Raw genomic sequence first — 541,469 nt, forward strand, 5'->3', positions numbered from 1 at the left:
CAGGAAAATAGTCCTCTTTACTTTTCATAATTTGGCTAAACACATAAACTAGTTAGTGTCATTAGTCTATTGATGCTATAACCTAAAAACTCAGAAGAAATTAAGGAGGGCACGGAAATCTTCCCCTCTACTCCCTTACCCTACACCTTGCCCTATGCATCACTTCCATTTGGCTGTCTCAGAGTTTTGTCCTTTATAATAAACTGGTAATATGGAGTCATACTTCTCCAGCAAAAACATGTTTCTTTTAAGGAAAAAAAAGATTTGAAGTTACACAACAAAAAGCTTGCTGCTTTCTGGTGAATGAAAGCCAAAGACTATCTGGCATAAACAGGGGAGATAAGCAGATAGACACAGCAGCAGCTCAGTGGCTTACAGGTTTCAGTGACAAAAATTGAGAATTTTACAGAGAAGAAAGCACATGAAATATCTCAAATATAGACTTTCCCTGAATTAGAAAGATAATGCAATATCCATAAAAAAGGAAAATTAGTCAAAAATAAGCTGAACAAAACACACTGGTCATCTATAACTTCAACTCAATACGCTAGAATAGAATCACATATAGCTCTTCATATTCTGGAGGCTGGTTACTTTCAGAAATGGACAGCTGTAGAGTAGAATAAATAGAAATCAAGCAAAACAGTTAAATAAAGTGAAAGTCCTTCTATGAAAGAAGAATAAATTTAAACTAAACATTTTCTTGGCATTTTTTTAATAAAACATTCTGGATTTTCAAAAGAAGTTCAGACTCAAATACAGTTTGAGCCATGTGCGGAGATTTTGGAAAGAAAGTGAATCTTGACTTTTTAACTAATATTTAAGCAGCTATATGAGAAAATTCTTAGGGCTAGTGAGCACTAAACAATCAGGGTTTTTAAAAATCTAATTTCAGTTGTCTGTTAAAAAACTAACACACTCTCACAAAAAATCATCTTTGTATATTTGAAAACTGAAACATAAATTACAAACACTGTTGCAAAGGAAATACTACTGCAGCTGGGGGAAAAATTCCTCTGTCATTTCCAAATACTATTTACATTACATCATCTCCTTTTACTTCTTTTTTTAAATGGGATGGTTTACATATTTTTTAGCAATATATCTAATTGAAAACAAAACATACTAAACTATCATAAATATTTCATCCTAATCCTACTTTAAGCTATGAATATATAATGCTATCTAGACACACTGATTAGTACCTGCTTTAAATTCTATTGATTCTCAGTAAAGGCATTAAATTTAGAAACTAAAATGATGATTACAGATTTAGCATGTAAATTTTTTATGGTTTTGCTACTATTTTGAATGTTTTTCCCTTTCAATAAAATGCAATATAAATTTTTAAGTATGTAATCACCAACAAAATAAATGACCGACAGTCTGGAAAATAAAAATGACCTTGAGCAACAGAAGTAGTCAACAAACTAAATAATTTCTAATACAAGGAAGCAAAGTATTGCATAATTTAATAATTTCTTTTAGGGTGTGTTTTTCAATATGCAAAAAGAGTCATAATGTTAAAATAAATAAAGATGGCACCCTCATCCTCTGAAATCCTGACTAGGGAGTAGTTAGAAAGCTGGCCAGTTTTCTCATTGAGTCCTACGGCTCAGCAATCCCCTGAAACAAACTTCTCTTAACCCTGCCCTAAAACAGACATGTAGGGAAGAGCTGGCCAATTATTTAGATTTTAAAGGGATTCTCTCTAGGAAAAGTCGAAATTCATTAAAAGAAGAATTACATTTAATATAAGGCATTTCTCATTATTAAAAAGTCAAAAACAAAAGATGTTGGTGAGAATCTAGTGAAAAGGGCACACTTATACACTGCTAGTGGGAATGTAAATACAACCTCTATGAAAAACTGTATGGTGATTTTTTTAAAGAACTAAAAGTATATCTACCATTCGATCCCGCAATCCCACTACTGGGTATCTACCCAAAGGAAAGTAAGTCATTATATCAAAAATACACCGGTACGCATGTGTTTATTGCAACATAATTCACAATTGTAAAGATACAGAACCAACCTAAGTGCTCATCAACCAATGCGTGGATAATGCGGTATAATACACACACACACACACACCATGGAATACTACTCAGCCATAAAAAACCAACAAAATAATGTCTTTTGCAGCAACTTGGATGGAGCTGGAGGCCATTATTCTAAGTGAAGTAACTCAGGAATGGAAAACCAAATACCATATATTCTCACTTATAAGTGGGAGCTAAGCTATGGGCACACGAAGGCAGACAGAGTAGTGTAATGGTCTTGGAGAATCAGAAGGGAGAGGGAGGAAAGGAGGGTGAGGAGTAAAAAATAATACAAGGTAAAATGTGAACTACTCAGGTGATAAGTGTACTAAAATCTTGGACTTCACCACTATACATTTCATCCATGTAACCAAAAACCTCTTGTACCCCAAAAGCTCTTGCAATTTTTAAAAGATATATATAACATATACACATATATATACAGACAAATATACATATACATGTAGCATTCCTTTGCATTTACAAGGATCAACCTGGACTTCAGAAGAGCAGGTAACAGCTGCTAAACCAAAGCTACCTTTGCAGTTATATAGTTGACATGTATTCTGATGCCTCCACATAGCACCTGGCAGATCCTTAAAGAAATAATAATCATATCCATCATTTGCATCATTTACATCATTTGTGCAATTAATTTTGTCTTCACTGCTTTGTTACCGTTCTCTTGCTGTGTGTTCAATTTCATAAACATTTAGTAATATGGGTGTGTCTTGTGTAACTTTAGAAGTATCTGTGTATCATTAATGAATTTAACCTATATAGGTTTTTCAGGAATCAACTAGCCTCCTAAGACAGATAAAGACTATTTATAAACTGCCATCTATAAGAACAGAGAAATAACTAAAGAAAAAGACTCATTTGCTCAAAAATATACTCATGAATTCTAACACAAATTTCCCATTTGCTGTATTCAGTTTTGAGCTCCTCGATTACAGGACTTAGAAATACCTCAAAAAGAAAAACACAAGTTTGAAAATAAGATCGATGAAGTAGGATTAAAGGATTTAGACATTTTTTTTCTTTTTTGAGATGGAGTCTTGCTCTGTCCCAGGCTGGAGTGCAGTGGTACGATCTCTGCTCACTGCAACCTCCACCTCCAGGGTTCAAGTGATTCTCCTGCCTCAGCCTCCCAAGTAGCGGGGACTACAGACGTGTGTCACCACACCCAGCTAATTTTTGTATTTTTAGTAGAGATGGGGTTTCACCATGTTGGACAGGATGGTCTCGATCTCTCGACCTCACGATCTGCCTACCTTGGCCTCACAAAGTGCTGGGATTACAGGCGTGAGCCACTGTGCCCAGCCAGATTTAGACTTTTTTTTGACATGGTTTGGACTTGCGCCCTCACCCAAATCTCATGGCGAATTGTAATTCCAGTGTTGGAAGAGGGACCTGGTTGGGGGGTGACTGAATCACAGGGGCAGATTTCCCCTCCAGGTTCTCATGATAGTGAATGAGTTCTCAAAGATCTGGTTGTTTAAAAGCATGTAGCACCTCCCCCTTCCCTCTCTTCCTCCCTCTCCAGCCACACAGGATGGGGTCTGCTTCTCCTCCACCTTCAACTATGATTGTAAGTTTCCTGAGGCCTCCCAGGCATGCTTCCTGTATAGCCTGCAGAACTGTGAGCCAATTAAACCTTTTTTCTTTATAAATTACTTAGTCTCAGGTAGTTCTTTATAGCAATTCGAGAACAGACTAATACAAACCTGTCTCTAAAACAATAAATAAAAAGGGTGATGTTCCTAAAAACAAAAAAATTACTAATGAATATCAAGTATTTCAAAGACTTTAGGGGTTGACAGCACTCGTTCATTATATCTAAGTTCACTCTACTTTATAGGGCATTTTTCCTAGATGCAATTTTATCAACAGCATCACTCTTAAGCTATTCCATCATTAATGCCAGTAACCATTATCATCTGGCAACTACCTCGAAGTGTAATTTCTCTTCAAAAGAGAGAGACAAATAGGATTGTTATAATAATAGCTATTACTTATTAAACATGCTTCTACCATGTGCCAGCATTGTACTGGATAAAATAATTGTACTTACTCATTATCACTCCTAGAATAGAATATTAGGTAGCTAGTATAAAGGAAATAAGTGTCCAACCCATACTGCTGATTATCCTAGTTGAGGACTTAAATAAATGTAATCATCTGTATTAAATGAACATTTTGATACTTCAGACTGATTAATAAACTCTACTCAGGAAAAGCTAACAATGAGGAGTAGCAGACATGAAGAACAAAAGTATCCTAGAAAAGATTCAGATCCATCAACACCTCACTTAATTAATCCTTGTGTAAAAACAACAACAACAAAAAAAAGTGAACAGCTTTAAAACTATTCTAATAAAAAGAAATGCTTAAAGCATAGTATCTGCTGATATGCTCCAGGTACAAATTTATTAAACAGACTATTCTCTTGGTATATATAAAATCTGAATAAGCTATAAAATTACTGTGATTTAGTGATAATTTCTGTATGTTATAGTCTAAAATTCAAAAAGCATCAAAATACAGTTATCCACATACAGCCTTGCATATTTCTTTCATATTAAGTAATACTATCTTACATTTATTAAGTAAATTGGTAAGTAATTCCCTAAAATTCCAATTTCCCATTTCAAAGTAGGGTGTGGTTGATTTAATGAATGTACTAATTCAATCATTACTAGCAAATTCGTTTACAATGTGAAAGTTATTTTTACTTCTACAACTCTAATTTTTTCTAGAGTTATGCTGACATACAGACTATTATTGTATAAACAAACATACAAACCATAATTGTTTCAACAACTTAAAACAACTAAGGAGGCAAAAAACAGTCTTTCAAATCTTACTTACTACAAATGAAAAATAATACATCTTTTTAAATTTAAATGTGATCTATAGTCTTAAGGCACTTTTATCTCCTTGCTCTAGTGCTCATTGGTTTAATCCTCTCTTTCTCGTTCCCATTCCACTTATTTCCTCCCTCAAGCCATTAGCACCAAAAGAAATACTGTCAAAGAAAAACAAAATACCTGACTTTGAATTGTCAGTTTTCTTATTGTCATACTGCTATGAACAAAACATTAACTGTACCATTATAAAAATGAAATAGACCAAAACTTGAAATAAAATGAAATTGATGGAAATGAAGTAAAAATCTTGGCTGACTCCATTGTAAGAGTAATCTATCATCAGCATAAAAATAAGTAACATCTAGTTGACACTTCATTAATATAAATAACAAACACAAATATATAATAAATTGTATTATTTATACTGTGTTCCTGTTGCAAAGTCTTTTAAAGATTTAAATAAAAGGCCCAATATTTTTTGAATTATTAAAAGTCAAACTTAAAATTACACCATATAAGGTAAATCTCAATTACCAAATTTAACCCCAACAACAATCCCAGTATATTTCCATCAGAGTCCCAAATAATAATGTTTAAAACACTGAACTGAGGTCAATTCACAATCTGGAAACAGATCTTAGTTTTAATTGATTTTCACACATTGTCAGGTGGTACAAATAAAACAGGACAGTCCCCAAAATGTAGTAATCAATTCATATGAAGAACATCTGATCTATTTCAAGACTTAAAGAGATTGGCATTCTTAATCTAAATTCTCAAATAACTTAAAAATAGTAAATACTACTACTCACCACACAACTCCTGACAGCCTTTTCCATTCTTAACTTTCTTTTCTTACTCTGTATCCAAACTTCTGTGGTTGATAACCCACACTTTCAAGAACTCATACTCTGACTTAAAAATGCCTGAGACTTAACAGACACTGCCTAGCCCCAGAATGTACAAAATAATTCCTTAAAAATGATATTATCTTGTTCTCTATTATTGAAAAATAACATTTTACTTAAAGAGACTGTACATTTTTGTTAGGCCATATATCGGATTTCCAAAAAGACAAAATGTGAAATAAAGTATTACTAAAACATATTTTAAATTGTGAAAAGAACCTGATTTGAAATTATGTAAAATATATTAATAAAAATATTATTTATTCAGCCAAATACTTATTTGATATTTGGCTTGACTTACATAAAAATATGCATAAATGAGGTGTTTTTATACATATACAAGAAACAACATCCAATAAAACATATTTAATGGAAAATATATACAAATTATTCTGATAATACAGCAAAATATCTCATAGCATAAAACTACTTACATAAACTCTAATAATCAGAAGGCAATGGAGGCTATGGTTTTCCCTTTATCATAAATCATTTAAAATTATATTTACTACTGGTACATACAGAGTTCTCCCATAGCTTCGCAGATAAGAAAGAATATTAAATGACAAAAATCACAGGCTAGAGTGTCACTATGGAAACATAACTTAAGAACTCAAATTCCAACTCTAAAAGTACCAAAACCCTTTAAGTCTTAAAAATAAAATTAAAGAACACTACAGAATGTCTCAATTTGTGAAACATGGGATGTAAAACTCATATGCTTTACAAAATATTTTATTCAACATATAAAAGACACAAAACCAGTACCGAAGCCAAAACTGACTCACTCCTAAGTGAGAAGTTAACTTGAAAGATGGTTTAGATTTCTTATTCCCAGGATGAGTCTGGCAGCCTGTTTTTAAAAGTCATTCTATTCACATTTACATATTTTTTTAAACCTTGTGACATCACATTGCTAGAAATCTCCTGATACTGGCAAATTGAATAACTAAAGTTATTACGTGTAGGCATTCTTGGATCAGTGGTTTACCTGAGAAACTAACTTTGAATAAATTTCAAATCAAAAAAATATATATACATGACACAATCAGCACTTGAATTTTACTTCAGGAAAACAAAGCTTTACTTGGGACCAAAGATATTTTAGCATAAGAACTTTCCAACAATCTAAAATGGTTAGTATTCCAAAGGTACAAAATACTATTTGGCCAAAATCCTTCAAAAGCCAACATACCCCTTCTATAAACAGATCTACGTGATGATACATGCTTATTCCAACAGTGAACTTCTGGACGTTAGAGTGCGCCCTGTATACCACAGGAGACGCTGAAGAACTTAAGCCAAGCAAGCCTTCAAGCTTGAAGGTCATGGCGCGTTTGCTCACATCACTGATCTATTCCACTACAGGTCTTCTAAATCACATCTATATTTAGAAGAATGAAGCCAAAAATCAGATTTAAATTAAGAGTAAAATCTAATTTTCAAGTGGAAGCTGCCACCAAACATTCTTCATCAACTACTATCACATTTATGTCATTTAATCTTACAAATATAATTTTCGGAAAGTCCATGTTTAGCAGTTTCCTTTGCTTGCACTATATAGAGGTGAAATAAAACCCACTGATCACCACCTTCAACTTCCTGTTGACCTAAGATAAACACAGATATTTTAATATCTCCTCCCATTTTGAGAATAGTTTCCATAGTCTGAATGTTTCCACCAATAAATACCTTTCAAATGAAAGGCTATTATACTGCCGTGTATTAGGCAACTTGTAACCATTAATCCACTTTTGCCCATCACAGAATTTATGTAAAATCTCTTACTGTTGACCTAAAAACGTAAGTTATTCATCGCCAAATTCCACATTAGCTAGGCCTTATATCAAGGCAACAATCGAGCAGCACAGTTTTACTCCTGGGAAAATATTTACCAAAAACTAACGGAAAACATTGAATAACTAGTGTCTATTCTTTTATTGAATTTTTCTTTCATTACTGAATATACTCATAACTCTCTATACCAATTAAATCATAAAGACCAGCTAAAGATTAAGAGTTTCTTGAAAAAATACAAACTTACCCCATTCTAGGTATTCGAGAATGTTCTTCTCTCTTCTCAATGGAGAATTATTGCATTCATCATAAAGGCAGATGAGTATATCCAGTAACGTCTCCACACTGAAGCACTGCCCATTGGTCTGAGCGGGCCCGTCCAAAATAAACTGCTCCAACTGCCTTAAACGCACTTCTCCAGACATGTTTGCTTCGGTTTCTGCTGTTTTTCCTTTAAATTATTATGATGATTTGTACTTTTATTATCCGAACCTAAATTTTAAAAGATGTGGTTTTAAAAACAAACCACTTGTTATTCAAACAACTGTCATGCAATGCTGGTGCTGAATTAAACATCCAACACACCAGTAACCTCACTTAACTGAAGCGTCTTCAATTTCACCCATATATTTTGAGGGTAAATTACCATAAAATATATACTTAATGCATTTTAAAAGAATAATACAATTAAATCGTATATTTAAATAAAATAATAATTAAAAGTACAATGAACTAAAGAGTCAACGCTTCTTTAAAAAAAAAAACTCTTCATTCAAAATTCAACTCGTGCAACGTAATCCTGAAACGAATCCGGTTGCATCATTAATGAATAAAGTCCTATTTGCATCAGCAATTCACTTCCCGGGAAGAAGAAAAACAGAAAAGGGAGGAAAAAAACAGAATGCATAGAAAGGGGAGGGAAAACCAAAATGTTGCTGCAAATCCTCCCAACCACCACTTGGATAATGCATCAGCGGCAATTTCTCCAGCGGGAAAGGGAGGGGGCAAGGTCCCTGAAACAGCCCCTCGGCTTGGAGCACGCCAAGTCTTGCCCGGAGGCTTCTTTTCGTTTCTCCTCCCGAGGTCCTTCTTTTTTAAGGCTTTGCAGTTAGTCCTATTTTCAACAGATTCCGGTGAAAACTCTTCATTTTCCTCCCAGCTTCTCCCAGGGGCCTGACCGGCTGCGTGGCCGGGGGTGGAAGGCGGGCTGCGGGCGGCACTGGCACCGGCCCCGGAGCAGCGGCTACTTGGCCGCCCGAGCCCGCTCCATGTCGGTGGTCGCTTGTGGGCCGCGCCGCGCGGGGCAGAGAGCCCGGTCTCCCCCACACCCGCACCGCGGCCGCCGCTCCGGAGGCTCCCGACGCCCCAGGCGAGGGGGGGGGTGCTCTTCTGAATTCAAAGGACACCGGCGGCCGCAGCTGCGGTGGCGGCGCGGGCGGCTCCGGCAGCTACTTCTCCCCCTTCTTCACACCCCTGGGCTAAGGGCATCTTTCCTCAACGAGGAAGCAGGCGGCCAAGGCGCTGGAGGAGGGGTCGCCGCCGCGGCTGAGGAGACCAGAAGCTGCCGCAGCCCGGCTCCCAACCACTCCCTTCCTCTCCCTCCTAACCCTCCCCCGCCTTCCCTCTCCTCTCGCGCTCGCGCCCTGGGCTCCGCGAGGCTCCTCCAGTCCCGCCGCACGCAGGCGGAGGCTCGCGGACGAGTCCGGATCCAATATGGCGGCCTGGCCCCCCGGCCCCGGCACACGCGCGCGCACACGCCCTCCCCTCCCCTCCCCCGCCCCCGCTCTGCCCGAGCCCTAGTCCCAGCCGGCGGCCAAGCCGGGCGGGGTCCGGACGGCGCGCCCAGTGGAGGCCCCCGAGGAGGCGCAGGCCCGGGGCGCGAGCGGCTGCGCCAGCCCGAGGGGAAGGGTGGGGACCGCCTCCGCGGCAGGGCTGCGGCTGTCGCAGCGTGGAATGCGAAGCTGCGGGAGGACTGGAGGAGGCCCGGGCGGCGGTGGCGGAGCATATGGAGGCAGGATGACCGGGCCGCGCCGGGAGCTGCCGCAGGACGGGGAGCAGGCTGGGAACTGAGCCACCGCCGCGCCGTGGCCGCGGCTCCCCGACGCTTCTCGTGCAGATCGCAAAGGGGGCTCCTGCCTCGTCCTCGGAGACATCACCTGTCTGGCGCGTTTGCTAAGGGCGCCCAGAGCAGCGGGCTTTAGGCTTCCGAGAGAGCTGGAGGAGAAGGGCCCGTCTTTCCGCTCCTTACCTGCTCCCCACCCGCCCTCCAGATTCGTTTCGCGCACACTCCAGAGTAATCATTTCTTAGGTGTCTAATAAGAGCACTTCGTGTATCATTTCCCGGGGCGAAAACCGCGCTACCGTCACGAAGTCTTGTGTCTGCATGCAAAGGTTGGAATCCCCCATCTCCATTCCCAAAAGTTTCCCTTCGGGAGCCGGGTGTTTTCTCCTCTGGAACTGTTCTACGGACTGCCTGTTTTTCCCTAGCCATGGTTACCGCCTGCGGGGGATTCAGCCCTTGAAGGCAGTCAAGGCAGTTCACCACTATCATCAAACCTACACCCCGTGTGCACGCGCACACACACTTGTAACCCAGTGGCACAATGCAGGAATTAGGGCAGCAAAGGCAAATCACTGAATAGCTAGGGCACCTGATGCCTGTAGAGCCCTACTGGGTTTTTGTGAATCTCGGTTTTAGGAGAGCTCTCTTTCTAAAATTCTCATGGAAGATGCCACATTTAAATTAATACCACCAAACTGGGTCATTGCAGTTCGGTTACTTCCTCTCAAAATTGCCATCTCCTTTATAGTCCTTCTCCAAAATACAATTTTTTTATATTCTTTTCCCACACCTGTGAGAGTTAGGTTTCTATGTTAATGCCCTCAATTGCATCTTACATCTTGATAATATGGAAGCTCAGGAAGAATAGAAATGAGGGCCTAGATGTAAAGTCTAAAAATGAAGGCTAACAGAAATCGATTCAAGTTGGGATTCACAAAATATTGTGAATCTTTTATGAAATCTACACTTGCAAAGTCTACACTTGCCTGGCTTAAGAACAGCATTTTCAATGCGGTCTTGACATGAGTGATACATAGATTCAAACAAAAGGTCAATCATTTCCAGCCATGACATCTTTATAGGGGGGTGTGCTGTCTAATTCTAAAAGCAGTAGAAAAACAAAAAGAAAAGTTTAATCCTAAAACAGATAATAAGCAATATTTTGGTGTTTATTATTCAAGTCTTTTTCCTACGCACTTTAACAAAAATGATACATAATAAAAGACAGTTTTATAGCCTCTTGCTTGCAGTTAGCAATATATTATGGACTTTTTTTTAACTCAACTAATATTCTTCAACAATATGGATTTTAATGGTGAAGCCAATGTTAACAGTTTCATTTGACCCTAAGATGCAGTGGCAAAGAAGGAAGAAATTTCTGCTTTTTCAAGTATGGTAAACTAAAGAACTGGCTCCAAGATACCTACTTTTCCAACTTACAAATAACTAGAAAGAAGTTTAAAAGAGAATGTCAGGTCCCAATAAATGCTAATTAACAATGGAAGAATATGAGATTTTTAACAAAAGAGTCAAGCTGCCAGTTCTCTACCTATTCTATTAGCACTTGGGTACCACCCACAGTCCAGTGTATTGATAGTTGCTAAATAACCCTTTCCACATTATTTAGAAAGTAGAGAGGAGAATTTATTTTTATTAAAACACACACACACACACACACAAAGAGAAGGAGGTTGAACTCAATCAATTTTGCTTGAATAATTCAAGCCCAGAGACTTAATAATTAACTAGACACTAAACACATTGTGCGGGTGTTATTTTAAATGTTCCGGTTGAAGTGTGAACATGCTTGTTAATGAAACCAGTCTTAAGCCAAAGAAAGGTGCAGCCCAGCAGCTGTACAGTGCTTGAAGTTTTCCTGCAAAACAAGAGTGTCACAGGCTGCCTAGCAGGGTATTCTTTGGGGAAAAATAGCCTGGAGGTCTTCTTTGTGAAATTCTGTTTGGGGGCCTGGAGGTTAGATGTATATCACTGCAAACATCCAATTTGTTTGAAATAATCAGAGAAAGTTTTATGAAGATGCTGGGAATTAATCTGACCATTCAGGAAAGAAAGAGGACAGGAGAAGACAGGAAGATAGGAAGGTGGAAAGAAGGCAGGATAGAAGTCATTAAGCCTAGTCCCCAATACAAGCTCTCTTCAACTAATCCTCCAATTCAGGGCTAAAAGCAGGAGAATTAATCCACCAATTAATATTTATAACAGCCTCACTCTCACCTTGGTATATCTAACTTCGGAATAACTATAGGTTCATTGTTGGAGAATGGAGCCAAAAACAAGGTGAGTGCCACAGTAGGGCTTAATGTATAGCAACACTGAGGATGTTTACCACATCTCCTTTTAGCCCAGACATATCCTGATTGCAAACAAATGACTTGGCTTAGTACCCTCCCTGGATAAAATGCCAGCAATGCCTGTCCTCTCTTCATGTCAGGCTGCTGATATGAATGAGATCAACTGCAAGGGCTTACATATAAAAAAGAAACTTTCTGATTAATAATTGCTTCATTTACAGAACACTTAATCTGTAAACACTGTCCTGGGTAGTTTGAACTCATGTTTTATTCAATCATCATAACCATAAGAAGTAGGGAAATTACCTCTATATCACAGATGATGGAAGAAGCTGAGGCTTAGAGACCTTAACTCGTGAAAGAACACACAGCTAATAATTGACACAAGAGCTACAAGTCACCAGGCCTGTCTCATGCCAGTGCCCATGGCTTTAACCACAAAGCAAGTGAGATCTGAAAGATCTGCAGGTTCTATAAACTCAACTCTTCCTTTCTACTGTAACAAGGACGAAGTGGGATATGTTGTTAAGTCACATATTTGGGCATTAGAAATTTATATCAGGGCAAAAGAAAGAATTATGCACATGATATGTCAGGGTTCAACCAGAAAAGCAGAAATTACCTATTTATTTAAACCAGAGAAACTTTTTTTTTTTTTTGAGACAGAGTCTTGCTCTGTCTCCCAGGCTGCAGTATAGTGGCATGATCACATACTCACTGCAACCTCCACCTCCCGGGTTAAAGTGATTCTCCTGCCTCAGCCTCCCAAATAGCTGGGACTACAGGCACATGACACCACACCCAGATAATTTTCTTGTATTTTTGGTAGAGAAGGGATTTCACTATGTTGCCCAGGCTGGTCTTGAACTCCTGACCTCAAATGATCCACCTGCTTCGGCCTCCCAAAGTGCTGGGATTACAGGCATGAGCCACTGTGACAGGCTGAAACCAGAGAAACCTTAATTCTGACACATGGTTCCATGGATGGTGGAAGAGCTGAGGAAATACAGGGCAAGTTGAGTGACCCAGTTTGGCAGCATCAGGAAGCTGCTCCCACCCCTAGCCTGTTGGAAGCTAAAACCAGGGCTGGTGGGAGATGGCGCCACAGAAGAGATGCAAGGGCTACTGGGGAGGCTGTCATAGACAGAGAGAGGGAAGGAGAATCCTCTTACCACACGTCTCCTGCCATTTGCAGCTAACACGGAACCTCTGAAAGGGAGGCTGCAGGAGTGGTCCCCACAGATACAGAGCAGAATAGGCAATGGGTAAGAAATGAATGTAAGAACAAACAGGCAGAATCTGCACACATATAATCAACACGGTTTCAGTTTAACCCAAACTATAACAAAATCAATAAAACAAATGTTTTATCTCTGAACAACCATTAAGTGAATTTTGAAGTGGCATTATTTTAACATAGCAGCAGTTTTTGCCTTTTCCTTTTCATATTTATTTTGTCTTTTTGTGTGTGTGTGTCCCTCAAGAAGTTAAAAAAAACAAACCCTCCTCATTAGGGCAGGTTTACTTAGGTATACAGACTAATAGTTGTATACTTGCTTGTCAATGGATCTTGTCCATCTTGCCCTATCTTTAAATTTATCATTTAAAATCTCTCATTAAAGCTCTACATAAGCTCTACTATAAATGGAACTTTCCAAAATATGTTTAGAGTCAAACATTATAATGCAGATATTGTTGGCTATTAGAGCTACTTAGCAACTTTGAACATTGCAAAGATAAGTGGCATTCTTTCATAAATTCCATCAGCAGAAAACATTCGGTAAAAGACTGTATTGCAATGTGTGGTGACAAAACTAAACCAATTAAGCCAGTGTGAACCTGCGGTCCTGAGGTGGGAGTGGAGGTGACACAACCAGGACCTGTAGGGGCTGGCTGCCAAGAAAGGGAAAGTTGAAGAATTCAGTTACCACATTCTGGAAATTGCTCTGGCCAAGATGTCAGTGACTTCCACATTACCAAAATTAATAGGCAATCCTCAGTCTGCATCTCATTTGCCCCTTTAACAGTATTTCACAGTGCTGATCATCTCTCTTCACTGAAACACTTTTCTTCACTTGATTTCTGCACTCCCCTGATTTTCTCCTACCTCACTGGCCACTCCGAAGTCTCCTTTTCTGGATCCTCCTCATCTTCTTGATCTTCAAATATTGGAGTGGCCCAGGGCTCAGTCTTTGAACTTCATCTCTTTTCTAGCTACACCCATTACCTAGGTGATCTCAATTAGTCTTAAGGCTATAAATACTTTCTATGATTGTTTGAAAAACTTGTCACAAATTCTTCAACACTCCTTCTATTGAAAGGTTGGGTCTATATCCTCGTACCTTGAATTTAGACCAATCTTGGTGACTTGCTTGTCCTAAATAGAATGTCCTTACCTTCCTAGATTGAGCCATAAAAAACAATGCAGTGTCAGCTTGTCCACCGGAATACTGTGCCTAGAACCCTAGATTGCCATATAAGACATTCAACTAAATTCAATTGTCCTAAGGCTGCCATGCTAATAGGGAGCCCAAGCTGCATGCAATTACCCATTCAGCAGCTCCAGGCAGCATCAGCTGCTAGATAGTAATTACAGATGCCTCCAGCTGATTCAAGCCTGCAGCTGTCAGTCACCCTAGTCAAGACTCCAAGTCTTCTCATCTAATGGCCCAGTCATTGCAGAGCAGAGTTAACCTCTCATCACTGTGCCTTTTCTGTATTTCTGATGCATAACATCCATGAACCTAATGATATAATTGCATTAAGCTGCTACATTCTGAGATAATTTGTTATGTAACAGTAGTAACTAGAACAATTTTTCTTTTTTGGCAGGGTCTCACTCTTTATCTCTTCATCCATTCTGGAGTGCAGTGATACAACCATAGCATATCTCCTAGTTTCAATTGATCCACTCACCTCAGCTTCCTGAGCAGCTGGGACTACAGGTGCACACCACCACACCCAGCTAATTGTTTTTGGTCGGGGTGGGGGTAGAGACAGTTTCGCCATGGTGCCCAGGCTGGTCTGAGACTCCTGGGTTCATATATTCCTCCTGCCTCAGCCTCCCAAAGCACTAAGATTACAGGCGTGAGCTACCACGCTTGGCCCAAATGGTCTTTACACTCATTAAATTCTCTTTATAATCCTTTAGAGTAGAAGTTATTTTTATTTCCACAGAGAAAAACTGAGGTCTAGAGAGATTAGGTAACTTTCCCAAGTTTACAAAGCTGATAGGTAGTATCAGGATTCCAACACAGGTGAGATTCATTCTAAAGCTTGCGTGCTGAAATGCTTTCCTCAACTACCTCATAACAAGGTAAAAGAAACTAATACCAGCAACCTGATTAATATTTAGACTGTGCCCTATTGTCTAAAAATAGAAAACTGAAATGATTTAGCTATAACTGGAAAGCATAGGAGACATTTTTGCAGAGATTTTTGTCCATTGTTTTCTTTATTAGAAAACAGCAAACAAGAAAGAACAGTTTTATTAAAATAGGACTTATTTCATGAAGACAAAAAAAATGAAACTCTTATCAGGAGAGTAATGGATGGTAACTCTAAATTCAAATACAAAGAGTGATTGTCAAATGGTAATCTGTGAAGATTTTTTAAATGATTATTTCAATTCAGTTCCAACAGCCACCTCTCTTGAATGGTTTGGAACTCACCTGCCAGAAGATGAAGGGACCAGAACAGATGCGCCCTCCAGGCCTCATTCAGCAATAAGATTCAGTGCTTCACACCAGTATGGGGGAATAATTAAACTCACAGTCATATGGTGGAACCAGCGATTATGCTTTAGAACAGACTGTGACCTCTCTCTGACCCAGAGGATAGCAGGCATCAGCATTTACAAGCCAAATGAAATAAGGCACTGTCAGCAATGTTCCTTACAGTAAGAAATATAACAATAATAATAATAAAAAGCACCCAGACATAAACCCACAAATAAGATGGTATCTGGAGACACCAGGCATCCATGAGAATAAGGGAAGTGAAAATTCAAGAAAATTCTGAGATCTTAACAGGGGCTTTCCTCAAATAAGAAAGGCCCCCAAGCTGGCACAGTGGCTCACGCCTGTAATCCCAGCACTTTGGGAGGCCGAGGCAGGCAGATCACCTGAGGTCAGGAGTTTGAGACCAGCCTGGCCAACATGGTGAAACCCCATCTCTACTAAAAATGCAAAAAAAAGTAGCTGGGTGTGGCGGCACGGGCCTGTAATCGCAGCTACTCAGGAGGCTGAGGCAGGAGGATCCCTTAAACCTGGAAGGCAGAGGTTGCAGTGAGCCAAGATAGCACCAGTGCACTCCAACCTGGGAACAGAGGGAGATTCTGTCAAAGAAAAAATGGAAGGAAGGAAGGAAGGAAAGGAAGGAAGGAGGGAGGGAGGGAAGAAAGGAAGGAAGGAAAGAAGGAAGAAGGAAAGAAGGAAGGAAGGAGCGATAAAGGCCCCCAATATGATAAAGGAAAACTTCATGCAGAGGACAATAAACAGTATAAAAGACTTCATAAGTATTAAAATATGGGACCTTGTTCCAACCTCTTCTTCAGATACTAGCATGACATTGACATAGGTCAGAATAAAAAGCTAGAGAACAATATAAAGAACAATGTTAGAAAAAAATTTATTACTGTAACATTAAGTTTTCATGTTCTTTGAAACTTTGTTTCTCATGATAACATGTTATCCTATATAAAAACAATTAATTGATTGTTAGTGGATTATTTTTTTGCAATGGAACTGAGTTTTCTTTAAACTATCTATATCCATACTCTTTTGTTCATCCTGCCTTGAGGGAAGGACATGATTTAGTGACTACCTTAGTGCAAGGTATCATGTATGACTGTGAAGCAAATACTTTTACTGTCCAAAAATAAATTATCTAGGCCGTGATAAAACTACCACCTTGTCCTCATTAGTACCTCATACTAAAAATGGAATTAGTCAGCTGGACACAGTGGCTCACACCTGTAATCCCAGCACTTTGGGAGGCCAAGGTAGGTGGATCACCTGAGATCGCACCACTGCACTCCAGCCTGGGAGACAGAGCAAGAGTCTGTCTTGGAAAAAAAAAATGGAATTAACCACCCCACAAAACTACTAGATAATCATTAACAAGTACTAGAGCAACCATTTCCAAATTCCTTTTTTAAAACCACTATTAAGATGTTTTAGTTCATTCATTCAGTCATCAATGAAGTATTTACCAAGCCCCCAATCTGCACCAGGTACAGAGTACAAGGTATAAGTGAATGATGTCCAACTTTCATTGTAGAAATCCCTAAGATATACTTACAAAGTGTAAACAAAGGTATCATAATATTGTTAATGTCCTTTTAGTTGGAAGGGGAAGGTTGGTTGGTGGAAGGTAACGAAGCAGAGAAATAAAAAGCTCAATTGTAGTATACCTCTTGGTACACTCAGAACAGAGCAGACAATAGAGAGGATTTTTCCGAGAGAGAAAAGAATAAGGCACAACTATTATTAAAAAAAAAAAAAATGAAACCATGTCCTCTGCAGCAACATGGATAGAGCTGGAGGCCATTATTCTAAGTGAAATGACTTAGAAACAGAAAATCAAATACTGTCTATTTTCGCTGCAGTATTTGGGAACTAAACCATGAGTATACACGGATATAAAGACGTAAATAATAGATACTGGAGACTCTAAAAAGGGGGAGATTGTCGGGATGAGGATTGAAAACTTGCCTATTGAATACAACGTTCACTATTTGGGTAATGGGTATACTAGAAGCCCAATCCCTGCCAATATGCAATATACCCACATAACAAACCTGCCCGTGTACCCTTTGAATCTAAAATAAATTTTTTTTTTAAAAAAAAGAGTAAACTGGCCGGGCGCGGTGGCTCAAGCCTGTAATCCCAGCACTTTGGGAGGCCGAGGCGGGTGGATCACGAGGTCAAGAGATCGAGACCATCCTGGTCAACATGGTGAAACCCCGTCTCTACTAATACAAAAAATTAGCTGGGCATGGTGGCACGTGCCTGTAATCCCAGCTACTCAGGAGGCTGAGGCAGGAGAATTGCCTGAACCCAGGAGGCAGAGGTTGCGGTGAGCCGAGATCGCGCCATTGCACTCCAGCCTGGGTAACGAGCAAAACTCCATCTCAAAAAAAAAAAAAAAAAAGAGTAAACTAACATCAGGGCTGTGGAAGCACGCTGGGACAGAAGAATCAGGTCCCTCCAGGAAAAGACAGAGGTACAAATAACCAAATCCAAGCATGGCTAAGAGAAATCTAATAAGGGCGATTAAATTTTCAGGTGGCTCAGGTCCATGAAGACAGGATCAGGTGGAACCACTTCTGAGAAGAGATGGTTACAGTTGTCAGGTGGGGGCTAGGATGATCGATGGACGATGATGGTCCTTCTGGGTTAGAGGGGCATTGGTTACTGAGGGGTGAGAAGATGACATATGGCAGAAAACTGTGAGCGCTTCCAGGTCTTAGCTAAGAAGGGGTAGCCTCCAGTTTCAGCAAGGAATTGGAAAAGACATCAAAAACCAAGATGCAAAGCCACATATACAAGCTAACCAGGTAAACTTGGGGTCAGCTGAAAGCTCTCTGAGGTATCTGAGGGCTAAATGATACTTTGGGCTCACTAGACCAGTGGTGTGGAAGCAAGGACCCACTTTATGATCTCAGCAGCTATTGGTCAGAGCTCTCAGTGTCCACTGTAAGGCCAGGCTAGCCCCAACCAAGGGTCTATGTTGAGTAGAACCTGAAGGTTGTGAAAGGAAAATAAAAACCCAGGACCCCAATTCACTCTGCCAAATGGAAAAAAATTAAGCTGAAGGCTCAGTTGTGCAACAGCTGCCTTTCCTTTTGTTCCTAAGCAGATAGCTACAGATAAAAGATTAAATCTCCACAGGTGAACTCTGTGTTCACCTTATCTTATGTAAAGCTCCAATTTACTGAGCACAAGAGGAATACATAATTGATCATTCCCCTACCTGCTCCTTTCTCTTGCAACATGTGGATTCAGGAATGTAACCTCCTCTCTCCCTTCCAGCCCTCTATTCCCTCTTTAAATATTGAAGTCCTCAGACTATAGACTGTTTCTGTGGTTCTGTGGGGTTTTTTTTCTCCTGTGCATGTCCTTAACTTTGGCAAAATAAACTTCTAAATTGATTGAGGCCTGTCTCAGATACTTTTTGGTTTACAAGGTCATCACTGTTGGCATCTGGTTAAGACTGGAATAGTCATGAACTTATGCCACCAACCTAAAACTGCTCCCTCACCATGATGCCTAACACCTCTGACAACGTGGCCATTGCTTTAGGTTAACGTCGAATCAGGGAATGTCTTTCACAGGTTGCGTACAATCTAAAGCTTGCATTGACCTGCCCACTAACATATTGATACTTATTACTCTGAGCACTGGAGCTAAAATGCAAATAATGATTTCTCCCTAAATTGACTGCTGTGGCGATCCCATTTGGGGTGGAACTGCTGAAGGTTACATAATAAAAAGCTATTGTGGAGCTATAAACCATGGTTTAAAAACAAATTACCCCTTTAAAGGAAAGGGATTAGAAGAGATAGCTCAGGTATAATACCCTCTGCCCAGTGAACAATAAGACAGACTAGAATGCCTAGCTAACACGTTAGAACAAGCTATTGACTATCTCTTCCATACACATTCTCTCATTCAGCAAATACATATTGAGCACTGACTGTATGCCGGACAGTATGCCAGGTGTTTCTCAGGCTTGGAGAATACAAGCAATTCTCCTCTCTCTCTCTTTCTCCTCCTCTCTCTTTTTTTTTTTTTTCCTGAGACAGGGTCTCACTCTGTCCCCCAGGCTAGAGCACAATGGTGCAATCTCAACTCACTACAGCCTCTGCCTCCTGGGTTCAAGTGATTCTCCTGCCTAAGTCTCCTGAGTCGCTAGGATTATAGGCATGCACCACCATGCCTGGCTAATTTTTGTATTTTTAGTAGAGATGGGGCTTCACCATGTTGGCCAGGCTGATCCCAACTCTTGACCTCAGGTGATCCACCCACCTTAGTCTCCCAAAGTGCTGGAATTACAGGCGTGAGCCACAGTGCCTGGCTAATTTTATTTAGTTTTCGTAGAGACAGGGTCTCACTATGTTGCCCAGGTTTGTCTCAAATTCATGGACGCCAGCAATCTTCCTGTCTCAGCTGCCGTAAGTGTTGAGATTACAGGCATGAGCCACTATGCCAGGCCCCCACATTCTCTCTCTGTCTCTCTTTTTTTTTTCCTTTTGAGATGGAGTCTCACTCTGTCACCCAGGCTGGAGTGCAATGGCGCAGTCTCGGCTCATTGTAACCTCTGCCTCCAGGGTTCAAGCGACTCTCCCACCTCAGCCTCCCAAGTAGCTGGGACTACAAGTGCGTGCCACCGCATCTGGCTAATTTTTGTATTTTTAGTAGAGACAGAGTTTCACTATGTTGGCCAGGCTGGTCTTTGAGCTCCTCACCTCATGATCCGCCCTCCTCAGCCTCCCAAAGTGTTGGGATTACAAGCATAAACCACCACGCCCACTCTCTGCAGCTTTCTCTCACTCTCTCCTGTTTCTGCCTTTTCTTCACTTCAATCTCTGTGAACGTATCTTTCAGCAGCAATTTATCTGTTTCTTCCCCCTTTTCCTTTGCCTACCTTTCTTTCTCCCTCTATTTGTCCTTGCTCTTCTCTAATCTTTTCTCATCTGTCTATTTCCTTAACCTTTCTACTACCCTCTCTTCCCTTAAGTTCTCATAATGCTGAATGAAAACCAATTTAAAAATATTTATTAACTATAACCAATCTCAATGGGGGAAAAACTATCATCTGAAGGGAGCTCCTGTTAAATGCATTACTCTTGGGACAAATAACATGAAGTTGGCACTTATTCACACATTTACATAGACATAGATGAATATCCTACCTAGAAGCGCGCACTGAAGGAAGAGAATCCCAGGTGTGTGATATTTTCTGGCCATTCGTGATGGTAGAGGGAGGAAGGAAGGGTTTATGCTTGGGACACTCCCTGAGGACAGTGAGGAAATGTGTCATCAGGGCAAGTGGTTTAGTGGGGAGACTGTCCTGAGCCTTTTTCTCACAGCGTTTTTCTGATTCTCACAACATTTCTAAGCGGTAGACAGCATTATTATCTGCATTTGAGGAAGCAGGTGTAAAAAGTCAGTGATGGAGCTAGAACAAGGGCCCAGTCTGTCTGATAGTGACAGAACAAAGCCGGCTGAACAGTTCTGCCTGCCAGAACAAAGCCAAGTCCTAAAAAGAACTGCAGTAAGATGTTCTGAGGGCTCATGGTCCCACAGTACTACTGTCATTCAGCTGTGCACGCGTGGTCCCTAGCAGCGTGCTGGCCCAGGCTTGGAGCTCAATAAAAGATTAGTGAATGCATGAACAAGATTCAAAGCAGCAAGCACTGGAAATTTCTGAACTGGAAAAATCATTATCTTACCCAATTCAGGAATCATGCGGCCCCTGCATAAACATTCCCAGGACAATCCTACAAAATAAGAGTCGTAATTTAGCCACATTTTTTATACAGCAGTTCAAGGCCTTAAGCTTCTGTGTAAATAAAGGACTTAAAATACTTTTCTTATACTATCACTTTTGTAAAATTTTATCTATCATAAAATCTTGAAAATCATCAGAATGTGGCTGGGCACAGTGGCTCACACTGCAATCCCAGCACTTTGGCTGGCTGATGTGGGAGGATTTCGTGAGACCAGAAGTTCAAGACTAGCCCGAGCAGCATAGTAAGACCCCATCTCTGAAAAAAAAAAAAAAAAAAAATTTTTTTAATTAGCTGGTTGTGGTGGTATAAGCCTGTCGTCCCAGTTACTTGGGAGGCTGGGGCAGGAAAATCACTTGAGCCCAGGAGTTCAAGGTTACAGTGAGCCGTGATAATGCCACTGCACTCTAGCCTCAGAGACAGAGAGAAAGATCCTGTCTTGAAAATTAAAAAAAGTTTTTTTTGAGACGGAGTCTGCTCTGTTGCCCAGGCTGAAGTGCAATGGTGCATTCTCAGCTCATTGCAACATTGCCTCCTGGGTTCAAGCAATTCTCCTGCCTCAGCCTCCCGAGTAGCTGGGATTACAGGTGCTGGCCACCACACCCAGCTAATTTTTGTATTTTTAGTAGAGATGGAGGTTTGCCATGTTGGCTAGGCTGGTCTTGAACTCCTGACCTCAGGTGATCCAGCTGCCTTGGCCTCCCAAAATGCTGGGATTACAGGCATGGGCCACTGTGCTTCAGCAGTAAAAAAAATTTTTTAATCATCAGAATGTAAATTTATGTGTATTCATGACATTTGGCCATGCTGGTCTCGAACTCCTGACCTCAGGTGATCCACCCTCCTTAGCCTTTCGAAGTGCTAGGATTATAGGCATATGCCACTGCTCCGGCAACATCTCTTCTTTCAGAAGTTTTAATAACTCATATTTCTCAGCCAGGTATGGTGACACTGATCTATATTCCCAGTTACTCCGGAGGCTGAGGCAGGAGTATCACTGGAGCCCACGAGTTCAAAGTTGCAGTGAGCTGTGATCACATCACTGCACTCCAGCCTAGGAGACAGCAAGATGCTGTCTCTAAAAAACAACAACAACAACAATAAAACTCATATTTCTCTTCAGGCTTCTGTGTAAACATAAATTTAACTTCTACAGTATAAACATAAATTTAACTTTTCTACAGTAGGATATATATATATATGGCTGGACATGATGGTGCAGACCTGTAGCATATATATATATATATATATATATATATATATATATATATATATTTTTTTTTTTTTTTTTTGAGATAGGGTCTCACTCTGTTGCCTAGGCTGAAGTGAGTGTAATCATGGCTCACTGCAACTTTTTCCTCCTGGGTTCAAACAATCCTCTCACCTCAGCCTCTTGAGTAGTTAGGACTACAGGCATGCACCATCATGCCCAGCTCTCTATTTATTGATAGAGACAAGGTCTCACCATGTTGCCCAGGCTGTTCTCAAACTCCTCAACTCAAACAGTCTTCCTGCCTTGACCTCCCAAAATGTTGGGATTACAGGTGTGTATCACCACGCCCAGCCATACGTACCTTACAATTTAGTCAGTAACTTTATTATTTCTTCAATGATACTTTTACTTGGGGATATTCATGTCTTAGGTGATATATTTACTAAGATACTCTCCTTAAGAGATTTATTCTCATTGTGTGATAGTATGTTGTATATATCTAATCTATTTTGAGTTCTTAGCTCTTTAGAAGGAATACGTGATTAGTGTATACCAAGTCTCAAGATAGAGAAGGTTACTGTGCCTATTTTACTAATCATGAAACTAAAACTCAAAAGTGTGAGAAATTTGCCCGAGGTCTCACACAACAGTGGGAAGATATTAAAGACATGACCATGACTTAGAAGTTGATGCTTGTGTTTCAGAATACATTACTTGTGTTATACTCTCATTATACTACCAGCTGGCTTCTGGAGTCTAAGAAGCTCAACAGATTTTTTATTTACTTGGGAATGTTTTAATGCTAATGTGTAGAAGTTTTATTTATGGGAAGAAGAGAACAACACATTTAGTGTGTTTTTCTGCATTTAGAGTGATAGATGAATAAAACTGTCACACAGTAGAATTTTAGAACTGTGAAACTGAAAATTCTCCTCACAATCATTTCACACGTTCAGTAAAGGAATCACAGAACCTCTGCCTGTGATCCCAGTGACAAGGATCTTATTGCTTTTCAATATTGTCTTTATTGCTGAATAAGTCTATTTTTATTATGTAAAATAATATAACAGCTATTGCTACTATCACATAACAAGTCACTTCAAAATTTAGTGGCATAACATACCATTTTCAGGATTATAGTCAGTAATTTAGGCTCTGCTCAGCTGGGCAGTTCTTCTGCTAGATTCCTTCATGCATCTGTGGTCAGCTACAGACAGGTTTTGCCAATCTTGGCTGGGCTGTCACACGTCTGGAGCCTCAGCTGGGACAACTGAACTGACTCAGCTCTGGTCCAGATAGTCTGTCATTCTCCAGTGGGCTAGTTTGGACTTGCTCACATGGCAAAGGCAGGGATCCCACTAGAGCAAGTAGAAATGTATAAGGCCTGGGCCAGGTGTAGTGGCTCATGCCTGTAATCCAAGCACTTTGGAAGCCAAGACAGGTGGATCACCTGAGGTCAGGAGTTCAAGAACAGCCTGACCAACATGGTGAAACCCCGTCTTTATAAAAAAAAAAAAAAAAAAGAAAGAAATGTATAAGGCCTCTAAAGTCTAGGATTAAAATTAGCACACCATCACTTCTGCCACATGGTATTGATCAAAGCAAAAATCACAAGTCCAACCTAGAATCAAGGGGTGGGGAAATGGACTTCACCTCTGAATGGAAGAAGACATTATCAAGTGTTTAGAGGGCTAGGTAGAATGGCTCATGTCTACAGTCCCAGCTACTCAGGAGGCTAAGGCTGAAGAATCAATTGAGCCCAGGAGTTTGAGGCTGCATTGAGCCAAGGTCATACCACTATAGTCCAGCCTGGGTGAAAGAGTAAGACCCTATTTCTTAAAAAAAGTGGGTGGGAAGTGTTGGATACAGGAAGGTCTAAACAATTATGAACATTTTTACAACCTACCACATATATGAAAAATTGCATTTAGGGCCAGGCGTGGTAGCTCACACCTGTAATCCCAGCACTTTGGGAGGCTGAGGAGGTGGACCACCTGATGTCAGCAGTTTGAGACCAGGCTGGCTAACATAGTAAAACCCTGTCTCTCCTAATAACACAAAAATTAGCCGAGTGTGGTGGTGCACACCTGTAATCCCAGCTACTTGGGAGGCTGAGGCATGAGAATCACTTGAACCCTGGAGACAAAGGTTGCAGTGAGCCGAGATCACATCATTGCAATCCAGCCTGGGTGACAAAAGTGAAAACTCCATCTAAAAAAAAATGCATTTAGGAAGGAGATGTTGAGTATATTAACAAAATAAGATATAATATTCAAAAGGACAACAGTAGGGCATGGACATTAATCAATCAGAATGGATGACAGCTGCAAACAATAGACGTGACCGAATTAATGTGTACTGACTGACCTTAAAGATGTGATATTTAGGGTGACATTTCACTAGGAAGCCAGGAACACCCAAATTCTATCCTTGTTCATGAGTTTCTTCCAAGAGAAACATACACCCAAGAGACACAGCAAGGCACTTTATCATTGACTGGAGCTTTGGCCCCAACTCCCAGCAAAGAACTCAAGTTCAGTCTCAATAACCTCAAGCCAAACTATGCCCAAAGGCTTGCTTTGGGTTTTTTCCCACTGGAAGCCCGAACTTGAGTCTTAGATCATTTCACTCCACTGCACAGACAGGTTACATCCACCAGATGAGAGGCAGAAGACCCAAAGGAACAGAGAGCAGAAAAGATGGTTTGCCCCAAAGCCTACACCTGTCTACCTCAGGCCTTCTCAGATCAGAGCAGAAGCACTTCTCAAGTAAGTTGCAAAATGGGAGGGGTCAGGAGTAGGAGCATCTGAAGAGAGGAAGACAGTCAGGGTTTATCATATTAGCTGCTTCACCCTTTCGTGAAGCATGAGAGAGCCTTCAGTGAGTCTCCACTCTTATGACAAAGACTGAAGCCTTATCTCACAGCTTTAGCTTTGAGAAGAGGCCAGAGAGAAACCTATCCCTGTATACCAAACATTTCAGCACAGCACACAGTTTCCATTCACTGGTACAGTGGTGAACTAATTGTCCTTAAACTTGTATGTCTGTACCATTTTGGTATAAAGAGTGGGTCGAGGGTGAGGAGCAAAGACTAGAGACCAATACTATATAGCGCTGACGTTTTGCAAAGTACTTTGACAAATAATTCATGCACAAACTCTCTTACTACCGTCTTGAACTTTCAGGACTCCATGTGAATTTTACTTTAATGGCCAAGTTTACATAAAGTGTTTCTAGTCACTGAATTCATGACTATCTGTTGGGGTCCTATTGTTGCAAGGATAAAAACCAATTATAACTTAAAGACTTTACCGGAAGCTTATGAGATAGCTCATGAAAACAAAGGAAAGGCAGAAGTACCAGGACAGCTGTAGGATCTAAGCAATGAGAACTAATTGTTATTTCTTCCAGGTGCCAATGACAAGATAAATCAGCTCCAACATTTCTAGCTCTGACCCAGCAATTTCATTATTGGGTATATACCCAAAGGAATATAAATCGTCCTATCATAAAGTCATATGCGGCTGGGCACAGTGGCTCACACCTGTAATCTGAGCACTTTGGGAGGCCAAAGCAGGTGGATCACTTCAGCCAAGGAGTTCAAGACCAGTCTGGGCAACATGACAAAACCCCATCTCTATTAAAAATACAAAAATTAGTTGGGCATGGTGGCGCATGCCTATAGTCCCAGCTACTTGGGAGGCTGAGGCATGAGAATCACTTGAACCTGGAAGACGGGGGCTACAGTGAGCCAAGATTACACCACTGTATTCCAGCCTGGGTGACAGAGCAAGACTTGGTCTCAAAAAAAATAAAAAGACATATGCATGCGTATGTTCATGACAGAACTATTCACAATGGCAAAGACATGGACTCAACCCAAATGCCCATCAATAGTGAAATGGAAAAATAAAATGTGGTACATATACATCATGAAATACTACACAGCCATAAAAAAGAACAAGATCATGGATTTTGTAGGAAAATGGATGGAACTGGAGGCTATTACCCTTAGCAAACTAATGCAGGAATGGAAAACCAAATACTGCATGTTCTCACTTATAAGTGAGAGCTAAATGATGAGACTACATGAACACAACTTAGAGAAGAATAACACACACTGGGCCTACTAGTGGGTGGAGTGTAGGAGGAGGCAGAGGATCAGGAAAAATAATGAATGGGTACTAGACTTAATACCTGGGTGAAGAAATAATCTGTACAACAAATGCCCGTGACACAAGTTTACCTATGTAGCAAACCTGCACATGTACCCCAAACTTAAAAGTTTCAAAACAAAAATTTCAGGGAAACACTATCTGGATAATCTAGCTTGGTTGTATGTTCATCTAATGGACAGAAAAAGCCATGGCCTCTAATAAACGACCATTTTGGTGGTTCACGGGGAGAGACTAATTTCTCATTTTCCAAAAGAATAGATGAAGTTGCTGGGCCATCCAAAACAATCCACAATGTCATAGCCACTGCATCATTAAACTACTGAATACACATGCAGCAAGGGTAGGGTGGTTTGGGGACTGCAGTGTGCAATAAGCTAGGGAGCAACCTCAAAAAATGTACTCAGTTGGTGCAGTCTAAAGGGGTAGCTGGGAATTTGCTTATGGCCATTGTTCTAAAAAAGTATCCAGGGCTTGTGTTGCGCTGGTATAGTAATACACACAGACATAAAAATGATTACCATGATGGAAGAAGCTTTTTGTTATAGTCACAGTCCATCCCTAGAAAGAGGACCACACAGGGAAGCATGAAACCTAGATGAGCAGGCAGAGAGAGACAGGATCTGTGCGTGGGAGATTCAATTGTGGTTTATGCAGGAAGGAATGGGCCAATCAAAGTAGGCAAGCAGTACAAGCTTATGGTGAGAGAGTCTAAATAATTTCAGTGGGCTCTGCGCTATGTTGGTGGTCCCCAGTTGTCTGGGACTTGGCCCTGCAGCGATTAGGGCAGGGGATAGAGTCCCAAACAGTAGAAGTCTGATAAAAGGTGACACGTGGGCAATATAGTCTTGGAATTGGTTGCCTTGCATATTAAAGGCATACTGGCAGGGAAGTTCCTTATCTTTAGGAATTAGTTAATCCTGGGAGGGGTGGTTCCCAGGGTCCAGAAGACCCCAAATGCCAGAGCATCAAGAATACAGAAAATTAGCTTGGTGCCATAGTACAAGTCTGTAGTCCCAGCTGCTCAGGAGACTAAGGCAGGAGGATCGCTTGACCCCAGGAGTTCCAGGCATAGGCTATAGTGCTTTATGACCACACCTATGAACAACCACTGCCCTCCAGCCGGGCAACATGGTGAGACCCTGTCTCTTAAAAAAAAGAAAAAAAAGAGGCTGGGTGCGGTGGCTCACACCTGTAATCCTACCACTTTGGGAGGCTGAGGCGTGAGGATGGTTTGAGCCCACCCTGGGCAACATAGTGAGACATCATCTTTACAAATAATAAAAAAGAAATAGCCAGATATGGTGGCATGTGCCTCCTGTGGTCCCAGAGGTGGGAGGATCACTTGAGCCTGGGAGGTCAAGGCTGCAGTGAGCTGTGATCACACCACTGCACTCCAGCCTGGAAAACAGAGTAAGACCCTGTCTAAAAAAAGAAAGATACAGAACATAAGAAAATACAGCTAATAAAAAATATAGCATTTTTTTTGTTTGGGTATGTGTTGTTGTTTTTTTTTTTTTAATAATAGAGATAGGGTCTCACTATGTTGCCCAGGCTGACCTTGGACTCCTGGGCTCAAGCAATCCTCCTGCTTCAGTCTCCCAAAGTACTGAGATTACAGGCATCAGCCATCATGCCTGGTCTAAAACATAATGAATGTAACTATAGGCATAACTTGAGATACTGTAGGTTCAGTTCCAGATCACCACAATAAAGTGAATATCACAATAAAGCAAATCACACACATTTTTTGGTTTCTCAGTGCCTATAGAAGTTTGTGTTCACACTATACTGTAGTCTATTAAGTGTGCAATAGCATTATGTCTACCAAAATCTACATACCTTAATTTAAAAATACTTTATTGCTAAAAAATGCTAACATTAATTTGAGCCTTCAGTGAGTTGTAGTATTTTTGCTGGTGGAGTGTCTTGCCTTGATGGCTACTGAGTGACCAGGGTGAGGGATGCTGAAGGCTGGGGTGCCTGTGGCAATTTTCTAAAACAAGACAATGAAGTTTGCTGCTTCAATTGACTCTTCCCTTCACAAAAGATTTATCTGCAGTTTGTGATGCTATTTGATAGCATTTTACCCACAATACAACTTCTTTCAAAATTGGAGTCAATCCTCTCAAATCCAGACACTGCTTTAACAACTAAGTTTATATAATATTCTAAATCTTTTGTTGTCATTTCAACAATGTTTACAGCATCTTCACTGGGAGTAGTTTCCATCTCAAGAAACCCCTATCTGCTGATCCGTAAGAAGCAACTCCTCATCCATTCAAGTTTTATTGGGAGATTGCAGCAATACAGTCACATCTTCAGGCTCCACTGCTAATTCTCATTCTCTTGCTATTTCCACCACATCAGCAGTGACTTCCTCCACTGAAGTATTGAGTCACTCAAAGTCATCCATAATGGAATCAATTTCTTCCAAACTCCTATTAAACTCTTCCCATGATGAGAATCATGAATGTTCTCATTGGTATCTACAATGCTGAATCCTTTCCAGAAGATTTTTAATTTACTTTGCCCAGATCCATCAGCGGAATTGCTATCTATGGCAGCAAAAGCCTTGCAAAATGTATTTTCTTTTTTCTTTTCTTTTCTTTTTTTGAGATGCAGTTTCGCTCTTGTTGCCCAGGCTGGAGTACAATGGTGTGATCTTGGCTCACCGCAACCTCCATCTCCTGGGTTCAAGCAATTTTCCTGCCTCAGCTTCCCAAGTAGCTGTGATTACAGGCATGCACCACCACACCCAGCTAATTTTGTATTTTTAGTAGAGACAGGGTTTCTCCATATTGGTCAGGCTGGTCTTGAACTCCCGACCTCAGGTGATCTGCCCACCTCGACCTCCCAAAGTGCTGGGATTACAGGTGTGAGCCACTGTGCCCGGCCCAAAAAATTTTTAATTAGTTGAGTGTGGTGGCATGTGCCTGTCCCAGCCACTCAGGAGGCTGATGTGAGAGGACTGCTTGAGTCCAGGAGTTTGAGGTTGCAGTGAGCTATGATTCTGCCACTGCACTTCAGCCTGGGTGACAGATTGAGACTCCATTAAAAAAAGAAGAAAGCTCTTGTTTTTGACCTAGCTTGCCTTTCACCCTACTTTCCCCTCTAAATGTAATCATTTCTAGCTTTCAATTTAAAGTGAGAGACATGTGACTCTTACTTTCACTTGAACACTTAGAGGCCATTGTAGGGTTATTAATAGGCTTAATTTCAATATTGTTTCATGGGGAATTGGAGACCCAAGGAGAAGCAGAGAGATGAGGAAAGGGCCTATCCGTGGAGCAGTCAGAACACACACAGCATTTATCTAAGTTAGCTGTCTTATATGGGTTCAGTTCATAGCTCCCCAAAACAATTGCCATAGTAACATGAAACATCACTGATTACATATAATCATAATAGATATAATAATGATCATTTTAAAGTTTGATACATTGTGAGGAATACCAAATTATGGTATAAAGACATGAAGTGAGCATGTGCTGTTGGAAAAATGGCACCAATAGACTTGGTCTATACAGGTGCATCAGTCAAGGTTCTCTAAAGGGACAGAACTAATAGGACAGACGTGGAGTTTATTAAGGGTTATTGACTCACACGGTCACAAGGTAAAGTCCCACAATAGGCTGTCTGCAAACTGAGGAGCAAGAAAGTTAGTCCGAGTCCCAAAACCTCAAAAGTAGGGAGGCCGACGGCGCAGGCTTCAGTCGGTGGCTGAAGACCCGAGAACCCCTGGCAAACCACTGATGTAGGTTCAAGAGTCTGACGTTTGCGGGCAGGAAGCATCCAGCACGGGAGAAAGATGAAGGCCGGAAGACTCAGCAAGTATGCTCTTTCCACCTTCTTCGGCCTGCCTTATTCTAGCTGCACCAACAGCTGATTAGATGGTGCCCACCCAGATTGGGGGTGGGTCTGCCTCTCCCAGTCCACTGACTCAAGTGTTTATCTTCTTTGGCAACACCCTCACAGACACACCCAGGAACCATAGTTTGCATCCTTCAATCCATTCAAGTTGACACTCAATATTAACCATCATAACAGGTTGCCACAAACCTTCAATTTGCAAAAAAATGCATTGTGAAGCACAAGAAAGTGCAATGAAATGAGGTATGTCTGGGTATTCTTTGGGCAGACATACAGCCATATGAAGATACTAGATAAATGATACAGAGTATAGAATGAAGCCTGCAGAGCTCCTGTCTAGGTTCCATTTTACTGACCATGCAACATGCTGCAGGCACAGTCTACCGAATCTCCTTCTGCCTCCCAGACTTTAGCTTTGTTCATCGTGCCCAAACTCTTGGGTTTATTGAAGCAGTTGCTATAGCCATAATAAATTATTGCATAAATCTATTTTTCAGCATGACAGTATGGTATTTGCAACTGTACTTTAAGATATTAAAAAACTCAGCTATATTATAGATTAATTGACGTATGATCTTCCAAATTGACACCAACCTGTAAATTCCCAGTCACTGAAACTGTTTGGTATGTGAAATTAGTTCCAAAAAATTGGTATGTGAAACCAATTTTTTTATTTTTCAGAAGGAGTCTGGCTCTGTCTCCCAGGCTGGAGTGCAATGGCGTGATCTCAGCTCACTGTAACTTCTGCCTCCAGGGTTCAAGTGATTCTCCCACCTCAGCCTCCCGAGTAGCTGGGATTACAGGCACCCACCATAATGCCTGGCTAATTTTTGTATTTTTGTAGACATGGGGTTTCACCATGTTGGCCAGGCTGGTCTTGAAAGAACTCCTGACCTCAGATGATCTACCCGCCTCAGCCTCCCAAAGTGCTGGGATTACAGGCATGAGTCAACACGCCTGGCCCAATTTTTTTTGTTTTACTTTGATATTCCTCCATCTTCGCATTTATTTCAATTCCTTTACTAGAATCATATTCTTATTTATTTTCTCTGTGTGCATTCTTGAAATTTTTCTGCTCGGTAGAGAAGCAATATGAAGCTTCAGGGTTTTATTAAATATATCAAACAGCAGACTCTCTTAATGGTGAGCCAAAGGTTGCTGAAGGGTGTATTTTTTTTTTTTTTTGTCTGCTGTGAATTATACCATCAGGCTTAACAAATTGGTAAGACTGTTTTAAATTGTTAGCTGAATATGTGAGAACTGGCCCTTGCAAAATCAGATTGTTATGTAGCATTATGCCATCATCAAGAGAAATTTTAGCATGTTCTGCTTTCTCCACAAGTAACGTGCTTGTTTTCTTTAGCTTTTCTATTGAGATTGGTTAATCCTTTTTAAACCAGGAAACTCAGACTTAATATATGTAGCCTTTCCTTTGCACAAAATCTTCTATATCTTGCATTTAGCGGCACACAGTCCATCTGTCATTTTAACTGTGCTCACACAAATTGTGCTGGTTTATACGTAACCATAGCTAATTTCATTTGTGTCTCTGAGTTTGTTTTTTGATTGTCAAAAGCAGCTGAAAGTTAGTTGACATTTTAGTACTTTGGTCTCTTTATAAAGATTGATGATATAATATTTCTCCACAATTGTTACCTTTATTTAATGTCATGTTGATACAAAAGGAAACTCCTGACACTAACTTTCTACATTTTAAATCAAATCTTTAGTATCTTCACATAAGTCTCCCCCTAAATTTCTAGTTTTTAGAAGTGATTTTCATACTTACTCATTACATAAATTTGTACAGATTCTTTTCTTCATTTATTTCCATTTCTCCATATATAAAAGAGTTAATGATGTAGCTACCGCAGAGAGGATTGTGAAATTCACTGAGAAATCACAGAGATATGCTGCTTTGGGAAGAGCAGGAAGATCTCCGTGAATAATGGGTTGTACCAGTCTTCCTCCAAACACTTCTCTGACAAGTACACAATTCTGACACATATTTTTGCAGAGCTCTAGGGTTTCAAGTTTTCTCCTTTTATGATGTAATCATTCCCCATGAAGTTTAGTCATATGCTGCTCATTTTCAGTGTCTCTATTTTCTAAATAAAGGCATGAATAGAATCAACTCTTGGATTCTAGAAACTACAATAAACAGAAATGTGTTTAAAGAAAACTTAACGAATCATTGTGCTAACCCTCCCCCATTAGACTGTAGAATGTTAGCTTTAAAAGGAATACCGGGAACATCCAGTCCAATTTTTGCATTTTATAGACAAGAAAACTGAGCTTTTGGGAGCTTGGGGAATCTTGTGATTTTCTCAAAGTAACAAGATGAGTGAAGTGGCAGGTGTGTGTGTGTGTGTGTGTGTGTGTGTGTGTAATTTTTAAAGCATGCAATACTATTATATTTTTCATTTCATTGGTTTCTTTTTAAGGAACTTCAAACTAACATACGTGGTTAAACTTTTAAAGTCCCAAAATACAACTAAAATTACCTGTGGTGTTTCATTTTTTAACCAAAAAACTACTACTGAGTCTTGTGCCTTTAAGAATGATTTCTGGGGCCAGGTGTGGTGGCTCATGCCTACACTATAGCCACAATAAATTATTGCATAAATCTATTTTTCAGCATGACAGTAGGGTATTTGCAACTGTACTTTAAGATATTAAAAAAGTCTAGCATTTTGGGAGCCGAGTGTGAGAATCATTTGAGGCCTGGAGTTTGAGACCAACCTGGGCAACACAGCAAAATTCTGTTTCTGCAAAAAATTATAAATGCTAACCGGATGTGGTGGCATACACCTGTAGTCCCAGCTACTCGGGAGATTGAGGCGGGAGGATATCTTGAGCCCAGGAGTTTGAGGCTGAAGTAAGCTATGATGGCACCACTGTACCCCATCCCAGGGGCTGGAGTGAGACCCTGTCTCAAAAAAAAAAAAAAAAAAAAAAAAGATTTCTGAAAGATTTTATTCAGAGGCATTTCAATATATTTAATAACAGTATATCATGGGCATTGCCCAACAACTAGTGTGTCTGTTCTGGTTCTACCAGCTGCCTATGAGCCTGGGTATATTACTCAAAATAGGCAGTGCCATATGCTGGAAATAAAGAAGTAATCCTTGGACACTGCTGCATCACAATGAAAACCTAAAAATACCTAGTAAAGCTATAATATTTCATTACTAAATTTGTTCAACACAATTTGTTTTTTCTCAAATAATTGAAAAGGAAACACAGGAATTTTTTTTCCTAGATGATATTTCTAGTGGACTAACCACTAGATTTAGATAATAGTAAGAGCCGAACTTCTGGACCTGGGAATATTGCCTCTTCAAGGTAGCATTTTCAATATATTATAAAATAAATTCTGGCAATAGTCATCTACATACGTAATTGGTAGAGCTGTTGTATTGGGCTTGGTGAGTAAGGACAACATATGTGCTTTATTAGCAATGTTCAATAGGGGTTCAATTAATGTTTGCTGATTTACTACAGAATTTCATAAATAATGGCAACAAACTTTTCCCAAAATCAATATGGAAATGAGTTATGGGATTTGCTTTACTGAGCAAGTCTGCATTTGTGGCAGGAACGCATTTTGGTTTTTGTGTTTCCCTGCTATTTGAAAGAACAGATTGAGTGTTCCTTTGTTTTCTTGCTCCTACCTAGAAGAAATTTAAAATAATCATAAACAATCAGTACTAGAAGGAAACCTAAAAATCTAATATAACTTTCCACGCACTGCAAATCCCTTCTACGGCATCCCTGATAAATCTTCACCCAGCTTCTTCTGATACATCCAATGATAGGGAGCTCATAACTTAGTGAGGCATCCTGTTCCTTACTCAAGAGTTCTAGTTGCTATACAAGTCTGTGTTAACCCTTTACATGAGTGTTTCTGAAAGTGCGGTTCCTGGACTAACAGCATCAGCATCACATAGAAACTTGTTAGAAGACAGGCGCAGTGGCTCAGCTTGTAATCCCAGCACTTTGGGAGGCCAAAGTGGGCGAATCAACTGAGGAGTTTGACACCAGCCTGGCCAATATGGTGAAACCCCGTCTCTACTAAAAATACAAAAATTAGCAGGGCATGGTGGTGTGCGCTTGTAGTCCCAGCAACTTGGGAGGCTGAGGGAGGAGAATTTCTTGAACCCGGGAGGTGGAGGTTACAACCTCCGAGCCGAATTGGCACCACTGCACTCCAGCCTGGGTGACAGAGAGAGACTCCATCTCAAAAAAATAAAAACTTTTTTTTTTTTTAAATAAAGACGGGGTTTCACCATGTTGGTCACGCTGGTCTTGAACTCCCGACCTCAGGTGATCTGCCCGCCTTGGCCTCCAAAGTGCTTGGATTACAGGCATGAGCCACCACGCCCAGTCAAAAACTTTTTTTTTTAATTGCATTTTAGGTTTTGGGGTACATGTGAAGAACATGCAAGATTGTTGCATAGGTACACACATGGCAGTGTGATATGCTGCCTTCCTCCCCATCACCTATATCTGGTATTTCTCCCCATGTTGTCTCTCCCCAACTCCCCACTCGCTGCTGTCCCTCCCCTATTTCCCCCCGACAGACCCCAGTGTGTAGTGCTCCCCTCCCTGTGTCCATGTGTTCTCATTGTTCAACACCCACCTATGAGTGAGAACACGCAGGGTTTGATTTTCTGTTCTTGTGTCAGTTTGCTGAGAATGATGGTTTCCAGGTTCATCCATGTCCCTACAAAGGACACGAACTCATCGTTTTTGATGGCTGCATAGTATTCCATGGTGTATATGTGCCACATTTTCCCTGTCCAGTCTATCATTGATGGGCATTTGGGTTGGTTCTAGGTCTTTGCTATTGTAAACAGTGCTGCAATGAACATTCGTGTGCATGTGTCCTTATAGTAGAATGATTTATAATCCTTTGGATATATACCCAGTAATGGGATTGCTAGGTCAAATGGAATTTCTATGTCTAGGTCCTTGAGGAATCGCCACACTGTCTTCCACAATGGTTGAACTAATTTACACTCCCACCAACAGTGTAAAAGTGTTCCTATTTCTCCACATCCTCTCCAGCATCTGTTGTCTCCAGATTTTTTAATGATTGCCATTCTAACTGGCGTGAGGTGGTATCTCAATGTAGTTTTGATTTGCACTTCTCTAATGACCAGTGATGATGAGCATTTTTTCATGTTTGTTGGCCTCATGTATGTCCTCTTTTGTAAAGTGTCTGTTCATGTCCTTTGCCCACTTTGGGATGGGCTTGTTTGTTTTTTTCTTGTAAATCTGTTTTAGTTCTTTGTAGATTCTGGATATCAGCCCTTTGTCAGATGGGTAGATTGCAAAATTTTTTTCCCATTCTGTTGGTTGCCGATTCACTCTCTAATGACTGTTTCTTTTGCTGTGCAGAAGCTGTGGAGTTTGATTAGGTCCCATTTGTCTATTTTGGCTTTTGTTGCCAATGCTTTTGGTGTTTTCGTCATGAAGTCCTTGCCTATGCCTATGTTCTGAATGGTTTTGCCTAGGTTTTCTTCTCTGGTTTTTATGGTGTTAGGTCTTATGTTTAAGTCTTTAATCCATCTGGAGTTAATTTTAGTGTAAGGTGTCAGGAAGGGATCCAGTTTCTGCTTTCTGCACATGGCTAGCCAGTTTTCCCAACCCCATTTATTAAACAGGGACTACTTTCCCCATTGCTTGTTTTTGTCAGGTTTGTCAAAGATCGGATGGTTATAGATGTGTGGTGTTGCCTCTGAGGCCTCTGTTCTGTTCCATTGGTCTATATCTCTGTTTTGGTACCAGTACCATGCTGTTTTGATTACTGTAGGCTTGTAGTATAGTTTGAAGTCCAGTAGTGTGATGCCTCATGCTTTGTTTTTTTTTTTTTTTTTTTTTTTTTTTTGCTTAGAATTGACTTGGCTATGCGGGCTCTCTTTTGGTTCCATATGAAGTTTAAGGTGTTTTTTTCCAGTTCTGTGAAGAAGGTCATTGGTAGCTTGATGAGGATAGCATTGAATCTGTAAATTACTTTGGGCAGTATGGCCATTTTCACGATATTGATTCTTCCTAACCATGAACATGGAATGTTTCTCCAGCTGTTTGTGTCCTCTCTTATTTTGTTGAGCAGTGGTTTGTAGTTCTCCTTGAAGAGGTCCTTTACATCCTTTGTTAGTTTTATTCCCAGGTATTTTATTCTCTTTGTAGCAATTGTGAATGGGCAGTTTGTTCTTGATGTGGCTCTCTTTAAGTCTGTTATTGGTGTATAGGAATGCTTGTGATTTTTGCACATTGATTTTGTATCCTGAGACTTTGCTGAAGTTGCTTATCAGTTTCAGGAGATTTTGGGATGAGACGTTGGGGTCTTCTAGATATACAATCATGTCGTTTGCAAATAGAGACAATTTGACTTCCTCCTTTCCTATTTGAATACCCTTTATTTCTTTTTCTTGCCTGATTGCTCTGCCTCAAAAACTTTTCTTAAAAAGAAACTTGTTAGAAGTGCAAATTCTCAGCGCCAGGTGAGGGTGGCTCACAGCTATAATCCCGACCATTTGGGAGGCTGAGGCTGAGGCTGAGGCAGGAGGATGACTTGAGCCCAGGAGTTTGAGACCAACCTAGGCAACATAGCAAAACTTCATACCTACAAAAAATTTTAAAAATTAACCAGTCATGATGGCACACTCCTATAGTCGCAACTAATCAGGAAGCTGAGGTGGGAGGATTGCTTGAGCCCAGCATTTCAAGTTGCAGGGAGCTAGGATCCTGCCACTGCACTTAAGCCTGGGTGACAGAGCAAGAAGACATTGTCTCTTAAAAATTTTTTTTAAAAAGCCAGTTCTTAGGTTTCCATGCCAGATTTACTGAATCAGAAATTCTAAGAATGGGGCCCAGCAGTGTTTTAATGAGCCCTCAGGTGATTCTGATGCATGCTAAAGTTTGAGAAACAATGCCCTATATAACACTCCACATAGCCGAGCATGGTGGCTCACGCCTGTGATCCCAGCACTTTGGGAGGCTCAAGGCAGGCGGATCACCTGAGGTTGGGAGTTTGAGTGAAACAACATGGTGAAACTCTGCCTCTACTAAAACATACAAAAATAGCCAGGCATGGTGGCAGACACCTGTAATACCAGCTACTTGGGAGGCTGAAGCAGGAGAATCACTTGAACATGGGAGGCGGAAGTTGCAGTGAGCAGAGATCGCACCACTGCACTCCAGCCCAGGCGACAGAGCAAGACTCTCAGATTTAAAAAAAAAAAAAAAAAAAGACTCCACACAACAGAATTGGGTTACAGATATCAGAAATTTAACTGTAAAATTAGATTTAGTACAAAAGGGAATATCCTAGTTCATGAGGCTCAAGATAGTGGAGTACCTCCTGGGATCAGGACCTACAGGACCTGGGCTTCTGGGACTGGAAAGAAGAAATGTCTCACTTCATGTTTGCTCATGAGTGCTCAGAATGGCTCCATCTCCCACCCACCCTCAGCCCATGTGCTGCTCATTTCTCTGTCTCTGCTTGTTTTTATCCTCTTTTACTGCAGACAGACTTCTGCACATGGTGAACATGGCCACCTCCTCTACCCTGCAACCTGCACACATACATACCTTCATATCCCTCTAGGACTTGACCTCAGAGGCAAGGCTATTCCATTCTAGGCTTCAAATCAAGAAATCCCAGGGAAGAACTCCAAGGGCTAGAAATGTTAATGGAAGAAAGGTGTCGGGAAGTCTTGCAGAGGAGATAAATAACGGTAGCTACTGCAGCCTATTACGTAAACTATAGTCAATTTTACTTTGAGCAAAGGAAGTTTAGAAAGATCATTTGCCTTGCCCAAATCACTAAGTCAGTGAAAATCGAAACCAAAAAAACTTAAAAATAGTAATATTTAAGACCATACCATAGTCATTCACTTACTAAGGAATTTCCTAGAAAAAATTAGTTTAGGCTTTAAGTCTACATATTTGCACTGAACTTTCTCCCTCATGGAAAAAAAAAGTTTTATAAAAATAACTGCATGAGTCTAGTAAAACAATTGGTGAAAGAAATATAATTTTTCCTATTGCAGACAGACGGTTGAGATTTTTTTGCATTTATGTCATTCAAAACTGATTGTTACAAACTTTAAACTTGGCAGCAATGTACTCCCAATGGAGGAAGGGAAAAAATCAAGCCAATCTAAAGCCATGAAGATTTAAATAATGTATTTAAGAAAAAGCACAAAATAGGACATTGTGTTTTTTTGCAAGAACTTAGACTTAAGGCTTCCTGATGAAAAAAAAAAAAAAAAATTTCATTTAAGGATTCTACTTTAGCAAACGATTACTTTTTGAAAATGTGCCTTCTACCTAACCCCAGAAAAATGTATACTAATGAAGTATAGAATTTAAGAACATACATAAACAAGGCATCAGTTTCCAAAGGTTTTCTTTCTTTTTTTTTTTTTCAGATGAAGTCTTGCTCTGTAGCCTAGGCTGGAGTGCAGCAATACTATCTCAGCTCACTTCAATCTCTGCCTCCTGGGTTCAAGCGAGTCTCCTGTCCCAGCCTCCTGAGTAGCTGGAATCACAGGCATGCACCACCATGCCTAGCTAATTTTTGTATTTTTAATAGAGATGGGGTTTTGCCATGTTGGCCAGGCTGGTCCCAGCTCCTGAGCTCAAGTGATCCACCCACCTCGGCCTCCCAAAGTGCTGGGATTACAGGTGAGAGCCACTGTACTCAGCCTCCAAATGTTTTCATAGCAATATTTATTTGATCTCTCCAGCCATAAGCTGGTCTTCCCATTTTCCCTTTGAACAAAATAATAGCCCATTATGGCTTTTATTTTTAGGCCATATTATAAACCCTATTAAATGTGCTATATAGCTGAATCAATATAAGAATAAAATATAAAGTTGGGCCTGGCACGGTGGCTTACACCTGTAATCCCAGCACTTTGGGAGGCCAAGGTAGGTGGATCACCTTAGGTCGGGAGTTCAAGATCATCCTGACCAACATGGAGAAACCCTGTCTCTACTAAAAATACAAAATTAGCTGGGCGTGGTGGGGCATGCCTATAATCTCAGCTACTCAGGAGGCTGAGGCAGGAGAATTGCTTGAACCCAGGAGGCAGGGCTTGCGGTGAGCCAAGATCGCACCATTGCACTCCAGCCTGGGCAACAAGAGTGAAACTGTGTCTCAGGAAAAAAAAAAAAAAAGAACCTTAATTCTGGAATTTCCTGATCTTTGAATGTCTACATTCACAACATTGTTGTGTTACACCATTTGTGGATAGTTTCATGAAAATAAGTATCATTCTAGGTTTTGTCTTTCCTCCCCTCCCCTCCCCTCCCCTCCTCTCCCCTCTCCTCTTTTCTCCTCTCCTCTCTTTTCCTTTTCTTTCCTTTCTTCTGGATGGAGTCTCACTCTGTCCCCCAGGCTGCAGTGCAGTGGCACAATCCTGGCTCACTTCAACCTCTGCCTCCCGGGTTCAAGAGATACTCCTGCCTCAGCCTCCTGAATAGGCACCTACCTCCATACCTGGCTAATTTTTGTTTTTGTTGTTGTTGTTGTTGTTTTAGTAGAGATGGGGTTTCACCACATTGGCCAGGCTGGTCTTGAACTCCTGACCTTGTGATCTGCCCACCTTGGCCTCCCAAAGTGGTAGAATTATAGGCATGAGCCACCAAGCCTGACCTATACGAAGTAACTGTTTTTCAATTCTTTTTTTCTCTTTATTTTTTCTTACTGGCCTCTACATTAAGGACTGTTTTTCAATTATTTATTTATTTATTTTTTTGAGACAGGGTCTCACTTGTTGCCCAGGCTGGAGTACAGTGGCACCATCTTGGCTCAATGCAACTTCTGTCTCCCAGGCTCAAGAAATCCTACCACCTCAGCCTCCCAAGGAGCTGGGTCTACAGGCACATGCCACCATGCCCAGCTAACTTTGTCTGAGTGTGGTGTGTGTGTGTGTGTGTGTGTGTGTGTGTGTATTTTTAGTAGAGACAGAGTTTGCTATGTTGTGTGTGTGTGTGTATTTTTAGTAGAGATAGGGTTTGCCATGTTGTGTGTGTGTGTGTGTGTGTGTATTTTTAGTAGAGACAGGGTTTGCCATGTTGTCCAGTCTGGTCTCCAACTCCTGAGCTCAAGTGCTCTGCCCACCTTGCAGTTTTTCAATTTAAAATCATCATTGCCTCTTTCCACAACTTTCTGTCAAACAATCAAGCAGGACAAAAGGCTGCTGCAAAAATAAGAAAACATTAGTAGCTCATATGTAAAGGTCAGATCTTGGTAAAACATGAGCTATTTTTCCATATCCTTTTGCAATAACTGTTAAATCTGGAACTGTGTAAAATAGAGAGATTAAGCCTGGTTTCCCTTCACTTATAATTCCATTTTAGCAGATAACTGGTAAAAATAAAATCAGAGAAACCCAATCCTGTTCTCCATTTTGTACACTAAATAAGTCCACCTACACCATTTTGCCACAAGTAGATTTCTTACAAAATGCTAAATTCCAAATCTTGATGTGGAGATTTCCCCAGATCATTTGAGTCTACTTTCACCAGTCACTTTCTACTGGGACTCAAAACCTGTAACATCCTACAACGAGTTCTTGTTTTAGCAGGAACATATATAACGCCTCTAGCTAGCAGAATCTTGCTTTAGAATGGGTTTTCCTTATGTCTCATTGTGTGCTGGTTCTATGTGGTAACTTTCTTCTCTATTCTGAATTCCTGACTAGTGGAGATTAACATATGATGATAATTTTGATGATGAGTATGATGATAATAATAATGAAGACAGGCTGGGTGTGATGGCTCATGCCTTTAACACTAGCACTTTGGGAAGCCACGACAGGAAGACTGCTGGAGCCCAGGAGTTTGAGGCTACAATGAGCCATGATTGTGCCACTGCACTCCAGCTTAGATGACAAAGTGAGATCCTGTCTCAAAAAAAAGAAAAAAAGAGAATAATGAAGATGACTTCACAATCATTTAAGGAGCACTTACTATGAACCAACCACTGTACTAGAGACAGTCTATTCGTCTATATCTTGGAAATTAGTCCACACATACATGGTAAATCCAGAGATATCACTATAATGAAGATTGCTTTCAAATGTGATTTTCCCCAGCACGTTAATATTTTGTAGCTCTGCTTCTTTGCCACGTCTACTGCGAGAATGAAGACCATTCTCAACAATTAGACAGTCGACGTTCCAGAAAATGTCGACATTACTCTGAAGGGACACAGTTATTGGGAAGGGCCCCAGAGGAACCCTGAGAAGGGACTTCAATCACATCAATGTAAAACTCAGTCTTCTTAGAAAGAAAAAAATGAGGCTCCAGGTTGGCAAATGGCGGGGTAACAGAAAGGAACTGGCTACCGTTCGGACTATTTGTCGTCAAGTACAGAACATGATCAAGGGTGTTATACTGGACTTCCGTTACAAGATGAGGTCTGTGCGTGCTCACTTCCCCATCAACGCTGTTATCCAGGAGAATGGGTCACTTGTTGAAATCCGAAATTTCTTGCGTGAAAAATACATTTGTAGGGTTCGAATGAGACCAGGTCTTGCTCGTTCAGTATCTCAAGCCCAGAAAGATGAATTAATCCTTGAAGGAAATGACATTGAGCTTGTTTCAAATTCAGCGGCTTTGATTCAGCAAGCCGTAACAGTTAAAAACAAGGATATCTGGAAATTTTGGGATGGTATTTATGTCCCTGAAAAAGGAACTGTTCAGCAGGCTGATGAATAAGATGTAAGAGTTGTCCAGCTACAGAAACAAGACGCCAGACGATGCCTAAGACCTACTTGTGATATTTTGAATAATGCAATAAAAGACCTATTGATTTGGGGGGGAAATATATATATATATATATATATATATATATATATATATATATATGTTTTGTAGCTCTAAGTTGTGTGCAGTGGTCCATGCCTGTAATCCCAGCACTTTGGCAAGCCAAGGCCACAGTATTACTTGATCCCAGGAGTTTGAGATCAGCCTGAGCAACATGGCAAACCCCCATCTCTACAAAAATATACAAAAATTAGCTGTGTGTGGTGGCACATATCTGTAATCCCAGCTACTTGGTAGGCTGAGGCAGGAGGATTGCTTGAGCCCAGGAGGCCAAGACTGCAGTGAGCTGTGATGGCACCATTCCACTCCACTCTGGGTGACAGAGTGAGACCGTATCTCAAGAAATATATATATATTTGCAGCCCTTTGCACACGTTACTATTTTGCAGCTAATGTACCCTAATAAGCTTTAAAAAAAAGAAGCCATGAAGTAATCCAGTACTGAACATGGTGCCCATTCACCCCATGATCTTGGCTCTATCTTGGAGGTACTCACTGGATCTCAGTGCATTTGGCCCTCATCTCTGTAACTTGGCAGCATCAACCGTCACTCATACCCTCCTCCATCAAGTAACCATCTCTTTTTCTTAAAGGCAAAGGCAAGTCTTATAAATTTACTTAGTAATATTTCTTTTTTTTTAGAAGCTTAACTATGGTGCATTTTATGAGGATGGGTATTGTTACCTGTTTTTTTTCCATAAACCCTCTTACTTTTAGTGCACAAGTTTGAAGAATGGGTGGTTTGTTGTTTCTGCGCATACTGCAGAAACATTATCTAATATCCATACAGTTTCACTCAGTTCTTGCCACTGTTTTATGGCATAGGTTCCCATTAGCTGATACAGCTTCCCATTAGTTGATGGAAGGAAACCAAGGCTCAGAGAACTTAAGTAACTTGCCCAAAATGAGGAGGCACGATGCCTTTGAGTCATTATATACACCTCATTTATTACCTGGCCTCATCAACCTCTATTCAATTAGTCCTTGTAGCTTTAAAGAGGACCAAAGTGAAAACACAGGCAGTTGAGTCATGGGGAGGTCAGGGCAGTGATCTGCACTGCTGTTCTCCAAGATTGACGACACTTCCTTTCCATTTATCATGGAAGATATCCCAGAATATTTTTTTTATGGTTCCAGAAAAAGGCCCCTAAAAATAAATTAAATATGTGGGTCAGCTGTAGCAAGCTACTGATAATGTCACGTGAGGGAGGCTGTGGAGTTCTGCACAGGGAAAAAAGGGCCAGACCAGGCCTGATCTGGTCCTGGCTTTATGGTACAGTGATATATAGCATATTCCAGAAGAAAAAAATTGGCTGTTGAAAACTGAAATAAAAGGCAACCCCAGAAAAGATTTTCTATCATCTATTCAATTCCTTTTAGAAATGGAATGTCATTAAGGGAAACACTATTGTTCTTATCATAGATGAAAATAGTGCATTTTTAAAAAGAAATTGTGTTACACAACAGGATCCTATTTTTATCAAAATAGAATACACACACACACAATCTTTAGATGGTAAACATCAAGATATTAATGGTTGTTATTAATCTCTAAATGATAGAATTATGGTGTTTTTTTCTTTTTGCTAATTTTATGAACTGTCTAAAATAGATCAGCATAATTTTTCTAACAAGAAGTTATAAACATTACTTTTGAAAACAAATTTTTAGGAGAATTTGTGATTTTCTTTTCTGGAAACAATTGATTTTGTAACTGCAACAAGTATTCATAATTGTTTTCAGGTCAATCTTTTAAAGATTGATGTCTCTCATGCTGTCATCCCTATAAAATGTCACAGACTTATATTGATCTTTTTTCTATTCTCTCATTTCAGCTTTTCATGACTCTGCTTCTCCAACTTTCCCACACCTTTTTTTTTTTTTTTTTTTTGAGATGAAGCTTTGCTCTTGTTACCCAGGCTGGAGTGCAGGGGTATGATCTCGGCTCACTGCAATCTCTGCCTCCTGGGTTCAAGCAATTCTCCTGCCTCAGCCTCACAAGTAGCTGGTATTACAGGCAACCCCCATCATGCCAGGCTAATTTTTGTGTTTTTGTAGAGACGGGGGTTTCACCATGTTGGCCAGGCTTGTCTTGAACTCCTGATCTCAGGTGACCTATCCACCTGGGCCTCCCAAAGTCCTGGGATTACATGTGTGAGCCACTGTGCCAGGCCTTTATGTATTTTTTTAAAAAATAGAGACAGGGTTTTGTCATATTGGCCAGGGTGGTCTCGCACTCTTGACCTTAGGTGATCCACCCACCTCGGCCTCCTAAAGTGCTGAAATAACAGGCATGAGCCACTGTGCCTGGCCTCCATGCCTTTTATCTCATCCACAGTCACTGGTTCTCAGTCCATTCTGCACTGCTTTACTTCGGGCTGCTTCTCACTTCTCACCCTTCCTCATGCATCACTGCTTGCCTGGGACCCGCCACCACTGTGCTGACTCTCGCATTCACTTCCAGCTATTAAGCTGGCCATTATCGTGTGCAACTGGGGCTCCATCCCTCTGGGAATGCTCTGGGAGGTCATGTAAATTGTGAACAACCCCCGATGGTCAAGCGTTGCTCCAGGAAATGAAACTCCCTGCCAGGTTTGCACAGCCACTGTGTCAAAGTTGCTGAAGAGTTCCCATAGCCAGCCCATAGGGCAGGACGTGAGATCAATGGAGAAAAATGTGATATAGCTGAGGTAAGGTGCTGCTGGGTTCATTGCTGGAGAAATTCTTAGTGATTAGGATACTTGTGAAAGCTAGCCCTACCTGCCCCCACTGACACCAGCCACATCAATGGCTAGAGTAAAAAGGTGGGCTGAGATGATGGAAGATACTATACAATGTGTCTGATATGTTGCCTCTCACAGAACATTGCCTGATATTATTCTCTTTGTCCAAGCCTTCTATTTCATTTATCTGTCATCCTGATTCGCCTCTGGACACAATCTCAACAGGGAATCTTTCTCCATCTGTAAAGATTAACCCAACAACAGTCTTATTATCTAATAGCACTATTCATCCAATTCCTCTGCAATTTCCTTTGTGAATTATCAGATAATGACTCTGGTGTTGTGTCTTATATTATTTAACTCATAAATTACAATAAATTGATAACATTTTCTTAGGTCAGGTCCCCTGAGATACAAATTCTGAGACAGATTTGCCTGCTGGTTTATTGGGATGTGTCTTCTGGGTCAGCACCAATGGGTATGGAAGGAGACAGGATTGAACCGGGGTGCAGCTGGAACAAAGCCAGGCTGCAGCCAGAGGGTAGCTCTGGATAGCCTATCTTGTTCCACGTTGGTGCAAAGGGGGATGGGCCTTTGTACGCTGCCTCCATCAGTCAGTGGTTGGGGACCGACACCAGGCAGGGAATGTCATCAGGTGAGGGACTGAGAACATTGCCTGGAGAGTGACTCAGCTGAAAGCCCTTTGGCCAACATTCCCAACAGCTGGGGAAATGGTATCTCAGTCCTGCAGGGAAGTTCTGGTATTAACTATGGTCCACCCTTTCAGCTGCTTGGATTATTTTTTTGTAAATTAGGTTTTGCAAATAGTTCCTCCAAGATTCTGACTGGCTCTTTTTCTGGGAAATTTAAGGAGAGGTTGGCAGGAAAAACCACAGCCCTGTCACTACAGCAATGGATTCTGAGAGGCCAGCTGATTATCTCACCCTTCTACCCATCCTAGAGTCCCCTCACCCTTGGCTATCATTTGTTTTTTTCTTTTTTCTTTTTCTTTTTTTTTTTTTTTTTGAGATGGAATCTCACTCTTATTGCCCAGGCTGGAGTGCAATGGCGCAATCTCAGCTCATCGCAACCTCTGCCTCCTGGATTCAAGTGATTCTCCTGCCTCAGCCTCCCGAGTAGCTGGGATTACAGGCACCTGCTACCACACCCGGCTAATTTTTTAAAAAATATTTTTAGTAGAGACAGGATTTCACTATGTTGGTCAGGCTATTCATGAACTCCCGACCTCAGGTGATCCACCCGCCTCTGCCTCCCAAAGTGCTGGGATTACAGGCGTGGGCCACTGCGCCCGGCCAGCTATCATTTCTGTTGGCCTCAGTGGCTTACCTGGTGGGGTGACCTAGACACTCATCTTTGATGGGTCTGAAACCCTTCAAAGTTTGCATGTCCTTCTCAGGCTGCAACCATGGCACTTGTCTATTTACCATCAAAATTGGGAAAGGGGGTGTGAGGAGATTCTCTTGGAGATGTCGTAGGTGCTAAATACATATACTTTTTCCTGGCACCATTGTATATCAGCAGTTTCACTTTCTCCTAATGATCAGAGTCAATGAATCCCCAATATGACACATCCCCAGAATGGTGACTTCTTTTTTCTTGTCTCTTTTAATAAGAAGCCTAAAGTAATTGGGCAGCAGCTATAAAAATTAATGGGACTGGCCGGGTGCAGTGGCTCACGCCTGTCATCCCAGCACTTTGCGGGGCCGAGGCGGGCAGATCACTTGAGGTCAGGAATTTGGGACCAGCCTGGTCAACTTGGTGAAACCCCATCTCTACTAAAAACACAAAAAATTAGCTGGGCGTGGTGGCACGCGACTGTAATCCCAGCTACTCAGGAGGCTGAGGCAAGAGAATTGCTTGAACTTGGGAGGCTGAGGTTGCAATGAGCCCAGATTGCACCACTACACTCCAGCCTGGGTGGCAGAGGGAGACTCTGCCTTAAAAAAAAAAATTAATGGGACTACTGCTGCTGTGTCCCCTAGCGTGTTTCCCTTTAGAATATAAGACCTGTAAACACACAGAGTACAGAGCTGCAAGGACAGAAAGCACACATTCCTGATGTGACAGTGATGATAAGCACAGCCACTTCTACTTTCACCATGTTTCCTAGACCCAAGTATTCTTCCCAATGGGGACCGAACACCATATAGTGGTAGCTGATTTAGGATGTGTCCTGCAATCTGGAAAATGATGCCCCATCCTCTCAGGTTGTCATCTGTAAGTCTAAGCTTCGGTGGCCCCCTTCAATGGCAATTTTATTCCTTCAGCCGGCTGGCAGGGTCTGGGTGGTATATTTGATAGGACCAGTTGGTCTCACCACCATGTGTCTACTTTTACTCTCCTTTGCTGTAAAGTGGGCTCCTTGAACTGATAGAAAGTCACACAGCATTCCATATTTCTGGATACAAACTGTCATTATTCAGAAGGTGGTCCTGGCTGACACACTGTGGGTAGGAATAGCAAACCTACATCCAAATGTATCCATTTTTATCAAGACTCATTACTGCCCCTTCCAGTGTAGAAAGGATCCAATGTGGTTAGTTTGCCATCAAATGGTTAACCGGTCAGCTGGAGAGATAGCACCATAGTGAGTACACAGGGTTGGTTTGTGTTGCTGGCAGGTTGGACATTGGGCAGTTGCAGTAGCAGGATCAGCCTTGCTGAGTGGGAGTCCATGCTGTGAACCCAGGTACAGCCTCCATCCTTGCCATCAGGGCTGCTTGGTTCATGTGCCAGCACTATAGTGTGACAGGGGCTGGCTGGTCATCCTTTAGTTGATGACCAGTTAAGTCATTCTGTCTACTTGGTTTTTCAGTGCTTCTTCCATAGTGGATGCTCACTTACGGGCATTAACAATGAGATTCAAAATCTTCACACTTGGGTCATGGCCATAGGTCCATTGACATGCCTCTTCTTCAAATGCCTTTGCCTCCAATCTTCCGATCTTTCTGCCCCTGCTCTTAACAAACCAGCCAAGCTAATCCCCAAAAATATTTGACCAGGCCAGGCACAATGGCTCACACCTATAATCTCAGCACTTTTGGAGGCCAACGCAGAAGGATTGCTTGAGGTCAGGAGTTCAAGACCAGCCTGGTAAAAATAGTGAAACCCCCATCTCTACCAAAAAAAAGTATTTGACTAGGAGCACTGCAGTTGGTAGGATTTCCTTTGTCATTGCCTTCTAGGCTCTCCCACTGCAGGGCTACCATGGAGCAGTGGTACAGCCGAAGACCATTTTCATGTTGCATCCACACACAAAGCTGTGGTCCTAGCATGGCCTTTTCCCTCTTCTGTCAGCCTGCATGGTTCATAGGCATGAGCTGACAGAGAGGAATCAGTACCATAGAGGTGGATAACCTGAGTTCAATCTCTTCCGGGGCTCTCCTTGTTTTATAGTTAAGACTTGGGCCAGATCCTCAGTTTTTTTTCTGTGTTCCAACTGCAGGATAAGAGTCTCTTTATATGAAGCCAAGTAGAATTTCTGACTTTCTTAGTGTTGATTAATCACTCTCAGGCTTTCATTGTTCTTCTTCAATACATCAAATGTCCACAGTAACAGCCAGCCATTACCATAGTTCTTACAGTTTTGACTTTCCTTGAACTTTTCGAATGCCTGAGGTACCACCCCTGCACTGCCTTCCACCAACATCTCATCCCAGTTTACTACCATGAAAGCTTTAGTCTCGCTCTGTCACCCAGGTTGGAGTGCAGTGGTGCGATCTCAGCTCACTGCAACCTCCGTCTCCTGGGTTCAAGTGATTGTCCTGCCTCAGCCTCCCAAGTAGCTGGGATTACAGGCATGGCCACCGTGCCTGGCCTACTACCATGAAAGTTTTAACAAGCACATGGCTACAGCATGCTAAGCATTGTCCATGCTTCACCTACCCACAGTGATGATGCCCTCATTGCTGGTGACCCACTTTACACTTGGCTTCTTCAGACCATTCCTGGAACTGACTATCTCAGGTCAGATTCCCTAAGAAGCAGCCTTTGAGATGGGGGTTCGTATACAGTAAATTTATGGCGGGGAGTGGGAGGTGTCATCAGATTGATATCAATAGGAGATGAAAAAAGAAGGATTTAACAGAGGGAGAAGGTGAACTGCAGTGAAGTCACAAAGGCTTCAGATGGTGCCACGGAGAGCTCTGGGGATTAAGATGTGGGCTACCCCAGGGACAGAGTATGACTTGGGCAAAGTGGCTTTCTTTGGTTAATGGCAAGTCACAGAAAATAATTCAAACTAGAGCAATCAGGCATTACAACTCCCAAAGGCTGGGTGAATGAGGGCCTCAGTCTTGAAGGGGCCTTTGGGTCCCACAACATAGCATCGACCATATAAAGCAAATTCCTCTTTCTCAGATGAAAGTAACTAATAAGCATATATGTTTCCCTATTATAAGGCAGGAGACTTATCTCAGAAAAATTAGGCCTACAAATTAATAACATGGTAATTGTGAATGACTTCACATAATCCCAAGTCAAAAGGAAAAATACATCTTCTCTCACCCTGAGAATGTTCTTTTTAAATTTGGAATGTCCTTTTCTATATGAATGGCATGGTGGAGAAGCAAAATCCTGTCTTAAACTTCCTGTAAACTTTTACTATCACCCATCTACAAAGAAAGACAGGACTTAAAATCTGTCCAAGTTTTGACACAGACCTTTTAAATTTTTTTTTATTTTTTTATTTTTGAGACATAATCTTGCTCTATCACCCAGACTGGAGTGCAGTGGCAGGATCACGGCTCCTTGTAGCCTTCCCAGGCTCAAGTGATCCTCCTGCCTCAGCCTCCCAAGAAGAGGGGAATACAGGCATGTGCCACCATACTTGGCTAATTTAAAAATATATATATTTTGTGGAGGCGAGCTCTCACTGTGTTGCCAGGGCTGTTCTCAAACTCCTGGGCTCAAGCGATCCTCCCTCTGCCTCCCAGTGGAGGTGGTGCAGAAACAAGATCAGTCATGAAGCCAACAAAGTAATCTGGGAAAGAGACGATGATTAGTTTGGACCACAGTTGTAGCAAGAGAGATGGCTAGTGGTCAAATCCTGAACAGACTGTGAAAGTACAGCTGATAGGATTTGCAGATGAATAGGATTATAGGCATGAGCCACTGCTCCCAGCCTACAGACCCTCTTTAGATGTACTATCCAGCAAAGTAATTTTGGAAAAGTTGAGGGTAGGCTACCCCTTGTAAATCACTTCTCTTAATGAACAATACTGCTTTCACACCTGTGTACCCTGTCAAATTTAGTCTTTCTGCCAAAATGTCCTTTCCAAACCTTTGTCCAGAGTTCTATTCATTCTTCAGGAACCTCATTAAATATTCATTCATTCATAAGGTTACCATATTTAGTAAATAAAAATACAGGATACCCAGTTAAATGTGAATTTCAAATAAAAAAACAAAAATTTTAGCATGAGATGTCCAAATATTCCATGGGACATACTTATATAAAATAGTTAATTGTTTTTTATTTGAAATTCAAATTTAACTGGGTGTCCTGTATTCTATCTAGCAACTTATTCATTCTCCAAATACTTGTTGAATATCCAGCACGTGCCAGAAACTACTGAATGTTGAGATTACAGCAGTGAATAAAATAACTCCAAATTCCTCCTCTTGTGGAGTCTGCATTCTAGTGGGAGTCATTTATACACAAGTATTTATACAAGAAAATATACAATGATATTGTGAGAGCATAAATCTGTGTCATGAAGAAAAATAAAGTGAGGACGAGAGGATAGGGAGTGACAGGGCTGGAGGCTGGCAGTGCTGTTTCATGAAGGTCTTACTGATGGGGCGAAATTTGAGCTGAGATCTGGAAGAAGTGAGAAAGCAAGCCACAAGATTTAGGGGAGGCATATTCTAGGCAGGGTGAGCCCCAAACACAAAGTCCCTAACGTGAACGTACATTTGAGGGAGAGCAAGGAGGCCACTATGGCTGGAGAATAGTGAATAGGAGGGGCTAGCAAGGAAATGAACCCAAAGGGGCGGTGGGGGCCAGAGCATTTTCAGGCTTTGGGCCATTGTGCAGGTGTCAGCATTTACTCTAGGGTGCAGACACCTGACTAGATGTCACATTTCAGACACAGCAAATATTTATGTAATAAATATTAAATAAATGGCTTCTATGTAGAAAATTTCCTCTTCTTGTTGGGAAGAGAGGTGGTGTAGAAGCAAGAAGGCCAATCATGAGGTCAAAAAAAATAATCCAGTGAAGAGGTGATGATCACTTGTAGCAAGAGAGATGGCAACTGGTTTAATCCTCAATTGTGAAGGTACAGCTGATAGGATGGTCAGATGAATTTTGATGTGGTGTGTAAGTAAGAGTCATGATAGAGGCTTGAGGCCAGGCTCATGCCTGTAATCCCTGTACTTTGGGAGGCTGAGGCAGAAGGATCGCTTGAGCCCAGGAGTTTGAGATTACAATGAGCTATGGATCGCACCACAGCACTCCAGGCTGGGTGACAGGAATTAGGAGTTCAGCTTCAGACTTGTTAATTTTGATATGCCTGTTAGAAATCCAAGTGGAAATATTCAGGCAGCAACAAGATGTTAAAGTCTGGAGTTCGAAATAGAGATGTGGCCTGGCTAGAGATAGAAATTTGGGAGCCATCAGCATGTGGACATAGCCAGTACACTTAAAGCTGGAGGTCTCAATGAGATCCCCTGGGGAGTGGGTATAGACAGAGAGGAGTGGGCCAAGAATTGACCCCTGGGATCTCTAAGTATTTGAAGGTTGGGGAGATAAGTGGAAAAGGAATGAGGCTGGGTGTGGTGGCTCACGCCTGTAATCCCAGCACTTTGGGAGGCCGAAGTGGGTGGATCACCTGAGGTCAGGCGTTCCAGACCAGCCTGACCAACATGGTGAAACCTTGTCTCTGCTAAATACAAAAAATTAGCCGGGCGTGGTGGTGCATGCCTGTAATCCCAGCTACTTGGGAGGCTGAGGCAGGGGAATCGCTTGAACCCAAGAGGTGGAAGTTGCAGTGGGCCGAGATTGCCACTACATGCCAGCCTGGGCAACAAAAGCGAAAAACTCCGTGTCAAAAAAGAAAAGAAAAAGTCATTAACTGGACAGAAGGAGAACCAAGAAAGTGTCCCAGAGGCCAAGTGCAGAGGCTCACACCTATATTCCCAGCACTTTGGGAGGCTGAGGAGGGAGGATCACTTGAGCTCAGGAGTTCAAGTCCAGCCTGGGCAACATGGCGAAACCCTGTCTCTACAAAAAATTAGCCAGGCGTGGTGGCATGCACCTGTAATCCCAGACATTCAGGAGGCTGAGGTGGGAAAATCACCTAAGCCCTGGAGATCCAGGCTGCAGTGAGCCATGATCGCACCACTGCACTGTAGCCCGGGTGACAGAGTAAGATCCTGTCTCAAAAAAAAAAAAAGAAAGAAAGAAAGAAAGAAAATAAAAGACAAAGCAAGAAGAGAAAAAAGAAGAAAGTGTTCCAGACAGTGTTTCAGGAAAGAAGGCATGATTATCTGTGCCAAATGCTTCTGAGAAGTGAGGGTAGAAGGGGCCTGAGCATTGTGTTTAGCAACCTGGTATTACGGATGTCTTGATAACAACTATTTCAGTAAGACGGTGGGGAAGAAAGCTGGATTAGAGTAAGTTCAAGAGAGAATGAGACAGGAAACAGAGACAGCAAAGACAGACAATGCTTTCAAGGAGTTTTGCTATAATCTGGGAATGATCCGAAAAAAGTGAGAAGGAAAATAATGACATTGGAGATGAGGGGAATGATACTAGGAGCAAAGTCCTTGAACAGGAGAGAGAGAATGAAAAGAGAATAAGTGGAGACATTGGCCTGAGACTGGAGCACAGACAGAGCCATGGGAGGGAGTGAAATATCATATGTGGGCAGAGATGCAGGCAGGTGGCAGAAGTGGCGGGAGGAGCAATCACGTGGGAGTTCTTAGGATTCGTCCTGTTTTCTCTGTGGAATCAGAAGCAAGGTGGGAGTGAAGAAGAGGGAGGATGTGCTGCTAGTTTGGGAGAGAGGGGAAGGTGTGAAGAGGTCAGCTAGGAGAGCAGAAGAGCGGACTGGAAGCATAGTAGAATGGCCAGGTAGTACTCGCCTACTTGAGATTAGTGGTTGTGAATTTAAATTGTGACAAACAGAATGGCTGTATGTTTTCCTTCAACCACATTCAGCTGTGCAAATGCAGGCAGGGAGTAGTCTGAAAATTGGATATAGGCGGTGGTGGAAAGTTTGACAGGAAATATGTCAAAGTGAGCAAGGAGCCAGGAGCCCAGCGTGTAGGCAAGGGAACGTTCACAATGACTGCCCAGGAGACCTAAATCCAGTTACGAGGGAAATGAAGACATCAGAGTGTGAGAGACAGTGAACAGGTGGGAGGATCAGTAGACTGGAGGGTCCAGCAGGATTGAAGGATTACTGGAATCAGGGTACCAGAGAGACAGAGAGCTGAAAATATAGGAAGTGGTAGTCAGAGTGGAATTCCTGAGAGCGAGTTTATGGAGGGTTTGCTATTACTGGTAACATTAAGTCTAGGTTATGACCAAAGGAGTGAGTAACTGAAGTTGAGAGGTCTGAAGAAAGAAAATTGAGGAACTGAGAAGCCTGAAAACTGGGTGGATCCTTTATATGTATATTGAAATCATCAGGTGTTTTTAGCAAGTGCTCTAGAAAAAAAAAAAATAGAAAGGAAGAAAGAGAAGAAAGGAAAGAAGAGAAGGAAGGAAGGGAGGAAAGGGAAGGAAGGGAAGAAAGAGAAGGAAGAGAAGGAAAGAAAAAAAGAATTGCCAGGAATTACACATTGGAGAGACTGACAATGAACCAGCGTGTTAGTTTTCTATTGCAGCTCTAACAAAGCACCACAAACTTAGTGGCATAAAGCAATACAAATTTATTATCTTACAGCGATAGAGGTCAGAAGTCCAAAATCAGTCTCACTAGTCCATAGTTGAGGTATCAGCCGGGCTGGTTCCTTTCTAGAGGCTCAAGGGCAAGACCTGACCCATTGCCTTTTCCAGCCTAGAGGCTGACTGCATCCCTTGGCTTGTGGCCCCTTCCTCACAATGGCATCACTCCAGCTTCACTTCTGTCTCCCATCATCTCCTTCTGCTCAACCTACTTCTCTCTTATATGGGCCTTTGTGATTACACTGGGCCCACCTGGATAACCCCCCATCTCAGGATCCCTAACTTCATCACATCTGGAAAGTCTCTTTTGTCACTTATATATATTCACAGATTCCAGGGATTAGGACATGGGGATCATTGTGAGGAGGTAGGAGGGGGTAATACTTAGCCTATGAGGACCAGCAATATATATTTTCATCTGTGGAGATTTTCCAGATTCTGGTCTTCCTGCTCCATCCATTCCGGGTTGGGTTGATGAACAATCCTTTTGGGTCACCTTCTAGGATTCCCATATTAGAGGATACGCTTTCTTTATTTGAAAACATATTTACTGTGCTAGGTTCTGGGTTAATTGTTGTTAATGCAAATAGGATACAATGTCTTAAAAGTTCATCCCCCTAATGCAAATGTTTGTTGATGTGTCTGTCTCCCCAGGTAGAGGGCAGATCATACCAGGACAGGAACTACTCACATTCCTATCCACGCCCTAAATGCCTACCATGGTACCTCACCTATAATACCTTGGGGACCTTTTAGAATGAATTAATGAACTCTGGTTGCATTTGGTAACATAACACTTTGAGTGATTTCATGCACACCAAAATAAACTTTTCATAATTAGAATCCAGTTTCATGAAGACACTAAATTAGTATGTCTTAACATTGGCCTGCATCATTTTACAAATTCGTATGCCCATCACTCTGACTTCTGGAACCAACTGCTTGTCTTCTACATATTATGTAACACTTAGCTACCAGCTAATGTATTCATTTAAGAGCACTTGAACATCAAAATCTGCAATAGTTCTGCCAAGGTATATTTAGAAACTTTAGATTGGGTCATATCTTTCGGGACTTTTCCTGAATTAAAAAGACAGTATCATCCATCTCTTGTTCAATCACAACAATTAGAGACTGATAAAAACACACAGGCAATCATACAAAAACCCAAATCCCTCAAAAGCAGCCGGCAAAGTAATAAATAACAGCATATACAAAAATCAACTATAGTCACTTATTAAATTCATATCCTTTTATAATTATTACCTCAAAGAGTTACATGACAACAGATTTTGAAGGAGATTATGATATCTACAGTTATAGATCATGATGAAATTAGATTCTGGGACACTGAATCCATTATGACTCTTTTGTAAACTGGTTTTTCAGGGCATAAATCATGTTTTAATGAAACAAGTTTCTTCCTTTGGCCATGCAATCCTACAGCTGGATACATCTTTTTTGGATTGTAAAGACCTACATCATAACTTCGTCCTAATAGCTGACCAGCTACCCAACTGAAAAGGGGCCAGATTTCTGTCATCAAAATTATTTAGACTCTATCCTGCTTTATAAATCCCAATCCTTGCCAAATTATGACACCTAATTAATACTAGGGGCATTTTCCCATAGAATGTAGACAAATGTTTGTCCACCTTATTTTTAGAAAATACTCATGAAGTTACAAGCTAGTATACTGAGTATTCCTTCAAAACTCCAGGTTTATTTCTTTTCAACAAATCCTAGGGTCAAGGCTGGGTGCAGTGGCTCACGCCTGTAATCCTAGCACTTGGAGGCCAAGGTGGGCAGATCACCTGAGGTCAGGAGTTCAAGACCAGCCTGGCCAAGATGGCAAAACCCTGTCTCTACTAAAAAGTAAAAATTTTAGCTGGGCATGGTGGCACATGCTTATAATCCCAGCTACTCGGGAGGCTGAGGCAGGGAGAATAGCTTGAACTCAGGAGGCGGAGGTTGCAGTGAGACGAAATTGTGCCACTGCACTCAAGCCTGGGTGACAGAGATTCTGTCTCAAAAAAAAAAAAAAAAAAAAAATCCTACCGTCATAGGTTCTAAATTCAGACTTTGTGTAAAGAACAAACACATTTCAGGCATCAGAGGGGCACTGTTTACAGTTATTCTGTTTTAGCTCCTTAAGCAAACAATGTAGCCAGGTGTGGTGGCTTTAGCCTGTGGTCCTAGCTGCTTGGGAGGCTGAGATGGGAGGATTGCTTGAGCCCAGTTCGAGGTTACAGTGAGCTTTGATCCCACCACTGCATTCCAGCCTGGACAACAGAGCAAGACCTTGTTTCAAAAACAAAAACAGGGCCGGGCGCGGTGGCTCACGCCTGTAATCCCAGCACTTTGGGAGGCCGAGGCAGGTGGATCACTAGGTCAAGAGATCGAGACCATCCCGGTCAACATGGTGAAACCCCGTCTCTACCAAAAATACAAAAAAATTAACCGGGCACAGTGGCGTGTGCCTGTAATCCCAGATACACAGGAGGCTGAGGCAGAATTGCCTGAACCCAGGAGACGGAGGTTGCAGTGAGCTGAGATCGTGCCGTTGCACTCCAGCCTGGGTAACAAGAGCAAAAACTCCATCTCAAAAAAAAAAAAAAAAAAAAAAAAATACAAAAAATTGCTGGGCATGATGGCACGTGCCTGTAATCCCAGCTACTCAGGAGGCTGAGGCAGGAGAATTGCCTGAACCCAGGAGACGGAGGTTGCAGTGAGTCGAGATCGTGCCATTGCACTCCAGCCTGGGTAACAAGAGCGAAACTCCGTCTCAAAAAAAAAAAAAAAAAAAAAAAAAACAAAATGCAAAATAAGGAGGCTATTATTAGCATTTACCAATCATTCATCAGTCTTTGATACCATAGACAAAAGCCATCCAAAGACCAAGTTGTACTGTCCTAATATAAATACAAGGTACTAATATTTTCGTGGATTATCATCTTGCCATTAAAATCAGAATGGGTCTAGGTATCTACCCGAGAAATGCATGCACATGTGAATGAAGGGACATGCACAAGTGTGTTCATTGGAGTATTGCTGGTAATAGCAAAGGTGAGGGAGATCAGATTCCATTTACCTTTGGGGAAAAGTAGTGACTGGATGAGGCATAAGGAGGGCTCTGGGTGCTGGTAATATTCTAGGTTTTTTTTTTTTTTTTTTTTGGTGACAGATTCTCACTCTTCCACCCAGGCTGGAGTGCTGTGGTACGGCTCACTGCAACCTCCACCTCCTGGGTTCAGGTGATTCTCATGCCTCAGTCTCTGAGTAGCTGGAATTACAGGTGCATGCCACCATGCCCAGCTAATTTTTGTATTTTTAGAGCCATGTGGGCCAGGCTGGTCTCAAACTCCTGGCCTCAAGTGATCCACCCGCCTCGGCCTCCCAAAGTGCTGGGATTACAGGCATGATCTCATGCCTGGCCAATATTCTAATTTATGATACAAGTGCTGGTTACACAGATGTGTTTACTTTGTGAAAATACATTGAGCTTTGATAATTTATGCACATTTCTGCATATATGTTTTATTTCAATAGTAAGTTTAAAAAAAAAATAAAAAAAGAGCAATGGACTTTCCCTCCCGCTTTCAAGGAGTTAGCCTTACTACTTAGTCAAGTGCAGGTCACCAGACTCACAGCCTCGACTTCTCCCAAGTGCACACCAGAAACTTTGACTCTCAGGCCCCACCTCGAACCTACTGACTCAGGAACTGCATTTTAACAAGGGTCCGAGGTGACTTGAATGCACAGTGATGTTTGAGAAGCACTGATCTGGAACATAATCTTGTAAGCAGAAGAGTACAATAAGAAAGTGTCCGGAACGGCACAGGGCAGGGGAGCAAAAGGCACTGGAGAAGCCAGAAAAGGCATCTCTCACCCAGGCCAGCTCAGTTCCCCTGAGTTTGTTCCTAAGTCCAGCAATCCTGGGAGTATCTAATTGCCAGATATATTAGTGGAGAACCTGAGGTTTACTACTTTCCTTATTTATGGCTTAGCATTTGAGTCAAGAGCAGTAATTGTTTAGAATCAATACCAAAGAAGCCTGAATTTCAGGACAGAAAGTGCTGCTGTGACTCTGAAGTTGTTTAAAAAGATAAATAGTCTCTACTTTTTTTTTTTTTTTGTCTTCAGCTAGGGACAAAGAAAAGTAGGACAAGCATGAGGAGAACCTGATAGAGGAGTTCTTTGCAAATAATTAGTGGCTAATTTTAGCTATTCAGCCTATTTTTTCATTATTCAATAAAACTCAGTTCCAAAGTTGTAAAATTTGATCCTGTCAAAAGCCCCCAAAATAACATTTAAGATCCAATGATGCTATCTCAGGTAACAGGCACTGAAAGCAGGGCCTCAGCAACATCTCAAATGTGAAGTCATTACTTTTGTCTTTCTTCTATTTGTCATCCTTATCATCATTGTGATTGTATTTCTCTAGAATATTTGCTTTTTAAGAAATGAAATCATAAAAAATAAACTCCAACTGCTCATAATTCTAAACACCATGAAGAGATGCTTTCTTGTCTTTGCATGGCATACTTTCTTTAATTTATCCTTGAGCCACAAGGAATTGTTTTAATTATGTGACTATATTGCTAACTCATTCCGTTTGTGGTCCACTCTGACTGGAAGCACTTTCTTCTGCATTTATGGCTCTTCAGCCTAATGCCATCTTGAGTCTATATTTCTAATTTCTAAAGCTTTTAATGTGCATTTGTCTCTGTTGAGATTAAAAGCAAATTTTTTTATTAATGGATACATTTTCTGATGTTTCAAAGTTATGTTGAAATAAACAATCGAATTGATATCATACACTCCCTACAAATGAGTGCTCTCTCCAAATTCAGTGAGCACTTTTAATATTTTCATCTAAGTTGCTGATAAAGAACAATCCTTAAAGGTATCCTTGGGTTGAGAGGGAACCGCTAACAACCACTGTTGAGGAATTTGCAATAGGCTAATAGTATTACCAGTATATCAGCTCCTTGCTTAGACTATGGTGTAACACAGAATCAACTGCTTTATTTATATTCACATGGGCTGGTTCACTTGCCCCACCCTCCACCCTCCACCACCTACCACCATATATCCTGCCCCTTTAGCACAAAAGGAAATAACATTGGTCTGGCATAATCCTCTTTTTACCAAGCCATGCCTTGGCATCAAACATGTAAGGAAATAAGACCATTTTCTCTGAGTCATAGCTGAGGCCCTCTGAGCAAATCCAGCGTGGTTTCTGAGCAGCATTCAATAAGTGGAACAGGGGACAGGCTGCGTCGCCTGGTGCCCGGAAACATGCACAAGGTCAGTATGTTTTTATTAGTATTTATTAGGAAAAGTGGCAAGAATGATTTGAGATCTGAGGTCAGCAGAGTCTGAGAACAGCAGATCAGAGGACAGACAGTCACCCTGGGTAGAATCTCACCTCCTTCTGCAATCCTGCTGAGCAGTCTGCTGGCTCAGAAGCAGCCAAGGGAAGCTCTCAATTTTTAAATTTAAAACAGAAATACAATCAGCAAGCAAAGACACCTACATACTCTGTAACAAGAAAACATACATTGCTCTGTGTTAGGCCTGGTAGAAGATCTGATAATTCTTCCAATCTGCTTTAACTTGTCCTGATAATTGACTTTTTGGATGAAATCCCTGCCATTTTCACAGAACTCCCTGAGGAATTATTTTCACCCACAAGAAACACCTCCTTTCAAGAAATAAGCCTCATTCTTCCTTCTCCAGTTTTGACTTGACTGTAACATACACACTATTTGTTTAGGGTCAAATGTCTGCTAGTTGCATACTGAATTCCTTTTCAGTGTCAGAATCATTGTTTTAATGGTCGTAGTCTCTCTCTTTCTCTGTGTGTGTAGATTATTCTCTGAATACAAGTATTCCTCATCCTGTAGCAAGGGAAAAATGTCTGCCAAATTTAGGCATTAGAAAATAAAGAAAGCAGCCTGGGCAACATGATGAAATCCTGTCTCTACTAAAAATACAAAAACTAGCAGGGCATGGTGGCACACGCCTGTAGTCCCAGCTACTCGGGAAGCTGAGGTGGGAGGATCACTTGAGCCTGGGAGATTGAGGCTGCAGTGAGCTATGATCATGCCACCGCATTCCAGCCTGGGCAACAGAGTGAGACTATTTCAAAACAAAAATTTTTTAAATGAGGAAAAAGTGGTGATAATGAAATGCAAAGGGTATTTTGAAATGCAAAGGCTCAAAGAAGAATATCTTATCCATCTTGGAGGGGTTAGGGAAGACCTTTGGACAATGCTGGCATAAGATTCAACTTATTACTTGGTATGAAGCACATCTAGAATTCAGACAGCAAATGAAACCAAATTACATCTCAGGAAACTAAGTGATAGGCCTATAAATGCTGAGCCAACATATGGAAGAGATGTATATTATACCCTTGACCAAATATACCCAATCTTCAGTAGGCAGCTTCTTGCTGTGAGCACATTGGTATAAAAGGTGGTATGAAAATGTTGGTTTGTGGAAGTTGTTATGTCCTTGGGAAATGTTTTGAGGATTACAGGTCCACTTTCTCTGCCCTGGCTTAATAACTATTTTCATAACAGATCTTCAGAGGAACCAATACACTAGCGACTCAGCTATTGCTAAGAGATGATCTCTAAAGTCAGAAAAGTTGAACATGGACTCAGGGACTCTCCTGATAGAATTGTATCCAGAATCTTTCATTTCTAAAAATGCCTGAAAGAGTGACATTAGCCATCTGTATCCACATGTATACAAGCCACAGTGCTGATCTACTTAGGCTGGCTGCTTCCTACCAATAGAGAGCTTCCAGTCAAAATGAGATGAACTCATCTGACCCACAAAAAAGAATTCAGTTAATTTAAAACAAGACAATTAAGGCAATTCTCATGGAATAAACTAACTTGGGCTTTTAACTAATCTTGGGTAAAACTTGGAGGCCAAGTTGATTTAGATGGCAGGCTACACATTTACATGCTTATTTAGAGTTTGGGTCTCTTACATTCATAGGAAGGGTCCCTAATACTTTCTCAATGAAAAGTTCTTCTTGCATTTTTCCAATTTTTGTCATTGCCAAGTCCCCAGAAGACAGAAATGTGTCTTATTTTTTGTATCCCTGGTATGTAACGCTTAGAAAATAGAAGAAATTTAATAAATGTTTATTGAATGAATTTTTAAAACCCCAAATTTGGAGACAAGATGAAAGGAGAGAGAGGAAATAATCCAATCTCTGTTTGGGTAGTGAATCATGTACCCCTGGCCTGGCTCCAACCATCTTAAAACCCAGAACATAGGAACAAGTAATAATCCCTGTTCAGAATGTCAATATTTAACATTGTATTTATTTGCTAGGTAGGGTCTCCATTTGTTTATGTTTCTCTCAGTGTTGTGTAGCTCTGTTTGTCTGCCCTTCAACATGTTTGTCCACCCTGATGGAAAGCTTAGATGGAGTGGAAATGATGCCTATTTTAAAGGCTTCATGGCACTCAAGTGGGTACTTAAAGACGCTGTTTTGAATGGAGCCTTTGGGAGACCCTAATGAGTGACACCATTCTAAATGAACTGAAATACCAAAAGAACAGCCTCTCTCTTTGGAAGAAGAATACTGAATGACATCACTGTTTCTTCAAAGCACAACACCATCATTTAGAAAACATTCCTCGTTACTTTGGAAGTCTTTCCTGTATGCTCCAGTGCCCATTTCTCCGAAGGGGGATGTTCGGGGTTAGCAGAGAGAGGCGAGGAAGAAATGGAGGAGCCATTGCTTTGTTGCTGCTTCTTGGAGTCATGACACTGTCACACATTTTCAGTATATAAATCGCCATCCTTATACATACTTTCACCCTCTACTTCCAACAAACAGCCTGCAGTGGCACTCCAGCTGCGGCATCTAGGGAATCTTCAGTTCAGTCAGGCTTCTGGACTGCTGTAAGCCAGCATCACTGAAAGATGGAATCAGAGCTGTGAGGAACTTTTTTTTTTACATTTTTTTATTTTTAGAGACAGGGTCTTACTCCGTCGCCCAGGCTGGAGTGCAGTAGTGTGATCATAGATTACGGCGGCCTCAAATTCCTGGGCTCAAGTGATTCCTGAGTAGTTGGAACTATAGGTGCACACCACCACTGTCAGCTAACTTTATTTTTAAAATTTTTTTATAGAGACAGGGTCTCACTATGTTGCCCCCGTTGGTCTTGAACTCCTGGCCTCAAGCAATCCTCCCATCTTAGCCTCCCAAAATGCTGGGATTACAGCACCTGGAAGAAACCTTAGAAAGCACTTGTTAAACATATAATTCCCAAGGGCCCTCTCCCAGAAATACTGATCCAGTGGGTCTGGAGTAGGGACAAGAACTCCAGGAGATGCTTGTCATTAGGTAAATTCCAGAATCACTGATTTCATTTCCATCCATTTAATTTTATAGATGATGAGATTGAAGCTAGAAAGATGCAATGACTTTGCCAAGGTCACACAGCAAAATCTATGTTCAAGTTTAAGCTAGACCACCAGGGGCCACTTTTTTCACTTCATCCCTCAAAGATGCTACCTTAGCATCTCAATTAATTAATCTCCTGTAAATGAAGTTTTTTTTTTTTTTTTAAGAAGATAAGCAATTTGGTCACGCTGATCTTTAGGAAGCACGTGCAGCTGTACTGACATGTCATCTTGTGTGGTTATTCCCACAGGAGTGACTGAATTAGAAAAAATATCTGCATGGGTATCATCTGTTTCCAGAATGTATAAAACTAAAAGTAATAAAGGCCAGTGCCACATGAGTGGAGGGATTTGCAGAAAGAAAAAGACAGTAGAAAAAGTAGTAGGCCAGGCTCATGGCTCACAACTGTAATCCCAGCACTTTGGGAGACTGAGGTGGGCAGATCACTTGAGGCCAGCAGTTCAAGACCAGCCTGGCTGACATGGCAAAACCCTATCTCTACTAAAAATACAGTAAGTAGCCAACTGTGGTGGCTCATGCCTGTAAACTCAGCTACTCGGGAAGCTGAGGCAAGAGAATCGATTGAACCTAGGAGGTGAAGGTTGCAGTGAGCCAAGATTGTGCCACTGCACTCCAGCCTGGGCGAAATAGCAAAAAAAGAAAAAGAAAAAGCCTTCCTCCCCTTCACCTATATCTGGCATTTCTCCCCAAAGCTCGGATTTCTTAACAGGGCATGCAAGGTCCTTCAGGGAGGTTTGCCTACCATTTTGCCTAATCCCTCACCACTCCCCCAGCCAACCCACCCTCTTGCCAAATCCATTTACTATTGTCTGAACACTCCAGGCTTTCCTCTGGTTTTGTGCCTTCACAAGCACTGTTCCCTGAACCTGAAATTCCCCCACCTTCTTTTTCTTCTTCTTTTGTTTTCTCTCTCTTTTTTCTTTTCTCTCTTCTCTTCTCTTCTCTCTTCTTCTCTTCTCTTCTTTCTTTGAGCTGGGTCTTATTCTGTCGCCCAGGCTGGAGTGCACACCCAGGCAGTGGTGTGATCTCGACTCAGCTGCAGCCCCAACCTCCTAAGCTCAAGTAATCCTCCTGCCTCAGCCTTCTGAGTAGCTGGGACTACAGGTGTGCACCACCATGCCAGGGTAATTTTTGTATTTTTTGTAGAGACGGTGTTTTGCCATGTTGCCCAGGTGGGATTTCTCTTTCATTGTGTAGCAAACTTCTACTTGTCCATCGTATTTTAGTTTAAATACCCCCTCCTCTAAAGAGTCCTCTCTAACACCTGGGGCATTTTTCTCAGCTCCTGGAGTGCTGTGTTTGAGTTTCAGTTGATCTGTTTGTGTGTGTGGCTTCTTCACTTCACTGTGAGTTAAGGTGTGTAAGGGCAGCATTTTGTTTTCTCTAGCTTGGCATCTACTTGTGTAGCACAAAGAAACAAAAGCAAATGGTGGAGGAACACGATACTAAAGTGATACTAAAACCAGTATTTCAAATTATGTATCTTTTTTATCAGTCTTAATTGGGATATAATTCATATACTACACAATTCACCCATTTAAGGTATACAATTCAGGCTGGGGATGGTGGCTTATGCATGTAATATCAGCACTTTGGGAGACAGATGGATCACTTGAGCTCAGGAGTTCGAGACCAGCCTGGCCAACATGGTGAAACCCCATCTCTACTAAAAATACAAAAATTAGCCAGGTGTGGTGGCATGTGTGTATAATCTCAGCTACTCAGGAGGCTGTGGCATGAGAATTGCTTGAACCTGGAAAGGGGAGGTTGGAAGGGGAGGTTGCAGTGAGCCGAGATTGCACCTCTGTATTCCAGCCTAGGTGATGGAGCAAGATTCTGTCTCCAAAAATAAATAAATAATAAACAAATAAACAATGCAATGGTCTTTAGTAAGTTCACAGAGTTATCATCCACTGTCACAATCTAAGTTTAGAACTTTTTGTACGTGGCAGAAAGAAACTTCATACCCTTTAGCTATCACATCCTCAAGACCCCATTATTCCCCGCTCAGCCCTAGGCAACCAGTAATCTACTTTCTCTCTAGATTGCCTGTCTTGAAGATTTCATATAAATGGAATCATAAATATATGGCCTTTTGTGACTGGCTTCTTTCACTTCATGTAATGTTTTCAAGACTCATCCACACTGTAGCATTTGTCAACACTGCATTCATTTTTTTGCCCAAAAATATTTCATTGTATAGGTATCCCATATTTTCTTTATTCACTCATCAGCTGATGACCCTTTGAGTTGTTTCTAATTTTTGGTTATTAAGAATAATGCTGCTTTGAACATTCATGTACAAGTTTTTGTGTGGACATGTGTTTTTATTTCTCTTGGGTAGAACTGCTAGCCATGAAATTGCTGGGTTAACCTTTTCCAAAGCAGCTGCTTCATTTTACATTCCCGCCAGCAACATTTGAGGGTTCCAATTTCTTCACATCCTCACTGACACGTGTTAGAATCCATCTATTTGATTACAGCCATTCTGGTGAGTATCTCATTTTTATTTTCATCTCCCTAATGACTCATAGTTTTTAGCATCTTTTCATGTGCTTATCTTTTCATGTGTTTATCAGCTATTTGTATATTTTATTTAGAGAAATGTCTGTTTGAATCCTTAGCCCATTTTCAAATTGAGTTATAGGTTTTTTTATTGTTGAGTTGTAAGAGTTCTTTCTTATATTTGGGGATTTTTCTTCTCTTTTCTTTTCTTTTTTTTTTTCCCCAAGATGGAGTCTCCTCTGTCATCTAGGCTGGAGTGCAGTGGTGTGATCTCTGACTTCTGGGTTCAAGCAATTCTCCTGCCTCAGCCTCCCTAGTAGCTGGGTCTGCAGGCATATGTCACCACACCCAACTAATTGTTGTAGTTTTAGTAGAGACAGGGTTTGCCATGTTGGCCAGGCTGGTCTAGAACTCCTGACCTCAGGTGCTCCGCCCACCTTGGCCCCCCAAAGTTCTGGGATTACAGGTGTGAGCCACGTCTGTTATTTTGAATATAAATTTCTTATTGGATATGTGATTTGCAAAATTTTTCTCCCATTCTGTGGGTTTTCACTCTTGATTTGTCCTTTGAAGCACAAAACTTTTTAATTTTAATGAAGTTCAAATTTTCCTTTTTTTTTTTTTTTTTTTTTGAGACGGAGTTTCTTTCACTCTTGTTACCCAGTGCAATGGCGTGATCTCGGCTCACCGCAACCTCCGCCTCCTGGGTTCAGGCAATTCTCCTGCCTCAGCATCCTGAGTAGCTGGGATTACAGGCACGCGCCACCATGCCCAGCTAATTTTTTGTATTTTTAGTAGAGGCGGGGTTTCACCATGTTGACCAGGATGGTCTCGATCTCTTGACCTCGTGATCCACCGGCTTCGGCCTCCCAAAGTGCTGAGATTACAGGTGTGAGCCACCACGCCCGGCTGAATTTCAATTTTTCTATTTTTTTTTTTCTGACATTTGTGCTTTGGTATCATACATAAGAAAGCACTGCCTAACCCAAGGTCATAAAGATTTACCACTATGCATTCTTCCAAGAGTTATAAACTGTTAGCTCTTACATTTAGGTCTATGATTGATTTTGAGTTAATTTTTGCGAATGGTTTGACATAGGGATCCAATTTTATTCCCATGCCCATGAATATTCAGTTATCTCAGCACTATTTGTTGAAAAGAATATTATTTCCCCATTAAATTGTTTCATCCCCTCACAAAATCAACTGACCATAAACATGAGGTATGTGGACCCACCATTTTTTAAATTAAGCTATATCCTATTCTTCTGCCACTACTAATTAAAAGCTTTTTGTCTTTAATTATGGATTCAAAGACTTGTGCCAATAATTAAGTTGGAGGCAATGAAATTTGAAGCACAAAGTGTCCCTAAAATTAAAGTAACCTCAAGGACCTGAGAGAAGCTCTCAGAGGGTACAAGGCAATGGGCTTCCACTGCTGCAGGCCTGTGCTTGGACACTCCTGAGGTTAGGGAATCGCAGGTCACCCATTCTTCGGAGCTGGCTGCCTCTGCTCAGCAGGTTTTCTCTCTCCAGGGAGTCCCACTGAAACCTTTCTTTCTTCTTCTGCTTCAAAACAAACCCCACCCCATCCAAATCTTACTCTCTCCCTTATCCCAAAATTCATATTTTGAGTTTCTTAGCATATGAGGTGGTTTTCAGTAGGGTGTAATTCATTTTTTCAACACATATTTATTGCACATCTGCTCTGTTCTTGATTTTGTTCTTGGCTCGGGAATACAGAAACAAAACAGAAAATACTTTGCTCTCAAAGAATGTATATTTTAGTAGCACAAATTAGCAAAAAAACTAAAACAAACAAACAAAAAATCTCAAGTAATGTAATAAGTAAATAAATTCCAGATAGTGATTAATGCCCTAATAAAAATAAAAAGGGATAGCAGAATTGCAAGTGAAAGAGGGGTCCTATTTTAGGTAGGCTTATTAAGGGAGCTTTGCCAAGAGGGTGGTTGGTATTTGAAAACTGAGAAGTGAGCCATGTGAAGATCTGAGAGGAGAGTAATCCAGGCAGAGGTAGCAGCAAGTACAAAGGCTCCAAGGAGGGTATGCGGAGCGGCAAGAAAACGAATGTGGCTGGAGCAGAGTGAATGAGGGAGAAAGGGGCAAGGGGTGACGGTAAAAGAAGAAGCCGAAGGCGAGATCATGCAAACTTTGTAGACATGGATTAGGAGTTTAGATTTTGTTCTAAATGTGAGAAAAAGCCCTTGAAGAATTCTAAGCAAGGGAGTGATATGATCTGATTTCCACTTTAAAAAGAGTACTCTGAGAGAAGAAAACAGATTAAAATCTTTGTGACCTTGAATTAGGCAAAAATGTCTTAGATACAATACATAAAAGCTTGATCCATAGAAGAAAAAAATATAAAAATTGGATTTCATAAAAATCAAGAATTTCTCTTTTCTTTCTGAGAAACATTATTTAGAGGATTAAAAGACCAGGCACCATCGGTTAGGCATGTAAGGAGCTTGGAAGTCGTCACTCCATCCAAACAAGTAAAAAGCTGAACAAACTGAAAAATGAATGAAATAAAAAAACCAATGAGAAGGAACCAGTATGAGGAAGGACAACTTAAAATGTAATTGACAAATTGCTGGAGGCTTAGTGTGGACAAGTCTCTGAGTCAAAAACTCCAGGGGATACCGTCAATGGGGTGTAGGACACTTTTGTGAGTTTTACCTCCAGGAGCTTGACGAGATTCTCACAGTGAATATTGGACAAAAATTCCCTCATTCTTCTGGCAGGGGTGGGAAAAAATGAATCATTTTGAAAATACACCAAAGCATGCTGTACTTCTTAGCAAGGTCTGCCTTCAGGACCTTGTTAAGGACCCCTAACCTGCTGGGGTTTAATCAGAATTGTCCTGGGGGGAGGGAAATACTCAGCTTCAGCCCGCTCTAACCATTCTGTCCAACTAAAGCAGGGAAGAACACACTAACAAACACTTGTAAAGTTCACAGTCAGTCCAAGGGCACAGGCTCACCTAAACACCTAATCTTAGGACTACAGATAAGTAAGCAGTCCCCTACTATTTATGGGGAACTTCCTTTCCCCTCACACCTTAGGACTACATCACTAAAGGTCTATTTATCACAGTTCCTTTTACATGGCACATCATGTCTAGCTATCAAGATAAAATTATAAGGCCATGCCTGTAATCTCAGCACCTCAGGAGGCCAAGGTGGGCAGATCACTTGAGCTCAGGAGTTCGAGACCAGCCTGGCCAACATGGTGAAATCCTATCTATACTAAAAACACAAAAATTTAGCCAGATGTAGTGGCTCATGCCTGTAGTCCCAGCTATTTGGGAGGCTGAGGCAGGAGAGTAGCTTGAACTTGGGAGGTGGAAATTGCAGTGAGCCTAGATCATGCCACTGTATTCCTGCCTGGGAAACAGAGCAAGACTCCATCTCCAAAAAAAAAAAAAAAAAAAAGATAAAATTACAAGGCATACTAAAAAAGCACAGTCTGAAGAAACAGAGCAAGCATCAGAACCAGACAGATATAAAAGAGATGTTGGAATTATCACAGTGAGAATTTAACACAAATATGATACATAGGCTAAGAACTCTAATGGATAAAGTAGATAGCATGCAAGGACAGACAGGAAATGTAAGCAGAGAGAGGGCAATATTAACAAAGAATTAAAAATAAATGCTGGAGATAAAAAAAACCACTGTAACAGAAATGAAAAATGTCTTTCATAGACTTATTAGTAGACTGCATATGGCTGAGGAAAATCTCTGAGCTTGAGGTCATTTCAATGCAGTTTTGAGTGGGGCAACTACAAAAGGGTTAATGTATGCATAATAAGAATACTAGAAGGATTAACAAAAAGATATATTTGAAGCAATATTGACTGAAAATTTTTTCCAAATTAATGTCAGACACCACAGATCCAGGAAACTCAGAGAACACCAATCAGGATAAGTGCCAAAAAACCAACACCTAGGCATACCATATTGAAACCTTAGAAAATCTAATATGAATTTTTAAATTTCAAACAAAGCCAGAAGAAATAAACACCCAACCTATATAGAAGCAAAGATAATAATTATATCTGACTTTTCCTCAGAAACCATAAAAGAAAAAAGAGAGTAAAGTGAAATATTTAAACTATTGAGAGGAAAAAATCAAACTAGAATTCTGTCCCCTGTGAAATGATCCTTCAAAAGTGAAGAAAAAAAATAAAGATTTTTCATACAAATGAAAATTAAGGGAATTTGTTGCCAGTTGACCTGTTCTGCAAGAAATATTAAAAGAAGTTATTCAGTGTGAAGGAAAATGGTATAAGTCAGAAGTTCAGGTCTGCAAAAAGAAAGAAAGCGCATCAAAGAAGAAATACATGAAGGTTAAATTAAAACTTTTATTTTTCTTATTTTTAATTGATCTAACAACCATTTGTCCAAAGAACAACATCAATAATGTATTCAAGTATAGATGCATGCGCGCGCGCGTGTGTGTGTGTGTGTGTGTGTGTGTGTTGATGCTTATATATAAATGAAATGAATGATAGTAATGATACAAAAAACAGGAAGAAGGAATTCGGATTATTTTGTTATAAACTACTCACACCATCCATGAAGCAGTATACTTTTATTTGCAGGTGGATTTAGAGTAGTGATAAATTAATATTGCAAACTCTAGGGCAAACACTAAACAAGTAAAAAGAAGTATAACTGACATGCTAAGAAAGGAGAGAAAGTGAAATCATTTTATAAAATGCTTGATTGTAAACACAAAAGACAAAAGTAGGAACAGGGAAAAGGGCAACAAGTAAAAAACAGTAACTAATACGGCAAATCTTAATCCAACTACACCAATGATCACTTTGAAGATCAGTGATATAAATATACCAATTAAACGACAGAGATGTCTGTGTGGGTCAAAAAACAAGATCCAACTATAGGATGTCTACAAGAAATCCACTTTAAATATAAAGACACATACAGATTAAAAGTAAACGGGTGACCAAATATTTAAGGAAGAAATTATACTAATTCTTTACAATCTTTTTCAGAAGACAGAAGCAGACGGAAGACTGTGAAGCTAGTATCACCCTAAACCAAAATCAGAAAAGACGTTACAAGAAAACTGCAAACCAGTATCTCTCATGAACACAGATACAAAAATTCTTAACAAAATATTAGCAAATCAAATGTAGAAAAAGAATTATACACTATGACCAGGTGGAATTTAACTCAGGTGTGCAAAGATGATTCAACATTAAAAAAATCAACTAATATAATCTATCATCTCAACAAGATAAAGAATAAAACTAACATTATCATATCAATAGATATAGAAAAAGCATTAGATCAAATCCAACACCCATTCACCCTTGACAGGGACTATTTAAAAAAAAAAACAACCCTACAGCTAACATCATACTTAATGGTGAGAAAATAAAGCTTTCCCACTAAGATCAGGATCAATACAAAGATGTCCCCTCATCTACCATTGGTTCCCTTCCTTCCTTCCTTCCCTCCTTCCTTCTTTCCTTCCTTCCTTCTTTTTACTTTCTTCTTTCTCTTTCTTTCTTTCTCTCTCTTTTTCTTTCCCTCCCTCCCTCCCTCCCTTCCTTCCTTTCTTCTTTCTTTTTTTTTCACAGGGTCTTGTTCTGTAATCCAGGCAAAAGTGCAGTGGTGTGAACATGGTTCACTGGAGCTTTGACCTCCTGGACTCAAGTGATCCTTCCATCTCAGCCTCGTGAATAGCTAGGACCACAGGTACACAACACCATACCCAGCTAATTTTAAAAAGGTTTTTTTTTTTGGAAAGATAGGTCTCCTATGCCCAGGACAGTCTTGAACTCCTGGGCTCAAGTGATCCTCCTGTCTCAGCCTCCCAAAATGCTGGAATTACAGGCATGAACTACTGCACCTAGCCATACTACTCCTTTTCAACATCATACTGGAAGTCCTAGCTAATGGAATAAGACAAGGAAAGCAAATTAAAAGTGGAGTGATAGGAAGGAAGAAATAAAACTGTCTTTGTTGTAAATGACATGATTGTCTATGTAGAAAATCTGAAATAATTGCCCCCAAACTCTTGGAATTAGCCAGGTGTGGTGCCTCATGCCTGTAGTCCCAGCTACTTGGGAGGCTGAGGTGGGAGGATTACTTGAGCCCAGGAGTTTGAGGCCAGCCTGGGCAACACAATTAGACTTTACCTCTTAAAACAAACAAAAACTCCCGGAACTTTTTCTGCAATTATAACAAGGTTGCAGGGTATAAGTTTAATACACAAAAGGCAATCTTTCCCTCTATACTGGCAAATAAGTGGAATTTGAAAATAAAAACACAGTACCATTTACATCAGCACCCAAAAAATGCAACAATCAGGTATAAATCTAATGAAACATATACAAACTTTATATGAGGAAAACTGCAAAACCTTGTTGAAAGAAATCAAAGAACTAAATAAATAGTCCATGTTAAGGGATAAGAAGACTCAATATCGTCAAGATGTCAGTTTTTGCTAACTTGATCTATAAATTCATTGCAATCCTAATTTGTCATGGACAAAGTAGCAAAGGAAATGTAATGGAAAAAAATGATAATCTTATCAACAAATGGTGTTGGAATAACTGGACATCAACATGCAAAATGATGTATCTAGACAAAGACCTTATACCCTACACAAAAATTAACTCAAAATGGATCACAGATCTAAACATAAAACACAAAACTATAAATTTCTAGAAGATAACATATGAGAAAATCTGATGACTTTGGGTTTGGAAATAACTTTTTAGATAAAACATCAAAGTCATAATCCAAGAAAGAACCAATAAGCTGGACTTCACTCATATTAAAATTTTTTACTCTGTGAAAAATGCTGTCAAGGAAAGGAAAAGCCAAGCCACAGATGGGGAGAAAATATTTGCAAAATATGTGTCTGATAAAGGGCTGTAATCCAAAATACAAAAATAACTCTTAAAAAGCAACGATAAGAAAACAACCCAATTTAAAACTAGGCCAAAGATCTTAAAAACAACCCACAAAAGAAGATACACAGGAGGCAAATAAGCATGTGAAAATCTCAGCATCATACCTCATCAGGAAATGCAAATTAAAAAGAGACACCACTACACAACTATTAGAATGGCCAAAACCCAGAACACTGATAACACCAAATGCTGAGGAGGATGTGGAGCAACAGAAACGCTCATTCTTTGCTGGCTGGAATGCAAAATGTTTCAGCCACTTTGGAAGACAGTTTGGCAGTTTCTTACAAAACTCAACATACTCTTAACATACAATCCAGCACTCACACTCCTTGGTATTTACCCAAGTGATTTAAAAAAAAAAAAAAATCCTGTCCACACAAAACCTGCACACAGGTGTTGATTTATTCATAGTTGCCAAAATTCAGAAGCAACCAAGATGTCCTTGGGTAGATGAATGGATGAATAAACATCCAGACAATGGGATATTATTCAGCACTAGAAGGAAATGAGATAACAAACCATGAAAAGACATGGAGGAAAGTTAAGTGCATGTTACTGCGTGAAAGAAGCCATCTGGAAGGCTATCTGCTGTATAATTCCAACTATGTGACATTTTGGAAAAGGCAAAATTATGGAGACAGTAAAAGGACTACTGGTGGCTAGGGGTTGGTGGGGAAGGAGGGGCCGAGAGGATTTTTAGGGCAGTGGAATACTTTATATGACACTATAATGGCAGATACATGCCATTGGATCTTCGTCCAATTCCATAGAATGTAAGACACCAAGAGTGAGCCCTAATGTAAACTCAAGATGTGTTGAGAGGGAGAATGATGTGTCAGTGTAGACTGATCAGTTGTAGCAAATGCACCATTACAGTGGAAGGTGCGGAAATGCACTGGGAGAGGCTATGCATGTAAGGGGGAGGTTTATATGGGAAATCTCTATACCTTCCACTCATTTCGCTGTGCTAAAACTGTTCTAAAATATATTTTTTGAATACAAGGCATACACTGAGAGACTGAGAGAAAATATTTTCAAATCACATATCAAACAAAGGACATATATCCATTTCCTAAAAGAAACAAAAACAAAAACATAAAAACAACCTTTCTAAACTCAACAATTAGAAAATAATCAAATTAGAAAATAGTGGTCAGGCACAGTGGCTCTTGCCCATAATCTCAGCACTTTGGGAGGCCAAGGTGGGAGGGTCATTTGAGCCCAGGAGTTTGAGACTAGCCTGGATAATATAGTGAGACCTCATCTCTACAAAAAATTAAAAGACCAGCTGAGCATGATGACACATGCCTGTGGTCCCAGCTACTCAGGAGACTGAGGTAGGAGGATCACTTGAGCCTGGGAAGCACAGTGTGTCACTGTGTCACTGCACTCGAGCCTGGGTGACAGAGTGAGACCCCATCTCAAAAAATATAAATAAAAATATATTTTGCCATATATATATATATATATATATATATATATAGCAAAAGACTTGGATATTTCACTAAAGAAGGTATATGGATAGCAAAAAAATAATATGAGAAGGTGTTTGACATCATTAGTCATTAGTGAATTGCAAATTAAAAGCACAAACTCCTACACATCTTGTAGAACAGCTAAAATACAAAACAATGATAATATGAATGCTGGTGAGATTATGGAGAAACTGGATCTCTCATACAGTGTTGATGGGAATATAAAGTGGTACATCTACTTTGGAAAAAAGTTTGGCAATTTTTATAAAGTTAAACCTATACCTTAAAACCTTGATACCAGGCCAGGTATGATGGCTCATGCCTATAATCCCAGCACTTTGGGAGGCTGAGGCAGGCAGATCACCTGAGGCCAGGAGTTTGAGACCAGCCTGACCAAAATGGCAAAACCCCATCTCTACTAAAAACACAAAACTTAGCTGGGTGTGACGGCGCATGTCTGTAATCTCTGCTACTCGGGAGGCCAAAATACAAGAATCACCTGCACCCAGGAGGTGGAAGGTTGCAGTGAGCAAGGTCGTGCCACTGTACTCCAGCCTGGGCGACAGAGCGAGACCCTGTCTTAAAAAAACAAAAACAAAAAACCTTCTAGAGAAGCTGAACTCTTTTTCTTTAAAAAAAAAAAAAATACTTTTATGCCACTCTTGAGTATTTACCCTAAGAGAAATGAAAACGTATGTTCACTCAAAAACCTGTATATGAATGTTTACAGCAGTTCTATTTGTAATTATCAAACACTGGATAGTCCATTCTCACACTGCTATAAAGAACCACCCGATATTGGGTAATTTACCAAAAAAAGAAGTTTAAATGGCTCACAGTTCTGCAGACTGTGCAGGTGGCGTGGCTGCGGAGGCTTCAAGAAACTTTTAATCATGACGACGGCGGAGGGGAAGCAAGCACATCCCGAGTGGCTGGAGCAGGAGGAAGCGAGGGAAGGGGGAGGTGCCACACACTTTTAAACAACCAGATCTCGTGAGAACTCACTCACTATCACGAGAACAGCAAGGGGGAAATCTGCACCCATGATCCAATCAACACCTACTAGGCCCCTTCTCCAACACTGGGAATTACATTCTACATGAAATTTGGGCAGGGACACAAATCCAAACCACATCACAACCTAAACGTCCTTCACTGGTGAAGGGATATACAGACTGTGGTCTATCTATACCATAGAATACTGCTCAGTAAGAAAAAGGAAGGACAATTGAAAGGCATTCCAGCAGGAATGCATCTCAAATACATCATGATAAGTGAAAGAACCACAAAGACTCGTATTGTTAGATTCTGTTTATATAACATTCTGGAAAAGGCAGAACTCTAGTGATAGAAAATGAATCAGTGGGCCAGGCGCGGTGGCTCACGTCTGCACTTTGGGAGGCCAAGGCAGGCAGATCACCTGAGGCCAGGAGTTTGAGACCAGCCTGGCCAACATGGGAAAACCCTGTCTCTAGTAAAAATACAAAAATTAGCTGGGTGTGGTGCCACACACCTGTAATCCCAGCTGCTGGGGAGGCTGAGGCAGGAGAATCACTCGAACCCAGAAGGCAGAGTTTGCAGTGAGCCAGATCACACCACTGCACTCTAGCCCGGGTGACAGAGCAAGACACTGTCTCAAAAAAAAAAAAAAAAAAAACCACCACATTCATGTCACCTATGTTATTTCTACACTGGGCAGCATTGGCACCGACTACTAAGTGCATTTTCTTCATTAGTCCTCATATAAATGCAGATGAGACAAAAGTTATTTCCTCCATTTTACTCAGGACTTAATCTAGATGTATCCAGTCAAAGGCAAGTGCCTGTAAGCAGAACCTTTAACTTTGAACACCTATTTTGTGAGTGTTAAGTTGCAGTTCAAAACAGGGTGAAAAGCCTTGAAACTGTGAATCACTGTGAGCTACAATGAATGCCAGATTTGACTGGTCCTATGAAAGTGATGTATTGTACATATGCATATGTGCATGTGATTTGTAAGTATTTTCAGCCTACTGAAAACATTTTAAACATATGAAAATTAGCAGAAATAAAAATGAATAGATAGTAAGGGAAATAACATACTAGATTTGTGGCTTCGTGGAAATAAAGAGAAATTACTTAAACAAATCCAACATTCTGTGTAAATAAAAAGTTAAAGAGAAAAGTCAGCTCTAATTTATCCTGTGTTTGCATTTCTAGAGTCAAAAGCACTTTGTTTTTTGTTTTGTCTTGGAATTGGCTCCCTTATATAATGCATGTTAAAATGGTTGGAAAATTATGATTACCTAGTGCTAGCTGAAATTCTTGTCCCACAAAGACAACTCCCTCCTGGCTTCCTTTTTTTTTTTCCTCCATATTTTGGGCACTGTGAGCTAATGGTTGGAGCACAGGCAGGCAGGCAGTGTGGCTCTTCAAGAGAGAGAATTCCAGGGTTGGGCCTTTTAAGTTTGCAGCGATCATTAATTTACCAGGTCCTGCTGCCAGAGCCCCTTAAATACTCACTGTGGTCTCACACAGGGTGTGGGCAGCAGGAATTTTGCCACAGGCTAGGTTTTCACAGAAGCTCAATCTTGTTAAAGTGTAATTTGGGTGCTCAAGGAAGAAGAAAAAGTAAATCAAAACACTTTCAGAGACCTAGGCACAACACTAACACCTTTGCTTTGATTGCCTCATCCACAAAGGCAGAATGGCATTTATGTACATTCAGGAGCCTACCTTCTAGAGAAGGTTTTAAAGAAACATGCAGACACATTCTTATCCTACTTCCAGCAAATGTGCTGTTTTAGGTACCTAACAACTCCTCAATTTCCCAGTAAGTTATCTACGATGAAGTTCATAAACATGATTAGAAAGTTTCTTTGATAGGCCAGGTGTGGAGGTGCATACCTGTAATCCCAGAAATTTGGGAGGCTGAGGTGGGAGGATTGCTTGAGCCCAGGAGTTCAAGATCAGCCTGGGAAACATAGGGAGACCCTGTCTCTATTTTAAAAATATATACAAAGAAAAGTTTCTAGAGGAACCTCTTAGGAAGGAATGCATTCAAAAACGTAGTTTTTGCCACCTGGGTACTCTGAAAAATTGTTTAAATTGAGTTCCTTAGATGACTAATACTAAATAATATGAAGGGCATTTATAAAACAATTAGGGGAATATGTGAAATAATGCTAAAAGTCTGTTAGTCTTTAGGGTGCTAAGTAAACCTTGAGATTTTGACAACACCCCTCCCTATTTCTCAAATACTGTCCTTTCTTGCTGGTACTAGATTCCTTTTTTTTTTTTTTTGAGACAGAGTCTCACTCTGTAACCCAGGCTGGATGCAGTAGAGCTATCACAGCTCACTGCAGCCTCCACCTCCCAGGCTCAATCTCAGCCTCTCAGCCTCCCAAGCAGCAGGGATTACAGGCACACACCATCACGCCCAGCTAATTTTTTAAAAAAGTTCTGTAGAGACTGGGTCTCGTTATGCTGCCTAGGCTGATCTAGAAATCCTGGCCTCAAGCAACCCTCTCACCTCTGCCTTCCAAAGTGCTGGGATTATAGATGTGAGCCACTGCTCCCAGCCCATTTTTCCACCTTTAATCAATCAATTGATTAATATTTATAGAACATTTACAATATAACTGGCAGTGGAATAAGCAACAGGGAGGATCCAGAAGATATGGAATGCATGGTCCTTACGCTCAAGATGTTTATAATCTATTTAGGAAAACCTAAGATTCAAAACAGCAGCAAACACCATACACCTAGGCATTATATATTTTTACCCCTGTGCTTTACCAACGTAGTCATATTCTGAGGAAGGAAGTGGGTGGAGATCAGAGTGCTTAGGCAAATCTTTAGAAATCTCATCTTTTTCCTCAGGAGAAAAATGGGGCAAGAAAAATATAAAGAATGGAATCTTGAAGTCTGGAGCCTGGAGGACAACAATGTCGTCTCTCACTAAGCAGGCAATCTAGAATTATGTAACCAAGTTGAATGGGACAAGGCAAGTGAATTTATTAAGATGAGGTGCCTAAAACTGTGCTGTACAATATGGCAGCTGTTAGTCACATGTGGCTATTTAAATATAAATTAATTAAAGTTAGATAAAATTAAAATTTTAATTCTTCAGTCTCACTAGCCGCATGTAAGTGGTCAATTGCCATACGTGGCTAGTGGTACCATATTGGATAGTACAGATATAAAATGTTTCCATCATTACAGAAAGTTCTCTTGAACAATGGAGTTCTAGAACCACAGAAGTGTGGAGCAAAAGGCAGAAAGTCGTGGCTCAAAAAAATCCCCCAAGCCAACTGGCATGCTGGGGTTTCTGGCGTATACATGATTTCCATGACCACAAGTTGCGCAAAATCCAAAAGTGGTCTAATGAATTTAACAAGTATACACTGAGCACCTAGTAATACAAGGCTAGGTGATATGAGAGACACAAAAGTAAAGCAGGTTCGAGCCTCAAAGAACTTAACATGAAGAGAGGAAATAAAGGCCTGTACATGAATAACAATAGTGCAAAATAAAAAGTGAGAAGCATCCGAAGGGGTGCAATTAAAGCATGCAGGTGTTGAAAGAAAGGTCAGATTACTTCTGCTTGAAGGCTTCAAGAAGACTTCTTAGATAGGTATTATTTGAGCTAAACCTTGAAGCAAGCATCGGGGCGCGGTGGAAAAATCCCTGGGGACCAGTAGTCCAGAGATGATCTCTAGGCTCAGTTATGTCCTAATTAACTGTGTGACCTCAGGTAAGCCAGGCTCCAGGCCTCAGTCTCTTTATCAATTGGGTAACAGAAACAAAGAACTAAATTTCTAGGCAGAGAGATCAATAAAAGCAAAGCAATAAAAACAGGGATAGATTGGTATGTGTAGAGGAAATCATATAGTCGCATTAATAATGAAGCATAGCCATGGTACAACTATCTTATAACTTGTACCTGGGTGTTATATGATTCTTGCACAACCCAAAGCGTGTACACAAAAATGAAAAGTCAGCATCACACACACACACAAAAGCTAGGTTTTGGTCATGTTCTGATAGTTTAGATCAGATTTGAGAAGCAAAGCAGATAGAATGGAAGTGATTGTATTTGCATTTAAATATGGTTGTTAAGTGGAGCTGGAGAATAACTACTATTTTGGTTCCCTTTGGGAAAAGGCTGTCATTCATGAAATTATGAGCAAGTGCCACACTTCAGGAAACAATAAATAAAATTACAGGACATTTCTGAGGAGGAAGAAAAGCAAGTTAGAGCTTGAAGCTGAGAAATCACTATGGAACAGGTGGTTAAAGGATAAAGCTGACATGAAGAGTAAAGCCAAGAACATGGGAGTTAAAATAAAATGTAGATCGTATGTGGAATGTGGAGTCCCTTGTTAAGAAGCAAACAGAAAATAGTACATAAGTAAACTACCAACTCAGCAGGTTTGTTGCTCTCTGTCTCTGAAGCGAACATGAATATACATAGAGAAATATTTGCGTTTTGCAGCTGTACCAAAGCATCTGTCAGTAGATCCATTATCATTTTCTTGTGTATATATTTTTATATCCACATATAAACATTTGAGTAGGTAAAAACATATGCTCTATGTGTTCAAATATACTAAAATATTTACTTAATGGTTAGAATTTAAAGTTCCTAGTAATTGTTTTTTCTAACCCCACAGCCTCCTACTGGCTAAGGGCACATTTCTCAGTTCCTCCTTTATTTCTCTAAAATCCCGAAAATAAGATCCAGTATAGGTAGGTGCAGTGGCTCATGCCTGTAATCCCAGCACTTTGGGAGGCCAAGGCGGATGGATCACCTAAGGTCAGGAGTTTGAGACAAGCCTGGCCAACATGGTGAAACCCTATTTCTACTAAAACTACAAAAATTAGCCAGGCATGGTGGCGGGCTCCTGTAATCCCTGCTACTTGAGAGCCTGAGGCAGGAGAATCGCTTGAATCCAGGAGGCAGAGGTTGCCATGAGCAGAGATCACACCACTGCACTCGTACACTCCAGGCAACAGAGTAAGACTTTGTCTCAAAAAAACAAAACAAAACAAAAAAGATCCACTATAGCTAAGGGAAGACACATAGCTATTATAAATAGAGATATGTGATCACCTACCCATCCAAGTTTTAAAAATAGGCTTAAGTGCTATTCCCTCCAAGATACGTAGAATTTGCTTTAAAAATAAATATGGGTTGGGCATGATGGCTCACGCCCATAATCCCAGCACTTTGAGAGGCTGAGGTGGAAGGATGGCTTGAGGCCAGGAGTTCAAGACCAGTTAGGGCAACAAATAAGACCCATCCTCATCTCTCCAAAACCAATTTTTAAAAATTGGGTAGGCATGCTGGTACATGTCTGTAGTTCCAGCTTCTTGGAAGACTGAGGTAGGCAGATTGCATGAGCATGGGGGTTTGAGGCTTCAGTGAGTTATGATCGTACCACTGTACCCAGCCTGGGCAACAGAGTAAGACTCCATCTCAAACAACAAATAATAAATAAATAAATAAGTATTCTTTTTTATAGTGCAATGATCTGTGATTTTGTAAATGTGCAATGATTTTGTAAATGAGTGGGTGCGATTGTATCTTTTTATGATTCCTAATCTCATTTATTGGTGCTCTTTTGTTTCTTCATCAGTCTTATTAAATATTGGGTATTCACACTGGATATTTTTCTTAAAACTAACTTTCATTTGTATTTATTTACTCTATTTTATGACTTTGATTTCTATTGCAGCCTTTTCTGTCTTTATTTTTGCTGATGCCTTCTGTTATGGGTCAAATTGTGCCCCCTGCCCAAAGAGAGGTTGAGGTTCCAATCCGGTATTTCAGAATGTGACTTTATTTGTCAACAGGGTCATTGCAGATGCAATTAGCTAGTTGAGATAAGGTCATAATGGAGTAGGGTGAGCCTCTAATCCAACAAGTCTGGTGTCCTTAAAATAAGAGAGAAATACGGACACAGACATAGACCCAGAGGAAGACGATGTGAAGACAAACAGGGAAAACATCATGTAAAGACAGGCTTGGTGCACCTACCAGCCAAGGAACATCTGAAGCTGCCAGCAGTGGTGAGAGAGGCATGGAGTAATTCCTTTCCTAGCACTTTCAGAGGGAGCATGGCTCTGCCTATACAGATAATGATGGTTCAACTTATTTTTCAACTACACAATACTTTAAAAGCAATTCAGTAGAAACTATACTTCAAGTAACCATGTAACAATTCCACTTTTCACTTTCAGTACAGTATTCAACAAATTACAGGAGATATTGAAAAATAGGTTTTGTGTTAGATGGTTTTGTCCAATGGTAGGCTAACGTATGAGTTCTGAGCACATTTAAGGTAGGATAGACTAAGCTGTGATGTTTGGTAAGTTAGGTGTATTAAATACATTTTTTTTTTTTGAGGTGGGGTTTCACTCTTGTCGCCCAGGCTAGAGTGCAATGGCACAATCTTAGCTCACTATAACCTCTGCCTCCTGGGTTCATGCAATTCTCCTGCCTCAGCCTCCCGAGTAGCTGAGACCACAGGCGTGCACCACCACACCTGGCTGATTTTTGTATTTTTAGTAGAGACGTGTTTCACTATGTTGGCCAGGCTGGTCTCTGGTCTTGAACTCCTGACCTCAGGTGATCCACCTACCTCGGCCTCCCAAAGTGCTGGGATTATGGACATGAGCCACCTCGCCTGGCCTGATTTGGGATTTAAAAAAAAATCATTCTTACTTTCGGAGGCCCAGGTGGGCAGATCACTTGAGGTCAGGAGTTCGAGACCAACCTGACCAACAGAATGAAACTCCATCTCTACTAAAAATACAAAAATTAGCCAGGCGTGGTTGTGGGTGCCTGTAATCCCAGCTGCGTGGTTGTGGGTGCCTGTATTCCCAGCTACTTAAGAGGCTGAGGCAGGAGAATCGCTTGAATTTAGGAGGCATAGGTTGCAGTGAGCAGAGATCACACCGACTCACTCCAGCCTGGGCGACAGAGTGAGACAGTTTGAAAAAAAAATCCATTCTTATAACCTCTGTTTTATAGTCAATTTTTAACAGGTTTATGGTTGCTGAGGCTAATGATAATGTTTCAACTTATTTTTAACTTTCTTTTTTTCATTTTATGTTTATCATTCTTTGCTTATTTTTTCCCTTTTCCTTCCTTCTCTTGTGTTGAAAACATTTTTTATATTCCCTTTTTCTTCTGCTGTTACTTTAGGAGCCAGATATGGTATCTTCTTTAGCAGTTGTCCTTACGTGTTAACTTGCATACATAACTATTCCATATTCTAAGAACATCTAAACTATTAAATATTCCTTTTTTCCCTGATTTGATACTGATATTAGCCTATCAATTGATCTTCCCTCTCTCTTAACTGCTGTCTCACATTTTTTATCTCTTTGTCTCTCTGTCCTGTTTCTTAGGGAAAAGTCCTCAGCATCGTCTTCAAACCAGTAATTTTCTCTTTATTGCCAGCCTACAGCTTATCTCATCTATTATATTTTTATTTTAATGACTATATTATTTTTCATTTCCAATATTTCTAATTGTTCTTTTTACTATACATCCATTCTGATTTCATTTATGTTGGCTTTTTTTTTTAATAATGTCTTGCCTTTTAAAAAAATATATAAGTTGGCTGGGTGCGGTGGCTCATGCCTATAATTCCAACACTTTGGGAGGCTGAGGTGGGTTGATCACAAGATCAAGAGACAGAGACCATCCTGGCCAACATGATGAAACCCCTTCTCTACTAAAAATACAAAACAAACAAACAAACAAAAAATTAGCTGGGTGTGGTGGTGTGTGCCTGTAGTGCCAGCTACTCAGGAGGCTGAGGCAGGAGAATCACTTGAACCCAGGAGGTGGAGGTTGCAGTGAGCCGAGATGGTGCCACTGCACTCCAGCCTGGTGACAGAGACTATTTCAAAAAAAAAGAAAAAAAAAGCTTTTCCTGCATATGTCTTTCTGCACATTGTAAGCATATTTAAACCTTTTTTCAGATTGTTCTAGAAAATTAATTTCAAAAGGAGTAAATTTATGTTCTTATTTTTTTTGTTTGTTTGTTTTGGCTTCAAAGCATTGGATTTTGGTTGATGAGGTCATTTGGAGACTAGGCTTACATTCTCTGTCTCTCTCTTTCTCTTCTTTTCTCCACTCCCACTGTGCTTTCTCCACCCTGTCTAGTGGCTTTGCGATTCCCTTCATTTTGTACTTGCTCCCTGGGGTTCCAGTTCAGACCCGACTTACTAATGGTGATTCCAAGATCCAGCCCACAGTCATATTGAGGACAGCACAGATTTAGGCACCAAATGGACTGCCTTCTTTCCTAGTCACAAGGTTGTATCTGTGTCCTCCCTCTTGCCTAAATCCGCAGTTTGCTAAAAGCTGTAGCTTCCGGCAGAAATAGCTTCCATTTCTGCTTCCTTTCTGGAGTAGGAGAAGCCTGCCTTGCCTCCGGCTTCAAGCAGTGAGTCTGGCTTTCAGCCTCCCATCTCGGCATGGAACTCTCTTATTTTAATTTACTCGAGAAGAGCCAAAGTATAGCTAATATTGCCTGATTCAGATCCAGAGCCCCATAAGCAAGTGGCTTCTGCTCATCTCACAGCTTTGTATTTCTGTTTCAAATCTGAGCCACAGATGTGTTTACTTAATTTTTAAGCTTGATAAACTTTATCATTGCTAAGTGTTTGTAGTAAAGATATGTCAAAGAACAAACTTTTGGAGCCATATAGACTAGGTTTGCATGCCGACTTCTTCATAAATTGAAGACTTTGTAAGAAATTCAGTTCAATCTGTAGTTCACCTTTGGATGAGAACAGGATTTAGACCGTGACTATATGCCACAACTAAAATAATGTCAAAAGCACAATTATTTTAATATTTTATCTTAACACCTGATTGCCTAGTAATGAATTCGCTTGACTATTAAATGATCTAATTCCGTTGTCATAGTATTGAAAATATAAAACTTTCCACCTTTCAATTAATTTTTTTTTTTTTTTTGAGACGGAGTTTCGCTCTCGTTACCCAGGCTGGAGTGCAATGGCGCGATCTCGGCTCACTGCAACCTCCGCCTCCTGGGTTCAGGCAATTCTCCTGCCTCAGCCTCCTGAGTAGCTGAGATTACAGGCATGTACCACCACATCCAGCTAATTTTTGTATTTTCAGTAAAGACAGGGTTGTGCCATGATGGCAAGGCTGGTCTCGAACTCCTGGGCTCAAGTAATCTGCCTGCCTCGGCCTCCCAACGTGCTGGGATTATAGGTATGAGCCACCGTGCCCAGCCTCAGTTAATTTTCTTATCTACATTTTTATAGAATAGTAAACATTTTTCAAAAATAAAAAAGAGGAGGAAAATGTCATTTCTTAGTCCTTGGATTCTGGAATTTTCTAATGATTATTTTTACCAAGTAAATAAGCCTAGGAGTAAATGAAATGTGGTTTACTGCTGTGCTTCCTGAAATTCCTTGCAGCCAACACAGAATTATAGCATCTCAGAGTTGGAAGAAATTCTTCATATGACCACATTTTTTTTTCCTGTTGATCTGCATCAAATTTGTGAAGGTTAGTGACTAAAAGTCTAAGACTTTAGAGAGTCCTGTGGCAAAGGTAGAAGCCCACTTCAAAGGAAGTTCAGACACCCAGTTGGTTCTTCTGAAGAGAATTTATTTTCATAAAAACTTTCTGATGAGACCAGAGAGCAGAGAAGGTCATTTCCCCCTTCACTTTATTACAAATGGGAGTCATATTGCCAGTGGTATGTTGGTACATGTTTACAACCAGCTCTCCCAAAAAAACAAACCATAGAAGTGGTTGCTAACTTCCATAGTGTAAATACTCCCACCATGGCTACCAATGTGTCATCACTAAACACAGAATTGGGAAAAGATAACCACATAGATTCTCTGCACTGATGGGAATCGGTTTCAGCACACTACTACAACAATACCAAATACAGTAGAAACGTTCCCAACCTCAACTTAACCTCTCAGAAGCATTAGGCATAGTTGCTTGCACCATTAATGAAACACTCTGCCCTTGGTCTTTTTGTGACCACGCTGTCCTCTCTGTTCTCGTATGTCCAGGCTAATCTAAGTCTCACAGCTAACTCCTCTCCTCTGCCTCTACGTATTAGAGACACTCAGCACTCCTTCTGGAGCCTGTTTCTTTCTTCTCTCTACACTTTCCCTCAAGTAATCTCATCCAGTCCTGTAGCTTTATTTTTATTTTATTTCATTTCATTTTATGTTATTTTATTTTTTGAGACAGCGTCTCGCTGTGTTGCCCAGGCTGGAGTTGCAGTGGTGTGATCTCGGCTCACTGTAACCTCTACCTCCTGAGTTCAAACAATTCTCCTGTCTCAGCCTCCCGAATAGCTGGGATTACAGGCACGAGCCACCATGCCCAGCTTGTATTTTTAGTAGAGACAGAGTTTTTCTATGTTGGCCAGGCTGGTCTTGAACTTCTGACCTCAAATAATCTACCCACCTCGGCCTCCCAAAGTGTTGGGATTACAGGAGTGAGTCACTGCACCCGGCCCAGTCCTGTGGCTTTAAATAGCACCAAAATGCTGTTAACGCCCACGTTTTAATCTTCATTCCAGGCCCTTTTTTCTGAGCTCCAGACTTGTGTAGCCAACTGCCTACTCACATATCTGAGGCAACTCAATTTTAACTTATCTGAACTCTTGATCTTACTCCTCCCATCTTCTTTATCTAAATATATGTTACTACCATCTGTTCATTTGCTAAAGCCACAAATCTAGGAGTGATCTTTTCAAATGCCTTCTCCTTTGCTTATAACAGCCAGCCCACTACCAAATACTACTGATTCCACTTTCAAAATATTTCTCAAGTCTGTTCCTATTTCTCCATCTCCAAGTCCATAGTCTCTCTCAAACGGACTACTGCAACTGAATTGCTACTTGTCATCCCTTCCTCTTTTCCTGCCCCTCCCTCTTTGAAACATAGTTTAAGCCTTGTTAAGGATGTTATAAAACATCCTTATATGGTTAGTGACTAAAAGGCTAAGACTTTTGACAGTCCTGTGGCAAAGGCAAAAGCCTACTTCAAAGGAAGTTTAGATACCCACCTGGTTCTTCTGAAGAGAATTTATTTCTGTGAAAAATGTTCTGAAAACTTTCTGGTGGGATCAGAGAATAGAGAAGCCCATTTCCCTCCTCCCATATAAGGAGAAGTCCTTATATGAACTGCAAGCACCTTCATGATCAGATTTAAATTTAAATCTCCAACCTCATCTCCTACCATGCTCCTTACTTACTACCCAATAGCCACATAAGTTGTTTTTGGTTCTTAACCATGTAAACGCCTTCTTGTCTTGGATCTTTCGCATATGCAATTCATTTTCCTAAAATGCTGCCTGTGCCCTACCCTACAACCTTCCACCTAAACCTCACCTTTCTGACACTTACTCATCCTGATTGTCTCGGCTCATCACTTTTTCAAAGAGGCCTTTCTTGGTCCCCTAATCAAAATCCAGTCCTTTCTTGTAGTCTCCCATGGTTTTCCATTTATTTTCCTCATAGAGCTTAATATGGCTTATAATGCTAAGCATCGATTGTGCTCATTTAAGGTCTATCTTCCTCCCTTATACCATCTGATCCATGGCTGCAAGGATCATGTCTGTTACACTCATTGTACGTCCAAAGCCTATCTAATAGTCAGTGCACAATACTATTGAATTGTTGTTGAATGAAGTAGTAAATAAACAAAAGAATGAAACATCAGATTTTCACATAAGTCCTTTTAGGTTATACATTTGGGACATGTATAAAAGGGAGATTGGAGTGGCTGTTGGCATTGAAGCTTTAGCATGCTGTGATAGAAAAGAAAATTACAGTTCCTCTAATGAGAGGACTGTTACAGCACTGTAAAGTGGAATGATTTGTTCTGAAAAGGAAGCCTAGAAAACAAACAAAGAAAACAATGAACTTTTCTGAGCAGGGGTAAAATTCAAAACAAATGATCAAGTAATAATGCAATCACCAAGTATATCCATTTTATGAAAAGAAGTGCTGAAGGAGAACTCTAGCATAGGGTATAGACCATATGCTCTAAAGCTAGAGTTGATTCTGTCACTTAAATAGCTGTAGGAACTTGAACAAATTTCTTAGCCTCTCATTTCCTTCCTCTCTAAATCAGGGACATTAATATCACCAACTTCTTTTTGTGAGATAATGCATCAAAAAAAATTCTACTACCGAAGTTACTCAATCTTTAGTTAATTTTTCTGAGCTCCAGTATTTTCATTTATAAAACAATGGATTTGTACCTGACTTCTCTTAAAAACCTCCAGTGCAAAGACCCTTTTTTACTCTATGTAGTTGGATGCTCTCAAAGCCATCCCTACTCTCAGTTAACCAGATGAAGGGTGCTGCACTGTAAGGGCCCCTTGTGGTGCATCTGGGCAGGAACAGGGGGTATTGGGCACTGTTTTGTAAGGAGACTGCTTGTCTGGTTTGCCCTCAGCCAGTACAATGGGTTTTAGGATCAACTTTTAAAAATGTTTTAAAAGTACTGATGGATTTTTTTCTTTTCAAGAGTAATACATACTAGTAAGTATATTCCATTAGGGCAGGGGCTATATCCATCTCCCTTTTCTCTTTTATTTAGTTAATTTTCTTAAATAGACTATTTTTTAGAGCACTTTAGATTCATAGCAAAAATGAGTGGAGGCCAGGCACAGCGGCTCATGCCTGTAATCTCAGCATTTTGGGAGGCTGGGGCAGGTGTATCGCTGGAGCCTAGGAATATGAGACTAGCCTAGGCAGCATAGCAAGACCCCGTCTCTACTAAAAATAAAAAAAAATCATCCAGGCATGGTGGCATGTGCCTGTAATCCCAGCTACTTGGGAGGCTGAGGTGGGAGGATCGCTTGAATTGGGAAGTCAAGGCTGCAGTGAGCTGTGATTGAGCCACCACACTTCAGCTTGAGTGACAGAGTGAGATTCTATCTAAAAAAAAAAAAAGAGACTGGAATGGATACAGAGTTCCCACATATCTTCTAGCCCTGCACACATATAGCCTTTTCCTACTGTCAACATCTTCCACCAGAGTGGTACATTTCTTACAATTGATGAACCTATATTGATGACACATCACTATGACACAAAGTCCAGAGTTTACATTAGGGTTCACTTCTGGTATCCTACATTCTATGGGTTTGAAGAAATGTATGATGACATCCACCATTATAGTGTCATACAGAGCAGTTTCACTGCTCTAAAAAATCCTCCATGTTCTGTTTTATCCCTCCCTCCCCGACAATCATCAATTATCTTTTTACTGTTTCCATAGTTTTGCCTTTTCCAAAATGTCATGTAGTTGGAATTATGCAGCCTATAGCCATTCAGATTAGCTTCTTTCATGTAGTAACATGCACTTAACTTTCCTCCATGTCTTTTCATGGTTTGTTAACTCATTTTCTTCTAGTGCTGAAAAATATTCCATTGTTTCTATGTACCTATTTATTTATCCTTTCACCTACCAAAGGACATTTGGTTGTTTCTGAATTTTGGCAACTATAAATAAATCAACATCTGTGTGCAGGTTTTGTGTGGACATAGTTTTTTTTTAACTCACTTGGGTAAATACCAAGGAGTGTGAGTGCTGGATTAAAAGTTAAGAGTATGTTGAGTTTTGTAAGAAATTGCCAAACTCTCTTCCAAAGTGGCTGAACCATTTTACATTCCCATCAACAAAGAGGGAGCGTTTCTGTTGCTCCACATCTGCATCAGCATTTGGTGTTGCCAATGTTCTGGGTTTTGGCCATTCTAATAGGTGTACAGTGGTGTCTTGTTTTAATTTGCATTTCCCTGATGAGGTATAATGTTGAGCATCTTTTCATATGCTTATTTGTCATCTGTGTGTCTTCTATGGTGAGGTGCCTGTTAAGATCTTTGGCTCATTATTTTTTTTTGAGACAGAGTTTTGCCCTTGTGGCTCAGGCTGGAGTGCAACGGCATGATCTCGGCTCACTTCAACCTCTACCTCCCGAGTTCAAGCGATTCTCCTTCCTCAGCCGCCCACATGGCTGGGATTACAGGCAGGCGCCACCATGCCCAGCTCATATTTTTGTATTTTTTTTTTTTAGTAGAGGCAGGATTTCACCATATTGATCAGGCAGGTCTTAAACTCCTGACCTCCACCCGCCTCAGCCTCCCAAAGTGCTGGCATTACAGGTGTGAGCCACTGTACCTAGCCCCTTGGCTCATTTTTGATGAAGTTTATTATTTTCTTATTTTTAAAAAAATGATCACGAGATTGCGCCATTGCACTCCAGTCTGGGTGACAAGAGCAAAACTCCATCTCAAAAAAAAAAAAAAAAAAAAAAGAAGATCAATGGTTTAGTTTAATGGTTTTTAGTATAGTCATAGAGTTTTGCACCCATAACCACAATCAATTTTAGAATTTTTAAATTTTGTCTCCAAAAGGAAACTCATACTCATTAGAAGAAACTCATCATTCTCCCCTCTCCCAGCCCCAGGCAACCATTAATCTACAGTTGACCCTGGAACAACATGGGGCTTAAGGGCACTGACTCCCTGTGAAGCTGCAAATCTATATATAACTTAGGACAGCCCCAAAATTTAACTACTAATAATCTTCTGTTGACTGGAAGCCTTACTGATAACAATTAACATGTATGTATTATATACTATATGCTTACAATCACAGTAAGTAAAGAAAATTTTATTAAGAAAATCATAAGGAAGAGAGAATATATTTACTATTCATTAAGTGGAAGCGAATCAAAATAGAAGGAATCATCATGGCAAATGGGAGGCAGAACTAGATTGCAGCTCTGACTCGAATGGACAGAGCAGTGTGTAGAGGCTCACATTGTGAATTTTAGCTCCAGAATACCAGCAGAAATAAACCAGGAATCTTGAGAGGACCCACAGACCCTCTAAAGGAAGCAGACTGCTCCTTCAGGACCCAGGAGACACCCCAAATACCATGAGTGCCCAAAGTGTGGAAGTGGGAAAAGGAGATCCTCCACCCCTGAGCACATACCCCCACTGGGGAAACTTGAAGGTCTAGTTTACAGGAAAAGTTTCTGACCTTACCTGAAGCTGAGTCAATTTAGAGAGTCAAGTGAAATACAGAGGTAAAGGAAGTAGCAGGAAAGGCTCTGGGAGCTCACTGTCCCCAAGCAGCCCATTCCTGCCTAGTACCACAGGGATCCTTTGGGAGGGTGTCCAGAGACATAAGGAAAACATTACAGGGAGAAGAAAGTCTCCAGCTGAACTTTGTAACAATTTGAACCTGTTGAGAAGCCTTCTGGCCAGAACTTGGGGCGGCGGGCGGGGGGAGATGCAAATCCAGGGTGCAGACTCCACAGATCAGGGAAGAACTAAAGTCCTTTTCTTTCACAGCCAGGAGGCGGGTAGCCTGGGGCAAGTTCTCAACCCTGCTTGCCCACTGTCTGGAAACAGTCTTGGTGCTGTTAGCAGGGACACAGTGGGAGTGAGACTGGCCCTTTGGATTGTGTGGGAGCTGGGTGAGACCTGTGACTGCCAGCTTTCCCCCACTTCCCTGAAAATCTGCATGACTTGGAAGAGGCAGCCATAATCCTCCTAGGTACACAATTTCAGTGACCTGGGAACCTCACCCTGATCCCCCACAGCAGCCACAGCAAGACCTGCCCAAGTAGAGTCTGAGCTCAGACACCCCTAGCCCTGCCCCCACTTGATGGTTCTTCCCTACCCACCCTGGTAGCTAAAGACAAAGGGCATATACTCTTGGGAGTTCTATGGCCCTACCCATCACCAATTCCTCTCCATACTACCACAGCTGATGGTGTCTGGAAAGTATCACTTCCTGGTAGGAGGCCAACCAGCACAAAAATAGAGCATTAAACCACCAAAGCTAAGAACCCTCACAGAGTCCATTTCACCCCCCTGCCCCCTCCACCTCCACCGGGACAGGTGCTGGTATCCACAGCGGAGAGATCCATAGATGGCTCATATCACAGGACTCTGTGCATACAACTCTCAGTACCAAAGCCTGGTAGACTTGCTGGGTGGCTAGACCCAGAAGAGAGATGATCACTGCAGCTCAGCTTTCAGGAAGCCACATCCACAGGAAAAGGGGGAGAGTACTGTATCAAGGGATTACCCGTGGGACAAAATCTGAACAAGAGCCTTCAGCCCTAGACCTTCCCTCTGACAGAGCCTACCCAAATGAGAAAGAACCAGAAAACTAACTCTGGTAATATGACAAGATATTACCTAAATGCTCCACTTAAACAATACAGAACTGTAGAATGGGTAAGAATTCACTAACCATCTGCTGCCTTCAAGAGACTCACCTAACACATAAGGACTCACATAAAGTAAAGGAGTGAAAAAAGGCATTTCATGTAAATGGACACCAAAAACAAGAAGGAGTAGCTATTATTATATAAAACAAAACAAACTTTAAAGCAATAGCAGTTAAAAAAGACAAAGAGGGACATTATATAATGGTAAAAGGCCTTTTCCAACAGGAAAATAACACAATCCTAAACATATATGCACCTAACACTGGAGCTCCCGAATTTATAAAACAATTGCTACCAGACCTAAGAAATGAGATAGACAGCAACACAATAATAGTGGGGGACTCCAACACGCCACTGACAGCACTAGACAGGTCATCAAAACAGAAAATCAACAAAGAAACAATGGCTTTAAACTATACCTTGGAACAAATGGACTTAACAGATATATGCAGAACATTTCATCCAACAACTACAGAATACACATTCTATTCAACACAACATGAACTTTCTCCAAGACAGACTACATGATACGTCACAAAAAGAGCCTCAATAAATTTAAGAAAATTGAAATTATATCAAGTACTCTCTCTCTCAGCCCACAGTGGAATAAAACTGGAAATCAGCTTCAAAGGAACCTTCAAAACCATACAAATACATGGAAATGAAATAACCTGCTCCTGAATGAGCACTGGGTCAAAAATGAAATTAAGATGGAAATTTTAAAAAGTCTTTGAACTGAACGACAGTAATGAAACAACCTATCAAAACCCCTGGGTTGGCTAGGTGTGGTGGCTCTTGCCTGTAATCTCAGTACTTTTGGAGGCCGAGGTGGGTGGATCATGAGGTCAGGAGTTTGAGACCAGCCTGACCAAATGGTGAAACACTGTCTCTACTAAAAATACAAAATTTAGTCTGGCGTGGTGGCGTGCGCCTGTAATCCCAGGTGCTGGGGAGGCTGAGGCATGAGAATTGCTTGAACCTGGGAGGCAAAGGTTGAAGTGAGCCGAGATTGAGCCACTGCACTCCAGCCTGGGTTACAGAGACTCTGTCTCAAAAACAACAACAACCACCACAAAACCAAACCAAACCCTGGGATTCAGCAAAGGTGGTGCTAAGAGAAAAGTTCATAGCCCTAAATACCTACATCAAAAAGACTGAAAGTGCACACACTGACATTCTAAGGTCACACCTCAAGGAACAAGAGAAACAAGAACAAGCCAAACCCAAACTCAGCAGAAGAAAGGAAATAACCAAGAACAGAGCAGAACTTAATGAAATTGAAACAAAAAATACAAAAGATAAATGAAACAAAAAGCTGGTTCTTTGAAAAGATAAATAACATTTATAGACCATTAGCAAGATTAACCAAGAAAACAAGACAGAAAATCCAAATAACCTCAATAAGAAATGAAATGAGAGATATTACAATTGACACCACTGAAATACAAAAGATCACTCAAGGCTACTATGAACACCTTTATGCACATAAACCAAATACTTTACAGCCAACTGATCTTTGACAAAGCAAACAATAACATAAAGTGGGGAAATGACACTCCTTTTCAACAAATGGTGCTGGGATAATTGGCTAACCACATGTAGGAAAATGAAACTGGATCCTCATCTCTCACCTTAAAAAAAAAACAACTCAAGATGGATTAAGGACTTAAATCTAAGACCTGAAACTATAAAAATTCTAGAAAATAACATTGGAAAAATCCTTCTAGACATGGGTTTAGGTAAGGACTTGATGACCAAGAACCCAAAAGCAAATGCAATAAAAACAAAGATAAATAGCTGGGACCTAATAAAACTAAAGAGCTTTTGTACGGCAAAAGGAACAGTCAGCAGAGTAAACAGACAACCCACAGAGCGGGAGAGAATCTTCACAATCTATACATCTGACAAAGGACTAATATCCAGAATCTACAATGGACTCAAACAAATCAGCAAGAAAAAAACCCAAAAAATCCCATCAAAAAGTGGGCTAAGGACATGAATAGAAAATTCTCAAAAGAAGATATACAAATAGCCAACAAACATGAAAAAATGCTCAACATCACTAACGATCAGGGAAATGTAAATCAAAACCACAGTGCAATATCACCTTACTCCTGCAAGAATGGCTATAATAAAAAAAATCAAACAGTAGATGTTGATGTGGGTGCAGTAATCAGGAAACACATCTACACTGCTGGTGGGAATGTAAACTAGTACAGCCACTATGAAAAACAGTGTGGAGATTCCTTAAAAAACTAAAAGTATGACTACCATTTGATCCAGCAATCTCACTACTGGATATCTACCCAGAGGAAAAGAAGTCATTACATAAAAAAGAAACTAACACATGCATGTTTATAGCAGCACAATTTGCAATTGCAAAATTGTGGAACAAACCCAAATGCCCATCAATTGAATGGATAAAGAAACTGTGGTATATATATACACAATGGAATACTACTCAGCCATAAAAAGGAATGAATTAATGGCACTTGCAGTGACCTGCATGAGCTTGGAGACTATTATTCTAAGTGAAGTAGCTCAGGAATGGAAAACCAAACACCATATGTTCTCACTAATATGTGGGAACTAAGCTATGAGGACGCAAAGGCATAGAAATAATACAATGGACTTTGGGGACTTGGGGGGAAGGGTGGGAGGGGGATGAGGGATAAAAGACTACAAAAACGGTGCAGTGTATACTGCTCAGGTGATGGGTGCACCAAAATCTTACAAATCACCACTAAATAACTTACTCATGTAACCAAACACCACCCATACCCCAATAACCTAGAGAAAAATAAAAAATAAAATGGAAGTGAATAATCATAAAGGTATTCATCTTCATTTTCTTCTCATTGAGAAGGCTGAGGAGGAAAAGAAAGAGGAGGGGTTTGTTTTATTGTCCAAGGGGTGGTAGAGGCAGAAGAAAATCCACATATAGGTGGACTCATGTAGTTCACATCTATGTTGTTCAAGAGTTAACTGTCCTTTCCGTTTCTTTCTTTCTTTTTTTTTTTTTAAAAGATGGGGTTTCACCATGTTGGCCAGGCTGGTCTGGAACTCCTGACCTCAGATAATCCACCCACCTCAGCCTCCCAAAGTGCTAGGATTACAGGTGTGAGCCACCGTGCCCAGCTTGTCCTTTCTGTTTCTATGAATCTGTCTATTCTGGACATTTCATATAAATGGAATAATACCATATGTGGTCTTTTGTGACTGGCTTCTTTCACTTAGCATAATGTTTTCAAGGTTCATACATATTGTAACATGAATGAGAAATTTTTTATTGCTGAATAGTATTCCACTGTATAGATATACCATTTTCATTCATTCATTCATTCATTAATCTAACAGCTTTTAAGCTAGACTTTCCTCTAATCTGCTAATTTTCATTCATTTTCAACCTCACTTTAAGAACCTCATTACCAATTCCTAAGACTGTGGGAGTTCTTCAGTGTAAATTGGGCTGTTCTTAGCTTCCCAACCACTGTTATAAAATTTGGCACTCTCAGGTCTTCTAATTCAGTTATCATTTGTCCCAGTGCTTTCAGGCATCCAAAATTTTGTTTTTGCTTTCTCCTTTCGTCTTTGTCCCTGTGGTTTATGTCTTTTTTGTGTTTCAAAATCCCTTTAATTACTCTTTAAAATAACTTGAGAATAAGGGTTAATGCATGCATTTTACCTGCATCTTTAAAATTTCTAATATTAACCTCTAATAATAACAGACGGTTTTAATCTGATTTATAAAATCAATACAAATAGTATAAAATTACTATTTTTATGATGTGCCAACATCATAAGAAAACTATAAACAGTGAACTTAGACAAATACATGCAAACATGAAGCTGTAAACGACACACAATGTGGCTCTGGTTTTCATTTTAGACGAGCGTGATGGACAGAAATCTCTCTCTCCTGTTCCTTTTTGATCCTTCCACTGCCACTGGTCATCTACTGATCTTTTTCTGTCACACACATTGCCCCATATCCCACACTGTCCTTTATCAATAAGTCCTACTCCTGGTATTAAGAATTTCATATATGCATACCTTGGAGATATTGCAGGTTTGGTTCCAGACCACTGCAATGAAGCTAATATTGCAATAAAGTCAGTCATATGGATGTTTTTGTCTCCTGGTGCATATAAGTTATGTTTATACTATACTGTAGTCAAAAGTGTACAATAGCATTATGTCTAAAAATGTACATACTTTAAAAATACTTTAATGCTAAAAATGCTAATGATAATCAAGTCTTCAGCAAGTCATAATATTGCTGGTAAAGGGTCTTGACATTGATGGCTACTGACTGGTCAGGGTGGTTGTTGCTGAAGTTTAGCATGTATATTCGTTGGGGTTCTTCAGAGAGATAGAACTAATAGGGTAGATAAATGAGAGGGGATTTATTAGTAAGATTGGTTTACATGATTATGGATGCTAAGAAGTCCCACAATAGGCTGACTTCAACCTGGAGACTCTGAGATGCTGGTAGCATGGCTCAGTCCAAGTCTACAGACCTCAGAACCAGGGAAGTGGATGATGTAACTCTCCAGATGAAGTCAGAGGCCTGAGAACAGGGTAGGCCACTAGTTTTAGTCCTTGAGTCCAAAGACTGGAGAGCCTGAAGTTGTTGTCCAAGGATAGGAGAGGAAGAGTGTATTTCAGCTCCAGCAGACAGCATAACATCTGCCTTTTCTGTTTTGATTTCTCCAGGCCCCTGGACGATTGGATGGTGCCTGCCTATATGAAGGGTGGATCTTCCCCATCTCTTCCACTCTCCTCTAGAAAAACCCTTACAGACACACCCCAAAATAACGCTTTTAGAGGTTTCCATATTTCCTTAATCCAGTTAAGTTGACACCTGAAATTAACCATCATGGCAGGGTGGCTGTGGCCATTTCTTTTTTCTTTTTTAACAGTTCAGAATTCATCTTTATCTTCTACCTGCCTCATCAATGGAAGTTTAAAGTCATGAATTTTTTAGACATTGATACCTGTGTACATAGACAAATAAACTTATAATAGATGACAACTAATTTTTTTTAAAGTCCAGGTAGAGAAAGAAACAATCATTTTGAACTAAAATCTTTCTATGTTTTTTGATTACTATTCAACTTATTGTTTAGCAAAAAGCAGTTTCCATAGTGTTCATCTCAAATCTTATTGCTGTTACAGTGATTTGTGATCAGTGGTCTTCAATGTTACTATTGTAATTGTTTTGGGGAGCCATGGGCAGCACCCATATAAGAAGATGAAATTGATCAACAAATGTGTGTGTTCTGATTGCTCCACCAGCCGGCTCCTTCCACTGACTGGCTGTTCCCCCATTTCTCTCCCTCTCCCCAAGGTCTTCCCTATTCCCTGCGATACAACAATATTAAAATCAGGTCAATTAATAACCCTACAGTGGCCACGAAGTGTTCAAGTAAAGAAAGAGTTGCACATCTCTCACTTTATTTATTTATGTAATTCTTTTTGACACGGAGCCTTGCTCTGTCGCCCAGGCTGGAGTGCAGTGGCACAATCTCACCTCACTGCAACCTCCACCTCCCTGGTTCAAGTGATTCTCCTGCCTCAGCCTCCCAAGTAGCTGGGATTAAAGGCGTGAGCCACCACACCCAGCTAATTTTTGTATTTTTAGTAGTGATGGGGTTTCACCATGTTGGTCAGGCCGATATCAAACTCCTGACCTCAGATGATCCACAGGCTGGGCATGGTGGCTCATACCTGTAATCCCAGCACTTTGGGAGGTCACGGTAAGAGGATCCCTTGAGCCCAGGAATTCAAGACCAGTCTGGGCAACACAGTGAGAGCCTCAACTCTAAAAAAAGAAGTTAAACAAGGTATGCCTTTAATTGCAGAGCATTTCCAATCTATCAGCCCATCTCTGCTCATTTAAGTAGGCTCTTTGTCACAGTCTATGGTTCTAGCTATGCACATTCACAGTTTCCTCTTGAATGATTCTACCTTCCAATGAAACATAGTGAGATCTGCTTAACTCTAAGATCCCATAAAAATGACTGGCATGTGCCTTTTGCCTGGGAACAGCTTTTTCAGTTGTTGTTGCTGCTGCTGTGTAATACGGTAGGTTACACAGACTACCTGCTTTTCGTTAAAGAGAATGACTTCCAAATTCAGTAGGTGCTTCTTGAAAAGAGTTCTCCATGATGGAATAATAATTGATTCTGATATTTTTAATTCTTCTTATGTATGTGACCTATGACATGCAACATGAGACACAGTTCCTGTACTTTATATTTGTTGTTTGTTCTGCAATCTTTTCATAGATGGGATTAGGTTGCACATTACCCTGTTCTATCTGAATTATATGTAATATGTTATAAATTAGAATAATCCACTGTAAGATGATTTTAAGCTTGACTCTGCCCTGGCAGGTAATAATTATTTTATTACAGCATTCTGTCTCTAGTCACTCTGCATAGTGTTGACTCTCGGTTTGAATTCACACCTTATGCCTGTGGTTCAGTATGCATCTTTGGGCCTCGATGTCTTATAAAAACTTAGCTTAGTGGACTGGATTTACAGACCTGGGGAGGACATGGAAATTTCAAGTTTCTCATCCAGAATCTTCTTCCAACTTGCTGTGTGGCCTTCCAGGCGTCATTTCATACTTGCTCAGTCATTTCTTCATTTCAGTGTGGAAACGGAGCCCATTAGCTTCTCAGTGACATTGTAAGAAAGGGGAGAACAGTGGTCAATAAGCAAACAAACTGAAAAATATCAAGATCCCCTCAGTAGTTCTGACCTCTGGTGAAAAAAGAAACAAGGCAGTACCGGAAACCCAGCGTGTATATAGCCAAGACCAAAGGCTTGTTGTTGTCATAAAGAAAAAGGGACAATATCTGAGTTTAACATTCACACACTCCAAACCACAGTATTCCAAGCCTCTGTCCTGCAGCCAAGCCTGATGGTAGCAGCCAGGTCTAGAGGGAAGTTTCCAGAAAGCAGATTTTGGCAAAGGTTGCCTTTAAACCTGAAGAGAATTCCAGTTTTATTTTTTCTTAAGGACATTTTCATTTCTTTTGCCACAGAATTTCATGGACTATGTTTATCTTTCCTTTTCAGGTCACAGTAGACTTTTCACAGTCAAATGTGAGTAGTAGACATATTTCTTGAATGTTTTTTTCATTCTCTCCTTACAAAATTCTTTCAACTTGGAGGTGGAGCCAAATTCTAAGATTATATTTTCAGAGAATCATTTTTCTTATGTGATCATTAAATTACCTCAGAGAAGGAACGAAATATTAAAGTTCATTCTCTGACTGTTTTGAGAAGAGGCTCACACGTGCCAAGTGAAAGCAATAATTATTTATTTTAATTAAATTCCCTGGACAAACAGCCCCCATGGCCCAGAGTGCTGGCACCCGGAGATGGCAGAGAGCCCCGGGTCTGTTTAGGATAGTTTTGTAAACCAAAAAAAAAAAAAGAAAAGGAAAAAGAAAAAACCACTGCAAGTGCACTGGTTTTAGAGGAATGTTCAAGAAAATTGCCCTTCTTCTCCTCACAACATGTGATTATAGAAAAATAGAAGTCCCTGCATTCCAATCTGATTTTCATTTAACTCTGCAAGCCTGTAAATTTTGCCATGAGGTAAGGGACTTATTCAGAGCTCCAGGATCCTTTCGGTGCCACAGACACTATTTCAAAATGGATATGCCTTTGGGTTTCTCAGTGTTATTCTGCCAGGGTCATGGAATAAATGGGACTCTGTCTGATGAGAACTTCCAGTCCTGGTAAACAAGAACCGGGACGCCTGGTGGTCAAAGTAGCTGCCTTGTGTTTTAAAGGTTAGGAGTTCAAATCTTGTGGGTTTGTGCTTGGGTTAAAGTATGCTCATATCTAGGTTGAAGCAGCAGTAACGTTGCACAACAGAATCTGGCTTACCCACAACTAAGTTCTGGTTACAATTAATTAAATACATACTTTCTATGGAATTCTTTACCTTGTAGATCGTGGACAAAGTGTCCACATTCCAGAGGGCAGAGGAAAGCTTTACTTTCCAAACTTCCTGCACTGTGCAGTGTCTTCAGACTTGAATTCCACCACATAGGCATGGAGTTCATATTTGTCACATTCCTTAAATTCTGATAGACCTATAGCCCCAGGCCTCCTTTCTCCTCTGAATTTTCTTTTCTCCTGATTTTCCAGGGAGATAATAATTTACAGTTTTTTTTAAAACAGAGTCTTGTTCTGTCACCCAGGCTGGAGTGCAGGGGCGCCATCTTGGCCCACTGCAACCTCCGCCTCCCCGGCTCAAGCGATTTTCCTGCCGCAGCCTCCCAAGTAGTGGGGATTACAGGCACGCCCACCATGTCCAGCTAATTTTTGTATTTTTAGTAGAGACGGGGTTTCACCATGTTGGCCAGGCTGGTCTTCAACTCCTCACCTCAGGTGATATACCCACCTTGGCCTCCCAAAGTACTGGGATTACAGGCATAAGCCACTGTGCCTGGCCTAATTTACAGTTTTGAAGACATGTTCTTTGCATAGATGACCCATTGGAAATAGGCCCCATTGATAGAAAATATAACTTGTATTAGGGCCTGTAATTGTAGTGGTCCAATCTCTGTAATGCCTTGTTTCTATAGCATTTCAATGTTTATGAAACATATATACGATCTCTTTTTATACTTAGTGTCTTCGAATAAGGTAAATATTGTTCCCATTTTGTGGACAAGAAAAATGAGAACCAAAGAGGTTAAGAGCTTGTTTAAAAGTATTCAACCAAGCTAATGTCAGAGCTGGTACTTGAACTCAGGCCTATACAAGTCTAAATGTTTTCAATGACAGTAGAATTGCCTCTAATGGCAAAACATTGTTGTAGAATCATATTGATGCTCCAGATTTTGTTGCCAGTCCTACTTCATTGAGCTACGCTTGGTAATGCCACTGCCATCTTGGACAGAAAATACTTGCTGAAGTTCCCCATAGATGCTGAACACTCAGAAAGTGCCAATAGTTGCATCGATTTTATTAAACACCCACGAATAAAGGAAAATAACTAACCTGTTGTGCCCCCCTCTAAGAATCCCTGAAATTAGAAATATCCCAGTATTGTGACCTGAAGTTGCCTCAGCAGGAAGTCTGTTTTTTAAATTAGGACTCCAGCCATTTTCTTTCCAGTAGTTCTCATTGCCAATGGGGCTTTCAGCAAATAGTTCCCAGGAAAGCTATCTTTATCTACTTGAGATGAAGACAATAATGATACCTGCTTCCTGTCTACCTGGCAAATGTGTTGGGAAAAGCAACAAGATCATGTCTGTCATGTGCTTTGAATGCCTAGAGAGAAAGATAGGGTTTATGAGCAACGGTGTAATTATATTGAGTCAGCCGTGATATCATCGTCTATATTATACATATGTGGTTGTTGCCTAAGACACTGCTGAACATAATTTGGCTGTCATGTTTGATGTTTTAAGGACATGATGATATTACAATAAGTTAGCAGAAGACCGTAAGTTGGGAAAGGAAGGTATCCTTTTCTTTTTAAAATTCCTGTATGACTGAAATTTATTTTAGGGTATCTTCTCCAGCTGGTCCTGCAATTAGGCCTCCTTCTCATGTCCACAAAGTACTCCTTCCATATCTTCATCAGTCAAGTAATTTCTCCTCTAGCCAGACCAGGATGGTATGGCAGAAGGGTGACCTGGAGAAGAGAGAAAATGTGTCCAACTTTAATGAGGGACCACTACAATTTCAAAGCCCAAATAGAGGATTTCTATGACTACACTTCTAGAAAACCTATGCCTGTCAGACCAGTTCCCATAAAGCAATGTCCTGTCCCACACCTAACAGGGCCACACCAGATGACTTGCCCCCAACCACCATTTGAAATTGTTTAAAAGAATAATTCTAGACAGGGCACGGTGGCTCACGCCTAATTCCAGCACCTTGGGAGGCCGAGGCTGGTGGATCACCTGAAGTCAGGAGTTTGAGACCAGCCTGGCCAACACACTATCTCTACTAAAAATACAAAATTAGCTGGGTGTGGTGGCACATGCCTGTAGTCCCAGCTACTCAGGAGGCTGAGACAGAAGAATCACTTGAACCCTAGGGGTGGAGGTTGCAGTAAGCCAAGATGGCATCACTGCACTCCAGCCTGGGCGACAGAGAGACTCCATCTCAAAACAAAAACAAAGAAACAAAATCAGAAACAAACAAAAAAAGAATAATTCTAAAACCACTCATAGCAATTCAAGCACCTTTTGGAATGTCAGGCACTGCCTGGGGCACTTGAGATACAGATGTTAAAACATTATTCCTGGACCAGGCACTGTGGCTCATGCTTGTAATCCAGGCACTTTGGGAGGCCAAGATGGGAGGATCTCTTGAGCCCAGTTCGATATAGGGAGACCCTGTCACTACAAAAAATTTAAAAATTAGCCAGGCATGGTGGTGTGTGCCTATAGTTCTAGCTACTTGGGTAGTAGGGCTGAGGTGGGAGGATTGCTTGAGCCCAGGAGGTCAAGGCTGGAGTGAGTCATGTTCATGCCACTACACTCCAGCCTTGGGTAGTAGGGCTGTGGGAGGATTGCTTGAGCCCAGGAGGTCAAGGCTGGAGTGAGTCATGTTCATGCCACTACACTCCAGCCTGGGTGACAGAACGAGACCCCATCTCAAACAAACAAACAAACAAACAACACAACACAACAACAATAAGAACCTATTCCTTAGGGAAATCACTGCCCAAGGAGGAGATACTTGGAAAGGACCAGCACCCAGTAAAGTGTCTGAGACACAGTAGGACCAGAACACTTGCGGAATAAATGGGCAATAATGTATTGCAGGGTGATAACGACCATAATAATGAAAGCACAAGATGCCATGGGAGAATGTTAGCACCCACCTAACTAAGAGTGGTAAGAGGAGAAAGGAGAGTGCATGGAAGACCATGTGCAACAGCTTCACATAGGAGAGTGGGCAAGCACTTGGTTTACAATAACAGCATAGAGTGTCAGGCTTTTTATTCTATTTTAGTTCACTTTTCAAACAAACAAACAAACCTCCAGTACGGCCCACTAAAGGTTTCAAGCACGTGAAAATTCTATATTATTAGAAAGGATTTTCTCTTCTATGCACCTGTCGGCCTTGGAGCCAAGGACTAGACAACAGAATCAAAATGTTTGCTCAGGAGTTCTTAAATTTCTGCCAGTGAGCACAATCATTTCCACCCTATCTCATTATTTTGTTTGCATTCATGAGCAACTGTCTGTATTAGTTTCCTATGGCTGCTGTAAGACATTGCCACAAATGTGAAAACCTAAAACAAATATATTCTCCCACGGTTCTGGGGGCCAGAAGCCTGAAGTCAGTTTCACAGAGCTGAAACCAAGGTGCGGGCAAGGCAGAGCTCCCTCCCAAGGCTCTAGGGGAGAATTTGCTCTTTGCCTTTTCTCCCAGCTTCTGGTGGCTGCTCCCTTCCTCGGCTTGTGGCCACATCACTCCAGTCTCTGAGTCCCTGGCCACATTGCCTTCTACTCTTCTGTCTGTGTCCAATCTTCCCCTTCCTCCCTCCTATTTAAGGTTCACCTGGCTAATCCAGCATAATCTCTCCGTCGCAAGATCTGCAATTTAATCACACCTGCAACATCCTTTTTTCTTGCCATATAACATTCGCAGGTTCCAGTGATTAGGACGTGACTATATTTAGGAGTTGAGGGGCATTATTCAGTCTACCACGCCATCTCTGTCTGAATCACTGAGTCTCCAGTATAAACCTGTTGAATATCTCAGTTGAGTTTCTCTTTGCTTTCATTAAAGAAGGCAGAATAACTCCTCTCCTCTTTCTTTAGGGGAGAAGAGAATGGGCAAGAGGATGGGAGGGAACTTTTGCTGAGCACCTACATTTACATACACTCCTCATAGCAAGATTGTGCTATTATCACCATTTTCCAGATGACAAAGGCGAGGCTCAGTGGGGCTGAGTGACTCGCCCAGGTTCTCCCAGGGAGTACATAGGAGAGGCAGAATTTGAACATGGATCTGTCGGATTTCAAAGCCCATGTCCCTTCTGTTATATCAACATTCCTCAAATTTCAGGAACACACCAACACCTCATAAAGGAAAAAAAGATCTACAAGCCCCAGTTTGAGAAAAAACTGATTTAAGAAACGAAGTTTTATTCTATAAAAACATAAATTTTACTTATTCCTTTATTTATTTTTTATGAGACAGGGTCTTGCTCTGTCACCCAGGCTGAAGTGCAGTGGCACTATCATAGCTCACTGCAGCCTTCAACTCCTGGGCTCAAGCAATCCTCCAGCCTTAGCCTCCTGAGTAGCTGGGACTGCAGGAGCACACCAGCATGCCCAGCTAATTAATTAATTAATTAATTAATTATTTTTATTATACTTTAAGTTCTGGGGTACACGTGCAGGTCATGCAGGATTGTTATATAGGTATACACATGCCATGATGGTTTGCTACCTCCAACCCCCGACACCTATATTAGATATTTATCCTAACGCTCTGCCTCCCCAATCCCCCCACATTCCCTGCAATCCTTTCCCTAACCCCACCCCAACCCCCAACAGGCCCCAGTGTGTGATGTTCCCCTCCCTGCATCCATGTGTTCTCATTGCTCAACACCTACCTATGAGTGAGAACATGAGGTGTTTAGTTTTCTGTTCTTGTGTCAGTTTGCTGAGAATGATGGTTTCCAGATTCATCCATGTCCTGGCAAAGAACAGGAACTCATCCTTTTTATGGCTGCATAGTATTCTATGGTGTGTATGTGCCACATTTTCTTTAGTCAGTCTATCATTGATGGGCATTTGGGTTGGTTCCAAGTCTTTGCTATTGTAAACAGTGCCGAAATGAATGAACATGTGCATATATCTTTATAATAGGACGATTTATAATCCTTTGGGTATATAGCCAGTAATGGGATTGCTGGGTCAAATGGTATTTCTATTACTAGATTGATCCTTGAGGAATTGCCACACTGTTTTCCACAATGGTTGAATTAATTTACACTCCCACCAACAGTGTAAAAGCTTTCCTATTTCTCGACATCCTCTCCAGCATCTGTTGTCTCCAGATTTTTTAATAATTGCCGTTCTAACTGGAGTGAGATGGTATCTCAGTGTGGTTTTGATTTGCATTTCTCTAATGGCCAGTGATGATAAGCATATTTCATATGTTTGTTGGCCGCATAAATGTCTTCTTTGTACATCTACTAGACATACAAAGCTCCTCTTTGTACGTCCAGTAGAATTCGGCTGTGAACCCGTCTGGTCCTGTACTTTTTTGGGTTGGTAGGCTACCTGAACTTCAAACTTTGTTATTGGTCTATTCAGGGATTCAACTTCTTTCTGGTTTAGACTTGGGAGGGTGTAAGTGCCCAGGAATTTATCCATTTTTTCTAGATTTACTGGTTTATGTGCATAGAGGTGTTTGTAGTAATCTCTGATGATAGTTTGTATTTCTGTGGAATTGGTGGTGATATCCCCTTTATCATTTTTTATTGCATCTATTTGATTCTTCTCTCTTTTCTTTTTTATTAGTATGGCTAGTAGTCTGTCTATTTTGTTGATCTTTTCAAAAAACCAGCTCCTGGATTCATTGATTTTTTTTGAAGGGTTTTCTGTGTCTCTATCTCCTTCAGTTCTGCTCTGATCTTAGTTATTTCTTGTCTTCTGCTAGCTTTTGAATTTGTTTGGTCTTGCTCCTCTAGTTGTTTTAATTGTATGATAGGGTGTCGATTTTAGATCTTTCCTCACTTCTCTTGTGGGCATTTGGTGCTATAAATTTCCCTCTAGACACTGATGTAAATGTGTCCCAGAGATTCTGATATGTTGTGTCTTCATTCTCATTGGTTCCAAAGAATATCTTTATTTCTATCTTCATTTGATTATCTATCCAATAGTCATTCAGGAGCAGGTTGTTCAGTTTCCATGTAGTTGTGTGGTTTTTAGTGAGTTTCTTAATCCTGAATTCTAATTTGATTGCACTGTTGTCTGAGAGACTGTTTGTTATGATTTCCATTCTGTTGCATTTGCTGAGGAGTGATTTACTTCCAATTATGTGATCAATTTTAGAATAAGTGTGATGTGGTGCTGAGAAGAATGTATATTCTGTGGTTTTGGGGTGGAGAGTTCTGTAGATGTCTATTAGGTCTGCTTGGTCCAGATCTGAGTTCAAGTCCTGGATATCCTTGTTAATTTTCTGTCTCATTGATCTGTCTAATATTGACAGTAGAGTGTTAAAGTGTCCCACTATCACTGTGTGGGAGTCTAAGTCTCTTCATAGGTCGTTAAGAACTTGCTTTATGTATTTGGGTGCTCCTGTATTGGGTGCATATATATTTAGGATAGTTAGCTCTTCTTGTTGCATTGATCCCTTCACCATTATGTAATGTCCTTCATCTCTTTTGATCTTTGTTGGTTTAAAGTCCATTTTATCAGAGACTAGTTTTGCATCCCCTGATTTTTTTGCTCTCCATTTGCTTGGCAAATCGTCTTCCATCCCTTCATTTTGAGTCTATGTGTGTCTTTGCACGTGAGATAGGTTTCCTGAATACAGTACACCAATGGGTCTTGACTCTTTATCCAATTTGTCAGTCTATGTCTTTCGATTGGGGCATTTAGCTCATTTACATTTAAGGTTAATATTGTTACGTGTGAATTTGATCCTGCCGTTTTGATGCTAGCTGGTTGTTTTGCCCATTAGTTGATACAGTTTATTTATTGTGTCAATGGTCTTTACCATTTGGTATGTTTTTACAGTGGCTGGTACTGGTTGTTCCTTTCTGTGTTTAGTGCTTCCTTCAGGAGCTCTTGTAAGGCAGGCCTGGTGGTGACAAAATCTCTCAGCAATTGCTTGTTCATAAAGGATTTTATTTCTCCTTCACTTATGAAGCTTAGTTTGGCTGGATATGAAATTCTGGGTTGAAAATTATTTTCTTAAAGATGTTGAATACTGGACCCCACTCTCTTCTGGCTTGTAGGATTTCTGTGAGAGATCCGCTGTGAGTCTGACAGGCTTCCCTTTGTGGGTAATCTGACCTTTCTCTCTGGCTGCCTTTAGCATTTTTTCTTTCATTTCAACCCTGGTGAATCTGATGATTATGTGCCTTGGGGTTGCTCTTCTTGAAGAATATCTTTGTGGTGTTCTCTGTATTTCCTGAACTTGAATGTTGGCCTGCCTTGCTAGGTTGGGAAGGTTCTCCCGGATAATATCCTGAAGAGTGTTTTCCACCCTGGATTCATTCTCCCTGTCACATTCAGGTACACCGATCAAATGTAGATTAGGTCTTTTCACATAATCCCATATTTCTTGGAAGTATTGTTCATTTCTTTTCACTCTTTTTTCTCTTATCTTGCCTTCTCATTTTATTTCATTGAGTTGATCATCAGTCTCTGATATCCTTTCTTCTGCTTGATTGATTTGGCTATTGAAACTTGTGTCTACTTCATGAAGTTCTCATGCTGTGTTTTTCAGCTCCATCAAGTCATTTATGTTCTTCTCTAAGCTAGTGATTCTAGTTAGCATTTCATCTAACCTTTTTTTCAAGGTCCTTAGTTTCTTTGCATTGGGTTAGAACATGTTCCTTTAGCTCAGAGAAGTTTGTTATTACCCACCTTCTGAAGCCTGCTTCTGTCAATTCGTCAAACTTATCTTCCATCCAGTTTTGTTCCCTTGCTGGTGAGGAGTTGTGTTCACTTGGAGGAGGAGAGCATTCCAGTTTTTGGTGATTTCAATCTTTTTGCACTGGTTTCTTCCCATCTTCATGGATTTATCTACCTGTGATCTTTGAATGTGGTGGCTTTCAGATGGGGTCTCTGAGTAGATGTCCTTTCTGTTGATGTTGAAGCTACTTCTTTCTGTTTTTTAATTTTCCTTCTAACAGTCAGGCCCCTCTGCTGCAGGACTGCTGGAGGTCCACTCTAGACCCTGCTTTCCCAGGAATCACCCGAAGGGGCTGCAGAACAGTAAGGATTGCTGCCTGTGCCTTCCTCTGGTATTTTCATCCCAGAAGAGTACCTGCCAGATGTTAGCCAGAGCTCTCCTTTATGAGGTGCCTCTTTGGATATATGGGGTTCAGGGAGCCACTTGAGGAGGCAGTATGTCCTTTATCAGAGCTCATGTGCTGTGCTGGGAGCTCTGCTTCTCCCTTCAGAGCTGCTGGGCAGGGACATTTAAGTATGCTGTACTGTAACTCACAAGCACCCCTTTTCCCAGGTGCTCTGTCCTGGGAAGGTGGGGCTTTATTTATAAGTCCCTGATGGGCTGCTGCCTTTTTTCACAGATGCCCTGCCCAGTAAGGAGGGAGTCTAGTCACAGTCTGCCTGCAGAGGTGTTGTTGAGCTGCCACGGGCTCTGCCCTGCTGCTGCGTAAACTTCCTTGCAATTTTATTTACACAGGCAAGGTTAGAACTGCCTTGGGAATGGCAGACGCACCTCCCCCCACTGAGTTCAATCATCCCAGGTTGAGCTCAAACTGCTGTGCTGGCTGTGCAAATCTCATACCAGTGGGTTTCAGTTTGCTGGTCTTTGTGGGGTGGCACCTGCTGAGCCAGATCACTGGGCTCGATGCTTTCAGCCCCCTTTTTTTCAGCATAATGAGCGGTTCTGGCTTGCAGGCATTCCAGGCACATGCTAAAACGGCCGCCCAGTTTTGTGCTGGAACCCTGCAGTGCTGGAGTTTGTTGGCACCAGTGGGAATCTCCTGGTCTGTGGGCTGTAAAGACCATGGGAAAAGTGCCATATCTGAGCCAGAGTGCCAGAGTGTCCGGAAGAGTCCCAGATGGTCTCCCTTGGGTAGAAGGTGGGGGTGGTCCTCCGGCCCTTTACCCTTCTTGGGTGAGGCAGTGCCCCACCCTGCCTTGGTTTGCCCTCCTTGGGCTACACTCGCTGTCCAACCAGTGCCATTGAGGGGAACCTGGTACCTCGATTGGAAATGTGGGGATTACTCGCCTTCTGCGTTGCTCTTGCTGGAAACTACACTCCAGAGCTGTTCCTATTCAGCCATCTTACTGGTTTTTTGACCAGCTAATTTTTTTTTTTTTTTTTTTGAGACAGAGTCTTGCTCTGTCGCCAGGCGCCAGGCTGGAGTGCAGTGGCGCAATCTCGGCTCACTGCAACCTCTGCTTCTTGGGTTCAAGCAATTCTCCTGCCTTAGCCTCCAGAGTAGCTAGGACTACAGGCGTGCACCACCACACCCAGCTAATTTTTGTATTTTAGTAGAGATGGGGTTTCACCATGTTGGCCAGGATAGTCTGGATCTCTTGACATTGTGATCCGCCCGCCTCCGCCTCCCAAAGTGCTGGGATTGCAGGCACAAGCCACCGCGCCCGGCTGGCCCAGCTAATTTAAAAAACAAAATTCTTGTAGAGACAAGGTCTCACTGTGTTGCCCAGACTGGTCTCAAACTCCCGGGATCAAGGAATCCTCCCACCTCAGCCTCCCAAAGTGCTGGGATTATAGGCATGAGCCACCACACCTGGCCTGAAAACATACATTTTAAAATGCTCAAGTTGCCCCCAAATCCCAGTGACTGACACACCTGTATGAGAAATGCTGCAAGACACCACAGTACCACTCATTTCTGAGGACTCAATTTTCAATTTTTTTTTTTTGACAGGGTCTCGCTTTGTCACCCAGGCTGGAGCACAGTGGCATGGTCATGCCTCCATGTAGCCTCAAACTTCTGGTCTCAAGCAATCCTCTCTCCTCAGCCTCCAAAAGCACTGGGATTACAGGCATGAGCCACTGTACCCAGCCTCAAGGCTCTTAAGACTAAGTCCCAGGATCGCCACATTTCAACCATGCTGCGCCACTAAAACAAAGCATTTGCCACTAATAAGATTTTAACATCAGCAATCTGTTAATATTGTAGATGTAAGTTAAATATTTCCACCGCAGAGATGCTTCATGCACTTCGGTCAGATTAAAGTAATGGCTGTGACATTTTCTGAGCTTAATCTGAATGAAAGTTTACCTGGATGTCCCACGCAAGCCTTGTAGGTGAAAAATGTTACCCTTATTCTGGCATATTCTAACCACCTATAATAACACTGAAGCCTAATGCTTATTGAGCAATTACTTGGTTACACTTATTATGTGCTAAGCACATTATGAATTAATGTGTTGAACATTCATGAAAACCTTATGAGGCAGGTCATATCCTTATTGCCCTTTTACAAATGATAAACAGATAAACAGAGGCACAGAAAGGTTAGGTAATTTCTCCAAAGTCCTGTTGCTGGTAAGAGGTCTAGAGCTAGGATTAAAGACAGTCGTCTGGTTACAAATACCGTCTTTTTTATTTTTGAAGGCAGAGTCTCACTTTGTTGCCTAGGCTAGATTTGAACTCCCAGGCTCAAGCAATCTTCCCACCTCAGCCTTGCAAGTAGCTGGGACTACAGGCATGCAGCACTGTGCCCAGCCAGATACCATGTTTTAATATAACTGACAACAAAGATGTTCGTTCGGTGTCCAAACTCATCTCTTGGGCCCAGGCCTGAGACTTGAAGTGTCACACAGAGCTCCAGTCCTGTCTCTGCCTCCACCCTCCCTGTTCTATAGCGGTTTTGCTATATCAGGCTCTTTCGTGAGATCTTATGCTTCCCTTTCACTGTCTATTCACCCTGGGACACGGCCAAAGGTGAAATGATGCTATTCCTATATTGGTTATTAGAAATTCCAATCCACTTCCTACCACCTGTTCCCAATCAACAGCCTCTACGGTGAAGAGAAAAATCGAGCATCCCTTCCACCATCCCTCTCTGTCTTCACTCTATTCTCTCAGTCTATCGTTTTCCTTCAAAAATTTCCCTGGAAAAATGCTGGGGTTACAGGAGAGACACCATGTGGTTTGTCTCAAATTTCCTAGGAATGGATAGGCTTCCAATTTCAAGAGATCCTTTAAGTCCTTAATCATTTCTTCCATTTTCTTGACTCAGATGTTCTTGTACACTGATCATTAAACTTTGTTTATGTCAGTGAAATTTGGTTCTAGATAAGATTCAGTTCCGGTGACTGAGTACTTGCATGTAGCTGCACTCTTCTAAAGTGTAGTACTTTCTCACTCTCCTAAAGATTTGCTCTTCTCTTTCTAGCAAGTGTTCCCAGGAAGAATAAGATCCACTGCATAAGAATGCATTCTATCCAAAGACTTGTACTTGGTTTGTTGTCTTGGTTGCATTTCTGGGAGGCATATTCCTGATCCTCATCCAACTGAAGAATCTAAGTACCCAAGCTTGGAAACGCCTTCTCAAAGAATATACAGTAGTCCCCTCTTATCTGAAAGGGATACATTCCAAGATTGCCAGTGGGTGCCTGAAGCTACAGATAGAACCAACCCTCACAAATACTATTTTTTTTTAATCTGATAACCAAGATGGATAAATGATTTTGTATAGATACAAAGGTAGGATTTGCATCCTGGGCAGAAATGGAGTAGGACAGCCTGAGATTTCATCATGCTACTCAGAATAGCACAAAGTTTAAAACTTATGAACTGTTCATTTCTAGAATTTTCCATTTAATCTTTTTGGGTTTTCGTTTGTTTGTTGAGACAGGGTCTTGCTCTGTTACCCAGGCTGGAGTGCAGTGGTGTGATTATGGGTCACTGCATCCTTGAACTCCTGGGCTCAAGTGTTTCTCCTGCCTCAGCCTCCTGAGTAGCTGGGACTATAGGCATGCACCACCACACCTGGCTATTTTTCATTTTTATTTGTAGAGACAGGGTCTCACTATATTGCCCAGGCTGGTCTTGAACTCCTGAGCTCAAGCAATCCTCCTGCCTCTGCCTCTCAAAGTGCTGGGATTGTAGGTGTGAGGCACCATGCCCTGCCACTTAACACTTTTAGACTGCAGTTGACCAGAGGTAACTGTAACTCTGGAAAGTGAAACCGTCAATAAGGAGGGACTACTGTATAGACAATCCTCAAAAGGCCCCAGTCAATGATAAAGCTATGCAGATATCCTGACAACCAAGAAGAAACTCACTGCAGAAAACTATAATGATATAAAGATTACATAAGGTCAACATTGTGGGGTTCTCAAATTATACCTCACTTACTCTGAGGTAAGCAGATCCATATTAGTTCTATTGTCTGTTTTTGTTTTTGTGTTTGTTTTTCCTTTATGGAATCTTGCTCTGTTGCCCAGCCTGGAATGCAGTGGTGTGATCTCAGCTCATTGCAAACTCTACCTCCCAGGTTCAAGTGATTCTCCTGTCTCAGCCTCCCAAGTAGCTGGGATTACAGGGACTTGCCACCATGCCTGTTTATTTATTTATTTATTTTTTATTTTTAGTAGAGATGGGGTTTTACCATGTTGGCCAGGCTGGTCTTGAACTCCTAACCTCAAGTTATCCACTTGCCTTGGCCTCCCAAAGTGCTAGGATTACAGGTGTGAGCCACTGCACCCCGCCTCTCATTTCTTAGTCATTGATTTCCAGTTCTACTTGAAAGACTTCAAACTCTGTCGTAGTTAACCCCACCAGTTTTCCCCCCACACAGTCCAGTTTTGGGTATGTGCCTGGTGTCTAACAATCAGACAGCAGTCATAGCCACACTGACTCTCTCCTTGGATTTCATCTTTTAGTCTCTGGACTCAGCCCCAACATTTGGACATTTGCAAGCAGAAAGATATGTTCCCGAATAAGGAAGTCAATAAAAAATCCATGTTTACATTTTTCACTCCTTTCTCATTCCCTGCACTTATAGGGCCCTTCTCTAAGATAGTATCAGTCTATTTAATCTGCTTCCCTAAACTGTAAGTTCTTCAGAGAAAAAAACAATCCACCAAGTGCTCTGTTTTCCCTTCATTTTCCCTGGTCAAGGTCCAACAGACAATCCATGTAGCTGACAGAGCGACTGAGAAACCCCAGCCCTTATGGTCGGGTGGGCATCCTTTGTCTGTCCCCAGGTTTCTTAAAAAATGGTCATTCTTATTTTGTTATTTAGTATGGATTTTATGCAGAGAGTTCAGTTCTTCTGAGGGGCAGACTTTTAACCAACTGATCAAGAAATCTGGGAGAACCTTTCCCATCTCAGGATTCCTAGCAGAAAGAAAATCACACTGCATGTGGCCCTGGGCAAAGGCGATCACTTCTGAGCATGGCTGGCCACTTTTTCCCCACCTCTCCAAGATCCTAGCAGCCCCTTTACTAAATCCCTAAATGTTATCCTTATTGGTCATTCTGGCTACCCAGCCTTTAAACATCTTTTCCCTTTGGAAGGAAGCACCCAAAAAAGGGAGGCAGGACTCCAATTCCTACTTCAGAAGCCAAAGAGGGTAGAGGGTTTCTCTCTTTGCCCCAGCAAAGAGAGAAAACCAGCGTATTACCTGGGTTCAGCTGATCAGTCGCCCTAGGAGGACAGGAAGCCTGTGGGGAGGCAGAAGTTTTTGGCAGTGTCTGTGCTGGAGTTGAGTGTCCAGCAGCTCAGCAATGAGTGTTCAGGGGTGCCAGAGCCCAGCAGGGTGATGCCAAGTGCTCGGCAGTGACAGCACCAGTGGCAGCATCCCAAGTAGACTATCCCTGTGCCTTGCTGCCCTTGACTTTTTTTTTTTTTTTTCAAATAGTCGCACACTGTCACCCAGGATGGAATGCAGTGGTGTGATCATAGAATAGCCTTACTCTGTCACCCAGGCTGGAGTGCAGTGGTGTGATCATAGCTCACTATAGCCTCGACCTGGGGCTTAAACAATCATCCTGCCTCAGCCACCCAAGTAGTTGGGACTACAGACATGTGCCATCATGCCTGGTCAATTTTTTAATTTTTTTTGAATTGATGAGGTCTCTCTGTGTTGCCCAGGCTGGTCTTCAACTCCTGAGCTCCAGTGATCCTTCTGCCTTGGCCTCTCACGGTGCTAGTTCATGAGCCCTCCCTTGATTTTTATCCAGTTTCATCACCTGGTTCTCCTGCCTTGCACTGATTCCTTGAACCATATGATACTTTTCCAATAAATCCACTTTCCAACTGAGATTTCTTTTGGTGGCGACCAAGAATTCTGGTTGGTAGACCAACTGTTTCTTCTTGAACACACAGTCCAGGAACAACTGAGTTTGGCGGACTTGATGAGGCCATTTCCTGGTCTCTTACTGATCCTCCCACTATGTGGTAATTGCTTTACTTTCTCTTAATACTGAAAAAGCTGTGTGTGCTCCAGAAATAGTCATATAGGACTTTTGTAGGTGGGGGCCATAGAACCCCAAGCAAACTCAGATCAATGACTAGTAAGTGGGAGAATGCATCTGATGGCTTCTCCTTATGAAGACCAAATGAAAAGAACCTTGTACACGGACTCTTTTCAAAAATGAAAATTTACTTGTTTCTGCATCTAACAGAAATAATTCATGTTCATTATGGAAGATCTGTGGGAAACAAAAATAGAAGAAAAAAAGAACCACCTGTCATCTATCAAACACCAATAGCCACAATTGAAATGATGTATTTCTAATATTTTTTCTATAAAAATCTTTTCATAGCTATGTTTATCCTAGTCTATTGCCAATTAAAATTCTGAAAAGAGCAGCAACATTTCCAGTATATAATTGATATGCACACACATACAGTATATATACATTGTGTTAGGCTGTTCTGGCATTGCTATAAATACCTGAGACTGAGTGATTGATAAAGAAAAGGAGGTTTAATTAGCTCACAGTTCTGCAGGCTGTACAGGAAGCATGATGCTGACATCTGCTCGATTTCTGGAGAGGCTTCAGGAAACTTACAATCAAGGCGGAAGGTGAAGAGGAAGCAGGCACTTCACATAGCCACAGCAGGAGCAAGAGAGAGAGTAGGGAGGTGCTTCACACCTTTAATGACCAGATCCTGCAAAAAAGTCACTCATTATTGCAAGGACAGTACCAAGCGGATGGTACTAAATCATTCATAAGAAATTCGCTCCCATGATTTAAACACCTTCCACCAGGCCCACCTCCAACATGGCGGATTCCAATTGAACATGGGATTTGGGTGGGGACACAGACCCAAACCATATCACATGCACAGTGTGTATATGTGAAAATGGAATGGAAATGTTTACCATGTCATATATACTCCTCCACTTTATTTATATATAATGTAAATATTAATACACAAATAATAGGAATATAAATTATAACTATAGGCTGGGCACGGTTGCTCATGCCTGTAATCCCAGCACTTTGGGAGGCTGAGGCAGGAGATCACTTAAGGTCAAGAGTTTGAGACCAGCCTGGGCAACCTGGTGAAACCCGTCTCTACTAAAAATACAAAAAAATTAACTGGGCATTGTGGTGGGAATCTGTAGTTTCAGCTACTCGGGAGGCTGAGGCAGGAGGATTGCATGAACCCCGGAGATGGAGGTTGCAGTGAGCAGAGATCCTGCCAGTGCACTCCAGCCTGGGTGACAAAGCAAGAGTGTGTCTCAAAAAAATAAATAAGTAAACAAAATTATAATTATATATTATATTTATATTATATAAAATACACAATTATATATGATGTAATATAGAATATTATATATTTAATATTATGTTATAATATAAATATATATTTGAAACATTTATATATATTTATATCACTATAAATACAATATTTATATTTTATTTTTTATTTTTTTGCAGCCCCAGCTGTTGCAAGAATATATTTATATTTTATATAAACATTACATGCAATAGAATATTTATGTTTGTTATATAACATTATATACTATACTATAAAGATTTATACCTTATAATATATAACATATATTATAAATATTCATATTATATAATATAAATACATGTATTTATCCCTAGTACTAAATATAAGATAGTAAACTCTGTTTTTCAGCAGGAAGCATTTCTCAAAGTGTCACATAGAACACTTATTCCCCCGTTTGTTAATATCTGCTATACACATAAAAATACATTTTGTTAATCAGATAAGTTTGGAAAATGCTGAGGTAAAGTCAAACATGTTTCTTTTTTCTTTCCTTTTTTTTTTTTTGAGATGGGGTCTTGCTCTGTCACCCAGGCTGGATCCCAGCTCACTGAGACTTCCGCCTCCTGGGTTCAAGCAATTCTCCAGCCTCGGCCTCCCAAGTAGCTGGGATTACAGGCACATGCTACCACACTCAGCTAACATGTTTCTTTATTGCATGAATTTTTAGAGCTTTTAACACAGCAGAGTACAAACATGCATTTCCCAACCCCTATATGACCACAGAACTCCCTTTTTTTTGTTTTGTTTTTAAAATAATCTTTACTTTTAAAAAGATAAGTACATTAGAGGAAACTGAAAAACACAAGAAGCAAAGAACAGTGACAATCACAAGCAGTTTATAGTTTGACACATTCTTCTAGGTCCTGTGCATCTGTAGGCACAACATCCAATTTTATGGGACTGAGATTGTATAGTATGTACCATGATTTTTCACACATTATGAATATTTATCGATTAAAAATCCCAAAGCTATATGAGCATTTTGATAACCAACAATACACTACAGCAACTCAGTCTGTCAAAAAAAAAAATGTAACCCTGTCTTTCTTGGGACAAAAGTTTCATAGAAGACAAAAATGGCAACACGCCTCTAGATAAAAGCATTGGCAGAGTTCTGATTTAAATACTGCATTCTCTTAACGCTCAATTTAAAATGAAGCATACGGCAACAGAATACACTAAGTATAATGCTTCTAAGAGAGCTCATTAGCAGATCTATATCATTAAAATATTAGCAAGGTATATTTCCATTGAATTATTTAATATATTTCTATAGTACAGCCACAAGAGATGCATACATTAATGGCTATCTTCAAAATGTAAATATGGACACATCTGCATACATCTCTCCCTTTATAGTTCCTTCTGCCCCTCTGCTGCCAACTAATGAACAAGTCCTGACATACACTGCTCAGAGGTGGTTTAACAATTCCCTGTCCAAGATGCATCTTTTCTGTCAATTACAACAAAGGTATTTACAAATTGGCTAATTCAGTAGCTCTATGTTGTCACCCCAGACATTCATAAAGCTTAGATGTTGCAAAATAATGAACTTTGTCCATAATAAACACAGGCACTTTGCTAAAAACACTTATACAGACCTGTGGTTATCATCTAAAACCATCTTCTAAATATGGAGATACTAGCAAAGAGCCCTTCCCACCCTGTCTTCTCCCTCTTCCACCATCCCCAGTGACTTAAGTATAGGATGTCTGGCTCCAAGAGGTTGACTGATAATAAAGGTCACTCCCAGAAGACAGGCCTTCTTAAAAACTAACAAAAGGACATTCATAAAGGGACTGCTTTACTATATCTATTTTTAACATACTCTGAGCATTGACTTGTTTATCCTTTAATACATAATATCAACTAAAATGCACATATAGAACAATGGTTAGACCAGCTGAACTAATCTCAGGGGCACAGAACCCTTCTCCCTGCATACCTCCTCCTCCCCAACCCATCACCACCCAATAAATAGTCAGCATAGGCTCCTAAGCATCAAATTTTAACAATTCCATTCCCAAATGCAACCAACCACTCCTAAGGAAGTAATGAAAACAAATGCTTAGAGGGGTGTTACTTTAGCCCTATTCTTTTAACCTATGTTGTGCACTTTTAAACACCTAGAAAGACTAGATATTACCAACTGGACTTAAGTTTTCCATTATATACACAGTAGCATTGAATAAATGGTGTATATACATAACACAGACTGTAATTTGAGTGTCTTCTAAAAAGGAACATTCTGGCCTAGAACCTACTTCCCCTTCCTGACCTCTGCCAACCCCATGGACAACTTACTGGAAATTTTAACAATTTCAATTCTGTTTTTAAGAAGTCTTCCCTATGATTTTTAACACAAGGTATACTCAACTTATTGAATTTACTAACTCTACTTCTGTCATACTTCTTTAACATCGACTAGATGTAAATTAGGACTCTTAGTCCACTTACATACACAATATACACAGCACAGGTAATGAAAATGCAGACATAAGGGACAACGATCAATGTGCCTCATCATAAACACACTGGTGGAAAGCCTTTACACTCCTCCTTCTCCCTGAACCTGCACAAATATCATAATGTACTGCTCAGAGAATTGATCCAATTTCCAAAAGATGATATATCAAAAGGATAGCTACCAAATGTGTTTGTTATTTACTACCTCTACTTTTAACATACTTTGCAAACACATTTTGTAGCTATCCTTTTGATTGCACTTCTAAACATCTAAACATGTTTCAAATTAGGACTTAAGTTTGTCCGCTATATACACAGTAGTGTTGAATAAACTACACACATGCAACAATGGTTATATCTGAAAGTGTCTTCTAAATAGGAACATTCTGGTCTAGAACTCTTCATTCCTTCCAACTCTTCACCACCAACAACCTGGTGGATACAGGCACATGTGTCAGTTAGAGCTGTTACTTCACTTCCGGAAGTCTTTCTCAGAAGACAGCCTTTCTATGAATTTTAACAAAGTGTACAGGATGTGTTAGTTTACTAACTCTACTTCTGTCATACAATGGCAACCTTAATATCTAGAGACTAGATATTATAAAATTGGGATTCATTTGTCCAGTATATACATAATATATACAGTATAGCAAAGTTAAATTAAATGCATGTAACACATAGGCAATGGATTAAGCCGAAATTTTCTATAAACAATGGCAAAACACCTTTTGTAATTTCTTCCCTCCCACCTCCCAGGTGGTTCCACAATTCCACTTACCTACAACATTTCCCAACACTTTTTAAAAGCTACTTACAAAAAATGTTATTCTACTACTACTTTTAAATATACCAAGCACTTCCAAATATCTAGAAAGACTAGATGTTTCTTGTAAGTTGTCCACACGTACACAGCACTGTTAACTAAAATTGCACACACATAACAATGGTTAACATCTGAGGTATCTTCTAAATGTGACCATTTTGGCCTTGAATCATTCCCTTCTCTCTTTCTTCTCTGCCTTCAATCCAGTGGACAAGTAACAGGCACGTGTAATGCTTAGAGATGATTGAACAAATTCCAGTGCAAAAGTCATTTACAGAAGACAAGTTTTCCTATGAATTTTATCACAAAGAGTACAAAATATGCTGATTTTACTAAATAGTTTGTCAAACCTGCCAACCTCTTTAACATCTAGAGACTAAATGTTAAAAAATTAGGACTCATTGTTCATTATATACACCATATACAGAGCAAAAGAAAATGCATAAAACCTACAGAAAAATAGTGTCTGAAATGTCCAAGTGTGAACATACTAGAATATTACCTTTTTCAATTTCTTCCCTCCCACCTCCTCTAAACCATTGAACAAGTATAGACAGTACTATACTGCTTACAAAGGTAGCTTCGCAATTCAATTTCCAAAGGTATTTCCTATGAATTTTAGCAAAAAGATATTTACAAAGTGGTATTTTACTACCTCTACATTTAATATACATCGGGCACTTCTAAACACCTAGATAGACTAGATGTTTCAAGAAAGGAATTAATTTGTCCACTACATACACAGCAGTCTTGAATAAACTGCAAACATGTAACAACAGTTATAATTTGAAAGAGCCTTCCAAATGTGAACATTCTGGCCTAGAACCCTTCCCATCTCCATCAACCCAGTGGGCAAGAATGCTCAAATTTTCAGAAGACAATCTTTCCTAGACTTGTAAAACAAAATGTACAAAACATTAGGTTACTAACTCCACTTCTGTCATACACTGGCAACCTCTTTAACATCTAGAAAGACTAGATGTTGTTAAAGTTAGGATTCGTTTGTCCTTTATGTACACTATATGCACAGGTAAGTAAAACAAAATGCACAGAGATAATAATTCATCTTGCCTTGCTGTAAGCAGGGTGGCATAGAACTGTCTGCACCTCCCCTTCCTCCCTCCTCCCCGGAACCACTGCACACACATTGAGTATTACTCAACAGGTGATTTGGCCATTCCCAAAAAACATTTCCTACAAATTGTAACAAAAAGATATTTACAAAATGTAATTTTACTACCTCTAATTTTAACATCAGGCACTTCAGAACATCTAAAAAGAACAGACGTTTCAAAAAAGTTTAGCATTGTCCACTATATATAGAGTAGTGAGGAATAAAATGCGAACAAAACAATGGCTAGAATATGAAAATGGCTTCTAAATATGACCAGTCTAGCATAGAACCTTCTCCTTCTCAGGTCTTCCAGCTCCACGTCATCTAACCCACTGAACAAATGTGGACGTATCGCTTCCAGAGGCCATCTAACAACTCCATTTCCAAAAGTCATTTACAGAAGACATGTATTTTCTATGATTTCTTTTAAACAAAAGAGAATTTACAAGATGTGTGGTTTCCTAACTCTACTTTATCACACGTCGGCAACCTCTTTACATCTACAAGGGCTAGATGTGACAAATGTTTTCTATTAAAAGGTTGGGGTGGAGTTGAGAGCAGCTTTTTCATATTATATACACAGGCCTTCCATAAACGGCCAGTAAATCTTCCCAGAGGGTGGCGGGCATTTCCAACGGGCCAAACGTGGCCCGTCACTCTACCATTTCTCTCTTCCATGAGCAAGGTCTGGTAGAATGAAGACTAACCCCCCGATGGCCGCTAAACGTTCCACCCGTTGTCGTTCGGAACTTCGCTCACCTCCCAGGCCTGTTAAGGCCTTTGTCCGTTGTCGTCAGGACTAGGTAGGTCTCGCCCAATGGGAACAGAGTGGTCACTGGGGACCCGGATCTGCACCGCTCCGTGGCCTAAACAGGCGGCTGAGCCTGCCTGCGTCCTTAGGCCGCCTTCCCAGGCCCTCCATGACCTAACGGCCTCCGCTGCGCAGCATTCGAGTGGCTGCCATGTTTCCTGGCCCGCCACTCCCGCCGCTACCCAAAGGCGTTGCAGCCGGGCAGCTCAGCTGGGGCTTCATCGAGGCCTGGCACACTTGGGCTGGGAGACCCAGTGGCCACCGGGGTCCAGGCTGGGGTACGGTCTGGGAGAAGCCGCCGCCGCCATCAGTCACTGAAGTGGGGGCGGGTAGAGAGGTTCGCCACGGCTTCAAGGCCTGGGCCTGGCTAGTGGGCAGCCACAGCGGAGGCCCCCGGTGTCTGAAGGGCAGAGGGCACGGCCTGTCCTGGGGCCCCCCCACAGCTCACCCACCGGCCACGGGCAGGAGGGCTTGGAGGGCCCAGAGGGAGCTCGCCGCGCTCTGCGTCTCCCCGCGCTCTCTGCCGGACCGGAACTCAGAACTCCCTTTTAAAGCATATTTCTCAGAATGAGTGTTCTGAGGAGCACTGACCCAGAAAGCTTAGAACTTCCTATCACACTCCTTCTTCCACCCACTTCATTATTGAAGAAACAGTTCAGAGTTGATGGGAGGAAAAGAACAGTTATATATTTCAGACACATAAAAGCAAAAATTGGAAAAGAAATAACAGAATGGGACCTTGGAAGTGATTCTCCTTTGTGGATGTATTTATCTGTAAGGACATTTTGAGAGCACAAGGTCCGTAGACAAACACCACAATTCACACCGGAGAGAACTGAGGGTAGAGCCGTGCTGAATTCTAAGGGGGCGGTCTTGTCTTGAGAAATGTTGCTGCATGAGTGGGTTTACCCCGGCTTAAGTAAAAAATCCAATTAATTTACTAAAACACCGCATTGTTGGACTACAGGGAATTAATTTAATATTACTCAATATCATTTCATTGTTTTCCTTCCAAAACAGTTCTATATAACACATTTTTTAAATGATGCAAATAAGGATAAATGAGAAAATGAGGTAACACAAGAGGCATCGTTGAAGACGATGAGCATGTTCTTATTGGAACAAAACTTGGGTTGACACAAGAAACTTCCGTAAGAAATTCCGTTTTTGCCCCATGACTTTCCCAACTGACCTAAAGTCTGGCCAATCTCCAAGTGGAGTCTGTGCAGAATTTGAATTCAGCCACAGGTTAAGAATGAAAACATGGCCTCTTCCATTAAACCAACAAGTGTGAATACCAAACTGCAATTTGACATATGCAGAAATTGAGGGAAACAGGAAGTAAAAAAGAAACCTGAAATGGGTGATGTCTCCTAACAAACACCTTATTCACTGCCGACTCTCTCAACTTGCTTTGTGCCAAAACCCACCCATGAGACTCCACAATACTCCTGACCCTGGTAGCTGTCATTTTTGGAATATGCTAAGCATCTAGGAAAGTCTGGGAAATACCAGAGTTCAAAATCACCTTCTTTCTGTGAAGGAGCCTAAAGGATATTCTAGGGCAACTTTCTAATTTTTCAGTTGAAATTTTCTTCATGCTTCTGTTCGGTGAGCTGCTCTGGCATGGCTCACCATGCCTGAGCTGCACAGTGCCAGCTCCCAATGACCCTTGAGAGGGAAATGGAACCTGAGATTGTCAAAGCTAGAGGGGACCTGAATAATCATTCCCTCTAGCCCAACCCCCTCTGTTTACAGATCTGAAGTCAGGGAGCCTGAAACCCACTCAGCATCCTGAGAGTAAATGTGCTTTCCTCCCTTCTTCTATTTCTGTGCGATTTTCCCATGGCATCTGGCCAGAGCATCTACACTAGTAATGTCTAGAGGATTTATGAGGCCAAGTGATCCTTTGGGTTTCTACGCAGACCTAAACAGGAAACCCACACAAGGAAATGCCCTTTCTGTTTGCAGGCCAAATTCCCAGGATGCCTTCACCAGAGTGCCCTGGCTGGAACAAAACAAAGGCCTGGCACAATAAATGCCCTTAGATCTGAAGGCAGAGGTGCCCTCCCCACCTCTCCCTTTCCCCTCCCTAGTCCAAAGGCCCTCTATTAGTTTAATGAAAACAAGACTTTCTTCTGTCAGAACTCAACTTCGCTTACTCCACTGGTTGAGATTCTGGAAGGGGGGCTCCCCGTGGATCTCCAGGTAGGTTTCAGGCAATTACTTCTCCTTACTTGTGCAAAGTCAACCTGGGCAAGTCCTCCAGGTTAATTAACCAGGCACTCTACTCACACCCCTTTTATTTTTCTCCATGTTTAGCCCCTAGAAGATGCCTTAGAGATGGAAAAAAAAAAAAGGAATGCATTTCCCAATCAAGAGGCAGCCAGATGCAGCCAGAGTCCCTCTGAGCCCCGACTCACGGTGTGACAATTATTCAACACAACACAGCTCTCTTGCCTTTGCTGAACCTCAACACCCTGCATCCTGCCAAATCTCCTCTTCCTGTTTAACCAGTCCATCTATGCTGGTGTCCAGCCATTCCAGTCCACCATGACATTTGAAAATCTTCCCAGCTCTCTGTGGAAGATCAGAGACTTAAGAAAGAAAGAGACTGTTGCCCAGGGCTGGACAGGAAGGAAGTCTGCATTCCTGGTTCCCAGAACAGAATAGCAATGTGGGTGACCCTTTCCCCCTCCTCAAGGCGTCCCCTTAGGCCAATACAAAAATAGATTCTATCTTCTTGGTTTGTCTCCACCACCCTCTGGAAAGAAGACACAGGCTTCTAGTGAGTCAACAGTATTATCGGGACTTGACTATGTTTCAGGAATTACCAGATGTTGGGAAGAGGATAATGTGTCATTTCCTTTAACAAATAGTCCGGGCATCTGTGCATTTCCTTTTGAGCCAGCTCTTCAGGAGACTGCCGCAGTGACAGAGAAGGACACATCAGCCTGGCTTCTACTCTCACAGGTACTGGGGGCCTCCTCGAAGCCTTTGGATTCCAGCCCTCCATTAAGAAAACATTTCTGTCCTTTGTATGCATGAGTGACACCATGAGAAGACAGCATAGGGAGTGGTTACAAGCAAAGAATTTGGAGACAAAATAAATGCTCTAAGGGAAAAAGACAAGTAGCCAAGGAACACTGGGAGAGGCTTGGAGGAAGCTAATTGTTCATCCATTCCCCCAGATCAGCGGTTCTCAGTAGTGAACCAACATGAACAACATTCGCCTGGGAACTTGTTCACCACCCCGGCCCTACTGAAACTCCAGGGGTGAAGCCCAGCAATTTCCTTTGACAAGCCTTCCAGGAGGTTCTGATGTGAGCTCAAGATTGAGAACCACTGGTCCAGATAGATCTTATCTGGTCCTAGGGCTTCCCAGAAAGCATTAAAAAAAAAAAAAAGCAGAGATTCTCCTCCACAGGAGACCTACACACTGCCGCTTGTGCTGCCACCACGTCTCTAGTGACCTCTGAAAAGTTCCAGCATATTTTGCGAGTACTCAGCACCAACGTCGGCTGTGGGTTGAGGATACGCTAATGTGGTGTTGAGGAAAGCAGACTTTGACCTCACCAAGAGGGCAGGAGAACTCAACTAGGATAAGGTGGAAGATGTGATCATCACTATGCAGGATCCGTGCCAGTACAAGGTCCCAGACCGGTTCTTGAACAGACAGAAGGATGTAAAGGATGGAAAATATCATCTCTGGGTGGTGGAATATGAATAACCTTTGCTTCATCCTTTTAATGTTTTGGTTTTTCTGCAATGTTTTCGTAATAAATAGATATTTTTAATAACGAAAAAACCTGTAATAAAGTGAGAAGCTTGTTGGGTCAAAGTAGTCATTTAAAGAAACCTGTATAGCCCTCTCCAGAGACTACCTCTCCAAGAATTTATGTCACACCGATAATTAGCACCACCTGTTAAACTTGTGCTAAAACGGTCACGAAGAACGTTGGATTCAGAATGTATAAAGAGATTTTTAAACTCATCAGCTCCAGTTGAAACCAGCACAGCAGGGAAAGCTGCAGAAAAATGTGAGACAGAGCCCACCCTGAGGCCCCAGGGCCTTGGTGTGCCTCCAGCATGTGAATCTGGGTTGCTGGGTGTCCTCAGCAGCCTGCAGGGACCCATTGTCCTTCTGCACAGCTTTGTTCGGGAGCCCCAGCAGCCTCTCAGTTTTTACACCCTGATTTCCTACCAGGGAGAGGCCCCAGGCAAAAACAAAACAAAATAATAACACTGAAAGGGCTCTCAAAGCCTAGAAAGGAAGAAAGGACAATGGAACGTGATGTAAGGGTCGCTAAACAGCCAGTGACTCAGCGCTTCTGCACCATCAACACCAGCTGCAGCCTGTGGCCATGGCAGCTCACAGAACACACACACACACACACACACACACACACACACACAAAGTGCAAACATTACACTGCCTGGAGAATGACAAAAAAATCCTGACTCTTAGACTGCGCTGCAGCCAAAAAGACACAGAATCAAAGACTTCTGGAGCTTCAAGGAACCTGGCAGAATATATAAGTATGTTGGACCTTAATTCAGTTTTCCATTAACATCTTTTATCAAGATCCCTAAGGAGGGCTGGGCATGGTGGCTCATGCCTGTAATCCCACTACTTTGGGAGGCCAAGTTGGGAGGATCATTTGATGCCAGGAGTTTGAGATCAACCTAGGCAACATAGTGAGACCCCATCTCTACAAAAAACTAAAAATTAAAAATAAAAAAAAAAACCCTAGGGAGCTGGACTTGTCACTGGGGTCAGATTCTCCAAACTGGACCCACTGTCTGCCCGCAAGCATGGCTATCACTCATTCTAATTCCTTCTGAAACATCACAGGATGAAATGTGGCTAGTGTGGTAGATTCTAGTGTGGGCTTCTCGAGGAGACTCTGGGAGAAAATTCTCATCCTTCACGAGTCGTATGACCAGCTGGGAGAAAATTCTTCACAAATCACAAATGAGAGTGGGGGCCAGGCATGGCGGCTCACGCCTGTAATCCCAGCACTTTGGGAAGCTGAGATGAGTGGATCGCTTGAGTCCAGCAGTTCAAGACCAGCTTGGGCAACATGGCAAATCCTGTCCCTACAAAAAATACAAAAATTAGCTGAGTGTGGTGGTGCAAGCCTGTAGTCCCAGCTACTCAGTAGGCTGAGGCAGGAGGATCACCTGAACCTGGGGAGGTCAAGGCTGCAGTGAGCAGTGATCATGCCACTGCACTCCAGCCTGGGCAACAGAGTGAGACCCTATTTCAAAACCAAACCAAACCACAATAATGACAACAAAAAACCAAATGAGAGTAGGAATCTGTCCCATACATTTTCAACATGGGTAATACTTCTGTCTGCAAATGTATCATCTTATTAAAAGATATATTTTTAAATTCAGCCGTTACCTCAATCCAAAGTCTGTCAAAGCAACCCCTCCCACAGAATGAGTTGGGCTCCCCCCGCTCCTCCCAGATGGCTCTGCTCCCACTGGGCCCACAGTAAGGAACTCTGCAAATTAGGTTAGGCTTAGGAGGCCTGACACTCACCATTAACTGCCAAATCTATTTGTTGGACCAGCACTGCTCATGGGATGTGACCAAAAAGCAACTTTATTTTTGTTACCTGCTGCTCCTTCAAAATTTATTCCATGAGGAAATCTCTTTCCTGCCGTTAGATAAAAATTACGATGACTCAAAGATTTTTTCTGCTCACTCTAAGATATTAGATCATTCTATGGGCATTTTAAATCACAAAATACAGACTCATTTGAGGAATTAAGTGTCTGAGCTTAGCCTGGGGAGCACACCTATAATCTCACAATTTGGGAGGCTGAGGAGAGAGGATCACTAGAAGCCAGGAGTTCAAGACCAGCCTGGGTAACAAAATGAGACCACTTCTCTAAAAAAAAAAAAAAAAAAAAAATTATAAACAGCTGGGCATCGTGGTGCATGCCTGCAGTCCCAGCTGAGGTGGGAGGATTGCTTGAGCCCGAGAATTCGAGGTTGCAGTAAGCCATGATCATGCCAATGTACTCCAGCCTGGGTAACAGAATGAGAGACCAATGAAAGAAAGAAAGAAAGGAAAGAGAGAAAGAGAGAGAGCTGGAGGGAGAAAGGGAGGGAGGGAGGGAAAGAAAAAGGAAAGAGAGAGAGAAAGAAAGACAGAAAGAAAAAGAAAGGAAGTAAGGCTAGATTAGGGGCTAGGTGTAGTAGCTGACCCCTCTAATCCCATCACTTTGGGAGGCTGAAGTGGGAGGATCACTTGAGCCCAGGAATTCGAGACCAGCCTAGGCAACATGGGGAAAACCCATCTCTACTAAAAATACAAAATATTAGCTGGTGTGGTGGTAAGCACCTGTAGTCCCAGCTACTTGGAAGGCTGAGATGGGAGAATCACTTGAGACCAGGAGGTCGAGTCTTCAGTGACCCATGATTCCACTACTGCATGCCAGTCAGGATGACAGAGCAAGACACGGTCTGTCAAGAAAGAAAGAAAGAGAAAGAAAGAAAGAAAGAAAGAAAGAAAGAAAGAAAGAAAGAAAAAGAAATTGGACATCTGAGCCAAGAATCTAGAATATTAACACTTTAATATGCATTTAAAGAAGAGGCTTTCCGGCACTTCCCATGCCCATCCTATAGGAAGGAGCAGAGCTAAGGAGACACAGTTCTTACTAGGCTCTCCCTGTTACAGTTGTCCAGTCCATCTCAGCTCCCAAGGCTTGGATTGAATCTAGAATGTCTCCCAGCCTGCTCTCTCTGCCATGAGGCCTCCATCTGTCGGTCCCAGCTCTTGTGAAGTGTAATTCTTTCCTAAATGCAGCGCTGTTTTCTCCTTCTCCACCTACCTCCTCTGCCAAGGCTACTTTCACAGGAGTTCCCCAAATGCAGATCCCAGAGTATTTACACCATGGAAATAAGCAACTGCTGCAAGTTAGAGATTTTTCCTCTCTTACCCAGTCAACTCTGGTTACTGACATTCACCAGCATAGCACTCATGGAGTTATAAATGCTGTAAATCATGCTGCTATATATTTCTACATCCAGATCCGTCATATGACATGGCTGGAAGATAAGCGTCTCAGTCAGAGCCATGATAAAAAGAGGGTGGATGGATGGAGGCTTCATTTCACCTAGGAATTTCCCCAGGGGTAGTCAGCAAAAGTATGCTGAAGAAAAAGACAACAGACTTCTCAGGGCCTGGAGGAAGCAGCTATTTTCTAGGAAAAGTAATTTTCTTTTTAAAAATATACTTTTGGTAGAGTTGGGGTTTCACTATATTGGCCAGACTGGTCTCGAACTCCTGACCTCAGGTGATTGACCTGCTTCGGCCTCCCGAACTGCTGGGATTATAGGCATGAAACACTGCACCCGGCCTCAGGAAAGGTAATTTCTCTCTTTCTTTCTCTCTTTTCTTTTCTTTCTTTCTTTCTTTTTTCTTTCTTTCCTTCCTTCCTTCTTTCCTTCTTTCTTTCCCTCCCTCCCTGCCTCCCTCCCTCCCTCCTTTCTTTCTTTCTTCTTTCTTTTTCTCTTTCTTTTTTCCTTCTTTATTTCTTTCTTCGGAGTTTTGCTCTTGTTGCCCAGGCTGGAGTGCAATGGTGCAGTCCTGGCTCACTGCACCCTCCACCTCCCAGGTTCAAACGATTTTCCTGATTCGGCCTCCCAACTAGCTGGAATTATAAGCACCTGCCACCACGGCCGGCTAATTTTTGTAATTTTAGTAGAGACGGGGTTTCACTATGTTGACCAGGCTGGTCATGAACTCCTGACCTCAGGTGATCTACCCACCTTGACCTTCCAAGGTGCTGGGATTACAGGTGTGAGCCACCGTACTTGGCCAGGAAAAGTAATTTTCTAACAGGTGAGGGAGATAAGTGGGTCTGTGTTCCTCAGAATAGGGACACAGGTTGAGTGGCTAGAGAGTGGCCCACTGAGGCAAAGCTGCCCTCAATGGGCAGTCTAGGTTCTTTGCTCATCTGGCCTGGCAACTCTCCCTGTAGTAGTGGGGATGTACCCAGACTAGGAGGATTGGTGAGAGCCCCAGACTTGGATGTGGAGGGCCGGTTACTGACTATAACAGTTATGATGGTCCATGGAGAGGGTAGGGGAAGAGAGAGAAGCCTGTGAGTTAACAGTGAAATACCCTGTGGCAATGGCCCAGTGAATGAGGGATTGGCATTGCCAAGCTCCTAAAGGAGCACTAACTGTGCCAGGGGCAAGGATGCAGGGCCCCATGGAGGTGGAATGAATTGCTCAAGCAAGTCTAGGAGCCGTGGAGCCTCACTGATAATCTATCACCTTAATTTCTAAAACAGGAAAACGTTTGTAAATCAAATCCGCTGTTTTCTTCTTGGACTCATTATCTTTATGGAAACTAGGTGAAACTGGATTCTTGTCTATTTCTACCAGCCATGTATAGCCCCATTAGCTTTCTAATACTGTTATAGCATCTTTCAATTATGTTAAAAATTAAGCCAAACTTGCCATTCTTAAAAACGTTTACCTTTCCATGCAAGTTCCCTTGATCTGGTTTTCTTTTGTCCTCTTGGAATACAGAATACCTTATGACACTGCAGAAGACAGGAAGACATTGATGTCAAAGGGCAGCTGACCCTTGAAACCGACAGACTGGAGAAGAGCCATTTTTCCCTCTCCCAGGTCACAAATTATGTGGGAGAGAAGTGCCAAACACTGGCCTTGCTTGTTTTTTAAATATCAATTTACGAAAGTATACACACAAGGAAGAGAAAATTAAATACTAATTCAAAGAAATGAATTTAATTTGAATGTTGGATAAACAGCAGCTATGTCATGAGGTAATAATAAATTATATATTTTTACATCCAAATTTAGAGAACTTAGCCAGGTGTGAGGATGTGTGCCTATTGTCCTAGCTACTCCAAGGCTGAGGTGGGAGGATTGCTTGAGCCCAGGAGTTTGAGGCTGCAGTGAGCTGTGATTCCACCACTGCACTCCAGCCTGGGTGATCGACTGAGACCCTGTCAAAAGAAAGAAAGAAACAGAGAGAGAGGAGGAGGAGAAGAAAGAAAGAAAAAAAAGAAAGAGAAAGAGAAAGAGGGAGAGGGAGAGGGAGGAAGGGAGGGACGGGGGAGGGGAGGAGAGGGGAAAGGAGAGGAGACAAAGAGAAGCCAAAATTGGTGCTAAGGAGTCTCAAAACAACACCCCCAACCCCATCCAAGCATTCTTAGGCTTAAATGATAACGATCCCAGATCTGGAGGTAACTGGGCATCCTGAAAGCAAAGCTTCTGTTTATAACATTCACCCTCAATCTGACTTGCCACAGAGTCTTAGGACCAAGGTCTCCGGCCCAAATCTACAGTGTTGGGGTTGACAAAGACCGTCTGATGGTTCTACTAAACCAACTTAGACTTTCATGATCTTGTTTAAAATGGGGGACGAGACTGTGCCGCCACCCCTAAATTGTTATGTCTGTTACTGTGCTGCCATCTAATGGTGAAATGCGTTAAGACACAAATGTAACCTAGAACAGGGAACACTGACTACCGTTAATTTTTTTTTTTTCCTATGGCCAGTAGTTACATCTCTCTATCTCTCCAGATAAGGCAACAAATTTTCTTCATCATTCATAAAAAATGTCCCCAGATCTAAGATTTCTGGGAGGGAAAAAGTAATGAAGTCTCTAATTTAACCATGTGGAAAAAAATTATGTAACGTTAGGGAGGACAGAAGGGTTTTTCTAAAACACTCTCAAAGTATACAACATAAGAAAAAACAATATTTTAAGATATATATTGTTTAACTTTCTCATATATGAGAAGTTAATAACAGCAGAAATGTTAATGCAGTGCAGTATGTGCATAATGCATTATCATCTCACAAAGAGGACAAAAATTAAGCCATAACCCTCTACAGAGACTATTCACCACCCTAAAAATAAAGTCTTATAGCAAAAATAAAGTTTTACTGTTACATAATAAAAAAGATAGCAGATTACCAATATTTTTCCCTCTGCTCCTGCTGGCTAAGATTTCAGATTATTACAACTTATTTGGGAATTTTCCTCCCAGGGCTAAATGTTAGAAGCGGGGATCATTTTGGGAAATGCACTAAGCAATAAAAACAAAGAATGCTTCTCCCCACCCCTAAGCTCTTCCTTTTCTTTAAACACACAGGACATATATATTGGGGATTTTCTACTTCCTGAGCAATTCTATTAATGTCACCAATAACACAAACTTTAAATCACTTCAGGAGACAGACAGGGCCCCAAGAACTCCTGGGACACAGCCAGCTGGTCCACAGTGCATGGAGGCTTGCTGTGAGCTCCCAGAGAGCGGTCCTGATGAGCAGGGAGGGTGGCATGGACAGATGACAAGCGGATAAGCACTCAGTTTGTAGAGCACAGCTGCCATGAGAACAGCAAGTGAGATGGGTAGGTAGAATTAGGACACCCCAAAACATGGCTTTAAACACCAGTTTTGCTGTATATTGTTGAGACACATATTAGTAAACTTAAAAAAAAAATCTAGAGATGCACATTTCAAGTTGATTTCCAACCAGGGGCATGGACAGGGTCACTATAAGACCAGAGAATATAGCTTCTGGGTTGGGATACACACTGATGAGCCCCTTCCCAAACAGTGCCTTTCTCTCCCATAACTATTGGAGCATGGAGTAATGGATATCGTGTACTGTTAAGTTGTAAGCATATGTAAAAACACAAAACTGGGTCAGGCGCAGCGGGCATAGTGGCTTATGGCTGTAATTCCAGCACTTTGGGAGGCAGAGATGGGAGGATTGCTTGAGCCCAAGAGTTTGAGACCAGTTGTTACTCAGGAGGCTGAGGCAGGAGGATCCCTTGAGTCCAGGAATTCTAGGCTGCAGTGAGTTATGATCAAGCCACTACACTCCTGCCCGGGTGACAGACAGCCACCTTGTCTTTGAAAACAAAAAACAAAAGACCCACAGAACTGTACAAAACCACCACATCTCTTCCCTTCTTGACCTTTATTTTCACCCCAGCCCACAGTTAAGATACAACCACCAGTACTATCTCCTAAATCAGTGGTTCTTGAAGTGTTGACCCCAATCAGCAGCATCAGCGTCCCCCGGAAACTTGTTAGAAATGCAAAGCCTGGGCCAGGCGCAGTGGCTCACACTTGAATTCCGGCACTTTGGGAGGCTGAGGTAGGTGGATCACTAAGGTCAGGAGCTCGAGACCAGCCTGGCCAATATGGTGAAACCCCATCTCTACTAAAAATACAAAAACTAGCCAAGCATGGTGGCAGGTTCCTGTAATCCCAGCTACTCGGGAGGTTGAGGCAGGAGAATTGCTTGAACCCGGGAGGCGGAGGTTGTGGTGAACCGAGATCCTGCCACTGCACTCCAGCCTGGGCAGCAAGAGTGAAACACCGTCTCAAACAAACAAACAAAAAAAAGAGAAAAAAAGAAAGCCTCAGGCCTCATCCCATTATTATTGAATCAGCAACTCTAGGGGTGGGGTCCACAAATCTGCATTTTAACAAGTTCTCTGGGTGATTCTGATATACACAGAAGTTTGAGAACTGCTGCTGCAAATGCAGACCCTGAAAGTGCATACAGGGATGCAGTTTCTTGGTTAAAAGATGGCAAACAAGGGTGTATCCAAGTCTAGCTAAACACTGAAGCTCTGGAATCAACACCTTCATCCTGTACCTTCAACTCCCTCAAATGTCAAATGATGTGGCATTTTGGTCCAGACCACCCCAGCAGCTTTAGTGGGGTCAGCCCACCTCAAGAGCCCAGTTACATTCTCTCTGGGAACTGGAGCAACGCCATTGGAACAAAGCTAGTAATTTGAGGTAGAGTTGAATAGAGAGGTCCTTGGGGACCTCGTATCTCCTTACTTTGTTTTCTAATCTGTAGAATCATTTCCCAGTCCAGCAAGAATGGTTGGCAAGTCCCGGCTGTTAGGTGGGAGAAACACAGCCCTGGAACACTGAGATCTCGTGCACAAAGGAAACAGCGCGGACCTGCTAACAGCTTGGGAACTGAGATAGTGACAGAACCACCAACAGAACCTCGTGAAAGAGGACAAAAAGCCATTTATTGTAGGGTTGTTCTTTTCTGATAAATATAAAAATTACAGAAAAGTCTAAATAATCCCATAACTAAAACCTATATTCCCACCACCTAGAATTAATGACTGTTAATACTGTGTCAAATTAAACAGCAGTTTTGCAAAGCTGTGAAAAGACTGCATCTGGCAGTGACCTGGGGAACAAAGAGGAAAGCAGCTAGAATAGGGAGAAACGAGCTAAGTAATTTTTAACAAAGAATGTGCCCATTCTTTTATCGGAAAACATTTCAAATATGAAGTTTCCACATAGCTACTAATAATAGCTCGTAAATTGAGTAGCTGGAGAGTTAAAATTTACAAATAATGAAGAGCAGAAAAATAGCTGGAGAGGAAGCCAGCTTGTTTCCTTGGGAATAAACAGAACATGCTGTCGGACAACCCCCCACCCCCTGAAGCGAGCAGGAAAGAAATCAGGCTGGTTCAACAGAAATCAGGCTTCAGATGATGAAAGTGTGAGGCTTTCCCATTGCTGTTTATGGAGTTGAGGCCAAATGCTGTAAGACCTAGAAGAAAGAACCATTACCCAGGGCATTCTCTCACTGGCTGACCTTGGACTATGTGCTTGGCGTTAGCCATCAAAGCAGAGGGACAGTAAGAACATATGCCAAAATAAGAATCATGAGCTATTAGTGCTCCTACCCAGGGTGGGGAAAACATGGAAGTGTGGAGGCTGGAAGGCTGCTTCCCAGAGGACAAGGCCACATGGAGCTGAGCTGGCCAAGGAGCAGGCAGGGAGGGCTGTCATCTTTGCTGTGATCCAACCAGTTTTACAGTCACCACGGTAGCCCCTGTGGCAACATCTAGAACCTCTGAAATGACATCCCCTGCAGCTCTGAGGATGTGTCTTCTGTTTTTCGACAAGCACATTCCATTGCTAAAGGTGAACAAAATTTAAAATACTTATTCTTCCCTCTTAACTCTGCTGGAAAACCTCATCCTTGCTTAAACAAACCGATTTCCCCTGCAGGCAGGACAAACATGGAAAGGAAAGGGGCAGAGGAGGTCTTTTTTTCTTTTTTTTTCTTTTTTTTTCTTTTTTTTTGCTGTGTTAAGAGGGCTAGAGGAGGGGAAATCTAGACTAGACATTTCCTGTGTACCTCCTGTTTATGTACATATTGGTAAATTTAATATACTCATTGGGGAACTTAGTGAAGTCAAGCAGAGTTCAGCTGGGCAGCCTCAGCTCAACTTCCCACACTCTCACCTTCCAGGTGCAATGCTGTTCTGTGTATCAACAAGCACCTACCCTTTCAAAGAAATGCTATGTGCCATCATAGTCACAAGCTTTACGAGGACCAAGTGCACCAACCCACCGGGTAATGTGTTTCCTCCTGGATCCTTCAGAACCTCTATTGACGCAATGAGAGTCTGTTTGCCACAGCCAGAGCAAACTGCGGAGGATGCCTGCAAAAACGTTCAGGCCCATTAAAAACCAAGAACAATAAATGGATTTTTCACCTGGTTTCCTATGCAAAAGAAAAGAAAAAAACAACAACAAAAAATCAGGGGGAAAAGAGAATGTAAAATACATGTATGTGTGGCTGTGTGTGCATTGCTCTTACCTTATCAGTAACCCATTCTTTTAGCCAGTAAACATTTTTGACACTTACTATGTACAAAGCTCTGTGCTAGATTCTGTTAACAAACATGAGTGAGGCATAGTTCCTGGCTTCCAAGAGCTCATGATGTGGAGGAGAAAATCACATATAAAAACTAAAAAATCGTATTATAAGTTTTATAATAAAGGCTCATTCATCTGTTCAACAAAGATTTATTGTGCACGATGTGCCAGCCTCAAGTGTGAACAAATAATTTTGAAAGCGCAGAGGCCAAATATAACTACCATTCCCCGTTCAACCATGAAAGGTGGGATAAAAGAGCTCCCATGTATACACTCTTCAAGGAGAGGGTCCCTATCTTTTTGTACACCAGTCATACCTGATGTGTGCCTGGCAAATGTTCAATAAATACTGCTCGTCAAAGAATGGATCTTTTGTCCTTTTATTCATTAGGACTTTTCAACCTCATCTTTCTTTGCCATCTATTCACTAATTCCATAAGCAGTTACTGAACATCTACACATATGCTAGGAGCAAGGGCTACAGAAAGAAGAAGCTGTTCAGTGAGGGAAGCCGGAGCAAAACTATGAGCCTCAAAGAATGTGTAAGAATAAAACAAGTTGTGGCCGGGTGTAGTGGCTCATGCCTGTAAGCCCAGTACTTTGGGAGGCCAAGGCAGGAGGATCACTTGAGCCCAAGAGTTCAAGACCAGCCTGGACAACATAGGAAGACTCCGTCTCTACCAAAAAAAATAATAATAAATAAAAAATAAAATAGGTTGTGTGTGTCTGAGGGATGGCATTTCAGGGAGGGAGGACAGTTTAAGAAAGACATAGGAGAGAGATGCAGTGTGGATATGTGGGGATCTCCAAACAGTTCAATGTCTTAAGCTTTGCATTTTCAAAAGCTTGATCTTGTCAGATCTAACCTTGAGCTAACCAAATTTTTGAGAGAATGTGTATCAACTAGAATGCTAATTCCTCAAGTCATTACTCTGTCTGGTGGCTAGATGTCCATGTGGGCATTGGAATCTGGATATATCCAAAAGGATGATTGAGTGAGCATGACACTGGGGCAAGTTGCAAAGCTACTGATCTTGTCAACAACTTAGGATAGCCGGCTATATCTGTCTTTATCACCATCTTCCCTCTCCCTCCGTCACAGCCACGCTTCCAGGATGCTGCACTCTTTTCTACTTCCTCAGCCCACATACTCTTCATGCCACTGCAATCTGGATTCTACCCCACCTCATTCCTGAAGCTGCCCCCACCTAGGTCATAAATGCTCTCTCTGTTGCTAAATACAGGATTCCTCTTAGTCCTTCTCATTCTGGATGTGTCTGTAGTAGCTTCTGGCCCTAAGATGAGCTCTCCTTCATCCACTCCTGACCGTTTTCCTTCTGATGTCTCAGGACACTTTCCGTCTTCCTTTTACTCTGTGAACCCTACAATGAATAGTTTTCCACTGTTCTCTCTCTGGGTGAGATCATGACTTCAGTTGTCACCTTTATAGTCTAAAGATTCCCAAATCACAACCTGAGGCTCTAATGGCTTTTTTAAGAAATTGTGGTAAAATACACAGAATATGAAGTTTACCATCTGCTATGGTTTGAATGTTTGTCCCCTCCAAAATTCATGTGAGAGTTTAATCCCCAGTATGGCAGGATTGAGAGGTGGGCCTCTAAGAGGTCAAGGGGACTCTGCTCTCACGAATGGATTTATGCGTTCATGGATTAATGGGTTATCACAGGAATGGAACTGTGGCTTTAATATTATGATGATTTTGAACCATTGTGGAAACTATATGCCAGACTACAACACTGCGAGGCCACCTTCAGTGTTACTCGGCCTCCTGTTACAACCACCAGGACCAGCGTTCAGATCCAATGGGAACAGGAACCAGAGGGTCAGAGATGAGTGACTTAAAGAGGAGGAAGAGGGATCTGAACTAGCACACCTGGCCCCCTTGCCATGTGATGCCTTGAAGCACCTGAGGACTCCGCAGAGTCCCCACCCGCAGAAAAGCTCTCACTAGATTTGTCCCCTCAACCTTGGACTTCCCAGCCTCCAAAACCGTAAGAAATAAATTTCATTTTATAATTTACCCAGTTTGGGGTATTTTGTTATAAGCAATGGAAAATGGACTAAGGTACCATCATAACCATTTTTTGGTTTTTAAAAATCACAACCATGTTTAAATGTAGCATTCAGTGGCATTAAGTACACTCATGTTGTACAACCAGTGCTGCCATCCAGCTCCAGAACTTTTCATATCGCAACACTGAAACTCTATACCCATTGTATTAATTGGTTCTCATGCTGCCAGTAAAGACATACCCAAGGCTTTGGGTTTTATCCTGAAGACGTTAGGAAGCCCCCAAAAGGACTGTAAATGGGGGAAGATGGGATCACATCTATTTTAAATGATAATTTGCATTGATCAGAATAAATGAGAGAGGCAAGGACTCCTGTGGAAGGTCATTTGTGAAATGACCTTTATTGAGGGCATTTATCTCTTATCACTTCCTCCTTTTCTGCTTAGCTCATGTTGAACCACTTGCAGCTGCCGAGATGTGTTACAATTGCTCTCAGCAGGAATTCTTAGTCTGGAACATTTTCCCCTCTTCCCCCGTTCCCTCCCTTGCCTAATTCAACTGATGTATCACCTCCTCTGGGTCCCTTCTCCACTCCATCTGGGCTGGGAGCCCTTCCTCAGTGTTCCCATGCACCCATGCATACTCCATCATAGCACTTACCACACCGCCCTCTCCTCTAGACTGGGGGCTTTCCTAGGCTCTGGACTGTGACTTATTTAACTTTGGATCCCCCAGTGGCTAGCATAGAGTATGGCACATACTAAGTGCCTATCTGGGTAGTCAGGGAAGGCTTCCTGGTGGTGATGACAACTAACTTGAGTCCTAACAAATGACTAGGAATTGGGGCTGGTTGAAAACAGGTCAAGCACACTGAACATGGCGGCTCATGTCTATAATCCCAGCACTTTGGGAGGCCGAGGCAGGTAGATCACTTGAGGCCAGGAGTTCGAGAACAGCCTGGCCAACATGGCAAAACTCTATCCTGACCAAGTATACAAAAAATTAGCTGGGCACGGTGGCACATGCCTGTGGTCCTGGCTACTTGGGAGGCTGAAGTGAGAGGATCGCTTGAACCCAGGATGCAGAGGTTGCAGTGAGCCATAATCACACCACTTTACTCCAGCCTGAGTGATGGAATGAAACCCATTTCAAAAAAAAAAAAAAAGAAAGAAAGAAAGAAGAAAACAGGTCAGTCAGCTACCTAGTGACAAATTGATTACCACTGGATCACTTCTACTATGGAAGGGGCAGTGTTTTGTCCTCACTAGAAGAGACACTTACTTTGGATATGGATTTGTTTTCTTTGCATGCAATGTGTTGCCAAAACTACCATCTGTGGACTTACAGAATGCCTTATACATCATCATGGTATTCTATACAGCATTGTTTCTGATCAAGAAACTCAATTCACAGCAAAAGAAGTGTGGCAATGAACCCGCGCTCATAGAATTCACTGGTCTTATCACATTCCCCACCATCCTGAAGCATCTGGAATGGTCTTTTGAAGTCTCAGTTATCACTCCAGCTAGGTGGCAATGCCTTGTGATGCCAGGGCAAGGCTATTCAGGAGGCTGTATCTGCTCTGAAGCAGCATTCAATATACGGTGCTGTTTCTCTGAGGGCCAACATTCAAGGGTCCAGGAATCAAGGGGTGGATGTAGAATGGCACCAGTCATCGTTACCCCTAGTGACCCACTAGCAAAATTTTTGCTTCCTGTTCCTGCAATTTTATGCTCTGCTGGCCCAGAGGTCTTAGTTCTGGAGGGAGGAATGCTTCCATTAAGAGACACAACAATGACTCCATTCAACTGGAAGCTAAGACTGCCACCCAGCCTCTTTGGGCTCTTTATGTCTCTGAGTCAATAGGCTAAGAAGGGAGTTACTGTGTTGGTTGGGGTGACTGACTGAGACTTCCAGAGGGGAAATTGGACCTCCACTCCACAATGGAGGTAAGGAAGAGTATGTCTGGAGTACAGGAGATGTCTTAGGGCATCTCTTGGTATTACCACACCCTGTGATTAAGGGCGATGGAAAACTACAACAGTACAATCCAGGCAGGACTAGGAATGACCCAGATCCTTCAGAAATGACGATTTGTGTCACCCCACCAGGTAACAAACCTTGACTGGCTGAGGTGCTTGCTGAAGGCAAATAGAATACAGAACGGGTAGTGGAAGAAGGTAGTGATCCATACCAACTATGACCACGTGACCAGTCACGGAAATGAGAACTGTAACTGACATGAGTATAACCTCCTCAATTTGTTATATATACACATATTTTAAGCAAATATCTTCATTTTCTTTCTTCCTTAATCCTTTATTATGTAATATAAGATGTATTGACTTTATATCTGTATTTAAGTTCATTTTTCATCATAGTGTTTATCTGGAGAACAGTAAACATCACTCAAGAGGTTTATCTCCTCTTCTGGGGAAGGAATTGGTATGAGATAGATATGTCATGTTAGTCAGAATTATGATCTTGTTATTGTCTTTATTTGGGGATTAAGTATGGTTTAAGGAGATGCAATGCATATGGGTGACAAATTGACAAGGAGTGAATTTGTGATGGTAGTTTTATATGTCTGTTGGATGTGCAGATAACTAACAAAACAGTATCAGTTTCCGGATGTGTCTGCAAGGGTGTTTCCAGAAGAGATGAGCTCATCAGTAGACTGAGTAAAGAAAGTCTGCCCTCATCCATGTAGGTGACCATCATCCCTTGATGTCCTCAATAGAACAGAAGGGTGGGAAGAGGGCGAATTTGCTTTTTCTATTTGAGCTCAGACAGCCATATTCTCCTGCCCTTGGACATTGGCCTTCCTGGTTCTCAGACCTTTGGACTCAGATTGAACTACACCACCAGCTTTCCTGGTTCCCCAGCTTGCAAACAGCATGAGGCAATTCCTATAATAATAATAATAAAAAAAATACAGTGCTGGGGACAGTGGCTTACACCTATAATACTGCACTTTGGGAGGCCAAGGTGGGTAGATTGCATGAGCCCCGGAGTTCAAGACCAATCTGGGCAAATGGCAAAACTTCATCTCCACCCACAAAAACAAAACAAAACAAAAAGTAGCCAGGCATGGTGGCACATGCCTGTAGACCCAGCTACTCAGGAGGCTTAGGTGGGGGATCGCTTGAGCCCAGGAGACAGAGGTTGCAGTGAGTCGAGATCACACCACTGTGCCACTGCACTCCAGCCTGAGTGACAGAGCAAGACCTTGTCTCAATAAATACAAACACACACACACACATACACACACACACACACACACACACACACACATTCTATACATTCTGCTTCTTTGGGGAATCCTGACTAGTACAACAGGTCAAGAAATATCTCAAGCAATGGAGGCAACAAGCAAAGATGAAGGTGTGTGATACAGAATGATGCATCAGACAACTGCAGGCTATGCAAGGCGGCTGGAGCACTTGAAGTACAAGGTAAGGAGTGGTCCAGGACAAGGCCAGGTAATGTCTGCCAATAGACTTAGAGAACTGATACTATCAGGCAATCCTGACCAGGGGACTAATGTATGGATCTATTACGGAAGACCAGTTAGAGGTGACCCATGGAAACCAGGGATCAAAATTAAGGAGGAAATGACTGATAACAGGTAAATGTATTATCCTCCCAAGAGTATGCGTGATGGAATTAAATGATAGATGGGCATTCACCAAGTAGATCCTCATCACATGTTTGTTGAAAAATAAAATAATAATATTAATCAAATATGTAATTTACACTAAAATATGATCATAAACCTAGGTACAACTATGAAATTAAATTATGGCACTTCTGGTATGAGTCAGAGGTTGAGGGAGATACACGTGAGGTCAGTGTACTGAAGTTCCTGAAACTGGGAACCACTAATTCTTCCTACTGTCTAATGAGCAAGAGACCAGAAAGTAGGAGTAGAAGCAGGAGTGGAGGGGTGAGGAAGAAAAGAGACTGGGCGATTTACCAAAGAAAGAGGATTAATCTTTCTCACAGTTCCATGTGGCTGGGGAGGCTTCACAATCATGGGGGATGATGAAAGGTAGGTCTCACATGGTGGCAGACAAGAGAAGAGAGCTTCTGCAGGGAAATCCCCCTTATAAAACCATCAGATCTTGTGAGACTTAGTCACTATCATGAGAATAGCATGGGAAAGACCCACCCCCATGATTCACTTATGTCCCACTGGTCCCTCCCACAATATGTGGGAATTATGGGAGCTACTATTCAAGATGAGATTTGGGTGGGGACACAGCCAAACCATATCACTGACATTAGGTGAGAAAGCTCTGGATTCTGATTTCCACTTCTTATGGCAATGTGTCCCCTTAAGTGCCCTTCAGCTTTCTGTGTTCCTCACTAGGTCCTTGTTCTATTCATTTGTCCCCAGTCTTTGTTTTGTTCTTTCCTCACTTTCCTCATGCAGAGAGCTGTATTTCCTTGGTAAATCCCAGTCTTTTTTTTTTTTTTTTTTTTTTTTTTTGAGAGCATCTCACTCTGTCACCCAGGCTGGAGTGCAGTGGTGCAATCTCGGCTCACTGCAACCTGTGCCTCCCAGGTTGAAGCGATTCTCCTACCTCAGCCTCCCAAGTAGCTGGTGTAATAGGTGCTCGGCCACCACACCTGCCTAGTTTTTGTATTTTTAGTAGAAAGGAGATTTCACCATGTTGGCCAGGCTGGACTCGAACTCCTGATTTCAAGTGATCCTCCCACCTCAGCCTCCCAAAATGCTAGGATTACAGGCATGAGCCACCGTGCCCAGCCTGTAAATCTGTCTTTTACCTACATCCTGCAGGGGTATTTTGAGCCTGTTGCCTCTGACCTTTTAGAACCCGTCTCTCGCTCCCTGGCCATGCCCATCTCTTTCTCATGTTCTAACCCAGGTTTCTCAGGTCTAAACCCATGTTTTTGACTCTGGGTGAGGCGTTCTCTGGGCTCTCCCCAACCTCCCAGGGACATAACTGGGAACGGCTCCCTTAGGCTCTCTCGGTCTTTGGTGCTCGGGCTGCAGCCACTGAGCTGGGAGGGAGGCCCTGCTGGCCCTGTCGGCCCCAAAGTGCGCCCTGCGAAAGGCCGGCCACACGACACGGAAGCTCCTGCAGAACTGTCGCAGCCGAAAAGAGAGGCCCTCGCTGCAAAATGACCGAATCAGTTCAGGCCGCAGCCCTCAAGAAGTTCCCTGGTCCTGTCACACCTTCCACCGAAGCAGTTCCGAAAGGCTGTGGAAAGAACTGTTTCCGGGGAATTTGAAACGTGGGAAAAATTCCCCCAGGAAGTCAAAGTTGCCTGCGGCAGGAGGCGCGGTTCAGGCCACGGGAAAAGTGCACAGCTGGTTTTCCTGCTCTGCCACCTCGCGGGCGACCTGGGACCTGCAGGCCTTCCCCGGGGCGGAGGAGAGCAGCCGTTCAGACAGGGAGGTTGGATTCAATGACTGTGCACCTAGAACGGAGAGGACAAGACAACGTCCCCGACCATAATGAGGCTACACTGGGGACGGTGTTGTACCCAAGGGAGTCAAGGAACGCGCCACACTCTAGATTGAATTATGAGTCCTTCATTATGCCGGCGACTGAGAGGTGGCTAACGCCCAAAATTCTCTCGGCCCCTAAGAAAAAGTTAGGTGGTCTTTTATACCCTAGTTTTAAAAGGGAGGGGTAACCTAGCTGAAGCAAAATTTTCACAAAAGCAGAGTAAGAAAAATGTTAAAAGATGAACTAGTACATGAGAAATAAAACAGTGCCAGGTGCGAGGGGTAAAGCTGTCATGAAAGACATACAACTTGTAGATAATGGGGGCTCTGGGCACTCGACAGCACTTGCATTCCCAGGCTCTGCTGGTACCACTTAACTTGGCCTCTTATCAACAAACGCATTCCTGGAGGGGCCCAGTGTCAATCTGCCCCAGCTACATATTATAGTTACATACTTAATGGTGGGAAAATAACTCAAATGAAGAAGCTAAGATGGAGCCTGTCCAGCTCAAGAAGCTAACATAAAGCCTGAACAGCTTTTAGTCTGAGAAAGAGAGAGTTAGTTTTAGCTGGCAAAAAGCAGGTTATCACAACAGGACATGACTGTAACGGGTCATTTGTTGTAAATGAGAAAGAGAGGTGTGCAAGCCAGAATCCTGGGAGTCCTCCGCCTCCAATCCTTTATGAAGTCTTTTCAATTCCAAATCCAGTATGCCCCTTAGATCCATCCACTTCCCTTTCTCCAAGTCCAAACCACTCCTCTGCCTCCTTTCTGAATGCTTCCCCTCCCTCAATCCATTCTCCATTTAGCAGCCTGTTTAAATTCGTTTAGTTTAAATCCCTACCACAGTCCCGCCCCACCAAGTCCAGCAACCCCTTCGTCCAGAGCCCTTCCTCCCCACCATCTCTCACATCAGCACCCAGGTCTTTCCGCACTCCAAACACCACGAGCTCTCCTCGCCTTCAGGACTTTGCTTCTTCACAGCTCCTTCTACCAAGTATGCTCTTCCTTATCTCCCCCTCTATTCATTTCATTCTATTGACCCTTGGATGGGCAGCTCAGCATCACCTCCTCAGGGAAGCTTCCCTGACCTGTAGATAACAGATCCTCCAGCCATCTATTCTAAAAATTCTCATGCTCTTCCCTCATAGCAAACATTCAGTTTAATTACATCTATGTGCATGCACTTAATTAATGTCTCCTACCCCCGAAGCTGTAGATACAATATCACTAATACCTAGCATGGTATCTGGTATATGGTAAATGCTGAATAAGTATTTGTAGAATAAATTTGAACAGACCTGTGGAATTCTTACAAGCAAGAGAGGAACTATCTGATTTGCTCAGTGAATGTAGGAGTAAACTTTCCACCATAGAAGTAGAACAGGACCAGGATTTCTCAGCCACTTTCATGGGATGCTTTAACCACATGGCATCTCCTCTTGAGCCTTCCTGGACTGTATCACTGGAAGTACAATATCTGTTCCATCCTTGGACCCTGGGGGCAAGGGGCTATCACTGCTAGAGGGAGGGGGAGCTAATGGCTCAGAGAGCTGAATGGAGCAGAGAATGGGGAAAGACAGTGGAGGGATACCATTCAAATCAGAAGGCCACTGGATTGATGACTTCTGAAATCTTGAAGCCCCCAGGTACTTTCTCCAGCTTCCAGAGCGGATCATGCTGTCTATACAATGGGGAAGATTAGACACCTACTTGAGTGTCATATTCTGAGAGTTTGGTTGGATTCATTCATTCAGTAACCTTTACCAAGTTCCTGTCCTCTAAGAGGTTATACCTGCTCTTGACCCCTAGAGGGCACCCTAGAGACACTTCTAGGCAGCCTATTAAGCACCATTACAGGTCAGGTTCCAGGGTGAGTGGAACTTGATGTAAAAGCAGCTGGGGTTGTTACCAGTGAATTTGCAGCCGGTAACTCAGATGCCCACCACCTCAACCTTCTGGGCTCAAGCAATCCTCCCTCCTCAGCCTCTAGAGTAGCTGGGACTATAGGAATGGGTCACTACACACAATCCTCCCTCCTCAGTCTCTGGAGTAGCTGGGGCTTCAGGCATGGGCCCCTACACCCAACTAATTCTTAGATTTTTTTGTAGAGAAAAGTCTCACTATATTGCCTAGACTGTTCTGTAACTCCTGGACTCAGGCGATCCTCCATCTCAGACTCCTAAAGTGCTGGGATTACAGGCATGAACCACCACACCCAGACTACCATGTGTATTTTTAAAAGAAGAACCCTTTGCTGGGCACGGTGGCTCATGCCTGCAATCCAAGTACTTTTGGAGGTCCAGGTGGGAGGACTGAGTGAGCCCAGGAGTTCAAGACCAGCCTGGTGAACATGGCGAAACCTTGTCTCAACAACAACAAAAAAACCTAAAAATTAGCTGGGTGTGGTAGTATGCACCTATAGTCCCAGCTACTTGAGAGGCTGAGGTTAGAGGATTGTCTGAGTGTGAGAGGCAGAGGCTACAGTGAGCCATGATGGCGCCACTGCACAACAGCCTGGGTGACAGAGCAAGACTCTGTCTCAAAAATAATAGGCCAGTATGGTGGCCCACACTTGTAATCCCAGCACTTTGGGAGGCCAAGGTGGGTGGATCACTTGAGATCCAGAGTTAGAGACCAGCCTGGCCAACAAGATGAAATCCTGCCTCTGCTTAAAATACAAAATTTAGCTGGACATGGTGACATGCACCTGTAATCCCAGCTACTCAGGAGGATGAGGCAGGAGAATCACTTGATCTTGGGAGGTGGAAAGTGAGTTGAGATTGGGCCATTGCACACAAGCCTGGGCAACAAAGTGAGACTGTCTCAAAAAAAACATACACATATATGTGTGTGTGTGTATATACATACACACACACACACACACACATATATTCACCTACAGAGCTCCTTATTCTTTTCTTTTTGATTTTCAGATAAGGTCTTGCTATGTCACCCAGGATGGAGTGCAGTGGCTATTCACAGGCGTGATCATAGCTCACTATAGCTGCAACCTCCTTGGCCCAAGCGATCCTACCACCTCAGCCTCCTGAGTAGCTGGGACCACAAGAGTGTGCTAACTCCTTATTATTAATTTTTTTTTTTTTCTGAGATGGAGTCTCACTCTATTGCCCAGCTGGAGTACAGTGGTGCAATCTCACTGCAACTTCCACCTTCCTGATTCGAGCGATTCTCCTGCCTCAGGCTCCCGAGCTGGGATTACAGGTGTGCACTACTCCTGGCTAATTTTTTTTTTTTTTTGAGACAGAATTTCGCTCTTGTTGCCCAGGCTGGAGTGCAATGGTGTGATGTTGGCTCACTGTAATCTCCACCTTCAGGGTTCAAGCAATTCTCCTGCCTCAAACTCTCAAGTAGCTGGGATTACGGGTGCCTGCCACCATGCTCAGCTAATTTTTGTATTTTTAGTAGAGACAAGGTTTCATCATGTTGGCCAGACTGGTTTTGAACTCTTGACCTCGTGATCCACCTGCCTGGGCCTCCCAAAGTGCTGGGATTACAGGTATGAGCCACCATGCCCGGCCAGTTCCTTATTACTCGAAAGTGATTTCTTTCTTTCCTCAATTTCTAATTGTCTCTCTTACCTGGAGCAACAGCTAAGAACTTGGTTTTAATTTTAAGTGATTTTTGCAAGTGACTAAGTGGGGTGGGGTGAAGATTTGACTGGGGCTTCAGCAGGAGATAGTGACAGTGACTTTGATGGTCTCGTACCATCAACTTTTTTGAAAATGTTGTCAAAGGAAAATCAAACCCCGTATCTTCTCTTGATGAAGGGATCTGTAATAAGCTGTATTCTTATCAATAGTTCCAAAGACTTGGTATATTTGTCAATGCATTCATTTTATTTTAATTCTCAGTTTATAATTAACATGTAATCTTCATTTCCTCCATAATTTTTAGACAAAAATCTTTGAAGATATTTCGTACAATTTATTTCATTGTCCAGCATTTTGTACAATTTATTTCATTATTTTTTTCTTTTGGAACTAAACATATAATAAGTTCGCTTACAGCCAATAAGCATTTGTTTGAGGACAAAGCTTAGCCATTTCCAGCATGTGTAATCATTTCTGTGCACTTTGGGAGGCTGAGGCTGAAGGATCCTTTGAGTCAAGGAGTTCAAGACTAGCCTGGGCAACAGAGCAAGACTTTATCTTTAGCAATTTTTGTTTTTTTTAGTCAGTCAGATGTGATGGTATGCCTGTAGTCCCAGCTTCTTAGGATGCTGAGGCAGGAGGATTGCTTGAGCCCAGGAGTTTGAGGCTGCAGTGAGTTGTGAGCATGCCAGTTGAATAGCCACCACACTCCAGGCTGGGTGAAATAACAAGACCCTGTCTCTTAAAAAAAGAAGAATTTATTGAGCGCCAACTATGTGCCAGAAAATATACTAAGTGTAAATAAGAAGCTTAAAAGCATAGAAGTTACAGTTTGGTGGGAAGACAGAAAACCAACAAGGAAACAAAAACAATTAAAAAGAAGACAATTACCTATCTTGTTAAGTGCTATAAAGAAAGGGATGGTGGGCTGGGCACAGTGGTTCATGCCTGTAATCCCAGCACTTTGGGAGGCTGAGGCAGGAGGATCACCTGAGGTTCAGAGTTCGAGACCAGCCTGACCAATATGGTGAAACCTTGTCTCTTAAAAAAAAAAAAAAAAACGGAATGGTGAGGTGGGGAAGGTGAGCAGGAGTGCTTTAGAAAGAGCCATTAGGGTCCAGGTGTAGTGGCTCATACTTGTAATCCCAGCACTTTGGGAGGCCAAGGCAGGTGGATCACTTGAGCCAGAAGTTCGGGACCAACCTGGACAATGTGGCAAAGCTGTGTCTCTACAAAAAAAAAAAAAAAAAAAAAAATGCTGGGTGGGGTAGCACACACTGGTGGTCCCAGCTACTTGGGAGGCTGAAGTGGGAGGATTGCTTGAGCTCAGAAGGTCTAGGCTACAGAGAGCCATGATCATGCCACTATATTCCAGCCTGAATGGTGGAGTGAGACCTTACCTCTGTCTCTGAGTAGGTGGCATGTGAGTGCTACCTAATGAGAAAGATGAGATCATAGGTGAGAAAGGTCAGGCCTCATTAAACTCCAGGAGGAGAGCATTTCAGGCAGAGGGAAAACAGATTTAATACCCAGGAGACAGGAAAAAATTTTTTAATAACAAAAGTTAGAGTGGTATAGCTGAAGAAGAGTGGTGAGGAGGGGAGTTGCATAGATAAGATTGACAAATTAGGTGAAGGCCTTTATATTGGTCATGTTTAGCTGAAAGGGAGAAATACTTCCAGTTATTTTATTTTATGTTTATTTTTTTGAGACAGGGGCTTACTCTGTTGCCCAGGCTGGAGTGCAGTGTTATGATCAGGGGCTCACTGCAGCTCGACCTCCTAGGCTCAAGAAATCCTCCCACCTCAGCCTCCTGAGTAGCTGGGACTACAGGTGTGTGCCACCACACCTGGCTAATTTTTTTTGTATTTTTTTGTGGAGGTGGGGTTTCACCGTGTTACCCAGCCTGGCCTGGGAATTCTGGGCTCAAGTGATCTGCCTGCCTCAGCCTCCCAAAGTGCTAGGATTTGAGTCACCATGCCCAGCCCTTACTGTAGTTTTTAAATGTATTTTTAGAGACAGAGTCTCACTCTGTTGCCCAGGCTGGAGTGCAGTGGTATAACCATAGTTCACTGCAGCCTCAAATTCTTGAGCTCTAGTGATCTTTCCCACCTCAGCCTCCCAAGTAGTTGGGACCAGAGACATGTGCCACCATGCCCAGATAACTTTTATCTTGTAATTTTTGTAGAGATGGGGGTCTCTTCTTGTTGCCCAGTCTGGTCTTGAACTCCTGGCCTCAAATGATCCTCCCACATTGGCCTCCCAAAATGTTGGGATTACAGGCATGAGCCACTGCACCTGACCACTAGTTAATTTTAAGAAAGAGCTTCATATGATTCGATTTATCTTTTGAAAATATCACTCTGGCTACTATGTATAATAGAAAGTAGACAAGGGCAGGGGCAGAATTGAGAGGACCCATCAGGAGGCTCTAGCAGTTACTCAAATGAAACATGATGAGAGCCTGAACTAGAGGGTTGGAGATGCAGGGGAGTGGCAAGTCTGGAAGTGTAGAACTGACAGGACTTACCTCTAGATTAGCTGTGGAGCCTGCAGGAAAGGGAGGAATAAATGACACACCTGGGTTTCTGGACAAATTGGATGCTAATATCATCTATGGAGGTAGGAAATCTTGAAAGAGAAATTAAGTGAAGGGAATAAAGAATTCCATTTTGGACCACAATACATTTCAATATGCCCATCAGATAACCCTGGGGAGCTATCCCCAGGTAGTTTGATATGAGTTGGATTTGACAGCTAAGGAAATGGCTGGGCCCCAGCACTGGAATTATTAAGATTACTAGGAAGATAAAGTGTTGAAGAGATCCTGGAATCCAGAGCTGATGACAATATCTAATCCAGCCAGAATACTAAGGGAACACCCCGGACTTGCTTTGTGGAATATTTTTGTTGTAAAACTACAGATGTTACACACACTGTGTGAACATCAGATAATAGATGTTCATTCAGATTGACTCCAATAATCAGTGCTTTCTTTTTATCATCATGCTCATGAAAATAAAGATGAGAAATTTAGCCCACTGCCTAACTTCATGAGAACCCAGGGGCAGCCAAAGTGCTGTATTAGCCTAATGTAGTTTTGAAGAAATTTAGGTTGGTCTATATTCCATGAAACCCAATGATGCTAGTTAAGCTACAATTGCTTCTTATAACACTGCTCATCTTAGGCCATAGAACGTCGTACTAGAGCATGGTTAACTGTGAAGAGACATAACTGTGAGGTCCAGGTATGTATCAATCTGAGAGTCTGCCTTAATCAGAAGAACAAAGCTGGGTGCAGTGGTGAGTACCTGTAGTCCCAGCTACTTAGGAAGCTGAGGTGGGAGAATTCCTCGAGCCTAGAAGTTCAAGGCCAGCCTGGGCAACATACTGAGAACCCGTTTGAAAGAAAATGAAAAACAATTCTAGATTAAGTAGGAAAATAATTTGACTACATGTATTTCAGGCTATTCTGGTAAATATTATTCTTGCAATCAAACTTTTGATATGTAGTCTTAGCAGTTATACTTTCCAAGTAATATCTGAATTGCCTGGCATATAGTAGTTGTTCAATAAATATTTTTTGAGTGAATGATAGTTATTTTATGTTATTGATTAGGAACATACCTTTGTGCTTTAATTAGAGGCAGGCCACTTGACTAAATTCAAGTCCAATACACAAAGAAGAGCCAAGGGAGTGTTCATAGGCAAAGCACACAATATTCAGAAAATAGTTCTAATCCTGTTCAGCATGGAACAAATGGAAGATCAAACTCAAAATTTTTATGCCATGAGACATAGTAATGTTGAATTTTGCTTAGATTTTAAAAATATGAGCACTAACAAATGCTTAAGTAACCACTATAAAGTCTCAGTAAAGTAGCCATAGAACATCTAAACAAAATCACTTGGCTATATATGTCCAGGTGAATGTCTAGACTCTATTCTGTTCCATTGATCTCTATATCTTATAGAGGTCTGTATATCTTTTATGACTTAATCTAGATTTATAGCAAATAATAAAATCTTGTAGTGTGAGTCCTCTAACTTCTTTTTCAAGTTTTTATTATTTTAAAACTTTGTATTTCCTCATAAATTTTAATGTCAGCCTATTTGTTGACGTTGTTGCTGTTTTTAGATAGTCTCACTCTGTCACACAGACTGGAGTGTAATGGAGCAATCTTGGCTCACTGCAACCTCCACCTCCTGGTTCAAGTGACTCTCTTGCCTCAGCCTCCTGAGTAGCTGGGATTACAGGTGCCTGCCATCACACAGCTAATTTTTTTTTCTTTTGAGCAGAGACAGGGTTTCACTATGTTGGCCAGGCTGGTCTTGAACTCCTGACCTCAAGTGATCCACCTGCCTCAGCCTCCCAAAATGCTGGGATTACAGGTATCAGCCATTGTGCCTGATCCTGTTAGTTGGGATTTTAATTAGGATTCCCCTGAATCTGTGGAGTAATTTGAGAGGAAACTGACATTTTTAACAGTATTGAATCTTCTAATTCATAAACAAACTATATCTCACTGATTATTTAGATCCCCTTTAATTTCTCTCAGCAATGTTTTATTGTAGAGGTCAGCTCATATTTTGTTAAATTTATCCAATGGTGTGCTGGTGAACCTACTCTTTGGGGTGAGGGTGGTTAGAAAGCCCTAATTTGTGCTATTTGCCAATTTCTGTGATGTAGATACACCATAATCAATTTCAGGCTATCAATGCAATGTCATTAATGAGTTTAGAAGAGATGACAATAAATTGTGTGAGCCAGTTCCAGTACACATTGGATATATTCCTAAATATTTCATGGTTCTGGGTGCTATTTTAAATACTTGGTATCGTAAGTGTTGTATTGTTGAGTGATTGGCTTTTACTGTCTTGTCTTTTTTTTTTTTTTTGAGACAGGGTTTTGCTCTGTTGCACAGGTTGGAGTACAGTGACACAATCACACCTCACTGCAGCCTCAACTTCCTGGATTGATCCTCCTACCTCAGCCTCCTGAGTAGCTGATACTATAGGCTTGTGTCTGGCTAATTTTTGATTTTTTTTTTTTTTTTTTTTTGTAGAGACCAGTTATCACTGTGTTGCCCAGGCTGGTACCATCTTCCTTTGAAGAGTATAAAAGTTCGTTTTGTTAGGCAGGGTTGGAGCCCTTGTGGAGAACCTCTACTAGGGCAGTGCCGAGGGCACATGTGGTGTTGAAGTCCCTGTATGAAGTCCCCACTGGGGCACTGCCTGGTGGAGCTGTGAGAAGGGGGCCGCCATCCTCCAGACCCCAGAATAGTAGATTCACTGAGAGCTTGCACTGTGTATCTGGAAAAGCTGCAGGCACTGAATGCCAGACTGTGAAAGGAGCTGTGGGGGCTGTACCATGCAGAGCCATAGGGTCAGAGCTTCCCAAGGCCATGAGAGCCTACCCCTTGAATCAGTATGGCCTGGATGTGAGATATGGAGTCAAAGGAGATTATTTCAGAGCTCTGAGACTTAATGGCTGCCCTGCTGCATTTTGGACTTGCATGGGGCCTGTAGTCCCTTCATTCTAGCCAATGTCTCCCATTTAGAATGGGTTTATTTATCCAATGACTGTACCCCCATTATATCTTGTGAGTAACCAACTTGTTTTTATTTGCAGGCTCATAGGTAAAAGGGATTTGCCTTGTCTTACATGAGGCATTGGAGCTCGACTTTTGAGTTAATGCTGAAATGAGTTAAAACTTTGGGGGGCCGCTGGGATGGCATGACTGTGCTTTGCAATGTTAGAAAGACATGAGGTTTGGGAGGGTCCAGGGGTGGGATGACATGGTTTGGCTCTGCATCACCACCCAAATTTCATGTCAAATTGTAATTCCCAGTGTTGGGGCAGGGACCTGGTAGGAGGTGATTGGATCCTGGGGGCATTTCTTCCATGCTGTTCTCATGATAGTGAGTGAGTATCATGAAACCTGGTGGTTTAAAAGTGTATAGCACTTCCCCCTTTACTCTCTCTCTCCTGCTTCACCATAGTGAGACGTGCTTGCCTCGCCTTCACCTTCTGCCATGATCATAAGTTTCCTGAGGCCCCCAGCCATGATTCCTGTACAGCATGCAGAACTGTCAGTCAATTAAACTTCTTTTCTTCCTAAATTACCCAGTCTCAGGTGGTTCTTTATAGCAGTGTAAGAACAGACTAATACAGTTGGGTTTTATTCCTTTCAACAGCAAGCCTATAGAGGAAGATCAACTGCTTAGGCTGCAGGAAAAGAACACTTAGGTCAATACATAATTTGTTAGCAACCAGCTAGAGTTCTACTCCCATCAACTGAGATCTCCAGCTACAAATTGCCATTGATTATGTACAACCTACCCCACTACTAACACAGGAGTCAGGGTAAGAATTCAAGAAACAGTGTTTTAAGTAATACACTCCAAATGGGTAACAATAACATGTGTTTTAGTTCTCTTTTCTTTTAACTTTAATTCATCTAATTGTGATATGTCACTGTCATTAACCAGGTGCATATTTCCTATCACCTTCTGCCACTATAAAGATAATCCTGAGCAGCCTAAATACAGACATGACTTTGTTTTAGTTTACCATGGAATAAAAAGCTAAAGATTAAGTGTTCCAAAATACAAACCCAAATTCCTATTTAGAATATGCCTTGCTTAATATTTAACCAGTTATTTGATAACAGCCATTTGCAAAATTGTCTTCTTATTTGTTGCCCAGTGGTTACCTTTCATCAACAGCTCATTTCGGTGGATTCATCAGGAAATAACATTGCTTAATATTTGATATTTTATTAGGCTTTATGGTAATTACTTTCTGTCTGACTAAAATTCTTGACAATATTTACTTTACCTAATTTCCATATTGAAATTATTTGAGGAATACAAAGTATTAAAAAAGGTAATCGATCTTATTTTTGGATTAAGCTAGTTCTTCATAAAAGCTCCAAGCTTTTGCCACACTGATGTGGCACCGTTTAGAACTGTTTTCACTGAACTGGCAGCACGATGTCTCAGCTTGTACTGAAGGGGGTTGCTAAGGAAATTATTTTCGATATCAAATCGTGTGTACCTTATGAAGACATGTAAGCAAAATATATTTCAGTTCTTAGGAACAAGAATTCTTTTATTTAAAAAAATGCATTCACTGATTGAATGATTTTTTTTTTTTTTTGAGTCGGAGTCTCGCTCTGTCGCCCAGGCTGGAGTGCAGCAGCCCTCTTGGCTCATTGAAACCTCTGCCTCCTGGGTTTAAGCGATTCTCCTGCCTCACTGAGTAGCTGGGATCACAGGCACGCGCACCCACACTTGGTTAATTTGTGTGTGTGTGTGTGTGTGTGTGTGTATATATATATATTTTTTTTTAGTTGGAGTTTTGCTCTTGTTGCCCAGGCTGGAGTGCAATGGCGCGATCTCTGCTCACAGAAACCTCTGCCTCTCTGGTTCAAGTGATTCTCCTGCCTCAGTCTCCTGAGTAGCTGTAATTTCTGTATTTTTAGTAGAGATGGGGTTTCACCATGTTGGTAAGGCTGGTCTGAACTCCTGACCTTGTGATCCCGCTGTCTCGGCCTCCTAAAGTGTTGGGATTACAGGCGTGAGCCACCGCTCCCGGCCTGATTGAATGATTTATGGTATATGTTTTGATTGCGGAACTGGTTGAATTTCTTTCTTCACACATGCTAATATGGCACTCAAAATAACATTTTCAATTCATTGTCATAATACTAGTAACCTTTTTGTGCCTTTACCTTACCCATAGCCTCATCTTATTTTTCATATCCTGGTTACTTTATTTTCCTCCAATGGTTATTATTTTATCTGTGTTATAAATATTTTGCAAGATGCATAAATGAATAGAAAAATATCCTAAAAACACAAATGTGAAACTGCACAAAGAAACATATTACTACAAACAAAACGTATTGCTGGTATTTTTCCTCTGACAGATTGTACAGTTCATAACATATACTTCACTGAGAAGAAAATTTCAAGGTCACTTATTTGAAATATTGACCTTGAATGTTTCAAGGTCAAGTCTTTGAAATACTAAATGCTAGTAAATTTCATCAAAACCCCTTTAAAAAAAATATGCTGAGATATATCTAACAAACCTCACTGCTAACATATTGCAAGACTCAATTTGTGACAAAAACAATACTAAACAAGCACGAATAAGAAAGTGGGGACAGATAAAAAGTGTGAAGGGTCACTAATCTATTTTTTAGTTATCAAAGTATAAATGCTAGCATCTCACATTTCCTAATATAAAATCACTGTGCTTGATCACATATGCTTTATAAATTATTTATTAAAAGGAGAAAAAATAAACGTAATAATATTTTACTCCAAGAAAACAGAAATATCTGGTATTAAAAAATTTATAATCCTATGTTTGAAACATAATGTGTATTAGTTATTTCACAAAAAAATATTTTCCAGAAAAGTAATTTATTAACTCAAGAAAATATAATTTAAAAAATCCTTTAAATCTAAAACCTTTTAAATCTAAAACCTTAGCTTTTATATTAGAATTTAAAACAATAAAATTAGATAATGCCAAGATCATGGTAAATTATTTTAATTTTTAATTCTATTTTTAAATTTCTTTTTCCTCTCAAGGCTATCTCCTTTTGGGAACTCACTTTGAATTCAAATACCATTCTTTCATTGAAATTGTTTTTCTACCTTTCATAAAAATAATATCCACTTACTGCACATGGACTGAGGCCCAGCGCCCCTGAGAAAGGCGTCGCGGGCGCCCTGCGAGCCAAGTTGGGGCGGGGGAGGCAGCCTCGGGCGCTCCCGGCTTCTAGGGTTGGGAGCGGCGCGCAGGTGGCCGCTCAGGTGGAGCCGCTGCTGCCTGGGGGCGCCTGGTTCCTGCAGGTGTAAGAGCACCGGGGCTGGTGAGGAAGAAGCCGCTGCTGGCGCCTGAGGGCGAGGGCAGCCCGGGGCGAGCGACGGGGCGGGGGGGGTGGGGTGGGGGGAGCCGGACGGCGGCGCTCCGAGACCCCCAGGGCCGCACATGGAGGGCACCGGGCAGTAGGAGGGCGAGAGCCTCCTGGGCGGAGTGCGCTCGGTCAGATACGGGGTGGAAGGAGGGCGGCGGTGAGCCAGTCGCTGGTGGAGGAGCTGCGGGAGCCGCAGGCGCCCCCGGACTTCATGGAAGCTCCCCCTACCCACCACCCCGCCCAAGGTGAGCCCTTGGACGAAGAACGCACTGCCGGGGTCCTGACAACCATGGACGGACAGTCCTCCCAGAACACTCTGCTCCAGCCAAGCTGGTGAGGGCAGCTGCTCCTAAATGGCGCACGGGCAGCAAGGCTGGGGACTCTGGAGATGCGATCACCTGGCCCACACCCGGAGAGAGCCCACCAGAGTGTGCGGCCGCAGCTCCACAGGCCTCAGCCTGCCCGCAAACTGCCACCAGAGAAAGACAGGAAGGAACAGGAGAAAGAAAGAGAGTGATAGGAGAGTCCAAAACCAAATCGGGCGAATCAGGGGAGGAAAAGAATGGAGCTGAGGATTCCTAGCGAGGCGGGCAGAAGAAAGGAACAAACATAAGTGGGTTCCCTTACAAACAGGCATGAAGTCTGAAGTGCCCAGAAACTGGCTTCATGCCCCACTCACCCGCTGGAGCCGAGACACCTGCCTGCCAACCGTGGAGAGATCAAAGGGTCTGAGCCTGCCACCTACGTGCCTACGCCTCCCACTCCCACCTTAGCCTGGCAACCAGAGATCAAACTGGAGCCTCCCTGGCACGACCAGGATGAGACACCAAGTGTGAAGAGTGATGGAGCTGCCCATTTTGACTACAGAGAACAGAGGGCAAAACGCAATCTTACTCTTTTTTTTTTTTAGAGACAGGGTCTTTGTCATCCAGGCTGGAGTGCAATGTCACGATCATAGCTCATTATAGTTTTGAACTCCTGGTCTCAAGCAATCCTTCTGCCTGGGCTCCTGAATAGCTAGGTCTACACTGTGTTCCACCATGCCTGGCTAATTCTGCATTTTTTTTTTTTTTTTTTTTTTTTTTTTTTTTTTTTTTAGAGATGGGGTCTTGCTATGTTTGTCCAGGCTGGTTTGTAACTCCTGGACTCAATGATCCTCCCATGTCCGCCTCCCAAAGCATTGGGGTTATAGACATGAGTCACTGTGCTCCACCACAAAACATTTTGTTTTTTTGAGTTGGAGTTTCGCTCTTGTTGCCTAGGTTGGAGTGCAATGGTGCAATCTCGGCTCACCACAAACTCCGTCTCCTGGGTTCAAGCGATTCTTCTGCCTCAGCCTCCCTTGACTGCTTGAGCCTGGGAGTTTCAGGCTGCAGTGACCTATGATCTTCCCACTGAACTCTGGCCTAGGTGAGAGAATAAGACCCTGTCTCCAAAAAAAAAAAAAAAAAAATTGACCTCCCGTCATGTTGGGGTCCTAGCCCCTTCTACCCACCTACAGGAGAACATGTAGAAACCCTGTGCCACTGTACTCCAGCCTGTGTGAGCAAGACTGTCTCAAAAAAAATTTTTTTTTGGCCGAGTGTGGTAACTCACACCTGTAATCCCAGCACTTTGGGAAGCTGAGGCTTATGATCACGAACTCAAGAGATCAAGACTGTACTGGCCAACGTGGTGAAACCCCATCTCTACTAAAAATACAAAAATTAGCTGGGCCTGGTGGCAGGCAACCTGTAGTCCCAGCTACTCGAGAGGCTGAGGCAGATAATGGCTTGAACCCGGAAGTCAGAGGTTGCAGTGAGCCACGGTCATGCCACTGCACTCCAGCTCAAAAAAAAAAAAAAAATTTGTTTTTTTTTTTTAAAAAGTTCTAGTATCTAAAATGAGCAAAATGACCAGGTGCAGTGGATTACACCTGTAATCCCAGCCTTTCCGGATGCCGAGGTGGGTGGATCATTTGAGGTCGGCAGTTCGAGACCAGCCTGCTGTGAGCCAAGACTGCACCACTGCACTCCACTGTGGGAAACGCTGAGACTCCATCTCAAAAAAAAAAAAGTAAAAATGCACTTGAAAAGAACAGCCAGGAGCAGGGGCTCACGCCTGTAATCCCAGCACTTTGGGAGACCCAGGGTGGATTCTAGCTGAGCCCAGAAGTTTAAGAACAGCCTGGGCAAAATAACAAAATCAGCCAAGCGTGCTAGCAGACACCTGTAGTCACGGCTATGTGGGACGCAGAAGGGAAAGGATTGCTTGAGCCCGGGAGGTTGAGGCTGCACTGAGCCAGGATTGAAGAACCGCATTACAGCCTGGGCAACAGAGCAAAACTTTGCATCAAAATAATAATAATAATAATAAATTTAAAAAATACCTATAAAACAGAACAGCATCATTTCCTTATCATTGCTCATTGCAGCCTCCTCATGTCAGGATGAATCAATTCACAAACCTAAACCCCCGGAGTAGTTGAGATTACAGGCGCCTGCTACCACACGGGGATAATTTGTGCTCGCTGTCTCTTCTCTCTCTCTCTCTCTCTCTCTCTCTCTCTCTCTCTCTCTCTCTCCCTCTCCCCCCGGCCTCTCACTCACTCTCTCCATCCTCTGTCTCTCTCTCTGTCTGTCTGCCTCTCTCTGTCTGTCTGTCCCTCTCCGTTTCTTTCTGTCTCACCATCCGTCTCTCCTCTGCTCTCCTTCTGCGAGTGCGTCAGCCCCTCTCTTCCCGGGATCAGGCTGCCGGCTCTAGCGCCAGCGCGGGACACAGCAAGGGCTCCGCCCCCCAGCCCCCGAGCAGGCCAAGGGACGGTGGTGGGTGCGTCGTGAGAAAAAGAACCCGCGGGACTGGGACGGCTCTTCGTTCCTGGGCAGCCGTGGCGGCTCTGAGTGGAAGGGGCAAGAGGGGGCCTTGCCGGAGGGGCGGCGACGGATCCGGAACTATCCCTCGGCGGCGGCGGCGGCGGCGGAGGGCCGGAGGAAGTCCCAGGACCCTGACCGCTCGGAGCATACCTTGTCGTCCCCGCAAGCGACGACGAGAGGCTCTGAGAGGCCGACGGAAGGCGCAGCGCGGCGGCCGGGGGTGCTAGGGCATAGAGTGGAAGAGCGGCCGAAGCTGGCCGCGGACGCGCTGGCGGGCTCGCGACTGGCGGCTCGCGGGGCCCGGGGTGGCGGTGACGGTTGGAGATGGGCAGGCGTGGCTGTGGGCCGCCTTTTGGGGCGGCCAAAGGCCGACACCAGCGTCTACCGCCATACCACCCTGAACGCGCCCGATCTTGTCTGATCTCGGAAGCTAAGCAGGGTCGGGCCTGGTAAGTACTTGGATGGGAGACCTCCTGGGAATACCCGGTGCTGTAGGCTTTTGGCTCTTCCGCTCCCTGCCTTCTTTTGTCCGTCTTTTGTCGCTGTGCTTCCCCAGCGGCCCCCGACTCTGCTCCCCCTTTTCCGCCCGTCCGCGACCCCGCCGCAGCCTGGGACCTCCGCGGGGGTCAGGGGGGAGTGGGTGGATCCGCCATCGCAGCACCCACAGGCAGCAGCATACCGCCTCTTTCGCCGGGGCCGGGAGGGACGGGACCCGACCCCCACTTCGGAATCCGCAGGCAGGCGCCGCTTCCCTGCCCTGTCGGGTGCTTTCTGTCTGCCGGGACGCCCAGGCAGTTCAATTCACTCATGCGCCGCCGCCCCAAGCGTCCAAGCCCGGCGAAGGGGCGGGCACGGGCCAGTGGGTTCCACAGACGCCAGCCGAGACCTCCGCTCCAGAACGCCTGGGTTTCTTCTTCCGCGAGAAGGACGTCGCTTTGGCCAGCCGCCAGGAATCTCGTCCCTGTGCGCTTGCATTCCCGTGGCCACCCACTTCGTGTAAACTCCAGGCCCGAGCACACCAGAGAGATCCAGGCCGCGGGCCCCGTGGGCACGCTGGGCACCACGCCTCCCGCTAGACGGACGGGTGCGCTCTACACATCTGGAGGGGCCCACCGCACCGAGAGGACAGGGAGAAGCCATCAAAGGAAGGACCCTACGAAAGGCACCCCCAAAGCAACCAAGCCAGCCACGGAGAAACTCATCTCAGGGCTCCATCGGTCCTCCCGCACCGGCGGCCCTGCCACTCTGTTCGGGGCCAGCCGAAGCTCCCTGCACCGTACCCGGCCTGCTCCAGGGAGCCGGCTCTACCACGGCAGAGTGCTCCCTCTCCAAGGCTCCAGCGCTCCGGCTCTCTGACTCCCTCACCTTCTCTCTTTCCTGTCTTCCACCTCCACCTTGCACTCTTTCTGTCCCATGTCTGTGTCTGTCTGTCTGTCTGTCTGTCTGTGTCTCCATCCTCCTTGTCCTTTCTGTCTCTCTCTGTGTTGCTGTCGCTCTGCGGGACTCCGTTTCTACCGTTCCATCCCTCGCTCGCTTGCTCTCCTTCGAGCTGTCTGTGTGTATGTGTCTGTGCCTGTGTGGGTGCTCGTGCGAGTGGGCGCGTGTGTGTTTGTGTGTGGGAGGGGTGGGGTTGCTCGTGGTGGTTGTGTTGGTGGTGGTGGCGGTGGTGGAGGTGGGTGGGGAGCGGGGCCGTCTGGGTGTCCCTCAACACCTCTGTTGGGATAAGGAGCCCGGCCGTCGTGAAGACGAAGACAAGCGAAATCGGGAGGCACTGTGTGAGGCCCAAGGAAGGCGTAGCCCGGCGGCGGGCGGAGCTGGGGCGTAGACCCGGAGAGCAGCTGAGCCCGGCAGCGGGCGAGCGTCTCGGGGGTCCCCGACCCGAGCCCCGCGGCCACGGGGTGGCAGTGGTGCCGGGCATCGGGCGGGCGTGGCTGGGCCGGCCTCTTGGGGCAGCCAAAGGCCGCTGCTGGTGTCTACGGCCATACCACCCTGAACGCGCCCGATTCTCGTCAGATCTCGGAAGCAAAGCAGGGTCGGGCCTGGTTAGTACTTGGGTGGGAGACCGCCTGGGAATACCGGGTGCCGTAGGCTTTTGGCTTTTCGCTCCCGGCCTCTTTCCATTTCTGGTCGCCGTGCTTCTCAAGAGCCCCCTGACCCTCTCCCCTTTTCCCTCCCGCCTGCGACCCCGCCGCAGCCCAGCACCTCCTCGTGGGGCTCTGCCGCTGCAGCACCGGCCAGGCAGCAGCATACCACCTCTTTGGCCTGGCCGCCGCCCGCCAGGAGCTCGGCTCCAGCCTGGGCACCGAGGGCCGGGACACGACCCTCGAGGCGCAGGCCCGGGGTCCCTGCCTTCCAGGGTGTCTTCCCGCTCCCGGGACGCCCAGTTCACGCAATTCACTCATGCGGCGCCGCCGCAAACCTCCAAGGCGGAAGCCCGGGGAAGGGGCGGGCAGGGGTGGGCAGGGCCAGCGGGTTCCACAGACGCAAGCCAAGGCCTCTGCTCCAGACCCCATGGGCTGCTGTCCCCGGGAGAAGGACATTGCCTTCACGGGCCACCAGGAAAGCCGTTTCTGTGCGCCCGCATTCCCATCGCCGCCAACTTCGCCGAAACGCCAGTCTTGAGGGCACGAGAGAGACGCAGGCCTCGGGCCCCGTCTCCCTACAGATCGCGCGGCCCACCGCAGCAAGTGGACAGGGAGGAGCCAACAAAGGAAGGACCCTAGCAAACGCACGCAACCAAGCCAAGAGAAAACACGCGTCATGGCGCGCCGTCGGTCCTCCCGCGTGGGCGGCCCTGCCATCCCGTCCTGACACAGCCCAAGCAGCCGCCACCCCACCCCGGCCTGCTCCAGGAGGCCCTGTCTATTAGAGCAGAGCGCTGGCTCGCCAAGGCTCTATCGCTGTGGCTCTCCAGCTGCCTCACCCCCCACCCTTTCTGTTCTCCCCCTCTAGCTGGCGCTCGTTCTGTCGCTCTCTCTGTCTCTCTGTCTCTCTCTGTCTCTCTGTCCCTCTGTCCCTCTCTCTCTGTCTGTCTGTCTCCCTCCGTTTCTTTCTGTCTCTCCTCTGCTCTCCTTCTGTGAGTGCGTCAGCCCCTCTCTTCCCGGGATCAGGCTGCCGGCTCTAGCGCCAGCGCGGGACACAGCAAGGGCTCCGCCCCCCGGCCCCCGAGCGGGCCAAGTGACGGTGGTGGGTGCGTCGTGAGAAAAAGAACCCGCGGGGCTGGGCCGGCTCTTCGTTCCTGGGCAGCCGTGGCGGCTCTGAGTGGAAGGGGCAAGAGGGGGCCTTGCCGGAGGGGCGGCGACGGATCCAAAACTATCCCTCGGCGGCGGCGGCGGCGGCGGCGGCGGCGGAGGGCCGGAGGAAGTCCCAGGACCCTGACCGCTCGGAGCATACCTTGTCGTCCCCGCCAGCGACGACGAGAGGCTCTGAGAGGCCGACGGAAGGCGCAGCGCGGCGGCCGGGGGTGCTAGGGCGGGCTGGCGGGCTCGCGGCTGGCGGCTCGTGGGGCCCGGGGTGGCGGTGACGCTTGGAGTCGGGCGGGCGTGGCTGTGGGCCGCCTTTTGGGGCGGCCAAAGGCCGACGCCAGCGTCTACGGCCATACCACCCTGAACGCGCCCGATCTCGTCTGATCTCGGAAGCTAAGCAGGGTCGGGCCTGGTTAGTACTTGGATGGGAGACCGCCTGGGAATACCGGGTGCTGTAGGCTTTTGGCTCTTCCGCTCCCTGCCTTCTTTTGTCCGTCTTTTGTCGCTGTGCTTCCCCAGCGGCCCCCGACTCTGCTCCCCCTTTTCCGCCCGTCCGCGACCCCGCCGCAGCCTGGGACCTCCGCGGGGGTCAGGGGGGAGTGGGTGGATCCGCCATCGCAGCACCCACAGGCAGCAGCATACCGCCTCTTTCGCCGGGGCCGGGAGGGACGGGACCCGACCCCCACTTCGGAATCCGCAGGCAGGCGCCGCTTCCCTGCCCTGTCGGGTGCTTTCTGTCTGCCGGGACGCCCAGGCAGTTCAATTCACTCATGCGCCGCCGCCCCAAGCGTCCAAGCCCGGCGAAGGGGCGGGCACGGGCCAGTGGGTTCCACAGACGCCAGCCGAGACCTCCGCTCCAGAACGCCTGGGTTTCTTCTTCCGCGAGAAGGACGTCGCTTTGGCCAGCCGCCAGGAATCTCGTCCCTGTGCGCTTGCATTCCCGTGGCCACCCACTTCGTGTAAACTCCAGGCCCGAGCACACCAGAGAGATCCAGGCCGCGGGCCCCGTGGGCACGCTGGGCACCACGCCTCCCGCTAGACGGACGGGTGCGCTCTACACATCTGGAGGGGCCCACCGCACCGAGAGGACAGGGAGAAGCCATCAAAGGAAGGACCCTACGAAAGGCACCCCCAAAGCAACCAAGCCAGCCACGGAGAAACTCATCTCAGGGCTCCATCGGTCCTCCCGCACCGGCGGCCCTGCCACTCTGTTCGGGGCCAGCCGAAGCTCCCTGCACCGTACCCGGCCTGCTCCAGGGAGCCGGCTCTACCACGGCAGAGTGCTCCCTCTCCAAGGCTCCAGCGCTCCGGCTCTCTGACTCCCTCACCTTCTCTCTTTCCTGTCTTCCACCTCCACCTTGCACTCTTTCTGTCCCATGTCTGTGTCTGTCTGTCTGTCTGTCTGTGTCTCCATCCTCCTTGTCCCTTCTGTCTCTCTCTGTGTTGCTGTCGCTCTGCGGGACTCCGTTTCTACCGTTCCATCCCTCGCTCGCTTGCTCTCCTTCGAGCTGTCTGTGTGTATGTGTCTGTGCCTGTGTGGGTGCTCGTGCGAGTGGGCTCGTGTGTGTTTGTGTGTGGGAGGGGTGGGGTTGCTCCTGGTGGTTGTGTTGGTGGTGGTGGCGGTGGTGGAGGTGGGTGGGGAGCGGGGCCGTCTGGGTGTCCCTCAACACCTCTGTTGGGATAAGGAGCCCGGCCGTCGTGAAGACGAAGACAAGCGAAATCGGGAGGCACTGTGTGAGGCCCAAGGAAGGCGTAGCCCGGCGGCGGGCGGAGCTGGGGCGTAGACCCGGAGAGCAGCTGAGCCCGGCAGCGGGCGAGCGTCTCGGGGGTCCCCGACCCGAGCCCCGCGGCCACGGGGTGGCAGTGGTGCCGGGCATCGGGCGGGCGTGGCTGGGCCGGCCTCTTGGGGCAGCCAAAGGCCGCTGCTGGTGTCTACGGCCATACCACCCTGAACGCGCCCGATTCTCGTCAGATCTCGGAAGCAAAGCAGGGTCGGGCCTGGTTAGTACTTGGGTGGGAGACCGCCTGGGAATACCGGGTGCCGTAGGCTTTTGGCTTTTCGCTCCCGGCCTCTTTCCATTTCTGGTCGCCGTGCTTCTCAAGAGCCCCCTGACCCTCTCCCCTTTTCCCTCCCGCCTGCGACCCCGCCGCAGCCCAGCACCTCCTCGTGGGGCTCTGCCGCTGCAGCACCGGCCAGGCAGCAGCATACCACCTCTTTGGCCTGGCCGCCGCCCGCCAGGAGCTCGGCTCCAGCCTGGGCACCGAGGGCCGGGACACGACCCTCGAGGCGCAGGCCCGGGGTCCCTGCCTTCCAGGGTGTCTTCCCGCTCCCGGGACGCCCAGTTCACGCAATTCACTCATGCGGCGCCGCCGCAAACCTCCAAGGCGGAAGCCCGGGGAAGGGGCGGGCAGGGGTGGGCAGGGCCAGCGGGTTCCACAGACGCAAGCCAAGGCCTCTGCTCCAGACCCCATGGGCTGCTGTCCCCGGGAGAAGGACATTGCCTTCACGGGCCACCAGGAAAGCCGTTTCTGTGCGCCCGCATTCCCATCGCCGCCAACTTCGCCGAAACGCCAGTCTTGAGGGCACGAGAGAGACGCAGGCCTCGGGCCCCGTCTCCCTACAGATCGCGCGGCCCACCGCAGCAAGTGGACAGGGAGGAGCCAACAAAGGAAGGACCCTAGCAAACGCACGCAACCAAGCCAAGAGAAAACACGCGTCATGGCGCGCCGTCAGTCCTCCCGCGTGGGCGGCCCTGCCATCCCGTCCTGACACAGCCCAAGCAGCCGCCACCCCACCCCGGCCTGCTCCAGGAGGCCCTGTCTATTAGAGCAGAGCGCTGGCTCGCCAAGGCTCTATCGCTGTGGCTCTCCAGCTGCCTCACCCCCCACCCTTTCTGTTCTCCCCCTCTAGCTGGCGCTCGTTCTGTCGCTCTCTCTGTCTCTCTGTCTCTCTGTCTCTCTCTGTCTCTCTGTCCCTCTGTCCCTCTCTCTCTGTCTGTCTGTCTCCCTCCGTTTCTTTCTGTCTCTCCTCTGCTCTCCTTCTGTGAGTGCGTCAGCCCCTCTCTTCCCGGGATCAGGCTGCCGGCTCTAGCGCCAGCGCGGGACACAGCAAGGGCTCCGCCCCCCGGCCCCCGAGCGGGCCAAGGGACGGTGGTGGGTGCGTCGTGAGAAGAAGAACCCGCGGGGCTGGGCCGGCTCTTCGTTCCTGGGCAGCCGTGGCGGCTCTGAGTGGAAGGGGCAAGAGGGGGCCTTGCCGGAGGGGCGGCCACGGATCCAAAACTATCCCTCGGCGGCGGCGGCGGCGGCGGCGGCGGAGGGCCGGAGGAAGTCCCAGGACCCTGACCGCTCGGAGCATACCTTGTCGTCCCCGCCAGCGACGACGAGAGGCTCTGAGAGGCCGACGGAAGGCGCAGCGCGGCGGCCGGGGGTGCTAGGGCGGGCTGGCGGGCTCGCGGCTGGCGGCTCGTGGGGCCCGGGGTGGCGGTGACGCTTGGAGTCGGGCGGGCGTGGCTGTGGGCCGCCTTTTGGGGCGGCCAAAGGCCGACGCCAGCGTCTACGGCCATACCACCCTGAACGCGCCCGATCTCATCTGATCTCGGAAGCTAAGCAGGGTCGGGCCTGGTTAGTACTTGGATGGGAGACCGCCTGGGAATACCGGGTGCTGTAGGCTTTTGGCTCTTCCGCTCCCTGCCTTCTTTTGTCTGTCTTTTGTCGCTGTGCTTCCCCAGCGGCCCCCGACTCTGCTCCCCCTTTTCCACCCGTCCGCGACCCCGCCGCAGCCTGGGACCTCCGCGGGGCTCAGGGGGGAGTGGGTGGATCCGCCATCGCAGCACCCACAGGCAGCAGCATACCGCCTCTTTCGCCGGGGCCGGGAGGGACGGGACCCGACCCCCACTTCGGAATCCGCAGGCAGGCGCCGCTTCCCTGCCCTGTCGGGTGCTTTCTGTCTGCCGGGACGCCCAGGCAGTTCAATTCACTCATGCGCCGCCGCCCCAAGCGTCCAAGCCCGGCGAAGGGGCGGGCACGGGCCAGTGGGTTCCACAGACGCCAGCCGAGACCTCCGCTCCAGAACGCCTGGGTTTCTTCTTCCGCGAGAAGGACGTCGCTTTGGCCAGCCGCCAGGAATCTCGTCCCTGTGCGCTTGCATTCCCGTGGCCACCCACTTCGTGTAAACTCCAGGCCCGAGCACACCAGAGAGATCCAGGCCGAGGGCCCCGTGGGCACGCTGGGCACCACGCCTCCCGCTAGACGGACGGGTGCGCTCTACACATCTGGAGGGGCCCACTGCACCGAGAGGACAGGGAGAAGCCATCAAAGGAAGGACCCTATGAAAGGCACCCCCAAAGCAACCAAGCCAGCCACGGAGAAACTCATCTCAGGGCTCCATCGGTCCTCCCGCACCGGCGGCCCTGCCACTCTGTTCGGTGCCAGCCGAAGCTCCCTGCACCGTACCCGGCCTGCTCCAGGGAGCCGGCTCTACCACGGCAGAGTGCTCCCTCTCCAAGGCTCCAGCGCTCCGGCTCTCTGACTCCCTCACCTTCTCTCTTTCCTGTCTTCCACCTCCACCTTGCACTCTTTCTGTCCCATGTCTGTGTCTGTCTGTCTGTCTGTCTGTCTGTGTCTCCATCCTCCTTGTCCCTTCTGTCTCTCTCTGTGTTGCTGTCGCTCTGCGGGACTCCGTTTCTACCGTTCCATCCCTCGCTCGCTTGCTCTCCTTCGAGCTGTCTGTGTGTATGTGTCTGTGCCTGTGTGGGTGCTCGTGCGAGTGGGCGCGTGTGTGTTTGTGTGTGGGAGGGGTGGGGTTGCTCGTGGTGGTTGTGTTGGTGGTGGTGGCGGTGGTGGAGGTGGGTGGGGAGCGGGGCCGTCTGGGTGTCCCTCAACACCTCTGTTGGGATAAGGAGCCCGGCCGTCGTGAAGACGAAGACAAGCGAAATCGGGAGGCACTGTGTGAGGCCCAAGGAAGGCGTAGCCCGGCGGCGGGCGGAGCTGGGGCGTAGACCCGGAGAGCAGCTGAGCCCGGCAGCGGGCGAGCGTCTCGGGGGTCCCCGACCCGAGCCCCGCGGCCACGGGGTGGCAGTGGTGCCGGGCATCGGGCGGGCGTGGCTGGGCCGGCCTCTTGGGGCAGCCAAAGGCCGCTGCTGGTGTCTACGGCCATACCACCCTGAACGCGCCCGATTCTCGTCAGATCTCGGAAGCAAAGCAGGGTCGGGCCTGGTTAGTACTTGGGTGGGAGACCGCCTGGGAATACCGGGTGCCGTAGGCTTTTGGCTTTTCGCTCCCGGCCTCTTTCCATTTCTGGTCGCCGTGCTTCTCAAGAGCCCCCTGACCCTCTCCCCTTTTCCCTCCCGCCTGCGACCCCGCCGCAGCCCAGCACCTCCTCGTGGGGCTCTGCCGCTGCAGCACCGGCCAGGCAGCAGCATACCACCTCTTTGGCCTGGCCGCCGCCCGCCAGGAGCTCGGCTCCAGCCTGGGCACCGAGGGCCGGGACACGACCCTCGAGGCGCAGGCCCGGGGTCCCTGCCTTCCAGGGTGTCTTCCCGCTCCCGGGACGCCCAGTTCACGCAATTCACTCATGCGGCGCCGCCGCAAACCTCCAAGGCGGAAGCCCGGGGAAGGGGCGGGCAGGGGTGGGCAGGGCCAGCGGGTTCCACAGACGCAAGCCAAGGCCTCTGCTCCAGACCCCATGGGCTGCTGTCCCCGGGAGAAGGACATTGCCTTCACGGGCCACCAGGAAAGCCGTTTCTGTGCGCCCGCATTCCCATCGCCGCCAACTTCGCCGAAACGCCAGTCTTGAGGGCACGAGAGAGACGCAGGCCTCGGGCCCCGTCTCCCTACAGATCGCGCGGCCCACCGCAGCAAGTGGACAGGGAGGAGCCAACAAAGGAAGGACCCTAGCAAACGCACGCAACCAAGCCAAGAGAAAACACGCGTCATGGCGCGCCGTCAGTCCTCCCGCGTGGGCGGCCCTGCCATCCCGTCCTGACACAGCCCAAGCAGCCGCCACCCCACCCCGGCCTGCTCCAGGAGGCCCTGTCTATTAGAGCAGAGCGCTGGCTCGCCAAGGCTCTATCGCTGTGGCTCTCCAGCTGCCTCACCCCCGACCCTTTCTGTTCTCCCCCTCTAGCTGGCGCTCGTTCTGTCGCTCTCTCTGTCTCTCTGTCTCTCTGTCTCTCTCTGTCTCTCTGTCCCTCTGTCCCTCTCTCTCTGTCTGTCTGTCTCCCTCCGTTTCTTTCTGTCTCTCCTCTGCTCTCCTTCTGTGAGTGCGTCAGCCCCTCTCTTCCCGGGATCAGGCTGCCGGCTCTAGCGCCAGCGCGGGACACAGCAAGGGCTCCGCCCCCCGGCCCCCGAGCGGGCCAAGGGACGGTGGTGGGTGCGTCGTGAGAAAAAGAACCCGCGGGGCTGGGCCGGCTCTTCGTTCCTGGGCAGCCGTGGCGGCTCTGAGTGGAAGGGGCAAGAGGGGGCCTTGCCGGAGGGGCGGCGACGGATCCAAAACTATCCCTCGGCGGCGGCGGCGGCGGCGGCGGCGGCGGAGGGCCGGAGGAAGTCCCAGGACCCTGACCGCTCGGAGCATACCTTGTCGTCCCCGCCAGCGACGACGAGAGGCTCTGAGAGGCCGACGGAAGGCGCAGCGCGGCGGCCGGGGGTGCTAGGGCGTGCTGGCGGGCTCGCGGCTGGCGGCTCGTGGGGCCCGGGGTGGCGGTGACGCTTGGAGTCGGGCGGGCGTGGCTGTGGGCCGCCTTTTGGGGCGGCCAAAGGCCGACGCCAGCGTCTACGGCCATACCACCCTGAACGCGCCCGATCTCGTCTGATCTCGGAAGCTAAGCAGGGTCGGGCCTGGTTAGTACTTGGATGGGAGACCGCCTGGGAATACCGGCTGCTGTAAGCTTTTGGCTCTTCCGCTCCCTGCCTTCTTTTGTCCGTCTTTTGTCGCTGTGCTTCCCCAGCAGCCCCCGACTCTGCTCCCCCTTTTCCGCCCGTCCGCGACCCCGCTGCAGCCTGGGACCTCCGCGGGGGTCAGGGGGGAGTGGGTGGATCCGCCATCGCAGCACCCACAGGCAGCAGCATACCGCCTCTTTCGCCGGGGCCGGGAGGGACGGGACCCGACCCCCACTTCGGAATCCGCAGGCAGGCGCCGCTTCCCTGCCCTGTCGGGTGCTTTCTGTCTGCCGGGACGCCCAGGCAGTTCAATTCACTCATGCGCCGCCGCCCCAAGCGTCCAAGCCCGGCGAAGGGGCGGGCACGGGCCAGTGGGTTCCACAGACGCCAGCCGAGACCTCCGCTCCAGAACGCCTGGGTTTCTTCTTCCGCGAGAAGGACGTCGCTTTGGCCAGCCGCCAGGAATCTCGTCCCTGTGCGCTTGCATTCCCGTGGCCACCCACTTCGTGTAAACTCCAGGCCCGAGCACACCAGAGAGATCCAGGCCGCGGGCCCCGTGGGCACGCTGGGCGCCACGCCTCCCGCTAGACGGACGGGTGCGCTCTACACATCTGGAGGGGCCCACCGCACCGAGAGGACAGGGAGAAGCCATCAAAGGAAGGACCCTACGAAAGGCACCCCCAAAGCAACCAAGCCAGCCACGGAGAAACTCATCTCAGGGCTCCATCGGTCCTCCCGCACCGGCGGCCCTGCCACTCTGTTCGGGGCCAGCCGAAGCTCCCTGCACCGTACCCGGCCTGCTCCAGGGAGCCGGCTCTACCACGGCAGAGTGCTCCCTCTCCAAGGCTCCAGCGCTCCGGCTCTCTGACTCCCTCACCTTCTCTCTTTCCTGTCTTCCACCTCCACCTTGCACTCTTTCTGTCCCATGTCTGTGTCTGTCTGTCTGTCTGTCTGTGTCTCCATCCTCCTTGTCCCTTCTGTCTCTCTCTGTGTTGCTGTCGCTCTGCGGGACTCCGTTTCTACCGTTCCATCCCTCGCTCGCTTGCTCTCCTTCGAGCTGTCTGTGTGTATGTGTCTGTGCCTGTGTGGGTGCTCGTGCGAGTGGGCTCGTGTGTGTTTGTGTGTGGGAGGGGTGGGGTTGCTCGTGGTGGTTGTGTTGGTGGTGGTGGCGGTGGTGGAGGTGGGTGGGGAGCGGGGCCGTCTGGGTGTCCCTCAACACCTCTGTTGGGATAAGGAGCCCGGCCGTCGTGAAGACGAAGACAAGCGAAATCGGGAGGCACTGTGTGAGGCCCAAGGAAGGCGTAGCCCGGCGGCGGGCGGAGCTGGGGCGTAGACCCGGAGAGCAGCTGAGCCCGGCAGCGGGCGAGCGTCTCGGGGGTCCCCGACCCGAGCCCCGCGGCCACGGGGTGGCAGTGGTGCCGGGCATCGGGCGGGCGTGGCTGGGCCGGCCTCTTGGGGCAGCCAAAGGCCGCTGCTGGTGTCTACGGCCATACCACCCTGAACGCGCCCGATTCTCGTCAGATCTCGGAAGCAAAGCAGGGTCGGGCCTGGTTAGTACTTGGGTGGGAGACCGCCTGGGAATACCGGGTGCCGTAGGCTTTTGGCTTTTCGCTCCCGGCCTCTTTCCATTTCTGGTCGCCGTGCTTCTCAAGAGCCCCCTGACCCTCTCCCCTTTTCCCTCCCGCCTGCGACCCCGCCGCAGCCCAGCACCTCCTCGTGGGGCTCTGCCGCTGCAGCACCGGCCAGGCAGCAGCATACCACCTCTTTGGCCTGGCCGCCGCCCGCCAGGAGCTCGGCTCCAGCCTGGGCACCGAGGGCCGGGACACGACCCTCGAGGCGCAGGCCCGGGGTCCCTGCCTTCCAGGGTGTCTTCCCGCTCCCGGGACGCCCAGTTCACGCAATTCACTCATGCGGCGCCGCCGCAAACCTCCAAGGCGGAAGCCCGGGGAAGGGGCGGGCAGGGGTGGGCAGGGCCAGCGGGTTCCACAGACGCAAGCCAAGGCCTCTGCTCCAGACCCCATGGGCTGCTGTCCCCGGGAGAAGGACATTGCCTTCACGGGCCACCAGGAAAGCCGTTTCTGTGCGCCCGCATTCCCATCGCCGCCAACTTCGCCGAAACGCCAGTCTTGAGGGCACGAGAGAGACGCAGGCCTCGGGCCCCGTCTCCCTACAGATCGCGCGGCCCACCGCAGCAAGTGGACAGGGAGGAGCCAACAAAGGAAGGACCCTAGCAAACGCACGCAACCAAGCCAAGAGAAAACACGCGTCATGGCGCGCCGTCGGTCCTCCCGCGTGGGCGGCCCTGCCATCCCGTCCTGACACAGCCCAAGCAGCCGCCACCCCACCCCGGCCTGCTCCAGGAGGCCCTGTCTATTAGAGCAGAGCGCTGGCTCGCCAAGGCTCTATCGCTGTGGCTCTCCAGCTGCCTCACCCCCCACCCTTTCTGTTCTCCCCCTCTAGCTGGCGCTCGTTCTGTCGCTCTCTCTGTCTCTCTGTCTCTCTCTGTCTCTCTGTCCCTCTGTCCCTCTCTCTCTGTCTGTCTGTCTCCCTCCGTTTCTTTCTGTCTCTCCTCTGCTCTCCTTCTGTGAGTGCGTCAGCCCCTCTCTTCCCGGGATCAGGCTGCCGGCTCTAGCGCCAGCGCGGGACACAGCAAGGGCTCCGCCCCCCGGCCCCCGAGCGGGCCAAGTGACGGTGGTGGGTGCGTCGTGAGAAAAAGAACCCGTGGGGCTGGGCCGGCTCTTCGTTCCTGGGCAGCCGTGGCGGCTCTGAGTGGAAGGGGCAAGAGGGGGCCTTGCCGGAGGGGCGGCCACGGATCCAAAACTATCCCTCGGCGGCGGCGGCGGCGGCGGAGGGCCGGAGGAAGTCCCAGGACCCTGACCGCTCGGAGCATACCTTGTCGTCCCCGCCAGCGACGACGAGAGGCTCTGAGAGGCCGACGGAAGGCGCAGCGCGGCGGCCGGGGGTGCTAGGGCGGGCTGGCGGGCTCGCGGCTGGCGGCTCGTGGGGCCCGGGGTGGCGGTGACGCTTGGAGTCGGGCGGGCGTGGCTGTGGGCCGCCTTTTGGGGCGGCCAAAGGCCGACGCCAGCGTCTACGGCCATACCACCCTGAACGCGCCCGATCTCGTCTGATCTCGGAAGCTAAGCAGGGTCGGGCCTGGTTAGTACTTGGATAGGAGACCGCCTGGGAATACCGGGTGCTGTAGGCTTTTGGCTCTTCCGCTCCCTGCCTTCTTTTGTCCGTCTTTTGTCGCTGTGCTTCCCCAGCGGCCCCCGACTCTGCTCCCCCTTTTCCGCCCGTCCGCGACCCCGCCGCAGCCTGGGACCTCCGCGGGGGTCAGGGGGGAGTGGGTGGATCCGCCATCGCAGCACCCACAGGCAGCAGCATACCGCCTCTTTCGCCGGGGCCGGGAGGGACGGGACCCGACCCCCACTTCGGAATCCGCAGGCAGGCGCCGCTTCCCTGCCCTGTCGGGTGCTTTCTGTCTGCCGGGACGCCCAGGCAGTTCAATTCACTCATGCGCCGCCGCCCCAAGCGTCCAAGCCCGGCGAAGGGGCAGGCACGGGCCAGTGGGTTCCACAGACGCCAGCCGAGACCTCCGCTCCAGAACGCCTGGGTTTCTTCTTCCGCGAGAAGGACGTCGCTTTGGCCAGCCGCCAGGAATCTCGTCCCTGTGCGCTTGCATTCCCGTGGCCACCCACTTCGTGTAAACTCCAGGCCCGAGCACACCAGAGAGATCCAGGCCGCGGGCCCCGTGGGCACGCTGGGCACCACGCCTCCCGCTAGACGGACGGGTGCGCTCTACACATCTGGAGGGGCCCACCGCACCGAGAGGACAGGGAGAAGCCATCAAAGGAAGGACCCTACGAAAGGCACCCCCAAAGCAACCAAGCCAGCCACGGAGAAACTCATCTCAGGGCTCCATCGGTCCTCCCGCACCGGCGGCCCTGCCACTCTGTTCGGGGCCAGCCGAAGCTCCCTGCACCGTACCCGGCCTGCTCCAGGGAGCCGGCTCTACCACGGCAGAGTGCTCCCTCTCCAAGGCTCCAGCGCTCCGGCTCTCTGACTCCCTCACCTTCTCTCTTTCCTGTCTTCCACCTCCACCTTGCACTCTTTCTGTCCCATGTCTGTGTCTGTCTGTCTGTCTGTCTGTGTCTCCATCCTCCTTGTCCCTTCTGTCTCTCTCTGTGTTGCTGTCGCTCTGCGGGACTCCGTTTCTACCGTTCCATCCCTCGCTCGCTTGCTCTCCTTCGAGCTGTCTGTGTGTATGTGTCTGTGCCTGTGTGGGTGCTCGTGCGAGTGGGCTCGTGTGTGTTTGTGTGTGGGAGGGGTGGGGTTGCTCCTGGTGGTTGTGTTGGTGGTGGTGGCGGTGGTGGAGGTGGGTGGGGAGCGGGGCCGTCTGGGTGTCCCTCAACACCTCTGTTGGGATAAGGAGCCCGGCCGTCGTGAAGACGAAGACAAGCGAAATCGGGAGGCACTGTGTGAGGCCCAAGGAAGGCGTAGCCCGGCGGCGGGCGGAGCTGGGGCGTAGACCCGGAGAGCAGCTGAGCCCGGCAGCGGGCGAGCGTCTCGGGGGTCCCCGACCCGAGCCCCGCGGCCACGGGGTGGCAGTGGTGCCGGGCATCGGGCGGGCGTGGCTGGGCCGGCCTCTTGGGGCAGCCAAAGGCCGCTGCTGGTGTCTACGGCCATACCACCCTGAACGCGCCCGATTCTCGTCAGATCTCGGAAGCAAAGCAGGGTCGGGCCTGGTTAGTACTTGGGTGGGAGACCGCCTGGGAATACCGGGTGCCGTAGGCTTTTGGCTTTTCGCTCCCGGCCTCTTTCCATTTCTGGTCGCCGTGCTTCTCAAGAGCCCCCTGACCCTCTCCCCTTTTCCCTCCCGCCTGCGACCCCGCCGCAGCCCAGCACCTCCTCGTGGGGCTCTGCCGCTGCAGCACCGGCCAGGCAGCAGCATACCACCTCTTTGGCCTGGCCGCCGCCCGCCAGGAGCTCGGCTCCAGCCTGGGCACCGAGGGCCGGGACACGACCCTCGAGGCGCAGGCCCGGGGTCCCTGCCTTCCAGGGTGTCTTCCCGCTCCCGGGACGCCCAGTTCACGCAATTCACTCATGCGGCGCCGCCGCAAACCTCCAAGGCGGAAGCCCGGGGAAGGGGCGGGCAGGGGTGGGCAGGGCCAGCGGGTTTCACAGACGCAAGCGAAGGCCTCTGCTCCAGACCCCATGGGCTGCTGTCCCCGGGAGAAGGACATTGCCTTCACGGGCCACCAGGAAAGCCGTTTCTGTGCGCCCGCATTCCCATCGCCGCCAACTTCGCCGAAACGCCAGTCTTGAGGGCACGAGAGAGACGCAGGCCTCGGGCCCCGTCTCCCTACAGATCGCGCGGCCCACCGCAGCAAGTGGACAGGGAGGAGCCAACAAAGGAAGGACCCTAGCAAACGCACGCAACCAAGCCAAGAGAAAACACGCGTCATGGCGCGCCGTCGGTCCTCCCGCGTGGGCGGCCCTGCCATCCCGTCCTGACACAGCCCAAGCAGCCGCCACCCCACCCCGGCCTGCTCCAGGAGGCCCTGTCTATTAGAGCAGAGCGCTGGCTCGCCAAGGCTCTATCGCTGTGGCTCTCCAGCTGCCTCACCCCCCACCCTTTCTGTTCTCCCCCTCTAGCTGGCGCTCGTTCTGTCGCTCTCTCTGTCTCTCTGTCTCTCTCTGTCTCTCTGTCCCTCTGTCCCTCTCTCTCTGTCTGTCTGTCTCCCTCCGTTTCTTTCTGTCTCTCCTCTGCTCTCCTTCTGTGAGTGCGTCAGCCCCTCTCTTCCCGGGATCAGGCTGCCGGCTCTAGCGCCAGCGCGGGACACAGCAAGGGCTCCGCCCCCCGGCCCCCGAGCGGGCCAAGGGACGGTGGTGGGTGCGTCGTGAGAAAAAGAACCCGCGGGGCTGGGCCGGCTCTTCGTTCCTGGGCAGCCGTGGCGGCTCTGAGTGGAAGGGGCAAGAGGGGGCCTTGCCGGAGGGGCGGCGACGGATCCAAAACTATCCCTCGGCGGCGGCGGCGGCGGCGGCGGCGGCGGCGGAGGGCCGGAGGAAGTCCCAGGACCCTGACCGCTCGGAGCATACCTTGTCGTCCCCGCCAGCGACGACGAGAGGCTCTGAGAGGCCGACGGAAGGCGCAGCGCGGCGGCCGGGGGTGCTAGGGCGGGCTGGCGGGCTCGCGGCTGGCGGCTCGTGGGGCCCGGGGTGGCGGTGACGCTTGGAGTCGGGCGGGCGTGGCTGTGGGCCGCCTTTTGGGGCGGCCAAAGGCCGACGCCAGCGTCTACGGCCATACCACCCTGAACGCGCCCGATCTCGTCTGATCTCGGAAGCTAAGCAGGGTCGGGCCTGGTTAGTACTTGGATGGGAGACCGCCTGGGAATACCGGGTGCTGTAGGCTTTTGGCTCTTCCGCTCCCTGCCTTCTTTTGTCCGTCTTTTGTCGCTGTGCTTCCCCAGCGGCCCCCGACTCTGCTCCCCCTTTTCCGCCCGTCCGCGACCCCGCCGCAGCCTGGGACCTCCGCGGGGGTCAGGGGGGAGTGGGTGGATCCGCCATCGCAGCACCCACAGGCAGCAGCATACCGCCTCTTTCGCCGGGGCCGGGAGGGACGGGAACCGACCCCCACTTCGGAATCCGCAGGCAGGCGCCGCTTCCCTGCCCTGTCGGGTGCTTTCTGTCTGCCGGGACGCCCAGGCAGTTCAATTCACTCATGCGCCGCCGCCCCAAGCGTCCAAGCCCGGCGAAGGGGCGGGCACGGGCCAGTGGGTTCCACAGACGCCAGCCGAGACCTCCGCTCCAGAACGCCTGGGTTTCTTCTTCCGCGAGAAGGACGTCGCTTTGGCCAGCCGCCAGGAATCTCGTCCCTGTGCGCTTGCATTCCCGTGGCCACCCACTTCGTGTAAACTCCAGGCCCGAGCACACCAGAGAGATCCAGGCCGCGGGCCCCGTGGGCACGCTGGGCACCACGCCTCCCGCTAGACGGACGGGTGCGCTCTACACATCTGGAGGGGCCCACCGCACCGAGAGGACAGGGAGAAGCCATCAAAGGAAGGACCCTACGAAAGGCACCCCCAAAGCAACCAAGCCAGCCACGGAGAAACTCATCTCAGGGCTCCATCGGTCCTCCCGCACCGGCGGCCCTGCCACTCTGTTCGGGGCCAGCCGAAGCTCCCTGCACCGTACCCGGCCTGCTCCAGGGAGCCGGCTCTACCACGGCAGAGTGCTCCCTCTCCAAGGCTCCAGCGCTCCGGCTCTCTGACTCCCTCACCTTCTCTCTTTCCTGTCTTCCACCTCCACCTTGCACTCTTTCTGTCCCATGTCTGTGTCTGTCTGTCTGTCTGTCTGTCTGTGTCTCCATCCTCCTTGTCCTTTCTGTCTCTCTCTGTGTTGCTGTCGCTCTGCGGGACTCCGTTTCTACCGTTCCATCCCTCGCTCGCTTGCTCTCCTTCGAGCTGTCTGTGTGTATGTGTCTGTGCCTGTGTGGGTGCTCGTGCGAGTGGGCGCGTGTGTGTTTGTGTGTGGGAGGGGTGGGGTTGCTCGTGGTGGTTGTGTTGGTGGTGGTGGCGGTGGTGGAGGTGGGTGGGGAGCGGGGCCGTCTGGGTGTCCCTCAACACCTCTGTTGGGATAAGGAGCCCGGCCGTCGTGAAGACGAAGACAAGCGAAATCGGGAGGCACTGTGTGAGGCCCAAGGAAGGCGTAGCCCGGCGGCGGGCGGAGCTGGGGCGTAGACCCGGAGAGCAGCTGAGCCCGGCAGCGGGCGAGCGTCTCGGGGGTCCCCGACCCGAGCCCCGCGGCCACGGGGTGGCAGTGGTGCCGGGCATCGGGCGGGCGTGGCTGGGCCGGCCTCTTGGGGCAGCCAAAGGCCGCTGCTGGTGTCTACGGCCATACCACCCTGAACGCGCCCGATTCTCGTCAGATCTCGGAAGCAAAGCAGGGTCGGGCCTGGTTAGTACTTGGGTGGGAGACCGCCTGGGAATACCGGGTGCCGTAGGCTTTTGGCTTTTCGCTCCCGGCCTCTTTCCATTTCTGGTCGCCGTGCTTCTCAAGAGCCCCCTGACCCTCTCCCCTTTTCCCTCCCGCCTGCGACCCCGCCGCAGCCCAGCACCTCCTCGTGGGGCTCTGCCGCTGCAGCACCGGCCAGGCAGCAGCATACCACCTCTTTGGCCTGGCCGCCGCCCGCCAGGAGCTCGGCTCCAGCCTGGGCACCGAGGGCCGGGACACGACCCTCGAGGCGCAGGCCCGGGGTCCCTGCCTTCCAGGGTGTCTTCCCGCTCCCGGGACGCCCAGTTCACGCAATTCACTCATGCGGCGCCGCCGCAAACCTCCAAGGCGGAAGCCCGGGGAAGGGGCGGGCAGGGGTGGGCAGGGCCAGCGGGTTCCACAGACGCAAGCCAAGGCCTCTGCTCCAGACCCCATGGGCTGCTGTCCCCGGGAGAAGGACATTGCCTTCACGGGCCACCAGGAAAGCCGTTTCTGTGCGCCCGCATTCCCATCGCCGCCAACTTCGCCGAAACGCCAGTCTTGAGGGCACGAGAGAGACGCAGGCCTCGGGCCCCGTCTCCCTACAGATCGCGCGGCCCACCGCAGCAAGTGGACAGGGAGGAGCCAACAAAGGAAGGACCCTAGCAAACGCACGCAACCAAGCCAAGAGAAAACACGCGTCATGGCGCGCCGTCGGTCCTCCCGCGTGGGCGGCCCTGCCATCCCGTCCTGACACAGCCCAAGCAGCCGCCACCCCACCCCGGCCTGCTCCAGGAGGCCCTGTCTATTAGAGCAGAGCGCTGGCTCGCCAAGGCTCTATCGCTGTGGCTCTCCAGCTGCCTCACCCCCCACCCTTTCTGTTCTCCCCCTCTAGCTGGCGCTCGTTCTGTCGCTCTCTCTGTCTCTCTGTCTCTCTCTGTCTCTCTGTCCCTCTGTCCCTCTCTCTCTGTCTGTCTGTCTCCCTCCGTTTCTTTCTGTCTCTCCTCTGCTCTCCTTCTGTGAGTGCGTCAGCCCCTCTCTTCCCGGGATCAGGCTGCCGGCTCTAGCGCCAGCGCGGGACACAGCAAGGGCTCCGCCCCCCGGCCCCCGAGCGGGCCAAGTGACGGTGGTGGGTGCGTCGTGAGAAAAAGAACCCGCGGGGCTGGGCCGGCTCTTCGTTCCTGGGCAGCCGTGGCGGCTCTGAGTGGAAGGGGCAAGAGGGGGCCTTGCCGGAGGGGCGGCGACGGATCCAAAACTATCCCTCGGCGGCGGCGGCGGCGGCGGCGGCGGCGGCGGAGGGCCGGAGGAAGTCCCAGGACCCTGACCGCTCGGAGCATACCTTGTCGTCCCCGCCAGCGACGACGAGAGGCTCTGAGAGGCCGACGGAAGGCGCAGCGCGGCGGCCGGGGGTGCTAGGGCGGGCTGGCGGGCTCGCGGCTGGCGGCTCGTGGGGCCCGGGGTGGCGGTGACGCTTGGAGTCGGGCGGGCGTGGCTGTGGGCCGCCTTTTGGGGCGGCCAAAGGCCGACGCCAGCGTCTACGGCCATACCACCCTGAACGCGCCCGATCTCGTCTGATCTCGGAAGCTAAGCAGGGTCGGGCCTGGTTAGTACTTGGATGGGAGACCGCCTGGGAATACCGGGTGCTGTAGGCTTTTGGCTCTTCCGCTCCCTGCCTTCTTTTGTCCGTCTTTTGTCGCTGTGCTTCCCCAGCGGCCCCCGACTCTGCTCCCCCTTTTCCGCCCGTCCGCGACCCCGCCGCAGCCTGGGACCTCCGCGGGGGTCAGGGGGGAGTGGGTGGATCCGCCATCGCAGCACCCACAGGCAGCAGCATACCGCCTCTTTCGCCGGGGCCGGGAGGGACGGGACCCGACCCCCACTTCGGAATCCGCAGGCAGGCGCCGCTTCCCTGCCCTGTCGGGTGCTTTCTGTCTGCTGGGACGCCCAGGCAGTTCAATTCACTCATGCGCCGCCGCCCCAAGCGTCCAAGCCCGGCGAAGGGGCGGGCACGGGCCAGTGGGTTCCACAGACGCCAGCCGAGACCTCCGCTCCAGAACGCCTGGGTTTCTTCTTCCGCGAGAAGGACGTCGCTTTGGCCAGCCGCCAGGAATCTCGTCCCTGTGCGCTTGCATTCCCGTGGCCACCCACTTCGTGTAAACTCCAGGCCCGAGCACACCAGAGAGATCCAGGCCGCGGGCCCCGTGGGCACGCTGGGCACCACGCCTCCCGCTAGACGGACGGGTGCGCTCTACACATCTGGAGGGGCCCACCGCACCGAGAGGACAGGGAGAAGCCATCAAAGGAAGGACCCTACGAAAGGCACCCCCAAAGCAACCAAGCCAGCCACGGAGAAACTCATCTCAGGGCTCCATCGGTCCTCCCGCACCGGCGGCCCTGCCACTCTGTTCGGGGCCAGCCGAAGCTCCCTGCACCGTACCCGGCCTGCTCCAGGGAGCCGGCTCTACCACGGCAGAGTGCTCCCTCTCCAAGGCTCCAGCGCTCCGGCTCTCTGACTCCCTCACCTTCTCTCTTTCCTGTCTTCCACCTCCACCTTGCACTCTTTCTGTCCCATGTCTGTGTCTGTCTGTCTGTCTGTCTGTGTCTCCATCCTCCTTGTCCCTTCTGTCTCTCTCTGTGTTGCTGTCGCTCTGCGGGACTCCGTTTCTACCGTTCCATCCCTCGCTCGCTTGCTCTCCTTCGAGCTGTCTGTGTGTATGTGTCTGTGCCTGTGTGGGTGCTCGTGCGAGTGGGCTCGTGTGTGTTTGTGTGTGGGAGGGGTGGGGTTGCTCCTGGTGGTTGTGTTGGTGGTGGTGGCGGTGGTGGAGGTGGGTGGGGAGCGGGGCCGTCTGGGTGTCCCTCAACACCTCTGTTGGGATAAGGAGCCCGGCCGTCGTGAAGACGAAGACAAGCGAAATCGGGAGGCACTGTGTGAGGCCCAAGGAAGGCGTAGCCCGGCGGCGGGCGGAGCTGGGGCGTAGACCCGGAGAGCAGCTGAGCCCGGCAGCGGGCGAGCGTCTCGGGGGTCCCCGACCCGAGCCCCGCGGCCACGGGGTGGCAGTGGTGCCGGGCATCGGGCGGGCGTGGCTGGGCCGGCCTCTTGGGGCAGCCAAAGGCCGCTGCTGGTGTCTACGGCCATACCACCCTGAACGCGCCCGATTCTCGTCAGATCTCGGAAGCAAAGCAGGGTCGGGCCTGGTTAGTACTTGGGTGGGAGACCGCCTGGGAATACCGGGTGCCGTAGGCTTTTGGCTTTTCGCTCCCGGCCTCTTTCCATTTCTGGTCGCCGTGCTTCTCAAGAGCCCCCTGACCCTCTCCCCTTTTCCCTCCCGCCTGCGACCCCGCCGCAGCCCAGCACCTCCTCGTGGGGCTCTGCCGCTGCAGCACCGGCCAGGCAGCAGCATACCACCTCTTTGGCCTGGCCGCCGCCCGCCAGGAGCTCGGCTCCAGCCTGGGCACCGAGGGCCGGGACACGACCCTCGAGGCGCAGGCCCGGGGTCCCTGCCTTCCAGGGTGTCTTCCCGCTCCCGGGACGCCCAGTTCACGCAATTCACTCATGCGGCGCCGCCGCAAACCTCCAAGGCGGAAGCCCGGGGAAGGGGCGGGCAGGGGTGGGCAGGGCCAGCGGGTTCCACAGACGCAAGCCAAGGCCTCTGCTCCAGACCCCATGGGCTGCTGTCCCCGGGAGAAGGACATTGCCTTCACGGGCCACCAGGAAAGCCGTTTCTGTGCGCCCGCATTCCCATCGCCGCCAACTTCGCCGAAACGCCAGTCTTGAGGGCACGAGAGAGACGCAGGCCTCGGGCCCCGTCTCCCTACAGATCGCGCGGCCCACCGCAGCAAGTGGACAGGGAGGAGCCAACAAAGGAAGGACCCTAGCAAACGCACGCAACCAAGCCAAGAGAAAACACGCGTCATGGCGCGCCGTCGGTCCTCCCGCGTGGGCGGCCCTGCCATCCCGTCCTGACACAGCCCAAGCAGCCGCCACCCCACCCCGGCCTGCTCCAGGAGGCCCTGTCTATTAGAGCAGAGCGCTGGCTCGCCAAGGCTCTATCGCTGTGGCTCTCCAGCTGCCTCACCCCCCACCCTTTCTGTTCTCCCCCTCTAGCTGGCGCTCGTTCTGTCGCTCTCTCTGTCTCTCTGTCTCTCTGTCTCTCTCTGTCTCTCTGTCCCTCTGTCCCTCTCTCTCTGTCTGTCTGTCTCCCTCCGTTTCTTTCTGTCTCTCCTCTGCTCTCCTTCTGTGAGTGCGTCAGCCCCTCTCTTCCCGGGATCAGGCTGCCGGCTCTAGCGCCAGCGCGGGACACAGCAAGGGCTCCGCCCCCCGGCCCCCGAGCGGGCCAAGGGACGGTGGTGGGTGCGTCGTGAGAAGAAGAACCCGCGGGGCTGGGCCGGCTCTTCGTTCCTGGGCAGCCGTGGCGGCTCTGAGTGGAAGGGGCAAGAGGGGGCCTTGCCGGAGGGGCGGCCACGGATCCAAAACTATCCCTCGGCGGCGGCGGCGGCGGCGGCGGCGGAGGGCCGGAGGAAGTCCCAGGACCCTGACCGCTCGGAGCATACCTTGTCGTCCCCGCCAGCGACGACGAGAGGCTCTGAGAGGCCGACGGAAGGCGCAGCGCGGCGGCCGGGGGTGCTAGGGCGGGCTGGCGGGCTCGCGGCTGGCGGCTCGTGGGGCCCGGGGTGGCGGTGACGCTTGGAGTCGGGCGGGCGTGGCTGTGGGCCGCCTTTTGGGGCGGCCAAAGGCCGACGCCAGCGTCTACGGCCATACCACCCTGAACGCGCCCGATCTCATCTGATCTCGGAAGCTAAGCAGGGTCGGGCCTGGTTAGTACTTGGATGGGAGACCGCCTGGGAATACCGGGTGCTGTAGGCTTTTGGCTCTTCCGCTCCCTGCCTTCTTTTGTCCGTCTTTTGTCGCTGTGCTTCCCCAGCGGCCCCCGACTCTGCTCCCCCTTTTCCACCCGTCCGCGACCCCGCCGCAGCCTGGGACCTCCGCGGGGCTCAGGGGGGAGTGGGTGGATCCGCCATCGCAGCACCCACAGGCAGCAGCATACCGCCTCTTTCGCCGGGGCCGGGAGGGACGGGACCCGACCCCCACTTCGGAATCCGCAGGCAGGCGCCGCTTCCCTGCCCTGTCGGGTGCTTTCTGTCTGCCGGGACGCCCAGGCAGTTCAATTCACTCATGCGCCGCCGCCCCAAGCGTCCAAGCCCGGCGAAGGGGCGGGCACGGGCCAGTGGGTTCCACAGACGCCAGCCGAGACCTCCGCTCCAGAACGCCTGGGTTTCTTCTTCCGCGAGAAGGACGTCGCTTTGGCCAGCCGCCAGGAATCTCGTCCCTGTGCGCTTGCATTCCCGTGGCCACCCACTTCGTGTAAACTCCAGGCCCGAGCACACCAGAGAGATCCAGGCCGAGGGCCCCGTGGGCACGCTGGGCACCACGCCTCCCGCTAGACGGACGGGTGCGCTCTACACATCTGGAGGGGCCCACTGCACCGAGAGGACAGGGAGAAGCCATCAAAGGAAGGATCCTATGAAAGGCACCCCCAAAGCAACCAAGCCAGCCACGGAGAAACTCATCTCAGGGCTCCATCGGTCCTCCCGCACCGGCGGCCCTGCCACTCTGTTCGGGGCCAGCCGAAGCTCCCTGCACCGTACCCGGCCTGCTCCAGGGAGCCGGCTCTACCACGGCAGAGTGCTCCCTCTCCAAGGCTCCAGCGCTCCGGCTCTCTGACTCCCTCACCTTCTCTCTTTCCTGTCTTCCACCTCCACCTTGCACTCTTTCTGTCCCATGTCTGTGTCTGTCTGTCTGTCTGTCTGTCTGTGTCTCCATCCTCCTTGTCCCTTCTGTCTCTCTCTGTGTTGCTGTCGCTCTGCGGGACTCCGTTTCTACCGTTCCATCCCTCGCTCGCTTGCTCTCCTTCGAGCTGTCTGTGTGTATGTGTCTGTGCCTGTGTGGGTGCTCGTGCGAGTGGGCGCGTGTGTGTTTGTGTGTGGGAGGGGTGGGGTTGCTCGTGGTGGTTGTGTTGGTGGTGGTGGCGGTGGTGGAGGTGGGTGGGGAGCGGGGCCGTCTGGGTGTCCCTCAACACCTCTGTTGGGATAAGGAGCCCGGCCGTCGTGAAGACGAAGACAAGCGAAATCGGGAGGCACTGTGTGAGGCCCAAGGAAGGCGTAGCCCGGCGGCGGGCGGAGCTGGGGCGTAGACCCGGAGAGCAGCTGAGCCCGGCAGCGGGCGAGCGTCTCGGGGGTCCCCGACCCGAGCCCCGCGGCCACGGGGTGGCAGTGGTGCCGGGCATCGGGCGGGCGTGGCTGGGCCGGCCTCTTGGGGCAGCCAAAGGCCGCTGCTGGTGTCTACGGCCATACCACCCTGAACGCGCCCGATTCTCGTCAGATCTCGGAAGCAAAGCAGGGTCGGGCCTGGTTAGTACTTGGGTGGGAGACCGCCTGGGAATACCGGGTGCCGTAGGCTTTTGGCTTTTCGCTCCCGGCCTCTTTCCATTTCTGGTCGCCGTGCTTCTCAAGAGCCCCCTGACCCTCTCCCCTTTTCCCTCCCGCCTGCGACCCCGCCGCAGCCCAGCACCTCCTCGTGGGGCTCTGCCGCTGCAGCACCGGCCAGGCAGCAGCATACCACCTCTTTGGCCTGGCCGCCGCCCGCCAGGAGCTCGGCTCCAGCCTGGGCACCGAGGGCCGGGACACGACCCTCGAGGCGCAGGCCCGGGGTCCCTGCCTTCCAGGGTGTCTTCCCGCTCCCGGGACGCCCAGTTCACGCAATTCACTCATGCGGCGCCGCCGCAAACCTCCAAGGCGGAAGCCCGGGGAAGGGGCGGGCAGGGGTGGGCAGGGCCAGCGGGTTCCACAGACGCAAGCCAAGGCCTCTGCTCCAGACCCCATGGGCTGCTGTCCCCGGGAGAAGGACATTGCCTTCACGGGCCACCAGGAAAGCCGTTTCTGTGCGCCCGCATTCCCATCGCCGCCAACTTCGCCGAAACGCCAGTCTTGAGGGCACGAGAGAGACGCAGGCCTCGGGCCCCGTCTCCCTACAGATCGCGCGGCCCACCGCAGCAAGTGGACAGGGAGGAGCCAACAAAGGAAGGACCCTAGCAAACGCACGCAACCAAGCCAAGAGAAAACACGCGTCATGGCGCGCCGTCAGTCCTCCCGCGTGGGCGGCCCTGCCATCCCGTCCTGACACAGCCCAAGCAGCCGCCACCCCACCCCGGCCTGCTCCAGGAGGCCCTGTCTATTAGAGCAGAGCGCTGGCTCGCCAAGGCTCTATCGCTGTGGCTCTCCAGCTGCCTCACCCCCCACCCTTTCTGTTCTCCCCCTCTAGCTGGCGCTCGTTCTGTCGCTCTCTCTGTCTCTCTGTCTCTCTGTCTCTCTCTGTCTCTCTGTCCCTCTGTCCCTCTCTCTCTGTCTGTCTGTCTCCCTCCGTTTCTTTCTGTCTCTCCTCTGCTCTCCTTCTGTGAGTGCGTCAGCCCCTCTCTTCCCGGGATCAGGCTGCCGGCTCTAGCGCCAGCGCGGGACACAGCAAGGGCTCCGCCCCCCGGCCCCCGAGCGGGCCAAGGGACGGTGGTGGGTGCGTCGTGAGAAAAAGAACCCGCGGGGCTGGGCCGGCTCTTCGTTCCTGGGCAGCCGTGGCGGCTCTGAGTGGAAGGGGCAAGAGGGGGCCTTGCCGGAGGGGCGGCGACGGATCCAAAACTATCCCTCGGCGGCGGCGGCGGCGGCGGCGGCGGCGGAGGGCCGGAGGAAGTCCCAGGACCCTGACCGCTCGGAGCATACCTTGTCGTCCCCGCCAGCGACGACGAGAGGCTCTGAGAGGCCGACGGAAGGCGCAGCGCGGCGGCCGGGGGTGCTAGGGCGTGCTGGCGGGCTCGCGGCTGGCGGCTCGTGGGGCCCGGGGTGGCGGTGACGCTTGGAGTCGGGCGGGCGTGGCTGTGGGCCGCCTTTTGGGGCGGCCAAAGGCCGACGCCAGCGTCTACGGCCATACCACCCTGAACGCGCCCGATCTCGTCTGATCTCGGAAGCTAAGCAGGGTCGGGCCTGGTTAGTACTTGGATAGGAGACCGCCTGGGAATACCGGGTGCTGTAGGCTTTTGGCTCTTCCGCTCCCTGCCTTCTTTTGTCCGTCTTTTGTCGCTGTGCTTCCCCAGCGGCCCCCGACTCTGCTCCCCCTTTTCCGCCCGTCCGCGACCCCGCCGCAGCCTGGGACCTCCGCGGGGGTCAGGGGGGAGTGGGTGGATCCGCCATCGCAGCACCCACAGGCAGCAGCATACCGCCTCTTTCGCCGGGGCCGGGAGGGACGGGACCCGACCCCCACTTCGGAATCCGCAGGCAGGCGCCGCTTCCCTGCCCTGTCGGGTGCTTTCTGTCTGCCGGGACGCCCAGGCAGTTCAATTCACTCATGCGCCGCCGCCCCAAGCGTCCAAGCCCGGCGAAGGGGCAGGCACGGGCCAGTGGGTTCCACAGACGCCAGCCGAGACCTCCGCTCCAGAACACCTGGGTTTCTTCTTCCGCGAGAAGGACGTCGCTTTGGCCAGCCGCCAGGAATCTCGTCCCTGTGCGCTTGCATTCCCGTGGCCACCCACTTCGTGTAAACTCCAGGCCCGAGCACACCAGAGAGATCCAGGCCGCGGGCCCCGTGGGCACGCTGGGCACCACGCCTCCCGCTAGACGGACGGGTGCGCTCTACACATCTGGAGGGGCCCACCGCACCGAGAGGACAGGGAGAAGCCATCAAAGGAAGGACCCTACGAAAGGCACCCCCAAAGCAACCAAGCCAGCCACGGAGAAACTCATCTCAGGGCTCCATCGGTCCTCCCGCACCGGCGGCCCTGCCACTCTGTTCGGGGCCAGCCGAAGCTCCCTGCACCGTACCCGGCCTGCTCCAGGGAGCCGGCTCTACCACGGCAGAGTGCTCCCTCTCCAAGGCTCCAGCGCTCCGGCTCTCTGACTCCCTCACCTTCTCTCTTTCCTGTCTTCCACCTCCACCTTGCACTCTTTCTGTCCCATGTCTGTGTCTGTCTGTCTGTCTGTCTGTCTGTGTCTCCATCCTCCTTGTCCTTTCTGTCTCTCTCTGTGTTGCTGTCGCTCTGCGGGACTCCGTTTCTACCGTTCCATCCCTCGCTCGCTTGCTCTCCTTCGAGCTGTCTGTGTGTATGTGTCTGTGCCTGTGTGGGTGCTCGTGCGAGTGGGCGCGTGTGTGTTTGTGTGTGGGAGGGGTGGGGTTGCTCGTGGTGGTTGTGTTGGTGGTGGTGGCGGTGGTGGAGGTGGGTGGGGAGCGGGGCCGTCTGGGTGTCCCTCAACACCTCTGTTGGGATAAGGAGCCCGGCCGTCGTGAAGACGAAGACAAGCGAAATCGGGAGGCACTGTGTGAGGCCCAAGGAAGGCGTAGCCCGGCGGCGGGCGGAGCTGGGGCGTAGACCCGGAGAGCAGCTGAGCCCGGCAGCGGGCGAGCGTCTCGGGGGTCCCCGACCCGAGCCCCGCGGCCACGGGGTGGCAGTGGTGCCGGGCATCGGGCGGGCGTGGCTGGGCCGGCCTCTTGGGGCAGCCAAAGGCCGCTGCTGGTGTCTACGGCCATACCACCCTGAACGCGCCCGATTCTCGTCAGATCTCGGAAGCAAAGCAGGGTCGGGCCTGGTTAGTACTTGGGTGGGAGACCGCCTGGGAATACCGGGTGCCGTAGGCTTTTGGCTTTTCGCTCCCGGCCTCTTTCCATTTCTGGTCGCCGTGCTTCTCAAGAGCCCCCTGACCCTCTCCCCTTTTCCCTCCCGCCTGCGACCCCGCCGCAGCCCAGCACCTCCTCGTGGGGCTCTGCCGCTGCAGCACCGGCCAGGCAGCAGCATACCACCTCTTTGGCCTGGCCGCCGCCCGCCAGGAGCTCGGCTCCAGCCTGGGCACCGAGGGCCGGGACACGACCCTCGAGGCGCAGGCCCGGGGTCCCTGCCTTCCAGGGTGTCTTCCCGCTCCCGGGACGCCCAGTTCACGCAATTCACTCATGCGGCGCCGCCGCAAACCTCCAAGGCGGAAGCCCGGGGAAGGGGCGGGCAGGGGTGGGCAGGGCCAGCGGGTTCCACAGACGCAAGCCAAGGCCTCTGCTCCAGACCCCATGGGCTGCTGTCCCCGGGAGAAGGACATTGCCTTCACGGGCCACCAGGAAAGCCGTTTCTGTGCGCCCGCATTCCCATCGCCGCCAACTTCGCCGAAACGCCAGTCTTGAGGGCACGAGAGAGACGCAGGCCTCGGGCCCCGTCTCCCTACAGATCGCGCGGCCCACCGCAGCAAGTGGACAGGGAGGAGCCAACAAAGGAAGGACCCTAGCAAACGCACGCAACCAAGCCAAGAGAAAACACGCGTCATGGCGCGCCGTCGGTCCTCCCGCGTGGGCGGCCCTGCCATCCCGTCCTGACACAGCCCAAGCAGCCGCCACCCCACCCCGGCCTGCTCCAGGAGGCCCTGTCTATTAGAGCAGAGCGCTGGCTCGCCAAGGCTCTATCGCTGTGGCTCTCCAGCTGCCTCACCCCCCACCCTTTCTGTTCTCCCCCTCTAGCTGGCGCTCGTTCTGTCGCTCTCTCTGTCTCTCTGTCTCTCTCTGTCTCTCTGTCCCTCTGTCCCTCTCTCTCTGTCTGTCTGTCTCCCTCCGTTTCTTTCTGTCTCTCCTCTGCTCTCCTTCTGTGAGTGCGTCAGCCCCTCTCTTCCCGGGATCAGGCTGCCGGCTCTAGCGCCAGCGCGGGACACAGCAAGGGCTCCGCCCCCCGGCCCCCGAGCGGGCCAAGTGACGGTGGTGGGTGCGTCGTGAGAAAAAGAACCCGTGGGGCTGGGCCGGCTCTTCGTTCCTGGGCAGCCGTGGCGGCTCTGAGTGGAAGGGGCAAGAGGGGGCCTTGCCGGAGGGGCGGCCACGGATCCAAAACTATCCCTTGGCGGCGGCGGCGGCAGCGGAGGGCCGGAGGAAGTCCCAGGACCCTGACCGCTCGGAGCATACCTTGTCGTCCCCGCCAGCGACGACGAGAGGCTCTGAGAGGCCGACGGAAGGCGCAGCGCGGCGGCCGGGGGTGCTAGGGCGGGCTGGCGGGCTCGCGGCTGGCGGCTCGTGGGGCCCGGGGTGGCGGTGACGCTTGGAGTCGGGCGGGCGTGGCTGTGGGCCGCCTTTTGGGGCGGCCAAAGGCCGACGCCAGCGTCTACGGCCATACCACCCTGAACGCGCCCGATCTCGTCTGATCTCGGAAGCTAAGCAGGGTCGGGCCTGGTTAGTACTTGGATAGGAGACCGCCTGGGAATACCGGGTGCTGTAGGCTTTTGGCTCTTCCGCTCCCTGCCTTCTTTTGTCCGTCTTTTGTCGCTGTGCTTCCCCAGCGGCCCCCGACTCTGCTCCCCCTTTTCCGCCCGTCCGCGACCCCGCCACAGCCTGGGACCTCCGCGGGGGTCAGGGGGGAGTGGGTGGATCCGCCATCGCAGCACCCACAGGCAGCAGCATACCGCCTCTTTCGCCGGGGCCGGGAGGGACGGGACCCGACCCCCACTTCGGAATCCGCAGGCAGGCGCCGCTTCCCTGCCCTGTCGGGTGCTTTCTGTCTGCCGGGACGCCCAGGCAGTTCAATTCACTCATGCGCCGCCGCCCCAAGCGTCCAAGCCCGGCGAAGGGGCAGGCACGGGCCAGTGGGTTCCACAGACGCCAGCCGAGACCTCCGCTCCAGAACGCCTGGGTTTCTTCTTCCGCGAGAAGGACGTCGCTTTGGCCAGCCGCCAGGAATCTCGTCCCTGTGCGCTTGCATTCCCGTGGCCACCCACTTCGTGTAAACTCCAGGCCCGAGCACACCAGAGAGATCCAGGCCGCGGGCCCCGTGGGCACGCTGGGCACCACGCCTCCCGCTAGACGGACGGGTGCGCTCTACACATCTGGAGGGGCCCACCGCACCGAGAGGACAGGGAGAAGCCATCAAAGGAAGGACCCTACGAAAGGCACCCCCAAAGCAACCAAGCCAGCCACGGAGAAACTCATCTCAGGGCTCCATCGGTCCTCCCGCACCGGCGGCCCTGCCACTCTGTTCGGGGCCAGCCGAAGCTCCCTGCACCGTACCCGGCCTGCTCCAGGGAGCCGGCTCTACCACGGCAGAGTGCTCCCTCTCCAAGGCTCCAGCGCTCCGGCTCTCTGACTCCCTCACCTTCTCTCTTTCCTGTCTTCCACCTCCACCTTGCACTCTTTCTGTCCCATGTCTGTGTCTGTCTGTCTGTCTGTCTGTGTCTCCATCCTCCTTGTCCCTTCTGTCTCTCTCTGTGTTGCTGTCGCTCTGCGGGACTCCGTTTCTACCGTTCCATCCCTCGCTCGCTTGCTCTCCTTCGAGCTGTCTGTGTGTATGTGTCTGTGCCTGTGTGGGTGCTCGTGCGAGTGGGCTCGTGTGTGTTTGTGTGTGGGAGGGGTGGGGTTGCTCCTGGTGGTTGTGTTGGTGGTGGTGGCGGTGGTGGAGGTGGGTGGGGAGCGGGGCCGTCTGGGTGTCCCTCAACACCTCTGTTGGGATAAGGAGCCCGGCCGTCGTGAAGACGAAGACAAGCGAAATCGGGAGGCACTGTGTGAGGCCCAAGGAAGGCGTAGCCCGGCGGCGGGCGGAGCTGGGGCGTAGACCCGGAGAGCAGCTGAGCCCGGCAGCGGGCGAGCGTCTCGGGGGTCCCCGACCCGAGCCCCGCGGCCACGGGGTGGCAGTGGTGCCGGGCATCGGGCGGGCGTGGCTGGGCCGGCCTCTTGGGGCAGCCAAAGGCCGCTGCTGGTGTCTACGGCCATACCACCCTGAACGCGCCCGATTCTCGTCAGATCTCGGAAGCAAAGCAGGGTCGGGCCTGGTTAGTACTTGGGTGGGAGACCGCCTGGGAATACCGGGTGCCGTAGGCTTTTGGCTTTTCGCTCCCGGCCTCTTTCCATTTCTGGTCGCCGTGCTTCTCAAGAGCCCCCTGACCCTCTCCCCTTTTCCCTCCCGCCTGCGACCCCGCCGCAGCCCAGCACCTCCTCGTGGGGCTCTGCCGCTGCAGCACCGGCCAGGCAGCAGCATACCACCTCTTTGGCCTGGCCGCCGCCCGCCAGGAGCTCGGCTCCAGCCTGGGCACCGAGGGCCGGGACACGACCCTCGAGGCGCAGGCCCGGGGTCCCTGCCTTCCAGGGTGTCTTCCCGCTCCCGGGACGCCCAGTTCACGCAATTCACTCATGCGGCGCCGCCGCAAACCTCCAAGGCGGAAGCCCGGGGAAGGGGCGGGCAGGGGTGGGCAGGGCCAGCGGGTTCCACAGACGCAAGCCAAGGCCTCTGCTCCAGACCCCATGGGCTGCTGTCCCCGGGAGAAGGACATTGCCTTCACGGGCCACCAGGAAAGCCGTTTCTGTGCGCCCGCATTCCCATCGCCGCCAACTTCGCCGAAACGCCAGTCTTGAGGGCACGAGAGAGACGCAGGCCTCGGGCCCCGTCTCCCTACAGATCGCGCGGCCCACCGCAGCAAGTGGACAGGGAGGAGCCAACAAAGGAAGGACCCTAGCAAACGCACGCAACCAAGCCAAGAGAAAACACGCGTCATGGCGCGCCGTCAGTCCTCCCGCGTGGGCGGCCCTGCCATCCCGTCCTGACACAGCCCAAGCAGCCGCCACCCCACCCCGGCCTGCTCCAGGAGGCCCTGTCTATTAGAGCAGAGCGCTGGCTCGCCAAGGCTCTATCGCTGTGGCTCTCCAGCTGCCTCACCCCCCACCCTTTCTGTTCTCCCCCTCTAGCTGGCGCTCGTTCTGTCGCTCTCTCTGTCTCTCTGTCTCTCTGTCTCTCTCTGTCTCTCTGTCCCTCTGTCCCTCTCTCTCTGTCTGTCTGTCTCCCTCCGTTTCTTTCTGTCTCTCCTCTGCTCTCCTTCTGTGAGTGCGTCAGCCCCTCTCTTCCCGGGATCAGGCTGCCGGCTCTAGCGCCAGCGCGGGACACAGCAAGGGCTCCGCCCCCCGGCCCCCGAGCGGGCCAAGGGACGGTGGTGGGTGCGTCGTGAGAAGAAGAACCCGCGGGGCTGGGCCGGCTCTTCGTTCCTGGGCAGCCGTGGCGGCTCTGAGTGGAAGGGGCAAGAGGGGGCCTTGCCGGAGGGGCGGCCACGGATCCAAAACTATCCCTCGGCGGCGGCGGCGGCGGCGGCGGCGGCGGCGGCGGCGGAGGGCCGGAGGAAGTCCCAGGACCCTGACCGCTCGGAGCATACCTTGTCGTCCCCGCCAGCGACGACGAGAGGCTCTGAGAGGCCGACGGAAGGCGCAGCGCGGCGGCCGGGGGTGCTAGGGCGTGCTGGCGGGCTCGCGGCTGGCGGCTCGTGGGGCCCGGGGTGGCGGTGACGCTTGGAGTCGGGCGGGCGTGGCTGTGGGCCGCCTTTTGGGGCGGCCAAAGGCCGACGCCAGCGTCTACGGCCATACCACCCTGAACGCGCCCGATCTCGTCTGATCTCGGAAGCTAAGCAGGGTCGGGCCTGGTTAGTACTTGGATGGGAGACCGCCTGGGAATACCGGGTGCTGTAGGCTTTTGGCTCTTCCGCTCCCTGCCTTCTTTTGTCCGTCTTTTGTCGCTGTGCTTCCCCAGCAGCCCCCGACTCTGCTCCCCCTTTTCCGCCCGTCCGCGACCCCGCTGCAGCCTGGGACCTCCGCGGGGGTCAGGGGGGAGTGGGTGGATCCGCCATCGCAGCACCCACAGGCAGCAGCATACCGCCTCTTTCGCCGGGGCCGGGAGGGACGGGACCCGACCCCCACTTCGGAATCCGCAGGCAGGCGCCGCTTCCCTGCCCTGTCGGGTGCTTTCTGTCTGCCGGGACGCCCAGGCAGTTCAATTCACTCATGCGCCGCCGCCCCAAGCGTCCAAGCCCGGCGAAGGGGCGGGCACGGGCCAGTGGGTTCCACAGACGCCAGCCGAGACCTCCGCTCCAGAACGCCTGGGTTTCTTCTTCCGCGAGAAGGACGTCGCTTTGGCCAGCCGCCAGGAATCTCGTCCCTGTGCGCTTGCATTCCCGTGGCCACCCACTTCGTGTAAACTCCAGGCCCGAGCACACCAGAGAGATACAGGCCGCGGGCCCCGTGGGCACGCTGGGCGCCACGCCTCCCGCTAGACGGACGGGTGCGCTCTACACATCTGGAGGGGCCCACCGCACCGAGAGGACAGGGAGAAGCCATCAAAGGAAGGACCCTACGAAAGGCACCCCCAAAGCAACCAAGCCAGCCACGGAGAAACTCATCTCAGGGCTCCATCGGTCCTCCCGCACCGGCGGCCCTGCCACTCTGTTCGGGGCCAGCTGAAGCTCCCTGCACCGTACCCGGCCTGCTCCAGGGAGCCGGCTCTACCACGGCAGAGTGCTCCCTCTCCAAGGCTCCAGCGCTCCGGCTCTCTGACTCCCTCACCTTCTCTCTTTCCTGTCTTCCACCTCCACCTTGCACTCTTTCTGTCCCATGTCTGTGTCTGTCTGTCTGTCTGTCTGTGTCTCCATCCTCCTTGTCCCTTCTGTCTCTCTCTGTGTTGCTGTCGCTCTGCGGGACTCCGTTTCTACCGTTCCATCCCTCGCTCGCTTGCTCTCCTTCGAGCTGTCTGTGTGTATGTGTCTGTGCCTGTGTGGGTGCTCGTGCGAGTGGGCTCGTGTGTGTTTGTGTGTGGGAGGGGTGGGGTTGCTCCTGGTGGTTGTGTTGGTGGTGGTGGCGGTGGTGGAGGTGGGTGGGGAGCGGGGCCGTCTGGGTGTCCCTCAACACCTCTGTTGGGATAAGGAGCCCGGCCGTCGTGAAGACGAAGACAAGCGAAATCGGGAGGCACTGTGTGAGGCCCAAGGAAGGCGTAGCCCGGCGGCGGGCGGAGCTGGGGCGTAGACCCGGAGAGCAGCTGAGCCCGGCAGCGGGCGAGCGTCTCGGGGGTCCCCGACCCGAGCCCCGCGGCCACGGGGTGGCAGTGGTGCCGGGCATCGGGCGGGCGTGGCTGGGCCGGCCTCTTGGGGCAGCCAAAGGCCGCTGCTGGTGTCTACGGCCATACCACCCTGAACGCGCCCGATTCTCGTCAGATCTCGGAAGCAAAGCAGGGTCGGGCCTGGTTAGTACTTGGGTGGGAGACCGCCTGGGAATACCGGGTGCCGTAGGCTTTTGGCTTTTCGCTCCCGGCCTCTTTCCATTTCTGGTCGCCGTGCTTCTCAAGAGCCCCCTGACCCTCTCCCCTTTTCCCTCCCGCCTGCGACCCCGCCGCAGCCCAGCACCTCCTCGTGGGGCTCTGCCGCTGCAGCACCGGCCAGGCAGCAGCATACCACCTCTTTGGCCTGGCCGCCGCCCGCCAGGAGCTCGGCTCCAGCCTGGGCACCGAGGGCCGGGACACGACCCTCGAGGCGCAGGCCCGGGGTCCCTGCCTTCCAGGGTGTCTTCCCGCTCCCGGGACGCCCAGTTCACGCAATTCACTCATGCGGCGCCGCCGCAAACCTCCAAGGCGGAAGCCCGGGGAAGGGGCGGGCAGGGGTGGGCAGGGCCAGCGGGTTCCACAGACGCAAGCCAAGGCCTCTGCTCCAGACCCCATGGGCTGCTGTCCCCGGGAGAAGGACATTGCCTTCACGGGCCACCAGGAAAGCCGTTTCTGTGCGCCCGCATTCCCATCGCCGCCAACTTCGCCGAAACGCCAGTCTTGAGGGCACGAGAGAGACGCAGGCCTCGGGCCCCGTCTCCCTACAGATCGCGCGGCCCACCGCAGCAAGTGGACAGGGAGGAGCCAACAAAGGAAGGACCCTAGCAAACGCACGCAACCAAGCCAAGAGAAAACACGCGTCATGGCGCGCCGTCAGTCCTCCCGCGTGGGCGGCCCTGCCATCCCGTCCTGACACAGCCCAAGCAGCCGCCACCCCACCCCGGCCTGCTCCAGGAGGCCCTGTCTATTAGAGCAGAGCGCTGGCTCGCCAAGGCTCTATCGCTGTGGCTCTCCAGCTGCCTCACCCCCGACCCTTTCTGTTCTCCCCCTCTAGCTGGCGCTCGTTCTGTCGCTCTCTCTGTCTCTCTGTCTCTCTGTCTCTCTCTGTCTCTCTGTCCCTCTGTCCCTCTCTCTCTGTCTGTCTGTCTCCCTCCGTTTCTTTCCGTCTCTCCTCTGCTCTCCTTCTGTGAGTGCGTCAGCCCCTCTCTTCCCGGGATCAGGCTGCCGGCTCTAGCGCCAGCGCGGGACACAGCAAGGGCTCCGCCCCCCGGCCCCCGAGCGGGCCAAGGGACGGTGGTGGGTGCGTCGTGAGAAGAAGAACCCGCGGGGCTGGGCCGGCTCTTCGTTCCTGGGCAGCCGTGGCGGCTCTGAGTGGAAGGGGCAAGAGGGGGCCTTGCCGGAGGGGCGGCCACGGATCCAAAACTATCCCTCGGCGGCGGCGGCGGCGGCGGCGGCGGCGGCGGCGGCGGAGGGCCGGAGGAAGTCCCAGGACCCTGACCGCTCGGAGCATACCTTGTCGTCCCCGCCAGCGACGACGAGAGGCTCTGAGAGGCCGACGGAAGGCGCAGCGCGGCGGCCGGGGGTGCTAGGGCGTGCTGGCGGGCTCGCGGCTGGCGGCTCGTGGGGCCCGGGGTGGCGGTGACGCTTGGAGTCGGGCGGGCGTGGCTGTGGGCCGCCTTTTGGGGCGGCCAAAGGCCGACGCCAGCGTCTACGGCCATACCACCCTGAACGCGCCCGATCTCGTCTGATCTCGGAAGCTAAGCAGGGTCGGGCCTGGTTAGTACTTGGATGGGAGACCGCCTGGGAATACCGGGTGCTGTAGGCTTTTGGCTCTTCCGCTCCCTGCCTTCTTTTGTCCGTCTTTTGTCGCTGTGCTTCCCCAGCAGCCCCCGACTCTGCTCCCCCTTTTCCGCCCGTCCGCGACCCCGCTGCAGCCTGGGACCTCCGCGGGGGTCAGGGGGGAGTGGGTGGATCCGCCATCGCAGCACCCACAGGCAGCAGCATACCGCCTCTTTCGCCGGGGCCGGGAGGGACGGGACCCGACCCCCACTTCGGAATCCGCAGGCAGGCGCCGCTTCCCTGCCCTGTCGGGTGCTTTCTGTCTGCCGGGACGCCCAGGCAGTTCAATTCACTCATGCGCCGCCGCCCCAAGCGTCCAAGCCCGGCGAAGGGGCGGGCACGGGCCAGTGGGTTCCACAGACGCCAGCCGAGACCTCCGCTCCAGAACGCCTGGGTTTCTTCTTCCGCGAGAAGGACGTCGCTTTGGCCAGCCGCCAGGAATCTCGTCCCTGTGCGCTTGCATTCCCGTGGCCACCCACTTCGTGTAAACTCCAGGCCCGAGCACACCAGAGAGATACAGGCCGCGGGCCCCGTGGGCACGCTGGGCGCCACGCCTCCCGCTAGACGGACGGGTGCGCTCTACACATCTGGAGGGGCCCACCGCACCGAGAGGACAGGGAGAAGCCATCAAAGGAAGGACCCTACGAAAGGCACCCCCAAAGCAACCAAGCCAGCCACGGAGAAACTCATCTCAGGGCTCCATCGGTCCTCCCGCACCGGCGGCCCTGCCACTCTGTTCGGGGCCAGCTGAAGCTCCCTGCACCGTACCCGGCCTGCTCCAGGGAGCCGGCTCTACCACGGCAGAGTGCTCCCTCTCCAAGGCTCCAGCGCTCCGGCTCTCTGACTCCCTCACCTTCTCTCTTTCCTGTCTTCCACCTCCACCTTGCACTCTTTCTGTCCCATGTCTGTGTCTGTCTGTCTGTCTGTCTGTGTCTCCATCCTCCTTGTCCCTTCTGTCTCTCTCTGTGTTGCTGTCGCTCTGCGGGACTCCGTTTCTACCGTTCCATCCCTCGCTCGCTTGCTCTCCTTCGAGCTGTCTGTGTGTATGTGTCTGTGCCTGTGTGGGTGCTCGTGCGAGTGGGCTCGTGTGTGTTTGTGTGTGGGAGGGGTGGGGTTGCTCCTGGTGGTTGTGTTGGTGGTGGTGGCGGTGGTGGAGGTGGGTGGGGAGCGGGGCCGTCTGGGTGTCCCTCAACACCTCTGTTGGGATAAGGAGCCCGGCCGTCGTGAAGACGAAGACAAGCGAAATCGGGAGGCACTGTGTGAGGCCCAAGGAAGGCGTAGCCCGGCGGCGGGCGGAGCTGGGGCGTAGACCCGGAGAGCAGCTGAGCCCGGCAGCGGGCGAGCGTCTCGGGGGTCCCCGACCCGAGCCCCGCGGCCACGGGGTGGCAGTGGTGCCGGGCATCGGGCGGGCGTGGCTGGGCCGGCCTCTTGGGGCAGCCAAAGGCCGCTGCTGGTGTCTACGGCCATACCACCCTGAACGCGCCCGATTCTCGTCAGATCTCGGAAGCAAAGCAGGGTCGGGCCTGGTTAGTACTTGGGTGGGAGACCGCCTGGGAATACCGGGTGCCGTAGGCTTTTGGCTTTTCGCTCCCGGCCTCTTTCCATTTCTGGTCGCCGTGCTTCTCAAGAGCCCCCTGACCCTCTCCCCTTTTCCCTCCCGCCTGCGACCCCGCCGCAGCCCAGCACCTCCTCGTGGGGCTCTGCCGCTGCAGCACCGGCCAGGCAGCAGCATACCACCTCTTTGGCCTGGCCGCCGCCCGCCAGGAGCTCGGCTCCAGCCTGGGCACCGAGGGCCGGGACACGACCCTCGAGGCGCAGGCCCGGGGTCCCTGCCTTCCAGGGTGTCTTCCCGCTCCCGGGACGCCCAGTTCACGCAATTCACTCATGCGGCGCCGCCGCAAACCTCCAAGGCGGAAGCCCGGGGAAGGGGCGGGCAGGGGTGGGCAGGGCCAGCGGGTTCCACAGACGCAAGCCAAGGCCTCTGCTCCAGACCCCATGGGCTGCTGTCCCCGGGAGAAGGACATTGCCTTCACGGGCCACCAGGAAAGCCGTTTCTGTGCGCCCGCATTCCCATCGCCGCCAACTTCGCCGAAACGCCAGTCTTGAGGGCACGAGAGAGACGCAGGCCTCGGGCCCCGTCTCCCTACAGATCGCGCGGCCCACCGCAGCAAGTGGACAGGGAGGAGCCAACAAAGGAAGGACCCTAGCAAACGCACGCAACCAAGCCAAGAGAAAACACGCGTCATGGCGCGCCGTCAGTCCTCCCGCGTGGGCGGCCCTGCCATCCCGTCCTGACACAGCCCAAGCAGCCGCCACCCCACCCCGGCCTGCTCCAGGAGGCCCTGTCTATTAGAGCAGAGCGCTGGCTCGCCAAGGCTCTATCGCTGTGGCTCTCCAGCTGCCTCACCCCCGACCCTTTCTGTTCTCCCCCTCTAGCTGGCGCTCGTTCTGTCGCTCTCTCTGTCTCTCTGTCTCTCTGTCTCTCTCTGTCTCTCTGTCCCTCTGTCCCTCTCTCTCTGTCTGTCTGTCTCCCTCCGTTTCTTTCCGTCTCTCCTCTGCTCTCCTTCTGTGAGTGCGTCAGCCCCTCTCTTCCCGGGATCAGGCTGCCGGCTCTAGCGCCAGCGCGGGACACAGCAAGGGCTCCGCCCCCCGGCCCCCGAGCGGGCCAAGGGACGGTGGTGGGTGCGTCGTGAGAAGAAGAACCCGCGGGGCTGGGCCGGCTCTTCGTTCCTGGGCAGCCGTGGCGGCTCTGAGTGGAAGGGGCAAGAGGGGGCCTTGCCGGAGGGGCGGCCACGGATCCAAAACTATCCCTCGGCGGCGGCGGCGGCGGCGGCGGCGGCGGCGGCGGCGGAGGGCCGGAGGAAGTCCCAGGACCCTGACCGCTCGGAGCATACCTTGTCGTCCCCGCCAGCGACGACGAGAGGCTCTGAGAGGCCGACGGAAGGCGCAGCGCGGCGGCCGGGGGTGCTAGGGCGTGCTGGCGGGCTCGCGGCTGGCGGCTCGTGGGGCCCGGGGTGGCGGTGACGCTTGGAGTCGGGCGGGCGTGGCTGTGGGCCGCCTTTTGGGGCGGCCAAAGGCCGACGCCAGCGTCTACGGCCATACCACCCTGAACGCGCCCGATCTCGTCTGATCTCGGAAGCTAAGCAGGGTCGGGCCTGGTTAGTACTTGGATGGGAGACCGCCTGGGAATACCGGGTGCTGTAGGCTTTTGGCTCTTCCGCTCCCTGCCTTCTTTTGTCCGTCTTTTGTCGCTGTGCTTCCCCAGCAGCCCCCGACTCTGCTCCCCCTTTTCCGCCCGTCCGCGACCCCGCTGCAGCCTGGGACCTCCGCGGGGGTCAGGGGGGAGTGGGTGGATCCGCCATCGCAGCACCCACAGGCAGCAGCATACCGCCTCTTTCGCCGGGGCCGGGAGGGACGGGACCCGACCCCCACTTCGGAATCCGCAGGCAGGCGCCGCTTCCCTGCCCTGTCGGGTGCTTTCTGTCTGCCGGGACGCCCAGGCAGTTCAATTCACTCATGCGCCGCCGCCCCAAGCGTCCAAGCCCGGCGAAGGGGCGGGCACGGGCCAGTGGGTTCCACAGACGCCAGCCGAGACCTCCGCTCCAGAACGCCTGGGTTTCTTCTTCCGCGAGAAGGACGTCGCTTTGGCCAGCCGCCAGGAATCTCGTCCCTGTGCGCTTGCATTCCCGTGGCCACCCACTTCGTGTAAACTCCAGGCCCGAGCACACCAGAGAGATACAGGCCGCGGGCCCCGTGGGCACGCTGGGCGCCACGCCTCCCGCTAGACGGACGGGTGCGCTCTACACATCTGGAGGGGCCCACCGCACCGAGAGGACAGGGAGAAGCCATCAAAGGAAGGACCCTACGAAAGGCACCCCCAAAGCAACCAAGCCAGCCACGGAGAAACTCATCTCAGGGCTCCATCGGTCCTCCCGCACCGGCGGCCCTGCCACTCTGTTCGGGGCCAGCTGAAGCTCCCTGCACCGTACCCGGCCTGCTCCAGGGAGCCGGCTCTACCACGGCAGAGTGCTCCCTCTCCAAGGCTCCAGCGCTCCGGCTCTCTGACTCCCTCACCTTCTCTCTTTCCTGTCTTCCACCTCCACCTTGCACTCTTTCTGTCCCATGTCTGTGTCTGTCTGTCTGTCTGTCTGTGTCTCCATCCTCCTTGTCCCTTCTGTCTCTCTCTGTGTTGCTGTCGCTCTGCGGGACTCCGTTTCTACCGTTCCATCCCTCGCTCGCTTGCTCTCCTTCGAGCTGTCTGTGTGTATGTGTCTGTGCCTGTGTGGGTGCTCGTGCGAGTGGGCGCGTGTGTGTTTGTGTGTGGGAGGGGTGGGGTTGCTCGTGGTGGTTGTGTTGGTGGTGGTGGCGGTGGTGGAGGTGGGTGGGGAGCGGGGCCGTCTGGGTGTCCCTCAACACCTCTGTTGGGATAAGGAGCCCGGCCGTCGTGAAGACGAAGACAAGCGAAATCGGGAGGCACTGTGTGAGGCCCAAGGAAGGCGTAGCCCGGCGGCGGGCGGAGCTGGGGCGTAGACCCGGAGAGCAGCTGAGCCCGGCAGCGGGCGAGCGTCTCGGGGGTCCCCGACCCGAGCCCCGCGGCCACGGGGTGGCAGTGGTGCCGGGCATCGGGCGGGCGTGGCTGGGCCGGCCTCTTGGGGCAGCCAAAGGCCGCTGCTGGTGTCTACGGCCATACCACCCTGAACGCGCCCGATTCTCGTCAGATCTCGGAAGCAAAGCAGGGTCGGGCCTGGTTAGTACTTGGGTGGGAGACCGCCTGGGAATACCGGGTGCCGTAGGCTTTTGGCTTTTCGCTCCCGGCCTCTTTCCATTTCTGGTCGCCGTGCTTCTCAAGAGCCCCCTGACCCTCTCCCCTTTTCCCTCCCGCCTGCGACCCCGCCGCAGCCCAGCACCTCCTCGTGGGGCTCTGCCGCTGCAGCACCGGCCAGGCAGCAGCATACCACCTCTTTGGCCTGGCCGCCGCCCGCCAGGAGCTCGGCTCCAGCCTGGGCACCGAGGGCCGGGACACGACCCTCGAGGCGCAGGCCCGGGGTCCCTGCCTTCCAGGGTGTCTTCCCGCTCCCGGGACGCCCAGTTCACGCAATTCACTCATGCGGCGCCGCCGCAAACCTCCAAGGCGGAAGCCCGGGGAAGGGGCGGGCAGGGGTGGGCAGGGCCAGCGGGTTCCACAGACGCAAGCCAAGGCCTCTGCTCCAGACCCCATGGGCTGCTGTCCCCGGGAGAAGGACATTGCCTTCACGGGCCACCAGGAAAGCCGTTTCTGTGCGCCCGCATTCCCATCGCCGCCAACTTCGCCGAAACGCCAGTCTTGAGGGCACGAGAGAGACGCAGGCCTCGGGCCCCGTCTCCCTACAGATCGCGCGGCCCACCGCAGCAAGTGGACAGGGAGGAGCCAACAAAGGAAGGACCCTAGCAAACGCACGCAAGAAGCCAAGAGAAAACACGCGTCATGGCGCGCCGTCGGTCCTCCCGCGTGGGCGGCCCTGCCATCCCGTCCTGACACAGCCCAAGCAGCCGCCACCCCACCCCGGCCTGCTCCAGGAGGCCCTGTCTATTAGAGCAGAGCGCTGGCTCGCCAAGGCTCTATCGCTGTGGCTCTCCAGCTGCCTCACCCCCCACCCTTTCTGTTCTCCCCCTCTAGCTGGCGCTCGTTCTGTCGCTCTCTCTGTCTCTCTGTCTCTCTGTCTCTCTCTGTCTCTCTGTCCCTCTGTCCCTCTCTCTCTGTCTGTCTGTCTCCCTCCGTTTCTTTCTGTCTCTCCTCTGCTCTCCTTCTGTGAGTGCGTCAGCCCCTCTCTTCCCGGGATCAGGCTGCCGGCTCTAGCGCCAACGCGGGACACAGCAAGGGCTCCGCCCCCCGGCCCCCGAGCGGGCCAAGGGACGGTGGTGGGTGCGTCGTGAGAAAAAGAACCCGCGGGGCTGGGCCGGCTCTTCGTTCCTGGGCAGCCGTGGCGGCTCTGAGTGGAAGGGGCAAGAGGGGGCCTTGCCGGAGGGGCGGCGACGGATCCAAAACTATCCCTCGGCGGCGGCGGCGGCGGCGGCGGCGGCGGAGGGCCGGAGGAAGTCCCAGGACCCTGACCGCTCGGAGCATACCTTGTCGTCCCCGCCAGCGACGACGAGAGGCTCTGAGAGGCCGACGGAAGGCGCAGCGCGGCGGCCGGGGGTGCTAGGGCGGGCTGGCGGGCTCGCGGCTGGCGGCTCGTGGGGCCCGGGGTGGCGGTGACGCTTGGAGTCGGGCGGGCGTGGCTGTGGGCCCCCTTTTGGGGCGGCCAAAGGCCGACACCAGCGTCTACGGCCATACCACCCTGAACGCGCCCGATCTCGTCTGATCTCGGAAGCTAAGCAGGGTCGGGCCTGGTTAGTACTTGGATGGGAGACCGCCTGGGAATACCGGGTGCTGTAGGCTTTTGGCTCTTCCGCTCCCTGCCTTCTTTTGTCCGTCTTTTGTCGCTGTGCTTCCCCAGCGGCCCCCGACTCTGCTCCCCCTTTTCCGCCCGTCCGCGACCCCGCCGCAGCCTGGGACCTCCGCGGGGGTCAGGGGGGAGTGGGTGGATCCGCCATCGCAGCACCCACAGGCAGCAGCATACCGCCTCTTTCGCCGGGGCCGGGAGGGACGGGACCCGACCCCCACTTCGGAATCCGCAGGCAGGCGCCGCTTCCCTGCCCTGTCGGGTGCTTTCTGTCTGCCGGGACGCCCAGGCAGTTCAATTCACTCATGCGCCGCCGCCCCAAGCGTCCAAGCCCGGCGAAGGGGCGGGCACGGGCCAGTGGGTTCCACAGACGCCAGCCGAGACCTCCGCTCCAGAACGCCTGGGTTTCTTCTTCCGCGAGAAGGACGTCGCTTTGGCCAGCCGCCAGGAATCTCGTCCCTGTGCGCTTGCATTCCCGTGGCCACCCACTTCGTGTAAACTCCAGGCCCGAGCACACCAGAGAGATCCAGGCCGCGGGCCCCGTGGGCACGCTGGGCACCACGCCTCCCGCTAGACGGACGGGTGCGCTCTACACATCTGGAGGGGCCCACCGCACCGAGAGGACAGGGAGAAGCCATCAAAGGAAGGACCCTACGAAAGGCACCCCCAAAGCAACCAAGCCAGCCACGGAGAAACTCATCTCAGGGCTCCATCGGTCCTCCCGCACCGGCGGCCCTGCCACTCTGTTCGGGGCCAGCCGAAGCTCCCTGCACCGTACCCGGCCTGCTCCAGGGAGCCGGCTCTACCACGGCAGAGTGCTCCCTCTCCAAGGCTCCAGCGCTCCGGCTCTCTGACTCCCTCACCTTCTCTCTTTCCTGTCTTCCACCTCCACTTTGCACTCTTTCTGTCCCATGTCTGTGTCTGTCTGTCTGTCTGTCTGTGTCTCCATCCTCCTTGTCCTTTCTGTCTCTCTCTGTGTCGCTGTCGCTCTGCGGGACTCCGTTTCTACCGTTCCATCCCTCGCTCGCTTGCTCTCCTTCGAGCTGTCTGTGTGTATGTGTCTGTGCCTGTGTGGGTGCTCGTGCGAGTGGGCGCGTGTGTGTTTGTGTGTGGGAGGGGTGGGGTTGCTCGTGGTGGTTGTGTTGGTGGTGGTGGCGGTGGTGGAGGTGGGTGGGGAGCGGGGCCGTCTGGGTGTCCCTCAACACCTCTGTTGGGATAAGGAGCCCGGCCGTCGTGAAGACGAAGACAAGCGAAATCGGGAGGCACTGTGTGAGGCCCAAGGAAGGCGTAGCCCGGCGGCGGGCGGAGCTGGGGCGTAGACCCGGAGAGCAGCTGAGCCCGGCAGCGGGCGAGCGTCTCGGGGGTCCCCGACCCGAGCCCCGCGGCCACGGGGTGGCAGTGGTGCCGGGCATCGGGCTGGCGTGGCTGGGCCGGCCTCTTGGGGCAGCCAAAGGCCGCTGCTGGTGTCTACGGCCATACCACCCTGAACGCGCCCGATTCTCGTCAGATCTCGGAAGCAAAGCAGGGTCGGGCCTGGTTAGTACTTGGGTGGGAGACCGCCTGGGAATACCGGGTGCCGTAGGCTTTTGGCTTTTCGCTCCCGGCCTCTTTCCATTTCTGGTCGCCGTGCTTCTCAAGAGCCCCCTGACCCTCTCCCCTTTTCCCTCCCGCCTGCGACCCCGCCGCAGCCCAGCACCTCCTCGTGGGGCTCTGCCGCTGCAGCACCGGCCAGGCAGCAGCATACCACCTCTTTGGCCTGGCCGCCGCCCGCCAGGAGCTCGGCTCCAGCCTGGGCACCGAGGGCCGGGACACGACCCTCGAGGCGCAGGCCCGGGGTCCCTGCCTTCCAGGGTGTCTTCCCGCTCCCGGGACGCCCAGTTCACGCAATTCACTCATGCGGCGCCGCCGCAAACCTCCAAGGCGGAAGCCCGGGGAAGGGGCGGGCAGGGGTGGGCAGGGCCAGCGGGTTCCACAGACGCAAGCCAAGGCCTCTGCTCCAGACCCCATGGGCTGCTGTCCCCGGGAGAAGGACATTGCCTTCACGGGCCACCAGGAAAGCCGTTTCTGTGCGCCCGCATTCCCATCGCCGCCAACTTCGCCGAAACGCCAGTCTTGAGGGCACGAGAGAGACGCAGGCCTCGGGCCCCGTCTCCCTACAGATCGCGCGGCCCACCGCAGCAAGTGGACAGGGAGGAGCCAACAAAGGAAGGACCCTAGCAAACGCACGCAACCAAGCCAAGAGAAAACACGCGTCATGGCGCGCCGTCGGTCCTCCCGCGTGGGCGGCCCTGCCATCCCGTCCTGACACAGCCCAAGCAGCCGCCACCCCACCCCGGCCTGCTCCAGGAGGCCCTGTCTATTAGAGCAGAGCGCTGGCTCGCCAAGGCTCTATCGCTGTGGCTCTCCAGCTGCCTCACCCCCCACCCTTTCTGTTCTCCCCCTCTAGCTGGCGCTCGTTCTGTCGCTCTCTCTGTCTCTCTGTCTCTCTGTCTCTCTCTGTCTCTCTGTCCCTCTGTCCCTCTCTCTCTGTCTGTCTGTCTCCCTCCGTTTCTTTCTGTCTCTCCTCTGCTCTCCTTCTGTGAGTGCGTCAGCCCCTCTCTTCCCGGGATCAGGCTGCCGGCTCTAGCGCCAGCGCGGGACACAGCAAGGGCTCCGCCCCCCAGCCCCCGAGCGGGCCAAGGGACGGTGGTGGGTGCGTCGTGAGAAAAAGAACCCGCGGGGCTGGGCCGGCTCTTCGTTCCTGGGCAGCCGTGGCGGCTCTGAGTGGAAGGGGCAAGAGGGGGCCTTGCCGGAGGGGCGGCCACGGATCCAAAACTATCCCTCGGCGGCAGCGGCGGCGGCGGCGGCGGCGGCGGCGGAGGGCCGGAGGAAGTCCCAGGACCCTGACCGCTCGGAGCATACCTTGTCGTCCCCGCCAGCGACGACGAGAGGCTCTGAGAGGCCGACGGAAGGCGCAGCGCGGCGGCCGGGGGTGCTAGGGCGGGCTGGCGGGCTCGCGGCTGGCGGCTCGTGGGGCCCGGGGTGGCGGTGACGCTTGGAGTCGGGCGGGCGTGGCTGTGGGCCGCCTTTTGGGGCGGCCAAAGGCCGACGCCAGCGTCTACGGCCATACCACCCTGAACGCGCCCGATCTCGTCTGATCTCGGAAGCTAAGCAGGGTCGGGCCTGGTTAGTACTTGGATGGGAGACCGCCTGGGAATACCGGGTGCTGTAGGCTTTTGGCTCTTCCGCTCCCTGCCTTCTTTTGTCCGTCTTTTGTCGCTGTGCTTCCCCAGCGGCCCCCGACTCTGCTCCCCCTTTTCCGCCCGTCCGCGACCCCGCCGCAGCCTGGGACCTCCGCGGGGGTCAGGGGGGAGTGGGTGGATCCGCCATCGCAGCACCCACAGGCAGCAGCATACCGCCTCTTTCGCCGGGGCCGGGAGGGACGGGACCCGACCCCCACTTCGGAATCCGCAGGCAGGCGCCGCTTCCCTGCCCTGTCGGGTGCTTTCTGTCTGCCGGGACGCCCAGGCAGTTCAATTCACTCATGCGCCGCCGCCCCAAGCGTCCAAGCCCGGCGAAGGGGCGGGCACGGGCCAGTGGGTTCCACAGACGCCAGCCGAGACCTCCGCTCCAGAACGCCTGGGTTTCTTCTTCCGCGAGAAGGACGTCGCTTTGGCCAGCCGCCAGGAATCTCGTCCCTGTGCGCTTGCATTCCCGTGGCCACCCACTTCGTGTAAACTCCAGGCCCGAGCACACCAGAGAGATCCAGGCCGCGGGCCCCGTGGGCACGCTGGGCACCACGCCTCCCGCTAGACGGACGGGTGCGCTCTACACATCTGGAGGGGCCCACCGCACCGAGAGGACAGGGAGAAGCCATCAAAGGAAGGACCCTACGAAAGGCACCCCCAAAGCAACCAAGCCAGCCACGGAGAAACTCATCTCAGGGCTCCATCGGTCCTCCCGCACCGGCGGCCCTGCCACTCTGTTCGGGGCCAGCCGAAGCTCCCTGCACCGTACCCGGCCTGCTCCAGGGAGCCGGCTCTACCACGGCAGAGTGCTCCCTCTCCAAGGCTCCAGCGCTCCGGCTCTCTGACTCCCTCACCTTCTCTCTTTCCTGTCTTCCACCTCCACCTTGCACTCTTTCTGTCCCATGTCTGTGTCTGTCTGTCTGTCTGTCTGTCTGTGTCTCCATCCTCCTTGTCCTTTCTGTCTCTCTCTGTGTTGCTGTCGCTCTGCGGGACTCCGTTTCTACCGTTCCATCCCTCGCTCGCTTGCTCTCCTTCGAGCTGTCTGTGTGTATGTGTCTGTGCCTGTGTGGGTGCTCGTGCGAGTGGGCGCGTGTGTGTTTGTGTGTGGGAGGGGTGGGGTTGCTCGTGGTGGTTGTGTTGGTGGTGGTGGCGGTGGTGGAGGTGGGTGGGGAGCGGGGCCGTCTGGGTGTCCCTCAACACCTCTGTTGGGATAAGGAGCCCGGCCGTCGTGAAGACGAAGACAAGCGAAATCGGGAGGCACTGTGTGAGGCCCAAGGAAGGCGTAGCCCGGCGGCGGGCGGAGCTGGGGCGTAGACCCGGAGAGCAGCTGAGCCCGGCAGCGGGCGAGTGTCTCGGGGGTCCCCGACCCGAGCCCCGCGGCCACGGGGTGGCAGTGGTGCCGGGCATCGGGCGGGCGTGGCTGGGCCGGCCTCTTGGGGCAGCCAAAGGCCGCTGCTGGTGTCTACGGCCATACCACCCTGAACGCGCCCGATTCTCGTCAGATCTCGGAAGCAAAGCAGGGTCGGGCCTGGTTAGTACTTGGGTGGGAGACCGCCTGGGAATACCGGGTGCCGTAGGCTTTTGGCTTTTCGCTCCCGGCCTCTTTCCATTTCTGGTCGCCGTGCTTCTCAAGAGCCCCCTGACCCTCTCCCCTTTTCCCTCCCGCCTGCGACCCCGCCGCAGCCCAGCACCTCCTCGTGGGGCTCTGCCGCTGCAGCACCGGCCAGGCAGCAGCATACCACCTCTTTGGCCTGGCCGCCGCCCGCCAGGAGCTCGGCTCCAGCCTGGGCACCGAGGGCCGGGACACGACCCTCGAGGCGCAGGCCCGGGGTCCCTGCCTTCCAGGGTGTCTTCCCGCTCCCGGGACGCCCAGTTCACGCAATTCACTCATGCGGCGCCGCCGCAAACCTCCAAGGCGGAAGCCCGGGGAAGGGGCGGGCAGGGGTGGGCAGGGCCAGCGGGTTCCACAGACGCAAGCCAAGGCCTCTGCTCCAGACCCCATGGGCTGCTGTCCCCGGGAGAAGGACATTGCCTTCACGGGCCACCAGGAAAGCCGTTTCTGTGCGCCCGCATTCCCATCGCCGCCAACTTCGCCGAAACGCCAGTCTTGAGGGCACGAGAGAGACGCAGGCCTCGGGCCCCGTCTCCCTACAGATCGCGCGGCCCACCGCAGCAAGTGGACAGGGAGGAGCCAACAAAGGAAGGACCCTAGCAAACGCACGCAACCAAGCCAAGAGAAAACACGCGTCATGGCGCGCCGTCGGTCCTCCCGCGTGGGCGGCCCTGCCATCCCGTCCTGACACAGCCCAAGCAGCCGCCACCCCACCCCGGCCTGCTCCAGGAGGCCCTGTCTATTAGAGCAGAGCGCTGGCTCGCCAAGGCTCTATCGCTGTGGCTCTACAGCTGCCTCACCCCCCACCCTTTCTGTTCTCCCCCTCTAGCTGGCGCTCGTTCTGTCGCTCTCTCTGTCTCTCTGTCTCTCTGTCTCTCTCTGTCTCTCTGTCCCTCTGTCCCTCTCTCTCTGTCTGTCTCCCTCCGTTTCTTTCTGTCTCTCCTCTGCTCTCCTTCTGTGAGTGCGTCAGCCCCTCTCTTCCCGGGATCAGGCTGCCGGCTCTAGCGCCAGCGCGGGACACAGCAAGGGCTCCGCCCCCCAGCCCCCGAGCGGGCCAAGGGACGGTGGTGGGTGCGTCGTGAGAAAAAGAACCCGCGGGGCTGGGCCGGCTCTTCGTTCCTGGGCAGCCGTGGCGGCTCTGAGTGGAAGAGGCAAGAGGGGGCCTTGCCGGAGGGGCGGCCACGGATCCAAAACTATCCCTCGGCGGCGGCGGCGGCGGCGGCGGCGGCGGAGGGCCGGAGGAAGTCCCAGGACCCTGACCGCTCGGAGCATACCTTGTCGTCCCCGCCAGCGACGACGAGAGGCTCTGAGAGGCCGACGGAAGGCGCAGCGCGGCGGCCGGGGGTGCTAGGGCGGGCTGGCGGGCTCGCGGCTGGCGGCTCGTGGGGCCCGGGGTGGCGGTGACGCTTGGAGTCGGGCGGGCGTGGCTGTGGGCCGCCTTTTGGGGCGGCCAAAGTCCGACGCCAGCGTCTACGGCCATACCACCCTGAACGCGCCCGATCTCGTCTGATCTCGGAAGCTAAGCAGGGTCGGGCCTGGTTAGTACTTGGATGGGAGACCGCCTGGGAATACCGGGTGCTGTAGGCTTTTGGCTCTTCCGCTCCCTGCCTTCTTTTGTCCGTCTTTTGTCGCTGTGCTTCCCCAGCGGCCCCCGACTCTGCTCCCCCTTTTCCGCCCGTCCGCGACCCCGCCGCAGCCTGGGACCTCCGCGGGGGTCAGGGGGGAGTGGGTGGATCCGCCATCGCAGCACCCACAGGCAGCAGCATACCGCCTCTTTCGCCGGGGCCGGGAGGGACGGGACCCGACCCCCACTTCGGAATCCGCAGGCAGGCGCCGCTTCCCTGCCCTGTCGGGTGCTTTCTGTCTGCCGGGACGCCCAGGCAGTTCAATTCACTCATGCGCCGCCGCCCCAAGCGTCCAAGCCCGGCGAAGGGGCGGGCACGGGCCAGTGGGTTCCACAGACGCCAGCCGAGACCTCCGCTCCAGAACGCCTGGGTTTCTTCTTCCGCGAGAAGGACGTCGCTTTGGCCAGCCGCCAGGAATCTCGTCCCTGTGCGCTTGCATTCCCGTGGCCACCCACTTCGTGTAAACTCCAGGCCCGAGCACACCAGAGAGATCCAGGCCGCGGGCCCCGTGGGCACGCTGGGCACCACGCCTCCCGCTAGACGGACGGGTGCGCTCTACACATCTGGAGGGGCCCACCGCACCGAGAGGACAGGGAGAAGCCATCAAAGGAAGGACCCTACGAAAGGCACCCCCAAAGCAACCAAGCCAGCCACGGAGAAACTCATCTCAGGGCTCCATCGGTCCTCCCGCACCGGCGGCCCTGCCACTCTGTTCGGGGCCAGCCGAAGCTCCCTGCACCGTACCCGGCCTGCTCCAGGGAGCCGGCTCTACCACGGCAGAGTGCTCCCTCTCCAAGGCTCCAGCGCTCCGGCTCTCTGACTCCCTCACCTTCTCTCTTTCCTGTCTTCCACCTCCACCTTGCACTCTTTCTGTCCCATGTCTGTGTCTGTCTGTCTGTCTGTCTGTCTGTGTCTCCATCCTCCTTGTCCTTTCTGTCTCTCTCTGTGTTGCTGTCGCTCTGCGGGACTCCGTTTCTACCGTTCCATCCCTCGCTCGCTTGCTCTCCTTCGAGCTGTCTGTGTGTATGTGTCTGTGCCTGTGTGGGTGCTCGTGCGAGTGGGCGCGTGTGTGTTTGTGTGTGGGAGGGGTGGGGTTGCTCGTGGTGGTTGTGTTGGTGGTGGTGGCGGTGGTGGAGGTGGGTGGGGAGCGGGGCCGTCTGGGTGTCCCTCAACACCTCTGTTGGGATAAGGAGCCCGGCCGTCGTGAAGACGAAGACAAGCGAAATCGGGAGGCACTGTGTGAGGCCCAAGGAAGGCGTAGCCCGGCGGCGGGCGGAGCTGGGGCGTAGACCCGGAGAGCAGCTGAGCCCGGCAGCGGGCGAGTGTCTCGGGGGTCCCCGACCCGAGCCCCGCGGCCACGGGGTGGCAGTGGTGCCGGGCATCGGGCGGGCGTGGCTGGGCCGGCCTCTTGGGGCAGCCAAAGGCCGCTGCTGGTGTCTACGGCCATACCACCCTGAACGCGCCCGATTCTCGTCAGATCTCGGAAGCAAAGCAGGGTCGGGCCTGGTTAGTACTTGGGTGGGAGACCGCCTGGGAATACCGGGTGCCGTAGGCTTTTGGCTTTTCGCTCCCGGCCTCTTTCCATTTCTGGTCGCCGTGCTTCTCAAGAGCCCCCTGACCCTCTCCCCTTTTCCCTCCCGCCTGCGACCCCGCCGCAGCCCAGCACCTCCTCGTGGGGCTCTGCCGCTGCAGCACCGGCCAGGCAGCAGCATACCACCTCTTTGGCCTGGCCGCCGCCCGCCAGGAGCTCGGCTCCAGCCTGGGCACCGAGGGCCGGGACACGACCCTCGAGGCGCAGGCCCGGGGTCCCTGCCTTCCAGGGTGTCTTCCCGCTCCCGGGACGCCCAGTTCACGCAATTCACTCATGCGGCGCCGCCGCAAACCTCCAAGGCGGAAGCCCGGGGAAGGGGCGGGCAGGGGTGGGCAGGGCCAGCGGGTTCCACAGACGCAAGCCAAGGCCTCTGCTCCAGACCCCATGGGCTGCTGTCCCCGGGAGAAGGACATTGCCTTCACGGGCCACCAGGAAAGCCGTTTCTGTGCGCCCGCATTCCCATCGCCGCCAACTTCGCCGAAACGCCAGTCTTGAGGGCACGAGAGAGACGCAGGCCTCGGGCCCCGTCTCCCTACAGATCGCGCGGCCCACCGCAGCAAGTGGACAGGGAGGAGCCAACAAAGGAAGGACCCTAGCAAACGCACGCAACCAAGCCAAGAGAAAACACGCGTCATGGCGCGCCGTCGGTCCTCCCGCGTGGGCGGCCCTGCCATCCCGTCCTGACACAGCCCAAGCAGCCGCCACCCCACCCCGGCCTGCTCCAGGAGGCCCTGTCTATTAGAGCAGAGCGCTGGCTCGCCAAGGCTCTATCGCTGTGGCTCTACAGCTGCCTCACCCCCCACCCTTTCTGTTCTCCCCCTCTAGCTGGCGCTCGTTCTGTCGCTCTCTCTGTCTCTCTGTCTCTCTGTCTCTCTCTGTCTCTCTGTCCCTCTGTCCCTCTCTCTCTGTCTGTCTGTCTCCCTCCGTTTCTTTCTGTCTCTCCTCTGCTCTCCTTCTGTGAGTGCGTCAGCCCCTCTCTTCCCGGGATCAGGCTGCCGGCTCTAGCGCCAGCGCGGGACACAGCAAGGGCTCCGCCCCCCAGCCCCCGAGCGGGCCAAGGGACGGTGGTGGGTGCGTCGTGAGAAAAAGAACCCGCGGGGCTGGGCCGGCTCTTCGTTCCTGGGCAGCCGTGGCGGCTCTGAGTGGAAGAGGCAAGAGGGGGCCTTGCCGGAGGGGCGGCCACGGATCCAAAACTATCCCTCGGCGGCGGCGGCGGCGGCGGCGGCGGCGGAGGGCCGGAGGAAGTCCCAGGACCCTGACCGCTCGGAGCATACCTTGTCGTCCCCGCCAGCGACGACGAGAGGCTCTGAGAGGCCGACGGAAGGCGCAGCGCGGCGGCCGGGGGTGCTAGGGCGGGCTGGCGGGCTCGCGGCTGGCGGCTCGTGGGGCCCGGGGTGGCGGTGACGCTTGGAGTCGGGCGGGCGTGGCTGTGGGCCGCCTTTTGGGGCGGCCAAAGTCCGACGCCAGCGTCTACGGCCATACCACCCTGAACGCGCCCGATCTCGTCTGATCTCGGAAGCTAAGCAGGGTCGGGCCTGGTTAGTACTTGGATGGGAGACCGCCTGGGAATACCGGGTGCTGTAGGCTTTTGGCTCTTCCGCTCCCTGCCTTCTTTTGTCCGTCTTTTGTCGCTGTGCTTCCCCAGCGGCCCCCGACTCTGCTCCCCCTTTTCCGCCCGTCCGCGACCCCGCCGCAGCCTGGGACCTCCGCGGGGGTCAGGGGGGAGTGGGTGGATCCGCCATCGCAGCACCCACAGGCAGCAGCATACCGCCTCTTTCGCCGGGGCCGGGAGGGACGGGACCCGACCCCCACTTCGGAATCCGCAGGCAGGCGCCGCTTCCCTGCCCTGTCGGGTGCTTTCTGTCTGCCGGGACGCCCAGGCAGTTCAATTCACTCATGCGCCGCCGCCCCAAGCGTCCAAGCCCGGCGAAGGGGCGGGCACGGGCCAGTGGGTTCCACAGACGCCAGCCGAGACCTCCGCTCCAGAACGCCTGGGTTTCTTCTTCCGCGAGAAGGACGTCGCTTTGGCCAGCCGCCAGGAATCTCGTCCCTGTGCGCTTGCATTCCCGTGGCCACCCACTTCGTGTAAACTCCAGGCCCGAGCACACCAGAGAGATCCAGGCCGCGGGCCCCGTGGGCACGCTGGGCACCACGCCTCCCGCTAGACGGACGGGTGCGCTCTACACATCTGGAGGGGCCCACCGCACCGAGAGGACAGGGAGAAGCCATCAAAGGAAGGACCCTACGAAAGGCACCCCCAAAGCAACCAAGCCAGCCACGGAGAAACTCATCTCAGGGCTCCATCGGTCCTCCCGCACCGGCGGCCCTGCCACTCTGTTCGGGGCCAGCCGAAGCTCCCTGCACCGTACCCGGCCTGCTCCAGGGAGCCGGCTCTACCACGGCAGAGTGCTCCCTCTCCAAGGCTCCAGCGCTCCGGCTCTCTGACTCCCTCACCTTCTCTCTTTCCTGTCTTCCACCTCCACCTTGCACTCTTTCTGTCCCATGTCTGTGTCTGTCTGTCTGTCTGTCTGTGTCTCCATCCTCCTTGTCCTTTCTGTCTCTCTCTGTGTTGCTGTCGCTCTGCGGGACTCCGTTTCTACCGTTCCATCCCTCGCTCGCTTGCTCTCCTTCGAGCTGTCTGTGTGTATGTGTCTGTGCCTGTGTGGGTGCTCGTGCGAGTGGGCGCGTGTGTGTTTGTGTGTGGGAGGGGTGGGGTTGCTCGTGGTGGTTGTGTTGGTGGTGGTGGCGGTGGTGGAGGTGGGTGGGGAGCGGGGCCGTCTGGGTGTCCCTCAACACCTCTGTTGGGATAAGGAGCCCGGCCGTCGTGAAGACGAAGACAAGCGAAATCGGGAGGCACTGTGTGAGGCCCAAGGAAGGCGTAGCCCGGCGGCGGGCGGAGCTGGGGCGTAGACCCGGAGAGCAGCTGAGCCCGGCAGCGGGCGAGCGTCTCGGGGGTCCCCGACCCGAGCCCCGCGGCCACGGGGTGGCAGTGGTGCCGGGCATCGGGCGGGCGTGGCTGGGCCGGCCTCTTGGGGCAGCCAAAGGCCGCTGCTGGTGTCTACGGCCATACCACCCTGAACGCGCCCGATTCTCGTCAGATCTCGGAAGCAAAGCAGGGTCGGGCCTGGTTAGTACTTGGGTGGGAGACCGCCTGGGAATACCGGGTGCCGTAGGCTTTTGGCTTTTCGCTCCCGGCCTCTTTCCATTTCTGGTCGCCGTGCTTCTCAAGAGCCCCCTGACCCTCTCCCCTTTTCCCTCCCGCCTGCGACCCCGCCGCAGCCCAGCACCTCCTCGTGGGGCTCTGCCGCTGCAGCACCGGCCAGGCAGCAGCATACCACCTCTTTGGCCTGGCCGCCGCCCGCCAGGAGCTCGGCTCCAGCCTGGGCACCGAGGGCCGGGACACGACCCTCGAGGCGCAGGCCCGGGGTCCCTGCCTTCCAGGGTGTCTTCCCGCTCCCGGGACGCCCAGTTCACGCAATTCACTCATGCGGCGCCGCCGCAAACCTCCAAGGCGGAAGCCCGGGGAAGGGGCGGGCAGGGGTGGGCAGGGCCAGCGGGTTCCACAGACGCAAGCCAAGGCCTCTGCTCCAGACCCCATGGGCTGCTGTCCCCGGGAGAAGGACATTGCCTTCACGGGCCACCAGGAAAGCCGTTTCTGTGCGCCCGCATTCCCATCGCCGCCAACTTCGCCGAAACGCCAGTCTTGAGGGCACGAGAGAGACGCAGGCCTCGGGCCCCGTCTCCCTACAGATCGCGCGGCCCACCGCAGCAAGTGGACAGGGAGGAGCCAACAAAGGAAGGACCCTAGCAAACGCACGCAACCAAGCCAAGAGAAAACACGCGTCATGGCGCGCTGTCGGTCCTCCCGCGTGGGCGGCCCTGCCATCCCGTCCTGACACAGCCCAAGCAGCCGCCACCCCACCCCGGCCTGCTCCAGGAGGCCCTGTCTATTAGAGCAGAGCGCTGGCTCACCAAGGCTCTATCGCTGTGGCTCTCCAGCTGCCTCACCCCCCACCCTTTCTGTTCTCCCCCTCTAGCTGGCGCTCGTTCTGTCGCTCTCTCTGTCTCTCTGTCTCTCTGTCTCTCTCTGTCTCTCTGTCCCTCTGTCCCTCTCTCTCTGTCTGTCTGTCTCCCTCCGTTTCTTTCTGTCTCTCCTCTGCTCTCCTTCTGTGAGTGCGTCAGCCCCTCTCTTCCCGGGATCAGGCTGCCGGCTCTAGCGCCAGCGCGGGACACAGCAAGGGCTCCGCCCCCCGGCCCCCGAGCGGGCCAAGGGACGGTGGTGGGTGCGTCGTGAGAAAAAGAACCCGCGGGGCTGGGCCGGCTCTTCGTTCCTGGGCAGCCGTGGCGGCTCTGAGTGGAAGGGGCAAGAGGGGGCCTTGCCGGAGGGGCGGCGACGGATCCAAAACTATCCCTCGGCGGCGGCGGCGGCGGCGGCGGCGGCGGAGGGCCGGAGGAAGTCCCAGGACCCTGACCGCTCGGAGCATACCTTGTCGTCCCCGCCAGCGACGACGAGAGGCTCTGAGAGGCCGACGGAAGGCGCAGCGCGGCGGCCGGGGGTGCTAGGGCGGGCTGGCGGGCTCGCGGCTGGCGGCTCGTGGGGCCCGGGGTGGCGGTGACGCTTGGAGTCGGGCGGGCGTGGCTGTGGGCCCCCTTTTGGGGCGGCCAAAGGCCGACACCAGCGTCTACGGCCATACCACCCTGAACGCGCCCGATCTCGTCTGATCTCGGAAGCTAAGCAGGGTCGGGCCTGGTTAGTACTTGGATGGGAGACCGCCTGGGAATACCGGGTGCTGTAGGCTTTTGGCTCTTCCGCTCCCTGCCTTCTTTTGTCCGTCTTTTGTCGCTGTGCTTCCCCAGCGGCCCCCGACTCTGCTCCCCCTTTTCCGCCCGTCCGCGACCCCGCCGCAGCCTGGGACCTCCGCGGGGGTCAGGGGGGAGTGGGTGGATCCGCCATCGCAGCACCCACAGGCAGCAGCATACCGCCTCTTTCGCCGGGGCCGGGAGGGACGGGACCCGACCCCCACTTCGGAATCCGCAGGCAGGCGCCGCTTCCCTGCCCTGTCGGGTGCTTTCTGTCTGCCGGGACGCCCAGGCAGTTCAATTCACTCATGCGCCGCCGCCCCAAGCGTCCAAGCCCGGCGAAGGGGCGGGCACGGGCCAGTGGGTTCCACAGACACCAGCCGAGACCTCCGCTCCAGAACGCCTGGGTTTCTTCTTCCGCGAGAAGGACGTCGCTTTGGCCAGCCGCCAGGAATCTCGTCCCTGTGCGCTTGCATTCCCGTGGCCACCCACTTCGTGTAAACTCCAGGCCCGAGCACACCAGAGAGATCCAGGCCGCGGGCCCCGTGGGCACGCTGGGCACCACGCCTCCCGCTAGACGGACGGGTGCGCTCTACACATCTGGAGGGGCCCACCGCACCGAGAGGACAGGGAGAAGCCATCAAAGGAAGGACCCTACGAAAGGCACCCCCAAAGCAACCAAGCCAGCCACGGAGAAACTCATCTCAGGGCTCCATCGGTCCTCCCGCACCGGCGGCCCTGCCACTCTGTTCGGGGCCAGCCGAAGCTCCCTGCACCGTACCCGGCCTGCTCCAGGGAGCCGGCTCTACCACGGCAGAGTGCTCCCTCTCCAAGGCTCCAGCGCTCCGGCTCTCTGACTCCCTCACCTTCTCTCTTTCCTGTCTTCCACCTCCACCTTGCACTCTTTCTGTCCCATGTCTGTGTCTGTCTGTCTGTCTGTCTGTGTCTCCATCCTCCTTGTCCTTTCTGTCTCTCTCTGTGTCGCTGTCGCTCTGCGGGACTCTGTTTCTACCGTTCCATCCCTCGCTCGCTTGCTCTCCTTCGAGCTGTCTGTGTGTATGTGTCTGTGCCTGTGTGGGTGCTCGTGCGAGTGGGCTCGTGTGTGTTTGTGTGTGGGAGGGGTGGGGTTGCTCGTGGTGGTTGTGTTGGTGGTGGTGGCGGTGGTGGAGGTGGGTGGGGAGCGGGGCCGTCTGGGTGTCCCTCAACACCTCTGTTGGGATAAGGAGCCCGGCCGTCGTGAAGACGAAGACAAGCGAAATCGGGAGGCACTGTGTGAGGCCCAAGGAAGGCGTAGCCCGGCGGCGGGCGGAGCTGGGGCGTAGACCCGGAGAGCAGCTGAGCCCGGCAGCGGGCGAGCGTCTCGGGGGTCCCCGACCCGAGCCCCGCGGCCACGGGGTGGCAGTGGTGCCGGGCATCGGGCGGGCGTGGCTGGGCCGGCCTCTTGGGGCAGCCAAAGGCCGCTGCTGGTGTCTACGGCCATACCACCCTGAACGCGCCCGATTCTCGTCAGATCTCGGAAGCAAAGCAGGGTCGGGCCTGGTTAGTACTTGGGTGGGAGACCGCCTGGGAATACCGGGTGCCGTAGGCTTTTGGCTTTTCGCTCCCGGCCTCTTTCCATTTCTGGTCGCCGTGCTTCTCAAGAGCCCCCTGACCCTCTCCCCTTTTCCCTCCCGCCTGCGACCCCGCCGCAGCCCAGCACCTCCTCGTGGGGCTCTGCCGCTGCAGCACCGGCCAGGCAGCAGCATACCACCTCTTTGGCCTGGCCGCCGCCCGCCAGGAGCTCGGCTCCAGCCTGGGCACCGAGGGCCGGGACACGACCCTCGAGGCGCAGGCCCGGGGTCCCTGCCTTCCAGGGTGTCTTCCCGCTCCCGGGATGCCCAGTTCACGCAATTCACTCATGCGGCGCCGCCGCAAACCTCCAAGGCGGAAGCCCGGGGAAGGGGCGGGCAGGGGTGGGCAGGGCCAGCGGGTTCCACAGACGCAAGCCAAGGCCTCTGCTCCAGACCCCATGGGCTGCTGTCCCCGGGAGAAGGACATTGCCTTCACGGGCCACCAGGAAAGCCGTTTCTGTGCGCCCGCATTCCCATCGCCGCCAACTTCGCCGAAACGCCAGTCTTGAGGGCACGAGAGAGACGCAGGCCTCGGGCCCCGTCTCCCTACAGATCGCGCGGCCCACCGCAGCAAGTGGACAGGGAGGAGCCAACAAAGGAAGGACCCTAGCAAACGCACGCAACCAAGCCAAGAGAAAACACGCGTCATGGCGCGCCGTCGGTCCTCCCGCGTGGGCGGCCCTGCCATCCCGTCCTGACACAGCCCAAGCAGCCGCCACCCCACCCCGGCCTGCTCCAGGAGGCCCTGTCTATTAGAGCAGAGCGCTGGCTCACCAAGGCTCTATCGCTGTGGCTCTCCAGCTGCCTCACCCCCCACCCTTTCTGTTCTCCCCCTCTAGCTGGCGCTCGTTCTGTCGCTCTCTCTGTCTCTCTGTCTCTCTCTGTCTCTCTGTCCCTCTGTCCCTCTCTCTCTGTCTGTCTGTCTCCCTCCGTTTCTTTCTGTCTCTCCTCTGCTCTCCTTCTGTGAGTGCGTCAGCCCCTCTCTTCCCGGGATCAGGCTGCCGGCTCTAGCGCCAGCGCGGGACACAGCAAGGGCTCCGCCCCCCGGCCCCCGAGCGGGCCAAGTGACGGTGGTGGGTGCGTCGTGAGAAAAAGAACCCGCGGGGCTGGGCCGGCTCTTCGTTCCTGGGCAGCCGTGGCGGCTCTGAGTGGAAGGGGCAAGAGGGGGCCTTGCCGGAGGGGCGGCGACGGATCCAAAACTATCCCTCGGCGGCGGCGGCGGCGGCGGAGGGCCGGAGGAAGTCCCAGGACCCTGACCGCTCGGAGCATACCTTGTCGTCCCCGCCAGCGACGACGAGAGGCTCTGAGAGGCCGACGGAAGGCGCAGCGCGGCGGCCGGGGGTGCTAGGGCGGGCTGGCGGGCTCGCGGCTGGCGGCTCGTGGGGCCCGGGGTGGCGGTGACGCTTGGAGTCGGGCGGGCGTGGCTGTGGGCCGCCTTTGGGGCGGCCAAAGGCCGACACCAGCGTCTACGGCCATACCACCCTGAACGCGCCCGATCTCGTCTGATCTCGGAAGCTAAGCAGGGTCGGGCCTGGTTAGTACTTGGATGGGAGACCGCCTGGGAATACCGGGTGCTGTAGGCTTTTGGCTCTTCCGCTCCCTGCCTTCTTTTGTCCGTCTTTTGTCGCTGTGCTTCCCCAGCGGCCCCCGACTCTGCTCCCCCTTTTCCGCCCGTCCGCGACCCCGCCGCAGCCTGGGACCTCCGCGGGGGTCAGGGGGGAGTGGGTGGATCCGCCATCGCAGCACCCACAGGCAGCAGCATACCGCCTCTTTCGCCGGGGCCGGGAGGGACGGGACCCGACCCCCACTTCGGAATCCGCAGGCAGGCGCCGCTTCCCTGCCCTGTCGGGTGCTTTCTGTCTGCCGGGACGCCCAGGCAGTTCAATTCACTCATGCGCCGCCGCCCCAAGCGTCCAAGCCCGGCGAAGGGGCGGGCACGGGCCAGTGGGTTCCACAGACGCCAGCCGAGACCTCCGCTCCAGAACGCCTGGGTTTCTTCTTCCGCGAGAAGGACGTCGCTTTGGCCAGCCGCCAGGAATCTCGTCCCTGTGCGCTTGCATTCCCGTGGCCACCCACTTCGTGTAAACTCCAGGCCCGAGCACACCAGAGAGATCCAGGCCGCGGGCCCCGTGGGCACGCTGGGCGCCACGCCTCCCGCTAGACGGACGGGTGCGCTCTACACATCTGGAGGGGCCCACCGCACCGAGAGGACAGGGAGAAGCCATCAAAGGAAGGACCCTACGAAAGGCACCCCCAAAGCAACCAAGCCAGCCACGGAGAAACTCATCTCAGGGCTCCATCGGTCCTCCCGCACCGGCGGCCCTGCCACTCTGTTCGGGGCCAGCCGAAGCTCCCTGCACCGTACCCGGCCTGCTCCAGGGAGCCGGCTCTACCACGGCAGAGTGCTCCCTCTCCAAGGCTCCAGCGCTCCGGCTCTCTGACTCCCTCACCTTCTCTCTTTCCTGTCTTCCACCTCCACCTTGCACTCTTTCTGTCCCATGTCTGTGTCTGTCTGTCTGTCTGTCTGTGTCTCCATCCTCCTTGTCCCTTCTGTCTCTCTCTGTGTTGCTGTCGCTCTGCGGGACTCCGTTTCTACCGTTCCATCCCTCGCTCGCTTGCTCTCCTTCGAGCTGTCTGTGTGTATGTGTCTGTGCCTGTGTGGGTGCTCGTGCGAGTGGGCGCGTGTGTGTTTGTGTGTGGGAGGGGTGGGGTTGCTCGTGGTGGTTGTGTTGGTGGTGGTGGCGGTGGTGGAGGTGGGTGGGGAGCGGGGCCGTCTGGGTGTCCCTCAACACCTCTGTTGGGATAAGGAGCCCGGCCGTCGTGAAGACGAAGACAAGCGAAATCGGGAGGCACTGTGTGAGGCCCAAGGAAGGCGTAGCCCGGCGGCGGGCGGAGCTGGGGCGTAGACCCGGAGAGCAGCTGAGCCCGGCAGCGGGCGAGCGTCTCGGGGGTCCCCGACCCGAGCCCCGCGGCCACGGGGTGGCAGTGGTGCCGGGCATCGGGCGGGCGTGGCTGGGCCGGCCTCTTGGGGCAGCCAAAGGCCGCTGCTGGTGTCTACGGCCATACCACCCTGAACGCGCCCGATTCTCGTCAGATCTCGGAAGCAAAGCAGGGTCGGGCCTGGTTAGTACTTGGGTGGGAGACCGCCTGGGAATACCGGGTGCCGTAGGCTTTTGGCTTTTCGCTCCCGGCCTCTTTCCATTTCTGGTCGCCGTGCTTCTCAAGAGCCCCCTGACCCTCTCCCCTTTTCCCTCCCGCCTGCGACCCCGCCGCAGCCCAGCACCTCCTCGTGGGGCTCTGCCGCTGCAGCACCGGCCACGCAGCAGCATACCACCTCTTTGGCCTGGCCGCCGCCCGCCAGGAGCTCGGCTCCAGCCTGGGCACCGAGGGCCGGGACACGACCCTCGAGGCGCAGGCCCGGGGTCCCTGCCTTCCAGGGTGTCTTCCCGCTCCCGGGATGCCCAGTTCACGCAATTCACTCATGCGGCGCCGCCGCAAACCTCCAAGGCGGAAGCCCGGGGAAGGGGCGGGCAGGGGTGGGCAGGGCCAGCGGGTTCCACAGACGCAAGCCAAGGCCTCTGCTCCAGACCCCATGGGCTGCTGTCCCCGGGAGAAGGACATTGCCTTCACGGGCCACCAGGAAAGCCGTTTCTGTGCGCCCGCATTCCCATCGCCGCCAACTTCGCCGAAACGCCAGTCTTGAGGGCACGAGAGAGACGCAGGCCTCGGGCCCCGTCTCCCTACAGATCGCGCGGCCCACCGCAGCAAGTGGACAGGGAGGAGCCAACAAAGGAAGGACCCTAGCAAACGCACGCAACCAAGCCAAGAGAAAACACGCGTCATGGCGCGCCGTCGGTCCTCCCGCGTGGGCGGCCCTGCCATCCCGTCCTGACACAGCCCAAGCAGCCGCCACCCCACCCCGGCCTGCTCCAGGAGGCCCTGTCTATTAGAGCAGAGCGCTGGCTCGCCAAGGCTCTATCGCTGTGGCTCTACAGCTGCCTCACCCCCCACCCTTTCTGTTCTCCCCCTCTAGCTGGCGCTCGTTCTGTCGCTCTCTCTGTCTCTCTGTCTCTCTGTCTCTCTCTGTCTCTCTGTCCCTCTGTCCCTCTCTCTCTGTCTGTCTGTCTCCCTCCGTTTCTTTCTGTCTCTCCTCTGCTCTCCTTCTGTGAGTGCGTCAGCCCCTCTCTTCCCGGGATCAGGCTGCCGGCTCTAGCGCCAGCGCGGGACACAGCAAGGGCTCCGCCCCCCGGCCCCCGAGCGGGCCAAGGGACGGTGGTGGGTGCGTCGTGAGAAAAAGAACCCGCGGGGCTGGGCCGGCTCTTCGTTCCTGGGCAGCCGTGGCGGCTCTGAGTGGAAGGGGCAAGAGGGGGCCTTGCCGGAGGGGCGGCGACGGATCCAAAACTATCCCTCGGCGGCGGCGGCGGCGGCGGCGGCGGCGGAGGGCCGGAGGAAGTCCCAGGACCCTGACCGCTCGGAGCATACCTTGTCGTCCCCGCCAGCGACGACGAGAGGCTCTGAGAGGCCGACGGAAGGCGCAGCGCGGCGGCCGGGGGTGCTAGGGCGGGCTGGCGGGCTCGCGGCTGGCGGCTCGTGGGGCCCGGGGTGGCGGTGACGCTTGGAGTCGGGCGGGCGTGGCTGTGGGCCCCCTTTTGGGGCGGCCAAAGGCCGACACCAGCGTCTACGGCCATACCACCCTGAACGCGCCCGATCTCGTCTGATCTCGGAAGCTAAGCAGGGTCGGGCCTGGTTAGTACTTGGATGGGAGACCGCCTGGGAATACCGGGTGCTGTAGGCTTTTGGCTCTTCCGCTCCCTGCCTTCTTTTGTCCGTCTTTTGTCGCTGTGCTTCCCCAGCGGCCCCCGACTCTGCTCCCCCTTTTCCGCCCGTCCGCGACCCCGCCGCAGCCTGGGACCTCCGCGGGGGTCAGGGGGGAGTGGGTGGATCCGCCATCGCAGCACCCACAGGCAGCAGCATACCGCCTCTTTCGCCGGGGCCGGGAGGGACGGGACCCGACCCCCACTTCGGAATCCGCAGGCAGGCGCCGCTTCCCTGCCCTGTCGGGTGCTTTCTGTCTGCCGGGACGCCCAGGCAGTTCAATTCACTCATGCGCCGCCGCCCCAAGCGTCCAAGCCCGGCGAAGGGGCGGGCACGGGCCAGTGGGTTCCACAGACGCCAGCCGAGACCTCCGCTCCAGAACGCCTGGGTTTCTTCTTCCGCGAGAAGGACGTCGCTTTGGCCAGCCGCCAGGAATCTCGTCCCTGTGCGCTTGCATTCCCGTGGCCACCCACTTCGTGTAAACTCCAGGCCCGAGCACACCAGAGAGATCCAGGCCGCGGGCCCCGTGGGCACGCTGGGCACCACGCCTCCCGCTAGACGGACGGGTGCGCTCTACACATCTGGAGGGGCCCACCGCACCGAGAGGACAGGGAGAAGCCATCAAAGGAAGGACCCTACGAAAGGCACCCCCAAAGCAACCAAGCCAGCCACGGAGAAACTCATCTCAGGGCTCCATCGGTCCTCCCGCACCGGCGGCCCTGCCACTCTGTTCGGGGCCAGCCGAAGCTCCCTGCACCGTACCCGGCCTGCTCCAGGGAGCCGGCTCTACCACGGCAGAGTGCTCCCTCTCCAAGGCTCCAGCGCTCCGGCTCTCTGACTCCCTCACCTTCTCTCTTTCCTGTCTTCCACCTCCACCTTGCACTCTTTCTGTCCCATGTCTGTGTCTGTCTGTCTGTCTGTCTGTGTCTCCATCCTCCTTGTCCCTTCTGTCTCTCTCTGTGTCGCTGTCGCTCTGCGGGACTCCGTTTCTACCGTTCCATCCCTCGCTCGCTTGCTCTCCTTCGAGCTGTCTGTGTGTATGTGTCTGTGCCTGTGTGGGTGCTCGTGCGAGTGGGCGCGTGTGTGTTTGTGTGTGGGAGGGGTGGGGTTGCTCGTGGTGGTTGTGTTGGTGGTGGTGGCGGTGGTGGAGGTGGGTGGGGAGCGGGGCCGTCTGGGTGTCCCTCAACACCTCTGTTGGGATAAGGAGCCCGGCCGTCGTGAAGACGAAGACAAGCGAAATCGGGAGGCACTGTGTGAGGCCCAAGGAAGGCGTAGCCCGGCGGCGGGCGGAGCTGGGGCGTAGACCCGGAGAGCAGCTGAGCCCGGCAGCGGGCGAGCGTCTCGGGGGTCCCCGACCCGAGCCCCGCGGCCACGGGGTGGCAGTGGTGCCGGGCATCGGGCTGGCGTGGCTGGGCCGGCCTCTTGGGGCAGCCAAAGGCCGCTGCTGGTGTCTACGGCCATACCACCCTGAACGCGCCCGATTCTCGTCAGATCTCGGAAGCAAAGCAGGGTCGGGCCTGGTTAGTACTTGGGTGGGAGACCGCCTGGGAATACCGGGTGCCGTAGGCTTTTGGCTTTTCGCTCCCGGCCTCTTTCCATTTCTGGTCGCCGTGCTTCTCAAGAGCCCCCTGACCCTCTCCCCTTTTCCCTCCCGCCTGCGACCCCGCCGCAGCCCAGCACCTCCTCGTGGGGCTCTGCCGCTGCAGCACCGGCCAGGCAGCAGCATACCACCTCTTTGGCCTGGCCGCCGCCCGCCAGGAGCTCGGCTCCAGCCTGGGCACCGAGGGCCGGGACACGACCCTCGAGGCGCAGGCCCGGGGTCCCTGCCTTCCAGGGTGTCTTCCCGCTCCCGGGACGCCCAGTTCACGCAATTCACTCATGCGGCGCCGCCGCAAACCTCCAAGGCGGAAGCCCGGGGAAGGGGCGGGCAGGGGTGGGCAGGGCCAGCGGGTTCCACAGACGCAAGCCAAGGCCTCTGCTCCAGACCCCATGGGCTGCTGTCCCCGGGAGAAGGACATTGCCTTCACGGGCCACCAGGAAAGCCGTTTCTGTGCGCCCGCATTCCCATCGCCGCCAACTTCGCCGAAACGCCAGTCTTGAGGGCACGAGAGAGACGCAGGCCTCGGGCCCCGTCTCCCTACAGATCGCGCGGCCCACCGCAGCAAGTGGACAGGGAGGAGCCAACAAAGGAAGGACCCTAGCAAACGCACGCAACCAAGCCAAGAGAAAACACGCGTCATGGCGCGCCGTCGGTCCTCCCGCGTGGGCGGCCCTGCCATCCCGTCCTGACACAGCCCAAGCAGCCGCCACCCCACCCCGGCCTGCTCCAGGAGGCCCTGTCTATTAGAGCAGAGCGCTGGCTGGCCAAGGCTCTATCGCTGTGGCTCTCCAGCTGCCTCACCCCCCACCCTTTCTGTTCTCCCCCTCTAGCTGGCGCTCGTTCTGTCGCTCTCTCTGTCTCTCTGTCTCTCTCTGTCTCTCTGTCCCTCTGTCCCTCTCTCTCTGTCTGTCTGTCTCCCTCCGTTTCTTTCTGTCTCTCCTCTGCTCTCCTTCTGTGAGTGCGTCAGCCCCTCTCTTCCCGGGATCAGGCTGCCGGCTCTAGCGCCAGCGCGGGACACAGCGAGGGCTCCGCCCCCCGGCCCTCGAGCGGGCCAAGTGACGGTGGTGGGTGCGTCGTGAGAAAAAGAACCCGCGGGGCTGGGCCGGCTCTTCGTTCCTGGGCAGCCGTGGCGGCTCTGAGTGGAAGGGGCAAGAGGGGGCCTTGCCGGAGGGGCGGCGACGGATCCAAAACTATCCCTCGGCGGCGGCGGCGGCGGCGGAGGGCCGGAGGAAGTCCCAGGACCCTGACCGCTCGGAGCATACCTTGTCGTCCCCGCCAGCGACGACGAGAGGCTCTGAGAGGCCGACGGAAGGCGCAGCGCGGCGGCCGGGGGTGCTAGGGCGGGCTGGCGGGCTCGCGGCTGGCGGCTCGTGGGGCCCGGGGTGGCGGTGACGCTTGGAGTCGGGCGGGCGTGGCTGTGGGCCGCCTTTGGGGCGGCCAAAGGCCGACACCAGCGTCTACGGCCATACCACCCTGAACGCGCCCGATCTCGTCTGATCTCGGAAGCTAAGCAGGGTCGGGCCTGGTTAGTACTTGGATGGGAGACCGCCTGGGAATACCGGGTGCTGTAGGCTTTTGGCTCTTCCGCTCCCTGCCTTCTTTTGTCCGTCTTTTGTCGCTGTGCTTCCCCAGCGGCCCCCGACTCTGCTCCCCCTTTTCCGCCCGTCCGCGACCCCGCCGCAGCCTGGGACCTCCGCGGGGGTCAGGGGGGAGTGGGTGGATCCGCCATCGCAGCACCCACAGGCAGCAGCATACCGCCTCTTTCGCCGGGGCCGGGAGGGACGGGACCCGACCCCCACTTCGGAATCCGCAGGCAGGCGCCGCTTCCCTGCCCTGTCGGGTGCTTTCTGTCTGCCGGGACGCCCAGGCAGTTCAATTCACTCATGCGCCGCCGCCCCAAGCGTCCAAGCCCGGCGAAGGGGCGGGCACGGGCCAGTGGGTTCCACAGACGCCAGCCGAGACCTCCGCTCCAGAACGCCTGGGTTTCTTCTTCCGCGAGAAGGACGTCGCTTTGGCCAGCCGCCAGGAATCTCGTCCCTGTGCGCTTGCATTCCCGTGGCCACCCACTTCGTGTAAACTCCAGGCCCGAGCACACCAGAGAGATCCAGGCCGCGGGCCCCGTGGGCACGCTGGGCGCCACGCCTCCCGCTAGACGGACGGGTGCGCTCTACACATCTGGAGGGGCCCACCGCACCGAGAGGACAGGGAGAAGCCATCAAAGGAAGGACCCTACGAAAGGCACCCCCAAAGCAACCAAGCCAGCCACGGAGAAACTCATCTCAGGGCTCCATCGGTCCTCCCGCACCGGCGGCCCTGCCACTCTGTTCGGGGCCAGCCGAAGCTCCCTGCACCGTACCCGGCCTGCTCCAGGGAGCCGGCTCTACCACGGCAGAGTGCTCCCTCTCCAAGGCTCCAGCGCTCCGGCTCTCTGACTCCCTCACCTTCTCTCTTTCCTGTCTTCCACCTCCACCTTGCACTCTTTCTGTCCCATGTCTGTGTCTGTCTGTCTGTCTGTCTGTGTCTCCATCCTCCTTGTCCCTTCTGTCTCTCTCTGTGTTGCTGTCGCTCTGCGGGACTCCGTTTCTACCGTTCCATCCCTCGCTCGCTTGCTCTCCTTCGAGCTGTCTGTGTGTATGTGTCTGTGCCTGTGTGGGTGCTCGTGCGAGTGGGCGCGTGTGTGTTTGTGTGTGGGAGGGGTGGGGTTGCTCGTGGTGGTTGTGTTGGTGGTGGTGGCGGTGGTGGAGGTGGGTGGGGAGCGGGGCCGTCTGGGTGTCCCTCAACACCTCTGTTGGGATAAGGAGCCCGGCCGTCGTGAAGACGAAGACAAGCGAAATCGGGAGGCACTGTGTGAGGCCCAAGGAAGGCGTAGCCCGGCGGCGGGCGGAGCTGGGGCGTAGACCCGGAGAGCAGCTGAGCCCGGCAGCGGGCGAGCGTCTCGGGGGTCCCCGACCCGAGCCCCGCGGCCACGGGGTGGCAGTGGTGCCGGGCATCGGGCGGGCGTGGCTGGGCCGGCCTCTTGGGGCAGCCAAAGGCCGCTGCTGGTGTCTACGGCCATACCACCCTGAACGCGCCCGATTCTCGTCAGATCTCGGAAGCAAAGCAGGGTCGGGCCTGGTTAGTACTTGGGTGGGAGACCGCCTGGGAATACCGGGTGCCGTAGGCTTTTGGCTTTTCGCTCCCGGCCTCTTTCCATTTCTGGTCGCCGTGCTTCTCAAGAGCCCCCTGACCCTCTCCCCTTTTCCCTCCCGCCTGCAACCCCGCCGCAGCCCAGCACCTCCTCGTGGGGCTCTGCCGCTGCAGCACCGGCCACGCAGCAGCATACCACCTCTTTGGCCTGGCCGCCGCCCGCCAGGAGCTCGGCTCCAGCCTGGGCACCGAGGGCCGGGACACGACCCTCGAGGCGCAGGCCCGGGGTCCCTGCCTTCCAGGGTGTCTTCCCGCTCCCGGGACGCCCAGTTCACGCAATTCACTCATGCGGCGCCGCCGCAAACCTCCAAGGCGGAAGCCCGGGGAAGGGGCGGGCAGGGGTGGGCAGGGCCAGCGGGTTCCACAGACGCAAGCCAAGGCCTCTGCTCCAGACCCCATGGGCTGCTGTCCCCAGGAGAAGGACATTGCCTTCACGGGCCACCAGGAAAGCCGTTTCTGTGCGCCCGCATTCCCATCGCCGCCAACTTCGCCGAAACGCCAGTCTTGAGGGCACGAGAGAGACGCAGGCCTCGGGCCCCGTCTCCCTACAGATCGCGCGGCCCACCGCAGCAAGTGGACAGGGAGGAGCCAACAAAGGAAGGACCCTAGCAAACGCACGCAACCAAGCCAAGAGAAAACACGCGTCATGGCGCGCCGTCGGTCCTCCCGCGTGGGCGGCCCTGCCATCCCGTCCTGACACAGCCCAAGCAGCCGCCACCCCACCCCGGCCTGCTCCAGGAGGCCCTGTCTATTAGAGCAGAGCGCTGGCTCGCCAAGGCTCTATCGCTGTGGCTCTACAGCTGCCTCACCCCCCACCCTTTCTGTTCTCCCCCTCTAGCTGGCGCTCGTTCTGTCGCTCTCTCTGTCTCTCTGTCTCTCTGTCTCTCTCTGTCTCTCTGTCCCTCTGTCCCTCTCTCTCTGTCTGTCTGTCTCCCTCCGTTTCTTTCTGTCTCTCCTCTGCTCTCCTTCTGTGAGTGCGTCAGCCCCTCTCTTCCCGGGATCAGGCTGCCGGCTCTAGCGCCAGCGCGGGACACAGCAAGGGCTCCGCCCCCCGGCCCCCGAGCGGGCCAAGGGACGGTGGTGGGTGCGTCGTGAGAAAAAGAACCCGCGGGGCTGGGCCGGCTCTTCGTTCCTGGGCAGCCGTGGCGGCTCTGAGTGGAAGGGGCAAGAGGGGGCCTTGCCGGAGGGGCGGCGACGGATCCAAAACTATCCCTCGGCGGCGGCGGCGGCGGCGGCGGCGGCGGAGGGCCGGAGGAAGTCCCAGGACCCTGACCGCTCGGAGCATACCTTGTCGTCCCCGCCAGCGACGACGAGAGGCTCTGAGAGGCCGACGGAAGGCGCAGCGCGGCGGCCGGGGGTGCTAGGGCGGGCTGGCGGGCTCGCGGCTGGCGGCTCGTGGGGCCCGGGGTGGCGGTGACGCTTGGAGTCGGGCGGGCGTGGCTGTGGGCCCCCTTTTGGGGCGGCCAAAGGCCGACACCTGCGTCTACGGCCATACCACCCTGAACGCGCCCGATCTCGTCTGATCTCGGAAGCTAAGCAGGGTCGGGCCTGGTTAGTACTTGGATGGGAGACCGCCTGGGAATACCGGGTGCTGTAGGCTTTTGGCTCTTCCGCTCCCTGCCTTCTTTTGTCCGTCTTTTGTCGCTGTGCTTCCCCAGCGGCCCCCGACTCTGCTCCCCCTTTTCCGCCCGTCCGCGACCCCGCCGCAGCCTGGGACCTCCGCGGGGGTCAGGGGGGAGTGGGTGGATCCGCCATCGCAGCACCCACAGGCAGCAGCATACCGCCTCTTTCGCCGGGGCCGGGAGGGACGGGACCCGACCCCCACTTCGGAATCCGCAGGCAGGCGCCGCTTCCCTGCCCTGTCGGGTGCTTTCTGTCTGCCGGGACGCCCAGGCAGTTCAATTCACTCATGCGCCGCCGCCCCAAGCGTCCAAGCCCGGCGAAGGGGCGGGCACGGGCCAGTGGGTTCCACAGACGCCAGCCGAGACCTCCGCTCCAGAACGCCTGGGTTTCTTCTTCCGCGAGAAGGACGTCGCTTTGGCCAGCCGCCAGGAATCTCGTCCCTGTGCGCTTGCATTCCCGTGGCCACCCACTTCGTGTAAACTCCAGGCCCGAGCACACCAGAGAGATCCAGGCCGCGGGCCCCGTGGGCACGCTGGGCACCACGCCTCCCGCTAGACGGACGGGTGCGCTCTACACATCTGGAGGGGCCCACCGCACCGAGAGGACAGGGAGAAGCCATCAAAGGAAGGACCCTACGAAAGGCACCCCCAAAGCAACCAAGCCAGCCACGGAGAAACTCATCTCAGGGCTCCATCGGTCCTCCCGCACCGGCGGCCCTGCCACTCTGTTCGGGGCCAGCCGAAGCTCCCTGCACCGTACCCGGCCTGCTCCAGGGAGCCGGCTCTACCACGGCAGAGTGCTCCCTCTCCAAGGCTCCAGCGCTCCGGCTCTCTGACTCCCTCACCTTCTCTCTTTCCTGTCTTCCACCTCCACCTTGCACTCTTTCTGTCCCATGTCTGTGTCTGTCTGTCTGTCTGTCTGTCTGTGTCTCCATCCTCCTTGTCCTTTCTGTCTCTCTCTGTGTTGCTGTCGCTCTGCGGGACTCCGTTTCTACCGTTCCATCCCTCGCTCGCTTGCTCTCCTTCGAGCTGTCTGTGTGTATGTGTCTGTGCCTGTGTGGGTGCTCGTGCGAGTGGGCGCGTGTGTGTTTGTGTGTGGGAGGGGTGGGGTTGCTCGTGGTGGTTGTGTTGGTGGTGGTGGCGGTGGTGGAGGTGGGTGGGGAGCGGGGCCGTCTGGGTGTCCCTCAACACCTCTGTTGGGATAAGGAGCCCGGCCGTCGTGAAGACGAAGACAAGCGAAATCGGGAGGCACTGTGTGAGGCCCAAGGAAGGCGTAGCCCGGCGGCGGGCGGAGCTGGGGCGTAGACCCGGAGAGCAGCTGAGCCCGGCAGCGGGCGAGTGTCTCGGGGGTCCCCGACCCGAGCCCCGCGGCCACGGGGTGGCAGTGGTGCCGGGCATCGGGCGGGCGTGGCTGGGCCGGCCTCTTGGGGCAGCCAAAGGCCGCTGCTGGTGTCTACGGCCATACCACCCTGAACGCGCCCGATTCTCGTCAGATCTCGGAAGCAAAGCAGGGTCGGGCCTGGTTAGTACTTGGGTGGGAGACCGCCTGGGAATACCGGGTGCCGTAGGCTTTTGGCTTTTCGCTCCCGGCCTCTTTCCATTTCTGGTCGCCGTGCTTCTCAAGAGCCCCCTGACCCTCTCCCCTTTTCCCTCCCGCCTGCGACCCCGCCGCAGCCCAGCACCTCCTCGTGGGGCTCTGCCGCTGCAGCACCGGCCAGGCAGCAGCATACCACCTCTTTGGCCTGGCCGCCGCCCGCCAGGAGCTCGGCTCCAGCCTGGGCACCGAGGGCCGGGACACGACCCTCGAGGCGCAGGCCCGGGGTCCCTGCCTTCCAGGGTGTCTTCCCGCTCCCGGGACGCCCAGTTCACGCAATTCACTCATGCGGCGCCGCCGCAAACCTCCAAGGCGGAAGCCCGGGGAAGGGGCGGGCAGGGGTGGGCAGGGCCAGCGGGTTCCACAGACGCAAGCCAAGGCCTCTGCTCCAGACCCCATGGGCTGCTGTCCCCGGGAGAAGGACATTGCCTTCACGGGCCACCAGGAAAGCCGTTTCTGTGCGCCCGCATTCCCATCGCCGCCAACTTCGCCGAAACGCCAGTCTTGAGGGCACGAGAGAGACGCAGGCCTCGGGCCCCGTCTCCCTACAGATCGCGCGGCCCACCGCAGCAAGTGGACAGGGAGGAGCCAACAAAGGAAGGACCCTAGCAAACGCACGCAACCAAGCCAAGAGAAAACACGCGTCATGGCGCGCCGTCGGTCCTCCCGCGTGGGCGGCCCTGCCATCCCGTCCTGACACAGCCCAAGCAGCCGCCACCCCACCCCGGCCTGCTCCAGGAGGCCCTGTCTATTAGAGCAGAGCGCTGGCTCGCCAAGGCTCTATCGCTGTGGCTCTCCAGCTGCCTCACCCCCCACCCTTTCTGTTCTCCCCCTCTAGCTGGCGCTCGTTCTGTCGCTCTCTCTGTCTCTCTGTCTCTCTGTCTCTCTCTGTCTCTCTGTCCCTCTGTCCCTCTCTCTCTGTCTGTCTGTCTCCCTCCGTTTCTTTCTGTCTCTCCTCTGCTCTCCTTCTGTGAGTGCGTCAGCCCCTCTCTTCCCGGGATCAGGCTGCCGGCTCTAGCGCCAGCGCGGGACACAGCAAGGGCTCCGCCCCCCGACCCCCGAGCGGGCCAAGGGACGGTGGTGGGTGCGTCGTGAGAAAAAGAACCCGCGGGGCTGGGCCGGCTCTTCGTTCCTGGGCAGCCGTGGCGGCTCTGAGTGAAAGGGGCAAGAGGGGGCCTTGCCGGAGGGGCGGCGACGGATCCAAAACTATCCCTCGGCGGCGGCGGCGGCGGCGGCGGCGGCGGAGGGCCGGAGGAAGTCCCAGGACCCTGACCGCTCGGAGCATACCTTGTCGTCCCCGCCAGCGACGACGAGAGGCTCTGAGAGGCCGACGGAAGGCGCAGCGCGGCGGCCGGGGGTGCTAGGGCGGGCTGGCGGGCTCGCGGCTGGCGGCTCGTGGGGCCCGGGGTGGCGGTGACGCTTGGAGTCGGGCGGGCGTGGCTGTGGGCCGCCTTTGGGGCGGCCAAAGGCCGACACCAGCGTCTACGGCCATACCACCCTGAACGCGCCCGATCTCGTCTGATCTCGGAAGCTAAGCAGGGTCGGGCCTGGTTAGTACTTGGATGGGAGACCGCCTGGGAATACCGGGTGCTGTAGGCTTTTGGCTCTTCCGCTCCCTGCCTTCTTTTGTCCGTCTTTTGTCGCTGTGCTTCCCCAGCGGCCCCCGACTCTGCTCCCCCTTTTCCGCCCGTCCGCGACCCCGCCGCAGCCTGGGACCTCCGCGGGGGTCAGGGGGGAGTGGGTGGATCCGCCATCGCAGCACCCACAGGCAGCAGCATACCGCCTCTTTCGCCGGGGCCGGGAGGGACGGGACCCGACCCCCACTTCGGAATCCGCAGGCAGGCGCCGCTTCCCTGCCCTGTCGGGTGCTTTCTGTCTGCCGGGACGCCCAGGCAGTTCAATTCACTCATGCGCCGCCGCCCCAAGCGTCCAAGCCCGGCGAAGGGGCGGGCACGGGCCAGTGGGTTCCACAGACGCCAGCCGAGACCTCCGCTCCAGAACGCCTGGGTTTCTTCTTCCGCGAGAAGGACGTCGCTTTGGCCAGCCGCCAGGAATCTCGTCCCTGTGCGCTTGCATTCCCGTGGCCACCCACTTCGTGTAAACTCCAGGCCCGAGCACACCAGAGAGATCCAGGCCGCGGGCCCCGTGGGCACGCTGGGCACCACGCCTCCCGCTAGACGGACGGGTGCGCTCTACACATCTGGAGGGGCCCACCGCACCGAGAGGACAGGGAGAAGCCATCAAAGGAAGGACCCTACGAAAGGCACCCCCAAAGCAACCAAGCCAGCCACGGAGAAACTCATCTCAGGGCTCCATCGGTCCTCCCGCACCGGCGGCCCTGCCACTCTGTTCGGGGCCAGCCGAAGCTCCCTGCACCGTACCCGGCCTGCTCCAGGGAGCCGGCTCTACCACGGCAGAGTGCTCCCTCTCCAAGGCTCCAGCGCTCCGGCTCTCTGACTCCCTCACCTTCTCTCTTTCCTGTCTTCCACCTCCACCTTGCACTCTTTCTGTCCCATGTCTGTGTCTGTCTGTCTGTCTGTCTGTCTGTGTCTCCATCCTCCTTGTCCTTTCTGTCTCTCTCTGTGTTGCTGTCGCTCTGCGGGACTCCGTTTCTACCGTTCCATCCCTCGCTCGCTTGCTCTCCTTCGAGCTGTCTGTGTGTATGTGTCTGTGCCTGTGTGGGTGCTCGTGCGAGTGGGCGCGTGTGTGTTTGTGTGTGGGAGGGGTGGGGTTGCTCGTGGTGGTTGTGTTGGTGGTGGTGGCGGTGGTGGAGGTGGGTGGGGAGCGGGGCCGTCTGGGTGTCCCTCAACACCTCTGTTGGGATAAGGAGCCCGGCCGTCGTGAAGACGAAGACAAGCGAAATCGGGAGGCACTGTGTGAGGCCCAAGGAAGGCGTAGCCCGGCGGCGGGCGGAGCTGGGGCGTAGACCCGGAGAGCAGCTGAGCCCGGCAGCGGGCGAGTGTCTCGGGGGTCCCCGACCCGAGCCCCGCGGCCACGGGGTGGCAGTGGTGCCGGGCATCGGGCGGGCGTGGCTGGGCCGGCCTCTTGGGGCAGCCAAAGGCCGCTGCTGGTGTCTACGGCCATACCACCCTGAACGCGCCCGATTCTCGTCAGATCTCGGAAGCAAAGCAGGGTCGGGCCTGGTTAGTACTTGGGTGGGAGACCGCCTGGGAATACCGGGTGCCGTAGGCTTTTGGCTTTTCGCTCCCGGCCTCTTTCCATTTCTGGTCGCCGTGCTTCTCAAGAGCCCCCTGACCCTCTCCCCTTTTCCCTCCCGCCTGCGACCCCGCCGCAGCCCAGCACCTCCTCGTGGGGCTCTGCCGCTGCAGCACCGGCCAGGCAGCAGCATACCACCTCTTTGGCCTGGCCGCCGCCCGCCAGGAGCTCGGCTCCAGCCTGGGCACCGAGGGCCGGGACACGACCCTCGAGGCGCAGGCCCGGGGTCCCTGCCTTCCAGGGTGTCTTCCCGCTCCCGGGACGCCCAGTTCACGCAATTCACTCATGCGGCGCCGCCGCAAACCTCCAAGGCGGAAGCCCGGGGAAGGGGCGGGCAGGGGTGGGCAGGGCCAGCGGGTTCCACAGACGCAAGCCAAGGCCTCTGCTCCAGACCCCATGGGCTGCTGTCCCCGGGAGAAGGACATTGCCTTCACGGGCCACCAGGAAAGCCGTTTCTGTGCGCCCGCATTCCCATCGCCGCCAACTTCGCCGAAACGCCAGTCTTGAGGGCACGAGAGAGACGCAGGCCTCGGGCCCCGTCTCCCTACAGATCGCGCGGCCCACCGCAGCAAGTGGACAGGGAGGAGCCAACAAAGGAAGGACCCTAGCAAACGCACGCAACCAAGCCAAGAGAAAACACGCGTCATGGCGCGCCGTCGGTCCTCCCGCGTGGGCGGCCCTGCCATCCCGTCCTGACACAGCCCAAGCAGCCGCCACCCCACCCCGGCCTGCTCCAGGAGGCCCTGTCTATTAGAGCAGAGCGCTGGCTCGCCAAGGCTCTATCGCTGTGGCTCTCCAGCTGCCTCACCCCCCACCCTTTCTGTTCTCCCCCTCTAGCTGGCGCTCGTTCTGTCGCTCTCTCTGTCTCTCTGTCTCTCTGTCTCTCTCTGTCTCTCTGTCCCTCTGTCCCTCTCTCTCTGTCTGTCTGTCTCCCTCCGTTTCTTTCTGTCTCTCCTCTGCTCTCCTTCTGTGAGTGCGTCAGCCCCTCTCTTCCCGGGATCAGGCTGCCGGCTCTAGCGCCAGCGCGGGACACAGCAAGGGCTCCGCCCCCCAGCCCCCGAGCGGGCCAAGGGACGGTGGTGGGTGCGTCGTGAGAAAAAGAACCCGCGGGGCTGGGCCGGCTCTTCGTTCCTGGGCAGCCGTGGCGGCTCTGAGTGGAAGGGGCAAGAGGGGGCCTTGCCGGAGGGGCGGCGACGGATCCAAAACTATCCCTCGGCGGCGGCGGCGGCGGCGGCGGCGGCGGAGGGCCGGAGGAAGTCCCAGGACCCTGACCGCTCGGAGCATACCTTGTCGTCCCCGCCAGCGACGACGAGAGGCTCTGAGAGGCCGACGGAAGGCGCAGCGCGGCGGCCGGGGGTGCTAGGGCGGGCTGGCGGGCTCGCGGCTGGCGGCTCGTGGGGCCCGGGGTGGCGGTGACGCTTGGAGTCGGGCGGGCGTGGCTGTGGGCCGCCTTTGGGGCGGCCAAAGGCCGACACCAGCGTCTACGGCCATACCACCCTGAACGCGCCCGATCTCGTCTGATCTCGGAAGCTAAGCAGGGTCGGGCCTGGTTAGTACTTGGATGGGAGACCGCCTGGGAATACCGGGTGCTGTAGGCTTTTGGCTCTTCCGCTCCCTGCCTTCTTTTGTCCGTCTTTTGTCGCTGTGCTTCCCCAGCGGCCCCCGACTCTGCTCCCCCTTTTCCGCCCGTCCGCGACCCCGCCGCAGCCTGGGACCTCCGCGGGGGTCAGGGGGGAGTGGGTGGATCCGCCATCGCAGCACCCACAGGCAGCAGCATACCGCCTCTTTCGCCGGGGCCGGGAGGGACGGGACCCGACCCCCACTTCGGAATCCGCAGGCAGGCGCCGCTTCCCTGCCCTGTCGGGTGCTTTCTGTCTGCCGGGACGCCCAGGCAGTTCAATTCACTCATGCGCCGCCGCCCCAAGCGTCCAAGCCCGGCGAAGGGGCGGGCACGGGCCAGTGGGTTCCACAGACGCCAGCCGAGACCTCCGCTCCAGAACGCCTGGGTTTCTTCTTCCGCGAGAAGGACGTCGCTTTGGCCAGCCGCCAGGAATCTCGTCCCTGTGCGCTTGCATTCCCGTGGCCACCCACTTCGTGTAAACTCCAGGCCCGAGCACACCAGAGAGATCCAGGCCGCGGGCCCCGTGGGCACGCTGGGCACCACGCCTCCCGCTAGACGGACGGGTGCGCTCTACACATCTGGAGGGGCCCACCGCACCGAGAGGACAGGGAGAAGCCATCAAAGGAAGGACCCTACGAAAGGCACCCCCAAAGCAACCAAGCCAGCCACGGAGAAACTCATCTCAGGGCTCCATCGGTCCTCCCGCACCGGCGGCCCTGCCACTCTGTTCGGGGCCAGCCGAAGCTCCCTGCACCGTACCCGGCCTGCTCCAGGGAGCCGGCTCTACCACGGCAGAGTGCTCCCTCTCCAAGGCTCCAGCGCTCCGGCTCTCTGACTCCCTCACCTTCTCTCTTTCCTGTCTTCCACCTCCACCTTGCACTCTTTCTGTCCCATGTCTGTGTCTGTCTGTCTGTCTGTCTGTCTGTGTCTCCATCCTCCTTGTCCTTTCTGTCTCTCTCTGTGTTGCTGTCGCTCTGCGGGACTCCGTTTCTACCGTTCCATCCCTCGCTCGCTTGCTCTCCTTCGAGCTGTCTGTGTGTATGTGTCTGTGCCTGTGTGGGTGCTCGTGCGAGTGGGCGCGTGTGTGTTTGTGTGTGGGAGGGGTGGGGTTGCTCGTGGTGGTTGTGTTGGTGGTGGTGGCGGTGGTGGAGGTGGGTGGGGAGCGGGGCCGTCTGGGTGTCCCTCAACACCTCTGTTGGGATAAGGAGCCCGGCCGTCGTGAAGACGAAGACAAGCGAAATCGGGAGGCACTGTGTGAGGCCCAAGGAAGGCGTAGCCCGGCGGCGGGCGGAGCTGGGGCGTAGACCCGGAGAGCAGCTGAGCCCGGCAGCGGGCGAGCGTCTCGGGGGTCCCCGACCCGAGCCCCGCGGCCACGGGGTGGCAGTGGTGCCGGGCATCGGGCGGGCGTGGCTGGGCCGGCCTCTTGGGGCAGCCAAAGGCCGCTGCTGGTGTCTACGGCCATACCACCCTGAACGCGCCCGATTCTCGTCAGATCTCGGAAGCAAAGCAGGGTCGGGCCTGGTTAGTACTTGGGTGGGAGACCGCCTGGGAATACCGGGTGCCGTAGGCTTTTGGCTTTTCGCTCCCGGCCTCTTTCCATTTCTGGTCGCCGTGCTTCTCAAGAGCCCCCTGACCCTCTCCCCTTTTCCCTCCCGCCTGCGACCCCGCCGCAGCCCAGCACCTCCTCGTGGGGCTCTGCCGCTGCAGCACCGGCCAGGCAGCAGCATACCACCTCTTTGGCCTGGCCGCCGCCCGCCAGGAGCTCGGCTCCAGCCTGGGCACCGAGGGCCGGGACACGACCCTCGAGGCGCAGGCCCGGGGTCCCTGCCTTCCAGGGTGTCTTCCCGCTCCCGGGACGCCCAGTTCACGCAATTCACTCATGCGGCGCCGCCGCAAACCTCCAAGGCGGAAGCCCGGGGAAGGGGCGGGCAGGGGTGGGCAGGGCCAGCGGGTTCCACAGACGCAAGCCAAGGCCTCTGCTCCAGACCCCATGGGCTGCTGTCCCCGGGAGAAGGACATTGCCTTCACGGGCCACCAGGAAAGCCGTTTCTGTGCGCCCGCATTCCCATCGCCGCCAACTTCGCCGAAACGCCAGTCTTGAGGGCACGAGAGAGACGCAGGCCTCGGGCCCCGTCTCCCTACAGATCGCGCGGCCCACCGCAGCAAGTGGACAGGGAGGAGCCAACAAAGGAAGGACCCTAGCAAACGCACGCAACCAAGCCAAGAGAAAACACGCGTCATGGCGCGCCGTCGGTCCTCCCGCGTGGGCGGCCCTGCCATCCCGTCCTGACACAGCCCAAGCAGCCGCCACCCCACCCCGGCCTGCTCCAGGAGGCCCTGTCTATTAGAGCAGAGCGCTGGCTCGCCAAGGCTCTATCGCTGTGGCTCTCCAGCTGCCTCACCCCCCACCCTTTCTGTTCTCCCCCTCTAGCTGGCGCTCGTTCTGTCGCTCTCTCTGTCTCTCTGTCTCTCTGTCTCTCTCTGTCTCTCTGTCCCTCTGTCCCTCTCTCTCTGTCTGTCTGTCTCCCTCCGTTTCTTTCTGTCTCTCCTCTGCTCTCCTTCTGTGAGTGCGTCAGCCCCTCTCTTCCCGGGATCAGGCTGCCGGCTCTAGCGCCAGCGCGGGACACAGCAAGGGCTCCGCCCCCCAGCCCCCGAGCGGGCCAAGGGACGGTGGTGGGTGCGTCGTGAGAAAAAGAACCCGCGGGGCTGGGCCGGCTCTTCGTTCCTGGGCAGCCGTGGCGGCTCTGAGTGGAAGGGGCAAGAGGGGGCCTTGCCGGAGGGGCGGCGACGGATCCAAAACTATCCCTCGGCGGCGGCGGCGGCGGCGGCGGCGGCGGAGGGCCGGAGGAAGTCCCAGGACCCTGACCGCTCGGAGCATACCTTGTCGTCCCCGCCAGCGACGACGAGAGGCTCTGAGAGGCCGACGGAAGGCGCAGCGCGGCGGCCGGGGGTGCTAGGGCGGGCTGGCGGGCTCGCGGCTGGCGGCTCGTGGGGCCCGGGGTGGCGGTGACGCTTGGAGTCGGGCGGGCGTGGCTGTGGGCCGCCTTTGGGGCGGCCAAAGGCCGACACCAGCGTCTACGGCCATACCACCCTGAACGCGCCCGATCTCGTCTGATCTCGGAAGCTAAGCAGGGTCGGGCCTGGTTAGTACTTGGATGGGAGACCGCCTGGGAATACCGGGTGCTGTAGGCTTTTGGCTCTTCCGCTCCCTGCCTTCTTTTGTCCGTCTTTTGTCGCTGTGCTTCCCCAGCGGCCCCCGACTCTGCTCCCCCTTTTCCGCCCGTCCGCGACCCCGCCGCAGCCTGGGACCTCCGCGGGGGTCAGGGGGGAGTGGGTGGATCCGCCATCGCAGCACCCACAGGCAGCAGCATACCGCCTCTTTCGCCGGGGCCGGGAGGGACGGGACCCGACCCCCACTTCGGAATCCGCAGGCAGGCGCCGCTTCCCTGCCCTGTCGGGTGCTTTCTGTCTGCCGGGACGCCCAGGCAGTTCAATTCACTCATGCGCCGCCGCCCCAAGCGTCCAAGCCCGGCGAAGGGGCGGGCACGGGCCAGTGGGTTCCACAGACGCCAGCCGAGACCTCCGCTCCAGAACGCCTGGGTTTCTTCTTCCGCGAGAAGGACGTCGCTTTGGCCAGCCGCCAGGAATCTCGTCCCTGTGCGCTTGCATTCCCGTGGCCACCCACTTCGTGTAAACTCCAGGCCCGAGCACACCAGAGAGACCCAGGCCGCGGGCCCCGTGGGCACGCTGGGCACCACGCCTCCCGCTAGACGGACGGGTGCGCTCTACACATCTGGAGGGGCCCACCGCACCGAGAGGACAGGGAGAAGCCATCAAAGGAAGGACCCTACGAAAGGCACCCCCAAAGCAACCAAGCCAGCCACGGAGAAACTCATCTCAGGGCTCCATCGGTCCTCCCGCACCGGCGGCCCTGCCACTCTGTTCGGGGCCAGCCGAAGCTCCCTGCACCGTACCCGGCCTGCTCCAGGGAGCCGGCTCTACCACGGCAGAGTGCTCCCTCTCCAAGGCTCCAGCGCTCCGGCTCTCTGACTCCCTCACCTTCTCTCTTTCCTGTCTTCCACCTCCACCTTGCACTCTTTCTGTCCCATGTCTGTGTCTGTCTGTCTGTCTGTCTGTGTCTCCATCCTCCTTGTCCTTTCTGTCTCTCTCTGTGTCGCTGTCGCTCTGCGGGACTCCGTTTCTACCGTTCCATCCCTCGCTCGCTTGCTCTCCTTCGAGCTGTCTGTGTGTATGTGTCTGTGCCTGTGTGGGTGCTCGTGCGAGTGGGCGCGTGTGTGTTTGTGTGTGGGAGGGGTGGGGCTGCTCGTGGTGGTTGTGTTGGTGGTGGTGGCGGTGGTGGAGGTGGGTGGGGAGCGGGGCCGTCTGGGTGTCCCTCAACACCTCTGTTGGGATAAGGAGCCCGGCCGTCGTGAAGACGAAGACAAGCGAAATCGGGAGGCACTGTGTGAGGCCCAAGGAAGGCGTAGCCCGGCGGCGGGCGGAGCTGGGGCGTAGACCCGGAGAGCAGCTGAGCCCGGCAGCGGGCGAGCGTCTCGGGGGTCCCCGACCCGAGCCCCGCGGCCACGGGGTGGCAGTGGTGCCGGGCATCGGGCGGGCGTGGCTGGGCCGGCCTCTTGGGGCAGCCAAAGGCCGCTGCTGGTGTCTACGGCCATACCACCCTGAACGCGCCCGATTCTCGTCAGATCTCGGAAGCAAAGCAGGGTCGGGCCTGGTTAGTACTTGGGTGGGAGACCGCCTGGGAATACCGGGTGCCGTAGGCTTTTGGCTTTTCGCTCCCAGCCTCTTTCCATTTCTGGTCGCCGTGCTTCTCAAGAGCCCCCTGACCCTCTCCCCTTTTCCCTCCCGCCTGCGACCCCGCCGCAGCCCAGCACCTCCTCGTGGGGCTCTGCCGCTGCAGCACCGGCCAGGCAGCAGCATACCACCTCTTTGGCCTGGCCGCCGCCCGCCAGGAGCTCGGCTCCAGCCTGGGCACCGAGGGCCGGGACACGACCCTCGAGGCGCAGGCCCGGGGTCCCTGCCTTCCAGGGTGTCTTCCCGCTCCCGGGACGCCCAGTTCACGCAATTCACTCATGCGGCGCCGCCGCAAACCTCCAAGGCGGAAGCCCGGGGAAGGGGCGGGCAGGGGTGGGCAGGGCCAGCGGGTTCCACAGACGCAAGCCAAGGCCTCTGCTCCAGACCCCATGGGCTGCTGTCCCCGGGAGAAGGACATTGCCTTCACGGGCCACCAGGAAAGCCGTTTCTGTGCGCCCGCATTCCCATCGCCGCCAACTTCGCCGAAACGCCAGTCTTGAGGGCACGAGAGAGACGCAGGCCTCGGGCCCCGTCTCCCTACAGATCGCGCGGCCCACCGCAGCAAGTGGACAGGGAGGAGCCAACAAAGGAAGGACCCTAGCAAACGCACGCAACCAAGCCAAGAGAAAACACGCGTCATGGCGCGCCGTCGGTCCTCCCGCGTGGGCGGCCCTGCCATCCCGTCCTGACACAGCCCAAGCAGCCGCCACCCCACCCCGGCCTGCTCCAGGAGGCCCTGTCTATTAGAGCAGAGCGCTGGCTCGCCAAGGCTCTATCGCTGTGGCTCTACAGCTGCCTCACCCCCCACCCTTTCTGTTCTCCCCCTCTAGCTGGCGCTCGTTCTGTCGCTCTCTCTGTCTCTCTGTCTCTCTGTCTCTCTCTGTCTCTCTGTCCCTCTGTCCCTCTCTCTCTGTCTGTCTGTCTCCCTCCGTTTCTTTCTGTCTCTCCTCTGCTCTCCTTCTGTGAGTGCGTCAGCCCCTCTCTTCCCGGGATCAGGCTGCCGGCTCTAGCGCCAGCGCGGGACACAGCAAGGGCTCCGCCCCCCAGCCCCCGAGCGGGCCAAGGGACGGTGGTGGGTGCGTCGTGAGAAAAAGAACCCGCGGGGCTGGGCCGGCTCTTCGTTCCTGGGCAGCCGTGGCGGCTCTGAGTGGAAGGGGCAAGAGGGGGCCTTGCCGGAGGGGCGGCGACGGATCCAAAACTATCCCTCGGCGGCGGCGGCGGCGGCGGCGGCGGCGGAGGGCCGGAGGAAGTCCCAGGACCCTGACCGCTCGGAGCATACCTTGTCGTCCCCGCCAGCGACGACGAGAGGCTCTGAGAGGCCGACGGAAGGCGCAGCGCGGCGGCCGGGGGTGCTAGGGCGGGCTGGCGGGCTCGCGGCTGGCGGCTCGTGGGGCCCGGGGTGGCGGTGACGCTTGGAGTCGGGCGGGCGTGGCTGTGGGCCGCCTTTGGGGCGGCCAAAGGCCGACACCAGCGTCTACGGCCATACCACCCTGAACGCGCCCGATCTCGTCTGATCTCGGAAGCTAAGCAGGGTCGGGCCTGGTTAGTACTTGGATGGGAGACCGCCTGGGAATACCGGGTGCTGTAGGCTTTTGGCTCTTCCGCTCCCTGCCTTCTTTTGTCCGTCTTTTGTCGCTGTGCTTCCCCAGCGGCCCCCGACTCTGCTCCCCCTTTTCCGCCCGTCCGCGACCCCGCCGCAGCCTGGGACCTCCGCGGGGGTCAGGGGGGAGTGGGTGGATCCGCCATCGCAGCACCCACAGGCAGCAGCATACCGCCTCTTTCGCCGGGGCCGGGAGGGACGGGACCCGACCCCCACTTCGGAATCCGCAGGCAGGCGCCGCTTCCCTGCCCTGTCGGGTGCTTTCTGTCTGCCGGGACGCCCAGGCAGTTCAATTCACTCATGCGCCGCCGCCCCAAGCGTCCAAGCCCGGCGAAGGGGCGGGCACGGGCCAGTGGGTTCCACAGACGCCAGCCGAGACCTCCGCTCCAGAACGCCTGGGTTTCTTCTTCCGCGAGAAGGACGTCGCTTTGGCCAGCCGCCAGGAATCTCGTCCCTGTGCGCTTGCATTCCCGTGGCCACCCACTTCGTGTAAACTCCAGGCCCGAGCACACCAGAGAGATCCAGGCCGCGGGCCCCGTGGGCACGCTGGGCGCCACGCCTCCCGCTAGACGGACGGGTGCGCTCTACACATCTGGAGGGGCCCACCGCACCGAGAGGACAGGGAGAAGCCATCAAAGGAAGGACCCTACGAAAGGCACCCCCAAAGCAACCAAGCCAGCCACGGAGAAACTCATCTCAGGGCTCCATCGGTCCTCCCGCACCGGCGGCCCTGCCACTCTGTTCGGGGCCAGCCGAAGCTCCCTGCACCGTACCCGGCCTGCTCCAGGGAGCCGGCTCTACCACGGCAGAGTGCTCCCTCTCCAAGGCTCCAGCGCTCCGGCTCTCTGACTCCCTCACCTTCTCTCTTTCCTGTCTTCCACCTCCACCTTGCACTCTTTCTGTCCCATGTCTGTGTCTGTCTGTCTGTCTGTCTGTGTCTCCATCCTCCTTGTCCCTTCTGTCTCTCTCTGTGTTGCTGTCGCTCTGCGGGACTCCGTTTCTACCGTTCCATCCCTCGCTCGCTTGCTCTCCTTCGAGCTGTCTGTGTGTATGTGTCTGTGCCTGTGTGGGTGCTCGTGCGAGTGGGCGCGTGTGTGTTTGTGTGTGGGAGGGGTGGGGCTGCTCGTGGTGGTTGTGTTGGTGGTGGTGGCGGTGGTGGAGGTGGGTGGGGAGCGGGGCCGTCTGGGTGTCCCTCAACACCTCTGTTGGGATAAGGAGCCCGGCCGTCGTGAAGACGAAGACAAGCGAAATCGGGAGGCACTGTGTGAGGCCCAAGGAAGGCGTAGCCCGGCGGCGGGCGGAGCTGGGGCGTAGACCCGGAGAGCAGCTGAGCCCGGCAGCGGGCGAGCGTCTCGGGGGTCCCCGACCCGAGCCCCGCGGCCACGGGGTGGCAGTGGTGCCGGGCATCGGGCGGGCGTGGCTGGGCCGGCCTCTTGGGGCAGCCAAAGGCCGCTGCTGGTGTCTACGGCCATACCACCCTGAACGCGCCCGATTCTCGTCAGATCTCGGAAGCAAAGCAGGGTCGGGCCTGGTTAGTACTTGGGTGGGAGACCGCCTGGGAATACCGGGTGCCGTAGGCTTTTGGCTTTTCGCTCCCGGCCTCTTTCCATTTCTGGTCGCCGTGCTTCTCAAGAGCCCCCTGACCCTCTCCCCTTTTCCCTCCCGCCTGCGACCCCGCCGCAGCCCAGCACCTCCTCGTGGGGCTCTGCCGCTGCAGCACCGGCCAGGCAGCAGCATACCACCTCTTTGGCCTGGCCGCCGCCCGCCAGGAGCTCGGCTCCAGCCTGGGCACCGAGGGCCGGGACACGACCCTCGAGGCGCAGGCCCGGGGTCCCTGCCTTCCAGGGTGTCTTCCCGCTCCCGGGACGCCCAGTTCACGCAATTCACTCATGCGGCGCCGCCGCAAACCTCCAAGGCGGAAGCCCGGGGAAGGGGCGGGCAGGGGTGGGCAGGGCCAGCGGGTTCCACAGACGCAAGCCAAGGCCTCTGCTCCAGACCCCATGGGCTGCTGTCCCCGGGAGAAGGACATTGCCTTCACGGGCCACCAGGAAAGCCGTTTCTGTGCGCCCGCATTCCCATCGCCGCCAACTTCGCCGAAACGCCAGTCTTGAGGGCACGAGAGAGACGCAGGCCTCGGGCCCCGTCTCCCTACAGATCGCGCGGCCCACCGCAGCAAGTGGACAGGGAGGAGCCAACAAAGGAAGGACCCTAGCAAACGCACGCAACCAAGCCAAGAGAAAACACGCGTCATGGCGCGCCGTCGGTCCTCCCGCGTGGGCGGCCCTGCCATCCCGTCCTGACACAGACCAAGCAGCCGCCACCCCACCCCGGCCTGCTCCAGGAGGCCCTGTCTATTAGAGCAGAGCGCTGGCTCGCCAAGGCTCTATCGCTGTGGCTCTACAGCTGCCTCACCCCCCACCCTTTCTGTTCTCCCCCTCTAGCTGGCGCTCGTTCTGTCGCTCTCTCTGTCTCTCTGTCTCTCTGTCTCTCTCTGTCTCTCTGTCCCTCTGTCCCTCTCTCTCTGTCTGTCTGTCTCCCTCCGTTTCTTTCTGTCTCTCCTCTGCTCTCCTTCTGTGAGTGCGTCAGCCCCTCTCTTCCCGGGATCAGGCTGCCGGCTCTAGCGCCAGCGCGGGACACAGCAAGGGCTCCGCCCCCCAGCCCCCGAGCGGGCCAAGGGACGGTGGTGGGTGCGTCGTGAGAAAAAGAACCCGCGGGGCTGGGCCGGCTCTTCGTTCCTGGGCAGCCGTGGCGGCTCTGAGTGGAAGGGGCAAGAGGGGGCCTTGCCGGAGGGGCGGCGACGGATCCAAAACTATCCCTCGGCGGCGGCGGCGGCGGCGGCGGCGGCGGCGGAGGGCCGGAGGAAGTCCCAGGACCCTGACCGCTCGGAGCATACCTTGTCGTCCCCGCCAGCGACGACGAGAGGCTCTGAGAGGCCGACGGAAGGCGCAGCGCGGCGGCCGGGGGTGCTAGGGCGGGCTGGCGGGCTCGCGGCTGGCGGCTCGTGGGGCCCGGGGTGGCGGTGACGCTTGGAGTCGGGCGGGCGTGGCTGTGGGCCGCCTTTGGGGCGGCCAAAGGCCGACACCAGCGTCTACGGCCATACCACCCTGAACGCGCCCGATCTCGTCTGATCTCGGAAGCTAAGCAGGGTCGGGCCTGGTTAGTACTTGGATGGGAGACCGCCTGGGAATACCGGGTGCTGTAGGCTTTTGGCTCTTCCGCTCCCTGCCTTCTTTTGTCCGTCTTTTGTCGCTGTGCTTCCCCAGCGGCCCCCGACTCTGCTCCCCCTTTTCCGCCCGTCCGCGACCCCGCCGCAGCCTGGGACCTCCGCGGGGGTCAGGGGGGAGTGGGTGGATCCGCCATCGCAGCACCCACAGGCAGCAGCATACCGCCTCTTTCGCCGGGGCCGGGAGGGACGGGACCCGACCCCCACTTCGGAATCCGCAGGCAGGCGCCGCTTCCCTGCCCTGTCGGGTGCTTTCTGTCTGCCGGGACGCCCAGGCAGTTCAATTCACTCATGCGCCGCCGCCCCAAGCGTCCAAGCCCGGCGAAGGGGCGGGCACGGGCCAGTGGGTTCCACAGACGCCAGCCGAGACCTCCGCTCCAGAACGCCTGGGTTTCTTCTTCCGCGAGAAGGACGTCGCTTTGGCCAGCCGCCAGGAATCTCGTCCCTGTGCGCTTGCATTCCCGTGGCCACCCACTTCGTGTAAACTCCAGGCCCGAGCACACCAGAGAGATCCAGGCCGCGGGCCCCGTGGGCACGCTGGGCGCCACGCCTCCCGCTAGACGGACGGGTGCGCTCTACACATCTGGAGGGGCCCACCGCACCGAGAGGACAGGGAGAAGCCATCAAAGGAAGGACCCTACGAAAGGCACCCCCAAAGCAACCAAGCCAGCCACGGAGAAACTCATCTCAGGGCTCCATCGGTCCTCCCGCACCGGCGGCCCTGCCACTCTGTTCGGGGCCAGCCGAAGCTCCCTGCACCGTACCCGGCCTGCTCCAGGGAGCCGGCTCTACCACGGCAGAGTGCTCCCTCTCCAAGGCTCCAGCGCTCCGGCTCTCTGACTCCCTCACCTTCTCTCTTTCCTGTCTTCCACCTCCACCTTGCACTCTTTCTGTCCCATGTCTGTGTCTGTCTGTCTGTCTGTCTGTGTCTCCATCCTCCTTGTCCCTTCTGTCTCTCTCTGTGTTGCTGTCGCTCTGCGGGACTCCGTTTCTACCGTTCCATCCCTCGCTCGCTTGCTCTCCTTCGAGCTGTCTGTGTGTATGTGTCTGTGCCTGTGTGGGTGCTCGTGCGAGTGGGCGCGTGTGTGTTTGTGTGTGGGAGGGGTGGGGCTGCTCGTGGTGGTTGTGTTGGTGGTGGTGGCGGTGGTGGAGGTGGGTGGGGAGCGGGGCCGTCTGGGTGTCCCTCAACACCTCTGTTGGGATAAGGAGCCCGGCCGTCGTGAAGACGAAGACAAGCGAAATCGGGAGGCACTGTGTGAGGCCCAAGGAAGGCGTAGCCCGGCGGCGGGCGGAGCTGGGGCGTAGACCCGGAGAGCAGCTGAGCCCGGCAGCGGGCGAGCGTCTCGGGGGTCCCCGACCCGAGCCCCGCGGCCACGGGGTGGCAGTGGTGCCGGGCATCGGGCGGGCGTGGCTGGGCCGGCCTCTTGGGGCAGCCAAAGGCCGCTGCTGGTGTCTACGGCCATACCACCCTGAACGCGCCCGATTCTCGTCAGATCTCGGAAGCAAAGCAGGGTCGGGCCTGGTTAGTACTTGGGTGGGAGACCGCCTGGGAATACCGGGTGCCGTAGGCTTTTGGCTTTTCGCTCCCGGCCTCTTTCCATTTCTGGTCGCCGTGCTTCTCAAGAGCCCCCTGACCCTCTCCCCTTTTCCCTCCCGCCTGCGACCCCGCCGCAGCCCAGCACCTCCTCGTGGGGCTCTGCCGCTGCAGCACCGGCCAGGCAGCAGCATACCACCTCTTTGGCCTGGCCGCCGCCCGCCAGGAGCTCGGCTCCAGCCTGGGCACCGAGGGCCGGGACACGACCCTCGAGGCGCAGGCCCGGGGTCCCTGCCTTCCAGGGTGTCTTCCCGCTCCCGGGACGCCCAGTTCACGCAATTCACTCATGCGGCGCCGCCGCAAACCTCCAAGGCGGAAGCCCGGGGAAGGGGCGGGCAGGGGTGGGCAGGGCCAGCGGGTTCCACAGACGCAAGCCAAGGCCTCTGCTCCAGACCCCATGGGCTGCTGTCCCCGGGAGAAGGACATTGCCTTCACGGGCCACCAGGAAAGCCGTTTCTGTGCGCCCGCATTCCCATCGCCGCCAACTTCGCCGAAACGCCAGTCTTGAGGGCACGAGAGAGACGCAGGCCTCGGGCCCCGTCTCCCTACAGATCGCGCGGCCCACCGCAGCAAGTGGACAGGGAGGAGCCAACAAAGGAAGGACCCTAGCAAACGCACGCAACCAAGCCAAGAGAAAACACGCGTCATGGCGCGCCGTCGGTCCTCCCGCGTGGGCGGCCCTGCCATCCCGTCCTGACACAGCCCAAGCAGCCGCCACCCCACCCCGGCCTGCTCCAGGAGGCCCTGTCTATTAGAGCAGAGCGCTGGCTGGCCAAGGCTCTATCGCTGTGGCTCTCCAGCTGCCTCACCCCCCACCCTTTCTGTTCTCCCCCTCTAGCTGGCGCTCGTTCTGTCGCTCTCTCTGTCTCTCTGTCTCTCTGTCTCTCTCTGTCTCTCTGTCCCTCTGTCCCTCTCTCTCTGTCTGTCTGTCTCCCTCCGTTTCTTTCTGTCTCTCCTCTGCTCTCCTTCTGTGAGTGCGTCAGCCCCTCTCTTCCCGGGATCAGGCTGCCGGCTCTAGCGCCAGCGCGGGACACAGCAAGGGCTCCGCCCCCCGGCCCCCGAGCGGGCCAAGGGACGGTGGTGGGTGCGTCGTGAGAAAAAGAACCCGCGGGGCTGGGCCGGCTCTTCGTTCCTGGGCAGCCGTGGCGGCTCTGAGTGGAAGGGGCAAGAGGGGGCCTTGCCGGAGGGGCGGCGACGGATCCAAAACTATCCCTCGGCGGCGGCGGCGGCGGCGGCGGCGGCGGAGGGCCGGAGGAAGTCCCAGGACCCTGACCGCTCGGAGCATACCTTGTCGTCCCCGCCAGCGACGACGAGAGGCTCTGAGAGGCCGACGGAAGGCGCAGCGCGGCGGCCGGGGGTGCTAGGGCGGGCTGGCGGGCTCGCGGCTGGCGGCTCGTGGGGCCCGGGGTGGCGGTGACGCTTGGAGTCGGGCGGGCGTGGCTGTGGGCCCCCTTTTGGGGCGGCCAAAGGCCGACACCAGCGTCTACGGCCATACCACCCTGAACGCGCCCGATCTCGTCTGATCTCGGAAGCTAAGCAGGGTCGGGCCTGGTTAGTACTTGGATGGGAGACCGCCTGGGAATACCGGGTGCTGTAGGCTTTTGGCTCTTCCGCTCCCTGCCTTCTTTTGTCCGTCTTTTGTCGCTGTGCTTCCCCAGCGGCCCCCGACTCTGCTCCCCCTTTTCCGCCCGTCCGCGACCCCGCCGCAGCCTGGGACCTCCGCGGGGGTCAGGGGGGAGTGGGTGGATCCGCCATCGCAGCACCCACAGGCAGCAGCATACCGCCTCTTTCGCCGGGGCCGGGAGGGACGGGACCCGACCCCCACTTCGGAATCCGCAGGCAGGCGCCGCTTCCCTGCCCTGTCGGGTGCTTTCTGTCTGCCGGGACGCCCAGGCAGTTCAATTCACTCATGCGCCGCCGCCCCAAGCGTCCAAGCCCGGCGAAGGGGCGGGCACGGGCCAGTGGGTTCCACAGACGCCAGCCGAGACCTCCGCTCCAGAACGCCTGGGTTTCTTCTTCCGCGAGAAGGACGTCGCTTTGGCCAGCCGCCAGGAATCTCGTCCCTGTGCGCTTGCATTCCCGTGGCCACCCACTTCGTGTAAACTCCAGGCCCGAGCACACCAGAGAGATCCAGGCCGCGGGCCCCGTGGGCACGCTGGGCGCCACGCCTCCCGCTAGACGGACGGGTGCGCTCTACACATCTGGAGGGGCCCACCGCACCGAGAGGACAGGGAGAAGCCATCAAAGGAAGGACCCTACGAAAGGCACCCCCAAAGCAACCAAGCCAGCCACGGAGAAACTCATCTCAGGGCTCCATCGGTCCTCCCGCACCGGCGGCCCTGCCACTCTGTTCGGGGCCAGCCGAAGCTCCCTGCACCGTACCCGGCCTGCTCCAGGGAGCCGGCTCTACCACGGCAGAGTGCTCCCTCTCCAAGGCTCCAGCGCTCCGGCTCTCTGACTCCCTCACCTTCTCTCTTTCCTGTCTTCCACCTCCACCTTGCACTCTTTCTGTCCCATGTCTGTGTCTGTCTGTCTGTCTGTCTGTGTCTCCATCCTCCTTGTCCCTTCTGTCTCTCTCTGTGTTGCTGTCGCTCTGCGGGACTCCGTTTCTACCGTTCCATCCCTCGCTCGCTTGCTCTCCTTCGAGCTGTCTGTGTGTATGTGTCTGTGCCTGTGTGGGTGCTCGTGCGAGTGGGCGCGTGTGTGTTTGTGTGTGGGAGGGGTGGGGTTGCTCGTGGTGGTTGTGTTGGTGGTGGTGGCGGTGGTGGAGGTGGGTGGGGAGCGGGGCCGTCTGGGTGTCCCTCAACACCTCTGTTGGGATAAGGAGCCCGGCCGTCGTGAAGACGAAGACAAGCGAAATCGGGAGGCACTGTGTGAGGCCCAAGGAAGGCGTAGCCCGGCGGCGGGCGGAGCTGGGGCGTAGACCCGGAGAGCAGCTGAGCCCGGCAGCGGGCGAGCGTCTCGGGGGTCCCCGACCCGAGCCCCGCGGCCACGGGGTGGCAGTGGTGCCGGGCATCGGGCGGGCGTGGCTGGGCCGGCCTCTTGGGGCAGCCAAAGGCCGCTGCTGGTGTCTACGGCCATACCACCCTGAACGCGCCCGATTCTCGTCAGATCTCGGAAGCAAAGCAGGGTCGGGCCTGGTTAGTACTTGGGTGGGAGACCGCCTGGGAATACCGGGTGCCGTAGGCTTTTGGCTTTTCGCTCCCGGCCTCTTTCCATTTCTGGTCGCCGTGCTTCTCAAGAGCCCCCTGACCCTCTCCCCTTTTCCCTCCCGCCTGCGACCCCGCCGCAGCCCAGCACCTCCTCGTGGGGCTCTGCCGCTGCAGCACCGGCCAGGCAGCAGCATACCACCTCTTTGGCCTGGCCGCCGCCCGCCAGGAGCTCGGCTCCAGCCTGGGCACCGAGGGCCGGGACACGACCCTCGAGGCGCAGGCCCGGGGTCCCTGCCTTCCAGGGTGTCTTCCCGCTCCCGGGACGCCCAGTTCACGCAATTCACTCATGCGGCGCCGCCGCAAACCTCCAAGGCGGAAGCCCGGGGAAGGGGCGGGCAGGGGTGGGCAGGGCCAGCGGGTTCCACAGACGCAAGCCAAGGCCTCTGCTCCAGACCCCATGGGCTGCTGTCCCCGGGAGAAGGACATTGCCTTCACGGGCCACCAGGAAAGCCGTTTCTGTGCGCCCGCATTCCCATCGCCGCCAACTTCGCCGAAACGCCAGTCTTGAGGGCACGAGAGAGACGCAGGCCTCGGGCCCCGTCTCCCTACAGATCGCGCGGCCCACCGCAGCAAGTGGACAGGGAGGAGCCAACAAAGGAAGGACCCTAGCAAACGCACGCAACCAAGCCAAGAGAAAACACGCGTCATGGCGCGCCGTCGGTCCTCCCGCGTGGGCGGCCCTGCCATCCCGTCCTGACACAGCCCAAGCAGCCGCCACCCCACCCCGGCCTGCTCCAGGAGGCCCTGTCTATTAGAGCAGAGCGCTGGCTCGCCAAGGCTCTATCGCTGTGGCTCTCCAGCTGCCTCACCCCCCACCCTTTCTGTTCTCCCCCTCTAGCTGGCGCTCGTTCTGTCGCTCTCTCTGTCTCTCTGTCTCTCTCTGTCTCTCTGTCCCTCTGTCCCTCTCTCTCTGTCTGTCTGTCTCCCTCCGTTTCTTTCTGTCTCTCCTCTGCTCTCCTTCTGTGAGTGCGTCAGCCCCTCTCTTCCCGGGATCAGGCTGCCGGCTCTAGCGCCAGCGCGGGACACAGCAAGGGCTCCGCCCCCCGGCCCCCGAGCGGGCCAAGTGACGGTGGTGGGTGCGTCGTGAGAAAAAGAACCCGTGGGGCTGGGCCGGCTCTTCGTTCCTGGGCAGCCGTGGCGGCTCTGAGTGGAAGGGGCAAGAGGGGGCCTTGCCGGAGGGGCGGCCACGGATCCAAAACTATCCCTCGGCGGCGGCGGCGGCGGCGGAGGGCCGGAGGAAGTCCCAGGACCCTGACCGCTCGGAGCATACCTTGTCGTCCCCGCCAGCGACGACGAGAGGCTCTGAGAGGCCGACGGAAGGCGCAGCGCGGCGGCCGGGGGTGCTAGGGCGGGCTGGCGGGCTCGCGGCTGGCGGCTCGTGGGGCCCGGGGTGGCGGTGACGCTTGGAGTCGGGCGGGCGTGGCTGTGGGCCGCCTTTTGGGGCGGCCAAAGGCCGACGCCAGCGTCTACGGCCATACCACCCTGAACGCGCCCGATCTCGTCTGATCTCGGAAGCTAAGCAGGGTCGGGCCTGGTTAGTACTTGGATAGGAGACCGCCTGGGAATACCGGGTGCTGTAGGCTTTTGGCTCTTCCGCTCCCTGCCTTCTTTTGTCCGTCTTTTGTCGCTGTGCTTCCCCAGCGGCCCCCGACTCTGCTCCCCCTTTTCCGCCCGTCCGCGACCCCGCCGCAGCCTGGGACCTCCGCGGGGGTCAGGGGGGAGTGGGTGGATCCGCCATCGCAGCACCCACAGGCAGCAGCATACCGCCTCTTTCGCCGGGGCCGGGAGGGACGGGACCCGACCCCCACTTCGGAATCCGCAGGCAGGCGCCGCTTCCCTGCCCTGTCGGGTGCTTTCTGTCTGCCGGGACGCCCAGGCAGTTCAATTCACTCATGCGCCGCCGCCCCAAGCGTCCAAGCCCGGCGAAGGGGCGGGCACGGGCCAGTGGGTTCCACAGACGCCAGCCGAGACCTCCGCTCCAGAACGCCTGGGTTTCTTCTTCCGCGAGAAGGACGTCGCTTTGGCCAGCCGCCAGGAATCTCGTCCCTGTGCGCTTGCATTCCCGTGGCCACCCACTTCGTGTAAACTCCAGGCCCGAGCACACCAGAGAGATCCAGGCCGCGGGCCCCGTGGGCACGCTGGGCACCACGCCTCCCGCTAGACGGACGGGTGCGCTCTACACATCTGGAGGGGCCCACCGCACCGAGAGGACAGGGAGAAGCCATCAAAGGAAGGACCCTACGAAAGGCACCCCCAAAGCAACCAAGCCAGCCACGGAGAAACTCATCTCAGGGCTCCATCGGTCCTCCCGCACCGGCGGCCCTGCCACTCTGTTCGGGGCCAGCCGAAGCTCCCTGCACCGTACCCGGCCTGCTCCAGGGAGCCGGCTCTACCACGGCAGAGTGCTCCCTCTCCAAGGCTCCAGCGCTCCGGCTCTCTGACTCCCTCACCTTCTCTCTTTCCTGTCTTCCACCTCCACCTTGCACTCTTTCTGTCCCATGTCTGTGTCTGTCTGTCTGTCTGTCTGTGTCTCCATCCTCCTTGTCCCTTCTGTCTCTCTCTGTGTTGCTGTCGCTCTGCGGGACTCCGTTTCTACCGTTCCATCCCTCGCTCGCTTGCTCTCCTTCGAGCTGTCTGTGTGTATGTGTCTGTGCCTGTGTGGGTGCTCGTGCGAGTGGGCTCGTGTGTGTTTGTGTGTGGGAGGGGTGGGGTTGCTCCTGGTGGTTGTGTTGGTGGTGGTGGCGGTGGTGGAGGTGGGTGGGGAGCGGGGCCGTCTGGGTGTCCCTCAACACCTCTGTTGGGATAAGGAGCCCGGCCGTCGTGAAGACGAAGACAAGCGAAATCGGGAGGCACTGTGTGAGGCCCAAGGAAGGCGTAGCCCGGCGGCGGGCGGAGCTGGGGCGTAGACCCGGAGAGCAGCTGAGCCCGGCAGCGGGCGAGCGTCTCGGGGGTCCCCGACCCGAGCCCCGCGGCCACGGGGTGGCAGTGGTGCCGGGCATCGGGCGGGCGTGGCTGGGCCGGCCTCTTGGGGCAGCCAAAGGCCGCTGCTGGTGTCTACGGCCATACCACCCTGAACGCGCCCGATTCTCGTCAGATCTCGGAAGCAAAGCAGGGTCGGGCCTGGTTAGTACTTGGGTGGGAGACCGCCTGGGAATACCGGGTGCCGTAGGCTTTTGGCTTTTCGCTCCCGGCCTCTTTCCATTTCTGGTCGCCGTGCTTCTCAAGAGCCCCCTGACCCTCTCCCCTTTTCCCTCCCGCCTGCGACCCCGCCGCAGCCCAGCACCTCCTCGTGGGGCTCTGCCGCTGCAGCACCGGCCAGGCAGCAGCATACCACCTCTTTGGCCTGGCCGCCGCCCGCCAGGAGCTCGGCTCCAGCCTGGGCACCGAGGGCCGGGACACGACCCTCGAGGCGCAGGCCCGGGGTCCCTGCCTTCCAGGGTGTCTTCCCGCTCCCGGGACGCCCAGTTCACGCAATTCACTCATGCGGCGCCGCCGCAAACCTCCAAGGCGGAAGCCCGGGGAAGGGGCGGGCAGGGGTGGGCAGGGCCAGCGGGTTCCACAGACGCAAGCGAAGGCCTCTGCTCCAGACCCCATGGGCTGCTGTCCCCGGGAGAAGGACATTGCCTTCACGGGCCACCAGGAAAGCCGTTTCTGTGCGCCCGCATTCCCATCGCCGCCAACTTCGCCGAAACGCCAGTCTTGAGGGCACGAGAGAGACGCAGGCCTCGGGCCCCGTCTCCCTACAGATCGCGCGGCCCACCGCAGCAAGTGGACAGGGAGGAGCCAACAAAGGAAGGACCCTAGCAAACGCACGCAACCAAGCCAAGAGAAAACACGCGTCATGGCGCGCCGTCGGTCCTCCCGCGTGGGCGGCCCTGCCATCCCGTCCTGACACAGCCCAAGCAGCCGCCACCCCACCCCGGCCTGCTCCAGGAGGCCCTGTCTATTAGAGCAGAGCGCTGGCTCGCCAAGGCTCTATCGCTGTGGCTCTCCAGCTGCCTCACCCCCCACCCTTTCTGTTCTCCCCCTCTAGCTGGCGCTCGTTCTGTCGCTCTCTCTGTCTCTCTGTCTCTCTCTGTCTCTCTGTCCCTCTGTCCCTCTCTCTCTGTCTGTCTGTCTCCCTCCGTTTCTTTCTGTCTCTCCTCTGCTCTCCTTCTGTGAGTGCGTCAGCCCCTCTCTTCCCGGGATCAGGCTGCCGGCTCTAGCGCCAGCGCGGGACACAGCAAGGGCTCCGCCCCCCGGCCCCCGAGCGGGCCAAGTGACGGTGGTGGGTGCGTCGTGAGAAAAAGAACCCGCGGGGCTGGGCCGGCTCTTCGTTCCTGGGCAGCCGTGGCGGCTCTGAGTGGAAGGGGCAAGAGGGGGCCTTGCCGGAGGGGCGGCGACGGATCCAAAACTATCCCTCGGCGGCGGCGGCGGCGGCGGCGGCGGCGGCGGAGGGCCGGAGGAAGTCCCAGGACCCTGACCGCTCGGAGCATACCTTGTCGTCCCCGCCAGCGACGACGAGAGGCTCTGAGAGGCCGACGGAAGGCGCAGCGCGGCGGCCGGGGGTGCTAGGGCGGGCTGGCGGGCTCGCGGCTGGCGGCTCGTGGGGCCCGGGGTGGCGGTGACGCTTGGAGTCGGGCGGGCGTGGCTGTGGGCCGCCTTTTGGGGCGGCCAAAGGCCGACGCCAGCGTCTACGGCCATACCACCCTGAACGCGCCCGATCTCGTCTGATCTCGGAAGCTAAGCAGGGTCGGGCCTGGTTAGTACTTGGATGGGAGACCGCCTGGGAATACCGGGTGCTGTAGGCTTTTGGCTCTTCCGCTCCCTGCCTTCTTTTGTCCGTCTTTTGTCGCTGTGCTTCCCCAGCGGCCCCCGACTCTGCTCCCCCTTTTCCGCCCGTCCGCGACCCCGCCGCAGCCTGGGACCTCCGCGGGGGTCAGGGGGGAGTGGGTGGATCCGCCATCGCAGCACCCACAGGCAGCAGCATACCGCCTCTTTCGCCGGGGCCGGGAGGGACGGGAACCGACCCCCACTTCGGAATCCGCAGGCAGGCGCCGCTTCCCTGCCCTGTCGGGTGCTTTCTGTCTGCCGGGACGCCCAGGCAGTTCAATTCACTCATGCGCCGCCGCCCCAAGCGTCCAAGCCCGGCGAAGGGGCGGGCACGGGCCAGTGGGTTCCACAGACGCCAGCCGAGACCTCCGCTCCAGAACGCCTGGGTTTCTTCTTCCGCGAGAAGGACGTCGCTTTGGCCAGCCGCCAGGAATCTCGTCCCTGTGCGCTTGCATTCCCGTGGCCACCCACTTCGTGTAAACTCCAGGCCCGAGCACACCAGAGAGATCCAGGCCGCGGGCCCCGTGGGCACGCTGGGCACCACGCCTCCCGCTAGACGGACGGGTGCGCTCTACACATCTGGAGGGGCCCACCGCACCGAGAGGACAGGGAGAAGCCATCAAAGGAAGGACCCTACGAAAGGCACCCCCAAAGCAACCAAGCCAGCCACGGAGAAACTCATCTCAGGGCTCCATCGGTCCTCCCGCACCGGCGGCCCTGCCACTCTGTTCGGGGCCAGCCGAAGCTCCCTGCACCGTACCCGGCCTGCTCCAGGGAGCCGGCTCTACCACGGCAGAGTGCTCCCTCTCCAAGGCTCCAGCGCTCCGGCTCTCTGACTCCCTCACCTTCTCTCTTTCCTGTCTTCCACCTCCACCTTGCACTCTTTCTGTCCCATGTCTGTGTCTGTCTGTCTGTCTGTCTGTCTGTGTCTCCATCCTCCTTGTCCTTTCTGTCTCTCTCTGTGTTGCTGTCGCTCTGCGGGACTCCGTTTCTACCGTTCCATCCCTCGCTCGCTTGCTCTCCTTCGAGCTGTCTGTGTGTATGTGTCTGTGCCTGTGTGGGTGCTCGTGCGAGTGGGCGCGTGTGTGTTTGTGTGTGGGAGGGGTGGGGTTGCTCGTGGTGGTTGTGTTGGTGGTGGTGGCGGTGGTGGAGGTGGGTGGGGAGCGGGGCCGTCTGGGTGTCCCTCAACACCTCTGTTGGGATAAGGAGCCCGGCCGTCGTGAAGACGAAGACAAGCGAAATCGGGAGGCACTGTGTGAGGCCCAAGGAAGGCGTAGCCCGGCGGCGGGCGGAGCTGGGGCGTAGACCCGGAGAGCAGCTGAGCCCGGCAGCGGGCGAGCGTCTCGGGGGTCCCCGACCCGAGCCCCGCGGCCACGGGGTGGCAGTGGTGCCGGGCATCGGGCGGGCGTGGCTGGGCCGGCCTCTTGGGGCAGCCAAAGGCCGCTGCTGGTGTCTACGGCCATACCACCCTGAACGCGCCCGATTCTCGTCAGATCTCGGAAGCAAAGCAGGGTCGGGCCTGGTTAGTACTTGGGTGGGAGACCGCCTGGGAATACCGGGTGCCGTAGGCTTTTGGCTTTTCGCTCCCGGCCTCTTTCCATTTCTGGTCGCCGTGCTTCTCAAGAGCCCCCTGACCCTCTCCCCTTTTCCCTCCCGCCTGCGACCCCGCCGCAGCCCAGCACCTCCTCGTGGGGCTCTGCCGCTGCAGCACCGGCCAGGCAGCAGCATACCACCTCTTTGGCCTGGCCGCCGCCCGCCAGGAGCTCGGCTCCAGCCTGGGCACCGAGGGCCGGGACACGACCCTCGAGGCGCAGGCCCGGGGTCCCTGCCTTCCAGGGTGTCTTCCCGCTCCCGGGACGCCCAGTTCACGCAATTCACTCATGCGGCGCCGCCGCAAACCTCCAAGGCGGAAGCCCGGGGAAGGGGCGGGCAGGGGTGGGCAGGGCCAGCGGGTTCCACAGACGCAAGCCAAGGCCTCTGCTCCAGACCCCATGGGCTGCTGTCCCCGGGAGAAGGACATTGCCTTCACGGGCCACCAGGAAAGCCGTTTCTGTGCGCCCGCATTCCCATCGCCGCCAACTTCGCCGAAACGCCAGTCTTGAGGGCACGAGAGAGACGCAGGCCTCGGGCCCCGTCTCCCTACAGATCGCGCGGCCCACCGCAGCAAGTGGACAGGGAGGAGCCAACAAAGGAAGGACCCTAGCAAACGCACGCAACCAAGCCAAGAGAAAACACGCGTCATGGCGCGCCGTCGGTCCTCCCGCGTGGGCGGCCCTGCCATCCCGTCCTGACACAGCCCAAGCAGCCGCCACCCCACCCCGGCCTGCTCCAGGAGGCCCTGTCTATTAGAGCAGAGCGCTGGCTCGCCAAGGCTCTATCGCTGTGGCTCTCCAGCTGCCTCACCCCCCACCCTTTCTGTTCTCCCCCTCTAGCTGGCGCTCGTTCTGTCGCTCTCTCTGTCTCTCTGTCTCTCTCTGTCTCTCTGTCCCTCTGTCCCTCTCTCTCTGTCTGTCTGTCTCCCTCCGTTTCTTTCTGTCTCTCCTCTGCTCTCCTTCTGTGAGTGCGTCAGCCCCTCTCTTCCCGGGATCAGGCTGCCGGCTCTAGCGCCAGCGCGGGACACAGCAAGGGCTCCGCCCCCCGGCCCCCGAGCGGGCCAAGTGACGGTGGTGGGTGCGTCGTGAGAAAAAGAACCCGCGGGGCTGGGCCGGCTCTTCGTTCCTGGGCAGCCGTGGCGGCTCTGAGTGGAAGGGGCAAGAGGGGGCCTTGCCGGAGGGGCGGCGACGGATCCAAAACTATCCCTCGGCGGCGGCGGCGGCGGCGGCGGCGGCGGAGGGCCGGAGGAAGTCCCAGGACCCTGACCGCTCGGAGCATACCTTGTCGTCCCCGCCAGCGACGACGAGAGGCTCTGAGAGGCCGACGGAAGGCGCAGCGCGGCGGCCGGGGGTGCTAGGGCGGGCTGGCGGGCTCGCGGCTGGCGGCTCGTGGGGCCCGGGGTGGCGGTGACGCTTGGAGTCGGGCGGGCGTGGCTGTGGGCCGCCTTTTGGGGCGGCCAAAGGCCGACGCCAGCGTCTACGGCCATACCACCCTGAACGCGCCCGATCTCGTCTGATCTCGGAAGCTAAGCAGGGTCGGGCCTGGTTAGTACTTGGATGGGAGACCGCCTGGGAATACCGGGTGCTGTAGGCTTTTGGCTCTTCCGCTCCCTGCCTTCTTTTGTCCGTCTTTTGTCGCTGTGCTTCCCCAGCGGCCCCCGACTCTGCTCCCCCTTTTCCGCCCGTCCGCGACCCCGCCGCAGCCTGGGACCTCCGCGGGGGTCAGGGGGGAGTGGGTGGATCCGCCATCGCAGCACCCACAGGCAGCAGCATACCGCCTCTTTCGCCGGGGCCGGGAGGGACGGGACCCGACCCCCACTTCGGAATCCGCAGGCAGGCGCCGCTTCCCTGCCCTGTCGGGTGCTTTCTGTCTGCTGGGACGCCCAGGCAGTTCAATTCACTCATGCGCCGCCGCCCCAAGCGTCCAAGCCCGGCGAAGGGGCGGGCACGGGCCAGTGGGTTCCACAGACGCCAGCCGAGACCTCCGCTCCAGAACGCCTGGGTTTCTTCTTCCGCGAGAAGGACGTCGCTTTGGCCAGCCGCCAGGAATCTCGTCCCTGTGCGCTTGCATTCCCGTGGCCACCCACTTCGTGTAAACTCCAGGCCCGAGCACACCAGAGAGATCCAGGCCGCGGGCCCCGTGGGCACGCTGGGCACCACGCCTCCCGCTAGACGGACGGGTGCGCTCTACACATCTGGAGGGGCCCACCGCACCGAGAGGACAGGGAGAAGCCATCAAAGGAAGGACCCTACGAAAGGCACCCCCAAAGCAACCAAGCCAGCCACGGAGAAACTCATCTCAGGGCTCCATCGGTCCTCCCGCACCGGCGGCCCTGCCACTCTGTTCGGGGCCAGCCGAAGCTCCCTGCACCGTACCCGGCCTGCTCCAGGGAGCCGGCTCTACCACGGCAGAGTGCTCCCTCTCCAAGGCTCCAGCGCTCCGGCTCTCTGACTCCCTCACCTTCTCTCTTTCCTGTCTTCCACCTCCACCTTGCACTCTTTCTGTCCCATGTCTGTGTCTGTCTGTCTGTCTGTCTGTGTCTCCATCCTCCTTGTCCCTTCTGTCTCTCTCTGTGTTGCTGTCGCTCTGCGGGACTCCGTTTCTACCGTTCCATCCCTCGCTCGCTTGCTCTCCTTCGAGCTGTCTGTGTGTATGTGTCTGTGCCTGTGTGGGTGCTCGTGCGAGTGGGCTCGTGTGTGTTTGTGTGTGGGAGGGGTGGGGTTGCTCCTGGTGGTTGTGTTGGTGGTGGTGGCGGTGGTGGAGGTGGGTGGGGAGCGGGGCCGTCTGGGTGTCCCTCAACACCTCTGTTGGGATAAGGAGCCCGGCCGTCGTGAAGACGAAGACAAGCGAAATCGGGAGGCACTGTGTGAGGCCCAAGGAAGGCGTAGCCCGGCGGCGGGCGGAGCTGGGGCGTAGACCCGGAGAGCAGCTGAGCCCGGCAGCGGGCGAGCGTCTCGGGGGTCCCCGACCCGAGCCCCGCGGCCACGGGGTGGCAGTGGTGCCGGGCATCGGGCGGGCGTGGCTGGGCCGGCCTCTTGGGGCAGCCAAAGGCCGCTGCTGGTGTCTACGGCCATACCACCCTGAACGCGCCCGATTCTCGTCAGATCTCGGAAGCAAAGCAGGGTCGGGCCTGGTTAGTACTTGGGTGGGAGACCGCCTGGGAATACCGGGTGCCGTAGGCTTTTGGCTTTTCGCTCCCGGCCTCTTTCCATTTCTGGTCGCCGTGCTTCTCAAGAGCCCCCTGACCCTCTCCCCTTTTCCCTCCCGCCTGCGACCCCGCCGCAGCCCAGCACCTCCTCGTGGGGCTCTGCCGCTGCAGCACCGGCCAGGCAGCAGCATACCACCTCTTTGGCCTGGCCGCCGCCCGCCAGGAGCTCGGCTCCAGCCTGGGCACCGAGGGCCGGGACACGACCCTCGAGGCGCAGGCCCGGGGTCCCTGCCTTCCAGGGTGTCTTCCCGCTCCCGGGACGCCCAGTTCACGCAATTCACTCATGCGGCGCCGCCGCAAACCTCCAAGGCGGAAGCCCGGGGAAGGGGCGGGCAGGGGTGGGCAGGGCCAGCGGGTTCCACAGACGCAAGCCAAGGCCTCTGCTCCAGACCCCATGGGCTGCTGTCCCCGGGAGAAGGACATTGCCTTCACGGGCCACCAGGAAAGCCGTTTCTGTGCGCCCGCATTCCCATCGCCGCCAACTTCGCCGAAACGCCAGTCTTGAGGGCACGAGAGAGACGCAGGCCTCGGGCCCCGTCTCCCTACAGATCGCGCGGCCCACCGCAGCAAGTGGACAGGGAGGAGCCAACAAAGGAAGGACCCTAGCAAACGCACGCAACCAAGCCAAGAGAAAACACGCGTCATGGCGCGCCGTCAGTCCTCCCGCGTGGGCGGCCCTGCCATCCCGTCCTGACACAGCCCAAGCAGCCGCCACCCCACCCCGGCCTGCTCCAGGAGGCCCTGTCTATTAGAGCAGAGCGCTGGCTCGCCAAGGCTCTATCGCTGTGGCTCTCCAGCTGCCTCACCCCCCACCCTTTCTGTTCTCCCCCTCTAGCTGGCGCTCGTTCTGTCGCTCTCTCTGTCTCTCTGTCTCTCTGTCTCTCTCTGTCTCTCTGTCCCTCTGTCCCTCTCTCTCTGTCTGTCTGTCTCCCTCCGTTTCTTTCTGTCTCTCCTCTGCTCTCCTTCTGTGAGTGCGTCAGCCCCTCTCTTCCCGGGATCAGGCTGCCGGCTCTAGCGCCAGCGCGGGACACAGCAAGGGCTCCGCCCCCCGGCCCCCGAGCGGGCCAAGGGACGGTGGTGGGTGCGTCGTGAGAAGAAGAACCCGCGGGGCTGGGCCGGCTCTTCGTTCCTGGGCAGCCGTGGCGGCTCTGAGTGGAAGGGGCAAGAGGGGGCCTTGCCGGAGGGGCGGCCACGGATCCAAAACTATCCCTCGGCGGCGGCGGCGGCGGCGGCGGCGGAGGGCCGGAGGAAGTCCCAGGACCCTGACCGCTCGGAGCATACCTTGTCGTCCCCGCCAGCGACGACGAGAGGCTCTGAGAGGCCGACGGAAGGCGCAGCGCGGCGGCCGGGGGTGCTAGGGCGGGCTGGCGGGCTCGCGGCTGGCGGCTCGTGGGGCCCGGGGTGGCGGTGACGCTTGGAGTCGGGCGGGCGTGGCTGTGGGCCGCCTTTTGGGGCGGCCAAAGGCCGACGCCAGCGTCTACGGCCATACCACCCTGAACGCGCCCGATCTCGTCTGATCTCGGAAGCTAAGCAGGGTCGGGCCTGGTTAGTACTTGGATAGGAGACCGCCTGGGAATACCGGGTGCTGTAGGCTTTTGGCTCTTCCGCTCCCTGCCTTCTTTTGTCCGTCTTTTGTCGCTGTGCTTCCCCAGCGGCCCCCGACTCTGCTCCCCCTTTTCCGCCCGTCCGCGACCCCGCCGCAGCCTGGGACCTCCGCGGGGGTCAGGGGGGAGTGGGTGGATCCGCCATCGCAGCACCCACAGGCAGCAGCATACCGCCTCTTTCGCCGGGGCCGGGAGGGACGGGACCCGACCCCCACTTCGGAATCCGCAGGCAGGCGCCGCTTCCCTGCCCTGTCGGGTGCTTTCTGTCTGCCGGGACGCCCAGGCAGTTCAATTCACTCATGCGCCGCCGCCCCAAGCGTCCAAGCCCGGCGAAGGGGCAGGCACGGGCCAGTGGGTTCCACAGACGCCAGCCGAGACCTCCGCTCCAGAACGCCTGGGTTTCTTCTTCCGCGAGAAGGACGTCGCTTTGGCCAGCCGCCAGGAATCTCGTCCCTGTGCGCTTGCATTCCCGTGGCCACCCACTTCGTGTAAACTCCAGGCCCGAGCACACCAGAGAGATCCAGGCCGCGGGCCCCGTGGGCACGCTGGGCACCACGCCTCCCGCTAGACGGACGGGTGCGCTCTACACATCTGGAGGGGCCCACCGCACCGAGAGGACAGGGAGAAGCCATCAAAGGAAGGACCCTACGAAAGGCACCCCCAAAGCAACCAAGCCAGCCACGGAGAAACTCATCTCAGGGCTCCATCGGTCCTCCCGCACCGGCGGCCCTGCCACTCTGTTCGGGGCCAGCCGAAGCTCCCTGCACCGTACCCGGCCTGCTCCAGGGAGCCGGCTCTACCACGGCAGAGTGCTCCCTCTCCAAGGCTCCAGCGCTCCGGCTCTCTGACTCCCTCACCTTCTCTCTTTCCTGTCTTCCACCTCCACCTTGCACTCTTTCTGTCCCATGTCTGTGTCTGTCTGTCTGTCTGTCTGTGTCTCCATCCTCCTTGTCCCTTCTGTCTCTCTCTGTGTTGCTGTCGCTCTGCGGGACTCCGTTTCTACCGTTCCATCCCTCGCTCGCTTGCTCTCCTTCGAGCTGTCTGTGTGTATGTGTCTGTGCCTGTGTGGGTGCTCGTGCGAGTGGGCTCGTGTGTGTTTGTGTGTGGGAGGGGTGGGGTTGCTCCTGGTGGTTGTGTTGGTGGTGGTGGCGGTGGTGGAGGTGGGTGGGGAGCGGGGCCGTCTGGGTGTCCCTCAACACCTCTGTTGGGATAAGGAGCCCGGCCGTCGTGAAGACGAAGACAAGCGAAATCGGGAGGCACTGTGTGAGGCCCAAGGAAGGCGTAGCCCGGCGGCGGGCGGAGCTGGGGCGTAGACCCGGAGAGCAGCTGAGCCCGGCAGCGGGCGAGCGTCTCGGGGGTCCCCGACCCGAGCCCCGCGGCCACGGGGTGGCAGTGGTGCCGGGCATCGGGCGGGCGTGGCTGGGCCGGCCTCTTGGGGCAGCCAAAGGCCGCTGCTGGTGTCTACGGCCATACCACCCTGAACGCGCCCGATTCTCGTCAGATCTCGGAAGCAAAGCAGGGTCGGGCCTGGTTAGTACTTGGGTGGGAGACCGCCTGGGAATACCGGGTGCCGTAGGCTTTTGGCTTTTCGCTCCCGGCCTCTTTCCATTTCTGGTCGCCGTGCTTCTCAAGAGCCCCCTGACCCTCTCCCCTTTTCCCTCCCGCCTGCGACCCCGCCGCAGCCCAGCACCTCCTCGTGGGGCTCTGCCGCTGCAGCACCGGCCAGGCAGCAGCATACCACCTCTTTGGCCTGGCCGCCGCCCGCCAGGAGCTCGGCTCCAGCCTGGGCACCGAGGGCCGGGACACGACCCTCGAGGCGCAGGCCCGGGGTCCCTGCCTTCCAGGGTGTCTTCCCGCTCCCGGGACGCCCAGTTCACGCAATTCACTCATGCGGCGCCGCCGCAAACCTCCAAGGCGGAAGCCCGGGGAAGGGGCGGGCAGGGGTGGGCAGGGCCAGCGGGTTCCACAGACGCAAGCCAAGGCCTCTGCTCCAGACCCCATGGGCTGCTGTCCCCGGGAGAAGGACATTGCCTTCACGGGCCACCAGGAAAGCCGTTTCTGTGCGCCCGCATTCCCATCGCCGCCAACTTCGCCGAAACGCCAGTCTTGAGGGCACGAGAGAGACGCAGGCCTCGGGCCCCGTCTCCCTACAGATCGCGCGGCCCACCGCAGCAAGTGGACAGGGAGGAGCCAACAAAGGAAGGACCCTAGCAAACGCACGCAACCAAGCCAAGAGAAAACACGCGTCATGGCGCGCCGTCAGTCCTCCCGCGTGGGCGGCCCTGCCATCCCGTCCTGACACAGCCCAAGCAGCCGCCACCCCACCCCGGCCTGCTCCAGGAGGCCCTGTCTATTAGAGCAGAGCGCTGGCTCGCCAAGGCTCTATCGCTGTGGCTCTCCAGCTGCCTCACCCCCCACCCTTTCTGTTCTCCCCCTCTAGCTGGCGCTCGTTCTGTCGCTCTCTCTGTCTCTCTGTCTCTCTGTCTCTCTCTGTCTCTCTGTCCCTCTGTCCCTCTCTCTCTGTCTGTCTGTCTCCCTCCGTTTCTTTCTGTCTCTCCTCTGCTCTCCTTCTGTGAGTGCGTCAGCCCCTCTCTTCCCGGGATCAGGCTGCCGGCTCTAGCGCCAGCGCGGGACACAGCAAGGGCTCCGCCCCCCGGCCCCCGAGCGGGCCAAGGGACGGTGGTGGGTGCGTCGTGAGAAGAAGAACCCGCGGGGCTGGGCCGGCTCTTCGTTCCTGGGCAGCCGTGGCGGCTCTGAGTGGAAGGGGCAAGAGGGGGCCTTGCCGGAGGGGCGGCCACGGATCCAAAACTATCCCTCGGCGGCGGCGGCGGCGGCGGCGGCGGCGGCGGCGGCGGAGGGCCGGAGGAAGTCCCAGGACCCTGACCGCTCGGAGCATACCTTGTCGTCCCCGCCAGCGACGACGAGAGGCTCTGAGAGGCCGACGGAAGGCGCAGCGCGGCGGCCGGGGGTGCTAGGGCGGGCTGGCGGGCTCGCGGCTGGCGGCTCGTGGGGCCCGGGGTGGCGGTGACGCTTGGAGTCGGGCGGGCGTGGCTGTGGGCCCCCTTTTGGGGCGGCCAAAGGCCGACACCAGCGTCTACGGCCATACCACCCTGAACGCGCCCGATCTCGTCTGATCTCGGAAGCTAAGCAGGGTCGGGCCTGGTTAGTACTTGGATGGGAGACCGCCTGGGAATACCGGGTGCTGTAGGCTTTTGGCTCTTCCGCTCCCTGCCTTCTTTTGTCCGTCTTTTGTCGCTGTGCTTCCCCAGCGGCCCCCGACTCTGCTCCCCCTTTTCCGCCCGTCCGCGACCCCGCCGCAGCCTGGGACCTCCGCGGGGGTCAGGGGGGAGTGGGTGGATCCGCCATCGCAGCACCCACAGGCAGCAGCATACCGCCTCTTTCGCCGGGGCCGGGAGGGACGGGACCCGACCCCCACTTCGGAATCCGCAGGCAGGCGCCGCTTCCCTGCCCTGTCGGGTGCTTTCTGTCTGCCGGGACGCCCAGGCAGTTCAATTCACTCATGCGCCGCCGCCCCAAGCGTCCAAGCCCGGCGAAGGGGCGGGCACGGGCCAGTGGGTTCCACAGACGCCAGCCGAGACCTCCGCTCCAGAACGCCTGGGTTTCTTCTTCCGCGAGAAGGACGTCGCTTTGGCCAGCCGCCAGGAATCTCGTCCCTGTGCGCTTGCATTCCCGTGGCCACCCACTTCGTGTAAACTCCAGGCCCGAGCACACCAGAGAGATCCAGGCCGCGGGCCCCGTGGGCACGCTGGGCACCACGCCTCCCGCTAGACGGACGGGTGCGCTCTACACATCTGGAGGGGCCCACCGCACCGAGAGGACAGGGAGAAGCCATCAAAGGAAGGACCCTACGAAAGGCACCCCCAAAGCAACCAAGCCAGCCACGGAGAAACTCATCTCAGGGCTCCATCGGTCCTCCCGCACCGGCGGCCCTGCCACTCTGTTCGGGGCCAGCCGAAGCTCCCTGCACCGTACCCGGCCTGCTCCAGGGAGCCGGCTCTACCACGGCAGAGTGCTCCCTCTCCAAGGCTCCAGCGCTCCGGCTCTCTGACTCCCTCACCTTCTCTCTTTCCTGTCTTCCACCTCCACTTTGCACTCTTTCTGTCCCATGTCTGTGTCTGTCTGTCTGTCTGTCTGTGTCTCCATCCTCCTTGTCCTTTCTGTCTCTCTCTGTGTCGCTGTCGCTCTGCGGGACTCCGTTTCTACCGTTCCATCCCTCGCTCGCTTGCTCTCCTTCGAGCTGTCTGTGTGTATGTGTCTGTGCCTGTGTGGGTGCTCGTGCGAGTGGGCGCGTGTGTGTTTGTGTGTGGGAGGGGTGGGGTTGCTCGTGGTGGTTGTGTTGGTGGTGGTGGCGGTGGTGGAGGTGGGTGGGGAGCGGGGCCGTCTGGGTGTCCCTCAACACCTCTGTTGGGATAAGGAGCCCGGCCGTCGTGAAGACGAAGACAAGCGAAATCGGGAGGCACTGTGTGAGGCCCAAGGAAGGCGTAGCCCGGCGGCGGGCGGAGCTGGGGCGTAGACCCGGAGAGCAGCTGAGCCCGGCAGCGGGCGAGCGTCTCGGGGGTCCCCGACCCGAGCCCCGCGGCCACGGGGTGGCAGTGGTGCCGGGCATCGGGCTGGCGTGGCTGGGCCGGCCTCTTGGGGCAGCCAAAGGCCGCTGCTGGTGTCTACGGCCATACCACCCTGAACGCGCCCGATTCTCGTCAGATCTCGGAAGCAAAGCAGGGTCGGGCCTGGTTAGTACTTGGGTGGGAGACCGCCTGGGAATACCGGGTGCCGTAGGCTTTTGGCTTTTCGCTCCCGGCCTCTTTCCATTTCTGGTCGCCGTGCTTCTCAAGAGCCCCCTGACCCTCTCCCCTTTTCCCTCCCGCCTGCGACCCCGCCGCAGCCCAGCACCTCCTCGTGGGGCTCTGCCGCTGCAGCACCGGCCAGGCAGCAGCATACCACCTCTTTGGCCTGGCCGCCGCCCGCCAGGAGCTCGGCTCCAGCCTGGGCACCGAGGGCCGGGACACGACCCTCGAGGCGCAGGCCCGGGGTCCCTGCCTTCCAGGGTGTCTTCCCGCTCCCGGGACGCCCAGTTCACGCAATTCACTCATGCGGCGCCGCCGCAAACCTCCAAGGCGGAAGCCCGGGGAAGGGGCGGGCAGGGGTGGGCAGGGCCAGCGGGTTCCACAGACGCAAGCCAAGGCCTCTGCTCCAGACCCCATGGGCTGCTGTCCCCGGGAGAAGGACATTGCCTTCACGGGCCACCAGGAAAGCCGTTTCTGTGCGCCCGCATTCCCATCGCCGCCAACTTCGCCGAAACGCCAGTCTTGAGGGCACGAGAGAGACGCAGGCCTCGGGCCCCGTCTCCCTACAGATCGCGCGGCCCACCGCAGCAAGTGGACAGGGAGGAGCCAACAAAGGAAGGACCCTAGCAAACGCACGCAACCAAGCCAAGAGAAAACACGCGTCATGGCGCGCCGTCGGTCCTCCCGCGTGGGCGGCCCTGCCATCCCGTCCTGACACAGCCCAAGCAGCCGCCACCCCACCCCGGCCTGCTCCAGGAGGCCCTGTCTATTAGAGCAGAGCGCTGGCTCGCCAAGGCTCTATCGCTGTGGCTCTACAGCTGCCTCACCCCCCACCCTTTCTGTTCTCCCCCTCTAGCTGGCGCTCGTTCTGTCGCTCTCTCTGTCTCTCTGTCTCTCTGTCTCTCTCTGTCTCTCTGTCCCTCTGTCCCTCTCTCTCTGTCTGTCTGTCTCCCTCCGTTTCTTTCTGTCTCTCCTCTGCTCTCCTTCTGTGAGTGCGTCAGCCCCTCTCTTCCCGGGATCAGGCTGCCGGCTCTAGCGCCAGCGCGGGACACAGCAAGGGCTCCGCCCCCCAGCCCCCGAGCGGGCCAAGGGACGGTGGTGGGTGCGTCGTGAGAAAAAGAACCCGCGGGGCTGGGCCGGCTCTTCGTTCCTGGGCAGCCGTGGCGGCTCTGAGTGGAAGGGGCAAGAGGGGGCCTTGCCGGAGGGGCGGCCACGGATCCAAAACTATCCCTCGGCGGCAGCGGCGGCGGCGGCGGCGGCGGCGGCGGAGGGCCGGAGGAAGTCCCAGGACCCTGACCGCTCGGAGCATACCTTGTCGTCCCCGCCAGCGACGACGAGAGGCTCTGAGAGGCCGACGGAAGGCGCAGCGCGGCGGCCGGGGGTGCTAGGGCGGGCTGGCGGGCTCGCGGCTGGCGGCTCGTGGGGCCCGGGGTGGCGGTGACGCTTGGAGTCGGGCGGGCGTGGCTGTGGGCCGCCTTTTGGGGCGGCCAAAGGCCGACGCCAGCGTCTACGGCCATACCACCCTGAACGCGCCCGATCTCGTCTGATCTCGGAAGCTAAGCAGGGTCGGGCCTGGTTAGTACTTGGATGGGAGACCGCCTGGGAATACCGGGTGCTGTAGGCTTTTGGCTCTTCCGCTCCCTGCCTTCTTTTGTCCGTCTTTTGTCGCTGTGCTTCCCCAGCGGCCCCCGACTCTGCTCCCCCTTTTCCGCCCGTCCGCGACCCCGCCGCAGCCTGGGACCTCCGCGGGGGTCAGGGGGGAGTGGGTGGATCCGCCATCGCAGCACCCACAGGCAGCAGCATACCGCCTCTTTCGCCGGGGCCGGGAGGGACGGGACCCGACCCCCACTTCGGAATCCGCAGGCAGGCGCCGCTTCCCTGCCCTGTCGGGTGCTTTCTGTCTGCCGGGACGCCCAGGCAGTTCAATTCACTCATGTGCCGCCGCCCCAAGCGTCCAAGCCCGGCGAAGGGGCGGGCACGGGCCAGTGGGTTCCACAGACGCCAGCCGAGACCTCCGCTCCAGAACGCCTGGGTTTCTTCTTCCGCGAGAAGGACGTCGCTTTGGCCAGCCGCCAGGAATCTCGTCCCTGTGCGCTTGCATTCCCGTGGCCACCCACTTCGTGTAAACTCCAGGCCCGAGCACACCAGAGAGATCCAGGCCGCGGGCCCCGTGGGCACGCTGGGCACCACGCCTCCCGCTAGACGGACGGGTGCGCTCTACACATCTGGAGGGGCCCACCGCACCGAGAGGACAGGGAGAAGCCATCAAAGGAAGGACCCTACGAAAGGCACCCCCAAAGCAACCAAGCCAGCCACGGAGAAACTCATCTCAGGGCTCCATCGGTCCTCCCGCACCGGCGGCCCTGCCACTCTGTTCGGGGCCAGCCGAAGCTCCCTGCACCGTACCCGGCCTGCTCCAGGGAGCCGGCTCTACCACGGCAGAGTGCTCCCTCTCCAAGGCTCCAGCGCTCCGGCTCTCTGACTCCCTCACCTTCTCTCTTTCCTGTCTTCCACCTCCACCTTGCACTCTTTCTGTCCCATGTCTGTGTCTGTCTGTCTGTCTGTCTGTCTGTGTCTCCATCCTCCTTGTCCTTTCTGTCTCTCTCTGTGTTGCTGTCGCTCTGCGGGACTCCGTTTCTACCGTTCCATCCCTCGCTCGCTTGCTCTCCTTCGAGCTGTCTGTGTGTATGTGTCTGTGCCTGTGTGGGTGCTCGTGCGAGTGGGCGCGTGTGTGTTTGTGTGTGGGAGGGGTGGGGTTGCTCGTGGTGGTTGTGTTGGTGGTGGTGGCGGTGGTGGAGGTGGGTGGGGAGCGGGGCCGTCTGGGTGTCCCTCAACACCTCTGTTGGGATAAGGAGCCCGGCCGTCGTGAAGACGAAGACAAGCGAAATCGGGAGGCACTGTGTGAGGCCCAAGGAAGGCGTAGCCCGGCGGCGGGCGGAGCTGGGGCGTAGACCCGGAGAGCAGCTGAGCCCGGCAGCGGGCGAGTGTCTCGGGGGTCCCCGACCCGAGCCCCGCGGCCACGGGGTGGCAGTGGTGCCGGGCATCGGGCGGGCGTGGCTGGGCCGGCCTCTTGGGGCAGCCAAAGGCCGCTGCTGGTGTCTACGGCCATACCACCCTGAACGCGCCCGATTCTCGTCAGATCTCGGAAGCAAAGCAGGGTCGGGCCTGGTTAGTACTTGGGTGGGAGACCGCCTGGGAATACCGGGTGCCGTAGGCTTTTGGCTTTTCGCTCCCGGCCTCTTTCCATTTCTGGTCGCCGTGCTTCTCAAGAGCCCCCTGACCCTCTCCCCTTTTCCCTCCCGCCTGCGACCCCGCCGCAGCCCAGCACCTCCTCGTGGGGCTCTGCCGCTGCAGCACCGGCCAGGCAGCAGCATACCACCTCTTTGGCCTGGCCGCCGCCCGCCAGGAGCTCGGCTCCAGCCTGGGCACCGAGGGCCGGGACACGACCCTCGAGGCGCAGGCCCGGGGTCCCTGCCTTCCAGGGTGTCTTCCCGCTCCCGGGACGCCCAGTTCACGCAATTCACTCATGCGGCGCCGCCGCAAACCTCCAAGGCGGAAGCCCGGGGAAGGGGCGGGCAGGGGTGGGCAGGGCCAGCGGGTTCCACAGACGCAAGCCAAGGCCTCTGCTCCAGACCCCATGGGCTGCTGTCCCCGGGAGAAGGACATTGCCTTCACGGGCCACCAGGAAAGCCGTTTCTGTGCGCCCGCATTCCCATCGCCGCCAACTTCGCCGAAACGCCAGTCTTGAGGGCACGAGAGAGACGCAGGCCTCGGGCCCCGTCTCCCTACAGATCGCGCGGCCCACCGCAGCAAGTGGACAGGGAGGAGCCAACAAAGGAAGGACCCTAGCAAACGCACGCAACCAAGCCAAGAGAAAACACGCGTCATGGCGCGCCGTCGGTCCTCCCGCGTGGGCGGCCCTGCCATCCCGTCCTGACACAGCCCAAGCAGCCGCCACCCCACCCCGGCCTGCTCCAGGAGGCCCTGTCTATTAGAGCAGAGCGCTGGCTCGCCAAGGCTCTATCGCTGTGGCTCTACAGCTGCCTCACCCCCCACCCTTTCTGTTCTCCCCCTCTAGCTGGCGCTCGTTCTGTCGCTCTCTCTGTCTCTCTGTCTCTCTGTCTCTCTCTGTCTCTCTGTCCCTCTGTCCCTCTCTCTCTGTCTGTCTCCCTCCGTTTCTTTCTGTCTCTCCTCTGCTCTCCTTCTGTGAGTGCGTCAGCCCCTCTCTTCCCGGGATCAGGCTGCCGGCTCTAGCGCCAGCGCGGGACACAGCAAGGGCTCCGCCCCCCAGCCCCCGAGCGGGCCAAGGGACGGTGGTGGGTGCGTCGTGAGAAAAAGAACCCGCGGGGCTGGGCCGGCTCTTCGTTCCTGGGCAGCCGTGGCGGCTCTGAGTGGAAGAGGCAAGAGGGGGCCTTGCCGGAGGGGCGGCCACGGATCCAAAACTATCCCTCGGCGGCGGCGGCGGCGGCGGCGGCGGCGGAGGGCCGGAGGAAGTCCCAGGACCCTGACCGCTCGGAGCATACCTTGTCGTCCCCGCCAGCGACGACGAGAGGCTCTGAGAGGCCGACGGAAGGCGCAGCGCGGCGGCCGGGGGTGCTAGGGCGGGCTGGCGGGCTCGCGGCTGGCGGCTCGTGGGGCCCGGGGTGGCGGTGACGCTTGGAGTCGGGCGGGCGTGGCTGTGGGCCGCCTTTTGGGGCGGCCAAAGTCCGACGCCAGCGTCTACGGCCATACCACCCTGAACGCGCCCGATCTCGTCTGATCTCGGAAGCTAAGCAGGGTCGGGCCTGGTTAGTACTTGGATGGGAGACCGCCTGGGAATACCGGGTGCTGTAGGCTTTTGGCTCTTCCGCTCCCTGCCTTCTTTTGTCCGTCTTTTGTCGCTGTGCTTCCCCAGCGGCCCCCGACTCTGCTCCCCCTTTTCCGCCCGTCCGCGACCCCGCCGCAGCCTGGGACCTCCGCGGGGGTCAGGGGGGAGTGGGTGGATCCGCCATCGCAGCACCCACAGGCAGCAGCATACCGCCTCTTTCGCCGGGGCCGGGAGGGACGGGACCCGACCCCCACTTCGGAATCCGCAGGCAGGCGCCGCTTCCCTGCCCTGTCGGGTGCTTTCTGTCTGCCGGGACGCCCAGGCAGTTCAATTCACTCATGCGCCGCCGCCCCAAGCGTCCAAGCCCGGCGAAGGGGCGGGCACGGGCCAGTGGGTTCCACAGACGCCAGCCGAGACCTCCGCTCCAGAACGCCTGGGTTTCTTCTTCCGCGAGAAGGACGTCGCTTTGGCCAGCCGCCAGGAATCTCGTCCCTGTGCGCTTGCATTCCCGTGGCCACCCACTTCGTGTAAACTCCAGGCCCGAGCACACCAGAGAGATCCAGGCCGCGGGCCCCGTGGGCACGCTGGGCACCACGCCTCCCGCTAGACGGACGGGTGCGCTCTACACATCTGGAGGGGCCCACCGCACCGAGAGGACAGGGAGAAGCCATCAAAGGAAGGACCCTACGAAAGGCACCCCCAAAGCAACCAAGCCAGCCACGGAGAAACTCATCTCAGGGCTCCATCGGTCCTCCCGCACCGGCGGCCCTGCCACTCTGTTCGGGGCCAGCCGAAGCTCCCTGCACCGTACCCGGCCTGCTCCAGGGAGCCGGCTCTACCACGGCAGAGTGCTCCCTCTCCAAGGCTCCAGCGCTCCGGCTCTCTGACTCCCTCACCTTCTCTCTTTCCTGTCTTCCACCTCCACCTTGCACTCTTTCTGTCCCATGTCTGTGTCTGTCTGTCTGTCTGTCTGTCTGTGTCTCCATCCTCCTTGTCCTTTCTGTCTCTCTCTGTGTTGCTGTCGCTCTGCGGGACTCCGTTTCTACCGTTCCATCCCTCGCTCGCTTGCTCTCCTTCGAGCTGTCTGTGTGTATGTGTCTGTGCCTGTGTGGGTGCTCGTGCGAGTGGGCGCGTGTGTGTTTGTGTGTGGGAGGGGTGGGGTTGCTCGTGGTGGTTGTGTTGGTGGTGGTGGCGGTGGTGGAGGTGGGTGGGGAGCGGGGCCGTCTGGGTGTCCCTCAACACCTCTGTTGGGATAAGGAGCCCGGCCGTCGTGAAGACGAAGACAAGCGAAATCGGGAGGCACTGTGTGAGGCCCAAGGAAGGCGTAGCCCGGCGGCGGGCGGAGCTGGGGCGTAGACCCGGAGAGCAGCTGAGCCCGGCAGCGGGCGAGTGTCTCGGGGGTCCCCGACCCGAGCCCCGCGGCCACGGGGTGGCAGTGGTGCCGGGCATCGGGCGGGCGTGGCTGGGCCGGCCTCTTGGGGCAGCCAAAGGCCGCTGCTGGTGTCTACGGCCATACCACCCTGAACGCGCCCGATTCTCGTCAGATCTCGGAAGCAAAGCAGGGTCGGGCCTGGTTAGTACTTGGGTGGGAGACCGCCTGGGAATACCGGGTGCCGTAGGCTTTTGGCTTTTCGCTCCCGGCCTCTTTCCATTTCTGGTCGCCGTGCTTCTCAAGAGCCCCCTGACCCTCTCCCCTTTTCCCTCCCGCCTGCGACCCCGCCGCAGCCCAGCACCTCCTCGTGGGGCTCTGCCGCTGCAGCACCGGCCAGGCAGCAGCATACCACCTCTTTGGCCTGGCCGCCGCCCGCCAGGAGCTCGGCTCCAGCCTGGGCACCGAGGGCCGGGACACGACCCTCGAGGCGCAGGCCCGGGGTCCCTGCCTTCCAGGGTGTCTTCCCGCTCCCGGGACGCCCAGTTCACGCAATTCACTCATGCGGCGCCGCCGCAAACCTCCAAGGCGGAAGCCCGGGGAAGGGGCGGGCAGGGGTGGGCAGGGCCAGCGGGTTCCACAGACGCAAGCCAAGGCCTCTGCTCCAGACCCCATGGGCTGCTGTCCCCGGGAGAAGGACATTGCCTTCACGGGCCACCAGGAAAGCCGTTTCTGTGCGCCCGCATTCCCATCGCCGCCAACTTCGCCGAAACGCCAGTCTTGAGGGCACGAGAGAGACGCAGGCCTCGGGCCCCGTCTCCCTACAGATCGCGCGGCCCACCGCAGCAAGTGGACAGGGAGGAGCCAACAAAGGAAGGACCCTAGCAAACGCACGCAACCAAGCCAAGAGAAAACACGCGTCATGGCGCGCCGTCGGTCCTCCCGCGTGGGCGGCCCTGCCATCCCGTCCTGACACAGCCCAAGCAGCCGCCACCCCACCCCGGCCTGCTCCAGGAGGCCCTGTCTATTAGAGCAGAGCGCTGGCTCGCCAAGGCTCTATCGCTGTGGCTCTACAGCTGCCTCACCCCCCACCCTTTCTGTTCTCCCCCTCTAGCTGGCGCTCGTTCTGTCGCTCTCTCTGTCTCTCTGTCTCTCTGTCTCTCTCTGTCTCTCTGTCCCTCTGTCCCTCTCTCTCTGTCTGTCTGTCTCCCTCCGTTTCTTTCTGTCTCTCCTCTGCTCTCCTTCTGTGAGTGCGTCAGCCCCTCTCTTCCCGGGATCAGGCTGCCGGCTCTAGCGCCAGCGCGGGACACAGCAAGGGCTCCGCCCCCCAGCCCCCGAGCGGGCCAAGGGACGGTGGTGGGTGCGTCGTGAGAAAAAGAACCCGCGGGGCTGGGCCGGCTCTTCGTTCCTGGGCAGCCGTGGCGGCTCTGAGTGGAAGAGGCAAGAGGGGGCCTTGCCGGAGGGGCGGCCACGGATCCAAAACTATCCCTCGGCGGCGGCGGCGGCGGCGGCGGCGGCGGAGGGCCGGAGGAAGTCCCAGGACCCTGACCGCTCGGAGCATACCTTGTCGTCCCCGCCAGCGACGACGAGAGGCTCTGAGAGGCCGACGGAAGGCGCAGCGCGGCGGCCGGGGGTGCTAGGGCGGGCTGGCGGGCTCGCGGCTGGCGGCTCGTGGGGCCCGGGGTGGCGGTGACGCTTGGAGTCGGGCGGGCGTGGCTGTGGGCCGCCTTTTGGGGCGGCCAAAGTCCGACGCCAGCGTCTACGGCCATACCACCCTGAACGCGCCCGATCTCGTCTGATCTCGGAAGCTAAGCAGGGTCGGGCCTGGTTAGTACTTGGATGGGAGACCGCCTGGGAATACCGGGTGCTGTAGGCTTTTGGCTCTTCCGCTCCCTGCCTTCTTTTGTCCGTCTTTTGTCGCTGTGCTTCCCCAGCGGCCCCCGACTCTGCTCCCCCTTTTCCGCCCGTCCGCGACCCCGCCGCAGCCTGGGACCTCCGCGGGGGTCAGGGGGGAGTGGGTGGATCCGCCATCGCAGCACCCACAGGCAGCAGCATACCGCCTCTTTCGCCGGGGCCGGGAGGGACGGGACCCGACCCCCACTTCGGAATCCGCAGGCAGGCGCCGCTTCCCTGCCCTGTCGGGTGCTTTCTGTCTGCCGGGACGCCCAGGCAGTTCAATTCACTCATGCGCCGCCGCCCCAAGCGTCCAAGCCCGGCGAAGGGGCGGGCACGGGCCAGTGGGTTCCACAGACGCCAGCCGAGACCTCCGCTCCAGAACGCCTGGGTTTCTTCTTCCGCGAGAAGGACGTCGCTTTGGCCAGCCGCCAGGAATCTCGTCCCTGTGCGCTTGCATTCCCGTGGCCACCCACTTCGTGTAAACTCCAGGCCCGAGCACACCAGAGAGATCCAGGCCGCGGGCCCCGTGGGCACGCTGGGCACCACGCCTCCCGCTAGACGGACGGGTGCGCTCTACACATCTGGAGGGGCCCACCGCACCGAGAGGACAGGGAGAAGCCATCAAAGGAAGGACCCTACGAAAGGCACCCCCAAAGCAACCAAGCCAGCCACGGAGAAACTCATCTCAGGGCTCCATCGGTCCTCCCGCACCGGCGGCCCTGCCACTCTGTTCGGGGCCAGCCGAAGCTCCCTGCACCGTACCCGGCCTGCTCCAGGGAGCCGGCTCTACCACGGCAGAGTGCTCCCTCTCCAAGGCTCCAGCGCTCCGGCTCTCTGACTCCCTCACCTTCTCTCTTTCCTGTCTTCCACCTCCACCTTGCACTCTTTCTGTCCCATGTCTGTGTCTGTCTGTCTGTCTGTCTGTGTCTCCATCCTCCTTGTCCTTTCTGTCTCTCTCTGTGTTGCTGTCGCTCTGCGGGACTCCGTTTCTACCGTTCCATCCCTCGCTCGCTTGCTCTCCTTCGAGCTGTCTGTGTGTATGTGTCTGTGCCTGTGTGGGTGCTCGTGCGAGTGGGCGCGTGTGTGTTTGTGTGTGGGAGGGGTGGGGTTGCTCGTGGTGGTTGTGTTGGTGGTGGTGGCGGTGGTGGAGGTGGGTGGGGAGCGGGGCCGTCTGGGTGTCCCTCAACACCTCTGTTGGGATAAGGAGCCCGGCCGTCGTGAAGACGAAGACAAGCGAAATCGGGAGGCACTGTGTGAGGCCCAAGGAAGGCGTAGCCCGGCGGCGGGCGGAGCTGGGGCGTAGACCCGGAGAGCAGCTGAGCCCGGCAGCGGGCGAGCGTCTCGGGGGTCCCCGACCCGAGCCCCGCGGCCACGGGGTGGCAGTGGTGCCGGGCATCGGGCGGGCGTGGCTGGGCCGGCCTCTTGGGGCAGCCAAAGGCCGCTGCTGGTGTCTACGGCCATACCACCCTGAACGCGCCCGATTCTCGTCAGATCTCGGAAGCAAAGCAGGGTCGGGCCTGGTTAGTACTTGGGTGGGAGACCGCCTGGGAATACCGGGTGCCGTAGGCTTTTGGCTTTTCGCTCCCGGCCTCTTTCCATTTCTGGTCGCCGTGCTTCTCAAGAGCCCCCTGACCCTCTCCCCTTTTCCCTCCCGCCTGCGACCCCGCCGCAGCCCAGCACCTCCTCGTGGGGCTCTGCCGCTGCAGCACCGGCCAGGCAGCAGCATACCACCTCTTTGGCCTGGCCGCCGCCCGCCAGGAGCTCGGCTCCAGCCTGGGCACCGAGGGCCGGGACACGACCCTCGAGGCGCAGGCCCGGGGTCCCTGCCTTCCAGGGTGTCTTCCCGCTCCCGGGACGCCCAGTTCACGCAATTCACTCATGCGGCGCCGCCGCAAACCTCCAAGGCGGAAGCCCGGGGAAGGGGCGGGCAGGGGTGGGCAGGGCCAGCGGGTTCCACAGACGCAAGCCAAGGCCTCTGCTCCAGACCCCATGGGCTGCTGTCCCCGGGAGAAGGACATTGCCTTCACGGGCCACCAGGAAAGCCGTTTCTGTGCGCCCGCATTCCCATCGCCGCCAACTTCGCCGAAACGCCAGTCTTGAGGGCACGAGAGAGACGCAGGCCTCGGGCCCCGTCTCCCTACAGATCGCGCGGCCCACCGCAGCAAGTGGACAGGGAGGAGCCAACAAAGGAAGGACCCTAGCAAACGCACGCAACCAAGCCAAGAGAAAACACGCGTCATGGCGCGCCGTCGGTCCTCCCGCGTGGGCGGCCCTGCCATCCCGTCCTGACACAGCCCAAGCAGCCGCCACCCCACCCCGGCCTGCTCCAGGAGGCCCTGTCTATTAGAGCAGAGCGCTGGCTCACCAAGGCTCTATCGCTGTGGCTCTCCAGCTGCCTCACCCCCCACCCTTTCTGTTCTCCCCCTCTAGCTGGCGCTCGTTCTGTCGCTCTCTCTGTCTCTCTGTCTCTCTGTCTCTCTCTGTCTCTCTGTCCCTCTGTCCCTCTCTCTCTGTCTGTCTGTCTCCCTCCGTTTCTTTCTGTCTCTCCTCTGCTCTCCTTCTGTGAGTGCGTCAGCCCCTCTCTTCCCGGGATCAGGCTGCCGGCTCTAGCGCCAGCGCGGGACACAGCAAGGGCTCCGCCCCCCGGCCCCCGAGCGGGCCAAGGGACGGTGGTGGGTGCGTCGTGAGAAAAAGAACCCGCGGGGCTGGGCCGGCTCTTCGTTCCTGGGCAGCCGTGGCGGCTCTGAGTGGAAGGGGCAAGAGGGGGCCTTGCCGGAGGGGCGGCGACGGATCCAAAACTATCCCTCGGCGGCGGCGGCGGCGGCGGCGGCGGCGGAGGGCCGGAGGAAGTCCCAGGACCCTGACCGCTCGGAGCATACCTTGTCGTCCCCGCCAGCGACGACGAGAGGCTCTGAGAGGCCGACGGAAGGCGCAGCGCGGCGGCCGGGGGTGCTAGGGCGGGCTGGCGGGCTCGCGGCTGGCGGCTCGTGGGGCCCGGGGTGGCGGTGACGCTTGGAGTCGGGCGGGCGTGGCTGTGGGCCCCCTTTTGGGGCGGCCAAAGGCCGACACCAGCGTCTACGGCCATACCACCCTGAACGCGCCCGATCTCGTCTGATCTCGGAAGCTAAGCAGGGTCGGGCCTGGTTAGTACTTGGATGGGAGACCGCCTGGGAATACCGGGTGCTGTAGGCTTTTGGCTCTTCCGCTCCCTGCCTTCTTTTGTCCGTCTTTTGTCGCTGTGCTTCCCCAGCGGCCCCCGACTCTGCTCCCCCTTTTCCGCCCGTCCGCGACCCCGCCGCAGCCTGGGACCTCCGCGGGGGTCAGGGGGGAGTGGGTGGATCCGCCATCGCAGCACCCACAGGCAGCAGCATACCGCCTCTTTCGCCGGGGCCGGGAGGGACGGGACCCGACCCCCACTTCGGAATCCGCAGGCAGGCGCCGCTTCCCTGCCCTGTCGGGTGCTTTCTGTCTGCCGGGACGCCCAGGCAGTTCAATTCACTCATGCGCCGCCGCCCCAAGCGTCCAAGCCCGGCGAAGGGGCGGGCACGGGCCAGTGGGTTCCACAGACACCAGCCGAGACCTCCGCTCCAGAACGCCTGGGTTTCTTCTTCCGCGAGAAGGACGTCGCTTTGGCCAGCCGCCAGGAATCTCGTCCCTGTGCGCTTGCATTCCCGTGGCCACCCACTTCGTGTAAACTCCAGGCCCGAGCACACCAGAGAGATCCAGGCCGCGGGCCCCGTGGGCACGCTGGGCACCACGCCTCCCGCTAGACGGACGGGTGCGCTCTACACATCTGGAGGGGCCCACCGCACCGAGAGGACAGGGAGAAGCCATCAAAGGAAGGACCCTACGAAAGGCACCCCCAAAGCAACCAAGCCAGCCACGGAGAAACTCATCTCAGGGCTCCATCGGTCCTCCCGCACCGGCGGCCCTGCCACTCTGTTCGGGGCCAGCCGAAGCTCCCTGCACCGTACCCGGCCTGCTCCAGGGAGCCGGCTCTACCACGGCAGAGTGCTCCCTCTCCAAGGCTCCAGCGCTCCGGCTCTCTGACTCCCTCACCTTCTCTCTTTCCTGTCTTCCACCTCCACCTTGCACTCTTTCTGTCCCATGTCTGTGTCTGTCTGTCTGTCTGTCTGTGTCTCCATCCTCCTTGTCCTTTCTGTCTCTCTCTGTGTCGCTGTCGCTCTGCGGGACTCTGTTTCTACCGTTCCATCCCTCGCTCGCTTGCTCTCCTTCGAGCTGTCTGTGTGTATGTGTCTGTGCCTGTGTGGGTGCTCGTGCGAGTGGGCTCGTGTGTGTTTGTGTGTGGGAGGGGTGGGGTTGCTCGTGGTGGTTGTGTTGGTGGTGGTGGCGGTGGTGGAGGTGGGTGGGGAGCGGGGCCGTCTGGGTGTCCCTCAACACCTCTGTTGGGATAAGGAGCCCGGCCGTCGTGAAGACGAAGACAAGCGAAATCGGGAGGCACTGTGTGAGGCCCAAGGAAGGCGTAGCCCGGCGGCGGGCGGAGCTGGGGCGTAGACCCGGAGAGCAGCTGAGCCCGGCAGCGGGCGAGCGTCTCGGGGGTCCCCGACCCGAGCCCCGCGGCCACGGGGTGGCAGTGGTGCCGGGCATCGGGCGGGCGTGGCTGGGCCGGCCTCTTGGGGCAGCCAAAGGCCGCTGCTGGTGTCTACGGCCATACCACCCTGAACGCGCCCGATTCTCGTCAGATCTCGGAAGCAAAGCAGGGTCGGGCCTGGTTAGTACTTGGGTGGGAGACCGCCTGGGAATACCGGGTGCCGTAGGCTTTTGGCTTTTCGCTCCCGGCCTCTTTCCATTTCTGGTCGCCGTGCTTCTCAAGAGCCCCCTGACCCTCTCCCCTTTTCCCTCCCGCCTGCGACCCCGCCGCAGCCCAGCACCTCCTCGTGGGGCTCTGCCGCTGCAGCACCGGCCAGGCAGCAGCATACCACCTCTTTGGCCTGGCCGCCGCCCGCCAGGAGCTCGGCTCCAGCCTGGGCACCGAGGGCCGGGACACGACCCTCGAGGCGCAGGCCCGGGGTCCCTGCCTTCCAGGGTGTCTTCCCGCTCCCGGGACGCCCAGTTCACGCAATTCACTCATGCGGCGCCGCCGCAAACCTCCAAGGCGGAAGCCCGGGGAAGGGGCGGGCAGGGGTGGGCAGGGCCAGCGGGTTCCACAGACGCAAGCCAAGGCCTCTGCTCCAGACCCCATGGGCTGCTGTCCCCGGGAGAAGGACATTGCCTTCACGGGCCACCAGGAAAGCCGTTTCTGTGCGCCCGCATTCCCATCGCCGCCAACTTCGCCGAAACGCCAGTCTTGAGGGCACGAGAGAGACGCAGGCCTCGGGCCCCGTCTCCCTACAGATCGCGCGGCCCACCGCAGCAAGTGGACAGGGAGGAGCCAACAAAGGAAGGACCCTAGCAAACGCACGCAACCAAGCCAAGAGAAAACACGCGTCATGGCGCGCCGTCGGTCCTCCCGCGTGGGCGGCCCTGCCATCCCGTCCTGACACAGCCCAAGCAGCCGCCACCCCACCCCGGCCTGCTCCAGGAGGCCCTGTCTATTAGAGCAGAGCGCTGGCTCACCAAGGCTCTATCGCTGTGGCTCTCCAGCTGCCTCACCCCCCACCCTTTCTGTTCTCCCCCTCTAGCTGGCGCTCGTTCTGTCGCTCTCTCTGTCTCTCTGTCTCTCTCTGTCTCTCTGTCCCTCTGTCCCTCTCTCTCTGTCTGTCTGTCTCCCTCCGTTTCTTTCTGTCTCTCCTCTGCTCTCCTTCTGTGAGTGCGTCAGCCCCTCTCTTCCCGGGATCAGGCTGCCGGCTCTAGCGCCAGCGCGGGACACAGCGAGGGCTCCGCCCCCCGGCCCTCGAGCGGGCCAAGTGACGGTGGTGGGTGCGTCGTGAGAAAAAGAACCCGCGGGGCTGGGCCGGCTCTTCGTTCCTGGGCAGCCGTGGCGGCTCTGAGTGGAAGGGGCAAGAGGGGGCCTTGCCGGAGGGGCGGCGACGGATCCAAAACTATCCCTCGGCGGCGGCGGCGGCGGCGGAGGGCCGGAGGAAGTCCCAGGACCCTGACCGCTCGGAGCATACCTTGTCGTCCCCGCCAGCGACGACGAGAGGCTCTGAGAGGCCGACGGAAGGCGCAGCGCGGCGGCCGGGGGTGCTAGGGCGGGCTGGCGGGCTCGCGGCTGGCGGCTCGTGGGGCCCGGGGTGGCGGTGACGCTTGGAGTCGGGCGGGCGTGGCTGTGGGCCGCCTTTGGGGCGGCCAAAGGCCGACACCAGCGTCTACGGCCATACCACCCTGAACGCGCCCGATCTCGTCTGATCTCGGAAGCTAAGCAGGGTCGGGCCTGGTTAGTACTTGGATGGGAGACCGCCTGGGAATACCGGGTGCTGTAGGCTTTTGGCTCTTCCGCTCCCTGCCTTCTTTTGTCCGTCTTTTGTCGCTGTGCTTCCCCAGCGGCCCCCGACTCTGCTCCCCCTTTTCCGCCCGTCCGCGACCCCGCCGCAGCCTGGGACCTCCGCGGGGGTCAGGGGGGAGTGGGTGGATCCGCCATCGCAGCACCCACAGGCAGCAGCATACCGCCTCTTTCGCCGGGGCCGGGAGGGACGGGACCCGACCCCCACTTCGGAATCCGCAGGCAGGCGCCGCTTCCCTGCCCTGTCGGGTGCTTTCTGTCTGCCGGGACGCCCAGGCAGTTCAATTCACTCATGCGCCGCCGCCCCAAGCGTCCAAGCCCGGCGAAGGGGCGGGCACGGGCCAGTGGGTTCCACAGACGCCAGCCGAGACCTCCGCTCCAGAACGCCTGGGTTTCTTCTTCCGCGAGAAGGACGTCGCTTTGGCCAGCCGCCAGGAATCTCGTCCCTGTGCGCTTGCATTCCCGTGGCCACCCACTTCGTGTAAACTCCAGGCCCGAGCACACCAGAGAGATCCAGGCCGCGGGCCCCGTGGGCACGCTGGGCGCCACGCCTCCCGCTAGACGGACGGGTGCGCTCTACACATCTGGAGGGGCCCACCGCACCGAGAGGACAGGGAGAAGCCATCAAAGGAAGGACCCTACGAAAGGCACCCCCAAAGCAACCAAGCCAGCCACGGAGAAACTCATCTCAGGGCTCCATCGGTCCTCCCGCACCGGCGGCCCTGCCACTCTGTTCGGGGCCAGCCGAAGCTCCCTGCACCGTACCCGGCCTGCTCCAGGGAGCCGGCTCTACCACGGCAGAGTGCTCCCTCTCCAAGGCTCCAGCGCTCCGGCTCTCTGACTCCCTCACCTTCTCTCTTTCCTGTCTTCCACCTCCACCTTGCACTCTTTCTGTCCCATGTCTGTGTCTGTCTGTCTGTCTGTCTGTGTCTCCATCCTCCTTGTCCCTTCTGTCTCTCTCTGTGTTGCTGTCGCTCTGCGGGACTCCGTTTCTACCGTTCCATCCCTCGCTCGCTTGCTCTCCTTCGAGCTGTCTGTGTGTATGTGTCTGTGCCTGTGTGGGTGCTCGTGCGAGTGGGCGCGTGTGTGTTTGTGTGTGGGAGGGGTGGGGTTGCTCGTGGTGGTTGTGTTGGTGGTGGTGGCGGTGGTGGAGGTGGGTGGGGAGCGGGGCCGTCTGGGTGTCCCTCAACACCTCTGTTGGGATAAGGAGCCCGGCCGTCGTGAAGACGAAGACAAGCGAAATCGGGAGGCACTGTGTGAGGCCCAAGGAAGGCGTAGCCCGGCGGCGGGCGGAGCTGGGGCGTAGACCCGGAGAGCAGCTGAGCCCGGCAGCGGGCGAGCGTCTCGGGGGTCCCCGACCCGAGCCCCGCGGCCACGGGGTGGCAGTGGTGCCGGGCATCGGGCGGGCGTGGCTGGGCCGGCCTCTTGGGGCAGCCAAAGGCCGCTGCTGGTGTCTACGGCCATACCACCCTGAACGCGCCCGATTCTCGTCAGATCTCGGAAGCAAAGCAGGGTCGGGCCTGGTTAGTACTTGGGTGGGAGACCGCCTGGGAATACCGGGTGCCGTAGGCTTTTGGCTTTTCGCTCCCGGCCTCTTTCCATTTCTGGTCGCCGTGCTTCTCAAGAGCCCCCTGACCCTCTCCCCTTTTCCCTCCCGCCTGCGACCCCGCCGCAGCCCAGCACCTCCTCGTGGGGCTCTGCCGCTGCAGCACCGGCCACGCAGCAGCATACCACCTCTTTGGCCTGGCCGCCGCCCGCCAGGAGCTCGGCTCCAGCCTGGGCACCGAGGGCCGGGACACGACCCTCGAGGCGCAGGCCCGGGGTCCCTGCCTTCCAGGGTGTCTTCCCGCTCCCGGGACGCCCAGTTCACGCAATTCACTCATGCGGCGCCGCCGCAAACCTCCAAGGCGGAAGCCCGGGGAAGGGGCGGGCAGGGGTGGGCAGGGCCAGCGGGTTCCACAGACGCAAGCCAAGGCCTCTGCTCCAGACCCCATGGGCTGCTGTCCCCGGGAGAAGGACATTGCCTTCACGGGCCACCAGGAAAGCCGTTTCTGTGCGCCCGCATTCCCATCGCCGCCAACTTCGCCGAAACGCCAGTCTTGAGGGCACGAGAGAGACGCAGGCCTCGGGCCCCGTCTCCCTACAGATCGCGCGGCCCACCGCAGCAAGTGGACAGGGAGGAGCCAACAAAGGAAGGACCCTAGCAAACGCACGCAACCAAGCCAAGAGAAAACACGCGTCATGGCGCGCCGTCGGTCCTCCCGCGTGGGCGGCCCTGCCATCCCGTCCTGACACAGCCCAAGCAGCCGCCACCCCACCCCGGCCTGCTCCAGGAGGCCCTGTCTATTAGAGCAGAGCGCTGGCTCGCCAAGGCTCTATCGCTGTGGCTCTACAGCTGCCTCACCCCCCACCCTTTCTGTTCTCCCCCTCTAGCTGGCGCTCGTTCTGTCGCTCTCTCTGTCTCTCTGTCTCTCTGTCTCTCTCTGTCTCTCTGTCCCTCTGTCCCTCTCTCTCTGTCTGTCTCCCTCCGTTTCTTTCTGTCTCTCCTCTGCTCTCCTTCTGTGAGTGCGTCAGCCCCTCTCTTCCCGGGATCAGGCTGCCGGCTCTAGCGCCAGCGCGGGACACAGCAAGGGCTCCGCCCCCCAGCCCCCGAGCGGGCCAAGGGACGGTGGTGGGTGCGTCGTGAGAAAAAGAACCCGCGGGGCTGGGCCGGCTCTTCGTTCCTGGGCAGCCGTGGCGGCTCTGAGTGGAAGAGGCAAGAGGGGGCCTTGCCGGAGGGGCGGCCACGGATCCAAAACTATCCCTCGGCGGCGGCGGCGGCGGCGGCGGCGGCGGAGGGCCGGAGGAAGTCCCAGGACCCTGACCGCTCGGAGCATACCTTGTCGTCCCCGCCAGCGACGACGAGAGGCTCTGAGAGGCCGACGGAAGGCGCAGCGCGGCGGCCGGGGGTGCTAGGGTGGGCTGGCGGGCTCGCGGCTGGCGGCTCGTGGGGCCCGGGGTGGCGGTGACGCTTGGAGTCGGGCGGGCGTGGCTGTGGGCCGCCTTTTGGGGCGGCCAAAGTCCGACGCCAGCGTCTACGGCCATACCACCCTGAACGCGCCCGATCTCGTCTGATCTCGGAAGCTAAGCAGGGTCGGGCCTGGTTAGTACTTGGATGGGAGACCGCCTGGGAATACCGGGTGCTGTAGGCTTTTGGCTCTTCCGCTCCCTGCCTTCTTTTGTCCGTCTTTTGTCGCTGTGCTTCCCCAGCGGCCCCCGACTCTGCTCCCCCTTTTCCGCCCGTCCGCGACCCCGCCGCAGCCTGGGACCTCCGCGGGGGTCAGGGGGGAGTGGGTGGATCCGCCATCGCAGCACCCACAGGCAGCAGCATACCGCCTCTTTCGCCGGGGCCGGGAGGGACGGGACCCGACCCCCACTTCGGAATCCGCAGGCAGGCGCCGCTTCCCTGCCCTGTCGGGTGCTTTCTGTCTGCCGGGACGCCCAGGCAGTTCAATTCACTCATGCGCCGCCGCCCCAAGCGTCCAAGCCCGGCGAAGGGGCGGGCACGGGCCAGTGGGTTCCACAGACGCCAGCCGAGACCTCCGCTCCAGAACGCCTGGGTTTCTTCTTCCGCGAGAAGGACGTCGCTTTGGCCAGCCGCCAGGAATCTCGTCCCTGTGCGCTTGCATTCCCGTGGCCACCCACTTCGTGTAAACTCCAGGCCCGAGCACACCAGAGAGATCCAGGCCGCGGGCCCCGTGGGCACGCTGGGCACCACGCCTCCCGCTAGACGGACGGGTGCGCTCTACACATCTGGAGGGGCCCACCGCACCGAGAGGACAGGGAGAAGCCATCAAAGGAAGGACCCTACGAAAGGCACCCCCAAAGCAACCAAGCCAGCCACGGAGAAACTCATCTCAGGGCTCCATCGGTCCTCCCGCACCGGCGGCCCTGCCACTCTGTTCGGGGCCAGCCGAAGCTCCCTGCACCGTACCCGGCCTGCTCCAGGGAGCCGGCTCTACCACGGCAGAGTGCTCCCTCTCCAAGGCTCCAGCGCTCCGGCTCTCTGACTCCCTCACCTTCTCTCTTTCCTGTCTTCCACCTCCACCTTGCACTCTTTCTGTCCCATGTCTGTGTCTGTCTGTCTGTCTGTCTGTCTGTGTCTCCATCCTCCTTGTCCTTTCTGTCTCTCTCTGTGTTGCTGTCGCTCTGCGGGACTCCGTTTCTACCGTTCCATCCCTCGCTCGCTTGCTCTCCTTCGAGCTGTCTGTGTGTATGTGTCTGTGCCTGTGTGGGTGCTCGTGCGAGTGGGCGCGTGTGTGTTTGTGTGTGGGAGGGGTGGGGTTGCTCGTGGTGGTTGTGTTGGTGGTGGTGGCGGTGGTGGAGGTGGGTGGGGAGCGGGGCCGTCTGGGTGTCCCTCAACACCTCTGTTGGGATAAGGAGCCCGGCCGTCGTGAAGACGAAGACAAGCGAAATCGGGAGGCACTGTGTGAGGCCCAAGGAAGGCGTAGCCCGGCGGCGGGCGGAGCTGGGGCGTAGACCCGGAGAGCAGCTGAGCCCGGCAGCGGGCGAGTGTCTCGGGGGTCCCCGACCCGAGCCCCGCGGCCACGGGGTGGCAGTGGTGCCGGGCATCGGGCGGGCGTGGCTGGGCCGGCCTCTTGGGGCAGCCAAAGGCCGCTGCTGGTGTCTACGGCCATACCACCCTGAACGCGCCCGATTCTCGTCAGATCTCGGAAGCAAAGCAGGGTCGGGCCTGGTTAGTACTTGGGTGGGAGACCGCCTGGGAATACCGGGTGCCGTAGGCTTTTGGCTTTTCGCTCCCGGCCTCTTTCCATTTCTGGTCGCCGTGCTTCTCAAGAGCCCCCTGACCCTCTCCCCTTTTCCCTCCCGCCTGCGACCCCGCCGCAGCCCAGCACCTCCTCGTGGGGCTCTGCCGCTGCAGCACCGGCCAGGCAGCAGCATACCACCTCTTTGGCCTGGCCGCCGCCCGCCAGGAGCTCGGCTCCAGCCTGGGCACCGAGGGCCGGGACACGACCCTCGAGGCGCAGGCCCGGGGTCCCTGCCTTCCAGGGTGTCTTCCCGCTCCCGGGACGCCCAGTTCACGCAATTCACTCATGCGGCGCCGCCGCAAACCTCCAAGGCGGAAGCCCGGGGAAGGGGCGGGCAGGGGTGGGCAGGGCCAGCGGGTTCCACAGACGCAAGCCAAGGCCTCTGCTCCAGACCCCATGGGCTGCTGTCCCCGGGAGAAGGACATTGCCTTCACGGGCCACCAGGAAAGCCGTTTCTGTGCGCCCGCATTCCCATCGCCGCCAACTTCGCCGAAACGCCAGTCTTGAGGGCACGAGAGAGACGCAGGCCTCGGGCCCCGTCTCCCTACAGATCGCGCGGCCCACCGCAGCAAGTGGACAGGGAGGAGCCAACAAAGGAAGGACCCTAGCAAACGCACGCAACCAAGCCAAGAGAAAACACGCGTCATGGCGCGCCGTCGGTCCTCCCGCGTGGGCGGCCCTGCCATCCCGTCCTGACACAGCCCAAGCAGCCGCCACCCCACCCCGGCCTGCTCCAGGAGGCCCTGTCTATTAGAGCAGAGCGCTGGCTCGCCAAGGCTCTATCGCTGTGGCTCTACAGCTGCCTCACCCCCCACCCTTTCTGTTCTCCCCCTCTAGCTGGCGCTCGTTCTGTCGCTCTCTCTGTCTCTCTGTCTCTCTGTCTCTCTCTGTCTCTCTGTCCCTCTGTCCCTCTCTCTCTGTCTGTCTGTCTCCCTCCGTTTCTTTCTGTCTCTCCTCTGCTCTCCTTCTGTGAGTGCGTCAGCCCCTCTCTTCCCGGGATCAGGCTGCCGGCTCTAGCGCCAGCGCGGGACACAGCAAGGGCTCCGCCCCCCAGCCCCCGAGCGGGCCAAGGGACGGTGGTGGGTGCGTCGTGAGAAAAAGAACCCGCGGGGCTGGGCCGGCTCTTCGTTCCTGGGCAGCCGTGGCGGCTCTGAGTGGAAGAGGCAAGAGGGGGCCTTGCCGGAGGGGCGGCCACGGATCCAAAACTATCCCTCGGCGGCGGCGGCGGCGGCGGCGGCGGCGGAGGGCCGGAGGAAGTCCCAGGACCCTGACCGCTCGGAGCATACCTTGTCGTCCCCGCCAGCGACGACGAGAGGCTCTGAGAGGCCGACGGAAGGCGCAGCGCGGCGGCCGGGGGTGCTAGGGCGGGCTGGCGGGCTCGCGGCTGGCGGCTCGTGGGGCCCGGGGTGGCGGTGACGCTTGGAGTCGGGCGGGCGTGGCTGTGGGCCGCCTTTTGGGGCGGCCAAAGTCCGACGCCAGCGTCTACGGCCATACCACCCTGAACGCGCCCGATCTCGTCTGATCTCGGAAGCTAAGCAGGGTCGGGCCTGGTTAGTACTTGGATGGGAGACCGCCTGGGAATACCGGGTGCTGTAGGCTTTTGGCTCTTCCGCTCCCTGCCTTCTTTTGTCCGTCTTTTGTCGCTGTGCTTCCCCAGCGGCCCCCGACTCTGCTCCCCCTTTTCCGCCCGTCCGCGACCCCGCCGCAGCCTGGGACCTCCGCGGGGGTCAGGGGGGAGTGGGTGGATCCGCCATCGCAGCACCCACAGGCAGCAGCATACCGCCTCTTTCGCCGGGGCCGGGAGGGACGGGACCCGACCCCCACTTCGGAATCCGCAGGCAGGCGCCGCTTCCCTGCCCTGTCGGGTGCTTTCTGTCTGCCGGGACGCCCAGGCAGTTCAATTCACTCATGCGCCGCCGCCCCAAGCGTCCAAGCCCGGCGAAGGGGCGGGCACGGGCCAGTGGGTTCCACAGACGCCAGCCGAGACCTCCGCTCCAGAACGCCTGGGTTTCTTCTTCCGCGAGAAGGACGTCGCTTTGGCCAGCCGCCAGGAATCTCGTCCCTGTGCGCTTGCATTCCCGTGGCCACCCACTTCGTGTAAACTCCAGGCCCGAGCACACCAGAGAGATCCAGGCCGCGGGCCCCGTGGGCACGCTGGGCACCACGCCTCCCGCTAGACGGACGGGTGCGCTCTACACATCTGGAGGGGCCCACCGCACCGAGAGGACAGGGAGAAGCCATCAAAGGAAGGACCCTACGAAAGGCACCCCCAAAGCAACCAAGCCAGCCACGGAGAAACTCATCTCAGGGCTCCATCGGTCCTCCCGCACCGGCGGCCCTGCCACTCTGTTCGGGGCCAGCCGAAGCTCCCTGCACCGTACCCGGCCTGCTCCAGGGAGCCGGCTCTACCACGGCAGAGTGCTCCCTCTCCAAGGCTCCAGCGCTCCGGCTCTCTGACTCCCTCACCTTCTCTCTTTCCTGTCTTCCACCTCCACCTTGCACTCTTTCTGTCCCATGTCTGTGTCTGTCTGTCTGTCTGTCTGTCTGTGTCTCCATCCTCCTTGTCCTTTCTGTCTCTCTCTGTGTTGCTGTCGCTCTGCGGGACTCCGTTTCTACCGTTCCATCCCTCGCTCGCTTGCTCTCCTTCGAGCTGTCTGTGTGTATGTGTCTGTGCCTGTGTGGGTGCTCGTGCGAGTGGGCGCGTGTGTGTTTGTGTGTGGGAGGGGTGGGGTTGCTCGTGGTGGTTGTGTTGGTGGTGGTGGCGGTGGTGGAGGTGGGTGGGGAGCGGGGCCGTCTGGGTGTCCCTCAACACCTCTGTTGGGATAAGGAGCCCGGCCGTCGTGAAGACGAAGACAAGCGAAATCGGGAGGCACTGTGTGAGGCCCAAGGAAGGCGTAGCCCGGCGGCGGGCGGAGCTGGGGCGTAGACCCGGAGAGCAGCTGAGCCCGGCAGCGGGCGAGTGTCTCGGGGGTCCCCGACCCGAGCCCCGCGGCCACGGGGTGGCAGTGGTGCCGGGCATCGGGCGGGCGTGGCTGGGCCGGCCTCTTGGGGCAGCCAAAGGCCGCTGCTGGTGTCTACGGCCATACCACCCTGAACGCGCCCGATTCTCGTCAGATCTCGGAAGCAAAGCAGGGTCGGGCCTGGTTAGTACTTGGGTGGGAGACCGCCTGGGAATACCGGGTGCCGTAGGCTTTTGGCTTTTCGCTCCCGGCCTCTTTCCATTTCTGGTCGCCGTGCTTCTCAAGAGCCCCCTGACCCTCTCCCCTTTTCCCTCCCGCCTGCGACCCCGCCGCAGCCCAGCACCTCCTCGTGGGGCTCTGCCGCTGCAGCACCGGCCAGGCAGCAGCATACCACCTCTTTGGCCTGGCCGCCGCCCACCAGGAGCTCGGCTCCAGCCTGGGCACCGAGGGCCGGGACACGACCCTCGAGGCGCAGGCCCGGGGTCCCTGCCTTCCAGGGTGTCTTCCCGCTCCCGGGACGCCCAGTTCACGCAATTCACTCATGCGGCGCCGCCGCAAACCTCCAAGGCGGAAGCCCGGGGAAGGGGCGGGCAGGGGTGGGCAGGGCCAGCGGGTTCCACAGACGCAAGCCAAGGCCTCTGCTCCAGACCCCATGGGCTGCTGTCCCCGGGAGAAGGACATTGCCTTCACGGGCCACCAGGAAAGCCGTTTCTGTGCGCCCGCATTCCCATCGCCGCCAACTTCGCCGAAACGCCAGTCTTGAGGGCACGAGAGAGACGCAGGCCTCGGGCCCCGTCTCCCTACAGATCGCGCGGCCCACCGCAGCAAGTGGACAGGGAGGAGCCAACAAAGGAAGGACCCTAGCAAACGCACGCAACCAAGCCAAGAGAAAACACGCGTCATGGCGCGCCGTCGGTCCTCCCGCGTGGGCGGCCCTGCCATCCCGTCCTGACACAGCCCAAGCAGCCGCCACCCCACCCCGGCCTGCTCCAGGAGGCCCTGTCTATTAGAGCAGAGCGCTGGCTCGCCAAGGCTCTATCGCTGTGGCTCTACAGCTGCCTCACCCCCCACCCTTTCTGTTCTCCCCCTCTAGCTGGCGCTCGTTCTGTCGCTCTCTCTGTCTCTCTGTCTCTCTGTCTCTCTCTGTCTCTCTGTCCCTCTGTCCCTCTCTCTCTGTCTGTCTGTCTCCCTCCGTTTCTTTCTGTCTCTCCTCTGCTCTCCTTCTGTGAGTGCGTCAGCCCCTCTCTTCCCGGGATCAGGCTGCCGGCTCTAGCGCCAGCGCGGGACACAGCAAGGGCTCCGCCCCCCAGCCCCCGAGCGGGCCAAGGGACGGTGGTGGGTGCGTCGTGAGAAAAAGAACCCGCGGGGCTGGGCCGGCTCTTCGTTCCTGGGCAGCCGTGGCGGCTCTGAGTGGAAGAGGCAAGAGGGGGCCTTGCCGGAGGGGCGGCCACGGATCCAAAACTATCCCTCGGCGGCGGCGGCGGCGGCGGCGGCGGCGGAGGGCCGGAGGAAGTCCCAGGACCCTGACCGCTCGGAGCATACCTTGTCGTCCCCGCCAGCGACGACGAGAGGCTCTGAGAGGCCGACGGAAGGCGCAGCGCGGCGGCCGGGGGTGCTAGGGCGGGCTGGCGGGCTCGCGGCTGGCGGCTCGTGGGGCCCGGGGTGGCGGTGACGCTTGGAGTCGGGCGGGCGTGGCTGTGGGCCGCCTTTTGGGGCGGCCAAAGTCCGACGCCAGCGTCTACGGCCATACCACCCTGAACGCGCCCGATCTCGTCTGATCTCGGAAGCTAAGCAGGGTCGGGCCTGGTTAGTACTTGGATGGGAGACCGCCTGGGAATACCGGGTGCTGTAGGCTTTTGGCTCTTCCGCTCCCTGCCTTCTTTTGTCCGTCTTTTGTCGCTGTGCTTCCCCAGCGGCCCCCGACTCTGCTCCCCCTTTTCCGCCCGTCCGCGACCCCGCCGCAGCCTGGGACCTCCGCGGGGGTCAGGGGGGAGTGGGTGGATCCGCCATCGCAGCACCCACAGGCAGCAGCATACCGCCTCTTTCGCCGGGGCCGGGAGGGACGGGACCCGACCCCCACTTCGGAATCCGCAGGCAGGCGCCGCTTCCCTGCCCTGTCGGGTGCTTTCTGTCTGCCGGGACGCCCAGGCAGTTCAATTCACTCATGCGCCGCCGCCCCAAGCGTCCAAGCCCGGCGAAGGGGCGGGCACGGGCCAGTGGGTTCCACAGACGCCAGCCGAGACCTCCGCTCCAGAACGCCTGGGTTTCTTCTTCCGCGAGAAGGACGTCGCTTTGGCCAGCCGCCAGGAATCTCGTCCCTGTGCGCTTGCATTCCCGTGGCCACCCACTTCGTGTAAACTCCAGGCCCGAGCACACCAGAGAGATCCAGGCCGCGGGCCCCGTGGGCACGCTGGGCACCACGCCTCCCGCTAGACGGACGGGTGCGCTCTACACATCTGGAGGGGCCCACCGCACCGAGAGGACAGGGAGAAGCCATCAAAGGAAGGACCCTACGAAAGGCACCCCCAAAGCAACCAAGCCAGCCACGGAGAAACTCATCTCAGGGCTCCATCGGTCCTCCCGCACCGGCGGCCCTGCCACTCTGTTCGGGGCCAGCCGAAGCTCCCTGCACCGTACCCGGCCTGCTCCAGGGAGCCGGCTCTACCACGGCAGAGTGCTCCCTCTCCAAGGCTCCAGCGCTCCGGCTCTCTGACTCCCTCACCTTCTCTCTTTCCTGTCTTCCACCTCCACCTTGCACTCTTTCTGTCCCATGTCTGTGTCTGTCTGTCTGTCTGTCTGTGTCTCCATCCTCCTTGTCCTTTCTGTCTCTCTCTGTGTTGCTGTCGCTCTGCGGGACTCCGTTTCTACCGTTCCATCCCTCGCTCGCTTGCTCTCCTTCGAGCTGTCTGTGTGTATGTGTCTGTGCCTGTGTGGGTGCTCGTGCGAGTGGGCGCGTGTGTGTTTGTGTGTGGGAGGGGTGGGGTTGCTCGTGGTGGTTGTGTTGGTGGTGGTGGCGGTGGTGGAGGTGGGTGGGGAGCGGGGCCGTCTGGGTGTCCCTCAACACCTCTGTTGGGATAAGGAGCCCGGCCGTCGTGAAGACGAAGACAAGCGAAATCGGGAGGCACTGTGTGAGGCCCAAGGAAGGCGTAGCCCGGCGGCGGGCGGAGCTGGGGCGTAGACCCGGAGAGCAGCTGAGCCCGGCAGCGGGCGAGCGTCTCGGGGGTCCCCGACCCGAGCCCCGCGGCCACGGGGTGGCAGTGGTGCCGGGCATCGGGCGGGCGTGGCTGGGCCGGCCTCTTGGGGCAGCCAAAGGCCGCTGCTGGTGTCTACGGCCATACCACCCTGAACGCGCCCGATTCTCGTCAGATCTCGGAAGCAAAGCAGGGTCGGGCCTGGTTAGTACTTGGGTGGGAGACCGCCTGGGAATACCGGGTGCCGTAGGCTTTTGGCTTTTCGCTCCCGGCCTCTTTCCATTTCTGGTCGCCGTGCTTCTCAAGAGCCCCCTGACCCTCTCCCCTTTTCCCTCCCGCCTGCGACCCCGCCGCAGCCCAGCACCTCCTCGTGGGGCTCTGCCGCTGCAGCACCGGCCAGGCAGCAGCATACCACCTCTTTGGCCTGGCCGCCGCCCGCCAGGAGCTCGGCTCCAGCCTGGGCACCGAGGGCCGGGACACGACCCTCGAGGCGCAGGCCCGGGGTCCCTGCCTTCCAGGGTGTCTTCCCGCTCCCGGGACGCCCAGTTCACGCAATTCACTCATGCGGCGCCGCCGCAAACCTCCAAGGCGGAAGCCCGGGGAAGGGGCGGGCAGGGGTGGGCAGGGCCAGCGGGTTCCACAGACGCAAGCCAAGGCCTCTGCTCCAGACCCCATGGGCTGCTGTCCCCGGGAGAAGGACATTGCCTTCACGGGCCACCAGGAAAGCCGTTTCTGTGCGCCCGCATTCCCATCGCCGCCAACTTCGCCGAAACGCCAGTCTTGAGGGCACGAGAGAGACGCAGGCCTCGGGCCCCGTCTCCCTACAGATCGCGCGGCCCACCGCAGCAAGTGGACAGGGAGGAGCCAACAAAGGAAGGACCCTAGCAAACGCACGCAACCAAGCCAAGAGAAAACACGCGTCATGGCGCGCCGTCGGTCCTCCCGCGTGGGCGGCCCTGCCATCCCGTCCTGACACAGCCCAAGCAGCCGCCACCCCACCCCGGCCTGCTCCAGGAGGCCCTGTCTATTAGAGCAGAGCGCTGGCTCACCAAGGCTCTATCGCTGTGGCTCTCCAGCTGCCTCACCCCCCACCCTTTCTGTTCTCCCCCTCTAGCTGGCGCTCGTTCTGTCGCTCTCTCTGTCTCTCTGTCTCTCTGTCTCTCTCTGTCTCTCTGTCCCTCTGTCCCTCTCTCTCTGTCTGTCTGTCTCCCTCCGTTTCTTTCTGTCTCTCCTCTGCTCTCCTTCTGTGAGTGCGTCAGCCCCTCTCTTCCCGGGATCAGGCTGCCGGCTCTAGCGCCAGCGCGGGACACAGCAAGGGCTCCGCCCCCCGGCCCCCGAGCGGGCCAAGGGACGGTGGTGGGTGCGTCGTGAGAAAAAGAACCCGCGGGGCTGGGCCGGCTCTTCGTTCCTGGGCAGCCGTGGCGGCTCTGAGTGGAAGGGGCAAGAGGGGGCCTTGCCGGAGGGGCGGCGACGGATCCAAAACTATCCCTCGGCGGCGGCGGCGGCGGCGGCGGCGGCGGAGGGCCGGAGGAAGTCCCAGGACCCTGACCGCTCGGAGCATACCTTGTCGTCCCCGCCAGCGACGACGAGAGGCTCTGAGAGGCCGACGGAAGGCGCAGCGCGGCGGCCGGGGGTGCTAGGGCGGGCTGGCGGGCTCGCGGCTGGCGGCTCGTGGGGCCCGGGGTGGCGGTGACGCTTGGAGTCGGGCGGGCGTGGCTGTGGGCCCCCTTTTGGGGCGGCCAAAGGCCGACACCAGCGTCTACGGCCATACCACCCTGAACGTGCCCGATCTCGTCTGATCTCGGAAGCTAAGCAGGGTCGGGCCTGGTTAGTACTTGGATGGGAGACCGCCTGGGAATACCGGGTGCTGTAGGCTTTTGGCTCTTCCGCTCCCTGCCTTCTTTTGTCCGTCTTTTGTCGCTGTGCTTCCCCAGCGGCCCCCGACTCTGCTCCCCCTTTTCCGCCCGTCCGCGACCCCGCCGCAGCCTGGGACCTCCGCGGGGGTCAGGGGGGAGTGGGTGGATCCGCCATCGCAGCACCCACAGGCAGCAGCATACCGCCTCTTTCGCCGGGGCCGGGAGGGACGGGACCCGACCCCCACTTCGGAATCCGCAGGCAGGCGCCGCTTCCCTGCCCTGTCGGGTGCTTTCTGTCTGCCGGGACGCCCAGGCAGTTCAATTCACTCATGCGCCGCCGCCCCAAGCGTCCAAGCCCGGCGAAGGGGCGGGCACGGGCCAGTGGGTTCCACAGACACCAGCCGAGACCTCCGCTCCAGAACGCCTGGGTTTCTTCTTCCGCGAGAAGGACGTCGCTTTGGCCAGCCGCCAGGAATCTCGTCCCTGTGCGCTTGCATTCCCGTGGCCACCCACTTCGTGTAAACTCCAGGCCCGAGCACACCAGAGAGATCCAGGCCGCGGGCCCCGTGGGCACGCTGGGCACCACGCCTCCCGCTAGACGGACGGGTGCGCTCTACACATCTGGAGGGGCCCACCGCACCGAGAGGACAGGGAGAAGCCATCAAAGGAAGGACCCTACGAAAGGCACCCCCAAAGCAACCAAGCCAGCCACGGAGAAACTCATCTCAGGGCTCCATCGGTCCTCCCGCACCGGCGGCCCTGCCACTCTGTTCGGGGCCAGCCGAAGCTCCCTGCACCGTACCCGGCCTGCTCCAGGGAGCCGGCTCTACCACGGCAGAGTGCTCCCTCTCCAAGGCTCCAGCGCTCCGGCTCTCTGACTCCCTCACCTTCTCTCTTTCCTGTCTTCCACCTCCACCTTGCACTCTTTCTGTCCCATGTCTGTGTCTGTCTGTCTGTCTGTCTGTGTCTCCATCCTCCTTGTCCTTTCTGTCTCTCTCTGTGTCGCTGTCGCTCTGCGGGACTCTGTTTCTACCGTTCCATCCCTCGCTCGCTTGCTCTCCTTCGAGCTGTCTGTGTGTATGTGTCTGTGCCTGTGTGGGTGCTCGTGCGAGTGGGCTCGTGTGTGTTTGTGTGTGGGAGGGGTGGGGTTGCTCGTGGTGGTTGTGTTGGTGGTGGTGGCGGTGGTGGAGGTGGGTGGGGAGCGGGGCCGTCTGGGTGTCCCTCAACACCTCTGTTGGGATAAGGAGCCCGGCCGTCGTGAAGACGAAGACAAGCGAAATCGGGAGGCACTGTGTGAGGCCCAAGGAAGGCGTAGCCCGGCGGCGGGCGGAGCTGGGGCGTAGACCCGGAGAGCAGCTGAGCCCGGCAGCGGGCGAGCGTCTCGGGGGTCCCCGACCCGAGCCCCGCGGCCACGGGGTGGCAGTGGTGCCGGGCATCGGGCGGGCGTGGCTGGGCCGGCCTCTTGGGGCAGCCAAAGGCCGCTGCTGGTGTCTACGGCCATACCACCCTGAACGCGCCCGATTCTCGTCAGATCTCGGAAGCAAAGCAGGGTCGGGCCTGGTTAGTACTTGGGTGGGAGACCGCCTGGGAATACCGGGTGCCGTAGGCTTTTGGCTTTTCGCTCCCGGCCTCTTTCCATTTCTGGTCGCCGTGCTTCTCAAGAGCCCCCTGACCCTCTCCCCTTTTCCCTCCCGCCTGCGACCCCGCCGCAGCCCAGCACCTCCTCGTGGGGCTCTGCCGCTGCAGCACCGGCCAGGCAGCAGCATACCACCTCTTTGGCCTGGCCGCCGCCCGCCAGGAGCTCGGCTCCAGCCTGGGCACCGAGGGCCGGGACACGACCCTCGAGGCGCAGGCCCGGGGTCCCTGCCTTCCAGGGTGTCTTCCCGCTCCCGGGACGCCCAGTTCACGCAATTCACTCATGCGGCGCCGCCGCAAACCTCCAAGGCGGAAGCCCGGGGAAGGGGCGGGCAGGGGTGGGCAGGGCCAGCGGGTTCCACAGACGCAAGCCAAGGCCTCTGCTCCAGACCCCATGGGCTGCTGTCCCCGGGAGAAGGACATTGCCTTCACGGGCCACCAGGAAAGCCGTTTCTGTGCGCCCGCATTCCCATCGCCGCCAACTTCGCCGAAACGCCAGTCTTGAGGGCACGAGAGAGACGCAGGCCTCGGGCCCCGTCTCCCTACAGATCGCGCGGCCCACCGCAGCAAGTGGACAGGGAGGAGCCAACAAAGGAAGGACCCTAGCAAACGCACGCAACCAAGCCAAGAGAAAACACGCGTCATGGCGCGCCGTCGGTCCTCCCGCGTGGGCGGCCCTGCCATCCCGTCCTGACACAGCCCAAGCAGCCGCCACCCCACCCCGGCCTGCTCCAGGAGGCCCTGTCTATTAGAGCAGAGCGCTGGCTCACCAAGGCTCTATCGCTGTGGCTCTCCAGCTGCCTCACCCCCCACCCTTTCTGTTCTCCCCCTCTAGCTGGCGCTCGTTCTGTCGCTCTCTCTGTCTCTCTGTCTCTCTCTGTCTCTCTGTCCCTCTGTCCCTCTCTCTCTGTCTGTCTGTCTCCCTCCGTTTCTTTCTGTCTCTCCTCTGCTCTCCTTCTGTGAGTGCGTCAGCCCCTCTCTTCCCGGGATCAGGCTGCCGGCTCTAGCGCCAGCGCGGGACACAGCGAGGGCTCCGCCCCCCGGCCCTCGAGCGGGCCAAGTGACGGTGGTGGGTGCGTCGTGAGAAAAAGAACCCGCGGGGCTGGGCCGGCTCTTCGTTCCTGGGCAGCCGTGGCGGCTCTGAGTGGAAGGGGCAAGAGGGGGCCTTGCCGGAGGGGCGGCGACGGATCCAAAACTATCCCTCGGCGGCGGCGGCGGCGGCGGAGGGCCGGAGGAAGTCCCAGGACCCTGACCGCTCGGAGCATACCTTGTCGTCCCCGCCAGCGACGACGAGAGGCTCTGAGAGGCCGACGGAAGGCGCAGCGCGGCGGCCGGGGGTGCTAGGGCGGGCTGGCGGGCTCGCGGCTGGCGGCTCGTGGGGCCCGGGGTGGCGGTGACGCTTGGAGTCGGGCGGGCGTGGCTGTGGGCCCCCTTTTGGGGCGGCCAAAGGCCGACACCAGCGTCTACGGCCATACCACCCTGAACGCGCCCGATCTCGTCTGATCTCGGAAGCTAAGCAGGGTCGGGCCTGGTTAGTACTTGGATGGGAGACCGCCTGGGAATACCGGGTGCTGTAGGCTTTTGGCTCTTCCGCTCCCTGCCTTCTTTTGTCCGTCTTTTGTCGCTGTGCTTCCCCAGCGGCCCCCGACTCTGCTCCCCCTTTTCCGCCCGTCCGCGACCCCGCCGCAGCCTGGGACCTCCGCGGGGGTCAGGGGGGAGTGGGTGGATCCGCCATCGCAGCACCCACAGGCAGCAGCATACCGCCTCTTTCGCCGGGGCCGGGAGGGACGGGACCCGACCCCCACTTCGGAATCCGCAGGCAGGCGCCGCTTCCCTGCCCTGTCGGGTGCTTTCTGTCTGCCGGGACGCCCAGGCAGTTCAATTCACTCATGCGCCGCCGCCCCAAGCGTCCAAGCCCGGCGAAGGGGCGGGCACGGGCCAGTGGGTTCCACAGACGCCAGCCGAGACCTCCGCTCCAGAACGCCTGGGTTTCTTCTTCCGCGAGAAGGACGTCGCTTTGGCCAGCCGCCAGGAATCTCGTCCCTGTGCGCTTGCATTCCCGTGGCCACCCACTTCGTGTAAACTCCAGGCCCGAGCACACCAGAGAGATACAGGCCGCGGGCCCCGTGGGCACGCTGGGCGCCACGCCTCCCGCTAGACGGACGGGTGCGCTCTACACATCTGGAGGGGCCCACCGCACCGAGAGGACAGGGAGAAGCCATCAAAGGAAGGACCCTACGAAAGGCACCCCCAAAGCAACCAAGCCAGCCACGGAGAAACTCATCTCAGGGCTCCATCGGTCCTCCCGCACCGGCGGCCCTGCCACTCTGTTCGGGGCCAGCCGAAGCTCCCTGCACCGTACCCGGCCTGCTCCAGGGAGCCGGCTCTACCACGGCAGAGTGCTCCCTCTCCAAGGCTCCAGCGCTCCGGCTCTCTGACTCCCTCACCTTCTCTCTTTCCTGTCTTCCACCTCCACCTTGCACTCTTTCTGTCCCATGTCTGTGTCTGTCTGTCTGTCTGTCTGTCTGTGTCTCCATCCTCCTTGTCCTTTCTGTCTCTCTCTGTGTTGCTGTCGCTCTGCGGGACTCCGTTTCTACCGTTCCATCCCTCGCTCGCTTGCTCTCCTTCGAGCTGTCTGTGTGTATGTGTCTGTGCCTGTGTGGGTGCTCGTGCGAGTGGGCGCGTGTGTGTTTGTGTGTGGGAGGGGTGGGGTTGCTCGTGGTGGTTGTGTTGGTGGTGGTGGCGGTGGTGGAGGTGGGTGGGGAGCGGGGCCGTCTGGGTGTCCCTCAACACCTCTGTTGGGATAAGGAGCCCGGCCGTCGTGAAGACGAAGACAAGCGAAATCGGGAGGCACTGTGTGAGGCCCAAGGAAGGCGTAGCCCGGCGGCGGGCGGAGCTGGGGCGTAGACCCGGAGAGCAGCTGAGCCCGGCAGCGGGCGAGTGTCTCGGGGGTCCCCGACCCGAGCCCCGCGGCCACGGGGTGGCAGTGGTGCCGGGCATCGGGCGGGCGTGGCTGGGCCGGCCTCTTGGGGCAGCCAAAGGCCGCTGCTGGTGTCTACGGCCATACCACCCTGAACGCGCCCGATTCTCGTCAGATCTCGGAAGCAAAGCAGGGTCGGGCCTGGTTAGTACTTGGGTGGGAGACCGCCTGGGAATACCGGGTGCCGTAGGCTTTTGGCTTTTCGCTCCCGGCCTCTTTCCATTTCTGGTCGCCGTGCTTCTCAAGAGCCCCCTGACCCTCTCCCCTTTTCCCTCCCGCCTGCGACCCCGCCGCAGCCCAGCACCTCCTCGTGGGGCTCTGCCGCTGCAGCACCGGCCAGGCAGCAGCATACCACCTCTTTGGCCTGGCCGCCGCCCGCCAGGAGCTCGGCTCCAGCCTGGGCACCGAGGGCCGGGACACGACCCTCGAGGCGCAGGCCCGGGGTCCCTGCCTTCCAGGGTGTCTTCCCGCTCCCGGGACGCCCAGTTCACGCAATTCACTCATGCGGCGCCGCCGCAAACCTCCAAGGCGGAAGCCCGGGGAAGGGGCGGGCAGGGGTGGGCAGGGCCAGCGGGTTCCACAGACGCAAGCCAAGGCCTCTGCTCCAGACCCCATGGGCTGCTGTCCCCGGGAGAAGGACATTGCCTTCACGGGCCACCAGGAAAGCCGTTTCTGTGCGCCCGCATTCCCATCGCCGCCAACTTCGCCGAAACGCCAGTCTTGAGGGCACGAGAGAGACGCAGGCCTCGGGCCCCGTCTCCCTACAGATCGCGCGGCCCACCGCAGCAAGTGGACAGGGAGGAGCCAACAAAGGAAGGACCCTAGCAAACGCACGCAACCAAGCCAAGAGAAAACACGCGTCATGGCGCGCCGTCGGTCCTCCCGCGTGGGCGGCCCTGCCATCCCGTCCTGACACAGCCCAAGCAGCCGCCACCCCACCCCGGCCTGCTCCAGGAGGCCCTGTCTATTAGAGCAGAGCGCTGGCTCGCCAAGGCTCTATCGCTGTGGCTCTCCAGCTGCCTCACCCCCCACCCTTTCTGTTCTCCCCCTCTAGCTGGCGCTCGTTCTGTCGCTCTCTCTGTCTCTCTGTCTCTCTGTCTCTCTCTGTCTCTCTGTCCCTCTGTCCCTCTCTCTCTGTCTGTCTGTCTCCCTCCGTTTCTTTCTGTCTCTCCTCTGCTCTCCTTCTGTGAGTGCGTCAGCCCCTCTCTTCCCGGGATCAGGCTGCCGGCTCTAGCGCCAGCGCGGGACACAGCAAGGGCTCCGCCCCCCGACCCCCGAGCGGGCCAAGGGACGGTGGTGGGTGCGTCGTGAGAAAAAGAACCCGCGGGGCTGGGCCGGCTCTTCGTTCCTGGGCAGCCGTGGCGGCTCTGAGTGAAAGGGGCAAGAGGGGGCCTTGCCGGAGGGGCGGCGACGGATCCAAAACTATCCCTCGGCGGCGGCGGCGGCGGCGGCGGCGGCGGAGGGCCGGAGGAAGTCCCAGGACCCTGACCGCTCGGAGCATACCTTGTCGTCCCCGCCAGCGACGACGAGAGGCTCTGAGAGGCCGACGGAAGGCGCAGCGCGGCGGCCGGGGGTGCTAGGGCGGGCTGGCGGGCTCGCGGCTGGCGGCTCGTGGGGCCCGGGGTGGCGGTGACGCTTGGAGTCGGGCGGGCGTGGCTGTGGGCCGCCTTTGGGGCGGCCAAAGGCCGACACCAGCGTCTACGGCCATACCACCCTGAACGCGCCCGATCTCGTCTGATCTCGGAAGCTAAGCAGGGTCGGGCCTGGTTAGTACTTGGATGGGAGACCGCCTGGGAATACCGGGTGCTGTAGGCTTTTGGCTCTTCCGCTCCCTGCCTTCTTTTGTCCGTCTTTTGTCGCTGTGCTTCCCCAGCGGCCCCCGACTCTGCTCCCCCTTTTCCGCCCGTCCGCGACCCCGCCGCAGCCTGGGACCTCCGCGGGGGTCAGGGGGGAGTGGGTGGATCCGCCATCGCAGCACCCACAGGCAGCAGCATACCGCCTCTTTCGCCGGGGCCGGGAGGGACGGGACCCGACCCCCACTTCGGAATCCGCAGGCAGGCGCCGCTTCCCTGCCCTGTCGGGTGCTTTCTGTCTGCCGGGACGCCCAGGCAGTTCAATTCACTCATGCGCCGCCGCCCCAAGCGTCCAAGCCCGGCGAAGGGGCGGGCACGGGCCAGTGGGTTCCACAGACGCCAGCCGAGACCTCCGCTCCAGAACGCCTGGGTTTCTTCTTCCGCGAGAAGGACGTCGCTTTGGCCAGCCGCCAGGAATCTCGTCCCTGTGCGCTTGCATTCCCGTGGCCACCCACTTCGTGTAAACTCCAGGCCCGAGCACACCAGAGAGATCCAGGCCGCGGGCCCCGTGGGCACGCTGGGCACCACGCCTCCCGCTAGACGGACGGGTGCGCTCTACACATCTGGAGGGGCCCACCGCACCGAGAGGACAGGGAGAAGCCATCAAAGGAAGGACCCTACGAAAGGCACCCCCAAAGCAACCAAGCCAGCCACGGAGAAACTCATCTCAGGGCTCCATCGGTCCTCCCGCACCGGCGGCCCTGCCACTCTGTTCGGGGCCAGCCGAAGCTCCCTGCACCGTACCCGGCCTGCTCCAGGGAGCCGGCTCTACCACGGCAGAGTGCTCCCTCTCCAAGGCTCCAGCGCTCCGGCTCTCTGACTCCCTCACCTTCTCTCTTTCCTGTCTTCCACCTCCACCTTGCACTCTTTCTGTCCCATGTCTGTGTCTGTCTGTCTGTCTGTCTGTCTGTGTCTCCATCCTCCTTGTCCTTTCTGTCTCTCTCTGTGTTGCTGTCGCTCTGCGGGACTCCGTTTCTACCGTTCCATCCCTCGCTCGCTTGCTCTCCTTCGAGCTGTCTGTGTGTATGTGTCTGTGCCTGTGTGGGTGCTCGTGCGAGTGGGCGCGTGTGTGTTTGTGTGTGGGAGGGGTGGGGTTGCTCGTGGTGGTTGTGTTGGTGGTGGTGGCGGTGGTGGAGGTGGGTGGGGAGCGGGGCCGTCTGGGTGTCCCTCAACACCTCTGTTGGGATAAGGAGCCCGGCCGTCGTGAAGACGAAGACAAGCGAAATCGGGAGGCACTGTGTGAGGCCCAAGGAAGGCGTAGCCCGGCGGCGGGCGGAGCTGGGGCGTAGACCCGGAGAGCAGCTGAGCCCGGCAGCGGGCGAGCGTCTCGGGGGTCCCCGACCCGAGCCCCGCGGCCACGGGGTGGCAGTGGTGCCGGGCATCGGGCGGGCGTGGCTGGGCCGGCCTCTTGGGGCAGCCAAAGGCCGCTGCTGGTGTCTACGGCCATACCACCCTGAACGCGCCCGATTCTCGTCAGATCTCGGAAGCAAAGCAGGGTCGGGCCTGGTTAGTACTTGGGTGGGAGACCGCCTGGGAATACCGGGTGCCGTAGGCTTTTGGCTTTTCGCTCCCGGCCTCTTTCCATTTCTGGTCGCCGTGCTTCTCAAGAGCCCCCTGACCCTCTCCCCTTTTCCCTCCCGCCTGCGACCCCGCCGCAGCCCAGCACCTCCTCGTGGGGCTCTGCCGCTGCAGCACCGGCCAGGCAGCAGCATACCACCTCTTTGGCCTGGCCGCCGCCCGCCAGGAGCTCGGCTCCAGCCTGGGCACCGAGGGCCGGGACACGACCCTCGAGGCGCAGGCCCGGGGTCCCTGCCTTCCAGGGTGTCTTCCCGCTCCCGGGACGCCCAGTTCACGCAATTCACTCATGCGGCGCCGCCGCAAACCTCCAAGGCGGAAGCCCGGGGAAGGGGCGGGCAGGGGTGGGCAGGGCCAGCGGGTTCCACAGACGCAAGCCAAGGCCTCTGCTCCAGACCCCATGGGCTGCTGTCCCCGGGAGAAGGACATTGCCTTCACGGGCCACCAGGAAAGCCGTTTCTGTGCGCCCGCATTCCCATCGCCGCCAACTTCGCCGAAACGCCAGTCTTGAGGGCACGAGAGAGACGCAGGCCTCGGGCCCCGTCTCCCTACAGATCGCGCGGCCCACCGCAGCAAGTGGACAGGGAGGAGCCAACAAAGGAAGGACCCTAGCAAACGCACGCAACCAAGCCAAGAGAAAACACGCGTCATGGCGCGCCGTCGGTCCTCCCGCGTGGGCGGCCCTGCCATCCCGTCCTGACACAGCCCAAGCAGCCGCCACCCCACCCCGGCCTGCTCCAGGAGGCCCTGTCTATTAGAGCAGAGCGCTGGCTCACCAAGGCTCTATCGCTGTGGCTCTACAGCTGCCTCACCCCCCACCCTTTCTGTTCTCCCCCTCTAGCTGGCGCTCGTTCTGTCGCTCTCTCTGTCTCTCTGTCTCTCTGTCTCTCTCTGTCTCTCTGTCCCTCTGTCCCTCTCTCTCTGTCTGTCTGTCTCCCTCCGTTTCTTTCTGTCTCTCCTCTGCTCTCCTTCTGTGAGTGCGTCAGCCCCTCTCTTCCCGGGATCAGGCTGCCGGCTCTAGCGCCAGCGCGGGACACAGCAAGGGCTCCGCCCCCCGGCCCCCGAGCGGGCCAAGGGACGGTGGTGGGTGCGTCGTGAGAAAAAGAACCCGCGGGGCTGGGCCGGCTCTTCGTTCCTGGGCAGCCGTGGCGGCTCTGAGTGGAAGGGGCAAGAGGGGGCCTTGCCGGAGGGGCGGCGACGGATCCAAAACTATCCCTCGGCGGCGGCGGCGGCGGCGGCGGCGGCGGAGGGCCGGAGGAAGTCCCAGGACCCTGACCGCTCGGAGCATACCTTGTCGTCCCCGCCAGCGACGACGAGAGGCTCTGAGAGGCCGACGGAAGGCGCAGCGCGGCGGCCGGGGGTGCTAGGGCGGGCTGGCGGGCTCGCGGCTGGCGGCTCGTGGGGCCCGGGGTGGCGGTGACGCTTGGAGTCGGGCGGGCGTGGCTGTGGGCCCCCTTTTGGGGCGGCCAAAGGCCGACACCAGCGTCTACGGCCATACCACCCTGAACGCGCCCGATCTCGTCTGATCTCGGAAGCTAAGCAGGGTCGGGCCTGGTTAGTACTTGGATGGGAGACCGCCTGGGAATACCGGGTGCTGTAGGCTTTTGGCTCTTCCGCTCCCTGCCTTCTTTTGTCCGTCTTTTGTCGCTGTGCTTCCCCAGCGGCCCCCGACTCTGCTCCCCCTTTTCCGCCCGTCCGCGACCCCGCCGCAGCCTGGGACCTCCGCGGGGGTCAGGGGGGAGTGGGTGGATCCGCCATCGCAGCACCCACAGGCAGCAGCATACCGCCTCTTTCGCCGGGGCCGGGAGGGACGGGACCCGACCCCCACTTCGGAATCCGCAGGCAGGCGCCGCTTCCCTGCCCTGTCGGGTGCTTTCTGTCTGCCGGGACGCCCAGGCAGTTCAATTCACTCATGCGCCGCCGCCCCAAGCGTCCAAGCCCGGCGAAGGGGCGGGCACGGGCCAGTGGGTTCCACAGACGCCAGCCGAGACCTCCGCTCCAGAACGCCTGGGTTTCTTCTTCCGCGAGAAGGACGTCGCTTTGGCCAGCCGCCAGGAATCTCGTCCCTGTGCGCTTGCATTCCCGTGGCCACCCACTTCGTGTAAACTCCAGGCCCGAGCACACCAGAGAGATCCAGGCCGCGGGCCCCGTGGGCACGCTGGGCACCACGCCTCCCGCTAGACGGACGGGTGCGCTCTACACATCTGGAGGGGCCCACCGCACCGAGAGGACAGGGAGAAGCCATCAAAGGAAGGACCCTACGAAAGGCACCCCCAAAGCAACCAAGCCAGCCACGGAGAAACTCATCTCAGGGCTCCATCGGTCCTCCCGCACCGGCGGCCCTGCCACTCTGTTCGGGGCCAGCCGAAGCTCCCTGCACCGTACCCGGCCTGCTCCAGGGAGCCGGCTCTACCACGGCAGAGTGCTCCCTCTCCAAGGCTCCAGCGCTCCGGCTCTCTGACTCCCTCACCTTCTCTCTTTCCTGTCTTCCACCTCCACCTTGCACTCTTTCTGTCCCATGTCTGTGTCTGTCTGTCTGTCTGTCTGTGTCTCCATCCTCCTTGTCCTTTCTGTCTCTCTCTGTGTCGCTGTCGCTCTGCGGGACTCTGTTTCTACCGTTCCATCCCTCGCTCGCTTGCTCTCCTTCGAGCTGTCTGTGTGTATGTGTCTGTGCCTGTGTGGGTGCTCGTGCGAGTGGGCTCGTGTGTGTTTGTGTGTGGGAGGGGTGGGGTTGCTCGTGGTGGTTGTGTTGGTGGTGGTGGCGGTGGTGGAGGTGGGTGGGGAGCGGGGCCGTCTGGGTGTCCCTCAACACCTCTGTTGGGATAAGGAGCCCGGCCGTCGTGAAGACGAAGACAAGCGAAATCGGGAGGCACTGTGTGAGGCCCAAGGAAGGCGTAGCCCGGCGGCGGGCGGAGCTGGGGCGTAGACCCGGAGAGCAGCTGAGCCCGGCAGCGGGCGAGCGTCTCGGGGGTCCCCGACCCGAGCCCCGCGGCCACGGGGTGGCAGTGGTGCCGGGCATCGGGCGGGCGTGGCTGGGCCGGCCTCTTGGGGCAGCCAAAGGCCGCTGCTGGTGTCTACGGCCATACCACCCTGAACGCGCCCGATTCTCGTCAGATCTCGGAAGCAAAGCAGGGTCGGGCCTGGTTAGTACTTGGGTGGGAGACCGCCTGGGAATACCGGGTGCCGTAGGCTTTTGGCTTTTCGCTCCCGGCCTCTTTCCATTTCTGGTCGCCGTGCTTCTCAAGAGCCCCCTGACCCTCTCCCCTTTTCCCTCCCGCCTGCGACCCCGCCGCAGCCCAGCACCTCCTCGTGGGGCTCTGCCGCTGCAGCACCGGCCAGGCAGCAGCATACCACCTCTTTGGCCTGGCCGCCGCCCGCCAGGAGCTCGGCTCCAGCCTGGGCACCGAGGGCCGGGACACGACCCTCGAGGCGCAGGCCCGGGGTCCCTGCCTTCCAGGGTGTCTTCCCGCTCCCGGGACGCCCAGTTCACGCAATTCACTCATGCGGCGCCGCCGCAAACCTCCAAGGCGGAAGCCCGGGGAAGGGGCGGGCAGGGGTGGGCAGGGCCAGCGGGTTCCACAGACGCAAGCCAAGGCCTCTGCTCCAGACCCCATGGGCTGCTGTCCCCGGGAGAAGGACATTGCCTTCACGGGCCACCAGGAAAGCCGTTTCTGTGCGCCCGCATTCCCATCGCCGCCAACTTCGCCGAAACGCCAGTCTTGAGGGCACGAGAGAGACGCAGGCCTCGGGCCCCGTCTCCCTACAGATCGCGCGGCCCACCGCAGCAAGTGGACAGGGAGGAGCCAACAAAGGAAGGACCCTAGCAAACGCACGCAACCAAGCCAAGAGAAAACACGCGTCATGGCGCGCCGTCGGTCCTCCCGCGTGGGCGGCCCTGCCATCCCGTCCTGACACAGCCCAAGCAGCCGCCACCCCACCCCGGCCTGCTCCAGGAGGCCCTGTCTATTAGAGCAGAGCGCTGGCTGGCCAAGGCTCTATCGCTGTGGCTCTCCAGCTGCCTCACCCCCCACCCTTTCTGTTCTCCCCCTCTAGCTGGCGCTCGTTCTGTCGCTCTCTCTGTCTCTCTGTCTCTCTCTGTCTCTCTGTCCCTCTGTCCCTCTCTCTCTGTCTGTCTGTCTCCCTCCGTTTCTTTCTGTCTCTCCTCTGCTCTCCTTCTGTGAGTGCGTCAGCCCCTCTCTTCCCGGGATCAGGCTGCCGGCTCTAGCGCCAGCGCGGGACACAGCGAGGGCTCCGCCCCCCGGCCCTCGAGCGGGCCAAGTGACGGTGGTGGGTGCGTCGTGAGAAAAAGAACCCGCGGGGCTGGGCCGGCTCTTCGTTCCTGGGCAGCCGTGGCGGCTCTGAGTGGAAGGGGCAAGAGGGGGCCTTGCCGGAGGGGCGGCGACGGATCCAAAACTATCCCTCGGCGGCGGCGGCGGCGGCGGAGGGCCGGAGGAAGTCCCAGGACCCTGACCGCTCGGAGCATACCTTGTCGTCCCCGCCAGCGACGACGAGAGGCTCTGAGAGGCCGACGGAAGGCGCAGCGCGGCGGCCGGGGGTGCTAGGGCGGGCTGGCGGGCTCGCGGCTGGCGGCTCGTGGGGCCCGGGGTGGCGGTGACGCTTGGAGTCGGGCGGGCGTGGCTGTGGGCCGCCTTTGGGGCGGCCAAAGGCCGACACCAGCGTCTACGGCCATACCACCCTGAACGCGCCCGATCTCGTCTGATCTCGGAAGCTAAGCAGGGTCGGGCCTGGTTAGTACTTGGATGGGAGACCGCCTGGGAATACCGGGTGCTGTAGGCTTTTGGCTCTTCCGCTCCCTGCCTTCTTTTGTCCGTCTTTTGTCGCTGTGCTTCCCCAGCGGCCCCCGACTCTGCTCCCCCTTTTCCGCCCGTCCGCGACCCCGCCGCAGCCTGGGACCTCCGCGGGGGTCAGGGGGGAGTGGGTGGATCCGCCATCGCAGCACCCACAGGCAGCAGCATACCGCCTCTTTCGCCGGGGCCGGGAGGGACGGGACCCGACCCCCACTTCGGAATCCGCAGGCAGGCGCCGCTTCCCTGCCCTGTCGGGTGCTTTCTGTCTGCCGGGACGCCCAGGCAGTTCAATTCACTCATGCGCCGCCGCCCCAAGCGTCCAAGCCCGGCGAAGGGGCGGGCACGGGCCAGTGGGTTCCACAGACGCCAGCCGAGACCTCCGCTCCAGAACGCCTGGGTTTCTTCTTCCGCGAGAAGGACGTCGCTTTGGCCAGCCGCCAGGAATCTCGTCCCTGTGCGCTTGCATTCCCGTGGCCACCCACTTCGTGTAAACTCCAGGCCCGAGCACACCAGAGAGATCCAGGCCGCGGGCCCCGTGGGCACGCTGGGCGCCACGCCTCCCGCTAGACGGACGGGTGCGCTCTACACATCTGGAGGGGCCCACCGCACCGAGAGGACAGGGAGAAGCCATCAAAGGAAGGACCCTACGAAAGGCACCCCCAAAGCAACCAAGCCAGCCACGGAGAAACTCATCTCAGGGCTCCATCGGTCCTCCCGCACCGGCGGCCCTGCCACTCTGTTCGGGGCCAGCCGAAGCTCCCTGCACCGTACCCGGCCTGCTCCAGGGAGCCGGCTCTACCACGGCAGAGTGCTCCCTCTCCAAGGCTCCAGCGCTCCGGCTCTCTGACTCCCTCACCTTCTCTCTTTCCTGTCTTCCACCTCCACCTTGCACTCTTTCTGTCCCATGTCTGTGTCTGTCTGTCTGTCTGTCTGTCTGTGTCTCCATCCTCCTTGTCCTTTCTGTCTCTCTCTGTGTTGCTGTCGCTCTGCGGGACTCCGTTTCTACCGTTCCATCCCTCGCTCGCTTGCTCTCCTTCGAGCTGTCTGTGTGTATGTGTCTGTGCCTGTGTGGGTGCTCGTGCGAGTGGGCGCGTGTGTGTTTGTGTGTGGGAGGGGTGGGGTTGCTCGTGGTGGTTGTGTTGGTGGTGGTGGCGGTGGTGGAGGTGGGTGGGGAGCGGGGCCGTCTGGGTGTCCCTCAACACCTCTGTTGGGATAAGGAGCCCGGCCGTCGTGAAGACGAAGACAAGCGAAATCGGGAGGCACTGTGTGAGGCCCAAGGAAGGCGTAGCCCGGCGGCGGGCGGAGCTGGGGCGTAGACCCGGAGAGCAGCTGAGCCCGGCAGCGGGCGAGCGTCTCGGGGGTCCCCGACCCGAGCCCCGCGGCCACGGGGTGGCAGTGGTGCCGGGCATCGGGCGGGCGTGGCTGGGCCGGCCTCTTGGGGCAGCCAAAGGCCGCTGCTGGTGTCTACGGCCATACCACCCTGAACGCGCCCGATTCTCGTCAGATCTCGGAAGCAAAGCAGGGTCGGGCCTGGTTAGTACTTGGGTGGGAGACCGCCTGGGAATACCGGGTGCCGTAGGCTTTTGGCTTTTCGCTCCCGGCCTCTTTCCATTTCTGGTCGCCGTGCTTCTCAAGAGCCCCCTGACCCTCTCCCCTTTTCCCTCCCGCCTGCAACCCCGCCGCAGCCCAGCACCTCCTCGTGGGGCTCTGCCGCTGCAGCACCGGCCAGGCAGCAGCATACCACCTCTTTGGCCTGGCCGCCGCCCGCCAGGAGCTCGGCTCCAGCCTGGGCACCGAGGGCCGGGACACGACCCTCGAGGCGCAGGCCCGGGGTCCCTGCCTTCCAGGGTGTCTTCCCGCTCCCGGGACGCCCAGTTCACGCAATTCACTCATGCGGCGCCGCCGCAAACCTCCAAGGCGGAAGCCCGGGGAAGGGGCGGGCAGGGGTGGGCAGGGCCAGCGGGTTCCACAGACGCAAGCCAAGGCCTCTGCTCCAGACCCCATGGGCTGCTGTCCCCAGGAGAAGGACATTGCCTTCACGGGCCACCAGGAAAGCCGTTTCTGTGCGCCCGCATTCCCATCGCCGCCAACTTCGCCGAAACGCCAGTCTTGAGGGCACGAGAGAGACGCAGGCCTCGGGCCCCGTCTCCCTACAGATCGCGCGGCCCACCGCAGCAAGTGGACAGGGAGGAGCCAACAAAGGAAGGACCCTAGCAAACGCACGCAACCAAGCCAAGAGAAAACACGCGTCATGGCGCGCCGTCGGTCCTCCCGCGTGGGCGGCCCTGCCATCCCGTCCTGACACAGCCCAAGCAGCCGCCACCCCACCCCGGCCTGCTCCAGGAGGCCCTGTCTATTAGAGCAGAGCGCTGGCTCGCCAAGGCTCTATCGCTGTGGCTCTACAGCTGCCTCACCCCCCACCCTTTCTGTTCTCCCCCTCTAGCTGGCGCTCGTTCTGTCGCTCTCTCTGTCTCTCTGTCTCTCTGTCTCTCTCTGTCTCTCTGTCCCTCTGTCCCTCTCTCTCTGTCTGTCTGTCTCCCTCCGTTTCTTTCTGTCTCTCCTCTGCTCTCCTTCTGTGAGTGCGTCAGCCCCTCTCTTCCCGGGATCAGGCTGCCGGCTCTAGCGCCAGCGCGGGACACAGCAAGGGCTCCGCCCCCCGGCCCCCGAGCGGGCCAAGGGACGGTGGTGGGTGCGTCGTGAGAAAAAGAACCCGCGGGGCTGGGCCGGCTCTTCGTTCCTGGGCAGCCGTGGCGGCTCTGAGTGGAAGGGGCAAGAGGGGGCCTTGCCGGAGGGGCGGCGACGGATCCAAAACTATCCCTCGGCGGCGGCGGCGGCGGCGGCGGCGGCGGAGGGCCGGAGGAAGTCCCAGGACCCTGACCGCTCGGAGCATACCTTGTCGTCCCCGCCAGCGACGACGAGAGGCTCTGAGAGGCCGACGGAAGGCGCAGCGCGGCGGCCGGGGGTGCTAGGGCGGGCTGGCGGGCTCGCGGCTGGCGGCTCGTGGGGCCCGGGGTGGCGGTGACGCTTGGAGTCGGGCGGGCGTGGCTGTGGGCCCCCTTTTGGGGCGGCCAAAGGCCGACACCAGCGTCTACGGCCATACCACCCTGAACGCGCCCGATCTCGTCTGATCTCGGAAGCTAAGCAGGGTCGGGCCTGGTTAGTACTTGGATGGGAGACCGCCTGGGAATACCGGGTGCTGTAGGCTTTTGGCTCTTCCGCTCCCTGCCTTCTTTTGTCCGTCTTTTGTCGCTGTGCTTCCCCAGCGGCCCCCGACTCTGCTCCCCCTTTTCCGCCCGTCCGCGACCCCGCCGCAGCCTGGGACCTCCGCGGGGGTCAGGGGGGAGTGGGTGGATCCGCCATCGCAGCACCCACAGGCAGCAGCATACCGCCTCTTTCGCCGGGGCCGGGAGGGACGGGACCCGACCCCCACTTCGGAATCCGCAGGCAGGCGCCGCTTCCCTGCCCTGTCGGGTGCTTTCTGTCTGCCGGGACGCCCAGGCAGTTCAATTCACTCATGCGCCGCCGCCCCAAGCGTCCAAGCCCGGCGAAGGGGCGGGCACGGGCCAGTGGGTTCCACAGACGCCAGCCGAGACCTCCGCTCCAGAACGCCTGGGTTTCTTCTTCCGCGAGAAGGACGTCGCTTTGGCCAGCCGCCAGGAATCTCGTCCCTGTGCGCTTGCATTCCCGTGGCCACCCACTTCGTGTAAACTCCAGGCCCGAGCACACCAGAGAGATCCAGGCCGCGGGCCCCGTGGGCACGCTGGGCACCACGCCTCCCGCTAGACGGACGGGTGCGCTCTACACATCTGGAGGGGCCCACCGCACCGAGAGGACAGGGAGAAGCCATCAAAGGAAGGACCCTACGAAAGGCACCCCCAAAGCAACCAAGCCAGCCACGGAGAAACTCATCTCAGGGCTCCATCGGTCCTCCCGCACCGGCGGCCCTGCCACTCTGTTCGGGGCCAGCCGAAGCTCCCTGCACCGTACCCGGCCTGCTCCAGGGAGCCGGCTCTACCACGGCAGAGTGCTCCCTCTCCAAGGCTCCAGCGCTCCGGCTCTCTGACTCCCTCACCTTCTCTCTTTCCTGTCTTCCACCTCCACCTTGCACTCTTTCTGTCCCATGTCTGTGTCTGTCTGTCTGTCTGTCTGTCTGTGTCTCCATCCTCCTTGTCCTTTCTGTCTCTCTCTGTGTTGCTGTCGCTCTGCGGGACTCCGTTTCTACCGTTCCATCCCTCGCTCGCTTGCTCTCCTTCGAGCTGTCTGTGTGTATGTGTCTGTGCCTGTGTGGGTGCTCGTGCGAGTGGGCGCGTGTGTGTTTGTGTGTGGGAGGGGTGGGGTTGCTCGTGGTGGTTGTGTTGGTGGTGGTGGCGGTGGTGGAGGTGGGTGGGGAGCGGGGCCGTCTGGGTGTCCCTCAACACCTCTGTTGGGATAAGGAGCCCGGCCGTCGTGAAGACGAAGACAAGCGAAATCGGGAGGCACTGTGTGAGGCCCAAGGAAGGCGTAGCCCGGCGGCGGGCGGAGCTGGGGCGTAGACCCGGAGAGCAGCTGAGCCCGGCAGCGGGCGAGCGTCTCGGGGGTCCCCGACCCGAGCCCCGCGGCCACGGGGTGGCAGTGGTGCCGGGCATCGGGCGGGCGTGGCTGGGCCGGCCTCTTGGGGCAGCCAAAGGCCGCTGCTGGTGTCTACGGCCATACCACCCTGAACGTGCCCGATTCTCGTCAGATCTCGGAAGCAAAGCAGGGTCGGGCCTGGTTAGTACTTGGGTGGGAGACCGCCTGGGAATACCGGGTGCCGTAGGCTTTTGGCTTTTCGCTCCCGGCCTCTTTCCATTTCTGGTCGCCGTGCTTCTCAAGAGCCCCCTGACCCTCTCCCCTTTTCCCTCCCGCCTGCGACCCCGCCGCAGCCCAGCACCTCCTCGTGGGGCTCTGCCGCTGCAGCACCGGCCAGGCAGCAGCATACCACCTCTTTGGCCTGGCCGCCGCCCGCCAGGAGCTCGGCTCCAGCCTGGGCACCGAGGGCCGGGACACGACCCTCGAGGCGCAGGCCCGGGGTCCCTGCCTTCCAGGGTGTCTTCCCGCTCCCGGGACGCCCAGTTCACGCAATTCACTCATGCGGCGCCGCCGCAAACCTCCAAGGCGGAAGCCCGGGGAAGGGGCGGGCAGGGGTGGGCAGGGCCAGCGGGTTCCACAGACGCAAGCCAAGGCCTCTGCTCCAGACCCCATGGGCTGCTGTCCCCGGGAGAAGGACATTGCCTTCACGGGCCACCAGGAAAGCCGTTTCTGTGCGCCCGCATTCCCATCGCCGCCAACTTCGCCGAAACGCCAGTCTTGAGGGCACGAGAGAGACGCAGGCCTCGGGCCCCGTCTCCCTACAGATCGCGCGGCCCACCGCAGCAAGTGGACAGGGAGGAGCCAACAAAGGAAGGACCCTAGCAAACGCACGCAACCAAGCCAAGAGAAAACACGCGTCATGGCGCGCCGTCGGTCCTCCCGCGTGGGCGGCCCTGCCATCCCGTCCTGACACAGCCCAAGCAGCCGCCACCCCAACCCGGCCTGCTCCAGGAGGCCCTGTCTATTAGAGCAGAGCGCTGGCTCGCCAAGGCTCTATCGCTGTGGCTCTCCAGCTGCCTCACCCCCCACCCTTTCTGTTCTCCCCCTCTAGCTGGCGCTCGTTCTGTCGCTCTCTCTGTCTCTCTGTCTCTCTGTCTCTCTCTGTCTCTCTGTCCCTCTGTCCCTCTCTCTCTGTCTGTCTGTCTCCCTCCGTTTCTTTCTGTCTCTCCTCTGCTCTCCTTCTGTGAGTGCGTCAGCCCCTCTCTTCCCGGGATCAGGCTGCCGGCTCTAGCGCCAGCGCGGGACACAGCAAGGGCTCCGCCCCCCGACCCCCGAGCGGGCCAAGGGACGGTGGTGGGTGCGTCGTGAGAAAAAGAACCCGCGGGGCTGGGCCGGCTCTTCGTTCCTGGGCAGCCGTGGCGGCTCTGAGTGAAAGGGGCAAGAGGGGGCCTTGCCGGAGGGGCGGCGACGGATCCAAAACTATCCCTCGGCGGCGGCGGCGGCGGCGGCGGCGGCGGAGGGCCGGAGGAAGTCCCAGGACCCTGACCGCTCGGAGCATACCTTGTCGTCCCCGCCAGCGACGACGAGAGGCTCTGAGAGGCCGACGGAAGGCGCAGCGCGGCGGCCGGGGGTGCTAGGGCGGGCTGGCGGGCTCGCGGCTGGCGGCTCGTGGGGCCCGGGGTGGCGGTGACGCTTGGAGTCGGGCGGGCGTGGCTGTGGGCCGCCTTTGGGGCGGCCAAAGGCCGACACCAGCGTCTACGGCCATACCACCCTGAACGCGCCCGATCTCGTCTGATCTCGGAAGCTAAGCAGGGTCGGGCCTGGTTAGTACTTGGATGGGAGACCGCCTGGGAATACCGGGTGCTGTAGGCTTTTGGCTCTTCCGCTCCCTGCCTTCTTTTGTCCGTCTTTTGTCGCTGTGCTTCCCCAGCGGCCCCCGACTCTGCTCCCCCTTTTCCGCCCGTCCGCGACCCCGCCGCAGCCTGGGACCTCCGCGGGGGTCAGGGGGGAGTGGGTGGATCCGCCATCGCAGCACCCACAGGCAGCAGCATACCGCCTCTTTCGCCGGGGCCGGGAGGGACGGGACCCGACCCCCACTTCGGAATCCGCAGGCAGGCGCCGCTTCCCTGCCCTGTCGGGTGCTTTCTGTCTGCCGGGACGCCCAGGCAGTTCAATTCACTCATGCGCCGCCGCCCCAAGCGTCCAAGCCCGGCGAAGGGGCGGGCACGGGCCAGTGGGTTCCACAGACGCCAGCCGAGACCTCCGCTCCAGAACGCCTGGGTTTCTTCTTCCGCGAGAAGGACGTCGCTTTGGCCAGCCGCCAGGAATCTCGTCCCTGTGCGCTTGCATTCCCGTGGCCACCCACTTCGTGTAAACTCCAGGCCCGAGCACACCAGAGAGATCCAGGCCGCGGGCCCCGTGGGCACGCTGGGCGCCACGCCTCCCGCTAGACGGACGGGTGCGCTCTACACATCTGGAGGGGCCCACCGCACCGAGAGGACAGGGAGAAGCCATCAAAGGAAGGACCCTACGAAAGGCACCCCCAAAGCAACCAAGCCAGCCACGGAGAAACTCATCTCAGGGCTCCATCGGTCCTCCCGCACCGGCGGCCCTGCCACTCTGTTCGGGGCCAGCCGAAGCTCCCTGCACCGTACCCGGCCTGCTCCAGGGAGCCGGCTCTACCACGGCAGAGTGCTCCCTCTCCAAGGCTCCAGCGCTCCGGCTCTCTGACTCCCTCACCTTCTCTCTTTCCTGTCTTCCACCTCCACCTTGCACTCTTTCTGTCCCATGTCTGTGTCTGTCTGTCTGTCTGTCTGTCTGTGTCTCCATCCTCCTTGTCCTTTCTGTCTCTCTCTGTGTTGCTGTCGCTCTGCGGGACTCCGTTTCTACCGTTCCATCCCTCGCTCGCTTGCTCTCCTTCGAGCTGTCTGTGTGTATGTGTCTGTGCCTGTGTGGGTGCTCGTGCGAGTGGGCGCGTGTGTGTTTGTGTGTGGGAGGGGTGGGGTTGCTCGTGGTGGTTGTGTTGGTGGTGGTGGCGGTGGTGGAGGTGGGTGGGGAGCGGGGCCGTCTGGGTGTCCCTCAACACCTCTGTTGGGATAAGGAGCCCGGCCGTCGTGAAGACGAAGACAAGCGAAATCGGGAGGCACTGTGTGAGGCCCAAGGAAGGCGTAGCCCGGCGGCGGGCGGAGCTGGGGCGTAGACCCGGAGAGCAGCTGAGCCCGGCAGCGGGCGAGCGTCTCGGGGGTCCCCGACCCGAGCCCCGCGGCCACGGGGTGGCAGTGGTGCCGGGCATCGGGCGGGCGTGGCTGGGCCGGCCTCTTGGGGCAGCCAAAGGCCGCTGCTGGTGTCTACGGCCATACCACCCTGAACGCGCCCGATTCTCGTCAGATCTCGGAAGCAAAGCAGGGTCGGGCCTGGTTAGTACTTGGGTGGGAGACCGCCTGGGAATACCGGGTGCCGTAGGCTTTTGGCTTTTCGCTCCCGGCCTCTTTCCATTTCTGGTCGCCGTGCTTCTCAAGAGCCCCCTGACCCTCTCCCCTTTTCCCTCCCGCCTGCGACCCCGCCGCAGCCCAGCACCTCCTCGTGGGGCTCTGCCGCTGCAGCACCGGCCAGGCAGCAGCATACCACCTCTTTGGCCTGGCCGCCGCCCGCCAGGAGCTCGGCTCCAGCCTGGGCACCGAGGGCCGGGACACGACCCTCGAGGCGCAGGCCCGGGGTCCCTGCCTTCCAGGGTGTCTTCCCGCTCCCGGGACGCCCAGTTCACGCAATTCACTCATGCGGCGCCGCCGCAAACCTCCAAGGCGGAAGCCCGGGGAAGGGGCGGGCAGGGGTGGGCAGGGCCAGCGGGTTCCACAGACGCAAGCCAAGGCCTCTGCTCCAGACCCCATGGGCTGCTGTCCCCGGGAGAAGGACATTGCCTTCACGGGCCACCAGGAAAGCCGTTTCTGTGCGCCCGCATTCCCATCGCCGCCAACTTCGCCGAAACGCCAGTCTTGAGGGCACGAGAGAGACGCAGGCCTCGGGCCCCGTCTCCCTACAGATCGCGCGGCCCACCGCAGCAAGTGGACAGGGAGGAGCCAACAAAGGAAGGACCCTAGCAAACGCACGCAACCAAGCCAAGAGAAAACACGCGTCATGGCGCGCCGTCGGTCCTCCCGCGTGGGCGGCCCTGCCATCCCGTCCTGACACAGCCCAAGCAGCCGCCACCCCACCCCGGCCTGCTCCAGGAGGCCCTGTCTATTAGAGCAGAGCGCTGGCTCGCCAAGGCTCTATCGCTGTGGCTCTACAGCTGCCTCACCCCCCACCCTTTCTGTTCTCCCCCTCTAGCTGGCGCTCGTTCTGTCGCTCTCTCTGTCTCTCTGTCTCTCTGTCTCTCTCTGTCTCTCTGTCCCTCTGTCCCTCTCTCTCTGTCTGTCTGTCTCCCTCCGTTTCTTTCTGTCTCTCCTCTGCTCTCCTTCTGTGAGTGCGTCAGCCCCTCTCTTCCCGGGATCAGGCTGCCGGCTCTAGCGCCAGCGCGGGACACAGCAAGGGCTCCGCCCCCCAGCCCCCGAGCGGGCCAAGGGACGGTGGTGGGTGCGTCGTGAGAAAAAGAACCCGCGGGGCTGGGCCGGCTCTTCGTTCCTGGGCAGCCGTGGCGGCTCTGAGTGGAAGGGGCAAGAGGGGGCCTTGCCGGAGGGGCGGCGACGGATCCAAAACTATCCCTCGGCGGCGGCGGCGGCGGCGGCGGCGGCGGAGGGCCGGAGGAAGTCCCAGGACCCTGACCGCTCGGAGCATACCTTGTCGTCCCCGCCAGCGACGACGAGAGGCTCTGAGAGGCCGACGGAAGGCGCAGCGCGGCGGCCGGGGGTGCTAGGGCGGGCTGGCGGGCTCGCGGCTGGCGGCTCGTGGGGCCCGGGGTGGCGGTGACGCTTGGAGTCGGGCGGGCGTGGCTGTGGGCCGCCTTTGGGGCGGCCAAAGGCCGACACCAGCGTCTACGGCCATACCACCCTGAACGCGCCCGATCTCGTCTGATCTCGGAAGCTAAGCAGGGTCGGGCCTGGTTAGTACTTGGATGGGAGACCTCCTGGGAATACCGGGTGCTGTAGGCTTTTGGCTCTTCCGCTCCCTGCCTTCTTTTGTCCGTCTTTTGTCGCTGTGCTTCCCCAGCGGCCCCCGACTCTGCTCCCCCTTTTCCGCCCGTCCGCGACCCCGCCGCAGCCTGGGACCTCCGCGGGGGTCAGGGGGGAGTGGGTGGATCCGCCATCGCAGCACCCACAGGCAGCAGCATACCGCCTCTTTCGCCGGGGCCGGGAGGGACGGGACCCGACCCCCACTTCGGAATCCGCAGGCAGGCGCCGCTTCCCTGCCCTGTCGGGTGCTTTCTGTCTGCCGGGACGCCCAGGCAGTTCAATTCACTCATGCGCCGCCGCCCCAAGCGTCCAAGCCCGGCGAAGGGGCGGGCACGGGCCAGTGGGTTCCACAGACGCCAGCCGAGACCTCCGCTCCAGAACGCCTGGGTTTCTTCTTCCGCGAGAAGGACGTCGCTTTGGCCAGCCGCCAGGAATCTCGTCCCTGTGCGCTTGCATTCCCGTGGCCACCCACTTCGTGTAAACTCCAGGCCCGAGCACACCAGAGAGATCCAGGCCGCGGGCCCCGTGGGCACGCTGGGCACCACGCCTCCCGCTAGACGGACGGGTGCGCTCTACACATCTGGAGGGGCCCACCGCACCGAGAGGACAGGGAGAAGCCATCAAAGGAAGGACCCTACGAAAGGCACCCCCAAAGCAACCAAGCCAGCCACGGAGAAACTCATCTCAGGGCTCCATCGGTCCTCCCGCACCGGCGGCCCTGCCACTCTGTTCGGGGCCAGCCGAAGCTCCCTGCACCGTACCCGGCCTGCTCCAGGGAGCCGGCTCTACCACGGCAGAGTGCTCCCTCTCCAAGGCTCCAGCGCTCCGGCTCTCTGACTCCCTCACCTTCTCTCTTTCCTGTCTTCCACCTCCACCTTGCACTCTTTCTGTCCCATGTCTGTGTCTGTCTGTCTGTCTGTCTGTGTCTCCATCCTCCTTGTCCTTTCTGTGTCTCTCTGTGTCGCTGTCGCTCTGCGGGACTCCGTTTCTACCGTTCCATCCCTCGCTCGCTTGCTCTCCTTCGAGCTGTCTGTGTGTATGTGTCTGTGCCTGTGTGGGTGCTCGTGCGAGTGGGCGCGTGTGTGTTTGTGTGTGGGAGGGGTGGGGCTGCTCGTGGTGGTTGTGTTGGTGGTGGTGGCGGTGGTGGAGGTGGGTGGGGAGCGGGGCCGTCTGGGTGTCCCTCAACACCTCTGTTGGGATAAGGAGCCCGGCCGTCGTGAAGACGAAGACAAGCGAAATCGGGAGGCACTGTGTGAGGCCCAAGGAAGGCGTAGCCCGGCGGCGGGCGGAGCTGGGGCGTAGACCCGGAGAGCAGCTGAGCCCGGCAGCGGGCGAGCGTCTCGGGGGTCCCCGACCCGAGCCCCGCGGCCACGGGGTGGCAGTGGTGCCGGGCATCGGGCGGGCGTGGCTGGGCCGGCCTCTTGGGGCAGCCAAAGGCCGCTGCTGGTGTCTACGGCCATACCACCCTGAACGCGCCCGATTCTCGTCAGATCTCGGAAGCAAAGCAGGGTCGGGCCTGGTTAGTACTTGGGTGGGAGACCGCCTGGGAATACCGGGTGCCGTAGGCTTTTGGCTTTTCGCTCCCAGCCTCTTTCCATTTCTGGTCGCCGTGCTTCTCAAGAGCCCCCTGACCCTCTCCCCTTTTCCCTCCCGCCTGCGACCCCGCCGCAGCCCAGCACCTCCTCGTGGGGCTCTGCCGCTGCAGCACCGGCCAGGCAGCAGCATACCACCTCTTTGGCCTGGCCGCCGCCCGCCAGGAGCTCGGCTCCAGCCTGGGCACCGAGGGCCGGGACACGACCCTCGAGGCGCAGGCCCGGGGTCCCTGCCTTCCAGGGTGTCTTCCCGCTCCCGGGACGCCCAGTTCACGCAATTCACTCATGCGGCGCCGCCGCAAACCTCCAAGGCGGAAGCCCGGGGAAGGGGCGGGCAGGGGTGGGCAGGGCCAGCGGGTTCCACAGACGCAAGCCAAGGCCTCTGCTCCAGACCCCATGGGCTGCTGTCCCCGGGAGAAGGACATTGCCTTCACGGGCCACCAGGAAAGCCGTTTCTGTGCGCCCGCATTCCCATCGCCGCCAACTTCGCCGAAACGCCAGTCTTGAGGGCACGAGAGAGACGCAGGCCTCGGGCCCCGTCTCCCTACAGATCGCGCGGCCCACCGCAGCAAGTGGACAGGGAGGAGCCAACAAAGGAAGGACCCTAGCAAACGCACGCAACCAAGCCAAGAGAAAACACGCGTCATGGCGCGCCGTCGGTCCTCCCGCGTGGGCGGCCCTGCCATCCCGTCCTGACACAGCCCAAGCAGCCGCCACCCCACCCCGGCCTGCTCCAGGAGGCCCTGTCTATTAGAGCAGAGCGCTGGCTCGCCAAGGCTCTATCGCTGTGGCTCTACAGCTGCCTCACCCCCCACCCTTTCTGTTCTCCCCCTCTAGCTGGCGCTCGTTCTGTCGCTCTCTCTGTCTCTCTGTCTCTCTGTCTCTCTCTGTCTCTCTGTCCCTCTGTCCCTCTCTCTCTGTCTGTCTGTCTCCCTCCGTTTCTTTCTGTCTCTCCTCTGCTCTCCTTCTGTGAGTGCGTCAGCCCCTCTCTTCCCGGGATCAGGCTGCCGGCTCTAGCGCCAGCGCGGGACACAGCAAGGGCTCCGCCCCCCAGCCCCCGAGCGGGCCAAGGGACGGTGGTGGGTGCGTCGTGAGAAAAAGAACCCGCGGGGCTGGGCCGGCTCTTCGTTCCTGGGCAGCCGTGGCGGCTCTGAGTGGAAGGGGCAAGAGGGGGCCTTGCCGGAGGGGCGGCGACGGATCCAAAACTATCCCTCGGCGGCGGCGGCGGCGGCGGCGGCGGCGGAGGGCCGGAGGAAGTCCCAGGACCCTGACCGCTCGGAGCATACCTTGTCGTCCCCGCCAGCGACGACGAGAGGCTCTGAGAGGCCGACGGAAGGCGCAGCGCGGCGGCCGGGGGTGCTAGGGCGGGCTGGCGGGCTCGCGGCTGGCGGCTCGTGGGGCCCGGGGTGGCGGTGACGCTTGGAGTCGGGCGGGCGTGGCTGTGGGCCGCCTTTGGGGCGGCCAAAGGCCGACACCAGCGTCTACGGCCATACCACCCTGAACGCGCCCGATCTCGTCTGATCTCGGAAGCTAAGCAGGGTCGGGCCTGGTTAGTACTTGGATGGGAGACCGCCTGGGAATACCGGGTGCTGTAGGCTTTTGGCTCTTCCGCTCCCTGCCTTCTTTTGTCCGTCTTTTGTCGCTGTGCTTCCCCAGCGGCCCCCGACTCTGCTCCCCCTTTTCCGCCCGTCCGCGACCCCGCCGCAGCCTGGGACCTCCGCGGGGGTCAGGGGGGAGTGGGTGGATCCGCCATCGCAGCACCCACAGGCAGCAGCATACCGCCTCTTTCGCCGGGGCCGGGAGGGACGGGACCCGACCCCCACTTCGGAATCCGCAGGCAGGCGCCGCTTCCCTGCCCTGTCGGGTGCTTTCTGTCTGCCGGGACGCCCAGGCAGTTCAATTCACTCATGCGCCGCCGCCCCAAGCGTCCAAGCCCGGCGAAGGGGCGGGCACGGGCCAGTGGGTTCCACAGACGCCAGCCGAGACCTCCGCTCCAGAACGCCTGGGTTTCTTCTTCCGCGAGAAGGACGTCGCTTTGGCCAGCCGCCAGGAATCTCGTCCCTGTGCGCTTGCATTCCCGTGGCCACCCACTTCGTGTAAACTCCAGGCCCGAGCACACCAGAGAGATCCAGGCCGCGGGCCCCGTGGGCACGCTGGGCGCCACGCCTCCCGCTAGACGGACGGGTGCGCTCTACACATCTGGAGGGGCCCACCGCACCGAGAGGACAGGGAGAAGCCATCAAAGGAAGGACCCTACGAAAGGCACCCCCAAAGCAACCAAGCCAGCCACGGAGAAACTCATCTCAGGGCTCCATCGGTCCTCCCGCACCGGCGGCCCTGCCACTCTGTTCGGGGCCAGCCGAAGCTCCCTGCACCGTACCCGGCCTGCTCCAGGGAGCCGGCTCTACCACGGCAGAGTGCTCCCTCTCCAAGGCTCCAGCGCTCCGGCTCTCTGACTCCCTCACCTTCTCTCTTTCCTGTCTTCCACCTCCACCTTGCACTCTTTCTGTCCCATGTCTGTGTCTGTCTGTCTGTCTGTCTGTGTCTCCATCCTCCTTGTCCCTTCTGTCTCTCTCTGTGTTGCTGTCGCTCTGCGGGACTCCGTTTCTACCGTTCCATCCCTCGCTCGCTTGCTCTCCTTCGAGCTGTCTGTGTGTATGTGTCTGTGCCTGTGTGGGTGCTCGTGCGAGTGGGCGCGTGTGTGTTTGTGTGTGGGAGGGGTGGGGTTGCTCGTGGTGGTTGTGTTGGTGGTGGTGGCGGTGGTGGAGGTGGGTGGGGAGCGGGGCCGTCTGGGTGTCCCTCAACACCTCTGTTGGGATAAGGAGCCCGGCCGTCGTGAAGACGAAGACAAGCGAAATCGGGAGGCACTGTGTGAGGCCCAAGGAAGGCGTAGCCCGGCGGCGGGCGGAGCTGGGGCGTAGACCCGGAGAGCAGCTGAGCCCGGCAGCGGGCGAGCGTCTCGGGGGTCCCCGACCCGAGCCCCGCGGCCACGGGGTGGCAGTGGTGCCGGGCATCGGGCGGGCGTGGCTGGGCCGGCCTCTTGGGGCAGCCAAAGGCCGCTGCTGGTGTCTACGGCCATACCACCCTGAACGCGCCCGATTCTCGTCAGATCTCGGAAGCAAAGCAGGGTCGGGCCTGGTTAGTACTTGGGTGGGAGACCGCCTGGGAATACCGGGTGCCGTAGGCTTTTGGCTTTTCGCTCCCGGCCTCTTTCCATTTCTGGTCGCCGTGCTTCTCAAGAGCCCCCTGACCCTCTCCCCTTTTCCCTCCCGCCTGCGACCCCGCCGCAGCCCAGCACCTCCTCGTGGGGCTCTGCCGCTGCAGCACCGGCCAGGCAGCAGCATACCACCTCTTTGGCCTGGCCGCTGCCCGCCAGGAGCTCGGCTCCAGCCTGGGCACCGAGGGCCGGGACACGACCCTCGAGGCGCAGGCCCGGGGTCCCTGCCTTCCAGGGTGTCTTCCCGCTCCCGGGACGCCCAGTTCACGCAATTCACTCATGCGGCGCCGCCGCAAACCTCCAAGGCGGAAGCCCGGGGAAGGGGCGGGCAGGGGTGGGCAGGGCCAGCGGGTTCCACAGACGCAAGCCAAGGCCTCTGCTCCAGACCCCATGGGCTGCTGTCCCCGGGAGAAGGACATTGCCTTCACGGGCCACCAGGAAAGCCGTTTCTGTGCGCCCGCATTCCCATCGCCGCCAACTTCGCCGAAACGCCAGTCTTGAGGGCACGAGAGAGACGCAGGCCTCGGGCCCCGTCTCCCTACAGATCGCGCGGCCCACCGCAGCAAGTGGACAGGGAGGAGCCAACAAAGGAAGGACCCTAGCAAACGCACGCAACCAAGCCAAGAGAAAACACGCGTCATGGCGCGCCGTCGGTCCTCCCGCGTGGGCGGCCCTGCCATCCCGTCCTGACACAGCCCAAGCAGCCGCCACCCCACCCCGGCCTGCTCCAGGAGGCCCTGTCTATTAGAGCAGAGCGCTGGCTCGCCAAGGCTCTATCGCTGTGGCTCTACAGCTGCCTCACCCCCCACCCTTTCTGTTCTCCCCCTCTAGCTGGCGCTCGTTCTGTCGCTCTCTCTGTCTCTCTGTCTCTCTGTCTCTCTCTGTCTCTCTGTCCCTCTGTCCCTCTCTCTCTGTCTGTCTGTCTCCCTCCGTTTCTTTCTGTCTCTCCTCTGCTCTCCTTCTGTGAGTGCGTCAGCCCCTCTCTTCCCGGGATCAGGCTGCCGGCTCTAGCGCCAGCGCGGGACACAGCAAGGGCTCCGCCCCCCAGCCCCCGAGCGGGCCAAGGGACGGTGGTGGGTGCGTCGTGAGAAAAAGAACCCGCGGGGCTGGGCCGGCTCTTCGTTCCTGGGCAGCCGTGGCGGCTCTGAGTGGAAGGGGCAAGAGGGGGCCTTGCCGGAGGGGCGGCGACGGATCCAAAACTATCCCTCGGCGGCGGCGGCGGCGGCGGCGGCGGCGGAGGGCCGGAGGAAGTCCCAGGACCCTGACCGCTCGGAGCATACCTTGTCGTCCCCGCCAGCGACGACGAGAGGCTCTGAGAGGCCGACGGAAGGCGCAGCGCGGCGGCCGGGGGTGCTAGGGCGGGCTGGCGGGCTCGCGGCTGGCGGCTCGTGGGGCCCGGGGTGGCGGTGACGCTTGGAGTCGGGCGGGCGTGGCTGTGGGCCGCCTTTGGGGCGGCCAAAGGCCGACACCAGCGTCTACGGCCATACCACCCTGAACGCGCCCGATCTCGTCTGATCTCGGAAGCTAAGCAGGGTCGGGCCTGGTTAGTACTTGGATGGGAGACCGCCTGGGAATACCGGGTGCTGTAGGCTTTTGGCTCTTCCGCTCCCTGCCTTCTTTTGTCCGTCTTTTGTCGCTGTGCTTCCCCAGCGGCCCCCGACTCTGCTCCCCCTTTTCCGCCCGTCCGCGACCCCGCCGCAGCCTGGGACCTCCGCGGGGGTCAGGGGGGAGTGGGTGGATCCGCCATCGCAGCACCCACAGGCAGCAGCATACCGCCTCTTTCGCCGGGGCCGGGAGGGACGGGACCCGACCCCCACTTCGGAATCCGCAGGCAGGCGCCGCTTCCCTGCCCTGTCGGGTGCTTTCTGTCTGCCGGGACGCCCAGGCAGTTCAATTCACTCATGCGCCGCCGCCCCAAGCGTCCAAGCCCGGCGAAGGGGCGGGCACGGGCCAGTGGGTTCCACAGACGCCAGCCGAGACCTCCGCTCCAGAACGCCTGGGTTTCTTCTTCCGCGAGAAGGACGTCGCTTTGGCCAGCCGCCAGGAATCTCGTCCCTGTGCGCTTGCATTCCCGTGGCCACCCACTTCGTGTAAACTCCAGGCCCGAGCACACCAGAGAGATCCAGGCCGCGGGCCCCGTGGGCACGCTGGGCGCCACGCCTCCCGCTAGACGGACGGGTGCGCTCTACACATCTGGAGGGGCCCACCGCACCGAGAGGACAGGGAGAAGCCATCAAAGGAAGGACCCTACGAAAGGCACCCCCAAAGCAACCAAGCCAGCCACGGAGAAACTCATCTCAGGGCTCCATCGGTCCTCCCGCACCGGCGGCCCTGCCACTCTGTTCGGGGCCAGCCGAAGCTCCCTGCACCGTACCCGGCCTGCTCCAGGGAGCCGGCTCTACCACGGCAGAGTGCTCCCTCTCCAAGGCTCCAGCGCTCCGGCTCTCTGACTCCCTCACCTTCTCTCTTTCCTGTCTTCCACCTCCACCTTGCACTCTTTCTGTCCCATGTCTGTGTCTGTCTGTCTGTCTGTCTGTGTCTCCATCCTCCTTGTCCCTTCTGTCTCTCTCTGTGTTGCTGTCGCTCTGCGGGACTCCGTTTCTACCGTTCCATCCCTCGCTCGCTTGCTCTCCTTCGAGCTGTCTGTGTGTATGTGTCTGTGCCTGTGTGGGTGCTCGTGCGAGTGGGCGCGTGTGTGTTTGTGTGTGGGAGGGGTGGGGTTGCTCGTGGTGGTTGTGTTGGTGGTGGTGGCGGTGGTGGAGGTGGGTGGGGAGCGGGGCCGTCTGGGTGTCCCTCAACACCTCTGTTGGGATAAGGAGCCCGGCCGTCGTGAAGACGAAGACAAGCGAAATCGGGAGGCACTGTGTGAGGCCCAAGGAAGGCGTAGCCCGGCGGCGGGCGGAGCTGGGGCGTAGACCCGGAGAGCAGCTGAGCCCGGCAGCGGGCGAGCGTCTCGGGGGTCCCCGACCCGAGCCCCGCGGCCACGGGGTGGCAGTGGTGCCGGGCATCGGGCGGGCGTGGCTGGGCCGGCCTCTTGGGGCAGCCAAAGGCCGCTGCTGGTGTCTACGGCCATACCACCCTGAACGCGCCCGATTCTCGTCAGATCTCGGAAGCAAAGCAGGGTCGGGCCTGGTTAGTACTTGGGTGGGAGACCGCCTGGGAATACCGGGTGCCGTAGGCTTTTGGCTTTTCGCTCCCGGCCTCTTTCCATTTCTGGTCGCCGTGCTTCTCAAGAGCCCCCTGACCCTCTCCCCTTTTCCCTCCCGCCTGCGACCCCGCCGCAGCCCAGCACCTCCTCGTGGGGCTCTGCCGCTGCAGCACCGGCCAGGCAGCAGCATACCACCTCTTTGGCCTGGCCGCCGCCCGCCAGGAGCTCGGCTCCAGCCTGGGCACCGAGGGCCGGGACACGACCCTCGAGGCGCAGGCCCGGGGTCCCTGCCTTCCAGGGTGTCTTCCCGCTCCCGGGACGCCCAGTTCACGCAATTCACTCATGCGGCGCCGCCGCAAACCTCCAAGGCGGAAGCCCGGGGAAGGGGCGGGCAGGGGTGGGCAGGGCCAGCGGGTTCCACAGACGCAAGCCAAGGCCTCTGCTCCAGACCCCATGGGCTGCTGTCCCCGGGAGAAGGACATTGCCTTCACGGGCCACCAGGAAAGCCGTTTCTGTGCGCCCGCATTCCCATCGCCGCCAACTTCGCCGAAACGCCAGTCTTGAGGGCACGAGAGAGACGCAGGCCTCGGGCCCCGTCTCCCTACAGATCGCGCGGCCCACCGCAGCAAGTGGACAGGGAGGAGCCAACAAAGGAAGGACCCTAGCAAACGCACGCAACCAAGCCAAGAGAAAACACGCGTCATGGCGCGCCGTCAGTCCTCCCGCGTGGGCGGCCCTGCCATCCCGTCCTGACACAGCCCAAGCAGCCGCCACCCCACCCCGGCCTGCTCCAGGAGGCCCTGTCTATTAGAGCAGAGCGCTGGCTCGCCAAGGCTCTATCGCTGTGGCTCTCCAGCTGCCTCACCCCCCACCCTTTCTGTTCTCCCCCTCTAGCTGGCGCTCGTTCTGTCGCTCTCTCTGTCTCTCTGTCTCTCTGTCTCTCTCTGTCTCTCTGTCCCTCTGTCCCTCTCTCTCTGTCTGTCTGTCTCCCTCCGTTTCTTTCTGTCTCTCCTCTGCTCTCCTTCTGTGAGTGCGTCAGCCCCTCTCTTCCCGGGATCAGGCTGCCGGCTCTAGCGCCAGCGCGGGACACAGCAAGGGCTCCGCCCCCCGGCCCCCGAGCGGGCCAAGGGACGGTGGTGGGTGCGTCGTGAGAAAAAGAACCCGCGGGGCTGGGCCGGCTCTTCGTTCCTGGGCAGCCGTGGCGGCTCTGAGTGGAAGGGGCAAGAGGGGGCCTTGCCGGAGGGGCGGCGACGGATCCAAAACTATCCCTCGGCGGCGGCGGCGGCGGCGGCGGCGGCGGAGGGCCGGAGGAAGTCCCAGGACCCTGACCGCTCGGAGCATACCTTGTCGTCCCCGCCAGCGACGACGAGAGGCTCTGAGAGGCCGACGGAAGGCGCAGCGCGGCGGCCGGGGGTGCTAGGGCGGGCTGGCGGGCTCGCGGCTGGCGGCTCGTGGGGCCCGGGGTGGCGGTGACGCTTGGAGTCGGGCGGGCGTGGCTGTGGGCCGCCTTTTGGGGCGGCCAAAGGCCGACGCCAGCGTCTATGGCCATACCACCCTGAACGCGCCCGATCTCGTCTGATCTCGGAAGCTAAGCAGGGTCGGGCCTGGTTAGTACTTGGATGGGAGACCGCCTGGGAATACCGGCTGCTGTAGGCTTTTGGCTCTTCCGCTCCCTGCCTTCTTTTGTCCGTCTTTTGTCGCTGTGCTTCCCCAGCAGCCCCCGACTCTGCTCCCCCTTTTCCGCCCGTCCGCGACCCCGCTGCAGCCTGGGACCTCCGCGGGGGTCAGGGGGGAGTGGGTGGATCCGCCATCGCAGCACCCACAGGCAGCAGCATACCGCCTCTTTCGCCGGGGCCGGGAGGGACGGGACCCGACCCCCACTTCGGAATCCGCAGGCAGGCGCCGCTTCCCTGCCCTGTCGGGTGCTTTCTGTCTGCCGGGACGCCCAGGCAGTTCAATTCACTCATGCGCCGCCGCCCCAAGCGTCCAAGCCCGGCGAAGGGGCGGGCACGGGCCAGTGGGTTCCACAGACGCCAGCCGAGACCTCCGCTCCAGAACGCCTGGGTTTCTTCTTCCGCGAGAAGTACGTCGCTTTGGCCAGCCGCCAGGAATCTCGTCCCTGTGCGCTTGCATTCCCGTGGCCACCCACTTCGTGTAAACTCCAGGCCCGAGCACACCAGAGAGATACAGGCCGCGGGCCCCGTGGGCACGCTGGGCGCCACGCCTCCCGCTAGACGGACGGGTGCGCTCTACACATCTGGAGGGGCCCACCGCACCGAGAGGACAGGGAGAAGCCATCAAAGGAAGGACCCTACGAAAGGCACCCCCAAAGCAACCAAGCCAGCCACGGAGAAACTCATCTCAGGGCTCCATCGGTCCTCCCGCACCGGCGGCCCTGCCACTCTGTTCGGGGCCAGCCGAAGCTCCCTGCACCGTACCCGGCCTGCTCCAGGGAGCCGGCTCTACCACGGCAGAGTGCTCCCTCTCCAAGGCTCCAGCGCTCCGGCTCTCTGACTCCCTCACCTTCTCTCTTTCCTGTCTTCCACCTCCACCTTGCACTCTTTCTGTCCCATGTCTGTGTCTGTCTGTCTGTCTGTCTGTGTCTCCATCCTCCTTGTCCCTTCTGTCTCTCTCTGTGTTGCTGTCGCTCTGCGGGACTCCGTTTCTACCGTTCCATCCCTCGCTCGCTTGCTCTCCTTCGAGCTGTCTGTGTGTATGTGTCTGTGCCTGTGTGGGTGCTCGTGCGAGTGGGCGCGTGTGTGTTTGTGTGTGGGAGGGGTGGGGTTGCTCGTGGTGGTTGTGTTGGTGGTGGTGGCGGTGGTGGAGGTGGGTGGGGAGCGGGGCCGTCTGGGTGTCCCTCAACACCTCTGTTGGGATAAGGAGCCCGGCCGTCGTGAAGACGAAGACAAGCGAAATCGGGAGGCACTGTGTGAGGCCCAAGGAAGGCGTAGCCCGGCGGCGGGCGGAGCTGGGGCGTAGACCCGGAGAGCAGCTGAGCCCGGCAGCGGGCGAGCGTCTCGGGGGTCCCCGACCCGAGCCCCGCGGCCACGGGGTGGCAGTGGTGCCGGGCATCGGGCGGGCGTGGCTGGGCCGGCCTCTTGGGGCAGCCAAAGGCCGCTGCTGGTGTCTACGGCCATACCACCCTGAACGCGCCCGATTCTCGTCAGATCTCGGAAGCAAAGCAGGGTCGGGCCTGGTTAGTACTTGGGTGGGAGACCGCCTGGGAATACCGGGTGCCGTAGGCTTTTGGCTTTTCGCTCCCGGCCTCTTTCCATTTCTGGTCGCCGTGCTTCTCAAGAGCCCCCTGACCCTCTCCCCTTTTCCCTCCCGCCTGCGACCCCGCCGCAGCCCAGCACCTCCTCGTGGGGCTCTGCCGCTGCAGCACCGGCCAGGCAGCAGCATACCACCTCTTTGGCCTGGCCGCCGCCCGCCAGGAGCTCGGCTCCAGCCTGGGCACCGAGGGCCGGGACACGACCCTCGAGGCGCAGGCCCGGGGTCCCTGCCTTCCAGGGTGTCTTCCCGCTCCCGGGACGCCCAGTTCACGCAATTCACTCATGCGGCGCCGCCGCAAACCTCCAAGGCGGAAGCCCGGGGAAGGGGCGGGCAGGGGTGGGCAGGGCCAGCGGGTTCCACAGACGCAAGCCAAGGCCTCTGCTCCAGACCCCATGGGCTGCTGTCCCCGGGAGAAGGACATTGCCTTCACGGGCCACCAGGAAAGCCGTTTCTGTGCGCCCGCATTCCCATCGCCGCCAACTTCGCCGAAACGCCAGTCTTGAGGGCACGAGAGAGACGCAGGCCTCGGGCCCCGTCTCCCTACAGATCGCGCGGCCCACCGCAGCAAGTGGACAGGGAGGAGCCAACAAAGGAAGGACCCTAGCAAACGCACGCAACCAAGCCAAGAGAAAACACGCGTCATGGCGCGCCGTCGGTCCTCCCGCGTGGGCGGCCCTGCCATCCCGTCCTGACACAGCCCAAGCAGCCGCCACCCCACCCCGGCCTGCTCCAGGAGGCCCTGTCTATTAGAGCAGAGCGCTGGCTCGCCAAGGCTCTATCGCTGTGGCTCTCCAGCTGCCTCACCCCCCACCCTTTCTGTTCTCCCCCTCTAGCTGGCGCTCGTTCTGTCGCTCTCTCTGTCTCTCTGTCTCTCTGTCTCTCTCTGTCTCTCTGTCCCTCTGTCCCTCTCTCTCTGTCTGTCTGTCTCCCTCCGTTTCTTTCTGTCTCTCCTCTGCTCTCCTTCTGTGAGTGCGTCAGCCCCTCTCTTCCCGGGATCAGGCTGCCGGCTCTAGCGCCAGCGCGGGACACAGCAAGGGCTCCGCCCCCCAGCCCCCGAGCGGGCCAAGGGACGGTGGTGGGTGCGTCGTGAGAAAAAGAACCCGCGGGGCTGGGCCGGCTCTTCGTTCCTGGGCAGCCGTGGCGGCTCTGAGTGGAAGGGGCAAGAGGGGGCCTTGCCGGAGGGGCGGCCACGGATCCAAAACTATCCCTCGGCGGCAGCGGCGGCGGCGGCGGCGGCGGCGGCGGAGGGCCGGAGGAAGTCCCAGGACCCTGACCGCTCGGAGCATACCTTGTCGTCCCCGCCAGCGACGACGAGAGGCTCTGAGAGGCCGACGGAAGGCGCAGCGCGGCGGCCGGGGGTGCTAGGGCGGGCTGGCGGGCTCGCGGCTGGCGGCTCGTGGGGCCCGGGGTGGCGGTGACGCTTGGAGTCGGGCGGGCGTGGCTGTGGGCCGCCTTTTGGGGCGGCCAAAGGCCGACGCCAGCGTCTACGGCCATACCACCCTGAACGCGCCCGATCTCGTCTGATCTCGGAAGCTAAGCAGGGTCGGGCCTGGTTAGTACTTGGATGGGAGACCGCCTGGGAATACCGGGTGCTGTAGGCTTTTGGCTCTTCCGCTCCCTGCCTTCTTTTGTCCGTCTTTTGTCGCTGTGCTTCCCCAGCGGCCCCCGACTCTGCTCCCCCTTTTCCGCCCGTCCGCGACCCCGCCGCAGCCTGGGACCTCCGCGGGGGTCAGGGGGGAGTGGGTGGATCCGCCATCGCAGCACCCACAGGCAGCAGCATACCGCCTCTTTCGCCGGGGCCGGGAGGGACGGGACCCGACCCCCACTTCGGAATCCGCAGGCAGGCGCCGCTTCCCTGCCCTGTCGGGTGCTTTCTGTCTGCCGGGACGCCCAGGCAGTTCAATTCACTCATGCGCCGCCGCCCCAAGCGTCCAAGCCCGGCGAAGGGGCGGGCACGGGCCAGTGGGTTCCACAGACGCCAGCCGAGACCTCCGCTCCAGAACGCCTGGGTTTCTTCTTCCGCGAGAAGGACGTCGCTTTGGCCAGCCGCCAGGAATCTCGTCCCTGTGCGCTTGCATTCCCGTGGCCACCCACTTCGTGTAAACTCCAGGCCCGAGCACACCAGAGAGATCCAGGCCGCGGGCCCCGTGGGCACGCTGGGCGCCACGCCTCCCGCTAGACGGACGGGTGCGCTCTACACATCTGGAGGGGCCCACCGCACCGAGAGGACAGGGAGAAGCCATCAAAGGAAGGACCCTACGAAAGGCACCCCCAAAGCAACCAAGCCAGCCACGGAGAAACTCATCTCAGGGCTCCATCGGTCCTCCCGCACCGGCGGCCCTGCCACTCTGTTCGGGGCCAGCCGAAGCTCCCTGCACCGTACCCGGCCTGCTCCAGGGAGCCGGCTCTACCACGGCAGAGTGCTCCCTCTCCAAGGCTCCAGCGCTCCGGCTCTCTGACTCCCTCACCTTCTCTCTTTCCTGTCTTCCACCTCCACCTTGCACTCTTTCTGTCCCATGTCTGTGTCTGTCTGTCTGTCTGTCTGTGTCTCCATCCTCCTTGTCCTTTCTGTCTCTCTCTGTGTCGCTGTCGCTCTGCGGGACTCCGTTTCTACCGTTCCATCCCTCGCTCGCTTGCTCTCCTTTGAGCTGTCTGTGTGTATGTGTCTGTGCCTGTGTGGGTGCTCGTGCGAGTGGGCGCGTGTGTGTTTGTGTGTGGGAGGGGTGGGGTTGCTCGTGGTGGTTGTGTTGGTGGTGGTGGCGGTGGTGGAGGTGGGTGGGGAGCGGGGCCGTCTGGGTGTCCCTCAACACCTCTGTTGGGATAAGGAGCCCGGCCGTCGTGAAGACGAAGACAAGCGAAATCGGGAGGCACTGTGTGAGGCCCAAGGAAGGCGTAGCCCGGCGGCGGGCGGAGCTGGGGCGTAGACCCGGAGAGCAGCTGAGCCCGGCAGCGGGCGAGCGTCTCGGGGGTCCCCGACCCGAGCCCCGCGGCCACGGGGTGGCAGTGGTGCCGGGCATCGGGCGGGCGTGACTGGGCCGGCCTCTTGGGGCAGCCAAAGGCCGCTGCTGGTGTCTACGGCCATACCACCCTGAACGCGCCCGATTCTCGTCAGATCTCGGAAGCAAAGCAGGGTCGGGCCTGGTTAGTACTTGGGTGGGAGACCGCCTGGGAATACCGGGTGCCGTAGGCTTTTGGCTTTTCGCTCCCGGCCTCTTTCCATTTCTGGTCGCCGTGCTTCTCAAGAGCCCCCTGACCCTCTCCCCTTTTCCCTCCCGCCTGCGACCCCGCCGCAGCCCAGCACCTCCTCGTGGGGCTCTGCCGCTGCAGCACCGGCCAGGCAGCAGCATACCACCTCTTTGGCCTGGCCGCCGCCCGCCAGGAGCTCGGCTCCAGCCTGGGCACCGAGGGCCGGGACACGACCCTCGAGGCGCAGGCCCGGGGTCCCTGCCTTCCAGGGTGTCTTCCCGCTCCCGGGACGCCCAGTTCACGCAATTCACTCATGCGGCGCCGCCGCAAACCTCCAAGGCGGAAGCCCGGGGAAGGGGCGGGCAGGGGTGGGCAGGGCCAGCGGGTTCCACAGACGCAAGCCAAGGCCTCTGCTCCAGACCCCATGGGCTGCTGTCCCCGGGAGAAGGACATTGCCTTCACGGGCCACCAGGAAAGCCGTTTCTGTGCGCCCGCATTCCCATCGCCGCCAACTTCGCCGAAACGCCAGTCTTGAGGGCACGAGAGAGACGCAGGCCTCGGGCCCCGTCTCCCTACAGATCGCGCGGCCCACCGCAGCAAGTGGACAGGGAGGAGCCAACAAAGGAAGGACCCTAGCAAACGCACGCAACCAAGCCAAGAGAAAACACGCGTCATGGCGCGCCGTCGGTCCTCCCGCGTGGGCGGCCCTGCCATCCCGTCCTGACACAGCCCAAGCAGCCGCCACCCCACCCCGGCCTGCTCCAGGAGGCCCTGTCTATTAGAGCAGAGCGCTGGCTCGCCAAGGCTCTATCGCTGTGGCTCTACAGCTGCCTCACCCCCCACCCTTTCTGTTCTCCCCCTCTAGCTGGCGCTCGTTCTGTCGCTCTCTCTGTCTCTCTGTCTCTCTGTCTCTCTCTGTCTCTCTGTCCCTCTGTCCCTCTCTCTCTGTCTGTCTGTCTCCCTCCGTTTCTTTCTGTCTCTCCTCTGCTCTCCTTCTGTGAGTGCGTCAGCCCCTCTCTTCCCGGGATCAGGCTGCCGGCTCTAGCGCCAGCGCGGGACACAGCAAGGGCTCCGCCCCCCAGCCCCCGAGCGGGCCAAGGGACGGTGGTGGGTGCGTCGTGAGAAAAAGAACCCGCGGGGCTGGGCCGGCTCTTCGTTCCTGGGCAGCCGTGGCGGCTCTGAGTGGAAGGGGCAAGAGGGGGCCTTGCCGGAGGGGCGGCGACGGATCCAAAACTATCCCTCGGCGGCGGCGGCGGCGGCGGCGGCGGCGGAGGGCCGGAGGAAGTCCCAGGACCCTGACCGCTCGGAGCATACCTTGTCGTCCCCGCCAGCGACGACGAGAGGCTCTGAGAGGCCGACGGAAGGCGCAGCGCGGCGGCCGGGGGTGCTAGGGCGGGCTGGCGGGCTCGCGGCTGACGGCTCGTGGGGCCCGGGGTGGCGGTGACGCTTGGAGTCGGGCGGGCGTGGCTGTGGGCCGCCTTTGGGGCGGCCAAAGGCCGACACCAGCGTCTACGGCCATACCACCCTGAACGCGCCCGATCTCGTCTGATCTCGGAAGCTAAGCAGGGTCGGGCCTGGTTAGTACTTGGATGGGAGACCGCCTGGGAATACCGGGTGCTGTAGGCTTTTGGCTCTTCCGCTCCCTGCCTTCTTTTGTCCGTCTTTTGTCGCTGTGCTTCCCCAGCGGCCCCCGACTCTGCTCCCCCTTTTCCGCCCGTCCGCGACCCCGCCGCAGCCTGGGACCTCCGCGGGGGTCAGGGGGGAGTGGGTGGATCCGCCATCGCAGCACCCACAGGCAGCAGCATACCGCCTCTTTCGCCGGGGCCGGGAGGGACGGGACCCGACCCCCACTTCGGAATCCGCAGGCAGGCGCCGCTTCCCTGCCCTGTCGGGTGCTTTCTGTCTGCCGGGACGCCCAGGCAGTTCAATTCACTCATGCGCCGCCGCCCCAAGCGTCCAAGCCCGGCGAAGGGGCGGGCACGGGCCAGTGGGTTCCACAGACGCCAGCCGAGACCTCCGCTCCAGAACGCCTGGGTTTCTTCTTCCGCGAGAAGGACGTCGCTTTGGCCAGCCGCCAGGAATCTCGTCCCTGTGCGCTTGCATTCCCGTGGCCACCCACTTCGTGTAAACTCCAGGCCCGAGCACACCAGAGAGATCCAGGCCGCGGGCCCCGTGGGCACGCTGGGCGCCACGCCTCCCGCTAGACGGACGGGTGCGCTCTACACATCTGGAGGGGCCCACCGCACCGAGAGGACAGGGAGAAGCCATCAAAGGAAGGACCCTACGAAAGGCACCCCCAAAGCAACCAAGCCAGCCACGGAGAAACTCATCTCAGGGCTCCATCGGTCCTCCCGCACCGGCGGCCCTGCCACTCTGTTCGGGGCCAGCCGAAGCTCCCTGCACCGTACCCGGCCTGCTCCAGGGAGCCGGCTCTACCACGGCAGAGTGCTCCCTCTCCAAGGCTCCAGCGCTCCGGCTCTCTGACTCCCTCACCTTCTCTCTTTCCTGTCTTCCACCTCCACCTTGCACTCTTTCTGTCCCATGTCTGTGTCTGTCTGTCTGTCTGTCTGTGTCTCCATCCTCCTTGTCCCTTCTGTCTCTCTCTGTGTTGCTGTCGCTCTGCGGGACTCCGTTTCTACCGTTCCATCCCTCGCTCGCTTGCTCTCCTTCGAGCTGTCTGTGTGTATGTGTCTGTGCCTGTGTGGGTGCTCGTGCGAGTGGGCGCGTGTGTGTTTGTGTGTGGGAGGGGTGGGGCTGCTCGTGGTGGTTGTGTTGGTGGTGGTGGCGGTGGTGGAGGTGGGTGGGGAGCGGGGCCGTCTGGGTGTCCCTCAACACCTCTGTTGGGATAAGGAGCCCGGCCGTCGTGAAGACGAAGACAAGCGAAATCGGGAGGCACTGTGTGAGGCCCAAGGAAGGCGTAGCCCGGCGGCGGGCGGAGCTGGGGCGTAGACCCGGAGAGCAGCTGAGCCCGGCAGCGGGCGAGCGTCTCGGGGGTCCCCGACCCGAGCCCCGCGGCCACGGGGTGGCAGTGGTGCCGGGCATCGGGCGGGCGTGGCTGGGCCGGCCTCTTGGGGCAGCCAAAGGCCGCTGCTGGTGTCTACGGCCATACCACCCTGAACGCGCCCGATTCTCGTCAGATCTCGGAAGCAAAGCAGGGTCGGGCCTGGTTAGTACTTGGGTGGGAGACCGCCTGGGAATACCGGGTGCCGTAGGCTTTTGGCTTTTCGCTCCCGGCCTCTTTCCATTTCTGGTCGCCGTGCTTCTCAAGAGCCCCCTGACCCTCTCCCCTTTTCCCTCCCGCCTGCGACCCCGCCGCAGCCCAGCACCTCCTCGTGGGGCTCTGCCGCTGCAGCACCGGCCAGGCAGCAGCATACCACCTCTTTGGCCTGGCCGCCGCCCGCCAGGAGCTCGGCTCCAGCCTGGGCACCGAGGGCCGGGACACGACCCTCGAGGCGCAGGCCCGGGGTCCCTGCCTTCCAGGGTGTCTTCCCGCTCCCGGGACGCCCAGTTCACGCAATTCACTCATGCGGCGCCGCCGCAAACCTCCAAGGCGGAAGCCCGGGGAAGGGGCGGGCAGGGGTGGGCAGGGCCAGCGGGTTCCACAGACGCAAGCCAAGGCCTCTGCTCCAGACCCCATGGGCTGCTGTCCCCGGGAGAAGGACATTGCCTTCACGGGCCACCAGGAAAGCCGTTTCTGTGCGCCCGCATTCCCATCGCCGCCAACTTCGCCGAAACGCCAGTCTTGAGGGCACGAGAGAGACGCAGGCCTCGGGCCCCGTCTCCCTACAGATCGCGCGGCCCACCGCAGCAAGTGGACAGGGAGGAGCCAACAAAGGAAGGACCCTAGCAAACGCACGCAACCAAGCCAAGAGAAAACACGCGTCATGGCGCGCCGTCGGTCCTCCCGCGTGGGCGGCCCTGCCATCCCGTCCTGACACAGACCAAGCAGCCGCCACCCCACCCCGGCCTGCTCCAGGAGGCCCTGTCTATTAGAGCAGAGCGCTGGCTCGCCAAGGCTCTATCGCTGTGGCTCTACAGCTGCCTCACCCCCCACCCTTTCTGTTCTCCCCCTCTAGCTGGCGCTCGTTCTGTCGCTCTCTCTGTCTCTCTGTCTCTCTGTCTCTCTCTGTCTCTCTGTCCCTCTGTCCCTCTCTCTCTGTCTGTCTGTCTCCCTCCGTTTCTTTCTGTCTCTCCTCTGCTCTCCTTCTGTGAGTGCGTCAGCCCCTCTCTTCCCGGGATCAGGCTGCCGGCTCTAGCGCCAGCGCGGGACACAGCAAGGGCTCCGCCCCCCAGCCCCCGAGCGGGCCAAGGGACGGTGGTGGGTGCGTCGTGAGAAAAAGAACCCGCGGGGCTGGGCCGGCTCTTCGTTCCTGGGCAGCCGTGGCGGCTCTGAGTGGAAGGGGCAAGAGGGGGCCTTGCCGGAGGGGCGGCGACGGATCCAAAACTATCCCTCGGCGGCGGCGGCGGCGGCGGCGGCGGCGGCGGAGGGCCGGAGGAAGTCCCAGGACCCTGACCGCTCGGAGCATACCTTGTCGTCCCCGCCAGCGACGACGAGAGGCTCTGAGAGGCCGACGGAAGGCGCAGCGCGGCGGCCGGGGGTGCTAGGGCGGGCTGGCGGGCTCGCGGCTGGCGGCTCGTGGGGCCCGGGGTGGCGGTGACGCTTGGAGTCGGGCGGGCGTGGCTGTGGGCCGCCTTTGGGGCGGCCAAAGGCCGACACCAGCGTCTACGGCCATACCACCCTGAACGCGCCCGATCTCGTCTGATCTCGGAAGCTAAGCAGGGTCGGGCCTGGTTAGTACTTGGATGGGAGACCGCCTGGGAATACCGGGTGCTGTAGGCTTTTGGCTCTTCCGCTCCCTGCCTTCTTTTGTCCGTCTTTTGTCGCTGTGCTTCCCCAGCGGCCCCCGACTCTGCTCCCCCTTTTCCGCCCGTCCGCGACCCCGCCGCAGCCTGGGACCTCCGCGGGGGTCAGGGGGGAGTGGGTGGATCCGCCATCGCAGCACCCACAGGCAGCAGCATACCGCCTCTTTCGCCGGGGCCGGGAGGGACGGGACCCGACCCCCACTTCGGAATCCGCAGGCAGGCGCCGCTTCCCTGCCCTGTCGGGTGCTTTCTGTCTGCCGGGACGCCCAGGCAGTTCAATTCACTCATGCGCCGCCGCCCCAAGCGTCCAAGCCCGGCGAAGGGGCGGGCACGGGCCAGTGGGTTCCACAGACGCCAGCCGAGACCTCCGCTCCAGAACGCCTGGGTTTCTTCTTCCGCGAGAAGGACGTCGCTTTGGCCAGCCGCCAGGAATCTCGTCCCTGTGCGCTTGCATTCCCGTGGCCACCCACTTCGTGTAAACTCCAGGCCCGAGCACACCAGAGAGATACAGGCCGCGGGCCCCGTGGGCACGCTGGGCGCCACGCCTCCCGCTAGACGGACGGGTGCGCTCTACACATCTGGAGGGGCCCACCGCACCGAGAGGACAGGGAGAAGCCATCAAAGGAAGGACCCTACGAAAGGCACCCCCAAAGCAACCAAGCCAGCCACGGAGAAACTCATCTCAGGGCTCCATCGGTCCTCCCGCACCGGCGGCCCTGCCACTCTGTTCGGGGCCAGCCGAAGCTCCCTGCACCGTACCCGGCCTGCTCCAGGGAGCCGGCTCTACCACGGCAGAGTGCTCCCTCTCCAAGGCTCCAGCGCTCCGGCTCTCTGACTCCCTCACCTTCTCTCTTTCCTGTCTTCCACCTCCACCTTGCACTCTTTCTGTCCCATGTCTGTGTCTGTCTGTCTGTCTGTCTGTGTCTCCATCCTCCTTGTCCCTTCTGTCTCTCTCTGTGTTGCTGTCGCTCTGCGGGACTCCGTTTCTACCGTTCCATCCCTCGCTCGCTTGCTCTCCTTCGAGCTGTCTGTGTGTATGTGTCTGTGCCTGTGTGGGTGCTCGTGCGAGTGGGCGCGTGTGTGTTTGTGTGTGGGAGGGGTGGGGCTGCTCGTGGTGGTTGTGTTGGTGGTGGTGGCGGTGGTGGAGGTGGGTGGGGAGCGGGGCCGTCTGGGTGTCCCTCAACACCTCTGTTGGGATAAGGAGCCCGGCCGTCGTGAAGACGAAGACAAGCGAAATCGGGAGGCACTGTGTGAGGCCCAAGGAAGGCGTAGCCCGGCGGCGGGCGGAGCTGGGGCGTAGACCCGGAGAGCAGCTGAGCCCGGCAGCGGGCGAGCGTCTCGGGGGTCCCCGACCCGAGCCCCGCGGCCACGGGGTGGCAGTGGTGCCGGGCATCGGGCGGGCGTGGCTGGGCCGGCCTCTTGGGGCAGCCAAAGGCCGCTGCTGGTGTCTACGGCCATACCACCCTGAACGCGCCCGATTCTCGTCAGATCTCGGAAGCAAAGCAGGGTCGGGCCTGGTTAGTACTTGGGTGGGAGACCGCCTGGGAATACCGGGTGCCGTAGGCTTTTGGCTTTTCGCTCCCGGCCTCTTTCCATTTCTGGTCGCCGTGCTTCTCAAGAGCCCCCTGACCCTCTCCCCTTTTCCCTCCCGCCTGCGACCCCGCCGCAGCCCAGCACCTCCTCGTGGGGCTCTGCCGCTGCAGCACCGGCCAGGCAGCAGCATACCACCTCTTTGGCCTGGCCGCCGCCCGCCAGGAGCTCGGCTCCAGCCTGGGCACCGAGGGCCGGGACACGACCCTCGAGGCGCAGGCCCGGGGTCCCTGCCTTCCAGGGTGTCTTCCCGCTCCCGGGACGCCCAGTTCACGCAATTCACTCATGCGGCGCCGCCGCAAACCTCCAAGGCGGAAGCCCGGGGAAGGGGCGGGCAGGGGTGGGCAGGGCCAGCGGGTTCCACAGACGCAAGCCAAGGCCTCTGCTCCAGACCCCATGGGCTGCTGTCCCCGGGAGAAGGACATTGCCTTCACGGGCCACCAGGAAAGCCGTTTCTGTGCGCCCGCATTCCCATCGCCGCCAACTTCGCCGAAATGCCAGTCTTGAGGGCACGAGAGAGACGCAGGCCTCGGGCCCCGTCTCCCTACAGATCGCGCGGCCCACCGCAGCAAGTGGACAGGGAGGAGCCAACAAAGGAAGGACCCTAGCAAACGCACGCAACCAAGCCAAGAGAAAACACGCGTCATGGCGCGCCGTCGGTCCTCCCGCGTGGGCGGCCCTGCCATCCCGTCCTGACACAGCCCAAGCAGCCGCCACCCCACCCCGGCCTGCTCCAGGAGGCCCTGTCTATTAGAGCAGAGCGCTGGCTGGCCAAGGCTCTATCGCTGTGGCTCTCCAGCTGCCTCACCCCCCACCCTTTCTGTTCTCCCCCTCTAGCTGGCGCTCGTTCTGTCGCTCTCTCTGTCTCTCTGTCTCTCTGTCTCTCTCTGTCTCTCTGTCCCTCTGTCCCTCTCTCTCTGTCTGTCTGTCTCCCTCCGTTTCTTTCTGTCTCTCCTCTGCTCTCCTTCTGTGAGTGCGTCAGCCCCTCTCTTCCCGGGATCAGGCTGCCGGCTCTAGCGCCAGCGCGGGACACAGCAAGGGCTCCGCCCCCCGGCCCCCGAGCGGGCCAAGGGACGGTGGTGGGTGCGTCGTGAGAAAAAGAACCCGCGGGGCTGGGCCGGCTCTTCGTTCCTGGGCAGCCGTGGCGGCTCTGAGTGGAAGGGGCAAGAGGGGGCCTTGCCGGAGGGGCGGCGACGGATCCAAAACTATCCCTCGGCGGCGGCGGCGGCGGCGGCGGCGGCGGAGGGCCGGAGGAAGTCCCAGGACCCTGACCGCTCGGAGCATACCTTGTCGTCCCCGCCAGCGACGACGAGAGGCTCTGAGAGGCCGACGGAAGGCGCAGCGCGGCGGCCGGGGGTGCTAGGGCGGGCTGGCGGGCTCGCGGCTGGCGGCTCGTGGGGCCCGGGGTGGCGGTGACGCTTGGAGTCGGGCGGGCGTGGCTGTGGGCCCCCTTTTGGGGCGGCCAAAGGCCGACACCAGCGTCTACGGCCATACCACCCTGAACGCGCCCGATCTCGTCTGATCTCGGAAGCTAAGCAGGGTCGGGCCTGGTTAGTACTTGGATGGGAGACCGCCTGGGAATACCGGGTGCTGTAGGCTTTTGGCTCTTCCGCTCCCTGCCTTCTTTTGTCCGTCTTTTGTCGCTGTGCTTCCCCAGCGGCCCCCGACTCTGCTCCCCCTTTTCCGCCCGTCCGCGACCCCGCCGCAGCCTGGGACCTCCGCGGGGGTCAGGGGGGAGTGGGTGGATCCGCCATCGCAGCACCCACAGGCAGCAGCATACCGCCTCTTTCGCCGGGGCCGGGAGGGACGGGACCCGACCCCCACTTCGGAATCCGCAGGCAGGCGCCGCTTCCCTGCCCTGTCGGGTGCTTTCTGTCTGCCGGGACGCCCAGGCAGTTCAATTCACTCATGCGCCGCCGCCCCAAGCGTCCAAGCCCGGCGAAGGGGCGGGCACGGGCCAGTGGGTTCCACAGACGCCAGCCGAGACCTCCGCTCCAGAACGCCTGGGTTTCTTCTTCCGCGAGAAGGACGTCGCTTTGGCCAGCCGCCAGGAATCTCGTCCCTGTGCGCTTGCATTCCCGTGGCCACCCACTTCGTGTAAACTCCAGGCCCGAGCACACCAGAGAGATCCAGGCCGCGGGCCCCGTGGGCACGCTGGGCGCCACGCCTCCCGCTAGACGGACGGGTGCGCTCTACACATCTGGAGGGGCCCACCGCACCGAGAGGACAGGGAGAAGCCATCAAAGGAAGGACCCTACGAAAGGCACCCCCAAAGCAACCAAGCCAGCCACGGAGAAACTCATCTCAGGGCTCCATCGGTCCTCCCGCACCGGCGGCCCTGCCACTCTGTTCGGGGCCAGCCGAAGCTCCCTGCACCGTACCCGGCCTGCTCCAGGGAGCCGGCTCTACCACGGCAGAGTGCTCCCTCTCCAAGGCTCCAGCGCTCCGGCTCTCTGACTCCCTCACCTTCTCTCTTTCCTGTCTTCCACCTCCACCTTGCACTCTTTCTGTCCCATGTCTGTGTCTGTCTGTCTGTCTGTCTGTGTCTCCATCCTCCTTGTCCCTTCTGTCTCTCTCTGTGTTGCTGTCGCTCTGCGGGACTCCGTTTCTACCGTTCCATCCCTCGCTCGCTTGCTCTCCTTCGAGCTGTCTGTGTGTATGTGTCTGTGCCTGTGTGGGTGCTCGTGCGAGTGGGCGCGTGTGTGTTTGTGTGTGGGAGGGGTGGGGCTGCTCGTGGTGGTTGTGTTGGTGGTGGTGGCGGTGGTGGAGGTGGGTGGGGAGCGGGGCCGTCTGGGTGTCCCTCAACACCTCTGTTGGGATAAGGAGCCCGGCCGTCGTGAAGACGAAGACAAGCGAAATCGGGAGGCACTGTGTGAGGCCCAAGGAAGGCGTAGCCCGGCGGCGGGCGGAGCTGGGGCGTAGACCCGGAGAGCAGCTGAGCCCGGCAGCGGGCGAGCGTCTCGGGGGTCCCCGACCCGAGCCCCGCGGCCACGGGGTGGCAGTGGTGCCGGGCATCGGGCGGGCGTGGCTGGGCCGGCCTCTTGGGGCAGCCAAAGGCCGCTGCTGGTGTCTACGGCCATACCACCCTGAACGCGCCCGATTCTCGTCAGATCTCGGAAGCAAAGCAGGGTCGGGCCTGGTTAGTACTTGGGTGGGAGACCGCCTGGGAATACCGGGTGCCGTAGGCTTTTGGCTTTTCGCTCCCGGCCTCTTTCCATTTCTGGTCGCCGTGCTTCTCAAGAGCCCCCTGACCCTCTCCCCTTTTCCCTCCCGCCTGCGACCCCGCCGCAGCCCAGCACCTCCTCGTGGGGCTCTGCCGCTGCAGCACCGGCCAGGCAGCAGCATACCACCTCTTTGGCCTGGCCGCCGCCCGCCAGGAGCTCGGCTCCAGCCTGGGCACCGAGGGCCGGGACACGACCCTCGAGGCGCAGGCCCGGGGTCCCTGCCTTCCAGGGTGTCTTCCCGCTCCCGGGACGCCCAGTTCACGCAATTCACTCATGCGGCGCCGCCGCAAACCTCCAAGGCGGAAGCCCGGGGAAGGGGCGGGCAGGGGTGGGCAGGGCCAGCGGGTTCCACAGACGCAAGCCAAGGCCTCTGCTCCAGACCCCATGGGCTGCTGTCCCCGGGAGAAGGACATTGCCTTCACGGGCCACCAGGAAAGCCGTTTCTGTGCGCCCGCATTCCCATCGCCGCCAACTTCGCCGAAACGCCAGTCTTGAGGGCACGAGAGAGACGCAGGCCTCGGGCCCCGTCTCCCTACAGATCGCGCGGCCCACCGCAGCAAGTGGACAGGGAGGAGCCAACAAAGGAAGGACCCTAGCAAACGCACGCAACCAAGCCAAGAGAAAACACGCGTCATGGCGCGCCGTCGGTCCTCCCGCGTGGGCGGCCCTGCCATCCCGTCCTGACACAGCCCAAGCAGCCGCCACCCCACCCCGGCCTGCTCCAGGAGGCCCTGTCTATTAGAGCAGAGCGCTGGCTCGCCAAGGCTCTATCGCTGTGGCTCTCCAGCTGCCTCACCCCCCACCCTTTCTGTTCTCCCCCTCTAGCTGGCGCTCGTTCTGTCGCTCTCTCTGTCTCTCTGTCTCTCTGTCTCTCTCTGTCTCTCTGTCCCTCTGTCCCTCTCTCTCTGTCTGTCTGTCTCCCTCCGTTTCTTTCTGTCTCTCCTCTGCTCTCCTTCTGTGAGTGCGTCAGCCCCTCTCTTCCCGGGATCAGGCTGCCGGCTCTAGCGCCAGCGCGGGACACAGCAAGGGCTCCGCCCCCCAGCCCCCGAGCGGGCCAAGGGACGGTGGTGGGTGCGTCGTGAGAAAAAGAACCCGCGGGGCTGGGCCGGCTCTTCGTTCCTGGGCAGCCGTGGCGGCTCTGAGTGGAAGGGGCAAGAGGGGGCCTTGCCGGAGGGGCGGCGACGGATCCAAAACTATCCCTCGGCGGCGGCGGCGGCGGCGGCGGCGGCGGAGGGCCGGAGGAAGTCCCAGGACCCTGACCGCTCGGAGCATACCTTGTCGTCCCCGCCAGCGACGACGAGAGGCTCTGAGAGGCCGACGGAAGGCGCAGCGCGGCGGCCGGGGGTGCTAGGGCGGGCTGGCGGGCTCGCGGCTGGCGGCTCGTGGGGCCCGGGGTGGCGGTGACGCTTGGAGTCGGGCGGGCGTGGCTGTGGGCCGCCTTTGGGGCGGCCAAAGGCCGACACCAGCGTCTACGGCCATACCACCCTGAACGCGCCCGATCTCGTCTGATCTCGGAAGCTAAGCAGGGTCGGGCCTGGTTAGTACTTGGATGGGAGACCGCCTGGGAATACCGGGTGCTGTAGGCTTTTGGCTCTTCCGCTCCCTGCCTTCTTTTGTCCGTCTTTTGTCGCTGTGCTTCCCCAGCGGCCCCCGACTCTGCTCCCCCTTTTCCGCCCGTCCGCGACCCCGCCGCAGCCTGGGACCTCCGCGGGGGTCAGGGGGGAGTGGGTGGATCCGCCATCGCAGCACCCACAGGCAGCAGCATACCGCCTCTTTCGCCGGGGCCGGGAGGGACGGGACCCGACCCCCACTTCGGAATCCGCAGGCAGGCGCCGCTTCCCTGCCCTGTCGGGTGCTTTCTGTCTGCCGGGACGCCCAGGCAGTTCAATTCACTCATGCGCCGCCGCCCCAAGCGTCCAAGCCCGGCGAAGGGGCGGGCACGGGCCAGTGGGTTCCACAGACGCCAGCCGAGACCTCCGCTCCAGAACGCCTGGGTTTCTTCTTCCGCGAGAAGGACGTCGCTTTGGCCAGCCGCCAGGAATCTCGTCCCTGTGCGCTTGCATTCCCGTGGCCACCCACTTCGTGTAAACTCCAGGCCCGAGCACACCAGAGAGATCCAGGCCGCGGGCCCCGTGGGCACGCTGGGCGCCACGCCTCCCGCTAGACGGACGGGTGCGCTCTACACATCTGGAGGGGCCCACCGCGCCGAGAGGACAGGGAGAAGCCATCAAAGGAAGGACCCTACGAAAGGCACCCCCAAAGCAACCAAGCCAGCCACGGAGAAACTCATCTCAGGGCTCCATCGGTCCTCCCGCACCGGCGGCCCTGCCACTCTGTTCGGGGCCAGCCGAAGCTCCCTGCACCGTACCCGGCCTGCTCCAGGGAGCCGGCTCTACCACGGCAGAGTGCTCCCTCTCCAAGGCTCCAGCGCTCCGGCTCTCTGACTCCCTCACCTTCTCTCTTTCCTGTCTTCCACCTCCACCTTGCACTCTTTCTGTCCCATGTCTGTGTCTGTCTGTCTGTCTGTCTGTGTCTCCATCCTCCTTGTCCCTTCTGTCTCTCTCTGTGTTGCTGTCGCTCTGCGGGACTCCGTTTCTACCGTTCCATCCCTCGCTCGCTTGCTCTCCTTCGAGCTGTCTGTGTGTATGTGTCTGTGCCTGTGTGGGTGCTCGTGCGAGTGGGCGCGTGTGTGTTTGTGTGTGGGAGGGGTGGGGCTGCTCGTGGTGGTTGTGTTGGTGGTGGTGGCGGTGGTGGAGGTGGGTGGGGAGCGGGGCCGTCTGGGTGTCCCTCAACACCTCTGTTGGGATAAGGAGCCCGGCCGTCGTGAAGACGAAGACAAGCGAAATCGGGAGGCACTGTGTGAGGCCCAAGGAAGGCGTAGCCCGGCGGCGGGCGGAGCTGGGGCGTAGACCCGGAGAGCAGCTGAGCCCGGCAGCGGGCGAGCGTCTCGGGGGTCCCCGACCCGAGCCCCGCGGCCACGGGGTGGCAGTGGTGCCGGGCATCGGGCGGGCGTGGCTGGGCCGGCCTCTTGGGGCAGCCAAAGGCCGCTGCTGGTGTCTACGGCCATACCACCCTGAACGCGCCCGATTCTCGTCAGATCTCGGAAGCAAAGCAGGGTCGGGCCTGGTTAGTACTTGGGTGGGAGACCGCCTGGGAATACCGGGTGCCGTAGGCTTTTGGCTTTTCGCTCCCGGCCTCTTTCCATTTCTGGTCGCCGTGCTTCTCAAGAGCCCCCTGACCCTCTCCCCTTTTCCCTCCCGCCTGCGACCCCGCCGCAGCCCAGCACCTCCTCGTGGGGCTCTGCCGCTGCAGCACCGGCCAGGCAGCAGCATACCACCTCTTTGGCCTGGCCGCCGCCCGCCAGGAGCTCGGCTCCAGCCTGGGCACCGAGGGCCGGGACACGACCCTCGAGGCGCAGGCCCGGGGTCCCTGCCTTCCAGGGTGTCTTCCCGCTCCCGGGACGCCCAGTTCACGCAATTCACTCATGCGGCGCCGCCGCAAACCTCCAAGGCGGAAGCCCGGGGAAGGGGCGGGCAGGGGTGGGCAGGGCCAGCGGGTTCCACAGACGCAAGCCAAGGCCTCTGCTCCAGACCCCATGGGCTGCTGTCCCCGGGAGAAGGACATTGCCTTCACGGGCCACCAGGAAAGCCGTTTCTGTGCGCCCGCATTCCCATCGCCGCCAACTTCGCCGAAACGCCAGTCTTGAGGGCACGAGAGAGACGCAGGCCTCGGGCCCCGTCTCCCTACAGATCGCGCGGCCCACCGCAGCAAGTGGACAGGGAGGAGCCAACAAAGGAAGGACCCTAGCAAACGCACGCAACCAAGCCAAGAGAAAACACGCGTCATGGCGCGCCGTCGGTCCTCCCGCGTGGGCGGCCCTGCCATCCCGTCCTGACACAGCCCAAGCAGCCGCCACCCCACCCCGGCCTGCTCCAGGAGGCCCTGTCTATTAGAGCAGAGCGCTGGCTGGCCAAGGCTCTATCGCTGTGGCTCTCCAGCTGCCTCACCCCCCACCCTTTCTGTTCTCCCCCTCTAGCTGGCGCTCGTTCTGTCGCTCTCTCTGTCTCTCTGTCTCTCTGTCTCTCTCTGTCTCTCTGTCCCTCTGTCCCTCTCTCTCTGTCTGTCTGTCTCCCTCCGTTTCTTTCTGTCTCTCCTCTGCTCTCCTTCTGTGAGTGCGTCAGCCCCTCTCTTCCCGGGATCAGGCTGCCGGCTCTAGCGCCAGCGCGGGACACAGCAAGGGCTCCGCCCCCCGGCCCCCGAGCGGGCCAAGGGACGGTGGTGGGTGCGTCGTGAGAAAAAGAACCCGCGGGGCTGGGCCGGCTCTTCGTTCCTGGGCAGCCGTGGCGGCTCTGAGTGGAAGGGGCAAGAGGGGGCCTTGCCGGAGGGGCGGCGACGGATCCAAAACTATCCCTCGGCGGCGGCGGCGGCGGCGGCGGCGGCGGAGGGCCGGAGGAAGTCCCAGGACCCTGACCGCTCGGAGCATACCTTGTCGTCCCCGCCAGCGACGACGAGAGGCTCTGAGAGGCCGACGGAAGGCGCAGCGCGGCGGCCGGGGGTGCTAGGGCGGGCTGGCGGGCTCGCGGCTGGCGGCTCGTGGGGCCCGGGGTGGCGGTGACGCTTGGAGTCGGGCGGGCGTGGCTGTGGGCCCCCTTTTGGGGCGGCCAAAGGCCGACACCAGCGTCTACGGCCATACCACCCTGAACGCGCCCGATCTCGTCTGATCTCGGAAGCTAAGCAGGGTCGGGCCTGGTTAGTACTTGGATGGGAGACCGCCTGGGAATACCGGGTGCTGTAGGCTTTTGGCTCTTCCGCTCCCTGCCTTCTTTTGTCCGTCTTTTGTCGCTGTGCTTCCCCAGCGGCCCCCGACTCTGCTCCCCCTTTTCCGCCCGTCCGCGACCCCGCCGCAGCCTGGGACCTCCGCGGGGGTCAGGGGGGAGTGGGTGGATCCGCCATCGCAGCACCCACAGGCAGCAGCATACCGCCTCTTTCGCCGGGGCCGGGAGGGACGGGACCCGACCCCCACTTCGGAATCCGCAGGCAGGCGCCGCTTCCCTGCCCTGTCGGGTGCTTTCTGTCTGCCGGGACGCCCAGGCAGTTCAATTCACTCATGCGCCGCCGCCCCAAGCGTCCAAGCCCGGCGAAGGGGCGGGCACGGGCCAGTGGGTTCCACAGACGCCAGCCGAGACCTCCGCTCCAGAACGCCTGGGTTTCTTCTTCCGCGAGAAGGACGTCGCTTTGGCCAGCCGCCAGGAATCTCGTCCCTGTGCGCTTGCATTCCCGTGGCCACCCACTTCGTGTAAACTCCAGGCCCGAGCACACCAGAGAGATACAGGCCGCGGGCCCCGTGGGCACGCTGGGCGCCACGCCTCCCGCTAGACGGACGGGTGCGCTCTACACATCTGGAGGGGCCCACCGCACCGAGAGGACAGGGAGAAGCCATCAAAGGAAGGACCCTACGAAAGGCACCCCCAAAGCAACCAAGCCAGCCACGGAGAAACTCATCTCAGGGCTCCATCGGTCCTCCCGCACCGGCGGCCCTGCCACTCTGTTCGGGGCCAGCCGAAGCTCCCTGCACCGTACCCGGCCTGCTCCAGGGAGCCGGCTCTACCACGGCAGAGTGCTCCCTCTCCAAGGCTCCAGCGCTCCGGCTCTCTGACTCCCTCACCTTCTCTCTTTCCTGTCTTCCACCTCCACCTTGCACTCTTTCTGTCCCATGTCTGTGTCTGTCTGTCTGTCTGTCTGTGTCTCCATCCTCCTTGTCCCTTCTGTCTCTCTCTGTGTTGCTGTCGCTCTGCGGGACTCCGTTTCTACCGTTCCATCCCTCGCTCGCTTGCTCTCCTTCGAGCTGTCTGTGTGTATGTGTCTGTGCCTGTGTGGGTGCTCGTGCGAGTGGGCGCGTGTGTGTTTGTGTGTGGGAGGGGTGGGGCTGCTCGTGGTGGTTGTGTTGGTGGTGGTGGCGGTGGTGGAGGTGGGTGGGGAGCGGGGCCGTCTGGGTGTCCCTCAACACCTCTGTTGGGATAAGGAGCCCGGCCGTCGTGAAGACGAAGACAAGCGAAATCGGGAGGCACTGTGTGAGGCCCAAGGAAGGCGTAGCCCGGCGGCGGGCGGAGCTGGGGCGTAGACCCGGAGAGCAGCTGAGCCCGGCAGCGGGCGAGCGTCTCGGGGGTCCCCGACCCGAGCCCCGCGGCCACGGGGTGGCAGTGGTGCCGGGCATCGGGCGGGCGTGGCTGGGCCGGCCTCTTGGGGCAGCCAAAGGCCGCTGCTGGTGTCTACGGCCATACCACCCTGAACGCGCCCGATTCTCGTCAGATCTCGGAAGCAAAGCAGGGTCGGGCCTGGTTAGTACTTGGGTGGGAGACCGCCTGGGAATACCGGGTGCCGTAGGCTTTTGGCTTTTCGCTCCCGGCCTCTTTCCATTTCTGGTCGCCGTGCTTCTCAAGAGCCCCCTGACCCTCTCCCCTTTTCCCTCCCGCCTGCGACCCCGCCGCAGCCCAGCACCTCCTCGTGGGGCTCTGCCGCTGCAGCACCGGCCAGGCAGCAGCATACCACCTCTTTGGCCTGGCCGCCGCCCGCCAGGAGCTCGGCTCCAGCCTGGGCACCGAGGGCCGGGACACGACCCTCGAGGCGCAGGCCCGGGGTCCCTGCCTTCCAGGGTGTCTTCCCGCTCCCGGGACGCCCAGTTCACGCAATTCACTCATGCGGCGCCGCCGCAAACCTCCAAGGCGGAAGCCCGGGGAAGGGGCGGGCAGGGGTGGGCAGGGCCAGCGGGTTCCACAGACGCAAGCCAAGGCCTCTGCTCCAGACCCCATGGGCTGCTGTCCCCGGGAGAAGGACATTGCCTTCACGGGCCACCAGGAAAGCCGTTTCTGTGCGCCCGCATTCCCATCGCCGCCAACTTCGCCGAAACGCCAGTCTTGAGGGCACGAGAGAGACGCAGGCCTCGGGCCCCGTCTCCCTACAGATCGCGCGGCCCACCGCAGCAAGTGGACAGGGAGGAGCCAACAAAGGAAGGACCCTAGCAAACGCACGCAACCAAGCCAAGAGAAAACACGCGTCATGGCGCGCCGTCGGTCCTCCCGCGTGGGCGGCCCTGCCATCCCGTCCTGACACAGCCCAAGCAGCCGCCACCCCACCCCGGCCTGCTCCAGGAGGCCCTGTCTATTAGAGCAGAGCGCTGGCTGGCCAAGGCTCTATCGCTGTGGCTCTCCAGCTGCCTCACCCCCCACCCTTTCTGTTCTCCCCCTCTAGCTGGCGCTCGTTCTGTCGCTCTCTCTGTCTCTCTGTCTCTCTGTCTCTCTCTGTCTCTCTGTCCCTCTGTCCCTCTCTCTCTGTCTGTCTGTCTCCCTCCGTTTCTTTCTGTCTCTCCTCTGCTCTCCTTCTGTGAGTGCGTCAGCCCCTCTCTTCCCGGGATCAGGCTGCCGGCTCTAGCGCCAGCGCGGGACACAGCAAGGGCTCCGCCCCCCAGCCCCCGAGCGGGCCAAGGGACGGTGGTGGGTGCGTCGTGAGAAAAAGAACCCGCGGGGCTGGGCCGGCTCTTCGTTCCTGGGCAGCCGTGGCGGCTCTGAGTGGAAGGGGCAAGAGGGGGCCTTGCCGGAGGGGCGGCGACGGATCCAAAACTATCCCTCGGCGGCGGCGGCGGCGGCGGCGGCGGCGGCGGAGGGCCGGAGGAAGTCCCAGGACCCTGACCGCTCGGAGCATACCTTGTCGTCCCCGCCAGCGACGACGAGAGGCTCTGAGAGGCCGACGGAAGGCGCAGCGCGGCGGCCGGGGGTGCTAGGGCGGGCTGGCGGGCTCGCGGCTGGCGGCTCGTGGGGCCCGGGGTGGCGGTGACGCTTGGAGTCGGGCGGGCGTGGCTGTGGGCCGCCTTTGGGGCGGCCAAAGGCCGACACCAGCGTCTACGGCCATACCACCCTGAACGCGCCCGATCTCGTCTGATCTCGGAAACTAAGCAGGGTCGGGCCTGGTTAGTACTTGGATGGGAGACCGCCTGGGAATACCGGGTGCTGTAGGCTTTTGGCTCTTCCGCTCCCTGCCTTCTTTTGTCCGTCTTTTGTCGCTGTGCTTCCCCAGCGGCCCCCGACTCTGCTCCCCCTTTTCCGCCCGTCCGCGACCCCGCCGCAGCCTGGGACCTCCGCGGGGGTCAGGGGGGAGTGGGTGGATCCGCCATCGCAGCACCCACAGGCAGCAGCATACCGCCTCTTTCGCCGGGGCCGGGAGGGACGGGACCCGACCCCCACTTCGGAATCCGCAGGCAGGCGCCGCTTCCCTGCCCTGTCGGGTGCTTTCTGTCTGCCGGGACGCCCAGGCAGTTCAATTCACTCATGCGCCGCCGCCCCAAGCGTCCAAGCCCGGCGAAGGGGCGGGCACGGGCCAGTGGGTTCCACAGACGCCAGCCGAGACCTCCGCTCCAGAACGCCTGGGTTTCTTCTTCCGCGAGAAGGACGTCGCTTTGGCCAGCCGCCAGGAATCTCGTCCCTGTGCGCTTGCATTCCCGTGGCCACCCACTTCGTGTAAACTCCAGGCCCGAGCACACCAGAGAGATACAGGCCGCGGGCCCCGTGGGCACGCTGGGCGCCACGCCTCCCGCTAGACGGACGGGTGCGCTCTACACATCTGGAGGGGCCCACCGCACCGAGAGGACAGGGAGAAGCCATCAAAGGAAGGACCCTACGAAAGGCACCCCCAAAGCAACCAAGCCAGCCACGGAGAAACTCATCTCAGGGCTCCATCGGTCCTCCCGCACCGGCGGCCCTGCCACTCTGTTCGGGGCCAGCCGAAGCTCCCTGCACCGTACCCGGCCTGCTCCAGGGAGCCGGCTCTACCACGGCAGAGTGCTCCCTCTCCAAGGCTCCAGCGCTCCGGCTCTCTGACTCCCTCACCTTCTCTCTTTCCTGTCTTCCACCTCCACCTTGCACTCTTTCTGTCCCATGTCTGTGTCTGTCTGTCTGTCTGTCTGTGTCTCCATCCTCCTTGTCCCTTCTGTCTCTCTCTGTGTTGCTGTCGCTCTGCGGGACTCCGTTTCTACCGTTCCATCCCTCGCTCGCTTGCTCTCCTTCGAGCTGTCTGTGTGTATGTGTCTGTGCCTGTGTGGGTGCTCGTGCGAGTGGGCGCGTGTGTGTTTGTGTGTGGGAGGGGTGGGGCTGCTCGTGGTGGTTGTGTTGGTGGTGGTGGCGGTGGTGGAGGTGGGTGGGGAGCGGGGCCGTCTGGGTGTCCCTCAACACCTCTGTTGGGATAAGGAGCCCGGCCGTCGTGAAGACGAAGACAAGCGAAATCGGGAGGCACTGTGTGAGGCCCAAGGAAGGCGTAGCCCGGCGGCGGGCGGAGCTGGGGCGTAGACCCGGAGAGCAGCTGAGCCCGGCAGCGGGCGAGCGTCTCGGGGGTCCCCGACCCGAGCCCCGCGGCCACGGGGTGGCAGTGGTGCCGGGCATCGGGCGGGCGTGGCTGGGCCGGCCTCTTGGGGCAGCCAAAGGCCGCTGCTGGTGTCTACGGCCATACCACCCTGAACGCGCCCGATTCTCGTCAGATCTCGGAAGCAAAGCAGGGTCGGGCCTGGTTAGTACTTGGGTGGGAGACCGCCTGGGAATACCGGGTGCCGTAGGCTTTTGGCTTTTCGCTCCCGGCCTCTTTCCATTTCTGGTCGCCGTGCTTCTCAAGAGCCCCCTGACCCTCTCCCCTTTTCCCTCCCGCCTGCGACCCCGCCGCAGCCCAGCACCTCCTCGTGGGGCTCTGCCGCTGCAGCACCGGCCAGGCAGCAGCATACCACCTCTTTGGCCTGGCCGCCGCCCGCCAGGAGCTCGGCTCCAGCCTGGGCACCGAGGGCCGGGACACGACCCTCGAGGCGCAGGCCCGGGGTCCCTGCCTTCCAGGGTGTCTTCCCGCTCCCGGGACGCCCAGTTCACGCAATTCACTCATGCGGCGCCGCCGCAAACCTCCAAGGCGGAAGCCCGGGGAAGGGGCGGGCAGGGGTGGGCAGGGCCAGCGGGTTCCACAGACGCAAGCCAAGGCCTCTGCTCCAGACCCCATGGGCTGCTGTCCCCGGGAGAAGGACATTGCCTTCACGGGCCACCAGGAAAGCCGTTTCTGTGCGCCCGCATTCCCATCGCCGCCAACTTCGCCGAAACGCCAGTCTTGAGGGCACGAGAGAGACGCAGGCCTCGGGCCCCGTCTCCCTACAGATCGCGCGGCCCACCGCAGCAAGTGGACAGGGAGGAGCCAACAAAGGAAGGACCCTAGCAAACGCACGCAACCAAGCCAAGAGAAAACACGCGTCATGGCGCGCCGTCGGTCCTCCCGCGTGGGCGGCCCTGCCATCCCGTCCTGACACAGCCCAAGCAGCCGCCACCCCACCCCGGCCTGCTCCAGGAGGCCCTGTCTATTAGAGCAGAGCGCTGGCTGGCCAAGGCTCTATCGCTGTGGCTCTCCAGCTGCCTCACCCCCCACCCTTTCTGTTCTCCCCCTCTAGCTGGCGCTCGTTCTGTCGCTCTCTCTGTCTCTCTGTCTCTCTGTCTCTCTCTGTCTCTCTGTCCCTCTGTCCCTCTCTCTCTGTCTGTCTGTCTCCCTCCGTTTCTTTCTGTCTCTCCTCTGCTCTCCTTCTGTGAGTGCGTCAGCCCCTCTCTTCCCGGGATCAGGCTGCCGGCTCTAGCGCCAGCGCGGGACACAGCAAGGGCTCCGCCCCCCAGCCCCCGAGCGGGCCAAGGGACGGTGGTGGGTGCGTCGTGAGAAAAAGAACCCGCGGGGCTGGGCCGGCTCTTCGTTCCTGGGCAGCCGTGGCGGCTCTGAGTGGAAGGGGCAAGAGGGGGCCTTGCCGGAGGGGCGGCGACGGATCCAAAACTATCCCTCGGCGGCGGCGGCGGCGGCGGCGGCGGCGGCGGAGGGCCGGAGGAAGTCCCAGGACCCTGACCGCTCGGAGCATACCTTGTCGTCCCCGCCAGCGACGACGAGAGGCTCTGAGAGGCCGACGGAAGGCGCAGCGCGGCGGCCGGGGGTGCTAGGGCGGGCTGGCGGGCTCGCGGCTGGCGGCTCGTGGGGCCCGGGGTGGCGGTGACGCTTGGAGTCGGGCGGGCGTGGCTGTGGGCCGCCTTTGGGGCGGCCAAAGGCCGACACCAGCGTCTACGGCCATACCACCCTGAACGCGCCCGATCTCGTCTGATCTCGGAAACTAAGCAGGGTCGGGCCTGGTTAGTACTTGGATGGGAGACCGCCTGGGAATACCGGGTGCTGTAGGCTTTTGGCTCTTCCGCTCCCTGCCTTCTTTTGTCCGTCTTTTGTCGCTGTGCTTCCCCAGCGGCCCCCGACTCTGCTCCCCCTTTTCCGCCCGTCCGCGACCCCGCCGCAGCCTGGGACCTCCGCGGGGGTCAGGGGGGAGTGGGTGGATCCGCCATCGCAGCACCCACAGGCAGCAGCATACCGCCTCTTTCGCCGGGGCCGGGAGGGACGGGACCCGACCCCCACTTCGGAATCCGCAGGCAGGCGCCGCTTCCCTGCCCTGTCGGGTGCTTTCTGTCTGCCGGGACGCCCAGGCAGTTCAATTCACTCATGCGCCGCCGCCCCAAGCGTCCAAGCCCGGCGAAGGGGCGGGCACGGGCCAGTGGGTTCCACAGACGCCAGCCGAGACCTCCGCTCCAGAACGCCTGGGTTTCTTCTTCCGCGAGAAGGACGTCGCTTTGGCCAGCCGCCAGGAATCTCGTCCCTGTGCGCTTGCATTCCCGTGGCCACCCACTTCGTGTAAACTCCAGGCCCGAGCACACCAGAGAGATCCAGGCCGCGGGCCCCGTGGGCACGCTGGGCGCCACGCCTCCCGCTAGACGGACGGGTGCGCTCTACACATCTGGAGGGGCCCACCGCACCGAGAGGACAGGGAGAAGCCATCAAAGGAAGGACCCTACGAAAGGCACCCCCAAAGCAACCAAGCCAGCCACGGAGAAACTCATCTCAGGGCTCCATCGGTCCTCCCGCACCGGCGGCCCTGCCACTCTGTTCGGGGCCAGCCGAAGCTCCCTGCACCGTACCCGGCCTGCTCCAGGGAGCCGGCTCTACCACGGCAGAGTGCTCCCTCTCCAAGGCTCCAGTGCTCCGGCTCTCTGACTCCCTCACCTTCTCTCTTTCCTGTCTTCCACCTCCACCTTGCACTCTTTCTGTCCCATGTCTGTGTCTGTCTGTCTGTCTGTCTGTGTCTCCATCCTCCTTGTCCCTTCTGTCTCTCTCTGTGTTGCTGTCGCTCTGCGGGACTCCGTTTCTACCGTTCCATCCCTCGCTCGCTTGCTCTCCTTCGAGCTGTCTGTGTGTATGTGTCTGTGCCTGTGTGGGTGCTCGTGCGAGTGGGCGCGTGTGTGTTTGTGTGTGGGAGGGGTGGGGCTGCTCGTGGTGGTTGTGTTGGTGGTGGTGGCGGTGGTGGAGGTGGGTGGGGAGCGGGGCCGTCTGGGTGTCCCTCAACACCTCTGTTGGGATAAGGAGCCCGGCCGTCGTGAAGACGAAGACAAGCGAAATCGGGAGGCACTGTGTGAGGCCCAAGGAAGGCGTAGCCCGGCGGCGGGCGGAGCTGGGGCGTAGACCCGGAGAGCAGCTGAGCCCGGCAGCGGGCGAGCGTCTCGGGGGTCCCCGACCCGAGCCCCGCGGCCACGGGGTGGCAGTGGTGCCGGGCATCGGGCGGGCGTGGCTGGGCCGGCCTCTTGGGGCAGCCAAAGGCCGCTGCTGGTGTCTACGGCCATACCACCCTGAACGCGCCCGATTCTCGTCAGATCTCGGAAGCAAAGCAGGGTCGGGCCTGGTTAGTACTTGGGTGGGAGACCGCCTGGGAATACCGGGTGCCGTAGGCTTTTGGCTTTTCGCTCCCGGCCTCTTTCCATTTCTGGTCGCCGTGCTTCTCAAGAGCCCCCTGACCCTCTCCCCTTTTCCCTCCCGCCTGCGACCCCGCCGCAGCCCAGCACCTCCTCGTGGGGCTCTGCCGCTGCAGCACCGGCCAGGCAGCAGCATACCACCTCTTTGGCCTGGCCGCCGCCCGCCAGGAGCTCGGCTCCAGCCTGGGCACCGAGGGCCGGGACACGACCCTCGAGGCGCAGGCCCGGGGTCCCTGCCTTCCAGGGTGTCTTCCCGCTCCCGGGACGCCCAGTTCACGCAATTCACTCATGCGGCGCCGCCGCAAACCTCCAAGGCGGAAGCCCGGGGAAGGGGCGGGCAGGGGTGGGCAGGGCCAGCGGGTTCCACAGACGCAAGCCAAGGCCTCTGCACCAGACCCCATGGGCTGCTGTCCCCGGGAGAAGGACATTGCCTTCACGGGCCACCAGGAAAGCCGTTTCTGTGCGCCCGCATTCCCATCGCCGCCAACTTCGCCGAAACGCCAGTCTTGAGGGCACGAGAGAGACGCAGGCCTCGGGCCCCGTCTCCCTACAGATCGCGCGGCCCACCGCAGCAAGTGGACAGGGAGGAGCCAACAAAGGAAGGACCCTAGCAAACGCACGCAACCAAGCCAAGAGAAAACACGCGTCATGGCGCGCCGTCGGTCCTCCCGCGTGGGCGGCCCTGCCATCCCGTCCTGACACAGCCCAAGCAGCCGCCACCCCACCCCGGCCTGCTCCAGGAGGCCCTGTCTATTAGAGCAGAGCGCTGGCTCGCCAAGGCTCTATCGCTGTGGCTCTCCAGCTGCCTCACCCCCCACCCTTTCTGTTCTCCCCCTCTAGCTGGCGCTCGTTCTGTCGCTCTCTCTGTCTCTCTGTCTCTCTGTCTCTCTCTGTCTCTCTGTCCCTCTGTCCCTCTCTCTCTGTCTGTCTGTCTCCCTCCGTTTCTTTCTGTCTCTCCTCTGCTCTCCTTCTGTGAGTGCGTCAGCCCCTCTCTTCCCGGGATCAGGCTGCCGGCTCTAGCGCCAGCGCGGGACACAGCAAGGGCTCCGCCCCCCAGCCCCCGAGCGGGCCAAGGGACGGTGGTGGGTGCGTCGTGAGAAAAAGAACCCGCGGGGCTGGGCCGGCTCTTCGTTCCTGGGCAGCCGTGGCGGCTCTGAGTGGAAGGGGCAAGAGGGGGCCTTGCCGGAGGGGCGGCGACGGATCCAAAACTATCCCTCGGCGGCGGCGGCGGCGGCGGCGGCGGCGGCGGAGGGCCGGAGGAAGTCCCAGGACCCTGACCGCTCGGAGCATACCTTGTCGTCCCCGCCAGCGACGACGAGAGGCTCTGAGAGGCCGACGGAAGGCGCAGCGCGGCGGCCGGGGGTGCTAGGGCGGGCTGGCGGGCTCGCGGCTGGCGGCTCGTGGGGCCCGGGGTGGCGGTGACGCTTGGAGTCGGGCGGGCGTGGCTGTGGGCCGCCTTTGGGGCGGCCAAAGGCCGACACCAGCGTCTACGGCCATACCACCCTGAACGCGCCCGATCTCGTCTGATCTCGGAAGCTAAGCAGGGTCGGGCCTGGTTAGTACTTGGATGGGAGACCGCCTGGGAATACCGGGTGCTGTAGGCTTTTGGCTCTTCCGCTCCCTGCCTTCTTTTGTCCGTCTTTTGTCGCTGTGCTTCCCCAGCGGCCCCCGACTCTGCTCCCCCTTTTCCGCCCGTCCGCGACCCCGCCGCAGCCTGGGACCTCCGCGGGGGTCAGGGGGGAGTGGGTGGATCCGCCATCGCAGCACCCACAGGCAGCAGCATACCGCCTCTTTCGCCGGGGCCGGGAGGGACGGGACCCGACCCCCACTTCGGAATCCGCAGGCAGGCGCCGCTTCCCTGCCCTGTCGGGTGCTTTCTGTCTGCCGGGACGCCCAGGCAGTTCAATTCACTCATGCGCCGCCGCCCCAAGCGTCCAAGCCCGGCGAAGGGGCGGGCACGGGCCAGTGGGTTCCACAGACGCCAGCCGAGACCTCCGCTCCAGAACGCCTGGGTTTCTTCTTCCGCGAGAAGGACGTCGCTTTGGCCAGCCGCCAGGAATCTCGTCCCTGTGCGCTTGCATTCCCGTGGCCACCCACTTCGTGTAAACTCCAGGCCCGAGCACACCAGAGAGATCCAGGCCGCGGGCCCCGTGGGCACGCTGGGCGCCACGCCTCCCGCTAGACGGACGGGTGCGCTCTACACATCTGGAGGGGCCCACCGCACCGAGAGGACAGGGAGAAGCCATCAAAGGAAGGACCCTACGAAAGGCACCCCCAAAGCAACCAAGCCAGCCACGGAGAAACTCATCTCAGGGCTCCATCGGTCCTCCCGCACCGGCGGCCCTGCCACTCTGTTCGGGGCCAGCCGAAGCTCCCTGCACCGTACCCGGCCTGCTCCAGGGAGCCGGCTCTACCACGGCAGAGTGCTCCCTCTCCAAGGCTCCAGCGCTCCGGCTCTCTGACTCCCTCACCTTCTCTCTTTCCTGTCTTCCACCTCCACCTTGCACTCTTTCTGTCCCATGTCTGTGTCTGTCTGTCTGTCTGTCTGTGTCTCCATCCTCCTTGTCCCTTCTGTCTCTCTCTGTGTTGCTGTCGCTCTGCGGGACTCCGTTTCTACCGTTCCATCCCTCGCTCGCTTGCTCTCCTTCGAGCTGTCTGTGTGTATGTGTCTGTGCCTGTGTGGGTGCTCGTGCGAGTGGGCGCGTGTGTGTTTGTGTGTGGGAGGGGTGGGGCTGCTCGTGGTGGTTGTGTTGGTGGTGGTGGCGGTGGTGGAGGTGGGTGGGGAGCGGGGCCGTCTGGGTGTCCCTCAACACCTCTGTTGGGATAAGGAGCCCGGCCGTCGTGAAGACGAAGACAAGCGAAATCGGGAGGCACTGTGTGAGGCCCAAGGAAGGCGTAGCCCGGCGGCGGGCGGAGCTGGGGCGTAGACCCGGAGAGCAGCTGAGCCCGGCAGCGGGCGAGCGTCTCGGGGGTCCCCGACCCGAGCCCCGCGGCCACGGGGTGGCAGTGGTGCCGGGCATCGGGCGGGCGTGGCTGGGCCGGCCTCTTGGGGCAGCCAAAGGCCGCTGCTGGTGTCTACGGCCATACCACCCTGAACGCGCCCGATTCTCGTCAGATCTCGGAAGCAAAGCAGGGTCGGGCCTGGTTAGTACTTGGGTGGGAGACCGCCTGGGAATACCGGGTGCCGTAGGCTTTTGGCTTTTCGCTCCCGGCCTCTTTCCATTTCTGGTCGCCGTGCTTCTCAAGAGCCCCCTGACCCTCTCCCCTTTTCCCTCCCGCCTGCGACCCCGCCGCAGCCCAGCACCTCCTCGTGGGGCTCTGCCGCTGCAGCACCGGCCAGGCAGCAGCATACCACCTCTTTGGCCTGGCCGCCGCCCGCCAGGAGCTCGGCTCCAGCCTGGGCACCGAGGGCCGGGACACGACCCTCGAGGCGCAGGCCCGGGGTCCCTGCCTTCCAGGGTGTCTTCCCGCTCCCGGGACGCCCAGTTCACGCAATTCACTCATGCGGCGCCGCCGCAAACCTCCAAGGCGGAAGCCCGGGGAAGGGGCGGGCAGGGGTGGGCAGGGCCAGCGGGTTCCACAGACGCAAGCCAAGGCCTCTGCTCCAGACCCCATGGGCTGCTGTCCCCGGGAGAAGGACATTGCCTTCACGGGCCACCAGGAAAGCCGTTTCTGTGCGCCCGCATTCCCATCGCCGCCAACTTCGCCGAAACGCCAGTCTTGAGGGCACGAGAGAGACGCAGGCCTCGGGCCCCGTCTCCCTACAGATCGCGCGGCCCACCGCAGCAAGTGGACAGGGAGGAGCCAACAAAGGAAGGACCCTAGCAAACGCACGCAACCAAGCCAAGAGAAAACACGCGTCATGGCGCGCCGTCGGTCCTCCCGCGTGGGCGGCCCTGCCATCCCGTCCTGACACAGCCCAAGCAGCCGCCACCCCACCCCGGCCTGCTCCAGGAGGCCCTGTCTATTAGAGCAGAGCGCTGGCTCGCCAAGGCTCTATCGCTGTGGCTCTCCAGCTGCCTCACCCCCCACCCTTTCTGTTCTCCCCCTCTAGCTGGCGCTCGTTCTGTCGCTCTCTCTGTCTCTCTGTCTCTCTGTCTCTCTCTGTCTCTCTGTCCCTCTGTCCCTCTCTCTCTGTCTGTCTGTCTCCCTCCGTTTCTTTCTGTCTCTCCTCTGCTCTCCTTCTGTGAGTGCGTCAGCCCCTCTCTTCCCGGGATCAGGCTGCCGGCTCTAGCGCCAGCGCGGGACACAGCAAGGGCTCCGCCCCCCGGCCCCCGAGCGGGCCAAGGGACGGTGGTGGGTGCGTCGTGAGAAAAAGAACCCGCGGGGCTGGGCCGGCTCTTCGTTCCTGGGCAGCCGTGGCGGCTCTGAGTGGAAGGGGCAAGAGGGGGCCTTGCCGGAGGGGCGGCGACGGATCCAAAACTATCCCTCGGCGGCGGCGGCGGCGGCGGCGGCGGCGGAGGGCCGGAGGAAGTCCCAGGACCCTGACCGCTCGGAGCATACCTTGTCGTCCCCGCCAGCGACGACGAGAGGCTCTGAGAGGCCGACGGAAGGCGCAGCGCGGCGGCCGGGGGTGCTAGGGCGGGCTGGCGGGCTCGCGGCTGGCGGCTCGTGGGGCCCGGGGTGGCGGTGACGCTTGGAGTCGGGCGGGCGTGGCTGTGGGCCCCCTTTTGGGGCGGCCAAAGGCCGACACCAGCGTCTACGGCCATACCACCCTGAACGCGCCCGATCTCGTCTGATCTCGGAAGCTAAGCAGGGTCGGGCCTGGTTAGTACTTGGATGGGAGACCGCCTGGGAATACCGGGTGCTGTAGGCTTTTGGCTCTTCCGCTCCCTGCCTTCTTTTGTCCGTCTTTTGTCGCTGTGCTTCCCCAGCGGCCCCCGACTCTGCTCCCCCTTTTCCGCCCGTCCGCGACCCCGCCGCAGCCTGGGACCTCCGCGGGGGTCAGGGGGGAGTGGGTGGATCCGCCATCGCAGCACCCACAGGCAGCAGCATACCGCCTCTTTCGCCGGGGCCGGGAGGGACGGGACCCGACCCCCACTTCGGAATCCGCAGGCAGGCGCCGCTTCCCTGCCCTGTCGGGTGCTTTCTGTCTGCCGGGACGCCCAGGCAGTTCAATTCACTCATGCGCCGCCGCCCCAAGCGTCCAAGCCCGGCGAAGGGGCGGGCACGGGCCAGTGGGTTCCACAGACGCCAGCCGAGACCTCCGCTCCAGAACGCCTGGGTTTCTTCTTCCGCGAGAAGGACGTCGCTTTGGCCAGCCGCCAGGAATCTCGTCCCTGTGCGCTTGCATTCCCGTGGCCACCCACTTCGTGTAAACTCCAGGCCCGAGCACACCAGAGAGATCCAGGCCGCGGGCCCCGTGGGCACGCTGGGCGCCACGCCTCCCGCTAGACGGACGGGTGCGCTCTACACATCTGGAGGGGCCCACCGCGCCGAGAGGACAGGGAGAAGCCATCAAAGGAAGGACCCTACGAAAGGCACCCCCAAAGCAACCAAGCCAGCCACGGAGAAACTCATCTCAGGGCTCCATCGGTCCTCCCGCACCGGCGGCCCTGCCACTCTGTTCGGGGCCAGCCGAAGCTCCCTGCACCGTACCCGGCCTGCTCCAGGGAGCCGGCTCTACCACGGCAGAGTGCTCCCTCTCCAAGGCTCCAGCGCTCCGGCTCTCTGACTCCCTCACCTTCTCTCTTTCCTGTCTTCCACCTCCACCTTGCACTCTTTCTGTCCCATGTCTGTGTCTGTCTGTCTGTCTGTCTGTGTCTCCATCCTCCTTGTCCCTTCTGTCTCTCTCTGTGTTGCTGTCGCTCTGCGGGACTCCGTTTCTACCGTTCCATCCCTCGCTCGCTTGCTCTCCTTCGAGCTGTCTGTGTGTATGTGTCTGTGCCTGTGTGGGTGCTCGTGCGAGTGGGCGCGTGTGTGTTTGTGTGTGGGAGGGGTGGGGCTGCTCGTGGTGGTTGTGTTGGTGGTGGTGGCGGTGGTGGAGGTGGGTGGGGAGCGGGGCCGTCTGGGTGTCCCTCAACACCTCTGTTGGGATAAGGAGCCCGGCCGTCGTGAAGACGAAGACAAGCGAAATCGGGAGGCACTGTGTGAGGCCCAAGGAAGGCGTAGCCCGGCGGCGGGCGGAGCTGGGGCGTAGACCCGGAGAGCAGCTGAGCCCGGCAGCGGGCGAGCGTCTCGGGGGTCCCCGACCCGAGCCCCGCGGCCACGGGGTGGCAGTGGTGCCGGGCATCGGGCGGGCGTGGCTGGGCCGGCCTCTTGGGGCAGCCAAAGGCCGCTGCTGGTGTCTACGGCCATACCACCCTGAACGCGCCCGATTCTCGTCAGATCTCGGAAGCAAAGCAGGGTCGGGCCTGGTTAGTACTTGGGTGGGAGACCGCCTGGGAATACCGGGTGCCGTAGGCTTTTGGCTTTTCGCTCCCGGCCTCTTTCCATTTCTGGTCGCCGTGCTTCTCAAGAGCCCCCTGACCCTCTCCCCTTTTCCCTCCCGCCTGCGACCCCGCCGCAGCCCAGCACCTCCTCGTGGGGCTCTGCCGCTGCAGCACCGGCCAGGCAGCAGCATACCACCTCTTTGGCCTGGCCGCCGCCCGCCAGGAGCTCGGCTCCAGCCTGGGCACCGAGGGCCGGGACACGACCCTCGAGGCGCAGGCCCGGGGTCCCTGCCTTCCAGGGTGTCTTCCCGCTCCCGGGACGCCCAGTTCACGCAATTCACTCATGCGGCGCCGCCGCAAACCTCCAAGGCGGAAGCCCGGGGAAGGGGCGGGCAGGGGTGGGCAGGGCCAGCGGGTTCCACAGACGCAAGCCAAGGCCTCTGCTCCAGACCCCATGGGCTGCTGTCCCCGGGAGAAGGACATTGCCTTCACGGGCCACCAGGAAAGCCGTTTCTGTGCGCCCGCATTCCCATCGCCGCCAACTTCGCCGAAACGCCAGTCTTGAGGGCACGAGAGAGACGCAGGCCTCGGGCCCCGTCTCCCTACAGATCGCGCGGCCCACCGCAGCAAGTGGACAGGGAGGAGCCAACAAAGGAAGGACCCTAGCAAACGCACGCAACCAAGCCAAGAGAAAACACGCGTCATGGCGCGCCGTCGGTCCTCCCGCGTGGGCGGCCCTGCCATCCCGTCCTGACACAGCCCAAGCAGCCGCCACCCCACCCCGGCCTGCTCCAGGAGGCCCTGTCTATTAGAGCAGAGCGCTGGCTGGCCAAGGCTCTATCGCTGTGGCTCTCCAGCTGCCTCACCCCCCACCCTTTCTGTTCTCCCCCTCTAGCTGGCGCTCGTTCTGTCGCTCTCTCTGTCTCTCTGTCTCTCTGTCTCTCTCTGTCTCTCTGTCCCTCTGTCCCTCTCTCTCTGTCTGTCTGTCTCCCTCCGTTTCTTTCTGTCTCTCCTCTGCTCTCCTTCTGTGAGTGCGTCAGCCCCTCTCTTCCCGGGATCAGGCTGCCGGCTCTAGCGCCAGCGCGGGACACAGCAAGGGCTCCGCCCCCCGGCCCCCGAGCGGGCCAAGGGACGGTGGTGGGTGCGTCGTGAGAAAAAGAACCCGCGGGGCTGGGCCGGCTCTTCGTTCCTGGGCAGCCGTGGCGGCTCTGAGTGGAAGGGGCAAGAGGGGGCCTTGCCGGAGGGGCGGCGACGGATCCAAAACTATCCCTCGGCGGCGGCGGCGGCGGCGGCGGCGGCGGAGGGCCGGAGGAAGTCCCAGGACCCTGACCGCTCGGAGCATACCTTGTCGTCCCCGCCAGCGACGACGAGAGGCTCTGAGAGGCCGACGGAAGGCGCAGCGCGGCGGCCGGGGGTGCTAGGGCGGGCTGGCGGGCTCGCGGCTGGCGGCTCGTGGGGCCCGGGGTGGCGGTGACGCTTGGAGTCGGGCGGGCGTGGCTGTGGGCCCCCTTTTGGGGCGGCCAAAGGCCGACACCAGCGTCTACGGCCATACCACCCTGAACGCGCCCGATCTCGTCTGATCTCGGAAGCTAAGCAGGGTCGGGCCTGGTTAGTACTTGGATGGGAGACCGCCTGGGAATACCGGGTGCTGTAGGCTTTTGGCTCTTCCGCTCCCTGCCTTCTTTTGTCCGTCTTTTGTCGCTGTGCTTCCCCAGCGGCCCCCGACTCTGCTCCCCCTTTTCCGCCCGTCCGCGACCCCGCCGCAGCCTGGGACCTCCGCGGGGGTCAGGGGGGAGTGGGTGGATCCGCCATCGCAGCACCCACAGGCAGCAGCATACCGCCTCTTTCGCCGGGGCCGGGAGGGACGGGACCCGACCCCCACTTCGGAATCCGCAGGCAGGCGCCGCTTCCCTGCCCTGTCGGGTGCTTTCTGTCTGCCGGGACGCCCAGGCAGTTCAATTCACTCATGCGCCGCCGCCCCAAGCGTCCAAGCCCGGCGAAGGGGCGGGCACGGGCCAGTGGGTTCCACAGACGCCAGCCGAGACCTCCGCTCCAGAACGCCTGGGTTTCTTCTTCCGCGAGAAGGACGTCGCTTTGGCCAGCCGCCAGGAATCTCGTCCCTGTGCGCTTGCATTCCCGTGGCCACCCACTTCGTGTAAACTCCAGGCCCGAGCACACCAGAGAGATCCAGGCCGCGGGCCCCGTGGGCACGCTGGGCGCCACGCCTCCCGCTAGACGGACGGGTGCGCTCTACACATCTGGAGGGGCCCACCGCACCGAGAGGACAGGGAGAAGCCATCAAAGGAAGGACCCTACGAAAGGCACCCCCAAAGCAACCAAGCCAGCCACGGAGAAACTCATCTCAGGGCTCCATCGGTCCTCCCGCACCGGCGGCCCTGCCACTCTGTTCGGGGCCAGCCGAAGCTCCCTGCACCGTACCCGGCCTGCTCCAGGGAGCCGGCTCTACCACGGCAGAGTGCTCCCTCTCCAAGGCTCCAGCGCTCCGGCTCTCTGACTCCCTCACCTTCTCTCTTTCCTGTCTTCCACCTCCACCTTGCACTCTTTCTGTCCCATGTCTGTGTCTGTCTGTCTGTCTGTCTGTGTCTCCATCCTCCTTGTCCCTTCTGTCTCTCTCTGTGTTGCTGTCGCTCTGCGGGACTCCGTTTCTACCGTTCCATCCCTCGCTCGCTTGCTCTCCTTCGAGCTGTCTGTGTGTATGTGTCTGTGCCTGTGTGGGTGCTCGTGCGAGTGGGCGCGTGTGTGTTTGTGTGTGGGAGGGGTGGGGCTGCTCGTGGTGGTTGTGTTGGTGGTGGTGGCGGTGGTGGAGGTGGGTGGGGAGCGGGGCCGTCTGGGTGTCCCTCAACACCTCTGTTGGGATAAGGAGCCCGGCCGTCGTGAAGACGAAGACAAGCGAAATCGGGAGGCACTGTGTGAGGCCCAAGGAAGGCGTAGCCCGGCGGCGGGCGGAGCTGGGGCGTAGACCCGGAGAGCAGCTGAGCCCGGCAGCGGGCGAGCGTCTCGGGGGTCCCCGACCCGAGCCCCGCGGCCACGGGGTGGCAGTGGTGCCGGGCATCGGGCGGGCGTGGCTGGGCCGGCCTCTTGGGGCAGCCAAAGGCCGCTGCTGGTGTCTACGGCCATACCACCCTGAACGCGCCCGATTCTCGTCAGATCTCGGAAGCAAAGCAGGGTCGGGCCTGGTTAGTACTTGGGTGGGAGACCGCCTGGGAATACCGGGTGCCGTAGGCTTTTGGCTTTTCGCTCCCGGCCTCTTTCCATTTCTGGTCGCCGTGCTTCTCAAGAGCCCCCTGACCCTCTCCCCTTTTCCCTCCCGCCTGCGACCCCGCCGCAGCCCAGCACCTCCTCGTGGGGCTCTGCCGCTGCAGCACCGGCCAGGCAGCAGCATACCACCTCTTTGGCCTGGCCGCCGCCCGCCAGGAGCTCGGCTCCAGCCTGGGCACCGAGGGCCGGGACACGACCCTCGAGGCGCAGGCCCGGGGTCCCTGCCTTCCAGGGTGTCTTCCCGCTCCCGGGACGCCCAGTTCACGCAATTCACTCATGCGGCGCCGCCGCAAACCTCCAAGGCGGAAGCCCGGGGAAGGGGCGGGCAGGGGTGGGCAGGGCCAGCGGGTTCCACAGACGCAAGCCAAGGCCTCTGCTCCAGACCCCATGGGCTGCTGTCCCCGGGAGAAGGACATTGCCTTCACGGGCCACCAGGAAAGCCGTTTCTGTGCGCCCGCATTCCCATCGCCGCCAACTTCGCCGAAACGCCAGTCTTGAGGGCACGAGAGAGACGCAGGCCTCGGGCCCCGTCTCCCTACAGATCGCGCGGCCCACCGCAGCAAGTGGACAGGGAGGAGCCAACAAAGGAAGGACCCTAGCAAACGCACGCAACCAAGCCAAGAGAAAACACGCGTCATGGCGCGCCGTCGGTCCTCCCGCGTGGGCGGCCCTGCCATCCCGTCCTGACACAGCCCAAGCAGCCGCCACCCCACCCCGGCCTGCTCCAGGAGGCCCTGTCTATTAGAGCAGAGCGCTGGCTGGCCAAGGCTCTATCGCTGTGGCTCTCCAGCTGCCTCACCCCCCACCCTTTCTGTTCTCCCCCTCTAGCTGGCGCTCGTTCTGTCGCTCTCTCTGTCTCTCTGTCTCTCTGTCTCTCTCTGTCTCTCTGTCCCTCTGTCCCTCTCTCTCTGTCTGTCTGTCTCCCTCCGTTTCTTTCTGTCTCTCCTCTGCTCTCCTTCTGTGAGTGCGTCAGCCCCTCTCTTCCCGGGATCAGGCTGCCGGCTCTAGCGCCAGCGCGGGACACAGCAAGGGCTCCGCCCCCCAGCCCCCGAGCGGGCCAAGGGACGGTGGTGGGTGCGTCGTGAGAAAAAGAACCCGCGGGGCTGGGCCGGCTCTTCGTTCCTGGGCAGCCGTGGCGGCTCTGAGTGGAAGGGGCAAGAGGGGGCCTTGCCGGAGGGGCGGCGACGGATCCAAAACTATCCCTCGGCGGCGGCGGCGGCGGCGGCGGCGGCGGCGGAGGGCCGGAGGAAGTCCCAGGACCCTGACCGCTCGGAGCATACCTTGTCGTCCCCGCCAGCGACGACGAGAGGCTCTGAGAGGCCGACGGAAGGCGCAGCGCGGCGGCCGGGGGTGCTAGGGCGGGCTGGCGGGCTCGCGGCTGGCGGCTCGTGGGGCCCGGGGTGGCGGTGACGCTTGGAGTCGGGCGGGCGTGGCTGTGGGCCGCCTTTGGGGCGGCCAAAGGCCGACACCAGCGTCTACGGCCATACCACCCTGAACGCGCCCGATCTCGTCTGATCTCGGAAACTAAGCAGGGTCGGGCCTGGTTAGTACTTGGATGGGAGACCGCCTGGGAATACCGGGTGCTGTAGGCTTTTGGCTCTTCCGCTCCCTGCCTTCTTTTGTCCGTCTTTTGTCGCTGTGCTTCCCCAGCGGCCCCCGACTCTGCTCCCCCTTTTCCGCCCGTCCGCGACCCCGCCACAGCCTGGGACCTCCGCGGGGGTCAGGGGGGAGTGGGTGGATCCGCCATCGCAGCACCCACAGGCAGCAGCATACCGCCTCTTTCGCCGGGGCCGGGAGGGACGGGACCCGACCCCCACTTCGGAATCCGCAGGCAGGCGCCGCTTCCCTGCCCTGTCGGGTGCTTTCTGTCTGCCGGGACGCCCAGGCAGTTCAATTCACTCATGCGCCGCCGCCCCAAGCGTCCAAGCCCGGCGAAGGGGCGGGCACGGGCCAGTGGGTTCCACAGACGCCAGCCGAGACCTCCGCTCCAGAACGCCTGGGTTTCTTCTTCCGCGAGAAGGACGTCGCTTTGGCCAGCCGCCAGGAATCTCGTCCCTGTGCGCTTGCATTCCCGTGGCCACCCACTTCGTGTAAACTCCAGGCCCGAGCACACCAGAGAGATCCAGGCCGCGGGCCCCGTGGGCACGCTGGGCGCCACGCCTCCCGCTAGACGGACGGGTGCGCTCTACACATCTGGAGGGGCCCACCGCACCGAGAGGACAGGGAGAAGCCATCAAAGGAAGGACCCTACGAAAGGCACCCCCAAAGCAACCAAGCCAGCCACGGAGAAACTCATCTCAGGGCTCCATCGGTCCTCCCGCACCGGCGGCCCTGCCACTCTGTTCGGGGCCAGCCGAAGCTCCCTGCACCGTACCCGGCCTGCTCCAGGGAGCCGGCTCTACCACGGCAGAGTGCTCCCTCTCCAAGGCTCCAGCGCTCCGGCTCTCTGACTCCCTCACCTTCTCTCTTTCCTGTCTTCCACCTCCACCTTGCACTCTTTCTGTCCCATGTCTGTGTCTGTCTGTCTGTCTGTCTGTGTCTCCATCCTCCTTGTCCCTTCTGTCTCTCTCTGTGTTGCTGTCGCTCTGCGGGACTCCGTTTCTACCGTTCCATCCCTCGCTCGCTTGCTCTCCTTCGAGCTGTCTGTGTGTATGTGTCTGTGCCTGTGTGGGTGCTCGTGCGAGTGGGCGCGTGTGTGTTTGTGTGTGGGAGGGGTGGGGCTGCTCGTGGTGGTTGTGTTGGTGGTGGTGGCGGTGGTGGAGGTGGGTGGGGAGCGGGGCCGTCTGGGTGTCCCTCAACACCTCTGTTGGGATAAGGAGCCCGGCCGTCGTGAAGACGAAGACAAGCGAAATCGGGAGGCACTGTGTGAGGCCCAAGGAAGGCGTAGCCCGGCGGCGGGCGGAGCTGGGGCGTAGACCCGGAGAGCAGCTGAGCCCGGCAGCGGGCGAGCGTCTCGGGGGTCCCCGACCCGAGCCCCGCGGCCACGGGGTGGCAGTGGTGCCGGGCATCGGGCGGGCGTGGCTGGGCCGGCCTCTTGGGGCAGCCAAAGGCCGCTGCTGGTGTCTACGGCCATACCACCCTGAACGCGCCCGATTCTCGTCAGATCTCGGAAGCAAAGCAGGGTCGGGCCTGGTTAGTACTTGGGTGGGAGACCGCCTGGGAATACCGGGTGCCGTAGGCTTTTGGCTTTTCGCTCCCGGCCTCTTTCCATTTCTGGTCGCCGTGCTTCTCAAGAGCCCCCTGACCCTCTCCCCTTTTCCCTCCCGCCTGCGACCCCGCCGCAGCCCAGCACCTCCTCGTGGGGCTCTGCCGCTGCAGCACCGGCCAGGCAGCAGCATACCACCTCTTTGGCCTGGCCGCCGCCCGCCAGGAGCTCGGCTCCAGCCTGGGCACCGAGGGCCGGGACACGACCCTCGAGGCGCAGGCCCGGGGTCCCTGCCTTCCAGGGTGTCTTCCCGCTCCCGGGACGCCCAGTTCACGCAATTCACTCATGCGGCGCCGCCGCAAACCTCCAAGGCGGAAGCCCGGGGAAGGGGCGGGCAGGGGTGGGCAGGGCCAGCGGGTTCCACAGACGCAAGCCAAGGCCTCTGCACCAGACCCCATGAGCTGCTGTCCCCGGGAGAAGGACATTGCCTTCACGGGCCACCAGGAAAGCCGTTTCTGTGCGCCCGCATTCCCATCGCCGCCAACTTCGCCGAAACGCCAGTCTTGAGGGCACGAGAGAGACGCAGGCCTCGGGCCCCGTCTCCCTACAGATCGCGCGGCCCACCGCAGCAAGTGGACAGGGAGGAGCCAACAAAGGAAGGACCCTAGCAAACGCACGCAACCAAGCCAAGAGAAAACACGCGTCATGGCGCGCCGTCGGTCCTCCCGCGTGGGCGGCCCTGCCATCCCGTCCTGACACAGCCCAAGCAGCCGCCACCCCACCCCGGCCTGCTCCAGGAGGCCCTGTCTATTAGAGCAGAGCGCTGGCTGGCCAAGGCTCTATCGCTGTGGCTCTCCAGCTGCCTCACCCCCCACCCTTTCTGTTCTCCCCCTCTAGCTGGCGCTCGTTCTGTCGCTCTCTCTGTCTCTCTGTCTCTCTGTCTCTCTCTGTCTCTCTGTCCCTCTGTCCCTCTCTCTCTGTCTGTCTGTCTCCCTCCGTTTCTTTCTGTCTCTCCTCTGCTCTCCTTCTGTGAGTGCGTCAGCCCCTCTCTTCCCGGGATCAGGCTGCCGGCTCTAGCGCCAGCGCGGGACACAGCAAGGGCTCCGCCCCCCAGCCCCCGAGCGGGCCAAGGGACGGTGGTGGGTGCGTCGTGAGAAAAAGAACCCGCGGGGCTGGGCCGGCTCTTCGTTCCTGGGCAGCCGTGGCGGCTCTGAGTGGAAGGGGCAAGAGGGGGCCTTGCCGGAGGGGCGGCGACGGATCCAAAACTATCCCTCGGCGGCGGCGGCGGCGGCGGCGGCGGCGGCGGAGGGCCGGAGGAAGTCCCAGGACCCTGACCGCTCGGAGCATACCTTGTCGTCCCCGCCAGCGACGACGAGAGGCTCTGAGAGGCCGACGGAAGGCGCAGCGCGGCGGCCGGGGGTGCTAGGGCGGGCTGGCGGGCTCGCGGCTGGCGGCTCGTGGGGCCCGGGGTGGCGGTGACGCTTGGAGTCGGGCGGGCGTGGCTGTGGGCCGCCTTTGGGGCGGCCAAAGGCCGACACCAGCGTCTACGGCCATACCACCCTGAACGCGCCCGATCTCGTCTGATCTCGGAAGCTAAGCAGGGTCGGGCCTGGTTAGTACTTGGATGGGAGACCGCCTGGGAATACCGGGTGCTGTAGGCTTTTGGCTCTTCCGCTCCCTGCCTTCTTTTGTCCGTCTTTTGTCGCTGTGCTTCCCCAGCGGCCCCCGACTCTGCTCCCCCTTTTCCGCCCGTCCGCGACCCCGCCGCAGCCTGGGACCTCCGCGGGGGTCAGGGGGGAGTGGGTGGATCCGCCATCGCAGCACCCACAGGCAGCAGCATACCGCCTCTTTCGCCGGGGCCGGGAGGGACGGGACCCGACCCCCACTTCGGAATCCGCAGGCAGGCGCCGCTTCCCTGCCCTGTCGGGTGCTTTCTGTCTGCCGGGACGCCCAGGCAGTTCAATTCACTCATGCGCCGCCGCCCCAAGCGTCCAAGCCCGGCGAAGGGGCGGGCACGGGCCAGTGGGTTCCACAGACGCCAGCCGAGACCTCCGCTCCAGAACGCCTGGGTTTCTTCTTCCGCGAGAAGGACGTCGCTTTGGCCAGCCGCCAGGAATCTCGTCCCTGTGCGCTTGCATTCCCGTGGCCACCCACTTCGTGTAAACTCCAGGCCCGAGCACACCAGAGAGATCCAGGCCGCGGGCCCCGTGGGCACGCTGGGCGCCACGCCTCCCGCTAGACGGACGGGTGCGCTCTACACATCTGGAGGGGCCCACCGCACCGAGAGGACAGGGAGAAGCCATCAAAGGAAGGACCCTACGAAAGGCACCCCCAAAGCAACCAAGCCAGCCACGGAGAAACTCATCTCAGGGCTCCATCGGTCCTCCCGCACCGGCGGCCCTGCCACTCTGTTCGGGGCCAGCCGAAGCTCCCTGCACCGTACCCGGCCTGCTCCAGGGAGCCGGCTCTACCACGGCAGAGTGCTCCCTCTCCAAGGCTCCAGCGCTCCGGCTCTCTGACTCCCTCACCTTCTCTCTTTCCTGTCTTCCACCTCCACCTTGCACTCTTTCTGTCCCATGTCTGTGTCTGTCTGTCTGTCTGTCTGTGTCTCCATCCTCCTTGTCCCTTCTGTCTCTCTCTGTGTTGCTGTCGCTCTGCGGGACTCCGTTTCTACCGTTCCATCCCTCGCTCGCTTGCTCTCCTTCGAGCTGTCTGTGTGTATGTGTCTGTGCCTGTGTGGGTGCTCGTGCGAGTGGGCGCGTGTGTGTTTGTGTGTGGGAGGGGTGGGGCTGCTCGTGGTGGTTGTGTTGGTGGTGGTGGCGGTGGTGGAGGTGGGTGGGGAGCGGGGCCGTCTGGGTGTCCCTCAACACCTCTGTTGGGATAAGGAGCCCGGCCGTCGTGAAGACGAAGACAAGCGAAATCGGGAGGCACTGTGTGAGGCCCAAGGAAGGCGTAGCCCGGCGGCGGGCGGAGCTGGGGCGTAGACCCGGAGAGCAGCTGAGCCCGGCAGCGGGCGAGCGTCTCGGGGGTCCCCGACCCGAGCCCCGCGGCCACGGGGTGGCAGTGGTGCCGGGCATCGGGCGGGCGTGGCTGGGCCGGCCTCTTGGGGCAGCCAAAGGCCGCTGCTGGTGTCTACGGCCATACCACCCTGAACGCGCCCGATTCTCGTCAGATCTCGGAAGCAAAGCAGGGTCGGGCCTGGTTAGTACTTGGGTGGGAGACCGCCTGGGAATACCGGGTGCCGTAGGCTTTTGGCTTTTCGCTCCCGGCCTCTTTCCATTTCTGGTCGCCGTGCTTCTCAAGAGCCCCCTGACCCTCTCCCCTTTTCCCTCCCGCCTGCGACCCCGCCGCAGCCCAGCACCTCCTCGTGGGGCTCTGCCGCTGCAGCACCGGCCAGGCAGCAGCATACCACCTCTTTGGCCTGGCCGCCGCCCGCCAGGAGCTCGGCTCCAGCCTGGGCACCGAGGGCCGGGACACGACCCTCGAGGCGCAGGCCCGGGGTCCCTGCCTTCCAGGGTGTCTTCCCGCTCCCGGGACGCCCAGTTCACGCAATTCACTCATGCGGCGCCGCCGCAAACCTCCAAGGCGGAAGCCCGGGGAAGGGGCGGGCAGGGGTGGGCAGGGCCAGCGGGTTCCACAGACGCAAGCCAAGGCCTCTGCTCCAGACCCCATGGGCTGCTGTCCCCGGGAGAAGGACATTGCCTTCACGGGCCACCAGGAAAGCCGTTTCTGTGCGCCCGCATTCCCATCGCCGCCAACTTCGCCGAAACGCCAGTCTTGAGGGCACGAGAGAGACGCAGGCCTCGGGCCCCGTCTCCCTACAGATCGCGCGGCCCACCGCAGCAAGTGGACAGGGAGGAGCCAACAAAGGAAGGACCCTAGCAAACGCACGCAACCAAGCCAAGAGAAAACACGCGTCATGGCGCGCCGTCGGTCCTCCCGCGTGGGCGGCCCTGCCATCCCGTCCTGACACAGCCCAAGCAGCCGCCACCCCACCCCGGCCTGCTCCAGGAGGCCCTGTCTATTAGAGCAGAGCGCTGGCTCGCCAAGGCTCTATCGCTGTGGCTCTCCAGCTGCCTCACCCCCCACCCTTTCTGTTCTCCCCCTCTAGCTGGCGCTCGTTCTGTCGCTCTCTCTGTCTCTCTGTCTCTCTGTCTCTCTCTGTCTCTCTGTCCCTCTGTCCCTCTCTCTCTGTCTGTCTGTCTCCCTCCGTTTCTTTCTGTCTCTCCTCTGCTCTCCTTCTGTGAGTGCGTCAGCCCCTCTCTTCCCGGGATCAGGCTGCCGGCTCTAGCGCCAGCGCGGGACACAGCAAGGGCTCCGCCCCCCGGCCCCCGAGCGGGCCAAGGGACGGTGGTGGGTGCGTCGTGAGAAAAAGAACCCGCGGGGCTGGGCCGGCTCTTCGTTCCTGGGCAGCCGTGGCGGCTCTGAGTGGAAGGGGCAAGAGGGGGCCTTGCCGGAGGGGCGGCGACGGATCCAAAACTATCCCTCGGCGGCGGCGGCGGCGGCGGCGGCGGCGGAGGGCCGGAGGAAGTCCCAGGACCCTGACCGCTCGGAGCATACCTTGTCGTCCCCGCCAGCGACGACGAGAGGCTCTGAGAGGCCGACGGAAGGCGCAGCGCGGCGGCCGGGGGTGCTAGGGCGGGCTGGCGGGCTCGCGGCTGGCGGCTCGTGGGGCCCGGGGTGGCGGTGACGCTTGGAGTCGGGCGGGCGTGGCTGTGGGCCCCCTTTTGGGGCGGCCAAAGGCCGACACCAGCGTCTACGGCCATACCACCCTGAACGCGCCCGATCTCGTCTGATCTCGGAAGCTAAGCAGGGTCGGGCCTGGTTAGTACTTGGATGGGAGACCGCCTGGGAATACCGGGTGCTGTAGGCTTTTGGCTCTTCCGCTCCCTGCCTTCTTTTGTCCGTCTTTTGTCGCTGTGCTTCCCCAGCGGCCCCCGACTCTGCTCCCCCTTTTCCGCCCGTCCGCGACCCCGCCGCAGCCTGGGACCTCCGCGGGGGTCAGGGGGGAGTGGGTGGATCCGCCATCGCAGCACCCACAGGCAGCAGCATACCGCCTCTTTCGCCGGGGCCGGGAGGGACGGGACCCGACCCCCACTTCGGAATCCGCAGGCAGGCGCCGCTTCCCTGCCCTGTCGGGTGCTTTCTGTCTGCCGGGACGCCCAGGCAGTTCAATTCACTCATGCGCCGCCGCCCCAAGCGTCCAAGCCCGGCGAAGGGGCGGGCACGGGCCAGTGGGTTCCACAGACGCCAGCCGAGACCTCCGCTCCAGAACGCCTGGGTTTCTTCTTCCGCGAGAAGGACGTCGCTTTGGCCAGCCGCCAGGAATCTCGTCCCTGTGCGCTTGCATTCCCGTGGCCACCCACTTCGTGTAAACTCCAGGCCCGAGCACACCAGAGAGATCCAGGCCGCGGGCCCCGTGGGCACGCTGGGCGCCACGCCTCCCGCTAGACGGACGGGTGCGCTCTACACATCTGGAGGGGCCCACCGCACCGAGAGGACAGGGAGAAGCCATCAAAGGAAGGACCCTACGAAAGGCACCCCCAAAGCAACCAAGCCAGCCACGGAGAAACTCATCTCAGGGCTCCATCGGTCCTCCCGCACCGGCGGCCCTGCCACTCTGTTCGGGGCCAGCCGAAGCTCCCTGCACCGTACCCGGCCTGCTCCAGGGAGCCGGCTCTACCACGGCAGAGTGCTCCCTCTCCAAGGCTCCAGCGCTCCGGCTCTCTGACTCCCTCACCTTCTCTCTTTCCTGTCTTCCACCTCCACCTTGCACTCTTTCTGTCCCATGTCTGTGTCTGTCTGTCTGTCTGTCTGTGTCTCCATCCTCCTTGTCCCTTCTGTCTCTCTCTGTGTTGCTGTCGCTCTGCGGGACTCCGTTTCTACCGTTCCATCCCTCGCTCGCTTGCTCTCCTTCGAGCTGTCTGTGTGTATGTGTCTGTGCCTGTGTGGGTGCTCGTGCGAGTGGGCGCGTGTGTGTTTGTGTGTGGGAGGGGTGGGGCTGCTCGTGGTGGTTGTGTTGGTGGTGGTGGCGGTGGTGGAGGTGGGTGGGGAGCGGGGCCGTCTGGGTGTCCCTCAACACCTCTGTTGGGATAAGGAGCCCGGCCGTCGTGAAGACGAAGACAAGCGAAATCGGGAGGCACTGTGTGAGGCCCAAGGAAGGCGTAGCCCGGCGGCGGGCGGAGCTGGGGCGTAGACCCGGAGAGCAGCTGAGCCCGGCAGCGGGCGAGCGTCTCGGGGGTCCCCGACCCGAGCCCCGCGGCCACGGGGTGGCAGTGGTGCCGGGCATCGGGCGGGCGTGGCTGGGCCGGCCTCTTGGGGCAGCCAAAGGCCGCTGCTGGTGTCTACGGCCATACCACCCTGAACGCGCCCGATTCTCGTCAGATCTCGGAAGCAAAGCAGGGTCGGGCCTGGTTAGTACTTGGGTGGGAGACCGCCTGGGAATACCGGGTGCCGTAGGCTTTTGGCTTTTCGCTCCCGGCCTCTTTCCATTTCTGGTCGCCGTGCTTCTCAAGAGCCCCCTGACCCTCTCCCCTTTTCCCTCCCGCCTGCGACCCCGCCGCAGCCCAGCACCTCCTCGTGGGGCTCTGCCGCTGCAGCACCGGCCAGGCAGCAGCATACCACCTCTTTGGCCTGGCCGCCGCCCGCCAGGAGCTCGGCTCCAGCCTGGGCACCGAGGGCCGGGACACGACCCTCGAGGCGCAGGCCCGGGGTCCCTGCCTTCCAGGGTGTCTTCCCGCTCCCGGGACGCCCAGTTCACGCAATTCACTCATGCGGCGCCGCCGCAAACCTCCAAGGCGGAAGCCCGGGGAAGGGGCGGGCAGGGGTGGGCAGGGCCAGCGGGTTCCACAGACGCAAGCCAAGGCCTCTGCTCCAGACCCCATGGGCTGCTGTCCCCGGGAGAAGGACATTGCCTTCACGGGCCACCAGGAAAGCCGTTTCTGTGCGCCCGCATTCCCATCGCCGCCAACTTCGCCGAAACGCCAGTCTTGAGGGCACGAGAGAGACGCAGGCCTCGGGCCCCGTCTCCCTACAGATCGCGCGGCCCACCGCAGCAAGTGGACAGGGAGGAGCCAACAAAGGAAGGACCCTAGCAAACGCACGCAACCAAGCCAAGAGAAAACACGCGTCATGGCGCGCCGTCAGTCCTCCCGCGTGGGCGGCCCTGCCATCCCGTCCTGACACAGCCCAAGCAGCCGCCACCCCACCCCGGCCTGCTCCAGGAGGCCCTGTCTATTAGAGCAGAGCGCTGGCTCGCCAAGGCTCTATCGCTGTGGCTCTCCAGCTGCCTCACCCCCCACCCTTTCTGTTCTCCCCCTCTAGCTGGCGCTCGTTCTGTCGCTCTCTCTGTCTCTCTGTCTCTCTGTCTCTCTCTGTCTCTCTGTCCCTCTGTCCCTCTCTCTCTGTCTGTCTGTCTCCCTCCGTTTCTTTCTGTCTCTCCTCTGCTCTCCTTCTGTGAGTGCGTCAGCCCCTCTCTTCCCGGGATCAGGCTGCCGGCTCTAGCGCCAGCGCGGGACACAGCAAGGGCTCCGCCCCCCAGCCCCCGAGCCGGCCAAGGGACGGTGGTGGGTGCGTCGTGAGAAAAAGAACCCGCGGGGCTGGGCCGGCTCTTCGTTCCTGGGCAGCCGTGGCGGCTCTGAGTGGAAGGGGCAAGAGGGGGCCTTGCCGGAGGGGCGGCCACGGATCCAAAACTATCCCTCGGCGGCGGCGGCGGCGGCGGCGGCGGCGGCGGCGGGCCGGAGGAAGTCCCAGGACCCTGACCGCTCGGAGCATACCTTGTCGTCCCCGCCAGCGACGACGAGAGGCTCTGAGAGGCCGACGGAAGGCGCAGCGCGGCGGCCGGGGGTGCTAGGGCGGGCTGGCGGGCTCGCGGCTGGCGGCTCGTGGGGCCCGGGGTGGCGGTGACGCTTGGAGTCGGGCGGGCGTGGCTGTGGGCCCCCTTTTGGGGCGGCCAAAGGCCGACACCAGCGTCTACGGCCATACCACCCTGAACGCGCCCGATCTCGTCTGATCTCGGAAGCTAAGCAGGGTCGGGCCTGGTTAGTACTTGGATGGGAGACCGCCTGGGAATACCGGGTGCTGTAGGCTTTTGGCTCTTCCGCTCCCTGCCTTCTTTTGTCCGTCTTTTGTCGCTGTGCTTCCCCAGCGGCCCCCGACTCTGCTCCCCCTTTTCCGCCCGTCCGCGACCCCGCCGCAGCCTGGGACCTCCGTGGGGGTCAGGGGGGAGTGGGTGGATCCGCCATCGCAGCACCCACAGGCAGCAGCATACCGCCTCTTTCGCCGGGGCCGGGAGGGACGGGACCCGACCCCCACTTCGGAATCCGCAGGCAGGCGCCGCTTCCCTGCCCTGTCGGGTGCTTTCTGTCTGCCGGGACGCCCAGGCAGTTCAATTCACTCATGCGCCGCCGCCCCAAGCGTCCAAGCCCGGCGAAGGGGTGGGCATAGGCCAGTGGGTTCCACAGACGCCAGCCGAGACCTCCGCTCCAGAACGCCTGGGTTTCTTCTTCCGCGAGAAGGACTTCGCTTTGGCCAGCCGCCAGGAATCTCGTCCCTGTGCGCTTGCATTCCCGTGGCCACCCACTTCATGTAAACTCCAGGCCCGAGCACACCAGAGAGATCCAGGCCGCGGGCCCCGTGGGCACGCTGGGCACCACGCCTCCCGCTAGACGGACGGGTGCGCTCTACACATCTGGAGGGGCCCACCGCACCGAGAGGACAGGGAGAAGCCATCAAAGGAAGGACCCTACGAAAGGCACCCCCAAAGCAACCAAGCCAGCCACGGAGAAACTCATCTCAGGGCTCCATCGGTCCTCCCGCACCGGCGGCCCTGCCACTCTGTTCGGGGCCAGCCGAAGCTCCCTGCACCGTACCCGGCCTGCTCCAGGGAGCCGGCTCTACCACGGCAGAGTGCTCCCTCTCCAAGGCTCCAGCGCTCCGGCTCTCTGACTCCCTCACCTTCTCTCTTTCCTGTCTTCCACCTCCACCTTGCACTCTTTCTGTCCCATGTCTGTGTCTGTCTGTCTGTCTGTCTGTGTCTCCATCCTCCTTGTCCCTTCTGTCTCTCTCTGTGTTGCTGTCGCTCTGCGGGACTCCGTTTCTACCGTTCCATCCCTCGCTCGCTTGCTCTCCTTCGAGCTGTCTGTGTGTATGTGTCTGTGCCTGTGTGGGTGCTCGTGCGAGTGGGCGCGTGTGTGTTTGTGTGTGGGAGGGGTGGGGCTGCTCGTGGTGGTTGTGTTGGTGGTGGTGGCGGTGGTGGAGGTGGGTGGGGAGCGGGGCCGTCTGGGTGTCCCTCAACACCTCTGTTGGGATAAGGAGCCCGGCCGTCGTGAAGACGAAGACAAGCGAAATCGGGAGGCACTGTGTGAGGCCCAAGGAAGGCGTAGCCCGGCGGCGGGCGGAGCTGGGGCGTAGACCCGGAGAGCAGCTGAGCCCGGCAGCGGGCGAGCGTCTCGGGGGTCCCCGACCCGAGCCCCGCGGCCACGGGGTGGCAGTGGTGCCGGGCATCGGGCGGGCGTGGCTGGGCCGGCCTCTTGGGGCAGCCAAAGGCCGCTGCTGGTGTCTACGGCCATACCACCCTGAACGCGCCCGATTCTCGTCAGATCTCGGAAGCAAAGCAGGGTCGGGCCTGGTTAGTACTTGGGTGGGAGACCGCCTGGGAATACCGGGTGCCGTAGGCTTTTGGCTTTTCGCTCCCGGCCTCTTTCCATTTCTGGTCGCCGTGCTTCTCAAGAGCCCCCTGACCCTCTCCCCTTTTCCCTCCCGCCTGCGACCCCGCCGCAGCCCAGCACCTCCTCGTGGGGCTCTGCCGCTGCAGCACCGGCCAGGCAGCAGCATACCACCTCTTTGGCCTGGCCGCCGCCCGCCAGGAGCTCGGCTCCAGCCTGGGCACCGAGGGCCGGGACACGACCCTCGAGGCGCAGGCCCGGGGTCCCTGCCTTCCAGGGTGTCTTCCCGCTCCCGGGACGCCCAGTTCACGCAATTCACTCATGCGGCGCCGCCGCAAACCTCCAAGGCGGAAGCCCGGGGAAGGGGCGGGCAGGGGTGGGCAGGGCCAGCGGGTTCCACAGACGCAAGCCAAGGCCTCTGCTCCAGACCCCATGGGCTGCTGTCCCCGGGAGAAGGACATTGCCTTCACGGGCCACCAGGAAAGCCGTTTCTGTGCGCCCGCATTCCCATCGCCGCCAACTTCGCCGAAACGCCAGTCTTGAGGGCACGAGAGAGACGCAGGCCTCGGGCCCCGTCTCCCTACAGATCGCGCGGCCCACCGCAGCAAGTGGACAGGGAGGAGCCAACAAAGGAAGGACCCTAGCAAACGCACGCAACCAAGCCAAGAGAAAACACGCGTCATGGCGCGCCGTCAGTCCTCCCGCGTGGGCGGCCCTGCCATCCCGTCCTGACACAGCCCAAGCAGCCGCCACCCCACCCCGGCCTGCTCCAGGAGGCCCTGTCTATTAGAGCAGAGCGCTGGCTCGCCAAGGCTCTATCGCTGTGGCTCTCCAGCTGCCTCACCCCCCACCCTTTCTGTTCTCCCCCTCTAGCTGGCGCTCGTTCTGTCGCTCTCTCTGTCTCTCTGTCTCTCTGTCTCTCTCTGTCTCTCTGTCCCTCTGTCCCTCTCTCTCTGTCTGTCTGTCTCCCTCCGTTTCTTTCTGTCTCTCCTCTGCTCTCCTTCTGTGAGTGCGTCAGCCCCTCTCTTCCCGGGATCAGGCTGCCGGCTCTAGCGCCAGCGCGGGACACAGCAAGGGCTCCGCCCCCCGGCCCCCGAGCGGGCCAAGGGACGGTGGTGGGTGCGTCGTGAGAAAAAGAACCCGCGGGGCTGGGCCGGCTCTTCGTTCCTGGGCAGCCGTGGCGGCTCTGAGTGGAAGGGGCAAGAGGGGGCCTTGCCGGAGGGGCGGCGACGGATCCAAAACTATCCCTCGGCGGCGGCGGCGGCGGCGGAGGGCCGGAGGAAGTCCCAGGACCCTGACCGCTCGGAGCATACCTTGTCGTCCCCGCCAGCGACGACGAGAGGCTCTGAGAGGCCGACGGAAGGCGCAGCGCGGCGGCCGGGGGTGCTAGGGCATAGAGTGGAAGAGCGGCCGAGGGTGGCCGCGGTCGGGCTGGCGGGCTCGCGGCTGGCGGCTCGCGGGGCCCGGGGTGGCGGTGACGCTTGGAGTCGGGCGGGCGTGGCTGTGGGCCGCCTTTTGGGGCGGCCAAAGGCCGACACCAGCGTCTACGGCCATACCACCCTGAACGCGCCCGATCTCGTCTGATCTCGGAAGCTAAGCAGGGTCGGGCCTGGTTAGTACTTGGATGGGAGACCGCCTGGGAATACCGGGTGCTGTAGGCTTTTGGCTCTTCCGCTCCCTGCCTTCTTTTGTCCGTCTTTTGTCGCTGTGCTTCCCCAGCGGCCCCCGACTCTGCTCCCCCTTTTCCGCCCGTCCGCGACCCCGCCGCAGCCTGGGACCTCCGCGGGGGTCAGGGGGGAGTGGGTGGATCCGCCATCGCAGCACCCACAGGCAGCAGCATACCGCCTCTTCCGCCGGGGCCGGGAGGGACGGGACCCGACCCCCACTTCGGAATCCGCAGGCAGGCGCCGCTTCCCTGCCCTGTCGGGTGCTTTCTGTCTGCCGGGACGCCCAGGCAGTTCAATTCACTCATGCGCCGCCGCCCCAAGCGTCCAAGCCCGGCGAAGGGGCGGGCACGGGCCAGTGGGTTCCACAGACGCCAGCCGAGACCTCCGCTCCAGAACGCCTGGGTTTCTTCTTCCGCGAGAAGGACGTCGCTTTGGCCAGCCGCCAGGAATCTCGTCCCTGTGCGCTTGCATTCCCGTGGCCACCCACTTCGTGTAAACTCCAGGCCCGAGCACACCAGAGAGATACAGGCCGCGGGCCCCGTGGGCACGCTGGGCGCCACGCCTCCCGCTAGACGGACGGGTGCGCTCTACACATCTGGAGGGGCCCACCGCACCGAGAGGACAGGGAGAAGCCATCAAAGGAAGGACCCTACGAAAGGCACCCCCAAAGCAACCAAGCCAGCCACGGAGAAACTCATCTCAGGGCTCCATCGGTCCTCCCGCACCGGCGGCCCTGCCACTCTGTTCGGGGCCAGCCGAAGCTCCCTGCACCGTACCCGGCCTGCTCCAGGGAGCCGGCTCTACCACGGCAGAGTGCTCCCTCTCCAAGGCTCCAGCGCTCCGGCTCTCTGACTCCCTCACCTTCTCTCTTTCCTGTCTTCCACCTCCACCTTGCACTCTTTCTGTCCCATGTCTGTGTCTGTCTGTCTGTCTGTCTGTGTCTCCATCCTCCTTGTCCCTTCTGTCTCTCTCTGTGTTGCTGTCGCTCTGCGGGACTCCGTTTCTACCGTTCCATCCCTCGCTCGCTTGCTCTCCTTCGAGCTGTCTGTGTGTATGTGTCTGTGCCTGTGTGGGTGCTCGTGCGAGTGGGCTCGTGTGTGTTTGTGTGTGGCAGGGGTGGGGTTGCTCGTGGTGGTGGTGGGTGGGGAGCGGGGTCGTCCAGGTTTCCCTCATCCCGGGAATATTCGGAGAGGGACAGCTCCGCTCACTTCTCGCCTTCCTGCCTTCCTCGTGGTTGGTCTGCTTCCTCAAACGCAGATGTGAGAAGGTCTTCTGAGTGTTGTATGGATGCAAAACTCATTTCACCTAATTCAAAATTAGAGAGGCATAATCATCCAGTGTTGAAAGCTGGTGGTAAACATCAGCTACAGGGCAGCTTTTGATCTGGGTGGTCCAGCCTTTCCTTCCTGTACCTTGGAGGTGCCTACCACATATCCAATTGCGAGTTCCTCTCCACCCTTCACATCACAGCCCAGCTAAATGTCCCACTCTGGAGCTGTGACACCTGTAAGACCCACCTACAATATAATGGATCCCTGTGGAAGACGGCCACATGGCTGACTTTCAAGAAGCCAGAGACTTCCTTGACTGTGTCAGAGAAAAGTAAGGCAAGGTCCTGGTCCACTGTGAGGCTGTGGTCTCCTGTTCCCCCACCATCTGCATGGCTTACCTCATGAACACCGAACAGTGCTGCCTGAAGGAGACCTTCAATTATGTCAAGTGGATGAGGAGCGTGATCTTGCCCCACTTCGCTTTCATGGGCCAGCTCCTGCATTAGGAATTTGAAATCCTCCTTCCATATCCAACTCCCAGCTTCCCTCCTACCAAGGGGAGGCAGCAGGCTCTTCATTGAAAGGCCATTTGCAGACATTTAGCTCTGACTTGAAGGGTGCCTACTGCATAGTCTCTGCCTCAGTGCTGTCCCCATTGTGTATCCACTGGACAGTCTCAGAGCTTAGCAGGAGCCCTGTGGCCACAGCCACATTCTGCTGAAACTGGGATGGAGGAACCAGCCTGGCCCTAAGAGCAGCTATGATTTTCGTTTTTAAGAGTCATGGACATTTCACATCTTTGCAATACTGAAGTCCTCACTCTACCATGTTGTCCCAGTGGTCAGCAACCTTGCAAAAGAACTTCAGATTGACCTCAGGGTAGGTTCTCGGGACTAAAGGAAGGCCAAGCCATTATGGCAGCGCAGCATATGCTGACTGCTGTACTTCAGACTCTCTGCCCTCTCGGACTGCCCAGTCCTTGCACCTCAAAGTTTGCCTTTTCATGTCAAGTGTAAGGCAATAAATACCTGCAGGAACATGGGAGAAAGAAGTTGCTGGATCAGGAGAAAAGGCAGTTATGAAGCCAGTTCATTTTGAAGGAAGTGCAGTTTCCACCTTATTTTTGTAACTTTGGCAATTTCAGTGTCTCTCCATTGCTTCAGGGAATAAGCTGAATCTAGTCAGGAAAGTAACCCTTCAGGGTTTGTAGGGACGTTATATATATGCCTATTTGATCCCTGTAAGTTTTTTACATACCCTCTTGGGTCCAATGGAGGCAGTTAGTTGAAGTAGCAAAATGTTGGCTTTTCTGGGATTCTCTTTTGCTGTAGGTTCCTCACTGACCTTGGATTTGTATAGGTGTGATGCAAGTCCATACTTGAATAAGTATGACTCGTATTCAAACTTAAACTTATCTTGTTTCACCTCTTCTCAAAGCAACTCTTCATTTGAGAAAAGAGTTTTTCAGATCACAGATCAAAAAAATCATACCATCAAGGTGGCGGCAGGTGGTTCCAGGAGGAAACGATACTTGCTGTGTATCCTGGGTCAGTGATGGTGAACACTGGCTTCTTCAGCTTCCTGTCTTTCTATGTGCTGGGTCTCTTGTGATAGTTGTTTTCCTCTCTGCCCTTAGGGGTTCTCTTCAAGCCACTGACTTCAGGAATTTGAAGATTTTGCAAGGCATGCAAATGTGAAGAAAAACTGTATGTTACTGGCCATTGTTGTTGTTTGTTTATAGTGCAAAATAAAAATAGTAAAAGGAAATAAAGATCAATGGAGGCCTTTTGGTGCTTACCACAGGCTGTACTTTCTCACTGACTGAATAGAGAGAGGAGGCAGAGTAAACCTATCCTACATACGCCTCAGTCCAAGCCTGGTCTGTAGTGTGAATGGAGCAACATGGAGAAAGAAAACACTACATAAACACTTCCAGAACTTGCTTTTTTTCTTTTTCCTTTTTTTGAAAAAATTTTTAATATTTCTCTTTTATCATCTCCCAAGTACTTGGGAAGAAAAATGTCCAGAACTTCTAATGAAGAAACTGATGAATTCATGAAGCTGATAATCAAGATTTAGCAAAACAAAAAAAATTAATTACATGAAATTGAATAACTAATAATATTTTCATGACTTTTATTTGAAATATTGATGGTTCTTATATGTTTTGTTTCCCAAATTTAAGAAAACATTTTCTTTTATGCTATCTATAGCTTCCAGCAATTTGATAAAGCATACATTTGTGAACAAAAGTAAAAGCATTTACTTTTTCTTCCTACTAAGTACTTCCAGAATTTGGAAATGATTTCATGAGTATACTTATTTTTAATGGAAATATAATTATTTCCATAAGTTCAATAAGAATCTCCTCTATTTATAGCAAGATACAATTGGAAATATTTAGAATATCATATTTAAGGTGTTTACAGGTACTGTAGACAAAGTCTAAAGTCTGTCTTGATTTGGGTGACTAGCCTCAAGAGTTTTTTTGTTGTCGTGTTTTTTTTGAGACAGGGTCTCGCTCTGTCACCCAGGCTGGAGTGTAGTGGGACAATCTTGGCTCACTGCAACCTCTGCCCCCTGGGAAGGGGAATCCAGTGGTTCTCATGCCTCAGCTTCCTGAGTAGCTGGGACTACAGGCTGGTGCCATCATGTCCGACTAATTTTTGTATTTTTAGTAGAGATGAGGTTTCACCATATTAGCCGGGCTGGCCTTGAACTCCTGGCCTCAAGTAATCTGCCCACCATGACCTCCCAAAATGCTGGCATCACAAGTATGAGTCACTGTGACCAGCCTCAAGAGGTTTTTAAATCTGAAATTACAATGCAACCAATTGTGATACTTGATATGCTTATGCAAATGATTAGGCAAAATTGGATAAAATTGATCTCATTCTGCAAAAAAAATTTGCCTTTCTCTGATGATCTTTGGTAAAAATTGGGAGGACTGTGGAGAGAAAACTTATATTTCCAGAGAAAAGCTGTAATACACCAGTTACTAGAATATAGCCCTGTGCATTGTTTTTGAGTTTTTATTATTTACCTGTAGAATGAACTGCATTCTAAATCCAATCCATCTTTCTTCCATGCAAGTACTAAGAACTGCTGTGTTCCTGAAGCCCTATAAGCTGAAACTAAAGAATTTTTTTTTTTTTTTGAGTCAGGGTCTTCCTCTGTCACCCAGTCCCAATGAGCTCACTGCAGCCTTGAACTCCTGGTTACAAGTGATTCTCCTGCCTCCACTTCCTAAGTACCTGGAAACTATAGGTGCACATCACCACAACCAGCCAATTTTTAAATTTTTTGTAGATGTTATCTTTCTTTGTTGCCCAGGCTGGTCTCAAACTTCTGGCTTCAAGCGGTCCTCCAGCATCAGCCTCCCAAAGTGCTGGGATTACAGGCGTGAACCCATGTCCGGCAGAAATGGATTTTAGAAGACTAGTCTCATAATTTGATGTTTGGGCCACACAGAACGTTCACTGACCACCTGATGCCATAATCAGAGACATTAAAACTGCAAACCAGAACAGGAAGTTGATTGGCTTCATGATGTGGGCAGCTTTTCCCAAGATAACAGAACAAGACTCCCCATCACAGTGAGAATCTTCTTTTAATGTTTTCTTGCTTATGCCTACTTCTTTTACTTGGCAGGATAATGACATAATAGAAATTTCACAGTTGTAGCTACTGTGGGTAACTTGACAGAACCTGATCTAAGAAATCCTTTAGTCGGCAGGGCATGGTGGCTCACGCCTGTAATCCCAGCAGTTCAGGAGGTGGAGGTTTGAGACCAGCCTGACCAACATGGTGAAACCCCATCTCTGCTAAAAATACAAAAAATTAGCAGGGCATGGAGCATGCGCCTGTAATCCCAGCTACTTGGGAGGCTGAGGCAGGAGAATTGCCTGAACCCAGGAGGCGGAGGTTGCGGTGAGCCGAGATCACGCCATTGCACTCCAGCCGGGGTAATGAGAGCGAAACTCTGTCTCAAAAAAAAAAAAAAAAAAGAAAAAAAAAAACTTTGTACCCATGGCTTATCAAATTTATGCAAAAGTGCAACTCCTAAGAAAATAATTGTGGCCCAGAACTTTGGGTGATAGATAGTAAAGGCCTATAGAACAGACAAAATTAGACTTAACAATGGACTCCATGTAGACTAGACAGCCTGAGAGCCACTCCCTCTAAACCTCTGTTGTTGCTCAAATGTGGCCAAAAGGGTTTTGACACTGACTTCTAGTCGTGAATCACTTCCCTTGAACATGGGGCTAGACCAGACTAACAACTCAGGACAGGTGTATCTGAGCACTGATGGACAATCAAAATCTAACTATAGAATGATTGGTTAGTGATGCTTTTAAAGAACGATCTTGATCAAAAAGGGGAAATGTAAAAGTTGTCAGAACCAAAATGACGTCACTTGTGTTAAAACCTTGCCAAATGGAGCTAGAGAAGGCCATGAAGGGAGGGTTCTCATCAAAGTATGCCTAGCGATAAAAACCATCACAAAAGACTGCAAAAACTACAACCTTGTACAAAGGCCGCCACAACTTTACATAAAACAATACTGTGAGAACATCTGCCCAGTAACTGCCTGACTAACCTTGGACTGGGGCCACCTGTGCTATTGATCTTTGTAGCCAATGATAATGATTTCAAAACAATTATGTAATTCTCCTCATTTTTCCTTAAAAAACACCTGTCTTCTTTTACCTCCCTGACTATGCCTATATGCCTTCCATATTCATTTTGCAATGCTTAATCTCAAATAAATATCTCCTTTTCTTTTTTTTTTGAGACAGGGTCTTGCTCTGTTGCCTAAGCTGAAGTGCGGTGGCACAATCATGGCTCATTGCAGCCTTGACCTCCTGGCCTCAAGCAGTCCTTCCCCATTAGCCTCCTGAGTAGCTGGGACTACAGGCATGTGCTGCCACACCTGGCTAATTTCATTTACTTTTAGATTACTTCTCTATCTGTTATTTAGCTTTACACCTTGGTTGGTAACTCCAGTTTTTGTTTTCTTTCTTTTTTAAAATTATACTTTTTCCAAAAAATATCATCCACTTTTTGTTTTCTATATATTTTAAGAGACTAATGCATAAGAAACAATTTAGTCTATGTTTTCATACCCATAATACATAAAGATGTAATTCTGTAACATCAGTAACTGAAAGGGGGGATGGAGCTTTAAAACAGAAGAGTTTTGGCCAGGCGCGGTGGCTCACACCTGCAATCCCAGAACTTTGGGAGGCCAAGGTGGGCAGATCACCAGGTCCAGAAGTTCAAGACCAGCCTGACCAACATGGTGAAACCCTGTCTGTACTAAAAATACAAAAATTAATCGGGCATGGTGGCACACACCTGTAATCCCAGCTATTCAGGAGGCTGAGGCAGGAGAATTGTTTGAACCTAGGAGGTGGAGATTGCAGTGAACTGAGATTGTGCCACTGCATTCTCTGCCTAAAGAAAAAAAGTTTTTACATGTTATTGAAGTTAAATTGGTATAAATTCAAATTCGAGTGTTATAGCTTGAAGATCCTAAATGCAATTCCTATGGGAACCACAAAAAGTACCTATAGAATATACACAAAAAGAGATGAGAAAGGAACTAAAATTATTCACTACAAAATATAATCAAAGGCAGCAGAAGATGGTAATGCAGAAAATGAGGAGAAAAACTATAATGCATATAGAAAACAAGTAGCAAAATGACAGAGATTCTTCCTTATCAGCAATTACTTCAAATATAATTGGATTAAACTCTTCAATCAAAAGGCAAAGATTGGCAAAATAAATAAAAACACAAAACCCAATTCTATGCTGCTTGCAAGAGAGAAATTTTAGATTCAAAAACAAGAATAGGTTGAAACTGAAGAAATAAAAAAAGAGGCTAGGCATGGTGGCTCATGCCTATAATTCCAACACTTTGGGAAGCCAAGGCTGGTGGATTACCTGAGGTCAGGAATTTGAGACCAGCCTGGTTAGCATGATGAAACCCCATCTCTACTAAAAATACAAAAAATTAGCTGGGCGTGATGGCAGGCATCTGTAATCCCAGCTACTTGGAAGGCTGAGAGAGGAAGGGAGGAAAATCACTTGAACCCAGGAGGCAGAGGTTGCAGTGAGCTGAGATCACACCATTGCACTGCAGTCTGGGCAACAAGAGCAAAAAACTCCATCTCAAAAAAAAAAAAAGAAAAAAGAAAAAAGAAATTCCATGCAAACAGTGACCCAGAAAGAACAGGGGTGGCTATCCAATATCAGACAAAACAGACTTTAAAATCAAATAGGTTTACATGAGACAAAGGACATATATATAAATAAAAGGTTTAATATAACAACTGTAAACATTTACGCATCTAATAACAGACCATTAAAATATATGATGCAAAACCTGATAGACTGAAGGGAGAAGCAGACAGTTCTACAAAAGACAAATGGAGAGTTCAATGCCCGACTCTTAGTAATGGATGGAATGACCAGATAGAGTATAAGAAAACAAAGGACTTGAACACAATAAATCAGCTAAGTCTGGCAGACTTGTATAGGACTCTCTATACAGCAACAGCAATATACACATTCTTCTCAAGTGCACACGGGACATTCTCCAGGTTAGACCATAGGTCAGGCCACAGTTTTAGTCTCAATGCATTTTAAAAGATAGATAGCATATCAAATATCTTCTCTGACCACAACAGAATAACATTAAAAATCAATAACAGGAGTCACACTGATAAACTGACCTTTTTTTCTTTTTGGAAATTAAACAACACACTGCTATGATCTGAATGTCCTCCAAAATTTATATGTGGAAATTTAATTGCCAATGTGATAGTATTAAGAGGTGGGCACTGGCCTGGGGTGGCGGCTCACGCTGTAATCCCAGCACTTTGGGAGGTGGAGGCAGGCAGATTGTTTGAGCCCAGGAGTTCAAAACCAGCTGGGGCAAAATGGCAAAACCTGGTCTCTACAAAAAACACAAAAATAAGGTGGGGATGGTGGTACAGGCCTGTAGTCTCAGCTACTCAAGAGGCTGAAGCAGGAGGACTGGTTGAGCCCGGGAGGTCAAAGCTGCAGTGAGCCATAATCCGGCTACTGCACTCCAGCTGGGGCAATAGAATGAGACCCTGTCTAAAAAAAAAAATAGGTGGGGGTGGGGATTCTTTAGGAGGTGATTATCTCATGAGGGTAGAAGTCCTCATGGATGAAATTAGAGCCCTTATAAAAGGACTTGAAGTAGTGGGTTCATTCTCTCCCATCTCCATGTAGAACCACAATGTCCCTCCCTCCGAAAGGTGCAGCAATGATGTGCCATCTTGGAAGCAGAGACTGGGCCCTCCGTAGACACTGAATGGGCTGATGATGCCTTGATCTTGGACACCACAGCCTTTAGAACTGAGAGAAATAAATGTCTGTTGTTTATAAATTATCTAGTCTCAGGTATTTTGTTACAGCAACATGAACAGATTAAGATATACTCTTAAACAACAAACGGGTTAAAGAAGAAACCACAAGGGAAATCAGAAAATACTCAGTATCCACAGAGGATTGGTTCCAGGACTCCATAAATATGCCAAAATCCACAGTCAAGTCCTGAAGTTGGCCCTGTAAAACCTGGGTATTAAAAAAGTTAGCCCTCTGTATCCTCAGGTTTTGCACTCTGTGAATACTGTATTTTCAATCTGCCTTTGGTTACAGATGCAGAATTCATGAATTCAGAGGACCAGCTGTATTTACTGAAAACAGTTCCTGTATAAGTGCACCCTTGCAGTTCAAATCCATGTTGTTTAAGGCTCAACTATACTCAGAAATAAATGAAAATGAAAACACAGCATATCAAAACTTATGGGATGCCATGAAAGCAGTGCTAACAGGGAAATTTATAGCGTGAAATGCTTACATTAAAAAAAAACTAAAAAGGCCAGGCATGGTGGCTCACGCCTGTAATCCCAGTACTTTGGGAGGCTGAGGTGGGTGGATCATGAGGTCAGGAGATCAAGACCACCCTGGCTAACACGGTGAAACCCCGTCTTTTCTAAAAAATAAAAAAAAATTAGCCAGGCATGGTGGCATGCACCTGTAGTCCCAGCTACTCGGGAGGCTGAGGCAGGAGAATCGCTTGAAGCCAAAAGGTGGAGGTTGCAGCCAGCCGAGATTGTGCCACCGCACTCCAGCCTGGGTGACAGAGTGAGACTCTGTCTCAAAAAGCAAAAACAAACAAGCAAAAACCAAAAAGATCTCAAATTAACAACCTAAATTTACAACTTAGGCAACTAGAAAAGAACAAATTAAACCCAACACTAGCAGAAGGAGGGAAATAAAGATTACTGCAGAAATAAATAAAACAGAAAATAGAAAAAACAGTGGAAAAAAATTGACAAAACCAAAAGTTGATTTTTTAAAAAGATAAAATTGACAAACCTTAAATACACTGACTAAGAAAAAAAGAGAGAAGTCTCAAATTACTAAAATCAGAAATGGAACTGGGGACATTACTATCTGATCCTGTCAAAATAAAAAGGACTGGCAGGGGGAAGTGGCTCACACCTGTAATCCCAGCACTTTGAGAGGCCAAGGCCGGTGGATCACTTCAGGTCAGGAGTTTGAGACTAGTCTGGCCAACATGGTGAAACTCCATCTCTACTAAAAATACAAAAAACTAGCCAGGTGTGGTGGCAGGCACCCGTAATCCCAGCTACTGGGAAGGCCGAGGCAGGTGGATCACTTGAGCTCAGGAGTTCAAGACCAGCCTGGGAAACATGGCGAAACCCTGTCTCTACAAGAAATAAAATAAAATAAAATAAATAAATAGCCCTTGGTAGCAAGAGCCTGTTGTCCCAGCTACTCGAGAGGCTGAGGTAGGCAGATCTCTTGAGCCTGAGAGGTGGAGGTTGTAGTGAGCCTAGATCACACCATTACACTCCAGCCCAGGTTACAGATGAGACCCTGTCTCAAATTAATAAGTAAATAGGGTTATAAGAGAGTGCTAAGAACAATTGTACACCAACATATTGGATAACCTGGATAAAATGGACAAATTCCTAGGAACAGAAACCCTACCAAGACTGAATCAGGAAGAAATAAAAAATCTGAATAGACCAATAACCAGTAAGGAAACTGAATCAATAACCAGAAATCTCCTGACAAAAAAAAAAAAAGCCTTGGACTTGACTTTGCTGGTGAATTCTATCAAATATTTAGAGAACTAATAGTAATCCTTCTTAATCCCTTCCAAAAAATTGAAGAGGAGGGAGTACTCTCTGACTCTTCTTTTGAGGCTACCATTGCCCTTATACCAAAGCCAGACGAAGATTTTACAAGAAAAAAACTGTAGAATACCATATGAAGATTGATGTAAAAATCCTCAACATATCCTAAGACTGTGAGGTGAAATTCATCACAGAAAAGGAAAGCCAAGCAGAAGCTTAGAACTATACCCCTAGTCGAATAAGACAAAATGGTGCTTCAAGGGGAATGGCAGAGATGAGTGACACCCTCAAGGGTCTAAAGAATGCAGTAGTGTCCCCACGGTATTTCTGTTTAAATCGCCATTCTGTCCCCTCAGGATCTGGCCGCTCTTGGTGGATTACTCTAGACCAGAGGTCCACAACTACAGATTCTGTGCTCAAATTGTCCGGCAGCCCATTTTTGTATATGGTTTTAACTTTTTTTTTTTTTTTTTTTTTAAATAAAGACCGAGTTTCACCATGTTGGTCAGGATGGTCTTGAACTCCCAACCTCAGGTGATCCGCCCGCCTTGGCCTCCAAAGTGCTTGGATTACAGGCGTGAGCCACCATGCCTGGCCATGGTTTTAACTTTTGTAAATGATTGAGAAAAATCGAAAGAAGAATGATATTTTGTAGTATTTGAAAATCATGTGAAATTCAAATTTCAACATTTATGAATACAGTTTTATGAGGGTGCAGTTGCACGCATTCATTTATGTATCTTACGGCTGCTTTCGTGGTCCAAGGGTCAGAACTGAACAGTTGGGACGGAGAGAGGCCTTGTGTGGTGTCCTCATTACTTCCTCCTGCGTCGGGCACATCACAAGGCACGGCGAGGTGACCAGCACACCACAGTGTTTCAAGTGCTATACTTTTTGCCATGCTATGATATTTCATTTATTTATTTATTTTATCACACTATAGCTGTGCGAAGATAATACAATGTGTGTGCAAATTACCAGACTAGGCACTTGTTACAATATTCTCAACTCATGGGGAAGCAATAATAAGGAAAATTAGAAAATTTAAGCAGATTCTTACTATTGAGTTTAAGCAGAAAAAAGAAAAGTTTTTTTTTTTTAAAAAAGCAGCAATATCTCAACATAGCTGATTTTATTTTTATTTTATTATTATTTTTTGAGACGGAGTCTCACTCTGTTCCCCAGGCTGGGGTGCAGTGGCGTGATCTCAACTCACTGCACCCTCCACCTCCCGGGATCAAACGATTCTCCTTCCTCAGCCTCCTATGTAGTTGGAATTACATGCGCGCTGCCACCACACCCGGCTGATTTTTGTATTTTTAGTAGAGACAGGGTTTCACCATGTTGACCAGGCTGGTCTCGAACCCCTGACTTCAAGTGATCCGCCTGCCTTAGTCCTCCCAAAGTGCTGGGATTACAGGCGTGAGCTGCCACGCCTGGCCAACATAGCTGGATCTCCCCTCCCCTTCCCTCCCCTCCCCTCCCACCCCTTCCTCCCTTCTCCTCCCACCTCTTCCTCCCCTCTCCTCCCACCCCTTCCTCCCCTCCCCTCCCCTCCCCTTCTCTTTTTTCTTGTGTTGCTCAGGCTGGAGTGCTGTGGCACCATCACAGCTCACTGCAGCCTTGACCTCTCGGGCTGGCGTGATCTCTCACTTCAGCCTTCCGAGTAGCTGGGACTACAGATGTGTGCCACCACACTCGGCCAATTTTTTGTATTTTTCGTAGAGACTAGGTTTCGCTGTATTTCCCAGGCTGGTCTCGAACTCCTGGGCTCAAGCGATTCACCCGCCTTGGCCTCCCAAAGTGTTGGGATTACAGGTGTGAACCACCGCGCAGCGACCTGGATTTTTTCATAAAGGTAAAATTGGAAATGAAATTGCAGCCCAAATAAATTTCCAAGTGGCTCATTTGTTCATCAAGTGAGGAAAGCCATTTGTGGATGGCGAATAAACAAATCATGTTTGAACGCAGCAGCCAAAGAAACGTATTCTGAGAAAATCTTTCTGATTAGCTTTTTGGCTGTGGGACTTTAGGAGCAAACCCAACAGTCTATTAAAAAAAAAAACAAAGTAAGAAACCAAATTTTCCGGCAGAGGGCAGCATTACCCCACAGAACCAAGTTTGATTGATTCTTGAGACAGAGTTTAGCTCTTGTTGCCCAGGCTGTAGCCAATGATGAGATCTCACTGCAACCTCCACCTCCCAGGTTCAAGTGATTCTCCTGCCTCACCCTCCAGAGTAGCTGGGTTTACAGGAGCTGGCCACCCCACTAATTTTTTGTATCTTAGTAGACATGGGGTTTCACCATGTTGGCCAGGCTGGTCTCAAACTCCTGACGTCAGGTGATCCACCTGCCTCCGCTTCCCAAAGTGCTGGGATTACAGGCGATAGCCACCGTACCTGGCTTGCCAAGATTTTTTAACTAACATTTGCAGTGCCAGGCTGTTATGGTGATTTCCTTCTATTAGCTTAATCTTCATGAAAACCCTTCAAGATAAGTACTAATTTATCCTCATTTTACAAAAAAGACAACTGAAACTCAGAATAGTTAAGTGACTTTCACCTGGTTTACGTAGCAACTAAGGCCAAGCCTTTGACTCCAGGACCTGTGTTTCTATTTAAGTAAATGATTATAAAGTGCCTGCTATGCACCAGGCATGGTCTAAGCACATCACATGTTTTAATTCCTTTAATCTTTATGATAATCCCAAGATTTAGATACTATTATTACCATCTCCACTGTACCGATAAGGAAATCAAGGTAAAGAGGTGAAGATGATCCTAACTTCCCAAGGGAACTCCCACTGTCAGGCTTGAGTCTACAGAAGAGGCTCTAGCTGCTCTATGTGGCAGCACCAGGGAAGGCAGGGAGGCTCCTACTGCCTGGTTCAGGCTGAGTCACACATGTCAGGGATGGGTTGCCAGCTCCCTCAATAAACCCCTACCTAGTCTTCTGAATGACTCAACTCAGGTATCTTGGGTAGAGTGAGGTGGGGAACACTAATATAAATCCCAGAGTCCAAAGGATTGACAACCTGCAGTTCTGCGATATTGTCATATAATAAAAAATAAAGGTTTGGTCTTTGGCCCAGATTCCTGGCACAGAGCTTCTAAAACTAGTGGGCTTTCCTGAGTGACAGTATTTTGTTATTTATAGTAAGCATCTTTCAGCTGTATCTGAGTTTATGCTGATGAGATATCTCCTGGTGGGTGTCAAGATAGCTTTAGGATGGGACCTGGTTGCCAAAGGAACCAACCATGTGATTAGAGGGTTACTCACCAGCGGCCAATGATTTAATCAATCATGCCTGTGTAACGGAAGCTCCGTAAGACCCTTAAGCAATGGGGTTGAACAGTTTCCAGGTTCGTGGACGCATCCACTTGCTGGGAGGGTGCCACACCCCAGCTCCACTGGGACAGAAGCATGCGCTTGAGCATCTTCCGGACCTTGCTGTGTATACCTTTACACCTGGCTGTTCATGTGTGTCCTTTATAATGGACTGGTACACGTAAGTAAAATGCTGAGTTCTGTGAGCTCTTCTAGCAAATCGTCCAATCTAAAAAGAGGGTCATGGAAACCCCCAATTTATAGCCTGTTGATGAGAAGGATGGGTGGCCCCAAATTGCAATTGCATGTAAAATGGGGGCAGTCTTGTGGGACTGAGCCTTTAACCTGTGAATTTCAAGCTAACTCTGGGTAGAGAGTGCCAGGGTTGAATTGTAGAACACTTTAGCTGGTGTCGGATAAATGGTCAGTGATGGCAAACTTCCACATACATTTGGCATCAGAAGTGTTCTGTGGACAGAAACAGATCATAGTAGCAATAACACAGTGCTAAGATGTCACTGGTTGTGAGACATACCCTGATTTCACAGGCACTAAATTATAAAAAGAGCTTTGTCTTAGAATCGACAGCTGTGTTCTGTCTGCTCACCCAGCCCTTGATACCACCTGCAGACTTCTGGGTTGCTCATTTCTGATCCGACTTTGACCTCCCTGCTGTCCTTCCCGGCCTACCCTGAAGCCTTGAGCCAGCAGATTAGCTGCCTGTTCTGGGGTAGTATCACTTTTCTCCTCTTCTGACTTTCTGTCCTAGCACAGACATGACAAGGTTGGGAAACCCCAGGAACCTGGGCCAGCTGCAGAATCAGGCAAGTCAGGGACGGATGGTGGCCTGAATGAAAAGAGGCAGGATAAGCCTTGATGGTGTCTGAGATCCCCTCATGTAGGAAGTGGGTGTCCCTGGAAGGCACTAAGCAGGGCAATGCCATGTTATGTAGACCTAGACAGCAGGGATTGAACAGGCAACAGGTGTTTTCTCGAGGCTTGTAACAAGCAGGAGTTAGATAGTACACTGAACTTGAACTTCTGCAAGGATCACCATCTGGGCTGTTCCCACTAGCAGGGTCCTGGGGCTGCTGAAACATTTGCAGTGTGGCTCTTACTGGTGGTTTCATCACAGAAGTTGGACAAGCAACTTCCTTTCTCCACTTGTCATCACTTCTCAGCTTCCTCCAGGCTTCAGTGAGGCCTGGGTGATGCTGAGCCTGGGCCAGCAGTACAAAGTCTTGGTGGTTCATGTTTCTTGCATTAAAGCCTCTGTGCTTTTTTGAATGGAATATTTAACTTGGAAAATAAAAGCTCTCACCTCCTAATTTTTTCTCCTGAGAGCCAGCACGGCTAAATCGAAGACTGTTCTTTCTGCAAGCTATAACTGAAGGACTGAGGTAATTCATGAGCTTTTATTAAGCTCTGGTTAAGAACTTACAAAATGTTATTGGAGTAGAACTAAAAGACCTTAACTTGCTTGAGTAAAATTTTAACTTGGATGTAATCTTCTAATTCTTACTTAGGGTAGACATGACACACCTATTATTAGGTTTTCTGAACCTAATAATAATGGCATGACCATTCAGTATGGAGAAGAGTATAATTTCCTAGAAATTAATGGCATTTTAGCTACTTCATTGTGAAGTACATTTCTGCCCAGAATTCTCTCAAAGTCATGGTGATGCTTAAAGAATGCGGTTTGCTCTTTGGTGCACTTCAAACTGAAAATCATAAGGGTGCTGAGAGATATGTGATTAAAGAATGACTATCAGAATATAAGCATGAAGTTCGGGTAACTCGTTGCTTTTGAAAACCTCCACGCTCATACACAGTAGCCAGTCAAGTGCGTTAAACATCAAGACCTTATGGTGGGCCTGGCCTTGCTCTTGGCAACGGGATAAACAGAGTTTCTGCTACTGAGGATCTCGTGCAGAATAGTAAGTAGATAAGCTAATCATAGTACTAGTAAGAGCAGTGAAGAGGAGGAAATAGAATCTTGCAGCAGGGCGTGAGTGATGCTGGTGGGGTTGGAGGTTAGAAAAGACCTCTCTGAAGAGAACAGATCCATTTATTTTAACTTAAATGTCAATTAAAACCTGAGAAAATATCCTTGTCAAAAACGTGGTCCAGCCCAGATAAGCATTAACGCCACCCCCTTTCCTCAGCAAAGCTAGATTAGGGACCTGTCCACTAGCTGGGCAGTTGCCCAGAGCACTAATAATTAAGGAGAACAAAAACATCAGCTGGAGGAATTCAGCAAAACGTAAATCAGTCCTTCCGACAAATGGTGAGAACATCCCAATGGAAAAGAGAAAACTGAAGAGCGAACACCATCTCTCACCTCCCAAGGTCTCTCCTTTAGGAAGGGTCAGGTGTTAGGAAAAGCCAACCTAAAAGGGATAAAAAGAGTAGCTACTTAACAGACCAGTTCTACATTCTTCTGGAACATTCTATGATGCCTTATCTGGATGAAATCCTCCTACTTCCTCATCCCCAGTGTGAGGTTTGTTCTTGCCGGGTTTAAAAAGGAAAGAAACTGAGGCCAACACAAGAAGATCCAATATGAAGGAATTTATTCAGGCTCCCGGGCGAGGTTCTGCGGTCCGACAGGAGGGGCCGGAGAAGTCGCACAGACTCCTCTCAGACGTGGGGTTTTATAGGGAGTGGGAAAGTGCAATTGGTTGTGGGAGATCAGGACTACTATTGGGTAAGGTTACAAGCCTTTGTTTGCATACAGGACTTGGCTGCTATTGGTTAGAATTACTCGGCTGCTATTGGCTAGAAAGACTCGGCTGCTATTGGCTAAACTCACAAGACCCTGCTTGCATACTGGGTTCTTTAAGGGAAAGCCAGGCTGTGTGAGAAGGGGAAAAGGGAACAACCCAAGCATGTCTTAGCTTTCAGAGAAAAGGCAGGGGGGTGTGCGTCCGAGCTCCCAGTGAGGCAATCGGCCTTACACCCAGCATCACCCAAATTTCATGTGGAGTTGTGATCTTCAGTGTTGGAGAAGAAGCCTGGTGGGTGGTGACTGGATCATGGGGACGGACTTCTTCCTTGCCGTTCTCATGATAGTGAGTGAGTTCTCACAAGATCTGGTGGTTTAAAAAGTGTGTGAAATTGCCCCCTTCACTCTCTTTCTCCTGCTCCACCATGTGAAGAAATGCTTGAAATGCTGCAATTTTAATGAGGTGACTTTATCTCGTAATTAAAATACCTAACTTCAGGTAGAATAAAATGGGTAGGGAGCCCTAGAACTATCTGATGGGATCTAAGTCAAATGGACTGGTGTCCTTCTAAGAGTAAATCTGGACATGCAGACACCAGGGATATGTATGTGCTCAGAGTAAAGACCACGTGAAGACAGAGAGAGAAGGTGGCCATCTGCAAGCCAAGGAGAGAGGCTGTGAAAGAAACCAACCCTGCCAACACCTTGATCTTGGATTTGCCTAGCCACTGCCCCCTTGATCTAGCTTTCAAAACTGTGACAAAATGAATTTCAGCTGTTTAAACCACCAAGCCTATGGTATTTTGTTATGGTAACCCTAGCAAATTCACGCAGGAGTGAATACCTGGAATCACAAGGGCCATCTTAGAAGGCTATCACAGTGTGACTACTGCCACATATCACGGCTAAAATCAAATTGATAAAAGCCAGGTGTTGAGAGAGCTTCACTGCTAAAGGGGCTACCAGCCTGGAATAAAGATACTGAAAACTAACCCTCAGTGAATAGGCACTGTGCTGAGAAACCCTACCATGTGTCTAAAGGGGAACTCCACGAATGACCACTCTTCCAGGTCACTGTGTGCATTGACACTTCTGTATAGCAAGGGGAAGTCTGAAACACCACCACCAAAGAGAACACCTTAAAATGTTCCAGAGAGAAACAGCATGCTAACTATAAAGGCTGAGAATAAGATGGAGATGAGACTTCTTAACAGCAACACTAGAAATCAGAAAATGGGATCAATTTTTTCAAAGTTTTAACTAGAAGTAACCTGAACTTAGAATTCTATAATTTTTCAAATATCTAATGAAAGTGTCATTAGATATTTGTGGAAAAATTGTCTTCCATGAAACTGATTCCTGGCACCAAAAATGTTGGGAACTGCTGTTATAAGCCATCTGTGAACCATAAAATGTTTGGGTCAGTCCCTGGAATCTGAAAATTTAATCAAGATTTCAGCGAGAACTTTCTCTTCCCACCCTTTCCAGTGTGAATAAATCCAGAATTTCAAAAAATTGTAATTGGAGCATGCAGAATCAATTCTTTTTTTTTTTTTTTTTTTTTTGAGATGGAATCTCTCTCTGTTGCCAGGCTGGAGTGCAGTGACATGATCTCAGCTCACCACAACCTCCACCTCCTGGGTTCAAGTGATTTTCCTGCCTCAGCCTCCCGAGTAGCTGGGACTACAGGCACGTGCCACCACACCTGGCTAGTGTTTTGTATTTTTGGTAGAGATGGGGTTTCACCATGTTAGCCAGGATGGTCTCAATCTCCAGACCTCGTGATCTGCCCGCCTTGGCCTCCCAAAGTGCTGGGATTACAGGTGTGAGCCACTGCACTTTGGGAGACTGAGGCATTGATCTCAGCTCACCACAACCTCCACTTCCTGGGTTCTAGTGATTCTCCACCATGCCCGGCTAATTTGCAAAATTGATTCTTAATGCTGTTTCAGCATGTCCTTTCCCCCAAACAATACACTTAAGACATTTATTAATCATCAGAGAACTACCTCTCTGTAATATCTGCTGTAATTTTCTTTGGTCAGACTGATTTTTATTTAGAAGATATATATTTTTTAAGAGCAGGAGTGAAAGTTTATTAAAAAGCTTTGGTGAAGTAAGGAAAGGAAGAAAAGGAAGGAAGACACACTTGAAAGAGGGCCAAGTGGGCGACTTGAGAGACCAAGTGCTAAAGATTAGTTTTAAAAGTGTACATCACATAGTGCCTAAGTACTGTTTGGTGCTTTTATCTTATAATTTAATGGTGCCTACAAATTAGGGAGGAAATGACTTAAATCAGTTACTTGTCAAAGTTTGGTTGTGAAAGGAGCTAAATTAACTGTGAGGATTCAGTTTATAAATTTTTAATAAAATAGACTTTATTTTCCAGAACCTATTTAGGTTGTCAGAAAATTGAACAGAAAGTGCAGAGTTCCCATATGCTCCTTCTCCAGGCTCCCTCACTATCACATTTCCTAAAGAGTGGTACATTTATTACAATCAATACATCTATATCGACACACCATTATCACCAGTCTGTAGTTTACAATAAGGTTCACTCTTAGTGTTATACATTCTCTGGGTTTTGACAAATGTGTAGTGACATGTTTCCACCACTACGAGATCACAGAGGAGTTTCACTGCCATAAAAGTCCTCTGTGCTCCACCTATCCATCCCTCCTTCCCTCCAACTCCTGGCAACTACTCATCTTTTTATTGTTTCCATAGTTTTGTCTTTCTCAGAATACCATAAATTGGAAGCTTGTAGTACCTAGCCCTTTCAGACTCGCTTCTTTCATGGATTTAAGGTTCTTCATGTCTTTTATAGGCTCGATAGCTTATTTCCTTTTAGTGATGAATGATACTCTGGATGTACCACAGTTTACTTATCCATTCACCTACTGAAGGACATCTTAGTTATTTCCAAGTTTGGGCAATTATGAATAAAGCTTCTATGAACATCTATGTACAGATTTTGTATAGACATACGTTTTTCAGGCTATAATTTTTCATCCTTAATCCTCTGTATGTAGGAACAGTGGCTGGTAAAATTTGACCCAAGCAGTATAGCTATAAATCTAGTTTCTGTTATGCCCTCTCACCAAGGCAACCATTTACCATTTCAAATGTTTGCAAAGTCAATATGAAGGTTGAAAGAATCATGGCGGAAGTATTTAATCACATTAGCCAAAGTTTATTGTACTTGGGAATGATTAGACTAAGAGTATCCATTAAGTACAGACTAAATGCAATCATGAACTTTCCCTTTGATTGCATGAGACCTTCAAACATGCAGTGGTTGCTTTTAACCATAAATACTTTAGGCTGTAATTACGTACGAAGTAAAGAGTAAATAGCTTGCATAAGCACTTTTACAAAGGGTGGAACAACTGGACCACAGGGTGGTGCCCAAGATATTCTAAATTCAGATCCTGGTGACAGGTGAGTGCTGAAAACCTGAGACAGGTAGATGAGTAGAATTGAAACCAACAGATACCTGGAGAAGAAAATCCAATGTGTGTTTCAATGAGATGTACACATTCTTTCAAAATATCGTCTTTCAATGATCATTATTACAGGTTAAACATTTTGAAACTTCCCAAAGACTTTATGAAATCTTTTATTTTCTAGTTTTCTTCATATTCTTATTTGCTACCATGCCCTGGCCCGACTCTGTTGCCATTGAAATATCACAGAAGACCCTCTGCCTTGCCACTTGCCACCCACCTGTCCCTGCTCTGTGCTGAGTGAAGAACTTACTTGGCCGCAGAGATTAGACGTCCATGGGCTTTACTTTTTTGTGTTTCAGATGCTACTTTTTGTTTTTTTGTTTTGTTTTTGTTTTCTGGTGATTCTGAAATAATTTTTAAAAAAATATTTTGAAATTAAGACAGGATCTTGCTGTGTTACCCAGGCTGGTCTTGAACTCCTGGGCAAGCCATCCTCCCACCTTGGCCTCTCAAAGTGTTGGGATTACAGACATGAGCTACCGTGTCCAGCCCTGAAATCATTTTTTAGTGTTTATGGATGTGCTCTGATTTAAGAAAATCTAGTATATTTAAAAATCAAAACTTTGGCCAAGCGAGGTGGCTCATGCCTGCTATTCCAGCACTTTGGGAGGCCCAGGCAGGCAGATCACAAGGTCAGGAATTCGAGACCAGCCTGACCAACATGGCGAAAACCCGTCTCTACTAAAAATACAAACATTAGTGGGCGTGGTGATGCATGCTTGTAATACCAGCTACTTGGGAGGCTGAGGCAGGAGAATTGCTTGAACCCGGGATGCAGAGGTTTCAGTGAGCCAAGATTGTGCCACTGCACTCCAGCCTGGGCCACAGAGTGAGACTCCGTCTCAAAAAAAAAAAAAAAAAAAAAAAAAAAAAAAAAAAAAAAAAAAACACTTCAAATAAAGCAATTAGAAAATGAGAAAATGGGTATTTACATAACAAAATAGTTGTTGATAAAGTTGTTACTGAAGACCTTCTGTAAACTATCAAGCTCCCCAATACATTATTATATATAATTGCATTTATGAAAATTAGATTTATATATAGCTTTGCAGGATCACCCACTGTACACACTGAGCAGTTGCCCAAAAACTACTAGTGTGAGTCTTACTTGGTTTTCAGTAAGAGAGGTACAAAGGGCTTTTCAAATAGGGAAAGTTTAACAAGATAAACAAGTATTCTCTTCAGTAATAATTCTGTCGGTTATTAACCTATGACTTAAAAAGAGAAAACAATAAATAAAGGCTTTTCAATAAGAAAAAACACTGTGAAAATAGTTATAAGGACAGGTGTTTTTAATTTGCAATTTGTGTTGCTGACACTTGATTCCAGTCATTTGGGGTGACACAGCAGAGCCACAGTGTGAACTGACCTCTGCCTATGTGCCCTTAAATGGCTTTCCTGGCTGATAAAGCACTTCAAAGTTTTATCTTTGATCCTCAGATAGGATTCAAACTATTTGAAGTGTGGTAAAGGAAGATATCAAGGAAAAAGACATTGATACCCAGCTGAAATATAGAAGTCCCATCATTAACTCATGTTAATAATTTTAAGCTGACAACTGTGAAGCTAAAAGATAATTTTTAAAGTTAATATTAACTATTATCAAGGTAGTATTCTTTCTTTTCCCCAGTAATAGGTGATAAATGAAATTAAAGCATTAGAATAATATTTTAGAGCTAGAAAGAGCAAACTTTCCTATCAAAGATTTGACTTTTACAGAGATTGTCCATGTTCTACAAATTGGCTTAGATAAGATCTTAAATCTAGACAGTGCCAGAACTGGATCTCAGCATTTGCTGTTCAATATTTTTTTCCATCACTCCATACCCATTTGAATTGCCCAGGACAGATATTTCTTTCCATGAAGTATTTAATCAGCTACTGTTACAGCTCGGAGCAATATTATTTCTTTGTAGCTGGGTGACTTTGTACACATTATTTCTCAGCAATTGGAGTAAATACGGTTACATTTAATAACGAAACCAAGATTTCCAGACATAATATGCAGATATAGAGAACATTTTATTTTTAATCTGTGCTATGGTTAGAATAGTGGCCTATTTTCTGTCTTGCTTATTTTTTTCTTCACCTTCTAAGTCCAGCATACATGTGCAGGATGTGCAGGTTTGTTACATAGGTAAACGTGTGCCATGGTGGATTGCTGCACAGATCATCCCATCACTTAGGTACTATGCCCTGAATCCATTAGCTATTCTTCTTGATGCTCTCCTTCCCCTCCCTTCAACAGGCCCCAGCTTGTGTTGTTCCCCTACAAGAGTCCATGGGTTCTCATCATTCAGCTCCCACTTATAAGTGAGAATACGCAGTGTTTGGTTTTTTGTTCCTGCATTAGTTTGCTGAGTATAATGGCTTTCAACTCTGTTCATGTCCCTGCAAAGGACATGATCTCATTTCTTTTTATGGCTGCATAGTGTTCCATGGTGTATATGTACCACATTTTCTTTATCCAGTCTATCATTGATGAGCATTTAGGTTGATTCCATGTCTTTGCTATTGTGAATAGTGCTGCAGTGAATATAGGCATGTATTTGTATTTTGATTTATATTCCTTTGGGTATATACCTAGTAATGGGATTGCTGGGTCAAATGTATATCTGCCTCTAGGTGTCTTACTTATTAAGTGCAGCATTATGATAATTATTTTACACCTCCATTTCAAGATCAGGTATAGAAACAACAGGAGGATTATAATTGTAATGAATAGGCTTTAATTGTTTGTTTATTTATTTTTTGAGACAAGATATCACTCTAACATCCAGGCTGGAGTGCAGTGGCACAATCTCTGCTCTGCAACTTCCACCTCCCAGGCTCGAGTGATCCTCCCACCTCAGGCTCCCAAGTAGCTGAAACCACAGGCATGCACCACCATACCCGACTAATTTTTGTATTTTTGGTAGAGATGGGGTTTTGACATGTTGCCCAGGCTGGTCTCAAACTCCTGAGCTCAAGCAATCCACCCACCTCGGCTTCTCAAAGTGCTGGGATTACAGATGTGAGCCACTGTGCCCAGCCAAGAGTAAGCATTTGTGCCTAGAAAAAATACAAACTGTTTTTCTGTGCTCTCATCCCACAACAATCAACACAGAAGACTTCCGTGACCAATCTCCCACACACCAGGAAGTAATCAATTCTGTAGTGGACACCATCTGGGTATTTTCCAATTCGTTTCTGGTACTACCTAAAGATAGCATCAAATCCTTCAGGCTCAGATTGAGGGCTCAGTCACACAAGACTGCTCCCCACTTTTGATGTCAACCACAAGCCCTAGGTTGTTTCACCTGTGTTTCTATGACTTGGGGTCCCACCACCTCCTCCTTGAGTTTGACTAATTTGCTAGAGTGGCTCACAGAACTCAGTTTACAGGTTCATTATAATTAATATTACAAAGGATATAAATGAAAAGGTGTGAAGTTGGGGTGGGGCAGGTATGAGGGAAGGGGCAGAGCTTTCATGCATTTCCAGGGCGAGTCACCCTCCAGGAACCTCCACATACTTATTCAGCTATCTGGAAACTCTCTGAACCCAGTCCTTTGGGTTTTTATGGAGGATTCATTATGTGGGCATGATTGATTAAACCCTTGGCCAATGATGACCAATTCAACCTTTAGCTCCTCCTCCCTCCCTGGAGATTGAGGGGTGGGGCTGAAAGTACCAGCTCTCTGACTCCACCTTGATCTTTCAGGTGACCAGTCCTGAAGCTATCTAGGGACTGCCAGCCATCAGTTACTCATTAGCATAAAAAGACACATCACTTTGGAGATTCTAAGGAGTTTAGGAATTATATGCCAAGAAACCAAATATATATTAATATTTAACAGTATCACAATTTGAAATTTAAGAAAATAGTAAAGAAAGCCTATTTTGAGTAGACTAATAGTAGTTTTGTTAGAATTTGGATTAATGTTTTCCCTGCTTTTCTCTTCCCCCCTATTTTTTCTGCATTATTTTATGTGTATGAAAGCTATACATTTTTTTTTTTTTTTTTTAAACAAAGTCCCTTTGAAACATTTACTCTGAAGCTGCTTTACATTCAAGGAGAAGTAGAAGAAATCTACTCACAGTAGAGATTTCCAAATATTAAACCTTGAGGGTTTTTTTTTTTCCATTTCTTATTCATTAGCAGAAAAGCTGAATCATGATGGTTGAGATAACTGATAAAATTTCTATTGCTTTTTTTCTCTCCTTGGAAAGAGGGTGCTTTATAAGGCATTATTTGCTTATGTCTAAGAATTTATTTATTTCTCCTCTTAGTAGTTTATTGTCTAACCAAGCACTTTTAGATCTCTCTCTCTCTCTCTCTCTCTCTCTCTCTCTGAGAGAGAGTTTTGCTCTGTCACTTAGGCTGGAGTGCAGTGGTGCAATCACGGCTCAGTGCAGCTTGACTTCCCAGGGCTCAAGCGATCCTCCCATCTCAGCCTCCTGAGTAGCTGGGACTACAGGCATGCACCACCGTGCCTGGCTAATTTTTGTGCATTTTGTAGAGGCGAGGTTTCATTGTGTGCTCAGGCTGGTCTCGAACACCCAGGCTCAAGCGACCCACCTCGATCTGGCAAAGTGCTGGGATTACAGGCATGAGCCACAGTATGCCAAAAGTAATGACTGACATTATTGATGAGATTATAAGTAAAGAAAATTGGCATATAAGAAATAATAAATCTTAAGACATGAGAGAGTAAAAGTCCCCTTGAAATTTGAATTCTGAAGTCTACATATTCCTGGCGTCAGTGCTCCCACCGGATCTGCCTAGATGGTTTGATGATCCCAGCTGGCTCAGGATCATATTGCCAGGCCACCAGGATTACTGAAAACACAGCACAGTTAGATGTAATAAAAACAAACCTTTTGACAGCCTTCTGCATACTAAATATGCTATGTTCTTGTCTTTCAAGAGACATGGCAACTGCTTGAAACGCAGAAATGTGTCAACACTTTCCTATTTACTTTAGGATTCAGAGCTCCCTTAGGAATGACGAGTTCCATATCCTGTAATGAAATTTTATCTTGTGTAAGGCACGAAAGCCCTTAATATTCTTTCCCTTTGTTTTCTTTTCTGCAAAGAGACAGGCATAGAGACCCAGAGAAAAGCTTGGCCTAGAGCCAGCACAGGATCCAGATGTGATGTGTGGTTTGATTTTTTAGGGAGACTTTTCAGCAGTTGCTTGCTTGGTTGACCAGTAGTATTGGCCAACAATCAGTAAGGCTAATTAATCCAGGACTTCCCTAGGGCAGTGCGGAAGAAGGACTTTAAAAGACAGAGAGATTAAAATCTGAAATAGGTTTATCAGGCTGACTTGCAGCCTCCATGTCCCCAAATCCAGAGGGCATCTCTTTCTCTAAGATGCTGAGAAATGCGCCAGAGAGGGAAGACCCACATCCTTGAAGAGCTCTGTAGTCACCATTCTCGGGCCTGGTATTGATGGGAGATGATGCCATTGAAATGTGCTCCCTGATTTTAGAGGATGAGGAGATCCTAGGGACAGTAAAACCACCAGAGGCCAGGCGCGGTGGCTCACACCTGTAATGCCAGCACTTTGGGAGGCCGAGGCGGGTGGATCACGAGGTCAAGAGATCGAGACCATCCTGGTCAACATGGTGAAACCCCGTCTCTACTAAAAATACAAAAAATTAGCTGGGCATGGTGGTGCGTGCCTGTAATCCCAGCTACTCGGGAGGCTGAGGCAGGAGAATTGCCTGAACCCAAGAGGCGGAGGTTGCGGTGAGCCGAGATCGCGCCATTGCACTCCAGCCTGGGTAATGAGCGAAACTCCATCTAAAAAAAAAAAAAAAAACCACCAGAGGCCAGGTGGGCAGATGATTTTCATGGGTCGTTAGAACCTAGTGAAAATATGCTTTGGCATAATGTATTAAAGACTTACCGGGTTGCGTATGGTGGCTCATACCTGTAACCTCAGCACTTTGGGAAGCTGAGGCAGTTCTGTAGTTAGAACTAAGAAGTAATCTTAGTGTTTTGAACCACGAGATTTTTGGGATGACTCATTTGTCACAGTATCCTTAGGAATGAAATAGGTGGGCAGTCTATGCTTAATCTATGTAACAGCAATCATTTAAGTTTCTTTCCAGTTATCTATCATCTCACAAGTTAGGAGTTGAAACAATGACTAATTGTAACCTCAAACATTCTGTGGATAGTTTGTTTTCTTTTTTATTTGGTAAAACATGCATAACATAAACTATTGTAAACATTTTAAAGTGTGCAGTTTTTCAGATCATGCATTTCTTTGAGTTTTTGTCATTCTAGTCAAAGAGATCATTTGATATTTTATGGATGGTTATATGAAAACATTTAAAACTTTTGAGAGAATACAGTGCACCAGAAACACTACTATTATGACTATTAGGAAGGTAACACCAAGAGTTTGAAGTATGTTCCTTAGCCAAGGTCCCCATGAACAAAACCAACTAAAATTAAATAGATCAAAGAATGAGCTAGACACAAAGTCTCCTTGTTTTAACCAAGCAGTCTGTTTGTTAATACCTTACAACTAAATCTCTGTACTACCTGATGTAGTTATCTATGAGCAACCAGAAGTGTCAATAACTGTGCAGATACTTTTCTGTTTAGTCAGCACGTAACCTAGAATAAGTCTATTATTTACCAAAATTTTAGTATGAGAATTTAAAGAAGTCTGTTGTTGTGTAACCATAGTCTTTACAGTAGAATCTATTATAGAGCCTTATAGAAATTTATTTTGAGGGATAAATTTCCTAACTTTCGTCTCATTTATTCTAAACCATGGAAGAAAAGACCTAACAAATCATGCCCATCTAGGAGAGTGAAGGCTGCCTGGCAGCGTTCTCTTAGATGTAGGTTAAGAGGAGTGGCGCAATGTTCTGTTTCTGACTGATCATGAAGTAACAAAAGGCCCACTAGATTGTTTTTCCCCCACATTGGCCCTTTATCTTTTCTTACTAAGGCATAAATTTGTCCATGTGTAAAGTTGGTTGTAAAATCTTTCGTAAGTAAAGGTACCATGAGTGTACACAAGACTCCCTTTCTTATTTTATCAAGTATAGAGGCATAAGTAAGGAAAAAAACTAAGAAGAGTGTCAGGATAATGGAGAAGTGTTGTAGTGTGGGTGGCAAAAGTAGTCTTCCTCTGATTTTGTTGTTCAGAAAACCCAATCTCAGGTTTGTAGCTCATGAAGAGTTTGATTGTCCTCATTCGGTAAACTATGAAAGGTTTTCTTTTGTGTTTTTTTCTTAACCTGGTGAAAATATACTTTGGTATAATGTATTAAAGACTTATCGGGTTGCGTCTGGTGGCTCATACCTGTAACCTCAGCACTTTGGGAAGCTGAGGCAGGAGGATGAGGTGGGAGGATTGCTTGAGGCCAGGAGTTCGAGATCAACCTGGGCAACAAGGTAAGACCCAATTTCGACAAAAAATAAAAAAATTAGGGGTGGTGGTGTGTGCCTGTGGTCTCAGTTTCTTGAGAGGCTGAGGTGGGAGGATCACTCAAGCCCAGGAGGCTGACATTTCAGTGAGTCACAATTGCACCACTGCATTCCAGCCTAGGTGACCGAGACAAACCCTATCTCAAAAAGAAAAAAAAAAGTCTGTAATGTTTAGTCATATTAAAGCTTAGGAGCAGAAGGTACATGAGGTTCTGTTATTAGAAGCATAGGCCTTCAAGTAATTATTTCATAAGGGACCAGCTTATATTTTTCACAAGCAGGGGATCTGATTGTCATTAATTTGTAAAACTTTTGATCAAGACAATCCAGTCAATTCAGTTAGCTTTGCCTAATGCAATTGTAGCTGTAGTACTTTATTTAACTGTTTTATAACATGTCTAGTGAAACAAATATTGGTGGAGATTTTTCTAGGAATGTTCCATGAGGAAAAAACATGTCCTAGTAACCTTTTAGTTACTATTACAGCATCAGTCTTCTTGCATGGGAAAGCTTCTATACAATCAGAAAACATGCATTGAAAATGACAATTGAATGAAATCTCTCTATAAATGTTTAGTTGGCCTATCAGATAGCAGAATGTACCTAAACTTTTTATTACCTTTCTAGAATTATAGGTTTAATAAACTAAATGTGAGTCTTAAACCATTTTAGTAATCTATAAGTCACTACAGTTATATATATACTTTAAATCATTTTATCTTTTTTATAATGAGTCATGGATATAGAGCTTCATATAATGGAAGTTTTAAGGACTCAGGAAGAACCAAGTAGCCATCCAGGTTCTCCATGAGTCTACGCTTAACATTTGATGTATATCCTCTTAACTACCAATTTTGTTTCTGTAATTTAGGTGCAAAGCACTGCTGATTAGATAGGTTATCACTTGAACCATGGAGTTCATTTAAATTGCATATCTATACAATTTTAGTACTGGCTGATTTAGCATGAAAATTTGGCAAAGTATTTCCTTGGTATTCAATTAGTTTTTGTCCTGCTTGTGTTAACAGTTTCATAAACCAGTCAGCCCTTTTGTTAGAGTTCTGGGAATTTCTTACCCAGTCTAAATGATATGATTCTAGTCATGACAAATCTGTTTGTCAGAGTCCTTTTTATCTTTTTCATGAACTTCCTTGAAGGTACAGTACTTCAGGAGTTTATTTGCTTGTAAAGAGCTTTTGAAAACTATCAGAATGAAGCCATTAACTGTGGACGTGATTAAAGATGCAATTGATGAGAAAATTTAGTTATTTCTAAGGACATAGTAACCATAATTATGACTGATAAAATATACCGAGACGTATCAGAATTTAAAAAATACTACACAATTTTCAAACATATATTAAAATAATATATTCATAAAAATATAACTCAAAGAAAGTTAACTGAAAATTATTTCTTATTTGACAATACTTTTCATATAATATAGCATATTAGGCTGGGCATGGTGGCTCATGCCTGTAATCCTAGCACTGGGAGACTGAGGCAGGTGGATTGCCTGAGCCCAGGAGTTCGAGATTAGCCTAGGCAACAGAGCAGGACCCCATCTTTAAAAAAAAAAAAACACAAAAAAATTAGCTAGGTAGGATGGTATGCACCTGTAGTCCCAACTACCTGGGGGTCTGAGGTAGGAGGATTGCTTTAGCCTGGGAAGGTGAAGCTGCAGTGAGCTGCACTGAAGCCTGGGCAAGAGAGTAAGACCCTGTCTCAAAAAATGTTAAAATATATTAAGTAAGCCTGTTTATTTGTCTTTTGGATGTGATATGGACCCTCTGTGGCATCCCAAATTTAGTTTGAGGTTTAAAAAGAGCTAATTTTGAGAGGAAGACTATCAAATACGTCAAAAGTTTAGAACATTTAATCAAAGTGTGATCACAGGTCACTGTAAAATAATTGTCATTTGTTAGTGATAATTAAAAGATTTTAAAAAGCAAAACCTTTTATTCTTTGATAAAGAGGAGACCCAGTTTTCCAAAAGATTAAAATTTCTAATAAAGACAGCATTAGGCAGAATCTGTCTCTCCTTTTCTCTTCTTGCTGTCTCTCTCTTTTTTTTTTGAGTTGTTTCTAAAGGTGAACAAAATTTTTTTATCTTTTATTATTACTTCAAAGAAGTCTTGTTTAAAAGAAAAAAACCAAATTTTACTTTTGTATTAATGAATTATCAATAGTAAAGCTGATTTTAATAAAGCCTTATAAACAAACTAATCTCAGTCAGCTTTTGACCGTGCAAAGATTTCATAAATGTTTTATTTTTTATTTTATTGATTATTTATTATTATTTTTTGAGATGGAGTTTTGCTCTTGTCTCCCAGCTGGAGTGCAGTGGCATGATCTTGGCTCATTACAACCTCCGCCTCCTGGGTTTAAGTGATTCTCCTGCCTCAGTCTCCTGAGTAGTTGGGATTACAGCTGCCCACCACCATGCCCGGCTAATTTTTGTGTTTTTAGTAAAGACAGGGTTACGCCATGCTGGCCAGGCTGGTCTCGAACTCCTGACCTCAAGTAATCCACCCACCTCGGCCTCCCAAAGTGCTGGAATTACAGGCGTGAGCCACTATTCCCAGCCAATGTTTTACAATCTCTTACAAAATTTTAAAAGTTCTTTTTCTTCCTTACGTTTTATGTTATTTAGTTTTATTCATATCTTTTAAAATTCTTTTATTGTAAAATAATCTTTAAGTAACTTCTAAACTGGACAAAATGATTTTTTCTCATCAGCTATGTATTTGTATTCTTTTATAGCTTTTTTCACCAAAGCATATATTTTTTGTTAGTACTCTTTGTATATAAAATTCTCTTATATATGTAGTTTTAATTACGTAAGTTAACTATAATTTTAACTCTTAGTCACCCTAATTTTTAGTAAAAGTCTAAAAAGTAGGTAATTCTGAACTGTTTTATATCAGTATTTATAGATGAAAACCATTTTGTAATTTTTATGAAGGCATGTTTGCTCAAATTTTTGTTTATTAGCAGATCTATATATATTTACCTTTTTTATATCACAGAAAAATAAGATGCCAAAGTAAATACACTTAAATTTATGTTTAATAATTAATATTTTAGTATTTTAACATACTTATAAAAAACTCAGACATTTTATGATTGTCTTGTACTTAATTTAAAATAGTATGACTTTAAGATTTTAAATTACTGAAAATAATATTAATACTATGACACAGGTACCCTCTCTAATGTTTTCTTCAGTCATCTTGGGTCTCAAGTAGCCACATGACACCTAGGATGGCTATAAGGGGACAGCCCATCTGGGTCCTAAATTTACATACTAGGTGTAGAATATAGGACAGAAGACAACTGTGAAGATGATGCCTGGGGCATTCAACCCTTCACAGAATGAGCAGGAGGCAAAGCTGGGCCAGGGAGAAAGGGGTCATTTTGAGCTTGACTGTGTGCCTGGGGGTGGTGATATAGGCACTGAGGACATGTCTCCAGATGTTACCAAGGCCACCTATGTGGACCCCAAATCCAGGGGCTCAGAATAAAAAACATAAGCTCACAGTCAAATCAAGTGAATATCAAAAATATAACAAGCAGAAGCTTTATGACCTTAAAGCTGGAAGCAGAGATAGCATAAACCTGTCTGACCAGTAGACTCAAGCATAAATGTCTATATTATATTTAAATAACAATCCTGAAGTCATTTTTTATTTTATTTTACCAACAATTTAAAAACTAGTTTTCTGTATCAAATATTATCACAAACACATACAGACATATAGACACAAGCAGGTCTTACAGCTTCCATGAAGAATTCTCATTTGTCAGCTTTCAAATAGTTTTTCTTTTCCCCATTTGTACTGTCAGTCTTAGAACTATCTGCTTTATTGCTCTAAGCAATTGTTAGCTAGTCCACTATCTGCCTTCAAAAGGGCTGACTCTTAGGTGAAACAAGGTAGAAAATTTATATCTCAAAAGCACAGAGCTGAGATTTTTAGGGCTAAATATTGTACTATCAGTTGCTCAAACCAAGGGAAAAGGCTGTACATAAAGGCCCAGTTAAGACAAGATGGCCAGAAAAAGCACTTTAAACAAAGGCAAGACATGTTATATAAATTTAAAACAACAGTAAGTGTTTCTAGTTACCCAATTCTCCCTCTCAGACATCCTTCTTTTTCTTTTTTTCTTTTTTTTTTTTTTTGAGACAGAGTCTTGCTCTGTGGCCAGGTGCCAGGCTGGAGTGCAGTGGTGCGATCTCAGCTCACTGCAACCTCTGCCTCCCAGGTTCAAGCAATTCTCCTGCCTCAGCCTCCTGAGTAGCTGGGACTACAGGTGCATGCCACCACGCCCAGCTAATTTTTGTATTTTTAGTAGAGACGGGGTTTCACCATGTTGGCCAGGATGGTCTTGATCTCTTGACCTCGTGATCTGCTGCCTCGGCCTCCCAAAGTCAGACATCCTTTCAAATGGAAATTTCTTTTATAGATACAAGTTTCTTCTGTAAAAGAGTTTTTAAGATAGGCAGCTCTGAGAGAGAGAGAGAGAGAGAGAGAGAGAGCTGCCTATCTTAAAACCCTTATATATATATATGGAGTGTGTGTGTGTATAAAATGCCCAAAGCTGGAGTTTGCATCTCCTGCAGTATTGCCATTTACTGCCAGTATCTGCCTGACCTAGTCAGATATCTGAGTCTGACTATATATATATATATAATGTAATATATAAATTTATATTGATTAATTTCAAACTTTCTTTTTTTAAAACAGGAAGGAATGATGAATGTTGTGATATTTTAAAGTATATATTTGGTCTTCGACCCATTTCCTGGCATACAACTTCTAAAATTCTTAGAATTTCCAAAGTGATGTGTCTTTTTTTCTGCTATTGGGTTGACTGAGGGCTGGCAACTCCTAGATAGCTTCAGGAGGGGGCTGGTCACCAAAAGACCAATGCAGGATTAGAGAGTTGGGATTTTCAGCCCCACTGCCCGATCGCCAGGGAGGGTAGATGCTGAAGGTTGAGTTGCTCATCAATGGCCAATGGTTTGATCAATCATGCCTATGTAATAAAGCCTCCACAAAACTCCAAAGGGACTGAGTTCAGATAGCTTGTGGAGAGCTGAACATGTGGTGGTTTCTGGAGCGTGATGTGCCCAGGGAGGGCATGGAAGCTCTGCTCCCCTTGCCATTCTGTGACTTTTTGTACTATCTTATCCTTTTTTGTTTGGGGCATGCATCACCATGCTCAGCTAATTTTTTAATTTCTATTTTTGTAGAAAAATATTTTTATCTCTATTTTTTTGTAGAGATAGGGGTCTCGCTATGTTGCCCAGGCTGATCTCGAACTCTTGGCTTCAAGCAATCCTCCCACCATGGCCTCCCACAGTGCTGGGATTTACAGGTGTGAGCCACCATGCCCAGCTTGTAATACTCTTTATAATAAATTGGAAAACATAAGTAAGCTCTATAAGCCACTCTAGCAAATTAATCAAACCCAAAGAGAGGGCGTAGGATCCCTGTTTTATAGCCGGTCAGTCGGAAACACAGGCAGAACAACCTGGGGCTTGCTACCGGCACTGGAGTGGGGACAGTCTTATAGAACTGACCCAACTGTGGGATCTGACCCTATCTCCAGGTAGATGCTCTCAGAACGGAATTGGAGGATACTCAGCTCGTGTCTGCTGCAGAATTGATTGCTTGCTTGCTGTGTGGAGAAATTCCCACACATTTGGTCATGGAAGTCTTCTGTGTTGACTGTGGTATGAGAGTAGAGAAAGACCAGTTTGAGTTTTTGTATTCTCAGAAGATGTTAAATATTATGAAAGGTTTTATAGCCTCTATGGAGGCAATCATATGATTTTTCTTCTCAAAGTTATTAATATGGTGTATTAATTATATTAATGGGCTTCCTAATATTGAATCAACTTTGAATTGCTGGAATAATTCCCACTTGGCCATGGTGTATTATTTTCTTAATGTGGTATTAAATTGTTTATACATTTTATTTTTAAAATTTACTTCAATTTTCATATGTAATATTGGTTTGTAATTTTATTTTTTTATGCTCTGTAACAAGTTCAGGTATCAATATTCTACTTGCTTCACAAAAAGAATTAGGAAAATATCCTTCATTTGCTTTGGAACAATGTAGAGAAGTCATCTGCCACCTCTGGCCCCGCACCCCTACCAGACCATGCTCCAGGGAAAGAAGAAACATTAACCAGTGCTTTCCTCTAAAGAAGTTTCCACAGCCTTCCCAGGTTTGCACAGCAGATGCCTCCCTGGTCATGTCTGGCCTCTGAACTCCCACTGATGGCTTAGAATTTATCACCTTGGGGGCTCACACTTGTAATTGCAGCACTTTGGGAGGCCGATGCAGGTGGATCACTTGAGGTCAGGAGTTTGAGACCAGCTTGGCCAACATGGTGAAACCCCATCTCTACTAAAATACAAAAATTAGCCGGGTGTGGTGTCGGGTGTCTGTAATCCCAGCTACTTGGGTGGTTGAAGCAGGAGAATCACTTGAACAGGGGAGGCGAAGGTCGCAGTGAGCTGAGATGGTGCCACTGCACTCCAGCCGGGACAACAGACACTATCCTAAAAAATAAATATAAAAAAAATAGAATTTATCACCTTGTTGTTTGAAACAGTAGCTATACGACCTTCACTCATAATTTAGATGACTCAAGAGAATATTTTTCTTTCTAAAGCAGAAACAAGGTATTTTAATGCTTTTTAAAAGGAAATAGATAGATATCTACGGTTTCATTATTAGTCAAAGCCAAGCCCTTGTCCCTTTGGTTCGAGTAAGCTTGGAACACACGTGGGCCTTATCAGGGAAAACGAACTCCGAGCAGGTCTGTTTACTGACACAACAAGATCCAGTTAGGTGCGCTGGACAAAGAAAACCGGACTGTTTGGTTATGGGCTGTGTCCTGAGGACACACCCCCACGACTACCCAGTTTGTTTTGTTTTGAGATGGAATTTCGCTCTGGTTGCCCAGGCTGGAGTGCAATGGCACGATCTTGGCTCACTTCAACCTCCACCACCCGGGTTCGAGAGTTTCACCTGCCTCAACCTCCCAAGTAGCTGGAATTACAAGCATGGGCTAATTTTATATTTTTAGTAGAGATGGGGTTTCACCATGTTAACTAAGCCGATCTCGAACTCCTGACCTCAAGTGATCCACCCACCTCAGCCTCCCAAAGTGCTGGGATTATAGGTGTGAGCCACCATGCCCAGCCTTTGTTTTCCACTGCAGTTGGGACTTCTTTCACTGAAATCCAACCTAGCACCAGAAACCAGTGAAACAATTCATTGGCAAATAGGCAGTGGCTGGTGCCCTTAAAATAGGGTGGCAACAGTGCCGTGGCAGATTTATTACTGGCCACACTGTAAACAAAGTAAACAAGAATTGTTTCAAGTTCAAATGGGCTAAATGGCTAACCGCGGTAAGGTGCTGGGTAGCTGCGTGGATAAGCTCTTACTCCTACAGACAGAGCTTTTGGCAGCTAGCTTTTCTATTTCTTCTTTCTCAGTGTCTGATATTTGGCCTTAATACTTTCTAGCTCTTAAAATGTCAGTCTTTTTTCTTTAACAAGGGAGTCCTCAGAGCTCAGTCCTTGGGCCTCTTCTTTTCTGGGTCTTCACCCCCTTCTAAGCCCTCTCATCCTTTGTCCACATGCTGGTGACACTGTGAAATTATACCTCTCACCAGCACCTCCCTTGGAACTCCAGACTTGTATGTTCAATTGTCTGTCCAATATTTCCTCTTGGACATCTCCTAGGCAACTCAAACTTCATATGTACAAACTGAATTCCTAATCTTTCTCCCCAAACCTGCCATTTGCTGGAATCTTCCATTTCTCAGTCAATGATAAGTTTGGTTTGTCAGGCCATCCCTGGAGTTATCCTGGACTCCTTCTATATATGTAAACTCAAATTAGGGGAGACCACAGTTTTGCAATAGCTAAGAGGGCTTTCTAATGAGTTCTTATCATTTTGAGAACTTGGGCAGCTGGGGAACATTTCGCCTGGGGAGTTTCTGTGATGTGTGTTTGGGGAGGGAAGTTGGAAACATATCAGTTGCTCTGAAGGTCTGGAAAGAAGGCTTTTCTGTTCAAAGGAAGAGTCAGATGGCTGGGAAGACCAATTGAGATTGCTGCAGCAGTTCCAGGTCCCAGGGAATGGAGACGGCCTTTCTCATCAAGAAGGAATTGCAGGGTTGCAACAGCTGAGAAGACCCAGAGAAGGGGATTTAACAGAGGAAAATAAACCAAGACTGATGCAGGAATGGTGCCACCGGCATAGCTCAGCCTGCCTAGCACAGCTTCTGTTTTCCACGTTGGCAGCGAGTCTAGCCTTTCTTCTCTAGGCAAATTTACCTGCCATCCCTCTAAGGGCCCTCCCTGGTGGTTTCATTTTTCTTCCAGAACTTACGTATATAAATTACCATTTATCTCTTGTGATAATTCTGCAGAACCAGTTCAGTTAGTTAAAGATATTGAAACACAAATAGTCCTGGTGGAAGATGATACCCCCATTAAAAATAAATGTTAGAGATGCAAATGATGTACAGTACTTCATGTTCCTGGAAAAGCTTTGTATAAATAGAGGATTTTGGTTCTCAAATCACATTTAAATTTTATAAGAGTGTTATTTAATTCAAAAAGTGTACAATATGTGATTAGCAATGTGCTGGGCTAAAGCAAATAGTTTTTTGCAATGCAAATAACCATGAGTTCTATTTAATATGACATATATATTTGAATTTGTTTAATCATTAAAATTTAAAAATATAATGCAATTCACAAAAGTAAATGAAACAAATATATGGCAAATAATTACTATAAAGTGCACACCTATAAAATCACCACTCAGATCAAGAAATAGAACATCACCTGAATATCAGAAGCCTCCCATGGCCCCTTTCCTTCCTGAATGTAACAAGTGCCCTCAATTACTCTGACATCTAGCACTGATGAGTTTTGTCAATTTCTTTGAAGTCTCGAGCTGTCGCCCAGGCTGGAGTGCAGTGGTGCAATATCGGCTCACTGCAACCTTTGCCTCCCGGTTCAAGCGATTCTTATGCCTCAGCTTCCCAAGTAGCTGGGACTACAGGCGCGTGACACCATGCGTGGCTAATTTTTGTATTTTTAGTAGAGATGGGGTTTCACCATATTGGCCAGGTTAGTCTCGAACCCCTGACCTCATGATTCACCTGCCTCAACCTCCCAAAGTGCTGAGATTACAGGCGTGAGTCACCACTCCCGGCCGAGTTTTCTCAATTTCTAAACTTTATATAAATGAAATAAGACAGTTTATACTCTTTTGTGTCCGGCTTCTTTCACTTCTCATTGAGTTGATGAGATTCATTCTTGTATGTTTACACATTTTCTGACCGAATCGTAGTATAACATGAATTTCGAAAGTAACTCATCCATTTATATGGTTTCTAGTTTTGAGCTCTTATAAAATTACCATTATACGCATTTGTTCACCCACAGAAATATATGTGTTCACCCATAGAAATGCATGGGTACATACACAGACAGGAATGCACACATTCATATATACAAATGCAGGGCACACACACACAGAAATGTGTGTCCCAGGTGGCATAGTTACAAGATGCAAGCGGACTGCATCCCTGAGTCACCACTTTAAAGGGAGCTACTAAATCTGCTGTGAATTTTGCATGATCAAAAAATTAACTCCTATGTTTCTAGACATTGAAATTTTGAGTTCACTTATCACTGCAGCATAGCATAGCCTAATCTAACTAGTAAAAACAACATAAACAGTTTCAGAAATATTTTATAATCAAAATTAAGGATTGATTCTTACACCTGAAACTTTCATGATACCAATGGGAGAGCTTAATTAATTCATTCTCGTTATCAACAAGGTGATGGCAGGTGATGAAAGGACTTCTGGAGGCAGGAAAACTAGTATCAGTGCATCCAACCACGTGGTCTGAGCCCTTACTGTGGCACTAGCTGATGTCTGTGACTCCTGAAAGGAGCCACTGGTAGCCCATTTGCTGGTTTGGTAACATTTATATGATTTCCTGTCTTCTCTAGTGAAACATGTCAAGACATTTTTCTTGCCATTTTTTTCTTTTTCCTAGGATGACATCCCCAGTGGAAAAGAAGAAACTATTGGTCAGGGCTCAGTCAGGAAGTCAGAGCCACTCCATGGTATAGGAATAAGGAAGGAGAGCTTTCACAAGTTCGGGACTTGCTGGGGAAGTTCAGAGGGAAACAGTGCCTAACCTTGTCCAGCTGAAGCCCTTGTGCAGGGTACCAGTGGGTACGTGGAGAAAATCCAATGGTAAGTTATGCAGATGTGGCCGCTAGGGGGCTGTGGACGGGTAGCTTGAGGCATGAGGTGTAGGGACTGCAGCCTCTTTGGGGCCCAGGGGCAGGGTGAGGGCTGACGGCTGCTCTGGGTTAGCAGAACCAGCAGAGAGATAATGATGTTGCAAAGCTGGAGGCTAGTGAGGACACGCTGGGCCCTGCTGTGTCCATCTACTGACATGTTTGACCATGTGACCCTCCTCCATTTCCCTTCAGTTTTCCCAATTCTAAGAATCATGTCTCTGGACAACTTTAGCCCAGAGCCATATAAAGACAGGAATTCTGGGAGTAGACAGCAATGTTGGCAATATACTGCCCAGCTTTAGAGAAATATTTTTCTCTGATGTCCTCTTATAGGGTATTAAAAATCTTGGGCATTGCTGAAGGAAAGAAATCAGATTAATGTGTCTAAGGCAAAGGGTTATGGTTTAAAGAGTGAATGAACACACAGAGTTATACAACCTGCTAAAATGAAAGATCCAAAAACTGTGCTGTTCTGATTTGGTATACAGTAAACGGTGAAATGTTATAAATAGCAGGAAAAACAGCTTTACATTTAATGTGATGATGGCAGTGACACCTGGCAAGGAATATGTTGAGCAGATAAAAATTTATTTCCTAACTATATCAAAATATACAAAAATCACAGGTACACAGTGGAAAGTCTATTAGGACCTTTTTTTTTTTCCTTACCATTTTAGTAAAAAACTACAAATTCACTATTAATTAATTATTTGCTAGTGGAACAGTTAAAATAACTTGATGGAAAAAATCCTAGAAAATGTATTAGTACTGTGTTGTGGGAAGAGTTTTGTGAACTGAGGATCTTGCCTTTTAGGGGATTATGGGCAAGGGTAGGTGCTGTGTCATCAGTAGATGATTTCACTAGATAAGGTCTGTGATGGGGACAAGCACATGTACATCCATATAAGGGATCAGGAAACATTTCTGGACTTGAATGAAACACCAATCCGTTTGGTGTTGGGGTGTAGAAGATTCTTATGAATAGGGCAAGCATTAGTTCCGGGCGTTTAGATAAGGCAGTTAAGGGGCTGATTAAGTCAAGTCCAAAAAATGTGCCCAAATGAGTGGATGTGGGACAGTTCAACATAAAAAGGGGTGAAGCAAGAGAGGGAGGCTGTGGAACACACAAACTGACAATGGCCAGATAGAGAAGCAAAGCCAAGTTTTGTAGGGCCTGAAGCTTATGGCATTTTGAGGACTTCATTAAGAAAGAGAATACAAAATTAAGCATAGAAAATTAGGCACAAAAATAAACATTCTTGGAGGAGGTGACACCTAAGCGGAGAAAGAGCAAGTTTGTGGAAGAAAGAGGACGGGGTTACAGACTTGTAGTTCGAGGGGAAGACAGCTTCTCTGACATGTTGTTGGGGGCCCAGCGGTAGGTTGCTGGAAGTCCTGGAGGAGGTGTAGGGGGTAGGTGGTGGTGGGGGGGAATGAATGCTCACAGCTGGGCTGGAGGGCTTCACAGAGACCGAATCTTAAGAAAGGAAATTCTGCACCCAGCCATGTGCCAGCATTTTCTGAATTTACTAGACCCACCGCAAGATGAAGGCATTGCACTGTCTTGGTGAAAAACAAATGGGAATACATGAGGGATAATACATTTTTTTGTCTTAAAACTGAGCAAAGACATGGTTTTATACTAATAGCTGCAAGAAGTGGTCAAATTCCCTTCATTCATTCTAAAAATGTTATAAAAGCATAAAAATACAACTGTCCATGATTTGACAGCCCATGTTTTACATTCTTTTTCTTTTCCATTTTTTTTTTTACAGAACTGTCAAATTCAAAACATGTTTTACTTTCACTTACATATTTACCATTGCTTAAGTATTTATTAAGCACCTACTACTTGCCTCACGTGCTTCTAAGTGTGGGGTACAGGAATGAGCAACATTGTTTCTGATTGCATGGGGCTTGTAAGAGGAGACAGACAATAAGCAAATAAACAAACAAATACACAGTTCGAGGCCACACACCTTGAAGGGCTTCTTGTAGCCCCCGACGGTGGTAGCCATTCTGTCATCTCTCTGCTTTTGGACTTAGATGAAATACTGAACTGTTTGGCGTGGGGTCTGCTTTCCTATGTCACTTACAAAAGAGTCTTATGAATAAGGCAAACATTAGTTCTGGGCATTTTAGATAACAATGCAGGGAGCTGATTTAGTTGAATCCTGAAAAATGGGCCCGAATGAGTGGGCGTGGGATGATACTCAGCATGAGAGCGGGTAAAGCCAGAGGGGGAGGCACAGGACACAAAAGCTGACAGCTGGCCAGATGGAGGGGCAAAGACAAGTTTTGTAGGGCCTGAGGCTTATCACATTTGTGAGACTTAAGAAAAAAATATATAAAAATAGAAAGTTAGATACAAAAATAAATGTTTAAAGGGAGAAATGCATCACAATGTTACAAATTTTAAAAATCTAACGAATCCCATAAACTTCAACAAAATCCATGACATAATATTTTAATAAACTGCTTGACACACTTCTGTTACACTATTTACATTTTTCAGTTGCATACCCTCTGATCACTTCTTCAGTTTTGTAAGACGTTTTCTATAGGAACAACAGGAAGCTACTTCACACACAGGCGAACTTGCTTTTTGTTGTACTACTATAGCCTTGTGTCTTTATAAACATGGGAATTCAGATCATCTACTTCATGTGATTTTTCTCCAAAAATGTATGGTCCATTTATAACTGTATCTGCTACATTTCGGTACAGGTGCATTTCTGACAAGAGAGAACTTCTGTCTTGATCAGGTATAGTTGAGAGAGCCAAACCTTCTCTAATGATGCTGTGTTTTTTTGTGTTTGTTTGTTTCTTCTTGAGACAGTCTCTCACTCTCACCCAGGCTAGAGTGCACTGGCCGATTGAGGACTCACTGGAGCCTCGACGTCCCAGGCTCAAGTGATCCTCCCATCTCAGCCTCTGGAGTATCTGGGATTACAGGAGTGAGCCACCATACCTGCCTAATTTTTAAATTTTTGGTAAAGACAGGATTTTGCCATGTTGGCCAGGCTGGTCTCAAACTCATGGCCTCTACTGATTTGACTGCTTCAGCCTCCCAAAGTGTTGGGCTTACAAGTGTGAGCCACTGCACCAGTAGATGCTAGGAGTTTTATGATGGAAAGAATTGCCAGACTAGCTTCCAGCTCTGCCCATCTCAAGCTCTGCTCCTCTTTTGCTACTGGAACCCTTCTAGTGTTGAGGAAAGTAAGACTGTTCAGGACACCAGTATGACTGTCATAGAGGGTAGCAGGTGTGTCAGTGGTAGCTGTTCCTACAGCTGGTGGCCAGCACCAGCACAACTACAGGGAGAGCTGTAAACCACATAAAATATCCCATCGAGGCCAGGGCTGGGGAGAGGCAAGCCAGGTGCCTGAGGCTCAGAACTTAACACTGGCCCTGGTCTGTTCATGGCCTCTTCAAAGTCACTCAATATGAGGATAAGTTAGAGTTTAAAAAGACGGTGAATTTAACTGATAGTGAATAAAGTATTTTTTTTTTTCAAAATTTACAGTAACATATTAGCATGGGTGCACATTGCTACGATTCCCAGCAATGCAAACGTGTCCTTTGCAAGTCAGGGGTCCTGGATTCAAGCTTCTAACTTCTTGATTAATCCATCTCTGCATTCTGACTATGGCCCTACGTTCAAGCCTACATTGATCATACCGGCTTACTTTTGCCTCCAGGACTTTGGTTAGAAGCTCAGGCTCTGGGGCTAGACTATTTGGGTTTGGATTCTGGCACTGCCACTTACTAGCTTGTGGAATCCAAAAATGTTATGCAATATCTTTGTGCCTCAGGTGTTCTCATCTGTAAAATGGCCATAAGTAATGTTAAGATTAAAAGAATTAGTTCATGAAGAGTGCTTACAACAGTATCTGACACATTATGAAAGCTCAATATTTATTATTTTTACCACCACTAGTAACAGTAATATGTATATTAATAATATGTGGCTCTTCTCACACCAGACCGTACACCCCCAGGACTGTTTGTGTTCTGACTTGGCTCAGAAGAGGCGTCCTTTTTCTGAATGGACTGTCGACCACATGTAGAAGGAAGGCAGAGAGAGAAAGGAATCAAAGAGGAACGGAATACTTGTTTTCAGATGTATTAATGTCTCCGAATTACATTTAAGTAAGTGAAGGATGTGGGGCTATAAAAAATTTGCTGGAGCATAAATGTATAAATGTTCACGGCAGGCCAAAAGAGAAAGTCAAAGGAGCACTCACAATGGAGCTGGCATCCTGTTGCTTCAAAATGAGAAAAATCACACGATCAGCTGCAGTTAGACTTAAACAAGGAAGAAAGATTAATTCAATCTTATTCGCAGGACAGGCCTTCAGGACACTTGGTTTTTCCTCCTGGGTGGAGCGGTGGCCAGCGGGGAAAAGGAGGCGGCTCGGGCTTGCCGGCTCGCGTGGGCGCCAGAAAGCGGAACCACCCGGGCCAGTCGCGCGGTGGTCACCGTCTCGGGAGCTGGGGAGGAGGCTGCCGAGGCCGGTCTGGCTCCTTCCAGTGCCGCTTCCCGGAGCAGGTGCGGGGGGTCCTCCGGAACGTGTGCTCCAGGTTCTTCCGTGCCAGTGTTCGCACCCTCGCCTGCCGGGTCGCGGCGCCGCCTTGGGCACCGGTGCAAGCGCGCGGCGCGCAGGCTGGGGGCGCTGTGGCCTCGGCGCGGGGACTCAGCTGCCCGGCCGGACCCGCCTCTTTTCCTTCCCCGCCCGCCTGCCCGCCCCCCACGCGTCGTGTCGCCGGGAAGCCGGGCGGAGACAGAGTGCTCGGGATCCACGGCACTCGGACCGCTGTCCTCCAATCGCGCGGGGCAGAGCGGCTGGCGCCGCCGGAGCGAGGAGCCACGACCCTCCCCGGCCGCCTTTGTCTACGAGCCGTGCGGCTCGGAACTGCCACTCTCAGGGGCCGGGGACGCGCCCGCAGCTGTCGGTGACAGCTCCTCCCTCCCGCAACCCTCCGGGGCGGAGGGGCGGTCGGGCCGGGCCCTGCTCTCCCGCGCCCGCAAGCCCGCTCTCGCGGATCGATGCCCCCGCAGCAGGGGGACCCCGCGTTTCCCGACCGCTGCGAGGCCCCTCCGGTGCCGCCGCGTCGGGAGCGCGGGGGACGCGGGGCACGCGGGCCTGGGGAACCGGGGGGCCGGGGGCGCGCGGGCGGTGCCGAGGGGCGCGGCGTCAAGTGCGTGCTGGTCGGCGACGGCGCGGTGGGCAAGACGAGCCTGGTGGTAAGCTACACCACCAACGGCTACCCCACCGAGTACATCCCCACCGCCTTCGACAACTTCTCGGGTGAGCTGGCCTGGGGGCCGGGGCCGGGGGCGCGTGGCCGCGGTCCGCCCAGGGGAGGGAGGATGGCGCGAGGGTCGCGGGGCTCCCCAGGGGGCTGCAGGGCCCCCGCGCGGCTCCGGCGGGGAAGCCGGGCAAATGAGGAGTGCAGGACGTTTCCTGAGTCTCAGGGACCAGGCAAGCACGGAGCAAACACGAAAGGGCCACGGAGGAATGGAGAGCCCTACAACCAGAGCTTGGTGAGGGGAGGGCAGAGAGGCAGTCAGAGCCAATTAAAAAAAAAAAAAAAGGCAACAGATAAGCAGGAGTGAAAGAGGTTGAGTTCAGGCTGCCTGGCCAGGTTGCTGCGTTAGAGCAAAGTTTCCTGAGGGAGACGTCACTGGCGCCGCTGCGGACTTTCAATCAGAAGGTGACGCTCAGGTGCCTTTACCTGTGGCCCTGAGCGTAGCCCCTTTCCTTTCTGGCGGCTCAGCTCACGAGGGGCATCTCCACTTTAAAGAGCCGCGGAGACGCCAGGAAAACACTTGATTTAGTGAAAATAGCCCGAGCAGCCCTCGTGAAGGCTTAGGTTTGGATGAGACCTGGAGAGTAAACACCGTTTCTTCTGAGCCCTACCACCTTCCCCACCCGCATGGGCTCGGATTCTGATTGTTGGTATCTTTTCAGGATCCCTTTAAGCTGCTTAAAGCCCTTATGTACCGGTGCGATGTCATTTCCCTTGGTAAATAAAATGATAAAGGAAATCTTTATCTTGATTTTCAGGTCTTTTAGAAATTTTAGAAAAAGTTAAAATTCACAGAAGCTAGTATGAACACTTAACTGTCTTGCTGCTGCTGCTGCTGCTTTTTTTTTTTTTTTTTTTTAAAGTTGCTTCTCTGACCTTCCTTTCATCCCAAAGGTACCCTAGAAAAATGGGTGCTATACTGGTGGGTTCCCACCACAGGGTACTGTTTCTCCTCCCACCCTGCTGACTAGTATAAACATTTAGAAACAATTAGAAAGTTGTGTAGAAAGAGATAAAAGTGAGTGCTTAATTAAAATAGAAACTTCCACAACCTGTCTGCTGCAGGCCTTGCCACACTCCTCGAGTCCTGGAGCCCAGTGGAAAGGTGGGCATGGCTTTCTTTTCTTCTTTTTTAATCCTCCTTTTGACCTGCCATAGAGATAAGGAGTGCCCTCATTTTTAAACGGGACAATGTGGGCAGTCTGTGTTTGCACATGTTCTCAAAACAAACTAGAATTTTATGACAAACCATGAAGTTGGGGAACTTTTCCCAAGGGAAAACAGAATTATCTGTGAGGTTTTCCACTGATTTAAAACTGCAGCGTTGCTTCCCATTTACCCCCAGTGTTGTTTTTAGGGCCTTTGAAATGAGTGTGACAGGAAAATAAATCTTCCAGGACTGGGAGAAAAGCATAGGCCTTTCTGGGGGCACCATCAAAGGGCTCGGGGATTTGCTGCCTGGTCCATGGCAATGGAGTGACTTGCCAGCCCGCGGTTTGTATACAAAAACGCCTCCACAGGGCCTCCTTGTTTTAGGTGAGTCTTTAATTCATTAGAGGACCTAGAATAGGAGCAGAGGAGTTTGGAGTGAGAATGATAGTGCAAGCTAAAACTATTAGTATTCTGGAAGGGGTTAAAAGACACCTCTTGATTGTCATTTTGGTTTTGTTTTTAAGCTGTGGTGTCTGTGGATGGGCGGCCTGTGAGACTCCAGCTCTGTGACACTGCCGGACAGGTCAGTATCATGTTACAGCTCAGTGCTGGGAAAGGAAACAGCCTTTTAAAGATTTCCAAATAACCTTTGATTCCCTCAGTCAGTAACTGGGTCATTCTAAAGCCTCATGAAGTAGACCCACCCCTGCTGTTGGCCTCTCTCTGAGGGTGGGCAGGGACCAGGGGTTGGGGGACAGGAAGCAGAGGAAGATACCTCCAAACTAATAAAACAGGGTTTGGCCCAGCTCTACGTAGCCAAGCAAGGGAGGGAGCAGGGTCAAGAACAGCTCTTATCTTAAAGGAGTTCTGTTATTTACTCCCTGGTTTTTATGAAAAAAATTTCAGCGATGTTTTGTCATCATTTCCCAAAGTAAGTTAGTGATATAATCATTTTATTAAAGGCCAGTGAGTCAGTTATTTAAGAAATTTGCTCAAGAAAAAGATGGAATTTACACCAGTAAGGGTTAATATTTCCCTTCCTGAGCTATGGTTTGACTCATTCGGACCAGCCCCATTCCCTGAAGCACAGACACATTTGTCAGAGCAATCCTAAGCTGGAGGGATGAACCAACTGGGCTTGTTCTATCCAAATTGTGAATGCTGGTTCTTATCTCGAGGGCTGGGCACATGGAGGAAATAGCTAGGGAGTGTGGGATTCCCTCTTTGTGGTCCCCAGAAGAACCCCCCGCTTGGTGGTCCTCGAGTCATTGAAGTCAGGCTGTGCCTTGTGAACTCCCAGGGGTACTTGATTTTGGCAAAGTGATAGTTAATGAACTTGTTTCTATAGTATGTTCTAGGGTTCAGCAAATCCCAGGTGTACTTTGTAGGCAGGTGAAAGTGCCCCCTTCACTTTCTGAGGTGCCATCACATGACCATGTATGTTTAGGAAGGCATTCGTTTTCCACTGGCCCCCGGAGCCTCATCTAAGCCAGAGCTCCCAAGTTGCTCACCTACTGTGGGACAGCAGATTCAGAACTGAGGACAGGTCTTATTTTTTAAACCTCAAGATGATACAAGACTGGGTAGCCTTGATCTCCAAGGAACACTGGGCTGGTGGAGGCCATAGCATGGGAGCACCTCAGCTTGGAAAAACCGAGCACTGTCTGTATTGTATTGCCTGTAGAAAACAAAAATCAGGTTGGGTGTGGTGGTTTGTACTCTTTGGGAGGCTGAGGTGGGAGGATTGCATGAAACCAGGAGTTTGAGACCAGCCTGGGTAGCATAGCAAGACATCATCTCTACAAAATAAAAAAATTAGCCTGGTGTGGTGGCACTGCCTGTAGTCCCAGCAGTAGCCACTTGGGAGGCTGAAGCAGGAGGATGGCTTGAACCCAGGAGTTTGAGGCTGTAGTGAGCTATGATGGTGCCACTGCACCCCAGCCTGAGCAACAGAGCAAGATCATCTCTTGGAAAAAAAGATGAAAAATCAAAGAATACAGTCAGTTCTAGTACTGAATCTTCCTAAATGCCATGGTGGTACTTATAATTCAAGCTTCATTTCCTTGTATGAAGTGAGAATGCTTTGCCTACAAGGGGATCAGGTTTCCTGATCTTTAAAACACGAGCAGAGGAACATCTCATTAAGCATAGTCATCCTTGCTGAAGTCAGAGCCTGAGGATAAGACGGAAGTCAGGAAAACACAGGAGGTCCAAAGGCATAGTTACCAGGGAGCTTTATGGGGAGGAGCAGAAGCTCAGTGCACCTACCTGCTCCAGGACGTCACTCAAATATCACTGTCCACCACTGGGCTCCTCGTAAGTGTTGGCTCTTCAAGCAGGATGCAGCTTCTTGAGCTGGGGTTTCATGCCCAGTGCCCAGTGTAGTGCCTGGCACATAGCAGGGCTTAATCTTGTGGTTTTATAGAATGGATGAACCAGAGGAGGACCAGTGGTGAGGGTGCAACCATAAGTCGTGGGCCTGCCCCTTAATAGATTACAGTGTGGAGGGAAGACAAACCAGTTTATGGAAGCTTGTGAAGGAGTAAGGGAGGGAAAGAGGCTCCGGGTCAGAGGTGCAGGCTGGCTGGGCCTGGCAGGAAACACTCTCAGCAGAGTTTTGAAAGACAAATAGGAAGTTTACTAGAAAAACTTTGTAAAAATGACTCTGAATTATCAAGGAAGAGTTAAATTGTTCCTTAGAATAATCTGTTTAAAAATCAGGGAAGCACATACATCACTTTAGAAGTATTTTTATCCAAAAACGTTTATAATTAGGGAAAAATGAAGGTCTTGGTGCTACGTTTATAAGCTTCAGTTTGTTTGGAAATTATTATTCTGGCCTCCCAGCAATATTTGCAATGAGATTTACTGTATTTATTAACTTTTGTGTTCTGGTTAGAAGAAAATACCCAATTAATTAATGAATAAGACCATGATCTAAAAATTTGTAGAAAACCAACTTCAAAAACTATGAAAAATATGCTGCTGGTAAGGTAGGTCAGGTGTTTGTGTTTGTGTTTTCCTGTTACCCCGTTTATAAATTAGTCTTTGTTTAGACTACTAGCCAAGCTGGTCAAAGTGGTAGTTCTTTTTGACTCTCCCTCGTCCTGGTATGATAAAATACATTTTAGGGGACCTGCTGTGATACCTGCCATGTTTCCTTATGGAGTAAGGAACACGTACCTCTTCTAGGCAGTTGACATAAGGTCAACTGAGGGTCAAGTGACTCCACTGACCTCCACTTCAGATGCCCGGAGAATCGGAATGAACACAGATAGGCTGGAACTTGGGGATGTGGAGCTGGAGTGTGGGTTTCCCACAGAAATTGATGGAAGGAGAGTATGGCTCTAGAGGCTGAAGAAATCACTTCCTGAACCTTTGGCTTTTCTGGTTAGGGAGGGTAGGTGAGTCTATAAGACGTCAAAAGGAGTTTTTAACACTGGGCTTACAGTCTCAAGGGCAGATTGATCAGAGACAGATTGGAGACTTGAAAAAACATACCTTTGGCATAAGAGAAAAAGTATTGCTGAAATAGGAGTAGTTCACTGGAGAATTGCCAATAGAAGCTGAAAATTCTTCAGCCTTTTGACCCATAAGGTATACTAAAAAAAAAATCGAGTTGCAGCCAAACCAGAGGGATATAGAATCCAGTCTTCTCTCTCTGCCCCGCCCACCCTGATCAGAATCCTGTGCAGTATCTATACTGCAGATCTGGCAAGCACATGCAAATTGCTTGGCCTCAGAATGCCTTTTTTTTTTTTTAAAGGGTGCATTCCAGTTGTCCTCATTGCACGTGTGTATTGCATTCATCAAATATCTAAGGTTTCTAGTCAGGCACTGAGCAAGAGGGTCTAATTTCTGTTTTACTTCTCAAGTTCCTTAGCCAGAATCTCAAGAGATCTGGGGAGATACCTTTCCAAAGCCCACTCAGAAGGCTCAGCCCTTGTGCTTGCCTTCCTTTTTCTCAGTAATGCAACCCCAGATGCCAGGGCATGGCCAAGGGGCAGCTACCTGAGGGGGCAGCTACCTGAGGGGGCAGCTACCTGAGGGGGAAGCTACCTGGGGGGGCATCTACCTGAAGTGGGAGCTACCTGAGGGGGGAGCTACCTGGGGGGGGCTGCTACCTGAGGGGGCAGCTACCTGAGGGGGGAGCTATCGGGGGGGCTGCTACCTGAGGGGGCAGCTACCTGAGGGGGGAGCTACCGGGGGGGGCATCTACCTGAAGTGGGAGCTACCTGAGGGGGGAGCTACCTGAGGGGGCAACTACCTGAGGGGGGAGCTACGGGGGGGCTACTACCTGAGCGGGGAGCTACCGGGGGGGCTGCTACCTGAGGGGGCAGCTACCTGAGGGGGGAGCTAACCTGGGGGGATCTGTCTGAGGGGGGAGCTACCTTGGGGGGGTAGCTACCTGAAGGGGTACCTACCTGAAGGGGCAGCTACCTGAGGGGCTGCCTTAATGCTGGTCTTAGTTTTATACTTTTTTCTTTAAGGCCCTCTAAGGACAGAGGGAGCATTCCATTAAAACATCTTCAGAGCTGAGCCGTAGTCTACCTGACTGCATTTCTGTGTTTATTTATTCAGTACAAAGTTGGCATGAAGAAACTTAAGTTGTTCTTTTTCTTTTTAAAGCTGTTTTTAGAGACAGGGGTCTTTCTATGTCACCCAGGCTGGTCTTGAACTCCTGGGCTCAAGTGATTCCCCTGCCTCAGCTTCCCAAGTAACTGTGACTGTAGGCACGTGCTGCCACACTTGGGTAAGTCATTCTTTTTCAACTTGCACTTGCAGAAGCCTCACAAACGTCAGTGACATTCTGAAATACCATGTTGTTTCCTGGGCATTTTAGCTGGTTGACTTTAATGTGATTAGTTGGTTGGTTGGTGTCCCGTAATTGAAGCAATGAAGAAAGTCCATTCAAATAAGTTGCAGGTTTCTTTTATACCGAGAGAAAAAAGCCACAGATGGAGAATAATGTAGATATAAATAGTACTTAGTAAATAATCAGATTGTGTCAATTGAGTAATGTAAAACATGAATGGCATTGAGCTTTGTCTTGTCATTGAGAAATCATTTATACCTGAGGATGGCTGGCACCAACAGATACACATTTTAAATAAGAAAGAGTAAATATTTTTCTACAAAAGAGTTGAGCGAAAGTTTTCAGTTAGCTGAATGTGGTGCTACAGGGAACTATGGAATGTTTGCTAATTTGGAGACCAGCATCTGTCTGTTCACAACCAAATCCCCTCGCCTGCCACTGTGCCTTGAGTGCAGGTGATGTTCAGTGTTGTCTGTCGAGTGGCTGACCGTGGGAGAGCACTGGCAGCACAACCATTGGTTTATTTACAATCAACTCTAATTTATTCCGTCCACCTCTCTATACCTTAAGGGTAGGGTGTGCGTGCCTATTCTCCAGTTCTTGTCTGTCCAAAGCACTGTACGTGGAGGCCATGGGTATTGGCAAGGATAAAGGAAGCAGGAGAAAATGAAGGAAGGAGGGAGGAAGAGAAGATATAGCCAGAATGAGGATCTATTAACTAGTGTCTGTAAGTGACATTGAGAAGCACAAGTTTTCTGAGTCGCTGATGACCGTGGCCTGACAAAGGTCCTCAACTCCATTTCTGGTCCGGCCTTGAGTCTGATTAGCATTACTCTACACTGCTGTGCATGGTGTGGGCAGAGTGTGTGCACAGTGCAGATGGGATGAAATCGGCGTCTCTCAGAGCTGTTGTAGGGCTGGATTCATAAAGAGAGGATCTGTGTTCATAGACTGGGGTCTTGAGGTTCATAGTCCGGGTCTTGAGGATCAGTGTGGATATGGTCTGAATTTTAGAAGAGTAGCTAAGTACCAAGAGTTGAGAGTAAGTTTGGGTTACACTCAGCTGAAGACTAAAGTCCATTTTATTTCTAGAACCCACCTGCTTTGAGCACTTTTTCTATGTTAAGCTGCAGGTAGTCTTGAGTGTCGATGAACATTTTGAACATGCTTGGCAGTGTTCAGGCCGTAGCTGGCCCTGACAGCAGACGGCTGCCACACCTTTGCTGTGCGCTGGCTCTGCTTGGTAAACAGCACGATGGTTTCAAGGCTGCTGGCTCTTCCTCCTAGGACCAGTGAGTCTTCTATCACCTGCCAGACCCTTTCAGGAAGAATGTGAAGATGATCTTTTTACTGATGAGAATTGATTAAAAAATAACTTTTGGGGACTTTGCTTGGTTGCAGGATGAGTTTGACAAGCTGAGACCTCTCTGCTACACCAACACAGACATCTTCCTGCTCTGCTTTAGTGTCGTGAGCCCCTCATCTTTCCAGAATGTCAGTGAGAAATGGGTGCCAGAGATTCGGTGCCACTGTCCCAAAGCTCCCATCATCCTAGTTGGAACACAGTCAGATCTCAGAGAAGACGTCAAAGTCCTCATTGAGTTGGACAAATGCAAAGAAAAGCCAGTGCCTGAAGAGGCGGCTAAGCTGTGCGCCGAGGAAATCAAAGCCGCCTCCTACATCGAGTGTTCAGCCTTGACTCAAAAAAACCTCAAAGAGGTCTTTGATGCAGCCATCGTCGCTGGCATTCAATACTCGGACACTCAGCAACAGCCAAAGAAGTCTAAAAGCAGGACTCCAGATAAAATGAAAAACCTCTCCAAGTCCTGGTGGAAGAAGTACTGCTGTTTTGTATGATGCTGGCAAGACACCCAGAAAGGCTATTTTCAGATGAAATCGATATTAGAAGCTATATTAGCTGAAACAACTCCTTTTACTGTGTAGAACCTGTATAGAGAGTGTGTGTATATGTATTATAGGAGGAGCTCTCAACTTACGCATTCTTTCTTGCCTTTAATTTTCTTGTTGTGTGAGCTTAGGGATGAGATACTTATGCAAGATATTTTTGAAGTAAATTAAACATTTTTCACATCTCTGGAAATTTAGAGTTCTAGACCTCTGGGTTAATTGATATCTAATATGAAGAAGACACCTCAAGTCTGGATGTCAAGAATGCAATTCTGCTACATTATAATGTACAGAAGAACGAAAGGGAGGGTGCTATGGCTAACCCTCTCTTGATTAAGGGCTACTTAATGCAAAGTGCATTACGTACACGGGTCAACCATGGTAGGAACAGTTCTTAGCTTTGAAACTCCATGCAAACCATACCTTTTTTTTTTTTTTAAAGGAGCAAAACTCTGAGAAAAAAATGCGAGACCTCTGCCTACAAAACCTCAAAACAGTCACTTTTGTCATTTACTAATACCCAGTTTCTTATGATTTAAAAACAACCAACAAAAAACATCCCATGACTATATTGCACTGTGTAGACAAAAAAGGAAACTTGCTTATGGGAGTTTTCTTTCTTAGACCAGTTGTGCTGACACTGTATGAACATAGAGTGCCGTGCAGAGGAAAGGAAGTGTTAGTCAGTATTTCTCATGTTTTAGGGAGTGATTCCTGTGGAGATCAGAATGTGACATTTGCTTTTGGTACTGTAACACTGGCACCAAGCTGCCTCAATCCTAGGTAGCGAGGGCACCAGGGAGCACCTATCTGGATTGTTTTTAAACTTCCATATTCAAGCTGTTGCTTCGGCAGGGAGGTGAATACTTTTGAAAGGTCAACAGCAAATGTTTGTGGGACAGGAAACAGATCATTTTTTCTTAAGTCAGCCAAGATGTACTTCTCTGTGTGCACAGCCACATGCACACATGCACACAGATACATAGGTCTGTGTGGCTGTATTTGTTGTTGATAACAGTAGCCTGACAGAGGTCAGACTCTTACACAGTTAATGGGGAAAAGCATGGCCACAAAAACACATGCTAGGGAAGCTTGACTTCCTCTTCTTGTTGACACTTTTGCAAACCAACATCTTTTTTATTCAGAGTGTGCTTTTAGGTCTATCTTAATATATATATTTTTGAGGACATCTTAAAACTAAACAAAAAATTAAATGAACATATCTTGAAATCTGCTAAAACAACCAGTGAAAGCCACAGATGGCTTCAGGGCAGTAGCAGCAGAGGCCAGTGGACTCCGAGGACTCCTGAGGGGCTGTGTGTGTGGTCAGCCAGGTGCATGCCGGGACCATGGCCCCCATGCTTGGCTGCTTCCTGTGACGGTGAAATACATCCTTCAAGGTGGCAGCTTTTAGGGCTGAATCTTCTGGAGAAAAAAGTGCCACCTCAGGAGAGTAGCTTTTCCTCTGGTAGGAATGTCTCTGACATGCCGCAGGGCAGCCTGAACACGCTGAGTTGCAGTGGGTGAGACAGAGCCACCGAAGTCACTTCCACAACTCATGAGGGAAATCTCTGTAAAGCCAGTTAGGTAGGAGAGTTTTATTTTTCTGTGGGTTTTGTGTTGTCTTTTTTATATTAAAAAGATATCCGGTTTGTTTTTTTCAATAGAAAAAAAGATCAGGTTATACTGTAGGTTAGGGTTCCATTTATTCCTCTTAGTAAATAAAATTAACAAATTTCTTTAACAAAAGATTAATCTTTAAACAACTAAAATACATAGACTGTTAACTATTGATTATTCAACACATTGGAATTGATGTCAGTTGTAGTTTCCTGAAGCATTTAGTTACAACCTGAAGGAGGAAAATTATTTGTGGAAATGTTTAAAATAGACCTAATTGAATATAGTCTCATCTTGCCCTGCCTGCCTTAGGCTGGGCTCTGCCTGTCTGGTGTCCAGAGGTGTGGGAGGGAAGATGAGTTATTTAACTGGTAAGTGATTTGAAACATTATTTTTATATTAAAGTAAATGGCATGGAGTATAATGCAGATTCATTTTTAAGATAGAACACAAAACTTGAAAGAAGTTTTATGCATGCGACAGCGTATGGGGCTGCAGTTGGTCGCCCTGGAGGGGCCTTCCACACCTCCTGCCTATAGGCCTCGGGTGGAAAGTGCTTAGTGAAGAACGCCTGTGTGGCCCAGTTCTGAAAGCTTTATGCAAACAGTTGAATTTTAGCTGCGGTTGATAACAGCTTGGACTATTAGTGTTAAAAATCTAGTGGGTTGACCTTTAAGTGCAACAGTTTTTAATATATGTTGCTGCATTTTATAGAATAGTAAAGGTACGATTATACTTGAGATTTTCCTCCATTTTTATTTCTTTGTGAACATAGGGTTTGAGGCCGAAAATGTTTTTAAAGTATGTGTTTGAGTTAAATATAAAATTGGTTCGCTTCAAAGCTCAGAAATTGTTAAACTTGCAGCTTGGTATTGCAGAGACTAAGAATTTTGCTTTAGAGAATGCCACCTTGGCTGAACTACAAGTGTAGGCCACCATTATAATTTAAACACACAGCATATTTCAGAACTGTTTGCTATCTCTTGTTACCATGTATGTATAAATGGACCTTTTATAACCTTGTTCCTGCTTGACAGACTCTAGAGAAACTACCCAGGTGTGACACAAGCCAAAGTGGGAGCAAGGCCTTCTCTCCTGACTATCGTAACCTGGTGCCTTACCAAGTTGTGCTTTTCTGTTTTCGAGTGTAAATGATGTTGGGCAGAATGTTGTACTTGAAAATGCTATAAATGAGATGGTATGAAATAAATTCTGACCTATGGATATAATGGCTCTTGCTTCTTCTATCGAAGGATTTTGTTGGAGGTGTTTAACCACATCTTGAAGCAGCACTCGTTGGGAAGCATCATGGCATACACTGAGAGGCGTTTTGGGAATGCATCTCCAACCAATTTGAAGTGCTTATTCAGCATGGGGTTTTCTGGATTCTAGAGCCACAGTCTGACAGTAAGCACCTGCTGATTACGTGTGCTGATGTCCCAGTGAGTTGGAGGGAGCACGATTCTTGGAACTGAAAGTCCGGACTCAGAGAAGCACTAGTGTGGGATGAAGCTGAGAGAGCCAGCGATCTGAGCCTCAGTTTCTTCATCTGGAAACAGTACTGCCTTTCTCCCCTGGCTATCTGGATCCTGAACAATGCAGAGTAGACATCCAAGATCTGTAAATCACCGTGAAAGAGGTTAGAAGTCAAAGGCATCATGATCTCTTACCAGCCATAGAGCTGAGGACCAGGGTTCCCAGGTCCTGAGGGTCCCAAGAGGTGCCGTTGTGTTCTGTGTGGTTTCTTCAGGTTCTTGAAGTCAGTCTTCTCATCATGTCATGAGGATGCAGTCCTTGTACTGAGGGCTCCAGGGAATGTGGCCCTGGGGAGGCAACTATTCTGAGGGGCTGGAAGTCATCTTGCTCTCACCCTTTAGCCTCAAGGTCATCCCATGAAGGATGGAGCCATCCACTCTGCTCCACATGGCGCTGCATAGGCCAGGATACAACTTTTGTGAGTACCCACCGGATGTTCAGCCACAATGAGTGGGAAGACTGCATGGAATGCAACTAAAACTACTGTATCCCCCAATTCCACACATGGCCTGGGGTGCCAAAAGCCTGCTGGCTTCCTGGCCTCCACAGGGCCGCTGACCCCAGCCCAGAGGGACTCAGAGGTTTCTCCATACCCCATCCCGTCTGTCTCTCATGTCCTTGCTGGGCCTTCCCAGGACACACGGACAGCGCATCCAGCCACAGTAGGGGAGGTGAGCGTGTGCTTCATTGAGGCATTTACGGATTCAAAGGGAGTGAAGGAATGAGAAGCATCCAGGAGAAAAGTGTTCTAAAAGGAAAGAAGGTTCGAAAGCCCCGAGGCAGATGGGCATCTGATATGTCCCAGAAGCCAGTCTGAACAAGATAAAAGGAGGGAGAGGCAGGGAGATGATGTCAGGATGGTGACAATAGGTGGTGATGGTGGCAACCAGGGACATGGGGAGGAGTCCGGCTGCTTGGGCTTACATTCTGGTACTGCCACTTGCTGGTTCTGATTACTTAAGCTACTTAATCTTTTAACCCCTCTGAGTCTAAACAGCTTTCTAACCTCTCAAGTGAATAAGCATGGCCAATGGGCCAATGTTTTCATCCTCTGATCAAATGAAGTTATGGATGGAAAGTGCTGGTACACAGTAAGCACTCAGTAAATGCTCACTCTCTATGGTCTTCCTAGTAGACCCCTTTCAATGATTCCTTTAATTTCCTTCACAGCAGGACACTCCGTAAATTAGCTCAGTTCTTGTGGGCATCCCACTGAGGTGACGATTGGCTCCTAAGGGTTTCCATCTTCATCTCTATTAAATTTTATGAGGCTTGCACTTTTAATGGATAACAGCACATTCATTTTTTTTCATTTCCACTCATTTTTATAAAATCAGAGCAACATTATATAGATCACATTCATCGTTGCACAGGCTGGCTCTGTGGAGCAAAGCTGCTGCGGCTGCTGCTGCTGACCTGCTGGAACTGTGTGGGGCAGGCCACCTCTCTGAAAACTGACAAGTGAATCTGCAGATGGTGAAGCAGGAAAATCTGAATTCAGTGTACAAAGGTAGTTTAGGGAGTCAGCAGACAAGGTTGTGACACAGGCATCGTGTGGAAGTCATGGATCTGCTGCGTTCCCCAGCCTTGTGCTGGGCTGTCGCTTGACTCTTGTCATGCAAGAAGCTCTTGCTGCAGACTGGCACATTCTTACATTTTTTTTTTTTTTTATAGACGGGGTTTCTCCATGTTGGTCAGGCTGGTCTCGAACTCCTGACCTCAGGAGATCCACTGGCCTCGGCCTCCCAAAGTGCTGGGATTACAGGCGTGAGCCACTGTTCCCGGACATTCTTACATTTTTACAGTCTTCAATTAACAGCCCGAGTCACCCAACCACAGTTAATCTGGCACAATGTGCAATACTAACAATAAAAGTGAGTCTTGAAGAGGCACAGCTTGCACATGAAAGATGCATGTGGTTGGGAACCCAATATTTATCCTTAAAAAGAGAACGCATTCTGGAGCAGAATATCCCCTTGCCCTTTGCTGCTTTCCTCCTGAATGTCCCACAGGTACTTCAAACTTAATTTATTCTATGAGTTTCCTTTGGCTTCTGTAAGTGACTTAAAGCAACACAGATTTATTACATTATGGTCTGGAGGTGAGAAATCTGACTTGGGTCTCATTGGGCTAAAACCAAGGGGTTGGCCGGGCTGTGTTGCTTTCTGGAAGCTCTAGAGGGGAATTTGTTTTCTTCCCTTGAATGCGGTCACCAAAAATGTTGATGTGAATATTTACCTTTTTACCTGGCTTTGCCCAGGGAGGAGAAACATTCTCCATATTGCTGTTTCTAGCATTTCCTCTCAATCCAACAGCTGGAGGTACAACATCAACTTGGCATATGCTGATTGTCACTTTGGGAAACATTCCCAGGAGGGCATTTCTTCGTATAGTCCAGGCATGCTGTTTTGGGTGCATTCTTATAGTCCAAACTTAAAGCACAAACAGAACTTAGACATTCTAGTATAGCCCTTAGTACACAAGCTTTTGGAAATATCACTTGCATCAATCACTGTTTGACAGCTGCTGGATAATAGCTGGTTCAGGGTTTCACTTTGAGACAAATACCAATATTGTAAGTGGCTGTTGGAAAAGAAAGTCATGTGCGTCAGGAGCAAATCTAAGAACTGGTTTTACCGTGAAGATCAGAAAGATTGACTACTCTTTGCACTCCAATTTGTCATGGACTTAGACTATACCAGACTCAGCTGGCTAAGCCAGAATTTTATTTTGAATCTGCTCAAGTATCTCTGCTAAGAGATATTCAATAGGAACTTAGGACTGTAATATCTAAAATGTCACCAACCAGAGCAATATCAATTGAAATAGATTGGTTTGACTCATGTATTTATCAAAGATTTTATTGGTTAAAAAACATACAGAAAAATCACCTAGAATTCCCAAACTTCTCCCTACTCTGACTGTCTTCTCCCTGTGACCCTTCTCTCTCCTGGCTCTTCCTGGGTTCCTATGTCTACTGTGATATAAAATCTCAGACCAGACCATGAAGCTAGGCGGGCTGCACATAGGCTATTATTGTGTGTTAATGATCTAAAACCAGACACAGTAACTGATGAGTGGATTTGCAATGCATTTAATTTATCTACACAATTTACCTCCTTTGTTATCTTATTTCAGTCTGAGGGATGAGAATGAGGCAGAGTCATTATATGAGTAATTATTGCCTTTGTGACAACCTTAAATGTTTTTTATGGTTGGCCCTTGTGTGGCTGAGAGCCCACCCAAAGTTAGACAGTCCTCCATGTCACCAGCCACGTGGTTAACGGGCCCAGGTCTCCTACTCAGTGCCCCTTTCTTTACACTGGCTCCTTTTCTAAATCACTTTGCTGTCACCCCCAAAACTGATCAGGTACTGCTAAAAGCCAAGTGTTTCTATTTCAAAATAGAAACAGTAGAAGGGGATCAATTATTAATCAGGCTAAAAATTATTTAGGTAAAGCAATGAACATTTTTTCCTATAAAAAATGTTGACAGAGGAGACCAGGAAACAGTGAGGGTTTATAAGTGAAGAAATGTTTTAAAAAAATTATAATTTCTGAAATTTATGAACCACATGTATTTATTGGGCATGAAAAATATTTCACCAATTGCCCTAAACTGACTATCTCCTCTTGACCAGTTTGTGATATAAATGAATAAATAAATATATCAGCTATTCTAACCTCATACTATACATGGTGGACATACATAGGATTGGTTGCTATTGTCCTTAATTATTAGAGAGAGAAACAAAAAGACTAATTTGGTAAGGAACTTTGCCTGAGGTAGTGGTAGAACTATTACTCCTTGAGGACATTTTAAGTCTTAATTTCCCTTCTTCCTTTCTGCTCTTGTATAGAGAGGATATAGAGGGACTCTTTAAAACCCCCTGCAGAGATATGCCATGCCAGTTTAGTTATCTATTGCTGTATAACAAGCCACCCCAATACTTAGTGGCTTAGAGCAACAGCTACTTCATTCTTCCTCGTGATTCTGTGGGTTAACGGGGCTCAGCTAAGCACTCCTTTTGCCTCAAGTGTACCTGTGTGGTGGAGAGAGAATGTGCAGCTCAGCTGGGGTGGACCATCTAAAGACTCCCACATTCAGAGCTCTCTGCCTGTGCCCTCTAATATTCAGTAGTCTGGCTCGAGTTTCTTTATAGCATGGAGAAGAGACTGACTTTGTGACGGAGTGTACCAAGAGAGGCAGCTCCAGTGTGCAAGGGTTTACCAAGCCTCTATTTACATCCTGCTTGCTAAAATGTCCACGGGTCAAAGCACGACCTAAAACCAAGCCCAGAGACAATGTGTGTGGGGGTGGGGGAGGGTTGCACAGGTTCATGAACGTGCCAAGTGGATTAATGTGAGAAAGAGAGGCAGTGGCTGCTAGGGCTGGTGCAGTCCATTGCTCACGTCTATTATGGGTGAAGAGTGGTGGGTCATATGTATTATTGTGCAGGTAGAGAACACAACTGGTTTAGAAGTCAGGCTTTTTGGTGTAAAAGGTGTATTGGTCACCTTTATTCTTTTAGTCAGTGTCTGACTATTCAAAGGGTGAGAAAACATGTCTAAACTCTGCTGAATCTTGCTCCTCGGGGGGAGAGTGCATGCTTACAGTGAAGGAAAACTGGCACCTTGCTGAATGAGCAGAGGCAGCTGAGATAGAGGTTGGATGTTTCTTTAGATGGCAGACCTACATTGTTTCCATGCTCTCTCTTCCAGCAGAATGGACAGAATTCAGCTTTCATTTGGGTAACTGGGACAACACAGCACCCAGGGTATAGGAAGTACAGAACTGAAACTGCTCTTCATCATCCATTACATAGTCATCTCCCAAAGCAGTAGAATTGGTTTACAGAAGGTGGTTTTATTCTTCACACTGCCCATCTCCCTGAGCAAGGCATTTTCATGTTTAGTTGTGCCACGGGATACTATATGACACCATGTGATTTTGACTGATAGCATTCTTCTGACATGCCCTGTCTGTGCACATTTTTGAGACATCAGTTTGCCTTTCTCTTGCATGCAAATTTGTAATATGCCCACATTTGGGATTTAAATGAGAGTGACTGCTGTGGGGCAGCATGTGCACGTGACACCAGGACATGATGCATGGCACACAGCTGAGAGGACCGCCCAGTATCCCTAGGGCCCCAGGAAGCTGAGATCCTTATCCTGTCCTTGCCACCGGCCAGCTCTATATGCTTACAGGATAAGGCCTTTAATTTTTTCAGCTTCACCAGGAACTAAAGCCATGAAATCTCTACTGTTTTTTTTCTCCATTATTTTAAGATATTAAAATTCTTTTCACCCTTGACCTACACAGGTTTAGGATTTTTCATTTTAAGCAAAACCAATATGACATTAAGAAATCAGTAGTTCTCACCAAACTCCGAGTAGAGAAAATTATGTCCTGAGATTGTTGGGCTAGGCATGGATCTGGAGACCTGGCCACGTGCTCGTGGTCAGAGGTGTGTCAGCAGTGTTTGAGCCGAGAGGAAAGAAGAGGCAGCTTTGGTACTTAAGAGCGTGGCAGAGTCCATGATAAATAAAGGGTTTTCCAGGAAGACAGAAAATCTCTCACTTTCTGATACACAAGGAGTTCAGTGAGTGGAATCGTCACTAATCAAAACCTGGTTAACGTGAAAAACAAAAACAGTAAAACTTAGAAGAAGGATTCACATAGTACAAAACAGAGAAAATAATGAAGTTGATTAAAGGGTGTGGGCCATGTGGGTTTGCTGGTTGTCCTCTCTATCAATAAAAGAATTTGTGATGCACCTATATGTGCGTGCCAATGTGATAACCAGCACATGGAATCCTTGCCCTTCAAGAACTTACTCTGTCGCATACGGAAAGTCATCTAGAGATAAATGTGCTTCCTCTTGGAGTTGGGGTTCTCACTGGGATTTCCCAACTTAATTAGTCTCTCTTGGGGAGCCAGAGTGATCTCTTTTTGACTCAATAATAATTAACTTTTTAACAATTAAGCATAGCCTCCAACCACAAGTAGGCCACAATTTAAACAACAACATGATATGGCAAAGATGTGTCAGTCCTTGAGTACTTGTTAATTAGGGACTTTTATCTTGCCAGGCCTCTGAAGAGCTTGACAATTCCATGCTTAACAAATATTGGAAAAATTATTACTGTGCATGTGGCTTTTGTCATGGGAATGAGTCATGGGAATTGCATGCTTAGGAAGAAGTTACATTTGGAAGCCACCATTAACTATTTATATTAATACTTTCTAATTATAAAATAAATTTATTATCAGAAGATTATTAGAAAAACAGAAAAACTTGTAAAAGGGAGAAAAACAATCACAGTTTCATCATCTAAGGGCAGGTGCTATTACATTTTGTGTTTTTTTTTTTTCCTAATTTAATTTCTTTTTATAGACAGGGTCTCACTATGTTGCCCAGGCTGGGGTGCAGTGGTTATTCACAGGCATGCCTAAAGCTCACCACAGCCTTGAACTCCTGGCCTCAAGCAATCCTCCCACCTTGGCTTCCTGAGTATCTGGGATTGCAGGCACACACAACCACACTGGCACATTTTGGCATTTTTCGTCTAATACTTTCTTTTGTGCAACTATGCTTCCTCCCTGTTCCCCTTTCCCTTGCCTACTGATTGTTACACACATTTTGTAGGTGTTACCCACATAAAGCTGGGTCAGTCTGTCCTGCCTTTATGACTTTAAAAAAATCCTCTTCAACTCCCCTTCCCATATCCTGTAGGAAGTTCAGAGACCTCAGGGTTTCTGGTGTGGACTTCTTACTTGCACTGTAATGTCCATTTTGACTTTTTTGACTTGCGAATGTTCTTCAGTCTTTCATCGTAATTTGATCCAAATGAGGGACTGGATCCTTTCTTTAGTTCTCTTGTGTGTGAACATCTGCTTCACCCTGTCTCTTTAGAGTAGGAATAACATGGTTTTGGGCACTGACTCCAGATCCAGCCTGAGCCAGTTGTGACAATTCCATTCCTCTGCCAAGAATCATTTTAGAAAACAGGTTTAAGCCAATTGGTGCATGGCATTTCCCTGGTGACAGTTCTTGGTTCAGGAGCAAGTACATTCAGTAAGTAATTCCAAACAGATCGAAGGAGGGGGGCATTTAATTCTGCAGTTAGATAAGAGACTCTCTCTCCTACTTGTCATGAATATTGTTTCAGTTGGCAACCGCTTGCCTCTGTAAGAATTGAGCTCTCAAATGGAGGACAGAGTGAGGAAATAAAAAAGCCTGAACTTCCGAATCTTCACTTACGTGAGCCGACAAAAATCCTTTACAGTTGAAGCCCTCTTGAGACAAACATCCTATTACTTGCTGCCAAGAGCATATTAACTTTTCATAATCTTTTCTCCCTGTGTCTCACCCCCAATAATATTCACACAAATTAGCTGTGTGCTAGAAATTTTCTTGAGATAGGGGGTTTATATCTCAGAACCATAAAACATATAATTTATCATTGACTATTGGATATAATATTTTTCTTTAGTCGTTTCTGTCTACATTCTTATTTCCTAAGATACAGAGACATTTGGTTTTAAGTAGATTTTTGCTTTAAAGCATCCACTGACAACAGGGGGCAGAAGCAATAACAGGTGTTTCAGGAACATGATAAGGAGGTATCAAAGCTGCATATGGAAAAGCTGTGAAGGACGTCATCCTGGAGACGGCCTGCAAATAGAGCCATCAGCTCGTAGGTAAAGGCACCTGGGCTCCAAGTCTTAAGGGTCTGCAAGCTCTGAGTGGGTGTGCCTGTCCTGGGGAGAAGGGCTCAGGGAGGTAGCTTTATTTCATGCTGAGGCCTCACTGTGTTCCAGATTTGGGGGGATTGGGGATAAAGAATTATGATTTCTTGTTGCCGCTGGTTGCAAGAGACTCAGAATGAACTCCGCGGATGTCGAGCGCAGCAACGGCAAAGTCGAGTGAGTAAGACTCCGTTTTTCTGGTTCAAATCTGTGCTTTGCGACCCTTCAGGCCCCTGATCTGTCGAAGCCGGGGTTCAGGAGCTGCCCCGTATGTTGAATATCTTGGCTTGCTCACCCTGCACGTGGAGTCCCTCGTGGCTGTGAGGTTTTCCGAGGCCCGGCCGCCTCGCCTGGTTTGCGTTTATTTTGGATTAAAATCGCTCTGAGTCAGTCTGCTCCCTCAGCCTGTCTGAGGTCCAGGTAGACACCGCCTGCTGCGTCGTTTTCCTTTTGGGTGACTTCTGTCCTTCTCCATCACCTCGTATAACCACGTGGGGCAAAGTTGGGGGTGGGTTCAAGTGTTTTGCTCTCCCTCCACCTCCCCCAACCCTATGCAGTCCTGGTGGCCGCGTCTTCCTCCTGACCCTGGAATTCTGCAGACCGCACCATCTCTTGAGACTCCCAGCTCCTCGTGACCTCCCAGGTCAACCCATGCTGCTCCCTAGGTCTCCCCACAGCACTCACCACCTTGGGGGACCCCCAGCCCTTGTTCTGGAGGAGGTGACATGCACCTGTTACGTGACCTCGGGGTTTCTTTTGCACAGATTGCTTCCCTGGCTGGGCTGGCTGCGGTGTGTTTGCCTTCCCAGCACCACTGGAAGTGTTCTTTCAGGCAGGGGCCTCTTTTCCCCCCATATCTGTGAATGTGTACGGGGCTGGGTCGGGGACAGAAACCGACAGACTGAGAGACAGCTAGAAAGTCTGGGAGGGAGAAGAATGAGATACAAAATAGAGGACCGAAGGGTTGGACTTAGAGACTAACAGCAGGGAAAAAGAGTGGACCAGCAGAAGAAGCAGGAGAAGACACAGAGTGAAAAGGGCTCTCCAGAGACGAAGGAGAGAAAAACAGGGAGGGGGCATCTTGACCAGGGCTTATAGAAGTGTTCTGGAAAAGGGGAGACACATCCGATGGAGTGAGGGGAATAAAATAATTGGGGCCGGGTGTGGTGGCTCATGCCTGTAATCCCAGCTCTTTGGGAGGCGGGGGCTGGTGGATCACAAGGTCAGGAGGTGGAGAACATCTTAGTCAACATGGTGAAACCCAGTCTCTACTAAAAATACAAAAATTAGCTGGGCGTGGTGGCGCATGTACCTGTAATCCCAGCTACTAGGGAGGCTGAGGCAGGAGAATCATTTGAACCCAGGAGGGGGAGATTGCAGTAAGCCAAGATTGAGCCACTGCACTCCAGCCTGGGCTACAAGAGCAAAATTCCATCTCAAAAAAAAAAAAAAGAATTGGGACCATGGAAGACATAAAGACCTGGTGCCAGGAGGGAAAAAGAGGAGCCCTGTGACAGGGAAGGCACTTAGTAAGTGTAAGAAGCCATAGTTCAGGAAGCAGGGTATGACAGGGAGACCACAGGGTGGGGGTGGGGGTGGGGACAGAGGTGGGTGGGGAGAAAGATACAGGAATGCATGCATTTAGGGGACAAAATTTGGGGAGCAAGAATGACAGGAAGTGAAACAGGTTGCAACAGAATGGGGGCCAAACACCCTGTAGGTGGAGGAAAAGAGAGATGTGAGAAACAAAATAGTGAGCAGACATGGAGACTGAGAAAATGCAAAAATGGATAAAAAAGAGAGAAGGAAAGAGAGATATCTAAGAAGAGAGAGAGAGAAAAGTAATGATTTGGGCACTGTACACATGGACTCCAACAAGATTAGGAGTCGTCAAGCCTTTGAGTCCAGATCCTCAGGGATAGGAGTTTGTATTTCTGAAGGGTATACAGGAAATGCTGTTTGACCTTGAAGCTCTGGGGGAGAGCTGAAGTGTGTGTTGTTCAGTTCAGGGGCATGGGGATGGGAAGGACCCTCTACCGAGCTTCTCACTCATCCCAGCTATGGAGAGGGGCTTTGGCTTGCCTCCTTGGTCTGGAAAGTGGCCATCCCCAGCACTGGAATTGACTATCAATGATGAGTGAAGATAACGCTAGGAATTCTTTGTGTAGGGAGGAGGAAGAGGGGAATAGACTGAGATTTGTTCAGTCCTGCTGTGTGTTCTGCTGGGGGCCCCCAGGACTTTTCACCTAAACTGCACCACCTGATAAGAAAGGTATTCCTGGGCATGTTTAAGAGATCAGAAAACAGAAAACTTCATCTATTGTGACATAGATTATAAGTGAAAGAGCAGGATTTTAAAATGAGATCTATTTGACTCTAAAATTTGTAACTTTTCCTCTAGATTATTACGGCTGCTCAGTAATGTGCTAAAGAGGGGTAAATAAAATGAGAAGCAGGATAAGAATAGAACATCAAAAACAATTCAAGAGGTAAAAATTGGAATAAGTGAGGAAAGATTAAACACATTATTAAACTCAGACCAGGCTGGATGCGGTGGCTTACACCCATAATTCCAGCACTTTGGGAGGCCAAGATGAGCAGATCATCTGAGATCAGGAGTTTGAGACCAGCTTGGCCAACGTGGTGAAAACCTCATCTCTACTAAACATACAAAAAACAAAAACAAAAACAAAGAAACCTCAAACCAAATGGATCTCAGACAAAGGATTTATGTCAGGCAGAGTTTGGTGCAGGAAATGAAACCAACCACTTTATGTATCTTGAGCAGAAAGATATTTAATACAGGGAACTAGGAGCTCACACAATAGGAAGGTTGGAGGCGTGAGCACTAATCTGTACTTTCAGGACTGACTCTCAGAACTTTATAGAATAGGTTCCTCTTTAGAGAGCCATTGGAGCCAGAACTTCAATCCCCAAGTCTGAAATTTGCTGCCACCTTCCAAAATGTGTCTCAACTCCTCAGAGTGGGAGAATTAGCACTAGAACACAGAACCTTGAAACTTTCTGCTTCAACTGCCTTTCAAATCCCAAGATCGTCCTAGAGAATCCTAGCTGCAAGGGAGTCTAGTGAATGCAACCTTTAGTCTTCCACACTCTCCAGTATTTGAAGACCCTTTAGAAGAATGAAGCAGACTAATCATCAGCACCCACCACAGGCCTGTTGTTCTAGATAGTCACATAAACAGATAAAGACATCATATTTATTCTAGAGGTAAAATGTACTAAATTTCTGCTATATTATCTCTTAAAGTCTCCCTTTTCTTGACATTTTAAAGCTATTCTGCTTATATACAGGGAAAACCTCTATAGAAGTGCTTTCTTTAGAAATATAAAACATTCTCTTATAGAAAAAAGGCTTTGTCTCCTGCTTGGAGTCCTAAGTAGCCAGCAAGAGCAGCCCATGAGCTCTTGGGGAGCAGAGAAAGATCAGGGTTGGGATTACCTTAGAGAGCCGGACCCTGCTGAGCCCAATGGCAAATGGGCAGTGGTTATAGGAGACCCCATTAATCCAAGAGGATGCTCCAGTATCTGCATTTAGGTATTGGAGGCATTCCTGGGAGAACTTCAAGTAGGTGGCCTCTTCCTTTCACCCCGCATTTTGCCGGGATCCCTGGAGGAAAAGACAGAATAACTAGAGGTGGCTTCCCTTTCCATGTTCTGTGAAATGGTTTTGTCAGAAACAGTTCCTGCTGACCCTTCCTCTTATCTCCACTGCTCCCAGGGCCTGCAGGAAGTGGCTCCCCCATACAACTGAGGTCCCCACTGCCCTGTCCATCCATGGTAGGTGTCAATTATATCATACAAACAGTTCACAAACATCAAACATTTTATCAGATCCCATTTCCTTATTTCCAGTATTATAAGAAATTCAAGTCAGGGCTGGCTTTCGCATAGACACAATGAGCTTTGAGCAGGTGGATTTTGTGGGGCTCTCTTTCATGAGGCTAAGCTTTCCCTGGGTACAGTTTCTCAGAAGCCCTGAGCAGGGGAGAAAGCACTCACTGGAGTGAAGGTGAAGCACAGATTTGCACACCCTTAAGGTTTGTGACCTGTTAAGCTGTGGTTAGGCTAAGAATAAAACACAGCTGCAATTCCATGTAGAGCTGGCAAAATATTCAGTAAACAGTTTTCCAAGAGATGAACTAATTATGCGAGAGCCACGTAGCTCCGCTGCCCAGATGGGAGCAGCAGTGCCAGCTCTCAGTCACTGTGGAGAAAGGGACTGTCAGAAGCAGAACATTCTATGACAGTTGGGAGTTGGCAGCTGAGTGGGCAGCTAGCAGGAGGTGGGTCTTGACCCTTCACCATGATCTGCTGAGCAGCAGCAAAGAGCATCCCTGCTGGCTTGTCAAATCAGGAGGTGATTCTGGCTGAACTTGTCTCTGCAGACAGTGTCAAGAGGGATATGAGAGTCAGGATACCTGTGACTCCATAAGTTCACAAGATCAAAAGGCCCTGTGGCTGTATGGTGCTTGGAGACAGCATGCTGGATGCAGCTGATGATGGGCAGAGCTGCTGAGGCGAGGGTCAAGTACAGTCCCGGAATGACAGGCTACAGTCTGTGACTTTGTCAACATCAAGATCAGTAAGATGCAGCAGTCTTGCATTGCAGTTATGGACTTCCACGTTGGTTTTGGTCTCTTCCTACTGTTTCGTGTGTCAGAGATTTACTTAGGGTCTAAATGCCTAAAATAGGGACATGAGGTAAGAGCAATTAGAGGTCAGTCAGACAAATCTCAAACCCATGGCTCTACCACTTAATTGCTGTAGGACCTGAACAGGCCACTCAACTTCTCTAGGCCTTTGCTTCCACTATGGAAAAAAAAAAATCCTTCCTCAAAGGATGACTGTAAGAATAAAACAGAGTAAAGAACCAGGAAGGAGTTACAGATTAAAAAAAAAATCTCATGTTTGCTAATAGTTGACATGATTACCAGGTTTCTGAAAACTGGCCAGATACTGGAAATTCAGAGGCTCAAAGCTGGCTAGAGTATGGAGTCACAGGCTTAGTTCAAATCAGTTTAGAATTCTAGCCAGGCATGGGATGCAATCTACAGGTGAAGCCATATTGCTTCAGCAGAGATTGTCTCAGGTCTTCCGTAAGCCAAGAGACCTCCAGGGGCCAACCCTTTAGCAGGGCACCAACTTTCTTCCATGTTGTTATCTTCTAAAATGTCTTCTTTTTTCCCTCTCTCTCTCTCTCTCAGACATACAGGTAGGTCTTTCCTTTGTTAACAGTATAGTTTACCCTTGAACCATGCTGGGACTGGAAGCACGGCTTTCCCCCCAGTAGTCACATATAACTACTGACCTCTCAAAAACTACTAATAGCTGACTGTTGACCAGAAGCCTTGCTGATAGCATAAACAGTTGATTAACATATATTTGGTGTGTTATATATATCAGATATTATAGTCTTATAATAAAATAAGCTAGAGAAAAGAAAATGTTATTGAGAAAATCATAAGAGAAAATATATTTACTGTTCATTAAATGGAAGTGGATCACCATAAAGGTCTTTGTCCTCATTGTCTTCATGATGAGTAGGATGAAGAGAGGAAGAAGAGAAGGGATTGTTCTTGCTGCCTTCTCAGGGATGGCAAAGGTGGAGGAAGATTCAGGTATAAGTGAATTCTCGAAGTTGAAACCTGTGTTGTTCCAAGGCCAGCTGTAATCCAATCCAATTGCTTTTATTCCCTTCCCAGACGTGCCGGGCACCATCACCATGTGAACCTGAATTTGAGAGTGATATACACTGGGGAAACTTCCTCACTGCGGAGTTCTCTAGGAAGTAGGTGAAGAGATGGGGTAAGAGGTGTCAAAGGTTTATGGAGGGGAGTGATGTCTGGGGAAGACAAAGGGAAGGAAGTAGCCTTGACAGGGCAGCCTCTGGTGGTGACACACTTGGGAGTTTCTTATCAATCCAAGGGGAAGTCCAGAGCCAGACTGCCTTTCAGAGAAGCCCCACATTGGGCAGGGGTAACCAAGCCCTAGTACTCTGCGCTGCTAGGTGACTAGTTGGGGGCTGCCTGGCTGGGAAGAGCGTGGCCTCAGCTCAAATGGCTGCCTGGAGGTCATCTGCTCTTCTCACCTGTGCCGCAAGCTCTTCCCCAGAGGAAGATGGCGCTGCCTTCCGAACTGAGTGAGCCTCAGACCTGGGCTGTGCTCACAACTCAGTGGTGACAACCATGATTGGGTATTAGCCTCCAGTATGTTTGATAGTGTTTCAGATAATTTTATTTAAGCCTTAAGACTACTCTGAGTTAGTTTTTTTTTTCTACATTTGAAAGGTGAGAAAACTTAAGAGGTTAAGTTACTTGTTCAAGTTTAACTGATGCCTAGAAAATGGCAGAGCCAGGGGATTTTAACGGATGAAATGAAATGATTGCCAATGGAGATTAGAAACTTGTCTTATATTTTAAAAACATAGAGGGCGTGCATTCAGCTTATCCAAAGAATGTAGGGATTTTGGCCCTGGTCACAGTGTTTGTCGGGGAGACGGGGAGGGAGGGAAGATGGGCTTTTGGACTAATCACGTTATTATGTGACAGAGGTCATAACAGTATCTGGTTGTAGAAGGACCAGTTATCTTCATGGCCACTGCAGCTGGAATATTGGCCTCGACAGTCCAACTCGTATTAACATTCAGAAAGTAAGCACAGAGGAAGAGTTTGTAACTGAGAGGGAGTAAGGGATTACCCTTAAATTAAAAAAAAAATGGACTACGTGTTGAAATAAGACTGGTAAAATTATACCTGCAGACTTAACAGTGATAAATAAGATGGCAAGAATTAGGACCCACAACTTCAAAAACAACTTTGAGTGGCAGAAAGCATCTTCCCCACATGCCTTATAGAATTTGAATTTGTTAATCAGCTCAGTTACCTTTATGAAGTCAGTTAGGGCAGATTTCTATGGCTAATGAAGATGGAAACAATGAGTTCCCCATATGTCAGCTGGAACCGTCTCACTGGATTTGTCGGGCACATGGCAGCATCTGCCTCCATTCTCCTCCAGGTGGACAGACCCCATTCTCCCTCCAAGGTACTTAGGCTGGTACTTGGATTTTAGAAAGCGATAACCATCTATAGTTCACTTTGAATTTGATAAGAGTCTAGGTAGTGTCTTCAGAATTCCATCTCATTAACCCGGCCAAGGCCTTTCAGATTTCAACAGTCTTTATCACACCCTAAACTGGAAGGCTGCCCCTTTTTTCATACATTTACAAAGCAAACAGAGCCCATTTAAGTTTATTGACAAAAGATGGGAGAGGAAGCTTCTCTCTCAGGACATTCAAGATGGAATTCTGATAGATCCTCAGAGAGCAAAAGCTGACCACAAAATCATCCGAATCCCTCCGCTCGCTTTCATACGGCTTATCCCGCTGTTACTACACGTCCAGTATTGAGAACCAGGATATCTATAGTGTTGTGATCATTTTCCCTCACTTGAGCCTTGGCATAAATCTAAAAAGTGAGGGGAAATGATCACTTTCTTCCCAGGGACAGTATTTACTTAAACATCCCTCCCAGAAGATCTGAGTTGCTGAACTTGTACTCAAGACCCAGGGCTGCTCTAGGGAAGGGGGAGAACATGGCATGGGATGAGCTGAGAGGTGCTGAATCCTGAACTTGAGTGATTCGAGAGGTGCCCTCCCATCCAGGGTGGCCATGCAATATTTGGGATATAGGCATACTAAAACATTATCGGTTGTCTGAAATTCAAAGTTTTTATACTTTGTATTTTATCTATATATTACCTGTCTTTATTTGGATTTTTAAGTTCTGTATTCCATCTGGCATCCCTATTTTAATCACAATCTCCAAAACTAAAGAACAGAACCAAAGTGTCAGTTCATGTAAGCTAGACAGAAAGGTAGATTCTAGTAACCAGGCAAGGGGATCAATGAGAGAGAACCAGCAATGACAGATTAAAGCAGGAGATTTTGAGTTGTTGGAAGCAATAGAAGTTATTGACTGATTGAAACATACAGTGTGCTATATAATAGCGTTTGGTGAAGACAGGACAGGAACGAGAAGTGAGTGTCTAAGAGACAGGTACAATTATTACTCCTATTTTTGCTGAAGAAATGGAAGCATGCAGAGTATAGGTGACCTACTCCAGGAAGCACAGGCAGTAGAATCAGGACTTGAACTGGAATTTGCCTACCGTGGCCAAGTCTTGCAGTCTGGGTACTCTCTTTAGGAGGGCTTTCCTCTTTTATTTGCTTATCCAAATTTTAGGTGCTTAACAACATCAGAAACTCCCTTCTGAAGACAGTTTTTCTGTGTGTAACTTAAGGACACATTGACAGAGAGAAAAATCAGAATTATCAGATTGTCCTTTAATATTAGTTGATTAATAAAAGAAAGACATTGTTTTAAAAGAGGAAGTTTTAAATAATGGTAATGTGTGGTTGTTTAAAAAAGCCAGAGTTCATGAGTTCTCTCTTGTCAGTTACAATGCCTTCTATTTCAGGAACAACTAACTTCTAATCTGTTTGTGGATTCAGTGAGACCCTTGTCGACAATGTCATAGGTATCAACCCACACACTAGACACTAGATATGGTCATGAAAAGATGCAGAGTGCACAGTGCCCGCTCTCTAGGAAATTATGCTTCTCTCATTGCATTTTGCGCCGACCTGGATTTTCTCTTTGCACCTCCAGACTCCTGGCAACCCTGCTGTGTGGGCTGGAAGACTAACTTCTTACCCCTTCATCTTTTAGATTTCTGCTTTTCACAGAGTTTGGTCCGCAGCAGGAACTGGGGAGATGGAAGAGGGTAGAGAGAGCTTGGGGGTTTCTTGCCTCCTCCTTCCCTAAGAGAAATCCGTTCCTCTTGCAGAAGCTCAGATCCTGCAAGGAGCCCCTCTTCATAGTCAGAGCTCTGAGTTCTCGTATTTGTCCCCTGCCTGCCACTTCCCAATAGGCTGAAGGGTGATAAACGCCTTCCTTGTTGCTGATCCCTGAGGCTTTGCCATAGCTTGTCAGTCTCCTTAATCCTGTTCTGGTTTCTCTAGATAGCCTGTCAATTTAAGTCCCTTCAGTGACCCCTTTGAGTGTGTCATCTCTTTCCAGCTGGGATGCTGACTGATACAAGCATTGTAATCCCTCCAAAGTTACTGCTTTGCAGATGGCCTATAAATTCTGATGAAAAAAAACAATGAAATTCAAACCAAGACAAAAACACTGAAGCAATGAAATTACACTTGGGAGAAAGTAAAACTATAATGACATGCGTGCTGACTGTACCCTAAGGAGAAAAGAGGCCACCACTGCCAGTTCAGTTGACCCCTGAACAATGTGGGGGTTGGAGACCGACACCCCCACACAGTGGAAAATCCATGTATGACTGCCCCAAAACTTAACTACTAATAGCCTACTGTTGACCAGAAGCCTTACTAATAACAGGCTTGGCCACAGGAGGCAAATTACCAATAACAGAACTGTCAATTAACATGTATTTTGTATGTTATATGTATTATATACTGTATTCTTACAATAACATAAGCTGGAGCAAAGAAAATATTATTAAGAAAATCACAAGGAAGAGAAAATATGTTTACTATTTGTTAAGTGGAAGTGGATCATCATAAAGATCTTCCTTTTCTTCGCCTTGATGTTGAGTAGGTGGAGGAAGAGGAGGGGTTGGTCTTGGTGTCTCAGGGATGGTCGAAGCAGAAGAGGTGATGGAGGTGGAAGGGGAGGCAGGAGAGGCCAGTGCATTCTTTGTAACTTGTACTGAAAAAATCCATGTATAAGTGAACCCACGCAGTTCAAACCCGTGTTGTTCAAAGATCAACTGTATAGTGTATTCCCATTGAGCCTACCAGAGTCCATCCCAAAGGAACTTGTGTGTGAATTATCAATGCATCATGTACTTGTGCAACCATGCAGAGTATCCACTGCCAAACTACACAGTGCACACATTTTTATAAAGATATATCTTATATAAACATATACTCTATATACATCTCACATAAATAAGAGCTAGAAGAATTGATTAGGTTTAGTAAGGAAGAGAGGCACCACCTGGGGCTAACGACTGCTGCATTTGCTCAGAGATTTCTCAGAGGACTGAACACACTGGGCTGTTGAAAGAGATAAAGAATAAAGAAGGATGTTATGGGAAGAAGCTTTTGTTTCCGTGTAAGGAAAAATTTATAACAGTGTGAGGTCCAAAAGAATTTTATAGATTAACTATATGTTGTCTGTTCATAAGAATCACTTGACTTTGGCTTTTGGTTATGTAACCTATTTGGATCTTAAAAGAAAATTTTAAACTTAATTATATGGCATAAACAGCTTTAAGAAAAAAGATTTGCTGAGCAGTCCCTGATAGCCTCTTTTAATATAGGGCATGCCTGTTTTCTTCACCTCATCTGCCGAAGGTTAGATTTAAAGAAGCCTTTTCTTTCTCTTTCTCTATTTTTTTTTTTTTTTTTTTTTTTGAAACACTGCCTTGCTTAGTCACCCAGGCTGGAGTGCAGTGGCATGATCATAGCTCAGTGCAGCCTTGGCTTACTGGGTGCAAGTGATCCTTCCACCTCAGCCTCCAGTGTAGCTGGCACTACAGGAACCACCATGACCTGCTAATTTTTTAATTTTTTTGTAGAGACAGGGTCTTACTGTGTTGCCTAGGCTGGTCTCTGAGCTCAAGTGATCTTCCTGCCTTGGCCTCCCAATGTACTGGGATTACAGATGTGAGCCACTACACCCAGCCTTATAGCGTCTTAATGGAAAACGGCATCTTGCCAGAAAAATGTAGACATTAATAGTCTTTTGTAACTGATGAGTGTGTGATATTAAACAACAAAAAAAATAGCTCACAATGTGTTAGTATATAAGTAAGGCTGCCGGAACACCGACTACCACAAATTATGCAGTTGAGTTTCCCACATTTGGGGAAATCGCAGGGGTCAGCACATCCGGAGTGCAATGGATAAGCCTTGCCCTGGGAAAACCACCTTCGTGATCATGGTATCTCCCCTGCCAGGTAAGTAAGTGCCTGCTAGTATTTTTATTGTTGTTGTTATTTTGCTTTGACAACATCTCATCACATTACAGTTCTAGTTCCAGTGGGTCCTGTGTTACTCTTCCAGAGTGCATGGTGCTCCGCCTGCCCACAACATGACCCCAGGGCCTCTTCACTTTTGTGGGCAGTTTGTTTTAACTGTGTGTTTATCACCACACCCATCCTATGGGAAGTCACACCTGGTCTCTACTCCTACAGAGAAGAGCAGAGGTTTCAGGTCGTGGCTGGCCCAGCTTCTGGGTTTCTGCCCTTTGAGGGGGCCTGATTGCCCCTCCTGCAGCGCCCAGCTTCGGCTACACCTTGCAGGCCACAGCAGGGCACAGACAATCACGAGTGGTCAGACACAGACCTTCCACAGACCCTCACTCCTAGACAGAAGATGGAGATGAGGCTAGGGGAAAATTACCATCAGTCTCCAAAGAAAAAGGAAAGTGGGACTCTCTGTCTGACAATTATGGTAGATCCTTGATGTGACCCAACAGCTGGTTACAAATACTGTCACCAATAACCTTAAACTAGACCAGACCATTAACACTACTCATTAGTTGTTTAAACTTCATGTAATAATTAAGTTGAATGCTTCTAATTTTGTAGTTTTCAGTTTCTCAAAATATTTTCAAGTCTTTATAAGATTCTCCTTGCTTATCACTTTCACAGAGTATGAGACTTATTATTTTTGGTTCACATCAAAATGAAACTAATATTAATTTGTTATTGCAGTTATAATTTTTAGATACACAACTTATTGCAGTGGGAAAGACCTGAGAGATTCCTAAATAGAAGGAAACTCAGAAGTTATTTCCCTCCAAAACTTGTAGAAACATTGCCCCTTTAAAGATAGGAATTCATAGTTTTATCACTCTAAAAAGCAAAAAATACAGGTGGCTCATGCCTGTAATCTTAGCATTTTGGGAGGCCCAGGCAGGAGGATCGCTTGAGCCTAGGAGTTCAAGACCAGACTAGGCAACATAGTGAGACCCTGTCTCTATAAAAAATTAAAAAAACAAAAAAACTAGCTGGGCATAGTGGCACACACCTGAAGTCCCAGCTATTTTGGGAGACTGAGGCAGAAGGATCACTTGAGTCCAGGAGGTCAAGGCTACAGTGAACCATGATTGTGCCATTGTACTCCAGCCTGGGCAAGAGAGTGAGACTCTGTTTCTAAAAAAAAAAAAAATCAATGTAATTGACCACTTTTGTGCTGCTGACTTGAACAAAGAAACTCGTCCCTTGTTTAAGTCTGATGAAAAAGTTAATCTATCAGCAAAAAACCCTTCAGGAGTAAAAATATAATATCAATTTATTTGGGTTCAATTCAACCAATATTTGTTAACCATTTATTATGTACCAGGTACAATTCAAGGCACTGTAAATTCAGAGACGATGAAGGTGGCTCTGACCTCAGAAGCTCACAATTTCTCCCTGTGACAGGAAGCCAGACGAGGCACTCTAGGACAATGCTAGGATCTGCACTGGAATCTGGGTATGGAGCCCTGGCAGAGCACCATGGAGGCTGCTGGCTCCTTCTGAAGGGAGCTTGGGCTTGTTCGGCTCCATTCTGTCCCCTGTGAGAGACTCAATACTGCTTGAGGAAAAGGGCCATGTCTTTACTGCTCTTTATTCCTGCTGAAAGTTCAGGGATCAATTTATCTTTTTTATATAAAAGAAAGAGAAAAAGAGGGAGAGAGAGAGAGAGAAGGAGAAAGAAAAGAAGGAAAAAAAAGGAGAAGGAGAAAAGGAAGGAAGGAAGATGTTTTGGGCTGAATTGTGCACCCTCAAAATTCATACATTGAAGTCCTAACCACCAGTACCTCAGAGTAGGACTCTATTTGGAAACAGGATTTTTAAAGAGGTAATTAAGGTAAAATGAGGTCATATAGGTGGCTCCTGATCCAATATGACTGGCATCTTAGAAAGAAGGGGAGATTAGGACACAGACACACATGGAGGGGAGACCACATGAGGACACAGGAGAAGGTGGCCATCTGCAAGCCAAGGAGAGAGGCCTCAGGAGAAACCAAACCTGCCAACACCCTGATCTCATACTTCTAGCCTCTAGGACTGTGAGGAATAAATTTCTGTTGTTTAAGCCACCAAGTCAATGGTGTTTATTATAGCAGTTCTGGCAAACTAACACAGAGAGAAGGAAAATAAGAGGTCTTTCTTGAGTTAAACATTGAAGAATGAATGTGATTTTTCTAAATTGAAGAAGAAAGAAGTGATTAATTCTGCCTGGAATAGGACGAGAGTCAGTAAAGATTTCACAAGCGAGGTGACGTTTGAGCTGGGCCTCCAAGAGGTGCCAGAACTTGCCACTTGGAGAAGGAGATAAGAGGTTATGGCAGAGCAGGAAGAGTAACCCTCTCATAAAGAATTGCAAGGATGTGGAACACAGACCTACCAGGGGTATCTAAGTGTGGGTTTGAGGTGAAAGACTCATGGGAAATAGACTGGACAGGTAGATGAGGAAGGGCCAGACTGGAAGAGCAGTGGTAGAACGAGAAGGTAGTTCACACAGAGGAAAGAGCTGATCTGGCCTTTAGTTTAGCGGCAGATACCCGGAGGAAAAGAGAAGGGTGAACAGAGAGCAGGAGTTTAATTGGGATCTGTCGCAGTGGTGTAGACAGAAGGGGAGGAGGCTCTGAGCTCGCGAGAGGGGGGCACGGGAATGAAAAGGTGAGTGCCAATGTCACAGTGTGGGTAGAATCTCTAGAAATGATTGGCCACAGGAGAAGCTGTGTTCAACAATCACACTAAGACTTTAAGCCAGAAAAGGGAAGATAACTGCACGAGGGGCAGAAATACAAAGTCAGGAGGAGGTATTTGGCTATGGTTGAGGGGAGATGATTATTTTATTTGAGATTTTTTTTTTTTTTTGAGACAGAATCTCACTCTGTCACCCAGGCTGGAGTGCAGTGGCATGATCTCGGCTCACTGCAACCTCTGCCTCATGGGTTCAAGCAATTCTCCTGCCTCAGCCTCCCAAGTAGCTGGGACTACAGGTGCATGCTGCTGTGCCTGGCTAATTTTTTGTATTTTAGTAGAGACGGGTTTCACCGTGTTACCCAGGCTGGTCGCGAACTCCTGAGGTCAAGCAGTCCGCCCACCTCGGCCTCCCAAAGTACTGAGATTACAGGCATGAGCCACCACACCTGATCTTTATTTGAGATTCGAAGTGTGATAAAAACAATGTGTGTTGCAGTGATTAGGAGAGATCTGGAAGGAGAAGCTGCACTCTGGAAGAGGGCTTAGTGCCATCTGGCTCCCCAATCTGTGGAGGCCACATCATGTCAGAGCAGACCTCCCATGTATGGCTATGTTCCAGCCTCAGTTGTAAACCATTAATAGGCACTCTGGCCCTTTCATGGCTCCAACCCTCCCAACTCCTGTCCTTGAGAATTTGACCTTGCTTTACCCTTCCTTGAGGAAGGTAAGTTATGGTGCCATAAAAAAATCCCAAAGCCTCAATAGCTCAAAACAATAAAGATGTATTTCTTGTTCACATTACACATCGTGAGGTCATTGTCCTCCCTGTGGATCCAGGCCATGGAGCTGCTGTTTATAGTCATTACGGCATTAGGAAGAGAGAGCTTGGCAAAGCCTTCCTGTGCACTTAAAACTTTCATCCCAGAGAGGCCCAATCACCGAGAGACACACCTCCTGGGTGGAAGGATTCCAGATGACAGATACAAAGGTATCGGGGCTTAACTGCTGTGCCCTACCGTAATCCCCGTGCAGCCCTCACAGTGGAGAAGCCGGGAGAAATCCACATAGTACCTTACGGTAATCCCCATGAAGCCGGGAAAACGTCACATAGGCCCAGTGACCAAGGCCAGTGCATCCGTGAGGCGGCATGTTGGTAGAATGATCCTAATGGGAAGTGATGGGAAGGGCGTCTCACCTCTGTGTTCTTCCCATCCCAAACCCATAGCCTTAATCATGGTGGAAACATCAGACAAACTCAAATTGAAGCATATTCTGCAAAATACCTCCCCTGGATTCCTCAAAACTGTCAAGGTCATCAAAAACAAGGAAAGTCCGAGAAACTGCCACAGCCCAGAGGAGGCTAAAAAGAGATGACAACCAAACACGACGTGATGTCCTGGATGGGACCCTGGACAGAAAACAGACCTTAGGGGAAGCCTAGTGAACTCTGGATAGTGTGTGGACTTTAGTTAATGTACTGAGCTTGGTTCCTTAACTATGACAAAGGTGGCCAGAAAATGTAAGATGTTACTAGTAGAAGGAACTGGGGAGAGGCACGTGGAAACTCCGTATGCTATCCTTGGAGCTTTTCTGTAAGTCAAAGTCTTCTTAAGAAAAATGTCTATATAAATTAAATAAAAAGAGGCTCATGCCATTTCCACACACAAAATTAACCCAAGAACTCGGAGCTCCTTGCTCACAACAGATTCTTCCTCTCACATACTGTTACTCAGTATCATGAGACTGTGAAAATAAAGGAAGTCTATAGCTTGTGGCCGGGAGTGACCAAACACTAAATAAATTTATCAACTGTAGTTAGAAGGAGAAAGGAAGTCAAGTAAAATGGTATGCACCAATATTCTGTAAAACGAAGCAAAAGAGCAAAGAGGAATAACACTGATTCAGGATTATCACTTCCATTCCATTGGCCTGTGGCCACATCTGACCCACGTGGTGGACAGGGGCAGTGTGCGGTCCCACCATGCGTGCAGGGGATCTGTCATTGTGCCCTCTTCCACCCTTTGGACCTGAAGCTTCGTGCCACTTCCCAGACTCCTGTGCCCTAATGCTACTCGTTGACTAGGATTTAGATTTTTTTCTTTACCCATCCTGAGTGACTGTCTCCCTTGGTCCAGTCTGATCCCTGGAACACCCTAAAACACAAAGTCCTTTTTTTTGTGTGTATCATGCTTCTACACTACCTGGCCCCAGGAACACCCTGGGCAGAGAGAACAACATCTGGGTTGCAACACAAAAGATGATCAGAATTCAGTAGAATGGAGGCCAGTGGGGAGAGTGGAACGGAACAGACCTAGAACCGTGCACGGTCTGTAGGGAACACAGCGAGGGGCCTGGCTGGCTGGACTAGAGGGTTTGTGTCAGGATGTACTGGGGAAACTGGAGGGAGGTGTGGTGTTGGATTGCAAAGGGTCCTGCGTGATTGGCAGAGAAGCTTGCACTTCTCTGAGTGAAGAGATTCCGCTGTGTCAATGTCGGGTGCAGCTTGCCTTGTTCTCTGCAGAGGAATCTGATGACAGTGCTCAGGAGGGATGGTGGCAGACATCAGAAATCAAAATCTGGAAGCCAGCACCCATGCTCATTCAAATCACCATGAACATTCTGGAATGGAAATCAATAAAAAGAAGTCCGGAGGTATGAGACGGAAGCTGTCAGTTTTAACTCCGATATGCATCTATCTCTTGTACGCTGTCTGTGGTTGAGATCTACAAGAAAGAGAACTCCCAGAGGCGTATGTTTAGATACTTTGTTTGCAAATAGACTGTCACAACATAGAAGTTTTCCTTCTCTCTCATTTGATTTCCTTTTTCTTGGAGCAGTTTCTAGTCCACATTTTCACTTCTGTCATAGTAACGCACACCTTTGAATGGCTCACAGGGTCACTTCTGCCTTCAACAAATTAGCAGCTGGGCTAGGAGCCCAGATCATGCAGTCTGGTGTTTCCAAGTGGCCTTGTTGCATCTGCTGGGTTAAATTACCAGTTTGTGGACCCAGTGGGCCCAGTGTGTGCTTGCTATGCCCCTGGGAGACAGTCTTGTTTTTCTTTAGTGTCAGGTCTGTAATCAGTGTTATTACATTCTCCTTTCTTCAAATATTACCACTGATTGGAATTTGTTTTATAAAAGAAACTCACTGAGTCAGATTCATTGCCACAAGAGTGCATTGACTTCTAGAGCAAATATAATAAAAGGTGAGTAGAAATTAGATAATAAAGTAACAAGTGTTTGGGGAGAAAGCTGGCTGCCTGTGTCCTGCTCCTGGGTACCCAACACAGCATCTGTGAACTGCGCTCATCCAAGTTGTAATCAGTCTGCCTTCTCTCTGCTGAAAAACTGCTATTCTCATGAATTGCCGAGTAGGTAATAACTATATCTGTTCTAGGCACTTTACTCCTTTACAGAAATTTTTATAGGGTGTGTGGGGTTCCTTTGCTAACGTAGAACATGACAAGGTACAACAGTCAGGCATGATGGGAGGGTGAAGAGAAAGGCAATGTTGGCAGCCCATTGATAAGCTTCTAAATGTCTCATTTCTTTTTGCCGAGGTTTTTGATTTTGCTTTGTTTCAGGAAGCATTAGCATGTAAAACTCGATTTGGCTCTCCTGCTCCCTAGATTAGAAGTTAATGAATTTCACTGGTATTCGATCTGGCCACAGGCTATTTTGCTAGCTAAAGAAAAGTTTCATTAATTTTAGTGACCTCATAACTATATTGGATGGTAGACTCTGGTGTGAGCAGGTAGTTACACTGTTCTCATTCAGTTTAATCTTTATATTTCCCTTAGAGATGGATGGCATGGCCCTGCTAATTTTCACAGGTATATAAACATAGATGAAAAAGTAGCGTCTAAGATTGGATACTGTTATTGTTCTCCTGTCTGTTCTTAGGGTAATCAGGGGATGCTTCTTTGTGGGTAGGGACTGCCTGGAGCAAAGGGGCCCTCCCCGGGGCTTGCGGGAGGGAAGCAGGCAAGAGACATTCAGACAAAGCCCATTAGGCACCTGGAGAATTGATACGGACAGATCATGGTTCCCTTGCCATTTCTTTTGCATAAAGGAAATAATTTTAGATATATTACGTGAATATGTTTAAAACACAAACAATTCATTGCTCATGCTGGTAGCTTTTAAGACAACTGGAAGAAATGATTATTCTAAATGGCATTTGAACTGTACAGTGAAAACCCAATTTTATCTGTTGTTTTGTATTTAAAACATTTATAATAATGACAGATATGTATGACAACATGGATGCACCTCACAAATGTGATGCTGAGCAAAAGAATCCAGACCCCAAAGATTCTGCATTATTATTCTATTTATGTAATAGTTATCTAAACAAAACAAAAACAGACAAAACCGACCTGTGGCGTTAGAGGACCAGAGTGGTTATAGTTGGCGGTAGCGATGGAGGGTGGTTATAGTGGTTATAATTGGGGGTAATGGTGGGAGGTGGTTATAGCAGTTAGAGTTGGGGTAGTCATGTGAGGACAGGAAGGGGCCATCTGGGGTGCTGAAGATGTTCTATTTTTGATACTGAGTTTATTCACTTTGAATTAGGTCATTGAAAGTTGTATACTTTTTTTTGTAAATAGTTTGCATTTCATTACAAAGTTAAAAAGAGAGTAACCTCTCTCTCTCTTTCTCTCTCTCTCTCTCTCTCTCACACACACACACACACACACACACACACACGAGACAGAGAAGGGAAGAGGGAGCAAGAGAGTGAGAAAGCTAGAGAGAGGGAATGTTCACATAAATGATCTCATTTAATTTCCTGACAACAACCTGTGAAGGAGGCATGAGGGGGTGTGAGACCCCCTGGGTCTTAGAGGACTAAGTGCTTTTGACTCACCTGTCTTCTAAAGAGGGTTTGCCGCACCCCTTTTCCTCCCCTGCACCTCAGGGCCTGCTGGCGGGCTCACCCTTTGCAACGCATTGGTAAAGTCAGGGGAGATGGAAGAAGTCAGAGCCCTCTTGACCCTGAGTCTAATATAGAGAAGAAGCAAAAGGCACACAGAAGCCCGTACTGTGGTTAGTAAGGAGAAAACCCAGACCAGAGGCCTGTAGTTTTTTTAAAAGCTAGTTAAACCTGGGAAGGACCCTCATGGGCAAAGGGCTTCCAGACACACTTGGGTCATAAATTAACAGCTAAACAGGAACACGGATCCCCACTGATGGTTCCGTGTGCGAGTCTGAGACCAGTAAGTACTAAGCGACCACCATGGATGCCTTGTGTATTAGTCTCCTATCGCTGCTGTAACAAAATACCACAAATTTTGTGGCTTAAAACAACACAAATGTATTATCTTGTGTGTGTGTGTGTGTGTGTGTGTGTGTGTGTCTGTTTTCTTATTTTAGGGACAGGGTCTTTCTATGTTACTTGGGCTGGACTTAAACTCCTGGGCTCAAGTGATCCTCCTGTCTGCCTCAGCCCCTCTTCCCTTACTCCTGCCTCAGGAGTTGGGAATACAGGTGTGAGCCACTGTGCCCAGTTACAAAGGCATTCTCCGTGGGTCTCACTGGGCTACACTCAAGGTGTCAGCAGGACTGCATTCCTTTCTGGAGGCTCAAGGGGAGAATCTGTTTCCTTGAGCATTGTGATCATTGGTGGAATTCGGTTCTTTGTGATTGTAGGACTGAGGTCCCTATTTCCTGGCTGGCTATCAGTGGGGTCATTCCCAGCTTCTAGAGACCACCCTTTCATCCCCTGACTTTGGCCTCTTCCTCCATCTTCAAACCAGCAACAGCAAGTTGAGTCCCTCTCATGCTTTGAATCTCCCGTCTTCTCATCTCTGTGACATCAGCTAGTTCTCTACTTTTAAGGGCTCATAGACTGTGCCCTCCTAGTTAATTTGAGATAATTGCCCCATCTTGAGGTCTGTAACCACATCTGCAAAGCTCCCTTTGTTGTATAACAGAACGGGTTCCAGGGACCAGGACGTGGACATCTCTGGTGGCTGTTATTTGGCCTATCACACCTCGGAGAAAAGAGACCTTACCAGAAGCAGGAGCACACACACATCTCGGGCCGACCCTCATGATTATTGCTGTGGTGTTGAAGAATTTACAGCTGGTAACGCAAAGCATTAGCAGACCTAGAGTGTGCTCTTTGTCTTACACCTTGGGTGTGAAACAATTCATTGCTTGTGTTAGAAAGCAGATTCCACTGGGCCAGGAGAAACATGAGGAAGCCACCAAAGCAGTCCAAGGCATGTTTTTAAAATGTTGCCATAGAGCTGGGCACGGTGGCTCACGCCTGTAATCCCAGCACTTTGGGAGGCAGAGGCGGGTGGATCACTTGAGGTTAGGAGTTCAAGACCAGTCTGGCCAACATGATGAAACCCTGTCTCTACTAAAAATACAAAAATTAGCCAGGCGTGGTGGCACACACCTGTAATCCCAGCTACTTGGGAGGCTGAGGCAGGAGAATTGCTTGAACCTGAGAGGCAGAAGATACAGTGAGCCAAGATCATGCCACTGTACTCCAGCTTGAGCAACAGGGTGAGACTCTGTGCCCCCCCCTTCAAAAGTTGCCACAGCCCGCACAGTAGCATTGGCATCACTTTCAGGCGACAACATGCGGGAGCTGTTTGCTAACATCACCATGAGAATGCTGGTGCCGTGGGAATGCACTGCCAACTGTGTGAAACCGACAGGGCCTCTGACCACTCCTCCAGCGCAACTGATGCTGTCCTCATGGGTCAAGTGGTGACTGGTACTCTAGGCACAGATCTGGTGGTCACTTTTTCCCAGTCAAAACAATGACCAAGGCTACTTCTATTGAAATGCTTTGCTTACAGCAAAGCTCTGCCTCATGACGGTGTAGGCTTCAGCACCAAAAACCTGTCCATCAGCGGTGCTCATTGCAGAAGGAATGGCTTCTTCCTGCTCTGGAAGTTTTCAATTTTGCTGCGTGTTTGAGAACCCTGGGCCATCCAGGCCAAATCAGAGTTGGCCAACCCTGGGACTGAGTGGCCACACTGTTCCGTTGTTTACAAGAAGTTTGATCTGGCAAGAAGCTGGAAAAGGAACAAAATATGGAAGTCTCATGATAACATTGCAGTTGGCGTGGTTCCTTCCAGGGTCTCGTGTGTGAAGAGCTTCTCAGGCCCGGGAGAGTTTTGCTGTCCAAGATATGACAGAGTCTGCAGCTGTGGGTGTGATGAAGACAGTTAACAACAAGGCTGATGGAGGCAGCCAGGTGAAAAGTCCATCCAGAAATCTCAGAGGTTAAAAGAATATTCCATTCCACATCTGTGCCCTAGTCACAATCTGACCCAGAACTGACTCGGCACCATTTGTCCTGAGGGACAATTTGAGTCATTTGTGTTCAAAGGTAAATGACAGCTGTTGGTACAATGCATCGTAAAAGCTTCAAGAGGAAAAAAATGTTTTGTGGACTAGTAGTTTCATTGTAATATTAAATTTTTAGATTTTATAATTGATTTTTTTTTTTTTTTGAGATGGACTCTTGCTCTGTCACCAGGCTGGAGTGCAGTGGTGCAATCTCAGCTCACTGCAACCTCCGCCTCCTGGGTTCAATTGATTCTTCCGCCTCAGCCTCCCGAGTAGCTGGGACCACAGGCGCGTGCCACCACGCCTGGCTAATTTTTTGTATTTTTTAGTAGAGATGGGGTTTCACCGTGTTGGCCAGGATGGTCTCAATCTCTCAATCTTGTGATCCACCCGCCTCGGCCTCCCAAAGTGCTGGGATTACAGGTGTGAGCCACTGCACCCGGCCTAAAATTGATGTTTTAAAATGGAAACAACATGACCAAAAATTGGTCTCAGAATTTTAAGCCCATTAAAATAAAATTTAATGTGGAAAAAATAAAAAGAAATACCATAGGATAAAGATGAGAAAATCTTCTAGGAACTGGAAAAAAATACAAAGACATTTTAAAAATAGGAGAAAAAGACAAAATTAAATTATCTATCCACAAGGTGCAACATCCTACTAAAAGGAATTCCAAGTGAGAATGAGGGAAATGGAGGGGTTTGTCGAAGATGTCATTTAAATAAAAATTTTAGAAATGAAAGACACAAGGCCTCAGGGTCTACCTGCTGCATGCCAGCACACGATGAGTAGAAAACACATCAGCAAGGTATGTCAGCATGTGTGCTCAGAGGCTGAGATAAGAAGGTTTAAAAACGCTGCACAGGGGAAAACATAGCTCACATACAGAGAATGAAAATTCAAATGCTATTGGACTTTCCAACAGTCCTGTTGGAAGCTTGGAAGCTGAGTAGCAGGCCTTCAAATTTCTGAGGGAAGATGACATCTATCCTAGAATTCTGTGTGCAGATGGTCTGATTAAGACAATTTCGGACAGGCAAGGTCTAAAAAAACATGTATTTTCCATGCACCCTTCTTAATAAACTTAAAATAAGTAAATTGAGAAAAATGATTTGGGATTCAGGTCCCACATAAGAGGGAATCACAGGGAGTTACCAGGTTGTGATGGGTGGAGCCCCAGGTGTGTGGGGCAGGCCTGGGGAATACCCTGTGCAGGTGGGTCAAGAAGATAGGAGGCTTCCGGAGGGATGTTTCCAAGAAAAAAAAATGTGTATTATCTGATGCCTTTGTCTGTGTTTTATTCAGAGGAATTTTGTAGCTTTGTTTGAAGAACTTGATTAGGAATAAGTGACAGGTACACAGAAAACTACACAAACAAAAAAGAACTTACTATCTCTAGAAAAACAATGTTGCCCTAGTAACAAAATGTATTCATAGTATATGATATGACTCAGCCTTGAGCCATATTCACATGGTTGTAAATAACGCAAACATTACATACTGATTGGGCCAAAATTTGTGACATGACTACATTAAGAGGATGGGAATGAGGAAGTACAGGCGGCGGGTGGGAAGGGGAATATGTTGACCTAAGAGCTAGATCCCAATCTTAGGTAATAGGAAGGCAGTGGATGATGCTCAACATTATAAAATGAAAAAAAAACCCACAGTCATATAAGTGTATCATTTAAAAATACAGAGGAAAATTCCTAAGAATTCTAAAGAAAAGCTAAAAGAGGCCAGACATGGTGGCTCACAACTATAATCTCAGCACTTCAGGAAGCTGAGATGGGATGATCACTTGAGGCCAGGAGTTCAGAACAGCCTGGGCAACACGGTGAGACACATCCTCCACCCCCCACTGCCCTGGTCTCTAAAAAAAAAAAAAATTAGCTGAGCCTGGCAGCACGTGCCAATAGTCATAGAGGCTGAGGCAAGAGTATTGCTTGAACCCAGGAAGTGAGCCGTTTTCACACCATTGCTCTTCAGCCTGGGTGACAGACTGAGACTGTCTCCAAAACAAAACAAGAGTCACCTCTGGGGGTTAGGGCTCAGAGTAGAGGAAAGGGTGTCAGGAAACTCCTTGTTTAATTTCCAGGACTTGTGGTATATTTGAATGTAAAGACCTTTATGCAAAGCTGGGCTTAATGGAGTGCTCCTTTGTCTCAGCTACAAATGAGGGTGAGGAAAGCGAATTCCTTGATCCCAGGAGTTCCAGACCAATCTGGGCAACATAGCATGACCACTACTCACCCCTGCCTCCCGGCCCCATATCATTTTTTTTTTTAAGAGAGAGAAAAAAAAAACCTTTATATATATATTGCTCTGATAAAAATATAAATTAAAAAAATTCAAAGAACATTAAACTTTGCCTGCTATTATAGCAGTTATGTCTCAATACATAATGTAGGTCGGCCTCGCATAATGCATGGCTGCTGGTGAGCAGATGCATGAATCTCCCTGGGACAGCCAAGGGCAAGGCCAAACAGAGCTGGCTCATGCTTTCCTTCCAGGTTTCCCCATGGACTTCCTTGAGTCCACTTTTTTCTTCCAGAATCACAGGTTTACTGAGAACGAGTTGCTTAGATAGGTATTGAGAGCCAAAAGTGACATACACAGAGGTCATTCATAACGTAGGGTGAAAATTCTGAATAATTCAGCTAAAAACATGCAATATTTTAATGGCAGGGTCAGTTACTTGAATTTAGTTTCCTGATTTTGTCTCCACCCTAATCAGATTTACTAGACATCACTGGACGTTGACTTCTCCCTGCCTTGAGGCCTAGTTTGAGAGTTTCGTGATAGAGTTAGTACCCGGCCCAGCCGGAATCCCCATGTAGATTGACTGGAGTCCCTTTTGCTGATCTTAGAACTCACACTATCCACATAAGCATCTTTTTTTTTTTTTTGGTTGGAGTTTCACTCTTGTTGCTCAGCCTGGAGTGCAATGGTGCTATCTCTGCTCGTCGCAACCTCCGCCTCCTGGGTGCAAGCAATTCTCCTACCTCAACCTCCTGAGTGGCTGGGATTACAGGCATGCACCACCATGCCCGGCTAATTTTGTATTTTTAGTAGAGAAGGGGTTTCTCCATGTTGGTCAGGCTGGTCTCGAACTCCCAACCTCAGGTGATCCTCCTGCCTTGGCCTCCCAAGGTGCTGGGTCTACAGTTGTGAGCCACCACCCCCTGCCGGCCCACATGAACATCATTCTGAGTCCATCCTTTCCCTCTCTGTTGTTATCCTGTTTTAAGCTCTGTGCTAAGGGGCTGTCTGTGTCAAGTTAGGAATCAGAATTCTGTGTATTTGCAGACACTGGAGGTTGACCCAAGCCAGACTCCCCACCTGATCCAGCTTTCCTATATTTGCATGTGGCAGAATCTAGTTATGATTTTAACTCTGATGAACTGTGTGACCTTGGGCAAGCTACTCAACCTCTCTCAGCTTTAGTTTCTTGTACTTATGTCATGGGGTTGCTGGAAAGATTAATTTGAGGTTTAACCTGGCATGTTAACTACTCAAAAAATATCAGTCATTTTTGAATAAAAATAACTAGAGAATGCCCCTGCAGTGATGTAAAAAGGACTTATCTCAATTAAGGCTTTGCTGGGGTTTTTAAGCATTAAACACAAATCCTATTTGATGTAAAATGGAGAAGTTGGTCCCTCTAAAATCTAGAAGAGGGGGAAGGGAGATTTAGATACATTTCATTTTTATCTTTAGTTCTGATAGAATATGGCTCTCAAACTTCAGCAGGTGTAAGACACACTTGGGGAGGTTGTAAAATGCAGATTCCTTGGCTCCACTCCTAAGGGATCCTAATTCTGGAAGTCTGGAGTGTGGCCCAGGAATCTGCATTTTCACAAGCACTCTAGAAAAACCTAGTGCTTCATCCATCCTATGGTGTTTAAAAGATCTCACCCTACAGCCCCATGGGTAGCGTGAGTTTTTGGGTAGAGGATCAGGGTACAGTCCAATTATGGAGTGACTGGTGTCCAAGGAAATGCTGAGCCCCCAGGGTACTAAGGTCCAGGTTGGGTGGCCCATCTAAGGAGTAAGACAAAAGTAGGAGCCAAAAGCACACAAAACCAAATAAAATGAATCATGAAGAATAGAAAATGAGCAGAAAGCAAACTCTTTTAAAAATAGAGAGAGACTCTTGCTCTGTCACTCAGACTGGAGTGCAATGGCATGATCATAGCTTGCTGAAGGCTCAAACTCCTGGTTTCAAGTAATCCTCCCACCTCAGCCTCCTGAGAAGCTAAGACTATAGGTGTGTGCCACCATACCTGGCTAATTTAATTTTTAAAAAACAGAAATGGGATCTTGCTATGTCACCCAGGCTGGTCTCAAGCATCTGGCCTCAAGTGATCCTTGAGCCTTGGCCTCCCAAAGTAAGCCACTGAGACTGACCAGAAGCAAGTCTTTTTATATGGTTGCATGGGCATGTCAAATGCACATAGAGGAATCAAGACAGAGTAAGATAGTTAAGAAATGAAAAGGGAGAGAGAACTGTGAATATCTGGTGTCAATAGCTCAGAATGTCCTTGAAGAGGAGGGAGGGTGGGAAGAAGGGGACAGTAGATGACCTGATTCTGGGCCTTGGTGTCCCTATCTTGTGGTACAGGACCCTGCCCTTGGTGGGGGGTCTCATGACAAGTGCCTCCTTAATTGAGGAAGGTCTTGGGCAGCAGCCAGGCAGACATAAGCCCTGAATCGCATGCTATATTTCAAAATGAGAGGATTCTCCCAGGCAAATAAATAAGGGAGTTGTTAACATTGACAAGATGGCCCCATGCAGAGTCAGTTCGTCTCACAGGCTGCTTGTAGAATTAAACAAAAATAATAACCAAATTACAGAGTCAAATTACAAAGAACAAAAAGCCTCTTTGCCTACTCGCCTCTGAAGTCTCCTTTCTCTTCTGTGTAAACTAATCTGATGAAATGAGCTGCTTTACTCTGTAAGTATGTCAACTCCCCAGGGACGCATCCCGCCAGGGGCAGGGGCAGGCAGTGTAAGATCCAGCCTCTCCGTACCACCACTTCAGCTGTGATAAGAAGGTGCTTAACTTGACGGGTGAAATAGAACGAGAACACTGGTGATACTCACCGCTTAGTACTAAGTGTGCTTCTGTACAATGATTTAAGCAGCACAGAAGTGGGGGAAGGGAGATTTAGATACATTTCATCTTTATCTTTAGTTCTGTTAGGATATGGCTCACACATCCCAAACCCCAACCCTGCTTAATCTCCTTACTTGTGGGGAATTCAGCTATATCTAAATGTTTATGTGCTGCTGATGGTGGCATCACGTTTCGGAGGTACGTGCAGATCATCAGAAAATTGTCTAATGACTCAGTGTCTCCCAGTAGATGAAAATATGGGGCTAATTAGAAATCCTGAACCCAAGCTTAAGTTTCAGATAGAAGCCAGCATCCAGGGACAAGGAGGCTTTGTACTTACTCCCAGAATTCTTTTACGTAGGGATGTGTGTGTGTGTGTGTGTGTGGTGTGTGTGTGTGTGTGTGGTCTGAGTTTTTGTGTATGTGTAGTCTTTGTGTGTTTGTATGTGGTCTGTGTGTGTGTCAGTGTCTGTGTGTGTGTGGTCTGTATGGTTGTGTGTGTGTGGTCTGTATGGTTGTGTGTGTGTGGTCTGTATGGTTGTGTGTGTGTGGTATGTGTGTGTGTGGTGTGTGAGCTGTGTGAGTCTGTGCATGTGTGTGCCTATGTATGTGTGGTCTGTGTGTGTGTTTGGCCTGTGTGTGTGTCTGTGTGTATTTGTGGTCTATGTGGTCTGTATGGTTGTGTGAGTGTGGTGTGTGTGTATGTGGTGTGTGTGGTATATGTGGTGTGTGTGATCTGTGAGGTGTGAGTGTGTGTGCATGTGTGTGTCTGTGTATGTGGTCTGTGTGTATGGTTGTGTGAGTGTGGTCTGTGTGTGTGTATGCGGTATGTGTGTGGTGTGTGTGTGATCTGTGAGGTGTGTGTGTGCATGTGTGTATCTGTATGTGTAGTCTATATGGTCTGTGTGTATAGTTGTGTTTGTGGTCTGTGTGTATGGTCTGTGTGTGTGTGTATGTGGTCTGTGTGTCTGGTCTACGTGTGTGTGTGGTCTGTGTAGTGTGTGTATGGTTTGCATGTGTGTGTGATCTATGCGTATAGTCTTTGTGTATGTGTGGTGTAAGTGTGTAGTCCATGTGTGTGGTGTTTGTAGTGTGTGATGTATGTGGGAGTGTGTTTATGGAGAGTGATATATGTTTGCATATTATGCACATGTAGCATGTAGGCTGTGTGTGTGGTGTGGTGTATGTGTGTGTGATGCATGGTGTATGTGTGTGTTTGTGATGTGTGTGTGGTGTGTAGAGTGTGCTGTGTGGGGTGTGTTTGTGTGATGTGTATGTGTGTGGTGTGTGTGTGTGAGGAGAGGAGAGGTGTTGGAAGGTCACCTCCACAGGGATGATGCCGTGTTGTGATTCATTTCAGAGCTCAACACTGAGCTAGCATTCAGCACCCTGGACTTTGGACTGTCATTAGAGTCTAGGTGAGTCATCCGGTGTCAGAACACGGTGACTGCTTCCGAATTTCTGGGCCCCTTAAGGATCTATTTCCTAAGAAATGTGGTAGCTTAGTTCTGTCCTGCAGATAAAGGGTGGGAAGGAAGCAAGGAAAGAATTATACTTTCTCCCACTCCTTTTATCCCATAATGGGGAGGGGACACGTGTGAAGGCCTCCTGCCTCTGTTTTCCACCTCTGTTGAGTGGGTGAGGTCTTGCCTTCCTTTCTCGTGCACTCTTTTAGTGATTTACAACCTGCAGTCTCTCTGCTCGGTTTCCACAGAGCCTGGGAAGCTGACAGCCAGGAGCAGCCTCTGGCATCAGAGGGAGTGGGTTCAAAGTCCAATTCTGCTACTTTCTAGCTGATAAGCTGCTTGGCTTCCCATCCGTAAGTGGGCTTGATAATAAGTGCTTATTTACCAAGGAGCAAGCCAGCCACTCTTGGGGCTCCATCACATCTGGTCCACTGGAGAAGCAGGTACGTCTCTGGGCCTCATTATGGCCCATTTCTGCTCAGACTTCACATCCTCCACCACCTCACACTCAGTACATTCCAAGCCAAGGATGTTGTAACCTCCCCAAGCCCGCTTCCCCCAGGCTTCCTGCTCTGTCATCACTATCTTCACTTTCCTAGCCACCCAGCCTCCACGTGTGGCCTCAGTAACCTCTCCTCTACTTCACACCCTCTGCACTATCGGGAGACCCTAGGGATTTAGCCTTTCATGGAGTGTCTTCCAGCCTGTCCCAGTCCTCTTGCAACCCTGTCCTCCTGCGGATCTGATTTGTTTTAGCCTGGGGAAGAGCAGAGCTGCCTCCCATGCCAGGTAACCCTTGCTGAGACATGGCTTTTAACACGCTCCTCACCTGCTTCAACCCAATGGTCCACAGATAGGTGTGGCTGTCTCTCCTCCCTCCAGTCCCAGCATACTTTTCCCACCTCATCCCTACTACTCCATGAATGAACCCCACAATTAGCATAGGGTTTTCTCCCTTGCTGTACCCAAGTCAGCCTAGACCTAGTGGCGCAGTTCTATTCATGGGATGTCCCTGAATTTCTGAGGCCAGTCTTGCACTCTGTGCAGAAACTGGTTGTAATCTCCCATACCCCAGGGCATCAGGTGCTACCGTTTTGATCTTTGAGACTCTAGAATTCAGGAATGACTTAAGGCCACTTAAAATCACACCCTCCCTTGCCCTCACCTTCCATCTCCTCCCAGGGTACCATATGGCAATTTTTCTACATTCCCTTCAAGATCCCTCCTCCCAAGCCTAGGCCCATATGAATTTTCACTTGGCTCCAGAATCCCCCTTCAGCCATGCATCCCCCCAACCAGGTAAGCACTCAGGCTCACTTCCGCTGAGTCCTGTAGCGGCGGCATCAACCCTGTCCCCCAGGCCTTCCTCTATCTTACACCAGCCTCCCATCTGAGGCACTCTGGTGCACAGCCCATATTTTGCATTCCCTTCCCTGTGGGTTAGGGCAGTGCTTCTCCCACTTTACAAACTTAGGCTCCCTTTCAATAAGCCTAAGGCCCTCTCCGGCCGCGCCACGGAAACGAGCGATGTAGTCCGTACAGGACCATGCTGTAACCCTCTGGCCTCCCTTGCAGGCACCCCCGTTGCTCCTTCCCAAGCCCGTTTCCCACCACACCAGTCAGAGCTGCACTCCTCTGGGGCTTTTTAATTTTTTTGTAGCATGTACCACAGTCATGTTTAAATAATTGTTGAACTACTTGTGATGAGTTGTTTAATGTGTCTGCTGCATCATAACATTAGCTCTGTGAAGTCAGGGGTTCAGTTTGCTGGCTTTTATATCCCCAGCACCTGGCATACCTACTCCAAGCAAAATCCAGCTCCCTAAAGATACCCTCCTACAACCTGTCAATAAGCTGAAGCCATTCATTGCTTACTGTGGTCTAGGAGAGCCTGAATAACAGCATCTCGGCTGGGACATCCAAGTCTGGAGAGTTATGAGGCTTAGGGGTTGGGTTTTAGAGGTTGTTCAGTGCAGCAGGGGAGGGAGTTTATATTATCAGGATTGGTGGATGCAGTAATGTGAGGGTTTTGAGGCAAGGGATTCAAAGAACCTTGAGTTATAAATAGTCACTAATGCTGTCTATGAAAACTCTCATTGTTTAATGATCCTTTGAATGAATTATTCCAGAAAGTTCCTGAAACAAAGTTATTTGCAGCTTTTATTTTCCTGGACAAGTGTTTCCTGTAAGAGCAAAGTCATGCTAATGCAGACAGTAAGCGTCGAGGGTGCAGATGATTTGAGTTCTCAGAATGAGCGGTTCCAGATGTCTACCAATCTCCCAGAATCCTAGAATTGCATGTGAAGTTTCAGGACGGCCAATGCCTGCCTGGTCGTTCATTATTTCTGAGCAGTCCCAAGAAATGCTTGCATTTGAGTGTGAACCTCTGCTTATCGTGCCCCTCCCGTCCTGCCCCTCCTGTCCTGCCCCTGCTGTCCTGCCCTGTCCCATCCCATAAGAGGCCCCTTTCTCTCAGCTGCAGTGTAGATAGTGCTGCGGTACTGACATCCCCCAAATGCTACTAAGCCAGTAAGCAAAGCTGGGTGGGTGTGGAGGTGGAGAGCTCAACTTCAGCTGAGTGTGTGGGGGATGTGGCTGCTCTGGGGCTTCCCCGCCAAACGCCCCGCCGTGCTGTAGCCACACCAGGCACCGTTAGCACCAAGGCCTACATTTTCTTGCAGCCTAGCCTGATAAAATAATAACCTTAGGCAAATTTAACAGCGTTTAATTGAGCAAAGAACGAGTCACGAGTTGGGCAGCCCCTGAACCAAGAGTTCGGAGAGGCTCTGGCACTGCCCTGTGATTAAAGATTATTTATAGATAGAAAGAGGAAAATGATGTACAGAAAACAGAAGTGAGGCACAGAAACAGCCGGATTGGTTACAGCCTGGTGTTTGCCTTATTTGAACCTGGTTTGAACAGTTGGCTGCCTTTGATTGGCCAAAACTCAGTGGTTGGCACAAGGGTAGGTTACAGTTCATTTACATATCCAGTTAGGTTGCAGTTCATATGTATGAAGAAACCTTTAGGCCAAACCTATGTTGGGAGGTAGATTTAGGTGATACTTAACAAGTCCTCCCTATCTCACTCTCCCCATCATAAAAACAAAACAAGAACCCCTGAGATCTTCAGATCAAGCAGAGTGATTTTGCTCCCTTTAGTCTTCTATCATCTGTAATCTTCTGCAAAAACAAAACACCCATTGACGTATTTCCCCAAAGAAAAAACAGTTCCCTCTCTAAGAGGAATTCTATTGTTATCTTAGACAGCAAACAATTCATCTTTTCCACCCCACCCACATAAATAGAAATTCCATTAGTGGTTGAAAATATTAGGTTGAATCATATGAAATACTCATTTTGCAGGTCAGAAATAGTCAAATGGCAACAATTTCATATCCCTCAGCATAAAAATTATGTAAAATACTAAGATAATGAATTAATTTGATTATTCTAGGGAATTGTATTCCTTTGACTAAACCCAAAGAATTCTAGCAATAAGACTGAAAATAATTTTTATTGCTGTCAGTAAAAACCATAAGGACAAGGAATAATTTCATTACCCAGAAAGATGGTGTAAGAATTGAAACTAATTATGGAAGAACCTGGTTGTATTTCACCCACTGCCATCTCAGTGGGGGAGCTAACTGTCTGTACTGGGAAATCAAACTGGAGTTAAAAACTGGGATCTGATTTCTACTTTAACCAGGGTTCACGGTGTGGGTTGGAAAGGCAGGCAGGGACTGAATCAAATATGCAGACCCCAGGGTCAGAGACGGAACGATAGCCCAACACAGACATAGTACTTCCATGAGCCCCAGTCCTGGACAGTGTTCTAAGTGCCTTGCCAGTAGTATTCATACTGCCTGAGGAAACAGGCACAAAGTGATGAAATGATTTGCTTAGGATCCCACAAGTGGACAGGGGAGCCTTCTAGCTGCAGGTCCCAGGCTCTCAGACACTGTGCTTGACAGCTCTGTTCCTTCAGGGCACCCCACAAAGACATTTGCCCCTGAGGGCCAGGGGAAGAGAGGAATGATAGTGAAAAAAAGGTATTCAGTATTAAGGAAAGAAACCATTTCAAAGTTACCTTCACCTTGACATGGTCAGATCAACACCCTCAAAGGTGGAGCAGGCAGGAGGTTGCATGCTAGCAAGCATGAGGTAGGTCCGTGAGTTGTCGATCATGTCATGAGAAACTGGCATGGCACTCAGCCGCCGTCTGGGGTAGACATGCCCCACTCCTTGGGAACCCAGATCTAGACAACAGCCAACTTTTTCAGAGAATTACGCGCCTCCTTTTTGCTTAGGATGTGTTTTACTGTGATGCACAATCCTGTTTCCTCTTAGAGACTACCTGCCTGCTTCAGTCCCATTCTCCTAGTATACTTCTCCATCCTGGTGTATGAATAAGAAATTGGATTTAGGAGCCAAAGTTCTCATTTGTAACCCTGACCCTACCACCTATTCCTGGCTTTGAAGCATGCTTTCAGAGCATCAGCAGAGGCTCAAATTTCTCCAATCCTAAGAACAACAGCACAGAAGTGTACCCTGGTGCCACTGTCTTATTTGCGGTCTCACCTGTTCTACCCAGCTTTAAGAACAGCTAATCTGTCCTTGCCCTCGCCTCTTCATCACCTCCAGCTTAAGACCCATCCACCTCCAGATCAAGATCCATCCACCCACAGTGCACTCAGCCACGACACCCAGCCTTGCTCGTCCAACATCACCAGTGACCTCCCTTTGCCCAGTCCAGGGGACGCCTCTCAGTCTTCTCTTCCACATTTGGCCTTGTCATTCACTCCTTGCCTGGCTTCTGACATGGGTTCCATCTCAGCTTCTACATTTCTGGCCATTTCTCCCTGGCCTTGAGTGTAGCATGAGCTCTCCTCACTGTACCATCTCCTGGGACAATGGTGCCCATTCTCAGTTTAAGTTTCCATCTCGGGTGTATCTCCTCTGAGTTTCATACTCACATTTCTAGCTGTATCCTGAACCTCTTAAATGTCTCATAGACCTGTCAAATGCAACGTGTTCAAAACCCAAGTTACCATTTTCCCAAGACCTGCTCCTCCTTCGATATTACCCGCCTCTGTCAAAAGTAGCCCCGAATCATAAACTCAGGTCATCTAGAACCATTCCTTTTTTTTGATTCTCACATTCACTCTTTACCTCCTAAATATTTTTCAATCCAGTTCCATACCTCTCTCCCACCCTCCTGATCCTGCTGTCTTTCTCCTGTCTAGGGTATGTAGCCTCCTAACTGGTCTATGTCTTGTTTTACTCTCTTCAACTCCATTTCCCCAACAGTTATCTGAGTGATGATGGCTGTATCGTAAATAAAATCTGCCAAGTTACTCCCTTGCTGAAGCCTCAATATTGTTCCTCTGCAAACATGTTACCGTGATGTCCCCGCCTGGTGCGGGCTTGCCTGCTCAGCTGCCCTCTGCTCTCTGTGCTCTGCTGTGCTGCAGGCAACTCCCGCCCTTTCCACAGGGCTCCAAGGGACCCGCTGTGATCCTCTTGCTCTGGACTTTGTGTCTTGGCCACCATGTGTTCTCGGGCCCTCCTTGTCAAGTCATCTTCCTGGTCTTTTAAGTTGCATCCTGGAGTCTCCTTGTCCAGGCCGGATTATCCACTGCTCCCCATCCTCCATCCACTCCTTGGCCCCGCTGCCCAGCTGAGCCTGTCTCACAGCCCCTGCTGCCCAATGGCCAAATGACCTATTTACTAGTGTGTCTTTTTCAGACTGGACTACAAATACCAGCCAGGCAGGGGATCTTGTCCTATTTATCCTTGCATTACAGTTGACCCTTGAACAACATGGAGGTTAGGGGTTCTGATCCTCAGCACAGTCCCAGTATAACCTTTGATTCCCCCAAATTTTCATGACTAATAGCCTACTGCTGACCAAAGCCCTAGCAATAACATAAACCGTTGACCAACCCATACATTTATGCATTCATGACATGCCTAACTTTTTCTTACATTTAGCAATTTTTCTCTTTTTTTGTTTCTAAAAACACTTCATAAATTGATTTTTATTTTTAAACTTTTTTCTCTTGTCTATTTTTGCAATGTTTCTTTCTTTCTTTTTTGAGATGAAGTCTCACTCTGTCATCCAGGCTGGAGTGCAGTGGAGTGCAATCTCGGCTCACTGCAACCTCCACCTCCCAAGTTCAAGCAGTTCTTGTGCCTCAGCCTCTCAAGTAGCTGAGATTACAGGCGTGTTCCACTATGCCCAGCTAATTTTTGTATTTTTAGTAGAGACAGGGTTTCACTATGTTGACCAAGCTGATCTCGAACTCCTGACCTCAAGTGATCCTCCCACCTCGGCCTCCCAAAGTGCTGGGATTACAGGCGTAAGCCACTGCGCCCAGCCATATTTTTGCAGTGTTTCTAGGTTACGAGTGTTGTCTGCAAGTTTTTTCGAATCATCAAAAATCTCCAAATAATTTTCCAGTATACTTATTGGAAAAAGTCCTCAAATGAGCGAACCCACACAGCTTAAACCTGTGTTGTTCAAGGGTCACCTGTACTTAGTAGACCTTCACTGTACATTTATCAAGCTGTTGCTGAAGTGGACAATGTCCTTGGCAATTCACCTACCTCTGAGCTTCGGCATGTTACGTATCAGGTGGGGATAACAGGACTGGCCCAGCTTGTTCACAGGTTAGTGGGAAGATCATGTTAAATGACATGTGCAGAAGCCGTCTGTAAGCTATTTCACTTTATGCAATTATAAGACGGAATCACCACAGCCTCTGAGGCAGTGTTTCCCTCCGCAGTTCTTCAATTCTTTCAAAACACAGTGAGGTGAGGTTCCCCTCCTGCTGGGGCAAAGGTAGACTGGGATGGTAAAGGAGGGGCAGACTCCATTTGGCCCCTGGGACTCTTCTTCAGCCCCACTAGGCAGGTATACGTCTCATAGAGTGTGTACTTGTGAGTCTTGGTTGCTGATAAAGAACATTTACACCATCCAGGGATTGGCCTTCAACTTTTTTCCCTCCAAAGGGAAGCTGAAGAGGCCTGCTGGGGGTCCTTAGTGCTGGCCACACGGTGTCATTCTCCCTCAAAAACTTAACCTGCTTGGTGGATTTTCTGGAAACATTCGCACAGAGTTGCACTGGCAGGGTGTGGTTTTCTGCTGTGGTCAGTTTGGGGAGGTTGTTGCCATCTATGTCTCTCTGATTTAGAGTTTGGGAGAGAAAGGACATCTGTGTCCAGGTGGTCCAGAGGCCCGGGGCTGCGTGGCTGGAGAAAGCTGGGGCAGTTTCTGAGGGTGTGCACTGACTTCTGCATGCCTTTTATCCAATCGATGAGCCATGAAATAACTGATTTTGACTCTCAACATCTTCCGAGAAGGCTTAGTGCCCAAGTGATGCCAAAACCTCTGTGGGTATAAAAACACACACAGTTCTGCAGATCTGCTCAACTCCCTGCAAGGCAGAGCTGGCAGGAGGAAGACGAGGGGTGGACTTGAGAGCAAACTGCGAATGACCAGCACCCCAGGCACCAGCCTGTGCAGCCTGTTGGCTGCAGACCTTATCTGTTTTGGGGAAGTTCCTCCAGTAATGGGGATATGAAAATGTGTGAACATAGGAGTGGTTATCTAGGCCTAGGCAGTGGTGGAAAAGTGTCATTGTTCTAAGGCAACATTAGAGGACTCGAGAAGACTTGGGTGGGGGCAGGAGAAATTATACTTCAAAATGAAAGCTGGGAAATGAAGGCAGGGCCACAGAAACTTGATCAGGCTGATCAGGTCAGTAGAACTAGAATTAGAAGAGGAACAGAAGAAAAGTCCTTTGACCAGACAGGATTAGATGGATTACTCTAAAGCAGCAAGGACAGTCATCTGTAAGTCTACATCACGGTCTTAGATGTCAAAGCAGGCCCAACATTAGGACTGCGTGTGTGTGTGTGTGTGTGTGTGTGTGTAGCAGGGGTGTGTAGAGTAGCGAGATGGAAACCTAAAGAACAGAGAAGCCCCCTTCCTCTGGAGCTCCCAATCTGGTCAGAGAAACAAAGAAACACTTCTTCATGAATATATATATGTAAAAAGCTCTTTATAAAGCAGCACAAACACACAATTTGATATATGTGTGCATGAGGAATCTATAACTACCCAAGAGAGGAAAGGTGACTCAAGGATTCAGGTTCACTTAAATCCACTTTGTTTTCCTTTTGGCTCCATCTCCATCCACTCCCCTCTCCAGTGGCTGTGTCCTTACCTTTTTCCCCAGCCTTGTCTTATCCCCAGTCTTGCTAGGATAAGGCACATGGCCTCACTGGACCTTGTCTCCTCAGTTGTAAGTTAAGGGTGATGAGAGCTAAGAATCTTCCAGCTCTGATGATCTGAGGCCCACGCTCGCTTTCCCCACTGACCTTCTGTCAGTCTCTTTAGCATCAGTCCTGATGTTCAGCCCTGGACAAATTGCAGGAATCATTTACTCCCTGACCTCTTGTATAGCTGCCAGAACAAGCTATGAAAACTTTACTACCTGAGAGTGGAGAGTTCATGAATTGGAGCTCTTGGGGAAGCATCAAGTCATTGAGACCTGTCTAACAAACAACATGCTCTCTTCCTTTCTGTTCTTAGTTGTCATCTTTACTTATGTCCTATTCATTCATTTAACAAATATTTATTGAAGTATTCGCAATAATATTGTGAAGCGTTTGCAAGGTACCAGGTTCCACAGCGACCACTAGGAATTTGGAAGTTTATAAGAAACTATGGTTGTTGTCAAGAAGCCCATTGTTTAATGGTGCATATGGATGTGGAAATAACTACCCCTGCAGAGTGTGATAAGTGATTGGGGGTGACTGCAAACACGGGAGCTCAGAAATGGAGATGAACCAGAAGGCACTCTGCGGGAAACAGGGAAGGAGGGGCATGGGAGTGGCGTTCTGAGAGATGAGCAAAAATGTGCCGGTGGGAAAGGTAAGGAGGTGGATATACTCCGAGGTGTAAAAGTGATTGCAAGTTCTGGGCAGGGCTGGGTTCAGGGTAAGATCAGGAATCAGCAGTAGACTAGGTGAAGACAGTTGGTGTATGTCAAGGACTTTGAGTGCCCTGCTTAGGAGTTCAAATTTCTTCCTAGAAGCAACAGGACACCACCAACAATTTTAATGCACTTGAATTTGACAGCTGTGTTTGAAGTAACTGATGTGGGAAGAGGCTGTAAAAAGGGGGGCCCTTTGGAAGTCTTTAAGTGCCCCAGGCAGGAGACAGGAAGAAACAATGGAAATCGGGCAGGAGAAGCCAAGAACACACACTCAGAGCTCCCTTTAACCTAGAATCTGCTAAGCAGCGTGGGTTACAGGAGAGGTAAGATAAAGAATGACTTTGGGGTTTCTAATGTGGACAGCTGAATGAAAGAAAAAAGGAATTGTAGAAGTGGATGTTACCCAAAGTGACGTCTTACAGTGCCCCATAAGAAGACCTTGAAAGCTTTGTCTCTGCAGAACATTTTTGTGCGCTGTTTCTTTCCTGGACAACCCTTGCTGGTGGCCCAGTTTGGTACCTTGGCTGTGGTCTCTTTTCTGGTTTCTACATCTCTGCTGACGCCTTTCAAATAAAAGTTTCATTGAAACTATCCCATGACATTGGCACTGGGTGCTCTGCTCTGCTGCATCCTACTCTTCTTATGTCCTACTCTGGGTCCCAGAATTCTAGCCCAGGGCCCCTTCTTTCCCAGATTAATAGGCAGGGAAGAAGAGGAGAAAACTGTTTTTGACATGTTACCCTCAAGGTGTCTGTGGGACATCTGTGCAGAGATTTCTGGTGGGTAGGTAGGAAAGAGTTCAGAGGAGAGGAAGGAACCATGTTTAGAAGCCAACAACATAGAAGAATGACCAAAATTGCTCAAAAAGACCATACATGGGGGAGATAAAAGAGAAGGAAAACTGAAATTGACTAGTAAGCAGTGCCATTTGAGGTGGATGGGGCATGAAATGCCAGGGAAGGAGAATGAGGAAAGACAGTCACAAAAGTCACAGTGGACCAAGTGGGGAATGTGTGCTAGAGTCAGAGGAGGATTTTTGAAGGAGATAAAAGAGGAGGAACAAACATCTGCATAAAATTGTTGCACAGAAGTGATTTTATTTAAACATTAAACATTAAAACATTTATTAGCCTTCTACTATATGGCAATCACTATACCAGGAATAGGGGTTATCAGAAGTAAATAAGGTTCAGTCCTTGCCTGTAAGGATCCTCCATTATAGCAGAAGAGAAAAACAAGACAAGTGGAATAAACTGTAGGATACACAGGGATCTAAAAAGCAAATGTATTGAACAGCTGGGAAAAGACTGTCATGGCTTCAGAGAGGTGATGACTTTCAAGATCAGACAGGAGCTATGTGTAGGTGTTTACCGGTGAACCACTGGAGAGTTTCAGAGAGGAAGGACTAGGAGCTCACACAGAGCTGGCAACGTAAGTATGGCCAAGGATGAAGAATGAATTAAGGGGCAGAGAGAGATGTGAGTTTGAAGAATGTTCAGGGTTCAGACTACTGAGAGCATTGTAGTTTGGAGCAACAGGGTTTTTGTTCATTTATTCATTTTGTTTATTTATTCATTTATTCATTTTGTTCATTTATTCAACAGGGTTTTTGTTCATTTACTGAGAGTTTCCTGGGGTGACTTAAGAGAAATTTATTTTCTCACAATTCTGAAAGTCAAAAGTCTGAAATCCAGGTGTCAGCAGGGGTGCAGAACCTTGGGGGCTGTAGGGAAGAATCTGTTTTAAGCCTTTTCAAGCTTCCGGTGGTTATGGGCATTTCTTGGCTTGTGGCCACAACACGTCAATCTATCCCTCTGTAGTGACATCCCCTCCTTCTTTCACTGTGATCTCCTCCCTCTTCCCTCTTAGAAAGATACTTGTGATGGCGTTTAGGGCCATGGTTCAAGATTATCTCCATATCTCAAGATTCTTAATCCCATCTGCAAAGACCCTTTTTCCACATAAAGTAATATTTACAGTCGTCAGGGACCTGCATATCTTTGAGGGCTGCGATTCATCTTGCTACAGTCAGGGTTGGCAATTAGTTACATCCTCCTGAGAGTAAAAGACAGAATGGATTGGAGAGACCCATACTGGAGTCAAGAACATCATCACTTTGGAGATTACAGAAGACATACTGGTAAGAGGTGATTGAGGCCTGAACTCAGAGACCAGTGGAGGCGGGGATGGGAGTGAGATCTGAGTGGCAAAGTGTCAGTTGGGTTGGGTGGTTCTCAGTGTCGTCGTGGGAACAGAAGCCCAACCACACAGAATGAAAGTGACAGGAGATTTCACTTCTTTTCAATCATCTACCAGATACTGAGCTAGTTGTCAAAGGCAATGATAAGCCAGCATGTGTCTGGTTGCATGGGAAGGAGCTCTGAAAATAGGGTCAGAAAGGAAAAGGAGGTGGGGAAACAGATTCTCTAATTCCTGAGCATGTTTGAAGAAATCCACTCTAGGCTGTGGCATTCTGTTTCTCTCTCACTGCAACCAGAAACCATCTAGTAGAGAGGTGCAAGATATTAATTGACTAAAAATCCTTTGAAATTTTGAGGTATAAAAAATTCTATCAAGAAATTTGCTTATAAATAGGCTCTGAAATAGACAATCTAGAGCTCAAAGTCACTTGCAACGTAGGAATGGAGGAGCAGACTTCTGCAAGCTCTGACTTTTCTGTGTTCAGGTGGCTTGGACTCACCAAGACCTCCAGCCAGTGCCACAGGCCAGGACTGAGCTGCCAGGACCCCCCACCCCTCAAGGTACCCTAAGGGTCCAGGGATCCCCAGACAGTACAGGAGTACAAATACCAGACTTCTAGCTTCAAGGGACCCAAGCAGTAATCTTGGGGTCTGATGAGGCCATCTCATTTGCACCTAAAATCGTATATCATTGCATCTCCATCACCTACAGGCACAGGATAGCTGAGTTTCTACAGGTTCATCGGCTTTTGTGTACCAAAGGGCTTGCATGAGTGGCAGTCTGGTCCTATCTAGTCCTGGTCTTCTGCTCCTGCCTCCCGAATGATGCTGCCTCCCGGGAATGCTGCCTCCCCTGTCCCGGCTGCCAACTGGCCGGTGCGCTAAGTGAAGCTGCTGTTCTCCCAAACAGGCTGGCTCCTCCTGGGCACTGTCTGCTTCAGGCCCTCTGGGTGCCAGGGCAGGCTCTGTTTTATGCAGGAGTCTTCACTCCATGTCTCCTGGCACCAAAGCCGCATTTGATGAAACTTGGTGGCTTCCCTCCCTGCCTGCAGCCCTTCTCCTTGTGGGACTGAGATCTAAGTTCAGGGCCCAGGGCTGGTGGACCAGTATCTGAACAGACACAAGGCGTCCTCCCCATCCCATCCCCCAACCTGTTACTAGGGGGTGCAAATTCCTCTTCCCACCATCCTCTATCCTCTTCTTCACTAGATAAAGCCCTCATGCAAACTGGTTTCTGTGAGTCCTCCCTTAGTTTTGATTGATTTGAAGGCCAGTACTATCCATTATCTGTTCTAAAAATTTTTATGTGAGCTCTTCCTATTTTTCAGGCAGTGTACTAGCTTCCGGGTACATATTGGTCAACAAAACAGACTTGAAGCATAAGAAATATGCCTTGGGTGTTCCCACATAGACTTGCATTGATGAACTTACGAACTTATTCACAACTGTGTGCACTACTATGCTAGCTACAGGAGATGTTCTTTGCATGTGGGCCTATATTTGTAAATGAGTTTTTATCTATTCTTTAAAAAATAGGCCTAGAAAGGAATAATTCTTATTTCTCCCTGTAGTTGTTTTCTTAGGAACTTAAGTGATTGATTTAGTGCTTGATTTCTTTTGTTTTAAGTTACCCCATTTGTGGTTTGGCACAGGAAACCCATAAATGAACAAAAATCCTATTGCTCTAAACTATAAAGCCCTCAGTAGCCTGAACTGTGAACATTCTTCAAACTCACATCTCTCTCTGCTCCTTACTTCATCCCTCACCCACGGCCATACTTATGTTGCCAGCTCTCTGCTTTCTGTTAATTCCTCTGTTCTTTTTGAAGTTAGGGAAGGACACCAACCTTGCCAACCATTCAGGAAGGGAATTTGGTAAAATATCATTTTTAAGATGTAGTCTTTATTATAAAAATGTAAAAATTATAAGTTAATTTTAAGGTCTCTTTTTGCTATAAATATGAATCAATCATAAACCTGTGTCATGGGCATTTGGAGCTGAGCCTGGCTGCTGAGATTGCCTGATCCAACACACTGAGCTGACAGGTGAGCTAGCTGGGGCTGTGCACATACCTGCAGGCAGACCCACATATATCCATGTGAGTCTGTGTACGTGGACATGCATGTATGTGTACACCAACACACACAGACTAGTGGTTACACAGATATACATACCTGTATGTGTAGATAAAGTTCTCACTAACCTGGTAGTGTTTTAGTGTGGAGTGGGAGGCTCATTTTGTAAAATTATAACCCTTTGTAGGAACAGCTCCAAGAACAGGGAGATCCATAAATTAAAAGTGCTCTGTGCGAGCATGTGGCTGCAGGGAGATGTGTGAGAGAATGACAGAGGAGACCTGGACAGGTGAGCCAGATAAAGTTGATCCCAGGCCAAAGAGGAGCAAGATGGAAAATCAAAGGGGACCGTGCGGCCACCTCTGTGAGCAGAGGCTGACAGGACAGAGGAGGAACTTGCAGAGGACACTGATGAGCTTTTTATTCCTGTAGCATGAATTATATGAGACTTGGACTTTACCAGCAAGGAAACAAAAGTTCAAATAACAGAAAGCGGATTATGGGAAAGAGTGGAATGCAGGCCTGTGGGAGTGAGTCTGCCTGATCCACAAGGCCAAGCTCAATACAGGGCTACCTGACTTGGAGGAGCCCAAGCTAGGGAGTCAGCTGTGGCCAGGCAGGGTCAGCCTGCACTCCAAGGCAGGCAGGGAGAAGCATGACCTCAAGCTTTGACATCAGGCAGGGGTCTCAGTCTTCCCAGCTGGAATGATGAAAGAATGACTAAGATTTCTTCAAAAGAGAAATCAGTGGAGGACTTTTAGAGTTGGATGTCCATTCTACCATGTTGCACTGATTTCTAATATTCTATTTTGTAGCTTAAAAAAAATAACATTTGATCATTAAAAAAAGGCAAAGATACCCACTCTTATAGTCAGTGTTGACTTTGTGGGGCTTGCCTAAGGAATCGTACGCACCACCCTCAACCCCTCCATGTGCATCCCCTACGCACACACTCCGTGCCTTAAATCATACAGGCAGTATGCAGCTCCTGTCCTTGGCTCCCCCGGCCTGCCCCCTCTCCTCCTATGGTGCGGTACCCAAACATACAGTTAGTGTACTGCTTAAAAGACAAGCTCCTATTTAGGGGTCGGCAAACATTTTCTGTAAAGGACCAGAGAGTAAATGCATTAGGCTTTGTGGGCCGTGTGGTTTCTATCTCAACTTCCCAACTCTGCTGTTGCAGCTTGAAAGCAGCTGTAGAAAATAGTTAAACAAATGAGCTTGGTGGTGTTCCAATAAAACTTCACTTAAGGACACTTACACACTTCACATGATTTTCATGTCCTGAAATATTCTTCCTTTGACTTTTTTTCTTCAACTATTAAAAATATAGAAAACATTCTCATTTGATGGACCATACCAAAACAGAAGGTAGGCCAGATTTGGTCCACAGGTTTGGTCCAACCCCTGCTCTATTTTCTTGTAGTATGGAAAATCCCAAGGTGGCTGGGCATGGTGGCTTACACCTGCAGTCCCAGCACTTTGGGTCATTTTTGTGAATGTCTATGAGAGCACCATGAGTATTGAATTTAGGCTTACAAATAAATTTTATGGGGGGTTGCTTAAGGCCAGAGCTTGACAATAGCCTGGACAACAAAGTGAGACTCTATCTCCACCAACAAAAATATTAGCCAGGTGTGGTGGCACATGCTTGTAGTCTCAAACGCTCAGGAAACTGAGGCAGGAGGACCACTTGAGCCCAGGAGTTTGAGGCTGCAGTGAGCTATGTTCGCACCACTGTACTCCAGCCTGTGACAAAGCAAGACCCTGTCTCTTAGAAAAAATAAAAACAAAAATATAAAAAGTAAAAATTCTAAGGTGATAAACCTCACAGTGGCCAGGTAAGTTTCAGGTAAATGACAAAACTATACTCTTTCAGCTTAGCAGGCAGGTGTGAATTCTCTTTATAAGTTCTTATTCTTTCTTTTTCTCCCTCTCCCTTGTTTCCTCCCTTTCTTTTCTCCTTATTATTTCAAATTTATGCTTCCTTCTCCTGAAATCCTTTCTCTTGGTCTATCTCCCAGGCACTCAGCCTAGGTTAATTTCCACAAGATGCTGGCCTGGCCGAGGACAGTTTCATCTCTTTCATCTTACTCAGCGGTCTTCCACACATCTGTCACCCTCTCCTTCTGCTCCCTAATTGTTCCATTTGCTGTTAGTGAAATCTGGGATCATTACAAAATTCTATGTGCAAAGCTGTCATTTTGTTGAGGGCATCTCCCTATAGTTTCCATCTTCTTGAATTTGGAAGATCAAATTGGGGAGCTCAAAGAGCTAGAAGGCAGGAGGTATAATGATATTAGATGTTGGACTCGGTGAGGTACAGTAATCCCTTCTTACCCATAGCTTTGCTTTCCATGGGGATGTGGTTTGGATTTGTGGCCCCACTCAAATCTCATGTTAAATTGTGATCCCCGGTTTTGGAGATGGGGCCTGGGAGCTGACTGGATCATGGGGGTAAATTTCCTCCTTGCTGTTCTTATGATAGTGGGTTCTCATGAGATCTGGTTGTTAAGTGTGTGGTACTTGCCCCCTTTTTCTCTTCCTCCCACTTTGGCCGTATAAGACATGCCGGCGTCCCCTTTGCCTTCTGCAGTGATTGTTAGTTTCCTAAGACCTCCCCAGTTATATTTCCTGTACAGCCTGTGGAATTGTGAGCCAATTAAACTTCTTTTCTTTATAAACTACCAAGTCTCAGGTAATTCTTTACAGCAGAGTGAGAATGGACTAATACATATGGTTTCTGTAACCCATGGTCAACCTTGGTCCAAAAATAGGTGAGCAAAATATAATGAGATATTTTGAGAGAGAGGGAACAAATTCACACAACTTTTATTCAGTATATAGTTATAATTGTTCTTCTTCTTGTTGTTGCTAATCTCTTTTAGTGCCTAATTTATATTATATTTTATCATATATATGTAGTATATAAGGTTTGGTACTAACTGAGCTTTTGGGTATTCATCTGGGGTCTTGGAATGTATTATCCATAGATTAGTGGGGAGGGGGACAACTGTATCTTGGATTTATCTCTTGATTTGCTTCATCTGGGTAACATCACAGAGTAAGATGGGACTTTTCCAGCTACAAAGTTGTTTATGACACCAAAATAAAGTCCAGGACTCCCAGGAGAAGAGGAAAATTCCAAGATTTTATCATCTTCCTGCATAATAACTTTGTCCTCCCCTAGTGAGTCCTGGTTCAGCAAATGACATCCATGTCCACCCAGTTTTTCAAGGCAGAACGCTGGCTGGAAGTTATGTTGATTCACCTTCTTCACAGTAGTTATGTTCTATAAAGTCACTATGAACACTGAATTAGTGAATACCATCCATTGCTCCTAGAGGAAATACAGGGTTAAGTTCCTGTGCGCAACTAATCGCACTTTTATCAACTGATCAATACATAACCTTGCTGTGTATTTGTTTCTGTCTAAAGATACCTTATTCAATATACATTGTTGATTGATTAACGATGAACTCACTACACTATGATTAAAGCCTGAATAAAGCTTATCTAACACTTGTATTTTCTCCATAGAGAAATCATAGTTTTTCTGCACTTCGGAACAAAAGACAGCATTTCAGCTCTGCTCTGAAAGGACATGTAAAACAGCAAAAGCACCAATAAAAAGCACAAAAAGGCAAAAAAAATTGTGTAACTAAATAGACCTTGAAAAGGATACTTGATGCAGTGTGACAACTGAAACGAAGGCAGGGCGTCACCTTGCTCCACCTCAGCTAGGAATGTGTGCATTGAGCAACTCAAATTTCTCGGGACTTTGCGCATTTCTGTGAATGACCATGAAAGCACCATGAGTATTAATTTTAGGGTTACAAACAAATTTTAGTGAGTAGGTAAATTTACAAATATGGAATCCACAAATAATGAAGATTGACTGTATGTTTTGCCCCATTCTCAATCACCAGTTTAATCATTTTACATCTTTTATATCTTTAAAATTGGTCCACTTCTTTTTTTCTATACCTTCCACACCCCAGTCCATCCCAACAAACCACTTCTTCTGGACTGACAGGTTGCAGTCAGCCCACATAAACTCTTATGCTCTTGAGTCTATTTTTCACTGATGGCAAAAGGGGAGGTTGGTAAAGAGGGCTGTGGAAAGAGATGAGGCAGTTGTTGGCGAGAGAAGAAATTTAAAGATGATTAAAGAAGATTTTGAGAAAGTAACCTCCTCTTCTCTTTACACACGTGTGTGTGTATGTGTGTGTTTTCTTTGTCTGTGACAACCTGCTCAAACTGGTTGAAAGAAGAGGAAACATATAAAGAGTCTCAGTGTCACTTGGGTTATGTGTACAATATTATTCTATTTAACTGTCTCCATAACTCTATATGTAGATACTATTATTATGTCTTGTCTTAGTCAGCTCAGGCTGCTATAACAAACTAACATAAAATGAGTGGCTTAACTAAGAAACATTTATTGCTCACAGTTCTGGAGGCTGGGAAGTGGGGAGTCCAAGATCAAAGCCCTGGCAGAGTTAAGTCTGGTGGGGCACTGCATCCTGGTTCGTTGATAGCTACCTAGAGCTCCGTTTAAGATTGTGTCAGATTCAGAGAAAAGCATCCAACCAGAACTCAGCGTAATGAACTGGGGTGGATGGAGTGAGCCAATGGCCCTCAGGCATTAATGGAGTCTCGAACTCATTGTTTCATGTACAATAAAGGAAAACTTCAGATTCGATTGAATGAAGAACATTGGTTTCCTTATACCAACTTGGGAATCATTCTCAAAATGTGATGTTTTCTTTAGTTATATGAATAAATATTAGGTCTTCTGATGAAACACGAACCTTAATATTTGGAGGGGAAATATCACAAATATCACCGCTATCACACACTCTTGCAACCGCCTACCAGCCTTTGAGCCCTGGACTGAGGCCAGGGCAGCTGCCCTCTGGGGACAACAATGAGCCACTTGGCCAGTTTGTCCCCCAGATAGGATTTTGTGACTCTGACTTTGAAGTGGAATAAGTGCTTCCCATCAGACATGGAGCTAGCAAACCAAGGGTCAGGCTTCGCCTGCTCGGAGAAATTAAAATCAACTGAGAAATACAGCTCTGTTTCTTGCCAAGAGAATCTTGTCAGGAAACTGCTTTGAAGCCTTGTTCCTCTATCAGTGCTGGAGACTTTGATACATGGAGTTATCATCACTGCGGCAGCCAAGGCAGCCTCGCTTTGTCCCTAACCCTCGCGTTCACACAGCAAGGAACACTTTGAACTGTGCTGTTGCACGTCCGTGTGTGCCCAGATCTTGTGGGATCCTGTTTTTGGAACTGGGCCACTCTCTGATAAGGATGGAGACCTTGCCGCCCTGCTCCCACCAAATAGAGCTCTTTATTGCTGAGTTAAACACAAAGCGATTAAAACTGCAAGTCAATTTGTGTTCTCTTGGGAGGAAATAAAGAGATGAAGTGGCTGCTTTCTGGGGAGAAATGGTGCATATTTTTATCCTGCACCTCCTTTCACTCTCTAGTTCTGCCTTTTTCTCCACAAATCTGTGTTAAGGCCTCAGCACGTGCCGGGCACAGCCTCGTGGAGACAAAAGCAGCTCCATCTTGGATGCTCAGCCTCCCTCTTGACTCCAGATTAACCCCAGTTCAGGGAAGGGTTCTAAGATTTTTACTTTCATGTACTTACCTTAACTCCTGCCTGTATGTCAAAACAACCTTCATGTTATTGTAAACACATATTTACCGTAAATCCTACCTTAGGCACATTCTTTACGATGCATAGACCTGGGTCATGGGGGTAACGGAGCAGGGATCCACCATCTTGTCATGTGGCTGCCAGAGATGTGACCTCTGTTTGTAAAGTCCCTATTAAGTGTTTCTTTCTGAGAAAGTGGAGTTTTCAGCTTATTTTTTCAACTTCTCAGCTTCTTTGGCCTTTGGGGATAGGTTTGCATCAACCTACTCACAGGGGGACAGTGACCCCACAGTGTGGTCCTGGCTGCATGGGGGACCATCCAGGCTCTCAGAGAGGACACCCTTCCTCCTGGTGGTCTGGCTGAGGCTGCTGGACCTGGTGTTAAAGATGGTAATTTAACACGCAGCACCTTAATCATCCACAACCTGCCTCTTCTTTCACAGCTTGTCCTTAGGTACAGAGGTCTTCAGAACTTGGTTCCTTTCCAAAAGCAGAGCAGTGTTTTGACACAGGAAAACTGCAAGGTCCTTCGTGACTGGAAGAAGGTGCTTTCTCCTGCCTCCTCCCTGATGCGGTTCCCGCCACTGCCCCAGGACTCTCACTCCCTTTTATGAGCTGAGGGAGGCAGGCCTTAGGGCCTCCTCCAATAGTTCACATCCAGCTTTTATATTTTAAAAAATTAGCCTATCATAGTTGTACATATTTGGGGGGATACATGTGATATTTTGATACATGTATACAACGTGTAATGATGAATGAAATCAGGGTGACTGGAACATCCATCACTTCAAACATGTATTTTTTCTTTGTGTTGGAAACATTATAATTCTTCTCTTTTAGCTATTTTGAAATATACCATAAATCATGATCAACTATAATTTTCCTACTGTACTATTGAATACTAGAACTTATTCCTTCTATCTAACTGGACGTTTTTACTTGTTAACCAACTTCTCTTCATCCTCCCTTCCCTGCTTCCCTTCCCAGCCTCCAGTAACCACCATTCTACTCTTAATCTCCAGGAAATTCACGTTTTTAGATTTCACATAAGAGAGAGAACATGTGATATTTGTCTTTCTGTGCCTGCCTTATTTCACTTAAATAATGACCTTCGGTTCCATCCATGTTGCTACAAATGACAGAATTCTGTTCTTTTTAATGGCTGAATAACCTTTCCTTGTGTATAGCAAATATTTCATCTTAACATAAATATAAAGTAAGCTGCAGCAAAGACGACTACCCTCAATCAGAGTTTAAAAACATGGCGACTGAGATTTGGGGGTGAGGAGTGCAGTGGGGTAGCCCGTGCTTCGCCCACGGCTGGGGCTACGCCGGCTGCCTTCTCTCCTTCCTCCTTAGGGTCTAGCACAGTCTGCCCAGCCAGGTGCAAGGCCACATTGCCAGCAGATGTCCCACTTCTTCCCTCTTGGTTTCCTCTTCTTCACCCCTCTCATTCTTCACCCCAGTAACCACTGTGGGTGCCCAAGTCCTGCCCGGGTCCTCGTCACCGCCCACTGTCTCCACCTCAGGTGAGCTGGGCTGGCTGTGGGGTGAGCTTTCCCGCTGTCTTAGGGGAAGGAGGAAGCGCTGAGCGACGAGCTGGTTAAAGGGCTTTGTTGCATACACACGTGCTGGTCTCAGGCTAGTCTTTCTTTGTCTCCTTTGCTTGTCCCTGTGAGCCAAGAATCTTTACCACAGGTACTGGGGGTCAGCTGCGGGAGATTTCCTGGAACTCTGAACTTCCGGGCTTCAGTTTCTCTACCTGTCAAATGAGAAGGAACCCATGTGAGTCTCTGTCACAGCAGGCTGGAGTCTGCACAGAGGCTCTGAGGAGCTCATGGTCATGAAGTCTGAGTGCCCCAAACCCACAGCACTGTTGATGGAAACAGAGGTACTCTGTCCTGGAAGGCACAGCGAGAGCTGTTAAAATGCTAAACGACCAGGTCAAGCCTCCATATCCCTCGAGGCGCGTTTATGCATTTTACTGGAACGCTTTGGCATGAAGCGTTCCCTGAAACAATTAAAAAGATAATGTACTCAGCCTGCACTCTGTCTGTCTTTACTCCAGGTGCTTTTTCGTGACGTTATCCGTTCCCATAACTCGGAGAGCCCTCTCCTCTGTCAGCTGACATTTGCTTGGCTGACTGACTCTTACTCGCTCTTCCTTTCCCTTGGATGATTGACTTTCAGCATCATTTCAGTGTCTGTAACTAAACCAGCAAGGCTTCTAGGTCTAGAACTGTAATTCTACATTTCACTGCTACTACAAACATATTGTGTCTGCCAATTGGACTAAGTGATTTTAAGGCCCAATTAAACCCTAGGTGTTGCTTTTAAGCCAGTTTCAAGTCAGGCATTTCAAGTCAACTGTGAAGTTGTCTGTATATACCAGGCACTGTGCTAGGCAAAGGCAGCAGAAAGTGGCTGAGAAATGGTGCTCGCTCTCCCAGAATTCAGAAGGTTTTTTGGTGAGACAGACAGATAACAGTTAATGAATTTAACAATGACAATGTGTGACGATCAGTGAGGAGCCAATGACTTGATGACAACAATTCATGTGACAAATGCCATAGTAATGGTATCGTAACATGATGAGACAGTGACGAGGAGAGAATAGCATGGGATAGGGCTGCACAGATGAGGTGATGTTTGCATCGGGCCTTAGAGGCTAAGGAATTACAGCAAGGCAAGAAGAGCTTCCAGAAAGAAAAGAAGAGCATCCGTTCATTCATTGAACAAATATCTATGGGGAGTTTGCAGTGTTGTGGAGCCTAAATAAAAATCAGAAAACCCGACATGTATGTTTTTGAAAAAAAAAATTTATTACAGAAAATTTTAAACATACCAAAGTAGAAAGGCCAGTAAGATAAAGCCCCATGGATACGTCATCCACTTTTAATCATGATTCTTGTGGTCTCTCTGCAGTCACCCACTGTAACTAGTCTCTGCTGTTTATTTTGAAGCAAGCCTCTGGCATCATATAATTTCATTCTTAATTGTTCACTAACAGAATGGTTTAAGTTGCAGAAATGTAAGCAGTACTAGTGGGACTTGGAGACAGGGTTTGTTGGGACAAAGAGGAGGAAGAAAACTGTGCTAGGACTGACAGTTTCTCCCCAGCATCCATCCACGTCCACCTTCTTATTGTCACAACTCTTGTATCATTTGGATGGAAATATACCTAGCCTACCTTATAGCAAGTTATGGTCATGTGACTGAGCTCTGGCCAACATGATATATGTGAAAGTTGTTGAGAAGGACTTCTAGGAAGGGCTTCCTAAAAGGGGGACCAAAAACCTAGAGAAGACTTCTACTCTTCTTATTTTTCTTGTTTGCAAAGGTGGATTTGATGGTTGGAGCCCCAGCAGCCACCATGGACCTGGCAGTAACCCTGAAGATGGAAACCAAGTACTGAGGATGATGGAAAAGAGAGTGCCTGATGACTTCGTGGAAATACCATATCATCTTTGGGCCGCCTCATCCAGAATTTTCTATGGTGGAATAGATCATTGTGTGTTTAAGTCACTATTACTTGGGTTTTCTAATATAGACAGCTAATGCTAACCATAACAGAAGATAAAATGAGCCTTCTTAGATAAGGATGTGTCCTGCATTGGACAGAGTTTCTAAGAAACAGAAGATTCCCAAAATTCCTAGCCAATTGACAAGGTGAAAATGAAATAGCCAGTTAATAGCTCTCTCATCTCAGTTATTTGGAACTGGCCAAAATCAAGGTATCACTATTTAACTGGTAGCAGCTACCAGCACTAGTACCAGCAAAGGTGACATAGCATCCTGGAAGAGTTAAAGCAGTTCAGTTTTAAATGTTACCTCTCCAGCTGCTTCTACTAACAAAATTTCACATGGTCATTCACTAATTAGACTCAAGGGAAACCAGCAGCTGCCTCACCAGAAGTTAATCAATACAGTGCCATTGTTCCACTGATTCTGGACTGGTTTGTCGATCCACAGACCAGGTGAGTCTGAACCAGAGGCGGTTCCTGCTGCCTCATATGAAAAGTTACAGACCGACTTAATGAGAGCTCCTGTCTCCAGTTGTAGATGTTGGCTGGAGAAAACAAAAGCGTAATTTCTGAGGAGGGCAACAGCCGCCCAGTGAGCATATAGGTGGTGAGAAGTTGCTGGGGCTCAGCCCGACAGGGGAGGGAACCCTGGCCCGAATGCAGCGTTTTCATGATGCAGGTCTTCACTGAGCGCTGTCCTTCCACTCAGAGCTCTCCAGACAGCTGGTTTTGTTTTGACTTAGGGTTTTGTTTTGGCTTAGGCCTTCTGCGGTGGGTGATTTTATGTGTCAACTTGGATGGTCCGTGATGCCCAGATATTTGGGCAAACATCCATCTGGATATTGCTTTTGAGGGTATTCTTTTAGATTAGATTGACATTTCAATCAGCAGACTTTGAGAAAAGCAGACACCCACCATCATGTGGGTGGGTCTCATCCAATCAGATGAAGGCCTTAAAGGAAAAGCCTGGGATCCCCTGAAGGGGTAGGAATTCTGCCTCCAGGCTGACTTTGGACTCCAGACTGCAACGTCATCCGCTCCTGCTGGAATTTCCAGTCTGCCACTCTACCCTACAGTTTATGAACTTACCAGGCCCCATAAGCATGTGAGCCAGTTCTTTAAAATAAATCTCTCTCTATATACATGTACACTGTCAGCTCCATTCCTCTGAAGAGCTCTGACTAATGCACTTTTGCATAAGAAAGGAAACTGAAATAGTGTTTTATTGATCTGATGGGACTCTGGTTGAAACAGGAACAGACCTTAGAGGACAGGTGGCTGTCAGTGCCTATAGCCAGTGTACAGCTTCTGCATACAGAAACTTTAAAAATGCATGAGCTTGGCACAGAACTGTGGGAGCAGACGATTGCTCTGTGACCTGGAGCCAGTCACTTCCCTTATCTAAGCCTCCTCATCTATACTATGAATCTACCTGTTTTATAAATAAATATGTTCTTGTAGGAATTGAAAGAGAGAAAGTGTTTGACACAGTGCTTGGCACATGGAAAGGCTTACTAATTCCTAATACTCTGCAGGGATTTATACTTAAATGAAGTTTGCTTGAAAATGAGTGAGAACTGATGGGGTCTCCTGTAAAAAGATCCAAGTAGATTAAATTTGGCCAAGAGTTCTGAGATAAGGAAGAGGTTGGTTGAAAATGAAGTGGGAGAGAGTGAGAAAGAAAAGGAAGAGGAGGAGGACAGAGTGATGGAGGGAAGGATAGAAACACAGACCCACTGGTGGGAGGCATTCCATTGCACCACCTGCAGTGCAGCGGGGGATGGAAATGTTTAGGTCATCGAATCATTGATTCTGACCTGGAAGAGATGTCAAGAAATTATGCAATGTAGCCTCTTCATGCAAGTTAAGTATTATTTTATTATTTCCGTTTTGTAGAAAAGACAAAAGATGCACAGGAAATTAAGTGTGTTTGGAGTTATCCTAAAAGCGATGGAAAACTATCATGGAGTTTTAAGCAGGGCTATCACATGATCCAAATAACATTTTAGGAAGGTCTGTTTGCTTGCATTGGGAACAGCAAGAGAGAAAATAGGAAAGCCAGTTAGGGGCCCATGGTAAATATTGGAACAGGGATGATCTGATTTAGGGAAGTATAGTGAGGAGATCAGAGTCGTTTTAGAGGCATAACAAGCAGGTATTGTCCAACGATGACCCAGTTGAGAAAATGACACTGTTTTCATTATGGGGCCTTGCTGACCCTAGGAGACTTCCCTCTATCAGCAGGCAGTAAAGGATTCACCCAGGAGCATATCTTTCAAATGCAAACCCATCAATTCAGAGCTCCCACTCCCAACCACCTGCTATACGGAGCTCTCACACTCTGGGACACCATCCCTTAATCACCCCAGGGTTAGGTACTAGACAACCAGGGACAGGTCCTATGCCCCACAGCCCTGAAAGTATTCAAACTAGCCAATTCTAAACCTGCCTGCCCTGCCTCACCCATTCCTTCTCTGTGTGTCGTGCTATAACTCCTGTTTCTAGGGAACTGAGAACACAAACTTCTTTCTTCGTGACAGTCATTTCTGTGCCTGTGTCTCTCACTGTAGCAGCTTAAGACAAAGCCCGCATGCCCTCATGACACTAATGAATTTGCAGAGGCCCTGCATCAGCCAGGAGTGTATTCAACTTAAGAAAATGGGGCATGTGACCGCAGGTGCTGTGTTTGGTTCAGAGGCTTGGTGAGGTCAGGGCTGTCCGCTGGGCCATCCTCTTGGAATTTTTCCAGTAGTCAAAGGTGGATGCTGGCAAGCAGGGGTGAAGCAGGTGAGGAATTGGGAGCAATGCCTGAGGGAGGCAGCATTTGGAGGCTGTGAGTTCCTTAGCAGCAGCTTAGCAGCATCAGGGGGAGCTTGGGCTTGTGTGCAGAAGGCAGGGAAAAGCCATTTGACATGGAAAGTCAAGACCAGGAGGCTGACATGGTTTTGGGGGTCATTCTTACACATGGCCAAGTCACTTAGCATAATGGCAGGAATGGGGGGTGGGGAAGAGGGTGGAGGGAGAGGATGACTGTGAGTCAGGTGCTTTTGGGAAGAAGGGTGGTGATCAGAAGATCCACAGCTGACAATGACAAAGCGGGGCTAGAGGGTGACAGTCCTCAAGAGCATCCACCACGATGGTGCCAGGATGACAGGAGAGCGGTGAGGGGAGGCCCAGTGAGGTGCTGCACAGGTCACCTAGGCGAAGCCAGCAGTGTGCTATTGGATGGGAGGGTGGGAACGGACGAGCCACGCAGGAGCTTGGAGAGGAGGCACAAGGCCTCTCAGAATGTAGCTGTGGATGTGAGTCTTAGGGTCCGGTTGGGGTGTCATCTTACAATGATACATTTAGACATTCTGAAATTTTAGGAGTTCCTAGGGGCAAGCATGTGCTGATGTCTTGGTCCCTTTGGGCTGCTATAACAAAATCCATCAGACTCAGTGACTTATAAACAACAGAAAAATATTATTCCTCATTGTTCTGGAGGCTGGGAAGTCTAAGATCAAGGCATCAGCAGGTTTGGTGTCTGGGGAGGACAGTTGCCCAGTTCATTAATGGTGTTTTCTCACTGTGTCCTCACATGATGGAAGGAGTGGCGGAGCTCTCTAGGGTCTCTTTTATAAGGGCATAAACCCATTCACAAGGACTTCACCCTGATGTCCTAATCATCTCTCCGAGTCCTCACCTCCTAATACCATCACTTTGGAATTAGCGTTTCAACGTAAGACTCTTGGGGGTACATAAGCATTCAGACCACAGCATCTGGTCTCCTTGTCTGTGTTAAGGAAGGGATGGTTTCATCCCTTTTATCTCTGGCCTCCCAGCTCCCAGCAGTTGTGCCCACGGAGGCCGAGCATGTGAGGAGATGAGCACCGCAGAGCCCTTACTTATTTTGGTTTACCTTGCTGGGCCGCCTTCTCTCTTAGTGCCTGCTTGAAACAAAGAAGGGTGGGCGGGCTTTCTGTGCTGCAAACTGAAAGTGAACAAAAAAAAAACAAAACTTGTTTTTTCTGCTTTGCTAAGAGACTCTTGGCCAAAACACCTCCCTTCTTTCTCCAGGTTCTCTGTAAATCACAGCCAGTGGCTTTTATTTCTGAGCCTTGGAAATGCATGTAGGAGATGAATGGAGTTGCTGTCATCCCTGTATGAAAGATGGCACTCTGCTTCGAGGTGTGCCGGACATGGCAGTAGGCAGGAAAGGCATTGACCTGGACAAGCATCAGAGCCCCCACTGTCACCTTTGTCATTTCTGGGCTGTCCTTTTCCACTCAGTTGGCTGGGAAGCTGCAAGAGGCCAAAGGGAGGCCGAGTGAATGCTGGAGGTCCCTGGGAGATTGCAGAGTGAGATGGGAGATTTATAGTGGGTATGGAGTTATAGCTGGTCCATGTGGGGCCTGAGACACAGCAGAGAAGGTGGAGGAACCTCCTCTCCAGGACAACTGGATCCTGGGGGCCAATGGATGCCTCAGTGCCCTGGCAGAGGAGGTGAAGTGGGCACCCATTTGGTCGCTGTGGGAGTTTTCTTGTGAACAGCTTCTTAGGAGGTGGGGTGGAAGAAGTGTTTCCAGATCTGGTGGCCAGTGCTGGGGGCTGCGGACTGGGGTCCCCATTCAGAGGTGTGCCGTTTTTTGGGGTTTAGGCCTTGTGCATGCAGGGAAAGCACATCATGAGACAGCTAAAAGCTGAGTTCTAAGGATCCGGGGAAGCCAAATCAGGGACTGGAATTTTCCCATAGGTTCACAAACTGAGTCACCACTTTTCTCGTTAGCCTTTTGGGGCTCCCTTTCTCCATCGATAGCCAGAACCCATCCTGCTGGGGACTGATGGAATGGATGGGCCTGATCGTGGGCCTCACTGGCAGAGGGCACTGGGACCTGCTCAGAAGGAGGGTCAGAAGGAGGATCAGGTTCCTTCTGACATGGTGGAGGGCAGGGGCAGAATTCAGTGCATTATTCAGTGTTCTCAAGGAAGACAATGGCAGGAACGAGCAAGTGCTGGCGAGGATGTGGAGAAGCTGGAACCCTAGCACATGGCTGGTGGGAATGAAAAATGGTGCAGCCACTGTGGAAAACAACGTGGTGTTCCTCAAAAAAATTAGACATAAGGCCAGGCGCGGTGGCTCATGCCTGTAATCCCAGCACTTTGGGAGGCTGAGGCAGGCGGGTCACCTGAGGTCAGGGGTTCAAGACCAGCCTGACCAACATGGCGAAATCCCATATCTACTAAAAATACAAAAATTAGCTGGGCATGATAGTGGGCACATGTAATCCCAACTACTCGGGAGGCGAGGCAGGAGAATCGCTTGAACCCGCCATGTGGAGTTTGCAGTGAGCTGAGATTGTGCTGCACTCTAGCCTAGGCAACAGCAGACAGAGTCTTGCCATATGATCCGGCTATTCCACATCAGGGTATATATGCAAAAAATTTAAAGCAGGGACGCAGAGAGATACTTGTATACCCATCACAGCAGCATTATATGCAATAGCTATGCAGGGAAGAAACACAAGTATCCATTGATTGATGAATGGATAAACAACATGATATGTCCATATAACAAAATATTATTCAGCCCCCAAAAAGGAAGAAAATGCTGACACATGTCTACAACATAGATGCAACTTGAGGACATTGTTAAACACAAATATTGTATGATTCCACTTTTATGACATAATTAGGGCAGTCAAATTCATAGATACAGAAAGTAGAATGATGTTTGCTAGTGGCTGGGGAAGGTGAAAGGGGAGGTATTGTTTAATGGGGACAAAGTTTCTGATGGGAAGATGAAAAAGTTCTGGAAATAAATCATGGTGATGGCTGTATAATGACATGAAGGTACTTAATGCCACTGAACCGTACACTGAAAAATTGTTAAAATGCTAAATTTTGTTATGTGTATTTTACCAGAATTAAAAAAAAATATAAGGTCTTTGAATAATAATTATTTAGCCTCAGACTAAGACACATAAAAAAGTGGAGTTTGAGAACAATTACACATGCATGATTGATTGCATTTAAACAATTATACAACAATCAAGAATATTGATAATATTTATTCGACATCTAATCACAAAATTTTTAAGGTATCAATACGTTTTATTTCAGTTTGTCTGAGGTTGGCACCTGACTGAGGAAGTTTGCAGAGCATCAAGAATTTCACTGTTATGCTACTTAAGGAAACACAGTGTATCTTTTCATCTTTTTATTTATATATGCCATTGTTTAAAAACATCATAAGTGTTTATGTTAATTTGTTGCTAGGCAAATGTATCTTTTTCTTATTATTAGCAAAACCGTAAAACAACATATCAGAAAGTTTGGAAAATGAAAAAAAAAAAAGCCCTCACAAGCCAAATGCCCTATTACAACTGATAGATGATTGATTGATTTAGGATGGAAAAAAATGGGGTTTTTCATTCATGTTTTATTTAGAATTCAAATGTCTGAGATGTGAACAGTGACACAGTTGGGTCTTTAAATATTCCAGTCCATCCAGTCCTTAGATTCTGTCACATACGGTCAGTGCTATTCTGTTATTTTATTATTCTCTTGAACAAAGTGCCACTTAAAACTATTTTTGCTAGTTGAACATTCTGTTGCCAGTGAACTCATAAAATTGTGGTTGCTTTTGTGGTTTTCTCATCTCAGGCTCCATGTTTCTTTAGATGTGCAAGCTCATTAGCACAGCAGCTTAGGATGTAGCAGAGCCCAAAGTTCACAAAAGGTACAGTCACAACGCAGCAGATTCACACATGAGGGGGACAGCTCTAAACGCCTTCTGCATCCTGTGTTCTGAGAACTTTCTGGATGAAGGGCATTACTTACTCATTCCCACTCAACTATAAACAAAAACATTGAGTTAATGGTCCATCATATTGACTTGAACTGTCTGGAACTTAACACACCCCATTTCTGGCAAAAGACTCCTGGGAAGTTTCACTCCTAATGACTGAGGCTGTTAAAACCTGATCGTAGGATGAGATACCAAGCACAAAACCCAGGTTCCTCATTTAAGCTGGGAGATACCTTTGTTCCCCTGCAGTCCCCTGCTAGGGTGTGGGGCCCCTTAAGGGGAGTGCCCTCCTCAGTGTCTGAAGTTTTCCATTTGTGTCAAGGAGATTTTAATGACCCTAGCCAAGGATGTTAAATCATTGGTCTTCCGGGTGAGACTTGGATTGTTAGTGGTAATTCGCCCCTATTAATCATACCTTTACCTTTGTTTCTAGGTAGAGCCTTGCTTCCTGAAAAGGGGTTAAATTTCTCTCTTCTTTCTGTTTCCCTTCCTCTAGCATCTCTTCAATCATTTCTATTGTCTAAATGATTCTGAGAGTCTGAGCAGTTAATAAGCTACAAGGAGTAGCGTTTTGTTTTATTTTTTCAATTTCAATAGCTTTCAGGGGTACAAGTAGTTTTTTTGTTTACATGGGTGAATTACATAGTGGTGAATGCTGAGATCTTAGTACAGCACTCACCCGAGTAGTGTACATTGTACCTACTGTGTAGTTTTTAATCTAACATCCTCCCCCTGCCCTCCTCTTTCTGAGTCTCTAAAGTCCATTATATCACATATCACCCTGTATGTCTTTGCTTACTAATTGCTTAGCTCCCACTTATAAGTGAGAACATGCGGTTTTTGGTTTTCCATTCCTGAGTTACTTCACTTAGAATAATGGCCTCCAGCTCCATCCGAGTTGGTGTAAGGGACATTGTTTTGTTCCTTTCTATAGCTGAGTAGTAGTCCATGGTGTATCCAAGGAGTAGCATTTCATAACTGCCCTACTCAAACAGGTAGGTGGGGTGACCCTCACTGTGTAAGCCCCACCCGTAACATAGGTCAGATCAAGATGTGCTGAAACAACCAATATCAACCAAATTAATCTGGGAGAAACACTATAGATTTTTTTTTTTTTTTTTTTGAGACAGAGTCTCACTCTGTTGCCCAGGCTGGAGTGCAGTGGCTTGAACTTGACTCACTGCAACCTCCACCTCCTGGGTTCAAGCAATTCTCCTGCCTCAGCCTTCTGAGTAGCTGGGATTACAGTTGTGCAGCACCATGCCTGGCTATTTTTTTTTTTTTTTTTTTTTTAATGAGACAGAGTCTCACTCTGTTGCCCAGGCTGGAGTGCAGTGGCTTGAACTTGACTCACTGCAACCTCCACCTCCTGGGTTCAAGCAATTCTCCTGCCTCAGCCTTCTGAGTAGCTGGGATTACAGTTGTGCAGCACCATGCCTGGCTAATTTTTTTTTTTTTTTAATGAGACAGAGTCTCACTCTGTTGCCCAGGTTGGTGTGCAGTGGTGCAGTCTCAGCTCACTGCAGCCTTCACCTCCTGGGTTCAAGCGATTCTCCTGTCTCAACGTCCTGAGTAGCTAAGTTTCGCTGTGTTGGCCAGGCTGGTGTTGGACTCCTGACCTCAAGTGATCTGCCCATCTCCATCTCCCAAAGTGCTGAGATTATAGGTGTGAGCCACCATGCCCAGCCTATATTTTTAGTAGAGATGGGGTTTCACCATATTGCCCAGGCTGGTCTCAAACTCCTGACCTCAAGTAATCTGCTTGCCTTAGCCTCCCAAAGTCCTGGGATTACAGGTGTGAGCCACTGCACCGAGCCAGATCATTAAAGCCTTATCAACATATATGATTTTAACTGAAAAGGCCAATTATATGTTTCATGCCACAGAAGCATAAGAATCATCCTCAGCTTTTAGAAAGCTATTCAAGTTTTATGAAGGTTATGAGAGATGGTAAGATTCAGTTCAGTCCCAGATCTAGTACTTCTTCAAACCATGCACAGACTTGGTCAGACCCCTTCCCCATGTGAATAGACAGCAATTCAGAATGCCAGAGGTCATGGTGAGGTTGATGGGTGAAATGAAGACCACACAGGGTGTGGAATACTGACACTAAGCCCCACATCAAAGCACGTATAGCTTGCCCCATGCTTTGTGATGTTTTTCTGGATGCTTTTGCTCAAAAACGATTGCTTCAGTTTTGTTTTTGATGACTGCTTAGGGAGGATGTCTGGCTCAATTAGAAGTTGGAAGTGACAAATTTTTGCTAACTGGTTTGACCTAGTGTCATTCATTGAACAAAAACTATTACATTCCTTCTATTCACTGTGATAAATGCTAAGATAAAAAAAGGTAGAGAAGATATGATCTTGATGACTTCTAATCTGGAGGAAGAGAGAGTCATGCCGTGAGAAGGTGCCACAGTGGTGGCATGTCCTACAGAAAGTGGGGAAGGGAATGACAAGCTCTGGACCCTGAAAGCAGGGAAGCCCTCGCATATGTGTTGCCATGAGAGTGTGCTCTAAAGAAGGAGAGGAAATAAGGTGGAAAAGGTGGGAGAGGATATTCCAGGCAGAAGGACCAGCTTATACAAATGCACAAAGTGATGTAAGGTCAGGGTGTGAGTAGAATTGTTTGGACCTGGTGGCTTATACCTGTAATCTCAGCACTTAAAAGGCTGAAACAGGTAGATTTCTTGAGGTCAGGTGTTCAAGACCAGCCTGGGCAACATAGGAAGGCCCCATCTCTATTTTTTAAAAAGTTATGTTAAGAAGCGGGGCTGGGAAAGTGGAACTTGGTTGAAGGAAGAAAAGCCTTGTGGTTATTCAGGAGGGGTTTCATACTTGCTAATAAACACTATACTACGACTCATAGACAACAGAAGCAAATAAATGACTTCAGGGGTTTGGCAATAAAGGATTGGCCCACTCAGTGAGGTAACAAAACTTGGTAGCATTGATGCAGAAAATCCAATTGAATTATCCTAGGCTTCTCCTAGGCAGCAGTTTTCCTACCTTAGTTCTGCTAAGCATTAACATTAAAAAGAAAGAGGAAGAAAAATAAGATGTTTGGTTGAGAAAGAAGACAAGTGCATTCATAGAGATCTTAACTGAACCGGAGAAGTGAGAAGGCCAGGAGGTAGAGGGAGCTCGTTCCAGATGGCAGAACTGGTGCCCATTAATTAATCATCACCACAGTTAATTAAACATTTGGATGAACACAACGTGGGAACATTGGAGAATCTCGGCTGAAAGGGTTAATTAAAGCTAACCTCAGCTGCAAGAGTTGGCTTTGTTCCAGGTAAAGAATTAGAGCAAGTGATAGTATACTCTTCACCTTCCAGTATGACTGATTGCTATTTGGGGGAAGCCAACAAAGAGAAGCGACATCATCAGGCCAATCTACTGCTTTGCGTCTCAGATATAAACCTCTCTGTTCTTGAAATTCATAAAAGAAGAATTACAATGAGCAAACAAACATATGAGCAAATGCTCAATCTCACTTTTGACCAAAGCCATGCAAATGGCAGTATCAGGAAAGAATCACTTTGTGCCCATTAACTTTGCTAAAAACATGGTAATAGTAAGAGTTGGCAAAATTGGTGGTGGCCAGTATTAGAAAGTATTAATTCAACAAAATCATGTTGACCAAATGACAGGCACTGATATGCAGAATCATAGAAACCTTTATTCTCTTTTACCTAGTAATACTCTGAAGAAATACTTGTAAAGAAATCATCTTCACTTCTGCTCTACTCTAATGAAAAACTTTCACTAAATGTATACATAAATAAAGAGAGTTATTGCACCATCACTAATTATAAATAATTGTGGAAAACAAAGTTGGAATTGTCCAATTATATAGAAATATTTATTAAATTATTACATCATAGTTTATGACATTTGTCAGTGCAGAATAGGTTTTGGTTGCAATAATAAATAATTCCAGAAATCATAGTCACCTAACACACCATTGATGACAGCAGCTGCTACCATTGTGCTGATTCCCAGTGCCTGCTCCAATCTTAGAGCAGGGGTTAGGGCCGAGGCCCAGGGGTCGTGAATGGGAGTGGAAGGCAGATTGATTACTCCGCAGGATCAGGCAGATCCCCAGTAAGTCCCCACCTTCAGGCCAGGAAGAGTCTGAAGGCTGGGGTCCTGGTTGCCAGTCCCACTGACTGGAGTGGGGACTCATGGTGTTTCTTCTGACCTGCCCATGGCTGCCCATGGGCCAACTGGCATGCACTTCCTTGCCTCTGAAGTCCATAAAAGCCCTGGGCTCAGCTAGAACAGGGCAGAGGTCAGCCAGAGCAGGGCAGAGGACAGCCAGAGGATGAAGAGAGTAGAGAGAAGACTGGATGGCCAGCAGCAGAGAGGAGTACCCTTTCTGCTGATAGCTGGAAATGATGGAATAACCAGTGGCAAAGAGGAGCTACCCTCTCTACTGAGAGCTGCAGAGATGACCTGCTGGCAGAGAGGAGCCACCCTCTCCAGGGCCTCCTCTCTGCTGAGAGCTGCAGACATCTGGTCGACCAGTTGCAGAGAGGAGCTACCCCTCCAGGTTCTCCTTTCTGCTGAGAACTGAACACTTGACAGATAACCTGCTACAGAGAGGAGCTGCCCATGGTGGGTCTCCTCTGAGCTGTTGTAACACTCAGTAAAACTCATCTTCTTCTTGTTCACCCTTCAATTGTCTGTGCACCTCCTTCTGGACACAGGACTCAGACAAAGGTGCCACAGCCACAGAGGTTTCCAGCCATAAAATTGACACCCCAAGATCTGGAAACACCATTACTTTATCTCTTACTCATGTAATGTCAGTGTAAGTTGATCAACTCACAAGAGAATCTCTTCTTAATGAGGTGAATCAGGGATTCAGGCCACTCCATTTTGTGATTCCAGAATTTCAATATATGCTTTTTAGGAAGGGAAAGAGAGGAAATATGAAATCTTACACCCACTCTTAACTACTCTGACTAGAAGGGACATATCACTTCTGCTGACCACGTATAGGGCAAAACTAGTCACAAAAAATCTAGCTGTTCTTTATATCTTTTGTTCATTTTCTGTCTGGATTATTTGATTTTACTGTTGAGCTTTGAGAGTTTTTTTTCTTTTAATACAGATATTAGTCCTTTGTTGCATGTATGATCTGCCATTATTTTCTCCCACTCTGTAGCTTGTCTTTTTTATCAAAAAGGGTGTTTTTCAGGGCAAAAGTTTTAAATTCTGACAAAGTCCAAATTATCTATTTTTCCTTTTATGAATTTTGCTTTCAGTGTCAAGCGTAAGAAGTCTTTGTGTAGCCCTAAATTTCAAAGAGTTTCTCCTAGTAGTTTTTCTAAAAGTTTTAAAGTTTTAAATTTAACTCTATGATTATTTTGAGTTAATTTTTGCATAAGGTATGAGATTCAGGTTGAAGTTCATTTGTTTGCCTATGGATGTCCGGTTGCTCCAGCATCATTTGTTGAAAAGGGTATCTTTCCTTCATTGAATTGCTTTTGCATCAAAAGCAGTTGAGCATATTTTTGTGGGCCTATATCTGAGTTCTCTATCCTTTTCCATTGATGCATGTGTCTACCCCTTTGACAATACCTCACAGTTGTAAAATAGAGTAGACAAATTTCTCCCACTTTATTCATTTTAGAAATTGTTTTAGCTATTGTAGTTCTTTTGCATTTCTATATATATTTTAGAATAATCTCATCTGTGCCTACAAAACATTATTGCTGGGATTTTGATAGAAAATCTGTATATCAACTTGGGGAGAATGGATATCTTCACTATGTTGAGTCTTCTGATCCATGAACATAATATGTCTTTCCATTTGTTAGATCATCTTTGATTACTTTCATCATTATTGTGTAGTTTTCAGTAACAAGTCCTGTATATGTTTTGTTAGATTTACATCTAAATATTTCATTTTTGGAACAACTGAAAATGGCATTAAATTTTTAATTTCAGTGTATGTGTGTTCATTGCTACAATATAGAAATATAATTAATATTTGTATGTTTATATCTTGTAACTTTGCTAACATCTCTTATTGTAAAAGTTCCTGGGATTTTCTATAAAAACAATAGTATCACATACAAATAAGGAATGTTTTATTTCTTCCTTTTTTTTTTAACTGTATGGTGTTTGCTTGACTTACTATACTAGCTAGAATTTCTAACAGTATACTGAATATGGGTGGTAGGAGTGCATATCCTTGCCTTATTCTCGGTCTTAAAGGAAAAGTGTTTAGTCTTTCACTGTTAGGCATCATGTTAGCTATAGGATTTGTTGTTTCTTCGTAGATTTTTTTAAAAATCAAGTTGAAATTCTATTTCTATTTTTCTGACAGCATCATGAAAGGATATTGAATTTTGTCAAATGCTTTTTCTGCATCAATTGATAAAATAATATGCAATATTTTAATGCTATTCTTATACTAATAGCCCAGAATTAGTGTAAACTTCATAGGTTTATGGCACAGTCCCCAGCAAGACTGCTGTCACTTCAGTTGCCATCACGAGTTCTGGGTTTCTCAGGCCATCCACACTTCTGACTAATTGGTAGTGTCCTCCTACCTCTTCCAGTTTAATAAGTCACTAGAATAAAAACTCGCAGAACTCAAGAAAGTGCTACATTTATGATTAAAGTTTTGTTATAAAAGACACATATTAGGACCAGCAGGAAGAAGACATCCAGAAGGCAAGGTCTTGGACGGTTATTAATATAGAGTTTCTGTGTTCATTTCCTGGAAAATCAAAATGTCTTACCCTCTTGGCACATCAATATGGTCACTAACTAGGATGCTCAAACTTAAGTGTCCAAAGTTTTTATTGAAGTTTTATTATGTCAGCATAAATGATGGAATTGTTTGCCACATGATTGAACTTAATCTCCAGCTTCTCTGTCCTCTTTGAACATTGGGAGGTTGGGATGATATCACATGGTTCAAAGTTCCAAACCTCTAATCACATGTTGGTCTTTCTGGCATGTCCAGCCCCCAACCTGAAGCTTTCTAGTGAGCATTCTTTAATGTGCAGGCCTAGTTCTGCAATGAATAACAAAGGCATTCTTATCATCAGGGAAATTTCTGGTAAAAAGAAGGGTGTAGAAGATCCCTCCCAGGAAGCAAGGACAAAGACCAGACAAATTATTTATTATACATCCTGGTATTTTCCTTTTTGCCAGTTACTATGGTTATGTTAATATTGATTGATTTTCAATTATTGAAATATCTTTGCATTCTTAGAATAAAGCCTACTTGGTCATGGTATATAAATTTTAAAATACATATTATTGAATTATATTTGCTAATATTTTGTTAAGGATTTTTGCTTCTATATTCATGAGAGATATTGTGTATATCACTTTCTTTTCTTGTACTGGCTTTGTCTTTTGAAACTAGAATATTAGTTTTATAAAATGAATTAGGAAGTGCTCTCTCCATTTCTATTTTCTGGAAAAATTGTGTAGAATTGGTGTTAATTTTCTATAATCTGTTTAGTAGAATCTCTAGTGAAATAATCTGTGCCTGGAGATTTCTTCTTTGGAAGGTTTTAAATTATGAATTCAATTTTCATTAATAGTTATAGATAATTCAAATTATCTATTTCATATTGAATAAGTTGTGGTAATTTGTATTTTTTGAAGAAGTGGTCAATTTCACTCAATTGTCAAATATATGTATGTAGAGTTCTGTTCATAGCATTTATTATCCTCTTGATGCCTATAGGGTTTGTAGTGATACCTCCTATTTCATTCCTGATATCGGCAATTTGTGTCTTCTCTCTTCTTTCTTTGTCAGTCTTGCTAGAGGTTTGCCAATTTTGTTGATCTTTTTTTAAAAACCGAGCCATCTCTTTGTTTCATTTATTTTCCCATCATTATTCAGTTTTAAATTTCTGTTCTTATCTCTGTTATTTCTCGTCTCCTACTGGCTTTGGGTTTATTTTGCTATTCTCTTTCTAGGTTTTTCAGATGGGAACTTAGATTATTGATTTGAGACTTTCTTTCTTTTCTAAAGTATACATTTTGTGCCATAATTACAGCTGTAGCTGTGTCTCACCACTTCTGGTGTGTGGTATTTTAATTTTTATTTGGTTCAAGGCATTTTAAACAATTTTCCTTGAGACTTCCTTTTTGAACTATGGATTATTTAAAAGTGTGTTTCATTTCCAAGTGCTTGGAGATTTTCCTGTTATCTCTCCATTACTGATTTTTAGTTTGATTCCATTGTGGAAGGAATGGAAGACATGGAAGTCATGCTCTATATGATTTTAATTGTTTTAAATTGGTTGAAACTTGTTTTATGGCTCAGGATACAGTCCATTTTTGTATATGTTTCATGAGCATCTGAGAAGAATGTATATTCTGACGTCATTGGAGAGTGTATTACTCAGAGTCCCCCAGAGGGATAGAACAATAGGATACATATGAAAGGGAGCTTATTAGGGGAATTTGGCTCACAGGATAACAAGGATGAAGTCCCAGGATAGGCCATCTTCAAGCTGGAGTAGAGAAACTGGTAAGTGTGGCACCCTGGGAAGACAGTAGTGTGGTTCAGTCCAAGTCCAAAAGCCTCCGAAGTGGGAAAACCAGCAGTCCAGCTCCTGTCTGAGGCCAAAGGCCTGAGAGCCCCTGGGAGACTATTGGGAAGCTGCTGGTTCAGGCCCCAGAGTCCAAAAGCCACAGATCCTGGAGTCTGATGTCCAAGGGCTAGAGGAGAAGAAAAGAATTCTTCCCTAGAAGGGAGACAGAGAAGAAGCAAGAGCAAGCTGCATATCTCCCTCCTTCTGCCTGGCTTTTTTCTGGCTGCACCTGCAGTGGATTAGATGGTGTTTACCCACACAGAGGATGGATCTTCCTCTCTCAGTCCACTGACTCAAATGCCAGTCTCCTCTGGAAACACTCTCATAGTTACACATGAAACAAGGCTTCATTAACCTTCTAGGTATCCCTCAATTCAGTCAAGGTGACAGCTAGTATTAATCATCACAGATGGAATGTTCTAGAAATGTCAGTTAGATCCTACTGATTGATGGTGTGGTTGAGTTCTATATACTTGCTAATTTTCTGTCAAATTGTTCTGTCAATTGTTGAAAGGGGGTGTTGAAGTCTTTAACTATGATTGTAGATTTGTCTTTCTCTCTTTTCAGTTCTATCGTATTTCGCAGCCTCATTGTTTGGTGTATTTACATTTAGGGTGGACATGTCTTCTTGGTGGACTGACCCTTTTTATTACCATATAATGTCCCTTTCTGTCTCTGGTAATTATCTTTGCTCTGTAGTCTGTTTTACCTGATATTAACGTTGTCAGTCCTGCTTTTTGTTTTTTTGGGTCAATGTTTGTATAATATATCTTTTTCCATTATTTGCCTTTCAACTTGCTTATGCTGTTATATTAGAAGTGAATGTCCTTAGGCAACCTGTATTTAGGTCATGGTTTCTAATTTGCCAATCTCTGCCTTTTAGTTGGTGTATTTAGATCATTTGTGTTTAAAATAATTATTGATATGTTAGGACTTAAGTCTGTTGTTTAATTTTTTCACTTTCTGTTTGTTCTTTCTGTTTATCTTTTCCCTGTTTTCTTTTTCCTTCCTTATTGTGGGTAGCTAACATTTAAAAAAAATTTTATTTTGATTTATCTATAGTGTTTTTGAGTATGTTTTTTTGCATAGTTTTTAATGGTTGCTCTAAATGCTACATTTTCTATACATGACTTATCATAGACTATTGGTGTCATAATTTTGCCAGTTTGCATGAAGCATAAAAACCTTACCTGCCTTTACATTCCTTGCCCCTGACATTTAGAACATAATTGTCTCAAATATTCCTCTACAAACATTAAGAGTCACATCAAGCAGTGTTATAGTTTTAGTTTAAATTGTCAAACATTATTTAGAAAACTCAAGAGGAGAAGAAAGTTTATTGTATTTACCCTTTTTTTTTCTTACTGTGTTCTTTCATCCTTCCTGATGTTTCAGTTTCTTCTTTTATTGTTTCTTTCTACAGAGAAAACAACCTTTGGCCATTCTTTTAGGGTAGATCTGTGGTGACAAATCCTCTTAGTTTCCCTTCATCTGACAATGTCTTCATTTCCCCTTAATCCTGAAGACTTGTTTGCTTGCTTGTTTTTATGGGTGTAAGATTCTGATACGGCCAGGCGTGGTGGCTCACACCTGTAATTCCAGCACTTTGGGAGGCCAAGGTGAGTGGATCGCCTGACGTCAGGCGTTTGAGACCAGCCTGGCCAACATGGTAAAACCCCATACAAAAATTAGCCAGGCGCCTGTAATCCCAGCTACTTGGGAGGCTGAGACAGGAGAATCGCCTGAACCCAGGCAGCAGAGGTTGCAGTGAGCCAAGACCACACCACTGTACTCCAACCTGGGTGACAGAGTGAGACTCTCTCTCAAAAAAAAAAAAAAAGATCTGATTTGACAGTTCTTTTCTTTCAGCGTTTGAAAATATCTTGCCACTTCTCTTAGGCCTCCTTGTTTTATTAGAAATTTGTTGTCATTTGTTTTGTAATCTTTGTTTTATAATCTTTTGTTCTTAAAATATTTAGTTTTCAGAAGTTTAATTATGATTTGTTTTGGTGTGGATTTCATTGTTTTTATCCCACTTGGAGTTTAATCAGCTTCTTGAGTCTGTATGTTCATGTCTATTGCCAAATTTCAGATTTTTCAGCTATTATTTTTCTGAGTACTTTTTCAGTCCTGCCCTCTTTCTCTTTTCTTTCCAGAACTCCGATGACGTAAATATTAGATATTTTGTTATAATCCCACAAGTCTCTGATCCTCTATTCATGTACTGTTGAAGCACTTTTATGATGACTACTTTAAAATCTTTGTTGGGTAATTCTAACACATTTGTCATCCCAGTGTTGACATCTACTGATTGTCTTTTTTCATTCAGTTTGAGATCTTTTTGGCTCTTGGTATGACAAGTGATTTTCAGTGAGAATCTATAAAGCGTCATCTGATGTTATAATACTCTGAATCTCATCTAAACCTCCTGCCTTACCTGAATTTCTGTGACACTCCATTCTGCCTCAGTATTGCCAGCTGGAGTAGAGAAGTTCAGGTTCCCATTTGGCTTCTGTTGACACCCAAAGTGGGGTGTTTCGAGACTGCCATGTGGGGTGAACATCTAGCCTCCCCACATGGTTACCACTGATGCTGTGGGAGAAGAAGGGACTTCTTCATACCCGCCAGTGGGGATTCAAGTCTTAGCTCCTTCTTGGCCTTCCCTGGCACTACCCCTGCAGGAGTTTTGGGGCACCTTGTGATAGCCTGCCAGGGTGATGTCTAGACTCCCCACTGGGTCTTTGCTGGTGTGAGGGAGGGAGGGTAAGCCCATGGGTGTTTTTCTCTGTAGTGTTTGGCTGAAGTTGAGTGATTCTTAACTACCTGCTTCCTGTCTTATGAGGCTACTCTTTCCTGGTTCTTCGGCTAGAGAGAACAAGCTTCTGTTGCAATTTCTTTTTGTCTGTGCTCATTGGCATTTCTGGATTGCTGGCTTCTTCAGCACCAGTTATGGAATACATGAGGCAAACAAACTAACAGAAAACTAGAACAATAAAAACAAACCTAGGGAATTTATAAACATGCCATTTGTTAGGTCCCGCGGTCCCTAACTCATGTACCTTCCTCTCTCCACCCTTTCAAGTCTTCTTAGGTTTCTCTTATTTATATATGCAGCCTTGGGCTTTTAGTCGTACTTAGCAGAAGGAATAAGAACAACAGAGGTCTGCTTGACCTTTCTGAGATGTCTGCTCACTGTTAACTTTCTGCTCTGTCTAGCTTCAGATTTTGAGGAATTTTTTAGAGGAAACCAGGCAGTGGGATAAGCCCACTTCTCTGTTCTGTTATTGTCATCAAAATAATTTGTCCTTCAAGTGTACACGAAAATTTCCCAAAACTCTGCCAGTCTTCCGTCCCCAGAAGTTTTTGCCTATGCAGAGCCCAGATTCTCAGCTCATAACTGGTCCCCAGAATCAGCAAATGCCGCAAGGGCTAATGTAGCTGCACAAAGTCGGCTCACGTCTACGTGGGTCCTCCCCGCTTAGGATCTCAGCCCCCCTAGTCTCCTTCACTTCAGTGACTCTCCGATGCATGGAAAATAATTTTTAAAAGATTGTATTCAGCTTTCTAAGTTATTTTTGGCAAGAGCATTAATCAGCCCCAAGATACCCACACTTACTGAAAGTGGAAGTCTGCTTCTCAGAATTCATGTGACAGTATTGTATGTGAGTGGCTTTATGTCACAAGACCCATTTCCACTGGCTAACATATTCCAAGTAGCGAAGGGATAGTGTTGCAGGGTGTGGTTAAAAGTGTGAGCTCTGAAACCGAAGGGACCTGGTTTTAAATGCTGGCTATGCTACCTACTGGCTGTGGGTCATCTTTTGGACTTCCTAAGCCTTGATTTTCTCATCTTTAAAGTGGGGATGTTAAAATACTCATCCTAAAGGGTTGTGTAAGAATAAAATGAGATAATTCAGGTAAAGGAATTATTTTGGTACCTCATACATGGTACATAAAGACAAGGTTGTTAGCTCTTGTTTAATATTAATGTTCTAAATAGTTGACTTATATCCAGTCAACATGATTTTATTTAACTCACAATTACATGAGCTGATTAACTACTTATTTACTAGTGACTCATATTTGTGATTTTATTTCAACAACAACAAAAAATCTAGATATCAAGCCCCCCTCTCTCCTTATCCTCGAACTGGGAGATAGTCCACTTTACAGTCAAGATAAACAGATAGAGAAGTTGATAAGATGAAGGAGGAAAAATATTACTTGCTATTATATGAAGCAAATATAATACTATGTGGAAGGGTATAGATACTTCAAAAGAAATTAAGTAGAACTGAGAAGAGAGAAGGAACTCTACCGATTAGTAAATCCATGAAGCTGCTGATAGAATTGCAGTGGAGAACTATTTGGGAGAAGAAGGGAATGTGTATTTTATCTGGAAGTTCTTTTAGTTCTATGGATTGTATTTGGGACATATATAGCTCTGTTCATAGAAAAAAAAGGATGGAATGAGAAAGGGGCAGGCTTCTGATTGGGAAAGAAATGTAATGTTAACCAAACAAAAGCAGACTCTGTCCGTTCTTTTGCTTCTTTCTCCTCTATCAATGAGCATGATTTTGAAAAGACGGAAGAGTAGAATGATGATTAAGAGTAAATGAAATCCCAGAACAGGCAACACTCCACAAAGGGGACATTAACTTAGGTATCTGGGTCTAGGATTAACCAAGTGAACTGCAAGAATTTGTACTCTCAAATTCAATATTTGGAAACTTAAAAAAAAAAAATAGGCTATGAGGAAGCAAGAGAGTATAATGGTTAGGAGATTGGTCTTGGTGTTAGACCAGCCTGAGTTCTAGTCCCAGCTCTGCCACTTATTAGCTACATAACACTGAAAGAGGAAACTGGCTGGATTCAGTGGCTCATGCCTGTAATCCCAGCACTTTGGGAGGCCAAGGCAGGCAGATCATTTGAGGTCAGGAGTTCAAGACCAACCTGGCCAACATGGCAAAACCCCTTCTCTACCAAAAAAAAAAAAAAAAAAAAAAAAAAATTAGCCTGGCATGGTTGTGCGCACCTGTAATCCTAGCTACTCAGGAGGTAGAGGCACGAGAATTGCTTGAGCCTGAGAGTCAGAGGTTGCAGTGAGCTGAGATCAGGCCACAGCACTCCAGCCTGGGCAACAGAGTGAGACTCTGTCTCAAAAAAAGAAAGAAAGAAAAGAAGAAAAGAAAGAAAGAATGAAAAGAAGGAAGGAAACTCTCTTCTAGCTTTATGTCTTATCCATTTCTAAAGTGGAGAAAATCTATGACTCTATAATAATCATATACTAATCATTGAGAGAGGGAGAGAGAGAAGAAAGTCCTCCATTCACACTGTTTGTTGCAGCAAATGATCTGAAGGTCATGAAAGCATAATAATAGTTAATCTTGCCCTTCCAATGGAAAATACACTTTATGGTAGCCAAATAACTTCAGTTGATAAAGGAAAGCTCTGCTTGACAGAAGAATGCCAGGTAATAAATATAGTAGGAATGATAGAATTAGGAAGGTCATGGACTTGAAATTTCTCATTGTTAATTAGAAATTAAAATTCATATTTGTTATCAAATAGTATTAAAAAGGGGAAAGCCAGAAAAGGTGTCTTAATTCGTTTGTATTGCTATAGAGGAATACCTGATCCTGGGTAACTTACATACATATAAAGAGGTTTATTTGGCCCTCAGTTCTACAGACTGTACTGGAAGCACGACACCAGCATCTGCTTCTGGTAAGGACTCAGGGAGCTTCCACTCGTGGCAGGAGGTGAAGAGGAGCCAGAGTGTGCAGAGATCACATGGCCAGACATGAAGAAAGACAGAGGGGAGGAAGGTGCCAGGCTCTTCCAACAACCAGCTGTCTCAGAAACTGAGAAGTCACTCATCTCAAAGGGAGGGCATTAATCTATTCCCGAGGGATCTGCCCCATGACCCAAACACCTCCCATTAGGCCCCACCTCCAACACTGGGGATCAAATTTCAGCATACGAGTTGGAGGGGACAAATACCCAAACCGTAGCAATGGGATAGATAAATTTCCTTGACATTAATCCCCTTTTAAACTCTAAACTGTGCTCTAAGAACAGTATTTTTAGTTTTAAGGGATGTTGATAAATCAAGGCGTCCAGAACAGGTAAACAAAGTGGTCACAGAAAGTGAAGCCAGGCTGGAGAAGAGAAGGCTCTGGAGAAAATTAATTAACCCCTACAAGGAGCCCTCACGCAATGCACAGAATAAATTCGCTATTTGGTGGCTTCAGAAGGTGGAATAAGGCTGAAAAAAGAACATTTCGGGGAGTCAAAAGTGAAAAGCTTCAGTTAGTGTTGGAGAAGAGAGAACTGGAGTTGGGAGCAAGGTGCTGAAGAAGTGAGTTGCCAACAGCAATTCCTCCGGACTGTGTCCCTGAGATGATGACGCAGGACCGTGGGAAGTGGGCCAGGGGCCTGCCGTGCTGGTTCTGTGGGTCTTGGCCAACCAGCCCCTAAAGTGCCAGGGCTCAGAACACCTGAGCTGGCTGTCTGTGCCCTGCCCAGTAGGTTGCAGGTGGCAGCTCTCCAGGCTCTTGGCCGAGTTGGGTGCTTTGTCTCTATTTGGCTGCTGTGAAATCACACGGGCCTGTTGGCTGCAGTTGTTTGTGGGCTGCTTCCCTGGATGGTGAGGTCCTGTGCTCGGCTCCTGGGCTCTGACGGCTTTCCAGGGAGCACTGTTTGGCATGGGATACTCAGGAAACTTCCCAATCAGACAGAAAGAAATAAACACAGACTTCAGCTGACTAGCTCTGCATTTCCTTCGGGGTTCTCAGAAACTGAAGGCAAACACACGTGGTGAGCTGTGGTGTGCCCTGGAGGGGAAGCCTTTGAGTGTCTCGTGAAGCGTAGGATCCCTCTGCGGGCTGGAGGAGCGGAGGACTGGGACTGGCGGGCCTTTCTCTGTGTGGTCAGGGCTGTTGGCTTGTGCCCGCTGCGCCTGGCAATGTGTGTGTGTGCATGAGAGTGGGCATGCAATGTGTGTGCGCACATCAACATACAGGTTGTACTTTTAGTATGACATTCTGTGTTTTATCTAAGTGCTTGAAGGCCCCTGTCTTGCCGTGGTTTTCCAAATAAAGAAACTTAACTAAACACAGTAGGGCCCCAGAGACTGGGCTGGGACCACGCTTCTGTAGAATTTCCATGTGCCCTGAGCTATGCTGTTACTCTAATTACTCCTTGTTTTAATTCCATTTTGAGGCTTATCAGCACTGTGCTATTCTACGTTGGGATTGGGCCAAGGAGGCAGGGGGTAAACTGAGTCTAGACTGCCACGAACAAGCTGGTAAACAAATGAGGGTGTCCTGGGTGGTGGCTTCTCAGCAGCGCCTGGCCAAGGTGGCCATGATTCTGGCTATCCAGGATGAAGCCGGGGGGAAGTAGGCAATCCCAGAGCCTCCCGGGCTAGCGCTGGGAGCCCGCAGGCCCTTGCAGGGCAGCAGGAACTCTGCTTTGCCTATGATGTCCTGTGCTTGGTCTGAGGGATTTCGGTATGAGTCATTTTCAGCTCAGAACACCCAGGCTGTGGTTAATGACCTGAGTTTTACTGGACTCCTTCTCCAGGCGTTTGTTATTGTCCGGCTGCCTCATCATGCCCTCTCACGTGGCCTCCTCTGGGGAGGTTTGGAAAAGAGCCTTTAGCCCAAGTTACTGTGACCTTTGATACCTGCAGGACACATTTTATCACTCTTCCTGATTCTTATCTTACTGTGCCAAGACCTTTCTGTTTGTTTTAGTAAACTTCTTATTTTAGAACAGTTTTAGATTCACAGAAGAGTTACAAAGTCTCCATATACCTCCTTAAGGTTTCCCCTCTTAATATCCTGCATCAGTAGAGTACTAATGAGCCCAGACCCACACCTTACTATTAACTAAAGTCTCTATTCAGATTTCCTTAGTTTTTACCTCGGGTCCTTATGACATTCTAGTCTCTGTCGCATGGAGTTGTCGTGTCTCCTGAGGCTCCTTGGGCTGTAACTGTTTCTCAGACATTTGTTTTTTTAAATTTTTGGTGACCTAGACAGCTCCCTCTCATCCTCCTTCTCTCCCTTTCTCTTTCTTTCTTCTATGATTGTGATAAAAATACATAATCAAGATCCATTTTTAAGGTCTGGTGTTGAAAAGGCCAAAATGGCAAAAAACCAATTACCAGTGGCTGCGAGGTTTTATGAGCGCCTGAGGGTATCTGAACCCTTCTTTCTAGAGCAAGAGCTCTGACCGCCATTGCTTTTGTGTACCCAGGGTTATTTCGAACTGAAATCTGCCCCAGAGCCTGAGGAAAGGAGGCGCAAACCACCTGAGCCGCGCAGTGCTCCTCTGTTGAAAATGCCTCTTCATTTTCTTGTGCTAATCCAAAGTTGTATTTCATTTAACGTTCACTTTGATCAGAGAGGGACTGTGGGTCCCAGAGTTTTTCCTTCTAGTCTTGATTCCTACAAAACTGGACAAGAATAGTTTGTACTACACTGTCTTGTACAGCTCCGTGGCTTGAATCAGGTTGGCTTTCCAATCAGATTATAGGTCCTAGACACCAAGGACCTGCTTTCTAACTTCTTTTCTACTCTTTCAATAGTTGTATTATTTTATAGATTGGGCAGATGGGGAGGAAAGCTAGGGTGACTCGGCTTCCCAGAAGATGTACTGAAGTCAAACACGGCGATGATGAGTGACGCACACCTGTGTTCACCGGGCCTGAAGCTGGGGGAAGCGAGGAGATACTTGGGCTCCTGTGCAACATTTAAGGGGGCACCAAAGAACTCAGTAATCAAGATAAATAATATCTTAATGCAATATGTTTTGAAAATAAAATTATTTTTATGCAAATAATTTAACAAATCCATGATGAGCTGGGCATGGTGGCTCACACCTGTATTTCCAGAACTTTGGGAGACCAAGGTGGGCGGATCACTTGAGCCCAGGAGTTCGAGACTAGCCTGTGCAGCATGGAGAAACCCCGTCTCTACAAAAAATACAAAAATCAGCCGAGTGTGGTGGTGTGCGCCTGTAGTCCCGGCTACTTGGGGGTGCTGAGGTGGGAGGATCGCTTGAGCCCAGGAGGTCAAGGCTGCAGTGACCCCGACGGCACCTCTGCACTCCAGCCTGGGTGAGAGAGCAGCAAAATCCTGTTTCAAAAAAAAAAATTATGATGAACACAGTATCAAAATTTCAAATAAAGAGAGCATGTTTTGTATGTTTTGTAACTGTGTTATTATATGATGGACAGTCATTTCCAATGAGTCCAAGGTCTCACACCTGTGTGCCCAGGTGACGTACAAAGGTTGACAATAGCATGCAAACAAATGAGGCGGCTCTGAGCTTTAGACAGAGTTACATCCTGTGATTGTAGAGCTTTCATTAACTTTTTATTCTTGGTTCAGGATCTGCGAGGATGTTCCCTTGCGGATAAATAAGGATGCACGTCTTTCCTTTTCCTTGGCTCCTCTATGAGTCTTCATGGCAATGCAATCTACAAAGAGCTTCAACATATATTATCATTTAATCCCCCAGGGAAAAAAATCATATCAGTAGGTAGTGTCATCTTCACTTTAGAGATAAAGAAACTGGACCTCAGATTAAGTTACTAACCCAACAATACTGAGCTGTTCTATGGTGGAGCTGGGATTCCATGAACATCACCTGACCTAGAGCCTCCACGTGGGCCGCCTGTGCAGATGGCCTTTGTAGACATGACCAAACGCTCTGCTTCTCTCTGCTCAGCTCTGTGCACTCATGCCTGTCTCTGCCGTTTCCCCTACCAAGGGTATGTGTGTGCTTATGTAAACATATGTACACAGAGGTGTGTGTGCTTGGTGATTGTGTGTGTACATGTGTGTCTGCATGTACATGTATTCGGAGTATGAGAAGATGTAAAATATGAGAACACAGATGCCTGTGGCATCAGTGTGTGTGTTTGCTTGCATGACTGTATATGTACATGCATCTTTGCATGAGTGTGTGTGTACAGGGGTGTTCCTGCATGAGTCTGTGTGTAGCACCTGTGTTTGTGTGAGCATGTGCACATACATGTATGTGTTTGAGTATAAGAAGACATGATGCAGAGGACACAAACAGTCCAAAGGAGGGCTGAGGCTGCTGTGGCCCGACAGTTTACATCTGACTGCCTTTAGCTCCTGGATGGTGCTGTCCCACTCTCCATCGCGTTTGGAGAGCCAGCACCAGTTTCGGAGTTCAGGGAGGATTTTACTCCCTCCTTCTCCTTCACTGGGAGGAGCCACGGCCACTCCCCTCCCTTCCTCCCTTCTCAAGCTCAGGGAGAAGGCTCAGAATCTTGGCACATGACAAAGAAGTTGCTAACCCCAAGGCTGTAAGAACAAAATTAATGTGTCATTTGGGGAAACCTCAGTTTGCCCTCTCCAAAGAGAGTATCCGAAAGACCTCTGCAAATGTTCAGCTTGGCTCCAGGCTGGTGTCCATCCAGTAATGGGATTTTTCTTGGGCTATATCAGGGATTGTTCCATGTAAGGTAAAACATTCCCTGAAATGCTCTCTTCTCCCCAAACCCCAGCCCAGCATAATAACCCGAGGAGTCTTAAATGGAGGACCACACACTGGCTGCTTTCAGCAGTTTTCCTGGCTAAATATTGTTCTAGCCAGTGTTAGTTTTGACAGGATTAGTCATGGATCCTAATATTAGAGTCCCAGGATCCCTGTTGGCTGGAAAGCCTGTTAAAATATTGTTTTATTTTCCTGCAGTTCGTAAGCTCATGGAGCCCTGCGAGGCATTTTCACATATAGTGCTTCTTGGCCAATGTGTTTCAGAATATAGCAGCTGACAGAGGGAGAGGCAGCTGCCCTGCCCAAGGAAAGTGTTTGAAGAAACACCTTTAGGTAGACAAAAGGCTGCCACATGATGGGGGCAGGCCCAGGGGACACCCCTTGGGCAGGAGTTGGTGCTGCAGGCTTGGTCAGGGTGTGGCAGCCACTCAGTCCTGACTGTGCTGTCTGTGCATGTAGGGTCTTTGATAGACTGGAGCTGGGCAGCCCAAAAGAAAAGCACAGCTACAGCAAAGGAAGGCTGTGAGAAGCCAGCTGTCGGGAGCTTCTGGGAGTACGGTCATGTACTTTAATACAGTGCCATGAAATATGGGTCACATGGTTATTCTGAAGGCTTGATCCAGGCTCCAAACATGACAGCTGATTCTTCCTTCAGCCAGTAGCTATTGTTTCTGTTTCATTTCACTTTTAGTTTGCTGTCTTAGGCTATCCTGCGTTGCTATAAAGGAATACCTGAGGCTGGGTAATTTATACAGAAAAGAGGTTTCTTTGGTTTATGTTTCTGCAGGCTGTACAAACATGGCATCAGCATCTGCTCAGCTTCTCACAAGGCCCCAGGAAGCTTCCCATCATGGTGGAAGGCAAGGGCATGTCACACAGTGAGATAGGGAGCAAGAGAGAGAGGGAGGAGCTGCCAGGCTCTTGTAAACAACTAGATCTTGTGTGAGCTCATACAGCGAGGACTCATTAAGTCCGTGAGGACAGCACCAAGACAGTCACGAGGGGGTCTGCCTCCATGAGTCAAACACCTCCCACTAGACGTCACATTTCAGCATGAGATTTGGACAAAACATCCAAAGCACATCACTGTTATAAAGACTGTAGGGCGGAGTTGGCAGGTGGTTGGACAGTTTGTCGGATCTACGACCATTTTGGGTAGTATCCCAGGTTTTGGTGTCCAGGTTTTACTGAATTTGCTGGAAAAAAATTATGCCGTTCATAAACTAATATTAGTGTATACCTGCCTCACTCTCTGTTTTTCTCTTTTAAGAATGGGGTCTTACTATATTGCCCAGGCTAGAGTGTTGTGGCTGTTCAGAGGCATGATCACTGCACACTATAGCCTTGAACTCCTGGGCTCAAGCGACCCTCCCACCTCAGCCTCCCAAGTAGCTGGGACTGCAGGCTCCTGCCACCAATCTGAGTCCTCTCTATTTTCTTGTAGCAAGTTATGTGTCTATTTCTAACATGTTAGGCTGATTAAAAAGACCACAAAACAATGAGGCCAAAATTCTACAAGTTTTGTGTCATTAATTTTTTTTCTAAATAAAACCCACCTAAGTCTTATTTCCTGTGTTTTCATTTCTAGCCTCTATTATCCTCGGAGCCTCTCTTCCTGTCATCTCAAAACTCTTCTTCCAGTGCTACTCTGACTGTATCATTGCTTGGTTGCTGACGGCCTGTCAGAATTAACCAGACTTGTCCTCATGAATGAATGCCTGTGTCAGGCTTGGAACAAAAATGAAAAACCTTCATTTCCAGGCTGTATTTATCTTATGTGTAGTGTAAGCAGTGTCGCTGACTGGGAAAGAAGAAAGGGTAAAGAGCAGTGTAGATGCCCGATAATTCAGTCCTTAAGAGATGGCTCACTTAGTCGCTTGGCTTTGTATTTTCACTTGTTTTGCTGTCTAGAAATGGATCTGGAGCCTGAGAGCACCTGATGCTGGGTGAGGCCTCTGGATATGAAGTGGAGGTTCACATTTCTGGATTCCGTGTAGTTTCAGAATGCCTTCCATCAGGGTGTCAGGATAGATGCTAAAATGCAGGAATTCTCATAAAGCCGCTTGTTAAAAAGAAGCAAACAACAAAACTTCTCACAGAACAAAAAAACCACCTCAGGCTGCTCTCCTGAGCAAGGCCAAGCTCAGTTTTCACTCGGTAGTCCCATGGGGGCCTTGCCTTGACTTGCGTTTGGATCCGCCATTTGCGATCCCTCCTCAGCAGGCCTTCCTGTGAATGGAACTCGCCCAGCCTTCCTCTGTGGCCCTGAGGAGGAAGGCTGGAGGCCACACAGATGGAGAAGTGGGCTGTACTGTTGCATTAACTGTGGGCAGTCAGGGCTCAGGGCCCCAGCCCAGGCCAGACCCCAGCCCAGATCCCTCGCAAACCTCCTCTCTCATGCATGGTGAGAGTCAGATCCAACCCCACTGTGTCACAGCTGAGGAAGCAGAGGCTCGGAGAAGCTCTGGGAGAGCTGGGGTCGGGACACTGGCTCCTGCCTCTGGGTGTGGTGGCTTTTATTCTGTCATCGGGTGGGCGCTGGGCCTGCCGGCACAGCTCCCTCACCCGTGAGAGGAGACAGCAGCCTACATTAGGCCCAGCTGGGCCCAAAGACTCCAGGCTGTTAATATTTAACCAGAGTTCTGGACAAAGGGAGCCCTTCTGACCCCTTGAGAGAATAGCTCAGAGGCTTCTGTGACAGAGCCCCATGTTAGCAATGACAGATATTTAGCGCAGGGAGGCATGTTGGGTGCAGTTCTACATTCTGCTGTGAACTGTGCTCAGGAAATAAGCGCAGAGCGTATTCTCACCATGGATATGTGTCTACATGCAAGAAGCAGCTGGGTGGGTCCTTCTGCAGACTGCTGAGCTGTGGCGATTACATCACACATGGGTGCAAAGGCCTTGAACCATTAATGCGCTGCCTCTGCAGGGGCCACTGGGAATCCAGCAATGAACAGAGAATCTGCTTGTCCCCACCGCTCACTCGGTGACTTCAGATTCTTAACTTTTGTCTTTTTCTTTTTTCTTTCACTTCTTACCTGCATCTGTAAAACAGGACTCTGTTTGCTTGGAGAAGGGCCAGAATGACCTCAGGGGTCAGTGACTCATGCTGTTGACTCCGTGAACACCATTGAGTGCCCCTTACGAAAGACCAGGCTCCTATTATCTGAGGGGAGGGAGGTCCAGGTCATTCTTCCCGGTTATAAACACTCCACATGGTTTCGTTTGGCGATTTAAAAAAAGGTGTGTCCTGTAGGCTTGGGGTTCTAGAATTCTGGGCAGAGAGAAATCCAGCTGCTTTCATCCAAGGATCTAAAGGGTTCTCCAAGCGGTAACTCAGCTCTAACTGGACAGAGGCACAAATTCCCCTCACTGTCACCACAGGAGGCTACACGTAAGGAGGTCAACTCAAGTTGTTTGGGCCAAGCTTCTGCAGTTGTTCCCATTACCTTGTTTGTTTGAATTCATTCACTCTGACACTGGCCACAAAAATAGACACTCCTCAGGGGAAGAAGGACCTTAGAAAATAAATGATCTCAGTTTTCATCTGCCTTTCTTTCGGGGGGTGGAGCTGGTCATGGGTCTACATCCCTGCTGTGGTCAGGAGCCTGTGGGGGTGTTGCTGTGTCCCAGCCCTCCACCACAGTCTGCCCTCACTCCTGGGCTTCGGTATGCCTGCTCCCATTTGCTCTTATCCCCTCAACAACCCGGTCAAGTAGATAATACTATCAGTGCCAGTTTACAGATGAAAAAAGTGAGGCACGTGGAGCTTCAGTAACTTGATCAAGACCAGAATTCAGAGAAATAGCCAAACCATGACTTATGATCCTCTTGCTCCAAAGTGTGTTACCTCCCCCAGCAGCCCACTCTATTTGCTGTTTATTTTTGTAAATGATCAGGACCTCAGCTAAGACGCTGGGGCAGTGGAGGGGAGGGAGAGAGCCTGTTCTTCACGGAGGGCTCCTGGGGTGAGAGAAGGGAAGCCAAGTGCAGGGCAGGCCAGGGCCAGCTAAGGTGGCCTCTGACCATCCTGGAGAGGCGTGGGACTAGAGAATGAAGAATGAGGGAGAAATGAGCGTTTTTGAACAGGTTTACCAAGCAATAACTAGAACGGGAGGGGACATATTACAAATGATAAATGCCTGGTCAAAGCCCGTGAGATGCTATCGATGAGGGCCATGGACCCTTACTCTGTGCAGACATAGAGATTTGGATGCACACACACACACACACACACACACAGAGTTTTGTTTTGCTCTGTTTTATTTTTGCCACTGTGGAATAAGAAGTACAGTCACACATTGCTTAATGATGGGGACGCAGTCTGAGAAATGTGTCATCTGGTGATTTCATTGTTGTTTAAACATCATACAGAGTACTTACACAAACCTAGGTGGTATAGCCTACTACACACCTAGGCTATATGGGGTAGCCTATTGCTCCTGTACCAAATACTGTAGGCAATTGTAACACAGTGGCATTTGTGTATCTAAACATATGTAAGCACAGAATAGGTACAGTAAAGATGTGGTCATAAAAGATGAAAAATTGAGCTGGGTGCGGTGGTTCACGCCTGTAATCCCAGCACTTTGGGAGGCCGAGGTGGGAGGGTCACTTGAGGTCAGGAGTTTGAGACCAGCCTGGCCAACATGGTGAAACCCCGTCTCTACTAAAAATACAAAAATTAGCCAGGCCTGGTGGTGGGCGCCCGTAATTCCAGCTACTCGAGAGGCTGAGGCAGGAGAATCGCTTGAACCTGGGAGGTGGAGGTTGCAGTGAGCTGAGATAGCACCACTGCACTCCAGCCTGGTGAACAGAGCGAGACTCTGTCTCCCCTCTCCACAAAAAATTTTTAAAAAGATGAAAAATGGTACACCGTATAGGGTACTTACCATGAATGGAGCTTGTGGGACTGGAAGTTGCTCTGAGTAAGCCAGTGAGTGAGTGGTGAGTGAATATGAAGGCCTGGGACATTACTATATATTACTGTACACTTAAGCTATGCTAAATTTATTTTAAAAACAAAGTAATTGTACTATGACGTTATGACAACCATGGCATGCATCACTAAGGGATACAAATTTTTCAGCTCCATTATAATCTTTTGAGATCACCGTCATATGTATGGCCCATCCTTGGCTGAAATGTCATTATTTGGCATATGACTGTACATATATTGGTATGCCTTCAGTTCCTGGCACAGAGCTCCTAAGATCCTTGGAGTTTCTTGAGAGATAGGAATGCTAGTAGCATTTTTTGTTCTAATCAGGCAGCTCTTGGTGGGTCCCTAGATAGCCTGGGGATGGGGGTTGGTGGCCAGGGGAACCAACGTGTAATTATAAGGTTGGAACTTTCAGCCCCACCCCTAACCTCAGGGGAGGGAAGAGGGGCTGAAGGTTGAGCTGATCATCAATGGCCAATGATTTAATCAATCATGCCTACATAATGAAGCCTCCATAAAACCTCAAAGTACAGGGTTTAGGGACCTTCCAGGCAGCTGAACATATGGAGGTTTCTAAAGGCTCACACACCAGGAGAGGACACAGAGCTCTGAGAGCCTTCCACATGCCTCGCCCTGTGCCTCTCTTCATCTGTATTCTACATAATATCCTTTATAATAATACACCAGTAAACACAGCTTCGTGACTTTCTGAGTTCTGTGAGCTGCTCTAGCAAATTAATCAAACCCAAGGACAGGATCATAGGAACCGAGACTTATAACCAGTCAGTCAGAAACCACAAGTAAAATAACCTGGGACTTGTGATTGACATCAGAAGTGGGCGAGGTCTTGTGGGACTGAGCCCTCAACTTGTGGGATCAGATGCTATCTTCAGGCAGATGGTGTCAGAACTGAATTGAATTCAAGGATGTCTAGCTAGTGTCCACTGGAAAAATCTGTAGAATTGCTTGCTTGCGTGGTGGGGAGAAATACCCAAACGTTGGGGACAGAGGTCACAGAAGTACCCTGTGTTATAAGAGGATAGTAGGAGAAGCTGAGTTTATTTTTCCTTTCTCTCACAGAAACTGAAAGGCTTTTATACTGGCATTAGAGTATAGCATGCTGAATTGTCTGTCTATAGCTGCAATTCTAGCCAAGACTTGTGCTAACTTTTAAGATTTTTTTCTTATATCAAAAGTGAGAAGGCTCTCAAAAGAAAATGTCACTCAAGCAAAAAACTTTTAAAGCTTTTCAAAATAATTACAACTCATCCTGTACTTCATAATTCTATCACCATCAGAGTGAATTAACTGTGTGATTATATGTTTGCCTTCCATCGACTAAGCTTCATAAAGACTGGAACTAAGCCTGTCATTAATTTATTCAATAGAGATCTACTGAGAGCCTACATGTGTCAGATACCATTCCACGTGTAGGGCTGCAAGAGTGAATGAAACATGATATTCCAAGGCAAACGGTCTCAATTGCGCTGTGTCCCTGACCCCTGGGAATTTCAGCCTGTAATAGGCACTCAATGAATACTTATTGGATAAGAGATGAACACACTTCCAGCCTATTCTTACCACCCCAAATCTTTCCTTAATAAGAGGTCTGGGTTTTCACACAGTCCTCCTGGACAAGCCCCCTTTGGCCAAACACTGTAGTCTCTGTGCACAGCTCTGAGCTTATGGCCTGCGATCAGGACCACTCTGTCTGCCACTCTAAGCACTGGCTGAGGACAGTGACAGAGAAAAGAAATGATGCACATTGCAGCAGGAGGAGGGAGGAAGGACTAGCAGAGAGGGCTGACCCATTTTTCTTGGCTTGGCTAACCATGAAGCTCCCGACTGTGTCCTGGGACTCTGGCAGGGACCCCGGCTGCAGCCCTGACCCCTGCTCTGAGCTGCATTATTCAGCAAGACTGTGACGTTATCACTGTGAGGTGGGTGAGTCATCAACAAAGCTGCTATCCAGAATCTCATGAGCTCAGCCTGAGGGACTGATGCCAGCCTGCGCACTGACCCTGAAAGACAAAAGGCTATGTTCCCTGCTGGGCCCCTCTTCCCTGCTCCTGGTACCCTGGGCAGGTCCCTCCCTATAGGGGTGATGAAAAAGGAAACTGAGCTTTAATAAGGGAGAAATGTGTGTCCAGTATGGGAACAGCCGCTCTTTGAACAAACATGGAATCGTGAGCAAGTCCAACCTTGGTTTTTAAATTTGGAAATGGGTATAATAGATTTACTCCAAGATGTTCTTGAAAAGTTATTTGTATTGCATCTGACACTTGATACGTGATTGGCGTTATTTCCCAGGCATCTGAACCGAGATCCTACACAATTTCATGCTTGTGATAACTGCAAATCCCACAATCTGACTCCTCTCTCTTCCTGTACATCATGGCTGGGGGACAGGGGAATAACCCACTCCAAACCCTTATACCCTTCCTCTTTGGGGAGAGGAAGGCACAGCATGCCCTATCTGGTCCCACAGGTGTTGGGTTAGCTCCACCACAAGCCCCGCATGTGACCACAGCCGGCCCTTCTGCAGCCTGGCAGTTTCCCGCCTTCCTTGCTGTCTGTGCCACTTCTCACCATTTCCACTCCTATTCGTTCCCCACGTTCCTCACTCTTATCTCAACTCCATGAATTTCCTTTCCTGCCCTTAGACATTTCTCCAGCTCTGTGCATATTCTTCTTGGGCACCTGGCTTCTTCCTTCTTGACTTAGAGGAAGAGATGGCTCACATTCAAAAACTCAAGGCCTCCTTGCTGCCTTCTCTCATTTTCTGCCTGTCAGTTTTCCTGCCTACCTCCTGCTTCTTCCAGCGACTCCTCTGTGAAATCTCACATGAACCTTGCTGCCCTTCCGGGCCCTCTCATTTTCCCCTAGAAGACCTGTGCTGACTGCAGTACTTCCTAAGGTGTAGGCCACAGCCACTGTATCAAGGACCATCTGGGTTTCTTGTTAGCAGGCAGATTCCCAGGCTTCTTTCTCATTTGCTCAAATAGAATGGGGTTCTGGGAATCTGGGTTACATCTGAAAAATTCTCTGTTTTTTTAAAAAGTGTGGTGGTTCATGCTTGTAATCCCAGCACTTCTGGAGGAGGACATGGTGATGTGTGCCTGTAGTCCCAGCTGCTCAGAAGGTTGAGGTGGGAGAATCGCTTAAGCCCAGGAAGTCAAGGCAGCAGTGAGCCATGTTCACACAACGGAACTCCAACCAGGGTGACAGAGTGACACTCTGTCTAAGATATGCATATATATGTGTGTGTGTGTGTGTGTGTGTGTGTGTGTCTGTGTGTGTGTATATATTCTTAAAATAAAATTTAGAAGTACACAAGTGGCACAGCACTGCAATGGAAACCTGTGCACACTGTCACAAATCTCTCACCACCGGTCTCTAGCCACTTCTCCCCAGGTATCCAAAGTTGACAGATATATCCATCTGTCCATCTGTCCACATCCTTGTGAATCCTCAGACAAGCCTACATTCACACAGAGACTGAAAATCATATTGTGGATTTTTACAGAAATGGGATATTAATTACTCTGTCAGTTGCCTTCCTTTTCTACCAGTTATGGACATCCCTTCAGGACAACAGGCACGGAGCCACTTCATTCTCTTTAACAGTCATTTAATATTTTGTAGTATAGATGGATACAGCTGATCAAACCATCCCTCCAGTTATGAGTATTGAGGCTGTTTCTCATTTGCATTTGCTTGCTTGTTATCATAAACAATGCTGTTTGCGTATATATTTTATGGGCTTTTTTTCCTGTAGAATAGAATCATAAAAACAGGATAGTTCTGCAAAAGGATATATTTCATTTTAAAACAGATATTGATGCATTAATTTCCCAAACTGGGACAATTCCTACTTCCCCTAGCAATGCACACCACTGCCTATTTCTTGCCTTTGTGAAAACACTCAGTATTTTATTCTTTCCTCTCTTTTTTTAAGGTTTGTTAATCATATGCAAAGAAGATATTTTCACGTTGCTTTATTTTACATATTCCTCATTCTCAGTGAAGGCATGTATTCCTGTTTACTAACCTTTTGGATTTCTTCTGTGAAAAGCCTATCCTATCTTTTCACTATTTTCTTACTGAGCTTATCTTTTTCTTGTGAATTTGTAGAAGTTCTTTGAGTATTGTGCATATGAATTCTTTTCCTATTATGAATGCTGAAAATATTTCCCAGATTTTTTCTTTCTTTCTTTTTATTCTTTATTTTTTATTTTTTGAGGCAGAGTCTCACTCTGTCATCCAGGCTGGAGTGCGGTGGTGCAATCTAGGCTCACTGCAACCTCCGCCTCCCAGGTTCAAGCAATTCTCATGTCTCAGCCTCCTGAGTAGCTGGGATTACAGGCATGCACCACCACGCCCAACTAATTTTTGTATATATATACATTTTTTTAGTAGAGATGGGGTTTCGCCATGTTGGCCAGGGTGGTCTCAAATTCCCGACCTCGGGTAATCCACTCACCTCAGCCTCCCAAAATGCTGGGATTATAGGTGTGAGCGACTGCGACGGGCCCAGATCTTTTTCTATTATCTTAGTTTGCATATTTTTAAAAAATCCATACAAAAACTTATTTTCATTTAGACAAATATGACTGGTCTTTTTCTTCATGGCCTCTAGGTTTCCAATTGGCTTAGAAAGAGCTTCCATACCATAAGATTTTAAAGAAGTTCCCCTTGGTTAAAAAATTTATTACTTGTAGTTTATTTCCAGTATTTAAGTCTTGAATCCTTTGGAATTTATTTCTGTGTATGATGTGAGATGGAAGTTTAGCTACTTTTTTCTTCCTGATGAAGAGTTAATTATGCCAGCACCATTTATTATTAAAGAAATTCTTTTCTCTCTCAATTGAAATATCAACTTGGTTGTTGATATCTCTTAAATCTATTTCTAGTTTCCGCTATCTTTTGCCCATCCATTGGACTATCCTTGTGCCATTAGCAAACTTCCCTACGTGATAGTAACTTTACACTGATTTTATTATTGGACAAACAATGAAAGAATCTGCACCTTTGCAGGCTGCTCTGGTGAATCTCACTAACGGAAAGTGTGATTTGGGACAAGGTGGGTTACTTTTTGCACTGAGAGATGCAGTTTCTTTATCTGGAAAAATATAAGACAAAAGCTCTGGCTCTCTCTTAGGGTGGCTGTAGGATGCCATGAGCATCCTTTTCCTCCTCTGGTGAGCACCAGTACGCACCCTGGGCTTGGCCTGCCCCATTGCCAGGAGCTGCTTTCCCCAGGTGGGAAAAAGCAGTGAGCCATGTTCACACCACTACACTCTAGCTAGGGTGACACAGAGAGACCCTGTCTAAAATATGTATATAATTAGTATCTAAATAGAGAGATATATATTCTTAAATATATAGTTACCTATATATATTCTTAAAATAAATTATATATATATATATTCTTTTCTTTTCTTTTTTTTTGAGACAGAGTCTCACTCTGTTGCCCAATGTGAGAGATGAGACAGTTCTTCAAAGCTTATATCTTAGACTACATTATAAGGGTTATAATCTCTTGCTCTCATTACATGCTATTAGCATAAACATATACCCTTGTGTGTGTATGTGTGTGTGTGTATATATATATATATATATATATATACACACACACATACACACACACACACATATATATATTCTTTAAATCAGCTATGTCTTAAATCAGCTACCTTGACTTACTCTGGCATGTCTGAACAGAACTGGGCAAGCTCCAAACCCTGGTGCACGCCATTCCTTATTTTGAAACCCTTCTGACCTTCTCCTGACTAGCTTCCTCTCCTTCCTTGACTTCTTTCCCTGTATCTATTCAGGAAATTTTCAAGTTTTTAGCCAATCGGGTCAAGTATAGAATGTGAAGTCCCGTTCTGGCCAATGGAAACTGGACACAGCAGTGGGGTGACTGTGTCAGGTTATGAAAGTTATAAATGTCCCTGTCTCCTTTGTTCAGGTGTGCTCTCACGGCAAGACTGCCAGCGAGTTGCACCATTCCTGCAGGGAGTAAACTAGCCTTCTTCCTAATGTTATAAACCCGTTTCCATCACCCAGGCTGGAGTGTAGTGGCACGATCTTGGCTCACTGCAACCTCTGCCTCCTGGGTTCAAGCAATTCTCCTGCCTCAGCCTTCTGAGTAGCTGGGATTACTGGCATGGGCCACCATGCCCCACTAATTTTTACATTTTGTATTTTGAGTAGAGATGGGTTTTCACCATCTTGGCCAGGCTGGTCTTGAGCCTCTGACCTGAAGTGATCCGCCCTCCTCAGTCTCCCAAGTGCTAGGATTACAGGCGTGAGCCACCACCCCCGGCCAAATTATTTATATTCTTAAAATAAATTTTAAAATTACACAAGTGGCACAGCAATGCAACCTAAGCCTGTACACATTGTCACAAATCTGTCACCACCAGTCTCCATCCTCTCTCCCCAGGTATCCAAAGTCAACAGACTTCTAACTGTCTATGCTCTTAAACAGGCCCCAGGAGGGGCCTACCTGTTTCTGTGTAGGCTCCTTCTCAGCCTTTCCCTCCCCTCTTTGGGCCTCTTCTGCATCTTCAATGATTATCTCTAAGCTGATGACAACATGATCATCCCTGTTACCGGAAAAAGGTCCTGATCCAAACCCCAAGAGAAGGTTCTTGGACATCACACAAGAAAGAATTCAGGGCAAGTCCATAAAGTGAAAACAAGTTTATTAAGAAAGCAAAGAAAAGAATGGCGACTCCATAGGTAGAGCAGACCAAAGGACTGCTGATTGGCTATTTTTATGGATATTTCTTGATTATATGCCAAACAAGAAGTGGATTATTCATGAGTTTTCTGGGAAAGGGCTGGGCAATTCCCAGAAATGAGGGTTCCTCCCCTTTTTAGACCATACAGGGTAACTTCTAGACGTTGCCTGGCATTTGTAAACTGTTATGGCACTGGTGGGAGTGTCTTTAGCATGCTAATATATTATAATTAGCATGTAATGAGCAGTGAGGTCACTTTCACCACTATCTTGGTTTTGCCCAACTTCTTTACTGCAACCTGTTTTATCCGCAAGGTCTTTCTGACCTGTATCTTGTCCCAACTTCCTATGTCATCTTGTGACTTAGAATGCCTAACCATCTGGGAATGAAGCCCAGTAGGTCTCAGCCTCATTTTATTCAGCTCCTATTGAAGATGGAGTTGCTCTGGTTCCAATGCCTCTGACACTCCCAACCCTGACTTCTCACATAAGTTCGTTCCTTTTTTTTCCCCCAAGGCAGCATCTAGCTCTGTCACCCAGGCTGGTATTCAGTAATCATGGCTTACTGTAACCTCAACCTCCTAGGCTCAAGCAATCCTCTGGCCTCAGCCTCCCAGGTAGCTGGGACTACAGGCATGCACCACCGTGCTCAGTTAATTGTTGTTTTGTTTTGTTTGTAGAGACAAGGGTCTCACTATGTTGCCCAGACTGGTCTTGAACTCCTGGCTTCAAGCAATCCTCTCACATCAGTCACCCAATCAATTCTATTTTTTTTTAAATATTATTTTAGTTTATGGAGTTTTCCCTTAATTATTTATGTTCTTCTCTCTTCCAATAGAATTTGAAGTGTTTCAGACTTGGCTTCCAGGCTACCTGCTGGGCACCCCTACCAGACCCTCTCGCAGTCCAAGTTCACTTCATTAAAAGCTCACACTTCCCATATAGACACTCGCCTCTTCATTGTTATCCACCAGCCTGGTACAAGCAGCCTGCTGGTCACTGAGTAGATGCATCACACCCCTCCCAGTCAACTGGGCACAGTGTCCTGTTGAATCTCCATCCACAGCCTCTGTGACAGTTAAGCATCTCTCTAATCCTATGGCTCTGCCTTCAGCTGAGGCCCTCAGCAACGTCCACCACGTGACTGCAGCCAGCTTCTCACCAAGGACCCCGGCAATGCCATACCTCCTTACCGGAAACCTTCAGCTGCTTTCACAGCCAATCCACCATACCACATCCCTGAGCAGCAATATTCTAGAGGTCTCCAGTGCCCATAAACACCACTCAGACGTCTTAGAATGGCAAAGGAACCTCTCCGGGTTCTGGCTGCACAACTATTTTTTGCTTTGTTTTTTATTTGTGAGACTATTTTGCTCAAATTTGTTTAAAAGTGATAAAAAAAAAAAAGAGAAAGTCCATTGAAAGAAGTTTATGAGCGTAGTGGGAAAATGCAAAGGTGATAAACATCCTCCTCTTCAGGTAGGCACTTCAGCTAATGAGCACTGTTAGCTCCAGAGGAGTGGAGGCCTGGGGCGGGAGTCACACTGATCTTGCCCAAGGCTGGTCTCAGCACAGGTCTCCAGAACAGAAAAGCTTGCCTGGAGCAAAAGCTCTTCTCTTTCCTGCTACAAAGGTGCAGGTATGAAGGGCTCTTTTGTTTGAACAATTAGATGGGCAGGAAGGCCATTAATGGGCCACTCAAAGTAAGTAAAAGGCAAAGGGACTGAAGCTGAACTCCTATTAAAGAATAACAGACAACAGGTGAAGATTAGCAGGGGCAAGTTCCTATTAATAACACTATCTATTAATAGCAGCAGTCCCCAACTGAGTATATTTTCGCCCAGGCTCTGTGCTAAACATGCAAAAAGCATTTTCTCATTTAATCATCACCACAGGCCAAGCAGGTGGGTCGTGAAGTCTTCTGTTCATCAGCCAGGGGAATTGCTGTGGGTGTGAAATCACTCGCCCTGCTCTCACAGTAGAGCTTGGGCCTCAGCCATTCCAGTGCCAGTGTGTGCCCCATGATTTCGGACGGCCTTTCTGCAAAAGCTGAGAAGGCAGCTTCAGTCCATATGGTGACAAAGCCTATGTGGAGAAGAGAAGCTTTTTTCCAATTTGCAAGGTTGCTCCCAGCATACAGAGCTGGGACTCTCCACTCTTACACAAAGCAGCCCCTCCTTCTCATCTGCTTTTCAAAATTGTACCTCCTGGGGTCTCCCAGGAATGAGAAACCAGCTTTTTATGGAGTCATGCAATTCTTTAAGACTTTTTCCTCAGCAATACAAAGACCAGCCAGCCAAAGCTTGGAAATGACCAAGTCGCCATTTGCAAGAACTTTAATTGATGCATAGCGATTGTATATATTCATGGGGTACACAGTGAGGCTTCCATATGTGTAATGTATAGTGATCAGATCAGGGTAATTAGCATATCCATCATCTCAAACATTTATTTCTTTGTTTTGGGAATATTCAATATTCTAGCTATTCAAGATTATGGAATATATTATTGTTAACTACAGTCATCCTACAGTGTAGAACTCTAGAACTTATGCCTCTCATCTAGTTGTAATTTTGTATCTTTTAACAAATCTCTCCCTCTCTCTCTCAGTTACACTTTTTAGACAAAAACCATTCCTTCTGACTACGTGTCTGAGAATGGCCGTGGAGTAGCGCCTTTTTCCTCTGTTATGTTTAGATTCTTGAGGTATGCATTTACTTTCAAATGCATCACAGCTCTTAGTCACTGCTAAGATAATAAGCTATAGCCATACCTACATTCTTACTTCAATAAAACTGTACTTTCACGGGAAAAGTGTATTTTTTTCTGGTTTTCATCTTAACTGGCTTGGGCTCAAGTTATGCTCAGGAAAGCTTGGACCGTCGGTTATTGCAACCAGACCCAAGGAGGCATTGTCTACCTGGGCTGCACGAATGAGGAACTGGGGACAGGTGTTGAAGCGGGAGAGGTGGGAATCAGATCTTCCAAAGTCTAAGCTCCTTAGTGAAGCCTACTGGCAGCCTGTTCCTTGGCTTCACGGCCACAATGCCTTTCCTGGCAGATCTATTGTCCTTTGTAATTATTTTAAAAGGGCCTCCAGCTACTTCATCCTCTCCAGTTACCTTTGGGTCTTTTAAAGCTACTACCTCTGGTAAGGACTCTGAAATGCACACTGAGTAGCTGGTGGCCTCATTTACAAAAATGGGTTCCTGAGATTTTGCTGCTTGTGGATATTTTCTAAATAGAATCCATTTAAAGGCACTAGAGGAAATTTCTGTTTAAATGAATTCTCCTGGGAATCCCTTTGTGAGGCAAAGAACCCCTTTGCACTGAAAATATGAATTGATCTGTTCAGTAACATGGGCCTATCAGATTTTCTCAGGGCACCCCAGGGAAGAATGACAGAGTAATGGAGTGACTCCAGGCTGGCGGACTCCCCCTGCGTTCCTGCCATCTGTAGCAAAAGATGCCTTAACCCGGGTAGCAGGATTGGGATATGAAGAATAAAATGTGCTGTGACATGAAATACACGATTCCGACAGTCTCCTACTCATTTAAAAGGTTTCGTTAGGTTTGTAAGTCCTTTGGGAGGATCCTTCTATCCTCTTATACAAGGAATGCTACTCTTGATGCAATTAATCCGGAAGAGGATTTGAAGACACAATTTCCAAGCCACGGCTTTAGCTGTGTGAAGTCAACATTAGGTTCAAGTGTGTGATAACATTCAACATGGCTTACACGGTAAGAATATGTTTTCAAGAGGGACTATTAAACTGAAGTGGATTAAAGACGGCTCAATTTTTTATAACCATTTCCTCACTTGAGTATTTTTACACTTCCCTGCCTTCACCAGAGGAAGCCACAAATCTCCTCAACAGTTAGTTGTTAAGCCATTGTGAACAAATTCTCAAGCTGCATTTTTTTTATGTCATTCCTCTCCCCAGGTTCAAACCTGACATCTGGAGATGCTGCCACGGACTCGGGTATTAGCCAGGGCTCAGTCACGTGTGAGTGAGAGATGAGGCTTCTCCAGGAGGGGGAAGCAAGAGCAGGCCTTGCTGCTCCCCAAGCCCCACATCCTGCCCCCCACAGCCCACACAGACTGACACACACAACAGGTGCATACATCCCAACACACACGGACACATACACCCCACCACACTCACACCCCCGACACACACAGTGACACACACACACCCACCACACCACACACAGACCCACACACTCACATGTGCACACCCTCAACACATACACTGATGAGACAGCCAGATGGGAATAGTTCCCTGGCAAGACCTTGGACTGGCCTGTGCACTGAGTGCATGCTGGGGTGGAGCATGGGGAAGTTCCGGCAGCTTGACGGGGAGGATCCTGGCCCCTCCTCTTCCTGGGTGGAACCTGGGATTCAGTCTGCGTGCAGGAAGCACACTAGCAGGGACTCTGGCTTTGTGGAGGGCCCCTGTTTTCCTTTTCTTTCCCCTTTTGCCCAATACATTCTATTTTTTCCAACCCTTCAAAGTGTCTGCAAGCCTATTATCTCTCATGGCTGTGTGACAAGAACCCGGCTCTTAGCTGAACTAAGGAAAAAGTCCCACAACACTGACACATACACCAACACAAACACACCCAGCACACAGACCAACACTCACACACAGGCTTCCCCGCCACACATACACTCGCCCCAAAGCAAATACACACACCCAACACATGCCTCCCATCACACACTCATACACACCCTCTCCAAGCACTGTCAGAAGGCCCACCCAGGGTACCTGGAGCATTCCCGTGGCTGATGCCGTGAGTAGAGATGGACTAAGTGCAAGTCCCAGTCCTGAGGGTGCAGGCCAAGCCGGCTAGGTCATTTGCTGAGTCAAGAATGACTCAAGTTGGGTTTCGTGATGCATGTGTATAATCCCAGCGTTTCAGGAGGCTGAGGTGAGAGGATAGCTTGAGGCCAGGAGGTTGAGACCAGCAGAGTCAACATAGTGAGACCCTGTCTGTAACATTTTTTTTTTGTAGTTTTAATATTCTGGTGACTTGAAGCTTAATTACTAATTTTTTTTTCTTTTCTCAATTGTATTGTCATTACAATGTATCAAAATAATAATCAAGTTCAAACTTTGACAGATTTAAATAAAGGCAAAATTAAAATTTAATTCAAAATATTTTTCTTAATGAAAAGTTAGATCTTCTAAAAAATGATTAGTAGAGGTATTTATGAATGATCCTATGTTAGAATGAGACACATTTCAGCGTTAGTTAGGTAAAGAGCACCAAACACGAACCATACAAATAAACAAAAGGAATTGCAAATTCCCTTCAATTTTTTGAACTCTTCATGAGTTACATACAAAAACAATTATATGATTACATGACAATTTAACATCAAAAATTATTTGTGATGCTCTGTTAGCATATAGGATAAGACCCAACTGTTTAATGAAAAAGAGGAATCCCACCCTCCCTGTTTCCCAGTCATTCCCTTAAATGGTCTTTGAGGCACCTGGGAGGTTTATTTTCCTGGGAATCAGTGTATCAAGTGAGATGGTGGGAGGGCAGCTTTGTGTGGTGTGGTAGTAAAAAAGAATCCCACCCTCTACAGGCACATGTCAGGCAAATCCATTTTAGGAAAGGTACTTCTGGAAATTGGGGATTTGGAAGTAGATTACTTTTGTTAGATATAGTGAGCTCCAAGTTTCTCTTCAAAGAATCATATGTCAGTGTGTTCAGCTCTCTTGTTCTTTAATTCTCCATTTTAAAGTTTAACTTCCTTGCAGTTTCAGTAAACTATATTTTCCACCAGTTCTAATCAGTAGTTCACATCTGTTCCCCTAGTCCCCTGCTCCGTCATGACTCATCCCAGTCACCTGCTCTGGTCACCTGCCCTGGTCACCTGCTTTGACCTGAATCAACTCTGGTCACCTGCTCTGACCTGTCCCATAACCGTCCTTCCCACCAAACTACTGACCCTGCCACTCTGGCTCGTACCCCTGCTCTCTTTAAAATAGCCAACCGGAATTAGTTTAGACCATGCAGTCTAATCCTAGCCAATAGGGGAATGACCCAGACGTAGGGGTGACCTATGTCAGGAATAAGAACCCCTTCCCCTCCCTTGTCCAAGTGTGTGCTCGCCATTGCTCCATCTGTGAGATGCACCCTTCTATAGAAGTAAACTGCCTGCTGAGGAAATTTATATTCAAGTGCTACCTCTTTTTCAGCACCGAAAATTTACATATAACACCTTAAAATGCCTGTGTAGGCCTTGAGAAGTCTTCCATTTCCCTAGGAGTCTGCACACTGCTGTTCAAAGATTGCTCTAGGAGGTTTTTCATTGGAGATAGGTAAGGATTAGTCAGAAAATAAGATACAAACTACAAGGTTGTTAATGTAGACATTGTTCCACCTTGGCCTGATGTGCCACTTAAACCCATACAAATAGTAGTTATTATTGGTTTAGCACATACTGTACATGGCTTTTGAGATACTATCTGTGTCTGTCTATGTGAAAATCTCATATTGACATAGTCTCATGCTGAATTGAAACTGAATTCAGAATCTGAGTTTGTGATGAACTGATGGGGATCCTGAGCCAGTGAAATTTGCAGATTAAAACTGATGTGTAGCCAGGTGCAGTGGCTCACGCCTGTAATCCCAGCACTTTGGGAGGCTGAGGTGAGCAGATCACCTGAGGTTAGGAGTTCAAGACCAGCCTGACCAACATGGAGAAACCCTGTCTCTACTAAAAAAATACAAAAATTAGCTGGGCATGGTGGCTCATACCTGTAACCCCAGCTTCTCGGGAGGCTGAGGCAGGAGAATTGCTTGAACCCAGGAGGCAGAGGTTGTGGTGAGCCGAGATTACACCATTGCACTCCAGCCTGGGCAACAAGAATGAAACTCTGTCTCAAAACAAAACAAAATATTAATGTGACCTCATTTATATCCACAGGCCAAGGAGGCCTGAGGACAATTGGTTCCTACTTACAACAGCTGTGTAAGAAGGTGTTATTTCCATTTTATAGATAGAAAACAGGAGCACAGAGAAGTCAGGTCACTTGCCCAAGATCACACAGCAAGTAAGTAGTAGAATATACATTTAAACAAATTGGACTTTAAATATTATGGAGGGCAACCCTAGAAGACCCTCTGAGTGGATGAGTCTGAGACCCACCATTGGAAGATGATTTTGCCCTGATTTGACTGCACCATCTGCTAGTGCAGCTACGCAGAGGAAGGTCATACACATCAGGGAGTTCTGAATTTCAGTTTTATATCTGAGGAAAGATAGAGTTGCAAAGCAACTGATTTAACTGTCATCTGATGACAACCAAGTCAAGAACAACTTAATAATTAGTAATCACAAAGTACTAATTGCTTACTCTATTTTGGAAGTGGTATAACATAATGGCTAAGAATGAGGAACCCGGAATTGCTGCTTATGTTCAAATCTCAAATCCACCGCTAATAAGCTCTGTGACCTTGGATGAGTTACTTAACTTTTCTGTTTTTCAGTTTTCTTATTTTGAAAATAGGCATAATGATAGCATCCACTTGATGGAATTATTACAGAAATTATATAAAATAGCACAGATAAAGTGTTTAAGAAAGCACATGGCTAACACATAGAGAGCACTCAATAAACGCAAGTTACTGTTAGGAAAATATTAAAAGAGACTTAAAAATTATTTAGTTTTTAACAATTATGGTAAAATATGTATAATATAAAATTTACTACATTCACTATTTTTAAGTCTGCAGTTCAGCGGCATTAAGTACATTCACATTATTGTGCTATCACAACCATTCATATGCAGAACTTTTTCATTTACGCAATTAAGAGCCTATCCATTAAATTAATATAATTAATTAATTTAATTAAAATCCCTATTCCTAACATCACTCTGGCCCTTTTCTGTATCTAGAAATTTGACTACCTCATATATATCATTTGTTCTTTTGTGATTAGCTTATTTCATTTAGTATAATGTCTTCAAGGTTCATTCATATTGTAGCATGTGTCAGAATTTCCTTCCTTTTTAAGGCTAAATAATAGTCCACTGTGGCTGGATGTGGTGGCTCATGCCTGTAATCCCAGCACTTTGGGAGGCTAAGGCGGGTGGATCACTTGAGGTCAGGAGTTGGAGACCAGCCTGGCAAACATGGTGAAACACTGTCTCTACTAAAAATAAAAAATTAGCTAAGTATGGTGGCACACGTCTGTAGTCCGATCTGCTCAGGAGGCTGAGGCAGGAGAATCACTTGAACCCAGGAGGTGGAGGTTGCAGTCAGCCGAGATGGTGCCTCTGTACTCCAGCCTAGGAGACAGAGCGAGACTCTGTCTCAGGAAAAAAAAAATAGTCCATCGTATGGATATACCACATTTTGCTTATCCATTCATGTTTCAGGGCACACTTGGGTTGCTTATACCTTTTGGCCATTGTGAAATAATGCTGCTATGAACATGAATCTACAAATATCTCTTCATGTCCCTGCTTTCAATTCTTTTGGATGTATATCCAGATGTGAAATTGCTGGATTGCGTGGTAATTCTATTTTTAATTTTCTGAGGAATTGTCATAGTGTTTCCCATAATGACTATTATTATTTTACATTCCCACCAGCAGTACATAAGGATCCCAATTTCTCCACATCGTAGTTAACAATTGATATTTATTTTTGAATTTTTTAAAAATAACAGACTCGCTAATAGATGTGTGGTGGTATGTTGCTATGGTTTTTGATTTGCATTTCCCTAATGATTAGTGATGTTAAACACCTTTTCCTGTGTTGTTGTATTTCTTCTTTGTTGTTCAAATGTTAATTTTCACAAATTTGTGAATTGTCCAGTTTTACTTTTGTTATTGATTTCCAACTTCATCTTTTTATGATCAGAGAAGGTTCTTTGTATGACATATTGTTAAATCTACTGAGACTTAATTTGTGACCTATCATATGGTGTATTGTGGACAATTTCCCATATGCACTTGAAGAAAAGGTATATACTGTTGTTGGATAGAGTGTCCTGTAGATCAGGGGTCCCCAACGCCTGGGCCATGGACCTGAACCACGGCCTGTCAGGAACAAGGCTGCATGCACAGCAGGAGGTGAGCAGGGGATGAGCAAGCATTACTGCCTGAGCTCCGCCTCCTCTCAGATCAGTGAAGGCATTATATTCTCATAGTAGCTTGAATCTTATTGTGAACTGCGCAGGTGAGGGATCTAGATTGAGTACTCCTTATGAGACTCTAACTAATGCCTGATGATATGAGGTGGAACAGTTTCATCCTCAAACCATCTGCCACTCCTCACCCCACCCCTGGTCTGTGGAAAAATTGTCTTCCATGAAATTGGTCCCTGATGCCAAAAAGTCTGGGGACCACTGTTGTAGATGGCTGTTAGACCTAATTGGATTATTGTATTGTTCAAGAACTCTGTTTCCTTGCTTATCTTCTGATTGTTCTATCCATTATTGAGAGTGGGATATTAAAGTACCCAACTATTATTGTAGAATTGTCTCTCTCTCCCTTTAATCTGTCAATTTTTGCTTTATGTGTTTTGATAGTTTGTTATTAGGCACATACATGTTTCTAATTGTTATATATTCTTGCTGTATTGCAACTTTTATTAATATATAATGTCCATATTGTCTCTTGTACCCTTTTTTGACATAAAGTTTGACTTAAGACTTTATTTGACTTAAATTCTATTTTAGCTACCCTGTTCTCTTTTGGTTACTATTTGCATGGAATATCTTTTTCTATCATTTAACTTTCGACATATTTGTGTCTTTGGATCTAAAGTGGATCTCTTATAGACAGCATATAGTTGGATCCTGTGTTTTCTATTTATTCTGCCAATTTCTGTCTTTTGATTGGAGAGTTTAATCCTTTACATTTGAAGTAATTACTGAAAAGGAAGGACATACTTGTATCATTTTGCTATTTGTCTCATAGATTTTTGTTCTGCATTTCCTGCATTACTGTCTTTTGTGTTTAGTTGATTTTTCATAGTGAAAGATTTTAATTGCCTTCTCATTTCTATTTGTGTATCTTCTATAGCTATTTTCTTTGTGGTTACCATGGGGATTACATTTAACATCCTAAAGTTATAACAGTCTAATGTGAATTTATACCAGCCTAACTTCAACATGTGAAAACTCAGTTCCTATACAGTTCTAGACCCACTCCTGTTCAGTTATTGATGTCATAAAATTATGTCTTTATGCATTGTATAACCCAAAACAAGCTAATAATTTTTTTAATGCATTAGTCTCTTAAATCATGTAGAAAACAAAAAGTGGAGTTACAACCCAAAAGTTACAGTCATACTAGCTTTTACAATTGTCCATGTATTTACCTTTACCAGAGATCTTCATTTGTTCATATGACTTCCAGTTACTGTCTACCATCTTATCATTTCAACTTGAAGGATTCTCTCAATTGCAGAGTAGGTCTAGTGGTAACGAACTCCCTCAGCTTTCATTTTTCTAGGAATATCTTAATTTCTCCCTCATGTTTGAAAGACAGTTTTGGCAGCTATAGGATACTTGGTTGACAATTTTTTTCCCTAAACACTTTGAATATATCAGCCCACTCACTGCCTTCTGGCCTCAAAGTTTTTTGATGAGAAATATATTGGTAATATTATTGGAGAAAATACAATGAAAGCTGTCTTTCTCTCAGCTTTATAGATACTAATAATCTATCTTATTGTTTGGTACATAACAGAACATTTTCTACAGTATTATGATATAAGTTGAGCATAATTTTGAGACCAATTATGTAGAGTTTAAAGAAAAAGGAATGGAATATTTTAAGAGTAGACATTATGAGCTCTTTAAAATTCAGAAAGTATTACAGATTGACAAGCTGTAATTGAAATTAAAAGCATCATACTGGTTTTAATTTCTAGGTAAATATCAATGACTATAACCCACATAAAAAACTTTGAGTATTCTTAACAGTAAAGAGTTCTTCAAATTAAAAATTGAGAAGACTACTATGAATTATGCCCAGCCAACATAGGTCTGTGTCTTGCTATGGCCTCATAAGGAGCCATTGTTAGGGAACTCCAAGCACCTATATAAGTTCCTGACTGGGTCTAGGTTTTTGATCCTTTTAGCTCAGCAGCTGTTTGATGACCTGAGGGACTTTGACCACAGTTAGCTTGTTTGCTCCTTGATTTTTTTTTTCTATTTTGTTAGTTTTCATTTTTTTCTCTCTGTATTTTTTTCTTATTCTTTTAGAATTTTTTCTTCATTTTTTAGTTGTATTTTCTTACCTTTTTCTTTATCCTTTCTTCCTTTTTCTCATATAATAGCCTCACCATGGGTGTGTGGCATCTGAGAGTCATTCTCTATATGATGACCACTGGTCCCTGCTTTTTGTGGGAGAGGGCTTCGTGGAGCTGCAGGAGCCTCTCTCCCTTCACTTTACATACAGTATGAAGATCTGGAGCTCCGTGGAGCCCTGTCATGAGCCAGGAGCTGACTCAAGCAGCTGCACATGGGAGCAGTGCAACAAGCACAGTTTGCTGAGTGTACAGGGCATGCCCTGCTGAGAGGGAGTTGGTAGAGAAGGATACAGGTGTGCAAATTGTTGTGGCAGAGTTGTCTTCATGGGACCCAATTTATGAGGGTATCTGGCACCTCCATGTCCTTCAAAAATCATGTATCCAAAGTAAATGCTGGGCTCAATCTAAAGGAAGCTGAAGCAACCTGGGAGACAGGATTTGAGGCCCATCTGGTCTTAGCTGCTGGCCGGTCCTCTGCCCTGACCTGGGGAACTTGAGACTGGACTATTTCTTGAGGCAGTTCTCCCACTCCTGTTCTCTCTCTTTTTTCTTCTGTGATTGTGGGGAAATAGAGATGGTTTTCATAAATTATTTGACTTCATTTCTTCCAAATCTTATAATGAAATTGATGCTCCAGGAAGATGCACCATTATTCTGCTGTTTTGCATCCTTCCTGCCCAGAAATGGGGCTGCGGGTACTCCAGTTTGAAAAGCATGTAGTAGTGCAGCACTTGGAGTTAATCTGAAAAAGTAAAGAGAAAAAATGACTTAAGAGAATTATCATGGTCTCCATCAAGAGCAGCTGGCAACTGAAGGATTTTTATAAAGGGATATTAAAAGTAGTTCTGAACAGGTGAGTCTGTATTTATCAGAGTTCTCCAGAGAAACAGACCCAGTAGAAGATATGTGTATATATGAAAGAACAGATTTATTATTGGAAATTGGCTCACGCAGTTATAGAAGCTGAGAAATCCCACGGTTCACAAGCTGGAGAACCGGGAAAGCCGGTAGTATAATTCAGTCCAAGTTCAAATGCCTAAGAACAAGAGGAGCCGACAGTGTAACTCTCACTGGAGGCTGAAGGCCTGAGGAGAGTCCGGGAGAGAATCAGGAGCTCCAATGTCTGAATACCGTAGAAGACAGACATTCCAGCTTCAGAAGAGAGAGAATTCACCCTTCCTCTACCTTCTAGTTCTATTTGGACCCTCATTGGATTGGACGATGCCTGCCCACATGGAGGTGGGGGAATCTTCTTTGCTCCAGCTGACTCAAATGCCAGTTTCTTCTGGAAACCCTTCACAGACACACCCAGAAATACTGTTTCACCAGCTCTTTGGACATCCCTATCCCAGTCAAGTTGACACATAAAATTAAACATCATAGGCTCTGGGCCTTACTGCAGGGCAGAAATACAGAAATTGTGTGCATCACCTTTTTAAGCAAACTTTCTTAACACTTTCAGAAGAACCAAGGAGAACTTTAGGCCCCATTGGCCTGTGTCAATTGTGGCTGAGAAGTCTGCAACAGGATAATGAAGTCTTGTGAACAAGGCCGTGTGCGGGCGTGGTGACCCAAATCAGCTAAGGAGGCTCCTGATCTGTGCTGTTGGCTCTCCTGACTGCATAGTGTAGGAGTTGGGTCTGTAAACCACAGCAACTGAGACAGGTCTCAATTGATCTAGAGGCTTATTTTGCCAAGGTTGAGGCAGCATAAGCGAAAAACAAACATAAATCACAGTGGGATCTGGTTCCTGCACTTTTTCCAAAGATAGTTTTGGGAACCTCAGTGTTTAAAGGGGAAAGAGCAATCAGGAGGGGAAGAAAAAGGAAAAATAAGGAGGGCGGGTAGGCAATGAGACAAGTGGTTAAATTCTTGTGAGGCTCTGATTAGTACTCGGTGAATCTACATTTTACACCTGAAAAGAAAGAAGTGGGGGAGTCAATGAAATATTAGTCTGGCAAATCGACATTTTACATAAGAGAAAGTCAGCCTGTGAAATTACAGTTGTCTGTTTGGGAACAAAAGGAAGGCAGTTTTAATGACTTAGTTTCAAAGCTTAACTTTTCCCTTTGGTAAAGTGAGTTTGGGGTCCTGAGATTTTATTTCCTTTCACAAGTCTTTCCACTGTGATGTTTTCTTTCCATTTTTTTGTTTTTGTTTTGATGGGGGGCGGTGGATAGCATCTTATTATGTTACCCAGGCTGGAGTGCAATGGCGTGATCTCAGCTCACTGCAACCTCCGCCTCCCGAGTTCTCCTACTTCAGCCTCTTAAGTAGCTGATATTACAGGTGCGCACCACTACACCCAGCTAATTTTTGTATTTTTAGTAGAAATGGGGTTTCACCGTGTTGGCCAGTCTGTTCTTGAACTCCTGACCTCATGATCTGCCCCTCGGCCTCCAAAAGTGCTGGGATTAAAGGTGTGCGCCACCACGCCTGGCCCTTTCTTCTGTTTATGCAGTGGCATGGAGCAGTGCCTCTAAGAGATCTGACCCAGGTGTGGGTCATTTAGCCAGCCTGAGGGTCCCAGGCCTGCTCCATGGGGAGCCAGACATCCTGAAGGGTCTAGAGGGAGAATCTATGGCAAGAGACAGCAGCCTAAAGGGATGGAAGTGGTGGCAGAAAAGTTGGCTTTCAAAAGGCAAGTTTTAGGTGCCCAGGTACCAGGTATTTCTATTCTAGGCAGTAAATCTATGGTTTTAGAAACCCATCAGGGAGTTTCTAGATGAGTTCCTATGAAGTCTAAGGAATGTCAGGAAGGCCCTTAGCCACCTCGTGGAAATTGGGAGAGAAAAAAATGTGTGCAGAGAGAAGAGGAATTTTTGATGAAGGGAAAAAGAACAGGTATGTCCCAGCTGCTGGCTCTGAGTAACCTGTCTATTCTGATCAGTTCTGTTTACACTAACAAGGCTTGCCATTCAGCACACCATTTATGATGTTCACATCGGCCTTCCTCCGTGTGGTCACTGAGCCCTGCAGCACGGGGACTGTGCAGTCTGAACCAAACAGGAGTCCCTGGGAATAGGGTAGCGTGTTCTGATACCTGAGTTGGTAGTAGAGTCAGAGCAAGAACAAAAGCCCCAGCGAGTAATTTGGGTTCGACCCCTGTCACCTTAGTTCACCTGCCTGCATTGTGAAGGTCAGGGTAGTAGCTTGACTGCATTCTTGCCGTGGTTCTGGGTCAATAAATCAGTCAGGAAGTACTGGGTGAGTAGGTAGTGTAGAGCAAAGTCTGTGCTGTGTGCCACAGGCAGATAAAAAAGAAAGAGATGACTCAGCCTCTGCTTATAGGGAGGCTCTGGTCTTGCTGAGACAGCACAGAAATATCTGGAGAATGATAGTAGTGCAGAATGAAAGGTGAAGGATGACTATGAAACTCTGCTGCACAGCAGGGTCCAAGAAAGGAGACAGCAGTGCCAGCTGGGTCTGCCAGGAAGGCTTTCTGGAGAGGAATATTGGCCAGGGTCTGGGAGAATTAGCAAATACACCCAAGGGTAGAAAACCAGGGTTCCAGGACAGGGAACCTGCGCAGCGCTGGGTCGGGCTAGGTGGGACTGAGGCAGCAGTGCCTGCAGGGACGCTGGGCACCAGAGCACAGCTCTCAGGCTTATGTGTCCTGTTGCCCTGACCGCTCCCAGGTGTCCTCACTGCCCCGTGGTAGCTCCTGTCTCATGAAGCCATCTGTCCTAGCACATCAGCTTCAATCACTGCTATTAGAACAGATCCAAGGGGCAGGCTGGGAGGGTGTTAGGTTCAAGAGGGAGCACTGTTAGAAGCAAGAAAAGAAATGGAAGTTTTGCTCCTGTCTGCATCTGGCCAGAGAGCAGATGTGGATTTGCAACCCCGTGTTGTCTCTGCATGATTATGAAAGAGAGAAGAGGTGGGCAGAAGGCTCTCCTCTCCAGCGCATCATTTTCAGTTTTGTCTTTTACTTTCAAAGAAAGCTATCTTTATGACACTGCTTTCTGGCCCGGGTCCTGTATTTAAAGCCTCCGCATAGAATAAATAATCCCAGTTATCACTCTGTGGAGAAAGTGACTGTGAGAATTAGAGAGACAAAAGGTGTGCTTGTGGGAATGGGATGTAACGTCAGAGCAGGTTAGATCTTACAGCTGTGCAGTCCAGTTAGTCAAATATTAATAAATCAATTTAATTAAATATTAGGTCCTCTCTTCCACTAGCCATCCGGCAAAGTCACATGTGGCAAGTGTTTTCATCCTGGACAGCACCACAGAAGGTTCTGCTGGACAGCATTGCCACTTGGACCAAGGGGTCAACTGCTTTTTGGGTGGGAGAGCTGAGGCACGGTGAACCAGGGCTTGGACTCCAAACTTAGTGCTCTGATTGGTGCGCTGTCCAGAGCTTCCAGCAGACAAGGATTCAGACGGCACAATTCAGGAGCAACAAGATGGCTGGGGTGAACAAGTTTCCCTTGACTTTAGAAGAAAAAGGTCTCTAAATCCTGGAGATGATTACATGCTTTTCCTGAGGGCTGAGGAAAGAGGAGAAGCAGTTGGTTTGTTTTCAATTAGCCACCCTCCCGCTTTTTCTAAGAAGAGGAGAGTCACTGCCAGGTCACAGGGCTCGGAGCCAGGGTCAGCAGAGGGCCTGGTGGGAGGGCCTGAGCCAAGTGGGCTGAGACTCCGATTCTCATGAGTGCCCCCTGCTGTGCCACCGCATGCTCTGTCCCAGGCCCTGCCATTCAGTTTGTTGTGTCTGCACTGAGCTGACACTTCCATCTCCCAAGCACCCAATGTTCACCACTCGTCATTGGCATGTGTGTCCCCTCCACCAGGCACACACCCTCCAGGGTGAGGTGGAGGCCTCCTCTAGCTGGGCCCTGAACTTCAAAGTTGGGAGAACCCGTCACTCATCCGATCAAGGTGGGTTTCCAAGAAGCCCCAGTCCCGCACTACCCCTGTCTTCCCATTGGTTGTCCTTGGGTCCTGTTAGAATCTCAGAGAGACAGGGGCCTATAAGTTGTCCAAACTCTGGAACAGCCCGAACAAGTGAGTGAAAGGCACCTTTCCCTGCCTGGGAAGGGCCAGCTTCTACCCAGCACCAGAGACACAAAGATGAATAAGACCCTTCCTGCTCCCAGTGACCTCATTTACTAAGGAAGGAAAGACAGGAACTCACTGTTTAAGGGCTACGTTTATTCATTCCTCTACCCGGCAAATTCTTCAGGGCTCCAGCTGTGTGCCCAGCACCATGTGGAAGCTGGAACTTTAATTTTCAGTAAGACCTGCTTTCTCCTTTCAGGAGCTTGTATCTAAGAGGGAAGCAGACAGCACTCGAGCAATTACCCCACATTGTCGCGATCCTGGGAGCACAGGAGCTACAGGAAACGTGAGAGCATCCAACCCAGTTTGGGAGGCTCAAGTGTGCAGGAGAGACAGTGGAGGCTCGACGGGGTCGACTCTACCTGGGGAGGGTGTCAGAAAGGCTTCTGAGAAAGGCCATGTGGGGACAACTGGAGCTGAATCTTGGAGTATGAAGAGGGGACAGCACACCCAAGGCAAGGAATGCAACCTGCAGCGGCCTTTGGGGCTGCAAACGTGGAGGGACAGGCTTGGAGGGAAGCCACGATTGTGATGGACCTGGCATGCTTTGCTGAGGATTTTAATTTGATTCGGGTGACACGGAGAGGCAGAAAGCATGAGAGTAACTCAATCAGATCATTCTGATTCTTCCACATGGAAGGCAGCCTGTGAGGAAGGGGAGGGTCTGGCTGAGAGAGACAGGCAGGAACTCACATGAGCCGAGCTGTGCAAGGATCTGAGGAGGGCTGGACAGAGAGTTCTCCAGGAGCCTGCTCCCCACACTGGGCGACTGACTGTATCCGGTGTGTGTGTTGGAGGCGGGGTGTGTCTAAGGTGACTGGGATTCTTACACTGCAGCTGTTGTATCACCAGCAGCAAGGATGATGGCGCAGGAGACACTCAAGGTCATTGTGAGGGGCACAAGCCCATGAAGAAAGTGGCTCATCTTTGAGGGCACCGTGTGCTGCAGTATCATTCAATATGACTTTTTTTTTTTTTTTTTTCCAAGACAGGATCTCTCTGTCACCCAGGCTGGAGTGCAGTGGTACCATCGTAGCTCACTGCAGCCTCAAACCCCTGGGCTTAAGCAATCCTGCCCCTTCCAGCCTCCTGCGTAGCTAGGACTGTGTCAGCCAGGCTGCGCTTGAGCAGTAAGGGTCAGGCATAGGCCACCACACCCAGCTAATTTTTAAATTCTTTTGTAGAAACAGGATCTTGCTGTGTTGCACAGGCTCAATATAATCTTTCTATGGGACATTTGTTTAATAAACTTTCTCTGCTTCTCTCTCTCTCTCTCTCATTTTGCTTTTAACCCTGGAGGCCTAGGATAGAGTTGCTGATCTTCCTGTTTTTGGCCCGATGACACCCCTAAAAAGACTCTTTTAACTCTCATTTCCTGCTCCAGCACCCTCCTCCCATAGGCAGCTTGCTGCCACCTGGTGTGGCTGCTCCCCTAGGTGGGTCTGACAATGGCTGCATTTCTAGTAGGGGGAGGTCTCCTTGCAAGAGGAGATCATATGCATGCTCTCTAGGCTGAGCTCAGGAATGCAAACTCAGGTCAACCTAACAGAGTGAGGCTGTCCCATAGGAAGCAACATTTAGAAAAGCGTCATGCCAGACTGGATTCCAACCCTGCCGGGTGTAGATGGCTGGTCAGCAATGTCCCACAGCTGTCTTGGCTGCTGAGGCTTCACATTTCTCCTTAGTAACACAGCTGGGGCACCGCAAGGGGGTGGGGTGGGGAAGCAGAATTGCAGGGGAGTCACCTTCTGCGGGAGAAGTTGGAAGGGAGGGGAGAGAAAACTGCAGCTGACTGTATTCTAACCACAATCCAGATGTTTAAACCCTTATTGACAACTTAAAAACAAACCAGGGGTTTAGATTTTGGGGTAAAACCAAACCAAACTCCTAAATGTTCCAAGGAGGTGGTAAAGTGGTAAGAGGATAGTTCTGAAATCTACAACTGCTTTTTGGTTTATGTGTCTGATTGAATATTTTTTTCTTGATAAAACTTAACTGAGTACTTAGTATGTGCCGGGCACTGTGTTAAGAATGTGACCTCACTTTGGGAGGCTGAGGTGGGAGGATCGCTTGAGCCCAGGAGTTCAAGACTAGTTTGGGCTACATAGCGAGACCCTATCACTACAAAAAAATTTAAAAATTAGCCAGGTGTGGTGGCACATGCCTGTAGTCCTAGCTACTTGGGAGGCTGAGGGGAGAGGATTGCTTGAGCTTGGGAGGTGGAGGCTGAAGTGAACCGTGATTGCACCACTGCACTCCTGCCTGAGTTTAGGTTTTTCTCAGATTGAAAGACTGAGCTAAGAGAGTAAAGATACTTATTTCCTGCCTGTTTTACTGTGGTGTAGGGGGAGGTGACGATAGTAGTGCATAGTGCCTGGGCCTCCTCAAATAGTTCCTAGAGATGGGATAATGGCCACATGTCCTGAGCAAACCCAGGCAGGCTCTATGTTGATGCTGCAGATGCAAGGACAGGTCAAGTATTGCAGGGATGGGGGTCCCTGAGGTGGCCTGTAGGGGTGACATCCCTGATTGGAGCAGGCTGATGTGCCAGCAGCCCCATCAAATGCCACTTCTGGGGCACTGCTAAGGAGCGTGCTGGAGGAAAAAGTGGTTCGGGGGTTAAGGAAGGAGGGCACAGAGTGGCGTTGCCGGGAAAAGGCCAGAAAGCATTTTGCTTTGCTTCTGCGCCAGATGGATTTATTTTCAGAGATGGCCTGCTAGAGGCTTCCCCTTTCCATACTCATCCTCCTGAGACACCGACTAAAGCCACGCTGCTCACTTCTGCTGTAGGGGAGTTTGCAAGGCAGGCCTAGAAAGGGTCAGTTGGAGGCAACCTCCTTTCATTCTATCCTGATAATCACTTGCAAATTCCAATGGGCAATTAGAAAAAGCACCAAGATTACAAGAGTGCTAACTTTTCCAGCATTTCCTTGGTAAAAGCTCCCTGTGATTTCATGGGGAAGGGGCGGGACAGGCAGTGGCTGCACGGATCCCACCCAGCCGCTGCACCAGGCTGTGCCAGGAACCAGGGGGAAGCACTGCATGCCAGTAAAACACACTCCTGTTTCAAATGTTTCCCAGCGAGCTGTCCTGGGGCCTCCGGTGTGAACTGCACCTGAAGCACAGGCTGAAGCAGGCTCCAGTTCTTACCCTCTGACCCTGCTTCCTGCCTCTGCTTATCACCCGCCCTGGGTTCAGAGTTTGGGATGCTGCAGCTCTGGGACTCTTCACTTTCAACAGCTCCCTGTGGCCCATGCCGGCCACTGCTTTAGCATTGGTGTCCTTTAATGAAAAGGAGATGGGACTCCGACTTTGCGGTAAAAACCACGCACTCTCTTGTCACGAGCACCCTCTCTCACCCAAACTATTCTTGAAGAAGTACTTCACCAAGGGGTTGAGGGAAGAACAGGAGAGGATGAAGAGTAGAGGAGAGCAGGACTCTTCCTCCTCCACAAAAGGAAACCTGTGAAAACATCTGGGACCACAGGCTACTGCTCAGTAGAGTCCTCGAGGTGTTTATATTT

The 541,469-nt window shown here is 52.5% G+C and overlaps 2 protein-coding genes, 136 non-coding genes and 3 pseudogenes across 158 annotated transcripts in view; 138 read left to right on the top strand and 3 right to left on the bottom strand.

The window, feature by feature from the left end:
• The window catches only part of CDC42BPA (CDC42 binding protein kinase alpha), a 331,128-nt gene extending 322,359 nt beyond the window's left edge, over positions 1 to 8,769 (bottom strand). For all 21 annotated transcript variants that reach the window (XM_012459841.3, XM_012459835.3, XM_012459840.3 and 18 more), the window contains exon 1: positions 7,865 to 8,769. In XM_012459841.3, coding sequence (XP_012315264.1) covers positions 7,865 to 8,042 — 178 coding nt within the window. In that variant the 5' untranslated portion in view covers positions 8,043 to 8,769. The remainder of the gene's footprint in view (positions 1 to 7,864) is intronic.
• Positions 8,770 to 41,928: 33,159 nt separating this feature from the next.
• Positions 41,929 to 42,505, top strand: LOC105722336 (large ribosomal subunit protein uL6-like; annotated as a pseudogene).
• Positions 42,506 to 135,029: 92,524 nt separating this feature from the next.
• Positions 135,030 to 135,156, bottom strand: LOC135277656 (small nucleolar RNA SNORA61). Its single transcript, XR_010345262.1, has one exon. It is a non-coding gene; the product is annotated as a small nucleolar RNA SNORA61 (small nucleolar RNA).
• A 21,449-nt stretch (positions 135,157 to 156,605) lies between these two features.
• LOC135277606 (5S ribosomal RNA) lies at positions 156,606 to 156,724 on the top strand. Its single transcript, XR_010345222.1, has one exon. It is a non-coding gene; the product is annotated as a 5S ribosomal RNA (ribosomal RNA).
• A 1,473-nt stretch (positions 156,725 to 158,197) lies between these two features.
• Positions 158,198 to 158,317, top strand: LOC135277532 (5S ribosomal RNA). The gene has a single exon (XR_010345149.1). It is a non-coding gene; the product is annotated as a 5S ribosomal RNA (ribosomal RNA).
• Positions 158,318 to 159,813: 1,496 nt separating this feature from the next.
• Positions 159,814 to 159,932, top strand: LOC135277691 (5S ribosomal RNA). Its single transcript, XR_010345293.1, has one exon. It is a non-coding gene; the product is annotated as a 5S ribosomal RNA (ribosomal RNA).
• Positions 159,933 to 161,401: 1,469 nt separating this feature from the next.
• On the top strand, positions 161,402 to 161,521 carry LOC135277533 (5S ribosomal RNA). The gene has a single exon (XR_010345150.1). It is a non-coding gene; the product is annotated as a 5S ribosomal RNA (ribosomal RNA).
• Positions 161,522 to 163,022: 1,501 nt separating this feature from the next.
• On the top strand, positions 163,023 to 163,141 carry LOC135277513 (5S ribosomal RNA). The gene has a single exon (XR_010345130.1). It is a non-coding gene; the product is annotated as a 5S ribosomal RNA (ribosomal RNA).
• Positions 163,142 to 164,614: 1,473 nt separating this feature from the next.
• LOC135277534 (5S ribosomal RNA) lies at positions 164,615 to 164,734 on the top strand. The gene has a single exon (XR_010345151.1). It is a non-coding gene; the product is annotated as a 5S ribosomal RNA (ribosomal RNA).
• A 1,504-nt stretch (positions 164,735 to 166,238) lies between these two features.
• Positions 166,239 to 166,357, top strand: LOC135277605 (5S ribosomal RNA). The gene has a single exon (XR_010345221.1). It is a non-coding gene; the product is annotated as a 5S ribosomal RNA (ribosomal RNA).
• A 1,469-nt stretch (positions 166,358 to 167,826) lies between these two features.
• On the top strand, positions 167,827 to 167,946 carry LOC135277535 (5S ribosomal RNA). Its single transcript, XR_010345152.1, has one exon. It is a non-coding gene; the product is annotated as a 5S ribosomal RNA (ribosomal RNA).
• Positions 167,947 to 169,433: 1,487 nt separating this feature from the next.
• On the top strand, positions 169,434 to 169,552 carry LOC135277522 (5S ribosomal RNA). Its single transcript, XR_010345139.1, has one exon. It is a non-coding gene; the product is annotated as a 5S ribosomal RNA (ribosomal RNA).
• Positions 169,553 to 171,021: 1,469 nt separating this feature from the next.
• On the top strand, positions 171,022 to 171,141 carry LOC135277536 (5S ribosomal RNA). The gene has a single exon (XR_010345153.1). It is a non-coding gene; the product is annotated as a 5S ribosomal RNA (ribosomal RNA).
• A 1,499-nt stretch (positions 171,142 to 172,640) lies between these two features.
• On the top strand, positions 172,641 to 172,759 carry LOC135277702 (5S ribosomal RNA). The gene has a single exon (XR_010345304.1). It is a non-coding gene; the product is annotated as a 5S ribosomal RNA (ribosomal RNA).
• A 1,473-nt stretch (positions 172,760 to 174,232) lies between these two features.
• LOC135277537 (5S ribosomal RNA) lies at positions 174,233 to 174,352 on the top strand. Its single transcript, XR_010345154.1, has one exon. It is a non-coding gene; the product is annotated as a 5S ribosomal RNA (ribosomal RNA).
• A 1,499-nt stretch (positions 174,353 to 175,851) lies between these two features.
• Positions 175,852 to 175,970, top strand: LOC135277519 (5S ribosomal RNA). The gene has a single exon (XR_010345136.1). It is a non-coding gene; the product is annotated as a 5S ribosomal RNA (ribosomal RNA).
• Positions 175,971 to 177,439: 1,469 nt separating this feature from the next.
• Positions 177,440 to 177,559, top strand: LOC135277538 (5S ribosomal RNA). The gene has a single exon (XR_010345155.1). It is a non-coding gene; the product is annotated as a 5S ribosomal RNA (ribosomal RNA).
• A 1,501-nt stretch (positions 177,560 to 179,060) lies between these two features.
• Positions 179,061 to 179,179, top strand: LOC135277620 (5S ribosomal RNA). The gene has a single exon (XR_010345231.1). It is a non-coding gene; the product is annotated as a 5S ribosomal RNA (ribosomal RNA).
• A 1,473-nt stretch (positions 179,180 to 180,652) lies between these two features.
• LOC135277539 (5S ribosomal RNA) lies at positions 180,653 to 180,772 on the top strand. The gene has a single exon (XR_010345156.1). It is a non-coding gene; the product is annotated as a 5S ribosomal RNA (ribosomal RNA).
• Positions 180,773 to 182,276: 1,504 nt separating this feature from the next.
• LOC135277523 (5S ribosomal RNA) lies at positions 182,277 to 182,395 on the top strand. Its single transcript, XR_010345140.1, has one exon. It is a non-coding gene; the product is annotated as a 5S ribosomal RNA (ribosomal RNA).
• Positions 182,396 to 183,868: 1,473 nt separating this feature from the next.
• On the top strand, positions 183,869 to 183,988 carry LOC135277540 (5S ribosomal RNA). Its single transcript, XR_010345157.1, has one exon. It is a non-coding gene; the product is annotated as a 5S ribosomal RNA (ribosomal RNA).
• Positions 183,989 to 185,475: 1,487 nt separating this feature from the next.
• On the top strand, positions 185,476 to 185,594 carry LOC135277524 (5S ribosomal RNA). The gene has a single exon (XR_010345141.1). It is a non-coding gene; the product is annotated as a 5S ribosomal RNA (ribosomal RNA).
• Positions 185,595 to 187,063: 1,469 nt separating this feature from the next.
• LOC135277542 (5S ribosomal RNA) lies at positions 187,064 to 187,183 on the top strand. The gene has a single exon (XR_010345159.1). It is a non-coding gene; the product is annotated as a 5S ribosomal RNA (ribosomal RNA).
• Positions 187,184 to 188,696: 1,513 nt separating this feature from the next.
• On the top strand, positions 188,697 to 188,815 carry LOC135277530 (5S ribosomal RNA). Its single transcript, XR_010345147.1, has one exon. It is a non-coding gene; the product is annotated as a 5S ribosomal RNA (ribosomal RNA).
• Positions 188,816 to 190,284: 1,469 nt separating this feature from the next.
• Positions 190,285 to 190,404, top strand: LOC135277543 (5S ribosomal RNA). Its single transcript, XR_010345160.1, has one exon. It is a non-coding gene; the product is annotated as a 5S ribosomal RNA (ribosomal RNA).
• A 1,513-nt stretch (positions 190,405 to 191,917) lies between these two features.
• On the top strand, positions 191,918 to 192,036 carry LOC135277541 (5S ribosomal RNA). Its single transcript, XR_010345158.1, has one exon. It is a non-coding gene; the product is annotated as a 5S ribosomal RNA (ribosomal RNA).
• Positions 192,037 to 193,505: 1,469 nt separating this feature from the next.
• Positions 193,506 to 193,625, top strand: LOC135277544 (5S ribosomal RNA). The gene has a single exon (XR_010345161.1). It is a non-coding gene; the product is annotated as a 5S ribosomal RNA (ribosomal RNA).
• Positions 193,626 to 195,138: 1,513 nt separating this feature from the next.
• LOC135277552 (5S ribosomal RNA) lies at positions 195,139 to 195,257 on the top strand. The gene has a single exon (XR_010345169.1). It is a non-coding gene; the product is annotated as a 5S ribosomal RNA (ribosomal RNA).
• A 1,469-nt stretch (positions 195,258 to 196,726) lies between these two features.
• On the top strand, positions 196,727 to 196,846 carry LOC135277545 (5S ribosomal RNA). Its single transcript, XR_010345162.1, has one exon. It is a non-coding gene; the product is annotated as a 5S ribosomal RNA (ribosomal RNA).
• A 1,503-nt stretch (positions 196,847 to 198,349) lies between these two features.
• On the top strand, positions 198,350 to 198,468 carry LOC135277564 (5S ribosomal RNA). Its single transcript, XR_010345180.1, has one exon. It is a non-coding gene; the product is annotated as a 5S ribosomal RNA (ribosomal RNA).
• A 1,469-nt stretch (positions 198,469 to 199,937) lies between these two features.
• LOC135277546 (5S ribosomal RNA) lies at positions 199,938 to 200,057 on the top strand. Its single transcript, XR_010345163.1, has one exon. It is a non-coding gene; the product is annotated as a 5S ribosomal RNA (ribosomal RNA).
• Positions 200,058 to 201,567: 1,510 nt separating this feature from the next.
• LOC135277575 (5S ribosomal RNA) lies at positions 201,568 to 201,686 on the top strand. Its single transcript, XR_010345191.1, has one exon. It is a non-coding gene; the product is annotated as a 5S ribosomal RNA (ribosomal RNA).
• Positions 201,687 to 203,159: 1,473 nt separating this feature from the next.
• Positions 203,160 to 203,279, top strand: LOC135277547 (5S ribosomal RNA). The gene has a single exon (XR_010345164.1). It is a non-coding gene; the product is annotated as a 5S ribosomal RNA (ribosomal RNA).
• A 1,500-nt stretch (positions 203,280 to 204,779) lies between these two features.
• On the top strand, positions 204,780 to 204,898 carry LOC135277586 (5S ribosomal RNA). The gene has a single exon (XR_010345202.1). It is a non-coding gene; the product is annotated as a 5S ribosomal RNA (ribosomal RNA).
• Positions 204,899 to 206,371: 1,473 nt separating this feature from the next.
• On the top strand, positions 206,372 to 206,491 carry LOC135277548 (5S ribosomal RNA). The gene has a single exon (XR_010345165.1). It is a non-coding gene; the product is annotated as a 5S ribosomal RNA (ribosomal RNA).
• Positions 206,492 to 207,995: 1,504 nt separating this feature from the next.
• Positions 207,996 to 208,114, top strand: LOC135277597 (5S ribosomal RNA). The gene has a single exon (XR_010345213.1). It is a non-coding gene; the product is annotated as a 5S ribosomal RNA (ribosomal RNA).
• A 1,469-nt stretch (positions 208,115 to 209,583) lies between these two features.
• On the top strand, positions 209,584 to 209,703 carry LOC135277549 (5S ribosomal RNA). The gene has a single exon (XR_010345166.1). It is a non-coding gene; the product is annotated as a 5S ribosomal RNA (ribosomal RNA).
• Positions 209,704 to 211,207: 1,504 nt separating this feature from the next.
• Positions 211,208 to 211,326, top strand: LOC135277608 (5S ribosomal RNA). The gene has a single exon (XR_010345224.1). It is a non-coding gene; the product is annotated as a 5S ribosomal RNA (ribosomal RNA).
• Positions 211,327 to 212,795: 1,469 nt separating this feature from the next.
• LOC135277550 (5S ribosomal RNA) lies at positions 212,796 to 212,915 on the top strand. The gene has a single exon (XR_010345167.1). It is a non-coding gene; the product is annotated as a 5S ribosomal RNA (ribosomal RNA).
• Positions 212,916 to 214,401: 1,486 nt separating this feature from the next.
• LOC135277614 (5S ribosomal RNA) lies at positions 214,402 to 214,520 on the top strand. Its single transcript, XR_010345228.1, has one exon. It is a non-coding gene; the product is annotated as a 5S ribosomal RNA (ribosomal RNA).
• A 1,469-nt stretch (positions 214,521 to 215,989) lies between these two features.
• On the top strand, positions 215,990 to 216,109 carry LOC135277551 (5S ribosomal RNA). Its single transcript, XR_010345168.1, has one exon. It is a non-coding gene; the product is annotated as a 5S ribosomal RNA (ribosomal RNA).
• Positions 216,110 to 217,613: 1,504 nt separating this feature from the next.
• Positions 217,614 to 217,732, top strand: LOC135277626 (5S ribosomal RNA). Its single transcript, XR_010345237.1, has one exon. It is a non-coding gene; the product is annotated as a 5S ribosomal RNA (ribosomal RNA).
• Positions 217,733 to 219,201: 1,469 nt separating this feature from the next.
• Positions 219,202 to 219,321, top strand: LOC135277553 (5S ribosomal RNA). The gene has a single exon (XR_010345170.1). It is a non-coding gene; the product is annotated as a 5S ribosomal RNA (ribosomal RNA).
• Positions 219,322 to 220,807: 1,486 nt separating this feature from the next.
• On the top strand, positions 220,808 to 220,926 carry LOC135277637 (5S ribosomal RNA). Its single transcript, XR_010345246.1, has one exon. It is a non-coding gene; the product is annotated as a 5S ribosomal RNA (ribosomal RNA).
• Positions 220,927 to 222,395: 1,469 nt separating this feature from the next.
• On the top strand, positions 222,396 to 222,515 carry LOC135277554 (5S ribosomal RNA). Its single transcript, XR_010345171.1, has one exon. It is a non-coding gene; the product is annotated as a 5S ribosomal RNA (ribosomal RNA).
• Positions 222,516 to 224,019: 1,504 nt separating this feature from the next.
• Positions 224,020 to 224,138, top strand: LOC135277648 (5S ribosomal RNA). The gene has a single exon (XR_010345254.1). It is a non-coding gene; the product is annotated as a 5S ribosomal RNA (ribosomal RNA).
• Positions 224,139 to 225,611: 1,473 nt separating this feature from the next.
• Positions 225,612 to 225,731, top strand: LOC135277555 (5S ribosomal RNA). The gene has a single exon (XR_010345172.1). It is a non-coding gene; the product is annotated as a 5S ribosomal RNA (ribosomal RNA).
• Positions 225,732 to 227,234: 1,503 nt separating this feature from the next.
• Positions 227,235 to 227,353, top strand: LOC135277659 (5S ribosomal RNA). Its single transcript, XR_010345263.1, has one exon. It is a non-coding gene; the product is annotated as a 5S ribosomal RNA (ribosomal RNA).
• Positions 227,354 to 228,826: 1,473 nt separating this feature from the next.
• LOC135277556 (5S ribosomal RNA) lies at positions 228,827 to 228,946 on the top strand. Its single transcript, XR_010345173.1, has one exon. It is a non-coding gene; the product is annotated as a 5S ribosomal RNA (ribosomal RNA).
• A 1,503-nt stretch (positions 228,947 to 230,449) lies between these two features.
• Positions 230,450 to 230,568, top strand: LOC135277671 (5S ribosomal RNA). Its single transcript, XR_010345273.1, has one exon. It is a non-coding gene; the product is annotated as a 5S ribosomal RNA (ribosomal RNA).
• A 1,473-nt stretch (positions 230,569 to 232,041) lies between these two features.
• Positions 232,042 to 232,161, top strand: LOC135277558 (5S ribosomal RNA). Its single transcript, XR_010345174.1, has one exon. It is a non-coding gene; the product is annotated as a 5S ribosomal RNA (ribosomal RNA).
• Positions 232,162 to 233,664: 1,503 nt separating this feature from the next.
• On the top strand, positions 233,665 to 233,783 carry LOC135277675 (5S ribosomal RNA). The gene has a single exon (XR_010345277.1). It is a non-coding gene; the product is annotated as a 5S ribosomal RNA (ribosomal RNA).
• A 1,469-nt stretch (positions 233,784 to 235,252) lies between these two features.
• Positions 235,253 to 235,372, top strand: LOC135277559 (5S ribosomal RNA). Its single transcript, XR_010345175.1, has one exon. It is a non-coding gene; the product is annotated as a 5S ribosomal RNA (ribosomal RNA).
• A 1,503-nt stretch (positions 235,373 to 236,875) lies between these two features.
• On the top strand, positions 236,876 to 236,994 carry LOC135277676 (5S ribosomal RNA). The gene has a single exon (XR_010345278.1). It is a non-coding gene; the product is annotated as a 5S ribosomal RNA (ribosomal RNA).
• A 1,469-nt stretch (positions 236,995 to 238,463) lies between these two features.
• Positions 238,464 to 238,583, top strand: LOC135277560 (5S ribosomal RNA). The gene has a single exon (XR_010345176.1). It is a non-coding gene; the product is annotated as a 5S ribosomal RNA (ribosomal RNA).
• Positions 238,584 to 240,089: 1,506 nt separating this feature from the next.
• On the top strand, positions 240,090 to 240,208 carry LOC135277677 (5S ribosomal RNA). The gene has a single exon (XR_010345279.1). It is a non-coding gene; the product is annotated as a 5S ribosomal RNA (ribosomal RNA).
• Positions 240,209 to 241,677: 1,469 nt separating this feature from the next.
• Positions 241,678 to 241,797, top strand: LOC135277561 (5S ribosomal RNA). Its single transcript, XR_010345177.1, has one exon. It is a non-coding gene; the product is annotated as a 5S ribosomal RNA (ribosomal RNA).
• Positions 241,798 to 243,301: 1,504 nt separating this feature from the next.
• LOC135277678 (5S ribosomal RNA) lies at positions 243,302 to 243,420 on the top strand. The gene has a single exon (XR_010345280.1). It is a non-coding gene; the product is annotated as a 5S ribosomal RNA (ribosomal RNA).
• Positions 243,421 to 244,889: 1,469 nt separating this feature from the next.
• LOC135277562 (5S ribosomal RNA) lies at positions 244,890 to 245,009 on the top strand. Its single transcript, XR_010345178.1, has one exon. It is a non-coding gene; the product is annotated as a 5S ribosomal RNA (ribosomal RNA).
• A 1,487-nt stretch (positions 245,010 to 246,496) lies between these two features.
• LOC135277525 (5S ribosomal RNA) lies at positions 246,497 to 246,615 on the top strand. The gene has a single exon (XR_010345142.1). It is a non-coding gene; the product is annotated as a 5S ribosomal RNA (ribosomal RNA).
• Positions 246,616 to 248,084: 1,469 nt separating this feature from the next.
• LOC135277563 (5S ribosomal RNA) lies at positions 248,085 to 248,204 on the top strand. Its single transcript, XR_010345179.1, has one exon. It is a non-coding gene; the product is annotated as a 5S ribosomal RNA (ribosomal RNA).
• Positions 248,205 to 249,703: 1,499 nt separating this feature from the next.
• On the top strand, positions 249,704 to 249,822 carry LOC135277679 (5S ribosomal RNA). Its single transcript, XR_010345281.1, has one exon. It is a non-coding gene; the product is annotated as a 5S ribosomal RNA (ribosomal RNA).
• Positions 249,823 to 251,295: 1,473 nt separating this feature from the next.
• LOC135277565 (5S ribosomal RNA) lies at positions 251,296 to 251,415 on the top strand. The gene has a single exon (XR_010345181.1). It is a non-coding gene; the product is annotated as a 5S ribosomal RNA (ribosomal RNA).
• A 1,496-nt stretch (positions 251,416 to 252,911) lies between these two features.
• LOC135277681 (5S ribosomal RNA) lies at positions 252,912 to 253,030 on the top strand. The gene has a single exon (XR_010345283.1). It is a non-coding gene; the product is annotated as a 5S ribosomal RNA (ribosomal RNA).
• A 1,469-nt stretch (positions 253,031 to 254,499) lies between these two features.
• LOC135277566 (5S ribosomal RNA) lies at positions 254,500 to 254,619 on the top strand. Its single transcript, XR_010345182.1, has one exon. It is a non-coding gene; the product is annotated as a 5S ribosomal RNA (ribosomal RNA).
• A 1,501-nt stretch (positions 254,620 to 256,120) lies between these two features.
• Positions 256,121 to 256,239, top strand: LOC135277526 (5S ribosomal RNA). The gene has a single exon (XR_010345143.1). It is a non-coding gene; the product is annotated as a 5S ribosomal RNA (ribosomal RNA).
• Positions 256,240 to 257,708: 1,469 nt separating this feature from the next.
• LOC135277567 (5S ribosomal RNA) lies at positions 257,709 to 257,828 on the top strand. The gene has a single exon (XR_010345183.1). It is a non-coding gene; the product is annotated as a 5S ribosomal RNA (ribosomal RNA).
• Positions 257,829 to 259,341: 1,513 nt separating this feature from the next.
• Positions 259,342 to 259,460, top strand: LOC135277682 (5S ribosomal RNA). The gene has a single exon (XR_010345284.1). It is a non-coding gene; the product is annotated as a 5S ribosomal RNA (ribosomal RNA).
• Positions 259,461 to 260,929: 1,469 nt separating this feature from the next.
• LOC135277568 (5S ribosomal RNA) lies at positions 260,930 to 261,049 on the top strand. Its single transcript, XR_010345184.1, has one exon. It is a non-coding gene; the product is annotated as a 5S ribosomal RNA (ribosomal RNA).
• A 1,510-nt stretch (positions 261,050 to 262,559) lies between these two features.
• Positions 262,560 to 262,678, top strand: LOC135277683 (5S ribosomal RNA). The gene has a single exon (XR_010345285.1). It is a non-coding gene; the product is annotated as a 5S ribosomal RNA (ribosomal RNA).
• A 1,473-nt stretch (positions 262,679 to 264,151) lies between these two features.
• On the top strand, positions 264,152 to 264,271 carry LOC135277569 (5S ribosomal RNA). Its single transcript, XR_010345185.1, has one exon. It is a non-coding gene; the product is annotated as a 5S ribosomal RNA (ribosomal RNA).
• Positions 264,272 to 265,771: 1,500 nt separating this feature from the next.
• Positions 265,772 to 265,890, top strand: LOC135277684 (5S ribosomal RNA). Its single transcript, XR_010345286.1, has one exon. It is a non-coding gene; the product is annotated as a 5S ribosomal RNA (ribosomal RNA).
• Positions 265,891 to 267,363: 1,473 nt separating this feature from the next.
• Positions 267,364 to 267,483, top strand: LOC135277570 (5S ribosomal RNA). The gene has a single exon (XR_010345186.1). It is a non-coding gene; the product is annotated as a 5S ribosomal RNA (ribosomal RNA).
• Positions 267,484 to 268,987: 1,504 nt separating this feature from the next.
• On the top strand, positions 268,988 to 269,106 carry LOC135277685 (5S ribosomal RNA). The gene has a single exon (XR_010345287.1). It is a non-coding gene; the product is annotated as a 5S ribosomal RNA (ribosomal RNA).
• Positions 269,107 to 270,575: 1,469 nt separating this feature from the next.
• On the top strand, positions 270,576 to 270,695 carry LOC135277571 (5S ribosomal RNA). Its single transcript, XR_010345187.1, has one exon. It is a non-coding gene; the product is annotated as a 5S ribosomal RNA (ribosomal RNA).
• A 1,504-nt stretch (positions 270,696 to 272,199) lies between these two features.
• LOC135277686 (5S ribosomal RNA) lies at positions 272,200 to 272,318 on the top strand. The gene has a single exon (XR_010345288.1). It is a non-coding gene; the product is annotated as a 5S ribosomal RNA (ribosomal RNA).
• Positions 272,319 to 273,787: 1,469 nt separating this feature from the next.
• On the top strand, positions 273,788 to 273,907 carry LOC135277572 (5S ribosomal RNA). Its single transcript, XR_010345188.1, has one exon. It is a non-coding gene; the product is annotated as a 5S ribosomal RNA (ribosomal RNA).
• Positions 273,908 to 275,393: 1,486 nt separating this feature from the next.
• LOC135277687 (5S ribosomal RNA) lies at positions 275,394 to 275,512 on the top strand. The gene has a single exon (XR_010345289.1). It is a non-coding gene; the product is annotated as a 5S ribosomal RNA (ribosomal RNA).
• A 1,469-nt stretch (positions 275,513 to 276,981) lies between these two features.
• LOC135277573 (5S ribosomal RNA) lies at positions 276,982 to 277,101 on the top strand. The gene has a single exon (XR_010345189.1). It is a non-coding gene; the product is annotated as a 5S ribosomal RNA (ribosomal RNA).
• Positions 277,102 to 278,601: 1,500 nt separating this feature from the next.
• Positions 278,602 to 278,720, top strand: LOC135277688 (5S ribosomal RNA). The gene has a single exon (XR_010345290.1). It is a non-coding gene; the product is annotated as a 5S ribosomal RNA (ribosomal RNA).
• Positions 278,721 to 280,193: 1,473 nt separating this feature from the next.
• On the top strand, positions 280,194 to 280,313 carry LOC135277574 (5S ribosomal RNA). The gene has a single exon (XR_010345190.1). It is a non-coding gene; the product is annotated as a 5S ribosomal RNA (ribosomal RNA).
• Positions 280,314 to 281,817: 1,504 nt separating this feature from the next.
• Positions 281,818 to 281,936, top strand: LOC135277689 (5S ribosomal RNA). Its single transcript, XR_010345291.1, has one exon. It is a non-coding gene; the product is annotated as a 5S ribosomal RNA (ribosomal RNA).
• Positions 281,937 to 283,409: 1,473 nt separating this feature from the next.
• On the top strand, positions 283,410 to 283,529 carry LOC135277576 (5S ribosomal RNA). The gene has a single exon (XR_010345192.1). It is a non-coding gene; the product is annotated as a 5S ribosomal RNA (ribosomal RNA).
• A 1,504-nt stretch (positions 283,530 to 285,033) lies between these two features.
• LOC135277690 (5S ribosomal RNA) lies at positions 285,034 to 285,152 on the top strand. Its single transcript, XR_010345292.1, has one exon. It is a non-coding gene; the product is annotated as a 5S ribosomal RNA (ribosomal RNA).
• A 1,469-nt stretch (positions 285,153 to 286,621) lies between these two features.
• LOC135277577 (5S ribosomal RNA) lies at positions 286,622 to 286,741 on the top strand. Its single transcript, XR_010345193.1, has one exon. It is a non-coding gene; the product is annotated as a 5S ribosomal RNA (ribosomal RNA).
• Positions 286,742 to 288,245: 1,504 nt separating this feature from the next.
• Positions 288,246 to 288,364, top strand: LOC135277521 (5S ribosomal RNA). The gene has a single exon (XR_010345138.1). It is a non-coding gene; the product is annotated as a 5S ribosomal RNA (ribosomal RNA).
• A 1,469-nt stretch (positions 288,365 to 289,833) lies between these two features.
• Positions 289,834 to 289,953, top strand: LOC135277578 (5S ribosomal RNA). Its single transcript, XR_010345194.1, has one exon. It is a non-coding gene; the product is annotated as a 5S ribosomal RNA (ribosomal RNA).
• Positions 289,954 to 291,440: 1,487 nt separating this feature from the next.
• LOC135277692 (5S ribosomal RNA) lies at positions 291,441 to 291,559 on the top strand. The gene has a single exon (XR_010345294.1). It is a non-coding gene; the product is annotated as a 5S ribosomal RNA (ribosomal RNA).
• A 1,473-nt stretch (positions 291,560 to 293,032) lies between these two features.
• Positions 293,033 to 293,152, top strand: LOC135277579 (5S ribosomal RNA). Its single transcript, XR_010345195.1, has one exon. It is a non-coding gene; the product is annotated as a 5S ribosomal RNA (ribosomal RNA).
• A 1,503-nt stretch (positions 293,153 to 294,655) lies between these two features.
• On the top strand, positions 294,656 to 294,774 carry LOC135277693 (5S ribosomal RNA). Its single transcript, XR_010345295.1, has one exon. It is a non-coding gene; the product is annotated as a 5S ribosomal RNA (ribosomal RNA).
• Positions 294,775 to 296,247: 1,473 nt separating this feature from the next.
• Positions 296,248 to 296,367, top strand: LOC135277580 (5S ribosomal RNA). The gene has a single exon (XR_010345196.1). It is a non-coding gene; the product is annotated as a 5S ribosomal RNA (ribosomal RNA).
• A 1,504-nt stretch (positions 296,368 to 297,871) lies between these two features.
• On the top strand, positions 297,872 to 297,990 carry LOC135277694 (5S ribosomal RNA). Its single transcript, XR_010345296.1, has one exon. It is a non-coding gene; the product is annotated as a 5S ribosomal RNA (ribosomal RNA).
• A 1,469-nt stretch (positions 297,991 to 299,459) lies between these two features.
• LOC135277581 (5S ribosomal RNA) lies at positions 299,460 to 299,579 on the top strand. Its single transcript, XR_010345197.1, has one exon. It is a non-coding gene; the product is annotated as a 5S ribosomal RNA (ribosomal RNA).
• Positions 299,580 to 301,065: 1,486 nt separating this feature from the next.
• Positions 301,066 to 301,184, top strand: LOC135277695 (5S ribosomal RNA). Its single transcript, XR_010345297.1, has one exon. It is a non-coding gene; the product is annotated as a 5S ribosomal RNA (ribosomal RNA).
• Positions 301,185 to 302,657: 1,473 nt separating this feature from the next.
• LOC135277582 (5S ribosomal RNA) lies at positions 302,658 to 302,777 on the top strand. Its single transcript, XR_010345198.1, has one exon. It is a non-coding gene; the product is annotated as a 5S ribosomal RNA (ribosomal RNA).
• A 1,504-nt stretch (positions 302,778 to 304,281) lies between these two features.
• LOC135277696 (5S ribosomal RNA) lies at positions 304,282 to 304,400 on the top strand. The gene has a single exon (XR_010345298.1). It is a non-coding gene; the product is annotated as a 5S ribosomal RNA (ribosomal RNA).
• Positions 304,401 to 305,873: 1,473 nt separating this feature from the next.
• LOC135277607 (5S ribosomal RNA) lies at positions 305,874 to 305,993 on the top strand. Its single transcript, XR_010345223.1, has one exon. It is a non-coding gene; the product is annotated as a 5S ribosomal RNA (ribosomal RNA).
• Positions 305,994 to 307,496: 1,503 nt separating this feature from the next.
• On the top strand, positions 307,497 to 307,615 carry LOC135277697 (5S ribosomal RNA). The gene has a single exon (XR_010345299.1). It is a non-coding gene; the product is annotated as a 5S ribosomal RNA (ribosomal RNA).
• Positions 307,616 to 309,088: 1,473 nt separating this feature from the next.
• On the top strand, positions 309,089 to 309,208 carry LOC135277583 (5S ribosomal RNA). Its single transcript, XR_010345199.1, has one exon. It is a non-coding gene; the product is annotated as a 5S ribosomal RNA (ribosomal RNA).
• A 1,503-nt stretch (positions 309,209 to 310,711) lies between these two features.
• LOC135277680 (5S ribosomal RNA) lies at positions 310,712 to 310,830 on the top strand. The gene has a single exon (XR_010345282.1). It is a non-coding gene; the product is annotated as a 5S ribosomal RNA (ribosomal RNA).
• A 1,469-nt stretch (positions 310,831 to 312,299) lies between these two features.
• On the top strand, positions 312,300 to 312,419 carry LOC135277584 (5S ribosomal RNA). Its single transcript, XR_010345200.1, has one exon. It is a non-coding gene; the product is annotated as a 5S ribosomal RNA (ribosomal RNA).
• A 1,503-nt stretch (positions 312,420 to 313,922) lies between these two features.
• Positions 313,923 to 314,041, top strand: LOC135277698 (5S ribosomal RNA). The gene has a single exon (XR_010345300.1). It is a non-coding gene; the product is annotated as a 5S ribosomal RNA (ribosomal RNA).
• A 1,469-nt stretch (positions 314,042 to 315,510) lies between these two features.
• Positions 315,511 to 315,630, top strand: LOC135277585 (5S ribosomal RNA). The gene has a single exon (XR_010345201.1). It is a non-coding gene; the product is annotated as a 5S ribosomal RNA (ribosomal RNA).
• A 1,503-nt stretch (positions 315,631 to 317,133) lies between these two features.
• LOC135277699 (5S ribosomal RNA) lies at positions 317,134 to 317,252 on the top strand. Its single transcript, XR_010345301.1, has one exon. It is a non-coding gene; the product is annotated as a 5S ribosomal RNA (ribosomal RNA).
• Positions 317,253 to 318,721: 1,469 nt separating this feature from the next.
• On the top strand, positions 318,722 to 318,841 carry LOC135277587 (5S ribosomal RNA). The gene has a single exon (XR_010345203.1). It is a non-coding gene; the product is annotated as a 5S ribosomal RNA (ribosomal RNA).
• A 1,504-nt stretch (positions 318,842 to 320,345) lies between these two features.
• Positions 320,346 to 320,464, top strand: LOC135277531 (5S ribosomal RNA). The gene has a single exon (XR_010345148.1). It is a non-coding gene; the product is annotated as a 5S ribosomal RNA (ribosomal RNA).
• A 1,469-nt stretch (positions 320,465 to 321,933) lies between these two features.
• On the top strand, positions 321,934 to 322,053 carry LOC135277588 (5S ribosomal RNA). Its single transcript, XR_010345204.1, has one exon. It is a non-coding gene; the product is annotated as a 5S ribosomal RNA (ribosomal RNA).
• Positions 322,054 to 323,563: 1,510 nt separating this feature from the next.
• On the top strand, positions 323,564 to 323,682 carry LOC135277700 (5S ribosomal RNA). Its single transcript, XR_010345302.1, has one exon. It is a non-coding gene; the product is annotated as a 5S ribosomal RNA (ribosomal RNA).
• A 1,469-nt stretch (positions 323,683 to 325,151) lies between these two features.
• Positions 325,152 to 325,271, top strand: LOC135277589 (5S ribosomal RNA). Its single transcript, XR_010345205.1, has one exon. It is a non-coding gene; the product is annotated as a 5S ribosomal RNA (ribosomal RNA).
• Positions 325,272 to 326,774: 1,503 nt separating this feature from the next.
• LOC135277701 (5S ribosomal RNA) lies at positions 326,775 to 326,893 on the top strand. The gene has a single exon (XR_010345303.1). It is a non-coding gene; the product is annotated as a 5S ribosomal RNA (ribosomal RNA).
• A 1,469-nt stretch (positions 326,894 to 328,362) lies between these two features.
• LOC135277590 (5S ribosomal RNA) lies at positions 328,363 to 328,482 on the top strand. The gene has a single exon (XR_010345206.1). It is a non-coding gene; the product is annotated as a 5S ribosomal RNA (ribosomal RNA).
• Positions 328,483 to 329,988: 1,506 nt separating this feature from the next.
• LOC135277703 (5S ribosomal RNA) lies at positions 329,989 to 330,107 on the top strand. The gene has a single exon (XR_010345305.1). It is a non-coding gene; the product is annotated as a 5S ribosomal RNA (ribosomal RNA).
• Positions 330,108 to 331,576: 1,469 nt separating this feature from the next.
• Positions 331,577 to 331,696, top strand: LOC135277591 (5S ribosomal RNA). The gene has a single exon (XR_010345207.1). It is a non-coding gene; the product is annotated as a 5S ribosomal RNA (ribosomal RNA).
• Positions 331,697 to 333,200: 1,504 nt separating this feature from the next.
• Positions 333,201 to 333,319, top strand: LOC135277704 (5S ribosomal RNA). The gene has a single exon (XR_010345306.1). It is a non-coding gene; the product is annotated as a 5S ribosomal RNA (ribosomal RNA).
• Positions 333,320 to 334,788: 1,469 nt separating this feature from the next.
• On the top strand, positions 334,789 to 334,908 carry LOC135277592 (5S ribosomal RNA). Its single transcript, XR_010345208.1, has one exon. It is a non-coding gene; the product is annotated as a 5S ribosomal RNA (ribosomal RNA).
• A 1,503-nt stretch (positions 334,909 to 336,411) lies between these two features.
• LOC135277705 (5S ribosomal RNA) lies at positions 336,412 to 336,530 on the top strand. Its single transcript, XR_010345307.1, has one exon. It is a non-coding gene; the product is annotated as a 5S ribosomal RNA (ribosomal RNA).
• A 1,469-nt stretch (positions 336,531 to 337,999) lies between these two features.
• On the top strand, positions 338,000 to 338,119 carry LOC135277593 (5S ribosomal RNA). Its single transcript, XR_010345209.1, has one exon. It is a non-coding gene; the product is annotated as a 5S ribosomal RNA (ribosomal RNA).
• Positions 338,120 to 339,623: 1,504 nt separating this feature from the next.
• LOC135277706 (5S ribosomal RNA) lies at positions 339,624 to 339,742 on the top strand. Its single transcript, XR_010345308.1, has one exon. It is a non-coding gene; the product is annotated as a 5S ribosomal RNA (ribosomal RNA).
• Positions 339,743 to 341,211: 1,469 nt separating this feature from the next.
• On the top strand, positions 341,212 to 341,331 carry LOC135277594 (5S ribosomal RNA). Its single transcript, XR_010345210.1, has one exon. It is a non-coding gene; the product is annotated as a 5S ribosomal RNA (ribosomal RNA).
• A 1,506-nt stretch (positions 341,332 to 342,837) lies between these two features.
• On the top strand, positions 342,838 to 342,956 carry LOC135277527 (5S ribosomal RNA). Its single transcript, XR_010345144.1, has one exon. It is a non-coding gene; the product is annotated as a 5S ribosomal RNA (ribosomal RNA).
• A 1,469-nt stretch (positions 342,957 to 344,425) lies between these two features.
• LOC135277595 (5S ribosomal RNA) lies at positions 344,426 to 344,545 on the top strand. Its single transcript, XR_010345211.1, has one exon. It is a non-coding gene; the product is annotated as a 5S ribosomal RNA (ribosomal RNA).
• A 1,506-nt stretch (positions 344,546 to 346,051) lies between these two features.
• On the top strand, positions 346,052 to 346,170 carry LOC135277528 (5S ribosomal RNA). Its single transcript, XR_010345145.1, has one exon. It is a non-coding gene; the product is annotated as a 5S ribosomal RNA (ribosomal RNA).
• Positions 346,171 to 347,639: 1,469 nt separating this feature from the next.
• Positions 347,640 to 347,759, top strand: LOC135277596 (5S ribosomal RNA). Its single transcript, XR_010345212.1, has one exon. It is a non-coding gene; the product is annotated as a 5S ribosomal RNA (ribosomal RNA).
• Positions 347,760 to 349,265: 1,506 nt separating this feature from the next.
• LOC135277707 (5S ribosomal RNA) lies at positions 349,266 to 349,384 on the top strand. The gene has a single exon (XR_010345309.1). It is a non-coding gene; the product is annotated as a 5S ribosomal RNA (ribosomal RNA).
• A 1,469-nt stretch (positions 349,385 to 350,853) lies between these two features.
• Positions 350,854 to 350,973, top strand: LOC135277598 (5S ribosomal RNA). The gene has a single exon (XR_010345214.1). It is a non-coding gene; the product is annotated as a 5S ribosomal RNA (ribosomal RNA).
• Positions 350,974 to 352,477: 1,504 nt separating this feature from the next.
• LOC135277514 (5S ribosomal RNA) lies at positions 352,478 to 352,596 on the top strand. The gene has a single exon (XR_010345131.1). It is a non-coding gene; the product is annotated as a 5S ribosomal RNA (ribosomal RNA).
• A 1,469-nt stretch (positions 352,597 to 354,065) lies between these two features.
• LOC135277599 (5S ribosomal RNA) lies at positions 354,066 to 354,185 on the top strand. The gene has a single exon (XR_010345215.1). It is a non-coding gene; the product is annotated as a 5S ribosomal RNA (ribosomal RNA).
• Positions 354,186 to 355,689: 1,504 nt separating this feature from the next.
• On the top strand, positions 355,690 to 355,808 carry LOC135277515 (5S ribosomal RNA). The gene has a single exon (XR_010345132.1). It is a non-coding gene; the product is annotated as a 5S ribosomal RNA (ribosomal RNA).
• Positions 355,809 to 357,277: 1,469 nt separating this feature from the next.
• LOC135277600 (5S ribosomal RNA) lies at positions 357,278 to 357,397 on the top strand. Its single transcript, XR_010345216.1, has one exon. It is a non-coding gene; the product is annotated as a 5S ribosomal RNA (ribosomal RNA).
• A 1,506-nt stretch (positions 357,398 to 358,903) lies between these two features.
• LOC135277529 (5S ribosomal RNA) lies at positions 358,904 to 359,022 on the top strand. Its single transcript, XR_010345146.1, has one exon. It is a non-coding gene; the product is annotated as a 5S ribosomal RNA (ribosomal RNA).
• A 1,469-nt stretch (positions 359,023 to 360,491) lies between these two features.
• On the top strand, positions 360,492 to 360,611 carry LOC135277601 (5S ribosomal RNA). Its single transcript, XR_010345217.1, has one exon. It is a non-coding gene; the product is annotated as a 5S ribosomal RNA (ribosomal RNA).
• A 1,506-nt stretch (positions 360,612 to 362,117) lies between these two features.
• LOC135277516 (5S ribosomal RNA) lies at positions 362,118 to 362,236 on the top strand. Its single transcript, XR_010345133.1, has one exon. It is a non-coding gene; the product is annotated as a 5S ribosomal RNA (ribosomal RNA).
• A 1,469-nt stretch (positions 362,237 to 363,705) lies between these two features.
• On the top strand, positions 363,706 to 363,825 carry LOC135277602 (5S ribosomal RNA). The gene has a single exon (XR_010345218.1). It is a non-coding gene; the product is annotated as a 5S ribosomal RNA (ribosomal RNA).
• A 1,504-nt stretch (positions 363,826 to 365,329) lies between these two features.
• Positions 365,330 to 365,448, top strand: LOC135277517 (5S ribosomal RNA). The gene has a single exon (XR_010345134.1). It is a non-coding gene; the product is annotated as a 5S ribosomal RNA (ribosomal RNA).
• A 1,469-nt stretch (positions 365,449 to 366,917) lies between these two features.
• LOC135277603 (5S ribosomal RNA) lies at positions 366,918 to 367,037 on the top strand. The gene has a single exon (XR_010345219.1). It is a non-coding gene; the product is annotated as a 5S ribosomal RNA (ribosomal RNA).
• Positions 367,038 to 368,544: 1,507 nt separating this feature from the next.
• LOC135277518 (5S ribosomal RNA) lies at positions 368,545 to 368,663 on the top strand. The gene has a single exon (XR_010345135.1). It is a non-coding gene; the product is annotated as a 5S ribosomal RNA (ribosomal RNA).
• Positions 368,664 to 370,132: 1,469 nt separating this feature from the next.
• LOC135277604 (5S ribosomal RNA) lies at positions 370,133 to 370,252 on the top strand. Its single transcript, XR_010345220.1, has one exon. It is a non-coding gene; the product is annotated as a 5S ribosomal RNA (ribosomal RNA).
• A 1,530-nt stretch (positions 370,253 to 371,782) lies between these two features.
• LOC135277520 (5S ribosomal RNA) lies at positions 371,783 to 371,901 on the top strand. The gene has a single exon (XR_010345137.1). It is a non-coding gene; the product is annotated as a 5S ribosomal RNA (ribosomal RNA).
• A 3,058-nt stretch (positions 371,902 to 374,959) lies between these two features.
• On the top strand, positions 374,960 to 375,084 carry LOC135277657 (small nucleolar RNA SNORA51; annotated as a pseudogene).
• A 39,714-nt stretch (positions 375,085 to 414,798) lies between these two features.
• On the top strand, positions 414,799 to 423,695 carry RHOU (ras homolog family member U). Its single transcript, XM_064383576.1, has 3 exons — positions 414,799 to 415,060; positions 416,738 to 416,796; positions 422,431 to 423,695. The coding sequence occupies exons 1-3, from the start codon at positions 414,799 to 414,801 to the stop codon at positions 422,884 to 422,886; spliced, it is 777 nt and encodes a 258-aa protein (XP_064239646.1). The 3' UTR covers positions 422,887 to 423,695.
• Positions 423,696 to 444,727: 21,032 nt separating this feature from the next.
• On the bottom strand, positions 444,728 to 444,875 carry LOC135277615 (U1 spliceosomal RNA; annotated as a pseudogene).
• Positions 444,876 to 541,469: the final 96,594 nt, after the last annotated feature.

The sequence above is a fragment of the Aotus nancymaae genome, unplaced genomic scaffold (assembly GCF_030222135.1).
Source record: "Aotus nancymaae isolate 86718 unplaced genomic scaffold, 86718_ANA_hifiasm-v0.15.2.pri h1tg000032l_0, whole genome shotgun sequence".
NCBI classification, from domain to species: Eukaryota; Metazoa; Chordata; class Mammalia; order Primates; family Aotidae; genus Aotus; species Aotus nancymaae.

What these genes read in the sequence shown, in the direction of transcription:
- RHOU (XM_064383576.1), top strand. Translation starts at nt 414,799, where the DNA reads ATGCCCCCGCAGCAGGGGGACCCCGCGTTTCCCGACCGCTGCGAGGCC. An exon ending in CGCCTTCGACAACTTCTCGG is followed by an intron (nt 415,061 to 416,737) that starts GTGAGCTGGCCT and finishes TTTGTTTTTAAG; the next exon opens with CTGTGGTGTCTGTGGATGGG. An exon ending in TCTGTGACACTGCCGGACAG is followed by an intron (nt 416,797 to 422,430) that starts GTCAGTATCATG and finishes GCTTGGTTGCAG; the next exon opens with GATGAGTTTGACAAGCTGAG.